The 404894-nt window shown below is 36.8% G+C and overlaps 178 protein-coding genes across 178 annotated transcripts; 91 read left to right on the top strand and 87 right to left on the bottom strand.

Moving 5' to 3' along the window:
• On the top strand, window positions 1-238 carry B0P05DRAFT_471900 (uncharacterized protein; the record flags this gene model as incomplete). The annotated part of the gene is made up of 1 exon (XM_051574647.1): window positions 1-238. A coding segment is annotated over one exon (238 nt), but the record flags the coding sequence as incomplete, so codon positions are not given.
• B0P05DRAFT_545637 (uncharacterized protein) lies at window positions 226-589 on the bottom strand. Its single transcript, XM_051578663.1, has 2 exons — window positions 563-589; window positions 226-518 (listed from the first exon to the last, which is right to left on the bottom strand). The coding sequence occupies exons 1-2, from the start codon at window positions 582-584 to the stop codon at window positions 256-258; spliced, it is 285 nt and encodes a 94-aa protein (XP_051434129.1). The 5' UTR covers window positions 585-589; the 3' UTR covers window positions 226-255.
• Window positions 590-2755, bottom strand: B0P05DRAFT_545634 (uncharacterized protein). Its single transcript, XM_051578662.1, has 3 exons — window positions 2343-2755; window positions 2170-2319; window positions 590-2122 (listed from the first exon to the last, which is right to left on the bottom strand). The coding sequence occupies exons 1-3, from the start codon at window positions 2693-2695 to the stop codon at window positions 760-762; spliced, it is 1866 nt and encodes a 621-aa protein (XP_051434128.1). The 5' UTR covers window positions 2696-2755; the 3' UTR covers window positions 590-759.
• Window positions 2756-2794: 39 nt separating this feature from the next.
• B0P05DRAFT_588034 (EPSP synthase-domain-containing protein) lies at window positions 2795-7717 on the bottom strand (the record flags this gene model as incomplete). The annotated part of the gene is made up of 3 exons (XM_051582632.1): window positions 2795-6906; window positions 6961-7063; window positions 7109-7717. 3 exons carry the CDS (start codon window positions 7715-7717, stop codon window positions 2795-2797), a joined length of 4824 nt encoding a protein of 1607 aa, XP_051434127.1.
• Window positions 7718-8170: 453 nt separating this feature from the next.
• B0P05DRAFT_545629 (uncharacterized protein) lies at window positions 8171-10123 on the top strand. The gene is made up of 9 exons (XM_051578661.1): window positions 8171-8496; window positions 8551-8587; window positions 8642-8764; window positions 8824-8961; window positions 9005-9121; window positions 9173-9373; window positions 9420-9482; window positions 9527-9988; window positions 10038-10123. Exons 1-9 carry the CDS (start codon window positions 8288-8290, stop codon window positions 10077-10079), a joined length of 1392 nt encoding a protein of 463 aa, XP_051434126.1. The 5' UTR covers window positions 8171-8287; the 3' UTR covers window positions 10080-10123.
• Window positions 10124-13892: 3769 nt separating this feature from the next.
• B0P05DRAFT_492773 (glyceraldehyde-3-phosphate dehydrogenase 2) lies at window positions 13893-15606 on the bottom strand. The gene is made up of 5 exons (XM_051575347.1): window positions 15486-15606; window positions 15166-15433; window positions 14480-15118; window positions 14049-14418; window positions 13893-13996 (listed from the first exon to the last, which is right to left on the bottom strand). The coding sequence occupies exons 1-4, from the start codon at window positions 15509-15511 to the stop codon at window positions 14335-14337; spliced, it is 1017 nt and encodes a 338-aa protein (XP_051434125.1). The 5' UTR covers window positions 15512-15606; the 3' UTR covers window positions 13893-13996; window positions 14049-14334.
• Window positions 15607-19488: 3882 nt separating this feature from the next.
• Window positions 19489-21667, top strand: B0P05DRAFT_572371 (uncharacterized protein; the record flags this gene model as incomplete). Its single annotated transcript, XM_051581434.1, has 5 exons — window positions 19489-19497; window positions 19580-20050; window positions 20107-20564; window positions 20631-21320; window positions 21436-21667. The coding sequence occupies 5 exons, from the start codon at window positions 19489-19491 to the stop codon at window positions 21665-21667; spliced, it is 1860 nt and encodes a 619-aa protein (XP_051434124.1).
• A 10458-nt stretch (window positions 21668-32125) lies between these two features.
• On the top strand, window positions 32126-32619 carry B0P05DRAFT_545586 (uncharacterized protein). The gene is made up of 2 exons (XM_051578660.1): window positions 32126-32261; window positions 32311-32619. Exons 1-2 carry the CDS (start codon window positions 32165-32167, stop codon window positions 32523-32525), a joined length of 312 nt encoding a protein of 103 aa, XP_051434123.1. The 5' UTR covers window positions 32126-32164; the 3' UTR covers window positions 32526-32619.
• A 49-nt stretch (window positions 32620-32668) lies between these two features.
• On the top strand, window positions 32669-33242 carry B0P05DRAFT_545585 (uncharacterized protein; the record flags this gene model as incomplete). Its single annotated transcript, XM_051578659.1, has 1 exon — window positions 32669-33242. The coding sequence occupies one exon, from the start codon at window positions 32669-32671 to the stop codon at window positions 32966-32968; it is 300 nt and encodes a 99-aa protein (XP_051434122.1). The 3' UTR covers window positions 32969-33242.
• B0P05DRAFT_545584 (uncharacterized protein) lies at window positions 33243-34346 on the bottom strand. The gene is made up of 4 exons (XM_051578658.1): window positions 34005-34346; window positions 33794-33945; window positions 33460-33739; window positions 33243-33407 (listed from the first exon to the last, which is right to left on the bottom strand). The coding sequence occupies exons 1-4, from the start codon at window positions 34244-34246 to the stop codon at window positions 33362-33364; spliced, it is 720 nt and encodes a 239-aa protein (XP_051434121.1). The 5' UTR covers window positions 34247-34346; the 3' UTR covers window positions 33243-33361.
• A 118-nt stretch (window positions 34347-34464) lies between these two features.
• B0P05DRAFT_136638 (uncharacterized protein) lies at window positions 34465-37074 on the bottom strand. The gene is made up of 11 exons (XM_051573045.1): window positions 36435-37074; window positions 36316-36340; window positions 36187-36266; window positions 36102-36121; window positions 36020-36035; window positions 35875-35957; window positions 35720-35819; window positions 35576-35649; window positions 35357-35524; window positions 35176-35303; window positions 34465-35122 (listed from the first exon to the last, which is right to left on the bottom strand). The coding sequence occupies exons 1-11, from the start codon at window positions 36680-36682 to the stop codon at window positions 34598-34600; spliced, it is 1467 nt and encodes a 488-aa protein (XP_051434120.1). The 5' UTR covers window positions 36683-37074; the 3' UTR covers window positions 34465-34597.
• Window positions 37075-37748: 674 nt separating this feature from the next.
• Window positions 37749-38162, bottom strand: B0P05DRAFT_443637 (uncharacterized protein; the record flags this gene model as incomplete). The annotated part of the gene is made up of 1 exon (XM_051573779.1): window positions 37749-38162. A coding segment is annotated over one exon (414 nt), but the record flags the coding sequence as incomplete, so codon positions are not given.
• A 36-nt stretch (window positions 38163-38198) lies between these two features.
• Window positions 38199-38393, bottom strand: B0P05DRAFT_471661 (uncharacterized protein; the record flags this gene model as incomplete). The annotated part of the gene is made up of 1 exon (XM_051574635.1): window positions 38199-38393. A coding segment is annotated over one exon (195 nt), but the record flags the coding sequence as incomplete, so codon positions are not given.
• A 404-nt stretch (window positions 38394-38797) lies between these two features.
• On the top strand, window positions 38798-39043 carry B0P05DRAFT_471695 (uncharacterized protein; the record flags this gene model as incomplete). Its single annotated transcript, XM_051574637.1, has 1 exon — window positions 38798-39043. A coding segment is annotated over one exon (246 nt), but the record flags the coding sequence as incomplete, so codon positions are not given.
• Window positions 39044-39650: 607 nt separating this feature from the next.
• B0P05DRAFT_597480 (diacylglycerol acyltransferase-domain-containing protein) lies at window positions 39651-41086 on the top strand (the record flags this gene model as incomplete). The annotated part of the gene is made up of 5 exons (XM_051583154.1): window positions 39651-39657; window positions 39711-40194; window positions 40250-40772; window positions 40829-40873; window positions 40917-41086. The coding sequence occupies exons 2-5, from the start codon at window positions 39796-39798 to the stop codon at window positions 41084-41086; spliced, it is 1137 nt and encodes a 378-aa protein (XP_051434116.1). The 5' UTR covers window positions 39651-39657; window positions 39711-39795.
• Window positions 41087-41153: 67 nt separating this feature from the next.
• Window positions 41154-44549, bottom strand: B0P05DRAFT_588020 (uncharacterized protein; the record flags this gene model as incomplete). The annotated part of the gene is made up of 9 exons (XM_051582631.1): window positions 41154-41425; window positions 41475-43421; window positions 43470-43478; window positions 43530-43628; window positions 43673-43732; window positions 43782-43868; window positions 43917-44027; window positions 44109-44204; window positions 44258-44549. 9 exons carry the CDS (start codon window positions 44547-44549, stop codon window positions 41154-41156), a joined length of 2973 nt encoding a protein of 990 aa, XP_051434115.1.
• Window positions 44550-45166: 617 nt separating this feature from the next.
• B0P05DRAFT_545569 (uncharacterized protein) lies at window positions 45167-46070 on the top strand. Its single transcript, XM_051578657.1, has one exon. The coding sequence runs from the start codon at window positions 45284-45286 to the stop codon at window positions 45974-45976; it is 693 nt and encodes a 230-aa protein (XP_051434114.1). The 5' UTR covers window positions 45167-45283; the 3' UTR covers window positions 45977-46070.
• Window positions 46071-46389: 319 nt separating this feature from the next.
• On the bottom strand, window positions 46390-47251 carry B0P05DRAFT_579810 (3-methyl-2-oxobutanoate hydroxymethyltransferase; the record flags this gene model as incomplete). Its single annotated transcript, XM_051581964.1, has 3 exons — window positions 46390-46749; window positions 46798-46941; window positions 46991-47251. 3 exons carry the CDS (start codon window positions 47249-47251, stop codon window positions 46390-46392), a joined length of 765 nt encoding a protein of 254 aa, XP_051434113.1.
• A 1009-nt stretch (window positions 47252-48260) lies between these two features.
• On the bottom strand, window positions 48261-49503 carry B0P05DRAFT_545564 (cytokine-induced anti-apoptosis inhibitor 1, Fe-S biogenesis-domain-containing protein). The gene is made up of 2 exons (XM_051578656.1): window positions 49252-49503; window positions 48261-49201 (listed from the first exon to the last, which is right to left on the bottom strand). The coding sequence occupies exons 1-2, from the start codon at window positions 49406-49408 to the stop codon at window positions 48372-48374; spliced, it is 987 nt and encodes a 328-aa protein (XP_051434112.1). The 5' UTR covers window positions 49409-49503; the 3' UTR covers window positions 48261-48371.
• A 1214-nt stretch (window positions 49504-50717) lies between these two features.
• On the top strand, window positions 50718-51175 carry B0P05DRAFT_471749 (uncharacterized protein; the record flags this gene model as incomplete). The annotated part of the gene is made up of 2 exons (XM_051574641.1): window positions 50718-50875; window positions 50920-51175. The coding sequence occupies 2 exons, from the start codon at window positions 50718-50720 to the stop codon at window positions 51173-51175; spliced, it is 414 nt and encodes a 137-aa protein (XP_051434111.1).
• A 1115-nt stretch (window positions 51176-52290) lies between these two features.
• B0P05DRAFT_545559 (uncharacterized protein) lies at window positions 52291-55917 on the top strand. Its single transcript, XM_051578655.1, has 8 exons — window positions 52291-52715; window positions 52768-52912; window positions 52957-53110; window positions 53179-53385; window positions 53434-54146; window positions 54195-55013; window positions 55079-55562; window positions 55614-55917. Exons 1-8 carry the CDS (start codon window positions 52482-52484, stop codon window positions 55741-55743), a joined length of 2886 nt encoding a protein of 961 aa, XP_051434110.1. The 5' UTR covers window positions 52291-52481; the 3' UTR covers window positions 55744-55917.
• A 601-nt stretch (window positions 55918-56518) lies between these two features.
• On the top strand, window positions 56519-58966 carry B0P05DRAFT_588014 (starch synthase catalytic domain-containing protein; the record flags this gene model as incomplete). Its single annotated transcript, XM_051582630.1, has 2 exons — window positions 56519-56843; window positions 56898-58966. The coding sequence occupies 2 exons, from the start codon at window positions 56519-56521 to the stop codon at window positions 58964-58966; spliced, it is 2394 nt and encodes a 797-aa protein (XP_051434109.1).
• Window positions 58967-59034: 68 nt separating this feature from the next.
• On the bottom strand, window positions 59035-61142 carry B0P05DRAFT_136305 (uncharacterized protein). The gene is made up of 3 exons (XM_051573044.1): window positions 59958-61142; window positions 59199-59904; window positions 59035-59149 (listed from the first exon to the last, which is right to left on the bottom strand). The coding sequence occupies exons 1-3, from the start codon at window positions 61086-61088 to the stop codon at window positions 59103-59105; spliced, it is 1884 nt and encodes a 627-aa protein (XP_051434108.1). The 5' UTR covers window positions 61089-61142; the 3' UTR covers window positions 59035-59102.
• Window positions 61143-61501: 359 nt separating this feature from the next.
• On the top strand, window positions 61502-63170 carry B0P05DRAFT_638229 (multicopper oxidase-domain-containing protein; the record flags this gene model as incomplete). Its single annotated transcript, XM_051583682.1, has 3 exons — window positions 61502-62223; window positions 62268-63002; window positions 63058-63170. The coding sequence occupies exons 1-3, from the start codon at window positions 61506-61508 to the stop codon at window positions 63168-63170; spliced, it is 1566 nt and encodes a 521-aa protein (XP_051434107.1). The 5' UTR covers window positions 61502-61505.
• Window positions 63171-63210: 40 nt separating this feature from the next.
• Window positions 63211-64799, bottom strand: B0P05DRAFT_545554 (uncharacterized protein). The gene is made up of 5 exons (XM_051578654.1): window positions 64200-64799; window positions 63964-64152; window positions 63864-63943; window positions 63702-63815; window positions 63211-63655 (listed from the first exon to the last, which is right to left on the bottom strand). The coding sequence occupies exons 1-5, from the start codon at window positions 64792-64794 to the stop codon at window positions 63365-63367; spliced, it is 1269 nt and encodes a 422-aa protein (XP_051434106.1). The 5' UTR covers window positions 64795-64799; the 3' UTR covers window positions 63211-63364.
• Window positions 64800-64957: 158 nt separating this feature from the next.
• B0P05DRAFT_545553 (uncharacterized protein) lies at window positions 64958-68777 on the bottom strand. The gene is made up of 3 exons (XM_051578653.1): window positions 67468-68777; window positions 65665-67415; window positions 64958-65611 (listed from the first exon to the last, which is right to left on the bottom strand). Exons 1-3 carry the CDS (start codon window positions 68747-68749, stop codon window positions 65192-65194), a joined length of 3453 nt encoding a protein of 1150 aa, XP_051434105.1. The 5' UTR covers window positions 68750-68777; the 3' UTR covers window positions 64958-65191.
• Window positions 68778-68824: 47 nt separating this feature from the next.
• B0P05DRAFT_136251 (uncharacterized protein) lies at window positions 68825-71006 on the bottom strand. The gene is made up of 4 exons (XM_051573043.1): window positions 70068-71006; window positions 69940-70015; window positions 69648-69899; window positions 68825-69569 (listed from the first exon to the last, which is right to left on the bottom strand). The coding sequence occupies exons 1-4, from the start codon at window positions 70973-70975 to the stop codon at window positions 68913-68915; spliced, it is 1893 nt and encodes a 630-aa protein (XP_051434104.1). The 5' UTR covers window positions 70976-71006; the 3' UTR covers window positions 68825-68912.
• Window positions 71007-71601: 595 nt separating this feature from the next.
• On the top strand, window positions 71602-73551 carry B0P05DRAFT_588008 (uncharacterized protein; the record flags this gene model as incomplete). The annotated part of the gene is made up of 7 exons (XM_051582629.1): window positions 71602-71674; window positions 71723-71949; window positions 72006-72240; window positions 72306-72414; window positions 72459-72757; window positions 72807-72848; window positions 72899-73551. 7 exons carry the CDS (start codon window positions 71602-71604, stop codon window positions 73549-73551), a joined length of 1638 nt encoding a protein of 545 aa, XP_051434103.1.
• A 49-nt stretch (window positions 73552-73600) lies between these two features.
• Window positions 73601-75441, bottom strand: B0P05DRAFT_579803 (general substrate transporter; the record flags this gene model as incomplete). The annotated part of the gene is made up of 4 exons (XM_051581963.1): window positions 73601-73651; window positions 73696-74943; window positions 75066-75184; window positions 75240-75441. The coding sequence occupies 4 exons, from the start codon at window positions 75439-75441 to the stop codon at window positions 73601-73603; spliced, it is 1620 nt and encodes a 539-aa protein (XP_051434102.1).
• Window positions 75442-76071: 630 nt separating this feature from the next.
• Window positions 76072-78271, bottom strand: B0P05DRAFT_471658 (glycoside hydrolase superfamily; the record flags this gene model as incomplete). The annotated part of the gene is made up of 2 exons (XM_051574634.1): window positions 76072-76755; window positions 76808-78271. The coding sequence occupies 2 exons, from the start codon at window positions 78269-78271 to the stop codon at window positions 76072-76074; spliced, it is 2148 nt and encodes a 715-aa protein (XP_051434101.1).
• Window positions 78272-81767: 3496 nt separating this feature from the next.
• Window positions 81768-83463, bottom strand: B0P05DRAFT_545533 (uncharacterized protein). The gene is made up of 7 exons (XM_051578652.1): window positions 83243-83463; window positions 83141-83198; window positions 82978-83091; window positions 82634-82929; window positions 82536-82588; window positions 82237-82493; window positions 81768-82191 (listed from the first exon to the last, which is right to left on the bottom strand). The coding sequence occupies exons 1-7, from the start codon at window positions 83410-83412 to the stop codon at window positions 81892-81894; spliced, it is 1248 nt and encodes a 415-aa protein (XP_051434100.1). The 5' UTR covers window positions 83413-83463; the 3' UTR covers window positions 81768-81891.
• Window positions 83464-83534: 71 nt separating this feature from the next.
• Window positions 83535-85610, bottom strand: B0P05DRAFT_545530 (natural resistance-associated macrophage protein-domain-containing protein). The gene is made up of 4 exons (XM_051578651.1): window positions 85502-85610; window positions 84871-85454; window positions 84303-84827; window positions 83535-84260 (listed from the first exon to the last, which is right to left on the bottom strand). Exons 1-4 carry the CDS (start codon window positions 85576-85578, stop codon window positions 83650-83652), a joined length of 1797 nt encoding a protein of 598 aa, XP_051434099.1. The 5' UTR covers window positions 85579-85610; the 3' UTR covers window positions 83535-83649.
• A 39-nt stretch (window positions 85611-85649) lies between these two features.
• B0P05DRAFT_545526 (uncharacterized protein) lies at window positions 85650-86242 on the bottom strand. The gene has a single exon (XM_051578650.1). It carries the CDS (start codon window positions 86015-86017, stop codon window positions 85841-85843), a length of 177 nt encoding a protein of 58 aa, XP_051434098.1. The 5' UTR covers window positions 86018-86242; the 3' UTR covers window positions 85650-85840.
• Window positions 86243-86317: 75 nt separating this feature from the next.
• On the top strand, window positions 86318-86982 carry B0P05DRAFT_545524 (Erg28 like protein-domain-containing protein). The gene is made up of 4 exons (XM_051578649.1): window positions 86318-86536; window positions 86583-86673; window positions 86714-86832; window positions 86906-86982. The coding sequence occupies exons 1-4, from the start codon at window positions 86371-86373 to the stop codon at window positions 86959-86961; spliced, it is 432 nt and encodes a 143-aa protein (XP_051434097.1). The 5' UTR covers window positions 86318-86370; the 3' UTR covers window positions 86962-86982.
• On the bottom strand, window positions 86974-88859 carry B0P05DRAFT_471845 (adaptin N terminal region-domain-containing protein; the record flags this gene model as incomplete). The annotated part of the gene is made up of 6 exons (XM_051574644.1): window positions 86974-87525; window positions 87584-87941; window positions 87984-88197; window positions 88244-88458; window positions 88501-88619; window positions 88662-88859. 6 exons carry the CDS (start codon window positions 88857-88859, stop codon window positions 86974-86976), a joined length of 1656 nt encoding a protein of 551 aa, XP_051434096.1.
• Window positions 88860-97609: 8750 nt separating this feature from the next.
• Window positions 97610-99210, top strand: B0P05DRAFT_492714 (uncharacterized protein). Its single transcript, XM_051575346.1, has 7 exons — window positions 97610-97814; window positions 97870-98075; window positions 98125-98145; window positions 98204-98290; window positions 98338-98688; window positions 98739-98859; window positions 98904-99210. The coding sequence occupies exons 1-7, from the start codon at window positions 97639-97641 to the stop codon at window positions 99121-99123; spliced, it is 1182 nt and encodes a 393-aa protein (XP_051434095.1). The 5' UTR covers window positions 97610-97638; the 3' UTR covers window positions 99124-99210.
• A 516-nt stretch (window positions 99211-99726) lies between these two features.
• B0P05DRAFT_471598 (uncharacterized protein) lies at window positions 99727-101371 on the top strand (the record flags this gene model as incomplete). The annotated part of the gene is made up of 6 exons (XM_051574628.1): window positions 99727-100098; window positions 100143-100298; window positions 100368-100514; window positions 100559-100714; window positions 100759-101003; window positions 101065-101371. 6 exons carry the CDS (start codon window positions 99727-99729, stop codon window positions 101369-101371), a joined length of 1383 nt encoding a protein of 460 aa, XP_051434094.1.
• A 41-nt stretch (window positions 101372-101412) lies between these two features.
• Window positions 101413-102851, bottom strand: B0P05DRAFT_545497 (cytochrome C1 family-domain-containing protein). Its single transcript, XM_051578648.1, has 7 exons — window positions 102660-102851; window positions 102576-102611; window positions 102340-102500; window positions 102107-102290; window positions 101939-102052; window positions 101532-101872; window positions 101413-101484 (listed from the first exon to the last, which is right to left on the bottom strand). The coding sequence occupies exons 1-7, from the start codon at window positions 102720-102722 to the stop codon at window positions 101472-101474; spliced, it is 912 nt and encodes a 303-aa protein (XP_051434093.1). The 5' UTR covers window positions 102723-102851; the 3' UTR covers window positions 101413-101471.
• Window positions 102733-103780, bottom strand: B0P05DRAFT_545493 (Der1-like family-domain-containing protein). The gene is made up of 2 exons (XM_051578647.1): window positions 103576-103780; window positions 102733-103517 (listed from the first exon to the last, which is right to left on the bottom strand). The coding sequence occupies exons 1-2, from the start codon at window positions 103750-103752 to the stop codon at window positions 102921-102923; spliced, it is 774 nt and encodes a 257-aa protein (XP_051434092.1). The 5' UTR covers window positions 103753-103780; the 3' UTR covers window positions 102733-102920.
• A 52-nt stretch (window positions 103781-103832) lies between these two features.
• On the top strand, window positions 103833-106765 carry B0P05DRAFT_616373 (kinesin motor domain-containing protein; the record flags this gene model as incomplete). Its single annotated transcript, XM_051583411.1, has 9 exons — window positions 103833-104062; window positions 104108-104206; window positions 104248-105162; window positions 105208-105427; window positions 105481-105776; window positions 105824-105892; window positions 105935-106030; window positions 106070-106264; window positions 106310-106765. The coding sequence occupies exons 1-9, from the start codon at window positions 103862-103864 to the stop codon at window positions 106763-106765; spliced, it is 2547 nt and encodes an 848-aa protein (XP_051434091.1). The 5' UTR covers window positions 103833-103861.
• Window positions 106766-107198: 433 nt separating this feature from the next.
• B0P05DRAFT_587998 (COG4 transport protein-domain-containing protein) lies at window positions 107199-109798 on the top strand (the record flags this gene model as incomplete). The annotated part of the gene is made up of 7 exons (XM_051582628.1): window positions 107199-107398; window positions 107446-107737; window positions 107786-108026; window positions 108082-108287; window positions 108332-109150; window positions 109195-109605; window positions 109652-109798. 7 exons carry the CDS (start codon window positions 107199-107201, stop codon window positions 109796-109798), a joined length of 2316 nt encoding a protein of 771 aa, XP_051434090.1.
• Window positions 109799-110120: 322 nt separating this feature from the next.
• Window positions 110121-111723, top strand: B0P05DRAFT_545475 (uncharacterized protein). Its single transcript, XM_051578646.1, has 5 exons — window positions 110121-110252; window positions 110303-110624; window positions 110675-110899; window positions 110943-111561; window positions 111617-111723. Exons 1-4 carry the CDS (start codon window positions 110206-110208, stop codon window positions 111510-111512), a joined length of 1164 nt encoding a protein of 387 aa, XP_051434089.1. The 5' UTR covers window positions 110121-110205; the 3' UTR covers window positions 111513-111561; window positions 111617-111723.
• A 1035-nt stretch (window positions 111724-112758) lies between these two features.
• On the top strand, window positions 112759-115963 carry B0P05DRAFT_545469 (uncharacterized protein). The gene is made up of 3 exons (XM_051578645.1): window positions 112759-113118; window positions 113164-115737; window positions 115785-115963. The coding sequence occupies exons 1-3, from the start codon at window positions 112998-113000 to the stop codon at window positions 115913-115915; spliced, it is 2826 nt and encodes a 941-aa protein (XP_051434088.1). The 5' UTR covers window positions 112759-112997; the 3' UTR covers window positions 115916-115963.
• A 22-nt stretch (window positions 115964-115985) lies between these two features.
• On the bottom strand, window positions 115986-117101 carry B0P05DRAFT_587995 (14-3-3 family protein epsilon; the record flags this gene model as incomplete). Its single annotated transcript, XM_051582627.1, has 7 exons — window positions 115986-116020; window positions 116062-116402; window positions 116455-116729; window positions 116773-116804; window positions 116921-116963; window positions 117018-117032; window positions 117093-117101. 7 exons carry the CDS (start codon window positions 117099-117101, stop codon window positions 115986-115988), a joined length of 750 nt encoding a protein of 249 aa, XP_051434087.1.
• On the bottom strand, window positions 117092-118975 carry B0P05DRAFT_545461 (uncharacterized protein). Its single transcript, XM_051578644.1, is given in 3 exon segments — window positions 117092-118179; window positions 118234-118920; window positions 118931-118975. 2 exon segments carry the CDS (start codon window positions 118872-118874, stop codon window positions 117204-117206), a joined length of 1617 nt encoding a protein of 538 aa, XP_051434086.1. The 5' UTR covers window positions 118875-118920; window positions 118931-118975; the 3' UTR covers window positions 117092-117203.
• A 1014-nt stretch (window positions 118976-119989) lies between these two features.
• B0P05DRAFT_135669 (Rho GTPase activation protein) lies at window positions 119990-121721 on the bottom strand. The gene is made up of 3 exons (XM_051573042.1): window positions 121445-121721; window positions 121293-121400; window positions 119990-121249 (listed from the first exon to the last, which is right to left on the bottom strand). The coding sequence occupies exons 1-3, from the start codon at window positions 121599-121601 to the stop codon at window positions 120135-120137; spliced, it is 1380 nt and encodes a 459-aa protein (XP_051434085.1). The 5' UTR covers window positions 121602-121721; the 3' UTR covers window positions 119990-120134.
• Window positions 121722-122081: 360 nt separating this feature from the next.
• Window positions 122082-123104, top strand: B0P05DRAFT_492686 (uncharacterized protein). Its single transcript, XM_051575345.1, has 5 exons — window positions 122082-122303; window positions 122356-122392; window positions 122456-122604; window positions 122649-122903; window positions 122952-123104. Exons 3-5 carry the CDS (start codon window positions 122486-122488, stop codon window positions 123019-123021), a joined length of 444 nt encoding a protein of 147 aa, XP_051434084.1. The 5' UTR covers window positions 122082-122303; window positions 122356-122392; window positions 122456-122485; the 3' UTR covers window positions 123022-123104.
• Window positions 123105-123144: 40 nt separating this feature from the next.
• Window positions 123145-124170, top strand: B0P05DRAFT_471856 (fatty acid elongase; the record flags this gene model as incomplete). Its single annotated transcript, XM_051574645.1, has 3 exons — window positions 123145-123298; window positions 123348-123659; window positions 123704-124170. 3 exons carry the CDS (start codon window positions 123145-123147, stop codon window positions 124168-124170), a joined length of 933 nt encoding a protein of 310 aa, XP_051434083.1.
• Window positions 124171-125590, bottom strand: B0P05DRAFT_471653 (uncharacterized protein; the record flags this gene model as incomplete). Its single annotated transcript, XM_051574633.1, has 2 exons — window positions 124171-124745; window positions 124789-125590. The coding sequence occupies 2 exons, from the start codon at window positions 125588-125590 to the stop codon at window positions 124171-124173; spliced, it is 1377 nt and encodes a 458-aa protein (XP_051434082.1).
• A 126-nt stretch (window positions 125591-125716) lies between these two features.
• Window positions 125717-126857, top strand: B0P05DRAFT_135493 (uncharacterized protein). Its single transcript, XM_051573041.1, has 2 exons — window positions 125717-126501; window positions 126562-126857. The coding sequence occupies exons 1-2, from the start codon at window positions 125843-125845 to the stop codon at window positions 126749-126751; spliced, it is 849 nt and encodes a 282-aa protein (XP_051434081.1). The 5' UTR covers window positions 125717-125842; the 3' UTR covers window positions 126752-126857.
• Window positions 126635-128565, bottom strand: B0P05DRAFT_545443 (uncharacterized protein). Its single transcript, XM_051578643.1, has 7 exons — window positions 128253-128565; window positions 128130-128198; window positions 127975-128082; window positions 127551-127920; window positions 127071-127504; window positions 126936-127024; window positions 126635-126889 (listed from the first exon to the last, which is right to left on the bottom strand). Exons 1-7 carry the CDS (start codon window positions 128511-128513, stop codon window positions 126784-126786), a joined length of 1437 nt encoding a protein of 478 aa, XP_051434080.1. The 5' UTR covers window positions 128514-128565; the 3' UTR covers window positions 126635-126783.
• A 932-nt stretch (window positions 128566-129497) lies between these two features.
• Window positions 129498-130527, top strand: B0P05DRAFT_545437 (cytosolic Fe-S cluster assembly factor CFD1). Its single transcript, XM_051578642.1, has 3 exons — window positions 129498-129785; window positions 129829-129938; window positions 129985-130527. Exons 1-3 carry the CDS (start codon window positions 129574-129576, stop codon window positions 130326-130328), a joined length of 666 nt encoding a protein of 221 aa, XP_051434079.1. The 5' UTR covers window positions 129498-129573; the 3' UTR covers window positions 130329-130527.
• On the bottom strand, window positions 130423-131830 carry B0P05DRAFT_135377 (uncharacterized protein). Its single transcript, XM_051573040.1, has 5 exons — window positions 131600-131830; window positions 131254-131559; window positions 131178-131203; window positions 131065-131125; window positions 130423-131020 (listed from the first exon to the last, which is right to left on the bottom strand). Exons 1-5 carry the CDS (start codon window positions 131766-131768, stop codon window positions 130518-130520), a joined length of 1065 nt encoding a protein of 354 aa, XP_051434078.1. The 5' UTR covers window positions 131769-131830; the 3' UTR covers window positions 130423-130517.
• B0P05DRAFT_135366 (uncharacterized protein) lies at window positions 131478-132328 on the bottom strand. Its single transcript, XM_051573039.1, has 4 exons — window positions 132259-132328; window positions 131955-132209; window positions 131600-131908; window positions 131478-131559 (listed from the first exon to the last, which is right to left on the bottom strand). The coding sequence occupies exons 1-3, from the start codon at window positions 132283-132285 to the stop codon at window positions 131804-131806; spliced, it is 387 nt and encodes a 128-aa protein (XP_051434077.1). The 5' UTR covers window positions 132286-132328; the 3' UTR covers window positions 131478-131559; window positions 131600-131803.
• Window positions 132329-132552: 224 nt separating this feature from the next.
• On the top strand, window positions 132553-133519 carry B0P05DRAFT_579783 (uncharacterized protein; the record flags this gene model as incomplete). Its single annotated transcript, XM_051581962.1, has 3 exons — window positions 132553-132941; window positions 132993-133284; window positions 133334-133519. 3 exons carry the CDS (start codon window positions 132553-132555, stop codon window positions 133517-133519), a joined length of 867 nt encoding a protein of 288 aa, XP_051434076.1.
• Window positions 133460-135170, bottom strand: B0P05DRAFT_135340 (S-adenosyl-L-methionine-dependent methyltransferase). Its single transcript, XM_051573038.1, has 3 exons — window positions 134524-135170; window positions 134385-134476; window positions 133460-134342 (listed from the first exon to the last, which is right to left on the bottom strand). Exons 1-3 carry the CDS (start codon window positions 134697-134699, stop codon window positions 133615-133617), a joined length of 996 nt encoding a protein of 331 aa, XP_051434075.1. The 5' UTR covers window positions 134700-135170; the 3' UTR covers window positions 133460-133614.
• Window positions 135171-136033: 863 nt separating this feature from the next.
• On the top strand, window positions 136034-138545 carry B0P05DRAFT_511670 (fungal-specific transcription factor domain-containing protein; the record flags this gene model as incomplete). Its single annotated transcript, XM_051575623.1, has 7 exons — window positions 136034-136150; window positions 136193-136427; window positions 136480-136651; window positions 136697-136867; window positions 136943-136972; window positions 137023-137154; window positions 137222-138545. Exons 1-7 carry the CDS (start codon window positions 136061-136063, stop codon window positions 138543-138545), a joined length of 2154 nt encoding a protein of 717 aa, XP_051434074.1. The 5' UTR covers window positions 136034-136060.
• B0P05DRAFT_545423 (uncharacterized protein) lies at window positions 138541-140193 on the bottom strand. Its single transcript, XM_051578641.1, has 5 exons — window positions 139697-140193; window positions 139508-139640; window positions 139313-139455; window positions 139139-139264; window positions 138541-139089 (listed from the first exon to the last, which is right to left on the bottom strand). The coding sequence occupies exons 1-5, from the start codon at window positions 140138-140140 to the stop codon at window positions 138565-138567; spliced, it is 1371 nt and encodes a 456-aa protein (XP_051434073.1). The 5' UTR covers window positions 140141-140193; the 3' UTR covers window positions 138541-138564.
• A 336-nt stretch (window positions 140194-140529) lies between these two features.
• Window positions 140530-140966, bottom strand: B0P05DRAFT_545418 (uncharacterized protein). Its single transcript, XM_051578640.1, has 3 exons — window positions 140933-140966; window positions 140770-140882; window positions 140530-140727 (listed from the first exon to the last, which is right to left on the bottom strand). The coding sequence occupies exons 1-3, from the start codon at window positions 140942-140944 to the stop codon at window positions 140616-140618; spliced, it is 237 nt and encodes a 78-aa protein (XP_051434072.1). The 5' UTR covers window positions 140945-140966; the 3' UTR covers window positions 140530-140615.
• Window positions 140967-141457: 491 nt separating this feature from the next.
• On the top strand, window positions 141458-141986 carry B0P05DRAFT_545415 (outer membrane protein TOM13-domain-containing protein). Its single transcript, XM_051578639.1, has one exon. It carries the CDS (start codon window positions 141558-141560, stop codon window positions 141867-141869), a length of 312 nt encoding a protein of 103 aa, XP_051434071.1. The 5' UTR covers window positions 141458-141557; the 3' UTR covers window positions 141870-141986.
• A 160-nt stretch (window positions 141987-142146) lies between these two features.
• Window positions 142147-144123, top strand: B0P05DRAFT_545414 (uncharacterized protein). The gene is made up of 5 exons (XM_051578638.1): window positions 142147-142212; window positions 142266-142376; window positions 142428-143720; window positions 143765-143868; window positions 143916-144123. The coding sequence occupies exons 1-5, from the start codon at window positions 142182-142184 to the stop codon at window positions 144045-144047; spliced, it is 1671 nt and encodes a 556-aa protein (XP_051434070.1). The 5' UTR covers window positions 142147-142181; the 3' UTR covers window positions 144048-144123.
• Window positions 144124-144156: 33 nt separating this feature from the next.
• Window positions 144157-146429, top strand: B0P05DRAFT_511661 (P-loop containing nucleoside triphosphate hydrolase protein). Its single transcript, XM_051575622.1, has 3 exons — window positions 144157-144256; window positions 144304-145728; window positions 145787-146429. Exons 1-3 carry the CDS (start codon window positions 144184-144186, stop codon window positions 146299-146301), a joined length of 2013 nt encoding a protein of 670 aa, XP_051434069.1. The 5' UTR covers window positions 144157-144183; the 3' UTR covers window positions 146302-146429.
• On the bottom strand, window positions 146055-148035 carry B0P05DRAFT_135105 (uncharacterized protein). The gene is made up of 6 exons (XM_051573037.1): window positions 147821-148035; window positions 147665-147776; window positions 147374-147614; window positions 147190-147330; window positions 146813-147142; window positions 146055-146764 (listed from the first exon to the last, which is right to left on the bottom strand). Exons 1-6 carry the CDS (start codon window positions 147991-147993, stop codon window positions 146337-146339), a joined length of 1425 nt encoding a protein of 474 aa, XP_051434068.1. The 5' UTR covers window positions 147994-148035; the 3' UTR covers window positions 146055-146336.
• A 432-nt stretch (window positions 148036-148467) lies between these two features.
• Window positions 148468-149498, bottom strand: B0P05DRAFT_511659 (MT-A70-domain-containing protein; the record flags this gene model as incomplete). Its single annotated transcript, XM_051575621.1, has 2 exons — window positions 149105-149498; window positions 148468-149063 (listed from the first exon to the last, which is right to left on the bottom strand). Exons 1-2 carry the CDS (start codon window positions 149391-149393, stop codon window positions 148468-148470), a joined length of 885 nt encoding a protein of 294 aa, XP_051434067.1. The 5' UTR covers window positions 149394-149498.
• Window positions 149499-149820: 322 nt separating this feature from the next.
• B0P05DRAFT_471859 (cyclin-domain-containing protein) lies at window positions 149821-150380 on the top strand (the record flags this gene model as incomplete). Its single annotated transcript, XM_051574646.1, has 2 exons — window positions 149821-150044; window positions 150092-150380. The coding sequence occupies 2 exons, from the start codon at window positions 149821-149823 to the stop codon at window positions 150378-150380; spliced, it is 513 nt and encodes a 170-aa protein (XP_051434066.1).
• Window positions 150381-156040: 5660 nt separating this feature from the next.
• On the bottom strand, window positions 156041-156851 carry B0P05DRAFT_545389 (uncharacterized protein). The gene is made up of 2 exons (XM_051578637.1): window positions 156795-156851; window positions 156041-156746 (listed from the first exon to the last, which is right to left on the bottom strand). Exon 2 carries the CDS (start codon window positions 156400-156402, stop codon window positions 156073-156075), a length of 330 nt encoding a protein of 109 aa, XP_051434064.1. The 5' UTR covers window positions 156403-156746; window positions 156795-156851; the 3' UTR covers window positions 156041-156072.
• B0P05DRAFT_471945 (uncharacterized protein) lies at window positions 156436-156621 on the bottom strand (the record flags this gene model as incomplete). The annotated part of the gene is made up of 1 exon (XM_051574648.1): window positions 156436-156621. A coding segment is annotated over one exon (186 nt), but the record flags the coding sequence as incomplete, so codon positions are not given.
• A 1691-nt stretch (window positions 156852-158542) lies between the features above and the next one.
• On the top strand, window positions 158543-160472 carry B0P05DRAFT_545384 (uncharacterized protein). The gene is made up of 6 exons (XM_051578636.1): window positions 158543-158634; window positions 158690-158871; window positions 158927-159273; window positions 159329-159688; window positions 159764-160050; window positions 160116-160472. Exons 1-6 carry the CDS (start codon window positions 158559-158561, stop codon window positions 160409-160411), a joined length of 1548 nt encoding a protein of 515 aa, XP_051434063.1. The 5' UTR covers window positions 158543-158558; the 3' UTR covers window positions 160412-160472.
• Window positions 160473-160630: 158 nt separating this feature from the next.
• On the bottom strand, window positions 160631-161017 carry B0P05DRAFT_545383 (uncharacterized protein). Its single transcript, XM_051578635.1, has one exon. It carries the CDS (start codon window positions 160893-160895, stop codon window positions 160734-160736), a length of 162 nt encoding a protein of 53 aa, XP_051434062.1. The 5' UTR covers window positions 160896-161017; the 3' UTR covers window positions 160631-160733.
• A 2871-nt stretch (window positions 161018-163888) lies between these two features.
• Window positions 163889-165989, bottom strand: B0P05DRAFT_572320 (uncharacterized protein; the record flags this gene model as incomplete). The annotated part of the gene is made up of 10 exons (XM_051581433.1): window positions 163889-164059; window positions 164124-164263; window positions 164324-164604; window positions 164670-164789; window positions 164883-164998; window positions 165055-165211; window positions 165274-165428; window positions 165488-165751; window positions 165814-165879; window positions 165963-165989. 10 exons carry the CDS (start codon window positions 165987-165989, stop codon window positions 163889-163891), a joined length of 1497 nt encoding a protein of 498 aa, XP_051434061.1.
• Window positions 165990-167669: 1680 nt separating this feature from the next.
• B0P05DRAFT_545369 (uncharacterized protein) lies at window positions 167670-168269 on the bottom strand. The gene has a single exon (XM_051578634.1). It carries the CDS (start codon window positions 168025-168027, stop codon window positions 167785-167787), a length of 243 nt encoding a protein of 80 aa, XP_051434060.1. The 5' UTR covers window positions 168028-168269; the 3' UTR covers window positions 167670-167784.
• A 1111-nt stretch (window positions 168270-169380) lies between these two features.
• B0P05DRAFT_471648 (uncharacterized protein) lies at window positions 169381-169764 on the bottom strand (the record flags this gene model as incomplete). Its single annotated transcript, XM_051574631.1, has 1 exon — window positions 169381-169764. A coding segment is annotated over one exon (384 nt), but the record flags the coding sequence as incomplete, so codon positions are not given.
• A 1540-nt stretch (window positions 169765-171304) lies between these two features.
• On the bottom strand, window positions 171305-173616 carry B0P05DRAFT_545367 (uncharacterized protein). Its single transcript, XM_051578633.1, has 5 exons — window positions 173085-173616; window positions 172757-173018; window positions 172220-172714; window positions 172036-172175; window positions 171305-171992 (listed from the first exon to the last, which is right to left on the bottom strand). The coding sequence occupies exons 1-5, from the start codon at window positions 173589-173591 to the stop codon at window positions 171732-171734; spliced, it is 1665 nt and encodes a 554-aa protein (XP_051434058.1). The 5' UTR covers window positions 173592-173616; the 3' UTR covers window positions 171305-171731.
• Window positions 173617-173641: 25 nt separating this feature from the next.
• Window positions 173642-175104, bottom strand: B0P05DRAFT_545361 (WD40-repeat-containing domain protein). The gene is made up of 5 exons (XM_051578632.1): window positions 175056-175104; window positions 174814-174998; window positions 174630-174766; window positions 174199-174589; window positions 173642-174148 (listed from the first exon to the last, which is right to left on the bottom strand). Exons 1-5 carry the CDS (start codon window positions 175093-175095, stop codon window positions 173678-173680), a joined length of 1224 nt encoding a protein of 407 aa, XP_051434057.1. The 5' UTR covers window positions 175096-175104; the 3' UTR covers window positions 173642-173677.
• A 1755-nt stretch (window positions 175105-176859) lies between these two features.
• Window positions 176860-177634, top strand: B0P05DRAFT_545354 (peptidyl-prolyl cis-trans isomerase NIMA-interacting 4-like protein). Its single transcript, XM_051578631.1, has 8 exons — window positions 176860-176931; window positions 176978-177036; window positions 177096-177123; window positions 177182-177272; window positions 177320-177373; window positions 177426-177478; window positions 177527-177562; window positions 177610-177634. The coding sequence occupies exons 2-8, from the start codon at window positions 177026-177028 to the stop codon at window positions 177622-177624; spliced, it is 288 nt and encodes a 95-aa protein (XP_051434056.1). The 5' UTR covers window positions 176860-176931; window positions 176978-177025; the 3' UTR covers window positions 177625-177634.
• A 112-nt stretch (window positions 177635-177746) lies between these two features.
• On the bottom strand, window positions 177747-178423 carry B0P05DRAFT_545349 (uncharacterized protein). The gene has a single exon (XM_051578630.1). It carries the CDS (start codon window positions 178380-178382, stop codon window positions 177924-177926), a length of 459 nt encoding a protein of 152 aa, XP_051434055.1. The 5' UTR covers window positions 178383-178423; the 3' UTR covers window positions 177747-177923.
• Window positions 178424-182217: 3794 nt separating this feature from the next.
• B0P05DRAFT_545346 (uncharacterized protein) lies at window positions 182218-183321 on the top strand. The gene is made up of 3 exons (XM_051578629.1): window positions 182218-182331; window positions 182387-182786; window positions 182836-183321. Exons 1-3 carry the CDS (start codon window positions 182324-182326, stop codon window positions 183235-183237), a joined length of 810 nt encoding a protein of 269 aa, XP_051434054.1. The 5' UTR covers window positions 182218-182323; the 3' UTR covers window positions 183238-183321.
• A 526-nt stretch (window positions 183322-183847) lies between these two features.
• On the top strand, window positions 183848-185016 carry B0P05DRAFT_471650 (rhomboid family-domain-containing protein; the record flags this gene model as incomplete). The annotated part of the gene is made up of 3 exons (XM_051574632.1): window positions 183848-184108; window positions 184149-184500; window positions 184607-185016. The coding sequence occupies 3 exons, from the start codon at window positions 183848-183850 to the stop codon at window positions 185014-185016; spliced, it is 1023 nt and encodes a 340-aa protein (XP_051434053.1).
• Window positions 185017-185037: 21 nt separating this feature from the next.
• Window positions 185038-185724, bottom strand: B0P05DRAFT_572313 (trimeric LpxA-like protein; the record flags this gene model as incomplete). Its single annotated transcript, XM_051581432.1, has 5 exons — window positions 185038-185127; window positions 185167-185410; window positions 185449-185548; window positions 185595-185671; window positions 185717-185724. The coding sequence occupies 5 exons, from the start codon at window positions 185722-185724 to the stop codon at window positions 185038-185040; spliced, it is 519 nt and encodes a 172-aa protein (XP_051434052.1).
• Window positions 185725-185780: 56 nt separating this feature from the next.
• B0P05DRAFT_545343 (uncharacterized protein) lies at window positions 185781-187386 on the top strand. Its single transcript, XM_051578628.1, has 3 exons — window positions 185781-186801; window positions 186849-186921; window positions 186986-187386. Exons 1-3 carry the CDS (start codon window positions 185858-185860, stop codon window positions 187190-187192), a joined length of 1224 nt encoding a protein of 407 aa, XP_051434051.1. The 5' UTR covers window positions 185781-185857; the 3' UTR covers window positions 187193-187386.
• A 366-nt stretch (window positions 187387-187752) lies between these two features.
• Window positions 187753-191222, top strand: B0P05DRAFT_511633 (exocyst complex component Sec10-like protein). The gene is made up of 14 exons (XM_051575620.1): window positions 187753-187846; window positions 187892-187970; window positions 188019-188188; window positions 188242-188454; window positions 188496-188654; window positions 188702-188829; window positions 188875-189049; window positions 189098-189418; window positions 189466-189770; window positions 189817-189894; window positions 189943-190054; window positions 190107-190432; window positions 190477-190539; window positions 190590-191222. The coding sequence occupies exons 1-14, from the start codon at window positions 187772-187774 to the stop codon at window positions 190984-190986; spliced, it is 2601 nt and encodes an 866-aa protein (XP_051434050.1). The 5' UTR covers window positions 187753-187771; the 3' UTR covers window positions 190987-191222.
• Window positions 191223-191504: 282 nt separating this feature from the next.
• B0P05DRAFT_572310 (10 TM acyl transferase domain found in Cas1p-domain-containing protein) lies at window positions 191505-194156 on the top strand (the record flags this gene model as incomplete). The annotated part of the gene is made up of 3 exons (XM_051581431.1): window positions 191505-191598; window positions 191649-192563; window positions 192631-194156. The coding sequence occupies 3 exons, from the start codon at window positions 191505-191507 to the stop codon at window positions 194154-194156; spliced, it is 2535 nt and encodes an 844-aa protein (XP_051434049.1).
• A 4302-nt stretch (window positions 194157-198458) lies between these two features.
• On the top strand, window positions 198459-199261 carry B0P05DRAFT_545333 (uncharacterized protein). Its single transcript, XM_051578627.1, has 2 exons — window positions 198459-198950; window positions 199003-199261. Exons 1-2 carry the CDS (start codon window positions 198551-198553, stop codon window positions 199101-199103), a joined length of 501 nt encoding a protein of 166 aa, XP_051434048.1. The 5' UTR covers window positions 198459-198550; the 3' UTR covers window positions 199104-199261.
• On the bottom strand, window positions 199194-200310 carry B0P05DRAFT_579768 (casein kinase II subunit alpha; the record flags this gene model as incomplete). Its single annotated transcript, XM_051581961.1, has 5 exons — window positions 199194-199404; window positions 199445-199593; window positions 199646-199810; window positions 199858-200052; window positions 200107-200310. 5 exons carry the CDS (start codon window positions 200308-200310, stop codon window positions 199194-199196), a joined length of 924 nt encoding a protein of 307 aa, XP_051434047.1.
• A 325-nt stretch (window positions 200311-200635) lies between these two features.
• B0P05DRAFT_579767 (P-loop containing nucleoside triphosphate hydrolase protein) lies at window positions 200636-201845 on the top strand (the record flags this gene model as incomplete). The annotated part of the gene is made up of 5 exons (XM_051581960.1): window positions 200636-200703; window positions 200755-200866; window positions 200918-201024; window positions 201082-201379; window positions 201423-201845. 5 exons carry the CDS (start codon window positions 200636-200638, stop codon window positions 201843-201845), a joined length of 1008 nt encoding a protein of 335 aa, XP_051434046.1.
• A 1-nt stretch (window position 201846) lies between these two features.
• B0P05DRAFT_545322 (armadillo-type protein) lies at window positions 201847-203303 on the bottom strand. The gene is made up of 3 exons (XM_051578626.1): window positions 203164-203303; window positions 203071-203107; window positions 201847-203013 (listed from the first exon to the last, which is right to left on the bottom strand). The coding sequence occupies exons 1-3, from the start codon at window positions 203236-203238 to the stop codon at window positions 201851-201853; spliced, it is 1275 nt and encodes a 424-aa protein (XP_051434045.1). The 5' UTR covers window positions 203239-203303; the 3' UTR covers window positions 201847-201850.
• Window positions 203304-203464: 161 nt separating this feature from the next.
• Window positions 203465-205184, top strand: B0P05DRAFT_579765 (uncharacterized protein; the record flags this gene model as incomplete). The annotated part of the gene is made up of 7 exons (XM_051581959.1): window positions 203465-203548; window positions 203593-203699; window positions 203842-203917; window positions 203958-204232; window positions 204276-204349; window positions 204520-204642; window positions 204679-205184. 7 exons carry the CDS (start codon window positions 203465-203467, stop codon window positions 205182-205184), a joined length of 1245 nt encoding a protein of 414 aa, XP_051434044.1.
• A 614-nt stretch (window positions 205185-205798) lies between these two features.
• B0P05DRAFT_444628 (FANCI solenoid 4-domain-containing protein) lies at window positions 205799-207621 on the top strand (the record flags this gene model as incomplete). The annotated part of the gene is made up of 5 exons (XM_051573786.1): window positions 205799-206062; window positions 206112-206408; window positions 206462-207209; window positions 207253-207431; window positions 207472-207621. Coding segments are annotated over 5 exons (1638 nt in total), but the record flags the coding sequence as incomplete, so codon positions are not given.
• A 406-nt stretch (window positions 207622-208027) lies between these two features.
• B0P05DRAFT_545305 (uncharacterized protein) lies at window positions 208028-208993 on the top strand. The gene is made up of 4 exons (XM_051578625.1): window positions 208028-208287; window positions 208334-208461; window positions 208502-208749; window positions 208799-208993. The coding sequence occupies exons 2-4, from the start codon at window positions 208396-208398 to the stop codon at window positions 208986-208988; spliced, it is 504 nt and encodes a 167-aa protein (XP_051434042.1). The 5' UTR covers window positions 208028-208287; window positions 208334-208395; the 3' UTR covers window positions 208989-208993.
• B0P05DRAFT_545303 (proteasome subunit beta type-7) lies at window positions 208994-210086 on the bottom strand. Its single transcript, XM_051578624.1, has 6 exons — window positions 210007-210086; window positions 209882-209963; window positions 209742-209836; window positions 209552-209695; window positions 209325-209499; window positions 208994-209266 (listed from the first exon to the last, which is right to left on the bottom strand). The coding sequence occupies exons 1-6, from the start codon at window positions 210060-210062 to the stop codon at window positions 209009-209011; spliced, it is 810 nt and encodes a 269-aa protein (XP_051434041.1). The 5' UTR covers window positions 210063-210086; the 3' UTR covers window positions 208994-209008.
• Window positions 210087-211755: 1669 nt separating this feature from the next.
• On the top strand, window positions 211756-213308 carry B0P05DRAFT_471666 (major facilitator superfamily domain-containing protein; the record flags this gene model as incomplete). Its single annotated transcript, XM_051574636.1, has 4 exons — window positions 211756-211897; window positions 211949-212223; window positions 212319-212739; window positions 212782-213308. The coding sequence occupies 4 exons, from the start codon at window positions 211756-211758 to the stop codon at window positions 213306-213308; spliced, it is 1365 nt and encodes a 454-aa protein (XP_051434040.1).
• A 2476-nt stretch (window positions 213309-215784) lies between these two features.
• Window positions 215785-219556, bottom strand: B0P05DRAFT_471719 (pyruvate carboxylase; the record flags this gene model as incomplete). Its single annotated transcript, XM_051574639.1, has 5 exons — window positions 215785-217571; window positions 217632-218942; window positions 219005-219248; window positions 219311-219409; window positions 219458-219556. The coding sequence occupies 5 exons, from the start codon at window positions 219554-219556 to the stop codon at window positions 215785-215787; spliced, it is 3540 nt and encodes a 1179-aa protein (XP_051434039.1).
• Window positions 219557-219986: 430 nt separating this feature from the next.
• B0P05DRAFT_545284 (uncharacterized protein) lies at window positions 219987-222499 on the bottom strand. The gene has a single exon (XM_051578623.1). The coding sequence runs from the start codon at window positions 222448-222450 to the stop codon at window positions 220063-220065; it is 2388 nt and encodes a 795-aa protein (XP_051434038.1). The 5' UTR covers window positions 222451-222499; the 3' UTR covers window positions 219987-220062.
• A 620-nt stretch (window positions 222500-223119) lies between these two features.
• Window positions 223120-224146, bottom strand: B0P05DRAFT_579760 (uncharacterized protein; the record flags this gene model as incomplete). The annotated part of the gene is made up of 4 exons (XM_051581958.1): window positions 223120-223437; window positions 223486-223630; window positions 223676-223926; window positions 223979-224146. 4 exons carry the CDS (start codon window positions 224144-224146, stop codon window positions 223120-223122), a joined length of 882 nt encoding a protein of 293 aa, XP_051434037.1.
• Window positions 224147-224438: 292 nt separating this feature from the next.
• Window positions 224439-225156, top strand: B0P05DRAFT_545277 (transcription initiation factor TFIID 23-30kDa subunit-domain-containing protein). The gene is made up of 4 exons (XM_051578622.1): window positions 224439-224695; window positions 224747-224811; window positions 224859-224970; window positions 225032-225156. The coding sequence occupies exons 1-4, from the start codon at window positions 224543-224545 to the stop codon at window positions 225119-225121; spliced, it is 420 nt and encodes a 139-aa protein (XP_051434036.1). The 5' UTR covers window positions 224439-224542; the 3' UTR covers window positions 225122-225156.
• Window positions 225157-225229: 73 nt separating this feature from the next.
• B0P05DRAFT_587942 (uncharacterized protein) lies at window positions 225230-226058 on the top strand (the record flags this gene model as incomplete). Its single annotated transcript, XM_051582626.1, has 2 exons — window positions 225230-225649; window positions 225696-226058. The coding sequence occupies 2 exons, from the start codon at window positions 225230-225232 to the stop codon at window positions 226056-226058; spliced, it is 783 nt and encodes a 260-aa protein (XP_051434035.1).
• A 93-nt stretch (window positions 226059-226151) lies between these two features.
• On the top strand, window positions 226152-228864 carry B0P05DRAFT_511589 (carbonic anhydrase; the record flags this gene model as incomplete). The annotated part of the gene is made up of 9 exons (XM_051575619.1): window positions 226152-226261; window positions 226306-226671; window positions 226720-226822; window positions 226866-227280; window positions 227778-227948; window positions 227998-228165; window positions 228213-228308; window positions 228361-228535; window positions 228592-228864. The coding sequence occupies 9 exons, from the start codon at window positions 226152-226154 to the stop codon at window positions 228665-228667; spliced, it is 1680 nt and encodes a 559-aa protein (XP_051434034.1). The 3' UTR covers window positions 228668-228864.
• Window positions 228865-231352: 2488 nt separating this feature from the next.
• B0P05DRAFT_545267 (uncharacterized protein) lies at window positions 231353-232843 on the top strand. The gene is made up of 6 exons (XM_051578621.1): window positions 231353-231472; window positions 231525-231623; window positions 231675-231723; window positions 231769-231814; window positions 231867-231979; window positions 232031-232843. The coding sequence occupies exons 2-6, from the start codon at window positions 231533-231535 to the stop codon at window positions 232554-232556; spliced, it is 825 nt and encodes a 274-aa protein (XP_051434033.1). The 5' UTR covers window positions 231353-231472; window positions 231525-231532; the 3' UTR covers window positions 232557-232843.
• Window positions 232844-232920: 77 nt separating this feature from the next.
• On the top strand, window positions 232921-234290 carry B0P05DRAFT_545265 (uncharacterized protein; the record flags this gene model as incomplete). Its single annotated transcript, XM_051578620.1, has 3 exons — window positions 232921-233317; window positions 233361-233483; window positions 233543-234290. Coding segments are annotated over exons 1-3 (824 nt in total), but the record flags the coding sequence as incomplete, so codon positions are not given.
• B0P05DRAFT_545256 (hsp90-like protein) lies at window positions 234234-235514 on the bottom strand. The gene is made up of 5 exons (XM_051578619.1): window positions 235433-235514; window positions 235370-235375; window positions 235124-235314; window positions 234994-235076; window positions 234234-234944 (listed from the first exon to the last, which is right to left on the bottom strand). Exons 1-5 carry the CDS (start codon window positions 235459-235461, stop codon window positions 234279-234281), a joined length of 975 nt encoding a protein of 324 aa, XP_051434031.1. The 5' UTR covers window positions 235462-235514; the 3' UTR covers window positions 234234-234278.
• Window positions 235515-236649: 1135 nt separating this feature from the next.
• B0P05DRAFT_545254 (pyridoxal phosphate-dependent transferase) lies at window positions 236650-238118 on the top strand. Its single transcript, XM_051578618.1, has 4 exons — window positions 236650-237330; window positions 237375-237492; window positions 237542-237684; window positions 237738-238118. Exons 1-4 carry the CDS (start codon window positions 236710-236712, stop codon window positions 238074-238076), a joined length of 1221 nt encoding a protein of 406 aa, XP_051434030.1. The 5' UTR covers window positions 236650-236709; the 3' UTR covers window positions 238077-238118.
• A 90-nt stretch (window positions 238119-238208) lies between these two features.
• On the top strand, window positions 238209-239467 carry B0P05DRAFT_545252 (uncharacterized protein). The gene is made up of 5 exons (XM_051578617.1): window positions 238209-238376; window positions 238425-238560; window positions 238612-238744; window positions 238794-239273; window positions 239325-239467. Exons 1-4 carry the CDS (start codon window positions 238231-238233, stop codon window positions 239006-239008), a joined length of 630 nt encoding a protein of 209 aa, XP_051434029.1. The 5' UTR covers window positions 238209-238230; the 3' UTR covers window positions 239009-239273; window positions 239325-239467.
• Window positions 239468-239504: 37 nt separating this feature from the next.
• On the top strand, window positions 239505-240883 carry B0P05DRAFT_511576 (uncharacterized protein). Its single transcript, XM_051575618.1, has 3 exons — window positions 239505-239832; window positions 239884-240438; window positions 240484-240883. Exons 1-3 carry the CDS (start codon window positions 239727-239729, stop codon window positions 240633-240635), a joined length of 813 nt encoding a protein of 270 aa, XP_051434028.1. The 5' UTR covers window positions 239505-239726; the 3' UTR covers window positions 240636-240883.
• Window positions 240884-241004: 121 nt separating this feature from the next.
• Window positions 241005-244795, top strand: B0P05DRAFT_579755 (P-loop containing nucleoside triphosphate hydrolase protein; the record flags this gene model as incomplete). Its single annotated transcript, XM_051581957.1, has 12 exons — window positions 241005-241100; window positions 241331-241342; window positions 241393-241476; window positions 241524-242092; window positions 242139-242734; window positions 242778-243428; window positions 243481-243577; window positions 243720-243854; window positions 243907-244011; window positions 244069-244162; window positions 244214-244480; window positions 244544-244795. The coding sequence occupies 12 exons, from the start codon at window positions 241005-241007 to the stop codon at window positions 244793-244795; spliced, it is 2958 nt and encodes a 985-aa protein (XP_051434027.1).
• A 96-nt stretch (window positions 244796-244891) lies between these two features.
• Window positions 244892-246662, top strand: B0P05DRAFT_545241 (uncharacterized protein). Its single transcript, XM_051578616.1, has 4 exons — window positions 244892-245167; window positions 245225-245383; window positions 245429-246513; window positions 246562-246662. Exons 1-4 carry the CDS (start codon window positions 245114-245116, stop codon window positions 246629-246631), a joined length of 1368 nt encoding a protein of 455 aa, XP_051434026.1. The 5' UTR covers window positions 244892-245113; the 3' UTR covers window positions 246632-246662.
• Window positions 246663-246703: 41 nt separating this feature from the next.
• Window positions 246704-247544, top strand: B0P05DRAFT_471696 (uncharacterized protein; the record flags this gene model as incomplete). The annotated part of the gene is made up of 2 exons (XM_051574638.1): window positions 246704-247108; window positions 247152-247544. 2 exons carry the CDS (start codon window positions 246704-246706, stop codon window positions 247542-247544), a joined length of 798 nt encoding a protein of 265 aa, XP_051434025.1.
• B0P05DRAFT_133841 (uncharacterized protein) lies at window positions 247334-249114 on the bottom strand. The gene is made up of 3 exons (XM_051573036.1): window positions 248750-249114; window positions 247748-248699; window positions 247334-247693 (listed from the first exon to the last, which is right to left on the bottom strand). The coding sequence occupies exons 1-3, from the start codon at window positions 249035-249037 to the stop codon at window positions 247536-247538; spliced, it is 1398 nt and encodes a 465-aa protein (XP_051434024.1). The 5' UTR covers window positions 249038-249114; the 3' UTR covers window positions 247334-247535.
• Window positions 249115-249535: 421 nt separating this feature from the next.
• On the top strand, window positions 249536-250879 carry B0P05DRAFT_545234 (uncharacterized protein). The gene is made up of 2 exons (XM_051578615.1): window positions 249536-249660; window positions 249706-250879. Exons 1-2 carry the CDS (start codon window positions 249540-249542, stop codon window positions 250554-250556), a joined length of 972 nt encoding a protein of 323 aa, XP_051434023.1. The 5' UTR covers window positions 249536-249539; the 3' UTR covers window positions 250557-250879.
• On the top strand, window positions 250867-252467 carry B0P05DRAFT_545233 (major facilitator superfamily domain-containing protein). The gene is made up of 5 exons (XM_051578614.1): window positions 250867-251003; window positions 251061-251556; window positions 251602-251672; window positions 251721-252109; window positions 252172-252467. The coding sequence occupies exons 1-5, from the start codon at window positions 250891-250893 to the stop codon at window positions 252429-252431; spliced, it is 1329 nt and encodes a 442-aa protein (XP_051434022.1). The 5' UTR covers window positions 250867-250890; the 3' UTR covers window positions 252432-252467.
• Window positions 252468-252984: 517 nt separating this feature from the next.
• Window positions 252985-254664, top strand: B0P05DRAFT_471620 (6-phosphofructo-2-kinase-domain-containing protein; the record flags this gene model as incomplete). Its single annotated transcript, XM_051574629.1, has 7 exons — window positions 252985-253071; window positions 253161-253366; window positions 253411-253489; window positions 253540-253795; window positions 253847-253920; window positions 253966-254259; window positions 254386-254664. The coding sequence occupies 7 exons, from the start codon at window positions 252985-252987 to the stop codon at window positions 254662-254664; spliced, it is 1275 nt and encodes a 424-aa protein (XP_051434021.1).
• A 200-nt stretch (window positions 254665-254864) lies between these two features.
• On the top strand, window positions 254865-256020 carry B0P05DRAFT_133526 (uncharacterized protein). Its single transcript, XM_051573034.1, has 3 exons — window positions 254865-255298; window positions 255344-255918; window positions 255965-256020. The coding sequence occupies exons 1-2, from the start codon at window positions 254929-254931 to the stop codon at window positions 255772-255774; spliced, it is 801 nt and encodes a 266-aa protein (XP_051434020.1). The 5' UTR covers window positions 254865-254928; the 3' UTR covers window positions 255775-255918; window positions 255965-256020.
• Window positions 256021-256228: 208 nt separating this feature from the next.
• Window positions 256229-256967, top strand: B0P05DRAFT_133657 (uncharacterized protein). Its single transcript, XM_051573035.1, has 4 exons — window positions 256229-256320; window positions 256374-256575; window positions 256619-256789; window positions 256855-256967. Exons 2-4 carry the CDS (start codon window positions 256376-256378, stop codon window positions 256871-256873), a joined length of 390 nt encoding a protein of 129 aa, XP_051434019.1. The 5' UTR covers window positions 256229-256320; window positions 256374-256375; the 3' UTR covers window positions 256874-256967.
• A 71-nt stretch (window positions 256968-257038) lies between these two features.
• On the bottom strand, window positions 257039-259762 carry B0P05DRAFT_545192 (glycoside hydrolase superfamily). Its single transcript, XM_051578613.1, has 10 exons — window positions 259149-259762; window positions 259045-259098; window positions 258739-258994; window positions 258565-258692; window positions 258507-258521; window positions 258255-258457; window positions 258117-258207; window positions 257852-258064; window positions 257563-257808; window positions 257039-257511 (listed from the first exon to the last, which is right to left on the bottom strand). Exons 1-10 carry the CDS (start codon window positions 259755-259757, stop codon window positions 257062-257064), a joined length of 2265 nt encoding a protein of 754 aa, XP_051434018.1. The 5' UTR covers window positions 259758-259762; the 3' UTR covers window positions 257039-257061.
• A 186-nt stretch (window positions 259763-259948) lies between these two features.
• On the top strand, window positions 259949-261339 carry B0P05DRAFT_545191 (uroporphyrinogen decarboxylase). Its single transcript, XM_051578612.1, has 4 exons — window positions 259949-260093; window positions 260146-260205; window positions 260249-260757; window positions 260808-261339. Exons 1-4 carry the CDS (start codon window positions 260027-260029, stop codon window positions 261273-261275), a joined length of 1104 nt encoding a protein of 367 aa, XP_051434017.1. The 5' UTR covers window positions 259949-260026; the 3' UTR covers window positions 261276-261339.
• A 74-nt stretch (window positions 261340-261413) lies between these two features.
• On the bottom strand, window positions 261414-263022 carry B0P05DRAFT_471772 (major facilitator superfamily domain-containing protein; the record flags this gene model as incomplete). The annotated part of the gene is made up of 4 exons (XM_051574643.1): window positions 261414-261937; window positions 261985-262477; window positions 262533-262813; window positions 262866-263022. The coding sequence occupies 4 exons, from the start codon at window positions 263020-263022 to the stop codon at window positions 261414-261416; spliced, it is 1455 nt and encodes a 484-aa protein (XP_051434016.1).
• Window positions 263023-265095: 2073 nt separating this feature from the next.
• Window positions 265096-266212, top strand: B0P05DRAFT_471628 (maintenance of mitochondrial structure and function-domain-containing protein; the record flags this gene model as incomplete). The annotated part of the gene is made up of 4 exons (XM_051574630.1): window positions 265096-265270; window positions 265320-265412; window positions 265472-265650; window positions 265697-266212. The coding sequence occupies 4 exons, from the start codon at window positions 265096-265098 to the stop codon at window positions 266210-266212; spliced, it is 963 nt and encodes a 320-aa protein (XP_051434015.1).
• An 839-nt stretch (window positions 266213-267051) lies between these two features.
• B0P05DRAFT_511548 (oxoglutarate dehydrogenase, E1 component) lies at window positions 267052-270386 on the top strand. The gene is made up of 3 exons (XM_051575617.1): window positions 267052-267753; window positions 267817-268052; window positions 268097-270386. The coding sequence occupies exons 1-3, from the start codon at window positions 267114-267116 to the stop codon at window positions 270311-270313; spliced, it is 3093 nt and encodes a 1030-aa protein (XP_051434014.1). The 5' UTR covers window positions 267052-267113; the 3' UTR covers window positions 270314-270386.
• A 216-nt stretch (window positions 270387-270602) lies between these two features.
• Window positions 270603-271388, top strand: B0P05DRAFT_545178 (uncharacterized protein). The gene is made up of 6 exons (XM_051578611.1): window positions 270603-270677; window positions 270743-270892; window positions 270934-271002; window positions 271047-271158; window positions 271202-271299; window positions 271346-271388. Exons 1-6 carry the CDS (start codon window positions 270675-270677, stop codon window positions 271379-271381), a joined length of 468 nt encoding a protein of 155 aa, XP_051434013.1. The 5' UTR covers window positions 270603-270674; the 3' UTR covers window positions 271382-271388.
• B0P05DRAFT_545169 (phosphoenolpyruvate carboxykinase [ATP]) lies at window positions 271389-273726 on the bottom strand. Its single transcript, XM_051578610.1, has 7 exons — window positions 273665-273726; window positions 273066-273598; window positions 272754-273021; window positions 272594-272703; window positions 272440-272548; window positions 272120-272386; window positions 271389-272075 (listed from the first exon to the last, which is right to left on the bottom strand). The coding sequence occupies exons 2-7, from the start codon at window positions 273363-273365 to the stop codon at window positions 271456-271458; spliced, it is 1674 nt and encodes a 557-aa protein (XP_051434012.1). The 5' UTR covers window positions 273366-273598; window positions 273665-273726; the 3' UTR covers window positions 271389-271455.
• On the bottom strand, window positions 273583-275583 carry B0P05DRAFT_545155 (uncharacterized protein). The gene is made up of 8 exons (XM_051578609.1): window positions 275408-275583; window positions 275201-275362; window positions 274875-275105; window positions 274682-274814; window positions 274418-274632; window positions 274162-274362; window positions 273841-274119; window positions 273583-273767 (listed from the first exon to the last, which is right to left on the bottom strand). The coding sequence occupies exons 1-8, from the start codon at window positions 275547-275549 to the stop codon at window positions 273730-273732; spliced, it is 1401 nt and encodes a 466-aa protein (XP_051434011.1). The 5' UTR covers window positions 275550-275583; the 3' UTR covers window positions 273583-273729.
• A 557-nt stretch (window positions 275584-276140) lies between these two features.
• B0P05DRAFT_545150 (Spo11/DNA topoisomerase VI subunit A) lies at window positions 276141-278145 on the bottom strand. Its single transcript, XM_051578608.1, has 11 exons — window positions 277752-278145; window positions 277569-277708; window positions 277397-277518; window positions 277296-277349; window positions 277120-277248; window positions 276994-277071; window positions 276873-276947; window positions 276678-276818; window positions 276561-276637; window positions 276340-276516; window positions 276141-276295 (listed from the first exon to the last, which is right to left on the bottom strand). Exons 1-11 carry the CDS (start codon window positions 278135-278137, stop codon window positions 276175-276177), a joined length of 1500 nt encoding a protein of 499 aa, XP_051434010.1. The 5' UTR covers window positions 278138-278145; the 3' UTR covers window positions 276141-276174.
• A 580-nt stretch (window positions 278146-278725) lies between these two features.
• Window positions 278726-280409, top strand: B0P05DRAFT_572275 (uncharacterized protein; the record flags this gene model as incomplete). The annotated part of the gene is made up of 3 exons (XM_051581430.1): window positions 278726-280008; window positions 280060-280309; window positions 280353-280409. The coding sequence occupies 3 exons, from the start codon at window positions 278726-278728 to the stop codon at window positions 280407-280409; spliced, it is 1590 nt and encodes a 529-aa protein (XP_051434009.1).
• On the bottom strand, window positions 280367-281893 carry B0P05DRAFT_604317 (WD40-repeat-containing domain protein). The gene is made up of 4 exons (XM_051583319.1): window positions 281654-281893; window positions 281471-281599; window positions 281259-281426; window positions 280367-281215 (listed from the first exon to the last, which is right to left on the bottom strand). The coding sequence occupies exons 1-4, from the start codon at window positions 281855-281857 to the stop codon at window positions 280415-280417; spliced, it is 1302 nt and encodes a 433-aa protein (XP_051434008.1). The 5' UTR covers window positions 281858-281893; the 3' UTR covers window positions 280367-280414.
• A 1268-nt stretch (window positions 281894-283161) lies between these two features.
• B0P05DRAFT_545139 (FYVE zinc finger-domain-containing protein) lies at window positions 283162-284895 on the top strand. The gene is made up of 3 exons (XM_051578607.1): window positions 283162-284293; window positions 284350-284540; window positions 284594-284895. Exons 1-3 carry the CDS (start codon window positions 283247-283249, stop codon window positions 284739-284741), a joined length of 1386 nt encoding a protein of 461 aa, XP_051434007.1. The 5' UTR covers window positions 283162-283246; the 3' UTR covers window positions 284742-284895.
• Window positions 284896-291597: 6702 nt separating this feature from the next.
• On the bottom strand, window positions 291598-291837 carry B0P05DRAFT_444389 (uncharacterized protein; the record flags this gene model as incomplete). Its single annotated transcript, XM_051573784.1, has 1 exon — window positions 291598-291837. A coding segment is annotated over one exon (240 nt), but the record flags the coding sequence as incomplete, so codon positions are not given.
• A 4996-nt stretch (window positions 291838-296833) lies between these two features.
• Window positions 296834-297971, bottom strand: B0P05DRAFT_587912 (uncharacterized protein; the record flags this gene model as incomplete). Its single annotated transcript, XM_051582625.1, has 5 exons — window positions 296834-296846; window positions 296895-297118; window positions 297167-297483; window positions 297531-297760; window positions 297808-297971. 5 exons carry the CDS (start codon window positions 297969-297971, stop codon window positions 296834-296836), a joined length of 948 nt encoding a protein of 315 aa, XP_051434005.1.
• Window positions 297972-299863: 1892 nt separating this feature from the next.
• Window positions 299864-301001, top strand: B0P05DRAFT_587910 (uncharacterized protein; the record flags this gene model as incomplete). Its single annotated transcript, XM_051582624.1, has 5 exons — window positions 299864-300027; window positions 300075-300304; window positions 300352-300668; window positions 300717-300940; window positions 300989-301001. The coding sequence occupies 5 exons, from the start codon at window positions 299864-299866 to the stop codon at window positions 300999-301001; spliced, it is 948 nt and encodes a 315-aa protein (XP_051434004.1).
• Window positions 301002-303077: 2076 nt separating this feature from the next.
• B0P05DRAFT_545109 (uncharacterized protein) lies at window positions 303078-304675 on the top strand. The gene is made up of 5 exons (XM_051578606.1): window positions 303078-303791; window positions 303837-303949; window positions 303994-304192; window positions 304238-304432; window positions 304500-304675. The coding sequence occupies exons 1-5, from the start codon at window positions 303347-303349 to the stop codon at window positions 304577-304579; spliced, it is 1032 nt and encodes a 343-aa protein (XP_051434003.1). The 5' UTR covers window positions 303078-303346; the 3' UTR covers window positions 304580-304675.
• Window positions 304676-304989: 314 nt separating this feature from the next.
• Window positions 304990-305388, bottom strand: B0P05DRAFT_545102 (uncharacterized protein). The gene is made up of 2 exons (XM_051578605.1): window positions 305295-305388; window positions 304990-305233 (listed from the first exon to the last, which is right to left on the bottom strand). The coding sequence occupies exons 1-2, from the start codon at window positions 305318-305320 to the stop codon at window positions 305047-305049; spliced, it is 213 nt and encodes a 70-aa protein (XP_051434002.1). The 5' UTR covers window positions 305321-305388; the 3' UTR covers window positions 304990-305046.
• Window positions 305352-305521, bottom strand: B0P05DRAFT_545099 (uncharacterized protein; the record flags this gene model as incomplete). The annotated part of the gene is made up of 1 exon (XM_051578604.1): window positions 305352-305521. A coding segment is annotated over one exon (170 nt), but the record flags the coding sequence as incomplete, so codon positions are not given.
• A 325-nt stretch (window positions 305522-305846) lies between these two features.
• B0P05DRAFT_545095 (uncharacterized protein) lies at window positions 305847-307916 on the bottom strand. The gene is made up of 2 exons (XM_051578603.1): window positions 307221-307916; window positions 305847-307158 (listed from the first exon to the last, which is right to left on the bottom strand). Exons 1-2 carry the CDS (start codon window positions 307555-307557, stop codon window positions 306323-306325), a joined length of 1173 nt encoding a protein of 390 aa, XP_051434000.1. The 5' UTR covers window positions 307558-307916; the 3' UTR covers window positions 305847-306322.
• A 127-nt stretch (window positions 307917-308043) lies between these two features.
• B0P05DRAFT_587907 (uncharacterized protein) lies at window positions 308044-308932 on the top strand (the record flags this gene model as incomplete). Its single annotated transcript, XM_051582623.1, has 5 exons — window positions 308044-308232; window positions 308280-308408; window positions 308454-308525; window positions 308571-308691; window positions 308742-308932. 5 exons carry the CDS (start codon window positions 308044-308046, stop codon window positions 308930-308932), a joined length of 702 nt encoding a protein of 233 aa, XP_051433999.1.
• A 21-nt stretch (window positions 308933-308953) lies between these two features.
• On the bottom strand, window positions 308954-309444 carry B0P05DRAFT_572267 (histone H2A.V; the record flags this gene model as incomplete). The annotated part of the gene is made up of 3 exons (XM_051581429.1): window positions 308954-309259; window positions 309306-309395; window positions 309442-309444. 3 exons carry the CDS (start codon window positions 309442-309444, stop codon window positions 308954-308956), a joined length of 399 nt encoding a protein of 132 aa, XP_051433998.1.
• Window positions 309445-309711: 267 nt separating this feature from the next.
• Window positions 309712-313703, bottom strand: B0P05DRAFT_579737 (armadillo-type protein; the record flags this gene model as incomplete). Its single annotated transcript, XM_051581956.1, has 12 exons — window positions 309712-309714; window positions 310065-310128; window positions 310407-310461; window positions 310670-310748; window positions 310796-311266; window positions 311315-311587; window positions 311634-312062; window positions 312116-312171; window positions 312264-312971; window positions 312996-313158; window positions 313221-313544; window positions 313605-313703. The coding sequence occupies 12 exons, from the start codon at window positions 313701-313703 to the stop codon at window positions 309712-309714; spliced, it is 2724 nt and encodes a 907-aa protein (XP_051433997.1).
• Window positions 313704-316201: 2498 nt separating this feature from the next.
• Window positions 316202-316393, bottom strand: B0P05DRAFT_441415 (uncharacterized protein; the record flags this gene model as incomplete). Its single annotated transcript, XM_051573757.1, has 1 exon — window positions 316202-316393. A coding segment is annotated over one exon (192 nt), but the record flags the coding sequence as incomplete, so codon positions are not given.
• Window positions 316394-317361: 968 nt separating this feature from the next.
• B0P05DRAFT_434088 (uncharacterized protein) lies at window positions 317362-317529 on the bottom strand (the record flags this gene model as incomplete). Its single annotated transcript, XM_051573697.1, has 1 exon — window positions 317362-317529. A coding segment is annotated over one exon (168 nt), but the record flags the coding sequence as incomplete, so codon positions are not given.
• A 105-nt stretch (window positions 317530-317634) lies between these two features.
• On the top strand, window positions 317635-318942 carry B0P05DRAFT_545067 (uncharacterized protein). The gene has a single exon (XM_051578602.1). The coding sequence runs from the start codon at window positions 317850-317852 to the stop codon at window positions 318900-318902; it is 1053 nt and encodes a 350-aa protein (XP_051433994.1). The 5' UTR covers window positions 317635-317849; the 3' UTR covers window positions 318903-318942.
• Window positions 318943-320035: 1093 nt separating this feature from the next.
• Window positions 320036-320203, top strand: B0P05DRAFT_442881 (uncharacterized protein; the record flags this gene model as incomplete). The annotated part of the gene is made up of 1 exon (XM_051573772.1): window positions 320036-320203. A coding segment is annotated over one exon (168 nt), but the record flags the coding sequence as incomplete, so codon positions are not given.
• A 968-nt stretch (window positions 320204-321171) lies between these two features.
• On the top strand, window positions 321172-321363 carry B0P05DRAFT_435436 (uncharacterized protein; the record flags this gene model as incomplete). Its single annotated transcript, XM_051573709.1, has 1 exon — window positions 321172-321363. A coding segment is annotated over one exon (192 nt), but the record flags the coding sequence as incomplete, so codon positions are not given.
• A 4283-nt stretch (window positions 321364-325646) lies between these two features.
• Window positions 325647-326917, top strand: B0P05DRAFT_545062 (ras family-domain-containing protein). Its single transcript, XM_051578601.1, has 7 exons — window positions 325647-325695; window positions 325794-325892; window positions 325946-326007; window positions 326075-326141; window positions 326188-326254; window positions 326301-326590; window positions 326660-326917. Exons 2-7 carry the CDS (start codon window positions 325866-325868, stop codon window positions 326744-326746), a joined length of 600 nt encoding a protein of 199 aa, XP_051433991.1. The 5' UTR covers window positions 325647-325695; window positions 325794-325865; the 3' UTR covers window positions 326747-326917.
• A 966-nt stretch (window positions 326918-327883) lies between these two features.
• On the top strand, window positions 327884-329983 carry B0P05DRAFT_132435 (uncharacterized protein). Its single transcript, XM_051573032.1, has 2 exons — window positions 327884-328511; window positions 328555-329983. Exons 1-2 carry the CDS (start codon window positions 327972-327974, stop codon window positions 329647-329649), a joined length of 1635 nt encoding a protein of 544 aa, XP_051433990.1. The 5' UTR covers window positions 327884-327971; the 3' UTR covers window positions 329650-329983.
• Window positions 329725-331917, bottom strand: B0P05DRAFT_545051 (acyl transferase/acyl hydrolase/lysophospholipase). Its single transcript, XM_051578600.1, has 12 exons — window positions 331896-331917; window positions 331681-331846; window positions 331440-331632; window positions 331105-331396; window positions 330997-331055; window positions 330910-330947; window positions 330778-330845; window positions 330515-330725; window positions 330154-330467; window positions 330060-330109; window positions 329901-329983; window positions 329725-329853 (listed from the first exon to the last, which is right to left on the bottom strand). The coding sequence occupies exons 2-12, from the start codon at window positions 331718-331720 to the stop codon at window positions 329756-329758; spliced, it is 1446 nt and encodes a 481-aa protein (XP_051433989.1). The 5' UTR covers window positions 331721-331846; window positions 331896-331917; the 3' UTR covers window positions 329725-329755.
• A 565-nt stretch (window positions 331918-332482) lies between these two features.
• B0P05DRAFT_545045 (uncharacterized protein) lies at window positions 332483-333050 on the top strand. Its single transcript, XM_051578599.1, has 2 exons — window positions 332483-332597; window positions 332639-333050. The coding sequence occupies exons 1-2, from the start codon at window positions 332576-332578 to the stop codon at window positions 333043-333045; spliced, it is 429 nt and encodes a 142-aa protein (XP_051433988.1). The 5' UTR covers window positions 332483-332575; the 3' UTR covers window positions 333046-333050.
• A 70-nt stretch (window positions 333051-333120) lies between these two features.
• Window positions 333121-334219, bottom strand: B0P05DRAFT_545042 (concanavalin A-like lectin/glucanase domain-containing protein). The gene is made up of 6 exons (XM_051578598.1): window positions 333962-334219; window positions 333735-333911; window positions 333561-333681; window positions 333403-333510; window positions 333273-333345; window positions 333121-333226 (listed from the first exon to the last, which is right to left on the bottom strand). The coding sequence occupies exons 1-6, from the start codon at window positions 334206-334208 to the stop codon at window positions 333146-333148; spliced, it is 807 nt and encodes a 268-aa protein (XP_051433987.1). The 5' UTR covers window positions 334209-334219; the 3' UTR covers window positions 333121-333145.
• Window positions 334220-335094: 875 nt separating this feature from the next.
• B0P05DRAFT_545039 (uncharacterized protein) lies at window positions 335095-336975 on the bottom strand (the record flags this gene model as incomplete). The annotated part of the gene is made up of 4 exons (XM_051578597.1): window positions 335095-336296; window positions 336344-336484; window positions 336534-336702; window positions 336745-336975. 4 exons carry the CDS (start codon window positions 336973-336975, stop codon window positions 335176-335178), a joined length of 1662 nt encoding a protein of 553 aa, XP_051433986.1. The 3' UTR covers window positions 335095-335175.
• A 574-nt stretch (window positions 336976-337549) lies between these two features.
• Window positions 337550-339020, bottom strand: B0P05DRAFT_545029 (phosphoesterase family-domain-containing protein). The gene is made up of 6 exons (XM_051578596.1): window positions 338864-339020; window positions 338462-338813; window positions 338355-338406; window positions 338272-338303; window positions 338118-338224; window positions 337550-338073 (listed from the first exon to the last, which is right to left on the bottom strand). The coding sequence occupies exons 1-6, from the start codon at window positions 338993-338995 to the stop codon at window positions 337762-337764; spliced, it is 987 nt and encodes a 328-aa protein (XP_051433985.1). The 5' UTR covers window positions 338996-339020; the 3' UTR covers window positions 337550-337761.
• Window positions 339021-339053: 33 nt separating this feature from the next.
• B0P05DRAFT_545021 (armadillo-type protein) lies at window positions 339054-342370 on the bottom strand. Its single transcript, XM_051578595.1, has 13 exons — window positions 342287-342370; window positions 342188-342244; window positions 342019-342143; window positions 341867-341967; window positions 341506-341818; window positions 341310-341459; window positions 341212-341265; window positions 340757-341158; window positions 340000-340710; window positions 339841-339944; window positions 339656-339795; window positions 339407-339612; window positions 339054-339351 (listed from the first exon to the last, which is right to left on the bottom strand). Exons 1-13 carry the CDS (start codon window positions 342324-342326, stop codon window positions 339220-339222), a joined length of 2535 nt encoding a protein of 844 aa, XP_051433984.1. The 5' UTR covers window positions 342327-342370; the 3' UTR covers window positions 339054-339219.
• A 465-nt stretch (window positions 342371-342835) lies between these two features.
• B0P05DRAFT_471947 (RTC4-like domain-containing protein) lies at window positions 342836-343367 on the top strand (the record flags this gene model as incomplete). Its single annotated transcript, XM_051574649.1, has 2 exons — window positions 342836-343078; window positions 343125-343367. Coding segments are annotated over 2 exons (486 nt in total), but the record flags the coding sequence as incomplete, so codon positions are not given.
• A 1-nt stretch (window position 343368) lies between these two features.
• Window positions 343369-345572, bottom strand: B0P05DRAFT_545015 (uncharacterized protein). The gene is made up of 10 exons (XM_051578594.1): window positions 345526-345572; window positions 345334-345478; window positions 345120-345284; window positions 344897-345074; window positions 344526-344850; window positions 344350-344458; window positions 344091-344305; window positions 343949-344046; window positions 343830-343904; window positions 343369-343784 (listed from the first exon to the last, which is right to left on the bottom strand). Exons 3-10 carry the CDS (start codon window positions 345148-345150, stop codon window positions 343400-343402), a joined length of 1416 nt encoding a protein of 471 aa, XP_051433981.1. The 5' UTR covers window positions 345151-345284; window positions 345334-345478; window positions 345526-345572; the 3' UTR covers window positions 343369-343399.
• Window positions 345161-345488, bottom strand: B0P05DRAFT_435692 (uncharacterized protein; the record flags this gene model as incomplete). The annotated part of the gene is made up of 2 exons (XM_051573711.1): window positions 345161-345284; window positions 345334-345488. Coding segments are annotated over 2 exons (279 nt in total), but the record flags the coding sequence as incomplete, so codon positions are not given.
• A 1741-nt stretch (window positions 345573-347313) lies between the features above and the next one.
• Window positions 347314-347881, bottom strand: B0P05DRAFT_572252 (uncharacterized protein; the record flags this gene model as incomplete). The annotated part of the gene is made up of 3 exons (XM_051581428.1): window positions 347314-347464; window positions 347530-347662; window positions 347719-347881. 3 exons carry the CDS (start codon window positions 347879-347881, stop codon window positions 347314-347316), a joined length of 447 nt encoding a protein of 148 aa, XP_051433980.1.
• Window positions 347882-350139: 2258 nt separating this feature from the next.
• Window positions 350140-351598, top strand: B0P05DRAFT_545003 (uncharacterized protein). The gene is made up of 3 exons (XM_051578593.1): window positions 350140-350337; window positions 350377-350838; window positions 350884-351598. The coding sequence occupies exons 1-3, from the start codon at window positions 350223-350225 to the stop codon at window positions 351531-351533; spliced, it is 1227 nt and encodes a 408-aa protein (XP_051433979.1). The 5' UTR covers window positions 350140-350222; the 3' UTR covers window positions 351534-351598.
• B0P05DRAFT_544999 (ribosomal protein L17) lies at window positions 351545-352295 on the bottom strand. The gene is made up of 2 exons (XM_051578592.1): window positions 351981-352295; window positions 351545-351927 (listed from the first exon to the last, which is right to left on the bottom strand). The coding sequence occupies exons 1-2, from the start codon at window positions 352254-352256 to the stop codon at window positions 351568-351570; spliced, it is 636 nt and encodes a 211-aa protein (XP_051433978.1). The 5' UTR covers window positions 352257-352295; the 3' UTR covers window positions 351545-351567.
• Window positions 352296-352592: 297 nt separating this feature from the next.
• Window positions 352593-353613, top strand: B0P05DRAFT_471735 (uncharacterized protein; the record flags this gene model as incomplete). Its single annotated transcript, XM_051574640.1, has 4 exons — window positions 352593-352649; window positions 352721-353011; window positions 353147-353301; window positions 353328-353613. The coding sequence occupies 4 exons, from the start codon at window positions 352593-352595 to the stop codon at window positions 353611-353613; spliced, it is 789 nt and encodes a 262-aa protein (XP_051433977.1).
• Window positions 353614-353701: 88 nt separating this feature from the next.
• B0P05DRAFT_544987 (uncharacterized protein) lies at window positions 353702-355017 on the top strand. The gene is made up of 8 exons (XM_051578591.1): window positions 353702-353780; window positions 353831-353902; window positions 353945-354111; window positions 354163-354361; window positions 354409-354417; window positions 354462-354612; window positions 354668-354767; window positions 354818-355017. The coding sequence occupies exons 1-8, from the start codon at window positions 353714-353716 to the stop codon at window positions 354926-354928; spliced, it is 876 nt and encodes a 291-aa protein (XP_051433976.1). The 5' UTR covers window positions 353702-353713; the 3' UTR covers window positions 354929-355017.
• Window positions 355018-355370: 353 nt separating this feature from the next.
• B0P05DRAFT_544986 (uncharacterized protein) lies at window positions 355371-357202 on the top strand (the record flags this gene model as incomplete). Its single annotated transcript, XM_051578590.1, has 1 exon — window positions 355371-357202. One exon carries the CDS (start codon window positions 355374-355376, stop codon window positions 357156-357158), a length of 1785 nt encoding a protein of 594 aa, XP_051433975.1. The 3' UTR covers window positions 357159-357202.
• Window positions 357203-357565: 363 nt separating this feature from the next.
• Window positions 357566-358574, top strand: B0P05DRAFT_638107 (uncharacterized protein; the record flags this gene model as incomplete). The annotated part of the gene is made up of 4 exons (XM_051583681.1): window positions 357566-357827; window positions 357881-358062; window positions 358113-358173; window positions 358360-358574. 4 exons carry the CDS (start codon window positions 357566-357568, stop codon window positions 358572-358574), a joined length of 720 nt encoding a protein of 239 aa, XP_051433974.1.
• On the bottom strand, window positions 358151-360087 carry B0P05DRAFT_544983 (major facilitator superfamily domain-containing protein). The gene is made up of 4 exons (XM_051578589.1): window positions 359830-360087; window positions 359630-359789; window positions 358874-359584; window positions 358151-358825 (listed from the first exon to the last, which is right to left on the bottom strand). The coding sequence occupies exons 1-4, from the start codon at window positions 360060-360062 to the stop codon at window positions 358571-358573; spliced, it is 1359 nt and encodes a 452-aa protein (XP_051433973.1). The 5' UTR covers window positions 360063-360087; the 3' UTR covers window positions 358151-358570.
• A 4-nt stretch (window positions 360088-360091) lies between these two features.
• B0P05DRAFT_544980 (60S ribosomal protein L34-B) lies at window positions 360092-360824 on the bottom strand. The gene is made up of 4 exons (XM_051578588.1): window positions 360802-360824; window positions 360574-360653; window positions 360447-360526; window positions 360092-360385 (listed from the first exon to the last, which is right to left on the bottom strand). The coding sequence occupies exons 2-4, from the start codon at window positions 360650-360652 to the stop codon at window positions 360215-360217; spliced, it is 330 nt and encodes a 109-aa protein (XP_051433972.1). The 5' UTR covers window position 360653; window positions 360802-360824; the 3' UTR covers window positions 360092-360214.
• Window positions 360825-362122: 1298 nt separating this feature from the next.
• On the top strand, window positions 362123-363539 carry B0P05DRAFT_544979 (uncharacterized protein). Its single transcript, XM_051578587.1, has 3 exons — window positions 362123-362184; window positions 362238-362366; window positions 362413-363539. The coding sequence occupies exons 1-3, from the start codon at window positions 362176-362178 to the stop codon at window positions 363460-363462; spliced, it is 1188 nt and encodes a 395-aa protein (XP_051433971.1). The 5' UTR covers window positions 362123-362175; the 3' UTR covers window positions 363463-363539.
• A 498-nt stretch (window positions 363540-364037) lies between these two features.
• B0P05DRAFT_544977 (P-loop containing nucleoside triphosphate hydrolase protein) lies at window positions 364038-366804 on the top strand. Its single transcript, XM_051578586.1, has one exon. The coding sequence runs from the start codon at window positions 364059-364061 to the stop codon at window positions 366726-366728; it is 2670 nt and encodes an 889-aa protein (XP_051433970.1). The 5' UTR covers window positions 364038-364058; the 3' UTR covers window positions 366729-366804.
• A 94-nt stretch (window positions 366805-366898) lies between these two features.
• Window positions 366899-369452, top strand: B0P05DRAFT_604304 (NMDA receptor-regulated protein 1-domain-containing protein; the record flags this gene model as incomplete). Its single annotated transcript, XM_051583318.1, has 8 exons — window positions 366899-367005; window positions 367055-367133; window positions 367188-367292; window positions 367348-367505; window positions 367566-367703; window positions 367750-368017; window positions 368066-368280; window positions 368385-369452. Exons 1-8 carry the CDS (start codon window positions 366946-366948, stop codon window positions 369450-369452), a joined length of 2091 nt encoding a protein of 696 aa, XP_051433969.1. The 5' UTR covers window positions 366899-366945.
• Window positions 369453-370194: 742 nt separating this feature from the next.
• B0P05DRAFT_511462 (uncharacterized protein) lies at window positions 370195-371091 on the top strand. The gene is made up of 3 exons (XM_051575616.1): window positions 370195-370573; window positions 370616-370743; window positions 370795-371091. The coding sequence occupies exons 1-3, from the start codon at window positions 370295-370297 to the stop codon at window positions 371033-371035; spliced, it is 648 nt and encodes a 215-aa protein (XP_051433968.1). The 5' UTR covers window positions 370195-370294; the 3' UTR covers window positions 371036-371091.
• Window positions 371092-371113: 22 nt separating this feature from the next.
• B0P05DRAFT_131580 (WD40-repeat-containing domain protein) lies at window positions 371114-373298 on the bottom strand. The gene is made up of 4 exons (XM_051573031.1): window positions 373233-373298; window positions 372509-373174; window positions 371674-372462; window positions 371114-371632 (listed from the first exon to the last, which is right to left on the bottom strand). Exons 2-4 carry the CDS (start codon window positions 372890-372892, stop codon window positions 371198-371200), a joined length of 1608 nt encoding a protein of 535 aa, XP_051433967.1. The 5' UTR covers window positions 372893-373174; window positions 373233-373298; the 3' UTR covers window positions 371114-371197.
• Window positions 373299-374826: 1528 nt separating this feature from the next.
• B0P05DRAFT_471769 (P-loop containing nucleoside triphosphate hydrolase protein) lies at window positions 374827-375884 on the top strand (the record flags this gene model as incomplete). The annotated part of the gene is made up of 4 exons (XM_051574642.1): window positions 374827-375216; window positions 375257-375338; window positions 375513-375601; window positions 375651-375884. 4 exons carry the CDS (start codon window positions 374827-374829, stop codon window positions 375882-375884), a joined length of 795 nt encoding a protein of 264 aa, XP_051433966.1.
• A 265-nt stretch (window positions 375885-376149) lies between these two features.
• B0P05DRAFT_131510 (uncharacterized protein) lies at window positions 376150-377320 on the bottom strand. Its single transcript, XM_051573030.1, has one exon. The coding sequence runs from the start codon at window positions 377232-377234 to the stop codon at window positions 376245-376247; it is 990 nt and encodes a 329-aa protein (XP_051433965.1). The 5' UTR covers window positions 377235-377320; the 3' UTR covers window positions 376150-376244.
• Window positions 377321-378506: 1186 nt separating this feature from the next.
• Window positions 378507-380859, top strand: B0P05DRAFT_572237 (uncharacterized protein; the record flags this gene model as incomplete). Its single annotated transcript, XM_051581427.1, has 2 exons — window positions 378507-379710; window positions 379760-380859. 2 exons carry the CDS (start codon window positions 378507-378509, stop codon window positions 380857-380859), a joined length of 2304 nt encoding a protein of 767 aa, XP_051433964.1.
• A 426-nt stretch (window positions 380860-381285) lies between these two features.
• On the top strand, window positions 381286-382923 carry B0P05DRAFT_131443 (choline transporter-like protein). The gene is made up of 5 exons (XM_051573029.1): window positions 381286-381580; window positions 381630-382111; window positions 382155-382519; window positions 382572-382596; window positions 382650-382923. Exons 1-5 carry the CDS (start codon window positions 381484-381486, stop codon window positions 382686-382688), a joined length of 1008 nt encoding a protein of 335 aa, XP_051433963.1. The 5' UTR covers window positions 381286-381483; the 3' UTR covers window positions 382689-382923.
• On the top strand, window positions 382741-383922 carry B0P05DRAFT_544963 (uncharacterized protein). The gene is made up of 5 exons (XM_051578585.1): window positions 382741-382972; window positions 383016-383158; window positions 383214-383314; window positions 383375-383558; window positions 383603-383922. Exons 1-5 carry the CDS (start codon window positions 382775-382777, stop codon window positions 383796-383798), a joined length of 822 nt encoding a protein of 273 aa, XP_051433962.1. The 5' UTR covers window positions 382741-382774; the 3' UTR covers window positions 383799-383922.
• On the bottom strand, window positions 383923-385369 carry B0P05DRAFT_544958 (STIP1 homology and U box-containing protein 1-like protein). The gene is made up of 12 exons (XM_051578584.1): window positions 385280-385369; window positions 385170-385231; window positions 385071-385127; window positions 384968-385031; window positions 384895-384911; window positions 384763-384802; window positions 384693-384713; window positions 384575-384651; window positions 384382-384531; window positions 384278-384334; window positions 383996-384230; window positions 383923-383951 (listed from the first exon to the last, which is right to left on the bottom strand). The coding sequence occupies exons 1-12, from the start codon at window positions 385314-385316 to the stop codon at window positions 383944-383946; spliced, it is 825 nt and encodes a 274-aa protein (XP_051433961.1). The 5' UTR covers window positions 385317-385369; the 3' UTR covers window positions 383923-383943.
• A 975-nt stretch (window positions 385370-386344) lies between these two features.
• B0P05DRAFT_492453 (uncharacterized protein) lies at window positions 386345-389115 on the top strand (the record flags this gene model as incomplete). Its single annotated transcript, XM_051575344.1, has 3 exons — window positions 386345-386761; window positions 386814-386909; window positions 386953-389115. Coding segments are annotated over 3 exons (2597 nt in total), but the record flags the coding sequence as incomplete, so codon positions are not given.
• On the bottom strand, window positions 389053-389659 carry B0P05DRAFT_131327 (50S ribosomal protein L19). Its single transcript, XM_051573028.1, has one exon. The coding sequence runs from the start codon at window positions 389476-389478 to the stop codon at window positions 389068-389070; it is 411 nt and encodes a 136-aa protein (XP_051433959.1). The 5' UTR covers window positions 389479-389659; the 3' UTR covers window positions 389053-389067.
• Window positions 389660-391270: 1611 nt separating this feature from the next.
• Window positions 391271-392506, bottom strand: B0P05DRAFT_638093 (MRG-domain-containing protein; the record flags this gene model as incomplete). The annotated part of the gene is made up of 6 exons (XM_051583680.1): window positions 391271-391452; window positions 391520-391771; window positions 391819-391985; window positions 392036-392234; window positions 392263-392360; window positions 392423-392506. 6 exons carry the CDS (start codon window positions 392504-392506, stop codon window positions 391389-391391), a joined length of 864 nt encoding a protein of 287 aa, XP_051433958.1. The 3' UTR covers window positions 391271-391388.
• A 36-nt stretch (window positions 392507-392542) lies between these two features.
• On the bottom strand, window positions 392543-398237 carry B0P05DRAFT_544945 (uncharacterized protein). Its single transcript, XM_051578583.1, has 6 exons — window positions 396810-398237; window positions 395733-396760; window positions 395220-395686; window positions 394963-395171; window positions 392693-394915; window positions 392543-392647 (listed from the first exon to the last, which is right to left on the bottom strand). The coding sequence occupies exons 1-5, from the start codon at window positions 398111-398113 to the stop codon at window positions 392989-392991; spliced, it is 4935 nt and encodes a 1644-aa protein (XP_051433957.1). The 5' UTR covers window positions 398114-398237; the 3' UTR covers window positions 392543-392647; window positions 392693-392988.
• A 515-nt stretch (window positions 398238-398752) lies between these two features.
• Window positions 398753-399279, top strand: B0P05DRAFT_544944 (uncharacterized protein; the record flags this gene model as incomplete). The annotated part of the gene is made up of 2 exons (XM_051578582.1): window positions 398753-398788; window positions 398829-399279. 2 exons carry the CDS (start codon window positions 398753-398755, stop codon window positions 399045-399047), a joined length of 255 nt encoding a protein of 84 aa, XP_051433956.1. The 3' UTR covers window positions 399048-399279.
• A 440-nt stretch (window positions 399280-399719) lies between these two features.
• B0P05DRAFT_544939 (sulfate transporter family-domain-containing protein) lies at window positions 399720-402119 on the bottom strand. The gene is made up of 2 exons (XM_051578581.1): window positions 401743-402119; window positions 399720-401695 (listed from the first exon to the last, which is right to left on the bottom strand). Exons 1-2 carry the CDS (start codon window positions 402012-402014, stop codon window positions 399781-399783), a joined length of 2187 nt encoding a protein of 728 aa, XP_051433955.1. The 5' UTR covers window positions 402015-402119; the 3' UTR covers window positions 399720-399780.
• A 224-nt stretch (window positions 402120-402343) lies between these two features.
• On the top strand, window positions 402344-403214 carry B0P05DRAFT_572229 (uncharacterized protein; the record flags this gene model as incomplete). The annotated part of the gene is made up of 2 exons (XM_051581426.1): window positions 402344-403161; window positions 403202-403214. 2 exons carry the CDS (start codon window positions 402344-402346, stop codon window positions 403212-403214), a joined length of 831 nt encoding a protein of 276 aa, XP_051433954.1.
• A 75-nt stretch (window positions 403215-403289) lies between these two features.
• Window positions 403290-404894, bottom strand: B0P05DRAFT_131137 (condensin complex subunit 2/barren). Its single transcript, XM_051573027.1, has 3 exons — window positions 403999-404894; window positions 403805-403949; window positions 403290-403757 (listed from the first exon to the last, which is right to left on the bottom strand). Exons 1-3 carry the CDS (start codon window positions 404776-404778, stop codon window positions 403309-403311), a joined length of 1374 nt encoding a protein of 457 aa, XP_051433953.1. The 5' UTR covers window positions 404779-404894; the 3' UTR covers window positions 403290-403308.

Genomic DNA, 404894 nt, shown 5'->3' with positions numbered 1-404894 from the left:
AGATTACCAATCCCGTAACTTGGAAATCCGTTGTGGTGTTAAGAAGATGTCTGACCGTGAAAAAAAGTATGTTCACTGTCTCAACTCTACTCTCTGTGCTACTGAAAGAGCTCTTTGTGGTATTTTGGAAAACTGGCAACGTGAAGATGGTTTGGAAATCCCTCCTCCTTTAGTCCCTTACATGGACGGCAAGACTTTTATTCCTTACACAAAACCCAGACCTGCTGCTAAGAAATAAACCACTTTTTATTATTATTATTCAGTACGATCCAATAACTGAGACAAGGTTTGATGAACTTTGGCTAAATCATCAGCTACTTGAGCTTGACCATCATGTTCATAAGGGTCATCGTTAGCATCGTTCTTGTTACGGTCATCAATGATGCCTTCCTTGTATTGAGCATCAATCTTTGAGAGTCTTTCTTGTAACCCTTGAATTTCTTCAGAAGAATATTTTTTCTTTTGAGTTAGACTTCTGCTTTCTTTCAAGATTTGTTGAAGTTCATTGTGAATTTGTTCTTTATAATATTAGCAAGAAAGTTGGTTTTTTATTCTTACTTACCGAGATCTTTTTGCATAGGCATGTTGAGTAATATAGAATGAAGAACACACGCTACCTTTACTGCTTTAAATAGTTTTTTGTTTTTTTCTGTTGAGAATATTCATGCTAATCATGAACCCTTGCTTTATTCGAAAATTCTGTCACACATGAAACAAACAGGCTTCTTCTTTTTATGCGCATAAATGTATTTATTTATCTCATGTTTCAATCTGCCTTTCAAGACGATCAAGGCGCTCACGCAATGTATTAAGCATATTGTGGTATTCTTGTGGGCCAATATCATTTTGAGACCGAACAATCGTGGGTGGCGTCTGCAGTTCTTCAGACAAGTCTGTATGATCTCGTCTTTTTTCGGAAAAGGCAACTAAATCCTCAGCAGCGGCACGCTCTTCTTTTGTAGCACTTGGCAGGGGTGAAGGCAAAGAATTGTGGGATGATTCTTGCTTTTGTTTTTTTGTGGGTCGATCAATAAGTCGTGACTCAAGTGCTTCTATACGATGCATAAGGCCATCCATCGTCTGTTCTACTTGAGACATCAATTCCCATTGTACTTCTTTGACTTGATTTCTAACCAGCCCTTCAATTGTAGTGGCTGATGCTTGTAATGTTTGCATAAGTGAGGATGAGCGTCTGATTTGGTCATCCAATGTGGTCTTTAATGTACGGGTTGTTTCAATTGTGTCAAACAAGTGTTCAAATGGCTGAAGATATTGCTGTCGTTGAAGGGCAGCAAATGAATTAGTGGTAGGTGTCTTGGGAGGTAAGGGCACACTGGCAGCATTAACAGCAAGCTGCTCGTTGGCTCTTTGCTTAGATGCAAGGCTATACGTGGTAGAAGTGGCAGTAGGTGGTGGGTGAGGTTTGGCATGGGGATGGTGAGAACCATACAGAGAAGGGGATGCAATGTATTGAAAGGATATGTTTTCACGACTTGTAGGATGAGCAGTATGAGGTTGTTGTTGTTGCTGCTGCTGTTGTTGTTGTTGTTGTTGTTGAGAGGGAACAATAGGTGGAATAGCAAACTCATGTCTTCGGGGTGATGCTTGATGATTAAAAGGAGCAGTACGAGCAATAGTAGCTGAAGCAGGTGCAATAGCATGTAAAGTAGATCCATTCAAGTGCCCATGATTTGTACTACTAGCTATCATTGGTAATAAGTATGACAAGATGATATATATATATTTTTTTTTGTTTTTACCATAATGGGATCTGTGTGGATGTTGATAAGGGTGATGTTGCTGTACTTGTTGCATTTGTTGTACTTGTTGATGCTGGTGTTGGTGCTGGTGTTTTTGTGTAGCAAAATTAGAATGAATAGGTGCAGATCGTACACCTGCCAATTGTTCATGATACGAAGGTGCAAAAATGGTCAAATTAAGTGAGTTTTTATGCTTAATAGATAGTCTTTTCTTATTTTGATCAACAGGCTCGTTTTTTTCTAAAGGTGAGTATGTATTCTGAGTCTTACGGAGCTGTTTTGATACAGGCCTTTTCTCTTCATTACTATTGCTGACAGTGACTCTCTGTCGTTTGATTGGTGGGCGTCCCAGATCCATCATACTACTCGCACATCAATATTCCTTTTAAAACTCTCATTGTGGTATTACCTCTGTCTTCGAAGTTCAGTGGAACTCAATAATACCTTGTCTAAAGCCATCGCATTTCTTGTCTCGGCCACAACTTGACTTATGGGTGGTGGCGAGGTTGGCTCTGTCTTGATCAACTTCTCTCCTTCTCTCTCGATAATACCCTCGAGGCTTTCAAGGGCAGTTGAACAGACTCCCATATATGTTCTTCCTTGGGAGCTCTTTTGAACTTGGGGAAAGTTTGAAGGATAGGATCAGCAAGGCCAATGTTGTAGTCATCAGGCTTAAGTTTACAAAGGTCGGCTAATAAAGGGCGGTTGTGTTGGTACGACAAGTCTTCTAATACTTTTGTGTTCAAGTAAGTGTCTTCATGATCTCGATAACAATTTTTCCAGCTTCCTTTTTCAAAGGAAATTGAAGGAAGGTCAAATAAAGGTTCAATATCTGATAGTCTATAGAATAAAGTATCTGTTTCTGGTAAACGAAACAAAATCAAAGGCTTATTATGATCAGAATATCTTCCCAGCAATTGACTAAGCACTTTCATTGTTAGACAACAAGAAGAAAGAAAAAAGATTAATTAAATTAATAAGTGAAAAAAAAGGGGGGAAAGAACAAATCAAAGCCCCCGCTGTCTTTTTATTATTTATAACTCGTATTTGATAAGTACTTGTTCTTCAATCTTATCCACAGGAGCACGCTTGCCTGTCCAAATCTCGAATTGAGCAATGCCCTGAGAGATCAAAACTTCAATACCTTCTACGCAAGACCATCCCTTACGTTCAGCTTGTAAAAGCAACTTGGTGCGACGAGGCTTATAGGCCATATCACAAATAATGCCCTTGATACCACCATAGATATGCTCAGGCAATTCAACACCAGAATCAGCAGGAACAGTGGAAATAATCACACTGGGCTCAATCTTGGATTCCAACGAATCAACCACTTCAATATCAATCACATTTTCAAAGGCCTTTTGAAGGTCGTGAGCTTTACCAATGGTTCTGTTCCATAAATAGATTTTCTTGATGCCAATCTTGTAGAGCGTGTACAAAGCTGCACGGGCAGTACCACCAGCACCAATAACGAGGCCTTGCTCGGGTGGGTTGCTGGGATCCAACATCAAAGACTGAATACGATGTTTCATACCCAAGTAATCTGTGTTCTCACCAATCAATTGGCGCTTCTTCTCACCATTGATCATGGTTTCACGAACAAAAATAGTGTTGACAGCACCAATGGTCTTTGCGTTCTCGGTCATTTCGTCAAGATACTTCATAATAGCCACCTTGTGAGGAATCGTGACAGAAGCACCGCCAAAGCTAGGATCCTTCAAAATAGCATCTTCAGCATACTCCACCATATGGCATTCTAAAAGACCATAGTTGTGAGGAAGACCCAGGATATTGAATCCAGTGTTATGAAGAGTAGGCGACATGGAGTGTTGAATGGGTGTACCAATCAACCAGAAAGATTGAGCAGGCAAAAGACCAACAAGGTGGCGAGCCTTGTTGATTTCAGCCAAAGAAAGTTGACCAGGAGCAGCCTTTTGAGGAAGAGCAGGATGAGTGATGGGCGTCAAGCATTCATTCATAACACGGGACAGTTGCCCAGCAGCACCCATATTGATGGCAATCAAATCCTTGCCACCCTTCTTGGTGTCACGGAACGTCTCTAATATCATGTTGTCTTGGAAGCTTTGAGCATTACCCACTAACTTGATGATATCACCGTACTTATCACCCAATTCGTACTTGACTTGAATTTCTTTACCGTCCCAAGGGGTGATGTTTTGAACATCGTGCCAGGAGGAAATAATAAGACTTTCACCCTTGTTGGCAACAAACTTTTCAATCGTAGCAGGAGACCAGCACATTTCAACATCGACATACTCACAACCCCAGCGTTGGCCCCAGCTAAGCAAATCAAACATGCCAGCTTCATCGTCATCAGGGAAAGCACCTGCTTGACCCTTTGATCTAACAGTAAAGATAACAGGAATAGAGACAGTACGACGTAAAAGAGCAAGTTGTTCTCCTACATATTCAACCCAAGTCATTTCTTCCTTGGATTCAGGCTTCTGCAACAAATCGACACGCAATTCAACTGCATCAGCACCTTCGCAAACTTCTTTCAAGCTGTCAAGTGTGGAACTAAGGTCCTTGGCAGTCAATGAGACAAAAGTAGTGGGTACACCAACACGACCAGGAGTGGTATCTACTTGGTTAGTGGCACGACCCGTGATAAAGTTAAGGAAACGCTTGAGATCCTTTTGGATGGCCAACCATTCAGTAGGAGCAACATAACCATCATCTACCAAGCTACGAGCATAGGCAACAAATTCATAATTACACACTTCCTTGTACCAAGAACGACGACGACGCCATACATTCATCATGTCTTCACCATACATAGGACGAGTCTTGTCACGGTTCAAGTAGCGCACAATTTGATCCAAATCGCGCACTAAATGCAAAACCTTACCACCCTTCTTGACATGCTCTTTCAAGACAGATCGAGATTCAGCAGTCTCAACGATACCACCACCACAAGAAATCACATAACCTTGACCGTACTTGGAGTCATTGGCTAACAGTTGCTTCAAGGCCTCAGTTTCCTTGATACGGAATTGCTCCCAGCCCCATGTATTGATGAAATCAAAAATAGTGCTCTTCAAGGTCTCTTCAAAATACTGATCCACATCGATGAACTTGAAGCCCAAGACTTCAGCAGCGTATTGTCCAAGTGTAGTTTTACCTGCGCCACGCATACCGACAATGACCATAGAAGTATCATCGTTCTTCTTCTTGGAGACCTTGATGTTGGTATGACCCAAACCCTTGCCTGCTTGAGCCAATCGCTTGCCTTGATCAACACCGTTCAAACGAACACCGAGTTTGTTTTCAAGGTCATCCCACCAAGTAGGCCAGGTCTTTTCAACACACTTCTTGTCAGTGATGATGGTGCCATGAGGAACAATGGTAGAAAAGACAGAGAAACTCATGGCGATACGGTGATCGTCATAAGTATGAACACCTTCTTTAGGAGCCTTCAAGTCCTTGATGGGTTTACCATGTATTTGAATACCGTCAGGTAACTCAGATGCTTGAACGCCAAACTTAGTAAGTTCGTGCACCATAGCAGCAATACGGTTGCATTCTTTGACACGTTGATTGGCAATACCATGAATGCGAGTGATGTTTTCGCCCTTGGGGTCAGCAGATGAAGTGACGGCAGCCAAGACGGTGGCAGTTAAAAAGGCGTCTGTCATGGTTTCCATATCAATTTCAGGAAGAGGGCGAAGTTGGCCAATAGGAGGACCAGTAACAGTAGTTGAGGTTTCGGTCTGAACAACAGTGCAGCCCATAGGACGAAGGACATTGATGGCAAAGGTAGCATCACCTTGAAGAGAGCTAGAACCAATACTGGTGACAGTGCAAGTAGTACCAGTGATAGCAGCAATAGCTAGAGGATAAGTAGCAGAACTAGCATCAGATTCAACAAGGTAATGTTCAGGGTTTTGGTAAGTGGATTGCTTGATTCTGTAGGTATTTTCGGGAAGACGTTCAACCACAGCACCAAAGGATTCCATCATGGCAATGGTCATGTCAATGTAAGGTTGAGAAATGACTTGACCACCAGTCAATGCAAGTTCGACAGGCTCAATAGCGTAAGGAGCACAGAGCAGAATGGAAGAGACATATTGTGAAGAAATAGAAGCAGCTAATTCAATGCGACCGCCCTTAAGGCCACCGTTGGGTGTAACAGCGATAGGTAAAAAGCCTTCCTTTTCCGTAGATTTGATGCTGGCGCCATTGGCCATCAAAGCGGTCAAGAGAGGGGCAATAGGTCTCTGTTTCATACGAGCATTACCAGTCAAGATAGCAGCAGGAGCCTTGGCACCTTCAGCAGTAGGAATCATGGTCAAGACAGTTGTTAAGAAACGAGAAGCTGTACCAGCATTGCCGACATAGAGTTCTTTGTCAGGAACAGAAAGTCTACCGCCACCACCGTGAACAACAAGAGTTTCGCCATTATCTTCCCATTCAAAATCAGCAGCATTAAGGCTCTTTAAAGCAGCCAACATGAACTGGGTGTCATCTGAGTGAAGCAAGTTCTTAACACGAACAGTACCTTTACCCAGTGCAGCGATAAGTAAAGCACGGTTAGAAATAGATTTGGAACCAGGTGTGGTCAAAGACACTTCCTTCTTGGGGCCTGTAGGTGATTCAGTGACTGGAAGTACAAGTTGTTCAGGAGACAACACTTTGTGAATATCGGCATCGGCAATAACAGAAGCGCGAGGCTCTAAGGTTTTGCCGATGGCTGAAAGCATAACAATACGCTTCTTGTCACCTTGGTTCTTTTTGTCTACCTTCATGATTTCCATAATATCATCAACATGGCAATGAAGGTTACCAATTCTGTCCTTGACCTTCTTTTCGTCTAAACTGATGGGTAATCCATAAGATGCAAAGCAGCGAGCCAAACGGCCAACTGCAACTTGATTGAGGTGACCCAAGTTACGAGCTAATTCAGCTTCTTTGATACAACCAATAGAAACACATTCACCGTGAAGCATCAAGGGAGACACAATGGCTTCAATACCGTGACCGATAGAATGACCAAAGTTCAAAAGGCCACGAAGACCGCCTTCTCTCTCATCGCTTGTGACAACGTAAGCCTTGAATCGAACAGAAGCCAAAACAACATCCATAAGCATAGACTGAGATTCAGTACGGGTCTCCAAAGTAGCACCTATAGGATATGTAAATTACTTCTTTCCAAGATCAATCACCATCCTATACAAACCTTGGTTAAGGACATTTGAGGCTTTACCCAAGACAGCATCACGAATGGCTTCAACGCCATTCTCGAGCTTATTGAAATCGTTTTCATCTGAGATGGCGGCAGTCTATATTATTGTTAAATTTTGTTGTAACACAGAATACGCATTTACCTTAATAAGTTCTGCCATACCATTCGAAAATTCACGTTCAGGCAAAGTACGCAAAAAGTTGATATCGATGAAAATACGCTTAGGTTGCCAGAAAGCACCGATCAAATTTTTACCGGCAGGTACATCAATAGCTGTTTTACCACCAATAGATGAATCAACCATAGCTAACAAAGTAGTAGGGATCTGAATAAAAGGCGCACCGCGCATAAAAGTGGCAGCAACAAAACCAATAAGATCGCCAATAACACCACCACCCATAGCCAAAAAGCAAGTATCTCTAGTGACGGCATTGGAGAGAAGCCAATCTTCAATATCAGCCTTTACTTTACGTGACTTGCTCATTTCTCCTGGAGGGAGAACGCGAGAGAAGAAGCGAGGTTCTTTTTCTCCTTTAGCAGTATAAATTTCTTGACTGACTGACTTGAGTGCATTCATATACTTGTCCAGATAAATGGGAGCCAAGTTAGTATCGGTTATAAGAACATAGTTAGAAGCGGGAATATTAGTCAAGACGTCGCGAGCAAGGTATTCAGTTAAATGAAAACCGACATGGATCGATTCTGATCCAAGGATAGAAACCTTGGCAACATCATTTTTTGATGAAGCCATTCTTGAAAAAAAAAAGCAAACAAAGAAGAAAAGTGTCAAAGAGGGGAGGGAGGGGGATAAATATGCTGATTATGAATTTGATGAATTTGCAAATATGACTCAGTGAAGGATTTCGAGTCACGGTTGGCCCAGGTTTCAATCCAATAAAAACTATTGAAAGAGACTATTGTTACACCCATAGCTTAAATAAAACCTGTCAACCAAGTATGCGATTTTTGTTAAATAAATTTAGTTGCATTTTGAAACATTTTAGTGAACATTTTGGATCTCTTTGCTGCACTAAGGAGTACAAAAGACAGGAGTCTATACTCATGGATCAAATTAGAAAAGATATACATTAATTGGTTCAATGCACTACGAATATAGTACTTGAGCCAAATCAATTCACTTGTAATATTTTCACCAGCCTATAAAATAGTCATGTTACGATTGTTCTTTTACCAAAAAAAAAAAAAAAAAAAAAAAGAAAAAAAAAAAAACACAGCATTTCTAAATTCGTGACGTTACTCACAATGTATAGCTGTTTATTTTTTTTCTTTTCCTCTCATTTCTTTTTCTTTTTAATACACGATGCAAAATCAACCTCAAATGTTTCAACAACATCCAGGGGTGATTCCTGCTGCTGGAGGCATTATGCCTCCACAAGGAATACCTCCACAGGGAATTCCTCCACAAGGGATACCACCACAGGGAATACCACCACAAGCTATGCCCTTAGCAGGTGGTTTACCTTATAGAAAAAGACCTAGTGAAGCAGACACTCTTTCAAAGCATATCAAGTAAATAAAGAGCAAACGTATTTGCTTCTTTTGCTTATTATTTGTTTTTGATAGGAAAAAGAGACCTACAGATAAAAATATGCCTTCTGCCGTATGTACTCAAACCTTGCACGCGTCTTCTTTTGCTAAATACGCGTTTGTATAGATTGAATCTTTTGTGCCAGAATCTAGGTTTTACTCTGAACTTGTTGATTTTGAAAAGAAGTTAGATACAACTATTATGAGAAAGAGATTAGATATTCAAGAAGCTTTAGGCAAGCCTATCAAGGTACAATATAATTTCTTATGTGTGTGTGTGTGTTTGTGTGTGTTTCTGATTATGTCTAGGTACGCCGTATACTTCGCCTCTTTGTTTCCAACACAACTTCCAGTAGCACATTCAACCTAGAAGATGAAAATGCATTTGATTTAAACAACGGCAACGTACCTTCTTGGACGTTGAAAATTGAAGGCCGTTTGTTGGATGTAAGTGCATTTAATCTTGTTCGCCATTAATGTGTTTCTTCAGCCTACTTCTCCTGAAAAAACCGATCAATCTGCACCCAAGTTGACCAGCTTCTTTCGCTCAGTTGTGATTGAACTAGAAAGAGATCTGAATATGTACCCCGAAGGCAACTTGATAGAAGTAATTCTAAAGATCACTTATTATCATGCGTATTAATTCATTTTTTTTCAGTGGCAAAAACAACCCAATGTACCTGAATTCGATGTTATACAAGTCAAAAGAAAAGGAGACATTGATGTTAAAGCCAATATTATGTTACATCTCGACCACAATCCACAAAAATTCAAATTGAGTCCTGCCTTGGCTGATTTACTAGATGTCAAGGTAGAAACAAAACCGCAAATTGTTATGGGCATTTGGAATTATTGTAAAGTAAGTAATGGACTACGCCTAGAATGCAATTTAAACAAAGTTGTAGTATCATAAGCTTCAGGATGTTGAAGACAAGAGACTCATTCGATGTGACAATCGCTTAGCTCAGGTAAACATGACAAACGCATGAACAATAGCTAATCAAAAATACAGATATTTGGATATCCTCAGCTTCACTTTTCACAACTTCCTGAATTAATCATACAACACTTAAGTCGACCTGATCCTATTGTTATTAACTATACCATCCGTGTTGATAAGCCATTCCATCAATCATCCAAAGCATACGATATCGAAGTAGAACTCGACAGCCCTGTCCGCCAAAAGATGATACATGTTGTTTCCTCGACACAGACACAAAAAGAAATTATGGCATTAGATGACAAGATTATTCAATGCGTTCAAAGTATCAACAACAGCAAGATTAAGCAAGACTTTTTAATGCAGTTTTCAAAAGAACCTGTTGAGTTTATTAACAAATGGATTGCAAGTCAGGCTAGAGATTTGGAAGTCATTTTAGGTGAAAGCAAGACTAATTTGGAAGAAATGAGACAGACTGAATTCTATAAGCAGCCTTGGATGAGAGAAGCTGTATTTCATTATTTAACAACAAAGGTAAACAAAAAAAAAGGGTATTTCAATTCGTTTTAAACATATCATCTAGACACAACAACGCATGCAAGAACTACTTGGTTTCACGCAATAAACAAAGTATACTATATGATAAACATTATATATATATATATATGCATTGAAAATAAGTACTTGTCCTTTATTATTCTTTGGGGTCATTTGTTTCTTCTGCTGCTGGCTAATATGGCGTGAGACACTTTAGACCGTTATAGCTTAACGCAACAGCAGTCTCAATCTTATGTATTACTTCAAGCATGACGCCTTTAAATTATAAAGCTTCTAAAGGGAGTGTCCCTTAAAGAAAATCTGAGTGTGAATTAGTATTCCCATTTCAAAAACTAAAATCAAAAAAATACTCGCAGTTCAAGTGATTATGGAAGATGTCCAACAGTGTTGGATTGAGGCCCGGAATAATTGTCAAAAAGGAGACTATGATTTAACACTGATGCTAGACCAGGAGAAAGCGTATGATCATGTGAATCTGAAGTATCTCAATCAAGTTTTGGTAAAATTTGGATTCCCAGAGTCCATAGTAAACACCATAGGCAACTTGCTTTCCGGTAATCAGATCAAAGTAAATGTCAATGGTTTCTTTACGCCATCATTTGTCAAGAAGCGTGGACTAAAGCAAGGCGACCCAATTTCCCCTGTTTTGTATAACCTTGCATTTGATCCTTTATTACGAGCTATTCTTCAAGACGAAGCGATTGAGGGGTATCAACTAAGAATACGCCCTGAGCTTCGAAATCAAATCACTGTTTGGCCAACCTCAATTGCTACCAAGATTTTGTGCTATACTGATGATGCAATGGTTTTTATACACGATCCTAATGACTTGACACGAGTGATGCAGCATATTGAGCACTATTGTAGAGCATCAAATGCGAAGATCAACTATTCAAAAGTTGAAGCAGTGTCTTTGTCCGGACGCAATTCCTCTTCCTTTTGGCGCCGTCATCTTCAACCGCTGCAAATTGAAAAACTATTTTCCACAGACGATCTACAGTCTGCAATATACTTTGGCTTTCCTCTCATTCAGTCAATTGCTCAACGACAGAATTTTTTCGAAGCTCTGTTTGTCAAGATTCAGTCTCATTTCCAGGTGCATTCGGGTAGATCGCTTTCGTGTGTAGGACGTGCCACCATCACCAACACATTGATCCTATCTAAATGCTGGTACTTATGTCGAGTCATTCCTTTCAGTACACAAGAGCTGTCTCGTATTAGATCATTGGCAAGTCAATTTTTGAATAGACAGATTGTCCCTCGAATAGCTTGGTTAACATTGGTACTTCCGAAATACAAGGGTGGATTGGGTATATTGGGCCCTCTGCTACAGAGAGACGCACTGTTTTTTCGCTGGACTTTTTCTTTGCTTTTGAATCACTCTTCAGCACATTGGCTGAAAATTATTCGGCATCATATGCATAATGTCCCAGGGGCCTCACATGTACAAGTTCCTTTGCTCTTCCCATCTACAAGAAAATTTATAAATCGATCCAATGGTGCCACTAACAAAGTCAGTACGATTCAACTGCTTTATGCGTCTATAGATAGACTTCCTAGAAACTTTGATACTATGGAGTTCAATCCAGCAGTTTATATGGTACTACCAATCTATGTGGTTATACATTATACGAATGCTCAACGACCTTTTTTGCCTCCTGCTATGCGTCAAATCCAAGTTAATGACCTCATGGTGTACGATCATTTTGCCAAGCTTATTCTTTGGAAGTTCCCTCAAAATATCCCCGAAGAGTTGCAACCAATTCAACAGAGGTTAGTTCGTGGTTTAGCAAGAAGGAGTATAGGTGTCGCTCCCTTTTTTCAACACCATTTAGCGATATCTTCTTCCTCCAATATCATCTCTTCAGACATACATGCAGGATTCAGCTTTGCCTCTTTTCTGAACTGCTTTGCTGTTTTATCTACCAAGAGCCCGAGCGATGGGATCAGCTCTAAGGTATATCGAATGACTTGCTTGGATTCTTATCCTGCCCCTTCCTCCCTGTCAGCCATTTCCTCTACTTTTTGGGACTCATTTTGGACATTGTCCCTTACCACCGTTGTGCGGAATGTGGTGTATAGATATATAAACTATAAGCTACCTACAACGATACGTATGAATCGTTTCTTGCCTGAACGATTTCCAACTCCTTTATGCCAAATTTGTGGTCTCTATTCTGAAAATGACAACCATATGCTCTTTTTATGTCCTCCAAAAACACATTTTTGGAAAGAGCTTATATTTGAATTTTTATGGCCAACCACTACTGTTGATGATATCATACAAGTAATCCGATATATGAACTTCCATTCTATTTGTTATACTCAGAATAGTGAGTTAGCTGCTCAAGAAATAGTATTCCAAGGCATGGGTCAAATTTGGAAAGCCCATTGGAATACTATCTTCAATGAAATTATGTTTAATCCAATTCTACTTCTTTCATCCACTTGTACTTCTCTCAATTCTCTGATTGACGAGAAACACTTGCACAAATGTTTATAATTAATTACTTTATGTATTCTCTCTTTATACCTCTTAAAATTGCGACCACCTCTTGACAGACTTTAGTCATAGTCTACGTGGAGCAAAAAATAAAAACCTTTAAAAAAAAATAAAGGAATCCAGAAATTCAAGAGAAATGATGGACTAAAAGCTATAAAAAAAAAGTGCCTTAACAAAGCTAATAAACGCAAATGAGACACATCAAATAATATAAAGAAAGTAGCATGTTGAATATCAAGATAGTGAGATATCTTTCAAAAACATATTTTCTGTTTTTGAGTTGTAGTGTACAGTTTTTATGCTACTTTAATGTTTTGAGGGTGTTTTATAGGCCTAGAGAAGCAATTCTTACTAAGGTATGTTAAATAAAAAATGTCTCTATCGATCACTAATCGGAAAATAGTGAAGACTTCTTCAGGGATCATAAGGGCAAAATGACGATTTTTGACTTTTTCAAAACTTGCTCTATTTTTGCATGAATATGTTCTTTTATGTGTGCTCAAACATAAGAAACTCAAAAAAAAAAAGGGAATTAGAAGGTAAAAATGATGGGTTACTTTGAAAAACACTCGCGTCTGCAGTGGGCTGCCAATACACTTTTGGTACTATTATGCATATCAATTTTATCCAAAGATGAGTTATAAAAAAAGTTAGTGTATAAACTAAGATGGTATAACAAGCTTGATGTTCGAAAAAGACATAGATTGAGGATCAAAAGCATGTCAGGTGTGTAATGTAGCAAATAGAATCAAAAGTTATATGAATATTGATGTTATGCTGACATGATGTGTTGAGTTATAGCTTATTGAAAGATAAAATCTTGTAGCAATATGTAAATATTGGAGTGGATGGAGTGTTCCCCTTGTCTATTAATAAGATGTAGCCTTCGAATAACTTTGTATTGCCTTATATTTATTTTGAGAAAACTCATATTGTTAGTGTTTATAGTTAGACTACTGATTGAGCATTATTGACTGTTTCCTTAGAAATGCCGTTTGACACTAACAGTACTTTATCATAAGGGTAAAAGGATTTTTTGTTTTGGCAGAGGAATGCTATCTGTCTCATTTCCCAAGACAAGCAGACCTTAATTGCTCCTGAAGACCGGAAGGATTACAAAAGCTTTTAAACGTTTTTCCAGATCAAAGACAAAGAACAGTATCACTTTCCTTTCTTGAATTGACTCTAGGATACCATGAGTTTATGTTACTTCAAAACAAATGAACACCGACGTGTTTCGTGTCAATGACTTTGAACTACGCGCCGATATTCACATGAAATATGAATTATGAGCACAAGTCGTGAGAATTTTAATATCCGGTTTTTTCCACTATTTTCTCTTTGTGTTGTCTCTTTGTAGAGTATAATCTTTTTATTATTCGAGAATAATAATATAGACACTTTTTTCTACGTAGAGAATAGAGTATCATACGTGTTAATGCAATTTCCTAAGATTGAGAAAAAGGAAGAAGGGAAAGACCGTAAGTTGCCTGATCAACATCTGAAAAAAAGTTATTAATAGCATGTGTACAGTTGAAAGCAAATTCTCGAAAATACACTTGGTCTATAAACAGTCTATCCGATTGGCTATCCCCGGTTTTGTTTTATGAGATTGTGTTGCATCTGGAGGTTTCACACATCAATGATGCATGTTCCTGAGTCTAATTACTTCAAACAGTGCATAGATGTCATACACGATTGCAGGATTTATTTTACAAAAGAAAGAGCCATTACATTTTGGAACGCCATAGCCCTGTTCTTTTTATACAATTTATTTTAGTATGATATAAGAAATTTATGTATCTAAATTGGAAGAAATTTACAAAGCGGCAGCATCAACCTTAGCAGCGTAAGCCAAGAGATCAATGACACGGTTGGAGTAACCGAATTCGTTATCGTACCACTAAAAGAAAAAAAAAGAATGTTAGTGATCCAAATGACATGTGAATGAGTATAATACTTACAGAAACCAACTTGACGAAGTTGGGGTTCAAGGCAATACCAGCCTTAGCATCGAAGATGGAACTGGCGGGGTGACCGACGAAATCAGTGGAGACAACTTCGTCTTCGGTGTATTCAAGAACACCCTTGAGAGCACCTTCAGAGGCTTCCTTGACAACACGCTTGATGTCATCGTAAGAGGCACCCTTTTCCAATCTGACAGTAAGGTCGACAACGGAAACATCGGGAGTGGGGACACGGAAGGCCATACCAGTGAGCTTACCGTTGAGTTCAGGAATAACCTTACCAACAGCCTTGGCAGCACCAGTGGAAGAGGGGATGATATTGGCACCAGCACCACGACCACCACGCCAGTCCTTGTTGGAGGGACCATCGACGGTCTTTTGGGTAGCAGTGGTAGCGTGAACAGTTGTCATCAAACCTTCAACGATACCAAAGTTGTCATTGATGACCTTGGCAAGGGGAGCCAAACAGTTAGTGGTACAAGAAGCGTTGGAGATAACCTTGAGGTCAGAAGTGTACTTTTCGAGGTTGACACCACAGACGAACATGGGGGCATCAGCAGAGGGAGCAGAGATGATGACCTTCTTGGCACCGCCAGTCAAGTGGCTAGAGGCAGCTTGGATGGTAGTGAAGACACCCTATAATGATATGAGCAATCAATTGATTGATGCACATTGGTACTTACAGTGCTTTCAACAACGTAGTTGGCTTCAACGGAACCCCAAGGGATTTGAGCGGGGTCTCTTTCAGAGAAGACAGAGATTTGCTTACCGTTGACAACAAGCTTACCATCCTTGGCTTCGACAGTACCTTGGAAACGACCGTGAACGGAATCGTACTTGAACATGTAGACCATGTATTCCAAGGGGATGAAGGGGTCGTTGATAGCAACAACTTGAACTTCAGGGTTAGAAAGAGAAGCACGGAGGACAATACGACCAATACGACCGAAACTACATGATAGAATGAGTAAAAAACGGTTACAATGGAAGGCAATGTACTTACCCGTTAATACCAACTTGAGTGACCATTTTTAAAATATGTGTATATGAGGAAAAGAAAAGAAAAGAAAAGAAACGCGTAAGTAAAAACTTTCGAGTCTTTTTATATATTTTTTAATCAAGATAAAATCAATAAACACTAATGCTCTTTAAAATAGCCACTCTGTGTTACTTTCCTGCTCAAATATTAGTTACACATTAATAAGCTATCAAGTACGTGAATGAAAATTTTTTGTGACTCAGATCTCTTTTGAGCGACTGAGAAACATCTTATTGGCAGTTATAATTCACTTTTTTAAATTTAAAACGTACCCTACCCCAACTCTTAGATGAATACATGCACATATGATTTAAGCTAATTCTAGTAGATAATGATACTTTATCGTGTAATCTGGAGAAAGCAATAAGCTTATCGGATATACGCGTGTACATTTCTGCTTTGCTTTAGACATCACACCTTTATTTCTCTGCGGTAGTTTGTGTAATGATTTTATCTTTGATAATCAAAGAATGGGACTTGAAAAAATTTTATCGATTAAATCATGGGAAAAGAGAAATGGTTCGCCCATTCAGAAAAGAATCGTTCGTTTTTTTTTTTTTTTTTTTTGAGAAACAGGTCGGTTTAAAGAGTCAAATAGATTCATTTTATATAAATCTTCTTTTTTATTGTTTATCAACTAGTGCTTTTCACGTATTTACAGATTTCAAGAAAGTTCTGAAAATATCAAATTTAGTTTTGATAGTCAGCGTGTTTCATTTTCTTGACTAAATAGATAGCACTTTCTGCCAACACGTCGTCTGTTCTCAGAGTATGGCTTTTGGTCTTTTGAGCAATGGAGTCGAAAAAATGAGAGTAGGAAGGCCGAACCACTCAAAGCTCTTTTTTTTTTCATTGAAAGCCATTATAACGGAAGGTTCCTGGATCGGCATACTATTTACTGCCATACAATAGACATTTATTACAGGCACAGTCAAACCTATAGAATTTGGCGTTTTCTCAAAAATAAATGGCGGAAAGACAATATTAGAAGCAAAATGACCAGTTTAAAGGCTAGAGCAATTGGTCGCTCCTATACATGTAACCTCGATAAAAACCGCTAACCTTGGCAGTAAAGAACAATTCCACAAAAGTTTAGAATGTATTCTTTTATGCTTATTGGACATTATTGATAGCATCATTAAATATTATTGAATCACATAAACATCTCTTTTTGTTACATATATACATGCATTACATAATATATTGTATACACTTCTATGGTTGGTGGCATGAATCCAATCATACACTAATATACTCATCACTAGAAGCGTTCTTGAAAGGCGATCACAAAAGAGAAAAACTGAAAAGAAATATATCCAATGCACACAGAAAAAGAACTGGAAGGAGAAGTATAGCTGACATCGCCAATGAAAAAGGAGAAAGAGAGACAACAGAAGAAGGCGGTAGGTAATTTAGTATATACGAGAAACTTGCAGCCATATAAAAGAAAAAATAATTAAAGTTGAATGTAAACAATATATTACTGTTTCATTGCTCAATTCATTCTGTTCAATAAGTGCTTGAACAGGCTGAGTGATGTGGAAATAAATCATTTGGCTACGTATTCTTTTTTTTATCTGAGGACTAGCTGAATTGACATTGAAACAAATAAAAAAAGGCTTAGTAACTGATTTGCTCGCCAAAGCAAAGATGACTTGTATGGAATAAAGAAAGGATCAATGAGTACACAAAAAATATCAGGTTTCTAATGCACCATTCCCTATCAAACATATTTGCAGAGTACCGAATAGAGAGGGGATGGTTCATAGAACTGTGGCTAGGAAGGGGCAGTCCTAAAAAATACAAAATGCATAAATGCATTAATGGCAAACATTCTGTCCACTGCAAAGAAAAGCATTTTGAGAATATAGCTGCTATTAGTTGTATAGTGTCTCCCTTCTTTTTATGTTGTTCTATAATGTTCTTTCTTAATACAAGTAAATCATTTATCTTTAGATATGCTTGATAAATGACTGGCTTTTTCATGTGATAAATAATAAAAAAACATGTTTATTGTGTGAAATGTAGTTTATTGATAAAACATCTTTTATAAATAAATAATTTTTCTTTTTGTTTTCCTTCATAGAATGACTAAAATCACTTTCTCTTCAAGAAATTGCAAATTCATACAAAAATGGTTGCTTTTGGAGTGGATGGAGTGTTCTCTAGTCACCCCTTCTCTACCGGGTACTCTGAGAACATGTCCGATAGATGGTGGTCCCTAAGGAAAAAAGGGTTGGTGCATAAGAAGCCTGAAAAAGATATACTTTATTTCAGTAAGTGACTACAGTTGTCTACTTTGCTCCCAAGATTAGCGGAAACAGCAAGGTCGAAAATCTTAATTTGGCCTAAATGGACAAGATAGGCCTCTGTATTGGTCATTTTTCTTACAGCCAAAAACTAATTAGTCATTTACCTCCCAACCTTGGCAGTATGGACCAATATTATTAGTACTTTATGAATAAGCCCATCTGTTCGGGCCAAGTTTTTTCGCCAACGTGACTATAAATGTATTATCGAATTCATCCGCCCACTCATTTGAAGCTACAGCATAACTGTTTGCTAGAATGTCAGTACCTATAATACTGTTTTTACACTTCAAATTCAGACGATGCTAGTTTTTTTCTGGACGAATCAAAATTAATTTCCAGATGCTCTTCTTGCCTATTTTGGACGAAATAAAAATGGAAATTAGACAGAAAAAGAATTAGCTTTTTGGATGAATGAGAGTTTACAATTAGACATTTAACTGTAAAGGGAAATCAATTGTTAGAGAAGCAATATCAAAATGACTGGTTATTGTGGTGTTTTGGGACTTTTTAAATAAAAAGATTGAATATAGAAATTATAAAAAAATAAAGAGACATGTAGAAAGTACTTTGAGACCGTTTATAAATGTTTATTAAGGTAAAAGTTCGAGAGAGATTTTTTATATTCTAGGTTTATATATGATTTGGATTATGTCCTTAGATGTAACCTGAGATAGGACTTGATGAGCTGAAGGTTATATTAGATGAGATAAGAGTATTGACTTTTTCAATAAAATATACTTTGCTAACCATCTTTACAGTTATTTATCATTCAAGATGAGATCTGTTTACTGGTTCCTGGATTATATGACTCTATTCCGTAGGAGTGTAAATGTTGATTCAGCTATATCATTGTTTAGAATGAACTCAGTTCTATTGCTATCAAACTATGACTAGCTGGCATAATAATAATAATATATGACAAATGTTCTTGTTATGAGAAAAGACTTATTTGTGATAGTATACTTTTTCTTATTTAAAGTTATTTATACCAGATCATCAACAATAGTTAGATTGACTTGTCTGTTATAATGTTTTTTTTAACGAGGTTCATCTTATTTAAAGAAAAATTAAGTTCTCCATCTGCTCCAACCCTTAGCAATAGGTCTGGCTCGTTTTTAAACGACAGAATACGGACAACAACTCTTGGTATGGGTAGGAGGGACTGATATAATGAGTTTCAAAAAATGCTGTCAATACCCGTGTCAATGATATGGGACAGTTTGGTTTTTATGAGCTTTCCTTTTTCTTTATTTTGATATATCAAACCTATCATGCATCGTGCAACTATATTCCTAAAAAAAAACAATCAGTTTATACAAATCGAATAGAAAAAAACGAATCTGAAGGTATACAAGTAGCTTTTCGTGCAGTAAAAGTCTAACTGACAATATCATTCGATTTAGATGCAACATGTTTGGACTGTGGTAAAAAAAGGCCACTGGTCAAAGAAATTCTACAAATGTCAATTATATACACAAGAAACTGGCCACGAAGGTATAATCATTAAGTGTTCAATTGATATGGCCATATTGGTCACTAAACCTATCTAATAGTTGATACCAGAAAGAGAAAGAGAAAGCAGCCCGAAATGCTGAAAAAATAAAAAGAGCAGCAAAACGTCAAAAGAATCAAGCTGAAGTTAATCCGGGGGTAATATGCAAGAAGTGTGAACTTTCTGGCCACTCTTCTGCACGTTCACCTCTCTGCTCATTTTACATTACGAGTAAGTCAAATACTATGCTTTAGAAACTTGGGTCAAATTACACTGTTTACGCTCGTAAATTACCTTTTCAAAATTGTGTCAAGGAAGAATATCAAAACATATTGAAGCAGAAAATAACCTCGTGTTGTAGCGCTGTAAGAGAGATAGTGTTTAGAGCCAAACTTTTTGTGAACTTGTATCTTTCGAAAACCCCAAGTGAATCCGTATCTGATGGTATTTTTCGGCAACAGTTTTGGTATCCTGTTCGTCAACTGGTGAACAATAGAGAACCTAAAAACACCAAGCTTCTGTCACAATTTTTTTTACAAGAATGGGATAACTTTAAAGCTGAAAATCCTAATGCCACTTTTAATGAATATTTGATTGGAGGAGCTAGCCAGTGCATCGCTGAGGCCTGCAAGGAGCTGGCAACCACCTACGAGAATGCAGTTGTAGAAAGACTTGAAAATATATTGAGAGGATTTTTGCAATATCAAATTCAAATTATGTTTGTTGTAAGAGCTAATAATCACATCCATTTACTCTAAATACTTAAATATTATGTATATAGTCCATGGCTCCGAAGGACGTCAATGATATTGTTATAAAATATGGATATCAGTATGTATGCCAAGGTGAAGCGGTGTGGCCTGAACAGAAATCACTTGAAGACCCTATGATCAAACGAAAAATTGATGAACTATGCCTGCCACTTAAAAGCAAACTCAATGCTAGAGTTAGTATAAAATCATTAGCTGATAACTCTGGCTTTTTTGTTCCTCCGTTGTTTCATATACTGGCTGTCTTTGAAAGGGAACATCAATCCCATAAAGCGTTTGACGTTAGAAGACTTCCTTTACCAAGGCTGTTCAATGTATTCCCTTCATCATCATGCCATTGGCGATCAGTGACAATTTCGGTCAATGCATTAGCAGCATTTCTTCCTGGTCAACCACTCCCCAGAGGGTATAATGATCAGCTGCATTTATTTTACAAGGTATTTGATTTTAAACCGCTTAGAACCAAATCGTAAGTACATGGTTGTAAAAAAAAATGATTTTATATAATAGTCATTTAAAATATGTTTATTATTAGGATTAAATCTTTATTACCCACTGGAACAAATAAGAGGCTCTTTGGTAACCTGATCAGATCAGACGGTTTTTCTGTTGGTTTTGTTTTTAACAAACGAACAATCACAGAAAAACGTTTAACCAAGCAAATCAATCAAGTTGATCTGATCCTGGATGGTTTTGAGCAGCATAAAGTTGGCAGCCACTATTTACCAATAGCCGTAGATCCAGGAAGAAAAAGGGTTTTCACTGTATTTGCTGGTTCAACTGGTAATATTAACAACTTCAGACAATGTTCCATCAAGGAATATTACCACTTGAAAGGCTCTACAAAACTCTCAGCAGAGCAAGAAAAGAAAAAGAAAGCATGCGGTATTAAGACGATTGAAACAAATATACCCACCAATAAGACTGCCAATGAATCACTGTATATGGAGTATGCCATTTATATGCTCGAAAACATTGGTCGTATTTTCAGCTTTTACAATCAAGAAACTGCAAAAGAAGCCTTTTTCTTATACCAGGGTCGTCAACGAGCACCGGAACGAATGGTGAAAATGTTGTTAGATGGTACCAAGAAATACAACAAGGAGTCAAGAGGAAACAAACGAAAAAGAACAAAAAACAAAGGGAAGTGGAAGAAGAAGGGGAATAAGTCCGGAAATAAGGATAAAGGAAAGAGAAAAATGGCACCGAAAACAACAGAAACAAGGTAAAAAGTTACTTGTGCATGGCTACGATAATTTTTATACTCATAAGTTTATGGTACTTGGAGAAAGCAATTTCTTTCAGTACAAACAGAAGGTACCACTGATAGTATTTGGTAGTGGCATGTTTGGGAAGGACCATGTGAAGATAAAAACGGTCCGGACTGGTGTCACTGGTATTCTATACAGAACGTTGAAAAGAAGAGAGAGGACTGGTGACTTACTCGTTGTGGACATTGATGAATATTTGACGTCCCAAATATGTTCCAAATGTGAAAGTAGGGCTTTGGGTGGTATTAGTGGTGCCCGCGGTAAAAGCGTTCTTGTTTGCAAGACGTGCAGAACATTATGACAGCGTGACATCAATGCTAGTTTGAATATGATAAACATTGCTAAGTCAATTTGGAAGGGTGAAGGCCGTCCAGAACGATTCAAGAGAAATTAAAAAGAAAAGAAGTAATCGCCGTAATGAACACGGTATTTCCTTCGGGAATTAAGATTGTTATAGGTAAAGTCATCTAACATACTATTGCACCTTCTCTAATAATTCTTCTCTTTCTGTTTAATTTCCATTTTTATTTCGTCCAAAATAGGTAAGAAGAGCATCTGGAAATTAATTTTGATTCGTCCAGAAAAAAACTAACATCGTCTGAATTCTAAGTATACAAGTATACTACCTAATAATGATTGTAAAACCAAATTTACAACCGCGGGATCATTGAATAACAGCTTACTCATTAATTCAGAACCAGATTTCCAGTTCCATGGTAAAGTAAATGAATTTATACCTTGAGAATAAAAAGTCAATTAATGATATATTCAGCGAAATGAGATTCATGCCTTCACCCGACATCCTTTTAGCTTTTTTTGGTTGTTTGAACAAAAAAGACTTCTAAAAGCGATTACGACCAAAGGGATATTTATAGACGTTTGTCGTTTAAAAAATAAAAAAGGACCATGTGCATATTAGAACTATGTTGGGATCATCGACATGTATTAAAACATCCTCCATCGGATCGTAAACTTTTGTCCCTCTTCCTAATGAAATATAACATAATGATGAATACTTTTTTTTTCTAAGAAGATGGATAGGAAAACATTTTTAATGAAGAAGAAAAACCAGTGTAGAAGATATGCGACAATTAGGCACAATCTTCCAGCCAATTTTAGTTAGCTAGTTCCGACCAAAGTGGATAAAAACAATTTAAACTCATGACATTTATTTTTGTCTTTCCACCATTTATTTTTGAGAAAACGCCAAATTCCGTAGATTTGACTGTACCAATGCAGGCATTGATAATCTTATAAAAGAGACTACAAAGGCTTCTTTATAGTAAAACTAAGTGTATAATATATCTATTTAATGAATGTCGTTTTCTTTGCAAAGCAATTAATAACGAAAGACCTATCTGTTGCTATAATTGAGATCAATAAGCAAGATACATTCGATAGATAAAAAAAGTGATTTTTAAAATACACATTGAAGTAAAAGAAGCGTTTCCCAAAGTTAATTATCGAAAATTGTTTTAGTTTTGTTAAGGAACCAAGGTAAGCAATAATCCAAAATGTAAGAGTACCAACAGCATTGTCGAGACAATATATAATAGAAGAATCTGTACGAAATATTTTATATCTCAAAGAAGAGCATGGTATACACAAAAACAAACTACGGATACAGCTTTGAGAGGTCCGTGCTTTTTAAATGAAACAACTAGCTTAGTTATTCTTATACCGGCGAAAAAAGGGGATAATCATGGTTAACTAGTTTGGCCTCGTTTACTTTCGTCGTTAATATTGATACAATTCGTATGACTGTAGTTTGTGTTTATACTACTTGATTACCAGAAACACTATTTCTATGCTTCAATGTATCTAAAGTCCCTCTGGTATTCAAATAAACAGAAAAATCTGCATAAGATGAATGAATCTACTCCTTAAATATAAGTGAAATACTATCTATCAGAAAGTAAGCAAACCTATATTTACATGCTGAAAAAGCCATCTGAAAAAACCCGATTTAGCTACTTCTTATATATTTTCTTCGTTTCAAGAGTGTGACGCAAAACAATGATTCTTGTACTAAAAAAATATAATGACTTTGTTTATGCAAACGAAACAAAAAGTAAAAATAAAGATAGGCACATGCACTTATGCTTAGATAACAATACAATAACAATTCCTTTTTCTATTGTTGCATCACTACTGTCTAAAAAGAATGCTTGATTGCGTCGTGTGTGTGTATATATATATATACTCAAAAATACCATTTTTTTCTTTATTAAGCTTTTCTTTTTTCCCTTCTTTCTTTTTCGTAGCTTATCTGTAACAAAGAAAAGCCAAAGAAGATGTGCTCTTCCGCAGTAACATCTCAACCTTTTGCTAATAAATCAAGCAATAGCAACAACACCAATTATTGCTTATTGCATAAAGTCTATTATTCTACTACCTGGTGTCCTTATTGTGGAAACAAACTTTGTAAGTTGATTTAAAGAGAAAACAGTATCTTAAATAGTCTTTATTTTTTCTTTTATAGAATGCACTATGGACCAATGTAAACTCTAGCTCATTCATGTATATCTTACAAATTGCGCACGACCGTTTATTTATTTATTTATTTATTTTAGCCTTAAAAAAAAGCATTCGATCAAGAAAAAAAAGTGGTAATAAATTTATTTTTTAAATCATTTGTCCTCTCTTTTTTTTCTCAATGCCCTATGACTTTTTATAATCGAATCTTCCGCGTAAAGCAATAGTCAAGCAGGATATCGTCAAAAGCTTATTAAGTCTACCTTCTTTACTAATATACCCTCTTATACATTTAGAAAAGCTTTGTGCATGTATGAATTACAAATACATGAACAATGTTGCCATGTCTTTTTAGAAATGCTCAAAAATTTATTGGCATGCATCTAAAACTCATATCTAAATATAGAAAATTGCAAAAAGCTATAAAGAGAACAGATCAGATATACACAGAGATAAACAGAATAATGGCTATTGCTCTTGTATGGTGCACTCTTCCTTTCTTTAATGTCTGTGTATCATCCAAACCAAAACAAATTGCTTTCTTAAAAGTAAAGAGTAAAAGAGCGATGCAAATTTCTTTAAATACTAAAAATATAAATAAAAAATAGGGTACAATGAACTTTAAATGTGTGTAATCAAGGCTATACAACCCTTTCTGAAACCTCTGATCCTTATTCGTAAATTAAAAGCTCAAAGCTTATGTAGTTTCTGAGCCATATGTATACCATACAATTTTTAATAAGGCTCTTATCTATAGTTTTCTTGAATTTATGCATTAAAGCATTATCATGCACATCCAGAATAGCTGTTGGAGCATCAGAAATTGAGCTTTTACTTATAATTAAAAGTTATAGCTATTTAGTTTTTGAGTCTATTTGTGTAAAAAATACAACAATTTTGCTGCTAAAATGTTGAGTAAATAGGCAAAAATGTTTCTGAGGTTTTCCACTCATATCTCATTGTTTTCATAGTACAATTAGCAAGCAAACACTTTGATCAAAAACTTTGTCTTTTTTTTTTTGCACATTTTGAATGTTTAAGCCTGACGATAGCTCTATTTTTTGTTCTGTAGCGTCTAAAAGAAAATTAAAAGTTGTCAATTTTTTTTGTTAGAGTGTTTTATTTATTGCTCCACATAGACGAATGTGAACCACTGTCAAGAGGTAGGCGCAAATTAAAATTTTATAATATGAATAAAATAAAGCAAAATAAAAGAATGTAGGAATAGAAGAGATTAAGTATGAGCTAGATGAGTTGAGTCATCTAGCTTCTTATCCGTTAGAGTCTTGAGTTTATGTGTTTCTCTGCTACTTGTAGCTGCAGATTAACACAAGTCTGTTGCAGTAATCTTTGGGGATCAAAGGGCACATTATCAAAGATAGATCTCCGGTGAGCCTTCCAAATTTCTGTTAATGCAGTAAACACCACATCTATTGCACTGCCATAATTATGTCATCGATAGTAAAAGTTGGCCACAGGAATTCAAAAATCAGTTCACGCCAAAAGAAAGCCTTGGGCGAACACATAAACAGTAAATGGTTAACATCTTCGGAATGGAGTGAACAGATCAAACATATCGAAGGTCGAAAGGTATCTGGAATAAAGCGATTTAGGCGGGTTCGGATGAGCAATTTATGTAAAATAAATTGATAAACCATATTTCTTGTTACAGAGAGCAACAACATGGCCCAGAATTCAGGCCAGAACTGTGAAGACCGGTTTTGCAAAATTGAAAGGACAGGTTGAAACTGATGGTAGCTTAAACAGTATGCCTTTGCCAACATGGACTTGATTGAATTGAAATTGTCAGGTAAATCAAGACAATTCACAAAAGACTGGAATGTAAGCATAGCAGTATATAGGGAAGTACCACATAAGTGCGATGGAACTTCTAAATGAGCAGCAAAGAAGGGAAATGGTTTCACATTATGCCTTTGAACAGTTTGGATTAATTTTTGTTGAGGGCCTCTCAGTTCTTCAAGAATATCAATTGCTGGTTTCCATTCAATGGCTTGTGTAGAAGGATTGAATGACATGAGACTACCAACAAGAAGATGACGACTAGCAATCGGGAGATATGAACGATTTGGGACAACTGAGTGCATGACAGCAATAAAAGGCGGGAGTAAGCAAGCCGCAGGATTCAGTTGCATCGTATTAAAATTACGAGGAATTCGATCCAAAGAAAAACAAAAGAGATGAATAGTGGATGTTCTTGTTTTAGGAGCAGAGGCAGACTTTTTGAATCTCTTAGTGTTTGGAAACAGCAAAGGAACCTGAATATGCGTCGCCCCAGTTGTATTCTGTAAGTGAATCTTCAAGAGCTTTCCCCACTGCACTTCAGTTGAATCTAGCAGTAGAGGCATTACCCATCGAAAATACAGCGCATTTATTTGTAAAAATAGATCTAGCACCCCTAGTTTACCAACGTCTTTTATCTGTGTACAAGTACTCCAAGCAATTTTCGGAAAAATATTTTTGTTCATGAAACGGCTTGCTAAGGGCTGGATACGAGAGAGCTCTGTCTTGGTAAAAGGAAACACACGAAGAAGGTACCAAAACTTGGAGAACATAAGGGTATTGATTACTATTGCTTGTCCCAATACCGATAGATTGCGTACAGAGTCCATGTTGAAGTGTTATTCTAGTTGGCCAGTAGATCAGCAAAAAAGGTGGCTCTTTGTTCTAGAGATTATAACAAAGGAAAGCCAAGGTACATTGTTAGTTGACTATTCTCAATTGCTGTTACTCGTTCAATTTGAAGCGGCAAAAGGTGTCTAGACCAAAATCAAAAGGAGTTTCTTCCTGATAGAGATACTGCTTCGACTTCGTTGTAATTGACTAACACATTAGAAGCCCGACAATAAGTCTTGATATGTTTTTGCACTCGAACCAAATCATCAGGATCATGAACAAACACTATAGTATCGTCTGCATAGCATAGTATCTTTGTCGACACCCTAGTTGGCCAAATGGACGTTGATGGAACAAAATTTGGAGCTAATTGCAACGTGTATCCTTTCATCAACACATCTTCAAGAACAGACCTTAGAAAGGAATCAAAAACCAGATTTTGCAATACTGTTAAGATAGGGTCGTCTTGCTTGAGCCCTCTTTTCTTGTGAATCATCCGATTGAAGTGTCTATTAACATTGATCTTGATTGAGTTTTTGGAGAGAAGATGGAAAATTGTTATTACTATATTTTTAGGGAATCCAAACTTCAAAAGTATGTGTTTTAGATAGTTTACATTGACTCTGTCATAGGCTTCTTCCTGATCCAACATCAATGCAAGATCATAGTTTCTTTGTTGTTCCTTTGGGCTTCCATCCATCGTTTCTGAGCGTCTTCCATAATTGTCTGAACAATCGTTCCATTTTCGGCAATAAACCTTCCATACACGAAGCCAAGCTGAAACTGATTGATCAATTGAGGAGCAACTTGCATTATTCTTCTGTTCAACAATCGAATGAATGTCTTGTAATCTGTATTGGGTAAAGTGATTGGACGATAGTTTTTCATTTCAGATAAATTTCCTTTCTTTGGAAGTAACACCATGATTGATTCATTCCAAGAAGGTGGAAAAATACCATTTAGTCCAGCGTTATAAATTTCAAAGATCAAAAGTTGCAATGCGGGACACTGCAGAATCAAACGAAGTATTTCGTATGGAAGGCCATTCCGTCTTGGACTACTCTGTTTCAGAATTCTCTTGGCTTCTTCTACAAGTTCCTCTACACTAATAGGCAAATTCATGATTCGGCGCTGATTATCATTCAAACACATTCTTTCAAGAATATAAGATAGCATTTTTGAGCTGCTCTATGATCACTGGCTTCAGAAGAGAAAGTTTCTGAGTAAAACTGATGAACAATTCTTTCTTTGCTCTCTTGATCACCCAATGCTTTCTGCCGTTCTCGTATTTTGATCGTTCTTTTCAAGTAACCTGACGACTTCTCACCCTTTTTTCTCCAGAACTTGCCTGCTCGTAACATATCGATCTCCGTGGCTTCTTCCTGTAGCGCTGCTATCTGTCTTTCGATGTCTGGTAGTCTCCATACTAAGATTTGGAGTTTCTTTTGCCTTCGAAGCATCGTATTTCGCTTACCGTTTAACCTTGATATCTGCTTTTTTCTCCAACTGGTTTCTTCCAGTTGATATGGTTTGACAAATTGCTTGACTCTGGTTTTCAATCAATCCCGATTATTTTGAGCATTGTAAGAAGTTTGTCTTTCTGCTAGTTGAGGGACGTCTTCTTCTAAAAATTGAGCGAACTTCCTGCGAAGTTCTTTCTTTTTAGCCAAATTAGGGTTTGCTTTCCACGCTCCTGGACCTTTGGTATATTCTGCCGCCATAAGAAAAGTAACAGTGAGCATGTTGTGATCGGTCCATGCTAGTGAAAGAAAGCCTTGTTCAATGCATTCTATAGCAGGTTTCAACCTATTGATACAAAAGATGTAGTCAATTGTCGATGAAATCCCACGACTCTGCCATGTACTTTGCTTCTGTCCTTCAAAACAATCATGATAACTAGAAGAGAATAAAGTTGTCCATTCTGCTGGAGGGCCCTTCACTCGTCCATCACTGTATCGATGTTCATATCTATAACTGAAGTCGCCTAATATCACTGTATTATAAAGATCACTTTCGAGATAAAGTTGAACGCTAGTTTTAGTCATGACTGACCGAAAAATTGTTCTTTGACTCTTATGCTTATTGAAGATGGTCTATAAATGTTGAGGATATTAATGAGTGGAAGGGGGCGAGAGGTGTCATTAGAATATTCCTCTGCTGTGTGTATTTTCGCTAAAATGTATCTATCTGAATCGTCTATCTGGACTGCATGGACGACATATTTTGGATTTAGTGAAATAATTCCACAATGTTTAGTCCAAAGACTAGATTTTGTTTGGAATTGCATATTAAGTTCTGAAATAATAGTATTGGTGTCAGCGCGAGTTTCTTGTAACGCTAAAATATCAATGTCTAAGGAACGAAGGTATCGGATGTATAGTTTCTGTTGTAAAGAAGTATTGGTTTTTCTGATGCTACGACAGTTGAGTGTCGCAACTTTGACTCTACGTGTGTTATTTTTCATAAGTTAAAGTAATAATGTAAAGAAAATTAATGCTGCTCCTCAGCATTAGGAGGTCCTGTCTGGACCTTCTGTACATTGAGTATTGGGCTGTTGTGAACACTCTTTTGAGTAGCGTATTTTGAAAGAGATATTTGGCCTTGACGAGCGCTGGTTACATCTTCATGATTGTCTTGTCTACTAATTTTCTTTGCTTGCAACATGTTGTCCTTATCATCGTAACTAGTCTTTGGTTGACTAGATGAAACTGGGTCGACTGGAACAGCTGTTTCTTCCTCAGTTGGGATTATCTCCACTTCGTTCATGTTGAAATCGTCTTTGTCATTTTGAGTACTTTCTTGGATCACATCCATGTCATTGTTGTCTTTCGGTTCCAATTGTTCTTTTGCCTTAGTAGCAGTCTGTTCTTCAGGAGTCTCCTTTGCCAGAACAGTTACAGGAGTCTTACGTTCCTTCTTTACGACTCTTTTCTTACTGGGAGCTACAATTGGATCAACAGCATTGTTACGAGGGCATCGACGCATCAAATGTTCTGTTTCATTGCAGTTATGACATTTGAAATATTTTTTATATTGCATGCAGTCTGCTCGACAGTGATACGATGCTTGACAAAGTCTGCAGAAATTTGGCATGTCGTCCCACTGTAAAAGTCCGTGTCTTACATCCCCATCATCATCTGTCCAAAGCATGATTCTAGAGAGTGGTTCAAATGTCTGAGTCTGGTCTTTATTTGAAGAAAGATTAAGAGTTGCGTATTCTTGGTCAGCGAAGCTACGACGGCTCTTATAGATATGAAGATCAAGAATTTGCCCATAGCGGGAGAACTGATTCTCCATATCTTCTTTTAGAAGTCGGAGAGGCATAATAAGGAGTCAATCCAATTTAAATTGTACAATGTGCGTATCAGCTGGGTAACTGGGAAAGCCTTTAATAAAGGTACCGTCAACCAAATACACTCCTTTATTCAAGATTGTTTGGCGATCCAAACTGTCTTTTCTCCAAACAGTTTCCATGAACGAACAGTTGGAATATTTGCAGATCTCAGATGCGCGACCACATTAATCTTCATAGCCACCGTTCCTGTTCATATTCTTGTTAAAGTCAAGAAGGACATCAAACAAGAGTTCTTCATCTTTGATATCCGTGATATCGATAAGAACACTGTCTTTTTCAATGCCTTTTATAAAAGGTTGAACCAAGTTAACAGGTGTTGGTTTAGTAGAGTCGGACAAGAATGACTCACTGATGGTAGATGAGTCTGTAAACGATACAGATGGAGTGAAGGCAGTTTGTCAAAAGGACAAGTTGGTACGTGTCTGACCTGACACTACTTTAGCTCAAGAAAGAGAAGTATTGTTATTATTGTTCTTCTTGCCTGAGCTAGAAGCTTTGGCCTGAAGGTTGCGATTTGGAGAATTAAGCCGAAGAGCCATGGAAAGTTGTCAAATTGATGATTTTCATGACTAGTACCCTTTGGTCGAAAGGCAAAAATGACCAAATTTTACAACTCGCTTTTTTTTTATCCAAGTTGAAAGATATTATGAGTGTTAGTAAACAAGGTTTATAGGTATTTAGAACACATATACGTATAAACTAGCTTTATGCCTTGTTCGAATGGTAACTAAAGTCTGTGTATTCGTCTATTCTTTTGATAAGTTCAATTTAATCATTGCTTAAATTAATGCTTTTAAAGTTAGACGAATGCATTTGAGAATTGAATTTCGCAATAAACCTACCGCAAGGTCTATTAGAAAGTTTCTGGAAAGCAAACAGTTAAAATAAGGTAGCTGGCGGTTAGCAGAAATATGCTGAATATATACATGTATGATAACCAAAAGTACGCTTAAAAGAAAAAGGAAAAGAAACCAGCAAACATCTTAATTTAGAAAGGACAAACAACAATGTTGCTCTTCATCATTGCGATCTTACTCTTAACGCAGTGTTAAAACTTTGGTAGCTAGCACCTAAAAAAGAAGTTTTTTTTACTTAAAAATCTTAAATCTACTGAATTTGCTTCTTTATAAGGTTTCTAATAGATGTGCATTGCACATTTCGGTCAAGCTAAAAAAAAAGGTGTGTAGATATAAATGCACGAACAATATGATATAACAAATAAGCTATAATATAGTATAGGCATGCGATAACCTCAATCGGCTGAGTAAAAGAAATGAATTTCATATGTCGTACATACTCATGTAAGTGCATGAAGATCAAAATTATGAGGTATCAACACATTTAAACTAAGCTCTATTTACAGACCCAGTTTTTTTAAATATCTTGAACATAATTGGCTTCAACAGTGATTTTCATACGCTAAAAGCAATTCCAGAGATAAGCAAGTCAGATCTACTCTTTTCAATTATATGAAAGACTGACTTACCTTGCCTGGTCGCTTTTATGTCTTTGTTCAATCAAACCAAAAGTAAACGTATAAAATTTAATTCTGCTAAACGGAACTTCCTTATTCTTAAAATGGCGTGCTGAGTGTACTAATTGAGTTTTGGTTTCTCAAAATTGTCCTCTTATGGCTATTTTAAATACTTTGAATGCTTTGTTCTTATTCAAAGCAAATAGCTTCCGACAAGCATCTCTTGATGTCTTCCTTTGGAAACAGAATCATAAAAATAGGCATTTCATGAACACAAATTATATTGCCAGGAATCATATTTGACGTTTACCCGATTCTAAATATAATGCTGATACAACGTACGATCGACAAGTCTCCAAGCGCAGTCGTTTGACCCAATCTCGATCAAAAACAAGTAAAAAAGTACTTGATTTGTTTTGATGAGTATTTTGAGATCATGTGCAGGTAGAATAGTTTAAATTCGGCAATATAAATTAATACAGCTGTTATTTTTGACATTTAATATTCTTTGATAGAACTAATTGATGCACCAAAGAAGAGTTCAATTATCTTGGCTACCCAAAAAAGGATTTATTTAATTACAGCGTTAGTACTACCCTCTTTTTGTTTAAAAAGACTTGGTCCATGTGGAAGACTTAATAGTTCAGGATAATATTTACAAATTAAGGAAATACATCTTGGCAAACATCAAAAATAATTTGAAATTGTGCCACATAAACAAGTACCTATTATAGACACATCGCATATAGTGATAAACAGTTCGCACATGGCATTCTAGAAGCGAAGGTCTTTTGAGTATAAAAACCAAAGGGTTTACAAGTCATTTTCTTTATCTAAACAATATTTCATTTATTATTAACATGAAGTCATTCATCGTTGCTTCCTCCGTCCTCTCATTATTATCTATCGCTTCCGCAATTGACCATTTCCCTCATCCTTGCCAACAAACTCATATTGGTAAGTAAACTGTTTGTATAAAACATCATTTTCTGATCCCTTAATTTAGTTGGTGCTAGCGAGACATGCGATAGTATCGCCTCAGATTATGGTACTACTGTAAGCCACATCGAGACTTGGAATGAAGAATTCAAAGATGGTTTCAGCTGTGACACTGTCAAGGCTGGTGAGACTATTTGTGTCAAGGTAAGAAGCGCCAAGCGCATAAAAGCAAGTTCAATTGATATTGATACAACAAAAATAGTATTCTACTTCTATTGTTAAGAGAGCTGCTGCTGTTAAGGCTTCCCATGCTGCCAAGCATGCTTCCAAGAAGGCTTCTCATGGTGCTAAGAAGGCTTCTCATGGTGCTAAGAAGGCTTCTCATGGTGCTAAGAAGGCTTCTCATGGTGCTAAGAAGGCTTCTCATGGTGCTAAGAAGGCTTCTCATGTCGCTAAGCATGCTTCCAAGAAGACTTCTCACGATGCTAAGGCTTCTCACGATGCTAAGACTTCTCATGATGCTAAGAAGGCTTCCCATGCTGCCAAGAAGGCTACAAAGGCAAAGAAAGTTCGCGGAAAGAAGCTCAAGCACACCAAGAAGGTTCACGCCAAGAAGCACACCGATAAAAAGCATGTTGAAAAGAAGACTCACAGCAAGAAGACCGGTGCTAAATAATGAATTTTCGTTTTATATTAGACGCTTGTTGTTATCTCAATGCAGCTAGTAGATTAAATAAAGTACAACAAGAAGTTTCCCTTAACAGCGTTGTTTTACTACTGCTTGTTCTTCCTTTGACGATGACATAGACTGACAATTAACATACCACTTTATATTTTTGGTACACAGTACAAAACTGTCTCAGTTGCTTTGTTCTAGATCGTTTTTATATGAAATTCTTATTCGTACACACATTGCTTGAATGTTTAGACATAATGCTTTTTAATATTATATCATTCAAACATTCACAATGTACAACCCCGCTTTTTTCAAAATGTATATGGCATGCAGATAATAGTTTAATATAAAAATGTAAAGAGGTGTATGTGTGTTTACGTGTGGATGTGCGTTCTGAGGAAAGGTTGATTTTTTTTTGTATTGTCAATATTTAATTTACAGTCTAAAGAGATCCAGTAACAGTCAAAATGTCATTGGCTTCAATAATGCTAATAGATATAAAGTTAATACATGGACATTATAAACACAAAAAATACATACTCAACTACGTTAAATTCAAGTGTACCATCTTCACCACCAATACTACTGCCAGTGGATTTATTGATCCATTCACCATATTGAGTTCTAGTTCTTTCTTCAGCTGCTGGTTCCGATTCTTGCTCAGTCTCGTCTTCTTGCTTCACTTCAGGCACTGTTTCTTCTTCATTGACTTTCCATTCGTAGACAGAAGAAGGTATGCGAGACTTTGGAATAGAAGCGTTGAAGGTGCCATAAATTAAAAGACCAATATGATCTTCTGATTGCAAGTTGATGCGTCCAACTATTACGAGAATTAGGCATTCTTTCTCTATCGCACTAGCAACTTCGTTCTTACCAAGTTTGGATCCTCTTTTAGGTTTCCAGACCAAGAATTTGGCTGTAATGAAAAAGTGAAAGAAAGGTGAGTCATAGAGGATTTTTCCTTTCTCTGTCACGAATTTCACGTCAGAATGTGCAAGAACAACGCCATCAACTTCAGGAAGGTATCTAATAATCAAAGTTAAATATATATATCTATATCCTTTCTTCTTCGAAATGCTATTTACTTCATCAAAAATGCATTCAGTTGTTCGTTGACGCCTTCCATAGTCTTTCCGGACCACATAGGGGCCAAGTGAAGATAGAGTTTGACTACAACTTCCGAGAAAGAGCTTGAAACAGTTGGTGTTGTTGCAATAGTAGTGACGGGAGAAGCAGGTGTGGTGATCTTTGTAGCAGACTTGTGCTTTTTTTTGCTACTCTTTTCTGAACTCTCTTTATGCTTGCGCTTCTTTTCCTCAATGGCCATGGTCTATGTATATGTTTTTTTTTTGTCTTGAAAAACAAGAGTTGTCCTCACTTTTTTTTTTTTGCTCAGAAAAGCAAGTCAATTCACGAACTTCCGTGACTTTTATTCACTAGTGGCTGAGATGTCAACATGTCGAAAGTTTTTCAATGCAAGCTTTCTTTATATAGAAAGAGCACAATCTTTAAATATTTCTCAATAAACAAGACATTAGAAAATGAGTTATGTTACTAGAAGAAGATGTTTATTATTGAAATGATAATAATAAAAGAAATTACTTTTACAACAATGAAGAGTATTCATAGGCTACTCCATTTAGAAAAATTAAAAAAGTTACAATAATCAAATATGCATTTACAAGAGCATCATGGCAGCACCCATGCTCAAGGCAAAGCCTGCAACAGAGACAGTCAAATCATCAGCACCACTGGTCTTTTGAGAAGAAGCTGCTTGAGAGGCAACGCTAGAGCTAGGGGAAGCACCTGTTGCGCTGCTAGAAGCAGAGGCACCAGTGCTGATAGGAACAGAAGTATCATTGTAAGCGCAAGAAGTGCCTGTACATAAGCATTGGCCGGCAATAGGATCCCACCAGATACTATCACAGTTGTTAGGAACAGGGTGACGGTACTTGGCATCTGTGCTTGCAACGGCAGTGTTAGGAGTGGGGTTGTCAACAGTAGGAACAGTAGAAGGACAGTTGAAACAAGTAGCCCAGTTGACGGTGTTGAAGTTACAAGAGTTCAAGAGACTACCAGAAACAACACCACTTGTGATGGTCACGTTTTCTAGACCGTTACAGATTTCTTTACCAGTGTTGGGAAGCTCACACTTCATGTAAGGTTGGTCAGCTAATTGACTAGCAGGAACAGGGTTTTGCATCTATCGTTTTGAATGCTTAGTCAAAGCGTTACTCATATGTTGATCAAATTTACCCATTGCAAGAGTTGTTCGTTAGTGACAAACCAAACATCAGGCTTGCTTTGAAGAGATTGAATAAAACTGATAACGGCGTCCTTTTGTGCAGTAGGATCAGCGAGAGAGGGGTACTTGGTCAAGTGGGCTAAGGAAGAAAAAAGGTTAAGATTAAAGCAATATATATAATAAAATACTTACTAGGATGAACGTAAATACCGAATGGAGCACGGTTACCATTGTAATGTCTATCAAAGTTGGTGTTAGACCAGGCAGTGACATCGGAAGGAGAACCAGCCAAGTAAACATCCATCAATTGTGCAACACCGGCATTATCGTTAACAGCGTACATAGGGATTTCCCAAACACCTATTCTTCATAAGTTTCTAATTTTACAAAAACGTATATTGTACTAATTACCAGGGAGCTTAAGGTCACTACCACAAACGTTATTCCAACAATCGTTGGCCAAACCATTATCAAGAGTATAAGGCCTATTTTTTTTTAAAAAAAAAATAGTAAATTAGTCATCAATCATAACAAAACAATCAGTTTGAACCATACCAGTAGCAATCATCAACAACACCAGTAGTTGAAGTATCATACAAGAAACCTTGCTTGGCAATTTCTCTCAAAGTATCTTGGGTGTAATTCACTGCAATCGCATAGAATAACAAATTAGTCAACTGCAATAGAATTGAGACGGTATATATACTTACAGAAGGGGGCTCTAAAACCCTTAATTTTACCGAGAGGAATACCAGCGTATTGGTTCAACATGGCTCTAGCAGCGGCAATTTCTCTATTATTTAAAGTTTGCAATCAGTAAATATGTTTCTTTTAAAAAAAATATACAACACTTACTGGGCAGATGGGGAACCTGATAAATAGCATCAAAGGAAAACAAATATAAGCATGCATACGATACATGAAGTATCTTACTTACCAACATGAGTAAAGGTGTGACTAGAATAAATAAACATATTAGTGTCACCATTGTTATTTTCTGCTTTGTCTGTACGACAACTTACTCAGCAACTTCATTTCCTTGTGCATACCACTGTTGGACCAAGGAAAAGTCGGTGTATTGCATCGAAACATACCAAGAACCCTAATAAACACGTTAGGCTGATGCTCTTCATTGAATAAAATGTAATTACTTTTGCAGTGCATCCATTGGGGTTTCTAATAAAAAAACAAGGGGAAAAAGGAGGTAAAATGCATTAGTACCAAAGAGACAACAGGCACAACGATTTAAGTTTTAAAGGCTATTACTTACTTGACATTCAACAAATCTTTAGCGGTAGCCAACAATTCGGGTTGGATTGAATCATCAAAAGTGATGGTAACGAATTGAGGCACATCCTTTGGAGAAAGCCCATTAGGGGGTGTCAAAGATGGGCAGAGACAACTGGGAAGTTTACAAGTGTTAGGGTCACAAGGAGCAGCAGTAGTGGCTGCTTGAGCCAATTGGTTTGAAACTGAAAGAACGGCTAAGGCAGCGGTAGTAATGCCAAAGAACTTCATTTTGAATGGGTGTGTATAAAGATAAAAAAAAAGAAAGAAATCCTTAAGAAAAATTCTTTTTTTAAACAGTTCAAGAAAAAGCAGGAGCTTTATTTTAAGTAGTACAAAATAAAGACGACAGCCATGGTTTCGAGAGAATTTGCCTCAATTTGGAAAAAATATTATTTTTAAATGAAGAAAACAAAACCAGGTTACAGCATGACCTATAAAAATGTAGACTACAAGAGGCTTTACAAAGAAAGAAAAGACACGAGGGAAGATACTTTTTTATTGTTTAACATCTTATATTGGAGTCCTATAATTCGTATGGATAGTTTGATTCCCTTGTTCTTTTGATTATTACATAGACGTGCCTGTAAGCATTATGTGTTGCAGGCTGCTCATATTTCCCCTCTGATAAAGGAAGTAGTTAATTATAGTTTGTTGCACGAAAAGAAAACGGCAAAATACAGTGTTGGAACTTTAAATCTGGACCTTTTAAAGAAATTTGTCAGACAATAGAAATATTATTTTCAGACCAACTGAATACTTTTTTCAGACCAAGTGAATATATTGTCTAAGACAGTAATAGGTTGTCGCCGTTTTTATTAGTTGATTTAATGATTTAAAAAAATCATTTCAAACCTCTCTCGTTGTTGAGACATCCATCCCAGTAAGATTCCGCGTGTCTGATCCAACCAACACAGTTATCAGTTGTTACTGTCAAACATGCCTCTGTTATACGAGGAGTTAATGTATCACCCGTATCCAAAGGGTGCCTTCTTATGTTGCTCTTAATTTTTGACCAGCATTCTTCTATCGGGTTAAGAAAAGGAGAATAAGGTGGTAGAAAAAGAGGCTTGTAACCACGCACGTTGATAGCCTCTACAACGAATTTAGAATGGTGAATGCGGCAGTTATCCATGACAATAAAATATCCTTTTCTGTCTAGCTTGTCCAGGATGTCCATAACAGATTCAAGAAACCTAACAATATGATAAGCGGTAGTTCCTTTTTTGATTTTTGGCTTAACCTCCTTTTGATTGTTTGGTTTTCTTTTCTTCCCCTTGTTCTGTTCCTTAGCGTGAAACTCTCTTTCAATGATTTTGGCATCAACTTTTTTAATTGGATCTACTTTAGAGAAATTAACTATACCAAAAGACGCAATACAACCAACAATACTGACGTTGAAACCTTTTTGTGTATGTATTTTGACGATGGCAGGCACTCCTTTTCTTGACCACACCCTGTTTCTCATCATTTGGGAATGAAACCCAGCCTCGTCAATAAAGACGAAGTTCTTTTGAAAGTCTACGCCTACACGCTTCCATTCGCTGACAATCTCATTTCGTAAATCGATAGTGTGGGGAGAATCTCTTTCACGTGTATATTTTGTGGCATTCTTCAATGACAGCCAACACTTCTCGGTTATGTGTTTGTGAAGGCCGCTTATAGAGATCTCCAGTATATCAAAGTTTTTGCAAAGCTCTTCTCGAGTAACCGCTAAAGTAGTCGTCGGCTTTTTGTCGAATAGGTCGATCAGAAACCTCGAATACTCATCAAAAAGCTTCTTAGGATGTGGTCCTCTCTTTTTCGAAAGACTAGCTGGTACAACTGTTGCTTTTGATTCGTTGTATTCCTTAACAAGCTCATAGGCAGAACTACGAGGAATACCGCATGCTTTTGCTGCTTTAGGTATCGATAAGCCCTCTTCTTGGATTAAGTCAATCATGATCATCTCCAGATTTTCATATTGAATCGCGATGTCCTCAAGTGTTTATTGGGGGTTATGTGCTAAAAAGAAAGCCAGCAGAGGAAGTTGAGACCAGTATAAACCGTTGTTCAATAATCAAATGTAAACATGTGTGCAAACCTCAAAAAGTAGCCGGGTAGGTACAACATTCTACAAATTATACCTATTCATTCATTTTTTTTATAGTTTTTGTCTAGTTCACTTTAAGAAACCAACAGAAGCTGCCGATTTCTTCAAAACATATTCATGTAGACGAAATTCGCTTTGCAGAGATTTACAAGGAATATTTATTAATGAAACTATTTACAATGGTGTCAAAGCTAAATACGTAAGTTTGAAGTTCATTGACCGAAGAGTCATTATTAACAAAAACTTTGTTATAGGATCTTTCCGCCACCCAGACAAGGCTGACACCACCAAACACTTGTTGCTGCTGCGCACCAACCACCACCACCACAAGTGACAGTGCTCCTGCTTCTACCACCATCACCACCATCACCAGCGATGATAAGAGAGGTGTTAAGAGAATCCTAGAACAATTAAAAGATAAAGTAGGGATTGAAAAGGCTGTCCTCGATTTAAAGTGTAAGAAAATCAAGTATCTGGAAGAATATTTGTCCCTTGAATAAACTATCATCTTTGTATTATTTGTACATAATAGCACCCTCTTTTTCTACTCAACAGTGATACAAAATTGTTCGCCAAGCGTTTTGTTAATCAGTTCAACATGTCTTTACCTTTGCTTATCACACCTTACCAAATCGCCCCGTCTGATTTCAAACTATGCTAGGGTTAATCAGATCCTGGTGCTCAATTTAAGAAAGGCTGCTTCTCTCGAACCTATTGTTACAGTCTTACTAGACCATTTGGGCTTTCCCGCTTCGCTGATTACTATTATTTTGCAGTGTTTGAACTTTAGATCTGGACCTTTTAAAGAAATTTGCTGGACTAAATAAAATAATATCTCTATTGTCCGGCAAATTTCTTCTTTACGTCCGAGAAATTTCTTTAAAAGGTCCAAATCTAAAGTTCAAACACTGTAGTCTGTCAAATAACACAGCTTATTCTTGAAGCTAGTAAGACAGTTGCCTATTTGTAGATAGTTATATTCCCTCAAAATGCTTCTCTTTATTATGATAAAAACAAGAAAAGTAGTCTCTCTTTGGTACTTATAAACAAATATTTATTGTCAGTTTCAAGTGTGAAGATTTTCCCTATTATAGGTGAAATAAGAGTAAACAATGTGAGTAAGCTTAAATATATTGTCATGTTTGATAATTATATAATACATCACAGTCACATAACCATTTGCGTTATAGACGAGGCGATAAATAATCATGAAAATGAGTAAATGTGTGTAACATATAGCATGTGAAAAGGTATGACAGAATGCTTTAAGAGCAAGTTTAATTTTTTTCTTTCTTTCTTTTCTTTACACACTATGAGTACTCAGGAGACAAAAGAAGCAGTATCAAAGAGCGAAAAGTCAGCATTAAAATCAGAAAAGCATCCAGTACGCTGGGCGCCTGTTCGAGGTATTCCTATCGAAAGAAGATTACAAATGCTGGCTGTTTGTACATGGATTAGTCTTGTGTTTATTTGCTTTTCTACTTTTATCATTATGTCGACATACACATTCTTATGGCCTATTGTCATTGCCTATGTTTCTTTTCTCTGGATAGATAAAGCACCCGAGTCTGGTGGTCGACGCTTCGACAATGCTCGAAAATGGATTATTTGGAAGTATTTTGCAAACTATTTTCCTATTAAACTGATCAAGGTAAGAACAGCGAAAAGTCATAAAATCAAGATGGTTGACGTCTATTTCTTGAAAGGAAGCAGATTTAGACCCTTCCAAGAATTATGTCATGGGCTACCATCCACATGGCATTATTTCTATGGGTGCATTCGCTAATTTTGCTACTGAAGCAACTGGGTTTTCAGCAACATTTCCGGGCATCAAGCCTTCTTTGCTCACATTGAATTCCAATTTCCGTATCCCATTTTATCGCGATCTCATCATGTCGCTAGGTATGGCTTCCGTCTCACGTCGTTCGTGTGAAAACATCTTAAAATCAGGTCCTGGTCGATCTATTGTGATTGTGGTTGGAGGTGCAGCAGAGTCTCTGAATGCTAGACCTGGTATTACAGATTTAGTATTGCGTAAACGACTAGGATTTATTCGTTTGGCTATCAAAAACCAAGCGCCCCTTGTGCCCGTATTTTCATTTGGTGAGAACGATCTTTATGATCAAGTGGATAATACAAAAGGAAGTAAGGTTTTCATGTTTCAGAAAAAGATGCAGTCGTTGCTTGGATTTACAATGCCTTTGTTTCATGCTCGAGGTATCTTTAACTGTAAGTAATTATGACTAGGTTGTAATATAAAGTATACTGAGGTAAATTTGTATTAGATGATGTTGGTATCATTCCTTTTAGACACCAAATTGCTACAGTTGGTAAGTTCGTTTGCATGAAAACCCCCAAACTAAATGCAAATAGTTGGCTGTCCTATACCCGTGCCTGCTTTAGAAGAAGGTCAAACAGAACCTACTCAAGAACAACTTTTGCAAGTCCAGAAATTATATATTGATGAGTTGCAATCCATTTATGATAAATACAAGGACGTTTATGCAAAGGATCGTAAGCAAGATCTTTGTATTACTGATTAAACAAGTTGATGTAAAAAATAACAATAAACTATATACTATTAAAAAGAAGTAAAAATAAAACAAGAAATTATCGCTTTTCCTTTACGACAAAAACAAGCCAAATAAATGCAAATGCAATTAATCCAGTGAACATGGAAGCCAAGCAAATGACATCGTTCCAGTAATGTTTTGCGTTAAAACCAAATGTCGATAAAATAGTTGCACCAGGTACATCGATGCTTAATCCAAAGCGTTCCTCGACAAGCTGTAAATAGAGCATTTCGTTCACTAATAATGCTTCCAAACCATAATTAAAGAATGAAAGATATTTGAGCCAAGAGAACCATGGAGGCATGCTATCTATTCATTGAGTTAGTTCTGGAGCTATCCAAAGCTAGATTGGACTTACCTTTGTTGAGCAATAAACCTGCAAAAAGCATAGAAAACAACATGACCAAGACACTCAACAGATTTGCCATTGACAGATTTTTGAAGACAACACCAATAGCTAAACAAAGAGCAGCAGCAGTCAAATTAAACAAGACCAAGACAAGCAAAAACTTGAAGAATTGAGGTACACCTTCGACCAGACCAACCATATAATAAGAAACCAAGCCCATCATCAATGGAGGTACAACACGTAATGGGATGATATCAAACAAAACTTTGGCAAAGAAATAAGTACCAGGTGAGTAATAACCATTAGCACGTTCACGAATGAAAAGAATACGTTCAGTTGAGAATACTTGCAAAGAAGTTAAACACATGAAACCAAGCAGAGCTTCAAAGAAGAAGAATAGACCCATCCTGTTCTGGAAACCTGCAATTGTGTTTGAAACTTGGTAGAATAATCCACCACAGATCAAGGCAAGTACAACGGCGATAGCATAATGGGCAAACATCAACATAGGGTTACGGTAAAGATTCTTGAATGTTCTTGATGATAAAATATGGAATTGAGTGAGCCAACTGGGTCGTTTGTGTGAAGTAATGATAGTTGTATCACCTGATTCAACTTCGTTACTACTGCTTGCACTGCTCTGATCCAATAAGAGTTGCTGAACTTCTTCACGTAACTCAGTGCCAACTGAACTTTGTTCGTATTGTTGAGTTAGTTTTCGCAAATGAGGTGTGAGCCCATCGGTGTTATTTTGTACTGCATCTTCCCCATCTTCTACAATAACATTTACTGCTTGAGAACTGATTTCATGGCCATCTTGTTTGATAGCGCCCATTGTTAAATCGATCAAATAATCCGCAATATTGAAACCAGATGGGCAGCTGTAGCCAATAGAACTAAAGTATCCTTGTGTATGGGCTTGAGATCCAGAGTAAATAGTGTGCCCCTTAGCCAACAAGACCAAATGATCAAATAATGTGACGATATTAGATCTTGGCTGATGAATAGTAAAGACAACTGTACGCTTGTAATTGCGTGCCAAAGTAACCAAGCATTCAATCACATTGTACGCATTGTACGCATCCAAACCACTTGTAGGTTCATCCAAGAATAAAATTGAGGGTGAGGTCACCAATTCACAAGCAATTGCAACTCTTCTGCGTTCACCGCCACTAATTGAGCGATCGTCTGCATGTCCAATCTTGCTGTCCTTTATGCTATCAATATTCAGCTCTTGCATGACTTCCATCACTCTAAATTTTTTTGCTTCATTACTCATGGATCGAGGTAAACGCAGTAAAGCAGAGTAAAGGATAGTTTCATAAACAGTCAATGTGGGAATCATAATGTCTTCCTGATCTACATAGCCAATAAGTGTAGCATAGGCATCACGAGCGATGGGACGACCATTCACATAAATCTGACCAGCAACCTGACCTGATTTTGTACGATTGGCAAGGATATCTAACAGTGTAGTCTTGCCTGCACCAGAAGGACCCATGATAGCCATGACTTGACCTGATTCTACTCTACCTGTGACATTCTCGAGAATGGGTTTTTTTGTTGTAGGTAGTGTATAGCCAATGTTGTGAAAAGTGAGATCGACAGGTGTATGTTCTGACATTAATTTTCCTGCTTCATCATCAGCCAATTGAATTTGAGTATGCTTGGTGGAGTCTCGAGCAAGATAGTTCACAATAGACGAAACTATGATCAAAAATACTGTAACGCCGCCTAACCCACTTCCAATCATCACCCAGTTGATAGGTCTTTCTCCACGTTCAAATCCTGGAACCATGGTGTAGTGAAGACATTCACCTGAATTACATGACAAGAAAATGGAGTCATCACCAAAGACTGCTGAAATTAAATCGTCCATGGCAGGTTCAGAAAATGCACAATCTTTGCCGTTACATTTGAAAGAAGCAGGGCCCTTGATTTCATCTTTGAGTAAATCTATAGCCAGTTCTGTTAGTTGTGCCTAAGAAATTACTTGTCGGGTACCTGTAAGATCTATATTGGACAAGTTAGAGATGGGATGATTTGTTAATTTTACACACTTACCAATGGATCCATCTTTTCCACACAGCATTTCATCAGGAATACAACGACAGTCAATTGTTTCGCAGCTGTATTTTGTTGTGTTTTTGTCATATTCGTGAGCTAAAACTCAGAATCAATAAAGCACTTTATAGACCTGAACTTACTTTGATCAAAAGCGCACTTGTCTAAATGACAATAAAACGACTCAATTTGATCCACCCAGACTAACAAAGAAAATAAGTCTATGAGACACTAATGCTGCACATTGCTTACATTGGAAGTCACAAGTAGCCTGATTCTTGTTACAAGAGAAAGTAACTTGGGGTATTTGATCCTTGAGTTGATCTAAAATCTTGCGATCTAAAAAAGAGTAAATATGTGTAGTTATCATTTAAATATACCACTTACTCGTAACATTACACATTTGGTGATTTTCATATACAGTAAGACCACCACGATAACAAGTACCATTAGTACCTGTGGGCACTAGGGAATCACACACAGAATCACTTGTACATACTACATACACATACAAGAGAAAAAAAAAAAAACGGATCAGCATATCAAAAAAAGATAAATTCTTTATTCCTTCCTACTTACCATTACAATTAATGCCTTCCCAACCATCAGGACAATCACAAGTTGTTCCGTTTTCTCTAGGATATCGGTTTCTTCCTTCATCTAAACCACCGCATACTGTGTTTCATGTGTCAACTATGGGCATCCTTACTAACTTCTCTCTCACTTACGAGGTTGTTTACAAGACTCTCCACCAAAACCAGGAGGACAGTTACACTTGCCATCGTATTCGGAACAATTAGCAAAGTGAAGGCACTCAAAACCAGGCAGCATACAGTTGAAACAAGGAGGACACTCGTCTTCCTTGGTTCCCTTTAAACGAAAAGGCGACACTAAGTCATAGTTGGGTGTTATGTCTATAAAGCCGATATCATTTTGCTGAGTAGCCTGCGCTTTATCTAAGCACAGTAAAGCCAAGAGACCAATAACAATGACCTCTGTCTTTTTGAACCAATTTTTCATAAAAAACAAGAAGAAAGTGAAAAAGGGAAAAAGAAAATAATTCACGGTAATTATATAAACTGCGTTACGGTTCACATGACGTTTATCGAAAGGGACGAATATTGTTTTAACTTACCGACTATCACGCATGCGTGAGAGAAAAAGCGAAACTACCAGTAGATGAAGCCATTTGCTGCATAATACTTCTGCTAGTGAATGCTTGTTCGAAAAAAACGTTGACCAGTTTATTTGCTTTGTCTTAAAATAAGAGGGTTACTCAAAACGTTTGACCGATAAACAATGCCATTTTTATCAGTGTACCGGAAATTACATTTTGCAGCATCTCGGGGGTTGATTACTTCTTACGCAGTTGTATGCACTTTTGCAGTTTACAACATTTATTCAAGTCCGTACATTCATGCTTTTCAAGCGTTGTTGCATGAATTATCATAATATTTTTTTTTTACATACTCTATGTATCTATAGCTCCAAAAAAGTATTCTGTGTTAATATAGGTAGTCTATTGGGAATTCAATAATTGACATTTCAATCAGTAGTTCATAAGCCATGGCTAACAACAAATGCATGTGATTTGATAAAGAGTAAGGGGGAAACAAAGCCCATCAAATAACTTGCTTTGACTTCCAAACAGGGATAGTTAAACTCTCGTGACGACTTTTGAATTTAAACAGGGTGCTAGAAATAAACTTTTTTTTTTTCAATTTAAACTTGCTTTTTTTTCTGCTTTGCTTATCATGTTTTCTCGTTCAACCTTATTGAAGCCTACTTGGAATCTTGTAAGAAACTATAGCTCTCTTGCACAAGCTATTCCTATCCGTGTAAGCAACCAACGTACAAGACAGCCTGTTGGTAATCGTCCTTTAAAGCCTGTTCAACCTTTAACTGGCTTGCAACCTCAACCACAACAGTCCCAAAAGCCCAATTTAGGAAGACCCAGAAGAGATGAAGAAATCACCTCACGTTTTATTACCTATGTTGACGAACAAGGTCAAGTCCACAGTCGTTGTCGGGTAATTGATATTTTATCCAATTGTGATCGATCTCGCTATTTTCTTGTTGAAGTCGACCCTACTGCCAAACCCAATCCAGTATGTCGTTTGCTTGATAAAAAAGTCATGTTTGAAAAAGAAAAGCAAAACAAAAAGAAGAAACAAACAGCACCTGAATCTGTTTTGAAAGAAATTGTGTTTGGATGGAACGTCAGTCCTCACGATATGGAGCACAAATTAAACAAGGCAGTTCAGTTTTTGGATAAAGGCAACAAAGTCAAGATAGAAATTGTCTACAAACGCGGACAAGTCCGAGTAGATAAAGAAGGGCAACAAAAAGTGATTCAAGCTGTTACTAGCATGATGGATGAATATAAATTGACAAAGAAGCCCGCTTTTGCTGGTCAAAATTGTGCAATGCAATTCGAAAGAAGATAAGACTTCTTGTTACCCTTCATTTACCCTTACATTTCTCTGTACATTTCCCCTCATATAATAAAAAAATCTCCTCATTCTTATTTTTTAACTCTAATCAAGACTTGCTTTTTATTATTGATTTTCAAAAAATAGGGATATATATATATTTCACATGGAGGCATGAGCTGTTCTACTGTTGTTATTATCTTCTTGATGATGAACGCCTGTTCTTTCTCTTTCTGAAGCAAAGAACTTTTCCAATTGAACAGAATCAATGGGATAAGTATTTTGTGGTGCAGGGAACTTTCTCGTCTTTACTTCTTCATGGTATTCTCTTAATGCTGTTGTAATGATTTGATTCAGGTTACAGTATTGCTTGGTGAATCTACAACATAAATTTAGTGAACACAATCCTTGAAACACATGATTAATACTCACTTTGGTACAAACTTGTCAAACAAACCAAGAGCATCGTTTTGAACCAAAACCTGTCCTGAGCAATCAACACCAGCACCAATGCCAATAGTAGGAATCTTCAACTGTTGTGTAATGTAGCCAGCAATTTCAGAAGGAATAGCCTCCAAGACAACACCAAAAGCACCAGCTTCTTGTACAGCAAAAGCATCCTCTAATAAAGCACTTGCCTGCTTTGCTGTCTTGCCCTGAACTCGAAAACCACCTAAAGCAGCTTGTCTTTGGGGCGTAAGGCCAATGTGTGCCAATACAGGAACACCCACTCGTGTAATTCTATGGATAGTCTCTGCCATTTCTACGCCGCCTTCTAATTTTACTGCCTAGATAAAGTTGAGTTTCTAACTCTATTGTTATTTGAATCCCCTTACATCGCAATTGCCTTCTTTGATAAACTTCAAGGACACTCTGACAGCATCATCGGGATTAACTTCATAGCTACCAAAAGGTAAATCTGCAACAAGAAAAGGCGCCTTTGCTCCTCTTGCAACTGCACGGCAATGGTGCAACATATCCTGTTAATCATTAGTTTTTTCATTTTTCACTTCTCTTTCTTATTCATACCTCGACGGTGAGTGGATTAGTAGAATCATATCCCAGGCTGACCATGGCTAAAGAATCACCCACTAAGCAGACATCAATACCAGATTGATCAACAACAAGGCCAGAAGGATAATCTTGAGCTGTCATCATAGAAATAGGTTCCTTTTTTCGATACATGCTTTGAATTGTTTTAATGGTCACTTTTGGTCTTCCTAAGTGGGGTAAAAGTAAGTTACACAGCAAGACAACAGCAAAAAAAAATCTCACTTTGAAAATTGGCATTTTCAACTGGCCTACTAGAATATTCTCTTTTTTGATTACTCATATTAAATAAACTCTTCTTGGCTGTTTGTTGATAAATCGTTGGTAAATGAGCTCTCATTCGGACCGATATCAGTGCTCTTACAAATGAAATGCGAGCAAGAGACATGTTTAAAAAGAAGAGAAAAAAGTTGAAAGAGGTGACCAATTGAGAGAAAAAAAGGAGTTGTCTATTTATTCATGACTAAAACGAAAAATTTTGCCTGGGAAGAAACTCCGGCCATATTCCAATAGAATTTCTTATTGTCGCCCCCAAAAAAAAATGTCTAGCTTTTTTAAGAAAAATCGTCCTACAATTTTTAATATCTGAACCTGAAGCCACTCGAACTATCATTAGAAGCACCCAAAACAACAAGAGAAAAACAAAAAAGACATTACCGAATTTTAGAGTGAATTTTAGACATAATTATAAATGCTGGAAGTGAGAGGCCTTTCAAGTTATTTTCTATTGATAATTGAGGTATAAGTACAGTTCCTCTAAAGCTTCATAAAACAATGGTAGACTTGCATTGAAACTGTAAGAGCTACGATTGAATGGCATACCTATACATTAATTATTATTCCCGGCATCAAAGACATAGAATATAAAGAGAAACTTCAATTGATCCAAGAAAGCAACAATAGTAATTGTAAATATACCAAAGGCCAGAGCAAGGACAATGACCATCTCGGGCATAAATATAGCAGTAAAGCTTCCACAAGTATTGCCTCAGCAGAAAAGGTAAGAACCAGCAACTAATGGGTCTTGCTGTATCTAAACTCCTTTACATATATCGTTTTATCTTGATACAATGATAGTCGTATCAAGAACATAACTCATTCTCAATCTATTTTATGTAAAATAGAATGAATGCTATAACAAGACATTGATATCGAACTCCTCTTTCATGCCCTTCTAGAGAGGTCAATGGTTGTTGAAATGTTTTCAAAGAACAACAACTAATTTACCCTCTAAAAGTCTTAAGTGCAATTTTTTTTTTTTTTTTTTGGTTTATTCTTTTAAAAAGTATATGATACAAATTGATTACAGGTAGGTGTATAATTAAAGAAATACAGAATGAAAATAAAGAAAGAAAGGTATTTAAAATTCAATGTCATCTTGAGCAAACATGCCACCTAAAGCAATCTTCTGACCTGCACTGAATGCGGGCATACCCAAATAAGGGCATGTGGAGCATCTAAAAGCATCACCCAAAGCGCAACTACCACAACCACCTGTCTTCTTTGGTGTAGGGTCAACTTCAATAACTTCATCTTGAATGTCATCCATCAAGTCCAATGATACAACATTGTTTTGTTCTGCCTGTTCTTCTTCTGCTCTTCCACAAGTACAGTTCTTACATGCCTTTCTTTTTCCATCAGTCAATTCACAATCATCCGGTCTAACCAAAGACTCCCTACTAGGCTTAACCATGTCGGCCTCATCTAATAAAGCATCCTCGTCTTCAAGATCGTCTGTGTTGGCAGCTGCCCAAACAGCCTTTTTGTTGTTGGCCTTCTTTTTGAAATTCAAGGTCATCTTTTGACCAACCTCATAAGCAGGCTTCTTGGCTTCAATATGAGCCACACCAAATTTACCTGATAAACGAGCAACACCTTGTTCAACCTTGGTTGTTCCCCATAAACGAAAGTAAGCAGCCAAGGTCTCGTCAGAAACGGGAGCAATATTGGTAACACGTACATCGACAAAACCAGCAAGTTTCAGCATACTTTCGAGGTCTTCTGATTTGCGGGTAATTGGACAAACAGTATTGGCTAGATCAACTAGCAAAACAACTTCTTCTAATATTAAACGACCACCAGCAGCTAAAGTAGACAAGTAACGGGAGAAAACACTAGGTGAATGAATAGAAACAGAAGGCGAAAATAAGTTTGAGTAAATAGTGTTATAGATTGATTTAGCCAAAGGAGCTACATTATATTTGAATCAATACATGCCGTTTGTATAACTTCTGATTTACCTTCAGATACTCTATCAAAGACTTCGAAAGCAGTTTGGCCAGAAGGACCAACTTGTTCTTGTGCAGAATTCTTAACTTGAACAAAAATATTCTGGTCAACGGTAGCAGGTGCTACAAACAATACATTATCTCCTTGAGTAAGCGAATCGAAAGACATTTTTTTTTAATGTAAGGTGAAGAGAAAAAAAGAGAGAAAAGAAAAAGAAACTAAAAGAAAAAAGGAATGAAGAATTTTTTATATTATTAATCGAGGGTTTGATAATAAAGAATGATAAAGGAATAATGTTGATTGGTCAATCTCATCTATCATAATTTGTTCTCCTTATTGATTGGTTTATATCTGTTCCGCAGCGTATCTTAAGAATGGTAGTCTTTTAAAGTAAGCAAATTGTATTGATGGTTATAGCAGGCAATTATTTTTCGACGTTAAGGGCAATTTCAGTTTCATGTTTTAAGAAAACTAACTACCGCAAATATCAGTTTGACTCGTCCTACAATGTCCATTTTGCTGTTTCCATATAATGCTCAGTTAATAACAACTTGAAGCATATCGAGATTATTTGTGTTAGCCTGTAAATTAAACTTATAGTTTCTTCTTATTTTATTCTGATATAAGCATGCTTTTTTAGAAGAAATCCCAAAGCTCTCATCCTTGAAAAAGGCAGAGGAAACGAGGTTACTAGGTTGTCCATGGTAATATCTTTATTTAGGCAATAATTTCAGGAACGAGCTTTTAAAAATTGGGTATAGTCTAGTCTCTTTCTTCTTTTTCAGATTAAATGGAAGGAAAAGCATAAGATAATAATTTGTAATGTAGTCTTATGCCTTACAGACTTCAAAAAAAAACATTAGTTATATTTCTCGTTTCATACCAGATTCCTTTCATCACTTTAAAACAGCAAAACTGCTTTATTATTTCTATATAATAAGTGCTCTAAATTATTTCGTTATTTGTTTTCATGTCTATTCAAAAGTTGTTTACGAACAATACGAGATCAAGAATTGCCAATGAAAAAATAAAAAATCAAGCGGTATCTCAAATAAGGATGTTGCATAAACTTTTCAGCATGCCTTCCTAATCTGGCTTATCATGACAATTTTCTTTAGACAAAGATAATGTCAATAGACACATCCAAATAAGATTTTCATACTTAGTTCTATTCTTGTAACAATTAGCTAAATGATACTATATATAACATTCTGAAGCAAATTACGATGTATGCGGTAAAGAACAATCCCGACAAAAACACTAATGTAATAGTAGTACAGCATAAAGAAGAAGACTTTTTATAAAGAGTATACTGTCAATATCTGAGTAGAAAATAAATAGAGACTGTATATACATTATTATAGATAAACAATCATCGTCACAAGGTCATCAGTATTTTCTATATAAAAAGCTGATTTAATTTTTTTCCACTCCTTTTCCATATTTTTTTTCTTTCTCGCTCTTTTTTTATCACACGATGTATGAAACAGAAGGTTCATCCGTAGCAAGCAGCTCCTATGCAGATCAAGATGAAATGGAGCACTTTATGAATCGATGCTCCATATGCTTTGATGCCCAGCTTGATTTTTGCTTGGAATACTGCAAAGATCAATACTGCTTGGAGTGCTTTCAAAAGTAAACCTTGCTGTAACAACTTTTGTTATTTATTTGATTTTTAGATACATAATAGAAGTCGTAAAATCATCATGGGGTTTGAGTGTGACTCCTATCAGGTGTCCTGTCTGTACAGAGTTGATACCAAAGCATGAATGGAGCCAATATGTACCTCGAAAGATCATTGAGATTTATGACAAATTCAACAAACCTTATCGTAGCTATACAAGAGCATGCCCTCACTGCGAAACAGATATGATTCCCTGTACTTATAACTGTAACAATAGCTCTTCATATCCCTTCAGGTCAATTAAACTATGACTGCTGCTTTGTTTGCTCATATGTTTGTATAGACTATTCTGTGACATTATGGAAGATATGCTTCATTCATGCTCAGATGGAGAGGTTCACAAAAACCATACTGAGCATATTGCTGTCAAAAGATGGATACCTATTTATAAGCGACAAGATTGGTCTGATTCAAATTTAACAACACTTTACAAGCGCATGATGAAAGATATCTTGACCTTTGAAAAGAACCATATCCTCAATAATCAACAATATAACTTTGCTTACAATATTTCACTTCAATTTACAAGTGTGTGCTCCAGACCTGAAGTATGGAAACAGATTCAGTTTGCTCATATTAGTTTTTTCCCTCAAATGAACTGGTCTGTGTTGTTAAAATAAGGTTGTCAAGATGAACGGTATGGCTGACTATTCTCTCTTATAGCCCTGAATGTAAATCCAATGTTTGTTTGCAATGCGGACACGATGCTCATGATAACCTTGTCTGTGAGGACAACATGAAAAAAATGCTTACAAACAAGTCATTGCCCAAAGACACAAGAGATGTTGTAAGCTGGAAGTTAAAGAATAGGTATGTCATGTATTATGACCAGTCGATTAATAGAATACACCTAGTCGACGATGCCCAAATTGTTCAATCATGATTAATCGCGACGAAGGTTGTAATAAGGTAGACTGTTCTTATTGTGGTTTCAGCTTTTGTTGGGCTTGTAGATCCTCTTGGGCAGAAGTAAGTGCGGAATTAAATTCGTTTCGCTTACAATTCATGTAAGGGATGTGGTTTTTATAGATGTCCCAATGTATCAGGTGAATTCGAGGTCAATAGCAATGCTACACACACGAATAATAATGTAACTGTAAATGAAGAAAAGGTAAAGTCAGTTTGATATATTCGAGAATTCACATGCGTTATAGACAGAAATCGGTGTGCCTAATATGAAGAGTATTCAAGCTAGACTTGTCAATTATCGCCCTACTCCAAGCAATAATGCTCCTGAGATGGATATTGATTAACTGCACAAAAGGAAAGAAAAACACAAAAATTATGCCCATTTGCTTCTTTTGAATAATAAATCAGCTTAAGAGATAGATTTTCCATTCTTATTAATTTAATACAAAGTCCGTATGTTTTCCCTCTTTCTCTCTTTTTCTAATCTCAAATAGATACAACTGACGATGGTTGCTGCTAAAGCGATTGCGATTGCAAAAGAGATAGACACTTCTCGGTGCAAAGGTAACTGGGAAGCTATTCCTGAGTTAGCTAGACGATACAGGAAGCATAACCCAAATGGCACTGGTAAATAAACTCGTCTAACGTATGTTACTGACACGAACAAAAGTACTCGAGCAAAGTATCTTAGCTGAAGCCAATTTAAACCAACTAGTACAAACACACCGAAAAGACTCGAGAAAAATATTTGCAAACGACTCGCCCAACTCTATTACCTTATCCACTCGAATTGATACTGGATTATTCAAGCCAGTTCAGCAGCAGTTGGCAGTAGCACTGGGAGATAAAGACTCTAGCTCAGAAACTCAGCAATTTAAACAAGTAACGTGTACGAAACTCGAGAAGGCTATCCATATTTATTTGAAATTATTAGATGACTCGAGTAATTCTCGCTCGCTCTTATTTTGAAAGTGGAGAATATCAAAAGACTTTTGATACAATTGAAGATGCTGATTATAGAGCATTGGAGACTCCAGGCTATAGCTTCGCATTGTACATACAAGCTCTTGCTATAAGAGGTAAGTTAGCAATCCTTCATCAAGATATTGATAGACTTCTGAAGCCATGTCCCTGGATTTAATGGAGAGAAAAGAAGAATCTTTAGAAGCCTATAATCAAGTAGCATCCTTAGTAAGCCAATGTGAAAATATAACGGATCGCAGTATCGTGGATTGGGCAGAAGAAAGTCTATATAGAGGAACTCTAGTTGCATTAAGGTAAAGAACGCGCTCTGTGTAACATGGCTGTACATCCTTTTTACTAATCCGATATATAACATATATAGTTATCAGTCAGAAGATGTACCAAAGACAATGGGACTTGTACGAGCATACCAAAAAGCAACCTCTTCTCAACCAGCTGCTTGGCGTGTCTATAAGCGATTGACCATCACAATTCACTCCTTGAACTACCTTTCTGAAAAATATCGTGCAGAACAGTATCGACCACCCATAGATTTTGCTCAGACTGAAGAAGGAAAACAAATCAATGAGTAGGTAAAAGTACTTAAATTCTTATGGGATCACTCATGTTTGCATAGAAAAGACTTTGATGATGCAAACAGAATGCACATTCATCAACTGTTCAGTATTGAAGTCATTCAGCTTCATACAGTCTATGAGAAGCTTGTTTATACTATAGTTCAATTTCCTCGCTCAGGAGAAAGCAGTTCACTTGTAGTTCGATTTGTGAATAAGTTAGCTGAAGATTTCGCCTTGGTAGGTGGTTCAGAAACAGAAAAGAGAGGCTATTTGGAAGCATTGAATCGTGCATCTCTCAAGACATTCAATTCTCCCTGCATAACAAGGCATCTGTTTCATGCTTTGATTTCATTGGGTGATTATGAAGAAGCAGAGCATGCTCTTCGTACCTATCTCTATTTAATTGGGCTAGAATCAAAGGCACTTTTAGAAGAAAGATCAAGTACAGCAGCATTAGCATCTGATTCATTTGGCTACAGTACACCTGTTCCAACGGCTAATCGAGAAGAAGAGTTCAAATTGGTTGAACATGCCCTAAAAGCAGATGGCCCTGAGAGAAGTAAGGAGGTGGAAACAGTAAAGGATCAAATATCAGTCATTGCTGCTGCTGTAAAAATGTATTGTCAAGAATTATCAAAAGGCGCAGAAGCAGTCTATGTGGCTGAACTAGCAGAGCTTGTTTATAAGCATGTATTTGATGATAGCCAGAAGATATTAGGAGCTCAGGTATATCGTATCTTGGGTATTGCCTTGGGATTTTTAGCAACTCAGAGTATGTAGTGTTCTGTCATTTCCAATCATTCTAATTGCTATTGTATAGCCTTTGATCAAGATAGTCGACCAAAATACCACAAGCGAGCCTTGAACGCACTTAAACAATCACTTGAACTAGACCCTCTCTGTTGGGAAACGTATTACCAGATTGCACTCCAGCTTGCAGAAATGCGCGATATCATTCAGGCTATACAAATGATTACGCAGTCTATTCAATACAATCCTCAGCATTTACCATCCTGGCATTTGCTTGCGTTATTGTGTACTTGTCCTATCAAAAACAGTCAAGCACAAGCACTCAAGACATGCGAAATGGGCCTTTTACAGGCTTCAGAACTACCTGAAGATGGCTGGGTAGACTATGGTGATGACATTGAGCAACAGATAAAGCTTCAAATGACACAAACTCTATTAATAGAACGTATTCATGGTGCAGAAGCTGCGTTGACATCTCAAGAGGGCTTATTTCAAACGTTTGGTAAGATTGTGGTACCGGAGCTCATTCCGGACTCCAGCAACATGCTCCATGAAGCCATCTCAAATGGAAACACACGCTATGGAATGGTGTTGTCTGGTTCGCTGGGTAATATGAGTGAGCAAGGGAGTGAGCAAAAGACGACACGTGGGCGCAGTGCCAGCAGTGCCAGTAGGACATCAACCATTATGACCAAAAATGGTCGTACGCGATCGGTCTCTTCATTCACTGGTCGAAAACTTCATTTGGCTGAACTGTTTAATGACAAGTCAGACGTCGGCAGTATTCGGTCAGTACCCATGCCGGGTATCAAACATACCAGCCGACTCAGCCTTTTGGATCCTAAAAACCTGATTCGTAAGCAAAAGAAAGACGAGGATCCATTGACTGGTTTGTATTCTCTTTCTCAATTATACAGGAAATCTTGGCTAAACTTATTTTTTGTTTCCAATTAGGTGATACACGCGGGACAATCACGAATAATGATTCTATAAGCTCTATTCATAGCATAACGCCTTCTGTCCTGAGCGCCAATACGTTGTTACAAAACACAACTACTCTGACTCGTCCTACTACCTGTGCAAGGCTACAACATCAACGCTCATGTCATTTGTTATGTGATTTATGGTTATTGTCAGCCGAAGCATTTCTCAAGACAGGCAAGATTGATGAGGCTTTAAAAGCAGTGTCAGAAGCTGAAAACGTCGACTGGACAACACATGCGGGTGTGTGGTGCTTGTTGGGACGCATTTATCTCGCACAAAATCAATCTGACAGAGCCACTAAGGCCTTTCAAAAAGGTTTGGTGACGAAGCCAAACGATGTCAATTGCCGCGTATGGCTAGCCAAGACCTTCATGGATCGAGGCGATATAGAGGTTGCCGAAGGCCTTCTAGAAGCTGTGACTAAAGAAAATGGCTGGAATTGTCCAGCTGCATGGTAAGATAAATATATGACAAAATATGGAATAATTTACTATTTTTAAAACAGGTTTTATCTTGGTGAGGTTTACAAAAACACAGACAGAGTTTACAAGGCAAAAGACTGCCTGTTTTATGCGCTTGAACTCGAGAGTACAACACCCATTCAACCTTTTGATATTTTGCCTAAATTTGTTTAAATGAAACCTTAGACATTAAATTATACGCGATTGTACATTTAGAATATTTGCACATGGAACTATTATAAATTTGGTTTTTTTTTTAATATTTTTGTACGACAGCCATATCGCACTAAAAAAACAAAAGTAAAAAAAAAGTCGATAATAAACAAAGATGTATCAAAAAAAGAAAGATGCTCTATAAGTTTATCAAACATGTTTTTTCTTCTTGTTTGTGCGCAGATCATTTACTAAAGTCCATAACCATGTGTACACTTAGAACTGAACAATTCTCATTCGGAGAGAGCCATAACAGTCTTCCTGACTTACTGGTAAATCTGTTATAGCTGGTTGTATGTTACAATAATTACGTTTTCCTTCTTGCAAACTGTTTATTAAAAAAAAGGACAGTATCATTTTAATCCTGTGTATTCAATCCAGTCACGATGGGATTTGTTGTTCTGTTACTTTGTCGTACTACTAAACAATTGTATATTGATAGTAACACCAAGACGCCATTGAGGCAATGTAATCATCTTGTAATCAACATTAATAGACTTTGAGTCACATAAGCGCAAATCTAATAACTTTTGGGATCATTTTTAAACTCCGTTTTAAGAGAAAATAAGGTGTTTGATTTTTATATCCCAAAAAGCAAATTGATGAGGATCGAGACACAGGTGAACGCAATATTCTAAAAGGCAATTAGGTATTCTTTTTCCCTCTTTCTCTTCTTTTTTCTTATATCTATTCTTTCTCTTTTCCTTTTTTCTTATTCATTCCTTTAAACATTGTCATGTCACCACAGATAGTTGTTTCTATAGATCAAGAAATCAATTCAACACACACTGCGATAGCAAACAGCAATCCAGATTCACCGAATTCGACAATATTCACATCAAAACCTTCGGCAGCTCGAAGAACAGGGTCTTTTATGGAACCTTTTCTTGCTTCTTCTTCTGTTCAGCAGCACACTCCAATCACTCTATTTAAACAAGACAAGAAATGGCGCTGGTGGAACTTTTTATCTATCTTTATTACACTGTTGATCATTGGAGAAATTGCTGTTCTCTCTACCAGTTACAATACATTAAACCAAGAATCTACTTCTATTCGATTTGGTAATATATTGAACAATTATTTTACTCGTACTTAAACTTTTCGTTCTCATTTAGTAAAAAGACAATACCCTTTCAAGACATACACACATTTAGATACAAGCATGTCAACTCAAATTGAAAAAGGTACTCGAGTATATCATGTTACAAAAGAATTCGGACCTGCTGCCATCTCAGAACTTGGTAAAACTGTCACAGCATTGGCAGCAGCTCAACAGGCTTCTAACCTTACCGAGGTCGCCATTGTCATGCCCTTTTATTCATTCATGAAAAGAACAGTTCGAGGTAGGGAAATTGATATGGTGATGGACATTCGTGGCAAAAAACCAGGTCAAATAATGACAGTTGAATTTCGAGTTTGGAAAACACTCTATGCTTTCAATCCGCCTGTGCAAGCACCAAGTGTCTATGAATGGAAAATGATCAACAATGTCAATACATCAGTACTTCTCACTCCTCAGCGTCCTCCAGCTCCCACAGATGCTGTTCCTGTTTATATGATCAGTCACGCCAACCGAAAGCCTTTTAATCAAGCTTTTGAGTGCCGCACGCCTAATGATATCAATGTAGAAAATGAGCTGCCTAATGAATGGAGAGACCAGTACTTTGCCAAGGCAGCTGCTGCATTTTTGGCTCATAAGGCCACTGCCTCTGATGAAGAGTCGATATTTGCTCCTATTCGTATTGTTCCGCGTGTTGATATTGTTCACATCCATGGTGCTTCTAATGCTTATGTGGCCAAATTATTGCAGGACAAGAAAGATGCTGATGATTTGGGCCCTCGTCCTCCTGCTATTGTTTACTCTGTTTACAATCATCAAGATGAGATCCAATACACCAACAGTTTTCGTAATGTCAGAAAGTTCTTGGACCATATAAACGATAGAGAGCAAGTTCGTAAATATGTTTATGGTGGCAAAATGTACATGTCAAAGCTTGCTATCGAACGTGCCGATGCTGTCACATTTACAAGTCGCTCTACAGCTGCAGACATTGTTGAAGGTCGTCATGATTTCCATATGAAAGAACTCGTTATGGACGACCTGTTGAAGAAAGTAGAAGGATCTCGTCTATATGGTATCAACAGTGCCGTTGACTATCACAACACTGAGCATCCCTTTATCACTGACAAGTTGATGTCTCGCAACATGGGCTTTCCTCAATATGGTCTTCAGATGATCAAAGATCAAGAACTCATTCACTCTACAAAGCCTTTGTATCCATTAGCGCTCCAAGTTCCTGATACACCCACTTATTGGACCCTTTCTGAAGACCCCAATGACTTCATTTTCATGTACAAAGACCGTGCTAAGCGTTATTTGATCAGACGTAGTCTTTTCACAGAAGAGGACTTGAAGCGTCCTGTTGTCTTATTTAGAAACCATTTGGAGAACAATACTGGTATTGAAGCAGTTGAAGAAGCAGCCAAATTTTTTGCCATCAACAACATGAGATTAGTCATTATGGGCAATAAGCACACCTATCCAATCGAAAGATTAGAAGAATTAGTTCAACTCTATCCTAACCATGTTTCACTTATTTATACACCTAAACAACAACGTCAATTAGGCATCTTTTGTCGAGCTGCTGCTGACTTTGTATTCTCTCCTAATCCTAATGACCACGAAGGATTGGACACAGCTGAAGGCATGGTGTTTGGTTCTGCTGTTATTACTGCTGGTGGTGGAAATCTCCGTGAGGCACTTATTGATCGTCCTTTGAATCAGGCGGGATCAAGAAGAGTCAGTATTGCGTTACTGGACCCTGAAGTTCTAACCGAAAAAGGCGCTGTAGTAACCAGTTACGAATATTATAACAGTTACAAATACACTCATCAAGACTTAGTCTCTCTACGATCTGCTATTCAAGATGCAGCCAAGGACTATGAAAAGTTCTACAAGAATAAGGCATACCATGAAGAATTCATTTTGAGAATGATTCGTAGTGCATTAAACCTCGGTTGGGATCGTGGCCATTTCAAAGGCCCTGTTCATGAATACAACCAAGTTTATGAATTGGCACTTGAAGACCGTCTCATCCCAGAAATGAGAAGACATGAAGTCGAACAAGAACATGAGCTTGTCTCTAGACTTCAAGACGAACCAACTTCCTTTGATTGGGAATAAATGTACATCCTATTTATTAATCTATACATACACATACATACACCTCTCCTTCCCCTTTTTCATTACTATTATTATTATTTGTATTATAAAAAAAAAGCGTTTTCTATTTCTTTTTTTTCTAAAGGGTATGATCATATTAATTACGATGTCGATTATTGTTGTAAAGACCACTCATCATCATATCTAATAAAAGAAAATGAATATTCATTTGACAACAATTAAAAGAACTTACCATAGTCTCTTGGTTCCATCATTAGGTTTGTCCAAGATGATTGTTGCTGTTGTTGTTGATGGTGATGATGGCTTAGTGCAATATGACTAGGGACAGAAATTGGTTTTCTAAGATCTGAGAAATTACTTGAAGAAGGATTGCCTACTATCCCATAACCATTCGTAAGTTGAATAGGTGTTATATTCTGATGCATTGGTTGTTGCTGTTGTTGATGCTGTTGTTGATGCTGTTGTTGATGTGGTTTATTCCCATTGCCTATTTGTACACCTAGATAACCTTGTAGTTCTTCATAACTAAGTTCTGGTTTAATATTCATAGTAGAATGTCTTGAGTGCTGAGAATGCGAATGGTCAGGTGAAGGTGTAGATGCTGGATAAGATGCTTTTTTAGACGTCCGAGAATTTTTCTCACTTTCATTTAAACTAGGTATACTTGATTTAATTTCCTTTAGGCCTTGTTTTTTTCTCCATTCATTGGTGCATCTTCTCAAGTTGTAGTCAATTGTCAAAAACCAGAATTTTTCAAAGAACTCAGCTGGCAGCTGCCAGTTACCAGCAACTCCGGGATCACCTCCATGAAATACTGAGCCACCCAATAAGCAACGGAAACAATCGTCTAAATCAAACTGATCTCGATATAAAATCATTCTGTCACGCATATGTGGGGTGGGGATTAAATCAATCCGGGGATCATGTGGGACTGCAAGCTAAAAATATATTGTTTAATTAATTTAAATAAAGAAAAAATTTTCCTAAGTACCTGTAACAATGTTGGTTGAATAGCAAAAGGTGCTGACTGCATACTCACACAGGCTGATTGGAGTCTCAGACGCAAGCGTAGCGCTTGAATAGCCGCTAAATTAGAGGCAACGGGTTCATTTAATGACATTGGTCGAGGCAAATTAGGCATGCTCATTGGTGATAATAATCCTGCTTTTTCTCGGTCTGAGGTTGACATTGGTGAGAGGGGTGGTATATTGCTGAAACTTTCATCTTGAGAACAAACACTGGGTGATTCATTCCTACTTGATGCAGAATGTTGGCTGGATTGGTGGTACCAGTTGTTGCTTGGAAGGTTATTGTAATGATTATTACTATTAGTTGAGGTAGCACTACCACGTTTCTCTTGTACAGGATGAACACCGTCTTGTGTAATAATTAACGAGCCTGAAGGCAGTGGTTGAGAAAAGAGTGGGTGTGAAAGATTTGGTGATCCTTGTGGAGACTGTTTTTGCTGAAAATCTGGGGTTTCATTTAATATTTTTGAAGAAACTTGCAGCTTTCCTTTGGCGTTCACGTTTAAATATGAAGAAATCGACTCGGGAATCGACTGTGCCAAGACAGATAATGTCTGCTCGTTTACATGTGGCCCATGTTGAGGTATCACTAAATTGTGCTGTAGACAAACCAACTGTAATGACAGCACAATACCCTTTAAATACCAATTTTCGGCCTTTAATATCTCATTTTCATTTGTCGTCTTTTCATTGTCTTGAAGTAGTTTGTCGCGTTGTTCTTTTATACCTTTAATGCTAGATTCGAGTTCTTTCATATGTTTTTCTTTACGTTCTCGAAAAGCTCTTTGTGCAGCTCTGTTTTGTGCTTTTCGTAAAGCAGGAGAGGCAGGATTTGGTTTTCTTCCTGGCTTTTTTCTAATTTTGATAGGAGGATCCAGTGTAGATTGTTGCTGATGCTGCTGCTGATGCTGCTGTTGTTGTTGTTGTTGTTGTTGTTGTTCTTGTTGTTGGAAGGTGTCGTTTGGTGAGTGGTAGTTTGACATATTGTTCCCGTCAAACGATATCACAGAAGACTGGTCGTAGCCACTTTCGTCCAAGTCGGACAAGTCCATAGCTTCTGAGTAAGAAGAAGTCCCAATGACATTTCCTGCCATATTATATGCAAACAAACAAATAAAGAAAATGAAAAAGAGAGGGGAAAAAAAAGAAAAAGAACTTTCTCAGGCTTTGTCTTGTTTCTTAAAGTTCCGATTTGTGCGGCAGAAGAATTTAGCCGTAGCTTGTTCAAGACAAGCGATTGACAACTAAAGCAATTTAACAAAAAACAAGCTCAGATGAAATTGGTTATAAAAATAGCTAGGAACATGTATAAATAGTGAGGCAAATGTATTATAAAGGCCATTTGTAACACTCTTTCTCTCTTTCTTATGCACTGCATAATTGTAATTCTAGCTTTATATAGTCTTTTGCTACATTTAAATTGTGTAAAAGCACGGCTTCAATTCTATGAATTTAATGTTACAAGCGTCAGATATAACCCCGATTGTTCAGATCATGATTCTTCTGTATTGATGATCAATGATCAACTTCCCGGTGAAGCTATACATCTTTATCAAGGTGATCGAGTCAAGATCTTGGTTCGCAATAACATTATTTCGCATTCGACAACACATCGAGGTGCTGGAATGGGTGTCACTGTTCATTTCCATGGTATTCGTCAAATCAATTCTGTTCAGGCGGATGGCGTTCCTTACTTGACCCAGCATATAATTCCTCCCGGTTGTTCTTTTCTATATGAATTTGATGTGCCTGATCAAGTAGGTACATTCTTCTATCATGCTCATGTTGGTATGCAAGAAATGAGTATCTTTGGTCCTATCATTATCTACAAGTCCAGAAGATCTGATCCCAGCAAGTACCGTATTCTCAAAGATGGTCCTTTTTCATATCATGGTGAGCACACAGTAATGCTGAGTGAATGGTGGCATGCAGATCGTGGTCAATCTGAGGCTTATTATCTAGGTTCTAATTTTACCGAAATAACTGAAGCCCATTCTATTTTGATAAATGGTCAAGGCATTTATGATCCAAATATAGACCTTGTTGCTGAATGCAAAGGATACACTATCTTGCCGGTAGAGCCAGGAAAAATCTATCGCTTTCGAGTTATAGGTGCTACTGTCTTTCGTACCTTGGGCTTTGGTATTGCTAACCATACAATGACAGTGATCGAAGTAGATGGTGATTATATAAAACCTTATGATGTAGACTATTTAGAAGTATCCCCTGGTCAACGATTCTCGGTTTTGGTCGATACAACTAGACCCCAAAAGACTATGGTATCAGTATCGTGCGTAGATGGGCTGTAGGAGTACCTTCCTCTACAAATGGGCATACTATCATGCGCTACCAAACAAACGCATCTTCTTTTGTCCCTTGGGAATATGATTTCTCAACAGGAAATAGTATTGGCACAAGAGCTTTATCTCCTGCTTTATATCAGCCTACATTTCCAGCAAACAACACAATTCATTGGTATTGGGACAAGCTTCATCCTTACTATGGTGTGGATCCTATCGTAAACTTAAAGCCCAACAGAACAATTATTTTACGAAGTTCAGAAAAAGAAACCAAAGGCAAAACAAGATGGTATATTAATGATGTTTCCTTTGTAGAAAGAGAAGATCAAGTTATTTTGCACGACATACTTAAAAAAACAAGACCTTTACCTGATATCAAGAACAGAGACCAAAATGGGTTTGATTTTCATTTAGGCACCTATCCATTAGAACATTTGGAAATTATAGACATCGTTGTACAAACAACCCATCCTGTCGACAAGCCATGTCGTAGTCATCCATGGCACACGCATGGTCACTCACATTGGGAAATTGCGCATGGTCAAGGTGAATATGTTGAAGAAAGAGATGGGCGCACTCGAAATATACGCTACCCAATTTTCAAGGACTTGACCCTGGTGTACCCTACAGCGGATGAAACCGAATATAGAACAAAAGATCAAAAAGTCATTGGCTGCGGCTGGAGTAAACTAAGAATCATTGCTGCAAGTATAAAACTTGTGATTTATTAAACTGACTAAAACCTAAATATAGAATAATCCAGGAATTTGGGCCATGCATTGCCATAATACGCCACACATGTATATGGGCATGATGTTGGCTTTAGAAGAGTCACCTCAATTGATTCAGTCTCGCATCAAGACTTTGACAGAATAACAAAAAAAAAAAAAAAAAAAAAAGCCTGATCAATTGATGAGGTTTATAGACATCGTATCTAACGGAATATGTTGCTATTTTCTTTTAAAAAATAAATAAATAATGAAGATTTTTTCCACTTAATTTAGATGCGTCAATGTTTGTGTATTGTTTGTATTTTCCAGTTTCATATTATTAAAAAAGCAAACAAATAGCTAAGACAAGTAAGATATAACAAAGGCTATGATAGCAAGACTAATACATCTATATGGGCTCACAAAAGGTGCTGAAGAAGAAACAACCTCGTCGTTGATTGCATTTCTTCCATGACCCAAACTGAACGTAGGAGGATTAGGATCCTTAAGTGTAGGATAGACCCATTGTTCTTCCCAATATGGCTGAGAATCGTCAATGCAATGATGAATAGGCAGGACGGTAAAGTGTTCTTGTATCTTGGGAAGCCATCTCTCAGACATACTAATAGTTGCATTACTGTTTTCATGTTGCTATCATAAATGTTAGCTTTTTTAATAAAATAAAGATTGTACATACCAAAGTAATATGTCCATGCTCTGTATCATTATTGCTAATACGCTTTTGGATCCAGTTTTCAAAATAGCTATCGATCTCTTCTGCTTTAAGATGACCTTTGCCTGGCTGAACATACTATTGAGTCATAGTTAGTAATCATAGACCATTATTTATGAATATTACCAGATTCCAATCAAATGAATCTTGATCCCAAAGAATAGTTCGCATACCCATTTGCCAAGCAATAGCTCTCACTCTATCATCTACATCACCATAGGGGCACGCCAACACTTGGGAGTAATACCGAGTACTTCTTTAATAGCCTTTTGTGTCCAATACAGTTGAGCGACTACTTCTTCACTTGTCAAGGTCGTCATTTGAGGGTGAGACCATGTGTGCAAACATATCGTATGGCCGTCATTCAGTGCTCTTTGCGCTGCATCAGGGAACTTGACTACATTTGATCCAACAACTATAAAGAACATGAATACAAGCTTAATCTACATAAATTCTACTTACAGAAAAGAGTTGCTTTTTGTCTTTTGTGCTCTATCAAATAATTATAAAATCGAGGCTGATCGTATTCTTTGTCTTTCTCGTTTACAGGCCACCAGTAAGTATATGGACCGTCATCATAATTTAAGCCCCAATGGCCCTTTTGAGGACACATGTATATATCTTCAGGAATATAGCTAACCTTTGGCTTTTTACAGTTTGAAGCAGACCACCAACAATCAGGATCCTTCTTAGCATCGTAAGTGGAGATATCAACAGCCCATTCTTTTATTTTACGAGGCTCACTAGCAGGAATCTTTGTGAAATCAAGTTGGTTGATCACTGCCTGAACCTCTGGGTGATCAACGGGTGGTTGTTTTAACAGGTCTGGATATGAACTCAAGTCAATGTTGAAGCGTTTTTTGGGCAAAGGGGCTGGAAAGACTTCTTCTTCTTTAGGATAGCCTCGGACTACATTCTTGGGTAATTCAATGTGAGAGAGCCAAGCAGGCGATGCTTGCACATAGTCTGCTGAATCAATTTTGTAAGGACTGTCAGTTGTTTCTGATTGTGCCTGAACGAGTAATATTGATAATAAAATCACAAATGGTTTTAACATAATCGCAAAGAAAGGATAAAAAAAAAGAAAGAGAATAGGTTCCTTGCTTTATATTCAAACGCATTGTAAAAAACAACATTTGTAAACAAACTATCTGTTTGTTTGTAGATTCAATAAGAAGATGTTTGGTCATATCAGAAATAATTTTCCTTGTTTCTTGTCACTCCAGGAGAGAGAAAAAAAATGTATTTTTTGTATGCATTTATTGTACAGTAGTAGTCAAGTTTTTCCTTCTTTTTTCTTCTTTTTTTTACAGAAAAAAGAAATTGTATATGTGAGAGAAAATAGTGTAAAATGAAATCTAAAGAAAAAAAAGAGTGGTAGTGGGGGATTATATATATGGGTGAGCGTGATTGTAATATGATAATATAAGCAAAATGGAATAAAATAAAGTGAATTAAGGCTTAATGCCCAAGTTCAACTTGATACCCATACTCATTAATTCAGTTGTAAGATATCTAAACACATAAGGAATAGCAATCAAATCGATACCCTTGGCTGTACCACAAGTCTTACACTCGTATGTACGACGATTACCCAAAGAAGAGACAATCTTTGTACAGATAGGTGATGCTAATGAACCACAGAGACGACAGACATAAGCTTGAGAGTAATCTGAACAATTCATCAAACGATCTTGAAGAAGATAACTTGTACCGTGAGCAAGCAATGAATCACGTTCCATTTCACCGAAACGAATACCACCATGTCTCTTACGACCCTTGACAGGTTGCATAGTAAGGTTATGCACAGGACCTGTTGTACGCACTTGGAACTTATCATTCACCATGTGTCTAAGACGTTGATAGTAAACAACCTAACAAACAAACGTCAGGCATACCGTAAACATATTGCTATCATTATACTTACACCAATGTAGATATCCATCTTCATTTCTTCACCAGTAATACCAGAATACATGGCTTCATTACCATGATAGTTATAACCTGCCTTTAATAGTTGTTCACCAAAGTAGTCAGCAGCAGTGTTTTGTTCATTGAATTTGAAGGGAGTACTGTCTTGAGCAATACCGTGAAGAGCACCTGCCTTACCAGCAATACTTTCAACAAACATACCAATAGTCATACGGGAAGGGAAAGCATGAGGGTTGATGATAACATCAGGTTGCATACCAGATTCTGTGAAAGGCATATCAATAGCAGGGTATTTTTGAGAACAGACACCCTTTTGACCGTGACGAGAACTGAACTTATCACCAATGACAGGAGAACGAGTGATACGAAGCTTGATATGAATCTTTTGAAGTTCACCATTACCTGAGTCATCACCCAAAATACGGACTTCATCAACATAGGCATCTTCAGGACCCTTGTATTTCTTGATAACGTTCTTGCCAGTAGATTCATCAATGTAAGAACAAAGAGGATCATCAGCAACAAGGTGTGCACCAATATGAGGAAGACCGTCATCACCAATCTTGCTACGGTATTTCTTACCCTTGACAGGGTCAAGGCCAAAGCGGTAAGTAATGGGTTCACCACGAGCACGGTATTCGTTAAGGTCAACAGTTTCAGACTTGTAGACAGTACCATAACCAAAACCACGGTCATGAGCAGACTTGTTCAAAATCATGGCGTCTTCCATATCATAACCAGTGTAAGAAATGACAGCAACAATGGCATTGTTACCTTGTGGCCAGCCATCCAAACCATAGTGGTTATAGAGTTGTGTTCTGACAACAGGTGTTTGACCGTTTTGAATACGGTACATCTTGTTATCTGTACGATGGTTGAAGACAGTAGAGGGAGTACCCATAGTTTGTTTACCCATTTGACATTGGTACATGTTACGAGGAGATTGGTTAAAGTCAGAGAAGGGAGTTTGGTTAGCAATGATACTGAGGATATTGGTGGGAGTGAATTCTTGATGAGTAGTAACACCAGGAACAACTTCGTCGTCCATACAGGCAATATCCATATAAACTTGTTCAAAAGTACCAATCATGTCTGTCTTGCCATTACCGAGGTATTTGACAGGACGCATCATACGAGCAGGGCTAGAGAACAAGTAAAGCCCAGGATATTCACCACCATAAGAGTTGGGGACATTGGCAATTTCCAGGTCTAAAGGAATACCCTTTTCACCATTGACTCTCCACACCTTTAAACTTTCAGCAGCCTTAGCAGCAGTGGCAGGAGTACACCAGCCAATGATCTTACCATCTAACATGACAACAACATCCCCAGGACGGTTGATAGTATGAAGGAAACTTTGAGAGATACCAAGAGCAGCCAATAAACGAGGAATAGTGGCTGTATCGAGAGGTTGATTGATCACTTTACATTTATGAGCCAAGTGGTTCAAAAGACCACATGGAGAACCATCAGGTGTATGCACAGGACAAAGGAAACCCCATGCTTCAGGAAGCAATTTACGAACAGAGGTTGTCTTTAATTCAGCAAAGAAAGCACCACGATGAATACAACGGAAGTGAGCCAAATAACGGAAAAAGTTAAGCTTTTCAGCAACAATAGTGAAACCAGAGAATTGTTGAAGATCCAAACCTGTCTTACTGACAAGATTACCAGTAGCCAAAAAATATGCCATTTTAACACCAATATCACTATTGACCTTACGGTAAGCATTCTGGAAATAAGTGTCTAAGAGGATAATGTGTATCAGATCAAAGCGTATGTGTATTTGCCAACTTACTATTGAAGAAATCAACGCGAGCAGGGTTCAATCGAACATCATTACGAATTTGCATTTTGATTCCAGTAAGCCAGTCATGAATCTTTTCCTTCATAATCATAGTGTAAAGATGACCACCCAAAAGAACTTCCTGATGTTGAGGAGCATCTGGGTTATCAGCACCACATTCACCAGAGACAAGTGAATAGAGTTTACGGATCATAAAGGCCAATAAATTGAATTTGTCACGGTTATCATCCATATGAACAAAGACAAGCTTCTTCAAAAGTTCTTGACCAATTTCCTTGTCTGTCAAATCATCATCAAGGCCCATAGTGACTCTGAATTTCTCACCAATATAACTCAAGCATTGATCGCGAGTGTAAAGGTTGTAAATCTTGAAGGATCTCAACAATAATTCAATACGGTCAGTCAAAAATGTGTTTTGACGATCACCTTGACAAAGAGCTTCAAAGATTTCCTTGTCAGAAGTGTCTACAAGGGCATTGAAGACCAACATAGCAGGCAAAAGATATTCTTGCTTACGCCAAGCAAAACGGAACATGACATTGCCGTCCTTTAAATAATGGATTGTGTTGGTCAAAGTAGTTTGATCACGACGAGCACAACGAATAGAACAACCAAAGGTAGTATATGTAGGACCACGGTTCTGGAAAGAGTTACGGATGATAGCAGTGACATGGTTACGACGAGGCACAATCAACAAACGAATCAACTTTTCAATACCGTTTACAACAAAGTAACCACCCATTTCTTCAGACTCTTCATGGTGAGCAATCAATTGTTTGGGATACATGCCAGCAAGGTTACAACGGTTAGATCGGACCATGATGGGGACAAGGCCGAGATCACGCATATCGCTTTGAATAGGACCATTGTTGACTCTCCAGCAAAGTTTACCTTGGAGTTTACCACGGTATGTAGTCAAGCGTTCACGACATTCAGAAGGGTAGATTCTACGCTTTAATGTGGTGGTGTCACGTTCACTGACCATAGGCTGTAATAATTTGACGTCTTCCAACCAATAAGTCAACTTGTTTCCGAGAGTGACGCCAGTGGGATCTAAGTTGATATCATTGTCTGCATTATCAAAAACAGAAAAGCTTCCAATGTCTTTGACAGCATAGTCTAATAAGCCAGGTTGACCTTCACTGCCAAACTCGGAAATACTGTTAAAGGCGTCGATATGAGGTGCTACAACTTCTTGTAAAGAAGGCGTTCCGAATTTCTCGTCCGAAGGATTACGGAACAAGTTTTCTCGTTCAACCGTATTAAACTTCATACTATGTGTAGGGTGGTTGAAAAGAAAGTGTATATCAACACAAAAAAAAATATTTCAATTCATAAAAAAAAAAAAGTGACTTTGTTTTTTATCGTCACAATACGGCAAGTTTTTGCTGTGTTATGCGGAATTTTAATTATAAAGATTTCAGAGATCGAAACAGCTATGGCTGTTGTTGTTGTTGTTGTTGTTGAAGTCTCTGCATCATCATAAAAACATTGTTATAGTTGTTGGGATCATCATTGACCATTGTTGTTGATTGTACAGGGTTAAACATGGTAGGATTCATTGTGTTATTGAGCATTAATGCATTAGGATTCATCATCATTGCATTAGGATTAATCATGCCATTTGCAGCCAAGAAATCATTTGGACTAATTTGCTGTTGTTGAGGCGGTGAAGTCATGCTGGGTGAGCCATCTATATTTTGTTGAATGGGACTAAAACCATTGTTCATTACAGCAGAAGAAGTAGCAGTTGAAGACATGGTACCAAGTCCCATGTTTGCCATTAACTGCTGTTGTCTCATTTGCTGTTGTTGTTGTTGCATCATGTTTTGTGCATGTTGTGCTTGTCTAAGCAATGCTTGCTGATCTATTATCATGTTTGGTGTTTTGTTACCAACAGTAGATGTGGGTGTAGTCGCAGTAGGACTACTCATATTGCTATTATTTCCATTGGTGGATTTGTTTGCATTATTCAAGAATTGTTGTTGTTGTTGTTGACGCATGGCTGCTGCTTGTTGGCGAAGTAGTTGCTGCTGTTGCAATTGTTGTTGCTGTTGCAATTGTTGTTGCTGCTGTTGTTGTTGTTGTTGTTGCTGCTGCTGCTGCTGCTGCTGCTGCTGCTGCTGTTGTTGTTGTTGTTGTTGTTGTTGTTGTTGTTGTTGTTGTTGTTGTTGTTGTTGTTGTTGTTGTTGGAATTGTGATGCAATACTGTTGCTTCTTTGATTTGGTGTAATGGGTGAATTGCTTTGCGAGACCTGTTGTAATGGTTGAGAAGTATTTAGGAAAGGTGAATCATTCTGTTTATCAGCCTGGGTATCAAATAGACCTTGAGCTATATTAAACAATTCGTGTATTTTTTTTCCAATATCTGACTTTGGTGGTGGTAAAGGAGAAAGATCTGGAGGAGAAGGTGCCTTATAGTCCTGTGTTTTGTCAATAGGGTCCCAGTGTATGTCACTTTACCTCTCCTGGTTTAACCATGGAAATATCAGCCATTGTTGCTAAATAAGTGAGATTGGATTGCAATTTGGCTTGGTATCTACACGTAAAGAATAAGCCACTGTTTGGGAGGACATGTAAAATATGCTTACAATGCTATATTTGGCTCTAAACTTGTCCCAAGACGTTGGTTTTCGATACATAAACGAATCAACTCGGTATTCAATGTTAAAATAGCCTCTACTCTCTTGGAGTTTATTTCGGTATCATTTGCAGCTATTGTGGGTGATTGTGGTGATTTGACTTCAGCAGACGCGACATTTGGTTCATTGGTGGTTATTGGTGACATTGATACACTGGTGGGTGTCTGCACTGACTGTTGTTGCGCTTGAGACTGCAAGTCTTGTTGTTGTTGTTGCTGTTGCTGTTGCTGCTGCTGTTGCTGCTGCTGTTGTTGATGTTGTTGTTGATGATGTTGATGTTGTTGTTGTTGTTGTTGTTGTTGTTGTTGTTGTTGTTTACGCAAGAGCTGTTGCTGTTGTAACATCATGAACTGTTGACGCTGTTGTTCATCCATTCTTTGCATGGCCATCTGTTGCTGTTGCTTATTAGCCCACTGTTGTTGCTGCATATTGTTAAATGGCAGCTGACCCATAATTTGTGGTTGCTGTTGAGGCGTGTTCATCATAGGACTCTGTCTCTGCTGTTGAGGACTTTGCATTCCAACTGATGTCATTGCTGGTGAACCAATCATCGAAGGACTAGTCGATGCATTAAACGCTTGTTGAGGCTGTTGTTGTCCATATAACTGCCTTTTTGCAATCATATTTGCCATAATAGCAGCGTTTGTTTGTGGATCAAATACACCTTGCTGTTGTTGTTGTTGTTGTTGTTGTTGTTGTTGTTGTTGTTGAGGACTTGGGATAGTACCGTCTAATTTTTGAGGTGTATAATTGCCCATAAATTCCTGTGGCAAATTGGCCATAAAGTTTTGCTGTTGTCCATATGTATTCTGAAGATAAGCATTGGTTGGGTTACCTTGGTTTATATAAGGATTCATGGAATATGCGTGTATCTGCTGTGCGTGTATGGAAAAGAAAAAGAAAAAATGCTTTTTTTTTTTTGACTTGCGTTGACCGAAATAGGTCCGGATCGGAGAGTTCGATAAGAGTCACTGGGGCTATGATTTCAGGTACCACTAAACAATGTTCTTTATTCTAGAAACTTGACCAAGCAGAAAGAAGGTTACTTTCACATTTGTTTAGATACACTGGCTTTATTGTTCTGTTGTCAAAGTAAAAATGGGCTAGATACTAGAGCAAACATAATTACTAGTATCATCCTAGATGCGGTATTTGATAAAATATTATATTTCACCAGAAGACAAAGAGTGGAGTGCAAAGAGTGCATGTCTTCAAACAATTAGATTCAAAAGACAAGTCACTGCCATTTTTCTTGAGTAACAGTCATGTAACAATAATATTTTTTCTTGCTATAAATAAACATGCATAAGCATTTACTTTTTCTTTTCATCTCTTTTCAGTAACCTATTCTTTTTCTTTTTTAACAGAAACCAAAGTATGTGCTACTTTATGAAAGATTCGATAATTAACTGAGATCAGGCAAAAAAGAAAGAAAAAGTCAACCAGCAACGATAAACTTTCCCCGCAAGTCTTTTTAGGATCAATGGCAGCAAAAAAAGAATTTAAGATACAATTAGAAGAGCAAAGAGTCTACTTTCCTAGCGATATTATAAAAGGTAGCATCGCAAAGTAGTGATATTTATTGATATCTTGTTATTGCGAAGGGCAAGTTATACTTGATCTGAAAAAACCAGTGGATGTCTTGCATATATCAGTCAATTTCCAAGGCATCATTGAAGGATGCGGAGACAAAAACACAATCATAAACGAGACAGAGCTCTTGGCCAAGCCAAAAGGAGACCAAAAATACACTACATTCACTACAGGACAATTACATGCCTTTAGTTTTCAATTTAGTGTGCCCAAACAACTGCCAAGCTCTTTTGATTGTGTAAGAAACCCCCCCCCTCCTACTATTGTAACATGCAGCTAATTTGTGTATCTCAGATCCCTAAAATAGCCAAAGTGAGCTATTTTTTAACAGCGAGCCACAAAAAGCCAAAGTTCAAGCTATCGCATTCACTGTCGACTATCATAGAAGATGTTCAAATTTTGGATAGGATTGACATTGCTTTGCCAGAATATGCTTTACCTATCAAGATGATGAATGATTTGGGGTTTGTAAATAGTAGCAAGTTAACAAATTGGAGCCTCTCGATTCTGAAATCTGCTTACAGTCCAGGTAAAGTATTCTTATTACCATTTTTTTTCTTTTTACTATATAAATTCATCCTCCACGTTTTATAGGCGACAAAATTAGAATAGAGTGCAATTTCAACAATTTCCCTTTGATGGATAAGCCCAAGGCTGTGCAATTATCTTTGATAAGACAAATCCACAAGACAAGTACAGCCAAGTAAGTCAATGCGCGAACAAAAACAATTTCCTTACCCCATATAGAATTGCTGACAGCAAAATACTTTCAACCAAGACCATCGATCTTAATATTGTTAGCGAATCAAGTATTTTGACACAACTAGTCAACCTAAAAATACCTCACAATACACCACCTAATGTCTTTCCCAACAATGGACGTATTTTGAGCATATCATACATGATTCAGGCAGAGCTGAATATGAAGAATGTCAAAACACCTATAGAACTAAAGCCTACTTATTCGCAAGAAATAGCAATTGTCGTAGGAACTATTGGAGGAGAGTCGACTATAGCTCCCAAAACCACTACACAGACATTTGAAAGTAAGTTCAAAAAGATAATTGAATTTTTTTCTTATTAATTACAAAACAGATTTCTCTCGAGTTTCATTACAAACAACATCGCCAAAAACAAGTAAGAAACAAGGTGTTCATTAATATCAAAACTTATTTTTTCTTTCTTAGGTTGTGAACCAGGTATAAAAGAAGAGTTCAATCAATCAGCAACGAGTTTGCCATCAACAAGGTTTAGTCCTATTTCTTCACCTGAGCTTAAGCCATTGGCAAGGCTGAGCGAGAACCAATTACTTAAATCACCACGATCCTATCTCTTGTCAAACAACTCTTCATTTTCCTCTTCAGCTTCAGCTTACACAACATCTTCAACACCAATCTCATTAGCTTCCTCTGCTTATCAACAAGCATTCGATGACTATATACCCGAAGCATTAACAAGAAAAGAATCACTGTCACCTACGGATCCTTTACCCTCTGTAAAAGAACAAAATGAGCTAATGGATAGCTATGTAGCTAAAAAACCAAGTCAAAAGAGACAATCCTCTTTACTCGTCTCTCTATCTGATCTTCCTCCTAAACTTCCGCCTAGGAAGAATATGGTGACGATTTTGTCTGTTCCCCATGAGATTGGTCCTGATGATATTATCACTCGAGAAACAACAGATGAAAAGTTAGAAGTATGCTCTTTGCCTAGTTTACTTCATAGAAACGACACCCTCTCTACGTCTTCCTCAGCCGGATTGATGGAGGACTTATTTCCAGATGGACGCACTTTAGTCAGTGATCCTTTACAAGTAACAAATACAATTATATTAAATTAAAGAGTAAGATAGTAAAACAAACAAGCAAACAAAAAATACACATTAAAATCTAAATTTTGAGGAAGTATTCATGGATCTCTTCTAGCGTCTTTCCAGATGTCTATAACAAACATGAGTACTTTACAGAACACAAGTATTACTTACCTCAGGCATTAATCGAATCAAGAAAGCCCATAACACAATAGATATACCAGCATAAAACCAAAAAGTGCCCGCTGTAGTCATAGCTTCAGTCATGGATAAGAAAGTAGTAGACACGATCAAATTACAGATCCAATTGACGGCAGTGGCAACACCATTGGCTTTACCACGTATAGACATAGGAAACATTTCTGATTGAGCTAACCAAGGGATATAGCCGAGACCAAGAGCATAGCTGGCAACATAAACGATCAAAAAGGTCAACAGAACACCAGTGATTGCTTTATCGCGAGGCTGAATAGGACATCCTGATGCTGTATTGAGAATGTCAGCGAGACTGTTACTCGTCTTGGCTATACATGTATCTTGAGAGATAGACCATCCACATCGGTCATCAAGGACACAGCGAGCACAGTTTGTAATGTATCCAGCGCATGTAGATTGCTGTGTCACAAATCCTTGCTGAGCAGCAAATGTAGCACCTAACGCGATCAGACCTGCAATCATGACAATCATGGTAAACAAGAGCATTTTTCTACGTCCTACTTTATCAATCACAGAGATAGCTACAGCAGTAAACACCATGTTTGTTCCAGCAACAATAATGGCCACACTTGTAGATCCTTCGTTGCTTCTAAACCCAGCCATTTGAAGAATAGTAGCTGCATAATACATGGCTGCATTAAAACCTGAGAGTTGTTGTGCGGCTTGCAAAATACAGGCAATAATCAAAGGCATAAAGTTGTCCCTGTGTACGAAATCACGAAATGAGCCAGAGCGACAGGTATGGATATCATTATCAATCATTTTTACTTCGCGTTCAATAAAGACATCAGTGACAGAATTACCATAGACTTTACGAATAGCACGCTTGGCTTCTTCCATTTTGCCAATAGCTACCAAGCGACGAGGAGATTCAGGCAAGAAAGGCATGATGATGAATTGAAAGAGAGCTGGAATACCAGCAATACCAAACATGTAACGCCAGCCATTAGGAACAGAAGCAAATGCAATGTTCATGACATAAGCAACAACTTGGCCAAATGTTAACACAAGTGTGTTTAAAGTGTTAAGTCGTCCTCTCATGTATTTAGGAGACAATTCACTAACATAGACAGGAACAATCATGGAAGCAATACCGACACCTAGACCAACAACAACTCTGCCAAACAAGAGCACACCATAATTGCGAGCCAAGGCAAGAATCAGTGCACCCGCAATAAAAATCAAGGAAGACGCAATAACAAGAATCTATGGAGAGTGTCAAAGCGGAATGAAAAATTTTAAATGTAACACAAACCTTCCGACCAAACCTATCCGTTAACTTTGAATAGACATTAGTGAACATGAATTTGCATCAAGACTAAACTTACAATACCAGAAAAGAAACCACCGAAAATAGCACCAAAAGTAGTACCACCAACGACAAGCTCTTTTTGCACACTGCTCATATTAAAATCTTGTTGAAGAAGCGTCAAAGCTCCCGAAATGACTAAATATAAAAGGAAAAAATTAAATAGCCATTGACAATACAAGAAACAGCTTACCACCGGTATCATAGCCAAACAAAAAACCACCAATACATACACAGACAACGAGCGTATATACAAAAGGAGAGGCCTTTCCTGTCATTTCGGAATCGTCGGAAACTTCCTCATGAGGTTCAAAGACTTCTTCATGAGGATCTAGGACCTTGTCATTGTCAGGTTTGTTTTTGGAGCCGATCTTTGCAATATTGTTCGAACTCATTCCTTCTCTAACAACGAATATAAGTTTAGCTTTTCCTTCAAGAAGATATAGTACCTAATGGTATAATTCTGCCCTTAGAAACGAAATTGGATTTCTATGACAATGAAAAGAAGAAAAGAAATCGGGTGAAGAAAAAAAAAGAAACTCTGGGATTTATTTGAAAAAAGTTTCGGCACTGTCTATGCGCCGTTTCAAGTCAGAAGAGAATTCTCATGAGCTGTCCTACCAAAATGCAATGTAATGTCCTTGAGAGAAAAAGTTTAAATCATCAGCAAGTTTTTTTTTTCTTGGAAACCGTAAATAGTTCCATGGCATAAAGTGTACAATTTTTAAACAAAACTAAATTCCAAAAAAAGAAGAAAAGAGGAACGGACGAACTTGTTTGAATAAAATCTTGATAAACATATGAATCTTGATCTGTTTCTACATAATACATACTGATCTAACGCTATCACATGATCAATGTTTATATCACGCATAAAGTCAATGCAGAATCTCGGTTCTCGTAAGACACTCTCACGATCTTGATGGCAAGAAGGAAAATTTAAACGGAACTAAAATTTATTCAAAGTTCTTGGTATGGTAGTACAACATAAATACAATAGATAATTTGGTTTATTCAAGTACATATTACAAAATGAAAGTAGCAGATTGGCGAATATCTCTACTTGAGGCACCAATATGAATAGTAAATTTACCAGAAGGTACAACCCATTTGGAAGAAACAATATCCCATATACTAAGTTCAGTCTTGGAGAGTTCAAATTTGACGGTTTCCTTCTTGCCCTTCTTCAAAAAGACTTTTTCAAAACCGCGAAGGAGCTTAGGAGGCTCACCAGCGCTTTGAGGAAAAGAAAGATAGGCTTGTACGACTTCAGAACCATCATATTTACCAGAGTTTTGAATAGAGACTGTTACTGTTACAGATGTGGAACCGGATGTCTTGACCTTCAACTTGCTATATTTAAAGGTGGTGAAAGAAAGACCATGACCGAATGGGAACAAAGGCTCAATATCTGACTGATCAAACCACTTGTATCCTAATAAAAGCTTTTCAGAATAACTGACATTGTAAGCAGGATCAGATTTGGCATTGTAGTCTGAGGCTTGTCTGGCGATAGTGTAGGGAAGACGAGCAGAGGGATTGACAGCACCAGTAATGATATCAGCAAGAGAGTTACCAGTTTCTTGACCAGGAAGACCAGGCCAGAGAATAGCCTTAATGTTTGAGTGGTTAGTCCATGGCAAGAGTGCAGGCCCTACAGAATGCACAATAACCACAGTGTTTTTGTTTGCATCAGCAACGGCCTTGATCTATACCATGATGTTAGCGATTGTTGCCTTAAAGAAAACCATGTATACATACCAAACTATCAGCTTCATTTCTCAAAGATAAATTGGCTCTATCATAAGACTCGGAAGCAAAAGTGTTTGCAAAGACAAAAGCGACATCGGCATCTTTCGCTGTCTCGGCTGCCTTATCGAGATCATAGTCATCTAAAGAAGAAGCAATCTTCACTTTCTTGCCAAAAGCTTCAGTAAGACCAGTGAGAGGATCCACAAGATAAGGGAAAGAAGAAGCGCCTGAACCTCCTCCTTGGGCAACAGTACCAACAGTGCATGTATCATTGCTACATGTACGAGAGCTATCGAGGTACACAGGATTAGGTGCTGCATCAGAGCCAATGATAGCAATCTTGCTGACTTTTTGAGGGTCAACAGGAAGAATACCCGAGTTTTTCAAAAGAACACTTGAGGCAGCACCCATAGAGCGAACCAGTTTTCTATGATTTGCCTGAACATTGACTTGTACACCAGTACCAATCGTTGTTTCTGGGAAGCCAGAGTCTTGACGCATTTTGTACCAAGCAGCAACGATTCGAGTTACCATATTAGACAGACGTTCTTTCTTCACCTTTTTGTCATGAACAGCATTTGTCAGATTCTTGCCAAAATAAGAAGCATTAGCCTTAAAATCAAAGCCAATAGTACCTGGCATGTCCATATCAAGACCATGATTAGCAGCATTAACAGTAGAATGTGTAGCGCCCCAATCTGACTGGACAAATCCCTTAAAGCCAAGCTCGCCTTTCAAAACTGTATTCAAGGTATGATCATCTTCACAGGCATGTGTACCATTAATGATATTGTAAGAGCACATGATAGAACCTACACCAGCTTCAACAGCACGAGCAAATGGCCAAAGATATACTTCGTGGAAAGATCTATCATCAATATCAGAAGAAGAAGTGGTTCTGTTCAACTCTTGATCATTGAGAATATAGTGTTTGGCAGTAGCAATAACACCTTCTTCTTGAATACCCTTGATAGTTTCAGCAGCAACAACACCACTCAAAAAAGGATCTTCACCACTTGCTTCCCATCCACGACCACCTTCGGGAGATCTCATCAGGTTCATAACTGGACCCAACTGAATGTGAGCACCTTTTCCTCGGAATTCTTGACCCATGTATCGACCACGTTCATAGATAGCATTCTTGTCAAAAGAAGCAGCAGCATTAATACCAGCAACTCCAGCAGTAATATTGTCAGCCAAACGAACACCCAAGGGACCATCTTGTAAGCATAGTGAAGGAAAATCAGGACTCTCGATCGCATATGTCTGACCAACACATAGCCCCTTACTCCATCCTTGACCAGTAGTAATTTTGACCATTTGCTCAACAGACATTTGATCCACGAGCTTTTCTGCCTTGGAATAAGCCTCTTTCCAACTTAATGGCGTAATTTTAGCATTTGCCAGAAGACTAAAAGAATCAAGTAGCAATAGGAACGGAATGACAGCCTTGGAGAGAGGAACAGATTTCATTTGAAAAATAATATTGTGTTGAAAAAAAAAAAAGGGTTTTAACTTGATCTTTTTATAGTGTTTGTAATAAACTGATCACTTAGAATCAAAGTTTTACTGAATAAACATGTATTCAAGTGAATTTACCATAGAAAAGTCTTTTTTTTTTCGCACAAGCTTACATCCGAGGGCTTTTCTACACTTCTCATGAGTATAAAGCCGATTAAAAGAATACAAGACACCTTTTTCCCGCCCTTTTCATCATCTGTCATGACATCTACAAACGAAAAGCAAAGATTGTGTGGGAAAGAGAAATAGAAAAATCCATCATTAACCGAGGAAAAAAGGCTGCTACTATAATGGCGGGATAAAGCCAATAATGGCTAAAAAGGGACGAGGATTCGCTTGAAGAAGAAAAAAAATGGGATTTTTGAGGCACAAATTAAAGTTTGATCTAGATCTGATTAAAGAAAAAATTCAGAATAATAAACAACTTAAAAAGAGATGGTGATATTTTTATAACTACACAACTAAAAATGAAACTCCCAGGTACGTTTACTGTATTTCTATCAAATACATTTGCAAGTAGACATCAACCCGACCTATTTCTTTGTGACACTGGTAAAAGCAACGTGACATGTGTCATAATAACAATTCCCCCATTAAATAATTAATTTTCTGTTATTCCGTCATTTTTTTTTCAGTGAATAGGAAGACTATTCCAAAAGAAGGTTCAATTCTCAAGCTTCTTTGATGAACCCATAGGTCTATCTAAAGAGCGAAATTACTGACTATATAAATTAATACAACTAGTAAATTCATCGTATTTAGGTTTTCCAATATATTTTAGAAAATAAAACGTATCTCGTGAAAATCACAATCTCTCTGTCTAGTTTTTTGATTGACTTTGCGTTATGAAAATTCAGTTGCACATAAAATAATACAGCCAGTTACAATAACATGGTAGCACATCTGGTAGAACAGATGATAATTTCTGGAAAAATGTTATTACTAATCATAGATATTACTTAAGTTCTCATAAACTAATTTGCTTCTTGACATGCATTTCTTTGGGAGAGCACTTAGTCTATGCTAATGTACACTCCAAAAAAATGGACATTTTTTGCGTACATGTATTGATTTCATCAAAACATGTAAAAAACATTGTTCCTTTCAAAATAGATGCACCTTCTCTAATGAAAAATGTGCACATGAATGTAATACAAAGCCCTTCTATACACGCATAAATGCTTAAAGTACCTACAAACCATGTTTACTAACTTACAAGGTACATTTGGAGTTGATTTGGGCCAAAAAAAGCGATTTGTAAAAAATGGCCAAAATGACCTTTAAACCAAAGGGTATTAGTCACGAAAAAAGCTCGTTGACAACTTCTGACCCTCTTTTGGACGTTACAGGACGAAAAACAAAGCTATTGATAGGGTCAAACACTCAAAATGTGCGCCAAATTCTCTAGTTTTTAGTGAATACGTTTGCTTGCCAGTTGTATTATAGAAATGGTACGATAAGAGTGAAAAACCTCAAAAACGTCTTTGCCTGTTTACTCAATATTTTAGCAATAAAAATGCTGTGTTTTTTATATCAGCAGACTCAGAAAGCAAATATCTACAGCTTTTGTCACTACACCAAAGCCAAATAACCGCATCTTTATGCAGTTTTCAGCAAAAGCCAGATTTTTATTGCGGCGGAAAGAATTCGAGTTGCCCTCCATTTTTCCATTTCAATCTTCGCAACATAGCCATTTGGTATATCTTTTGTCCATTTAGCCCATCTTTGCATTATAGGATGCATATATTTCTATTTTTCTATGTTTTCTAGCACTCAAACAATATAAGGCGTTTTAGCGAGATCAAATGCTAATACGCTTCATATGATATCTAGAGCGAAAATGCTCAAAACACAGCTTAAATGCACTATTCTTTGACGAACCATTGCTCGACAACCAGACTATCAAAACATCCCGTTTTTTCATTTAAAACATGTTCTTCCGAGTCTAGAAATTGGATGGTACCATTGGTTTATCTGTTATTTTTTGACCCATGGAGGATCACGAGGGCTCGTAAAGATGACAAAACAAAAAGTGCGATCCAGCCGATGTGAGATAAAACCACTTTCAGGTGCTTTTAGTGAAAAAAGAAATGAGTCTACTAAGACGAAAAAGGCGAGTCAATTTGAACATTGCCTTCAAATCCGTGACTATGATTGGTAGTATGACAATGTCTTATATATCTTTCCACTGAAACAATACTAGGTGGACCGTACCATCATCCTCATCCCAGGAAAGCATTCGCTGGAGAAGTTCAAAAGGAGGGTCATCGACCTAATGGGTCAAAGATTTAATGCTGCATAATCTTGTCCAGTAAAGCAATCTTGACTCTTATTAGTCCTAAGGTTTAGGACTTGACCAAAATCAGACAAGCAATCTTCCATTTTCTTCTGCAATAGTCGAAGAGGTTTTACAAGAAGTTTTTCCAGCTTAAGGCGCACAATATTTGCTTTGGTAGACAAGTTGGGAGAACCTACAACGAAAGTTCCATCCTCTAATATGATACTTTGTTCAAAATGGCCTCATACCCATATGTATGTTTTCTCCATATAGTTTCGATAAAAGAATGATCAAGGTATTTTCGAGTGGTAGGTACTCTACCGATGTATTCTTCAAGTTTATTGTTTTTATCAACATCCTTATTAAAAAATTGAAAAAGCATGTCAGAAATTCAAAATCTTTGATGTTACTGATATCCACGAGAACAAAACCTTTCTCAGTAGCTTTTAAGATTGTTTTCACTAAATCGATGGAAGTTGGAGTTGATTGTTAGGAGAGAGATGAAGGGTCTACATTTGAATCAACGCTAGTTGATTCAGGAGTAAAACCAATGATGACAGGTCGGAAGGAGTGATAAGTATATGCTTGTTCGAGTTTGGGTGATGTCTTCTTATTTTTGCTAGATGAAGAGACTGTGAAGGCATGTTTCTGTTTATTAAGGGGTAGAACCATAAAACATATCAATGAATGTTGCGCTAGACATTAACCGACCATTCTAAATATCAAAATAAACAAATTTCCACCCAAATTGTTTGAATATATTACTACATCAGTTTCAAAACAAAGAAGCTCTTTTAGAACAAAGATGTGTCATTTCTTTGAAAGATTAATGCGGATTTATAACAAGTCATATGGAAAGAATATTTCAACAATTAGAATAATAACAAGCAAGGACTTCAACAGACAGTTGAAAAGTTGGCTTTGCTTCTCTTTTTAAAAATCGTAAAGGCCGACGAAGATATCATAAGTGATACATACCATCATTTTTTCATTTTTTTTACAGTGGACAAACACGTTGACAGGAACAGAGCTCACTTTGAACGAGTTTTCATTTCTTCAAACCAACCTAAAAGCTGAATAATTCAAAAAATGTCATCAAAAGAATTCTTCATTCATCTCATATTGTCTATACATTGCCAAAGCGTATAAACTCATCAAGTCCCCTCCCCCTTCTGATAGTAATGATATAGATATTTTATATGTAATAAAAAAAAAAGATGAATAGTTTTTTTTCTTTTAACGCAATCAAGTTCTCTAAAGTTCTAGATACTTTTTTTTCTTTTCCTTTGCTTTTTTACCATGCACCCCATTCATCATCTGAATTGTTTGCATTTGACTTCTTCTTTGTTGAAGAATTAGCTCTTGCTCTAACAGAGCTAGTTATATTGGCTGCAGATCTGTTCTTTGCTGGTGGAGTGGAGGTGGTTACAGGTGAATGACGACCGCTCAAGTTATCGTCAGAAGACTGTAAGTTATGAATGGTGGAATTAAAGAAATCATCGTCGGGAATGTCGTTTGTATGAGACGAATTCATACCAGAATAGCGTAAAGAGTCATTTTGGTATGAACCACTTGCTTGATGATAATTGGATGACTATGAAAAGAATCAACATACGTATAGATATTGTGTTTTGGTTACCTTGGGTTGTGTAAACGAATTGACATAGCTGCTAACATTATCTCGTACTTGACCTCTAAAGTTGGGATCAGCCAATTGTTGTGCAGCAGGCTTCACATAATTATCGTTTGCATATTTTCCAAATTCTACTGCCGCTTTACCAACATAGGATAAAAGCGACCAACCCTTTTCAATAGCAACACGAGGATCATTAATAATTTCATGTATGTCCACAGAATTTCCTCCTCCATTTCTTCTAGCATCGTATTCACCTTGAACTAATTGAATGGTAAGCTAAGAACAACCTATGTTTCACTTACATTGAGGGTTACCAAAACCTGTAAATTTACCTCCTTGACTAGGTGGCAAATGTCTAATTATATTATTAAATCATGTTGTACATGCTATTTGAACTTACTCTGGCCTGCTTTCATTTGCATTTCCGAGTTGAGCAAAATATTGTTCATTGCGTGCTTTTTGGTTGTCATGGTTTAGGCTGTTGCTGCTGTTGTTGTTGCTGTTGTAAGAATCACTTCCAAATCCGCCAGACATGGAGATAGAAGAGTTGGAGCGTTGTGTGCTTGATAAGGTTGAGCCAAGGCGGTTTGGACTGTTTAATGACCTCGTCGTACCAACTTTAGAAGCTCCGGCGGAGGATTTGGATCTTACAGAGGGTGTAGGAGTCCAAGGACGACCTTCAGCATCTGCTGCCAACTAGAATTTTGTTTTAGAAGACTAACATGTAGTTACTTACATTCTTACCTTTTCACGATAAAGTTCAGCACAATGACTATGGTATTTGTCATTCATGGTCATATCAGGCGAATAATCAGGTTGAGATTCAAAAAAGGCTTTTGCTTTTTGATTACCACCCAGCTAAAGAAAGAGTATGAGAAGCTAAATATAGACCACCACCTTCTGTTACCTCCATCTTTTTTAATTGATCATCAAACCACTTATCCATCGTAATGGAACGAACAAAACTAACATTCTATCAACACAACTTGACTTTTTTCAAGGTCTTTACCTAATATGAACACCAAAAGAACGGTGGACACCTGAACAATCCAAACAAATGAAAATACCATAGGAAATACTTGCCCACTGAGGGTTAGGAGCCCCACAGTCAAAACAAAGCTTATTTTCACCTTGTCTTTGAATATCGTATAACTTTTTTTTATATTCTGCTGCTGACATTGAGATACAAAAAAAAAAGAGATAGAAAGAAAAAAAAAAGGAAAAAAAAAACGGGTGAAAAGCAACTAAAAAAAGAGAGCACACACTCTTAAACCAACAACTTTTTTACAACACAATTCATGGTTTAACTCCCGCTTATTTTTTTTTATGAGACGGAAAAAGGTACAACATGAATGTAAGGTTTTATGTATATGTGCACAATAAGGAGTGAAAGAAAAAGAGAGAGGGGGGGGGGTATTAGATCTGTAAAAATAATGATACAACAAGATAACTATTGAGACCAATCAGTAATAAAGAGATCAAAATAGCAATGATATTCGATATCCATCCATTAGGATAAGTCAGAGGCTCAGGCCAATGTCCAAGTATACCCAAAGGTTTTATAGTACTGGGCGGTGTGCTTGTGCCTTCTTGTTTGTCTTCTGTGGACAGTGTATTGTCTTGTCGAACGCAATAATTTTTAATAACACCCATATTGATTTTACTGAATTGAGGGAATCGAATCCAATCTGATTTGGAGTTGGAAAATCGCAAGCGAGCAAAAGTACGGTCGATAAAAGACATTTTACTTTGTTGAGTCATAGAGACAGGCTCAGGGTTCATGTCCTTGGCTTCAACTACCAGATCGAGTTTCATGGCTTTCTTTTTAGCAGTAAAATAGACAAGAGGAACAACAGCAAAAGGTAATTGAATACTAAGTGCTACTTGGCTTGCCACAAGCATGTTACTTAAACCTGAACGACCAGCAACACAAGCTGCTATCATGGCAGGAATGATAGCAATCAATCGTGTAACGATACGTCGTATCCAAGGTCTCGTCGTCATGCCTAAAAACCCGCTCATGATCACTATCACTATGTTAGAATCTACTACTGCAAAATAAATTTTACCTTGACCAGCTAGAGTAGCCGTCAATGTACTGGATTGGCCTGCACACAATAAAGCAAGCGCAAACACGATAGCAGCAGGGGGACCTAAATATTGCTTCAAAAGGGCATGTGCACTAAACAAATCTTCTACTTGTTGTTGTTGATTGTTAGGCCCATAATAAAAGTTAGCTGAAGCAACCACAAGAATAGCAGAATTAACGAAAAAGGCAAACGTGAGAGCAACAACCAGATCAATAAACCCATAATGCAAGTTACATTTCAAAGAACTATCAAGAAAGCTACGCATGGCCTCAAGGTTCAGACCGCCTGTGCGAGAAACACAAGATGAAGCAGAGTCCACAGCAACGATGGTATGCGATTTTTCGTTGTAGTCTTCTTGGACTGTTTCTTTGATGTCTGTACGAAATGGGTCAGTTTTGATAAGCCAATGGTCTCCTTGTTGGACAACGTGAGGCCTTGAAGACCGCCATTCACGACAACGTGCTTGAACAATAAAACTATGAAGATACAAGTTATGTGGCATGACTTGCAAGACACATTAGACCTTGTACAAACGATAAATGGTTACCTGTTGCACCAATGATGCCAATGGCAACATAAAGAATATCTGGATCAGTGAAGATTTCTTTGGTTGGCAAGTATCCCTTAAATACATCCACAGCAACAATATCAGAATAGGCTAGTTCGATAATGAAGCAAATACCAACAGCCGATACAAGCATCATAACAAACATTTCAAAGAACCGGATCATTTTAAGAGAAGCGGAGTCTGAGCTGGGAGAATCGGGATCATCGGCTTCCTCGTTATAAAACAAAAGAATGATAAATACGTCGACTGCTGTGATTGCAACGCCAGCTGGTAAAGGTAGTTGAGGAAACAATAAATTAAGGGCGATGGCAGAGCCAATGACTTCAGCAATATCAGTTGCAATAATAGCAATTTCTGCTAAAACATACAAAAAGAAATTGAGGTAACGATGGAAATATTTTCGTGATGCAGCTGCTAAATCAAGGCCAGCAATGGTACCAAGTCGGATAGTCAGATTTTGTAAAAAGACAGCAATGATATTGGAGATCAAAATAATAAAAAGTAACCGGTAACCAAAAGAAGACCCTCCTTCCATGTCTGTTGCCCAATTTCCTGGATCCAAGCTAAAATATAAATGAGTTAAAGTGCATTTATCGCTTTGATGCCTTACTAGCCAACAGCAATCATAAATCCTGGGCCAATGAATTTCCCTAGGGTTTTGAAATACTTTTTGACTTTTTGTATCATTCTTGATAATAGCCAAAAAAAAAAAAGGGAGGGAAGCTGAAAAGTATAAGAATAAAATAGAATGTCAAGATGCGCTTTTATAGTGAACAAAAGTCACATTCGCGGCTCCGAATCAACCTATTGATACAAACAAAAATAAAATAAAAAAAAAGAAAGCTTTCACTCACCCACTTACTTACTTTTCTTCTTTTAATTCATGAATAAGGAATTCTGTAGATACAGTATCTCAATTCATTATCCTATGGAAACGAGTTTGTTCATGCTAGAAAATTTTATTGGCAAAATTGCTAACTACGTTTGTCACACCTACACTTTGGAAAATTAAGCAGAGCACAAATAACATTTGCATTAGTTTACAAGAAGGAGCGGAGAATAGAAGGGAAACTAGCCAGTCTATGTGAGATAATGACACAAATACGAGAAAGTAGCTGAATGCCATTATCTTTTCAATTGCATGATTGTTTCAAATCATTACATTCATACACAATATGACCCACCAATACTAAGTTGTGATTAATGCCAAAGGCTGTACCACCAAGTACAGATTTCTTTCTATTTATATTATCTTAAAATGAACATCTCAACAAATTGCCGACAAAGAATTGAGTGAGTTCAAGTATCATCTTGGCTCTTGGATTAGGATACCTTCGTATGACAAAAAACTGGGCCAATTTTTATTTCGATTGGCTTAAGCATCTTGAATGGTCTCTTTAAATTAAATAGACTTTTTTGTGTAACTATTTACCTAAATTGACTCGAGAAAAAGTTCTTTATTGACGCTTTTGTTTCTCGATGGAATCTTTATATAGTCGTGTCACAGACGTGTTTTCTACTTTCCCCGAAGGTTATCTTCCCAAGTGGTTATTGTTCACCTCTGCTCTTGGTATCTTTAACTCTATTCAAAACTTTTGCACCAGTTCTTTAACTAAACGCGTCTATGCCAATAAACCTGAACAAGGTAAAGTAGGACTTGAGATGAGCTACTGTGTTCATCATCACTGTAGTGACTCCTCTCAGTGGTCGCTTGTTTGCCACCTGGACTTGGTCTGTTAGTATGATTCGTATTTATGCTGCTTTCCATCTTCAACATAAATTGTAAGTTAACCATATAAGAAAATGCTCACACATCATTCAGTATGTATGATCTTGGTATTTGGACCTATGTGATTGCCTTGACACATTTTGTTGGTGAATTGGTTGTTTTTGGTGGCTGTAAACTGAATGGTCCTTTCATGTCTCCCATGATTGTTGCTGGTAAGATATATATATATAGAGAGAGAGAGAGAGAGAGAGGAAATGATAACATATTAACATGACATACTATTAGTTTCCTCACTCATTTGGCTTACTCAAGTCAAGGACCAATACGTCAAATTTTATTAAGTAATAAACAAGCTACTGTAGTAGATCAGTAGAATAAGGGTTATTGGTCTGAATAGAAACAACACGGTTTGTACTGGTAGCTGCATTATAGCTCCAATCATTGAAAGGCGTAGACGCTAATTGTTGTTGCTGTTGCTGTTGCTGTTGTTCTTGTTGAATTAAAGAAACTGGGTTTGTTTCGACATAATTACTGGCTGCCTTGGGTGATTGTCTCAAGACAGCAGAGGGTAGTAAATGGCGAGGCTTGTATCGACTAATAAACGTAGTTGGACTCTTGTGATAGATAGAAGCAAGTGAACCAATATGAAGCAAGAGCTCATCCAGAAAATTAGGATCAAGATTATCACTTTCTGTTGTGATAGCAGGTTTATCAGAAAGTACAACAGCCTTAGCAGCAGTAGGATCTGTGGATAATAAACGCCAATAAATGTAGCCACGATCACGTAAATCAGGATTATCGACTTCTTCTGTAGCCCATTTTAATACTTTAGGCACAAGTTCTTGGCCTGCTGTTGGTCTCTGAACAAACAATTTGACGGTAGCAGTCAACAAGGCCAATTGAACCTATAGACAAACAAAAAAAGAAAATAAGCAATCTCTATCGTTTTATAGCTAAACTTACTTCATAAGGTTCTTCTAAAAATGTATACAAGAAATCGTCCAACAATTGGTCTGCATTTTCAATACGATCAGCATATTGACCAATGATCCAAATCATAGAAGCCTTTGCTTCTGGCTCATCCAAATCATCCAGGTTTTCACAGAGAGTGGCAATAATACTTTCATATTGATTAGGGTATTTTCTAAAGATGTCCCTAATGACAATAATGGCTTCTTGGACAACATAATTGACTTTGGTCTGAATCAATTCTAGTAAGGCAGAAATACATTTATCAGCAGCACTTTCAATCTTGACAGCCAATCGACCAATAGCTCGTACTGACTTGCGAACAAAATCAACATCCACTTCAGCAGCATACCTGTTAAAATGAGTCATGTAATTCACTAGACCTTGTTCTTACTCTTTCAATTCATTCAAGACAATATCCACATTTCTTTCATTAGCTAGTCTAAAGATGACCTCAAGTTTGCCTAGTTTGACACAGATGGGATCATCGTATTTACAGAAAAAGACCTTGATATCATTCTTGAGGATTTCAGGACGACGTTGTATAATCAATTGAATGTTACGTAAAGCAACATATTGTACTTCATAACCAGAAGCTAACAATGTCACTATTCATATATTATCAGTATATCAATATGTATGTATTTTTGTTACCTAAAGGAGGACCTAGCTTTCTACATAATTGACTGATTTCTTCTTCATTGCTCATATAATTCATCAAGTACATCATGACTTTGGTAGCAGTCAAGACAACAGCTGAATTAGCATGTTGAAGACGAGGAGAGATACGCTCAGCCAGCATCTCTGCATCGCCTGTCTCTTGAGGCACATAATACATTAATGCTTCTAAAATGTATGTCTGACCCCATCTATTTATATATAAGAAAATGGTTGCTGTCATTCCTACTTACTCTGAACATTCACCTAAAGCAGCTACAAGCTTACTAGCAATAGAATGATTCAGTCGTAATTGAATATGGTCTGATCTTTCGGATATCTCGGTCAATGCTGCTACTGCATTAGCAACCACCTAGAGGACTGTCAATGGCCATCTTATCACTGTGTCACTTACAGTAGGATTAGGGTCGGCTAATAAATCTCGCAACATATCTACAAAGTGTTCACTCTCCACAAGCACACGATCATACATATACAGTTTCGCAACACAAGTAGCAGCTGTCTTTCTCACATAAGGATCTCTGTCTCTTAAACTGTGTCGGAGTGGGTCTACTAATACATCTACAATCTTTTCTACTTGAATATAGCCCATGGTACGAATAGCTAATGCACGAATAAGAGGATTAGGATCCTCTACATCCTAAAGAATACTGAACATGATATCCATGACGATACAAACAACCTTACCTTGATAAACATAGAAATGGCCATGACAGCCATATCTGGTTTAGTACGTGCATAGTTGATAATATAGAGATAGACCATTTTCTTGATTTCTAGAACAGGTACTTGCATCACATTTAGAATATCAGGGAATAAAGGTGACATATCATTGCCCATTGTCATGTTGGCTACAATCTTTTTCATCACTGTCTTTTTACGCTGATGCTTTTGGTCGCGCTTTTCAGATGTGAGTTCAGCACGTAGTTCCTGAATTTTGCCTATTCATGTCTAAGTAATATATTTGCCTGGTATATTGTACCTCTTTGAAAATACTTTGCATCAGACATGGTGAATAAAGAGAAAGAAACAAAATGAAAGGGAAGCACAAGTAACTTATAAATTGGAATTACAAGGCATTTGATTGGCTAATTCATTATTACTTTACTGTATTTAAACTCGCATGGATCATGTCCTTATGGTAGTATTTGCTCTTTATTATTCAATTGAATGCCTTATCTCTATATTGTGGTGTATTCTTGACTTATGGTATAGAATAAGACAATAACTGCGAATGATCAACAATAGATATCACTAAAGAAGCATACCCATTGAGTCAACAAAGGCTTTTCTTCTCTATTCACGTTCAAATGAATGGGCTTAGTACTTATCCACGATAAACAGGACAAGGAAGAGATAAGATTGTCTTTTTCTCCATAAGACTATGCTTAAAAGAAACTGTATTTTATTCACATTGTAAATCACGCTTCAAACTCTTCGACATCTTTAAGGCTTATTTTAGTTTCTGGTTCAGAAGAGTTAGGGATGATTCTTTGAAGCTTGCAATTCTTGAGTGTTGTTTGTCATTAGAGTTCGAATGAATGTATCGGAAGCTTTAAAAATGTTAATAGAATACTTAGTTAAAGAGATGCTAAACTCTTGACTGATACACCGCTTCTAGTATAGAAGGCTGCTGTTCTCAAATTTGGTTCAGTATTGGAGTGACTGACGCTTGAGAAGAAAGCAGGAAGGGTTTCATGAAAGAGCAAATTGGCTATAGCAATGGCTAAAGCTAGATACCTTATCTTTTCCATTTATACTACGACCATGCTTGACTGAGGGACATTCAAGATTATAACAAACTAAAAGCACCTTTCATGTTTCTGTATTATGTTGTTCCTGTCTTTTGACCAATTGCTTAGGATGTTGAAGTTTCTGGAAACAGCAAACACAGGTCTAAGATGTAATGTTTTCATTGGTAATACAGACAGTTGTATAACGAACATGCATGTCTTGCTTTCAAGTACTACTATATCGCAAGTGTCCTTTGATTCTTGAGCCAATGCCTATACCCCTGATCACCAATCATCATTATCAACTGTTTAGAGGTGCTTTGATGTCCTGACTTTTTCTTGCCTTTTGGATCACTGTCGTCTTTTTCTGCCTTTGGATTTAATCATGCACACTCCTGTGAGCAAATACAATCCCTAGTCTTCTTTGTGCACATGTCTCTTCTCATACCCCATAGCCTTATTCTTGGATTGTCATACAGGCCTCTCAACATGTCCTTGCTTTCTTGTAAACATCAATATGTTTTCCAAATCTCACCTTCATTTTCGCATATTCATCTATCTATGTACTGTTCAACTTATTTTGAGCTTATCAATTTCTTCAAGTGTATGTAGGAGAAACAGCAAGCAGGTAAATAAACAGATGTAGATTCTTTATATATATCTATTGTTCTGAAATTGATTTCCTTATTTGGATTTTTATATTTCATTGTCCAAGAATTCAAAATCTTAGAAGACACAGTCGTTCCAACGCCAAAGGGCGGTTTTAATTTTCCAAAAGGCGGTTTTGATTTTCCCAGAAGGTGGTTTTTATTTTTTTTCAAGGGCGGTTTTCTTTCGAGTTTCGCAAGAAACTTCAACTTGCTGTTCGAATTCGTCTTCTATTTCTTCTTCGGGCTCTCTAATGAGACGTCGTTTAAAGGAAATGTTTTTAGTAGGCAAGGGTTGCATAATAAATACGTTTTTAGAGAAAAAGTAATTTTTGTTTTTGATGGTAAAACAAAAGTTAAACTGGAAAATTGCAGTATTATCAACTCGAGCTTACCATATTTGGAATTTTTTTGCACAAAATAGGGAGAACCGTGTGCATACTATGACTGCTTTTCAGTAATCCTGAACTTATAAAAAGGGATGATTTTCATTTTTTCCATTTTTTTCTTCTGTTTTTATCCTCTGGCCTACGGGTCTTCTGGCCTACGGGTCTTTTTTTTTGATAAATGTAAACATTTTGCTACCCTTACCATATAAAAAAAAAATTAAAATTGGCCAAAGCTTGAATCGTTAAAAACCAAACTCTATTTTAACCACTATTTTTTAAGGAATTAGTTGTCGGCGATGGTGTATGCTCAAAAAAAATGTACTTCGAGTTTTGTTGGGATGAGAAACCCCCCCCTCATTAATTCTTTTTCTTATTTTTAATTGTAATGAGATTTTTTAAAATAAAGAATAACCCAACTACTTGGTTTGTAAATAATTGATTTTTGCAGCAGTATTTGCGTCGACTCCAACAATTTCATAATAGAATATATACGCGAAACGCAAAATCAGTAGCGCTGTTGTAGAAATGTTTGTTTAAATAAAGGCTTGTGCAACAAAACCTTTTTCAAACAAAGTGTATTTCTCCTTCTCTTTTTCAATAAAGCTTCTAGATCTTGCTTATTCTTTAATTATGATCTTTTGTCCCTGATATAATGCTCTGAAGCGTGTCCGGAATGCTCAATTCAGTTTGGACTAACATCTTGAGCTGGGTAGCACTCGAAGCTCCTGGCGCAATGCGCCTTCTTTCACTACTTACATCTAGGATATACATTTTTAAGAAATACTTATGGGGCAGTTGACTGTCAAACAATCTGAGTCAACTCGATTTAGATTCGAATCATCAAACCCACCCACTCAATGAATAAACGGCCTGAAAGTGCATTACTTGTTTATGTAAAAGAGACGTCAGACAAATACATTCTTCAAGCGTAAAAAAGACAAGAATTCATACAGATCTTCTCCGTTTTCTTGAGCATACAGAAGTAGCATAAAATCTGCCTATACACACATAAATGCACTAAATACCTACAAACTATGTTTTCTAACATCCATGGTACATTTGGAATTGATTTCGACCAAAAAAACGACTTGTGGAAAATGGCCAAATATACCTTTTAACCAATTCTACCTCAAATACAAAGCTTTAAGATTGGAAATTATTCAAGGCCTATTACTCATGATCAGACACCATTTAATAGCAAGAAATAGCAAGAAATAGCAAGAAATAGCATGGATGAGTAGTATAGTAAAAAAAAAATTTGTATAAAAATTTGCATCTTAGATTTTTAAAATTAATTTGCTCCTTACCGTAATGGATTTATAGAAAACAGAAAAACCAAAAAAAAAAAAAAAAAAAAAAAAAAAAAAAAAAAAAAAAAAAAAAGTTAGTCTTTTGACCCTTTTTTTTGACAATATATGCAAAATTTATGCAAAATTTATTAATTTTTTTGACAACATTTTTAACAACATTTTTCTTTTTTTTTTAGTTCTTTTAAAATCAAAGACACTACAGCATAAGTGATGGAAGAGTTATGCATTCAGAAATGGAGAAAAATGCAACCGGTTACGCTGCAGTGAGAGTGTATCTCTTTTGCCTAAAAATGTTTGTTTTCTAGAAATGTTTTTCTGTTGGCACAAATAGCATAGTTGCACATTGGTTTTGATTTTTTCAAACTTATAATTAAAGTTTGTTAATTTATTGATATTATAGAAAAGGTCCTTTTGAGCACATGGTTCAATGTGGCCTTTGACTGCTCGAACTTGATCAATTCATAAGAATGACTATACCAAGCTAAAAATACCTTGAGAGAACAAGGGAAAAAAAGGGATAGAGAGGAGAGCGTCAATCTAATGGTATTTTTGGATGCTTGTTTGGAACCTGAGAAGAAATAGAAACATTTGCTTGGATGTTGGAAGGAGTAGATTATTTGTGATAGCATGTTACATAGAGATGATTTTGGATAAAAGCGAATACATAAATGCTCATGTGCTACTCCAATAAAGTACAGAGCGAGCAGTCTTGAGTGTTTTTATGAGGAAGCAATCTGCAAATCTCTGAAAGACAAAGAGCTTGGTCAAGGACACTTTTGCATTCTCTAAAGCCACCTTGAGCAGTGTTTAAGGACGATACTTTTACCTTGGAGAAGTTCTTTGATGCACGCTTTGAGCGTTTTTTCTTCTGGAACTAGTAGTCAGACTAGTTAGGTAGTAATTGACTGGATCAGTTAAGTTCCCTTTCTTACGAATTGGGACTACTTGTGCTACTCGTCAACAGTGAGGTGTGTATGGCCAACACCAATATAGATCAAAAATATGGAAAATCAGGAGATCACTAAAATCTGTGATATATATACAGAAACTAAAGCTAGAGCCATGAGGAAAAATCACGATAAGAGCCGTAGATGTCAGGAACTTCTCATGAATGTAATGGATCTACAAAAAAAAAAAAAAAAAAAAAAAAAAAAAAAGTATTCTAAAGTCTGCCAACATTTATGCCGACATGCAAGTATGCCATTTGTGTACTCAAAAAAATTTTTTTTGAAAAATAATAAAAACCACTATTGTAAATTAAATCAAGAGTGTTTTCTGCAATGACAAAAAATAAAAAAGAAGGAAATTTTCCAATTTTTCTGCTTAAAATTTTAAAAAAAGCTTCTTCTTCAATTTTTCTGTTCTAAAATAAAAAACGAATCTACCGGATGATAATCTTACTGTTTTAGTTTAAAGAAGAGATTACTGGTTGGTAGACTCGGTTTTTATTTCAAAACAGAGAAATCCAAAAACAAGCTTTTTTTTTTTAATTCAAGCGGAAGAACTAGAAATTCTCTACTTTTTATATTTTTTGTCATTGCAGAAAATATTCTTGATTTATTTTACAAGAATAGTTTTATTTAAAATGGCAGTTTTTATTATTTCTCAAAAAATATTTTTTGAGTACACAATTGGCATACTTGTAATTTCGGTATACCTGTTGATATTTTTATTATTTTTGAAAATGTTTTTTTTCTTTTTCTTTTTTTGTAAGCGTATCACACGGATCATGAAGGCCTGAGATCTACGAGTATTTTCATACTTTTTTTATTGCTCTAGCTACCTCTTTTGTAGAGTTATTGCAATCTTTGGGAAGAGGCTTTGAACACTAAAATTTATGCTTGGACCAGAAAAATAGAATAAGAAAGGTATGTCTCAGCATCTAAGCTTAATCAACCAACGGGCTACACTGCTCTCAAAGCTGTTAGTTCTTCCTTTTTCTATGAAATCGGGCTCGAGAGTCAACTACACCCTTCCCTTGAATAAATTTTAGCAAATTCTAGTCAAGCAAGTAGCAGTTAGAAACCTTATTTGGAAAGCAACTGTCAGCCATCTGTAACGTCTTCACCTCCCAAATGACAACACCAGTAATCTGAACTCTTTCTTAACTGCTTTTGATCATCAGTTTCTTGAACAAGTTCACTCTTACAGCAGAATGATTGCTACGACCATAGCAACCATAACAACCATAATAGCGGCCATAGCGATCATACACCACAGAGTAAGCAATTACATTTTTCTTCCGTCCCTTACGCTGTAGCGATAGATCTACAAAAGAGGTAGCTAGAGCAATAAAAAAAGTATGAAAATACTCGTAGATCTCAGGCCTTCATGATCCGTGTGATACGCTTACAAAAAAAGAAAAAGAAAAAAAACATTTTCAAAAATAATAAAAATATCAACAGGTATACCGAAATTACAAGTATGCCAATTGTGTACTCAAAAAATATTTTTTGAGAAATAATAAAAACTGCCATTTTAAATAAAACTATTCTTGTAAAATAAATCAAGAATATTTTCTGCAATGACAAAAAATATAAAAAGTAGAGAATTTCTAGTTCTTCCGCTTGAATTAAAAAAAAAAAGCTTGTTTTTGGATTTCTCTGTTTTGAAATAAAAACCGAGTCTACCAACCAGTAATCTCTTCTTTAAACTAAAACAGTAAGATTATCATCCGGTAGATTCGTTTTTTATTTTAGAACAGAAAAATTGAAGAAGAAGCTTTTTTTAAAATTTTAAGCAGAAAAATTGGAAAATTTCCTTCTTTTTTATTTTTTGTCATTGCAGAAAACACTCTTGATTTAATTTACAATAGTGGTTTTTATTATTTTTCAAAAAAAATTTTTTTGAGTACACAAATGGCATACTTGCATGTCGGCATAAATGTTGGCAGACTTTAGAATACTTTTTTTTTTTTTTTTTTTTTTTTTTTTTTTTGTAGATCCATTACATTCATGAGAAGTTCCTGACATCTACGGCTCTTATCGTGATTTTTCCTCATGGCTCTAGCTTTAGTTTCTGTATATATATCACAGATTTTAGTGATCTCCTGATTTTCCATATTTTTGATCTATATTGGTGTTGGCCATACACACCTCACTGTTGACGAGTAGCACAAGTAGTCCCAATTCGTAAGAAAGGGAACTTAACTGATCCAGTCAATTACTACCTAACTAGTCTGACTACTAGTTCCAGAAGAAAAAACGCTCAAAGCGTGCATCAAAGAACTTCTCCAAGGTAAAAGTATCGTCCTTAAACACTGCTCAAGGTGGCTTTAGAGAATGCAAAAGTGTCCTTGACCAAGCTCTTTGTCTTTCAGAGATTTGCAGATTGCTTCCTCATAAAAACACTCAAGACTGCTCGCTCTGTACTTTATTGGAGTAGCACATGAGCATTTATGTATTCGCTTTTATCCAAAATCATCTCTATGTAACATGCTATCACAAATAATCTACTCCTTCCAACATCCAAGCAAATGTTTCTATTTCTTCTCAGGTTCCAAACAAGCATCCAAAAATACCATTAGATTGACGCTCTCCTCTCTATCCCTTTTTTTCCCTTGTTCTCTCAAGGTATTTTTAGCTTGGTATAGTCATTCTTATGAATTGATCAAGTTCGAGCAGTCAAAGGCCACATTGAACCATGTGCTCAAAAGGACCTTTTCTATAATATCAATAAATTAACAAACTTTAATTATAAGTTTGAAAAAATCAAAACCAATGTGCAACTATGCTATTTGTGCCAACAGAAAAACATTTCTAGAAAACAAACATTTTTAGGCAAAAGAGATACACTCTCACTGCAGCGTAACCGGTTGCATTTTTCTCCATTTCTGAATGCATAACTCTTCCATCACTTATGCTGTAGTGTCTTTGATTTTAAAAGAACTAAAAAAAAAAGAAAAATGTTGTTAAAAATGTTGTCAAAAAAATTAATAAATTTTGCATAAATTTTGCATATATTGTCAAAAAAAAGGGTCAAAAGACTAACTTTTTTTTTTTTTTTTTTTTTTTTTTTTTTTTTTTTTTTTTTTGGTTTTTCTGTTTTCTATAAATCCATTACGGTAAGGAGCAAATTAATTTTAAAAATCTAAGATGCAAATTTTTATACAAATTTTTTTTTTACTATACTACTCATCCATGCTATTTCTTGCTATTTCTTGCTATTTCTTGCTATTAAATGGTGTCTGATCATGAGTAATAGGCCTTGAATAATTTCCAATCTTAAAGCTTTGTATTTGAGGTAGAATTGGTTAAAAGGTATATTTGGCCATTTTCCACAAGTCGTTTTTTTGGTCGAAATCAATTCCAAATGTACCATGGATGTTAGAAAACATAGTTTGTAGGTATTTAGTGCATTTATGTGTGTATAGGCAGATTTTATGCTACTTCTGTATGCTCAAGAAAACGGAGAAGATCTGTATGAATTCTTGTCTTTTTTACGCTTGAAGAATGTATTTGTCTGACGTCTCTTTTACATAAACAAGTAATGCACTTTCAGGCCGTTTATTCGAATAGAATACCTTATTAAAACACATCTAACACCACTAGATCAAAGAAAGAGGATATTTGCATATGAAAAGGGTCAAAGGGACGAAAATACATTTCATCTTTATGATATATACTATATGAAAGATGGCCTTTAGCATATGTATGAAATATGTTGTCCCGAACAAGTAGAATCTATGTACGTATTTTACACAAATCTTTGTGATAGGCGTGCTTGTCTGGTGAGCTCAAAGCCGTGTTTTCTCCTGTTCAACATAATACTTGAGCTTGATTGAAAACTTTCTTTTCCATTTTTTGATATTGTTATGTGTGAAATAAACTTCCAAAACTCTTCTAATGCAAAGTATTTCTGCAACAACCTTTCTTTTTGTAGTACGCTGAACTTTATTCTTCTGCCAAGAATCTCTTTCCGAACAATGATGATGACTTTCATGTGCTACAATCGAGATAGTTTCGGGCCGATCCTTGACCCAATAGCATTTCCTGCCGGGAAGATAGCAATGGATAGGAAAACAGAAAACATAAAAAGAATATATGTTCTGTAATCTAATAAAATGTATCGCAGTATGTGTCTTATTAGAGTAAGACATTAAAGACGTCATTTAAGCACCCTTGATAAGATACGTTCCACCGGTTAAACCATGGTCTCATTTTGTCCTGAAGTCAAAAAATATTCCTTGTCCGCAAACGATGATGATGATATCAAGAATATAAATGGCCACGCTCTTGCCTTTTGTTTCTCTCACCTTTTTTCCCTCTTTTTTTCTTTGTTTATTTCGTTGCGATGGCGAGGCTTACATGCTTATTTGTTTTGGCATTGGTGACTCTTACATCTGTCAATGCAGCTAAAAATGTGACTCGAATTGAAGACTGTCCAGCCTTGACACCTCGTAATGGACCAAGAGATGTGCACGACCTTCGTCCCGATGATATTAAGGTAGTAGGTGCATTAGGCGATAGGTAAAAAAAAAAACCTTGTATTGGCATATCAACTTATACTGACACACGAGTTTAGTATTACTGCTGGTTTTGGTATTATGGGTTATAACATCACTCTTCCTTCTCCAATTGCACTCTTGGATTCATTTACTGAATACCGTGGTCTTAGTTATAGTGGCGGTGGTCAAGAAGGTGCTTTTACAGTACCAAATTACATTAAGCATTATCAGCCATCCTTGACAGGTTACTCCAATGGCAATCATACCCTTCACAGCTGTAGTGGTAAGCCGTCTCTTTTTTTTCCCTACAATATCATTCTAACATTGTATAGCCAACAATTGTTCTGTTTCTTGTGAGTTGGGATGACAACATGCTAGAATGACATCAATATTCATTTTTTCCTTTTATAGACACGGCCCAAGATGACCAACTCAATGCTGCTTTAAGTGGTGCTATTGCAAAGAACTTGGACCGCCAATTAGACTATATGATTCAAGGTAAGTGATAAACACTTCTTACACACAGATGTATAACATGTCAATAGAAATGAAAGTCATTACAGAGTTGGATTTTGACAATGATTGGAAAATGATCAATATTCAAATTGGTAGTAATGATATGTGCAATTCGTGTGAACAAAACGAAGTAAATTATACTACGCCCGAGAGCTATGGCAACTATGTGAATGCTGCCATTGATAGAATTCAACAAAATATTCCCAAAGTATTGGTGAACTTGATTGGCACTTTTAATGTCTCTCAGATTTTTCCTTTAACAGCCAATCAGACGTATTGTTCACCTATGACCACGAATGTTAGAGTCAACTATAACTTAGGTGAATGTAATTGTGCTGGTGTCCCTGGAGGACTCGAGAAAATGGATCAACTTTCAGCAGGTAAAGAAAGAAGAAAAAAAAGAATATAGCTCTCTCACACGATATGGTAGATTATAATAAAAGACTCTACGATATTTACGAAAAGCATCAACAAAACAAGTCTGCTGATTTTGCTGTGGTCTATCAACAAGCCAACCTTAACATCACCAGTTTTCCTATTGATTTCTTTAGGCAAGTTTCCATTATTATAGTATTTTTTTCTCATTCTCTTGTAGTAATCTTGATTGTTTCCATCCAGGACTCAAAGGACACCGTTGGGTATCTAAAATAGTCTGGAATCAACTCTTTTCTAATCAAGCCATGAAACCCGAATCTTTAATTTCAATGAAAGTCAAACTATCTATTGTCCAATTGATTCAGATAGAATTGTTACAAATTAACTTTACTTTCGTGAATCAATCAATTCATGCGCAATGTACCTTCAAAGCCATGTGACGTAGCTTTCTAATAATAAAATTTCTTGGCTTTGAAATCGTTTTGATACTTGCTTTAATTGGAAGGCTACACACATGCGTGTAACCGTACCTATATCTATTTAAAACTAGATAAAAAAAATTGGCTTTCTATTTTTTTTTTTTTCTTTTCAACATGTCTTTCTTAGATGAAATTGCAACATCGCCTACTAAAATCCATTGGAACAATAAAAACGAAGTAGAGAATACTGCTATTCATACTGGAACACCAGCGGTGGCAGACAATAAACGTAAACATTTTAAAACTGATTCTAAAATGGCTCAAGAACCTTTAGATATATCACCACCAGTATCACCTGCTTCTTGTATTTTAGATGAAAAACGGTCTTTTACTACACCTTATCTCCCTACACCTATTGCTACACCCGAGTCACAACATCTCTGTCTTGTTCATGAAGATAAACTGGAACAGATTATCTTGAAACGACACTCTACTCTATCATCCCAACATACCATTGAAGAAACAGAACCAACACACACTGTCACATTGGGTCGACATCATACGACAGGCCATGCTCTCAAGACAGCAAGACAACGTATGGCTGATAAAGAGCGTTTGAGTCTGATGCGACGTTCAGAAGAATTCCAAAAAGAATTAACAGCACGCCAAAAGACATTTAAGCGACTTTCTCGTCTGATGGATACGGAAGACGATGATCGTGTCTTGATCGGAACCCGTATTTCCGAAGGGCATCAAAACTATGTACTCATGTATAACATGTTGACTGGTATTCGTATTGCAGTCAGTCGTGTGACAGCCAAGATGGATCGTCCCCTTACGGATGAAGATTATGTGGCTGCTCACAAATTGGCTTTTGATGTGATTGGTGATGAATTGACACCCGGTGCTAAATATGATTTCAAATTTAAAGATTATGCTCCTTGGGTATTTCGTAGCCTAAGAGAGAAGTTTGGCGTGGATCCAGCCGATTATTTGGTAAGACGCTTTGATGTATGTATCTATTCTTAACACACAAGTAGATTTCTTTGACAAGTAAATACATTTTGTCTGAATTAGGTTCACCTGGTAAAAGTGGCAGTTTCTTTTACTATTCAAAAGACTATCGTTTTATTATCAAAACAATTCATTACACAGAACATAAATTTATGAGAAGAATCCTTAAAGAATATCATCAGGTAAAAACAAATAAAGCAAAGCAAAGCAAAACAAAAAAAAAAAAAAAAAAACTGATGATTGTGAAATAGCATATCAGTGAGAATCCAAGTACACTTTTATGTCGCTATTATGGTCTACACCGTATTAAATTACCTCATGGACGTAAAATCCATTTTGTCGTCATGAGCAATGTTTTTCCTCCTAACAAGGATATTCACGAAACCTATGATTTAAAGGTAGAAGTCTCTCTTTAGATAAACATTCACTGACAAAACAACAGGGTTCTACTTTTGGTCGATTTTTACCAGAACAAGATATTCGCAAGAACCCATATGCAGTTATGAAAGATCAAAACTGGGTTAAACGAGAACGTAAACTCAAGTTAGGACCTCAAAAACGACGTATGTTTGTAGGACAGCTTGTGCGTGATGTGACTGTAAGTAGATATGTTGATTAGGCAGAATTTGACATGATTATTAGCTTTTAGCCCAACTGAATATCATGGACTATAGTTTACTGATTGGTGTCCATGATATGCTGCGCGGAAATAAAGACAATGTACGTGACACAACACTCCAGTCATTCCAACCCAATACAAGGTCTGTTCAAAGACGAATTACAATGATGAAAAAACGTACAAGTAAAGCACAGGTGGTGCGTGAAGCCATTGCAGAAGCCAATCCCAATAAACTGGACGTATCTAAATTACCACAAGATGCTCAAGAGTAAGCCTTATTATTATTATTGTTATTTTATTCACGTTGATATTGATACGTATTACTTTAGACGTCGTAACTGTGTATTTTATGCTGAAGAAGGTGGTCTTCAAGCAACAGACGAACTAGATCGTCCTTTACCTGTCCTTTATTCGCTTGGTATCATTGATATCTTGACACCTTATGATATCAAAAAGAAATCTGAACATGTTTATAAATCATTCACTCAAGACAAACATGCTATTTCTGCAGTTAAACCATCAGAATATGGTCAGCGATTCTTAGAATTCATGGCCAGTGCTGTATTAGAATACAATCAAGATATTCCTCATGAATATAAACTCAAAAGTAGAGTTAAACACTTCTTTAGACATTAAAACTATACCCCCACTCCCCCCCTTTTTTCAAATAAAATATATTTTTATATGTATATATATGTAGTTTTTTATTTTTATCTGATCTGTGAATGTGTATGACTTATTTAGGAGGGCTAAAAAGAAGAATGAGTGAAATGTTACTCTGTGTATAAAGACTTACTTGTAGACAATCTTTCTAGACTTGATAGGAGCCCACTTGAATCTCTTGAGGTAGATAGACAAGGCAGTCAAACCAACCAAGATGACAGTAGCCTTCATACCCATCTTCTTACGTTCATCATGTTCAGGCTCAGCAGACCAAGCAAGGAAGGTACAGACATCCTTAGCCATTTGAGAAGTAGTGGCAGGTGTACCATCTTCGTATTCAACAAGACCATCGTAAAGGACACGGGCCATGGCAATAGCACCACCAGGGAAGTAAGGGTTGTAGTTTAAGCCTTCACGGACTTCAACACCTCCTGGGGGGTCAACATAACCTGTCAAAAGAGCAAAGACATAGTCCTAATCCATCATCATCAGTTTTTCCGTCTCTCTCTCTCTCTCTTTTTTTTTTTCTCTTCAACTTACTTCACCACCGTGACGAGCCTTGGTGATCAAAGAGAGATCTGGGGGCAAAGCACCAGCATTACCAGCACGAGCAGCTTCTTCATTAGCATAGGGCTTGGGCATATAATCAGCAGGCTACATGTATCCATAAGTCTATTGCCCCTTGCATGTCTACACACACAATCTTACCTTGCCGGGTCTCATAAACATATCACCATTGTCATCGGGGCCATCTTGATATTCGAATTCTTCAGCCATTGCCTTGACTTCATCCTCACTATGAGAGACACCAATCAAGTTTCTCCAAGCAATACGGTCAAGTGAGTGACAAGCAGAACAGACTTCTCTGTAGACTTGGTAACCACGACGAATACTATGGAATAGGATAAGTCATCTTTGTTTGTGTTCATTAACATATTTACGAGGCATGATCAAAAGTATCGAGAGGACCACTGTGAGGCCAGGGGTAAGAAGGAGGGTGAAGACCTTCATCAGCCATGTTGGCAGACACATCAGCATACATGTAAGCAGCAGCAGTGGTACCAACAATAGCAGAAGTCACAAGGCCGAATTGCATAGGTTTCTGTTACAAATGAAGGTTAGATCGACAGGTTGCAAAAGTTGCCTTATTCTTTTTTTTTATATCAATGTTACGTACTTGACTGATGGTAGGCTTGGTAGAGGCGAATCGAGCCTATATCCCATGTAAGTTGAAAAATATATTTAGTGACAAGTGGCGTACCTGAGGTTGAGCAACTGAACGAACTGATCGCTTTGCTGCGTTGACGGCAATCCGAGAAAACATTGAATAAGAGAGTAGGGGGGTTTATTTCACAGCCAAAAGGGATTAGAAAAAAAAAAAGAGAGAAAAAAAATTGACCTGGTTGCTACCCCCTCTCCTTGTCTCCGCTCAACGTACCAAGCAAAAATAAGCAACAGAAAAAGGTGACGTAGCAAAAAAAAAGTCTGCTGAGTTTTATTTGGGTAGGATTTATGCAACTTTTTATGAATTCAACCGTCTTCCTGGTCCCCAACGATGACCACTCATAAATCCTGTTGTTTGGCCTCTTGATGCATCATTGCCACTGAATCCAGCACGAAAACCACCACTTCGAATACCTCGAGCTGATGGAAATAATCGTTTTAAAAAGTTGGGTGTTTGAAGATAACGTCTTCCTCCTTGGTTTGGATAGATGTGTGTCAAATAATGATAAACATGAGAAGATACAAGACCAGCAATAGATGCTCTAGGAAGGACACCACCTGACATTAAGAAATCAGAGGCAATCATAACCCAAGGAAGATACATAGCTTTGAATTGGACACCAAACATAAATGACACCATCTGTTCCTGATGATGTTGTGCCCAAAGATAGGCAACCGACAACAACAGACCATCACTCAGGACATAGATACCAAATATACTTGCTGCAGCCAGCTGCAATCCTGTAGTGAAGAGATGGAAGAACATGTAGTCGGCTGGCTGACCTGAAAAGACTTCATTCTCCAACTGTAATGAATTACGATACAAGAAATACGTATTGAAAGCAAAACCAATACTAAACTTGTTGAAAAAGAAACATGTCACTAGTCTCCATAGCTTTTTTTTTTTCAAGATAGCATCAGTGATGAATGTTGGGTTTCGTTAATAACTTTACCTGTAATTTGTGTTTGACATTAGGCCAGTACAAGATGAGAGTAGAAGGCTGAATCAGACCTAAACCAGAGATGGTGGTGGTGGCTATGGTGAGTGTAAACAGAGCCTTCGTAATAGGTGGGATAGAATTGTACCAGTCTACAATCTCATTACGTTGAGGTAATTGTTGTGGTGGCATCAATAGTGAAAGAAGAAATAAAAATAAATCAATCATCATGCGACACGCGCTTCTTTTTATATTGTGACTTTTGTTTTTCTTGTCCCTCTCTTTCTTCTTTGTTTCTTTCATGAACTCACAAGATATAAGGGGCACGCCTCATAGACAACAACGAAGATCAAGTACAACACCTCATCGTACACCCGCGTTTATTCATATTTCAAATCATTCCAGACCTCAATTCAAGCCTCCTAAAGCACTTGATTTTAGCTCGCTTACTCGACATGCAAGCAGCTTTATGACACACGATCCCGAGAAGGAACCCATCAAGGCAAGTAGACCTAACATCTCAATCTAAACTTATTCTACTGTATAGGCTTACTTGAGAATTCGCCCTCAATCAACACACTATGATACAAAATCACCTTATCTTGATATTGTGGATGATGTACAAGTGTCCATGACCCCACCTGAAGTAAGTACTTGTATCTTGCATCATCAACTCATTACGCATAGGATTCTAATGCATATCGCACAAGAAACAGATCGCCTGAGAAATACAAGTTTAGCAAGATCTTTACTGAATCTGTTTCTCAAGAACAATTTTTTAACAAGACAACACTTTCACTTATCCATGACGTTTTGCATGGTGAAAATGCATTGATCTTTGCTTATGGTGTCACTAATTCAGGCAAAACTTATTCAATTATGGGCACACCAGAACAGCCTGGACTCTTACCCCGTACTCTGGATGTGATATTCAACAGTATTGATCACTACAAGAGTGATGCTCAAGTCAAGCCTTGTATGCACAGTCTAGTTCAGACCTACACACATGCCTCAGAAGAGAACAGAGATATCCTTGCTCAGATACATTGGGAATCACCTACTCACCGAGACAATACCACACTTCAGATTGATACTCATTTTGAATATGGTATTTGGGTCTCATTTGCAGAGATTTATACAGAAAAAATGTATGACTTATTGGTCTCACCTGACCGATGGTCTAAGCGAAAACCTCTTTCTCTCAAATACGAGTACAGTAGTGGACACAAATATATCTCAGGACTGAAAGAAATCAAAGTCAAGACGATAGAAGAAGCATATGCTATTTTGTTGGAAGGACAAAAGAACAGAGCAGAATATGCGACCATGACAAACTATACTAGCAGTCGAAGCCATAGTATCTTTACTATTCGTATTGTCCGTGTGCCTATTGATGAACATAATTATGTGATTGAAGACCCCATGTATGCTACAGTCTCCAAGTTTTCAATTGTGGATTTGGCTGGATCAGAAAGATATCGAAACACGTTGAACTCAGGGCAGCGATTAAAAGAAGCAGGCAATATCAATAAATCCTTAATGGTGTTAGGTCAATGTATGGAAACATTGCGCCTAAATCAATTAAAAGCAGCCATTGGCAAGGTAAAGAACAAATAAGCATATGTGTACTCATTGTCTATGTATAAGAAAGGAGCCATGGTACCTTATCGACATAGTAAATTAACAGAGTTATTCAAGAGCTCGTTTGAAGGAGATGGAAAGGCAGTGATGATAGTCAATGTGAATCCATTTGATACTGGTTTTGATGAAAATAGTCACGTGATGAAGTTTGCTGCTGTTGCTAAAGATGTAGCCACATGGCGTCGTATTCATCCTAAATTGGAACTCAAAGATATTTCTGAATTTGGTATGTTTCTAGTACTATTATTTAAAGATAGACATGCTTACAGTGATTACTAGTCAACAAACGACTTCGTATTAATAGTCAAGAAAAAAAGATGTATACTGGTATAGACACCTTAGTCAACGAAGAAGAAGAAGGCACCTGTGTTGAAGAAGAAGAAGAGGAGGAAGAAGAAGAAGACCCGTTTGTTGATAACTTAATTTCCCAATTGGATGATTTGCGTAACAAATGGATTGAAGCAGAGACAAGATGTGCTACTATGGAATCAGAAATTAGACAACAAGTAGCCAAAGAAACAGAAGCTGAATTAAAGAAGATGGAGAACATTTATATGAATTCATTAAAGAGACAAGTGAGTAAGTTGTTCTTTAAGGTCTTAATGTGCTTATGGGTCTGTAGCATAATGTGAATGAAGAACAAATCAAAGAAAGATTAGCAGAAGGTGAAGTGGATCAAGAATTGATTCGAGTAAGTGAAATCCTCTGTTTGTTGTTTCTAATTCAAATATAGCTGCAAAACAATCAAAGTACACTATCATCAGAAATACAGAGACTGAGTACACATTTGAATGAACATGAAGCAACAAAGCATAGCTTATTAGAAAAGGTACACTCTGTAGTATGATCACGTCACTAACCATGTCAGATCAATGATTTAGAGAAAGAAAAGCAGAAACAGAATGAACATATCAAACAACTCCATAGTCACATCAAAGAGAAAGAGTCTACTATTCAAACATTACAAACAAGTGCAATGGAAGTTGATGCAGACACAAACAAGTTTGAAGCATTCCTTGACCTAAGAAAACGATTACGAAGAAGCATATTTAGAGGAGAAGAGGTAAGTTTGTTTCTTTATATTTATTTAGCTGACATGCAGATGTAGTATTCGCATGATGCAGACGTGATTCTATCTGAAGTAGAACAATTCAAAGGAGTCACATTTGAACTTGTCAAACAAACAAGCATGGGCAAACTCATGAAACTCATTACACAACGTACTTTCAAGACTGATCCTTATCATATCCATCAAAGATCAACAGAATTATTAAAGCACTATGCAAAACTGTCTATACCCGTCTTGGCTCCTACGCAGACTGGCAGAGGATCTATGGTTGTCTTGAGTGTCAATGCAGGCCGTGAAGAAGAATTGATCATGGAAATGCGTGGTGCTCTATCGACATTACAAGAAGAAAACACCAAATTAAAGCAGAAATTAAAATTAATGCAGGAAGGATTTAAGCGGTTAAAAGAGGCCATTGAACATCCCTCTGAGCCAAATATCGAATTGGATAGCTTTTCTCTTATGGATTCATCTTCTGATCATGTATTACTTGAATAAAGTTGTTATCAAAAACACTTGAGGAACGTAACACAGCAGAAAAGAGTACATATAAAATGATTTTTTTTTCTCTCTTTCTTTCTTTCTTTCTTTTTTTTTGATATGCTTTCTTTTTATATAAAACATGACTATACGCTGATACAAGATCAACCATGGACACAAGAAGAAAAGATAGCCACTTCAATTAACAAGCCTTCTTCTCTATATAGAAGAATCAGTTGGCACATTAAACAAAACATGTACGAAAAAAGGAACAGAAGAGAAAAAAGACCTCAAGATGGAAAGACAAATCCTATGGAATAAATCCTATAAACACAGATATTATTTGAATTTTGTAATACAATAAGCTTTTTTCCTGCACTCTATCAAAGCTGAGTAGTAAAAAATTTATATATGTATACCTTTTTCTTTTTCTTTTTCTTAACGACGCTATATGCCTTCAGTCGACGTGCAACAAGATAATACAGCTTTATTGTTATCCCGTAAATTTGAAAGTTTAACTGATATTGACGAGATCAGAGAGTGTCTTCGTCTGATAGATGAGGAAGAAACCCAAACTGACGCTAGCCTCGATACGATATTAGCACAAGAATACCAACTCGACGCGTCTCTCGAGAAATTCGCTGTGCTCAGGTACGAAACACAGCATGATTGGATGTTAAATCTCATGCTGTATTTAGGGAACAACTGGGTCAGTTAAAGACCAATGCATCTCATGTTGTTGATACAGTCAATAAAACTTCTCGACTTGCAGAAGTCATTAGCGATAAAGTACGCCAACTAGACCAAGAACAATCAAGAGCAAGACAAGCGATTCAATACGTGGAAGACGTTCAGGAACTCAAGTATTGTGTAGCCAATTTACAACAAGCTATCCAAAAAAGAGAATATGATGAAGCAGCTCGCTTGTTACAAAAGGCACATCAAATTGATCCTGCTATTCTAAATGGGTCACTAGCAGAATTCACAGTGGTAAGCAGAAACCTAGGATGGAAGACACATTGATTGAAATCTCTATAGCCTACATCAGAACATCCAGATCATCCAGCAAAGACATTAGCAGATGCAAAGGCCAATTTGTTTGATATTTTCTCAACTCGTTTTGATGATGCTGTAGTACAAAGGAATCAAGCAGATATCACTCGTTATTTCAAACTATTCCCCTTGATTGATTGCCAGACAGAAGGGCTGGATAAATACTCGAGATTTGTATGTAATATTATCAAGGCAAGATGTGCAGAGGAACTCAAGAGTGGCATAAGTAAAATGAGATACACTGCTATGAATTGCATGAAGATTGACCTATTTTCTTAAAGTTTCTGCACCCACTTATTTTGCTGATGCATTGACTCGGTTGTTTGAGAATATCGCAGTGATTATTGATCAACATCAACCATTAGTTGAACTACATTATGGTAAAGGTAAAATGCTTCGAGTCATTCAACGTCTTCAAGAAGAAAATGATACACAAAGTGTAGCAATCATTGATCGATTTCTTAAGGCTCGTAGAATAGAATCCAAGGTAAAACAAAATACACATATGCAACTATGGCTGACATACCTCAGCTTGTTGAAATCCAATGTCTCTTAATTGCCATGATGCGCACCACAGCGTCAAACCAACCCTCTTCTCAACTTGATACAGAAAGTACCAATCCTCTAATTGAACCTCGACAATTAGATGCAAACCTATACGAACTAAGTTTGTTGTGTCAAAGAAGTGTCTTGTTTAACAACTTCATGAATCAACGTGCAAGTGAAGAAATGGATGTGTTGGAATCAGATGAAAATGAAAAAGAAGTGATTATGCAAGGCAAAGATCATCGTTTTTATGGCGACAATGGACTTTTGTTATCTTCTGGACTTACAAAGCGTGTACGCGAATTGATGAATTCGTACCTAGTGATTGATGAATACCTTTTAAAGAAGAGTGTTGATAAGGCGATGAAATTAGATGAATATGATGCTTCTGCTTCACACACATCCACTTGCGTAGACGATGTGTTCTTTATTCTCAAGACAGTCGTGAAGCGAGCTATATCCACCTATGAGCCAGAAGTAGTAGCATCAACTGCAAGAACAGTAGTTAAAATACTAGAGATGAGCTATTTGAAGCCATTTCAACAAAAGATGTCAACTGTATTTACGTCATATGATGCTACAGGAAGAAATGCAGAGAAAGCCATTGAGATGGCCAAAGTGAATTACATGGTCGTTCTTAATAACTTGGATGTCAGTGCAGATTATACCCATCGCTTAGCTAAAGAAGTAGAACCAGACATTCAGAATGGAATATGGTTAGATGAAGAAAAGGATATACAGAAAGCATTGGCTTATATCAAAGACTTTGAAGGATTTGCTGACAAATTCAGTCAATTGTTGCAGGTATAGAGATAAGCATTTCAGTGACATATCTAAATCATGGATAGAATGGTATTGGGCAATTGATCACTCAAATATTGAAGCCTCGTATTCGTCCCTTGTTTCAAGAATCCTATCGAGAAGTGAAATATGTACTCGAAGAAGAAGAATACAACGAAGCAGATATTGAAGAGCAATTTTTGAAGCGATTTCGCCGAGGGTTTGAAAGCCTAGTATCCATCTATCGACGCACATTGACAGAACATAATTTCAATACCCTCATGGGACTTTTGGTTGATGCTATCACAGCACAATGGGAAAGAATCGTCTTTCAAACACGCTTTAATCAATATGGTGCACTTCGCTTTGATAAAGATCTTAGATCAGTTATTCTATACTTATCCACACTCACAGAATGGCTTTCTCGAGATCGGTTTACACGCTTAAATCAAATGTCAACTTTGTTAAATTTTGAAGAGGTAAATATATCGGAACACAACACCTTGAACTTATCTATTTTCTCAGCCTTCTGAAATTTATGATTATTGGGGAAGTAAATCAGGCCCAGTGAGTTGGCGTTTGACAGTGACAGAAGTGAAGAAAATTTTGGCTTTACGATTAGATTTTGACCCAGACGAAGTAGCCAACCTGCTGCCTAAAAACAATAATTAACCTTCCGCTTGCTTTTTTTTTCCCTCTCTCTATCCCTTTTTTTTTTTAATAAATGCCTATTGCAAGTTATACTGAAACTGTAAGATCTCTTTTTTAGATCTCGAGTTATTCAAACTTTATCATAGACTACACAAGTACTCTATGCAGTTCAGGAAGCCAACGGTCATATTGTTGAGCAAATACCGGCTAAACAGCTACTAGCCACACGGCCTTTACTTATTGAGATATACAAGTATAAAAATGATGTTACAACCGAGACACGTATCAAAACTAGAGTGACAAATGAGGAGCCCTTTCCTAAACGCATGCAAATGACGATTGTTGATTATTTTGAAGTGGATAATTGTAAGCTATTTTCTTTATGATTTAGTATAAATCCATATTTTTTTTTATTAGATGATGTTGGCATGCAATTCATTGAAAACACGTTTGGCACAGGTAGAAGACCACCATTGTAATGATGAAAGAGTTGTAAAATGACCATTGTCTAATGATACATGACAGTCCCTTATTGTTAGCCTTGATCAATTTTATTTTAAAGCCAAAATCTAGCTTTAAAAAAATAGAGCAACTTAGAAATCATTGGCGACATTGTAAAAGAGCGCATGCGATTCTCTTGGATGTCTTGACTCTATTTGGACCTGAAATTTATCATCCCTTATGGAACCAATTCAAGTACTTTGAACTTATTTCTACTAAAGCAGCACGCAGAGAAGAGGACGATGATTATGATCAATTAGACACTCAAGAATTAAAGAAATACCGTGACTTTTGGAATTTTGCAGACAGATTATTAAATCGTGAAGAGAAAGACCTTGATGCCAAGGTAATAGTGTGGATGGCTTTGTTGTTTTATTCACTCTTTTGAACATATAGTGTCGCCGATTAGTTTTGGATTTCTTTGTAAATGTGTTACAGACAGACCTTAAATTAAGGTTGGATAATGAACACAAAGTAGAAGAGTCCATCTTTGTAAAGACACTGGATAAAGATACCCTGTGTAGAGTCAGTAAATTCAACAAATACTTGTCTATTCTAATGAATAACTTCCCTAACCAAGATGAACATTTGTTTCATTTGACAGGTGATATTTTAAATATGGTAAGTAATAATGCATAACTATACACAAGTTAAAAGGTTATAGTTTATCACCATTGCTTGTTTTGATCGTATTGCTATATTTGAGGACCTAGTAACTCAAGTATATAGTGTATTTGCAGGCATGGATACGGCTGCTTGTCAACAATTCTTTCAACTCGTCAAATATCCATCCTTTATTATTGCACTTTGCGATAAAGCGTTGGCTGATGTTGATGTTTCCAAAGTCAAAAAAACACACAGACACTTTAGAAATACAAAGCATGTGCCTCTACATTTAGAGAAGCTGTTCTATTATGTGCTCAGGACACAGCCGCATGACAAGAAATCGTTAGAAAGTATATACCGCCATGTAGCGATTGTCAGTAAATACTGCATGTGTGTCTTTTCAACAGCTACCGTCAATCAAAAAAGGGACAGTGCGGAAACCAACACGGCCTTCCCCGAGAAGCAATTAGAGTTACTGGTTTCGCTTCAACATGAAGCTTTAGAAGGATGGGAAGTCATGATTGAGAACCTTGTAAATAATAAGCAGCTAGAGCAAAACTTGGATCTACTAGAGAACATCCGATGGTCTGTTAAGTTGACTGTTCTTAGTATGACTGAGTATTTTTAAAATAAAACAACGCTTTTCTAGACCTTGCGTTAATTATGCGGCCCGAGAGCCTAATTTGCTGTGTTTTTAGATATTTGAACAAGATAACGCATCATAAAATAATACCTCAATATTACGTATCTTTTTCACTATTTTATGTTTCATACAATCAAAAAGTTTCCTTGTTTATCTGATATGGTGAGACAGCCTTTTTTTTTTTTTTTTTTTTTTTTTTTTTTTTACTTTCTCTGGTACCTGCATTGTAAGTTGAGCCATTTGTACACAGGTACAACATTATACCGTTACCGATCGCTAAATATACTCCATTTTTCTTCGTCGTACATTGGCGCTGGTATTATAAACAAACTTCTCCCGGTTTTCCATGAATTCTCTGTGTATTTTGCTACTTTCAGCATATATGCGCACATGGAAAAGTAATTGAAACGCTTTGACGAGATAATCAACAATGCTGATAGAAATGATATCACGCCAAGTCAAAAAAAAATTAGGACTTTGTTGAAGCCAGCCATCTTAACCTATTAAACAGTTTTTGATTTATTTACAAAAGCCAAAAAAAAAAGAGAGGGAGAGGAAGGTCCTTTATAAAGAGGAGGCCCTAAAGCACTCAAATTAGAAATGCCTGTTATAATATAACTCGTAAAGCTTCTACAATAACTTTATGGTAGAACTTGTTCACTCCAATGTTTATTGCCTTTGTCTAAACCTATCAGTTTGGGAAGACAATCATCTTAGGCAGTTTTTGAAATGAGCTTATTTATCGTATATATTTATCCAGCTGGTCATATTTGCAGTAGTCAGTAATTGTTTATTACGAAAAGAAAATTGTGATCTATTTGTATCAAGAGTCATTATTGAAAATGTTGTCAACTGATCAAGCACTTTTAATAGACAACTTACTTCTTATTCTCTTGAAAGTTGCTGCTTTTTAGAGTTGGCATTGGCCAAATAAGAGAAATTCTTCATTAAGAATCTGAGGCTAATCGCTGTTTATTTAGCCGATTTCGAGTTTTCCTTGTCCAACTACTATTGTAAGCGCTATTTTTTACGTAAGACAGTTTTGATGACATTTAACACAACAGATTACATATGTATGATTAAATCGAACAACCACTGTGGAGTCATGACTACAGATACAGATAGATTCCACCCTCTTTTGTCGATTTTCTTACCAAAAAGTCCTATTCTAAAAAGAAAGGGCGTATTTGAGACAACACGAAATGCATGAATCTCATTTTTCGATGTGTATGTTCCAATAATTTCTGAAAAAGGTGTAGTAGCATTTAAAACCTTTTTCGAACTGTGTTTCAATTTTATCTCAAAGCGTGTGCCACCCACTTCCGAAAATGGTGTATGGCAAAGCACTAGACGGGAAAATAGATTATGAACAAGAATTGCTATATATATGTTATTTCCTCCCTTTTTTTTCTCTTCTTTCTCTTTTTTTCTTTCTTATTTTTAGACATTAAAGACTTGATACTCTGATATATGTTTGATGCACCCCCAAGCACACTTTACAATTCTTTGAATAATGTACTAGAGAATCCAAAAGAATATTTAGCTGATATTTGCTTTGCATTTCCTTCAAATGAAGTCTGGGCTCATAGAGGTAATCATACAGACTAGTACGATTGCAAGCTGACTTTTATGGTAGCCATTATCTTAGCCCGTGCACCAAAAGAATTCGTAGAGCGTTATTTACCTGAATTATACCAAGAACATGAATTACCATTAAAGTTGGATATTAGTCAAATTATTCGACAAGAATTATTTACCCCTTTACTTCGGTTTTGGTATACAGCATCGTATGTTCATCTCACTGTATCACCACAATCAAGTATTTCGGATCTATCCGTCATGACCCCAACAAATACATCACCTACTTTAGGTTTCCAAAAGGATAATGGGCCTACAACACCCCTCACATTCCCGCCCACTAGAAACCATATTCAACACGAATTAGAACAATTAGGCATCCAGTTAGGGACTGCAGTCTTACCACCCCACTGTGACAGTGTGCCCGATTTTGTACAGCTCGTCAGCGACTTGCGCCGTATGCGTGATGAAAAATTAGCAGTGGATGTGACTATCGACCTTATTTCTAGCAAGTCGAATGATGTCAATGATCAGATTCCTAGTCTCTTGTCTACTTCACCAGAAAATCATACACAGCAAGTGAATGTACCTGTTGCATCATTCAAGGCACATCGTTTTCTCTTGGCGGCACAATCACCTTATTTTTATGCTCTTTTCTGTGCACCGTTTCGGGAAGCATCGAGCGCCGTTGTGCATTTGACAGACGACTTGTTTAATGACGCCATTGTGGACCTTGTTCTCAATTTTTTCTACTTAGATAAGGTTGTAGTTACTCCTTTGGCACAGGACACCACCAAAACTTCATCGCACCTTCAACGTCGATTGCAGCATAACAAACATGCATTGCGCGTGATGCAGAAAGCATTTTATGCAGCCGATTACTTGGGTCACAGCGAGACTTTAGGACAGGCCATATTGCACGAAATGGAGCAGTTGTGTCATCACTTCAAATGTGTATGTGCTGAATGCGCAGTGTTGTTACCTTCTATGCTGGCCTGGTCTGATAAACATGTTGAAGTAGTGTCTAAATTAAGAAGAGCACTTATTTTACTTTACTGCGATCCTGTTCATTCGCTTTCTTCTATCTGGTCACAACGTCCTTTTGCGTTCTTGATTTCTTCCATAGTTCCTTCTACTTTTCATCTGGGCGAAGACACACTGGCTGCTGTCCTCAAGCAGGAACCCTTATTCCGTGCAAGACCTCCCAAGACACTTGTACATGAAATTGAAGAACGTACATTTTATAATGTCACAAAGCATAATGCTATTCATGTGCTCCATTCACTTCACTTATGTCTCTCTCAACTTCGTAGTGCAGATCCAAACCCCTCTTGGTCTCGCCCTACTCTTGACCTCGTCAATCCTATTTTGCGTTACACTGTCAGTATGATCTCTCAATTCTTTGATTTTTACTGCGTCGAATACCCTATTTTGTTATCCTGTGTCGACGGTATTGGAGCTGGCTTCTCTGTTGACTTTCTCGAATTTCTCTTGTTCAATGTGCTGACTGATGGTATTCAAGAGAACAATGCCGGTGTCATTTACCAAGGTATCTGGCGTGACTTGGTAGGTCGTCAAGAAGTTGTTCAAAATGTGGCGATCGATGATGTCCTCATTAAGGCAAGAATACGATGCGCTGCTTATATTTCAAAACATTGGACAAAGATGAAGGCCACAAGTGGTTTTCGTACATTGGACAAAGCCACCATGCGCCAATTAGCAGAAGATATCAATATCCCTTATCGCTCATTAACAAAGCCATTCGATACTGATTTCTCTAACATTTTCAGCTTTAAGCCTCGTAAATCTAAAAAACAACAACCTATGGACAAAAACGCTTCTTTGACAGCAGCCTATACTCGTCGATTGTCTTTAGGTAATTTGATTACTCGAGGTGATTCACATCCCTCAAGATCTCGCCCCAGAGCCTTGTCAACGGAGTCTGTGCTTGTCCCAACACGTCCTTATCCTTCTTCCGAAACAACAAGGACAAACAAGAACCAACCTTTGCTTAATCTGCTATCATACGAAACACAAGAAAGGTCTAGACGACTCGTGGAGGCTAACCATGAATCACCTATGCTTTCTTTATCAAGAAGCATATCAGTTGACAATAATCTTGGCCAACAAATGGAACAGCATCTTGCTTGTGCTTCTTTGTCTGAAGCAAAAAGACCTATGCTTCGTACAAGTTCTTCATTCACTTCATTAACAGACCAACTTTTACCAGTCGATACTGCCATGGACCCTCCTTTGCCTCAAAAGACAAAGACGGATACGCAGGAAACAAGACCTACACGTCTCAAGTTTGAATTGCCCGCTACCCCAGCAAGGTCAAAGTCGCCAAGCGCACCTCAACTCAATGTTCAATACAACACCACAACTTATTTATTACCTCAACCCGCAAATCGATATCAAAAGCAACGCAAAAACAACAAACTTCGTAAATCAAGATGGAGCATTGGCACAAATAGTGATGTGAGTGATGAAGAAGAACCGCCTATCATACCTATATTAGGTGATAAAGTCGAGTTGTTGCGCCGTCCTTTGCCCACGATGGGTACTATTCGTTATATTGGCCCTGTTCAGTTTGCTGAAGGTCAATATATTGGTGTTGAATTGGAAAGTCGATGTAAGTGAAAATGTAAAAGACAACAACATACTCATACACATATATAGTGGGTAAAAGTGATGGTTCTGTAGATGGTGTTCGTTATTTCCATACAGATCCTCAAAGAGCTCTTTTTGTCAAACCAGATGATTTTAAAATCATTCAATCCAATAACCATTATACTAATTATCAAAGATGAGCAATATCGTATTATACCTCAAATAAACACCCTCATTATATACAATTATTGACATTTTATTATAAATTGTTTATTCTTCATCAACAGGTGCTTTTCCTTCAGTATCTAATGAATATGTCAATACGCATTTTAAATGTGAATCCTACCTTCTTGAAGGTCTGAAGTCCATAGGGTCAAGTTATCTCTTAATAATTGCATGATAAGAGTGGAATCTTTGTAAGATTCCTCACTCAAAGTATCGAGTTCAGCAATAGCATCATCAAAAGCTTGCTTGGCCAATTCACAAGCATGCGTGGGATCATTAAGAATTTCGTAGTAAAAGACTGAGAAATTCAAGGCAAGACCCAAACGAATGGAATGTGTAGTGCTCAATTCAGCAGAAGCAATTTCAGTAGCTTGTTTATAGGCTTCATGTGCAGCATTAGCAGCCTCCTTTCTAGCTTCACCAGTAGCGTATTCAGCGATGTAACGATCATAATCGCCTTGCCTATAAAGTTGTTATAATTCCATTTTTCTCATGATCAGTACATATTGCTTACATCTTGTAGTAAAACACTTTGGCTTCGCCAGTTTCAGCAGCAGGGATCAAGTGTTCCTTCAAGAGTTTCAAGATATCATTGCAGACATCGTATAGTTCATTCTCAATCTTGCTACGATATTCCTTGATTTTGGCTACTTGTGCTTCATGACCCTTGCTTTCTTCCTTTTGCTCAATAGAAGAAACGATTCTCCAAGAGGCACGACGAGCACCAATCACGTTCTTGTAAGCAACTGACAAAAGATTACGTTCCTCTAATGATAAGGCAGCATTCAACTGAAAACAATTAGTACGCTTTTTTGCCTTTTATACTACTTACTTGAACAACTTCTTTCATAAACTTGACCATTTCTACATGTTTGAGATATTTTATATGAGAAATAAGGTTTTTTTTTTTCGGATGACTTCCCGAGTTTGTGTTCCCCCCTTCGCCCCCTTTCGCTTCCTCTCCTTTCAGATATACAAACCATCATAACGTTCTGCTTGTTCAGAGATTTTGGCCATATAGACCTAAATAAATAAAGATATTAGATATCATTTTTATAAAATCCAGCTTCCCATCACCTTGTCTTCGCGTTCCTATCAAACATACGCGTTTAGATTTCTCTTGTATTTACATTAGATATTGTTTCCACTTACATTAGCCATTTTTGAGTGAATAAAAAGTAAACAAAGAAAGAAAAAGAAAAAAAGAAAAAAAAAGAGGTGAAACTAAAATAACGGCTGTGTCGTCATTTTAATTGCATGATTTTATTCAGGTAAAACCTTTTCTGGGTTCATTAAACCCTTTGGATCTAAAGCGATTTTAATTGTTTTCATTAAATCAACTGTGTTTTCACCCAATTCTTGACTTAAAAACTGTTTTTTGCCTATACCAACGCCATGTTCACCAGTCACTGAGCCTTCCATACGGATAGCACGTTCAACCAAGTTCTTGTTTAACCGCTTTGCTTCTTGATATTCCTTATCGCTCTCTTTATCAAACAAGAGGAAGACATGGAAATTACCATCGCCTACATGTCCTACCATAGGACAGGGTAAAAAGGATTGGTCTGCTTCATGCTGTGTTTCTGCAATCAAGTCAGGCAAGCGAGACACAGGAACAACGACATCTGTTGTCCAAACAGAAGAGTTTGGTTTGAGTAGAGTAGAGGACCAGAGTGCAATCTTTCTTCCTTCCCAAAGCTCATTCTTTTCTTTTTCATCTTTGGCGTATCTAAACTGGCCACCTTGATGCTTTTTTGTAATCTCAGATACCAGTTTGACATCATGATCAACAGTGACTTGCGAAGCACCAGAAAATTTGAAGAAAAGAGTGGGTGCTGCTGCATGTCCCAAATCTGGATTAGCAAGATCAATAGCTTTCATCATGGTTGCGTCTAACAATTCAACGGCACCTATTTGGATACCTGCGCGTACTAGATCAGGCACAACCGCAGCTGCATCACGAATCGTGGGGAATTGGCAGACAGCCACTGTTTCAACTTGAGGCAAGACGGCTAATTTAAGCGTGATTTCGGTCACAACACCCAATGTACCTTCTGAGCCAATATAGAGTTTGGTCAAGTCATAGCCTGCTGCAGATTTACGAGGGCGCTGTCGTGTCTTTAGGATTTTGCCTTCTGGAGTAACCACTGTCAGATTGATCACCCATTCTCGCATAGTGCCGTATCTAACTGCTTGAGTTCCTGAACAGCTTGTACCAACCATACCACCTATGCATGCTCTATGGAGAAAACAATAAATAAGACATCTTTTTTTTTTTATAAAAGAGGCATACCCTGGTCCAGGATCCATTGGAAAAAAGAGACCTTCCTTCTTTAGAGACAAGTTCAAATCTTCCCATTGTATACCAGGTTGTACCACAATATCCATATCTTCTGGATGAAAAGCTACTACTTGATCCATATGCTCGGTGAATGAAATACAAATACCACCTTTGGGAGCAGAAAAATGGCCTTCAAGTGAGGTTCCTCCAGAAAATGGAATGATGGGTACATTATACTTATTGGCCACCTTGACTATTTGGGCTACTTGTTCTGTACTTTCAGGATAGACAACAATGTTGGGTGCTCCTTCATTATGATATGAATTGTTAGAATAACCGTGATTTTGAAGCACTTCTTCGTCTACAGTTACATGTTCAGGAGGCAAAACATTGCTAAGTTCCTTGAACACTTGTGCAATTGTATCATGAGTAGGGATTGGGGGAACAGGTACTTGAATATTTTGAGAAGTAGCTTGTTCAGCATAAATATTAGGATTGGCGGCTAGCCAGTATCCTGAAGTTCCTGCCACAAAAGCAGTAATGCCTAAGGCTGCATAATTATTTACTGCTCTTCTTGGACCCTGTTGAGTTTGATATAAACGCCTAGTATTTCTCTGAAAAGCGCGTGGTAAGACACGTCCTATTCTTTGCATTGTTTAACGTATCAAAAAAAAAAGAAGAGGGAAGAAGAGGGAAGAAGAGGGAAGAAAAAGAGGGAAGAAGACGGGTCTTTTAGGATGTTTTATATGTTTTGCCGTCTTGTCGGTAAAAGGTTTTTTAATCTAATTAGCATCGACGATCGCTTGGCATTGCAAAATGTGATGTGTGTAATGCTTGATTGCATATATAGTAAAATAGGAAAAAAGGCTTGTGTCCTCAACTTTTAAAATAAACGTCTATTTTTTTCTCTTTTATGCGAAATGGATTATAATCAGAAGTCAACTAGCTCTTGCGCATGAAAGGCATGCATTCTGTGTGAAGATCTATAAGCAATGTGAGCTGTTGAATCGTTCCAAAACCGAGACAGATGAAGTATCAAAATCTATGAACAGAAAGCAAAAAGAAATAGTATTAAAAGTCCAAAGCGAAATATTCAAAGCAACACCGAGTAAAGTTAACATGCTGAGTATTGAAGACGACTAGAATAATAGATGCATCGCTTGTCACAAGAGGAGTTGGTGTATTGTAAACATATATAGTCAATGCAAAGTGATATACTACACAACTGATTGGTATTTTAAGTATTGAAGGTTGCTCTAACTGTTTCAAAAATATAGATACAATACAAAAGACAAGTGTTGATCATGTAAACATGTTGTCTGCCGTTACACTTAGGATTCACTCTACTCCAACAATTGAAACATACTTTTTTTTTTTTATTAATTATTTTTAGCCACACAGTTGGTAAGGTTATTCAGATATTTTTTCAAATTTATCATTTGCAGATGGTGATGCTAGTTCTTTCTCTACATTCTTGAACGGTAGTCCTTTTCTAATTTTAAATCCTGATTTCACTGGATCTCTTTTATCGACTAATTGACGTGCAATCAGTGTTGGGTGAGAACAAACCGCATTTATTGTCAAAAAACAAGCTACTAGTGAATAGAAAACAAGTTTGTGCATTCTTTAGAATTGGAGAACAAGAGAAAGAAGATACAGAAAGCGAAAATACATTTTTATATGCAGAATAGAAAAAAGGGGCTACTGCTTTTACCCCTTATCTTTTATGCTATCTATCTACATTGTACTATATATTTTTATTAGACATACATACATACATACATACATAAAATGAACGGAAAAGGATGACTCTATACTTTTCTTAATCATGCATAATAATAGATCCATATACATAATATAACATGCATAAGCCCAAATGGTTTGTGGAAGGAATGAAGCATAGAATATAAGTCCTATCTAAGTGTGCTTGCTGAAAGTATTTTTCTTATGGTGTTTGACTTTTGAAAAAAAACCGACGTTTTTTTTGCTAGTGAATGATGAATGCCTTGATTGTTACTAATCAATGATGATCCATCATCATCAACTTCATCAATGTCTTCAAAATTGCTGGCATAATAATGTTGTTGTTGATTATAAGTAGAAGGTTGAGCAACAGGTATAAATGAAGAAGATTCGTCTTGATAAGAATGAATAGGATGGAATTGAGCCATGATAATATCACTTGGTAAAGGTACCATACTTCCATTTGTCGAGAAAGGAGAAGGCAAAGATCGATTGATGCCCTGATTCTGTTGGATGTTGTAATAGGTACGGTATTGCTTCCAAGTCAAGTCTTCTTGTTGATGTGCCATATTTTGATGATTTTCTATTGCTTGGTGCATTTGCTTGTCTAGAATATCAATCAAAGCCTCATGTTGTTCAATCATGATTTTCCAAATATTGGTCCAACTCTTGTTTCTCTTGATATGTTGTTCAATCAATGTAGGTTTTTGTTCTAATTGTAACGCCATAAGATCAAAGGGTAGTTGTACTTTTTTGTGTTTCTTTTTGCCCAATGTTTGAGTTGGAGTTGAGTGTGATTTCTTATTGGACGTTATACCTATTGCTGTCGAGGCAGAGGATGAAGCAGATGGAGTAATGGATCCTTTTCTGAGTGATTGTTCAAACCCAGTACAAACAGGTGCAAACACAGTAGCCAAAGCTTCAGGGCACATCATATTTGAATGAACCTGGTGTTGGACTTTAGCGGCCATGATCAAAATAGCATGTATCAACTGTCTGTTGTAAAATGGTAATTTGATAAGTATTGAAGATAACTGTTGAATACTTTCTCGAGTATCCTTCAAGTCAGCGTGCTGCAATTGTTCATGAAAAGCGTTTGGAATGACTGGTTCAGGTAATTCTCGTAAATACTTTTTTACCAAACTGGTCAGTGTATGAATATCAAATTCACTGGGATCAATTCGCTTTCTTTCATCAGGTGAACAAAGGTTGATCTTGTTTTCTAAAATCATGACTTCGGATGTAGCCCCTGATAAACGAAAGATGCCTTCTGTCTTGAGTCCTTCTGATTGTTAATCACCACCAATTAAACTGTGCTTTAGGCCTACCTCGTCGATTGATTTCCTTAAAGCACAAAGCAACTGGATCAGGTACTTTTAGGTTCCATAGATCAGACCCGTCTCTAGAGGCATCACATAGAGGCGCACCAAAAATGCCTTTGAATGATGAATTTCATTTTTTTCGTCAACGTTTAACTTACCTTGCTTCTTATGTATTTCATCATCTAAATGATACTGACTTGTTGATGTGCTCTTATTTTGTCTCGTAAATAAGAATGTGAATGGATTCTTGTTCTTTTTTTTTTGTGTCTGATGAATAGAAGCAGCAGACGAACTATTATGATATGCTTGATGCATTTTTTCTTTTTTCTTCAATCAATTTATTATGTTTATGTAATTTATATGGGAGGAGGAAGGGAGGGGCGAGAAAAAAAAAGATTTTCTTTTCCAACTTGACGTCAAGAAAAGAAAAAAAAAAGAAGTAAAAAGGAGTAAAGAAGTGCTTTTACACTATTAAGAAATTTGATTTTTTAATATAAAAGGAAAGTCATTGTTTTCATGACCTAAATAGGGTTTTGAGAAGAGGTTGTTTGAACGGCTGTTGTTGTTGTTGTTTACTCTTTTGTACATGAAAATGAGGTGCATGGTAGCACAGAGCAATAACATCTTTTCTATTTATAGTGGAGCCATACATAGAAGAACAGTTTTAGCAAGCAAATTGCATTGACAAATAATAATGAAACTAAAATACGGATTACAGCGTTTCAATTTCAGATTAGATTGAAGTTTAGCTTTTTGTAGAGGTTGATCTTTAGAAGATAATAAGACTATGATCATTTCCGGAATACAAAAACCAATGTTTAATACAGCGACAAATAACAAATGCAACCAATTTCTAGAATAAGCCTCGTCAGTTACTTTTTTTTTTTGCTGACATTTATTTTAATTTGTCCTTTGCTGCTTTCGTCTGTCTTCTTTCCTTGTTATTTGAAATTGTGTGATATAAAGACTATATTGGTTTGCCCCCTCAGTCTTAGGAGATGGGACATTTGACTCTATGTGAGTTATGCAAGTAGTATTTTTTTTCAACCCCTAAAATTTCGCCAATAAGCTTTTGATATGGAGAATATTCAATCAGAAAATTACAGGTAAATCATCCTGTGCAAGAATTTAAACTTCATTTCAATCTGAAATTGAAACACTTTAATTAGTTTTCTTCCTTCTCGTTTTCATTATTCAAGATGCAATATCGAAGCTTATTATTATTCTTGGCATTGTCCTTCTGTATTCTATTAGTAAATGCAATTGAATTTAAGAATCAAGACCATTCAAACTATGGTGATGACAAAGAAAACAAAGAGTAAGTCTATACCAAAATCAATAAGCCCTTATTCAACTTTTTAGACATATTCGTGAACATTTGAGAAAATTATCAGCTACTTCGGGAGAAGAACCTACTGACTTGAGCGATGATGACATGATCTACTACCTCTTCTTGATTCACGATCTCAATGGCGATGGATTCCTCGATGGACATGAGCTTAGAGCTGCTTTTACAGATTTTGGAGACGAGCATGAAGATGCTACAAAGTATTTGTCTTTGGAAGAAGTGACAGAAATGGTGGATCATGTTCTTGAAGAAGATGATTTGGATGGAGAGTAAGTGACACTAGATTGGAGAAATGCTAATATGATTGTGTCTTTTAGTGGACTTATCAGTTGGTCAGAATACCTTGAATCACAGAATTATCATCATGCTGAAGTTGTTTTGAAATAAACAAAAGATTGTCTTGGTCAATTATTCAGTGATCTTCTTACTGCTTATTTTGTACATGAATGACGATAGAATGGTTTCATACGCTTTTTTTTTTCTTTTTCTTTTTTTTTATTATTATTATCAATGACAAAGCTTACATTTGATTTTAAGCCAGAAACGCCTTTTGGGATATATCTCTATCCATATTTTGAGAGAATCTATACGCTTCTTACAGGCAAGAGAGCGAGTTCATTTCGCTTCTTTTCCAGTAAAACACCCTTGAATAGAGATAAAGAAGGTAAAAACGATAAAAAGAAATCAAACCATTGTATTGACCATTTATACAGTGATTATCACTTGTGTTGCTTATTGTATCATTATCTTTGGTGGTCAATGGATCATGAAGAACCGTCCAGCCTTCAGATTACAGAAACTATTTCAGATCCATAATGCATTGTTGACTGTTGTTTCCGGTGCATTGTTGGTATTGATTATCGAGCAGATATTTCCAAAGCTCTATCACCATGGATTTTTGTATGCTATCTGCTCTTCAAGCAATTGGACTCAACCGTTGGAGCTATTGTATTACTTGAATTATTTAGTCAAGTATTGGGAATTACTGGACACTGTCTTCCTGGTCTTGAAAAAGAAGAAATTAGGTAAAGTGGCGGTGCACTGTAGACTTGCTTAACAATATCTATAGAGTTCTTACATTATTATCATCATAGCCTCACGCTGGCATTATGCTATAGCCAATTGAAAGGCCAAACTACTGTCTCATGGGTTCCCATTACACTGAATCTGTTTGTCCATGTCTTGATGTATTATTACTACTTTCGTACTGCTGCTGGTGCCAGAATCTGGTGGAAAAAGTACTTGACAACACTTCAGATCACTCAATTCATTATTGATCTCTGCGTTGTTTATTTCTGTACCTATACGTACTTTAGTTATACATACTTGCCATGGTTTCCTGACTGGGGAAGTTGTCATGGTACTGAATCCTCTGCCTTGTTTGGTTGTGGACTTTTGTCGTCTTATTTACTCTTGTTCATCACTTTTTACCGTTCTACTTATAAGAACAAAAGAAGAGAAGTTGCTGACCCACAACAAACACCTACGCCTGTTGCTTCAACGAGTACAAGACAAAAGAAATCTAAAAAGCTTTAATTATAATAAACTTGTAAATACATTATACAACACTTGCGTTGTTGCGTCTAATGGACCAGGAATACAATATCTGAGACAGTCTTGTCCTCCTAGATGACCATCGGGTCTCAAGTTGATCATAGAAGCAAAATCAATATAGACACCACCAGCAGCTTCAACAACAGCTTTTGCAATCGCATTTCTTCGTTTCGTTTCACTCCAACCATAAGGCAATCGCTTCAATTCTTCGTCGGTCAATGGCTTAGAAAGAGGTTGTGTAGCATCATTGCAAAAGGGATGTCCAATAAAGGCAGATCTGTAAATCACAAGTGCATCAGGCGAAGTTTCTCGAATCACTTTCATCGTATGAATCAAACGTCGAGTAAACAATAGATCATCATCACCCAATACCGATGTGCGACTTAGAATAAGAATAGGGTATGAAGAGAGAATATTCGAAGTAACAAATGGCCATTCAATGACATTCGCTAAGGGGTGTCCTTGATCTCTGTTTTGGAATTTGCGTATGGTTGAAAGAATATCATTACGCACATAGCGAAGTCGTGTATCCTTGGGCGATTTACAGATAGTATGGTCTAATTCAAATGAGTTTCTCAGTTCATTATTTCTATAGCTTACCTTTGCAGTTTAGTTCACCAAAACAAACAGTAGGATCGTCACGAAAAGCATCCAATAGAACTTCATGGTATTGATAATGGACTAAGTCACCTACAAGTAGCATATTTCTCCCCTGTAGCACTCTACACCATTTTTTTGATTCAACTTTTAGGTTTAAAGGAGGACATGTGTCAGACTTGGTAGGTTGCCAACGGTACTTTACTGCTTCTCTAATCTCATCTGACGCATGCGTCTTATAGAATTGACGGTCGCATGTACTATAGATTGGATCTTGAATATGCTTTAATGCAAAGTGTTGTTTGCTATTGAGCTCAGATACACGAATCCATTGTCCATTGGTCCAACATGTTACATGGTCTCTAAATGCCTGTACATCTGCTGCTGTGCTAAGTTTGGATCCGCGAATGCCAATGTAATTCTCAGGAGGAAATCGTTTAAATGCCAATCGTTTTGCTGTTAAAACTGCCTTTTGCTCCATGATTTCTCTGTCTTTTAAAGAGAGGTGGATCGTAAGCAAGGTTGCGTTAGGTTTATATTGTGGGCGCGTATGTTCCTTTTGATACCATGGAAAGTCAAGATAAGTTTGATTGTCATCATGAAAATAGAGTATGTCTTGTTCTTTACGAAACGTCGTCTGCTTTGTTTTTTCTGTGATAGTATGTTCTAAACTAGATGGAGAGTGAAACAAGTGATATATGATTTTTGAAAAGTAGTAGAGTAGAAAAACAGCTATAAAGTAGAAGGCAAACCTTCGCCAGTTTTGACGCTTTCTTGTTTTATTTGTAGAAACAGGAAAATTCATATTTATAAAGAAAGGGACGCTTGAAGGGTTTCTGAGTCTGGAGTTTTAATTGTACAGGATTTTAGTCTAAAATTAGACACTGTTAAAAATTTTCTGGACGAATCAAAAAGCAAAAAAAAAACAGGGGAATCCTTAAAAAGGAAGTTGAATTACCTTGATTGTTTGGTGGCGAAAAAACGTGTATAGATCTCGAAAATATATATATATATATATATTTTTAAAAATTATTTTTTTTTCCTTTTTCTTTAGACTATGTTGGCTACTTCAGAACCAAACCAAGATCTTATTCGATTAAACAGCACTACTTCACCACTCTTTGGAAGCAACCATGTCAGTATTTTATCACAATTTACAAGTTGGGCAAGAATATGGATGGCCTCTGTTCATGTTGCAAATTCCGTCCCTCATAAAACAAAGGTGGAACCTTTTTGTTCAGACAAGGAACGAACAGAATCTCGATCACTCGAATGTATATCAGACGAGCAATTGGCTCACTTGTATCGTATTACATGTCATAAACTAACAAGACCACATAAACACATGGATCATGCAACAAAACTAAATAAATTGGGCGACATTATTGCAGTGCGAGCATTCTGGGATAACCTGGAACGTGCTGTTTATCAAGAAATAAGCGCAACAAGCAATTACGTCCCTCCTTCAAAAAGAATACCATTGCATCCAGATAAGCCTGGATCATTTTTCTTACCTAAGAGATCAAAGCGATACATTGTCAATCGAGTTCATAACAGCTTATTCCTACCGAAACGAAAATCATTTGAATCAACTACCATTGTCTATACACTCACAACAGAATCAAGAGTCCAGTTGTTGCCAGTCAAGTTCAATATACAGGAAGAAGATGCAGATGACAATGTGCCACTCGGAGCTTTACTTTTAGCTAAGCCCAAGTAAAGAATATTTATATACAGATACCATGTTATTTTTATATAAAAATAACAAACTCATAGACAAACAATAAAAAATAAACCGATCACCCTAAACTTTATGCAAGTTTATCTGACAACACAAGCATATTTCTGTTTAAAAATCCGGCCCGATAAGGAAACCACAAGCCTATACTTGTACCACATAAGGATGTGTTTATTATATATGATAGAAAAAAAAAGAGATGGGGAGAGAAATGAAGTATCTACATAATGACAAAATAAAGAAACGGGGAGGGGGGGTATTTAGTTGTGTGATCTCTCTATCGTCATGTCTGTAGCACCAGAATCTGTAAGTGCTCTAAAACAGCTGACAAGAAGAATAGTGCCAATCACATCAATGGAAGCAGTTCTATGGAATAAAATAAGTAAAAAAATAATTCCATACAGATACTTACAGATAAGGTATCACATAATTGTCTGGGTCATAACCTATTTTCCAAAAGAACAAGGTCATGTATTTGCCAATCTTCAGACAAATCCAAGTCTATTTTATGTTTAGTACCATCTATGTTGTCAATAATATAACTTACGCATATCATGGAAATCAAGAAATAAGAAAGAAAAAACCATACGTTGTATTGCAGCTGCCCTAGACCAAAAGCCCAAATGATGATCATAAAGACCACTTGAACAGGAATATTCATGGCCATTAAAGTAAGTTCAACAGCCTTGTAATTCTCTTTGGTTTCTGCATGTAAGCAAGTACTGATACGAGACGCATAAATTGAACCAAGATTACCAGCCAACCCAATCAATACAGGGGTCAACAAAGCCACACCTTTGTATTGTTCTACAAAGGCTTCTAGTAAGACACCAGCCAAACTAGAGATGACCATGGCCAGAATGATCGGAGTCCAACCAGAGAATAACAAGTCCTTGACATGTTTATTACGCCAGACGATAAACCCAAAACAAGGAATCATGGCCACCATGACCAAAAAGATAAGGGTACTCAAGATACTGTCTATCATCATGATAAATATATATAGTTATGGACATACTTTTCTTACCCATCTGAGGCTGAAGAATAACAGCACAAGTTGCTAATAAGACTAAGGTCACAATGTCGCCAGTAGAGGAAGCCATAGGACAGGCGATGTTATCAGGATCAATATCAAATCTTCTGCAGACAATAATTAAGGCACACATGAATACACCTAAAATACCAGCTGAGAATGAAGCAGAGACCATGGCACTTGCTGTCATGTACATCATCTCAAAATAGCTGGTGCTACTTCCGGGTTTTGTAATTAAACCTAGAGCAAAAGAAGAGGCACCAGCAATAGCACCTGCCACAAGCGATTGAACTTGTAATAAAGCCAGGTTGCCAACAATCAATGATCTTCGTGTTGGTCCATAATCTAATTCACCCAAGTTGGACTAAAATAATATTCAATGAGCATTCTGTGTATTTCATCAATCAAGCTACTTTACAGAAGTGGAAAATCTAGCTGCCAAATTCATTTCCAAATTACCCTTCAAGTTGAGTAGGATAGGTAATAGAATAAACAATTCAGTTGTCTTGAGAAATACATCCCAATGCTTTATAGAATAAGTCGTCTGCTTTTTATTCTTAAGTCTAGACTTACTTGAAATTCATCTAAAAGATCACCAGCAAGTACAAGGCCAATGACAGAAATAATAAGAGAAGGAAGTGCCTAACAAAAAAAAAAAAGTGTCAACATGAATACCAAATGAGACTTTTTCCTTACTTGAATAGCAAGTGTCTTTTCTTCTTCACGATGTTTCTGAGTTGTTTTATTTTCTTGGTTACTATCGTTTCCATCATAGACAATAAAATCTTCTTCAATACTATTATTTCCTTCTAATAAGGCCGTTCTCGACTCTTCTTTATATGTTCTTTGAAAAGGGTGATCATCTTGATGTTGATCGGGTGGTTCGTCATTATCTTCGTTTTGGTTTATTGAAAGTTCAATATAATCAGCTATATAATTTTCTTTGGTATTGTTCATAGGGGGGGGGGGATAAGATAAAGGTATAAAGAGAGAAAGAAGGAAAAAAAAATAGTGGTAATTAAAAAAAGTGTCGCCTACATATGTACGTTTATTTTAAGGTTCATTCTAGTTAGCAGCCCCATATAGATATACACTAAGTGGGCTGAGGCTTATGTTATTTGAGGCATTTATTATTTCAACATTTAGCGGTTTTAACTGTGATACCTTGTAAATTGAGTCAGGGAGAGAAACCAAGCAAGTCTTTATAAAAAAGGATAAAACGTGCAAACGATTTTCTCGGATATCAAATATAGTACAAAGCTTTAGCTACCAGAAAAAGGAAAATACCGGTCATTCAAAGATGTCTCTTTATTGTTGAATGCTTTTCTTCTTTTTCTTTTATTCTCCTTTAAATACTAGAAAAAAAAAGACTTATTTACTGCATTACAATAATGACCTTTTCGAGAGTGACAGTTGGAAGAAGCTCAGTCTGTAAACAAATTAGCAGTCCTATATAAATTTATTTCATACGAGACGCTTTGTGTCTGTCCCAATCAATCTCTTGGTATAAGCAAGGATGAGGTCAGATTGAAAACAGTATTGAATTGACCGCTAATGGACGATGCTTTAGCAGTGTTGGATACTTTGCGAGTACCAGAGTGATTACAAAAAAAAAGTTTACAGTATTGATTTACAAAGTCAGAGCAGTTTACACATTGTCAAAATGTATGTTCTTCTTGTGGTCGCATACATTACGTGCACTATAAGAAGCGTCCTTCATAGCAGTATTAGTGAACTAGCCATTAAATTCTGACTTGGAGTAGTTAAGAATGATTTTTTGAAGTTGAAATTTTTGAATACTGTTTGTCATTGGAAATTGAATATACAGACAAGAAGAGATAGGATGAAATATGAACAAACTTTTTTTTTTTGGGATTGCTAAAACAAGTTTAAAGCTATCCTTGACAGTTAAATGCGGTTATTCAAATTGCATTTAGCAATCGGTATTTCAACAAATCTAAGCAAGTCGATCTTGCCTTTTTTTTTCTTCTTCTTTCTTCCTATTAATAAGCAAACTATGTCTGAAATAAACCTCGCTGGTATCAAGAACATAGTACTCGTTCTTTCTGGTAAAGGTGGTGTAGGAAAGTCCTCTGTCACAACCCAACTTGCACTTGCTTTAGTTCACCAAGGCAAGAAAGTAGGTGTACTTGATATTGACCTTACTGGGCCCAGTATTCCTCGTATGTTGGGTTTGGACGGAAAACAAGTTCACCAGGCCTCTCAAGGGTAAGCTAATGTATATTTGAGTTGGTCATTTATGGTAGTGTAGTTGGGTTCCAGTGTATGCTGATGAAAATAAACAACTGTCATGTATGTCGATTGGATTCTTGCTTTCTAACAAAAATGATTCGGTTGTCTGGAGAGGGCCTAAGAAGAATGGTAACTAGTACTTCATGATAAATTATAACTAACTCATCGTCGGCAGCAATGATCAAGCAATTCTTGCAAGATGTGTATTGGGGAGAATTAGATTATCTATTGATCGATACACCACCTGGCACTTCTGATGAACATATTGGAATCGTTGAGTACCTTCGAGATTTCAATCCTGATGGTGCTGTGATTGTTACTACGCCACAAGGTGTGGCTATTGCTGATGTACGTAAAGAGCTCTCATTTTGTAAAAAAGTTAAGTTACCCATCTTGGGTGTTGTCGAGAATATGAGTGGATTCGTGTGTCCTCATTGTGCTGTAAGTGATAAGTTTACTATCAATAGCTTATGTTATTTATTAGGAATGCACAAATATCTTTTCTTCTGGTGGTGGTGAATCAATGGCAAAGGAATATGGAATTGATTTCTTTGGCAGAGTGCCTATTGATCCTGGTTTTACAAGCATGGTGGATGCAGAAGGAGAAGGATCCTATGTGAACATGTTTGAAAAATCAAACTTATTCCCTATATTTCAACAAATATGTCATAAAGTAGTAGAAAAAGTAGAGTCGAGTAAACATTAAAATTATTTATTTTGCATGATTTCAATTGAGTTTTTGGCTATGGCAAAATCATTCAAACCAGATATGGTAGCAGAAGATAATGGGATATCGTCATAGCTATCGTCCCTGTTTACAGCTCTCAGCACAGCTGGGCTTGTAGATATAGGCGATAGAACAAGCGTATCTTTTTGTACTGGTTTCAATGTCAATCGTGGGGGTTTATCCGACATGGACGATGAGATAATTTTGATTGAGTCCAATTTATAAATATTAGGAGGTTTCGATTCGACTCGTTCTAGGGAAGTGCGCGAGATGGCCGAGTAATTAGGTGGTGCACTTGCTTGAAGAGGAGGAGACTGGAAAGGAGTGTGATCATTCTTTTCGTTCATAGATTTGAAATCATCATCGTCATCATCGATTGGTTGTCTATCTTCATTTTTTGTTGTTCCTAGAAGGCCTGATTCTACTGAGTAATGAGGTGGTTCTTCCATGTGCTTTTTAGTGCCTTGAAAGGGCATCCAATTGACTGTTTGTGTGTTAGTATCTTGATTATACAGCTAATTATATTACCAAAGGGCTTGAGACCTTTTCCAAAATTGAGGAGACAGCGTATGGCCAAGTAGATAGATATCTATAAAAAAATAGTTTTAGTACTTAAAACATACTCTGCTCGTTATACTTGCACAAATACAAATCATGGAAGCAAAAACTAAAATAAGTAAGTAACTTTTTTTTGGGAGGATAGGCTTATTGTTTTACCATAAGAAATGCCTGCAAACCATTGATTTTCTGGAGAGTATCTTAACAGTTCAATGGAGCTATAGATATTCATGGCAAACAAGATAACTTGCGAGAACAAAAAGATAAACATCATCCCATGATTTTCTTTTGTAATCGCAATTCTGGCAAGTATCAATGATACAATCAACACGGGCACCATAATACAGCATAAAATTCGGTAATTGAAAGCACTTGTAACAATGGCAGTACAGATCATAATAAACACTTCAAAAAAAATATCGATTTTCAGCAAGAGTGCAAACCATTGAACTATATTGTACATGTCTATAAAATTCAGTATCTATCTAACTAAATCAAGACTTACTTTGCAGTTCAATACTACTTCCAATCTTTTTATAGACCTGCCAACCTATAATTTTTGAAGTCTTGTAAGCGGATAGGATAACAGGACCAAACAAGGCAAACATGACTACTGTCATTGCAATTTGTAAATGCATATTTTCTAGCTTCAATGAGTCGTAGCTGCTCAACATCCATTTTCGAGATTCAACCACTAGCTTTATAGTGTTTAATTTATTTCTTTTCCTTTATACCTTACCAGAAGGTTAAACAGGACAGAGAAAATTGAAAGCCAAGCAGAAGCCAGTATTGTTAAAGAATTCAAATGAACAATCTACATAAACAAGTTATTCTTTCCATTGAATCTGTGTTTCACTTACACCATCTGTTAAACACCAAATTCGCCAGACTTCAAATACAATAAACAGAATATTTTCATACACAATTTTATAACCTTTAGCAGTTAAATACACACTGAACTCATAATTATCATCTATGGCTTCTGCTTCTTGATTCTGATTGATTCTGTTGGTATTGGCCAGAGTCTTGATCAGAATTGATACGGTTAAAATAGTAGAGACAATCACTAATGCAAAATAAAATTGAATCCATCTTGATTTGGAGATTTGTTTAAACTACCGATGACATTAATTCACTTGGATTTAAACAAAATGACATTCTTACAAGTCGAGATAGATAGGAAAAGAACATGGAATGGTTATGTATAAAACAAAAAAAAAGAAGTAGAAACAAGAGATACAAAAAACGGGCTTTTTTCTTTTTTAATCCATAGATCTAGAATGTATCTCTTACACAGCCAACCAAGCCACTTTTGAATATTTTGAAATTGAAGCATTTTGTTCCCCCCCTTTTTTTTGTATTTTTAACAACATTTAGCGTATGACAGAATATAGAAAAAAGAAGACTACACCTTTAGAGATTCTAGAAACTAAGAAGCGTATTAATATATGTGCACCTATGGTGCGATACTCCAAACTTGCTTTCAGAGAACTTGTCAGAAAATACAACACGGACATTGTCTATACACCCATGATCTTGGCCGACGTATTTAAAAGTTCAGAATTTGCTCGCTCTTCTGACTTTACTACCAATGATCTCGATGATCCTGTTGTTGTTCAGTTTGCAGCAAATAATCCTGTGGATTTGGCTGATGCAGCAGAACTTGTATCTCCTTTTGCTGGTGGTATTGATATCAACTGCGGTTGTCCTCAGAAATGGGCCTATCAAGAAAAGATTGGTGCTTATTTGATGCAAGATCCAGAAAATGTCAGAGATATGATTCGAACAGTGAAAGGAAGAGTCAACATTCCTTGCAGTATTAAGATTCGAGTTCATGATGATCTACGGTAACTTTTACAAACAAACCCATATATTTTTCTTGACAAATGAATCTATAGAACAACCTATGAGTTTGTGAAAAGAGCTGAATCTGTAGGTGTTGATTTCTTGACTGTTCATGGTCGAACTCGACTTCAGAAATCAACAGAGCCTGTCAATTTCGAAGGTATCAAATTAGTCAAAGAATCTGTCAGTATGCCTGTGATGGCCAATGGTAGTATATTTTCGTTGAAAGATGCAGAGGAAATGTATGAAAAGACAGGTGTGGATGGTGTCATGTCAGCAAGAGGTTTGTTACAGAATCCTGCTTTATTTGCTGGTTATGAGACTACACCATGGGAATGCATAGAGGTAAAGATCATTTCTTGTTGATACATAGGCTCACATAGTTCTTTATTAGGATTATGTTCGTCTTGCATTAGGATATGGTACAAATTCTTTTATTTTCCACCATCATTTGATGTTTATGTTTGAAGATATTATGAGTAATGCTGAACGAAAGACATTCAATACACTTTCCAGTATACCAGCCATCCTGGATCACTTAGAGGAATACTGGGGCTTAGATGCAACCAAATTGACTTAAACTTTCTTTTATGTAATTAACCTTTTTGTACACACCTTTAATATATTGTCAAATACAGTCAGCCACACCACAGATTGTCAAATAAATACAAGTATCTACAGTTTCTTGAATTTGCCTTGTAACCAAACGCGATACATTTTTAGTTTACGTTGACGATTGACAATCAATCTACGATCTACAGCATTTTGCTCAATTGAAAACAGTGCCTTTCCTTCCTTGTCTTGTTGGAATAAACCAGCAATTTCTTCTGGAGTAAAGAAGTAGACTCGAGTACCATCACCACGAATATAGAAATTCTCTTTTAGTAAACGGTTCTTTTTAAACCGAAGTTGTGCTAAATCATAACGACCATAATCACGGAACAAGACGCGTCCTCCAGGCCTCAACATTTTATAGATATTCTTGATGGCTTGATTCCATTGTTCGGGTGCTAAAGCAGACAAGACAAAGATCAACACAATCATGTCGAGTGATTCAGGTTCAATCTGCTCAGGGATATTAGGACTGGTGAGATCCCACACAAAAGCACACGATCGTGAAGGATCATAGTCCTTGTTGCCTAATACTACATCCACAGCTGTCTTTGAGTAGTCTGCTGCATAGACAAATAGTTCAGGATTTTTGCTTGCTTCTAGTAAAGGATACATGGTATTTCCTGCACCACAGCCAATCTCAAATACACGCTTTTTGCCTGCACCTTCTTGACTTGTCTCAAACAGTTCAGGAAACTCAATCTTGAGCCAGTGACGATCCTTAAAGAATCGATTTTCATTCTTTTGATAAAACTTGTTCCAATATTCTGCAGGATCCGAATAGTATTGAGCTATTGCGTGTAAGTGGCACTATTTCACTGGCGACAATTTACCTTGCTCTTGTTCAGGTACAGGATGTTCAAGTTGAAGTGCTACTTTTTCCTTTGCAATCTCCTCTTGATCTGAATCCCAATCAACATGATCCCTAGTGCGATGGTCAATATACGATTTAAATAAAAATGTCTCTATTACCAAGCATTATGAGCAAAGACGTCGTTTTCATCAACTAGCAATCGAGAACCGAACTTGGATTCCTCCTGGCTTCCTTCTTCAAGAGCAGATGACGTTCTTTTTTTTCCTGCTTCTAGATTGTCTGACACCAATGTTGCTACAGGTGTTTCTTGTTCTTTGTCAGTATGTTCAGTCATGTATAAAGAAAACTATAGGAGGAAATGCATTTTGATTTTAAAAGGATAAAGGCAGTCCCTGTGGCTTTTGAGTTGAGATCAATGCTTCCTGCATCCCTTTAATAACAGTCAGTCTTTCAAGTCAAAGCAATAAGCAAAGATCAGGATCAAACCATGTAAACGCTGCTTTCACTTATCATCGAGAACAGAAGCAAATTGAAAATTAAAACACATCTCAAAAAAGATAAAAAGCTGTCCCAGATATACCAAATGATCGTCTTTGTTGAACTGTTGGAGAATTAGACTATAATGAAGCATTCTGGATTTTGATTTTGGCAGCTTGTTCTTTCAGGAAAAAAGGAGAAAAACCATCTCTTCAGTTTTTACAAGCAAACATGACCGATGGCTTCTAATACTTTGAATAGTCTTCAAATGCTACAGGCAAAATGATAAATCATATTTCGATATCTCTTTTTGCTGTCCTAATTTCTCTTATTTTTCTTGGAAAAAAGCGTCTTTTTCAATAATCAAAAAGAAAGGATATCTCTCTGTAAAAGATGTAACACAAAAGCCAAAGAAGGTCCATCATGCATAAAAGTGCTATTACACTGAAAGCCATTATCAATTTTTCTTCTCAATAGATTATTCACATACTATTCGATAACTATCTTGTTTAAAATTCACAAGGTCTTTCAGATACTTTTCTTAGACAAATGAAGGGTTTTCATGAGTAAAATACCCTTTGGTCAAACTTTACATGTCGCTTTTTTCGGTCCGAATCAACGCCAAATCCATCATGGATGTTAGTAAACATGGTTTATAGGTATTTAGAGCATTTATGCGTGTATAAACAGGCCTTGAAGCGCCTTCATTTGTCTAAGAAAATGATAAAGGTTTATATGGATTGCTGTCTTTTTCACGCTTGAAGCATGTATTTGCCCAGAGCTTCTATTTCATGAACAAAAATTTTACTTTTCAATGGCTTATTTAAATAATTATTAAATGTTCACTTTTGACTTTATGATGCATGTTTTATGAAAGAGAAGCTCTCAAAGTATGCATAAAGTGCGGTACAGGCTACAAATCACATTTATCTATTCATTTCCTTCTAGAACAAAAATGCTTTTAGAAGACAAGTCCTGATGCATGGTAACATTCATAACTATATTTGTCATCTGATAGGCACTGTTTTTGTTTCAGGTATCACGGGCTGTGTTCTTGATTTAAAAGGCAGCTCCTTGCTTGCGGAAGTACGGTTAAATCACCTAACCGAGAAATACGGAATGGTAGTGGCTTGAAGTTTGGCATTATCTTTTTTTTTTCTTTCTTTTTTCTTTCTTTCTTTCTTTCTTTCTCTCGGCCTGTTACCTCAACGCTATATCATGTATGATACAAGATATGATGAAAAACCAAACAAGAATAAAAAGCGAATGAGAGCGAGTCAAGCGTGTAATCACTGTCGAAAAAAGAAGGTATTTACATCAATTCATACAATCCATACTAATGAATGCAAGATCAAATGTGATGAAAGCAGACCTAAATGCACTCAGTGTCAAGAAGCCAGCATTGCTTGTGAATATACTGAGCCTAAAAAGAGAGGACCTCGTAAAGGATATGTTCAGTTGTTAGAAGAACGACTGGCTCAAATGGAACGTAAATTGATAGGGCCAGATAATGCTAATCAAGATACGACGTTATCTTCTACGCCCAATTCCAGTGGTTCACCCATTCGATTATACGAGAACAGAGGTAATTCAGCTCAAACAGGCACATATGTCTATTTGTATTCACTCTATATTAGATCATGCTTTAGATCTTCCACCTGTAGAAATAGTCAACCATCTTGTAGATTTATTCTTTCAATATATTAATTCTGTATTTCCATTTGTTCATCGTGTTATATTAAAAAAGTCAATACAAGACGGAACTATATCAAGGCCCTTGTTGTACAGTGTTCTGGCTATTGGTGCCAGGTAAACATTCGGATTTCATTGTGTAGCCATGCTTATGTTATGTAGATTTTCAAATGATCCTGCCATTAGGACAAATCCACCTTATTTAGCAGGAGAACGTTTTGCTGAGAAAGCACTATCCTTAGTAGATGCAGAAATGTTACAGCCCACATTAGCCAATATACAATTTTGGGGTATCATGTCATGCTTGGAATATGGGCGTGCTTCGGGTTCAAAGTAAGCAGAAAAAGAAAAAAAAAAATCCCGGGATTTCATTGACCCTTTTTTTTTTTTTTTTTTTTTTATAATTAGATCTTGGATTTATGGTGGATTAGCCATAAGGTAAATGATATTCACAATATACCTTCGCCCTTGAATTCACTTTGGTTTAGATTTTGTCAAGAATTAGAACTTCATAAAGAAGAGACAATAAGTATTCCAATACTCGATAAAGATGGATCTATCGACACAGTAGCTATGGCATTACGAAGAAGGATCTTTTGGAGTTGTTTGAGTCTTGACAAGTAAGTAAAACCAAAGAATGAACCCTTGACAAACACATATGATATACACACACATATATATATATAGGCTTGTTAGTGCGGGTACACATCGACCACAGTGCATAGAGCGATCTGATTGTGACGCGTTACCTGTGAGTATCAGTGATTGTATTGCCTTACGCGACCCCACTTATCACCAGAATGTCGAAGGAAAGTCTATTTCAGACGATTCACTCATGAATATTGCTCGATACTATATGCGAATCCTTGAAGCCTATGGTGAAGTCAATCGATTCATGAACCGGGCTAAATCCAATTCTGCTTCAATTGTATGGCCACCCATTGCTGAATTTAAAAACCTTGACATGCAATTGCGTACCTGGAAAGACAAGTTACCAGCGACATTTCAGTTCAACCAAGCCAACCTGGATCATCATCGTCACAATGCAAGTAGAAACTATCTGAATGTCTGGCTATCAGCGCATGCAGTATGGTGTTCAAGCATGATGGTGTTGCATCGTGGTAGTTTGGCATTCAGTGACATTAAGCCAGACAGTATTACAGAAGATGTGTATCGTCGTATTCAGAGTAGTATTGATACGTGTCGTATGAGTGTCGATGCAGCCATGGGTGTGTTTGATGCCATGAAAGAGTTGTGTGGTTACAACACAATACCTTATATGGGCTATTCTGCTTATGTTTTTGCTACTGTGCTGATGACATCTACCTTCTCAGGCACACCAGAATCATGCAAAAAGAGCAGTCGTGGTCTCAAGATTCTGTATGATTTGATTGACTGTATGCGACCCTATTGGCCTATGTGTGAAAGACTGGCGAATGCAACAAAAGAACTCTTAGTTGCCCATCAAAAACTGTATGATGCAGATATCAGTTCTTTACTTTATGGCAATCGAAATAGCACTTATCTCCCAAGAGCAACATCCATGGATGATTTACCTAGTACACATTCATCTCCAGTCAATATTCAAGCACCTTCTTTATCCATGTTATTGGGTGACACAACATCATTTCAGCCACACAACAGTACCCAAGACTATTACATGAACCCTACGCGTACAAACAACCAAGCACTTGTCGTGGACAACAGCCGAGTTGACACAACAGCAACTGGGCTCATTTCTAACTGGAATCGAGGCAGTGAAATTGATTTCAACAGCCTTGAGTTTTTGTATGATACTGGCTTATTTGGACAAGTCGTTTTTGATGTAAATAATACAAATCCCAATACCAATCTGATGGAAGGACCTTATCCACAACCTTTGCTCTCATCATCATCATCACCCACTAAATCATCTGAAAATACATCCCCTTTATTTAGAAACATCATGATGACTAGTCAACCACAACAAACATCCTCTTCTTATCATTCAACTAAAAATGTATGGCATTAAACTTATATATATATATATTTTATTCTGGCTTTGTACTAGAGGGTGGGTTTCGTTTAGCTAGCATGGATCTCAATCTTAAAGTAGAACCAGGTCCACGCTGTGGTTTTAACATGGATTTCTTTGAGTTATCAGGAGATGTAGGTGTGGTAGGGGTGGTTGGTTGACTGGGTGGTAAGGGGATATAAGTAGGTCTTGAGGAAGGCAGACCTGATGATGATGGTTTAGGAAGAGATGGGGTAACTATCGTTTCTCTGGTAGAATTAGGTGGAGTGGTTATCTTGTGTTCCTTTGCTTGGGTGATAGAAGTGGTACGGACACGTGGTAAGCCAACATTAGCCTTCACTTGAGTCAAGCGAGGTCCTGCTGATGGACGGTGAGGTTTCTTTACAGTGGTGGATGTCTTGACAGCAGAAAGAGTTGGAGATTCTACTGACATTCGTTTGATATCATGCGTATAACTCTGTTTGACAGAAGCAGAGGAAGAAGGTGTTAATGAAGTGTTTGGTTTACTATCAATCACAACACGCGAGGATGGAATAGGCAACTATCAAATGAATGAGTCCTGTATGTATATAGAATGAATAATGCTTTACATTCTTTGCTAACAAGACATCTTCACGGTCCAGTACGGTAATGATATCTTCACCTTGAATCAAGAGAGGTGTATTTCTAGTATAATTCAGCCAAAGGGCAACACCTTCACGAATCTTATCTCCAAGCTATATAGAAAGATGTGAGTCTACCCTTTGTTTCTATCGCTAACTTACTGTCTGAATCTCTTCCATATTGTTCTTTCTTCTAGCGCTTCGCATCAAAATGTTTCTTCTCTTCATATTGCTTTTGGCTGATAATGAAATGGTCTTTGCAATATCCAAATCCACATAGGCCTTTTGTAATACCTCGAAATCATCTAGAGATAAATATATATAAGCTATGGATCATAAGATATATATATATTTTACCTGTAGTGCCAATAGTAGCAAAGAATTTGCCAGAATCCATGCCTAAATCTCTTAATAAATCATTCAACTTTCTTAAAATATGTTTCGTATCAGGCTTGTATCTTATTCTTGTGTTTAATAGACGCGCATTGCTCTAATGAACAAGTTAGTTTTTTTTTTTTTTGGGATTATTCAATCAAATGCGTTTACAAGTCGTTTTGATTCAACACCTTCCATAGCACTGCCACTGTTTGTACTGGCAGTAGAAGGTCGGCGTAACAACGGTTGTTTGAGTTGTTGAGGATAAATACTTGCAGCTGACTTGATGGCTGAATCCAATGAAGCCTCTGCATGTATCAACAGACTTTCTTTGGCATTGTCTGTCGATAAACCGAATTCTCTCAACATGTGTTCGATCTGACTTGTGGTTGATTCAACATTGGTAATAGCTTGGTTTGTGAGTTCTAATTGTGCTAATAATTCATTCAGTTCAGCTGTTTTGAGTGTAAGGATAGACCGCAAGTTGATGACTGTTTGTGTGCCTTCATCCAGTTTAGCCAACAACATATGAACAGCATCTCCTCCTATAGAAGTTTCCGATCCTGTCTTAATGGCATTGTTTAGCTGTGATTGTTCATATGATAAGTTCATCATTGAAGAAGAAAAAAAGAGAAAAAAAAAAACTGCCCTTTATTTTGTATATATATATATATATATATATATATGTGCCGAGTAAGTTGCCTATCAAGTGTGATAATAAGCAGGTAAAGGTGATTGTAGATTTGAACATAACTGTGGATGTGGTTGCACTACAGGTTGATGGCATAACAAGAGTATCATTGGATGAGAAGATCGACGTCTTTCATCTATCAAACTATCTTTCTGCAAAGCCAACATATGATCTGGGCTGTCAAGCATAATAAAATGATGCTGTTGTTTGTTTCTTTTTCGATAGACCATGATAAAGAAGCAAAGACATCCAATAATGACTACCAAACAAATCAATGCTATTTCAAGTGCATTTAAACGAGACATAAAAGAAGAAGAAGAAGGAAGGGCTATTTATTCGTCTTTTAGGAGCAATAATGAATGATCTCCTTTTTCAATTTTCATAGGAGGAAGATGTTCATTAGAGATAAAGGCCAGCTGCATTGGCTGCAAAGATAGTACCCACTCCAAGCAAAACAGAAGCAACAACAGCTGTCTGGAGTTGCTGAACAATAGGTGTCTTATTGCCTTGACTAAGAGAATTGAGTACATCCTATTGTCAAGAGATAACTTACATGATAAAGGTACCAGCTGCAAACACACCTGTGGAAACAGTCAAAAGAGTGACAGCAGGATAAACAGAAGTAGGGATAAGAGCACCAATAGGAGTGCCAGCTGTCCAATCGTCCTGAGATTCTGGATCAACACATACGTCTAAATGTCAACATGATTACTTACAAGTGCAGTCATCTGTAAAAGAAAATAATATAAAGCACGCGTGAATGAAATCTGTGCTTGTTGCACCATTTGATTGGCACTTGAGAATCCACTTCAAGATCACGTGACTCAATGAAGAGGACAGCTGTCATGACATTAAAAAGCTGTATAAGGTGCATTCAACAGTGTCTCATGTATCTTGTGTATGTGTGTGTATCTTATGAATTTGTCTAAAATGAGGTGCCATATTTGCTCTAAACACAATGGAGAATAGGCTAATATACATATATATCGTGGATCTTCTAGAAATTACATCAGTAATATTTATATTAGCAGAGAATAGAAGGGAGATATAAATTAGTAATAGATATGAACCAGTCTATGTAAGATATCGACACAGATATGAAGAGGTAACTGAATGCCACTATTTTGTCAGTTGCATAATGGCTTCAAATCATTACATTCAACTAAAATAAACACCTCAACAAATCATTCACAAAGAACTGAATGCCTTTAAGTCTATTAAAGGGCTCTTGGGTTAGAGTACAACAAACTGGGTCAATTTTTATTTCGGGTATAAGCAAGCATAAAAAAGAAAGCGGTATTTTTAGAGATTTTTTTCTTTTTCATTTCTTTTTCTCTAACCATGTCAGACAATAATTCAACAACACTTGTTCGACGCGAACCTTGGTACCGTCACCCATTGCTTCTATGGGCACTCAAATCAACAGCCATTAACTTTGTCTTGCCTTTCTTTAATGGTGTCATGCTTGGTTTTGGTGAAATCTTGGCTAATGAACTGGTGTTTAAATATGGTTGGTTTGGTTATACTCGACCACAACTTGGTGTCTATGGTGGTATACCAGCTACCTGTACAAGTGAATACAAAAAGACGATAGAAGGAAGAATTAAACACGAACAAAAGGAACAACAAAAGGAACTCTTACTTGTCGATTAGAAGCATGGTAGATGAATAAAACTTGTATATACCTTTTATGGTTCATATGATTTATGCTTTACACTATTCCAGTGCGATAATGAGACACAATGAGTTGTATCTATCATGATAATGCATTACCTTTTTTTTTTTTTTTTTTTTTTTTTGTTTATATGGTTTAAGAGCAAAAGCCAGTCTTTGCTATGAGTTTGATTGGATCATTTAGTCCAATCAACTTCATTCTTTAGGCTTAGGTATGTGAACACCGCCAAATTTTTTTTTCTCTTTTTTTTTTTCCTTTTTTCTTTCAATAGATATTTGAATAAAAAGAAAATGTCTTATGGTTGGAATAGAGACTCAAATGGTGAACTACGAATGATATCTAGTGTATACTAACAATTTTTCTTAAACACGTAGTCCCCCCTCAACAATCAGCAGCAGATCTTGCTAATTCTTTCTTGAATTCAGTGGGTCAAGAACTTCAAAGTGGTGTGAGTGGTGAAGGTCATTATGGACATGAAGGACTAGGTAAATCAAAACATGACATATGTGCAACCAATTCACACACAGCCATGATAGTTCGATACAATGAGGATTTAGGTTACAATGAGGATTATCGTAGAAATGACAATAGCAGAGACAGACGCCATAGCCGAGATCGCTATCATGATAGGTCACGCGACAACAGACGTAGAAGATCAAGAGAAAGACGTGAGCGTTCACCTCGTCATCGTAGTAGTCGGGATGATCGAGACTATCGTCGACGCAGAAGAAGTCCAAGCCCTCGTCGTTCCAGCAGAAGACGCAGCCCCAGCTTACAACGTCGTCGTGATAATGAGAATGTGATTCCCTTGAGCAAGCGTGAAAGAAAACTTCATAACTGGGACATGGCACCTGCTGGTATGGAAGGCATGACTGCTGAACAAGTCAAATCCACAGGCTTGTTTCCTTTGCCTGGTCAAGTTGTAGGTACCCGCACACCTCAATCGTTCCAGCCTCCTCCTATCAATGGTAGTCATCCAACTACACTCTATCATCATCACGACAACGCCATGATGCACGATGGTTCACGCGTTCGTGTCACTCAAGGTGCTGCTGGCCCTGTTGCCTTGAATGCCACCTTGGCAAGACAGGCCAAACGTCTTTATGTAGGTCAAATTCCCTTTGATATTGATGAAAAGAGCATGGCAGACTTCTTTAATGAGACCATCGAACAACTCAAGTTGGCTGATACTACACCTGTGGTGGCTGTTCAGATCAACCATGACAAGAACTATGCCTTTGTTGAATTCCATACATCAGAACAAGCAACCTTAGCTATGGCTGTTGACGGTGTCATGTTCCAAGGACAACAACTCAAGATCCGTAGACCCAAAGACTACCAACCACCTGTTGAAGGTGTTGAATACACAGATTTACCCTCTCAAATGCCTGGTCTTGTGTCTACAAATGTACCTGATACACCCCACAAGATCTTTATTGGTGGTCTTCCTGTCTATCTAAATGATGACCAAGTGGTTGAATTGTTAAAGTCGTTTGGTGAATTACGTGCCTTTAACCTGGTCAAGGATCCACTGACAGGGGCCAATAAGGGCTTTGCTTTTTGTGAATATGCAGATCCTAGTGTGACAGATTTGGCTTGTCAAGGATTGAATAACATGGAATTAGGTGATCGTAAATTGATTGTTCAGCGTGCTAGTGTGGGTGCTAAGCATGGTACACTCCCTACTGAATATGCCACAGGTCAATTGCCCTTGACAGTGGCTGATTACTTGCCTATCTCAAGTGCTAAAGAAGAAGAAGCCACTCGTGTATTACAACTGATGAATATGGTCACTCCTGATGAACTAGAAGATGATGAAGAATACCAAGGTAAAACATAGTATCCTAGGCAAATACTCATGCTATGACTTTAGATATTTGGGAAGATATTGCTGAAGAGTGTGCCAAGTTTGGTAAGATCATAGATATGAAGATTCCAAGACCTAGTAAAGAAGGACCTGTTCCTGGATGTGGTTTGGTAATGTATAGCCTTAGGTTTGACCTATACTCACACACCAATCATAGATCTTTGTAAGATATGAAGAAAAAGAACAGACATTAGAAGCATTGCGCGAACTTGCTGGTCGTAAATTTGCTGATAGAACTGTGGTTGCTACTTTTATCGATGAAGAAAATTACTTGACTGATAATTTTTAAAATAAATCCCCTCTATGCTTAGCGAGAATTGGTGCAGTTTTAAAAAGACTGCTTTTAATCGTATTTTATAAGCGAGTCCTCCTTTTTTTTTTTTTTTTTTAACCCTTGTCCCGATCTTTTTTTTTTTTATTGACTCATGTTGCGCAAGATCTTGACACCTTCTGCTCTTAAGCTGACAAGAGCAAGTCAATTCACTACACTCCGTATTGGTAAGATCATAACTTATACATTGCATAAACTCACTCTATTGTCTTAGCCCGCCCTGTTAGTTTTCTTGCCAAGCAAGAGATTCGTCCTCGGATCTTGTCTGATCTCAAGATCCCTCTCTTTTTGAATACCCGGTCTTTAAGTACTCAACCTGCCCTTGAAGAAGAAGCAACCATTGAACCTGTTGAAGAAAAGAAACGATTTGATGCTATCGATGCTATTCATGCCAATACCCAAAAAGCACTTGCCAAGGTCTTTCAGTACCAAGAAATGTCTACTGTACAAGAAGCCGTACTTTCTCGCTTACCTGCACAACACGATATGTTTGTCAAGGCCAAGACAGGTACAGGCAAGACATTGGCTTTCTTGGCAGCGGCCCTGGAGACAGCCACGGCAGGTCAATCCACACAAGACATGAGACATTTTGAAGGGACTAGTATCATGGTCATCTCACCTACTCGAGAATTAGCCAACCAAATTGCTGAAGAAGCCACTAAACTCACCAGCTTCTATCCCTTCAAGGTCCATTGTCTTGTCGGGGGTGATTCCAAGCGTCGTCAAATCATGCAAATGGAGCGTCGTCGTTGTGATATTGTGGTTGCCACACCAGGCCGTTTGCAAGACATGTTGTCTTCTGTCCCTCGCTTCAAGAAAATGTGTGAACACTTAAAAGTGCTTGTGTTGGATGAAGCAGATCAATTGTTGGATATGGGATTCAAGGCTGAATTACAGCGTATTTTGAACCAAATCCCTCAACAGCGTCAAACCATGTTATTCTCGGCCACCATGTCAGATGAGATCCGTGATAACCTAGGCCAATTTGCTTTGTCTCCCAACTACGAATTGATTGATACTGTAGGTGAACATGATGTGAATACCAATCTCCATGTCAAACAATCCGCTGTGGTTGCTCCTTATCAAAACCAGTTTGCTGTCTTGCGTGACTGCCTTCAACACTATGCAGCAGCTCAAAAGGGTAAAGTGATTGTCTTCTTGCCTACCACCAAATCCACCATGGCTTATGCTCATATCTTTAAGCAACTGTTACCTCATCGTCAAATCTATGAAATTCACTCCAAAAAGGGTCAAGATCAACGATCTCGTATTGCCGATCGTTTCCGTAAGTCAAGAGACAGTAGCATCTTGTTTACTTCGGATGTCTCTGCCCGTGGTGTTGATTATCCTGGTGTCTCGCTTGTCCTTCAAGTAGGTATCCCTTCTTCTCGGGAGCAATACATTCATCGTCTTGGCCGTACGGGTCGCGCTGGTCGTGAAGGTGAAGGCATGATCTTACTGGCTCCTTTTGAAAAGACCTTTTTAGATAAAGAAGTACAAGATTTGCCTATTGAACGTATGGATCCTCCTCAAGTGACTGAAGAAGAAGCACATCAAGTCAACCAAGTGGCTTATGAAGCCATTCAATCCATGGATACAGATATGGTCAGAGAACTCTATACTGCTTATTTGGGTTATTGTAAGTTCATAGAAAACATCCAAAATATAGGGAGGTGTTGCTAATCACAACCGAATAGATTCAGGCCAAATGGCTACTTTGGGACAGCGTCGTACGATGGCATTGACAGAGGCCAGCAAGTTCCTTTCAGGTTTTGGTGTACAAGAAGCTCCTTACCTTAGTCCTAAATTCTTGACTCAATTGGGTTTAAATGAAAGCAACAACAACAAGAGTCGATATGGCAGTAGAAACAACAGTTTCCGTGATGCTGATCGTCGTCGCGATAGTTTTAGACCACGTGACGATGGCTTTAGAAGCAGAGACAATGGCTTTAGAAGCAGGGACAATGGTTTTAGAAACAAAAGCAGTGGCTTTAGAGACAGAGATGACAACGAATTCAGAAGCAGTGGCTTTAGAAGCAGAGATGACAATGAATTCAGAAGCAGTGGCTTTAGAAGCAGAGACGACAATGAATTCAAAAGCAGAGACAAATCTCGCAGTGATTTCAAGACTAGATTTAGAGATGATGATTTCAAGAGCAGAGATAGATTCAAGTCAAATTCTTCTGAATCTAGACGTTTCCGCCGTGATTAAACACAGGCTATGTAAATAATTTTATTCATAAAAATCTATCTTCTTTGTGATATTGGATATGAAGGGACAGGCATCATTCGCTGTTGTTGTTGTTGTTGTTGTTGTTGTTGTTGTTGTTGTTGTTGTTGAGGTGGTTTTTGTTGATAGAAATTCAATTGTTGTTGTTCTACCATGCTGACTACAGGGAAATTGCCTGTCATGTCTTTGGTTGGTAATGGTGCTATTTTAACAAGACGCCAATGATCTTTTGAATAAGTAGGTGTGATATTCGCATAAGGGGGTAATGTTTCTGCTTTCTCTGTTGTAGGGAATGAAAATATCTTGTGAGGTGGTAAAGTGCCTCTGTAGGCTGATTCAAACACAGGTAATCGAGTCATGGCTTCTTTTATCATGCTGGATTCACAAGTAGCATGAGGCGGTAAGGTAGATAGCATCTGCTGAATATTGGCTTCAAGTTGCTTGGCTAATGCACAGGTGAGTCACCCTAAACCAAACGTCTGTGTTCCCTTACCAATGTCTAATTCTTGTTCATTTGCTGTATCTGGATTCAGTCGTGTCTTTTGATAGTTCAATAAGGCTTCTAACAATTGACTGTTGTATTCTAATTCTTCATCAATGCTGTCTGGTTGTTTATCCATGGCTTCTTGAATCAATTGTATATCAAGACCTTCTTTAGCTAACCATGCCTCATTTGATTCTTCTGGATCTATATCCATTGTGTCTTGCTTTGATTCATGGTGAACAGATCGACCCATCCATGTATCTCGATAAGTCATTGTAGCATTATTCGAATCAGAAGCAGGTGCAAAACTAGAAAATGCACCAAAATCAAGCCATTGGACTATACAAACATGAATCAGAAGAGAACTAATGTATGTAGATGCTTACCTGGCAAACTGGGTTTGTTTTCATGCTTGAGGATCTTGGGATAGTACTGTGGGGGTGGTGCAACAACATCTTTGAGTGTTGGAATCTGTTCTTTTTCAGCAGGTTGAGCAGGATACACGACTACTTCTTGAATACCCTGTGCTATAAAGACATGAATACAATGCGTTATTTCTTGTTGCCTTACGATAGTGTTTGGATGTATCCTTTGTGATCATGTCTGTGAATGCATATCCATCAGCAGTAGGGCGAAATAACGAAACCAAGTCAAATAGATCGTGTGAGGATGTCAATGTTTCTTGATGACGAGATGCTTCCAGTATTAAACTACTCTCGAGTTCAGAAAATAGCTCTTTAAACGCGTCTAATTCATGGCGTGTTTGTCCAACCACACGTAAGACCAGCGAATAAAGTGTATTAATATCCGACTTGTTGAATTAGTGATTGTCTCTCTTTTTTTTTCTAAAGCATTAGTTACCTTGAAAGAAGCGAAATCTTTGTATTTGCCCTTGTAAGCGCGTTCAAGAATAGTTTCGATAAAACAAGATCCTGATTCGGATGAACTCCAAAGAAAATGATCTCGATCGAGTCTAGATTCAATTCAGTCATTTCATTATTCAAAAGTTATTTTTACCTGGTAGCATATTCTATCCATTGTACCATTGTTTTTTGTTTGCCTAAAAGGTGAGATCCATCTCGTTTCTTTCTCATCTGATAGGCTTTATGACGAGCTTCAACAGGTGTCTCTGAAGGCATGTCTTGATCCATTGATTTTCCTGAAGCTGAAGCAAAGCGTGTAGTAGGCATCGTTAGGGGAAAAAAAGGGGGGAGAGAAAAAAAAAAATAAAAAAATCACAATTTATCAACAGACCTTTTGTCACACTTATACTAGAGTTACGCGTAAACAAAAGACGTGTTTTCTCTCTCTCTTTTTCTTCTTTATTGTTCATATCATGTTTGATGTACATAATCAAAAAAGCTGGTCTTCAACAACATACCCTCAAGAAACAAACTTGATTGAGTTAGAAGAACCAACCACACAACCACCAGCACCATCGTCTGATCTGAATAATTGTAATGTCATCAACATCACATTGAATGACTTGACAGGCGGTGAAGGCTTTGGTTTTCAAGTACCTAAACCCAAATCATTGTTAGATGTGATTCACTACCTTGATAAGTGTAATGAAAAACACAATCAGCTTATGTCTCAAGTAGCAACAACACGTCTTCAATGTCAACATGTGATGTATTCCATGTAACTTTTCTTTATTCAATAAATCATAGCTCATTACCAATCGTAACCCAATAATCACGCAAATTGTTCTTTCTACCAAAAATTTCTAGATATTTGCCATTAGGTACTAATTCTTCAATCATCTCATAGAGTTCTTCAGGTTTTTGACTTTGACCTCGTCTTTCAGAAAAGATGACATCGGATCCGACAGAATGACGACAATTAGGTGTACCTTTGACACCCACAAGACAAGTTTCTTTAGCATGTTGAAGATAATAACCATGACCTTTGGCCATACGTCGGTTGACTGTCTGTTTCACCCAAGTGATATCATCTACATAAGCATATCCCCATCGTTCCATCAGTTCAAATGCTTTGGCATACTTGTTATTAATCACCCAGATAAACAAGAAGCCATTCGTGGAGAGTTTTGGTATAGGAATTTCTTCAATACAGATATCAGGTAATTGTTGATAAGCAATAGCCACACCACGCGTGGGTGCATGTGTAGCGAGTTGCCATGGGGGATCAGTTACGATCACATCGAACTGGACTTCTTTAGCCAGGGATTCCCAGTCATACGTCATGACATTGGCCTTGATGGGAATACACCATTCAGGTGCATCAAATTCTTCAATCACTAAAAACATGTGAATGCGCGTTTTGTTGAGTATGGATTACCTTCACCATCTTTTGTGTCTTTTTCTTGTTCTTGTTCTTTCTCACTTTCTGGTTTGTCTTCTTGTTCTTCTTGATCGTGATCCATAGCATCTTTTTGTCTTTCTTTCTCTTCCTTGTCTTTGGCTACTTGTTGTTCCAAGTTATGAATGGCCAGATCAATGGACTCGATCTGTTGTAAAAGATCAGTTTCCTTTTCAAGTAATGCTACCAAGACATCTTCTGACGCGTTATCCGTGTCAATGTCGTCTATTTCTGGCAAAGAAAGAGGCGTGGATTCTCTTGAAGACATGTACAAACCAAAAACAAAACAAATGGACGCGCATCGACGCGTTTCTTATTATTTTTTATTGTCAGCTCTTGTGTGACTTTTTTTAAATTAAAAAATGAAAGGATATCCTTCACGTTGACAGATCCAGAGGTAATAACAAAAAAAAAAAAAAAAAAAAACTTGATACCAAAAAAGGAAATTCACTACCTATTTCTTTGCAGATGATTCGAGTGTTGGATATCATCCAATCAACTGACTCTATTGACAGCACGAGCTAAAGAAGGATATGCGGTCTATTTAAATGGCTTCCTTTATTTTTTTTTTTTTTTTTAGTTCTTTACTCAGTATGAAACAAGACAATGAAGAGAAAAAGACATATTTTGAAATGAATATTGCTACTTATTCAACTTCAAATCTATTGCGTATTGTATCTGATTTGTTAGATTCAATGCTCTCTACCAATAACCAAATACCCAATACATGCATTACTTATTTTCATTCAAGAGCCATACCAAATATTACTGTTTATTCCTATCTTGTTCGTATACACAAATTTGCACCATTTACAAATGAAGCCCTGTTGTCTGTCTTGATCTATTTTGACCGTATTTCTAAACTAGATCAAGGATTCACTATTAATTCACTTAATATCCATCGATTGTTGATTACAAGGTATAAAACTATGTCATCCCTTTTTTGTATCTCATCCATATTGATAGTATCCTAGTGGCTTCTAAATTTACTTCAGATGTATTCTATGCCAATAGTCGATATGCTAAAGTGGGAGGTCTTTCTTTAGTTGAATTAAATCAACTTGAACTTGAATTCTTGTTCTTGATTGATTTTGAATTATATGTTGAACTACAAGACCTTCAAGCATATGCAAATCAACTCTTATCGCATGCCATCTCTATTTATTCATACAAAATCACTTTACCTCCTGTCAAGACGATAGAACCATTTCATCCTTATCGAAAAAAGCAAAAAATTAGACCTTGCATCTCCTAATTCTCATTATAAAATCCATTTGCATTTTTCTATAGAAAAGGGAGAAGTCCATTTGAATGTTTTTACTGTTTTCTTGTTGTAATAAACTACAACGGTATTTGTAGTTTTAGAAAGTTGCTTTGAGTTTTTCCCCCTTTTTTCTTCTTGGCAATATCTTTGAAGATTGTCAATTGTGAATATGCTTTCTGATCCAGTTACGTCATTCCGGAACATACATGGTTGAGGAACAAAAGGTATTTTTCATTGACAGTAACCGGTTTGTATGTCACATCTGTGATGATCAGATGGGTAGCAAACGAAAGACGATATTCAACAATGCGGGTAGGTGAAAAAGTGAGGATAAAGTCTTTATCATTTGTCACTTATAAGTGAAAAATCCTTCAAACTTCTTTTGCACTTTGCTTTTGTGGATTCCTAACTCAGCTCTTTGCAGTATTTGATTGATGTTTTGACTCTGTCTTCATTAGAGAGAATGGGGGTCAATTTCTCTGGCAGCCTCAGTGATCTGTCCAGTGCAAGAAGAGAGACCAGTAGTTAATTTTCTTGGGGAGGTAGTAAAGGGATCACTTTTCACTTTTTCTGCCTCTTCTCCTGAAAGACGAATACGTTGATAAGCTTCATGAGAATGAAAGCCTTCGCATTGAGCAACGCAAACGTTTTTTCTGATCAACATATCAAAGTAGATACTATGTCTAACTTAGACACCACATCGTTTATATTTCATTTGTGTTTTACAATGAATGCATTGTTGCTTTTGAATTCATTGCTTATTAATTTTAGGTCTGATTTCCTCTTCAAGAAACCGACACAAAGAATTACCACCTTAAACTACACCGAAGCAGTTTTTGCTTTGAAGAAGGCATTAACCATCTTTTTATTGCCTTTATCTAAGGCACGACCAGCATCAAGGTTAGAGAAACCATGCAAAGCTTCGTTTTCAGGTTCAACAGCAAAAGATTCTTCATGGTTTCCATCGGGAAATTGGTCCTTAAAGTAGTTTCTTTTGACGGAAACCGATTTGCGTAAACATTTTAAGGAGATAAATAGAAAGAAGATACAAAGTAATCAAATCATCCACCCTCATGATACTCTCTGAGTGGCTGCAGCTATTTTTTGAGTATGTATCGACATTCTTCTCTATCTTTTCTTAACTACAAGCTTCATCTCTTAATTTCAAGGAAAATATCATGTATAATTGATACTCGCTAATGAACTGGACTTGACCGAAAGGTAACAGACGCGTTTCATTAAGTGAGGGACTTGAAAGCTTAAACCTCGCTAGTCCAGCTCAACTGTTAGAGACTTGTGTACTATTCCTGCACTGACACGGTCTTCAGATTGTGGTGGTAGGCAGACTAAGGTCTATCTGCTGTTGCTCTCTTCTTAAGCTGTTTCTTCAGCTGATAATGCTGCCTATAATTTTATGTGTTTCTTCTTAGCTAGAGAACTATTTAGCTAACTTTTATTTGATAGGGATATATGACTAGTCCAGATGGAAGAACACAACAGGAAGATTAGACATTTAAGTTAACAAGAAAACAAAGAAGTGTATTCGCATTCTTTTTCTTCCAGAATCCATCAAAAAAGCGCAAGACCCCAGCGCCTAAGAATCAGACTTCTCAGGAAATGCCCCAACCTGCTTCTAAAGCGGATCAACTGGCCTCTTCAACCGAAGTACTAAAGTCCAAGTATGCTCCAAACGACAAACGTGCTTCTTTGACTAGGACCAAGAAAAATGTGAGACCAAACTCAATTAAAAAAGGAAATGATAGTAATGATGATATGTCTGAAGATGGCGAGAGTGACGAGGAAGGTTCAGACTATGTACCAAACGATGGTCATGATAGTGACAGTGATAGTGACAGTGACAGAGATGAATCTGAACAAGAAGAGAGCGTTTCAGCAATGGAGTTAGATGGAGTCAAGGGGGACGCCATGTTTGATTTAAATGGTTTATTACCTATGCAGGTGGATTGCAAACGGGCATTGGCTCAACAGATCCACCAAATACAATAAAGATCTACTGAAGAAATATTGAGCGAAGCCGATCAAAACACTTTAGCTGAAATCAATCAACAATTGCTCCATTTAGAAGAAAGTATACATTCGACGGGCCCCGTTGCAGGCCATCAATAAGTATATTTCACTATCTCATCATGACTAAAGAACTCCAATTACACTATGCGTCACTAAATGCAAACAGTTTAGTGAAAACAAATCAACCTAAAACACAAAAAGAATACATTCGATACTTAGGACTTTTAAAACTAGACATAATATGCTTTCAAGAAGCCCACGCGGATACACAATCCCGTATTGACACACTCGACATTCTCTTTCAACCAACACAATCCTTTTGGACCCAACATGTGAGAATCATCTGCTTCTCTTCAGATTTTACTATCTCTGTTGTAGATACCTCACACTCCTTTTCTTCAGATCGATTTCAACTCTATAAGGTGGAACACCCCCAACAATTCTATGCACCTTTCTATATTCTTGATTTGTACGCACCTGCGTCAAACAATTCCGAACGTCAATCCTTTTACTGTCAATTACACAATATGCTGAATGACTTCAGAAACATTATTTCCCTCAACCAATTGATCATCTCTGGAGATTTCAACTACTCTCATTTACGAATTGCTGATCTACCCTATGCTACCTATCCTCAATAGAGAGCTCGGCTAGAACAGTCCTTCACAAATGCTATGACTATTAATAATTTAGAGGACAATCCCACGTTTCAAAGACGATCCAGGGATAGTTTCTGTTTCTTTACCACTGACTATATTTCGTTGGCGAAGATATACGACAAGGACTGACAAACTCCAATAACTCATCATTACCGGCTTCATGGTCAGACCACTACATATTGCAAGTTGAGTTTGTCCTAGGTATGTCAAAATTTGGACCAGGTATATGGCGAGGAAATCTGACCTTTGCTACACACAAAAGGTTACGCAATTCCATAGAGAAGCGTATCCACAAGCTGGTAGCACAATGGACTGATGATAATACACCTCAAGAACGGTGGGAGCAGGTCAAACTGACAACTAGAAAAGTTGTTAAATCGTATGCAATCAATCATAACAACTGGAGAGAACAGACACTTCGGCGCTTAGAAAAGAAACGCAATCGTATTTTACGAACGAAGCCGCTTCCAGCACTCAAGCTACAACTTCTTCCTCCCCTAGACACTCAGATTCACAAGCTTCAACAAGAGATGGCTCAAATTGCTATCATCAAATCTGGCATCTGGTGGCAGGAAAATGGTGAGACAAACATTCCTTTTCTGAAGCAGATACATCAAAAACAAACGTTACAGCAGTATATGTCTGGATTCAGAGACCTCAATGGTCCCCATCCTGAGATACTAATTTCTGAAACGACAAACATGAAGCGCATTGTTCAAGGCTTTTACCAACGACTATACACGCCCGATACTCTCGCTCCTGAAGATATCAACAACTACTTAGGGCTAGTCAATTTCGAACGCAAACTTAACGAAGACGATACTGATCTCCTGCTTGAACCGATAACCATCAATATACTTCAGGAAATGTCTACACGCAGTCCAAAACAAAGTAACCCAGGTAGCGATGGCCTAGGTTATGCGTATATGCGCCTGCTTTTTGAACTTCCTATTTTGGAGCTGTTACTAGAACAACTGTACAACGATGCTCTTGTTCATGGTGTTGTTCCACCATCTTGGAAAGACATTCGAGTAAGACTGCTGCCAAAGAAGGGCGACCTCAACGATCTAAAGAACTGGAGACCTATCTCGCTAATCAACTGCGATGCAAAGATCTTTACAAGGCTATTGACCAAACGCTTCGGTCCAGTTATGCAAAAAATTATCAATCCTTATCAAACAGGATTTCTCAATGACAGATTTATTGGCGATAATGGAATGTTAGTGCATCTGATATTACAACAGGCAAGATACCAAAACCATCCTGGTATCGGCTTACTTCTTGATCAAGAGAAGGCGTATGATCGAGTTTATGCCGGATATCTGACTCAGGTGCTACGTGCTTTTGGCTTTCCCCTTTCACTGATTGATAGTATTAGTAGTCTATTCTTTGATAATTCAGTGTATATTAATATTAATGGATTCTTCACGGAACCAGTCAATCAGAAGCGAGGTCTACGTCAGGGTGATCCTCTTTCACCAATACTGTTCAATCTTGCTTTGGAGCCACTATTATTGTCTATTCTTCAAGATCCATTGTACCAAGGTTATTCTTCTTCGAACTCCTCAAGCAACCAACAGATCAAATGCCTAGCATATGCGGACGACATCTGTGTCTTTGTCCACGACCAAAATGACTTTGTACGCCTTCAGACTCATTTGAACAATTACGCCAAGATCTCTAATGCAATTTTCAATCAGCCCAAGACTGAAGCATTTTCATTGAGTGGTGATACTGTGTCTTCCTGGTCAACACTGTTAAGACAACACCGAATTGATACCTATTACTCCAAATCTTCACCAACTACCCTGAGATATTTAGGTTTCTACATGCCGTATACTAGTACACAAAGAAATTTTGTTCAGGATATGCTACTTGACAAAGTACAAACACTGATTTACGTTTTCTCACAACGACGCTTGTCTCTTTGAGGAGGTGCAATGATTGCAAACACTCTCATCCTGTCCCAACTATGGTTCTCTCTGCGGCTTTTCCACCCGACACAAGCATTTTTAGACCAAATACGGCGGTTGATATACAAGTTTGTCTGGCAAGAGAAATATCTCAAGGTATCTTTCGATCAATTATGTCTTCCCCGCCTATAGGGTGGCATTGGTCTTCTAAATCCTGCGCGCCAACATTTAGTACTCCAGATGAAATGGCTTTTTGCTCTTCTTGATCGAAACCAAGGTAATACGCTGCTGAAGAGTGCTTTAAGCCATCATCTACTGTTTATGTCTACCAGCTCCTCCTTTCCTACTCTGCCTTTTTTCCCCCGGTCTTGCGGAAACATGATATCTGCCATCAGTTCTCTATCATTCCTGTCATGTTTCAAACATTTGACCATTTTGGGATTGACTTTAACCTACAGCGAGTGCCTATCCAAACATTGCTGCATTCTCCTTTAATTAGGATGTTCTCTGACCTGTCCTCTGGCCATTGGCTCTATCGACATACAGAATTGCCTGCAATGATCTTCTTCAAGTTTGATGAAAACACGCACTGGCTACGTTTACAAGTACGCACAGAGTATTCCAAATTTCCCCTCTTATGCCGTTTGCTGTACAACGATATACTGATTCGGCTGTGATGTTTGGGTTGTGAATGAAGATATAATAGAAGATAGAAGGAAAACAAAGAAATACAGTGAGACTGTTCAGTACTTCTTTATTACAAAAATAAATTGATTGTTGTCTAAAATATATCTTTTCCAGGTTGTCTTTTATACTACCTGATTTATTGACTAATTGTGATTATTACTTAACACCTTGACAGTGTGTGCCTGGGAATTGATTATATAAATTCTCCTTTAATCCTCCTGGTTATCTAAAAGTTACCATTATGGTTTCCTTATTTGTAAATATCCATATTATCCCAGTTACCCTTATTTACTGTCATTATACAGTGCTTACTTTATATTTATAATGTATAGTGCTATAAGTGATTATTCATTTATATGATGAAAGATTATTTATTATATTTTGTATTGAAAGTGCTCAGATCACCACAACAGTGTCCAAAAAAATCCAGACTCTTTGAAGAACATCTCCTTCTGATTGGTCTGTTAATGGCAGATGTTTGTATTTGAATAGTTTTATATACTCTAGAAGAGTACTTCTGATCCATTCAGAAGCTGGACATTGCACTTCTTGAGTCAATTGGGCTTTCAGGGAAACAGCATCATTAACTTTCTGAAAAGATTCAATATATTTGTTGACATCATCAGGCAACTTGACAAGCTGTTTCATTTTATAGTTCTCAATTTCATCAATCTCTTCATCAGTCAAGCACTTTTTCCAATTGATATCGCTTGAATCCAATATCATCGAATGGACGGGACTAAAAATATTGTGCAGCGCTTACTGTTCATATAAACAGTTGAGAGCAAATTCTCTCATCTTCTCTTCTAACACAGTTCCAGTAGACAACTTCCACATCTTGCTCTTATCCAATTTATCAAACATCTGCTTTGTCATTTCTTTGTCTTCTTGAGACAGCTTTGATTGTTTGGATATGCAGCTTGAGAGGAAATCAGAACTGGTAGTTGTTACTTGGGGTCGTTCATTAACACCACTATCAGCGTTTCCGGGGACTTGTGGTGGATAGTGAACGTGATCAAGCCTTTTATCGTTTGTGATGATTTGACATTAAATAAGTCTTCAATTACATACTAAAATATATCATAATCAATTTACATCAGAAATAGACATAAACAAACCTCTTGTATTGAATAAGACAATATATCTTTCAATAGATCAAGACATATAGTCAAAAAGAAGAACAATAAAATTGTATAAAACAGTCTCAAAGTATCTACCTTTGTCTCTACATTATCTTATCATATAACTCTCTATTATCAAAACATCACATCGTTAATTCCCAATTAGGTCTAGTTTTGCCCTAAGAAAAGAAAATGAATGCTTTGGAAACTTTTCACTGAAAGCAAACTTACGTGTTTAATATTTAAACCATTTAATACTTTTGATATTCTGCTACACCATGCTGTCTTATATACCAAGAGTGAAGTTGTGTTGTCGTAAGATTCTACAAGGCAGCTTTTTAATTGTTCACGTATTTTAGTTATGTTGACAGACATTCCAGTAGAGGCTAACGTGTGAATTGCAGCTTTGATGTCTATTTTAAGTTTTAGCAAGAGTGTCATATCCAACTATATCAATTAACCCTTACTCTTTTCTTTTTCATGCCAAAACGCGTCGTTTAGTGAGGACATTATTTTGGTTGGCACGACAAAAAGCACCATAACTTTTTAAAAAAAAATTGGGCACTACTTTTTCAAACCCAGTTAGGCCCTTTTGTTGTACAGTTAGCGCAACACTAAAGGGCAGTTTTTTAAATAAAAAGGCGGTTTTTAAAATTCTCAATAGGCGGTCTTTGTTTTTCCAAAGGGCAGTAGCCGCCCTTTGAGAAAATTGTAATCGCTTTCTCAAAGGGCGGTCTCTTCGATCCTCAGTAGATATTTTTTACAGTTGTTTGTGACATTTTATTAGATAGGATTGCCTTTTAAGCAATCTTCAAATATGTTTACCGAATGTTGTACAAATGCTCGAAGATGTTCTGGAGGAACATTATTGCAAGCCTCAATTATTCTTGTTGCCATTCAATTTTTTGGAGTATTATATAATGATGAATATTGTTTTTATTTTTTTAAAAAAAAGAAAAGAAATAGCAGTGCCTACCAATAAAAGGTATACAAATATCACAAAACAAAAAACTAATTTTATCGCCATTAATATTACAAATATATAGTCAAACTCATCAACTAATATTGATTACAAAACAAATCAAAAACAAATTTCTAAACATAAATCAATTTTGCAATAAGTATACTCCACATTGTGGTATGAAGATAACACACCTCTCTTAGCTTCAAAACAATAAAGTTTCTACTGACGAAAGTAACCACGTGAAGGTGGAGGTGATTCTACTTCCAAAAAATAGTCAAAACATTGTGATTACGCTACGATTCAAGAAGGAGTGCCGCCTGGGCGTTTTACGCGATTAACAATGAAATGACAAGAAGTCAAAACATTGTGATTACGCTACGACTCAAGAAGGACTGCCGCCTGGGCGTTTTACGCGATTAACAATGAAATGACAAGTTAAAACATTGTGATTACGCTACGATTCAAGAAGGAGTGCCGCCTGGGCGTTTTACGCGATTAACAATGAAATGACAAGTTAAAACATTGTGATTACGCTACGACTCAAGAAGGAGTGCCGCCTGGGCGTTTTACGCGATTAACAATGAAATGACAAGTTAAAACATTGTGATTACGCTACGATTCAAGAAGGACTGCCGCCTGGGCGTTTTACGCGATTAACAATGAATTAACAATGAAAAAAATAAAAAAATAAAAACACTGAAAAGGATTAAAAACTTTTTCAGTGACGTGGCTTGTGACTTGTTGCTAAAGTTCGCTTTTTAAATTTGTTAAGAAATCAAATAAAAACCTTTTGCATAATGGCAACTCCACTAGCAACAGGCGCGACTGAAACTTCTAATGAAAGTGAATTTGCCAAAGAATGGTACACAAAAAGTACGTATTTACTCTCATAAATAAATATAGATGCAGTTCTTAATTGTGTAAGTAGAGATTGAAAATGCTATTCTTTTTCTGGGAGGGGCAGGAATGTCTCTTACAATCAACGCGATTTCAAATCAATTGACAGAGGATATCGTAGAAAGCTATAACGGAAGAATGTCCTTGTTTACGTATAAGAGTAATTGGTGTGCTCATATCAGTCGTGTTCTCAAGTCAATGAATATCAAATATGTATGATTGGTGATTATAGTATTTTGTATACAAATTTACTGACACTTCTTTTCAGAACAACAGCCGCCCAAACTGGGAAAAGATTGCATTTCTCATTCATGATAAACGATTGGGGATCGTTCCTCCACCTATTGACCCAAGCATGAATTTTTATAATCGTATTAGCGAAACTCAGCATACACCATCAGTTACAAAAGAATACGCTGATTCGTTCACAGAAACTACCAGTACAACCAGTACAACCAATACCAGCAAAAAGCAAATAAAGCTGTCTGAAATTGATAAAACTAAAATCAAACAAATGTTTGAGGACTTGGAGTTAGATAAATGCTGGAGATTATCTTCAGGAACTATAGTGGAAGAGAGGATGAAGGAGTTTGCAGTTGGATGCAACTACGAACAGTAAGGATCCTTAAAGTTCACTGAAGTCAATGAGGTGATATTAACTTTGTATTAGTCCCGTACATTCTTTAGTTTTAGATACAAGCGAGAAAATATGGAAGAAGTACTTTACAGAAGAAGAGCTTTTTGAAATAAAAAGCTACGGTAATAAGCAGTTTCGCGATTTACCTGTGCCATTACAAACATACCTAGATTCACTCAAAGAATCAAACGATGCTGCCTCCTTAAAAAAGAAGTTGGACGAAGAACAAACATGCCCTGCCCGTGAGTGGGTAAGAAATACCCTTCTGGATTATTTCACGCTATTCAAATGGGGTTATTTACCTCTTACCGATCAGCTAAAAGGGGACATGATGAGACGTGTATGGAGGTTTATCGATACGGTTTTTGATGATTCCAAGATCACGTGTAGAGGGTGGGTACAGGATGTGCTTCTAGCCTAATTTTATTTATGATTATATACTTATTTTTTTTCTTTTGCATAATTAAGAGCTGAAAAATCAAGCAGATCATCATCAGCTGGTATAAATACGAATAGAACCTTGGCCGACATTGAAAGGATGGAACGAAAATCAATGGGTAGAAAACTGGATTTAATTTTTTATCGGCAACTTTTAGAATACGGATGTTGTGAATGTGGTAGAAGAGAGGATCAAACAAAAGAGCTCCTTGATGGTTCTAAAATGGCAAAAGTGTTAAAAGATATGATTTATTCATTATATCAGAAATCTCCTGATTCCCTGCGTGAATTAACCCTTGTTGGCTTTTTACTTTTTGGTAAGTAAAATCATCGACATACTTTACGCTTTTTGTTGCTAATATTTTTTATCTTGTACTTATAGAGACAAAGTTTACAATCGTATTATGTGACTCACCTGCCGGTTATGTCTGTCGTATTAACCATAAAAGAACTCTTGATTTACCAGAAGAAGCAGATGATATTTGTAATGCATTGTTGCCAATATTAACAGCTGTTTACAAGTCCAGAGTAATGATGGAGGACACCAACAAGCTCGTCAAACAAAAGCCAGTGGATATCGACGTTGATCCTGATCAGTGCAAGACAATTCTTCCTAGTTTTACTAGTGAAGGATGTAAGAGAAAAAGAAAAAGAAGTAGTGATTCTACTGAAGAATAACTTGGTCACCATGAACAAACATTTACTCGTTTATATCTAACTCTCCGTCCCTCCCTCCATATTCATACCCCCTTTTTTTTTTTTAAAGAAAAACTATATTCCTTAACAATATTCATCATTATATATAAAGAAAAAGTTATCACTCACGTACACACATTAGGCCAGAAAATTGTGCCATCAATAAAATTTCATTGTGCTAATCTGAAAGTAAATTAGTGTGCCATACTGAATTTTATTTGTGTGCCAAAACTAAAAAGAAAAGTTCCTTGCCGATTGAATTGAGAAAGAGTGTATTACGTGGCTGTAAGAGTCCCATAAATAATTACCCCTTTAGGCGGAATTTTTTTTTCAAAGGGCGGTATATTCTTTTCTTTACTTTTGTTAAATGAGTACATACTTTTTTTATGAAGATGACCAGGGAAACATTTGTGATGAAAATGGGCGCGATGCAATGGAATGCGAAGAAGAGATCAGCCCCTTCCATTTAAAAACATTTCGTCTTTGACTTTACTGCGAGAAGCATCCAACCAAATTTGCAAACCGCATAGCGTGGGTTGAGAAGTGGAGCGAAACAGATATGGATTGGACCAGCGCGCTCACTTTTTTTCGTCCCTCACTCGATCACTGACTCAACTGGCGGATATTCATGCCTCACGCAATCTTTCTGTTGTTGGTAGAGCTACAGTTGCCAGTTCGCTTTTATTGTCTAAATGCTGGTATATTTTGCGGGTAATCCCTACCACTCAAGTAATCCTTAATACCATTCGAACTGTCATTACTTCTTTTGTCAACCGGCAAATCTTTCCTCGCATTAGTTGGCAAACGATGACTGCACCAAAGTGGCATGGTGGCCTTGGCATTCTTGACTTGTTTTCTCAGCAGAAATCACTGTATTACCATTGGCTTCATCCTTTTTTGTGTCCTCAAGCTGAACGTTCTCTGATACAAGACTTTCTAGCAGCACATACCCGTGCTTTGCTTCAGACTGAACATCTGCTCTTGGGTCTGCTCTTTCCTCGTTCTCGCCCAGGCCAACTCAGGCAATTGGCAAGTAACACTGTCACAATGTGCTGCCAGACAATGGATGCTATTCCTAGGAAACAATACTCATACATGCCAAACCCTATCGAATGCTTTCTACTGCCATTACGCTCAATTGTTTTGCCATCTGACACCTTTGATTTGCCTCTCAAGCTACGCACAGTAGCAGTTTCCTATCTATATGAGTACCATCCACAGGGTCACTATTTGGCACCAATACCAGTTTCTTCCTTTCCCCTGGATATCCATCGTAGTGTCAGAAAATATATTCAAGCAGTGAATCAAAATCATTGTCAACTGGAGCCATTCTTTGGTCAATGCCTTGTTCGTACTTCATTAGACTTATACAATCCTGTGCATACTCCTGCAATCCAGCGGTCTCTTGGTTTCTTTTCTTTTGTGCGTATGTTGAAACTGCCTTTTGACAATGAAAATTTCATTGCCCTCAAAAATGGTGGCTATACTTTCCGTAAGGTCATCACACAAGCTGCCTTGTCTGATATCATTGCCCGGCAAGAAGTTTCTTCTGCTGCTTGGAAGTACTTTTGGTGTATACCTATCACAACATTGCAGAGAAATGTGATGTATCGATTTCTGACTCGCAAAATTCCCACTCGCTTATTTCTATCCAAGATTTTTCCTGCTCGCTTCCCTACTGCTGCCTGCATTTTGTGTGGTGATCAGGAGACTGTGTACCATTTCTTCTTTCGCTGCCCCCAAAAATTTCCGTTCTGGAATGCCTTGATCAGGGAATTTCTATGGCCAGGCACCTCTCTGGATCTAGTCTCTGATGCACTTGCATCTTTCAATTTTTCTCGGATTCGGTCTCAAACCAACTGTCCTCTTTCAGTAGCCATGGTAACCTTGATCGGTCTCTCTGAAATCTGGAAGGCCCATTGGACCCATACCATGCAGAACCAACCATTCCATTATCTCTCTGTTCTCCATAGCACTCGCTATCAAATTATGCGTATAGCTGCTGAAAATGACCTTTCATCTTGAGAGGTCTTTTCTCGCAGTAGCTGCCCTTTTTTTTCTTGATTTCTTTGTTTTTTGAAATTGTAGTACCCTTTTTGTTTCTTTTAATCCTCTTATAATAAATAATTGTCGAGCACCTCTTTTAGTGGGTCCCTCTCGAGACCACTAATACGTGCGGCAAATAAAATCATTAAAAAAAAAAAAAACCAACCGATCTTAAAGGGGAGTTCAATGCATTACAAATCATCCACCAGATGCCAATTCTGAAAGCAAGGAAACATGATGTCTTCGACTAGCAATGGCACAGTTTTTTTTAATTGGAAGCGATGATAAGGAAGGCTTCCTGGCCAAAACGCAAAATTACGCAGCTAAAATTAAATACGATGTATAAAAGGAAACCACGCTGATTCCTGAGAAAACACTACATTCAGTAACAGGATCGATAATTTTAGAGATAAACACGAAAATAAGGAGTCAGTAAATGGCCCAACTTTATTCTATATACTGGAAAAGACAGTTACAAGGTCAATTTGTCTCAACGTCCTTTACAATTATAACAATGACACACTCAAGCTTCAAGCGTGCCTTAGGAGCAAGACCACGACACCTACTGAGCTCTTCATCGAGGAGTTATTCAACTCCGGTCAATACATCATTCATGCACTTTCGAATCACCTGAATCATTTAAAAAAAGTACTTCCCTGATTACAAGCCCGAGTACGAATATCGCTTTGGGATGTACTATGTACTTGGACTTGCATTTTATCGAGATCACAGAAGGGAAGCAAGTTATATATTCGAATTAAATAATTGCGACAAGTTTAAGGTCAACCTCGAGATGCAGATCTTGTTAAACGAACTCGTAACCATCTTTATAAAAGTGTCAATGATCCATGGCCCCCATTCTGGCGTTTTAATAATAAAGAGTATTGATATATGAGTTTTTTCACAAATTATGTCACGATCGCATGTTATAACTATGAGATGAAGCCAAGTACGTTTTGAAAGTGCTTGAAAAATTATACCACCCACGAGGTATCAGTAAATTTTACGCTTGTTCCTCGAGCTACATCCATCTTTATGCAGATAAAAGTAAGCACCAAGCGTTCTGACACTTTCATGTGCTGTTATTGTTTGAGCTTCATACTTTGTTTCTCACTCACTTAATGCAGGAAAATATCGATCTGATCCCTATTGTGAACATCAGAAAGAAAGGTAATTTGATCGTACTTCAGTATTGAAGAGAGGGAATGTCTCTTATGGTAAAGTTCATCTCGATTCAAGAGCAAGCGCTGTATATTATAAATGAGTTGTTCTCAATGTGTAATCTAATAAAAGATATGTTCTTCTACACTATCTCGGAATAAACTTGAAATAATTGCACTCTTTCAAAATTTGATGCTGACGAACGTCTTTTTATTTAATTTCTATCATTTACTGGCAATTTTACAACAAGGCTTACTCTTGATATCGGTGGGTAGTGGTGGGCCGTTTCGGGGTAAAAAAGGTATGTGGAGAGGGGCTTCTGCTGGTAGTAGGGGTGATGTTAAAGTGGTCATCGTGGAACCGTTGACGACGATCTTTTGCTGCTTTGACTTTGATCTTCATGGCTAGACCAACGTAGTATGCCTAAAAGTAATGAAAAAATTAACGTTGCAGTTATGGCCACATAGGGAAGCCTTATCTACTTTACCTTAAACTTCATCAGCGATTCGATTGATTGTGTAAAATCTTCAAATTCACACATGTCTGATGGAACAAATACTCCAGATTCCTCTTTGACGACTACCACATCGCCTAACTTCTTCATAATATACACATAGCCTACTAGTCCTAAAGAGAAAGGGAATTGTTGTTAGAACAGTTAAAAAGCGCTAAATTGTATAATTGTACCCTTCCAATCTATTCCTAAAATCGTAGTGCTGTCATCATTCAGGCAGCTTCTCAAATTGTGAAGAATCGAGCTGTTGACACGCAAATTCTTTACATATTGTTTCAAAACAACAGGTTTTGACGCCGTCATTGACTTCCACTCCGCAGAGCACAGAACAATACCGTTATATACTAGCATCATATCTAACTTGCGGCCGCGTATATTGTCTTGTTTTTTTGCTGCAAAATAACGTTCATTGATGCCTCTTGCTTTCTTCGACGCATCGCATCCCTTCTCTCCTCTGCGTTTCATAAATTAAAATTGTTACTATTGTAAATGTAAAGAGAGACCTACTAATAAACTTACATGACGAGCTTTATGCCTGTATCTCGAAATATAATGTTCAAGATGTGGTAGGTTGGGATAAAGCATTGCAATTCTGAAGATGTTTTGTCGAGTTTTTGTAACTCATCAATGTGCAGTAATCTAGATGATCAAAGTTATTATAATCCTTTGTACAGGATGTTCGTTTCATTTTAACCCCTCCAGACACTGCAGTGGTAAAAATGAATCACTTACAAATAATCGTATATTTCAGTCACTTTTTTAAGTTCCTCGTCATTTTTTGACCATGCTTCCAACGTTATTTGCTTTACGAAAATCACAAGATCTTTGTGGCTTGAATCTTTCGCTTTCTAAAGGATGAATAGCGTTAATAAAGTTAAACAGGACATGGTGTAAAAAAACTAACTTCGATAAACTTCTTGATGAAATCTGATACAGTGGAAGGCATTTCGTACGGAGGAAGATTCATTTGTTCGTCAAAACTGCTGAGCAGTTCTTCTCCGATTTCACTTAATACAGGATTTCTCTTATTAATTGTATCAAGAATTCTTGACATAGTTAACCTAAACAAATAGTTAAAGTTCAATTACACTCTTATGATTGATCCCATTATTCGCGTACGTACTTCAAGTATTGAGAGTCGTCTTTGCCAAGTTTTTTTTCGTGACGCCATTTGTCTAAAAGTGACAAAGTGAACCTGTCCATCACGGAGCAGACACCAGTCTCACCAAGCAATGAGCTTGCAGCTACTTGTGAAGATCCAACGTTCCTTTTTTGTGCCTAAATAAATTATGAGCATTAGTGAGTTTTTTTTTGTAAAACGAGTTTTGAATACCAACCAAACAACTGTAGTATCTGTACACAGATTTCATGAAGCTGTTGTTCTGTTGGACATGCATCAATCTGTTGATGCTGGCGATGCTGGAACCGTCGCTCTCATAGACTTTGTCAGGATCACTGATGTTTATTATATCTTCAAGGTCGTTGTCTTCAACTTCTTCAGAGTCGTTATCATCGATGGTACGCTCATCGTCGCTGTCTTCAACATCTTCCGAGCTATTGACACTGGTGGTACACTCAACGATGCTGTCTTCTTCATATAGCTATAGAATATCATTTTTCAACAAAAAAAAAAGAAAAACAAAAGCTTTAATATGAGAGTTACCTTTGAAACAGGCATTTCAGCGGCTACTCTGTCTTTTTCATCTGTTACAACCTCTTCTTCCGTTTGCTATGGCGATTTAATTAGATCAGGATGAAAAATATTTTGTTCAGTAGTGGTTCAGCCGGAGAGCTGTATTATCAGAAACTTACTATTTTGGCCTTTTTTCTTCTGTGCATCTCTACTGATGGTTCTCTTGAGGACGTTGCTAGAGGTGTTTCTAAAGGGCGTTGTTAACACACTTGCTTATTCTATATATATATATTTCTAATTACCTTGACTACCAATACTTATTTGACCAGCCGCATAGATATTTTGGCTATAATTTCGTTTGAAAATAGTAAATTGGGTTGATCGCGTCCCTCAACTTCTAGTTCGGCCAGCAACTTCTTTGCCATTTGAGCCTTGAACTGTATAGTTGTTTTCTTTATTATTTTCCGTAAGTCCAATTTTAACGCGTTAATGGCGTCACTGGGGTCATATCTGGAGGTGTAGTCATTTATAGCATCTTCAACGTGCCAGTTTTTAACTTCTGTCTTTTGTAAATACATTCTACTAAGGTTTGGAGATGAGCTGTGGAATATTATTTTGATTCGCCTTTAATGGAGATTAAATGATGACGAAAACAAAAGACGCTGCACGATGTAATCTTGCCGACATATTATTTATTCTCTTTTCAAAACGAAAACACACTATATAGAACTATAAATGGGAGCGTATTGCTTACAAGAAGGCAAAATGACTTTGCTTTGCCCTCTACTGCGAAGATTCGAAACTCTAGTTGAATCTGACAGCACTCTGGGGACGCTTTTGTATGTTTTTGGATGGCCAGCCCTTTGAGGCATGCTTGGCTTATAACTGAACATGACAGCTCTTTGGGGACATTCATCTACTTGAAAGTGGACAGCCCTTTGTGGCAGATTCAGCTTTGTTGGTTTTGATTCTTTTTGCGGTATCTGGTAAAGTGAATCATTTTGTCTTTTTAAAGAAAGATAATACAATTGTACAACTCTACTTGTCTCGATCAGTCACAGCTTTTCAGTTTATTCTAGATGCCGTCAAAATGGTTCTTCTATACACGCATTCAAGTTACTTTCTTCTCCAAAAAGTGTGTCCAGTGCCCAATCTGATTCCCAAAGGAGCAGCCGTACTAATCAACCATTCATCAACATGATTTTAAGTGTTGAAGTGAAAGACATCAGAGTTGGATATTCCTGGTCCGATGACTGATAAACACCTCGAACTTCCTGTGCAATGGCTGGACCTTTTTTTTTCCCTCGTTCAAATGTTTACCAACTGTAATATGTACAAATAAACGGGCAAAAGAGATAAAAGTTTTATCACTGCATTCAAGGTTCTTATTTGTACTAAGTGTTAATCTGATGATTGATCTATGAGAAGTGGCGGCTACATTGAACTGGTACACTATATTGAAAAATGAGCACCTGTCAAATAGACGCGCTCTGAATAATGTTTTAATGATGGTCACACATATTTACAGAGTGGGGCTTGTTGATAGGTAAATAATAGGGAGCTATATAGTATATAAGGATTTTTAAATGGAGTATTGCAGCTACGTGTAGCATAAATTAATCGCAAGAACGTTGTGTAGGAGAATTCGCACCTGTTTGACAATTTTTTAAAAGATTGCAGCTTTATTGTAAGAAAAGTATTTCATTATATACATACTTCCAGTAACAGTACCATATGTAATATTGGGCTATGGCAATAACGATAAAGAAAGGGCGGTTTAGATTTGATTATTTTTCAAAAGGAGAGACAAGGGATTACATAAATTTGCCAGATCGTATATTTCTTGGGGCAGCAACATACACCAAAACGGTTTATTGATTCTGTGGAACGATTGCATAGAGTATCGGTTACACCGATTTCATAAAGAAAAGAGACTCTGGGTAGCCTTTTGCATAAAACTTAGAACCATAATTTTTCTGCTGGGAAATTGGAGTGTAGAAATCAGTGACCTGGTGGTATGGATGGGAAGAGTCTTTGAAAAGGAAATTGAAGCAGGATTGGAATGGGGCAGCTGATTGGATCTATTGAAAAACGGAACTGGTCGAAAGTTTGATAGCAGGCAGTGATGATCGAGGTCGGGTGAATGAGGTCATAGGTGCGCTTGTGTGGGATGAAAAACGAAATCTCTGAGGCAGAGGAGAAGGAGTGATAAGTGACAGATGATAGCATAGTACCAATTGTCATTTAATCATCGCATGCAGTTTTCTCCTGTATTGACGTATGATTTACTATCCACATATACCCTCAAATACAACAGGAGGTCCCGCAAAGTTGGAAAGAACAAAGTTTCCAAAGATTTGATCGTTATCGATCGCTTGTAAGAGAGATCATATAACTGGGCTAACGGTTGTTGAGGCAAGAAAAAAAAGTCGCGGCGTAAGTTGCAAGTGTGATGATGTGAGGTCTGATGCAAAAATGAAATTCCCAATAGTTCGGCGGAAGAACAACCAAAAATCTTTGAAAAAATAGTATGTAGGGGAGAGGGCTGAAAAACAGTGTGTATGTTGGACGGTGACAGAGTCAACAAATAGTGCTGTAATGGGGTGATTTTTGCAAACGGTAGCTGAGGCACTGCAAAGTTGAAATTCACAAGAGATGGAGTCAGACGCTCGAAGAAAATAGGTCATCAAAGGACTTAAAAGTGACTTCCGCTGGGAAAAGAAAAGACCAGTGATAGGTTGGATAGGTGGGTTTACGTAGAAAGTACTCAAGTGTGATTTTGAGGATCGGCAAGGATGAGAGAAGTCTTCCATTAAAGTAAGTTAATTTGATGACTAAGATCCAGAAGACCAAGACCGCCATGTTTGTTGGGGACAATGAGAGTTTAATGCGAGAATCTAGCCAATTTTTGAGCAAATGAGTGGCCACATTTTTTGGTAATAAGACAAGACAGGTCGCAGGAAATTGCGCTCATTGGAATGCATCATCAAAGATGCGGACAGTAATTTGAGGGACTTAGTGTTTATATAAATTAAGTCTAGTTTTGTAGTTAAATAAATGGACCAACATTATTATTTCCAGTAGTTATAGGGTCTTACCAATTACTCGTTGGTCCTAGGCTCAATGTATAAAGTAAAATATGGAGAAAAGAGGAAGAAGTGAAAATAGGTGCGAGGTACGAGTGGTTGTTGTGTAAATTGGGTTGATATTTTTAGATAACATAGCGATGCTACTTTTTAATGTTAATTTGTCTTCCCCAAAACATACACCCACCACAAATCAAACACTACGATGGTTGGATCTTCTAAATGAAGACACATTTACTCTTCTTTTAAGCAGTCGGCCGGCTTTATCTTGTAACTGGCAGGTTCCATTAGTAAAAAATGCTACCACTGTGAACAATGCTGGTTTGTAGTTGCTGTCTAATTTAGAAAACTTATTGTGTCTAACGCGAATTACGGTCGTTCCAAGGGGAAAATGTTTTTTTCTTACAATATTCTTGAGGGGGGTACTCCGGGTTCATCTCATTGTAATCTTTAATCTGTACATTACGGTCATTTATTGGACTTAATCGTTCGAAACCTAACGCTCTTCCCATTAACTGCAGCGGGTCTTGATTGGAAGAAGGGGGCAATGTTCCGAAAAGGTACTCATACGATGATACCTTAATCTTCCTCTTTTGACAGGACCTTCGATCATTCGGTCGATGAACTCCTCTCTCATGTGGTCGTCGTAGTTTCTGTATGTACTATTAACTGGTGCCTTCGCTAATTTGACCTTATTGTCAGGTCCTTCTTCCATTTCGGTATACTTGATGTCTTCTGGTTTAGCAGCCAGATAGGCAGCTTGTTGGCTCGTTATTGTGGTGAGAATTATGCTTGGATCAATGATATCTGTCAATATACCCTCCATGGGGTCTACAACTTTCTCTCCATTCTCGTTGAAGACATTCTCTAACCCATCTTCATAATAGAAAGTGTTTTTTACTCATTCTGTTTAATGTATAATATAAATGAGGTAATGCTTTTTTTTTTTCAAAGAAGAAAGAGGAATTATACTAACTGTCAAAAGCAAGAATATCTTAACTATACAAAAGTAAACAAAAAAATTTCTCGATTAACCCAAAATGCAATTTCTAAATGTGCCAATATTTACCAGCCTTATTGTAATAGTTTATTCAAGTTCAGGTCAGATCGTTTGTTATTGGCTTTGACAACTTCCTCTAAAGACATTTCTCTTAATTGTTCCTGATCTAACAAATCAATCTGCGGTCAAGAAGCTAATCCCAAAACAATATTTTGACCGAGAAGAAAAAGTATAAATACCTCGACATTTTAGAGCAATTGAAAAAGATCAGATTTCTTTTGGGGAAATAAAAGCCTATACAAGTTCTAACGGACTTTCTCTGTGTTCTTACCTTTTCTCTTATTTTATATCTATTCTCTCTTTATTTCACAACAGCAATCATTAGATTTGGTGGTGGAATAATAGCAAAATCCTCAAAGGTCGCTAAAGAGGACGCTGCTGCATGCTTCCTTGATTCTCCTGGAAATCGTCTCTTTTTTCCAAAAGCCTTTCTCTCTTGAGTCTACTTTTGACAACAGACCAAAACTGCTCTATTGAGTTGAGCTCAGGAGAGTATGGGAGGAGGTATATACAACCATAGCCATGACTTGTGATATCACGTTCGATATCTTTTGAAGTATGGATTGGAGCATTATCCATAACAATGTAATGTCTTTGAAACTCCTCATGGTTATCCAAGACGTGCAAGGTATTTTTGACGAAGTTGATATAATGACCGGTTACTGTACCACCGACACCGTTAACAGCCAAGTCATTGCTGCTTAGTCTTCTCTTCTTAGATGGTATCGTGGGTTGAAGCAGTTGAATATTTACAACCCCAAACGGTGAAATTGCACCTAAAATCGTTGTGGTTCTTGCTCTAGGATATCTGATGGATTCTCCTGGTCCTTTTTAACCCAGTTGTAAGCCGTACGTCTATTGACTTCCCTCCCCTCCCCCCTAGCTGCTTTGCTGCTTGCCCTAGAGTCATGGCTTTCTCGTGAACTAAGAAAGATGGTTGTTCACCATGTTTCCGGTATGAACGAACTTTATTTTCATCCTTTTTACAGGGCTTCTCATGTAGGTTTCGTTTTTCATTGTGAGGTTTTCTTTTTTTTTTCAGAGGGTTTACAATCCAAATGTTCATCATAATTGGTGATATAATCGATGGGATATGCTTCAGTATCAATATCCATCTCAAAATGCTCATTTCCACTTTTATCTACAACTTCACCTTTCTGATTTAGGTAGATAAAATGTACGGTCATTTTCTCTTTAAATGTATACAAGTCAATCAAAAGTGAGAAAAGAGTGTGCCATTTGATTTAAGCATATGTGAAAACAAAATTCAGCGGCTGTGAAAGCTAAAAATGACTCTGTTAATTTTGTTACATTTATGCTTAAAAGATAATGTGTAACCATACATAAAGTGATACTACTTTTTTTCTTTTTTTTTTTTCTTTTTCTCTTTATATTGTAATGCTATTTGATCAAATTAAACATCTTTTTAAAAAGAAAGCATCTTCACCACCACCACCTTCATCGCCACCACCACCACCATCTCAACCAGAAACTATCCCTGAACCAACTACGTCATCTGTTCCAGCTGAACCCATTTTACCCAGAGTAGAATTTGAACAATCAAAAAGTTTGTTAAAGTTGGATTTCTTTAACAATGAAGACTATCACCAAATAGCTTCTTTTCCTCAATTTGACCATTTATTATTACCCCAAACACCACCTACACCCATACCAGAACACCGTAAACAGTCACTGAATAGAAAATTAACAAGGACATTAAAGCATCGTATGTCTATGGTTCGACCAGAAAAGACAATCAAAAGAGCTATTTCAACACCCAATCTTTATCATGTACAAGAAAATTAAATATCATCTTCAATAAATGCAATACCATCTTCATCAAAGGCCATGTCCAACAAGTGTCCATTTGCATCTTTCCTGACTTGAGCACTAAATGAGAAATCATAAACATCAAAGGGGAAATCATGGTCAATCTGAGTTTCAAGTCGAATGTAACGATAACCTGTATCTGTCACTATCCATTTACATTCAAGTAGTTGTGTCAATCCATCTTCTGAGTCGATTGTTTGGCATAGAATAGAAGGTGCAGGATACAAGGACATCTAGAGACCATATAAGCAACATCACTATGGTATTATATTTTACCCAAAGTAAGCCATCATACGATATTTGGATAGTCATCGTAGTTCTGTATTTATAAGGTGCATTCATCAAAAATCGATAGTGAAGGGGTGTGCGCATAGGCATCAATAAATCAAGCCCAATATAATCACCTGCTTGAATATCTTTTTGATGGGCTAAGTTGTCTGTTATTATTATTCTCACTTACTTGAGCTTGATTTCCATGAAGTGGCTTCATTCTGATCCACCGCATACATGTAATGCAATGTTGTGTTGCTTATATAATCATCATGGACTTCTTTAGACAGTTGAACATCCATAACAGATGGATCATAATGAAATAATTCAATATTAGGCAAGATGGGCTTATTCGTCAAGAATAGACAGCGATCATTAATACAAGAAGCCCTTGCATTTCTTTCAAATTTGCTAGTAAGATAAGGCTGTAATGGCACAATGCCTTCTTCTAGCTGATGATAGAGTGAATTCAATCCAAGGTTCAAATGGTCTATTTCTTGTTGACTGAGTTGCTTTGTAGCATAGCCATTGTTGCCTTCAAGTTGGTAAGGTAATTGGTTCATATACATCATGAAATACATGTCCGCAAAGGCTTCTTGAGGATGGCTCAAGAACCTTGTCACCATGGCTTTAGCAACAAATGTGCCTGATGCTATATCGACAAAGCAAGTATGCAATTTGACATCTAATTATCATCAGTCCAACATTTGCCTTATGGATCTCTTACTTGTGTTTGAGAAGCAATAACGCCATTGTGTGTCAAGAAAAGAAGCATAGTCGCTGGATTGAGTATGGATCAAATGAGGAGAACGTAAGAAATTAGCATATAGACTTCTGAGCTGTGATGTCTTTTTAGGCACATCTTGGAAATAACAGTAAGGTGTCTTTGCCATATGACATGCTTGATATCTTGCTGCTGACCCTAATGGCTTAGGTGCATTGATGATATGCCATTGGTTGAGTGTACATCCTTGAATACCATGCAACATCTAACATGACATGAGTCCCTTTTATATATATACATATATATATGTTGTTGAATAAACACTATTTACATCAAATGTCAATGGATGTTCTGCATCGTCATTCCAGAGAGTAACAGTAGCAAACATGTCATATTCACATAATTGCTCTAGAATCACTCTCTTTTGATCCAATTCATGTTGTTGAACCAACACAATGGCTGTTGTCTGTAATCGACCTTCATCAGGATACACTTTATCAAGCAAATCGACTTGATCCAATGTATCGCTCGCATAGTGTTCTAATTGCCAATCTTGATATTTCTTGCCACTAAAGAATCCAACATGGAGTAGCAACACCATACAACCACCTACACACAATAGACCCACCACAGCTATTTCTAACCAACCCACTTTATGGGCTATTCTTCTTTTCCATAAAGACAAATACCGACGTAGTTTACTTTCTTGCCATAGTCGTTGAACATAGGGTGGTATACGATGTTGAAAAGGATCTGAACTGATATTGATATGAATACCTCGTAATGAATGAGGTTGATGACGAGATGACAATCCAAATGACTTGTCAAGCGAACGCATGTAAGTAATAAACAAAGAAAAAAAAGAAAAAAAGAGGAGTAAGTTTAAAAGTCAGGATTTTTTTTTTTAATTTTATTTACAATGAGTTAAGTATGCTTTCGTTTACGGTCTTGAACAAGTGCCATCGCATCCCACATGGCATCTTCTTCTTCCTCTTCCTCTTCTTGTTCTGTCTTGATTTTGGGTACAGGATATTCAAAGGACGTATCTACCAGGACACATGTCAATCGTTGTTTAAGGTAGGCTTTATCGACCAAGTGACGATAGACAGTAGATGTTTCATGAACACGCAGGAAACGATCCAGACTTGTACTGACAACCACAGGTGCACCTTGAGGTGAAGACACATACACAATATCTGTAGCTGCACCTGAAAATCCTTTGAATTGAGCTGCTCTTTTGCCTGTTTGAATATGAAGCATGCCTACAGTACTCATCGTGTCTGAGAACAAGACATGATCATCATCAGGACCCATGGATAGCACCTTGAGAGGATGCTTACCAACCTCAACAGAAAGAATAGGACGACGTGCTTTTTTGGTATCATACACACGGAACTAAAAGTATATCAGTCAATATATGTCTATAGCCTCTAGAATCTATATACCTGGTGATAATGTGTGACAAGGGCTACTTGTGTACCTTCCTTGTTCACAAACTGAAGATCATGAATCCAGACAGGTTGTTGAAGATCTAAAAAGTCATTCTTGACATTCTTGGCTTGAAATACACGTCCAACACTTTTGTCTGATTTCTTTTTATGGGTGGATGTGTTTTGATGTGTCTCTTGAACTTCTTGTTGATTGAGTATGAGATTCAAGTCGTAAATGCATAAATCATGGTCTTTGCCACCGATGGCGAATAAATGAGAATGGGTAGGATGAGGACGCATAATCTCAAGTTGTGATCCAAGTTGAATAAGGGTTTCTGTCTCGGTTTTATCAGCATCTAAAGGTGTATATGAAAAGTCGCCTGTGGAAGTACATGCACAGAGATGACTAGTGATGGTCAGTCATGATCAACACATCCATCACTTACTTGTTGTGAACATAAAGGCCGACAAAGTAGCCTTGCTTTTCGTCTGTGCCTACATGTTTGTTTCTAAATTCTTTCAAGATTGCACCTGATTCAGGCGACATGAATTGAATCACGCCATTCTTACGTCCAACAAGCAACTAAAAAGCAATCAATAAATGAAAAAAAAAAGTCATGGACCACGTACCACTTTTTCATCTTGCCATTGAGCCCAAGCAAGCTTTTGAATAGCTTGTGCTTTATCGACTTTACCAAAGATGCCTGTCAATGGTTGAAGTGTATCTTTCTTTTTGTCTTTTTCGTCATCGTCGTTGTTGTTTTGTTTTGCTCGTTTTTGAGGCTTTTCTTCTATTTTAGGAGGAAACGAGATCCCTAGAGATGGTCAGTACAACCTTTTCTTTCTTTTTTTGTTGTACATGGATATGTTACATTTGATTAAACCGCTTTCGTCGCCTGTAAAGTATTTCATGTCTATAAAAGAACAAGAAAAAAAAAATGTTCTGGAGTGAATTATTGCATTTGTCTCTCGAGAAAGAAAAAAAGTCACGTCATGCAGTTGTCGCGCCACTGCATAATGTCCATCATGGGTGATGCGATAGTTGCTCTTTTTGACTTTAGAACTACCAAGTATCATAGTATGTCCTGCTCGTCTATTTTTTGAGCATCGAATGGTATAAGTATGAGTGATTGTCTACTAGTCAATATATACCAAAATGGGTCTCTTTTCTATCACACACAGTGTACAATCAATATTAAATGCATATTTGAGGGCAATGCTCAAATCAAGTCGCTTTTTCTGTCTTAGTAAACTCGGTTTCTTTTTATTGAAAGTATCTAGATGGCATGTAAAATGTACTATCTATGGGCTTTTAAAAGCATATTATGTTATTTAGAGTGCCAAAGAACATAAAGAAATAAAAATCTAAATGTGGGAGCAAATGAATATAAGGCAGAGTGCGGAGATTGAGAATGGAAGGCAACTCCAGTTCTTCTTGCCGCAACAAAAATGGAGCTTTTGCGGAGAACAGCATAAAGACGCCGTTATTCGGCTCTGGTGTAATGATAAAAGTTGTAGGTCTCTACTAAAATATCGAGTAAATATGCAAAAAAAAAAAAAAAAAAAAAAAAAAAAAAAAAGTTCAAGAGGTTTTTTTTTGCTCCTACCATACCATTTTCATAGTACAAGTGTTAAGCAAACATACTCAGCAAAAACTAGAGGCTCTGGCGCACATTTTGAGTATTTAAGCTTGTTAATAGCTCCATTTTTGTTTTGTGGCATCAAAAAGAAGATCAAGCGTTGTCAAATGAAGGGTTTTCATGAATAAAATACCCTTTGGTCGAATAGTCATTTTGGTCAAACTTTACATGTCGCTTTTTTCGGTCCGAATCAACGCCAAAACCATCATGGATGTTAGTAAACATGGTTTATAGGTATTTAGAGCATTTATGCGTGTATAAACAGGCCTTGAAGCGCCTTCATTTGTCTAAGAAAATGATAAAGGTTTATATGGATTGCTGTCTTTTTCACGCTTGAAGCATGTATTTGCCCGGTGTCTCTGTTACTATCCAACTGCTTATTCAAACAAATTTCTTACTAAAAAGACACTTGATCTACCTAAATCAAAAGGACGTTTGCGTATGAAAAATGTCATTTTTATAGTCTTATGGAATTAATGACAGATTATCTTGTGCCAAAAAAAAAAACAACAACAACGTACATTTATACATCTAATTCAGGACATTTGTTCTTATGGCTACTTGTCTTTTGAACTACCTCTTTGTTGTGGCATCTTTGCTTTGACTAAAATGCCGATATATATATATATATATATTATCTGGTTTTAGTCTTTCTTCTTCTTTTTCTTTCTGTCAACTTTATCGTACTGTGATTGCAAGTATTAGTAAAGTGAGATGGGAGGGCTATGAACAAGACATAGAGCTTAAAACATCCAGGTTTTTTTCTTTTTTTCTTTTTTTTTTTTTTTTTTGTCAACGTATCGTTTTAGCATGCTTTAATGCCAATGGTGACTTGATTGTCAATGAAAGCAAAAGATGTATCACTCCAGGTATGTACGCCTAAAGGAGTATCAAGAAGCTGTAAATCATTCAAGATTGATGTCAAATTCTAAGATGTCTTATAAAAACAATAACTCATGGCCTGTTAAAAAAAAATCATTTCAAGATACGACAATCATTTTAGGCTTAGCGATATTTTATTTTTAATCTTCTCTCTCTTTTTTTTTTTTTCAATTCAACAGTATGGCAAAGGGAAAACAGTCGGGCGGAAATAACAAGGGAAAAGCAGGTGAGTCTATAGGAATAACCATACAAGTTTGATTAATCTATCCAAGATGCCAAGAAGGATAAAAAAGAAGAAGGTGGTAAATTAAAACCTGCTAATGCTGTCAAGGTAAAAAGAGTCTTTTTTTTTCTTCAAATACGCGTTATGTATATATATCATTTGTTTAGGTTAGACATATTTTGTGTGAAAAGCATAGTAAAGTAAGCCATTCTCTTCATGATTGTGTATACCCATTTTCTTTTTTATAATTAAGATTATGGAAGCTTTAGCTAAAATCACTGAAGAAAATATGCGATTTGACAAGGTAGCTGAATTGTATAGTGAAGACAAAGCTAAAGCAGGAGGTAAGTATATGATCTATGGTTACATCAATTATTCATTATGCGAATAGGTTCATTGGGTTGGATGAATCGAGGTAGTATGGTGGGTGCATTTCAAGATGCAGGTATAAATCATTGAGACAAACAATTAAGTAAATGATATTGAAATGCGTATAGCTTTTGCTTTACAACCAAGTACTTGTGATAAACCAGTTTTGACTAACCCTCCCGTAAGCAAACGAGCATGTAACATACGCAGTTACTTATCGTGATACTAGGTCAAGACTCAATTTGGTTATCATCTTATTATGGTGGTAATGTTAACACATCAGAAACAAAGTGTGTTGATACGGTTGAATAGGAAGAGCGCAAGTAGAAATAATAGTAATAATAATAATAATAATAATAAAAAAAAAAAATTTTTTTCTGCAACACAGAAAATACCGAATTTCCAGAAAACGTGCTTCGGTTAATAGCGAAAATGATATTGTTTTTTTTTGGTTTTGTTTTTTTTGGTTTTATTACTACTACTATTATTATGATGATGAGGTTTATGTACAGGGGAAAAAGAAAAGAGAAAATGTATGTATAGGCATAAAAATAAAATAAAATAAAAAAAGGGGGGAACGTATCATAGTTTACATGTATGCTAAATATCTAAATATATAATCTGACTTAAAATAACCAATCATAAACTTTTCTAAATGATTTCGATAACTTCTTGTGCTTGATGGTAGTGACAAGTACATCGTCTTCCTTTTTATGATGACGAAACTTTTCTTTGATGAAGGATTCGGACAATTGAAGCTTTTCTTTCAGGCGGAGAGACGAGTTGCGTCGTACCTTTTTCTGACCAGATTGAATGAGGTCATCTTCAGCTAATTCCATTTCGAGTTGGGAATCATCCCAACGCTTCACTTTAGGTGTAGTAGGAACAGAAGGTAATGGTTCAGAGAATCGTTTTAAATTGGGTTCTTGTTGTATCTTTGTTATTAATTTAAGTGAACTTGAATGCTTTAAATTGGTATTGTGAAAGTATTGTGAATACTCTGATGATGAAGTGCGTGGTGAGCTTGTGTCATTGCTTGAAATAGAAGAAGAAAGCGATGGCATAGATCGATGATGGCAATTCATGTTATATAAAAAAAAAAGAAGAAGAAAAAAAGAAAAAAAAAAGTTGTTGTTGTTGGCTCGTTCTCGGTCTGTTGAATTATTTATATTTCTATTTTATACTCAGAAAAAGGAAATATCTCCACGTGTGTGTTCAAAATAATCCCCCTTTTTTTTTTTCTTTGCTATGAAATAAAATAAAAAAACGTTTTTTTAATTGTCCTACATCTATAAACATTTGATCTGGTTGTATTTAGTGAAACAACAAATACATTGTATGTGCTTAAACTCAGTTCATTTATTATCTTCATTGTTTATGGTTGTAGACCACACGAAAATCAAAATGATTAGTATCACCAGTTGTGTCTTTTTTTGGCAACTCAACAGTCGCAAACAATTATTTGTACTAAAAGAAAAAAATATATATATATACAGATTCGAGACTCTCTATTGATTTCTTCAATTGACAAATGATTAAGATGTCATCATTTTACTTTTTTTTTTTCTCTTCTGTCCTACTTGGCTTGACCTAAAGTAGAAATTTGATGGTGGCAACTAAAGGACTTACATCATGCTACAATACTTCAGGGTAAATAAAGTTTATGAGTGATGTAGTCTTACTTTATTTTATTTTTATTGTAAAGAAGTTGTATGGTCTTCAAGAGCACATTGACCATCTACTTCCCGAATATTTGGATTGTAACAAAAATTCAGCCTGAGCTCAGCCCAAGTTAATTTCATCATCAAGAAAAATGGAGATTTAAATTAGAGATGGATTTTATAGTATAGCGTATGATTATGACATCGATCTATATAAAATAAGCCTATATGAATAACCGAAAAAACAACCTTTTATTATTATTGTTATTATTGTTATTATTATTATTATCGTCATGACCCAATAAAATAAATTAATTTCAGGGGTAAGTTGAATGAACAAGTTCAGTTTCTTTAGTTCTGCATAATTACGCATTGTTCAAGAGACTTCAACGCGGTATTTAAATGATGAATAAAACAAGTTAAATTAGGTACGGGGAAAGTCATTCGACCTATTCAATATGTAATGCCAAGTGAAAAAAAAAAAAAAAATTGTGCGCTTGAGTTTAAAGTCTTTTTCATATTCAGCATCATTTTCAGAAAATAGAATATTATTGTTAAGATTGTCTACATCATTCCTTTAAGGCACACACCTTACTCGCTCTCAGACTCAAATAGTAACACAGACACTATTATGTCAACAAGCACATACCATTAGTTGTTTTTAATGTTTGCTTATCTGATCAAATAAGTCAAGACATGCACTCAGATTCACTGATTATATTTTGAAATTGCTATTGAATAGTAAGACTATGCTATATAAAGAGTATGATGATTTTTTACGGAATCACTTCCGAAACATATTGTTTTAAAACAACGCATACTCTCTCTCTCTCTCTCTCTCTTTTTTTTTACAGTGAAATAAGAAGTCTACCATAAAGATACCAGTATGTTTAGTCTAGCACTTTATATCAAAGACATAATTGGAAGAAATATGATGTAGGCAAAGTTCTTTATTATCATTGCCATAGTTCAAATAAATCATGCCATTCGTTGATATGGAATTTTAAAGTGAAGCAAAAGCGCTACTTGGCTTGAATCAGACAATGGACAAGTTTCTGAATTGACTTTTAAGAAAATATGGTCAGATCAAAAAGCACTTTTCATTGCCTAAATCGAGTTGCATCATAACTAAAAAGCCTAAAAAAATAATTCGGGGCAAAAAAATAAAAGACTTTCAAATTTAATGATAATGTGACGACAAAATAATCATTTGAATATGCAGTTTTTTTGGGGAAAAAAAGAAAGAAAGACAACGACTCGACAATCAAGCAAAGCGGGTCTTTTTCTTTGTTCGCACCAGTTCATATGACTAAAAAGAAGTATACAAGGTTTATTCAACACCTTCAGTCCAATCCTAATCTCGATATAACAACTAAATTGACGGGTATAAAAAAGCAGCTGATATAGGCTAGAATAATACTACAAGCTATACTTTCTTGATCTGGCCTATCTTGTACTGCATTAAATTCTAACTCAATAGTTTTGGTACAATCACTCGACATGAATCACTTTATTCTCTTTCATCCAGTGTTTGTTTGAGAGAGAATACATCAATGAGATCTTTAACGATCGATGGAGGTAACAATCGATTTATATTACAAGACGTTTGTTTCTTTCCCCGGCCTGAAAACGTCAGCAAGTTGTGAATTTAGTTACAGCGAAAAAACTGGTGGCATTTGCCTATAAAAGGCATTCAAGAACAAATCAGGAAAACACTATGAATTTCATTCAAGAAATCAAGATTCAGCAAGAACAAACTTCTAATCTATCCAATTAGGTTTTATTCTAACTTCTTCTGGCTGCATAATAAGAAATTGAGTCAATGGAGCCAAATGTCACAGATGAATAAGCAAAAAGTGCCTTGATAAACTCGAATTTTTTTTTAAAAAAAAGTTTTATTCGTTTATACTTACGCTTAAGATACATGTTGGTTTAAGGAAAGACTTTAGTTTCTTTTTTTTTTTTCTCACCATATACTTTTTCAAAAGCGTCCTGAAATCTTTTTTAATAAAATCAAAATTAAATTTTTCACAAGATTGGAATTGTGCAAAAAGCATCAATTGTATACATTTGACAGTTCATAATTCTTGAACATATTTTCGCTTTGAAAAAAAAAAAAAGAAGGTCGTCATTGCAATTAAAAGAGAAAAAGTTGAGAACATCTTTATATAAGTTTATAAAAGACAGAAAAAGCAGAGAAAAGAATGAAAGAGCGGCCACTGACATTTGTTGCATTTCTGTCTATAAAGAAAGGTAACACTTTGTGATCTGTTTCTCTTTTGATTCTTATCAAAGCAAAATTCATATTCAATACGTTGAAGTTTATGCTCGAACATGGAAACTTTATCTATAATTGTCCTAGAGAGCGGATCTACACTCTACTCCTTTGAATCTCTTGTCATATATTATCGTAATCCGCACTTTCATGTAACGTTGTACACTGAAAAAAGCATTTGAAAAAGACAAATCTACACACTTGTCGCCTAAGACTCGACAACATTTCTGTAGTTTAGAGCTCTCGGACATAGTTTGATACGTAGACTAGACTTTATTAATTTGATATATTTTTATTGCTTGTCAAAAGCTTCTTTTAATATTAGTTTTTCAGTTTTTGTTAAAGAAAAACGAAGTTAGTCTGTTAAAGTGTGTTTGGAGTTACTTGAAAAGTAAAAAAATGACAATAGTTGATCATTTCCGAAGCCATACATACCAGGCCTGTATTGCTGTCAAAGTTCAAAAAATAAGAAACTTGCAATTTGATATAAAATCGTTCTTTATTATGTTACATTGCATAATCTATTATTATTGTATAAACAGAAATGGCTAGACAAAAGGTAGCTGAGCTTCTAAAGATCTATTTATGAGCTTCCTTTTTCTTTTTTCTTTTTTTTTTTTCTTTATGTTTTCGTTCATAATGAAGACAAAAAAAAAGGTACCAAAAACTGCTGCTCCTTTTATGAAGATTCAACTTGTTACAGAAAAAGAAAGAAATTGAATTTTTTATTAGTTGGAAATGTTCTCATTTCTAGGGTCTAGTTAAATTAAGTGGTGCTACATGTAACCATCATTGGTGAACTTAGGGGTCCAAGCAGTAAAATGTTACACTGCGCAAAGAAGAGAGAACAACTGGTGTATTTTGGATGTATTCACGAGAAGATATAAAAAAAAGTTCTGATTTTGTTCATAAAAGCTTCTCTTTCTCCTCCTTCTTCTTTTTCAACCAAACAATACATTTTGTTATTTGAATTTAAGCGCCAAATAGGCGTCAGACGATATATACCTTATTACCAGATGAATATAACCACAATAGAAGCATTATACCTGACTATTATCGGTGTAGAAGCTTTAATTACACTGCTCATTGCATGGAAAACTTTTTGTCAACCAAAAAAAGTGAGATACGTCTTACTGTCATTTTGTGTCCTTACTCTTCCTTCATGCGTTGTGAATGCAATGACAAAAATGGGAAGAATGCCACTTCATTGGAATTCATTTTGTTATTTACTGTCAACGATGATAATGCTTGCTATACACTTTTGGCTTAATTTAGATGTTGGCAAGCACTTGCGTCCCCAAGGAATTCAATGGACAAACCCTTATATTATTATAGCCCTGATTTCTCTTTGTGGTTCCTTGGGCTGTCTTATTGCTCAAATAGTCATTCTGTTGATCAGACATGCTGATTTTCCTTTTCGTCCTCTGTTTATTACGGGTGTATGCGTGGCCATTGCCTGTGATAGTGGCATATATATCTATTCGTTTTCTACACTTATTCAGTTCAGAAGTCAAAGACGACACAAAGGACAGTCAAGAACAACTTCTTTAGGTGTAAGTCATATCAACCTTCTTATGTTGTTACTTATCATGTAATCTATAGGTCTGGTTTTTGGTGATCCAGATGATTTGGTATGGATTATTTGGCGCACTTTATATTTGGTTCTTTTGCCAAGACTGGTACTTGTTTGATGTACATCTTGTTTTTGATTACCTGATGCGATTTATTCTATGCCTCATGTTTACTTGGCCACCACCCAATTGTGCTATTGAATTCATGGCAGAGCGACTCTTCTCAAGCTTATCACACGAAAGCAGTAATGGAAAAGACAACACTATCAAGATATCGACTTTCTCGAAAAGTAAAAGCAACACAATACCTTTTGGATATCGACAACAGAAAGATACTATTGAGAAATATCATGGCAACAATGAAGACATTGAAGAGTGTCGTCCTGACATTTTCTTTTCAAGTGATGTTGCTATTATACCAAACAAATCTTAAAGCCATATTGTATTTAAAGTCAGTCGTTGATTCCAAGCCCAATGTATAAAAATAAAAACTATATAAACCTGTTACTATTCCTTTCTTTCTCGTATTTTATCACCTTTACCAAATGAGCGATACTAACAAAGACCATAACCCTTTTCGTGAACAACAAGAGACCCAAGTTCCTGAATCTCCTCATGTTAACTTCTCGACCAGATCGCCTTCGATCTTGCCTACACCTGTCTATCATGATGATAGTTCTTCTCTCATTTCTTCTCCTGTCTTGCCCTCCCCTTCTGTAGCTAATAATAAACCCTCCCCACTTAACCAACAAATCAATCAAAAAGAAGAAGAAGAAGAGCAAAATCATGACGAGATTAAATTGGATGAAAAGAAAATTAATGAGACATATGGTCCTACTTTTCAAGAAGATGAACATCAATACAATGCTTCAGCCGCGCCAGTGACAAGTGCATTACTTACAAGTGGCTTTGTACCACCAACATCACCACCACCACAACAACAACAACCATTTTCAACAGACCAAGACTATCACAATGAAAAAATTGTCACAGCCTCATCCGTACCACCACCACCTATTGGACAAAGCCGGGCTGGTACTTTTATGAACCGACTCAAAGGATACCAACACCCAAATGATATTGAAGGAGGAAATACCCCACCTTTTCAACGGTTTGAAGAAGCACCCCGTAGAAGCTTGCTCTATAGACAATTGTTTGGTGGTTCACGATTTGCTTCATTTACATATTTAACTGCCATTGCCATGATTGCTACTTTTGTTTATGAACTTATCAGAAACACTCAATTGACAGGCAGTGCCATCCAGACATCTCCCTTTAACCCTATGGTGGGTCCCAATTACATGGTAAGTGATGACTGATTATTTGATTTACTTATCATTATAGGCCTTGGTCAATATGGGAAGTAAATTTGATCCTTGCATGCGATCTATCCCATCTTACTCTGCTTCTACTTCAATTAGCAATTGTTATGCTAGTACAGAATCTACATGCACCATTGAAGAGTTGTGCGGCTTTGGTGGCTTCCAAGGTGGTACACCAAACCAAAGTTTTCGCTTCTTTACCAGTATCTTTCTTCATGCGGGTATTGTTCACATCTTGATGAATTTGATTACACACTTTTCGCTTGGTAGTGATATTGAACGTATCTTGGGCAGTATTCGTTATGCCATCTTGTATCTTGGCTCTGGTGTTTTTGGCTTTGTTCTTAGTGCATTACTGGCTGGTCCTACTGTGTGTAAGTTTTTTTTTTTTTTTTTTTTTTTTTTTTTTTTTTTTTTTTTTTTTTTTTTTTTTTTTTTTTAGAGCCTTAGCATGATGTATACTAAAGATTCTATAAATAGCTTCAATGGGCTGTTCAGGCGCACTTTTTGGTATTGTTGGATTTACTGTAGTCGATTTACTTTTCCGTTGGAGAGAAACAAAGCGACCTGGGCGTGAATTAGCCCAATTACTGTTTGTGGTCGTGGTCTCTTTGGTCTTGGGTTTACTTCCAGGCCTTGATAATTTTGCACACATTGGTGGGCTCGTGATGGGCTTATTGCTTGGGACTTTGCTTTCTTCTATTCGGTCTACTGCTTCTGCTCGTGCAAAGATGATAACATGGATCTGTAAAGTGATCTCACTCGTCCTTATTGTTGTCTTGTTTATTGTTGTCTTGCAAGCATTTTATCAAGCCAGTGACTTATCTGCTGTATGCCCTGGTTGTAAATACCTTTCTTGTTTACCTGTCAATGGCTGGTGTGATGTATAAATAATATATAGTTTATTCAATTTAGGATGCTTCTAACTTTTTCAAATGATTGTATTTTGGCAAGACTTCACGAAGATAGTCTAGATGCCGGGTATGCAGTGTAGCTTGTGTCTAATAGAGATGAGTTGGCGTTATTCAAGATCAACTTACAGGTAAAGGTTCACTTTGAGTTCTTCTTTTGGATTCAAGTCCATAAATCACAGTGAGATCAGGAATGGTTTCGTTGCTTTCTGTGGCACAGGCAGCACCAATCACACAGTAATTTCCAATGGCTGTACTGCCTAGAATACGTGCTCTTGCTTCTACCACATTGTTGTTGCCGATGCGTGTTCCTTCTACATGACATCCAACCTCAAACTCATTATCATCGCCAATCACAAGTGGAGTTGAGTTTCTAAGCAAAGTCAGATCGCGTTTAAGAATAGAACATACTTGTTAAAGATGACCACATTCTCTTCAATAATGTTGTTTTTGCCTATATAGATAGGTCCACTCTCGGCAATAATGCGACATTGAGGGTGTAATACAGTGCCTTATGTTTTACATCAATATCAAGTGCGTCATGGTCTTTATTGTACCTGAGCCTATTGAAATCTCGCCTTTAAGTTCTGTTTCTTGACATACAATTGACTTGGGACCTGCTGTAATACGATTTCTGTTGTCTTCTTTAGTTCATGATCAGTTGATGCTTTTTCTATACCTAGACATAATACTGTAAGCAAAAAAAAAAAAAAAAAAAAAAAAGAGAGAAAGAGAAAAGAGGAATAAGACGGACTCTGGATTCTATTGGAACTCAATACGCAGCTATACAGTTTTTTTTTTAGAGTCTGTTTCTTTTATCATGGTTATGATTAGACTCCTTTCCAAGAATTCACCAAGTATACGTACAGCTTATAGTACGATCTATACACGACATGTACACATTTCAAAATCAATTGCTTTCCCTCGTCAATTAAATGCTACAGCACAGGTACCAAAGACACCACTACCCGTTTCTTCACAATGGCCAGCTCAACATGGATTCCCTCATGTACGATATATGGGTCCTGTCTTGTATGGCATTACACTCTGTGCAGGTACTTTTATGGTAGCAGGCACTGTATTTGACCGTAATCAACAAACATTATGGGATCGTATCCGAGCTCATTCTCGACAATGGTCCCTTTTTGGAATAAGCGATGAGTCATTACTGACAGAATTATGGAAAGAAAAAAGGGACATGATAATCGAAAGACGACGTGCAATACTAGAGAATCTTGCTCGACGCTTAGACAATATGCACTTACCTACAGACATCAAACGTGCTTTATGGATGGTGGGCGAGAAACTGACATCCATGTCTGAAGCTGAAAAAACCCTGGCAGGACTGATTGCGATCAATACAGTCGTGTTTGGTCTTTGGAAAGTACCTCGCTTGACTTCTTTGATGAGTCAATGGTTTTTGCATCTGCCAGGCAGCAAAAAGAACATCACTTTGTTGACCAGCTGTTTCTCTCACCAAGAGTTTTTCCATTTTACATTGAACATGGTGGGTTTATGGTCTTTTGGTAAGGTGGTGCATGATGCTCTTGGTAGAGAACAGTTTATTGCTATGTATTTGGGTGCTGGTGTAGGTGCCAATGTGATCAGTCATGTGTGTAGTCTGGCATTAAGACGTTCAAGACCATTGCTGCCTAGTCTAGGTGCTAGCGGTGCTATTTATTCACTTGTAGCTGCTACAGCCATTATGTATCCCAATTCAAGTATTAGTTTGATCTTTTTGCCCATGATTCCCATTCAATTAGGGTAAGCCTATATCTAATTGTAGGCAGTTCTCATTATTTTTAACCTAGATTTGCACTTCCTGCTTTAATGGCCTTTGATGCAGCTGGTATTCTGTTTAAATGGAGAATGTTTGATCATTTTGTAAGCCCATCACTATTATTATTATTATTATTATTATTACTATGCAACTCATTCTTTCTATAAGGCACACTTGGCTGGTGCTAGTCTAGGTATTGGTTACTTGACTTATGGTGAGCAATATATTTGGACGCCTCTTATTCGAAAAATACACGAATCTCGATCCAGAAGAGAAGGTAATGGTAGTGGAAGAAATAATGGTACTTTTATGTGGACAGAAGCAAGACAACCCGAGCAGCGTAATACATGGTCTGGTTGGTTTAATAAATCATAAATTTTCATTTTAATTACAACATCAAAAAAAAATATCGATTGCATTTTAGTACCGGTGCTCCCTAAACCCTACAAAAAGAAGTAGGTTGAGAGCCACAGTGTGGATAGCAAACGCGGTTTTGTCTTTGGTGGTAGTGTTGTGTAACATGCAATTAGGCCGACAGAGTCAGTTCCGCACACATCCACAAGCTTAAGAACCCCAGTAAGGAATCTGTCATTGGTCACGGTGTATTCTGAGTTATGAGAGACATATAATAATTCTCCAAATTGTGGTCATTAAAAAAACCTTTTTCAATCTATATGTACCTTTTGATTTTACAAGTATTATCATATTAATAAACAACCGTATAGTCAACATAAAATACTTATACAAGTTGATCCGGATTTTTTCTGAAAGCAAATATCAGTCATTAACAAAAGAGGAAATATGATTGCCCTGAAGAAACATTGCTTATGAGAACAAACAAGTTGAAATATTATCAAATAAATGTCTCAAGGCAGTGTTACCTTCATAATTGACACGCCGCTATAAATTTGAATTTGGCTTCTTGCTTTAACCTTCTTTTTCTTGACTCCATACATGATGTCTTCTAATAACCCCTTTTATGAGCTTGCTCCAGAAATAAAGGGTCTATTAACCATAGAAACGTTTAGAGTGAGTTTGCAGTAGCCCAAGATTAGGCATCTCAACTTAATATAGGAAAATGTCTCTACAACAGACTTTATTGAAAGGATTTCGGCCAGTGTCCTTGATCAGATGAAAGATGTCAACGGAAACTGTAATATAATCACTTTCAATGATGACCCTTTACTAAGGTTTATTGTAGCTGTTGCTTTAGACCCAAAACCATTTATTCGGACATTTGAAAGTGTCTTGGAAGAACTTCAACAGTTAAAGACACGTGTTCAAGAACAGTGCAGTGAACTTGAGAACAGTACTCAAGCAGCAGAACTAGAATACAAAAGAAATATTACTGATCTCCATGGAGCATTTGAAGTAAGCATAAGGCCATTATTCGGACAGGGAGGAATTAATTAAACTTATTGCAGGATGTTTATCGTTCTTATGATAGTTTAGAAAGTAGGATAGGTGATGTTGGTAAAACTGCTATTCGTATTGGTGAGCAACTAGAGACGATTGATAAAGAAAGATCAAAGGCATCTGAAAGTCGAGACGTGATTGAGTATTTTATGGAATTTCAAGAGGGAAATACTGAAAGATTGGATACATTGCGTCAAGGAGGTGAAGAAGGTCAATTAAAGGTAAACAACATAATGTCCGACAGTGATTGATGTCTATTTAGGCTGCTATTGTTGGAAGAAGATTGAATGCTGTAGCTAAAGAAGTAGACAATGATAAAGAAGCAAGAATTGCTATTGAAAAGTTTTGTGAAAGTTTTGAAAAAGAAATTTTAGAAGATTTTGACAAGGCTTATGAGGAAGGAGATCCTCGTAGTATGGCAGTAAGTCAATGTATTCCAAACAAAAATCACTTATACATTCAGAAAAGCATTGTGCCAAAGTCTTGTTTGAATTCAATGGTGGTGCCTCTTGTGTTCAAACTTATGTAAATCAACATGAATTCTTTATGTCAAGCATAAGAATTGAAGAAATGGATCAAGTTAGAGATTCTGAAGAGTAAGTGATTGAACAACACATTTGTGTATAGACTAATAAGACTAGCCATGCTGACTTGTCAAATCCTAATATCCCACCTCCTGAGGTAGACACAAGTCTTGTTAAACTATATGATGATATTCGCATTACTGTACGCCGAGAAGCTGGTATTATTTCGAGTGTATTTCCTCAACCAGCGACTGTCATGCAAGTCTTGCTTCAAAGAATCTTTGCTCAATCGGTATAATGTCTACACATATACAATTTTGGCTCATTCATTTCTTTATAGATTCAAGATCATATCGAACTCTTGTTGTCCAAATCAAAAAAATACTCTCCTTTAGCTTATCTACGTACACTTTCTTCTACTCATGCTGAAACGAAGCGTTTGATTGAGAATCTCAAGTTCTATTGTGATAAGGAAGTTTCCCTGAAAGATGCAGCAGACGTCAATGGCCTTGTTACTTCTACTTCTCCCGATGAAACTTTAGATAGATGCATGGATGATTTGTTTGTTCCTTATACTGAAGGAGATCGTTATTTAAAGAAGGAGACTGAATCCTTAAACGAGTTGTTTGGAAAGATCGTAGCTGAATTCCTTAGTGCCATGGTAAGCCCTTGAATCATGACTCTACCAATAATAACTGTTGTTTGTAGCAACGACGCAAAATGACTTCCACACGCAACCAGTCTGTATTGGCTCGTACATTAAATCAGATATCTTCTTCTACATCCACTGGTATTTTGTCACCTTCTGTATCAACACAAGCTATTAGCGACATGAATAACCCGGTATCATCCCCAAACCCGTTTGAGAAGACGACTCGTGAGGAAGCTTCAAATATAGTAACAGTGGATGATAGCGGCTTTACTCTTTTGTCTAAAGACGCCATCATGCGTATTTTAAATATTCATGCTGAAGCCGTTATTCGGTGTGTGGAACTACAAGATGTTCAAGACTTGTAAGTCAACTAATGATACAATGAGCATTATACTCAACCTGCGCAGAGTGACATCAATCAAACAGATCTACAACGTACTTGTGGATTTTATTGGCCAAAAATACCTTGATATTGCTATTGATGAGTAAGTGAAAAAAAAAGGGGGATAGAATGGGCCTAACAAGATAATAAGGATTCTAGACGACCTCAATAATCAAAAGGAACCCGAATTAACTTGTTTCCATGTGATCAAATCCTCCGCTGATATTATTCGCTTAATGCAGAAACACTTTGAATCAGCTATGGTAATTTATTTACTGAAAAAAGCAACATGTCAAGAGAATAATCTTTTATTAGTTACCACTTGTGGCAAGTGCCCCATCCACACACCGGGATGTTCTGAGTATCAAAAATACATTCATGGCTACACTAGAGCGAAAAATCAATATTGTACTTCAAAAGAGTGTCGAGGGCATCACTTATTGGCTAAGTGAGCTATTAAGCCATCAAAAAAAGAATGATTTCAGACCCAAGGATGAAGAAGGGGCCATGATGAGCATGGGCACATCACCCTGTATGCAATCTATTGATTTCATCACCCGCGTCTACAGATCTGCTGCTGATTCACTTCAGGGAAAGAATTTTGAAGCATTCCTTCGACGTGTAGGCAATGCATTTCATTCGTAAGTACTTTGACATGATAAGGTTCTTGACTGATATCATATAGTATGTTATTGGAACATTTCAAACGATTTTATGTCACACCAACTGGAGGCTTATTAGTTACAAAGTAGTCTTATTGAAGGATAATATAAAAGTGAACTCACATAAATGTATTAGGGATATAGCTAAATATCAAGAAGTGATTCGTATGTTCAAGATACCTGCCCTTGATGAACGTTTTGAAATGCTTCGACAACTTGGCAATATTTTTGTAGTAAAGCCAGAAATTCTAAAGTCTATTCTCTCAGAAGGTTATTTAGCACGACTTGATCCTTCTGTGTTGTACCCGTACCTGGAAAAAAGAATTGATTTCAAGACTGCTAAACTGGATCAAGTGCTGGGAATTAGTGTGGACACTGAAGAAGCACAACAGAGTAACACAGCCAAGTCAAGTGGTGGTAAGGCAATGACTCAAAGAAGATCACTGTTTGTCAACGACAATGAAGTCCTCAAAGACATCATGAAGAATTATACTCATAACCGTGATTTTTTGGCAGCTTTTAACTTGTCTTGAAAACTAGTTTTAGTTTCGGAGTCAGGTTTTAAAGAGGGAGTGATTTAATGATGTAATCTAATACAAAGCTTATATATTTTACCACTAAAGGAAAGCATGTGTTTCTCGTATCAATGTTTTTATAATACCTTGTGTCACTGTCTATCCATAAAATGGGCATTTACATTTCACCATTTGGTTTTGTTTAAATGGAGAGAGAGAGAGAGAGAGAGAGAGAGAGAGAGAGAGAGAGAGAGAAGGGTCAGTTAATTTATGCACGTATTTTTATTTAAAATAAAAACGAAAGTTAGACTTGATTAAAATCATCAAAGTTTGTTCGTATATAAAATACAAGGTATGACAAAAAAAAAGAAAAAAAAAGAGATCGACGGGACTAATTAAATTACCGGTTGACTTCTTAGACATAACAGGTAAAGTACGAAACAAAAAGTGATCTTCTAAGTTTTCCATGTTGCTTATTTTAAAAGTTCATAGAAGTTTTTCTTTTTCGTTCTTTTTTATTATTATTGTTTTCTATAATGACTATACAGAACAAATTTGTTATTGTACCAAGACTCTTGTTTGCTTTAGGACTGGTTGTCTTTTGTTTATCAACCACAAGATATATTACCGGTAAAGAGAACAGGTTAAATGTGACATTATGTAATAACTTTGCTACCTAGAGCCTCAAGACAATACTCGATGTCATAGCATGCTAAATAAAGGCAAATGGCTAACAGAAGAATACAAGCAATGGCAACCTGCTGGCTGTATGTCAAAGACCTATAGAAAGAAAGACATTGGAAGTTGCTTGGGTAGTTCTCGCATCATTTATATTGGTGATTCTATTATGAGAGAACAATACTATGCTATGACACAATTTCTAAGACCTGGAAGACCTTCTGAAGATGCTATTCATGCAGATCAGAAAGTGTATTATAAAACCTACAACATCACAATCGAAATGTGGTGGGATCCTTACCTGAATACTTCTAAAACAATAGACTTATTAGAAGCAAAAAGACCTAAAGGTCAAGAACCACCTAGTATACTTATTATTGGTTCTGGCATATGGTACATGAGAAAACTTGGTCATGACTATCTTACTGGTTGGAAGCAAGCGGTGGATAGAGTGTTTGATGGTGCACTTCATCATCACATTGCTGATCGAGTGATGCTATCGCCAGTAGAAATAGTTGAATACGACCTCATGACCCCAGAACGCAAAGCAACACTTACGTTTGACAAGATAAACATTATGAACAACTACCTTAAAGAACGCAAAGCTGCCTTTGGTCAATCTGTCACACCCCTTGTCGTACCATTTGTTTGGAACGAGATTGTAATGTCCTCCAAGAATCAAACAGCTGATGGCCTTCATTTTAAAGAGCCTGTTACTCAAGCTGAAGCACAATTGGTGTTAAATTATCGCTGCAATGATTTCATTTCTGACAAAAAAAATAGCCATTATCCAACAGACACGACTTGTTGCTACTCCTATCCTAGACCAACATGGTACCAAAGCACAATCTTCTGTTTCTTTTTGATTTTCATACCTCTTTGTACTTTTCTTGCTTGTTCATCATCATCATTATTTGGTAATTTGTTTTTTAATGTTACAAGTCTCTTGAGAATAACTCAGGTACTAAACTTTATTGACAATAGGATTCTCATTAGCCTGGTTAAATTGCATCTCCATAGACCATTCTGAAATCTTGAGTGCTTTCTTTGTCTTTGGCTTGGCTGTTACTTACATGTACCTTGGAGATCGAACACAGTTGTTTGGCAAAATCTTTAAGCAATTTGATATAGCTACATTCAGTGTTCTCATGGCTACAATGGCTACTCTTGGCTTGGTTACACTAAAAACTCAAACTGAAGGCGATGCTGGTTTCCTGAATCGAAATCAAACAGAAGAATGGAAGGGTTGGATGCAACTCGTTATCCTTATTTACCATTTTACTGGTGCGTCTCATATAGCAGGCATTTACAACCCTGTGCGTGTACTGGTAGCAGCCTATTTGTTCCAAACTGGTTATGGTCACTTTTATTTTTTCTATACGAAAAAGGACTTTAGTATCGGTCGTATATTGAATGTGATGGTTCGCTTAAACTTACTGAGTTGTGTTTTGGCTTATCTGATGAAGACTGATTATCTGTTTTACTACTTTTCACCATTGGTCAGTTTTTGGTTTGGTGTTATCTGGCTCACGATGCGAATTATGTCAGCATATAATCACAAGACTTGGTTTATTTTGTCAAAGATAGTTTTCATGTCTCTATTGACAGCCTTTATTATTCACTACCCTGGTGTTCTAGAAGCTGTGTTTCAGGGACTAGAATGGCTCTTCAAGATCCAATGGAATGTGACTGAATGGCGTTTCAGACTCTCACTCGATTGCTGGATTGTTTATGTCGGAATGCTTGTCGCTTTTTCTACCATTCAACTTTTAGAACACGACCTACATGCCCGTATCTGGTCTAGATGTAAGATGGGTGCGCTTGTGGCTTCTTTCCTTGGTTTGTTTGGATTCTTTTGGTTCGAATTGCTTCAGTCCAAAATCACTTACACAACATACCACCCCTATATCTCTTGGATTCCTATTGTTTCATTCATTGTCCTTCGTAACTTTACTCGGTCGATGAGAAACACGCATTCTCGCTTCTTTGCGTTCATTGGCAACATCTCGCTTGAGACATTTATTGGCCAGTTCCACATGTGGCTCGCAGCCGATACACGGGGACTTTTAGTGGTGTTGCCTCAAGCAAGCTGGGTTACCAAGTCAAGTATGGGCTGGTGGCTGAATTTAGTAGTGTCTAGTCTTGTCTTCTTCTTTGTTTGTTATTATTTAAGTCAAGCTACTGGTGCCATTACACAATGGATTTGCTCTGGTGCACAAACCAAAACTACTAAAATGACTACTACTGTAGACGCTGTTCCTCTCTTACCCACTGTTCAAGAAGAACATGGTTCAATAAGCTCATCTTCTTCAAGCCATCATAGTTTTATAGAAAGACATGATGCACCTAACAAGTTTGAAGAAGATGGACGTATAAGTGAAGATTCTATTCTTGAATTGGTTGAAGAAACTTTAGATCAAACATGGTACAAAACCTTGTATCAGAACTATTGGATCAAATCATTCTTTTTCTTGGTTACACTAGGTATTGTTAATCGATTTTGTTCTTGAGTATACCCTTTTTTGTTTAATAAATTTGTTTATATATATCGTTATAAGTACAAGACAATAAGGCGGGTGTATATCATAAGATGGACTTGAGTGCGAGAAAGGTGTAAAAGAAAAAAACAAGCCTAACACGACTACAAATTCTGTAACATTACTGAAACAGAAAGACTCCGTAAGCAGTGTATGTTTTCTTTCATTCACTTTACGAAATGGCCTACAGGATGATGGCAGAGATTATTGTCGTTGTACGAAATAGATTGGGCCATTTGGGGGGGGGCATATAACACTTTAGAGATTCATCATACTACAGTAATTTAACCAGACTACTGCATTATGGTTTAGTGTAAATCTAGAGCGATAGAACGATGGGCACGTATCCAATTCCCTGATGATATAGCTTATGTTCATAAGCAACGAGCATGTGTTCTTTTCTCTTTGACGCTTTTCTCCTTGTTGATACGATTCTTGGCAATAGTGCTTTATGACATACAACATTAGCGTGTATCCATATGGATTCTATATGATAACCAAGCCTCCCATTTGTAGCATGGGAAGTTTTGATGGAAAAAAGTAAAAAGAATCCGCAGTACACAACCACTTTTCATGAACACAGCTTTTCAATAGAATGCAAGTTCATGTTTGGTTTCTGTTGAAAGGAATGAACAGAACACTACTCCTTTCAAGCGGCTCGTATCCTCATTTTACTCCGTTCAATCGTCTTGCTCTACATATAGTCTTGTCTGTAACATTTAGTTCTAGTCGCCTTATTCAAATGTTTTCGTAGTTGACTATTCCCTACAAAGAAATAATAATTGGCTCTTGCACAACAACCGCAGTTGTAAACAATCTCGTCGGACGAAAATATACATATCGAATAATACCATTAATGGCGACAAAACCAAAATGAAGAAGAAAGTACTAAAGTTCCCTTTTAAACACATGATACTCTTCTATACCCTAATTCTACTTGTGTTTCTTTGATGGGCTGTAGCACTTGATGGCTGTTATTTCATAGACAGTGTAATTTATTTCGAGGCACTTTGGTTGTGTAACAATAGCAAAACATACTTTAACTTCTAACAAAAATAATTTCTTTATGTTTCTATAGCCATTGTTTTCTACTATCCTTATCAAGACAGCCTTGGATGCATAGTAAATAAACAAAAAGACTTATTGTGCTAATCTTACGATTTCAATCGAGAAACAAACTATCAAAAATGATGTAGCTCAGACCATTCTAAACTAAATAAGAACTGTAGCACAAAGGCCCATATCACAGGAACAAAAAAAGACATTGTTGTGTAAATGCAATGGACATGAGCTTATATTTCAATCTGTTTCTCTCATTCTGTGTTTTGAAAAAAAGAGAAATACACTGAATCAACAAACACTTTAATGTGTATCATTCATAAGCATAGTCTAGTCCGTTATGAATTCAATGATATAAACATAAGCAAAGAAGAAGAAGAAAAAAAAACAATGTCTGCGGTCATTTTACATCATACAAAACTTTAATAAAGTTCAGCCCACTCTAACAAAACAACACAAACAATCCTTTATACTCAGTGCGTTATAATTACGATGCCCTTCTGAATAATAGCACAGACCATTTGATCTAAACAAATCTTTATGTAAAAGGGGGATAGTTACTGTTTCTTATTTATTTACCATTCTTTCTCATTACGCCGCTTTTATAAACAAATCGAGATTCATAAAATAATTTTGCTTTTATACCTTTTTTGTATCTGTCCCGTTTGTTTATAAAGAAGATTTATGAAGTGTTGTTTAGTTGACATTAAACAATAATGTGGTTGTTGCGTGTTTGTTTATACTGATTTATATGATGAGATGATTAAATCATTTATTCTAAGGAAAAAAGCCTTTCATTCAATACTGTTCAAATGTCAAGTTAATGACATGTGATATAAGGAAAAAATCAATGTAACAAAAGCATAACGAAGACTTGGTAAGAAAATACAATTCAAATCGTACCCGTAAAAAGGACTGCACTCCATTTGTTTCATGTTAAAAGTTTTTTTTTTTTTTTTTTTTGTTCAAAAAGTCTAAGAATTAAATAGTCATCCGAATTTTTTTTTTTGGTTATAAAAGGGCCTAATTTTGCCTTCACTTTCCTTTTTTTTTTTTTTTATTTGTTTCGTTCATATTTACTTTTGTTTTCTATATTAAAAACCAAACGAACCAATGTCTCAATATATTAAACCATTAAACTTACAAGGAGGTCAATGGTAAGTCTCTAGTCTCATCATTTGCTTGTGTCTAACATCCTGCCAAAGTACTTGGTGCGGAAAATACGGCCATAAACGTGGTACCTGTCCTTTGCTGAAATGAAGTGGATGCAATTCATCTTTCCCTCTTCAAAATAATTTCATTATACCAAGCAATCTATGTAAATACATTATCTCAGAAAAAAATTATGACTATTATATTGTTGAAAACACACATTTATACATCCATATACACATTTACACACATGTCAATCATTTATATATCATAAAACGCACTTTCTAAAAAAAAAATTAATTATATAAAATAAAAGCATTTCTACTTATTCGTTGTCAACTTTCTCTCTTTTTCTGTATAACAATAAGGCCTATTCTCACAAACTTCTTTTTTCCCTGTTTGAAAAAGAATTTCGAAATAAACAGATTTCCATCGAGAAGCCTGTTTACTATGGCGTTTTTCAATTAAAGTCTCGGAAATCGGAATGCCAGATAATAAATCAAAGTTTGAAAGATGTTGAGCGCATTGTAGTACAATCTTTTGTTTTTATTTGTAGAAGCACATAAACAAAATTGGGCTACTTTTTGTCTTCTTTTTATACATATACATACAATGAATTCCATGTCAAGAAGTACATATAGAATAGAATGCTATTCTTTCACATTTATCATTTATTTATGTGTTTCTCTTGTTGAAAAAGCAATACATATTCAGTAACCAAATAAAGTCCGCCGTACTTTTGTCATGTAGAACGTAATACAGTGTTTGGAAACAATCTCTTCTGCCACTCAACAAAGCGTTTTTTAGAGCTTTAAATAAACTCTGGAGTTCGGTCCCCCATACACTAATAATAATAATAATAATAATAATAGAATCAGCATCTAGATGAAGTGTACTACAACTAGAGTAAGAATTGGTGACAAAGTGAATAGAGTGAACATGAGAGGCTTACTTGTCGTCATTCAGGAAGTTTAGCAACTGAGAAAAAAAAGGAAGATCTTGTTTGGCTTAAAGACGATTTTCATAATAAAAAATAGCCAATGAGAGCAATTCAATGACTCCCGAGTATACTAAATAATGTACGCAGTAACACATTAACCAAGAATCATTCGACTTAATAACACTTGTTCATCTCGGCTCTTTTTTATGGTCACTTTCTCTCTACTCCCCCCCCCCCTCTGTCTTTCTTTATGCTTCTAAAAAATTCTATGACCCATTGATCGCCAAAAAACACATATACATAAATTCATTTGTAATAAGTCATTCGTCTTCTCTGTCATTAAAAACAAAATGCATCTTTTCTTTACAACACTTTTCTTCATTGCAAAAGAGTAAGTCATGATATGCTTCCTCTTTTGTATTTCATGAGAATCAAACAAGATAGATATGACAAAGGTATTCATTGACAACTAAGTATATATACTGCATGAATGTATAGTAAGGGAAATGTTGGGTTCGTCCAACAAGAAAATGACTGTGGCACACAACAATCCAGAAAAGGGCTTAAAAATTGATGTTCTACTAAACTTCAAAATCATTTTTTAAAGTTTGTTTTAGCCTTTTTTTTTGTTTTTGTTTTTTGCGTATTTGTTTATATCTGAAGAGGTCTGGACCAATAAGAGATGTTTTTTTTCTTGACAAAGAAGAGGAGAAAAGACATCATTATTGTCAATGTTTAAACCCCCTTTTGTTCTTCTTTGATTGTTTTGAAACTTTGCCAATGATTTCGTTTTTCATATAAGAAAAGGGGGGTAGCTGTTTTTTAAACTACGACAAAATGATCTTGATACTTTGAACACGGACCATCTTTTATTCTCATTTTGATCGGCTTATTAAAAAAAAAAAGAATAGAGAAAGGATAGATAAAGCAGATCTTTAAGGAGTTTATTTCATAATAGAAAATAGGAGCATATAATATCAAGGGATAGCACATGACTTATTCATCTATAAGAACTCCTAAAGAAACTATTTTATATAACTCGGATATTCACCCTTATTTCTGAGTGACACACGCATTTTACACATTAAATACGCGTGAATATCTTTTCTTCCTCCCCCTTTTTTTTTTTTTTTCTTGAGTGAGTTATCATATAAAGCGTTCTTTTTTTTTCTGTTATTGTTATTATTCTGCTTTTCTTTCTCTTTGTTTATGTATAATGTCATCTGGCAATGATCAAGAACATTTAATGTTTAATCATAGTATGCTTCGTTGGTCATCTCAACAGTCTACAATGGAATATCCTAATAATCCATCTATGGAAATAACACCAGCAACTATTGTACCTTCTTCTTCTCATAACCGAAATACAAGTACTATGACCCCTTTACCAGCTATTAATACGACAAACCCAGCCATGGCTCCTCCTCCACCTGTATTGGATCCTACAAAACAATATCATCCTGAATGGGGAGTGATTAAAGAACAAGACTTTCATCCATTGACCTTGAAACATCAACGTGATCTAGAGAATCTCTATAGTGCTGGTTCTGCTATTACTGACTTTTACTTTTGGCAAGCTAATTTAGGAGGCTATTGTATGGCAGATATGGCTCAAGGTAAGATACATAGATAGATTATAGGGTTAATGTAACATCTCTTCTTTTATAGGCATTGTTGTATCTTCTGAAGGTGCTTTTGTACTTGAAAGAAAAATAGTAGAAGGTGCACCTCATCCTGGTCGCAGAAAAAAAAAACGCGGATTGGGATAAAATCCACAACAACAAAAGCAAGAAGAAATTATTAAGCCAATTTTTTTATTTTTATTTTTATTATTATTTTTATTTATTTATTGTTGTTGCTCACGAATGGGAGCTATAGGAATCAGTAACAGAACAAAATAAATATGTGTGCTTCAGTTTACCGAAATAAGGGTGGTTCATGGCTTCTTGTGCAGTGGGTCTATCTTGATGGTCATATTGCAACAAGTTGTCTAATAAATCAAAGAGTTCTTCTGACATATATTTTTCATTTTCGGATGTCACAAATTTAGTCCAAGGCTTTACGGGGTATCTAATACACATGAATAACTTGGAGAAAACAAACTACTTACTTTCCCATCACTTTCTGAATATGAGGATGCAATTTTAAGTCATATTTTGTCAAATATTCATGTAGCTTGTCAGTACCAAGAACCTTGGCAATCTTGACTAATTGGTCATAGTTGTCTGAACCACTAAAAAAGGGTTCTCTACGGAATACCTATGACAGTTCTTTGTTATCTTATGGATCCATTGATATCTATACACTTTACCATGCCTGCAAGCATACAGCCAAAACTCCATAAATCCAAACTATAATCATAATAATGAAAATCAACCAATAATTCAGGTCCTTTGAAACAACGAGAAGCAACCCTGACATTGTATTTCTCCCCAGGATGATAAAAGTCTGCCAAACCCCAATCAATAAGACGAATCTAGAAAGACATCAATTCATATGGACTGTGTATATGCTTTCACTTACTTGTCTCTTTGTATGATCAATCATCACATTATGAGGCTTAACATCACGATGCATAATACCCATAGAATGACAGTAATCAAGAGCCTTCAATAATTCATACATGTAATAGCGAATATCTAAATCAGTAAAGCGAGGATAAAGCACTCTAAAATCAATATTGTCAATGCTCTCAAAGATCAAACAGGGCACTCTAGACTAAACATGTTTAAGTTTCTCTCCCCCTTTCTTGATTCTACAACAATCACTTACCTCAGGGTCTCGAACCACATCCAATAAACCCACAATGTTAGGGCCTCCTGTCAAGTTTTGCAAAATCTTGATTTCTCTCTTGATCTTCTTCTTTTTGACAGGTTTCAATACCTTGATAACACACTTTTGCTTATTCAAAGCATTCACACCAGCAAATACTTCAGAGTACTTGCCTCTGCCAATCTTTTTACAGATTTCATACATGTCTTGTGATCTATTCGTCATCAGATGCGTATTTCTTATACCAGATGCTTACCCCAAGTGACTTGAAGTGCTTCATAGTCATAGTATTCTTTGGGTTTGTTTGTGTTTGCATAAGGATATGTCTTTGCAATACTGTCAGACATATCAACAAGTGAAAAGAGAGAGAGAGAAAAAAAATGGGGGAAGGGGAAGAGAAAAAGGAATTTTTTTTCGAATGACTTTCTTTTTAAAGATCATGACCAATCAATGGAAGTTGAAAAGCAGTCCAATCATTATCCATAGTAAAACGCGAAAACGCGTCTTTTTTTTTTCTCAAATCAATACGATGACTTCTATGGATATCGATAAACAACCTACTTCATCCACTACATCCGATGACTTTGTGATGCCTTGGTAAGAAACATACAAAAAAAAAAAAAGTATCTTGCTCTAATGGGTCATCAGGGTTGAAAAATACAGACCTCTTAAACTCAAGGATATTGTAGGTAATGAAGATGCTGTCTCTCGTTTGGAGACTATCGCCAGAGACGGTAATCTTCCCAACATTATCTTGACTGTAAGCAGATAAAAACAGACAAAAGAGATATCGTACTCATTTGATGAACAGGGCTTACCTGGTATTGGTAAGACCACCAGTATCTTATGCTTAGCCCATGATTTATTGGGTCCTTCTTATAAAGATGCAGTTCTTGAATTGAATGCATCTGATGATAGGTAATATACATACAAACACACACATACATAGACGGTGGCTTACATGTTACTCTATAGAGGTATCGATGTCGTGAGAAGTAGGATCAAAGCATTTGCACAAAAGAAAGTGACTTTACCACCTGGTAGACACAAAATTATCATTCTGGATGAAGCAGACAGCATGACAGGTGGTGCTCAACAAGCATTGCGTAGAACCATGGAAATCTATTCAAACACAACGCGTTTTGCTTTGGCTTGTAACCAGTCAAACAAGATTATTGAACCTATTCAGTCTCGATGTGCTGTATTACGTTATAACCGATTGACAGATCAACAGATCTTGCAGCGATTATTAGAGATTTGTGAAATGGAAAAGGTAATGCGATTGCTGTAATAACGTGATGTTGATCTTGTGTTAGGTAGACTATACAGATGAAGGCTTAGAAGCTTTGATCTTTACAGCTGATGGCGATATGCGTCAAGCTGTGAATAATTTACAGTCTACACACTATGGTTTTAAACACGTCAATGCTGATAATGTCTTCAAGATTTGTGATCAACCTCATCCTGTTATCATTCAACATGTCCTCAAATGTTGTTCTGAAGGCAATGTTGATGAAGCTGTCACTTGTCTTGAACAACTGTATGATGCAGGCTATTCTGCACTAGACATCATTACTACCATTTTTCGTGTAACAAGAAACTATATTGACATCAGTGAACAACTTAGACTAGACTATCTCAAGGAAATTGGCTTTACACACATGCGTATTTTGGATGGACATCAAAGTATAATTCAATTATCAGGCATGATTGCCAAACTCTGTAGCATTAAAGCATAACTTGTTTATTCTTCATCACTGCTATCTTCATTTTCTCTTAACCAAGTAACAAAGGGTTCCATTTGCTTCAAAAAGAGTGTTTTACCTTGAGCAAGATGAGCCTTGTCATTCCAGTAAAGAATAGCATTGTCGGACAAGACATCGTTCTTGTAAAGCGTCTGAATCAAACGACGAAAGTATTTGGTCAACTTGACATCTTCATAACAAGTAGATTGAACCTTTTGTAAAAGGACAATTTCAGTTTTGGGAGAACTACAGAAGGCTTCCAACACTTTGGACCATTGAGTGATGGAACGCAATACTTGAGACTCAATTTGGTCAGCACGGGTATTGAGTAAATCAACTGTGCTCATCAAAGACTGCCAAATGATGGCTACTACATCAGCTTCTGTTAAACCAGCATCCTTGATACTGCTCTTAATCAGACTCAATACTTCAGCATCCGTAGCATCTTCATCTTGCATCTTTTCAGACAATTCGTTCAAAAGAAAACCCTTGATGGAGTTCTTTTTGTTTCTACGGTAATAGTCAACCAATTCCTTCATGTCCTCAGCTTCAAAGTGACGCACCAAACAGTCTTCATCACGCTTGTTGGGAGGGAAGAATTCGATCAGGCGGGAATTCAAACCTTCGGCAGTCAAGGCACGACCCAACTGTTCAATACTTTGTTCATCCAACACGGTACGGAACACAGTCGTCGTGAAGTTCAAGGCATGACCGTCCTTGACTAAATAGTCTTGCAACAACACCTTGAGCACAGAAGAAGGCACAAGTTGACTGCAGATAAGGAGACCTGTGGCCTTGGCCAATTTCGAGTTTTCTTCTGCTTGCCATTTGTTGATAAACTGCAAAATGTTTTGCAAGGTTTCACCAAAAATTCTTTGCAAATACTTGTAACGACGAATCAATTTGTTAAAGACGTCAACGTATTTCTTAATCACGGCGGCATCATCTTCTGCTGCAAAAATGCAGAAAGGGCTTCGTTCAGCATCATCGTCAATAATTCCTCCAGGTTCTAAAATACCACCCGTAATCAAAACTTCAAAAAGAGAGTCACCGTATTTACGATAGTCAAGTGTGTTTCCGAGAGTATCTAGTTTGGCAGAGACAGCTTCAAAATCACCTTCTTTGATCGTCTTAAAATGGACAAGTAATTGATCTCTAAAAACTAAATATATCTCATTTTAGTCTCCATCTATAAATAAAACTCCTCCTTAGGACTTACTCTCAGGCTCGTGCTTAGCGTTTGCTTTTTGAACACCCTATATAAACATACAGTCTAAGTTTCTATAATTGATTTTATCGTTATATACTTTACTTTTCTTTGTTTAATTTTTACACCATGCAAGACGGGTTTAGAATTAGTAGAAGCCTGGGATTGGGTAGAATTCATGTATATGCTAGAGACAATCTTTTCTTTTTTCTGTACGTTTTTTTTTTGTTGCGTTCGAGTGAGCAAGAAAAAGAAGAGAGCGAGCGAAAATATTTTTTTTCGACCTTTTTAAGTTTTACATGCACCAATGAAAACGTAACCTTCGTTCATCAGCAATTACAGTCACAAACCATTTTTAAAAGACGCGTTCTTGATACGCGCGCAGTTGCCTTTTTCATTCAAAAAGATGGATATCGAGATTTTTAAGCTTAGTAAACAAGCGGATAAAAAGCGTCTTGTTGAATATTTGGATCAACAATCAAAAGAAGAAGTAATACTATTTTTTGGTTTCCAAGTAAATTAAACTCTTTATAGTTTACTCAACTTGTTTGTCATAAATTGAATGATTATCATGCAAGCAATGATGTGGATACCTTATTACTTTTAAGGGCTTTGATTCAAGGTATTCAGAATAGAAACAAGTGTATTTAATCATAAGCAAGGTTCTCCCATAGACGGAGGTCAGAGTTGTATTCAACGTCGATCCATGTTACTTCAATGCATAATTGAATGGTATGTCTTTCTTTTGTGATACCTTCTTAAGGATAACCCTATTTTGTTTAGGTTAAGTGATGAAGAGAGAGAATCGCCCGAGAAATCAAAACAAGCTTCTCTAGTTGTCAATCTCATCTTACCAGAAGTAAGAATAACGATTTGTTAACCCGCTTACTTATGAATAGATCGAGAGTCTGCCTACATGGATCCTTCGTGATGCAGCAAGAACAATAACGCATGCAATTCAACAAAAGAAAGTTCAATTGCGTCTGTTGGACATATTTGTCAAGATATGGAACATATTAGCTGCAGCAGAAAAAGTGATTGAATTAAGTGATCTGTTTGACAGGTTATTAGAAGCAGAATGGCATGATTATTTAGTGGTTGGCATGGCTTCTGCATTGAATGATATGGAGTTATCCAACCCTCAATTAGAAGCCGTCTTGAGATACATGATCAAGTAAGTAGCATTGTACTATGTCTTGTTGCTAATAGAAGGTTAGAAAATTGCCTCAAATTGAAGTAGAAGAAGTGCCTCCTTTTATTTATCAATTGCTACTTATTTCTCGAAAAGTAAGTCAACACAATTGGGCTTTTCCCACTCATAGACATGTAGGGCTATAAACGTCTGATTTTAACGGGCATTTTGGACTTCTTTAATACACATCAAACAAGGTAATAGGGTGACCCTATGCTTTTCCTCTTACCCTCCTTCTTTTTTTTTCTTTGTTTTTTATGTTAGTCAAGTTGAAAGTACAGTCATGTTGCATTTATCATTTGCACTTAAACAAGACCAAGACTTGGGTAATGAACTAATTAAACTCATCAAGACAAACAAGTCAAGCCAATTTGAAGTGTTCAACATGGCTTGTTTATTCACTGCTGCTAGAATCCATCGACTTCAAGACCCTATTTTTGATTTATTCAAGACCAACATCATGTCTGTCTATAAAGACAGTGAGAAACTCGAACGGTGTTATTGGATCTCTGACTATTCTTCTTTAGAAGCAGACAGGTTTGGTCAAGTGTTGTTAGAAGTGACTGAGAGGTCAGCCGTCTCGGGTTGGGACCAAGTCATTCAAAGCTTAACACAACTGTCTTTGATCTTGGTTGATACAGCCACCAGTATCGGTAGTTTCTTTCAGACCAACACGATCAAGACAAGAAGCCAGACAAAAGAGCACACTTCGATGGAGAAAGTAGCTCATTTGGGTACATTAATCTTGTTGCGTTTGTTTAAATATCATGGCGTGGTCCAAAGTGAGATACTAGAGCAAATCACTTCACGTATTGTGTCAAGATCGTCCAGTACGTTACACTTTTTAGACTTACTGGCCTCTATTATTCGAGACTATCCTGATACTGTTGAACGATACTTGACGAACGTAAGTGCTCCTTTGTTTAACTTGTAGACTTATCTTGTTCTAGATCAAAGACACACTTGACTTTCTTTCTTATTTACCTCTATCCACAGCAGAACGATTGTTGCATGCAATTCAACCTATTTCAAAAACAAATGAGCACTTTAGAGATGGTTTGATTCTTGTGCTCAGAAAGAGTCTGTTTGCAAAGTAAGTGAACAAACAGACATCATGGCACTCATGGCTGAATAGAGACTTGGATGGTCGAGCCATGGCTGTACGAGGCTTTTTGAATATTTTAGATCAACAATTGACCGAATCAGGCGAATCGTCAGTAGCACAAGGGGTCGCATTTGAAGTACTTGGTAAATAGTGTGTTTGTTTGTCTGATTATTCTTCAGCTGACATGATTCAACAGGCCTTTTGAGAAGATGTTTTAGTCAGCAATATGAAATCAGACTATGTGCCTATCATGGTCTAGGTTCTTTAAGCCAACAACACCCTACATGTGCAGGCGACATCTTTGACTTATTCTATACGCAGGTAAAAAGTGTGCTTGATAAACCTCTATTGACATGACCTAGTTTATGAGGACGTATGAAAAAGACACAAGCATCATCAACCCTATCAAACTCGATGTCTGTGTAGAAAATGCAAATAATGGAGGTTATCCCAAGATGGTGGAGCCTATTCATTTATTACTGGCTAATTTGATCAAAGCATTACGCGTGGCATCCACACAAGATACCACCTCTGTCACAGCGGAGACCATGGATCGATTTAGAGATGTTATGCTATCTTTTGTAGATCGTCTTTCCAATGCTAAACTAGAAGACTTTGAGTTGGACAAGACAGTCAGTTTTGATATGGCAACACATCTAGGACGAAGAAATAATCTATATGCTCATCTTGTACTGGGTGTTTATGAGGTAACAAAGATACCTCTTTTATATATATATACATATACTTAGACGATAGATTTGTATTGAATATGTCTTTATGACACACGGTATGACAGCTCAGTCCACAGAGACACTCTTGAGCTTATTCAAGAAACGAAAATTACTTTTCAATGTCTTGAAAGACAGTTCTACCAACGAGAAAGGCAAAAAGAATACGCAGCTTGTGATTTCTTCCTGTGTCAGTCTTGAATTTACATCCAAACTATTTCAGGCTGTATTTACACAAGACAAGACAGACGTAGTTCGTGATTTACGCTCTGATATTGACTTTGCTCATTTTATTATCACAAGTACATTTGACAGCCTGAAATTCGTAAGTTGCCATTGGATTCGACTCCCCCCTTTTTTTTTCTAAATAGTTTATAGGCTATAGATGATGTCTATTGTCATCAAGACGACAAACACTTTGAGAACAGCATTATGACTTGTCAAACGTATCTGTCTATCTTGATCCATGAAGACTCGGACAGTACATTTGCCAATCAACAGGCTACAAAAAAGACACCTTCTGTCTTAAGTTCAATTGCTATTGCTCTTCGTGGTACGCTGGATATGGTCAGTCATGTCTGGCCTGAACGATTTATTGAATTCCTCAGACGTATCTTGAACAACCATACTCAGACTACTACAAGTACCAACAAAGTGATACTTCAACTGATTATGCAACTAAAAGACATTGTGCTCAAGTATCTATCGGGTCGTACGCCTATTTATAGAGAAGCATCGCATGTCATGCACGTATGCTCATTCTTGTGCAACAAGTTTGAGAAAAAAGACACTGATTTCTCGGTTCAATCTCGAGTGGTAGTGAACTGGTTGAGTGAATTAGCCAAAGAAAGACCACTTGAAGACACAGGACTGACAAAGGATATCATTGGCTTGTTGATCCAGTTATGTGCTAATATGGGTGAATTTGATACTATCTTGAGCCTGTCTGAAGATGTCCATCTCTTTACAGGTGATTTAGAAGTACATCATACTGACGATGATCAGCCATTAAAGTATAGTATCATTAACACCAAGACATTTGCTGTGATTACATCAAGACTGTTTGAGTTTCTAGATGCGTCTTTTGATGATTTGACATGGTGTATTGGTCGCTTAAAGATATGTGGTAAGTGTTTGCACCATACAACTCCATTTCATTCGTTTATTAGCTTCTGAAGATGATCAAGAAGTCTCTCATCAATTCGAAACAGAAGTCTGTAAACGACTTGTGCTGTTGATCTTTATTACGAGTGAATTAGTCAAGTCTGTGCTTACAGATATCCATGCTGAAAGCCTGTTCAAGACATTAGCAAAGACCTACAAGACACTACATACACTTGTGAAATATGTAAGTACTCTTGTTTATGTCCAAACTGACATCTACCTAGAAAATCCAATTCCCTCAAGACATATCGAGTCAATTTATTCAAGTGATCAGTAAGTCAGGTACTGAAATCACAGACAAGATGTACAAGTTCTTGACTGTCTATGGTCAATCTCAACATCATGACACTGGAAATCAAACCAAAAAGAACAAGGGCAAACAAAAACAAGTGAACTTAAAGCAGAAAGCCAAGATTCAGCGCGAAACAAAGATGATACCCAACTTGATCTTTGCTGTAGAGCAATTTGAACGCCATCTTATTCAATTAAGTCGAAAATCAAAAGTGGATTTTATGCAGTACATGAAGCGTAGTACTTCTCGTGACTTCAAGATCCAAGTAGATCGCATGCAAGCAGATGAAGACTCAGACGAAGAAGAAGAAAAAGGCCAAGAAGAAGAGGAAGAAGAAGAGAATCTAAAAAGAACAGCTAGTTCTTATGAAGATGAAGAACAAAGCCATGCTGGTGAATCATCATCCAAGCGAACAAGAATTTATTAGATGAATAAAAATGTCTCTTTTGATTGGACAAGCGAAAAGGCTTTTTTTTTGTTTTTTTTTTTTTTTTTTTGTTTCTAATAATGACAGATCAACTTGACGATGATGGTTTTGTCAAAGTAGAACGCTTTAAGTATAAACCAGTCGTCAATAAGAAGAGCAAGAGAAAGAATAAATACACCTTTAAGGATTCAGATGACTGGACAATTGATGATTTGACTGCTACCTTAAAGCAACGCAAGTAAGGTCAATCAATACTAAATCATGGCTTACCATTTTATAGAGAGGCCTTGATCACAAGTCGTTTCTATAAAGACCTGTCTGGTAAACTATACCTTCTGCTTGTTTTGCTTATATTAATTCTGTACAGTGATATTTGAAAACCATCTTTTGACCGAGTTTCATGATATTGTTTGTTATGGCATAGGGTCAATGCAGAAATCAAAAAATGCTCAATACCAATTTGAATTAGCAATGATATTAAGAGACTTGTTAAAGGTAGATTCGAGTGCAATTGACTCATACTAAAACGTATTAGATCCCTGGCAAAATGTACATCTTTGATCCTGTCATGACAACATTAGATAAAGAATTGTGTGCACTACACAATATAGACATTATTCAAGAGAATGAAGATGGCAAACGAACTGTGACTAAGCCAACCTTGTTTTATATGCCTCATTGTGGACGAGGTCTTTATAGTAACACACTCAGTGCAAACTGGAATAAACAACAACTAGCCCATGTCACAATCATTGGAAATCGATTTGACATGTATGTCGGAAGGTAACAATAGACGATATCTCTAAACTGGTATTCATTCTTTTTACTATAGTCAATTAGAAAGAGACCTTGTTAAAGAATGTCCCTACCTTATTCCTGCTGTAGAAGTGTTGAATGTTGTTTCATTTCCTAAAGAATTTGACAACAATCAAATCTTCAATGACCTCTCTATCCAAACATTTCCTCAAGACAAATTAGATAAAGTAGAGGACACGTTTTGGTCTAATGTACCTACAAACTAGAAAATAAACCTTTTATTACTTTACAATGACATATCCATGGAATCACCCTCAGTAACAGTGACAAGTTTTTCAATAGAAGATTTAAGAATAGCAGTAGTACCTCTTGGGAAACGATAGCTTTGTTCTTTAATACCACGTTCATTAGGTCGAGCATGGTTACGAAGGTATTGAGTATCATCCTTTGTAATGACACAGACATCCACATTGGAACCAGAACCCAAATCATTAAAAATACCTGCTTCAATAGCTTCTTGAACAAGATCGATGGCTTCTTCACGCTAATAAAAAAAAAATATCCTGTCAGCTCTATTGTAATCCTTGTGTATCATAACTTACGTTCATGTTGGGCTTCCATTTACTTTCGAATATGCTCATGGCTGCTAATGAACCTGAACCCATAGTAACATAAGGTAATTTGTCAGTACTACCATGAGGATAGACTGTATATAATTGGGGTCCAGTAGCATCAAATCCACCCAAAACAAGAGCAGCACCAACATGACCTTGATATCTAAATAACAAGATGAGCCTCTATTTTTCATAATGTACTGTTATTTGCTTACTTGTAAAGCATTTGCTTCAATAATGTCATGGCTGTAACAACTCGAGGCTTTCTTCCAGTAGACAAACTATGTAACTCGATCTGGGAACTAATGAGGTTGGTGGTGAATTCAGTATCAGCAGCAGTACCTGCACCACAACAGTAACTAAAACATGTATAAGTACAACATGACTGACGGTAGATTAGCTTACATGTTGGGAGCAATGTAGTGAATCTTTTCACAATTCTTGTCTGCTACAATAGGACCTTCAGTAGCTCTAGTATCAGCACCTAAGCAGATACCATCCTACAACATGCATTAGTATAACAAAACAAATGGACAATCACTTACTTTATAGATAAGACCAACAATAGTAGTACCAGTACTAGTGGCCTTGGGAGGTTTAGCACCCTTTGATTCAAGTGCCTTATTTCTATCAAGTGTTACTAAACAATATCTATTTGCTTGCACTGTACCTAGCATAGTTGTCAAAGTTGAAACCACCTTTTTCAAAAGCTGTCTTGCTAGTCATGTTGTTTATGTTAATTATATGTATATAAAAAAAAAGAAAGATTATATACGGTTGACGCGTAATGTACTTTATATGGTCACATTTAAACCCAGCAGTTGTAGCTTTAAAAGTGTTTAAATTTTAGCAGCTCCTAACAAAGCATCTAGCTATGAAGTAGAGCATGTTGACTTTTACTATGTAAACATAGAACGAAGGCTAAAAGTAGATATGATAGATTCATTTGTGATTGTTCAGAAGGAAAACAAGCAATACGTTAAAATTGATAGGTTTATTTTTGATGCAAAGAATTGTGAAATTATTATCATGATTTCCCTTTTCTTTGAGTTTCTAGATTTAGAGTATATTGTTCATACATAAACCATTGTTGAACAGAACATGTTCCTGTATATTATAAAAAAAACACAGGTGCTGTTGCTTGGAATCAGTATTTGAACCGTCATTTTGATGAAATTCATCAAGAATTCCAAACACCAGCACGAACAGGCACACCTACCGAATTTCTCTTTACTTCCATCCTAATACAAACCAGAACTGAATTTGATATCACTAAAAAGAAAGAAACTTAAAAAGAAATTTCACAACCTGTTAATACGCTCAAAGACCAACGATACAACAGTTCAAGAGTGCTGAACTTAGATTTCATCTGTACATTCGGCGTCAAATGCTGAACATACCTAAAAAGGACCAAGGAACAGAACAGAAGCAAAATAATGTCAACATGAAGGATAATGGCATTATTCTCGAGATAGAGCATTTTTATTTATTTATAAAGTTTCTGTCATAATTCTTTATTTGCTCCCTCTACAGCAAGTCTATCTGCTTTTTCGTTACCTGGCACACCTCGATGTCCAGGCACATAAGTCAATTTGACTTCTCCTTTTCTTGATTTGATAAGTTTAAGGATACGTTCAAACAAATCACGATTCTGTACTTCCTTGCCATTGGCTGTCTTCCATCCCTTTTCAATCCATGCCTTGGACCATGTAGTGACTGCATTAATCACATACTGTGAATCTGTCATGATTTCTAATGTATCCGTTCCATCTTGGCTGGACTCAAGTGCATGGATCACAGCACTTGCTTCAGCACGCTGATTTGTCTGCCTTGATCCTGGTAGTCTTACACTAGCATTTCGAGGGTCATTATCACCCCAATAGACACCATAACCAGCACGGGCATGTCCTTTGCCATTATTGGATGAAGCACCATCCGTATAGACCACAGAGATACGCGTACCCACTAAATCAATCTTCTTTCTTGGTTCTGCATCAAAATTATCGTCAAACTCACGGCCTCTTTTCTGACTTACAATCAACCCTTGGTGCCTTACGTTGTTGTTAACAAATAATTTCGTCACGCCTGGTTTTGGTTTAGGTGGTTCTAGTTTGTTGTTGTTGATCTGTAAAAAGGCTTTGGCTTCTTCTTCTGTAGAGAACTTTTTAAAGATCGAACCTTTGAATCCTTTCACTTGAGCTTGACACTCATTCCATGTCTCATAAATGCCTGGTTGCTTGCCACGGCTCACAGCATAATATGTTCTGGAACTCATAAAGCGTACAGTGGTTGATATGAATTGAGCGAACTTAGAAATTGTTGCGGTGGTGAAGAAAATGACATTATTATTATTTATTTATTTTTAGATATCGCTTAAAAGTGTATTTTTTCTTATTTAGTTCCTTTTTTTTTTCTTCATATGACAAAAGCATTACTATCATTAAAACCACCTGTGGATTCTGATCCTCGGTTATTGAGCAATAAAACAAAAGCTGTGATTATTTTCTGTTTAGGGTTATGTGCAAGCACACCTGGTTTTGCAAGCACAATTTATTTCCCTGGTATGAAATAAAATGACAAGAAGTTGATAGACTAATTCTAGTTATCGACAGGTATACCTTATATTACAGCTGATTTAAATGCACCCTCAATTGCTACTACATTAACAGCTGCTCTCTATGCTTTATTTATGGGTATTGCACCTATCTTTTGGGCTTCTTTATCTGATTTTTATCTTGTGAGACGCATTCTTATTTTACTGTCAATCTTGATTTTTGGTGCGGCCTCGCTTGGTTCGGCTTTTATAAATAATATATGGGGTCTTGTCGTACTTCGGTGCATTCAAGCAGTAGGTGCTTCTTGTGGGCAATCTGTTGGAGGAGGTAATGTGTTACACAAAAACCAGATATTGACACAAGCTATATAGGCACCATTGCTGTAAGTAAATGAGACGCATAGCATAATATTTGACTTTATTGATAGGATATTTATCCTGTTGAGCAACGAGGAGCAGCTTTTGGCAAGTTCTATTTTGGCGTGTTTATTGGCCCATTATTGGGTCCCATTATTGGTGGTTTCTTAATCATCAGCGACCTTACATGGCGAGCTACTTTTTGGTTTTGCTTTGCTTTAGCTGTCATGATTTTCTTGATTTTATTCTTTCTTCTACCAGAGACATATCGTGATGATGATCAATTTGATTTGAATTTGTCTCTTGCAAATGCCAAGCTTGCACCTATCAAACGTCGTATTAATCCCATTGGTCCTTTCCTTTTACTTCGACATCCGTTTATTTTCTTGTCTTCGTTTGTTTCTGCTATTGCTTTTGGTTGCATGTTTGCTGTAGAAACCATTATTCCTGATTTGTACGAACAGCACTATGGATTTAATTCATGGAAAACAGGTAAAAAGCACTCTGATTGAACATTGTCTTAACATGTTTTAGGCCTAAGTTACCTTGGTGCTGGTGTAGGTAATCTTTTGGGTTCTATCTTGGGCGGCATGTTATCCGATCGACTCTTATTAAGATCACGTCGTCTTCGTGGGGGTGCTTCTGTTGTAGAAGACCGTTTGACAGCTAATTTATGGCCTGCTTGTTTTATTGTTATTCCCTTTGGTCTATTGTTGTTTGGCTGGACCATTGAAAAGGGAATGAGTTTTTGGGCACCTATTGTTGGGTTCGGTATCCAGACATTTGGCATGAACCAGATCATGACAGCCACCTCCGCTTATATTGTGGATGCTATGCCTGGTAATGGTGCATCTGCTTCTGCAGCCACCAATTGTTTTCGTATGGTAGTTGCGTGTATCTTGACCATTGTTGCAAATCCTATGGTCAATACCTTAGGGCCAGGATGGACTTGTGTCTTGTTGACAGGATTGACCTATGTGTCTTGTGTTTGTCTCGTGATTCTTAAATTCAAGGGTGCAGCCATGCGAGAACAAAGTGGTTATGGTGACCAGAAACAATGAATGGAATACTACATTTTGTCTAATAGTTTCTTGAATGTCTATCACTTTTGTCTTTTTTTTTTTTTTTTTTTTTTTTTTTTGTATTGGATGAAAGTTTTATTTTAAAAAAAATCATCGTATTAATAGAAACTAGTGTATGTGAAGCAAAGTGAATAGCTATATAAAATACCTTTAAAACAATGCTTTTGTGGAAGTATTAAGTACGATAACATGAGTCTTATATAATCCCAATAAAATAGCCGTCATCCGGGCTACCCCTCAATATGTCCTAAAAAGGATATGTTAGGTTTTTCGTTCGTTGCTCCTTAGAGTCAGTACTCTTTATATCTTGTCTTGTTCAATGCTACAGATGGCAATGACAATACCACAAGTAAAAGACACCATTTCAAAATGTGTTTAATTACTTGGCACTTCACACAATTATTGACATCTAAGAGATACAACCTTCCACAAGAGATTATGGCAAAATCCGGAGCACCACCAAGAGTGACCAGACGAACGTACTAAAAAGTTCTTTAGACGAAAGAAAGGTGATTGATGGGACATCGCAAGGGTATCATAAGGCAAAATGGACCAGAAATTATTTTCATGTTTTAACGATTCAAACATGTTTCTTGAGAGTTATCAATGTCAAAAAATATATTTTAAGGGTTGATACTAGCTTAATTCGTTCAAAAATGAACATAAATGGCTGTTTTTACTAGTGAAATAGGGTCTTTCTGATTGTTGTCGTCCTTTTTTTGGACTTATTTGACGAGTAGTTGATATGATTTGTTTTAGAACTTGCTATCATACTTTCCTAATCCTAAGTCGACTCATTTATAATCGATTGGACTTGCTTTTAGAAACTATGGTATGTCATTATAAGCTATGATACGTAACAGCCACCTCTTGTCTCTATTTTGCTATGTTTTTTTTAAAGGAATTGACTGGCAGATGACTATTTGATAATACTGAACAAGCCTTGAGTGGCTCCTAACCCTAAAACTTTGCGTTTGAGGCTGATGTGTCCCGATCTTGAGCAAACTATAGCTCAAAGTATAATAGTATGTGGAATTTGCAGTCTGTCTCATGCTCTAACTGTTTGTTTTTTGTCTTTATTCATTGAAGTACCTTTTTTTTTATTATATAGAAGTTAGAGAAGCAAAGTATGATGAAGAATTATTTATCTGAAACGTCTTTTTGTTAAACAAGACTATTTTAGAATGCACAGAGAAAGCATCGCTAGTATCAAGCCTTGATTAGACAGCAAGTTAATAAAATTGTTTAGACATTGTGTTCAGTATTCAGTTTATCTTGTACAAATCACTAACTTGCTCATATTTTATCCTGGCAAAGGAAAGACGCAAAATTTCTTACAAATTAACCGAACGAATCTCATTTTGGATATCATCTTATTCTATTGTATGCTGTATTCCTCGTCTCTCTATACTCTAATAGTCGTAAAGTAACATGAGCTGCAATTCTTAAATCACAGAGTTTTGATCTAGATTTGCTGAGGATAAGCTCTTTTACTCAGAATAAAAGATATACCCATCTGTCACTGGGTTTCTTTACGATCGTTCCAATAGAATTACCCGGTCTATCAGGCATTGATACAAGATCAATCTTGATAAGTCACTGTATTTGTTTAGGTTTATCTGAACAAGTCATTGTATTATCTCGTGTAACAAATCGTACAGAATTACTGAATAGCTTTATTGCGACTTCATCTGACTGATTTAAAGTTCTAATCATGAAGTGATCACAAACACAAACAAATATAGGGTCATTTCATCATATCAGTTAATCTCTCAAGTTGTTTGTGCAATATAACACCCCGCCTTAAATTTTGGAAAGTTCTGCATGCTACAAATCCGTGTAACAAATTGGGATCCTGGATAGCATGTGTAACTTGTCTTCTTTGTAGCACAAGAAGAAAATTTATTCATTCTTATCAGTTAGTATGTTGAATAGAGAGGAATCAATGCGTATAGGCGACATGGCGTATTAATTTTTTTTAATCAGAATAAAAACAACTAAATGTAGAGCTGAGATATTATTTTAATCAGGTACCGAACTATCAAGTAAAACTAAGTGTATGTTTCGCTTTTATTGGTACACTGAAGATAGTTGCTTATGCTACAATTAAAGGGATCATTGAATCGCCTAAACGTTTTTTCACTTTGGGGGGGGGGGGGAGAGAGAAAAAAGGATAAATTGAAGATAAGATAATCCTCTCTCTATTTTTGCCCACATTTTACGTTGTTTTCTCCGCAAAGATTTACCTGTCTTCCCAAATCTCTGACCAATCACAAAACAAGTGTAACCTCGATAAGACGATAGCAAGGTACACACTCCAAAAGGAAATGATGGTTAAGAAAGAGTAAAAATACATGAATTTATTGTAAAAAAAAACAAAGAAATAATAAAAGAGAGGTTTGATATAAGAGACATATATATATAAGGAGTATTATAACAAAAGAAAAGACAATGTTTAAGCATCATCCTTCACAACTTTAGCAACTAAATCACCAGAGTTCAAAGAGTCACCTTCTTGAATAGCAACTCTCTCGACCTTACCAGCTACTGGAGAGGTAACGACGGTTTCCATCTTCATGGCAGACAAAACAGCAACTGGGTCACCGGCCTTGACATGAGATCCTTCCTTAGCACGAATTTCAACAACAACACCAGACATGGGAGCAGCAATGTCTCCAGGATTGGCCAAGTTGGCTCTTTCACGGGTAACAATCTCAACAGCAGAGTTGCGGTCAACAATACCAACAACACGAGCTTCACCATTCAATTCAAAGTAGACATCACGCTTACCGTTGTTGTTGAGAGGACCAACAGCCAACAACTTGATGATCAAAGTCTTACCTTCCTCAATTTCAACATGGAATTCTTCATTGATTTCAGGCTTAGCCAAGAAGTAGCGAGTAGGCAAGACAGAAAGATCACCATATTGGTTGACCATGTCACGGAAGTCAGCAAAGACCTTGGGGTAAAGAGCGGCAGAAATAACATCGTAATCACGGATGGTAGAGCCATACTTTTCAATCAATTCTTGCTTTAACTTGGCCATGTCAAGAGGAGGAAGAGAGGCACCTGGACGGCTGTCGAGACGAGGCAAATCACGAATGATATGAGAACGCAAAGGTTCAGGGAAGCCACCGTGAGGTTGACCAAGGTAACCTTGGAAGAATTCAACAACAGAAGTAGGGAAAGATAAAGTAGCAGCACGTTCTAAAACATCTTTACCAGTCAAGTTGTTTGAGACCATGAATTGAGCAAGATCACCAACAACCTTTGAAGAAGGAGTGACCTTGACAAGATCACCACAGAGGGCATTAGCTTCCGCATAAGCTTTCTTGATAGCATTCCATTGAGTACCCAAACCAAGTTGTTGAGCTTGGAACATCAAGTTGGTGTATTGACCACCAGGCATTTCATGATCGTAGACACCAGAGTCAGCAGAACGAACATTAGCTTCAAAGCAGGAGTACAAGAGACGAGCTTGTTCCCAGTATGAGTTGATGGCATGAACATCAGCCATGCGAATACCAGTACCGAGGTCAGTTTGTTCAAAGCCGGCAACGATAGCACCCATAGCAGGTTGAGAAGTAGTACCAGACATGGCATCAATAGCAACATCAACAATATCGGCACCAGCAGCAGCAGCAGCCATCATGGAAGCAACACCAGTACCAGCAGTATCGTGAGTGTGAACATGAATAGGAAGGTCAGGGAATTTGGCACGAATGGTAGAAACAAGAAGCTTGGCAGCTTCAGGCTTCAACAAACCAGCCATATCCTTAATACCTAAAATGTGAATACCTTCCTTCACCAATTCATCAGTCAACTTGATATAGTATTCCAAGTCATATTTTTTGCGGTTAGGGTTAGAAACATCGCCGGTGTAACAGATGGTAGCTTCAATAACACCACCAGCCTTCTTGACGGCATCAATACCGAGTTTCATGTTTTCAACGTAGTTGAGAGAGTCGAAAATACGGAAGACATCCATACCACACTTGACAGCCTTGTCACAGAATTCATAGACGACATTATCAGGGTAAGAAGTGTAACCTACAGCATTGGCACCACGAAGAAGCATTTGGAAGGGAATGTTAGGAACAGCCTTTCTAAGAGCAGCAAGACGGTCCCAAGGATCTTCATGAAGGAAACGCATAGCGACATCGAAAGTGGCGCCACCCCAACATTCAAGAGAGAAGGCGTTGGCAAGAGCATGGGAAGTAGCGGGTGCAATACGAAGAAGATCTAATAAAGAATTGTTTAAAAAAATGGCCCCATTAAATTTTGATTTTTTTTTTTACTTACCAACGGTTCTAACACGAGTGGCCAACAAACTTTGGTGAGCATCTCTCCAAGTAGTATCAGTAATCAAGACACCAGGGTAAGCACGAACAGCCTTGGCAAATGCTTCAGGACCTTGTTCAACGATGATCTTACGCCAACCTTCAGTAGGAGGAGCAGAGACATCAATATCCTTGTTACTACCGCTTTCACGTAACACAGGAACCTCAATTTCGCTCTTGAAAGATGGGTCACCCACTTGACCCTTAATTTGTGAACCATTGACGACAACATCACCCAAGTAACCCAACATACGTTGAGCACGGTTTTGGAATTGAACGAGACGGAAGAGATCAGGAGTATCATCGATGAATGTAGTCCAACAGTTGCCATTAATGAAAGTATCGCAAGTCAAGAGACGTTGTAAGAAAGGAATGTTGGTCTTGACACCACGAATTCTGAATTCAACAAGGGCACGAACGATCTTACGACGAGCAACTTCGTAAGTAGAGCCAGAACAACTGACCTTGACCAAGAGTGAGTCATAGTGAGGTGTGATAATAGCACCGGCATAACCTGCACCACCATCCAAACGGACACCATTACCACCAGAAGAACGGTAAACTTCAATTTTACCGGTATCAGGTTGGAAGTTTAACTCGGGATCTTCAGTAGTAACACGACATTGAATAGCAAAACCACGTTGACGAATACGTTGTTGAGTCAAACCAAGTTGAGGTAAGAGAGCACCAGCAGCAATTTGAATTTGAGCTGCAACGATATCGATACCAGTAATTTCTTCTGTAATAGTGTGTTCGACTTGGATACGAGGGTTGATTTCAATAAAGTAGTGGCGGTTTTGGTTATCAACCAAGAATTCAGCAGTACCAGCGTTCTTATACTTGACAGACTTGGCAATCTTGACAGCATCGTTCAAGATAGCTTCACGGACCTTGTTGTCCAAGTTCTTTGCAGGAGCGATTTCGACGACCTTTTGGTGACGACGTTGAACTGAACAATCACGTTCAAACAAGTGAACAACATTACCAGCACGATCAGCAAGCAATTGAACTTCGATGTGTCTGGGCTTGTCAAGGAAACGTTCAATGAAGACAGTACCATCACCAAAAGCAGCAAGAGCTTCAGATTTAGCACGGCTGAAGGCATCTTCGAGTGAGGCTTCATCACGGACAACACGCATACCACGACCACCACCACCCATGGCAGCCTTGATGATGATAGGGAATCCATGTTCTTGAATAAAAGCCTTAGCTTCACTGAACTCGCTAACAGGTCCAGGAGTACCAGGTACAACAGGAACATTACAGTTGATGGCTATTTTTTTTATAGGTGATACAAGAAATCAGTCTAAACCCGAGTAAAAAAAAATAACTTACCAATGGTTCTGGCTTTTGTCTTATCACCCAAGCTTTCAATGACCTCAGGAGAAGGACCAATGAAAGTAATACCAGCAGCTTCAACCTTACGAGCAAATTCAGCATTTTCAGACAAGAAACCGTAACCAGGGTGAATCATGGAGACACCGCGTTCTTTAGCAATACGAACAACTTCATCTTGAGCCAAATAGGCACCAACGGGAGAATATTGACCAACCTTACCAAGTTGGTATGATTCATCAGCCTATAAGAGATAAGATAATATTAGTCGCTCAGCCTGAAACAAAATCCAGAATTGAAACGAACCTTATAACGATGCATAGATAATCTGTCTTCATGAGAAAAAATGGCGACAGTCTTCATGGAAAGTTCATGGGCTGTACGGAAAACACGAAGGGCAATTTCCTAATGCCAAAAATTAAACATTGACACACCCATATGCATATAACTTACACCACGATTGGCAACCAACAATTTACGAAGGTTACCCATCACCTCACTATTTCTACGAATAGTTTCTACAGAGTGTTCACGAGCAGGCGGAGTAGGCATAATGAGTTGTGAGAATTAATAGAAAAAAAAAGAAGGAAAAAAGAATAAAAAAAACCAAAAGAATACGTATTAAATACTCGTATATCAATTCATAAAATGTCATCGATAATGATTTCTTTCTCAGTCAGTCTCTATTCGATCGCTCTTTGTAAACCACGGTAGACTTTCTCCAATAAATTTTCTCAGGATATTCTCCGGCGCAAATATAAACTTGAATATTCATGCTGATTTCATGTGCCATCATATGTATTATTTAAACAAAGACGTGTTGTGTTATACAAGCCATTCTTACTTGGATATTTGGAATATTAGCTTTACCTTTGAATCAATCCATACATAAAAATACTGTGCATATTGTTTAAGAGTTTCAAAAAAAATGGCGTCTTGAGAAAATTCAGTTTACCATTCATGTCCCCCCATTTTATAAAGCTTATCTTTTCGGTCTTTTATTTCAATAACTTAAACAAATATCCATCAAAATATATTTCTTTATTTAATTTTATGGCTTATCCAATCAAGTTCATGTGTTCAAGCAAAAAGATCTCTAGATCTTGCCAGCCACCACCGACACGAATCAATACTTTGTTTCTTCCACTATTTTCATAAGTCATCAATTTACAAGTATAAATCTTTTTACCACCTCCCAGCGATGGCGTTAATTCATTACCAAAATAATACCTTCCATCTCCACCACCTTGCTTCTTGGAGCATTGGATTGGTATTGGACTTCGATTAACTATCATGGCAACTTCTTTATCCAAAGGGTCTTTGGGGTCAGGTTTATAATATTTAGAATTGCTTTTAGTAGTGGTGGTGGTGGCAGAAGTAAAGGGAGATTGTGATCGATTTAATTTGGGAGAGGTAAGGTTTGTAATACGCGCCATAGATGATCTGGGTCTGCTGCTGTCTAACTTTAGGTTCTTGTTTGTATTAGGTGTCTTGGGTCTTGGAATCATGGAAGGTGTTCCACTACGGCGTATACTTGGTGTAACCGATCTTGTTCCTAAATGCTGGTTTGGTTGATTTGCTGATAAACTACTCTTGGATCTGATAGTTGGCCTTCTAAAGTCCTTTGTCGATATCATATCGTCGTCCTCTTCTTCTTCAACAATGTCTGGTGACCTATTGTGAAGACGGATCATGGTGGGTGTAGCCACTTGTGTTGTCTGTGTTGTTCTGCTACTAGAGGGGCTAATCGAACTAGGTCGAAGCCCACTACTGATAGGACTAAAACTATCCCGAGTATAGAAAGAAGGACTGGCTGTTCTCCTGCCTCCATTGTTGGGTGAAGCAGAGCCACCATTCATAGAGCGCCAAAGATGATGATCACCCGGTGTTGTCCTACGGCTCTTTTCTTCAATAAACAAAGAAGGCGATGGACTATGGTTATTGAACTTGGTGTTGTATGGGCTTCTTGATCTGACAAAATCCATACTATTTGTCTCGTCCATATGACTGCTTAAGGAAGGAGATGACGATTTGTTGTGAATAAAACGAGCAGTCGTGGGTGTTGAACTTGGCGGAAGCAAATCTTTCCAGTTACTGATGCTACCGGCAGTACTGTCACTACGGTCACTAAGACGAGACCAACAACCAGCATTTGATGTGTTATCTGACATGGTCGATTCAACCACGACTATATCAGGCAAATCTCGTTTGCGCAAATGATCCATTGTTGCCTTGAGATTGTCCCATCTTGCTAGCATGGCCTCATGACGTTGTAACGTTGCAACATTTCGGGACACGCGTGCAGCAATTCCGTTCCCAAGCATCATTAGCATTTTTGCAATGGAAGGTGTGTAATACTTGTATTTAGCCTCAAAATTCTTTTCGACAGATCGAAGCTTAGTTTTCAGATCAACCATGCCAGGTGTTGTATTTGATGAAGAGTTGATTGTGTTTGTAGTAGAGGAGGAGGAGTTTGAGGTAGTGGAAGAAGAACTAGTAATGAGATAATTGACGCCATGTTCCTTTATCTGTTGTATTGTTGAATAGCATTGAGCTACTGTTTTATCAAGTCCATTCATCATTTCGTCTACTTGATCAGCGACTTGCTTAAAGACGACAAGCCAACGATCCTCTTTGAGTTCCATTTTAAGTTCATCGATTTCTACGCGGAGACACTCCCAGCGCTCTTGTACGAGCAAATGTTTACGTGTCAAAAGACCTGTGTTATCTTGAGGTGGATTCGGAGACGTCATACGCGTATAGACCTTTTCAACGCTTGTGAACAAAGGACCTACTCGGTTATCGATTTCGAGTAAAATACTATCTTCCTTCTTTGATTGTTCTTCTACTGCCGTATTTGCCTCTGGAGGTGGCGTTGCAGGGCTAATTGTAACAGCAGCAATATGCCTCTTTTCTTGAAACTGAAAAATCATGATTGACAAGTCATCAATCTGTAACAAAATATTCTCCATCAAAGTTCTCAGATGAAACTTCTCGTTGGATTCCTCAATCAAGTTCTTTACAAAAGAAATAAAGTGTTGTAGACCAGACCATTCTGACTGTATTTTAGTCCATTTTAACTTGGTTTGATAGTTACTATTGAGTTCGTCTTGTTCATCTACAAATTCCGCCAAAAGTTGTATCAGGGGCTGTACTTTATTGCAAGAAAGTTCGAGGGGTTCCACCGTATAGAGTTCCACTATAGTGTCGCCTCGCTTTACATTTTGTTCGATTGTAAAAGCAATCATGTGAGCAGTTTCTAGCCATAGTGTGATACGCTGGGTAATCGTATCAAACTCGCTTAAGAGCTCCTCAGGCTTCAAAGAAGCTTGTTTCGATATCAGTTCATTAAGTTCTTTGTCTGGTATCTGTACTTTGTAGAGTGGATCAAAGAAGCCTTCTTCTAACGTTGTTTGGACTGAAGGCGATGGTTCTGCTGTTATCATATTGTTTTTTCTTTTTCTTTTTCTTTTTCTTTCTTTTTTTTTTTTTTTTACTAATGAAGGGTCTAGAGATTGAACCAGATTCAATACCTCTCTAATAAACAAAGTAAACTTACCTTTTTAAGAGCGTAATAAGAAAGAGAAAGGCAAAAACGGTAAAGGAAAGGGTATAGAACTACAAGTTAAAGTTGCTTTCTTTTTATATATATAGGTGTGTGTGCTTTGAGTGTCCTGGCTATTTACTAAAGGGTATAAAGTAGTTTTCTCTAATGATTCGAATAATTTAGACAAAGACAAGTCTGTGTTTTATATAGAAAATGACATGCAATATTGTTTAAAAAAAGAGAAAAAAGGGAGAAAGAAAGAGAAAAAAAAAACTCGTTTGTATCAAACACATTTGAGCTGGGATATAATATTTATATCACTTTTGTCCACGCAGCACGTCTTTCTTTAATTTTCGAGTACCATATTTGGTATTACCATAGCAACCAGGTACCAGGTACAGTTGCTATGGAAGTCTTTTAAGGTGTTTAAAATGTGTAAGAGAGAGAGAGAGAGAGAGAGAGAGAGAGAAATATTTTCTTCATCTCCTTTTCCCCTCAGTTTGATACTACATGTGTCCGCGTGACTAGATGCATATACGTAAATTTTTGCATAAAAACCATATTTATTCTAAACGTAAAGCTTGATTAATTCATCAGAAACGCCTGAAGGAGTCAAGACACCTAAATCGGTCAGTAGCAACGTAATATATTGAGGAGGTGTATAATCAACAGAGGGATTTGATAATGCTAATTCATCTACTGTCTCTGCATCATTGACTGCACTAAATGACTTTCTTCTGGAAGTAAATGTAACTATTTCTGGTGTTTCTGAAGGAATATCGTATTGGTTTAGAGGATAGACACGAACAAATTTGTAACTTTCGGCAACTGCATAAACTGGTTTGCTAAGAGCATTAGCAACAAGTGCAATTTGAAATGTACCAATCTAGCCAGATCCATTAATCTACTACTATCTCACGTTTAATTCAATTACCTTGTTGACAATACCACCATTTTCAACGACACCTTCTGCACCAACAAATACCATATCTACCTTGTCCATAATATATCCCACCGCTGAATCCAACACAGCTCTACAAGGAATACCGTTCTTTCTCAAAGCTGAAACTGCTTGAATGCTAACATCAAAGTCAGTTTTAATACCACTCCATTTATTTACTTACCCATCACTGTTAGGTCTACCTTCAGTAACATAGACCTTAAATCGCTTGTTTTGAACATTGGCAGCATAAGACAAGACACTCATAATGACACGAGAATAACCTTGTACCAAAACAACTGCATTGTCATGAACAAATTGAGCACCAATTTCTGCTGCTTTGTCACGGGCAGAAGAAGCCTTATCTAAAATCAAGGAAGCTCTGGATAATAAGTTGCCTTTGAAGTCTTCAAAACTTCCTGCTTCTTCTGAGAGCTAATACGTATATGATTTAACTTTCCATGCAAGATAGTTTATTTTTACTTACCGAAAATTCATGTGAGTTTCTTGTAACAAAACGCATAAACAAATCAACACCGGCAAGGACAGCAATAGCAGCTTTGTGTTGATTCTTATTGTTGCTTGAAGAGATAATTTGGGGTTCTTGACGAATATCTTGTGCAGCTTTTTCAAGTGTTTGCATAAATTCAGACATAGTGGGGGCTTATAAAAAGTACTTAGAATGTTGTCTATGCTTGTTTATTCGTTACCTGTACTGTGCTGAACAAACTCTGTCAAAGCTTTAAAGACAGCAACAGGTGTGGATAGTTCCTAGAAATAAAATTGGCGTTATATTAATTGCACACGCATCAGACTCAGCAACTCACTGTATCGTTCAAGAAAGCTTGATATGATGATACAACATCATAAGTGGAGTTTGTGGACATTGCGAGAAGAGAATATGCGTTTCATATAGCTGTAAATTTTTTCGTTTTTTAAAATAGGGCTCTCTCAAACAAAGTCACAGACAACTTACTTTACGCGGAATATCAATCCATGGCTGCTTGAATCATAAACGTTTCTTTCTCTTTTATACAAAAAACTCTTTTTTATGAACCCTGCCAACGTAGATCCAGACACGTCTTTACAGATTATGCCACATGAACCAATGGTAGAACATGTAAACCAATCAGATAAAGCGACTGTAGATAAAGAACGTGAAATGGCCGAGCTTCTGATAACAATGGACAATTATACTTCTATTGTATTGTATAAATGGCAAGAAGCTATTGTGTATTGACTTTGATTATGATAGATACCCGACAATGTCATTGAATACTATCTAAATCGAACAGGGTTTGAATGTGACGACGCGAGAATGTAAATTGACATGATTCGTTATTATTCAGTAATTCATCTTTATGTAGAAAAAAGCTATTTGCTATGGCAGCACAAAAATTCGTAGCTGACATTGCGACAGACGCATTTCAGTTTAACAAAGTGAAACAATCGGGATCTCGTAATACAAGTAAATCTAAGGTAATTGCATATATCATCAAGCAAAAGACTTACTCTTTTTTTTTAAAAAAAAAAAAAAAAGGACAAAAAGACTGTCTTGAGTATGGAGGATTTGTCTTCTGCATTAGCTGAACATGGTGTAGATGCTAAAAAGCCTGAATATTACCATTAATACGTCATATGCGTTTCACCTTGGTTTTTTTTTTTTTTTGCTAAAATAAAAATAAGATCGACAGGTCTTTTCTCTTCTTTTTTTTCTTTTATTGTTTTAAACAACATCATGCAAGTAGCGACAAATTACGCTAAAAAGAAAGTACTCGGACAAGCAGCAAATAGGATCCACAGCAACAAGCCTTCATTTGAAACAGATCCTGAAGTCTTGGCTGCTGCTCAAGATATTGCTTCAAAAAAGAAGCAACATTGGTATAGCAAAAAAGTAGTTGCTACTCCTGACTTGATTTTGAATGAACGAGACAGAAAACTGCTATACAAAGTCAAAAACCGTGCCTGGTATCTCGATAAAGGAGTTCATTGTTGCTGCTTTAATGTTGGTTTAGATGGCCTTGTAGGCTTGATTCCCGGTATTGGTGACTTCATTGGTGTTTATTTCTCACTTCAGTTAATTAGAACAGCGTGTAAAGCTGATCTACCAAAGTGGTTGATTGGGAAAATGATGGCAAACGTCATGCTTGATTTTATGGTAAACTACAGACAAAACTTTTGATGATATTTATCAGATTTTATAGGTTGGTTTAACGCCTATTGCTGGTGATATTTTGGACATTTTATTTAAATGTAACTGGAGAAATGCAATGCTTTTTGAGGAATACTTGATTACGAGACGAATGGACGAAATACGAGTTGAAAAAGGACTTGATGTTACACTAAACGATGATCACTCAGTTACGCTTGAAGGTGAAGGGCCTTCTTCGACTGGTAACACCAGCCATCCGGCACCGCCTAAAAGCAGTAAACTAGCACTACATCATCATGACAATACCATATCTCCTATACATCATGACGAGCCAGGCCATGATACATTGAATACAAATGCTAATACAGAACCAGACAAGAAAAAGAACAAATATGGTACCTTTTTCAAGTGGTGAAGCAAGTAACTGATAAGCCACATTCTTTGGTATACTCTCTTTATGCATTGAGTCAGTAATAATAGCAAATAAAAAAAAAGATACCTTTTTTACATGACAAACCCACCTAAGCCTATTGTATTCAAAGACCATATATTTGACTTTGCTTTTCACCCACAAGGTAGTTTGGTTGCTGTTGGTCTAATCAATGGCCAAGTTCAATGGTAATAAAGAAAAAACACACGCATGACGCCTAATCGTCAGACAGTTATAATTACTCTACTGAATCACCTAACAACTTGGCCTGGTCAACACAAATATCAAAAAAGTCGTGTCGAGGAGTAGACTTTACTTCAGACGGTGCCCATATCATGTCTATCTCAAGAGACAAGTCACTACAAGCCTTAGACGTTGCTACAGGAAGGTTACTGTACAAGATACCAAAAGCACATAAACATGCTATCAATAAACTATGTAAACTAGACACACATTTGACAGCAACAGGAGATGATGATGGTATTGTCAAGATATGGGATATGAGAACATGTAAAATAACCCAAGAATACAAGGTGCATAATGATTATGTGGCAGATATGAACTATAACCAATCGAAATCCTCACTACTTGTTGCAGGGTAATTGTATATACGTATATAGCATGGCTAAACAATTTTGACATCTAGGGGAGATGGTTTACTCTCAATACATGACATAAGGAAGCCTACAAGTAAAATAGCACTGTCGCTTGAATTGGATGATGAATTATTATCCATAGCTGTTTTAGAGGTAAACCCTTCCAAAGTCTATTTAGTTATTTATATATGATTAGAATAGTAGCAAAGTGATAGCAGGATCTCAAAGTGGAGCCCTTTATACTTGGGAATGGAATCAATGGGATACATCAAGGAAATGGCTCGGTCATCCCAACTCAATTGACTCAATATGTAAATTAGATGAACAAACTATCTGTACGGGTGGCAGTGATGGCTTGTTGAGAATGGTTACTGTACAACCATATAAATTTGAAGGTGTCTTGGGCGATCATGGCGAAGACTTCCCTATAGAATGTATTAAAATGGACAACCATCAACGCTATTTAGCTAGTTGTGGGCATGATTTGCATTTAAGATTTTGGGATGTTCAGTTCTTATTTGATGATGATGATGAACAAGGAATAGACACTTCTCATAAGCGGAAACCGGACCAGAAAGATGAAGGGGCGCCAACACGATCAAAGAGAACGCGTGGGGACTTTTTCGAGAATATGTAGATTAAACGTGCAATTTTTAAAAGACCCTTTTTTATCATTAAAGCAGTGGCTCAACATTTAAACGTGATAGAATAAACAGAGTTTCAGGAACAGATTCCTGTTTCAATACGCGGCTGTTTGTATACGCGTGAGACTAATGTGATATTGTTTTGAAAGAGTTACACGACTGATAATGACGTCCCTTATTCTATTAAATGACCATGAGAAAAAAAGAACTCCGGTAACCTACAACTATTTGTGTGAATCTCCCCCCAAAAAAAAAAAAGATTTATAAACGATAGTCAGACTGGTTTCATTTCTTTCTTTCTTTCTCTATCCTGTTTAACATGTCTACTCAACAAAAGAAAGAAACCCTTGAATTCACTGAAGGTAAGTTTATTTCAATTCTTTTTTTGTTGTTGTTATTTTCTTATTGCTGTCAAATTCTGACGCACTGATAATTTAATTAAATTTAATAATTAAATTATTTAGTCTTTGACAAGCACGCTTCCTCTGCTTTGGTCAACAAGTTTGACCCTAATGATGTCAACTTGGACGGTATCTTAGAAATCAACCGTAAGTGGGCTGAGGCTGTTCGTGAACAAGACCCCAATTTCTTTAGCAACATTGCCAACAAGCAAACCCCCAAGATTTTGTGGATCGGTAAGTGAAGGTAAAAATGAAATCGCCCGAGACATTAATGTAGAATAAGGTTGTTCTGATTCTCGAGTCCCTGCTAACATTGTGCTTCAATTAAACCCTGGTGAAGTCTTTGTTCACAGAAATATCGCCAATGTCGTTAACCACGCTGACCTCAACTGTCTTTCCGTGTTACAGTACGCTGTCGAAGTACTCAAGGTTGAACACATTATTGTTTGTGGTACAGTACAGTCATTCTAAATACATCAGGAACTAAAAGGAAAATAGGTCACTATAACTGTGGTGGTGTAGGTGCTGCTCATGGTCATCAACAATTCGGTCTTATTGATAACTGGCTTAGAAACATCAAGGATGTTTATAGATGTAAGTACAATGATCTAAAATATATGCATGATCTAATCATTGTCATGTGTAGTACATCAAAGTGAACTTGAAGCTATTAAGGATGACAACTTGCGTCTCCGTAGATTGATCGAATTGAACGTCATCAACTCTGCAGAAAACGTCTGTCACTCTACTATTGTTCAAAATGCTTGGCAAAAGGGTCAAAAGTTGACTGTCCATGCTTGGGCATACGACATTGAAGATGGGTAAGTTACACATTAGATTTTATCAAGAAAAAAATTACTCATCTGTATCGTTTTAGTGTGGCCAAGAAGTTGGAGTGGGCTGCTAGCGATGCTCATAAGCTTCAATCTATTTATCATACTCAACAAAACTAAAAGTCAACACATCCCTCAATTGTTTATACCAAAGCTGTTCTTTTTTTTTTCTCTGATAAAATGAAAAACCCCAACTTTTTTTTTATCATTTTTAAACTGAGATTTGATAGATAACGTGGAGTTCAGATAAAGCACATAGCGAATCAAATGTATACATCAGGGGAAATGGGTTGGGGTGGGGAAAGTTGTGTCCAATGAATTTTTTTTTTACTTGATTTAACTACGCCCTTTGAATATGTCGTATTGTTTGTTGGACAAGTCCAAAAGTCTTTGTTCTCTAAATACAAAAAGAAAAATTACTTATTCTTAATATAGAAGAGAATATTTGATCTGTAACTATAGATAAAGACAAAGAAAAATAAGAGGGGCTATGTAGAACTTGTTTTTCTTTTTCTTGCTTAAATAAGGGTCTATGTAGCCTTGTTGAAACTTTGGCAGCATTCAGGCCAGCAGTAAATATTGCAAAAAAAAAAGGGAGATTTTCTGTATAACAATTTTGAATTTTTTCATTTAGGGAGAACAAAGTTCCCTATTGATCAAGTAAAGTTTGTTCTTGGAATTGTTGATTGCTGATAGGTCCAGTTATTGGGTCTTAGACTTGTAATGTCAACTATGACCGTCTCTACTGGGACAAACAATGTCACATGAAACCATATTCCTGAATAAACTTGATTATTCTTAGAATATTGTATAATCATCAGGCATTTTCCATATTACGAAGAATGAGATACTGAACAGAATAATACTTGTTCAACTAGACAAAAACAACATTATCTTAATTAAAATACGATTACACAAGTATTTGTATTGGCTCTTTTTTATAGACAACCAGAAATATGTGAGATATGATCGCACTGAGAACTTGGATATGACTTTGCGATTGCATCTCGAATAGGACTGAGTTGTCTTTAAAAGCAAAATAATATTCTTGGACAAGATCATAATCATGACTATATAGTAAGACTCGAATTTCAATAAGAAGAAAGAAAAAGAACCATTTTTGGTTTTAGTTTGGTTGCGACCTGAAGGCTTTTGTTTTTCTCACAAAAAAAATTAAGAAACATAAAGTTCTATACGCTTCTAATCCCTTTGAACGCACTGACCCTCTTTTTAATTTTATTTTAAAATTTTGGGTAAACATACTACTTGTTCTGGTTTAGTTAATCCTCCTAATGATATCAACAACACGAATGTTTTCTTCGCAATCATTCTCTCTCATTTATTCCATCGCTTACAGTCATCGCGGAATAAGGAATGAAAAATAAGCTATATCGTGTTACATGCTCTCTAAATCCGCGTTGTATTTTTATACGTGTATATTTAAACTTTATTTTTAAGTAATGTCCCAACATCATATTTGAAGCTGAGATTGCTCGAAAATAGTATTTAGAAGCATATTAATCGTGTCATTTTTATTCGTTTATTACCTTATTTGGCCATGCAAATGTAGAATCAATTTGACAGCAAAGAAAGTATTAGGAGTACAATCGTGTGTTCGTTGTTGTCATATAAAAGGAAAAGAAAAAGAAGGCTTTTCTACTCTGTATATAATCTAATAACTGCTTCTCCTGATTGCCATACGATTGTTTTTTTTTATAACGCGATGATCAGTCGCTTCTGCCCACATGTCTTCGATTTTTATGGGCACACAAGGAACCGAAGTATGTTTACATACTCCTTTATTGAGTTATTATTCACTGTAATCGACTGTTTGTGCGCGATTGCATAGAACTAATTTTGTTAATTACGATCAAAAAAAGAAAGACGGGTCCTTGCCGAAATCTTTTTTTTTTCGTAAAATAGCAATAACACCACAAGGACTTCTTAAGAAAACTCATAATTTCTCATATTAATATGTTGATCTCATAAATTTATAAAACTCATCAAGGGGATAAATAGTTCAAAGATTCTTCAAAACGAAAAAGGGGATTCATTTGAATGAAAAATCATCGATCTTTTCTTATCAAGGCTTCTTAAGATCATGGCGACTATAAAGCACATGAAATAGGAGGACTTGTTATAAAAACAAAGTGGAATTGAGGGGAGTTGGAATAATATTTAATTGAAAGACGGCCCCACATGAATCTCACTTGCTCCTCCTTGTGATATATAAGCTCAAGATTAAACTCCTCTGATTTATTTTCGTTTTTTTCTGTCAGATGGACCAAAAAGGACAATACATGTGGTTTATAACATGTATAAACAGTAATATACGAACATATTATATGCTGACCTCGACACCGACTATTACTATTGTTAGCTTGCCAACGTTCGAAAATGTTAGTACCAAATTTGGATGTTAGTTTGAGACTCATCCAAGGAACTACCAAGATAGGAAGTTAAGAAACCATACTTAGCCAAGCCTTACGTAACATTGTTTCATATCTGGCTTCCAAACTTTGGTTGACTAGAACTTGCTGGATCAGCTTAAAGCGATCTCTATACTGTCTTGACCAGAAAAGGAAAACAGGAAAGCATCTTTTGTTCACCCTTTGGACTCCTTGAAAAAAAGTGTCAAACAGCCCCATTTTCTCCTATGATATTGTAAACATGTCTGTATCAGAAATACAAAACTGTATCAACGATCGTAAAATTCTAATAAAAAAAAATATTAGAAAAAAAAATAGAGACAATAGTATAAATATAAGCTCCGGATGTCCATTTTTTTCTTTCTTTCTTTCTTTTTTTTTTTTTTATCTTTCCTGTCTTTAGCATTTGAAAACTCTCTTTTACTTTACTTTCTTTACTCTTTTTTTTTCTTCTCAATTCACATTTGTTACAGTTTTTCATTTCTCATCTAAATAGGTATGACCGAGTAACAATATTTGAGCAACTCAAACTAAAACTTTAAATATAGAACATATCATGGACATTCTTGAGCTAATTCATATTGAAACACAGCAGAATCAAACCAAACCACATAAATGCACAATGTCCAATTGCTCAAAAGCATTCGGTAGGTGAAGCAGTGGCTTGTATTGTCTGAGATATTTATTTCTTTTTATAGGACGTCGCTCTGATCTTGCCAGACATCTTCGTATTCATACCAATGAAAGGTAAAAAAGAACAAAATTAAATATATATATCTAACATGAAATTAGACCTTATGTTTGTCAAGAAAATAATTGTGGAAAAAGCTTCATTCAGGTATATATTTATTTTTCTGTATTTAGATATGATCATTAACAAAAATACGTAGCGTTCTGCACTTAAGGTTCATATGAGAACTCACTCTGGTGAACGACCCCATGTATGCGAATTTGAAAACTGCAACAAGAATTTTAGCGACAGCTCTTCGTTAGCACGACATAGGTAATATTCATGCATATCTAGATAAGAAATACTGAACCTGCATAATTCTAGACGTATTCATACAGGCAAAAGACCCTACAAATGTCGTCATGAGGGATGCAACAAGAGTTTTGCTCGAAAGACCATTCTGACAACTCATCAAAAAACTGCACATAGCTCAACCACTAAGCGTACTATGCTTCAATGGAGACCTCTTAATGAAATTCCAGAATTAATGAAGCAACAGAAAAAACAGCAGCAACAACAACAAAGTCATATTAACACATCACTTCATTTTACATCTTCCATGCCTTCTTCACCTATACCCTCAGCCAGTTCTCATTCACCATTGATTACTGATCGAAAACCATCCATTACAACAGACGAAGACGATGCCTCTTCTTCATTTACATATTCATCATCTGTTGCTTCTCAATCACCCCCTATCGAACAGGAAGAAATTTCTGGAAGCTACTTTTACTATCAACATGATCCACAGCACCATCAAGCAAATACATTACCTCGCTTTTATAATATGGAATACACACTAAAGAGCATGCCACAGCCACAGTTGCCTTCGTTTTATTATTCAATCTAAAATTCCCTTTTCTAATAATGCGTTGATAACTACACTCGTTTTAAACTAACTCAATTTCTTTATCTTATGCCTCACTGAACATCCCCCACCCTCTCTTTTTTTTTAAATCTTTTATGCACTATTCTTATGAAATTTGATACTATGGTGAAGCAGATCTCCCCTATACATTTACATATGTATTCAAAAAGCATATTTTGGTTAATGTTTGAAAATAGAAGTATCTTTTTTTTTTGTATATAGCACAATTATAAAAATAAACAAGATCATAATCATTTGACATAACTTAACACCATGATTATCCCTTTTCAAATTCCTTTCATTCTCTCAAAATCGAGTCTCATTATTTTCTGCCAGCACAGGTAGAGGAAGCCCATCGTTTGTATAGTTATTTGAGGAGAGAAACCAATCTATCCTAAAAGGCTTTTTTTCTCTTTGCTCCTTTTTTTTTGTTTACTTTGTCCTTTTTTTGTGTTCTCTATTGTTTATAGTGGCCTCCTTTCTGTTAGACAAACCCGGATACAAATACAGTTTTGGTATGTGCCTTTTTCTTCTCTTCTTTCATTCTTTTGTTTCCTAAATGACTCTATCATCATCTTTTTCTTTCGATGACTTGATTAGTGCACTTAATGAAAAAAACATGAAAAATAAGAATCATTACAAAAATGTTGTTCTTTTATCACAGCGTATTCAGCTTCAAATTGAGCTCATAAAAACCTATCGTCGCTACTCGCATCGTTCTAGGCGCCTCAATAAAATTGCAAGTAAGCACGCATAATTATATCATATATTATACTTATGATCTAGTTGATCATCAACATACAAAAGATCCACAAGAAGAAATCTTGTCGCCTACTGAAACATTTATAAGTTATTATGATGATCGAAATCAGCATGACACTAAAGAAGTCTTTTATTATTGTCAAGAAGGTAAAGAAAACAATAAAATCCAAAAAGCTTGAGTTTTATTTACAAGCGATTGTAAGCAGAATTATTAATAGATGATTATAGTCGACGCTCTTCAGATGCCACTGCAGTTGAAGAAATCATAGACAAGAGTCTTCCAGAACGACGATCGCAACTATATGCTTTCAAGCATTATGATTCAGCTGTAGAAATCGCACCACCAAAGACACAGACTTGTGCTACTCCTAATAAATCCAAGTTGCCAACTTCCATCTCCTATCAGCAGACAATAAGCAATTACTTGAAGCCTTTACCGGAGCCAAGGACATTTTGTTTATCCAGTATCAAGCACGTTAAAAAAAAGTACCTTGGTATTCGAGGATTCTTTACTCGATCGTATCATTTGGACAATATTGTAGTGTCTAAAACGTTAGTATCACCTCATTTGTACGCCTCTAGAGATAAACTGACTGGTGAGAAAAGAGCAGTATTGAAATTGATTGTGACCTATAAATACGAGAATGATAATGCACAGATCAACAAAAACGAGTTTTTTATTGCAGTTCCAACAACAGACATCTTGAATCAACTATATTATGACAGCCAACAACCATTGCTATTACCGACAAAAGCAGATGATGAAAAAATCAAAATGGCTTTATCTCAATGGATTCAACTTCAACCTCATTTACCTCCGTTCAAACATGCCAAGCAAATATTCCGGGAAGGATTTAAGGTGTATGTGGTAGTGGATCTTTTACAGATATTGATGGCCGCATAAATAATAATAATAATAATAACAATAAAAATCTAATTTATTTAAAAGTTAACACCATAACCAAATGAAGCATTGATAGCTCTCCAGTAATAACCATTCCAATTTGTTTGAGTCAAGTCTTCTTCGCCAACAGGAACACCTGTTTGAGTAATTTTAAGTGTGACGGAATCAGTACCTTCAACAAACTCAAGAATGACCTTGGAGAAATGTCCAGCAGGCCAAGAACGTAAGCGCCATGTCTGCACAATCTTCTTGTCAGGAATCAACTCCTGAATTTCACCAGTGACATTACCATTGAAGAACTCGAATTTAGATCCAACTTGTTTCTCCAATTTAACATGACCACGGGTCCAAATTTGAGCGCGTTGTGCGTCTGTCAAAGTCTCATAAAGCTCATGTGCAGATGTTTGAAATTCCTTGGTATCATTCAAGGTAGTTGTGTTGATCTTCTTGGGTGTGGCGGTAGGAGCAGGAGCTGAGGTGCTGGTAGCAGTAGTGGAAGCGCTAGTGGGTTTGTTGTGCGCAAGTCTAGGAGGTGTAGCAGTACCCATCTTTTCGGATTCAATGTAAACATCATCACAATTTTCCTTGATCATAGTGGCTGAGAAGGATTCAAACTTCTTGATCAACAAAGGGGTCAAGCCTTTGCGGATGACTTCCTTGATGGCTTGTTTGGCATTATTATCATCATCAATTGAGATTTCAAACTGCATTGCTGATTTAACACACTTGTTGTACTTACGCATTAATACTTACCACATAATCATCTGAATCGGTATCATGAGCAATTTCGGGGATATTAATAGAGCCAGAAACGTCAGTGCCATCAGCAAGGGAACCTTGATATGAGCTTTAGAGACTGCACATGACGCTTTCTCTTACATACCTTCCCAGTTAAGCTTCAAGGTAACGTCGTAAATGGTAATGATCTTTCCTTTTCTTTGGTTCAAATCAACATCACCAGAAAAATCAACTACTTTAGTTATAGAAGCTTTGTGACCATTTTTCTCGGCTTCAAGACCAACAAGCTGTTCAGAGAACCAATTCTGAGCCCACTTGAAGCAATTCTTGTTGACCCTATTATGAAATTGTTACTATTATAATGAAAGTTTATGATCATTGAGATAATTACCAGTGCCTAAAATAGATTAGTAAAATAAAAAAAAAGAATGTTCAAGAGACAATTATCTCTTACCAGTTGTTAACGTTCTTCCAGTTAGACATTTTGTAGAGAAATAAAGATAAAGAAAAGAAAAAAAGGATAACGCGACATGGTAGAATTTCATGGAAAAAAAGTGGGTGACTTTGACAAATATTGATCGTCATTTCAAAAGTTTTAATCCCAGTCGAAACAACTAGAAGATTCATTTTGGGCACGGATTCTTGTATGGTATTGCCTTTCCTGTTTATTATTATGCGCTATTTATCAAAAATATACAGAAAACAGATCGGCAGTAATGATCAGCTTGAGAAAACACATTGATTTATGGGTAATCTCATTAAAATAATTAAGATAAGACTTGCATTGACGCTATCGAAGACTTTAGAAAAATGCTTGTATCATCTCTCGGTATGTTACCTTTAGAAATGGCAAAAATAGATTCGCAAAAGCTCTATATAGTTTTTTTTTTTTTTTTTTTTTTTTTTTTTTTTTTGTGATAAGGAAAAGACTCCTGCTTGTTGTTGTGATCAAGCCCGTTCTTGATTTTCTTGAATCCTTAAATTGAAATTTTATTTGGATAGACAAGTTTATGTATCAAGTCTTCATGCTTTATTGTCATTGTTATAATACTTTAGCTATGTCTCACATCGCGAATGAGTTTATGCATGTCACAAGCACTAACCAATGTTAAAGAAGTCAAATTCACTGATACATTGCTGTGTTGTAGTAAGATCTCAGGATGTACAATTTATTTGAATTTCTACAAGTAAAAAACTAACGACAGACAATTCCCAGAGTACAAGATAAATGTGATACGATCCATCTCTAAGATTGGTTGATATCACTTATTAAGATAACCTTATGCTTCTAAAGAATTTTATTCTTTTTTCTTCTTGCGTCTTGTATTGCTTTCTTGTACATTTGGTTTAAAGAGAAAGATTGCACAACACTTTAATATGAAAGGCAAAAAAAAAAGGGGGATCAGTCAGAACTATACTGTCGTTATAAGCACTAAAAACTTGAGATAATCTAGTAAAACTTTAATCTTTTTTATCAGATTTAATCTAAAATGCATATTTGTTATTGTTATGACTTGCCACTGATTTTTCTGCTGCATCTCAATAACATATACATATGAAAATTGAAGTGAACTGGTCTCATATTATGTGTATCATCCAAATACACATACATAAAAGGGTATAATTGTTTAGGCTGATTGTTGTCAACCACCGGATCTTAAAAAATTCTGAGTTCTTACAAACAGTTTTACCCCAACCTTCCCTTTTCCACCCCTTTCTTTTTTTCTCTCTATGACAACACTTGACGCACAACTAGAGGCCACTTTACAAAAAAGACGCCAAATATCCAAAATACGTCGTCTTGTTGTGAATTCAAAAGATGCCATCGATTTTTCTTCCAATGATTTCTTGGGCCTTGCTCAAAACACCACTATGCGTCAATCGTATCTCAACGAACTCAATAGTCTACCTACTATTTTAGGATCCACAGGATCACGTCTATTAGACGGTAACTCGGGTTATTGCGAAGCACTTGAGAAGCGAATTGCTGCTTTCCACAAGAGTGAGTGCGCCTTGATATTCAATTCTGGGTTTGATGCCAACGTGGGATTATTTAGCACTGTACCTCAGCATGGAGATATCATTCTATACGACGAATTGATTCATGCTAGTGTTCATGAAGGGATGCGTATGTCGCGTGCAGCCAAAAAGATCCCTTTTATGCACTCCAATGTGCATGATTTAGATCGTATTCTCAAGTCAGTAATTCACCATTATCCTGACAAGAACATATTTGTTGCTCTAGAAAGTGTGTATTCAATGGATGGAGACATTGCTCCTCTTAAAGAGTTCGTGGCATTGCTTCGAAGATATTGGCCTAACAAGGAAAATGGCTATATCATTATTGATGAGGTAAGCAGGTCTTGTCAATATGTTTATTTAGTCATTTGGAATAGGCCCATAGTACTGGTGTATACGGTGATAGCGGAAGGGGTGTTGTTTCTCAATTGGGTCTAGAAGATGAAATTTTCGCACGTCTTCATACTTTTGGAAAAGCTTTGGCTAGTAATGGAGGCAAGTTTATTCTGTCAATGATGTTCTGAGACTAATATTTCGTAAATAGCTGCTGTACTTGGATCTCAAACGCTTCGACAATATCTGATCAACTATGCTCGTCCCCTTATCTATTCTACATTTATGTCTCATAGCTCTTTAGCATCAATTAAATGCGCATATGATATGCTTGAAAGTGGTCTAACAATACCCGTATGTATGTATACATGAGTCAGAAGAGGAAAAAGTTCATTTCTGTCTGTTAGATCCAAAATCATGTCCACAAAATTACGCAAAGGTTTAGAAGCACTATCCAATTGCCTTTAGGAAACCTATTGCCATCTTCAAGCCCTATTCAAGGAGTCGTTTTAAAAGGAAATGAGCCTGTAAGAGCATTAGCTAGTTTCTTGAATGGAAAAGGATTCATCGTGAAGCCTATCTGCTCTCCTACTGTGCCAAAGGGGCAAGAAAGAGTACGCATCTGTCTCCATGGACACAACACAATAGATCAAGTAGATTCTTTAGTCAAGCAAATCCATCTCTTTTTTGAAAAAGACTCCACCTTAGAACCAACAAATGCTAATAGCGAAGTAGCTAAGCTTTAATCGTATTATGTATTCATATTTTATGTAACAATAGTGTATCACAAAATAAAATAACTAGTTTATGCACTTCTTTTTCACCAGTCCAAAAACGTCACAAGTTGTTCTCTTTTTTTCGCCCTTTTTTTTTTTCTTTTTTTTTTTTTGTGTTTAGATAATGACAGCACATATCATTGGGACAATACAACGGCAGTTGAGCACTTTATTTGAAGAATTTAAGAGAACACAAGATACCTGGGAAGAACTCAATTCACACGCTTTCCCGCTAGCAAGTTCCCTGACGAATTCAGTTATTCTGTCAAAGTAAACACATATGCATATGTAAGGACGCTTATTCTGACCCTATAAAAGATATGTAGATGAGCCACAGTATTGGCACCCACTCTTATCACTCGAATTCCCTGATATTATCCAGAAATATGATGCAAAAATGCAACGAATCATTGAACAACAGCACACAAAACTTGATGATCTTGTCGAAAAAATGGTATATCGACGATAAGATTTATTATATTCTCATACAACTCTCCTTGTATAGGCTAAGCAGCAAAACAAAATGAAGCAATATAGAAAAGAGCTGAATGCTATCTGTGAACGTGCCGAGAATATCAATGGACAAGCATTTGTCAAGCATCAAGCTATCTTTCAGACATGTTCGCTGGATTTCTTTGGTAATAAACAATCAAGTAGGAGTCTGAACAGTACTAATAAGTATATTAGCGAGTCGAATGGAGAAAATAATAGATATGTATAGCAGAGAACTGCTTACAAAAAGATCATTGCTTGACAAGAGTGAAAAGGGCTTTAAAAACATTTTATCTCGAGAAGAGGGCGTCGTTTTATTATCCATTTGGATCAATCAACCCAGTATAGTTAAATCCTTTTTACAAGAATGGCAAGATATTTGTGCAACTGAGATGAATCTGATGCTTTGATGGGTAAACGAGATAAGAAACTTTATGGATTACATGTATATAACTATCCCTCTTCTCTTTTCCCCAACTTTGATTTTACTTACTTGTCTATATATTTCTTCTTTTTTTTGCTTTTTTTCTCGGAAAGAAAAAAAGTGTAACCCAAAGAAAAAAGTCCAATTAAACTTAAATCCTTGCATCAGGAGGGTTACTCAAAATTTATAAAAGGATTCCGCCTTATTCTACTGGGCTAGTATGGCTTTATTTTTTTTTACTTCATAATAAGGTAATCTTGTTATATGGAATAAAAATAAATATAATGCAAGAATAAATATAGTGTAAACAGCCATGTTGAAACCAAAAATAGGAGTACAACAAGTTTATCTAAACAACAAGGATTTTATTTTGTACAACCAGAGTAATTAAATTCGGTTTACTGTGTAGAATAGTAAAAATAAACATATAAAAAGATAAACTGGCCTGTTTTGTTTTATTCTTATACTCTTTTTCCTTTTTTCTACCAAGAAACAGCAACCTCTTACTTGAGCAAATTCTAGTTGGTCAATCACTCTTTCAATACCAACTAATTTCTTTGCACTCTCTACTTTCCTTTACAACTAGCAAACACACAAACTTTTCTTTACTTTCCTTAACCTCTTTGCCCTCATCTCCTTTTCTTTCCCTCTCTCTGTAACACCTCTTTTTTTCACAACCTAATAATAATACTAATATCAACAAAATGAACTCTATTGAAAGCGAATTTGGTTTTGATGAATACATCATGCCCACCACTTACTCTACCATGACCAAGATGGAACCTTTTGATGCTCAACTCTATCCTTCAGGTAAACTCGTATATATATTTGTGATTTTTTTTTACTAACTATACATATTAGCCTTTGGTTACTACGACAACAATGGATTTGACATGAACCAACCTATCATGATGACAGGTGGTTACGACATGTACACTCAATCCTCTACTACCTCTAGTCCTCCTACTGTTGTTGCTAATACTCCTATTCAAGGCTCTTCTAGCCCCGAATCCATGTCTTCTCGTCTCTCGCCTGCTACTGTCAGTACACCTTTGTTGTCACCCCATCACCATACAACCATCACTGAAAAGATTGCCAACGTCAATAAGTTGCCTGAATCCTTCTTGCCCGAGTTTCATCAGTATTCTAAAGAAACTTATGAAAATGGTACTTCCAACAACAAGAAGCGTAGACGTACACACAGTGGTCACAAGAAGATGGATGATGATAATAAGACAAGCAGTTCTTCTGATGAAGATATTGATAGTGTTTCTGCTCAAGAAGTACGCAGACAAATTCATATTCAATCTGAACAAAAGCGTCGTGCTCAGATTAAAGATGGATTCGAAGAATTGCGCCAACACTTGCCTGGTTGTGTCAACAAGAAAATGAGTAAAGCCGCCTTATTACATCGCAGTAAGTTTTTTATTTATATATGCAAATGTTTTTAATACTTTTTAGCTGTTCAACATTTGCAACATTTGAAGAGAAATCAAGCTTCTTTGTTGACTGAATTAGAACGTATGATGAATGAAAATGAACAATTGAGAAAATTTCAAGAATCTGTGCTTCAAAAGCAAGCTCTTGAAAGAATGTATCAGATGGGCATGTAAACTGTGCCATATTTTTTATTTATTTATTTTCTCTTTATGTATTTTTTTCTAAGGCTTTTTCTTTTCTTTGTGTATTTCTTTTTTGATACCTTTTTCTCTTTCTTTTTTTTTTCAACTCTGCAAGATTCTACTAGATTCCCTTTATCATTTTGTTTTGTCCCACTACTATTATTATTAAGTTAATTATGACACTCCACAAAAAAAATTCTTATTTATGCTTTTTTTAATAAAAAGACCCATTCATAATACATCTTTTCCGTGTGAAAAATAGCTATTTGTATTATTTTCAATGACTAACGCATTTCATTTGAACGACCGAAAGAGTTTAAATACGTCTCTTCTATCTTTTTTCTCCTTTACCTGTATATTATGCCTAAACCACTTATTGTACAATATACACCTATTCGTTCTTGTCTAGTCAACTTACCTAACAAGTGGGTAAATGCTTTATTGGACCAAAAAAAAGTAATAAAATACACACATAAAGAAAAGAAAAAAAACTTATGCATACTATCTAGGTACCTCAAAACGTTATTCTAGAGATCTCGTCTGGAGATAACAAAAAAGTCTATTGCGGCTGGTCAGGAGAAGCCTCTAAGCCACTTCAACCCAACTCTGTATTTATTCACGGTGCCAATGGCAAACTTGACGTGTTGGAGCTCGATCCACAGCTCGGAACAGCACTTGGTTTGCAGGAAGGACAAAAGGTAACGTGGAGCAAGAGAAGAAACGAGTGTGTTGATGTATTGGCTGTTAGGTCCAAGTAGAATTTTGTAGAAATGTACCTGAATGTACAACAGTCCATGTTGAACCATTGACAGAAGATGATTGGGAAATTTTAGTAAGTCATAGAAAGAAAAACTGCAAGATTCCTAAGCCAAAAAATAGGAATTACATGCAGGTTATGTTGAAGAAAACTTGTTGAGTCAGTTGCGTGTTGTTTATACCCATCAAACTATATGTGTTTGGATTCATGGCAAGACATTAGTTCGTTTAGCAGTAGCTAGTATTGAACCTAAACAAGATTATGTCAAATTAACCAATCAATCTGAAGTCATTGTTGCTCCCAAAGTACGCAAATCAAATCAGTCTGTGGAAGAAGTATCTGAATTAAATAATCAAGCAATCATTCAAAAAACACAACCTTCTGTTCGTTTACGTGCGTGTTCGGTACAGCTGGAAATGGACAGTTTGTCAGTTCATGTACATCCAGATAGTATCGAATCACTTTTGAACTCTAATGGTGATATGCCTTCTGTTATTCGTTTAACAAAATTATTACCTGGGTTTAGTAAAAGTAATAAGGAGGAGCAACAAGAATCGGACAATGATCAGTATAGTCCTGTCAAGGCAGTATTTGCTCGTATTTATGTCTCTCTCTCTGTTCCATTAAATCATGTGGTTATTGGATCTATACTGAAATCTACATTGGAAATTAAGGATTTTGATATTGTCAAGTAAGTTGCAGCAAGCTTACGAAAAAAGACTAACAAAAAAAACCAGAGTTGCCACAACAACGATTAAAAAGAGTCCCCTTGGTTCCTTGGTCTTGAAGCGATGTGTGAATAACAGTAATAACAACAATACGATCAAGTTAGGTCTAGATAATACACAAACACAACAAAAGCTCAACTTTGAAGCATCTGTAACGAAATCAATACAGACATGGTTATCTCAGTTTACTCAAGATGTTGTACTAAGTCAAGGACTCTTGATTGATTTGGAAGTAGACAATAAAAAAGAACAATTTGTCACTCAACTGGATGCTAAAAAGGGCTTTTTCGGTTCAAATACAGCATCTGGAGAGATAGAATACACAACACTTGTTCCTCAACAATCAGTCTCAATTGGATTTGGCGAACAAGTACAAAAGCAGCCTACGAAACAAAATCAATCAAAGCCTGTGATTGCCTTGGGTGGTGTGGATACTATGTTGAGAAAAATGGAACAGTATGCATTAGCCAATCTTTCCAAAAGAGATCTTAAGTATAGCTTAAGCGTGCCTGGTTCAGGGGGTGTTCTTGTTACTGGTGCACATGGATCTGGTAAAACAAGTGTTGTTAAGCACATTCTTAACTTTTGTCATAATTACCATATCTGTAAGTCCATTTTGCTTGATTTTGTCGACTGACACTTGTTTAGATACTATTGAAATCAATTGCTCCGAGATTGCGGATGAACGTATTCCAGTCTTTAAAGAGATGCTCCAGAAATGGTTTGATGAGGCTGCTTGGCATGGTCCTTCTGTCATTTTTTTTGATGATCTGGACCGTCTTGTGCCTGCTGAAGTAGAACATGCTGATTCTACCCGTAGTCGTCATTTAGCAGAGTTGTTTGTGCAAACAGCACGTATTGCTTGCCAAAGACATTCCATCATGCTCATTGCTACCAGTCAACAACAACAGTCTATCCATCCTGCTTTAATTACGCATCATATCTTTAGTGAACTGAAGCATTTGCAACCACCCAATCGAGATGAACGTAAACAAATCATACAAACTATCATGTCCCATGGTCCTAGTGTATTGAGCAGCAGTTTGCCTTCGATTGATTTAGTCATGGTTGCTTCTGAGACGGAAGGATTTCTTGCTACTGATCTCAAGGCATTAATTGAACGTACTGTACATGAAGGAGCCATTCGAAGTATCAAAGATAACAATCGAGAAGAAACAGAGAAAAAAGAACTCAAGTTGATACAAGCTGATTTCACACAAGCAAGAGAAGGATTTGTGCCTTCTTCTTTAAGAGGTGTCAAACTTCAGAGCTCTGGTGTCAATTGGTCTGATATTGGAGGTAATTCTCTTTCTTAAAATACAAGTCTTTTTTTTCTAACATCTATGCCTAGGTCTAAATGAAACAAGAAAAGCATTATTGGAAACACTGGAATGGCCTACAAAATACGCTGCCGTATTTGCTCAATGTCCGCTTCGATTAAGATCCGGGTATGAAAAAAAAGAAGCCTATGAATTTAAAACCAAACTCACCATGTCCTTTTTCTAGTTTGTTATTATATGGTTATCCAGGATGTGGTAAAACCTTATTAGCTTCTGCTGTGGCGAAAGAATGTGGACTTAATTTTATCAGTGTCAAGGGTCCAGAGATTCTAAACAAATATATTGGTGCGAGTGAAAAGTCTGTGCGTGATTTATTTGAGAGAGCACAAGCTGCTAAGCCTTGTGTATTATTTTTTGACGAATTTGATTCGATTGCGCCTCGCAGGTAAGAAAGAAAAAAAGACGATACATCTCGCTTCATATTAAGCTTCTATTAGAGGCCATGATAGTACAGGTGTAACTGACCGTGTGGTCAATCAAATGTTGACTCAAATGGATGGTGCTGAAGGTTTAAATGGTGTTTATGTTTTAGCTGCTACAAGGTAATATTTTGTACTATGCGAGATATGCAGTATATTGAATCTCCTCTATTTGTTAAGTCGCCCAGATCTAATTGATCCTGCCTTACTCCGACCAGGACGTTTGGATAAAGCATTATTATGTGGTATGCCTAGCTTCGAAGAAAGATTAGAGGTGAGCAATTGGGAACACACACATTTGTTGGATGCTCATGCAGAATGATAGATTCTGGAAGCATTGTCTTCAAAAATGCAATTGGCTCCTGATGTAGATCTGAAAATCTATGCTGAAAAGACACAAGGATTTTCCGGTGCGGATTTACAAGGTTTTCTTTACAATGCGCATTTAGAAGCTATTCATGGGACCATTGATATTGAGTCATTTAAAGAAGCACAAGACGTCAAATCAAAAGTAACCGAAAAAAGCGATTTTGTCATGAATGCACGTCAAGCACCTCTTACTTTAGCAGAAAAGGGACAAATATCTCAAAGGGTAAATTAGAAAATGAAATTAATTCAATTTTAATTGAAAATATGTGTGTGTGTGTATTTATAGTTGGCAATGATCAAAAACAGAAAGTCAAGTCAAACCAAAGTTATAACCGAAACAGTGACAAATCAACCTCAAGAAGCTGTGATCACTACAAGTTACCTCGAGAAATCTTTCAAGTCTACTCGTCCTTCTATTACAGCCGAGGAAGCCTATCGATTGGGTTTAATTTATAACGAGTTCGTTACTGGTAGAACTGGTGAATTACCATCTGGTGAAGGGGCAAAAGGAATAGGAAAGCGCTCAACCTTGGGATAATAAAAATAGATTTATTCTCTCCGATTTAAATTTTTATATAGATTTTATCCTTTTTTTTTATTTCTCTCTCCCTCCTTTTCTCTCTTCTTTTCTCCTCCCTCTTTTTTTCTTCTTTCTTTCTATTTCTCTCTCTTTGTGTATCAAATTTTGGGTGGTATTTAAATAGCACCTATTTTTAATTAGAAATTGTAAGCACCCTTTTTTTTTTATATATAATTATTTTTAACAAGAAAAATTTTTTATAAAAAGATTACACAAGATTCTTTTTTTACCATCGTTACTATAGAAATTTAGACTTCTTTTTCAACTTTATATACTATGGGTCGCAAAAAGATCAAGATTCAACCCATTAAGGACGATCGTAATAGACAGGTAAAAACAAAAAGACGAAAAAAAGTGTGCCTATTTTATTGACCTTCAAGAGAATAGGTCACTTTCTTAAAAAGAAAACACGGTCTTATGAAGAAGGCATACGAGTTGAGTGTCTTGTGTGATTGTGAAATAGCCTTGATCATATTTAACAACAGTGGGAAACTTGTTCAATATGCAAGTACAGACATTGATAAAATACTGATGAAATATACAGAGGTAAGATGATGTCAAGTTATATCAGTACTAAAAATTGTACTTTAGTATAATGAACCTCATGAAAGTAAATCAAACCAAGATTTTATCAACTCAAATGATCAAGAGGATTCAATAAAAGACGAAGATGAGGATCATGCCGAAGAAGAACCACAAGCAAATGAGATGAAAAAAAACAATGCCATGGCTACCATGGTAACTGTACCAACACAAGCTACAAATTATAAGCCCGGCAACGCGCCTCCAAGTCATTTGCCACATCCTCCTACTATCCCGCCACAAATGTACTATTCACAACAACCGCAACAACACCATGGTCATCACCCACAACAGCCACCACAACCACAAATGCGCTATAATAGTAATCATATGCAACAGGGTTATGATATGTATGGTATTCAACCACAACCACCACAACCACCAATGTATATGCTTGGTAATAGTATACCATCTCATCCTCAACCTTATCCTATCTTACCTGCTCAGACGCAACCACAACAAACACAACAGCCTTATTATCCTCAAGCGTATTCTGTATCTCCTCAACCTTCTGCTCAGCATAGTAGACAGCCTTCATTCCAATATAGTTCTATAAGTAATGTCTCATCACCCAATCCAAGTAGTAATAATGGCCCTGCCAGTCCTGCTATGTCAACCCATAGTAATATAAGCACAGGTAAAAAACCACCCAAGTTACGTGTACAAATACCAGACACGGGTGATAAGACACCGCCTGCCGCCAATGATACAACAAAGCATCAACATCATGTCTCTGTTTCTTCTATTGCTTCGGAAAAGGAAGAAAATAAAGAACAACAGCCCAAGACAACATTACCTCCTCCTCCTCCTCCTCCTCCTCAATCACAACAACCAATCACGAGTAATGCATATTACAATAGGCCAGGATTATCTGAACCAGGACCACCTTCAGCACTCCCTTCACAATTTGCACAAAACTTGCCTTCACCCTCTACATTTTATCCTGAATTTTATCAACAGAATGAATTGCCTAGCCCATTAAATTTCAATTCAACGCCTGTTGCAGCAAATAATAATGGAAACAGTAATGCATTCCCTTGGCCGCCTGGCGGTCAAAGGGATTATAGACCTTCTCCTTTAAAGCCTGAATTACTGTAGGTTATACCTTACTCAATGCATTGCTCATATTTCTTTTCTATTAGGGATAATAAACGCGGATTTGAAGAGAATAACGATACTGAAAGAACCAATCTAAAGAAACCAAAATCATGAAAATTTTTTTAAAAAATTACATAAAAATTATCTTTTTTCTTCTTTTTTCATTTTATTTATTTATTCCTTTATATGTTTCTATCCAGACCTTTTACTGCTCGTCATTTTTATTCTACTATTGCTTGTCAATTAAAAAAAAAGCCTTTAAACAGTCAACCTATTGGCTATTTAACATTGCCTGGTTTAGTTAAATACGAAACTGCTTTAAAATTACAGTCTTATTTAGTAGCAAGACGTCATCAGATAACACAAGGACAGTTAGTGACAAACCAACCAGCTGATATCATTTGCTTCCTGGAACACCCACCCACTTTCACTGCAGGCAGACGTATTCGAGGAAAGACAGAAATGGATGAAGAAGAGCGTCTTAGAAGCTTAGGTGCTGATTATTTCGAGACAATGCGTGGAGGACAAATTACATTTCATGGCCCAGGACAATTGATTGCTTATCCTATTCTTGATATCCGAGATTACCAGGTAAGCAGCGATGACATTGAATAATATAACTCATGGTTGTTAGCTTAATGTGAGATGTTATGTATCTCGATTAGAAAAGACAATCATTGAATGCTGCGCAAAATACAACATCAAGACAAACACAACAGAGAATACAGGTGTTTGGGTAGGCGAAGATCATAAAATAGCTGCCTTGGGTGTTCATTTGCAACGTTATGTGAGTAGCCATGGACTAGCACTCAACTGTAATGTGGATCTTGATTGGTTTAAACAAATTGTACCTTGCGGGTTAGTAGAAAAAGATGTAACATCTCTTTCAAAAGAACTTGGCAAGAACATTACATCTCAAGATGTGATTCCCAACTTGGTTTCAAGTTTTCAAGATTTATTTTCCAAAGAACTTATCTCTGTTGACAAAAGCATATTATCAAAAGAACTCATAAACGAATTATACTAATTCTGTTAAAAAGTGGTCTAGTTTGTCTTGATCCCAGTTGATATCCCAATCTTGTGGTTGTGGTTGATGTGGGGATGATTGTTGTTGTTGATTTGTTGATGGAAATAAGATGGCATTACCATCGAGTATTGTATCAAAGTCAAATAAATCTACTTTTTTGTTTAGAGAGGTTAAATATACAAGTATAAACATTGGCTGCTTACCATTAAAGTCATTTGTGTCCATAGTTGGTTGCAGTGGCTGGTAATTATAGTCTTGAGGAGAATCAGAAGGTGTCAGTTTATTCTGTTGTGTATCCACAGGATGAACGACAGGTGAAAAAGACATTTTGACTGGTACAGCAGGTGAATGAATAGACATATCTGCGATGCCTTGAATAGCAGGTGAGGCATTTGTACTCAATTCATCAGAGGGCCTCTTTGACCATAAAGAATGGTTCCTGTGCAACTGATCTCTTGCTTCCTTCAATCGATCTAACAAAACGGCTTTTTTGCCTGTGCTTGAGAGGCCACGTTCTTTTAGCATTTCTTTCAATTCAGCTACTGTAACATCTTCAAAATTTAATTGAAGCAACTGTTCGTCCAATTTCCTTTGTGTCTCTACTGGATCTATATCCATTGGCTTAGTAACCTGTGGCTTTTTAGGTACTCGTTCGATAGCAATGGGACGTGCATCTACTTTGGCTGCTTTTTGAGTATGTTGAATAGGTGTAGGATCAGTGACTTGAATCTGTGTAAATATGAGTGGCGTAGGTCCTTTGTTTGTATTGACATGTTTGTTGGTTGCATGGAATGCAGGCGGTAAAGAAGAAGATCGTCTTCTTTTTTGGTGCTGCCTAAGTTGCTTTCCTAAAATAGTGTTATACGATGTACGATGCAATTCAGGAAAGAATGTAGTTGTCATGGATTCTGGTGGTGTTGGTGATTTCTTGGGAGAGACTGGCTTTTCGATAGGCTTCTTCATGGGTTGGTTTGGCGCTAAAGGACCATGGTGACTTAGGGGCGGTGATATCATATGTTCATCATTGTTCGTCGAAGAACATGTCGATAAAGAAGGTGATTGAGATGGCAAAGTCAATTTGTTTGGGCCATTCGTTTGAGGACTATGGTTTTTATCGTTGTTATTGTTATTTGTGTTGCTAGGGAATTCAAGTGTCTATATAAAAAAAATTAGTTTATTTAGTACTACTTGAATATTCTACTTACCGCTGAAGAACCCACTTTAGATGGTACGTGTTCTTCTTCATGAATCGTATTGTCTGCATTACCAAAAATAAATTTGTTTGAATTTAAATAGAGTGGATTGATAGGTAAATCCACAGAGGAACTTCTTCTGCGTTGAAATGGAGGTGGGTTTTGATAAGAAGGTGGTATCTTTTGCTGGTCAAATCCCATGGGTATAAAAGTAGAGGCAGACTGGTTTTCATTCCAGTCAATGTTACTAAAGAAAGGTGGATAGTCCATAATTCTCCAATATTCTGTTGTGTCTTCCATTATTTTATATGTTATAAAAAGAAAAGAAGAAAAAATAGCATCACAGGTGGGAAGTTTTTTCTTTTTCTCTCTTGTTTAGAGCGGAGTACTAGAGCGGAATAAAAGAATTGCATGGTTGTTTATACGAATTTGCATTTTTTCCAAGCCAATTGGATTTATCTTATTGAACGAAAAAAAAAATATAGTCTCTACTTCTTTTTGGGTATGCTTTACGGCTATCTTTTGCTTCACTTTAGAATAAAGTAAAATTTAGGCTCAATTGACCTTTAAAAAAATACAACATCGTTTTCACCTGAAATTGAAAATACTAGTACTTGAAGAGTAACACGAGATCAAAGGAGAAAAGTTTGATTTGTTAAATGCACAATATAAGCGGCACTCCTTGAAGCATGTAGGCGCTTCTTTCCTCCATAGGAAATCAACTATCCTCCGTGCATGACAACAGTTCTTAAAAGAAAACTCTTCCCTTTTTCTCATGTTTCTTTTGTTTTTTTGTTGAATCATGACTGAATCCAATTTAGACGCACCCAATTATCCTTATCGATTCTGTAAAGATTTTTCTACTTCTTTCAAAAGATGGTTCTTTAAGGGTCAAAGAGCTGAACTTAAAGGACTTGAATTAGGTAAACTAGTCTATAGTTTGGGGTTTATTGTTCATATTTCATTAGAGCACGTTTTAAATGGTGTAACCAAGCAGCCAATTTCTCTTTATGATTTCCGGCTTTATCTTCAAAACAAAGAACATACAGCTGAGAACCTTGAATTCCATTACTGGTATCAAGATTACAAGCGTAGATTTGAAGCATTGCCTGACATCAAAAAAGCAAAATCACCTCCTCCAGAAGAGCCTTTCAGGCCTGATTTTGACAAGGAACCAAACTCATCTGACAGAAAAGACTATCAACCCTTTCGAACTGAAATTGATGCCACTCTTAAGACTTTTTTTCATAAAGGAGATTCTCTCAAGGAACTCTTTTTGGACCCCTCTGTCTTGAGCTATACACTTTGCGCTGCTGCTAAGACAACACATCCTGATGTATTTGAACCTGCTTATCATCAAACATACAAGTTTATGAGAGAGACTAGCTTCAAGAATTTTATTCATGTTGGTGTCCAGAATGTACGCTATGGATTTGTAGTTGCTGAACTCACGATGGGTTGCCTCAACCTGTCCCTTTTACCCATGGTCTTGTTTAACACATTTGCTATGCATATGTCTCGTTGGACACGTCTGTTTGTGTTTGCTCTAATATTTACTTTCGTTTCCATGATCCTCTGTGGACGCACTGGCTTTTGTTTGGTTCGATGTCTATTCAAAAGGAGACAAGTGCCTGATTTTATTTGCGCACAGTATTTTGCAAGCAGTAAGAACGATAACAAACGAGCCAGTCGGTGGTTTAAGGGACGAGTGGAAGCATCCGATGATCTAGAAAGCAATAGTAAAGAAGAGAAAAGGGATTTGACTCCTATTTTAGATCAACAAGTTGTCAAATACGGAAGGGTGAGGACTAATCATTAACTATAAACGTTACTCATGTCACTGAATAGCAAATGCTTGTTCATATCGTCGTCTTTAGCCTGTTTTTGGCTACTGTCATTACTGCTATTGCTGTTGCTTTGACAACTGAAAATGATCCTATGCCTATGCCACAAAAGACAAGTGCTCATAGTAATCAACACTAAACTCTCTTTTCTATTGTTCCTTTTCTCCTTAATTATTCTCTATTACTAAAAAGAAGATGTAAAATCAAGATATCTTTCGCATGATGCTTACCTAAAAAGACTTTCCTGACTTTCAAATTACTTCATAAAAAAAAAAGCAGATGTGCCCTTTTTTTATTATTTTCTTTAGCATGCCAACCAACTCTGGTGAACGTAACCCCCTTCTTAGACCACGCCAAAAGAATCACTGGCGATGGCTTGTTCTTTTAGCTTTCTCGTTTTTTTCATTTTCGAGTGCCTTAATGTTTGTAAAAATCCCTTTTATTTTTCTTATTGCATTTTATGCTGACTATATCAATAGGTGGATCACATTTGCACCATGTGTCTATATATTTGCTGAATATTATTTTAAAAGTACAAGCACTGGTATCAACGCTATCAACTCTTTATCGTCCGTGTATATGCTTGTCTATCCTTTTGCGATCCAGTTTACCTTTAAATACTTTGAAGATCGTGCTATGGGATCACCTGGCAACGGTCTTCGACGTGGTATTCTTATTGGTGCTGTATTGAATGTGATAGGGAGTGCTGTTCGTTGGTTAGGTGCTGTTCCTTCCGTCTATGGATTTTGTGTGCTATTTCTAGGTCAAACAATGGCTGCTATCGCTCAAGTATTTATGCTAGCCATTCCACCCCAATTGGCAGTCGCATGGTTTCCTAAAAATGAAATTAATTTAGCTACTTCGATCGCTGTCTCTGCTAACAATCTAGGTGTTGCAGCAGGATGTGCCTTAACTCCCTTGATGGTAAAACAGGCTACACAAAAAAAGGACGTGCCTACCTTGTTGTTTTTTCAGGTAAAGATGATTGACTCCTTTTGATTTTCAATTCATCAAGCCTAGTTTATGATGTGTCTTATTGTCCTTGGGTTCATTCAATATGCTTTTCAAAGATCACCACCCTATTGGCGAAGGTAAAAAATAAAGTAAAGCCAAGGAGATACTAAAGGAAAAAATAATAGCATGATCAAAGAAGTTAGTTCAGTTGATCAACAGTCATTACGCTTAGGGAAAGAAAAGCGATTTATTTATATGTTAATTGCTTATAGTATTATTATGGGTGCTCAATGTGCAGTCATCACTTTACTTGCCCAGATATTAATACCACCATTCAAATCAAACATGAATGAAAACTCTGTTGGCTTACTAGGTGCTTTTATGCTGTTTGTCGGTGTTCCTGCAAGCATTTTGGGTGGTTATTATCTTGATAGAACGTCTCAATATAGCAAAGTATGTACCTTATTGTCAGCTGTTACAGCTATAAGCACTTTGGGACTCTATATCTCATGTGAGATTCGATATGTGACAGGCGTCATTTTGTCTTGTCTTTGTTTTGGTGTAGCGTCTTATGGTAAAAAAAAAAAAAAAAAAAAAAAAGATATTTTGCTCAACATGGGCTAATATTCTCTATAGCCATTTCACCAGCTTTTTTCCAGTTTGCGAGTGAACTATTTTATCCAGTGAATGAAATTATCCCTACTGGATACCTGTTTACTGTAGGCAACATGGGTGGTGTATTTCTGGTTGCTGTCATGGGCTGGAGCGAGAATCTAGATATCGAATTTCCAATGCGATTACCCATGCTTTGCTTAACATTGGCTATGTTTGTGAGTGTATATTTTATGTCACAAGTTAAAGGTGTCTTAAAGCGAAGTGAGGCACTGGCTCTCTAATGTAAATAAATACGGGTTTTTTTTGATCTGATAAAACATGTCCTTGACATTTCGGGGGAAAGGAGAAGGATTAGAGTGACACAATGCTTTCTGAATACATATTTTGCAATTTCTTTCCATGCTTTCTCTTTTTTTTTTCCTTTTTTTTCTTGTTTATTCGTATGCAGTCTGACTATAAGAAAAGAAATAAAACGCTTCCTGTTCTCAAGACTGACAAAGACTTGGAAGCAGAAGGACTAGCTCGGTTGTCTATTGATCTTCCTTCTTTTCAAGTAACAGATGAGCCCGAAAGCGCTCTTACTTTATCACCCACGAATTCATTAACAACGAACCATGGTGATAACAAGACACACAACAAAACACCTTTGACAAGATCTAAGCTTATGGAAAGTGGCTTATTAGCAAATAGACATAGTATTGGTTTTGATGTACCTGGTGCTGTTCATACCATTATTACGCCTCGTAAAGTATCTTGTTGCATAAATAAAGATGTGTCTGACTTTATATAGGACTTCGAACTGAGCGACAGATTGATAGTAAACTGGTGGTAATTATGGGTAAAGTACTTTGGGGGTTAATATATGGTTCAATTCATATTATAATTTTAGTTGGATTGCCAGCAAGAGGTAAAAGTTACATTGTCAAGAAATTGAGAAGATATCTGAATTGGCTTCAATACGAGACAAAAGTAAGCAGTGATGATTTATAGGTGTATCATAACATTTGAAGGTATTTAATGTAGGCAATTTGCGTCGTGTCAATGAGAATTCTCAGCAACATGATCAATCGGCCAGTTTCTTTGACCCAGACAATAAAGATGGAAGCAAAATACGTGATGAGCTGGCAACAATGGTATTAGACCAGCTTGTTGATTGGCTTAGATCAGGTGGACGTGTTGCTATTCATGACGCAACAAACTCGACCATTCAAAGAAGGTAAGGGATAAAGTCAAGAATTCTGAAAAAGTAAATATGTATAGAAAACTATTGATTGAACGTTTACAAAATGAACCTGAATTCAAAGTACTGATTTTAGAATCTGTCTGCACAGATAAAAAAGTAAGCCATATAAATGTATATATTTATCTGCAGTATTATTTACGATATAGGTACTTGAACGTAATTTCAGACTCAAACTATCTGGTCCTGATTACAAGGACAAAGATCCGGCTATTGCCTTATCTGATTTCAGGCACCGTGTAGCCAATTATGAAAAGGCCTATGAGCCTGTTGGAGACTGGGAAGAAGACAATGATATTCAATACTGTAAATTAGTGAATGTAGGCAAAAAGATCATTGCTCACAATATCTCGGGATACCTATCTGGTCAATGTATTTTCTATCTGATGAATTTCAACTTGGCAGGTTTGTTTGTTGATACTTTCCTATCTTAGAAAAAAACTAACTCTTGAAGAGAGCGTCAAATTTTTGTCACACGTCATGGTGAAAGTGAAGATAATCTAACAGGTCGTATTGGTGGAGATGCTCAGGTAAGAGGGCACATTACAGCGTATTGTTGTACTTATACATTGTAGCTGTCAGAAAAGGGAAAGAAGTTCTCAAAAGCTCTGGCTAAATTTGTTAAAGAAAGACGTGTTGCTTTTGCTTTGGATTTAGCAAGAAGAAAGATTCAAGAAGAACAAGAATCAAAAAACCCTACTAAGGATTCGGACGATGAGAGTGAAGAATCAACAACAGAAGAAGAAGAGTATAAAGTGAGAGAAAGAGCAAGAGCAATTAACGATTCTCAGTTTACCATTTGGACAAGTATGTTGAAAAGGTCCATGGAAACTGCAGCCTATTTTGATCCAGATGAATATGATATCAAGGTAAGACTTTTTTTAGGAGTTCTATCATGTCAACTTATTCCATGTTAGCATATTCGATTCTTAAACGAAATCAACTCGGGTGTAAGTAAATAAAGATAGACGATGTGTTTATTTACCTTGTAATAGAGTAGAGAGGGAATGACTTATGAAGAAATCAAATCACAATATCCTACTGAATTTCAAGCACGTCAAGATAACAAGCTTTATTATCGTTATCCTGGTATGGGGGGAGAATCTTATATTGATGTTATTCATCGACTTCAGTCTATGATTATTGAGCTGGAACGCATGAACCAGTCGTGTTTGATTGTAACACATAGAGTGGTCTTGCGTATCTTGCTGGGTTATTTACTTGAATGGTCTCAGACACAAATGCCACATATGCTAGTACCCATTCACACGTAAGTTAAATATACCATTCTCTATCTCTTAACTTTGTTTTTTAGTGTTTATGAAGTAAGACCAAAGCCTTATGGTGTTGAGTTGACAAGTTGGTGTTATGATGAAGCATCAGATAGCTTTAAAGAATTAAAGGGAGAATAAACTGATCAAGTAACACAATGCGAGAACAATGGCTTGTGACTATGTGTTGAATAAGAGTTTGAGTTTTTTCCTTTTTCCTTTTTCCTTTTTCCTCTTTTTTCTTTTCTTTCTTCTTTCTACCTACCTATGACTGACCAGCCACCTCAACGTACTCGTCTATCCAAGTCTAAGGCAACTGCCTCTACAACAGCTATTCAGGCACTAGAGATAACTACGTCAGCTGTTGGAAGTTCTGATATTGATCATTCTCCCATTGTAACAACACCCATAATACCAGCAATAGAAGAAGAAGAAAATGATATACAAAGAAAACAGTCTCATCGTCATCACCACCACCATATCCGCTCACCCGCGTTTGAGGCTCACTCCAACTTGACTTCTCCGCTTCCCTCCCCACAAATTATAGATGGTACTATTTCTGGTGAACTTGTCTTACCTCCCCCTGCTTTAAAAGTACCTTCAGAAGCCATTGTAGCCCTTCAAGATGCAACAAGTGGTAAGTCAAAAAAAGAAGAAAAAAAGCGTATTGACTATAGATTAGTCCAAAGCAAAAAATTTAGTAAGAAAGGATCACCACTGTTTGAATCCTCTTTTTTTTCAGCAGCACTCTTGATCCAATGGTCTAATTTGATGGGACCCAAAGTAGAAAAGGTATGGTCTGTTGAACCAGTAGAAGAAAAACTTCAGATGATGATTGGAAGACAAGTGTTGAATGGAGAAATGGGCCGTACTCTCAAAGGTGTAGAACCCAAATGGATCGTGTTGCATCGCCAGGCTATTATCTGTACAGCCTTCTTATTTCATGATCCGACACTCGAGTCTTTATGTGCCTTTGTTTTTGTTGTGCCTGTACGTTATTTGCGAAACTTCTCTCAATACTTTAATGTGTTGTGTGGGCGCATCCCTGCTCAGCTTGTTGAACCATTACTCAAGTTACGCAAGGTCTTTAAACGTCATTCCATCGTAAGATGAGATACTGTACTTATCGAGATACCTAATCTTATCTTATAGACTTGGGATACCGCATTAAATTATTTTACTGTAGAAAAACTAGCGCCTTTTGTAAAGTCAGTAATGGATTTAGAATCTGTATCATTGCCTTTAGATTGTGTCAAGGTAAGATGACTTCTATAGGAGAACAGCATCGTTTATATGTTGATAGACGAGCCATACTATCTTGAGTGACGAGTCGAGACAAATGTTGGATTCTCCATTTATTGCCAAGTTTGTAAAATACATAAAGTTTGAGATGATTGTGCAACCCATATTTATATATTTTGTATAGAGTCATTACATCTCATTTACAGACCTCCGGATCTACACTTTTAGTGGGTAATGCTTTGACAAGCATGAATATGGCAAGTTCAGTTGTTGTTAATGGCTATCCACTAATGTTCATGGTAGGTCATCAACACATTAGCGTTGTTCTTGTCAGTCAAAGAAAGGAGCAGATCAAGCCATGCAAGAAAGCATCATCATTATATGCCCGACTTGTATCTCCAAGGACTTTTAATACAAGTATGTACAAGATGGATCTATGTAATACTAATGATCCAATAAGGATGTAGAAGAGATGGAAACAAGGATAGAGCTGGCTGTATTGGACTCTATTGAACCCACAACATTTGTAGACATGACACGCTTGATTGTTAGAAAAACACCTCTTTATAAACAATATCAGCAACTCAAGTTACAGTACCATGCCTTTTCATCAAAACTTGAAGAAAACCTTGTTCCTTTTACAAGCGAAAAAAGTCATTTGAACGATTGGAGGTAAACTCAAGATATATATTTTTGTATCGCTCATGTTTTACAGTAAACGCACAAGCGTGTTTGAAAAGACAGATTGTATAGCACCCATGGTTCAAACATTGATAGATGAAATGCGTCGAATACCAGTCAGAATGAGAGAGTCTTATATAAGGCAATGGAAGCGATGTCTAGTTAAACGGGCTCTTGCTATGATCAAGTTTGTAGAAGATGAAACGTAAGTTGTTTGTACATATCATGCATGCCTATTTAACATTCTACAGCACTGTCATTATTATTCAGCCATCTGATAATGATTTAGTAACAAGGTTAATGAATGCCTTAGCTCTGTACAACATGTCTGATTTTACTATCGTTTTAACTCAAGCAGAAAAGCTTAAACCGGGTATGGTTGATTTTATTGCCACTTTTTCAAAAAGACTATAAAAGAAAAGTTTAGATACCCTTTTTTTCTTTCTTTATTCATACCCTCTCTTCAAATAAATATGTTTAATTCAAAATAAATGATGATGAATGCTTTATGTCTCTACTACTAGCACCAATGTGTGCAATGAACTCTCCTTTAGGTACTACCCAAGCATGAGCATCTAAGTCGTAATAACTTAATTCGGTTCTTTGGAGCATAAACTTGACTGTTTGTTCAGATTTTTTTGATATGAATACTTTTTCAAAACCACGAAGAAGTTGAGGTGGTTCATTAGCAACCTTGGGATAAGAGAGATAAAGTTGAGAGACTTCTGCACCGTCAAATCCTCCTACATTTTTGACGGTGACACTGATAGCTACAGTTGGATCGTTTGAATCACCTTGTACATCCACTGCCATATTTTCATATTCAAATTTGGTGTAAGAGAGACCATGACCAAATTCAAAGAGTGGATCTTTTTTCTTTTGATCAAACCAGCGATAGCCAATATAAAGGCCTTCTTTGTAAGAAAACTATAGAGAACAAGAGATCAATAGATCAATTTTTTTTTTCACTATACTTACATTCATTTCATTTGAAATTTCAGCAGGATAGTCTTTGATGTCCTTTGCAATTGTATATGGAAGACGCCCCGACGGATTTACATCACCAAACAAAACATCTGCTAATGAATTGCCAGACTCTTGACCAGGAAGGCCGGGCCATACCAGTGCTTTGATATTGGGATGGTCAATCCATGGCATATGAACTGGACCTACAGAGTGAATTACAACAATTGTGTTCTTGTTTACATCTGCGACAGCTTTAATCTAGATAAAATGAGACCTCTTTTCCTTTTTTTTACATTCTTACCAAATCATCGCCTGCGTTCCAAAGATTCAAATGGAATCGATCACCTTTATGACCTTCTACAGTAATAAACTCTTCTCCAGAATTAGCGGAGACAAACACAATAGCAATATCAGCCTCGGAAGCTATTTGTGAAGCTGTCGTAATGTCTTTATCATTTAAATGTTCTTTGATGATCATCTTGTTTCCGGCTCTCTGTTTAATACCATCTGCAGGCTATAGGGAAAGAAAAAACATGAACAATAAGGCTTAAACCCTATGATCTTACCGTCACCAAATAAGGAAAGTTAGCTGTGCCAGATCCCCAGCCTTGGGCTAATGACCCATCATTACATCCATGATCTTCACAATTCAACTTTCTACATAAAAATTCAATAAAAGAAAAGAGTATGAACCAAGCAACTACCTTAGACTAGGACCTGCATCTGAACCAATGATGGCTAGTTTTCGTGTACTTGTTGTGCTTAAAGGCAGGATATTTTCTTGATTTTTTAGCAAGACAGTAGACATAGCACCCATTTCTCGGATTAATACTTTGTGGTCTTCTTGGACATCAATATGCTTTCCTTTTTCAGGTCTAAAGCTATCAAAGTTTGTTTCGGGAAAGTTCTGTATATTTGCAAGTATTAATAACAGCCACATCTGTATTCTGAATTACCTGATCTTGTCCTAGCTAATAACAGGTCAATATAATAATCGTGAAAAAAAATATTTACCTTGTACCAAGAAGCGACTATTCTCATTGCCATATCGGTCACTCTATCTTCACTCACTTTTCCATTCTTTACAGCTCTTGTCAAATTAGCACCGAAATATGAATCTCCCGAATGGAAGGTAATGTCGCCTAGTCAAGTAGTTGGAACAATAAATGCAATAGAGAAAAATTTTACCTGGCATGGTCATATCTAATCCATGATTAGCACTATCTTCGGTAGAATGAGTAGCAGACCAATCGCTTTGGATGAATCCTTTGAATCCTAGTTGTTTTTTTAAGAGATTGTTCAGTACATGTTCATTTTCACAAGCATAGACACCGTTGATTTTGTTGTAAGCGCACATGACAGAGGCTACGCCCGCTTCTACAGATCTTGCAAATGGCCACAAATACACTTCTTGAATTGTTCTTTCATCAATATCAACCGAATGCTTTTTAGAAAAAATAAGTAAAGGGAAGACATGTACATCATCTTGTTTACCACTAGACGATTTGTTTCCTGTTCATTTCCTATCAAGTGCTTTGCTACTGCCATCTAGACTGGAATTAGTTGCTTTTGAACATGCAAACATCTTTTTTACTTACCACACCTTGGCTTTGGATGCCTTGAATAGTTTCTGATGCAGCTACACCAACTAAGAAAGGATCTTCTCCAAAGGCTTCCCAATTACGACCACCAGCCGGTGCTCTCAACATATTCATTGAAGGCCCCAATTGAGCATGAATACCTTTAGCTCGGAATTCCTTTGCCATATATTCACCTCGTTTTCGAATGGCTTCACGATCAAAGGAAGCAGCTGCATTAATACCAGATACACCAGAGCTAACACCATCAGTGAATCGAATACCCAAAGGTGAATCTTGTAAACATAGTTCGGGGAAATCGGGACCTGTGGTTCTTCCTGTATTACCTACGCATGGTCCACTTTCCCATCCGATACCAGTAGTAATATTGACTTTTTGTTCTAATGTCATGGCTTGGACCATTATTTTTGCCTTTTCGTACGCTTCGTCCCAGCTTAAGACATGAAAGGATGCTTGGAAATCAGCAGTATTAGCAGCCATAGATACCTTGGACTCTTGTATGAGCTCATGTGTATATGAAAAATCATTGTCCCAATAGTTTATTGGATTCGCAAGACCTGCTTGTAAGAAATAGACCAGAAGAACAGAGGCTGTCAAAATTGATTTCATTTTCGAATTAAAGAAAGAGAGAAGGAAATTGCGTGGACATATAGTTTTTAATTTGATCAATCAACTTTTAGTTTGTTTATTTAATAAGACCAGATCGTGCAATTATGAGATTGACAAGCAAACAAAGTTTTGTACTAACTCGGGATTACTTTAGCCATAAGGAAGAACTTCCTTTTTTTTCAGCGCTGAATATTTGATTGGCTGAGAGGAGCGAAAGGAAAGGAAAGGGTATTACCATTTTTTTCTCTTTTCTTTTCTCAACTCGACATATGTCTACTTACAAGGCTGAAAACTTCCCCACACTTCAAAACGACCTTATTCTTCGCGTTTCTCGAGGTAGAGTATTATTGATCACTAACGTGTCATAACCTCCTTTTTATGTATATAGGCGAGAAGGTTGAGCGCGCTCCTGTCTGGATCATGAGACAAGCTGGTCGTTACTTACCTGGTAAGTCACTTTTGTCATAAAGAAAACAGTCTGACTTGTGTAGAATTTCATGAAATAAGAAAGGAACATAGCTTTTTCGAAGTCTGTCGTACTCCAGAACTTGCTTGTGAACTAACCCTTCAACCTATTCGTCGTTATGGCAGTCTCCTCGATGCCTCCATCATTTTCTCTGATATTCTAGTGATTCCTCAAGCTATGGGTCTTGAAGTATTAATGGTTGCCGGCAAGGGACCTGTATTCACTGCTCCTCTTGAAACGCCCGAGGATTTCTCTCGTTTGACTGAGAACGTTGATGTAGACAAAGAATTGGGGTATGTTTACCAAGCCATCACATTGACACGTCATAAGCTCGAAGGTCGTGTGCCCTTGTTTGGTTTCGTTGGTGCTCCATGGACTTTGATGGCTTATATGATTGAAGGCGGTGGAAGCAAAACATTGGCCAAGGCAAAGAGTTGGTTATGGAAGTATCCTAAAGAATCCCATGCTTTATTACAGCGCATTACAGACATTGCCATTGAATTCTTGGTTGGTCAAGTAAGAGCTGGTGCTCAGGTAAGATTCAGGAGGGAAATGATTTGAATATGATGCTAACCTATATTTAGATGCTCCAAGTATTTGAGTCTTGGGGAGGTGAACTTTCTCCTTATGATTTTAAAGAATATTCTCTTCCTTATATTCGACAAATCTCAACCAAGGTCAAAGAACGTTTGGCTAAAGAAGGATTAGATGCTGTGCCCATGACAGTCTTTGCTAAAGGTTCTTGGTACGCTCTTTCTGATCTATCTGAATCTAATTATGAGGTTGTCTCTCTCGACTGGACAATTGATCCTGCTTATGCTCGTCAAATGACAAGCGATAAAGTTGCTCTTCAAGGCAACATGGATCCCACTGCTTTGTATGGTGGTTTTGATGCTATTCGTGAAATTGCTACACGTATGATTCATGCATTTGGTAAGGATTCTAAGCATATTGTCAACTTGGGTCATGGTATTTTACCCACCGTTGATCCTGAAGCCTTGAAGGTCTATTTGGAAACTGTTCAACAAGTTTCTGCTGAAATTAGAAAATAATTTTGTAAACTATAGAGTTTCTTGTATTATAGCATTTTGAAAAGAAAAGAAAAATAAAAAGTGTAATAAAATCTAAGACTATGCCATCAATGCAGTAATATATATATGTGTATGTATGTATGTAAATACAAATTATAATTAACGTTTATCGCCATAACCACTGTAGGTTCGCATAGCAGGACCTTTCAGTTTGAGAATAACTAGACAAATGCAAGACACATAAGTCAATCCTGCCAAAAAGACACATGTCCATCCAGCACCAATAGCAGCGACTAAGGGGTTTGCCACAAGAGTTAGAATACAGGCAAGCACCATACGTACAAGATTAGCAGCAGCTGTAGCAGACGCACCATTACCAGGCATAGCATCTACAATATAAGCAGAAGTAGAAGTCATAATCTGATTCATGCCAAAATTCTGGATACCGAACCCAATAATAGGTGCCCAAAAACTCATTCCCTTTTCAATGGTCCAACCAAACAACAGTAGACCAAAGGGAATAACAATAAAACAAGCAGGCCATAAATTAGCTGTCAAACGGTCTTCTACAACAGAAGCACCCCCACGAAGACGACGTGATCTTAATAAGAGTCGATCTGATAGCATGCTACAAACAAAAGCACCACACATGTTCCCGACACCAGCGCCGAGATAACTTAGGCCTATCAAGGTGTCAATATTCCTCTGTTAAATCATGTATTTACTCTACCTGTTTGCCATGAATTGAATCCATATTTGGTCTCATACAAGTCAGGAATGATTGTTTCAACAGCAAACATGCTACCGAAAGCAACAGCTGAAACGAACGAAGCTAAAAAGACAAAAGGATGACGAAGCAAAAGAAAAGGAGCGATGGGATTAATGCGCTTGTTGATGGCTGACTTCATCACTGTATCGTTTTCAGCATTTTTTTCTGGTGCCACTGGATCTAATGTTTCACTACTAGCAGATGATGTGTTGTCATTATCCATAGGGAGTTCCAAGTCATACTTTTCATTGTTGCGATATGTCTCTGGATAAAACAAAAAGATGACAGCAAGATTGAAAAGAGCAAAAGCAAAACAAAACCAAAAAGTAGCTCGCCATGTAAGGTCGCTCATGATCAAGAAACCACCAATGATGGGGCCCAATAATGGGCCAATAAATACACCAAAAAAGTATTTTCCAAAAGCAGCACCTCTTTGTTCAATAGGATAGATATCCTGCAAAATAAAATAGAGTTAATTGATATTCTTCTTAGATAAAAGGAATACTCACTGCAACAACACCTGCACCAACAGATTGGCCACAAGAAGCGCCTACAGATTGTAAACATCGAAGTACAACAAGACCCCAAATGTTATTCATAAAAGCAGAACCAATAGAGGCAGCAGCAAAGATTATCATGGAGCACATGAATAAAAAGCGACGAATTTGATAGAAATCAGATAAGGCCGCCCAAAATACAGGTGCAATACCCATAAACAAAACAAACAGTGCAGCTGTTAATGTAGTTGCCATTGAAGGTGCATGTAGATCAGCAGTAATATCTGGTAAGCCTATTTATTTGTACGCATAAGTATGATGTTGTGTTTGATTCTACACAAGTACCTGGAAAATAGATTGTACTAGAGAAGCCTGGTGTACTAGCACATAAAGCTAAGCATACCAGAACAAACCCTTTGGCTTTATTGCTTAGAAGTCGAGGATCTGATTCAACTGGTGGCTTAATCAACAGTCTTGACTTTAAAATAGTCTTCCAATTCATTATGATGCAACAAGAAAGCAGAAACAAAGCAGATCAGACGCTTTTATATATTCAAATTAGATTTCTATAGCCGATTTCTCCGCGCTCTCTTCACCGAGTATAGCGCGCCCTTTCAACAAACTTATCAGATTCTTCTCTTCATATAAAATTCTTGAAATGTTATTGATGAACATGTAAGACTTTGCTTTTCTTGATTAAAAATGAAGTCTACAGGCTAAACTCTATTTCATAACTCGAGTTTGCAAACCATTCATCATGATGACTTGTTCCGTAAAACAGCTTCCAATAAAGTTGCTGCGAATTGCCGATCCGGATAAATAGCGGACAAAATCAATGCAAGTATCATGTTGATTGCTTATTGGTGATACGAGTTATAAAATAGCGAGCGCAATCAGAGGTTGTTCTTAGGCAATCAAAATACTATTTAGAGGAACTTCAATTAATACGGCAACGTAAGTAGACAGTATGCTATTATTTGCTGATGCATTCCATCAGCTGTGACACTATAAGCAATTTTATAGAACAAAAAATAAATAACGAATTAGCCATATATCGATTGAAGGATCAGAGACTAAACACATGCCAAGTGCAAGAAAGTCACTTAAAGTTTCTCAACTAATACAGCAGCTGCATATCCTACACACCATTTGTAATCTCAATGGTCTAGAAACACAGTGATTTAACTAGAGTTGAAACAAGATATAGCGTTTCTCATGAGGTATACGTATAATGAATTAATACTTTTCGGCTGTCAAGTGTCCTTAACTTTATTAAATCATACAAAAAAAGAAACCTTGTAACTGTTGAAATAGAAGCAGCTTCTCTATCAGAGAAGTATGCAATCCTTTTGATGCATCATTTTAACTAACAGCAGGATAGAAAACATCAAAAGAACCGATGCATACATGAGATTGTATAGTTATACAGTACGAGCATAAACTCTGTTTATACACACAGAGATGTTCGAAATACCCACAGATTATGTTTACTAACATATAAGGTACATTTGGAGTTGATTTAGACAAAAAAAAAACGATTTTTAAAAATCGGCCAAAACGACCATTCGACCAAAGGTTATTAGTCATGAAAAAAGCTTGTTTAACAACTTCTGATCTTCTTTTGGACGCTATAAGACGAAAAATGGAGCTATCGACAAGCTTGAATACTCAAAATGTGCGCCAGAGGCTCTGGTCTTTTTTCAATGCGTTTGCTTAACAGCTATACTATGAAAATGATATGGTAAGAGCAAAAAACCTCTCAAATATTTCTGCCTATTTGTTCAATATTTTAGCAGCAACATAGTTATGTTCCCTATATTAGCAGACTCAGAACGCAAAAATCTACAACTTTTGTCACTACACTGAAGCCCAATAACCGCATCTTAAAATTAAAAGCCCAATTTTTGTTGATATACGCCAAGTTCCTTGACGTAGATGAAGGGTTATTTATTAAGCAACAGAAAGCTGAAAAGTACTTAAATAATTATAGATTCAAGCAGAGAAGCCTCATCTCAACTTTTTTTGGGGAAATGAAATAGGTTAACACAAATGAGAAAAGGCTGGAAGAACAAGGGACATTTTCTATATTTTGAATGCAAAAACCGGTGTTCAGTGGGGTGATGGAAAATCCAAAAAAGGCAATCGGGAGAGTGACATATAATTTTCCATATTGCATCGGCATACTTTCATGCAAAATTCAAATTAAATCAAAGACGCTCTCAGTCAAAGAGCTAAGACTCTCCTTGCAATTCACCGATTTTTATTCTAATATATGTCAATAAATTATGTTTGTTGCTTTTTTTGATACTTAGATGTTCTTTCTCGACTGTGTCTATCACAAGTTTAGTAGCTTTATACTTGTCATAAGCTTTCTCTTTCTGTATTTTTCTTTCAATTTGGTTTCTACTCCTTGAGTAGTCAACGACTGCAGCATGATATGAATTGCATCACGTGATCCTGAAAGGATGAATGATGTCACAAACAAAGAGTCGGATTGAATGACCGACGAACGCGTAATAAGTGCCTTTCCTTCTCCCTCTGTTCTTCTTCAATACACATAACATACATATACAGGATGCCTGCCACCACCACAGTTCAACCTTCAGTTACAGCACACGTTCATCCCCTTGTGTTGCTTTCAGCCACTGATCACTATAATCGTGTTGCCAAAGATACCAAGAAGCGTGTCATTGGTGTCTTGCTTGGTCAAAACAAGGGAAAAGTTGTGAATGTTTCCAACAGTTTTGCTGGTAAATATCAATAGATAATGACGTGATGATCTTACATGGTCTTGTATAGTTCCCTTTGAAGAAGATGAAAAAGATCCTTCTGTTTGGTTCTTGGATCATAACTATGTTGAAGCCATGAATGACATGTTTAAAAAAGTAAATGGTAAGCTACACAAACCATGTTATGCTTATTGTAGCATCTCTAATACTCTGTGTCTATAGCAAAGGAAAAGTTGATTGGTTGGTATCATAGCGGACCCAAGCTTCGTTCTTCTGATTTAGAAATCAATGAGCTTTTTAAGAGATATACACCTAACCCTGTGCTTGTTATTATTGATGTCAAGCCTAATGATGCTGAAATTCCTACTGATGCTTATTTTGCTATTGAAGAAATTAAGGATGTATGTATAGATCTACAAAAGATAATCATATTAACCTATCAAACAGGACGGTACATCTACAACAAAGACATTCATGCATGTTCCTTCAGAAATTGTTGCAGAAGAAGCTGAAGAAATCGGTGTAGAGCACTTATTGAGAGACATTAAGGACAATGCAGTTGGTACTCTATCTACTCGTATTAATTCTCAATTGGGTTCTTTGGGTGGATTACAAGGTAGATTAGAGGAAATTCGTGATTATTTACAGAAGGTCGTGAGTGGCAAATTACCTGTCAACCATCAAATTATCTATAACTTGCAAGATATTTTCAATTTGTTGCCTAATCTCGAGAATCAAGATATGGTCAACTCATTTAGCACAAAGACAAACGACCAACTCTTACTGATTTACTTGTCCAGTATGATTCGTGCTGTTATTGCTCTTCATAATCTAATCGACAACAAGATTGATAACCTTAAGAGTGAAAATGCTTTGGAGTCAGCAGAAGAAGCAAAAGAGACAAAAGAAGATGCTGAAGTTAAGGAAGCCACTGAAAAGACAGATGATATGCAAATTGAATAAACAAAGTTATTGTCATCGGATGTTGAACTATTCAAGATCCTTTTTACCAACGAGATTTCAAAACTGAATTGGTTTAAATTGAGGAATACTGAATTGCTTCTAATAAGCAATCAAAACTGATGTTGCATTGCTGGTAATGAATGTTGTTTGGTTTTGAATTGCTAGGATAAAGTCATTAACAAGCTGATTATGCGAATAAGAGGCAAGTAAATGACTATAAACTATCACTTGTAATCTATCTTACTGTAGGAAAATATTACACTTTTATGAAATTCATGCAATATGAAATTTCTATCATTTCATGATTTTTTTAATCTCCTTTCCTACGGTGGCTAATTTATTTTATTTGTTGCGACCGGAAGAACACGTTAAAAACCGGGAGATACCCGTATATAAACGAAAAAATAAACTTTCAGCCGCTCATTTTCGTATACCGACTTTTATTACCAGGACAGTATAGAACATTTCATGGAGTTTGTCTTGACAGAACTGCTGATCATAGAGCCAGAATACACAAGAATATGAATTATAATATGCCTATTTATCGGTTCATTTCGTTCCACAGTGGACAATGTTTCAGCCAATAAATAAACGCTCTTTTCTTTCATTTCAAAATCTGTCTAAAGTTCAATTGCTTTGCAAAAGTATTGCTCTTCATCATGTAGTCCTTTATAAACTATATATCTAGACATTGAAAGGTAGTATTTGATCCTACTTTTTCTAATGTTAAAAGGGCAACAACGACAAAAAAGAATGACGTAGAGGCAGCAAGTGACTTAAGCCACGTCACAAAAATCTTTCTGTGCGCCCATATAAATTCCAAAAAGCACATTATTTACCCCACATCAAAACATACAACACCCCCTTTCATTTTTTTTCTTCTTTTTATAGAGAGAAAAAAATGTATCGTTTATCAGCACTCAGCAGAGTGTCTCGTACACTTAAGCCCTCAGTTCAGGCTATTCCTCAAGCTACCCGTCAATCTATTTATCGCTCCTCTTCAGTTGCACCTTTTCATACTACCCGAACACGGCTCGCTGCACCCGAGACTAACGATGGCTTCTTACATGGCAGTTCAGCCAATTACATTGAAGAAATGTACGAAGCTTGGTTAAAAGATCCTTCCTCTGTTCACTTGTCTTGGCAAGTCTACTTCAAGAACATGGCTAATGGTGTTTCTCCCGGTCAAGCTTATACTCCTCCTCCTACTCTTGTTCCCTCGGCCAGTGCCCGTTTGCCTGTCTTGCCCGGCGAAAGTGGTGCTTCTGGTTCTGATGTGATTGACCATATGAAGATCCAACTTTTGACCAGAGCTTACCAAGTCCGTGGTCATCACATTGCTAACTTGGATCCTCTCGGTATTCAACACGCTGACCTTAACTCTTCTACTCCTCCTGAATTGGAATACTCTTACTATGGTTTCAAGGATAGCGATCTCGATAGACAATTCACTATTGGTCCCGGTATTTTACCTGCCTTCACCAAGTCTGGCGCCACTCTCACTCTTCGTGAAATTATTGCTCATTTGAAGAAGATTTACTGTAAGTAATTTGTGAGTGTGAGAGTGTGAGAGGGAAAGCCTTATTTACTTTTTCTTTTCATAGGTGGTTCCATTGGTGTTGAATATATTCATATCCCTGATCGTGCTCAATGTGATTGGATTCGTGAACGTATCGAAACTCCTCAGCCTTTCAAGTACACTGCTGATGAAAAGCGTGTCATTTTTGACCGTTTGACTTGGTCTGACAGTTTCGAACGTTTTGTTGCTTCCAAGTACCCCTCTGAAAAGCGTTTTGGTCTTGAAGGTGGTGAAACCTTGATCCCTGGTATGAAGGCTATGGTAAGTAGATCAAAAGCCAAGGCATACATCTAACTTAGCTATAGATTGATCGTTCTGTTGATCTTGGTGTTGAATCCATTGTGATTGGTATGCCTCACCGTGGTCGTCTTAACGTCCTCTCCAACGTTGTTCGTAAGCCCAATGAATCCATTTTCTGTGAATTTAGTGGTGCTCTTGAACCCTCTGAAGAAGGTTCTGGTGATGTCAAGTACCATCTTGGTATGAACTATGTTCGTCCTACTCCCTCTGGTAAGCGCGTCCACCTTTCCTTGGTCGCCAATCCCTCTCACTTGGAAGCCGTTGATCCTGTTGTTCTCGGTAAGACTCGCGCTCTTCAATTCTACGGTAAGGATGCAAAGGGTGACAAGTCTATGGCTGTCTTAATTCACGGTGATGCTGCCTTTGCTGGTCAAGGTGTTGTCTATGAAACTATGGGTTTCCATGATCTTCCTTCTTACTCTACTGGTGGTACCATTCATGTTGTTGTGAACAACCAAATTGGTTTCACTACGGATCCCCGTTATGGTCGTTCCACTCCTTACTGTACTGATATTGCCAAGTCTATCAATGCTCCCATCTTCCATGTCAATGGTGATGATGCTGAAGCTGTTACCTATGTCATGCAATTGGCTGCTGACTGGCGTCAAACCTTCCACAAGGATGTTGTGATTGATTTAGTCTGTTACCGTAAGCACGGTCACAACGAAACCGATCAACCCATGTTCACTCAACCTCGCATGTACGAAGCCATTGCCAAGCAAAAGCCTGTTGCTCAAAAGTACGAAGCTCAATTGAAGGAAGAAGGTTCCTTGACTGATGCTGAAATCAAGGAAAACAAGAAGCGTGTCTGGGATGTTCTTGAAGAAAGCTACTCTCGTAGCAAGGATTACAAGCCTACTTCTACTGAATGGCAATCCAGTTCATGGCCTGGTTTCAAGTCTCCCAAGGAATTGGCTGAAGAAAATTTGCCTCACTACCCTACAGGTATCAGCCAAGAAACCATCCAAACTGTTGCTAATGCTTTGACTGTACTTCCTCACAACTTCAACATTCACCGTAACTTGAAGCGTATCCTTCAAAACCGTGAAAAGTCTTTGAAGTCTGGTAAGGACATTGATTGGTCTACTGCTGAAGCTTTGGCTTGGGGTTCCCTGCTTACTGAAGGCAAGCATGTCCGTATCTCTGGTCAAGACGTTGAACGTGGTACTTTCTCTCAACGTCACGCTGTTCTCCATGACCAAAAGGATGGTTCCAAGCACACTCTCTTGAACCACATTAGCCCTGAACAAGGTGTTCTTTCCATCTCTAACTCTTCTTTGTCTGAATATGGTGTCCTTGGTTTTGAATTAGGTTACTCTCTTGTAAACCCTGACTCCCTTGTTGTCTGGGAAGCTCAATTCGGTGATTTTGCCAACACTGCTCAAGTGATTGTCGATCAATTCTTGGCCTCTGGTGAACAAAAGTGGCTCCAACGTAGTGGTTTAGTGATGTCTCTTCCTCACGGTTATGATGGTCAAGGTCCTGAACACTCTTCTGCCAGAATTGAACGTTACCTCCAAATGTGTGATGACTACCCTTACACTTATCCTTCTGCTGAAAAGTTGTCTAGACAACACCAAGACTGTAACATGCAAGTTGTATATGCCTCTACTCCTTCTCAGTACTTCCATGTCTTGCGTCGTCAAATCTGCCGTCAATTCCGTAAGCCTTTGATCATGCCCTTCTCTAAGTCATTGCTCCGTCACCCTCTTGTCAAGTCTGATGTGAGCGAATTGATTGGTGATACTCACTTCCAACTTTACTTGCCTGAAGAACACCCTGAACACCTTGTTGCTCCTGAAAAGATCAAGAAGCACATCTTGTGTAGTGGTCAAGTTTACTACAACCTTCTCAAGGCCCGTGACCAAAACAAGATTGACGATGTTGCTATCTCTCGTATTGAACAATTGAACCCCTTCCCTTACCAACAAGTCAAGGAACACGCTGACAAGTACCCCAATGCTGAAATTGTCTGGTGTCAAGAAGAACCTTTGAACATGGGTGCATGGCAACACGTTCAACCTCGTATTGCTACCTCTTTGTCTCAAACTGAACACCATGCTGGTAAGGCTCCTCGTTATGCTGGTCGTGCTCCTTCTGCTTCTGTTGCTACTGGTAACAAGAAGAAGCATTTCCAAGAAGAATATGGTCTTTTGGCTAATGCTTTGACCGGTGAATCTCGTCAACCTAAGGAAGTTACCTCTGGTACTCCCATCTGGTAAAAAAAAAAATCTTTTTTTTCTCCTTATTTTTCTATCTTTTATTTAATTAAAATGAAACTGAATTCATGCATCATTTTAAAAAGGCGATGAAGAGAGAGAGAGAGAGAGAGAGAGAAAAGGGGGGGGGGAGTGTCGTACCAAATCAGAAAATCATGTCGTGTTTATTTTAAGATCATGTTATCAGATGTGTAAGGGAAACAATAATATGTGTTACTTTTTATCTAAATTCTTTGATTTCTTTTAAATAACATGATTTTGTTTGTTAAAATAATGTGACGCATAAGAGGTTTTTTTTTAAGTTGTGTTTTCAACTAGATTCTTTCTCCACTCTCTTTCTCTTATTTACCTTTCTATATATATCATGGCAAGTGTGGAGAGAAAAAAAAAGAAGAGAGACTATGAATGAATTTATATTTATTTATTCTATAGACTGGATCAACACTTACTGATGCTGAAATCAATCACTTGCAAGCCAAGTTTGATTCCCTTACAAAAGGAAATGGCATGACTGCAGAAACATTAAAACAAATCTATAAAATGGCCAAGATTGATGTTACTGATGCTGAAATCAATGCTCAGGTAGAGACAGAAAAGATATCATGTTCCTAAGCGTGTTCTAGATTGCTGCTGCTGATGCAAAAGGAAATGGAAAGATCGATTTTGAAGACTTTTTGGCTGTAATGACCAAGGTAACACCTCCTGCTTTTACGTAGGGTTCTCATTATTCTACTAGCAACACGAAACAAATGCTGAGGAAGGCGTTCTTAAGGTGTTTGAAATGATAGATTCTGATGGTGATGGTCAAATCAATGGTGATGATTTAAAACGTGCTGTGGCTATGTTTGGTAAGTTTTTATTTGTTTTATCGTAACACTTATTTTTTCTTAGGTAATTCTGTTACAGATGCTGATGTCGAGGAAATGATGGCCTCAGCCGATGTTGATGGTGATGGTCTGATTAATTATGAAGAATTCTTAAAGATCATGGTAAGCTAGTTTTATTTCATTGTTCGTTGTTAACTTGTCTCTGCAGACACCTTCCAAGGTGAATGGACAAAGTTTGTTTTAAATTGTTCCCTTATTTTTATTATTATTATTTTTTTTCAAAGAAAATAAATATATTTGATATTTACCCGCGCTAAATTAAAGATGAGGACCAGCATTACAAGTCTCAGGACTGGCTTCATCTTGGAAAGTCTTGAAGTTCTTGATAAACATCTCAGCAACATGATGGAGCGATGTATCAAATTCTCCAGAAGGACCTTGCCAAGCCTTTCTTGGATGAAGAAGTTCGTCAGGAACACCATTCACAGCAGTAGGGATAGCCAAATCAAAGATCTCATAAGTCTCATATTGAGCATTAGCCAATTTGCCACTATGGATAGCATCCAAAATAGCACGGGTGTACTTAAGAGGGCAACGTTTACCACCATTCTTAGCTGAATTAGAGATCCAACCTGTATTAATCAACCATGCATCCGCTGCATGCTGACTCATCTTTTGAGCTAACATGGTAGCATACTTTTGAGGATGCAAGACGAGGAAAGGAGCACCAAAGCAAGCACTAAATGTAGGTGTGGGTTCAACAATACCATCTTCAGTACCGGCGACCTTGGTTGTATAACCTGAAATAAAGTGATACATCACTTGACTAGGTGTAAGTTTGGAAACAGGTGGAATGACACCAAAAGCATCGCATGTTAACAAGATAATATTCTTGGGATGGCCACCCATACAGGGAATTTTAGCATTAGGAATATAATCTAGCAAGGAGATTAATACGCTGTCAAATAGAGAATAACCTTACCAATCGGATAAGCACAACGAGTATTTTCAGTCAAGAAGTCGTCTGCATAATCAACCTCACGCGTATCTTCATTCAATACGACATTTTCAAGCACAGAACCAAATCGAATAGCATTATAGATCTCAGGTTCTTTTTCAGCACTCAAGTCAATACATTTGGCATAACATCCACCTTCAATGTTAAAAATGCCTGTATCACTCCAACAGTGTTCATCGTCGCCGATTAAACTACGGTTTGGATCTGCACTCAAAGTGGTTTTACCAGTGCCTAAAAATAAAGTTAGTTTCTCACGCCACTTATACAGCTGCATAACAATAAACCTGATAAACCGAAAAATAAAGAAACATCCCCATCAGGCCCTTCATTAGCAGAAGAATGAAGCGAGAGAACACCAGCCTTGGGCATCAAATAATGCATGACAGTAAAGACCTATCATAAAACGTAAGATGGTATTCAAAACAAAGCATGACTTACGCCTTTCTTCATTTCACCTGCATATTCTGAACCAAGGATTACCATTTCATGACGCTTAAAGTTGACTGAGATAGAAGTGGTTGAAGTCATACCAGTAGTATAACGATTAGCTAGAAGTTCAAGTTAGTATGTACAAACAAAAAAAAATTGTTTGACGTACCAGGAAATTCACCAGCATTAAAGATAGTGAAATCAGGCGTACCAAAGTCTTCAAGTTCTTGTTCTGTAGGTCTGATCAACATGTTACGCATAAAGAGAATATGATAAGCTCTAGAGGCAATCACTCTGATCTTCTTGCGATACTTGGGATCCCAACCAGCAAAACCGTCAAACACATACAGACGAGGATGTGTATTCAAGTAATCAATAGCCCGTTCACGATTGATGAGGAAGACGCGCTCACTCATTTTCGTATTCACAGGACCCCACTATACAACATATTAAAGACAGATCATAGATGAGTGCAACATACCCAAATGTCTTGACCTGTTTGATCTTCTTCTACAATTCGCTTATCATTTGGACTTCTGCCTGTCTTTTTACCAGAGTAGGAACAAAGAGCACCAGTGGAAGAAATGACAGTACCCAATTCGTGTGTCAATGCTTCTTCATAAAGTACAGCAACAGAAGGATTGTGTTTGATAGTGACCTTGTCATAATCAATACCAGCCATAGTATGTAAATCTTCTTCTACTTTTGTATGAACACCTGGAGAACCAGGTCTTGAAGAGCCAGGTCTACCAGGTGAAGCAGGACGATGACCAGTAGTCATTTTAGAAAAAAGGGAGGGTGTGTGAGAGAGAGAAAGATAAATACAGGTGAGAAATAGTCGACTCTTTTTATATACAGGCTTGCACGTGATGTTGTTTAGAGAGAATAATTACTACTAGTCTCTCTCTATATGTTTAAATGAAAAAACAAACTTTGGATAAACAAATAAAGAAGATTTAGGCTGCATAATAGACAAACAAATGGATGAAATTATAAAATGCAAAAAAAGAAAAGGTATTTTTTTTATATATAAAAAATTAAATAAATTTCATAATATTCATATAGAAAGTAATCCTAAAGTGCATACATATGTATATGTGTTTATAGGGTGTATATATAAATTAAATAACAAGAAAAACAGTAATTTACCATGGATGTCTGTTGTTATCAGCAGCCGAAGAGGCTATCAAAATGAGTAAGTATTTTTTTTTTTTTTTTTTTTTTTTTTTTTTTTGTATTTTATAAATCAAACTTACTGTCATTTTGTGCATTGTATTCAGCATCATTTGTGCTTCTGAAAGATTGCATAGAAGACATAATACTGAGACCTTTTCCAGGCGACATGTAAGGGTGATGGCGGGGACTTGTCATCTTGGGAGGTGTTGACATAACAAGACTTTGTCTTTTTTCATTATTACTGGGTTCAAACTCTCCACTTTGGCGCGAAGGAGATACATGAAACGCAGAAGATTTACCTGCTTCTGAAGATGTAGGCGAAGAAAGTGTTGCTGTTCCTGGTAATAGAGTCTTGGTGTCTATTGCTGATCAATACAAAAACTATGGGATACAATACTTACTAAACAAATGAGTATCGTTTGTTTCTTTTTCAAGTAACTCTTCAGAGAAATAGATACGTGATTTCTGATCTGTATAATTAGAAGAATGTCCATAGCCAACTAGGCCTCCCTTATGATTGTAATCCACTTGAGAAGGTAACAGAAACATGTCTTCATTATTATGGTTTAACAATGAATTTTGAAAACCTGCATTACGATAGTCTAAAATAGGGGTAGTTAAAGAAGAACAAAAAAAAAGGAGGAACAAGAAACTTACTTGATTGTTGTTGAGAACAGGGATTCTCATTCAAATGAGTGCTATGACGATCCCAACTATTTCCAAAAGATGATCGATAACTACTGATTCTGTTTGTGGGGTTATGGAGTGTTGTTGAATAAAGAAATACTCCAGGATCATCTACAAACAAGGGATACAAAACTTCTTGAATTTTGTATTGTGCAGCCAATAATTTTGCTCTGGCAAATGTGATCCTGTGGAATCATGGTTAGAGAGAGTAACGATGGAGGTATTTTTAGTTACCAAACGCCTTTTAAATGCATTGCTCCAACTTTGACTACCACACGACCTTTTTCGTTTTTTAGAATTCCATCACGCTTACCACGAGACATGCCTGCTACGTTCAGTAACTTGGTGCCATTGATCATGTCATTATCTGCATAAAGAATATATATATATATATAAATAACAAATTTTTTTTCTTAATGTTCATTACCCTGACGCCTTGCTACACAAATACCATTGGCATCTACTTGGTAGCAAATAGTGCCTTCATCTTCCCATAACGTCGTAGTTAATTTGGGTCTTGCAACAAGGTTATGGCGAGGTTGAGGTACACTAGCAGAGTTCGTGTTATACAAATAACTGTTATTATTGCTGCTATTATTGCTGTTATTCGAAGAAGCATGATGATAGTTATTGTTGCTATTACTATTGTAATTATAGACTATATTGTTCTTAATAAAGTGCTTTTATGCAACATGTTTATTTACCTGCAGTAAAAAGGTTAGAATGAAAATTTTATACTCTTGGCTTACGTACCTGAATTTGTAGCGGGGGCTGTATTCAAAGATGATGGAGGAGTACTCTCTTGAGGATGATTATGATTCCAACTAGTACTATGATTGATTTCTTGCCAGTTACTTGCATTTGCTATAGACGCATGATACACACTACCGTCCAAGCTTGCTCGATGCTGACTTTCTATTGTTTTGCTTGTTTAACAAATAGATAATAAATAAATCTTACTGTTATGTTCATTCGAAGTAGCAGAGGAAGGTGAAGCCAATGTGTGATAGAGAGATGGCATTGACGCAGGTCTTCCAAGTGAATGCGCATTGGCACTTCCGCGTGGCGTATTATCGTAACTATAATGATGATGAGAATACATTTTCCTAAGACGATAAAGAAGAGTAATGTGCTGTAAAGAAAGAAAGAAAGAAAGAGTAATAAAAAAAAAAGCTTAAAAAAAGGAGGAGTTTTTTTTTATTTTCAGTTTCATTTTTTTAATACGCCGTCTATAAGGAGACAAAAGGGATTGTAATGTCATGATGTCCTAGGAGAAGGAAGGAGTTTTTTTTTTGGCTTGGTTAAGACAACAGAATAGGTGCATTTAGCATGCATGATCATGTATAAAAAGTATTATAAATATGGCAGCTAATGATCTTGGAAAGAAAGAAGAAGGAGATGTTGACAGAATTGTACGTATCCGCTGTATATTAAATAAAGGACAAGAGAAAGACAGAGAGTGAGAGTGAATCTCCTTTGTAGTCAAAGAGATAATTCAATTACGATTTGATCTATATTCTTGATCAAAATGGTAGTACAAAATGCATAGTGAATCTAAAGATGGAAACTCATGTAACAAGCATTTTTCAGAATGGCATCTTGCACGCATGATACACACATCTTTCTCTTAAAGACGTCCGGGCAATCAATCCTCTTTTCCCTTTTATGGTTTTAAAGCAACACTTTTTGTTTGTTTCAGGTTAATTATTGTTCTATAGTATGTTTCATTATGACAAGTATTTGCTGAGCTTTTTAGTTAAATAGTTACTCAGACCATATGGGCCTATAGCATTCAGCGCCTGAAGTTCACACTTGTGATCTGACTCGAGTAGCTTATAGATTTCATGGCTATAGAATGGTTAAATAGATAATTGCAGATAGACTATACTTGCATGTATTCTCGATGTCCTTGAGAGGTTAACTGAATATCCACTGTGTCTCTCCAGCCTCGTTCAACTAACTGACTTTCACCGGGTGTTTCATCTAAGCTACAAGTGCGAACCATGGCAGTACATTTCAATCTGTCTCTATCTGTCATAGGAATCCAACTTTCAGTAGGAATATGAAAACTTGAGAGAATATCAGTATCTGAATTGGTGGATATATCACCTACTCTTCTCTATCTTGACACCTTAGTCCAATCAATTCAAGATTGTTTACTGCTAAATTCAAGACATCAAATGCCATAGCCTAAAAAGACATGAGGATAAACACATATGCGTCAACTTACTCTTGCGCCCCATTTATAAGTAGCATAAATATCAAGACCATGTGGATCATTGTCCATAAGAGCCAGGATAGGTTTAGTACTAAAGTGTGTAGAAAAGTACTTTACAAGCTGTCTAGTTGATAAATCAGGATATCCTTTTCCCTAAATTGACAAATACAGTAAGTGTAACTGTATTTATATGTATTTATAGATTACAGTCACTAGAATACAGTCTTGCTGCAGTTGTAAAGAACGGCAGAATCCAATCGAGACCAAGTATCGGAATGTAGCCTATATATATATAATGAGACACTATTTACCCGTATAATAGGCTTACTTCTTTTTCTATTATAATCATGCATTTGGCCTTGGATTGAATTTCTGCTACTTGGCTGATAGGCGGAATCAATGTACCCTAAAACAAAGCCAGTTTATTACTTCATGCTATGGTATTCAAATTTACTTGTTCATCAGAGAATCTCGAGAAAGAGTTGGTATCTTCTTGAGAAGAAAATGACATACAATCAAGCGCTTTGCCATTCTTTAATATGATTTTGACTGGACCAAAGATAAGTCCTTTTGAGGCCGCAGTCTACATGTCTCATCAGAAACAATTTGGCATAGTTCAGTGTAACGTACCACATTAAGAGAAGATCTTGGAACATTGTAATGGCATGAAATGTCATCTACAATCTAAACAAAAAGTATTAATGATGGCATGGATTTGCTTTATCACCTACAATATCTACCACAGCTTGTTTTCCAAACAACACCACATCTCTGTAAAAGATATCTCTTTTAGTCACTGTAATCTTGTATGAAATAGCTTCATAGATCATTTGAAGAACACTGATATAGCGAGCTAGATTATTGCATAAATATATAGATAGTGTAGACAAAAAAAAAAGATACCTAATGCTTTTGCACAATTGCCGCTGTTTAAAGACAATATTCTTTTCCTGTCTTCTTCTGGACTATCTTCCTCTCCTTCTTCTCCTTCTTCTTCATTACCATAGGTTTGTGAGCTTAATCTGTTAAATGACTTTCTCCTTCTATATAATCCATGAGCTCAATGGCTTGTTAGCACATACATACTTTTGTTGTGGCTGACTCGCACTCAACCTTCTACTCTGAAGCGGCAGATGAATCAGCTGTCCTACCATGATTGAATGGATCATTTGCATAATAGTCTCTTCTATCTCTGACATCAGTTTCTCGCGAGACTTTTCTACAGTTCCCGTTTGTTGCTGAGATGCTAAAGAAGAGTCTGAATGTGTCGCATTAGCAGAAAGAAGAGGACGATTGCCATTGCTCTGTAAGTTCTGGCTTGTGTCTGGTAGTAATACAAGATGATCCAAGATGTCTGGTACTTTATAAGATTGACATATTTCATCCAACAATGAGGAAGAAGGGCAAGAAGATGGCAATGTAGAATCAAAGAAGCTTCTTTCATCCTCTTCATCATTTAGTGTATTGGACATGATAGAGAAATGAAAAGAAAAGAGTTAAACTATTCCTTTGTCACACAGGCATTTTATTTGATAGGGCCAAAAAAATAAGAGAAAAGTCTTTTTTTTTTCTCTTTACTTTTATTATCAACATGTTATCTGAAAGACATTTACGTCGTTTGGCTGAAAGAAGAAAGCCTGGCACGTAAGATGATTGAATGACATACGCGGTTATGTGCTTCTTTAATGATATTGACTTTATTATTCTAGTACTTTTGATGTCAATTCTGTTCGTCCTTTTAAGCCTATTATAAGAAGTATTGATACTATTTGAAAACTAAAGCACTCATCAATAAACATAGGCACATTGGCACAAGAGATCAACGATACACAGCCTTCAGAATCTTCGCAGTCCAGTCCAGCTCATTCGGTTCATGAAAAAAGCGCAACAGATCAACAAAGAGCATCGTATATAGCAGAGGAAAGCTGGCTTCCAAGACTGCGTCAGACAAGAACAGGAACAAGTTTTTATCTGAACACAATATTGCCCCATTTACTCCCCATCCTGTCTCGCGTTCTTCTCGTGAAAGCTCGCCTGCCAGATCCAATGGAAAAGCAACGATGGAAGACGATCAACCTCAAAAGCTACCTAGAAAACGGCCTTTTGAAGACGACGAAGTATCTCTTTCTAATGCGAGGCGACGCTCTGGATCTGTTATAAGCTATGCTTCTGATGTAAACCCCATTCAGTCACCTCGTATTAGCCGTGTAGGAACACCAAAGTCAGATATCTTGCGTCTTAGATCTCCCTCTATAGCAAGATCCATTGAAGGCTTGAGATCGCCACGTCGAGCAGCTTCTTTACCAATAACTATTGCATCGCGCTCACCACCTTCAATAAGCAGATCAGAAGGTGCAAGGTCCCCACATGGATCACCCATTGCACCTAGACCAGAAGGCGTTGAATCACCTCACACATCACCTTCTGTAACTAGATCAGAAGGCGCAGAATCTCTGTACAAATCTCCCTCTGTACCCAGATCAGAAGGCATAAGGTCTCGGCATGAATCGCCTTTTGTCGCTAGGCCAGAAGGCACAGGATCCCCCCACAAACCACCTTCTGTAACCAGATCAGAAGGCACAGGATCTCCGCACAAATCTCCCTCTGTAAGCAGACCAGCAAGTGCTACCTTTCATAGATCACCATCCACAGTCATATCAGAAGGCGCAAGGTCCCGACATGAATCACCCTCTGTAACCAAACTAGGAGATATTGAATCACCCCATAAATCACCCTCTGGAACCATGCTAGAAAGTGCTGAATCACCTCACAAATCACTTTCTACAGTCTTGCGGGAAGACATCGAGTCACCTCCGAAACCACCCTCTGTAACCAGATCAGCAGGTACAAGTTCCCCCCACAAACCACCTTCTGTAACTAGACCAGCAAGTGTTGCTTCTCATAGATCTCCTATAGCAAGTCCAGCTGTGGGTAAAGACCTTGACAAGACTCATTCAAGAGCATCTTCTCAATCTTCTTCCAAATCAGTCTATGGATCTCCTTCTGTCAATAAACAACCATCTGTTGAGAAAACTGGCTCTCATGAAAAAGAAATGACTGTAGAAAATAGACAAGAACCAGAACAGATGCAGGTAGACGATTCCTTCTTTTTTGAGGATGATGGTGACTATGGTGGTGATGGTGATGGTGATGTTGATATGGATATACAAGATGTTGAAGAAGAAATATCATTGGAACAAACAGCTGAATTCTTAGAGCATGTTGAAGACATCAAAAAAAGAACACAGAAATCCCAAGTACCTATCAATCGAAGAGTAAAACTGTCAATTTTACATATTCAAGGCTTAAAAAGTGTTGCCCAAGAAATATTGGAGCCATTACGGTAAGAAGAAGAGAAATTAAAAGCCCCCCAGAGACTCATAAGAGATGATAGTGAAGATGTATTGGATCCATTTTCAAGAAGTCTTATTGCTGATTTCTACAATACTTTTAAAGATGAACTTGCTAAACACCAAAAACAATACAGCAAATACGAACATGTTGCTATACCTCATAACCGTGCTAAATCCATCTACAATGCACTCGAAAAGAAAATAATTGAACTTCAAAGGAAAGAAAGAGTCTTGCAAACAGAAATAGAGACTATTCAAGAACAATTAAAAAGAACAAAAAACAACACAAATGTAAGTAATAACCAACATGATTATATGCTTATTCTTTTATTAGAAAATAATAGAATACTATGATCTTTTCAATGAAATCAAACAACTATCCAAGCAATAATCTGCCTACATATAATAAATAGCATTGTTTTTCTTACACTCGAAGGGCTTGAATAGTTTTACCAAATCCAATACCAATCCATTCTGGTGCTGATTTACTCCAAGTGATAGAATTAACTTCTGCATCAGCAACATAAGCCAAAAGAGGATCTTGCACGGATCGAGGGGCTGGTGACTGTATCTCTGTTGTGTATTCTGTTGGTAATAAGCTCGGTTATCATTACTTGCTTGATTGATATTCCATACAAGCACCTGAGAGTCATCACCACCAGTAGCAATTTGGCCTGATTCAGTAGGAGACCAGCCAAGACAATTGATACTGCCACTATGGCTTTTAGATAGTTCAGCAACAGGAGCACTTGGATAGCGAATATCGAGAATTTCAACAACAGAAGAGTCCATATGAAATGTAGCCAACAAATTCGAGTTCATTCGACTGAATTGAAGTCGCAATAAAGGTACAGTGCCTGTATTGTTGTTTTTGTTGTTGTTATTAACACTATTGCTACGATGGTGACTGGGTGTAGGCTGAGCCTCGTATAATATAGTCGAGTGTTCCAATGAACGTAAATCAAACAGTCGTACAGAGCCATCAGCACCTACACTAGCAAATGTGTCTGCAGAGCCATGCATAAACGCCACGTCATAAACATCGCTGTCATGCGCAATCAACTGTGTTTTTGCTTGGTTTGTTTCGACGTTCCAGACTGTACAAGTTGTGTCAATACTGGAGGTAACAACAAGTGATGGATCTGTCTCATTCCAATCAAAGGATGTTAGAGGTGCACAAAAGTCTGATTGTTTCATCTAAACTGTGTGAGTTGTCTATAGACGATAGCTACATACTTACATTGACTAATTCTGCCTTTTTCACAAGCTGCTGCATACTTTTGCCAGCATTATTTCTGCTTGAGCTATTGATATTGTTACTCTGTCCATATCTTGGATCATCTACTAATTCCCAAATTCTTAAAATGTCACCAGTGGTAGCCAAAAGATCACTACTTCTTGAATCATTCTAAGCACAAGGTTAAGATCAGATTGAACTATATTCATACCTACCTTGCGAGGCTCCCATAACACTTTCGTAATTGGATAATAAGAATCAGCTTCTGCTACAGGTGTAAAATCATTTCTTTGGTCTATAGGCAAATTCGTATCTAACAAATCTGTGCGCGAAATGATTTGAAGCTATTTTTTTTGTAAAGAATTAGGAATAAGAGTTGAAAAAGAGTTCATTTTTACCTTATTGTTGTTGTCTTCAATAAAGCTACCAATAGCCAGTCGAAAGCTTTTTTGTTCAATAGGTGTCTTACACCAGTCCAAGGCGTAAGTTTGCCAAGGTGCGTCGTATTGGTATATTTCTTTAGATGGAGGCTGGACAAGGTCTTGTCGAGCTGACTGCTGATAGGGGTAAGAAGAATAGTGCGTATTTCTTGACGTGTCCATAGTGTTATTATAGTCAAGAAAGGGAGAGGAACAAAAAGAAAGGAAAAAAAAATAGAGCTATTCTCATTATGCGGAGTTGTTTTGGGGCCTTTGTGTACGTTTTGACCAATAACAAATGTCTTTAAATGCACCGTAGGTTTGTCCCTTATAAGAAATACATAGACCCAAATTTGGATTTACATGTATTTCCCTGTAATTTCGATTTTCCATTTGCTAGACAATTCTATGTGAGATGTATTATCAGAATGAATCAATATCAAACCTTTGTCCTGATTGTTGTCAATTGATACATAAATAGCTTTTATTTAAAAGTGAAAACTGGGGTAAATAGATCTTTTCTTTTCCATACTTGTCACCGCAGTCAAAGCTTGTTCTAAATTCAGGCAGATGCTTTCCTTTGGGGGGAATCTATGCAGTCAATCTGTTTGGATTTTTATGACGCATTTGCTGAAAACATTTTCTATAACAAAAAAACGCCTTGCGCAATTGTTATTACACTTTACCCTTGTATGTGATATAAAGAAACCAACTACTGTAAATCGCAAGCCATGGCATTATATTCTACATAAACCTTGTTTTCATTTGACGTGAATAAAACTAGTTTGATAGCACAAGTGTTAGCCCCAAAGAAACAGGCTAAATTATAAAGTTTGTAAATAACGTCAGTTTACAAAATGAAATAATGACAAAATGATACAAAATAGATCGTCTTCCTCTATTGTCTTCTCGATAAATGAGTGTCAACATTTACCATTTTATGATTATTTGGACTGAATTACAATAGATCTGCGGACCGAATATCTTTGAGTTTCATGGAAGAAAAGAAAGGTTATACAAACGTCTGAATTTGTTCAAGTTGGTCTCTTTTTCAATGAAAGTGATGAAGCTCCTTTTTGTTTCATCTCCTTACTAAATGACTTTTTTTCGTCATGCACCCAAGTTTTCAATTATTTCACAAACTATGAAGCATTCAAGGGATTCTAACATGTCTGTTGATCTCTATGCGGAGAGAAAGGCTTATAATTTAATTAAACTTTGCCGGTCTGTTTAGATAGCCGAAAGAACTGTGCTCTGTGCTACTGTACACGAAAGTAGCACAAATATTCCTTGATGTTTCTTCATAATTCATTACTTTACATAAAATAGGAAACAATCAATAATAAAGAATACAGAAAAGAAATAAGGAGGCGCAGACACCTGGAAAAGAGGAGAGGACAATTATTTATTTCATGTAGGTTAACAAACTTGATTAAATATACAAACATTTATATATATATCTCGAAACACTTTTCTTGCCCCTTATTAAAACACATGATATCATAACCGTCTCAAAGTATATAAAGGCAAGGCCAACAAAGCTTATTTCTTTCACTTTCTCTTTTTTTCTTTATGACTGAATTCGCTATTCGACCTTCTCATTTACTCATGACTTCGCCTAATTCAAGCATGGTCACTTTCAACAATACACCCATGTTCAATCGTAGACCCTCCATACGAAGAGGTACTATTTCTAGTATCTCAAAAGATGTCAGAGTCAATGACTTTGTACAGATCATTAAGCAACAAAAGGCTTTGCAGCAAAAAGAACGAATTGAAACAGAGACGAATTCATTGAAAAGAAGACATAGCATGGTCAACATCAATCAACAGCTCAAGCCAACCAATCCTAAAAAGACTTTACCTTCCCGTCAACGCACAATGTCCATTGGCAATCTAAGATCATCAACAGAAGAAAACAAACAGGCTATGGCGGCTGCGGCTAAACTCCGATTGGATGAAAAGGCAAAGGGCAAATTGAATCAGCAAAAGCAAGATGAAATTATGAATCACTTAAGAAAGTGTGCTGCTTGCCGAGTGCAGCCCAAACAAGAGCAAGAGCAAATCACTTCTTCAGCATCCTCAGTAACAACAACACTTTCAGATGATATTCTTCCTTCCAAACATACTTCCTCTTCTTCTGTATTGACAACAAAAGAAATCATCATTCAAGACTTGAATTCAAGCATGACAAGCTATGCAAACCAAATACAAAATCTCTCGAGTAACTTGTTGTCTTCTGCATCTTCTGCGTATTCTTATGCATCTTCCACATCTTCATTAGAACACAAAGATGTCAACAGAAAACGCTCTTCCTCTATCCGTAGTAACAAGATTCAAGAATGTAAAGCCTTGATCGTACAGCAGCAAGAACTCTTAAACAAGCTTGAGGCTTTGTGCCTGGAACCTAAAGAAAAGACCTTCTCAGAACAGCAAGAAAACTCCATGGACAAGCCAAAAGATACATTTGTTTCAAGCGTATTTAAGTCACTAGCAACTCCTAAACCAACAACAACACAAATTGTCATCAAGCAAACACCTGACAAGAACGAACTCAACACGGTTTTCTCAGTTCAAGGCGTTTGTACTACAACTGAAGCATTATTAATACCCAAAAGAGTAAGTTTATATCAATGGCGTTTTTGTGAGACAACAAACTTAATTCTTTGTTATAGGTTTTAAGCCATGACAACAAGGGCATTCATCAACATAGATACTCTCTTGATTTGACATATACGGACCGTAAAGAAAAATTTGTTCTTAAGCCTTCAGATCAATGGCAAGAAGATAGCCAAGTACAAGCATGTCAACATGACGGTTGCAAGAATACGTTTGGTTTCTTTCAACGTAAACACCACTGCAGAAGGTAAAGAAACAAATAAGAGTTGACTTGGGCGTGTACTCATTTTTTTTGTTTAGCTGCGGCCATATCTATTGTAGCACACATAGTGGTAATCGATTACCATTATTCACACCTACTCGTCCTGCCGATAAACCTACTTTTTCCCGTGTGTGTGATCATTGCTTCTATGGATTAGCTGGTGATTCTCTTGCACCTTATTCTTAACTTGATTATGCCTACATGTACATAGCAGATCCTTGGGATAATCTCTCTACATATCTCATTCATTCATTTTTACATACCCTCCTAAAAATAACCAAAATATGTCATTTTAAAAAAGTATTTGTATTAATAAATTTTCATTTTTTCATTATTATAATGCAAGGGGGAAAAGGGAAATAACCTTTTTGTACATTAGAGCTTTCCCTCCAAAATGCTTCACTTTGTTTGTATGCAACATGTACATATATATGTATACTGAAATCCTTGAATTAGTGTATCACTTTATACAAATAATGTGAATAGAAGGTTCTTTTGTTACGTAGAGTATGACTAACCAAACTATTGGTTTGATACAATTCAGGAGACACATACAATACTATGATTAGTGATACACTGTCAGATAATTGAATAATTAATTAGGTTTGAAACGCTCATGATTAGTTCTCTGTATAGTTCAAAATGACAGAATGGGGCTGAAGATCTAAATAATTCACTGCGGCTTCAACCCAGTACAAACTAGCAATATGCTTATGGTTAGAAAATAGTTTTTTACCAAACAAGTTTTACAAGGCACAAAGATATGTACTAGCAAAGGAACTACTTTTTGTTCTGAAAAAAGCCACTTTGTATCGTATGAATTCAATATAAACAAATCGCTCTGATCGGATTTCAAGGTTTGACGTCTTCCGTTACCTATCTCTATACTGAAATTGAGCATTTAATCACTTATTAAAACATGAAACAAAGATTATATCATGAACTATAATTATCACAGTTTCTTTTTTCAGTTCAAAAAGTCAAGTAATACTTCTTTAAACTCTTTTGATTTCATAAGCCCATAAAAGACTATTTGAATTAAGCAAATTTAGTTTTCATCTTTCTTTTAGACTAAAAAGTATACTTTCATATGTTTCTTTGCAAACAAAAGGCTTTCTGGATGGTGGAAGTTGCGTATATGCCTACTTTGCGGAGTTTAACCGTACCTGACTCATTTTGCACGAAGCATGGAAATCAAAACAAATAAACGTCACCGTGTTATCGAAAGCTCGGAGAGCTCATTAGCAACATGTCTGTCATGAAAAGGAGAAAGAGGGCCTTCTTCTCTTTTCTCATCGAATTTCTTGATATATTTCTGCTTTCAGTGCATGAAAATAAGTTTGATTTCATGTAATTTAGCCTCTATTTTATCCTTGCTTCTCTGCCCTATCCTATTTATGTGCAACAAACAAATATCAAAATCACGCCATGACCAAGCTCGTAGATCTTGACAAGGCACGTCTAATTAATTTTAAAAACTTGTTTCCCTTATCGCATAACTTGAGCTTTCTGAAACTGCTCATATTAAATTTACAGCACCCATATATATGTATTAGTAAAATTGCTCTCATAGTTTGGAAGCTGTCAATATATAAGAAGAGTTTTACACCTTTACAAAAATAAAAGAAAAAAAAGAATATCTTCAGGAATTCAAGGATATTCTCAGAACTGTTGTCTTTATGCTGTCAGGGGCTATTTTTTTCCTCAAAGAAAAAAAGAAAGAAAGAAAGAAAGATAGAACACGTACAGTGTATGGCATCTCTAACTTTTGTTTAATAGAGATTGTTGTTCTATGTCAAACTCACTGAATACAATATCCTAAAAGACCTTGGCGTCGCTTTCTTTTTTTACTGACTAAATCAAATTTGACTCTTCAAAGACATCTATGAACAATGAATATCATCATTCTTTATCTAGAAATAGAGATTTTCTGGCAATCGAACTAAATGCGATCAACAGAATCTGATTACAAGCCCCAGGCACAAAATGTGCACTTGATTTATCGGGTGATCTCCTCTAGTTTTTTTTTCTTGGTTCTAAATTAATTGAAGTCTGGCAAAAGAAATAAAAAAGGGCTCGGTATTTTGATCGATCTTACTTTTATGATAGACAATATGTTTTTTTTTTTCAACGTAATGTCCCTTTAAATTGGATCTTGCTGATATTTGGTTCGTGTGTCCTACATTAAAGAAAATATGAACCGAACTTTATCGCTCGATAAATCGCTCCATCTATAAGAAGACTCCGTAAAAAGTAAGTGCACAGCTCTTTGAGTTACAACTGAACACAAAGTTGCTTGCCGAAAATCGATAATTATCAATTTGAATGGGTTTTTATTCTTCCTTATGACTGTACACCCAAAAGAGTTGATCTCATTTTTAAAGACACACATATTTGCTTGAATTGAGGAGCAAATTATTATAAATTAAAGAGACATTGAAATGGTCTAGATTATAAAATAGCTCTGAACTTTGTAAAAGCATGGATGGAAGCGTGACAAATATTTGTCTAATATATAAACACTTGAACATGACGTTCTTCCTTGATGGTTTTTTTTCCTCTTTTCTTTCTTGCTGTTTGTGTTATTTCAAAAGTGTTGACGAGATTTTGCAGTAATGTCTAAATAAGAGAAGCTTTTTTTTATCGTTTTTGTCTAAAAAGGAAATTATTCTTTATGCTTCTTATGACTTACCGTGTTTGCCAAACATATTTCTTTCACATATTTTTTGCGTATGCGTGGTGAAAATCCTTAATCATATTTCAAAAAATGGTTGGATATCTTTTAATGCTTTTTGAAATCAAACAAGAATTGTAGGCTTTCTATACTTCAACAAGTTCCCCGAAACATAATAGATTAGCACTGTAAACCGCGTAGAATAAAGGCTTAGTTTGTTTACTTGACAAAAAAAGAGAAAAGACTAATATTTGATATAGTCACTATTTGCTTCAATCACAGCTTAGTATTGTTTGGTCATATTGTCGATTAAGCGTATAGTGGTATGAATGTGATGGGAAGATAGTGTAACGCAAAGAAAAAAAAACAAACGAACCTACTTCTTGATGATTATCTTCTTCGTTGTTTCTCAGAACAAGAGTTGATTAAACTTAAGCTTTGATGAATGATTTCTCGCAACCATATCAGTAGCATTACGCCTATTGATGCAGATACATATTTGTTTATTACCTCTTTCGATTCTCTTTTCACAAAACACATCTTGTTGTCGAACTACCAAGACCAGCATAATAAGTATACTTCCCTAAAATTATACCTATAGGTTTGATTGCTCAATCTACTACAGTTGTTTCTATTTAAACTCAATCACTACGTAACAGAGCTGATACCACTGAGATTTCAACATTCAAGTTCTTTTACTCTTTTTCCCACTGATCTGATGAGCAAAGGACAAAAAAGACAAAAGATCGTCGCGAGTGATGCCCAATGGTGTATAAATAACAAGGACAGCCTCACATGCAAGACATTTGCTGAGCATCATAAACTATTAGACAAATAGTATACCATAGATCACTACCAGAGCATCATTTCTTGTTATCTATCGCAATATAAAATCAATTCAATGGAAAATCTCAACAATTGGAAACGGACAAGTGATCTTACGCTACATTAGTTGGAAAGGAAACAGCTTAGAGCCCGGTTAGACACACAAGGTTCTTGCCCAGATTGCGCAGAAGATGTACTAAAGGAACAAACAGCAAACTCGACAACCAAATTTCAGTTAAAACTCTGCCCCATGCAATTAATGCACAGTTTTTACCCTAGGTAGTATAGAATTCACGCCTTCTTTTTTTTTTAAAGATTTTTATTATTGCTCCGCGTAAAGTTACCCTAATGGCACTCAAGAGGCGGGCGCAATTCATACTGAATTATATTATACAATTATGCTGAAAGCAAACTAAGCAGAATAAAATAAAAGATATGCCACTGTTATTAATGGAAAAAAATACGAGAAGAATTACAGTCTTGTGTGTACTTGCTTTTCATCTGCAAGCAGTTGTAGAGCAGTACGTGTTTGTTGTAGAGTGGAGTAGGCATCAAAAGTTACGTTGTCCATGACAAATCTCCAGTGTGCTTTCCAAACTTGTGATACTGCTGTAATGATAATGTCAACAACGGTTAAATTTTTTTTGCGAGTAATCTATTCTAGTGAAGTTTAGTGTAACCAGTGCTTGAATAACATCTTCGACAGTGGTCGTAGGCCAAAGAAATTCGAAGATGAGATTGTTCCAAAAAAACCTCTTTGGTAGGCAATAGAACAGGAGGTGTTGTTCACTTTCCAGATGAATTGAGCAAATGGTACAAAGAGGTGAGGGGAACTTCTCAGGAAGTATATAGTGAAGAAGTTGTCTTGTGGGTAGTTTGGAAACCAGGAATCGGTATATCATATTACGAGCAATTGGCAGCAGAGACCAGCTCCAGAAATCAGTCCAAAAGTTACTAGAGATAGCTCGTAGGCGCTCTGGAGCAGATGTAGCACTCTGGCAAGTTAACCGAAACTCCTTTGTCGATACCCGGGTGATTGATCCAGTCAGGGTCACAAATTGGAAAGAGTTGACAAACGGAACAAAAGATAAAGGTGGTGAGGACGGTAAAGTAGGCAATACCTCTATAGTAGGAGGTTGGCAGTGTTTGGCAAAGAAAGGAAAGAATTGGTACTTGTTACTTTCTAGCCCTCGGGTGATCTGAAAGTAGAATTTTTGAAGCTCTTGCGGAATATGATCCGGATGCTTCCAATGGATTAGCTTAAGATCGTGGTTGAAAAGCATAAATGCTTGAACTGGGATAAATTGAATCCTTTTCGGCAATGACGGAAGTCGTGGTCTTAAAGATTGTAAGACGACCTTCATCGGCAAACTAAGACATGCTTGGTGAGCTAGTGTCATCTGGTCAAAATCTCGAGGCAAGCGATCTATTGAGGCATAAAATAGATCAATTGTTGAAATACGTTTACCGCACCCAAAGTGAGAGGTTCTATTGTGTCTAGCCAAAGGAAAGAGCAAAGGAATAGCTACCTCATAATGTCCGGAGATATTTTGGATGTGTCTTGTGAGTATATGATACCAGTGTGCGTTGATAGAGCGATTCAACAGAGGAAAGACCCAGCGACTATAAAGAGCGTCTCTTTGCAATAACGGATCAAGGACCCCTACACCACCATCTTCTTTCGGTAGAGTCCAAGTTGGCCAAGCAATTTTCGGAAAGATTTTGGAGTTTAGGAACTGCTGTGCTAAAGACCGGATTCGAGAAATCTCAGTCTTCGTAAACGGCGTTACCCGAAGAAGATACCAACATTTGGATAATACTAAGGTGCTAACTACCGTGGCCCGGCCTAGTACTGACAAGGAACGGACAGAATGTATCAAGCAGGCAGATTTCATCTTTGCCAAAAAGGTTTCAAAATAATTTTGTCTTTGTGCAACTGACTGAATTAATGGAAAACCTAAGTACACAATAGGTTGTGCATCCATGGAAGACTGAATGCGCTGTATCTGTAGTGGTAGAAGATACCTATGCCAAAATAGCCAGGGGTTTGTACCAGATAAAGATAGAGCTTTAATCTTGTTAAAGTTGATTTTTGCATCTGATGCGCTACAATACGTTGATATATGTCTTTGCAGTATTGCAAGATCATTCGGATCATGTATAAATACTAAAGCATCATCTGCGTAGCAAAGAATTTTAGTTTCTATAGGAGCAGAGGAGGAAGAGTCAGGCCTTGGTGTTTGTTGTCGAAACTGATATCCTTTGAACCCCCCCCCCCACCCATCTTGTATAATCGAGCGTAGAAATAGATCAAATGTCAAGTTATATAAAACTGGTGATAGTGGATCGCCTTGTTTTAATCCTTTTCATTTCTTGATTTCTTTGATAAAGAACCCATTAACATTGATTTTGATCTTGTTTTTTTGAGAGCAATTTGTGTATTGTATCGGCAATCACTTCCGGGAACCCGTAGCCTATCAGCACTCTTTTAAAATATATGAGGTGTACCCGATCGTATGTTTTCTCTTGATCAAGTAAAAGCGCTAAATCATGGTCACTACTTCTGCCCTTAGTCGTATCTTGCTGTACTCTGGCTTGTGCGTCTTCCATAATGGTTTGGACTATCAATCCATTTTCTGCGATAAATCGCCCTGGTATGAAACCCAATTGAAATTGAGTAATCAATTGTGGAGCAATCATCATTATACGGCGGTTTAGTATCCTTGTAAAGATTTTATAGTCCGTGTTAGCCAGTGTGATTGGTCTATAGTTCTTCATGTCGGATAGGTTGCCTTTCTTAGGTAGTAATACCATCAATGATTCATTCCATGACATTGGAAGACTACCAGCTAAACTATCATTATATACATCTGTAATCAATGTGTGAATACTAGGATGTTTCATGATAAGATTCAAAGTTTCATATGGAAGACCATCGGTGCCAGGGCTACTTTGTCTTGGAGTTCGCTTGGACTCTTCAAATATTTCATTCATAGAAATACTCAGCATCATGGTGTCTCTTTGACTATCATTCAATTTCACATTGTCAGGAATTTTAGCAATCAATCTGTTCATAGCATGGTAATTGGGAGGGTCCGGAGTATATAAGTTAGAGTAGAATTGTTGTACTATTTTCTCTTTAGCCTCTTGATCTCCACAAAGTTCACCACTGACAGGATCTCGTAGATCGCCTACTGATTTTTGATGTGTTCGTACTTTGATCAACCTGTTTAGAAAGCCTGGAGACTTCTCGCCTTTTTCTCGCCAACGCTTTCCCGCTCTCAGAGCGTCTATTTCAGCAGCTTCCTCTTGCAAAGCTCCCAATTGTTTCTCTACTATGGGTAGTGTCCAATCCACTATACCACGATGTTTCTGATGCCGAAGGATTTTGTTACGTCTACGTTGTAACCGTTTAATCTGTTTTTTTCTCCAAGTGACTGTCTCCAATTGAAATGATTTGGTAAATAGTTTGACTTCAGCTTTAATCCAGTCCCAATTTCTCTGAGCAGTGTAATGTTTTCTCTGATTCTGGAGTTGCAGAACTAGCGTATCCAAGAAAGCAGCTAATTGTTGCCTAAACTCTTTCTTTTTCGCTAAGTTTGGATTTGCCTTCCATGCACCTGGGCCTCTAGTGCTTTCTTTGTTCAAGTTAAAGTTAACAACTAGCAGAGAATGATTTGTCCAAGAACGAGAAACAAACGTCTGTTCAACGCTCTCTATATTCGTCTGCAATCTATTACAGTAATATACGTAATCAATGATAGAAGACGCATTTGAACCTTGCCATGTTATCTGTTTATCATTGCAAAAGCACTTATAAAACGAAGTTTGCAGCAAATCTATCCATTCTGCCGGTGGACCATAGGCAGATCCTTCACGCCTTCCAATTTTATCTAAAGGCATGATGATGTGGAAGGCAGTTGCTCTTGGCCTTTACCTACAATTACTCTTCGAGCACTGGACGTGGTGGAGGAAGACGATAGTTTTGCTTTCTCAAATGTAGCCGAATTACTTCAAACATTTCAAAACAAAGCAGCGGCATTGCCAAGAGCAAACTTACTCCAAATTGAAACATCTATTCACGAAACCGTCGCTTTATCGCACATCTTTTATTACACCCTAGCCAACACGGTGAACAAATTATCAACATTTTCTTCAGGAGAGCATTATATGACATCCATCAAAGCTTTGCACAAGAATACATGTGCAAAAATATTAATATTACGAAAGGAATTTGCGAAGCCTATTATTTTAGTTTTGAGGTTTGAATTATAAAAGAAATATTAAAACGACACTAACAATTGCTGTTAACCCCTTGTCAAAAACACATTTGTGATGGTATCGCCAGAGTGCATTTAACCCATTTCCTAAAACCTCTAAGGTTCTTAGTGCCAGGAGTTTGTTGCCTTCATCTGCCAGCGAACTAAAGGGCAACCAACATAGTACTGAATGATCTATACATAGCATAGCTTCTTCAATTTTACGAGATTCAGTGTCCTCTATGGTATACGGCTGTAGCTTACTCTTCGTTGAGTGTAATGGATTCATTAAAAAAAACATCAACTCCAGAATATTCAGGATTTTAAAATGTCGCTAACAGGTATGCCGACATGGCAAGTATGCCATTTGCGTACTCAAAAAAAATTTTTTGAAAAATAATAAAAACTAGCACTTAAAATAAAACCACTATTGTAAAATAAATCAAAAATATTTCTTGTAATGACAAAAAAAAAAGTAAATTTTTCAATTTTTTTGCTTAAAATTTTAAAAAAACTTGTTTTCCAATCTTTTTGTTTTAAATTAAAAATCGAGTCTACCAGCCTGCAATTTCTTCCCCAAACTAAAACACTGAAATTACTATCCGGTAGACTCGATTTTTAATTTAAAACAAAAAGATTGGAAAACAAGTTTTTTTAAAATTTTAAGCAAAAAAATTGAAAAATTTACTTTTTTTTTTGTCATTACAAGAAATATTTTTGATTTATTTTACAATAGTGGTTTTATTTTAAGTGCTAGTTTTTATTATTTTTCAAAAAATTTTTTTGAGTACGCAAATGGCATACTTGCCATGTCGGCATACCTGTTAATATTTTTATTATTTTTGAAAATGTTTCTTGTGCAAGTCTTTCTATGATTTTTTCCATCGCTTCAGCTACCTTTTTTTGTAAAGTTATCACTACAGCGTAAGCTGTAGAAAAAAAATCCATTGAATGCAGAAAACTTCCATCAAAAATGAAAGATTTCTTCCACTGATGGAAGAAATATGCAATCGATAAACTCCCAAAAACTCTTTCAGAGACTTTTAGACATAACAGTCTATGCTTCGCAAAAAGCAATTCATATGCACAATATGAAGTTGTAACCTTCCAAAAAAAAAAAAAAAAAAAAAACCTTTAACTCGCCCACCTCGTCAATTTGATCTGGAATATAGTTCCGCCTTTCAAAAGGTTGTTGAAGAAAACAACAGAACCGGATGCTCAAACACCGTAAAAACTATAGCAACAACACTGAAAAGCTCGTGCCAAATCGATGTTTCAAATCAATTTCTCTTAGAGACCTTTATACCTTGAATATGAAAGATAACAGGAAAAACATCAACCATGATTCTCCTGCAAATGAAAGCTGTCGTTACGTTTACGTTAATCAACGCCTTCAAAATTTTAATGGTAGTTGCCAATCCATACAGCTTGAAGTATCCCTTGTTAAATCATATTGCCATCTTGATTATCATACAGCTAAGACTTGGGTTCCAGTTGATACCTTTTTCAATGAAGGTGGGAGAAAGCCAACGATGGTCATGTTTGCTAGCTCTGTTGTATTTAAAAAGAACAAAAGGTGTAATACAGCAATGATTGATGATATCGTGGCTATATGGTCAGTAAAAGGAAATAAGAATTTGAATGCCGATTACCATGGTAACTTCACAGCAGAGGAGTTTGAGTAATTATTTGAAAACTTTTGCCAGTCTCTGATAACTTATGGAAGCTGTATCATGCATATGGATGATGCATCTTACCGCAAGCACCGAACCAATCCTATGTCAACTGCGGCAGACAAAAAGGAAGCAGTAAAACAATGGTCAGCTTGTAAAAGGTATTTGGAAGAGGAAGCGAGTGCCTTCCAAAAAATGAAAAAGCAGGCACTTTTAGAAAAAGTCAAAAACTCTAACGTCTCGCCTGTCTACGCTTGCTATTATATTACCGGAAAATGCAACCACAAGCTATCAATTACAATGCCTTATTATTGTGAGCTATAATCAATTGAAAAGGCTTGGTCAATGGTAAAAAATCCAATAGCTTTTTATCCAGACCTAAATGAGACAGCTGTAAAGTTAAAGAAAAAACTTAAGACTGGGCTTAGAAGAATTTTGAAGAAAGTCTCCTTTCAATCTAAAAAGCCTGCATTGACAAGTTGAAGGAATACTGTGAAGAATTTTTAGACGCAATGCGTGGTTAAAGAACCTAAAGAAGAGGATGAAGACGTTCAAAAAGCTTCCTGAGTTTGAATTTTTAATAAATCCATCGTATTTTCTGAAAACTCTCTTCTGTCATTTCTTATGCCAAACTCATTCAATTGCAATACGAAACAATCCACTCCCTCCCCTCAAAACACCCTAGATTGAGTTTGTCCATTCCTCTGCTATCTTGACTAATTTACTTGATTTTTCTGTCCACTCCACAATTTTAAGATTCATGAGAAAACGTTCAATTGAGATTTCGTTTCTAATCTATATTGTAGATTTCAGTAATGATTTTTTTGTTTTTTCTTGAGCATTGGCACAAAAATAGGTTTCGGTTTAGTTTTAAGGATAGGAGCGTTGTCTTCAGCTGTGGCAAATGAAGTACGTCAAAAATAGAGTGTAAGAATATGTTCGTGTCGCAAGAGCTGTAGCGAGTGAAGAAAATGAAAGTGAAAAGGCTTGCATAAACAGCCTAAATCAGTTTATATTGAAGATGAAGGTAAGAATCGATCAGTTAGTCAAGTACACTAACATCTTTATATTGTCTAGAAGTGCTTGAGCGAGACTTTGGAGACAATGAAACTTTTCTAAGATAAATGTTAGGCCAAAAAGCTAGAAGCTGAAAGTGATAACTACAGCCATGGTGTGTATCTTTCGGACGTCATCTGCCCTAGAATCTTCAAGATTTTCTTCGGAAAGCATTCAAAAGGGTTTTCCCAGAATGTAACATTATCACCAGATAATGAATGATTGTTTCTCCTCCTCCTCCCTTTTTTTCCTTTTATTAAATATGTTTTATACAACAAGCAGAGATTTCTTTTAAGAAAAAAAAACGAATAAAGATGCTCATTTGCAGTAAACTAGTACAAGTATGTGTATTGAAGGGCCAAAATACAAAAGCGCTTAAGGTTGCTGTTTTTTGAAACAAGTCCCATTTTATTCAAAGTTTTCTAAATGCCATGATAAAGGAAAAGATAGTAAAAGGGATTAAGAAGAGGAAGGGAATATACGGAGGATTACAAGTGAATATCTTTTCATTGGTTAGGAAAGGAGCGACCAGAAAAAAAAACGTATTACAGGAATGAGCTGACAGATGCAACAGAGAAGTTGAAGGATGTTGGATGGAATTGATTGAGTGAGAAAGGTTGAGGCAAGTGGATAAGGCAAGGTACACTTTATTGGTAGTAAAAATAAAATATTAAATGAGCAAGCACAGCATGAAATACATAGACAATATTTATATTAGGCTATAAGAAAGAACAAATAATAGAAGGGAGACAAATTAGTAACAGATATTTATCAGCATATAATTGATCGACAATATGATCGACCAATACTAAGCTGCGATTTTTTCCTACAATGCTATCTCATATTTTAAACTTCAGGTATATTGGTTCTAGTATACGGATTTTATTTGCCCTCGTCCTATACTCATTTACCCCACATTTGCATTATAGCATGTGTATATTTCTATTTTACTGTGCTTTTTGGAACTCAAAACAACACAAAGTGCTTTAGAGAGATCCATTGTTGGTAAGTTCTATATGAAATATGGAGTAAAAACACTCAAAATACAGCTTGAACATGACAGTATTTGACACTACATTACTCGACAACTAAATCGTTAAAGAGGCAGACTTTTTATTTAAGCCATGTTCTTTTGACCCCAGCAATTGAATGGTACCGTTGATTTGGCACTTGTGTGAAATTCATTTTTTGGCTCATGAAAGGTTCACGAGAGGTTCGTGAAGTTGGTAAAAAGTCCATCGAAAGATATATGGAGAAGTGATTTTTTATCTGACTCACCATAAAGTTGCTTGCTGTGCATCGAATAGCACCAAGAAAGCTAAGTTTATGTCTAAATTGGTAGATCAAGCTGTCTAGATTCACCCATTGGTTTTTTTTTTTTTTTTTTTTTTTTTTTACGAAAATAATGAGTAGACCAAGGCAAATGCAAACGAAATAAAGTGAAGGATTTTTGATAAATAACAAAAAGACCAATGAAAAAATGTTTGGATAGACAACGAACAAGTTTAAAATCTAAATCTCTGTTTACGAATATTTTAATGGGCAAAGTGGAAACGCATAAAGGAAGAGAGAAAGAAAAAGGAATCTCAAAACATAAAAAAAAATAGTTAGGTCCTCAATGGATACAATCATCAAAAAGAGAGTGTTAGTTAAAGAAAAAATGGATTTATAAGAAAAGATAGCCTTTATGAGGTGTATATACAATGACAAAAGCTAATATGCCTTTTTAGCTGGTCTAGACTAAACTGCATTACTCATTCCTTGCATAATTATATTATTTTCAAAAGAACATTAATCATCAGAGCTAGAGACTATTTTTGAATTGAGGCTTTTATTGTGAAAGGTACTTTACATTTTGATAAGAAGTCTTCCGGTGGTCTTTCCGCTCAAGATATCATAAAGAGCTTGAGGAGCCTCTTCTAAGGAATAAGTCTTGTAGATACTCATTTCATATTTGTGGACTGTTTCAAGAAGGCGTTTAATTAAAGCCTTGGTTAGCTCCTTATCATCAAAATAATTCCAAAGCGAATCTGTATGCAATCGAAGTGATCTAGCAAAAAGATCATGGAAGCTAACCTACATATAAAAAATCAATAAAAATGGCTTTTTATCCAAGATACTTACAGGCTTAGGCAACGTATCGGCCATACCAAAGGCAATCAAATGACCAAGGGGACGAGTGGCCTTAAGACCCGTTTCAAAAGTGGAGCCACCTACACTATCATAGAAAGCATCAACACCTCGACCTTGAGTAATCTCCATGATTCTTTCTAAAATGTCTTCATCCTTGTATTGAATTACATGTTTGGCACCCAATGCTTTTATGTACTCAGCCTTTTCAGGAGTAGAGACAGATCCTATAGCAATACCGCCATTTTGGTTGATCATTTGGATCAATAAAGAGCCTACGCCGCCAGCAGCAGCAGTAACAAACACATAGTCTATAGCATGGTGTTTAATAACAACACAGGACACGATCTCTCCTTACCTCCTTTCTTGATGTGATATGATTGTTCAGTTAGAGCAAGTGCTGTAACATGTGCTATACCAAACTTAATGACATCTTCATAAGAGACATCATCAGGGATTTTAACAACACTGGCGCTGGATGCATCAAGCACACAGTATTCAGCATGAGATTTACCCTCAGCTTGGTAAATACGATCACCAATCTTATAGTAAGTGACGCCCTGACCAACCTCAATCACTTCACCAACACTTTGTTGTTGTTAGTTATCTTTTCAGAGATATGGCATACAAATTACCTTTCAAAACCAATTGTGTCTGTAGTGGGCTTTTTTAATTCAAAAGAATCAGCATAATTAATAGCACTGTAGTGGTTCTTGATGACAATCGTATTTTCAGTAGCAACAGGACGAGCAAGTTCTTTGATAGCAAATTTGCTGTCTTCAACAACAACAGTTTTCATTGTAGTATTTAGGGGAGCCATTTCGAATGGGTGGATTGATGCTTTCAAATCCATATCCTTTATATATACATGTCATATATGCCGGATAGTATTTTTCCGTAATTGCCTATCTTGGTTGATTGCGTAGGCCTATACAACTTTTCTCAAAATTTAAGTTGTCGCACTTTTTTGGAAAAAGATGACGCATCTCCGAGAAAAAAAAAAGTCGCATTTTTCAGGGAAAAGATATCGCATTTTTCAGGGAAAAGATATCGCATTTTTCAGGGAAAAGATATCGCATTTTTCAGGGAAAAGATGTTGCGTAAATTTTAGCGCTTTTTTTCTCGAAGTACATTTATAATGAGCTACTCGTTTTATTTTGAGGATGGACGAGGAAATATCATGGATGAAAATGGAAATGGCCCAATGGATATCACTGGGAATGAAGATCCGTACAAGTTAGGGAAACTTGCATCCTATAGCGCTTATATGGAGACTAGAGAGAAAGTGATGATGGAAGTTGATCAAAATATAACCTCTTTGGAACACAAAGCTACCAAAAATAAAAAAAAAAAAAAACTGACTCCAAAGAGAATAAAAATAACATCATCAAGAACAAACGAGTCAGTAATGAAGTTAAGGCACATGCCGTTCACTTGGTTGATATACACCTAAAGAACAGCACTAGAGCAGTCGCTCTAGACTTGGGCTTAGAACCGAGAAGTTTACAACGGTGGTATAGTACCTGGAAGAAAGACCCAGACTCTTTGTTCAAAACTATTGGTCAACCAAGAATTATTGAAGCAGAAGGTGAATTAGCAGGAGCAACGAAGAACGCTGTTACAGAGTTTTATTACAAACAGCCAACCGCCACAGCTGATCAGCTACTTGATCGATTGACTAGTACTTTTGAGGGTCTATCGCTTTTGAAGTGTATATTGTATCGTTATTTGAATGATCTTTGGATTTTAAGTTTGAAGAAAGTGCAAATGAAGTCTTTAGAGCGAAACACTCCAGAGAGGATTCAGGCGAGAAAGAAATGGGTGGAGGAGATGATTACATGAACAACTACGTCTTCATTGATGAGGCAGGATTTAATGCAAATCTGAGAAGAACTCAGGGATGGGCTCCTAAGGGAGAGCCAGCTATTGTTAAGGTACTTACGGCAAGAGCAAACTCGATCTCAATCTTGGGTGCTATATCAAGTAAAGGCTTGATTAAGGTTTGTTTGAGAAAACCTATTCCCCTCCGAAAAAAACAAAAGCTAGCAGGAGGGGCTGAAGCACAAACAAAAGACACCATAATTAACCATTACCTGAGATTTATTGATGATATTCTCGAGGAGATGGATAAATATCCTGAAATGAAGGGCCACTACTTGTTGATGGACAATGCTCCCGTCCACACATCCAAGTTGATTAGAGCTGCTATCGAGTCTCGTGGGTATAAATGTATCTATTTACCATCCTACTCTCCTGAGCTCAATCCAATCAAATAATTTTGGGTAGTTGTCAAGAGTAGTGTTAAAAGGGAGTTTATTCTCAAGAAGGATACACTTCCTGCTAAGATTAATGAAGCTTGCAACAGTGTATTACCATCATCTTTTGAAGGCTTCACTCGTTATTCCATGAGACGTTTTGATGACTGTTTGAATCACCTTCCTATTTAATAAAGATGCGATGCGATATCTTTTCCCTGAAAAATGCGACTTTTTTTTTTCTCGGAGATGCGTCATCTTTTTCCAAAAAAGTGCGACAACTTAAATTTTGAGAAAAGTTGTATAGGCCTACGCAATCAACCAAGATAGGCAATTACGGAAAAATACTATCCGGCATATATGACATGTATATATAAAGGATATGGATTTGAAAGCATCAATCCACCCATTCGAAATGGCTCCCCTAAATACTACAATGAAAACTGTTGTTGTTGAAGACAGCAAATTTGCTATCAAAGAACTTGCTCGTCCTGTTGCTACTGAAAATACGATTGTCATCAAGAACCACTACAGTGCTATTAATTATGCTGATTCTTTTGAATTAAAAAAGCCCACTACAGACACAATTGGTTTTGAAAGGTAATTTGTATGCCATATCTCTGAAAAGATAACTAACAACAACAAAGTGTTGGTGAAGTGATTGAGGTTGGTCAGGGCGTCACTTACTATAAGATTGGTGATCGTATTTACCAAGCTGAGGGTAAATCTCATGCTGAATACTGTGTGCTTGATGCATCCAGCGCCAGTGTTGTTAAAATCCCTGATGATGTCTCTTATGAAGATGTCATTAAGTTTGGTATAGCACATGTTACAGCACTTGCTCTAACTGAACAATCATATCACATCAAGAAAGGAGGTAAGGAGAGATCGTGTCCTGTGTTGTTATTAAACACCATGCTATAGACTATGTGTTTGTTACTGCTGCTGCTGGCGGCGTAGGCTCTTTATTGATCCAAATGATCAACCAAAATGGCGGTATTGCTATAGGATCTGTCTCTACTCCTGAAAAGGCTGAGTACATAAAAGCATTGGGTGCCAAACATGTAATTCAATACAAGGATGAAGACATTTTAGAAAGAATCATGGAGATTACTCAAGGTCGAGGTGTTGATGCTTTCTATGATAGTGTAGGTGGCTCCACTTTTGAAACGGGTCTTAAGGCCACTCGTCCCCTTGGTCATTTGATTGCCTTTGGTATGGCCGATACGTTGCCTAAGCCTGTAAGTATCTTGGATAAAAAGCCATTTTTATTGATTTTTTATATGTAGGTTAGCTTCCATGATCTTTTTGCTAGATCACTTCGATTGCATACAGATTCGCTTTGGAATTATTTTGATGATAAGGAGCTAACCAAGGCTTTAATTAAACGCCTTCTTGAAACAGTCCACAAATATGAAATGAGTATCTACAAGACTTATTCCTTAGAAGAGGCTCCTCAAGCTCTTTATGATATCTTGAGCGGAAAGACCACCGGAAGACTTCTTATCAAAATGTAAAGTACCTTTCACAATAAAAGCCTCAATTCAAAAATAGTCTCTAGCTCTGATGATTAATGTTCTTTTGAAAATAATATAATTATGCAAGGAATGAGTAATGCAGTTTAGTCTAGACCAGCTAAAAAGGCATATTAGCTTTTGTCATTGTATATACACCTCATAAAGGCTATCTTTTCTTATAAATCCATTTTTTCTTTAACTAACACTCTCTTTTTGATGATTGTATCCATTGAGGACCTAACTATTTTTTTTTTATGTTTTGAGATTCCTTTTTCTTTCTCTCTTCCTTTATGCGTTTCCACTTTGCCCATTAAAATATTCGTAAACAGAGATTTAGATTTTAAACTTGTTCGTTGTCTATCCAAACATTTTTTCATTGGTCTTTTTGTTATTTATCAAAAATCCTTCACTTTATTTCGTTTGCATTTGCCTTGGTCTACTCATTATTTTCGTAAAAAAAAAAAAAAAAAAAAAAAAAAAACCAATGGGTGAATCTAGACAGCTTGATCTACCAATTTAGACATAAACTTAGCTTTCTTGGTGCTATTCGATGCACAGCAAGCAACTTTATGGTGAGTCAGATAAAAAATCACTTCTCCATATATCTTTCGATGGACTTTTTACCAACTTCACGAACCTCTCGTGAACCTTTCATGAGCCAAAAAATGAATTTCACACAAGTGCCAAATCAACGGTACCATTCAATTGCTGGGGTCAAAAGAACATGGCTTAAATAAAAAGTCTGCCTCTTTAACGATTTAGTTGTCGAGTAATGTAGTGTCAAATACTGTCATGTTCAAGCTGTATTTTGAGTGTTTTTACTCCATATTTCATATAGAACTTACCAACAATGGATCTCTCTAAAGCACTTTGTGTTGTTTTGAGTTCCAAAAAGCACAGTAAAATAGAAATATACACATGCTATAATGCAAATGTGGGGTAAATGAGTATAGGACGAGGGCAAATAAAATCCGTATACTAGAACCAATATACCTGAAGTTTAAAATATGAGATAGCATTGTAGGAAAAAATCGCAGCTTAGTATTGGTCGATCATATTGTCGATCAATTATATGCTGATAAATATCTGTTACTAATTTGTCTCCCTTCTATTATTTGTTCTTTCTTATAGCCTAATATAAATATTGTCTATGTATTTCATGCTGTGCTTGCTCATTTAATATTTTATTTTTACTACCAATAAAGTGTACCTTGCCTTATCCACTTGCCTCAACCTTTCTCACTCAATCAATTCCATCCAACATCCTTCAACTTCTCTGTTGCATCTGTCAGCTCATTCCTGTAATACGTTTTTTTTTCTGGTCGCTCCTTTCCTAACCAATGAAAAGATATTCACTTGTAATCCTCCGTATATTCCCTTCCTCTTCTTAATCCCTTTTACTATCTTTTCCTTTATCATGGCATTTAGAAAACTTTGAATAAAATGGGACTTGTTTCAAAAAACAGCAACCTTAAGCGCTTTTGTATTTTGGCCCTTCAATACACATACTTGTACTAGTTTACTGCAAATGAGCATCTTTATTCGTTTTTTTTTCTTAAAAGAAATCTCTGCTTGTTGTATAAAACATATTTAATAAAAGGAAAAAAAGGGAGGAGGAGGAGAAACAATCATTCATTATCTGGTGATAATGTTACATTCTGGGAAAACCCTTTTGAATGCTTTCCGAAGAAAATCTTGAAGATTCTAGGGCAGATGACGTCCGAAAGATACACACCATGGCTGTAGTTATCACTTTCAGCTTCTAGCTTTTTGGCCTAACATTTATCTTAGAAAAGTTTCATTGTCTCCAAAGTCTCGCTCAAGCACTTCTAGACAATATAAAGATGTTAGTGTACTTGACTAACTGATCGATTCTTACCTTCATCTTCAATATAAACTGATTTAGGCTGTTTATGCAAGCCTTTTCACTTTCATTTTCTTCACTCGCTACAGCTCTTGCGACACGAACATATTCTTACACTCTATTTTTGACGTACTTCATTTGCCACAGATGCGTCATCTCTTTCCAAAAAAGTGCGACAACTTAAGTTTTGAATGTGCGACATCATTTTAAGAAAAGGTGTATGTATTCGTGTGATGATATAGACTGGCGCGCAACAACGGTACGAATATCAATTTGCAATTCAAACTCAAGACGCGTGTTATTATTAATTCATCCCCTTATTTTTTTTTTGACGAAGCTATAAGATCATAGCCATTTAGAGAAGACGCTTTGACTTTGTTACTATTCCATACAGTGTCTCGAACAACCATAGGCTGAGTACGAATCGTCGTGACTATCTCAGTTGAGCAACAAGCAAGACCCAAAAGGTTCAACGAGGGCGGAAAACAAGTTTTTATTTTTTTCTTTTTCCTTCTTTATTGTTACGCAAACAAAGACTATGTTTAATAACAAGGCTAGCATAGAGAACCTTACAGCAGAAGTATTGATTCATATCACTCGTTATTTGCCTCTCGAGACTATTTTACAATTTTCTTTGACTTGCAAAACATTTAGTCACCTTATAAAGGACGAATTGGTGTTTCGACAACTCGCAGAACGCGACTTTTCCGTGTCTGATAAAACAACTGAACAGAGCTGGTTAAACTACTATAAAGAATTGAAGCAGAAGCCAATCATGAAGAGAGAACTAAAATTAGAACACGTAACAACCATCAATGCAACAACAACAAAAGAAGGTGCTTGTCCTCACTTGGAGCCATTTTCTGAGCCTGTTTGTGATATAAAGCGTATTATTTATAAAGGCGAACATATTGATACATGCGACATTTGTCATTCTCAGCCTGCTCAATATTTGAATATGTATATTGATAATCATAACGGAGGTAAGTTGAACAGGATATTGAGTTAGCGCTTATTTTTGCCATTAGCATGTCTTGCTTGTCTAAAACAAACAGTGGTGGATGAAAACCATTACCCTATCCAATTAAAATTAGAAACCGGTCATTTGTATTGCTTTCAATGTCCAGAACATCCTCGCAAGGTAATCCATCTTAGTGGCTGTTTGTTTTCTTAACTGTTATTTAGCTCACTCAAGAAAGGGATGGTGATCATATCAGTCAGTATTTGGATGCCATTCATTCAGAAGAAGCCTATAGGGATTTAGACAAAAGACGTAAAATCGAACAAAACCTCTATATCCAAGAATTAAGAAGAGAAGACATGTCATTGAAGCATTATTTGGTAGAGAAGCAATGGGGTAGAACATGGATGCTGTTTAGAACACGTAAGAAAATCTCATAAAGAGAGAGGGTTGTTGATATAAAATTAGGTGAAGGATCTCCCTTACCAGCTCGCATCACGAATAATAAATTAGCACGTACAAATGGTACACTGGATCCCAACATTCGATTACCTATGGATAAATACCGCCCATCTCCTGAAACACACGGTGATATTGTAAGTGAGAAACTTTGGCGTTATTTGGAGAAAGCATATGGTGTTCAAGGCAGAGCATACAGTGAAGGTATGTATAAATAAATATATATATATATATATATATATATTGTGTTTGCTTATCATGTCTGATATAGACGATATTGTTGCACCTGAATATGCTCGATTAAGGGTGTATGTAGACGATTATAAAAAGAGTATTCATCTTTACCCATAAGAGAAATAAAACACTATTTTTATTATTCACAGAGAAATATAGTCTACAGTATTTCTACTTGGAATTCAGACAATGTTAGTTTTTTTCTGGACGAATCAAAATTAATTTCCAGATGCTCTTCTTACCTATTTTGGACGAAATAAAAATGGAAATTAAACAGAAAGAGAAGAATTATTAGAGAAGGTACAATAGTATGCTAGATGATTTTACCTATAACAATCTTAATTCCCAAAAGAAGTACCGTGTTCATTACGGCGATTATTGTCTTTCTTTTTAGTTTCTCTTGAATCGTTCTGGACGGCCTTCACCCTTCCAAATTGACTTAGCAATGTTCATCATATTCAAACTAGCGTTGATGTCACGCTGCCATAATGTTCTGCATGTCTTGCAAACGAGAACACTATTACCGCGGGCACCACTAATACCACCCAAAGTCCTACTTTCATATTTGGAACATATTTAGGACGTCAAATATTCATCAATGTCCACAACGAGTAAGTCATCAGTCCTCTCTCTCTTCTTTTCAACGTTCTGTATAGAAGACCAGTGACACCAGTCCGGATCGTTTTCATCTTCACATGGTTCTTCCCAAACATGCCACTACCAGATACTATCAGTGGTACCTTCTGTTTGTACTGAAAGAAATTGCTTTCTCTAAGTACCATAAACTTATGAGTATAAAAATTATCGTAGCCATGCACAAGTAACTTTTTACCTTGTTTCTGTTGTTTTCGGTGCCATTTTTCTCTTTCCTTTATCCTTATTTCCGGACTTATTCCCCTTCTTCTTCCGCTTCCCTTTGTTTTTTGTTCTTTTTCGTTTGTTTCCTCTTGACTCCTTGTTGTATTTCTTGGTACCATCTAACAACATTTTCACCATTCGTTCCGGTGCTCGTTGACGACCCTGGTATAACAAAAAGGTTTCTTTTGCAGTTTCTTGATTATGAACCTCGTTAAAAAAACATTATAACAGACAAATCAATCTAACTGTGATGATCTGGTATAAATGACTTTAAATAAAAAAAAGTATATTATCACAAATAAGTCTTTTCTCATAACAAGAACATTTGTCATATATTATTATTATTATTATTATGCTAGCTAGTCATAGTTTGATAGCAATAAAACTGAGTTCATTCTAAACAATGATATAGCTGAATCAACATTTACACTCCTACGGAATAGAGTCATATAATCCAGAAACCAGTGAACAGATCTCATCTTGAATGATAAATAACTGTGAAGATGGTTCGCAAAGTATATTTTATTGAGAAAGCCAATACTCTTGTTCCATCTAATATAACCTTCAGCTCATCAAGTCCTATCTCAGGTTACATCTAAGGACATAATCCAAATCACATATAAACCTAGAATATAAAAAATCTCTCTCGAACTTTTACCTTTATAAACATTTATAAACGGTCTCAAAGTACTTTCTACACGTCTCTTTATTTTTTTATAATTTCTATATTCAATTTTTTTATTTAGAAAGTCCCAAAACACCACAATAACCAGTCATTTTGATATTGCTTCTCTAACAATTGATTTCCCTTTACAGTTAAATGTCTAATTGTAAACTCTCATTCATCCAAAAAGCTAATTCTTTTTCTGTCTAATTTCCATTTTTATTTCGTCCAAAATAGGCAAGAAGAGCATCTGGAAATTAATTTTGATTCGTCCAGAAAAAAACTAGCATCGTCTGAATTTGAAGTGTAAAAAGTCTATTAGGCTCAAAAAATAAAAATTACAAATCATACAATTTTGGATCCCAACAGCCTTTTTTTAAACCAGTTTGTCTTACAACAGCAATTGTATCTACACCATGTTCAAATCGAATGACAACCATAAATTCAGTTTGTGCACGTTGATGAAAAGAGTTGTTAGAATGAACAATAGAAAGTACTTTGCGTGCAAAATAAGCGCGTTGAATCGCGTCTTGAACAGGTAATTGAGGATGTTCCAAGCACCGAATCATTAAATGTTGAGGTAAAGCAGCATAGGCGCGAGCCAAATCCATCAATCCGCGCATAGGAGGAGTGCGTGAAGGCATATATCCACAAGCATTGACTTGTCCAATCACCACATTGCCACTTACTTTGACAGATGTTGAAAATGCTTCAAGTTGAGTAGAGAGTCCCTTGACCATGAAGGAAACCACATCTTCTTCCAACAATTCAACCCAACGACGAGGCTCTTCTTCTTCCATGGGTTGATAGGGCTCCATGGCTTCAATATAAGTCATGGCTACCTTGGGATGCGTTAAATTTTGATTCAATGCAACAAGCAAGGCATCCAATAAGCGATCTAGGCCTAATTCTTCAGAAGCCTCCAATAGTTCAATAGCAATCTGAGGCTTTTCAGTAGCATAAAACATGATTTCTTGAGGAGACATGGGACGAGCCAAATGGTTAATCATCACTTGGAATGTCTCGGGAAGTACGTACAGATCCAGTTCCATGGTGTTGGATTGTTCTTCCATGATACGCTGATGGAGTACAGGTGATCGAGAGAGAATAGAGGTATGTAACTGATACTGCTTTTGCAGAGTGGGTACATAGACTGTGATGTCTGAATAATAGCCTAATATGAAAAACAAAGGGATTAGGATACAACTTTTTTTTTGTTAGTGTAGAACAACTTGCCTTGTTGCATAAATGCCATCGTAGGGTGATAGTTAGTTGCTACATAATCCATATATTGCCCGTTCGTTTGATCAGCTGGGTAGATTGCTTGAGGAGGAGGAGGAGGTGGGTGGGGCATAGGTGGAGGATGAAAAAAGTTGGGAGGTTGGTGAGGAGGATGGTGAGGAGGATGGTGAGGAGGCATAAGATGGTTGATCATTGGAACAGGCATGGGTATAGGCAACTGTTGTTGATGCTGCAAGGGAGGTGGAGGTGGAGGCGTGTATTCGTTTCCATTGATAAAGTTGGCTTGTTTATAGTGTTCGTTATTGTAGTTGATTGGTAAGACTTGAACCATTGTATAAAGTGTGTCAATATGTTACAACGAGTCGTTTACTAAATCTCAAGATTAGATAAGAGAATACGCGTAATCACTTACAGAACACACTCTGTCTTGTTATGATTGTGGACGTAGATTCCTTTCTTTATATATAAGATGGTATTAAAAAAAGAAAAAAAGAAAGAAAAAGAAAAAGTTCACTTGTATTTAAACAAAGAGTTTGTGACTTGCAGACGAATGGTAAGGAGTTTTTTTTGTTATGAAGAGTAAATGTATACGTAATTAAAGCAGATATATATATATATGTGTATATGTCTTTATTCAGTTAGTATGTCTTGTATTTAATAGTATACATATTAGAAGGACATAACATTAAAAAGAGAGAAAGAGAGAAAGAGAGAAAGAGAGAAAGAGAGAGAGAGAAAGAGAGAGAGAGAGGGACTGCTCATTACTTTAAATAGAAAAACAAAAAAATACATCTCTCTCTCTCTCTTTTTCTTCCTCATGTCAACAAAAAAAGAATCAAGACCTTATATTCGAAATGAACTATTAACAGAACTGTTTGGTTCTAAACCTGAACATGTACTGCATGATATGTATGAATTATCAAATGCCTTGTCTTATAAAGTAATAGAGGGTATCGCAGACAGACTTATATCTATATGCCCTGAAAAAAGAAGAGAAATAGAACTCGTAAGGATTCAATTGACGCGTACGATGGAATCTGATTCAATACATAGGCATTAGAGAAATATGAAATTGATATTGAAAAGAAGTTGGATGGTGCATTCAATATATTACAACAGTATAGTTCTCAAGTTGTCTGGAAGATTTCTCCTCAGTTAGATATTCAGCTTGAACATTATAAAGTAAGTTCATACGCTATGTACATGCTTATCAAGACAGAGACGTAGGATGTAGCCATGGATACAGATGCAGACAAGATAGACGATGAATTGACAAGACTAAGAAATGCAGTCATTCAAGTAAGCTTTCATGAGTGTGCTTTAGACAACTTACATATAAAATAGCAAAAGAAATTACATGCCATATTACAGTATAAACATCATACATTACAACAAGACAACCAAGAATTAGACAACTATTTACTAGCACTTTACTTTTTAACCGAGATACCCAAGCAAGAAAATGGTAAGCTATGTTATACTTAACCCAGAGGAATGAACACTTTTTTTTTCTAGTATCAAATTCTACAAAAGACTTTCAGTTTATTAAAGATGAATTGGATTCCATTGTTCCAGATATAGCAACACTTATACAAGCACTTAATAAGGAAAAAGCCATGGGCAACACAAGTCATTTATCAGAGATGGAACAAACAGAGCGAATGCGTGCTAAAATCGACGCCTTATTAAAACGAGGAGATAAATAATAAAGGAAATTTTTATATGACTTAGATCTTTTTGCCTGTCTTTGTATTGCCAATAAGTGATTTGTGGATGTGAGGAAGGACACCACCACCTGCAATAGTAGCCTTAATGAGAGCATCGAGCTCTTCATCACCTCGGATAGCCAACTGCAAATGTCTGGGAGTAATACGCTTCACTTTAAGATCCTTTGTAGCATTACCAGCCAATTCGAGTACTTCAGCTGTAAGGTATTCGAGAATAGCAGCTGTGTAGACGGCAGCTTTGGCACCGACGCGTGTGTTGCTTTGTCCTTTTGATTTTAAATAACGGTGAATACGACCTACAGGAAACTATACGCGCATTAGTATCACCTCTGTTGTTTTTATTCCTACGTACTTGAAGACCAGATCGAGCAGACTGAGATAAAGCAGGAACTTTTTCTTTGCGATCTTGCTTGTTGATGTTATTGTCAGATGTGCTGTCAGCCTAGATGAGCATAAGTCTATGTGTTTATAAACAAGAAATAGTTTACCATTATATAGATAAGTATGTATTAACAACAAGAGTTCTTCTAACAAAATATAAAAAAGAAGAAAAAAAATCAAGAAAGAGAGGGAGAAAGAGAAAAAAAACAACTGTCGTAGTTTATATTCGGAGTTTAGACCAAAAGTCAAAAATGTTTGACGATTTCCTCATACTACAATGCAAAAAAAAAAAAAAAAAAAAAAAAAAAAAAAAAATGGATACCACGAATAATGGCTTATCATAGTAATGTCATACTTGAATTAAACTCTTATTTCGACTACTTAAAAATCCTTAAACCATAAAAATCAATAACAATGCTATAAAATATGTTGTATTGGTTTCTTGTCAAACTATATTGATAAACAGCTGTATCCTAAGAGAGCAATTCATTACCAAGCTGATTTCAAAAAAGCCCTTCTCAGTGGCTTAGTTTTCAACCAATCATGTCTCAGCCTAAAAATTTTGTAGACTGAAAAAAAGTATTGCGCGCACGTCGATGGACAAATTCCTCCTCTTTCGTATCCATAACTTGTAACGTATCATGCTTTATATCTCAACAAGTGGCTCATATGTGTATAGGTAAAGATGGCTCCTACTGTCAAGTCCAAGAAGAACGCTGAATCCATCAACTCTCGTCTTCAACTCGTCACCAAGTCCGGCAAGTACACTCTTGGTTACAAGACCACCTTGAAGACTATCCGTCAAGGTAAGGCCAAGTTGGTCATTATTGCTGGTAACTGCCCTCCTCTTCGCAAGTCTGAAATCGAATACTATGCCATGTTGTCCAAGACTGGTGTTCACCACTACAACGGTAACAACATTGACCTTGGTACTGCCTGTGGTAAGCTCTTCCGTACCAGTGTTCTCTCCATCACTGATGCTGGTGACTCTGACATCTTGACTGCCCAATAAATGCATCAATAAAATGGGAAAGCTTCATTGTGAGCAAAATGTTGATCTCTATAAAGAAACTTCTTTCTTTTTCGTATCCAATGCAAAGACAATGCATTGTTGTTATAAAGCAAAACTGTTTTTTTATTATTATTTAAGAGTTAGGAAGAAACATTGTATGTACACATTAGAATTAGATGGCAAGTGATTGAGAAATAGTTGATTGTGCTTCTACACTTAACTGAGAAAACGTCTTTTCCCATATATCTTTGTTACGAAACATGTGCAAGATCTATAGACAAAGCCATGAGTATTTCTTTCTCTATATATCTGTCTTGACAAACTTACATCACACAGATCTTTTTTCAGGGCAGTAGAAGGCGTTTGTAAGGTGGATATGGCCACAAGTAACAAGTACAACTCCTAAAGTAAATGTTAATATAGGGATACAAAAAAAAACTGATATGTACATCGTGTGCGTCCTGCGCATTGAGTCTTATCATGGCACACAGACCTCGAAACGCTGAATCTTTTTCGTCGCCATCTCGGACCGACAATGACTTTTCTAGCCAAGGTTTGACAAACAACCTTAAACAGCTCGCAACATAGTGAGGAGAAGCAAGTCCTAACCTACCAAGAGCCACCATGGCATTTTCGTGGTTCGAAGCAGGTGCTTGTGGGCGAGTCAAAAATGGCACAAACACTTGCACCAGACCAGGGATATAAGGTTCAGCGTCTTGTCCCCAGCGCATGGCAATAGTGCCCAATGCCCATAGTGCATTGTTATAGACAGAGACAGACATGGTACAGTCTCTATAATGAAGGACATGAATCAATTCAAGTACGAGTTCATGAAGGAATGGTACAAGTGAATCAAAACTGGCATTTGCAATGTCACCTATCAGAGCAAATGTGGAACGAAGTACTTCTGATACAGGATCCTACATAGACACAGTCAATATAATAACAAAAAAAAAGGATATGCTCACATGAATACATTTCTTTAAAAGAACAAGCAAAGGAGGATTTGTTTGCGCAATGAGCGGTTCTATTTTAGGACCTAGGCCTTGTACGACACCAGACAGAAGATCAAGAGCAGCAATAAGGAAATCAACATTAGGTGGTATGATTTGATCTGGATATTTATCTGCAAGCATTTGTTCTTGTAGCGTAGATGAGATAAGCTTTACACATCTGGATAATACAGGATCAACATATTGTATGAAACCAGGTCCCAATGCAGCTGTGATATTCGAAAGACACTAAAAAAAGAGAGTTATTCTGAGTGATACAAGAAAAAAAAAATACCTGTAGTAATGGGAATAAGTCTGCATCTTTATCAGACAATTCATTCCATTTCTTGATCAATGGAGGCATCAAAAGGTAAATAAACTGAGGTTGGTTAAGATGAGAACCGACAGCACTTGCAAGTGTAGCGAGAGCATCATAAAGAATCAATAGATTCTTGCGTCGATAGAGATCAAATGCATTGTTAATATGTGTGAGAATGGGCTGAATGTAAGGCACAAGGCGAAATGAAGCACTTTCTCCAAGGATGATAAAAGCAGTACAAGCTGATTCTTGTACTCGCTTGTTTGTGTCCAGTAATCTAAAAAGTAATGCAGAAAGCACAGGTTCAAAAAAACTTTTGCGGCCTTGCTCATTTGAGTCGTATTGTTCAACCAGCCAATGAGAGAAGCGACTGATGGCCCAGCATGAGATGGAACGAACCAGTGGCTATATAAAGAATAAGTGAAAAAAAAAAGGGAATGACAAGTCCTGTTACAAACCTTGTTGTCTTTGATGGAATGTAACAAATATGGTACCAGCTTATGTAAATGTTGACCTAGTACATGTATACCCCCTATGTTTCTATTTGATGAATAAAACGAAATGTTCAAAAAAAGAGAGATTTTATATCAATTTGGCTTAACTTACCTTCTGCAATTGCCCCTAGTGCTAGAATACCACTCTCTCGTATAAGCCAATCTTCGTTCACAAGTATATGATTTAAATGTGTCAAGACGACATGCGTCATGGCATCTTCATAAGCAACTGATAGCACATCTAATGCTGCGGCACTGCATTTACGAAGCGAGTCTTCTGAATAGAAATCATCATCATCAAAATCATCATCATCATCATTATCTTGAAAAGCTTCACTTTGGTCGTCCTTTGGATCGTCTGTATCAGAATCTTCTTCTTCCAAGTCACTCAAATCATCCCGAATAGGAGTTGTATTTGTGTGCTTATGATATGGATGATTGTTCATTTGATATTGAGTAAAACAATCATTGCTAATGGTGTCTTCAATGTCTAATAAATCCAAGTCTGAATAGACCATTAATTTAAGCAATTTTTCAACGACAAGAGGCAAATGCTTCATTAGTTCTTGTTTATAACACTCATTTTGAGCGTATTGTATCCAAAAATCACAAGCGCACAATGCTACGTTTGTATCCGAGTCAGATAAGGCAGAGATCATATGCTGGATAGTCGAATCAAGGTAAGGTTTAATCTTTTCAGGAAAAGCTTCTAATATAAGCGTCAAAATGCGTCCAAACTCATGTCTCACACAAGGATTTTCATCTGATGCACGCTGATAAAGTGCTGCTAAAATAGAATCCAATTGTTGAACAAACGAGACTGGTCCAAGTAATACAAACTGACTTGTAGCATTGATTGCTTGCACACGCAGATGGGGGTTGGGGTTTGAGTAAAATTGTACAAATTTAGGAATAAGACAACTTAATGGACGAGCCCCATGCGTCATCTCCTGGTCGAGTTCAGGCGCTGCATCTTCACAAATCATGGCTAATGTATCAAAAGAAGTCTACAAGTAAGTTGGCACGGTGCTGACTCTTTTAGCGTGTGTATAGCTAGTTGCATATTTACCTGCACAACCAGGGGGTTTCGATTATCCAGTTTTTCGATCAAGTAAAAGATGATTTCTGACCAATTATGTACTTGTCCTCTTCGAATGATGGTTGCTATAATACCAGAGACTGCTTTGTGTATGTCTGGTTCAGGTTTGTCTAAGGCGTCAATACAACATTGTTTGATATATTCAAGAACAGAAAGGGGTATAGAGTTGAAATTATTTTTCATGTTGTTTTTAAGTTGTAGTCCAGCAAGTTTACGAATGTTGGCGTCTTTCGTGGTCATTTTTGTCAAGATATGAATCAAGTAAGCATTATAATCTGGATATGTATCGAATAACTGTAATCGCTATAAAGATATAAGTATGTCTTTTTTTTTTATTTGCATTTTCTCTTTTACTTGATTCACTAATGCTTGTTCTCGACTGTTAGGGTCAGCAGCTTCAGTCAACAAGAACAAAAGTTCTCTTAAGCCTTGCTGTTGTGGTTGCCATGACATCTTACAAAAGAAATACAAAAAAAAAAAAAAAATAAAGAAAGAAACAGAGAAGAAGAAAAAAGAACTCTTATATACATAGTTATTCAATGCGGAGTGTAAAGTGAGTGGTATGGAAGCATTGATACAGTGCTACGAACAGTGATCAAATAAGGAGTCCTATCTCTCTCTTTTTTTTTGCAGAAGAAAATTCTAAAAGGGGTGCGTTTGTATCATCGGTTTGTCTTTCGGATTGGAAAAAAGAGTTGTACTAGTTCTTTAACAGGTAATTGACTACATTTAATCGAAGTATGACTTTCACGATGTTGCTGAATTTAAACCTATATATACAAGTAAGTTTTATTAGTTCTCATCATATGATGTGTATGTGTTTGGCAAACACGGTAAGTCATAAGAAGCATAAAGAATAATTTCCTTTTTAGACAAAAACGATAAAAAAAAAGCTTCTCTTATTTAGACATTACTGCAAAATCTCGTCAACACTTTTGAAATAACACAAACAGCAAGAAAGAAAAGAGGAAAAAAAACCATCAAGGAAGAACGTCATGTTCAAGTGTTTATATATTAGACAAATATTTGTCACGCTTCCATCCATGCTTTTACAAAGTTCAGAGCTATTTTATAATCTAGACCATTTCAATGTCTCTTTAATTTATAATAATTTGCTCCTCAATTCAAGCAAATATGTGTGTCTTTAAAAATGAGATCAACTCTTTTGGGTGTACAGTCATAAGGAAGAATAAAAACCCATTCAAATTGATAATTATCGATTTTCGGCAAGCAACTTTGTGTTCAGTTGTAACTCAAAGAGCTGTGCACTTACTTTTTACGGAGTCTTCTTATAGATGGAGCGATTTATCGAGCGATAAAGTTCGGTTCATATTTTCTTTAATGTAGGACACACGAACCAAATATCAGCAAGATCCAATTTAAAGGGACATTACGTTGAAAAAAAAAACATATTGTCTATCATAAAAGTAAGATCGATCAAAATATCGAGCCCTTTTTTATTTCTTTTGCCAGACTTCAATTAATTTAGAACCAAGAAAAAAAAAACTAGAGGAGATCACCCGATAAATCAAGTGCACATTTTGTGCCTGGGGCTTGTAATCAGATTCTGTTGATCGCATTTAGTTCGATTGCCAGAAAATCTCTATTTCTAGATAAAGAATGATGATATTCATTGTTCATAGATGTCTTTGAAGAGTCAAATTTGATTTAGTCAGTAAAAAAAGAAAGCGACGCCAAGGTCTTTTAGGATATTGTATTCAGTGAGTTTGACATAGAACAACAACCTCTATTAAACAAAAGTTAGAGATGCCATACACTGTACGTGTTCTATCTTTCTTTCTTTTTTTCTTTCTTTCTTTGAGGAAAAAAATAGCCCCTGACAGCATAAAGACAACAGTTCTGAGAATATCCTTGAATTCCTGAAGATATTCTTTTTTTTCTTTTATTTTTGTAAAGGTGTAAAACTCTTCTTATATATTGACAGCTTCCAAACTATGAGAGCAATTTTACTAATACATATATATGGGTGCTGTAAATTTAATATGAGCAGTTTCAGAAAACTCAAGTTATGCGATAAGGGAAACAAGTTTTTAAAATTAATTAGACGTGCCTTGTCAAGATCTACGAGCTTGGCCATGGCGTGATTTTGATATTTGTTTGTTGCACATAAATAGGATAGGGCAGAGAAGCAAGGATAAAATAGAGGCTAAATTACATGAAATCAAACTTATTTTCATGCACTGAAAGCAGAAATATATCAAGAAACTCGATGAGAAAAGAGAAGAAGGCCCTCTTTCTCCTTTTCATGACAGACATGTTGCTAATGAGCTCTCCGAGCTTTCGATAACACAGTGACGTTTATTTGTTTTGATTTCCATGCTTCGTGCAAAATGAGTCAGGTAAGGCTAAATTCGACAAGATTGGTGTCATATCTATACACTTGATTACCTAATTCATATAAATAGTTAGTATATTCCATTACGATCCAACGGGATTAAAAAAGAAGACCATCGAAGATCCATTATGGGTCAAAAAATGAATTTTACCCAACAACCAAGTCAATGGTACCCCTGAATTATTGAATTTGAAAGAACATGTTTTAAACAAAAAAAAACGGGCTGTTTTGATAGTTTGGTTGTCGAGTAATTTCGCATCAAAAAATGGTGCATTTAAGTTGTGTTTTAAGCATTTTTGCTCTGGGTGTCATACAAAAATTGTTGGTAATGAATTTCTCTGAAAAAATCTTGCGCTATTTGGAATGCCAAAGAACATAAAGAAATAGAAATATTTTATACAGCGCCGCCAACGCCAATTGACGGATTTTTTAAATAAAGGGCGGTTTTATAAAAATCAATGGGCGGGTATTGAAATTCCAAATGACGGAATTGAAAAATCTCAAAGGGCGGTTTTTAGGTTTCCAAAAGACGGATCTTGATTTTTCAATAGACGGAAATTATTCATTCCAATTGACTTATTAAAAGCCTTTTTATTCAAAGAGGTTCACTATGTAAGCATTTTTGAAAGTTATTAACAGAATGATGCACTGTATTTTTAAGAACAATTGGCTCAATGTATCCACATGACTCAACTATTCTTGATTTCAAGTCCTCAGTGTCGTTAAACTGAGTACGCTGAACCTTTCCCTTTAACACAGACCAGAAATCTTCAATAGGGTTGAGCTCTGGAGAATATGGGGGGGGGAGGAGGAGGAGGTATATACACCGGTAGCCCCTACTAATGATCATCTTCTCAATCTCAGCAGAAGTGTGAATAGGCGCATTATCCATGATAATGTAATAGCCTTTCATGGCAGGAAATTTGTCCATTTCAAGCATGGTCTTATAAATAAAACGCATATAATGGCCCGTTACAGTTTCCTTGGACATCTTCTTGGTCCCCTCTTTCTTTCTTTTTCTAGCGCCATCAACTTTAACTCTCTGGGAGCTATTGGGACCCTAACCTCCAAGTTTACAACACCTGAAGCTGATACTGCACCTAGTATGGTATGCGAAATTGCCCTTGTTGTTGGCGTTACTACTACTGCTGGAGTACCTTTGGCGGAGCATGCAGTAGGACCCCGCATATTTATATTGAACCCTGCTTCATCGACAAACACACAATTTGCGAGGTAATCCATATCAATCTGGATCCATTTCTCAACCCATAAACGTCGTTCTTCAATGCGTCCTGGGATATTTCTTCCCTCCGGATGACGAGTTACGCGCTTTACAGTCAAATTGCATTCATTAAGAATGAAAGATCCAATTGAAGACTTTTTAAGGTTGAAGCCTTCAAAAGCTTTAGTTAAATTTTCGACGGCGTCTTCTTTCTTTGCCTGAGGGTGTTCGTCGAAGAAGTTGATCAAATGATATTTGTGCTCAGCTTGTAGTTGCGAAGGCTTCCTGTTAAATTTGTTGGTTTCCTTCTCATATATATCCCAGTCAGGATCCTCTCTTAATCTTTTGGCCTATTTTTGAGCTGTGCGTTCAACGATTCGAGCATGCCTTCCTGCTGCTGCGGCACTCATGAGTTTCAATCGAAGACAATAAAGAAACAAACTCTTCTGGTCGTTGGAATAAATATTGTACTTCGAGCTAGGTTCCTTCTTTATACACTTCTCAACTTCTTCCATCACTGTATCGAGTCGAGGCTCGGCAGGGTCGAGATTTAACATTACTCGCGTCCTCTGGTACTGAGTTAAGGTCATGAGTGTTTCAATGTTAAAAGGATCGCCTTCCTCTTCCCAGTCCATTGTTTCAGCTCCGTTTTCATCTAAAATCTCGCCTTGGCCATCTTCGTAAAACATCTTGAAGCTCATTTTGTATGTAAAAGAAAAACGTCGATTGGAAAGAGCAATTTCCGTCTTTATTTAAAAAATCCGTCAATTGGCATTGGCGACGCTGTAAATGTAATAACGTTATGTCACTTGATCTGGTATCAGGTCAACGTTGGAATTTGATTGGTTAAATTAAGCAAAAAGCAAGGATTGATACCTGGTAACGTGTGTTTTTCACTTCATCTGGTATCAAGATATCTGGAATTTGATTGGCTAAATTAAGCAAAAAGCAAGGATTGATACCTGGTAACGTGTGTTTTTCACTTCATCTGGTATCAAGATATTTGGAACTAAAGTACAAAATGACGGACCTCCCCAGAGAACTTCTATCTTTAAAACTGCCACATAAATTACGACCAGGCACAGACTTGATGTCGAAACAAATTTTATTGAATCCCACTGTGATTGACATTGTCGTCGAGACAACATTTGGATCTGAAGGAAAATGCAACTATTCACCTTGGCCGACAGAATGGCCAGATCGTACCATTTCGGACATTTTGTATCTACCCATCTCTCAACAAAACGATAGGTTTCCCCCTATTTTAGTGGGAATTCAGCATATAGTTGACAACGATTTCATTTTGAGACTCATGTCTTATGCCATATCTCTCTATCGCCAATACAATAAAATACCGATTGTGTTAACATTTGTTATCTCTTCGATGAAATATGAAGTCTCAAAGAAAACGGTACAAAACAAAGACCACCCTTTTCTTCGTCAATACTCTTGCCAACCTTGGGCCAAGATGTGTTACTTTGTGACCAGCAGCTCGATAGAAACGAGCTTGACATCACCCCTTTCTCCTTTTGTTGCTTTGTCAACATTTTTTATCAATCAACACCCTTCACTTTTAGTGAACCCTTTCCGCGATGATCCTACTATTCAATTATTGTATTCAATTGCTGCACGGGTGTTCCAAGAACAAATGGATGAAAGTACAAAGCCCACAGAAGATTTGTTGCTGGTGTGTGAAAATACGGAAAATGTTTTAACGAAGGCAATATCAGCATTATCAGAAGAAGTTCCAGATGTTGAAAAATGCAAGAAAATTTTAGACGATGGTAAACTACTTCCTGCTGCTTTAAAAAGAAAATATGAGTCCATCTCATTAGAAGCTCCCAATACCAACACCAATGCCAGCACCAGCAGCAGCACCAACGCCGATACCAACACCAGTACCATTAGCAACTGGGATTATTTAGAGCACTACCTTTCCGAGCTAAATAATAATACACCCATTTCATGGAAGCGTGTGTATGAGGATGGTCGGGAGCTTGGTTTTTTTAAAAACTATACCAAATGGACTACAATGAAGTCTAGCTATTATAGATGGAAAAAAAATAAAAATTGAGGCTATTTGTGCTTTATATCGAACATATAAAAGAAAGAAAGACCATTGATAACAAAAACTAACTGCTTCATTAATTAATAAAAAAAATAGCGAGCGTTAATGGAGTATTTTGTTAAAACCACTACTCTCAATCTTCACTTGAATCATTGACAAACGCTTGGAAAGGATAGTTTGCCGTACAAATAAATCCTCATCACACAGGCTTTGTTCTTGGTCGGTTTCTTGGTGAAAATGGTTTGGTTTTTTCAATGATTTAAGACCAAGCGCGAGCGCACAGTATTGATGGTCAGCCTAGAAATTCTCTGGGACCAGGAAACAGCGTATGTTTTCAGATAGAATTGTATTGCTTCAATTTGCTTTGAACAAATCTCTTTATCGATACATCTGCCCCAATAAGTTTCAGCGTGTTGAACCTACCTCTTACGATTTTCGCGGGTAATTGTAGTGGCAGTCTACGTAATGCGTAGAGGAAGAATATCTGCTTTATCGGAAGGATTTCGACGTTTGTGTTGCTTAGTTTTGGGTCAACGCTCTTCAATTGAATTTAGAAATGAATAATATGGAGCCATAAATAGAGGCTCATATGCGTGTTTTTCTGTAGCAACAAGTACAGCCGCAGAGTGATGCATTCTACAACGATCTAAAATAGTAAATGTATAAATAGTTGCATTTTCCTTCAGATCCAAATGTTGTCTCGACGACAATGTCAATCACAGTGGGATTCAATAAAATTTGTTTCGACATCAAGTCTGTGCCTGGTCGTAATTTATGTGGCAGTTTTAAAGATAGAAGTTCTCTGGGGAGGTCCGTCATTTTGTACTTTAGTTCCAAATATCTTGATACCAGATGAAGTGAAAAACACACGTTACCAGGTATCAATCCTTGCTTTTTGCTTAATTTAGCCAATCAAATTCCAGATATCTTGATACCAGATGAAGTGAAAAACACACGTTACCAGGTATCAATCCTTGCTTTTTGCTTAATTTAACCAATCAAATTCCAACGTTGACCTGATACCAGATCAAGTGACATAACGTTATTACATTTACAGCGTCGCCAATGCCAATTGACGGATTTTTTAAATAAAGACGGAAATTGCTCTTTCCAATCGACGTTTTTCTTTTACATACAAAATGAGCTTCAAGATGTTTTACGAAGATGGCCAAGGCGAGATTTTAGATGAAAACGGAGCTGAAACAATGGACTGGGAAGAGGAAGGCGATCCTTTTAACATTGAAACACTCATGACCTTAACTCAGTACCAGAGGACGCGAGTAATGTTAAATCTCGACCCTGCCGAGCCTCGACTCGATACAGTGATGGAAGAAGTTGAGAAGTGTATAAAGAAGGAACCTAGCTCGAAGTACAATATTTATTCCAACGACCAGAAGAGTTTGTTTCTTTATTGTCTTCGATTGAAACTCATGAGTGCCGCAGCAGCAGGAAGGCATGCTCGAATCGTTGAACGCACAGCTCAAAAATAGGCCAAAAGATTAAGAGAGGATCCTGACTGGGATATATATGAGAAGGAAACCAACAAATTTAACAGGAAGCCTTCGCAACTACAAGCTGAGCACAAATATCATTTGATCAACTTCTTCGACGAACACCCTCAGGCAAAGAAAGAAGACGCCGTCGAAAATTTAACTAAAGCTTTTGAAGGCTTCAACCTTAAAAAGTCTTCAATTGGATCTTTCATTCTTAATGAATGCAATTTGACTGTAAAGCGCGTAACTCGTCATCCGGAGGGAAGAAATATCCCAGGACGCATTGAAGAACGACGTTTATGGGTTGAGAAATGGATCCAGATTGATATGGATTACCTCGCAAATTGTGTGTTTGTCGATGAAGCAGGGTTCAATATAAATATGCGGGGTCCTACTGCATGCTCCGCCAAAGGTACTCCAGCAGTAGTAGTAACGCCAACAACAAGGGCAATTTCGCATACCATACTAGGTGCAGTATCAGCTTCAGGTGTTGTAAACTTGGAGGTTAGGGTCCCAATAGCTCCCAGAGAGTTAAAGTTGATGGCGCTAGAAAAAGAAAGAAAGAGGGGACCAAGAAGATGTCCAAGGAAACTGTAACGGGCCATTATATGCGTTTTATTTATAAGACCATGCTTGAAATGGACAAATTTCCTGCCATGAAAGGCTATTACATTATCATGGATAATGCGCCTATTCACACTTCTGCTGAGATTGAGAAGATGATCATTAGTAGGGGCTACCGGTGTATATACCTCCTCCTCCTCCCCCCCCCATATTCTCCAGAGCTCAACCCTATTGAAGATTTCTGGTCTGTGTTAAAGGGAAAGGTTCAGCGTACTCAGTTTAACGACACTGAGGACTTGAAATCAAGAATAGTTGAGTCATGTGGATACATTGAGCCAATTGTTCTTAAAAATACAGTGCAACATTCTGTTAATAACTTTCAAAAATGCTTACATAGTGAACCTCTTTGAATAAAAAGGCTTTTAATAAGTCTATGACTCAAAGTTTCGTCAACTACAATTAGACTGACCATACCTTGCTTTCCATTAACTATCAATTGGTACACACTTTAGCTGGACGTGGCCCTTGGAAAGGTAAACCTAACCTTGTCCAACCATCCACATAAAAAAACGGTTTGACAGCGCACATTCAACAATAAATGGAAAGTAACAACCTTTTAGATCCTGATTGCCCTTCAGTACAATTTCTCTGGAATGATTGAAAGAACAAGTAAAAATTTTTACTCGATCCTTCCAAATCGAGCGTAACAACTGGAGATCTAAGACACTCAAGAAGCTTCAATCCAAACGCAACAAAATTTTACGAGATCACAAAAACACATCCATTTTATTATTTCTTTTGCCAAAGGCCGAAAAAATGATTACTATTTTGCAGGATGAATCCGCCGAAATAGAACATCTCAAAGCAGGCAAATTTTGGCGAGAAAAAGGTGAACGATCTCCTGGTCTTCTCAAAAAACTAGCTTAAGATAGATCAATTCAGCGGACAATACCGAAGCTCCTTGATCCCAACTCTAGACGCTTGGTTACTTCCACTGAAGGAAAAACAAAGGTAATGGTTTCCTTTTACAAGAAGCTCTATCGACCTGATAAGATCCAATCTTCTGATGTCCATACGCTCCTACAGCATGCCAACAGCCAATGGTTTATCAAAGAGCAAGCATCTACCCTTGAAAGTCCTATCACTTGGCTGGAGATATCGAGAGCAAGTCGTCGCTCACCTCGTCGGAGTAGTCCTGGTAGCGATGGCTTGCCATACGACATTGTAGGTATCTTAATTCATATTCCTTGTTTAAGGCAAATGGTTCTACAAATATACAATGATGCTCTGGCTCATTTGTTATTCCCTGCTTCATGACTGCTATCACTTACGACCCTTTTGCCCAAGAAAGGTGATTTAACGCGGGCAGGTAACTATCGTCCTATCCAGTTGGTGAATACAGATAACAAGGTCTTCACTCGGATAATCAACCACAGGATTATGACAGTAGCTGCTACACTTATCAACAGACATCAGCTAGCCTTTATGCCTGGTAGATATATTGCTGAACATGGCTTGCTCACCCAAATGATCATGGAAAATGCAGCAACAAACTACCGCCGACCAGACAAGGATCTTGGCATCCTACTAGACCAAGAAAAGGCCTATGATTGTGTTAGCCCTGACTATTTCAAGCAAGTATTGTTATACTTTGGCCTTCCAAAGACCCTTGCTACCAGCATTACTACCTTGATCAGGAATAACTTCATTTGTATTAACATCGATGGTTGGCTCTCTAAGCAGTTGGTTCCAAAGCGCCGAGGCCTCAAACAAAGTGACCCACTCTCCTGTATTTTATACAATTTTGCCTTAGAGACACTTCTCCAATCGATATTGGATGACACTCAATTTTCTGGCTATCGCTTTAAGCATAATGATTTTAGTCAAGCTATCACCTTACCTGCTATCAAATTGCTTAGTTATGCTGATGACACTCTAGTTTTTTTTCATAACATCCGTGACCTTCGCAGAATGCAGTTTCACTTGCAAGCCTACAGTAAAGCATCCAATGCTAAGATTAACTATCATAAAGTGCGAGTAATCTCTCTCTCTGGTCACGATTTAGATGACAAATGGCTGACTACTCTACAAGCCATTGACATTCCCAAGATATGGTGCCGTACAGATGCTGAATCCATTATCTATTTAGGTTTTCCCCTTATCCAATCCTTGGACCAGCGCGCTCACTTTTTTTCGTCCCTCACTCGATCACTGACTCAACTGGCGGATATTCACGCCTCACGCAATCTTTCTGTTGTTGGTAGAGCTACAGTTACCAGTTCACTTTTATTGTCTAAATGCTGGCATATTTTGCGAGTAATCCCTACCACTCAAGCAATCCTTAATACCATTCGAACTGTCACTACTTCTTTTATCAACCGGCAAATCTTTCCTCGCATTAGTTGGCAAACGATGACTGCACCAAAGTGGCATGGTGGCCTTGGCATTCTTGACTTGTTTTCTCAGCAGAAATTACTATATTACCATTGGCTTCATTCTTTTTTGTGTCTTCAAGCTGAGCGCTCTCTGGCAAAAGTCTTTCTAGCAGCACATACTCGTACTTTGCTCCAGACTGAACATCTACTATTGGGTCTGCTCTTTCCTCGTTCGCGGCCAGGCCATTTAAAGCAGTTGGCCAGTAACACTATCACCATGTGCTTCCAGACAATTGATGCTGTTCCCATGAAACAGTATACATACATGCCAAATCCTATCGAGTGTCTTTTACTGCCCTTACGCTCCATTGTTCTGCCACCCAACACTTTTGACTTGCCTCTCAAGTTACGTACAGTAGCAGTTTCATATCTGTATGAGTACCATCCACAGAGTCACCAATACCGGTTTCTTCTTTTCCCTTGGATATTCGGCGTAGTGTTAGAAAATACTTTCGCAACAACTGCTCTTTTTTTTTTCTTGATTTCTTTATACTTTTGAAATTGTAGTACCCTTTTCGCTTCTTTTAACCCTCTTATAATAAATAATTGTCGAGCACCTCTTTTAGTGGGTCCCTCTCAAGACCACTAATATGTGCGGCAAATAAAATCATTAAAAAAAAATGAAGCTTTTGCTGAGAATTGTATGAAGATGCGTTCCGAGTCTGCTGATATAAAGAATACAACAGCTTTGCTGCTAAGATATTGAGCAAATAGACAAAAATGTTTATAAGGCTTTTCGTTCATATCTCATTATTTCTATAGTACAATTAGCAATCAAACGCATTGATAAAAAAAACTAGAGCGTCTGGCACATATTTTGAGTACTTAATCTTGTCGAGAGCTCCATTTTTCGTCTTGTAGTGTTAAAAAAAAAGATCAAGTGTTGTCAAATGAAGGATTTTTATGAATAGTGTCCTTTGCTCGAAAGGGATATTTTGGTCGAATTTCACAAGTCGCTTTTTTGATCCAAATCAACTCCAAAAGTACCATAGATGTTAGTAAACATTTTTCGAAGGTATCCAAAATATTGACACGTGTATAAGTATCATTTATAATCTATTTCTATCCATATGTTTTGTAAGAGAGGTACATCCATTTCAAGACGTACAATGTCATTTGCATGACTCTGTGAAATTGGTGACCTTTTGTGGCTGAAGGAATTCAATTCATCATATAGAAAGTTTGTGAGACTTTTACATTCTCAAAACCATCGGAAACAAGCTGAGCGCTTAGATCAGAAGCAGTCAAAGAACTAGCTTAATCCGAATATTACTATTGAATGCATTCCTGACGATTTTACATATCTTGGTAGATACTAATGGTAGGCTCGGCGTGTTTCAAGAGACATACGTGCTTGCAAGATGTTTGGTTCCATTGAAATCAGCACAAGAACAGTCTGTCATGACATTATTCTCTACGGTACTCTTGTATTTTACCTCTTCTGTGGTGAAGGAGGCAACACTGTAACATCCTGGTTCTTCCAATTTCACCATTAATGCCAAGATATTATTGTTAATGGCTTCAGCATCCATTTCTCTTCTTCTTCTTTCTTCAGGGCCCATTCTGCCCACATTCAAGAGCAACCTTGAAATGGTTTGTTGGTAGTCCTTTTGGATATAATCTCTGATTAGAAACTCTGACATCTCTCTTTTTGTAGCAATCCCCAAATCTATTATCAATCAACGATTTGGTGCTTTTTGACAGAGAAAGATGTTGGAAATCTTCAAGCTGACCAATTGCAAAATTATGCTGCTTTAAGAGCTGAAAATCGACAGTTTTCGGACTATCTTTCAAGCAAACTACCTTTTTTTTTTTTTTTTTTTTTTTTTTTGCAAGTCTCTAATCTGGCCATTAACACTGTCTTCCACAGTGTCAGCTCTTACTTTCTTTTCTCCAGATCTATAGCAGACATAGTCCTTTGTCCTTCTTGGTAACATGTCTCTTGTAAATTCATTTGACACCAAAAACTGCTTCAGAGTTTTCGATCTCTTCCTTGTAGTTCTTGATGGCATGAGTTACAGTGGTTGTAGGATTTTTAATAATAATACTGTTGGACATTTTTTTGCTTTCTTTGAAATTAAATGTTTATTTTAAGTTTTGACAAACGCACTTTTGTTGACTATTTTAGAAACTCACTAAATAAAAGTCACAAATTTGGTCGACGTTACTTAAAATGGACATGCATTAAAAAAGTTAACGTCATCCTATTTTTATGGGGCAAAATAAGTGGGCATTTAATTGTTTATTGACCCTTTTTTCTTTTTCTTAAAAACTATGTCCAATTACAGCTACAATTATATCATAAAGGTTTCTTTTTTTTTTCTTATTTCTATCTCATACAGACAAAGAATATGGAACACTCAACACTAACAGTCTTTTTTTTTCTCTCCCTTTTTTTTTTCTAGTATATCATTATTGGTGATACTGGTATTGAAAGAAGAAAGAAAAAAAAACAATAGAATATACTAACTAGATAAATGATGTATTCTATAGGTGTTGGCAAGGTAAGCTTCATGTTCATTTTTTGAATAATAACTCATTATAATCTGTATGCTAGTCTTGTATCTTGCTTCAATTTACCGACAAGAGATTTATGCCAGCTCATGATTTGACGATTGGGTAAATATTATCCGTAGAACTCAAACGAAAAAGGAGTTTAACTTATCTTTATTATTATTATTATTAGTGTTGGATTTGGTACACGTTTTATTACAGTCAACGATCAACAAATAAAATTACAAATCTGGGATACAGTAAGTCAAATGAAAGAGAAAGGCAGAAAAGTCTCATATTGCCCAGGCTGGACAAGAATCATTCAGATCGATTACAAGAAGCTATTATCGAGGTGCAGCTGGTGCTCTGTTGGGTAAATCTAAAGTTATTGATAGAATGAGCTTATAACACGTGTTTAGTTTATGATATCACAAGAAGAGAGACGTTTGAACATTTGCCTGTCTGGTTAGAAGATGTGCGCCAACATGCTAACCCAAACACAGTCATTATGTTGATTGGAAACAAATGTGATTTGGAAAAGAATCGACAAGTCTCTAGAGAAGAGGCTGAGAAGTTTGCTCAAGAGAACGATTTGTTCTTTTTGGAAACATCTGCAAAATCTTCGGAAAACGTTGAAGAAGCATTTGCAAAGACAGCAGAAGCTATTCAAAAGAAGATTCAAAATGGTACCATTGACATGAACAGTGAAGTAAGTTGATAGAATAAGAAAAAAAAAAAATGACATGCTTATTTTTTTTTTTTTTTTTTTTTGGTTTAGACAAATGGCGTCAAATTAGCTCCTCCTCAGGGTGGATCTTCTTTACCTTCTGCAAATTCTTCCTCAAGCAGTGGTGGCTGCTGCTGAATACCCTCTCATTTTTTTCTTTCTTTTATTTCTTACACTTAATACAATAATGATACAATATTCTCTCTCTCTCTAAATCCTTGATGTGTAACATGGTCTCTTTTAGGTTTTGTTTTGTTACACAGTCCAAAACAAAACAATAAATAAATGAAAAAGAGGTTGCATGAAATATTGTACGCTGAATGTTTACGTTTATGTTCTAGGCTTCATATATGCTCTATGATGCAATCAGATAAAGATGAAAGGAGATAAAGGTTTCATTATTTCGAATCTTTTCTAATCTTGTAAGAGAATGATGTATAGGAAATACAATATTTATGTTGTTAGGGCAATGCACATAGATCAAGAATTACACTTCATTTTCTTTGTTATTGACTTGATTCATTGACACTGAATACACTAGAGAAATAGATAAGCTTGTCATTAGTTCTTTGACATGTCTGATCTGAAATAAACAATAGATTGTATTTTATAGAGTAAGCTATCTCTTGAAACAGTACCCTTTTCATGCTATGATATACAACTTCAAAAGTTGAATTGACAATCAAATAATAATAGTAATAGTAATAGTAATGATAATGAAATAACACATTATTTCTTTCTTTCTTTAAACTTAGCTTGTATCATAAAAGAAATATACTTGCAAGGTATAATTCAAATCAAAGTAAGGTTCCTGAGTAAAATGAATATGATCATGAAACAAAAAAAAAAAAAAAAAAAAAAAAAAAGAGACAACTTTGTCCATTTCTCATTGGTCAAAATCATGTATGGTATCGAATCTTATATGCATACATAGTATTATTTTACATCTCTCATACAAAGAACACATTATACACGGTACAACTGTTGCTTATTCAATCTTGAAGGAAGATTATGACCTCCTTCAACCAAAACACTCTCGTCTTGGCACTATTCAAAAGGAGAGAGATGCTGTCCGTGACTGCTTATTTGGTTTTTTTTCACTGCCGTTCAAGAGGTTCACTTTTTTCCTTGTCTTTCCAAGAAGGTCAAGAGGCAACAGTTTTAACTTGTTTAATATTGCGCAGTAAAGCAAGCGTATTCTGAAGCACGCTTAGACTCTCTTATTTAGATACAAAAGTAAATACTTGGAGGCAAAACAAAAAAGGACTAGAGTTTTTTTTTTCTTGTCTTTTATACACATATATCCTATTTCTCCCTTTCTCTTTCTCTCTCTTTTTTCTTTATTACGCCAATCTAGAGTACAATGAACCAACAAGAGCAACCTGTGTTAAAAGAAGAAAAGAAAAACACCGAGTCGGTCAAGGAAGATCCGGAAGAGAAACAAGTAGTCCCAGTGACTACTGCTACTCCTATGGATATCGACCCCACGACAACGACTACAGCGCCTTCTCAAACAAACGGCAACACCGCAGTCACTTCAAGTCCTCCTGTTATGACAACCACGGCACCTGTGATCACCCACACGCCTTCTGCTGTGACTGAACAGCCAACAACCACACAAGAATTGGATGCGATTAACCAGCTTCAATTGGCACACGCTGCTGCTGCCCTTAGTGGTACTAACAATTTCCCTTTTCTGGCCAATTTTGAGAATACGATTGGTGTCATGACTTCAACAGATACAACCAGTGGTGCAAACACAAATACGCTTCATGCTCTTAGTCCAAGTACTCAGTCTTCATCACAACAAACACAACAATCATCACGACAAAGACAGGCTCAACAAACGGATCTAAGTCAATTACCTACCGAACTTTTGAAACGTGAGCTTATGAATCAAAAGGTAAGACATTGCAAAAAGATTGGATAATTAACTACTTGTATAGGTTCGTGCTGATAACAGAGAACGCAAAAAGCGTTGGAGACAGCAAAATGAAGAAAGAAGTAAGTATCATGGGAAAACGAATGTCCTTCTCCTAACTGCTTCTTGTACAGACAAAGACAACGATCTCCGTTGTCGAGTTAACAAGCGAGCCCATAAATTATTTGGTAAAGAAGATAGTGAACATAAGAAGAAGTGGATTGAAGAAGAGTTCTTGAAACGTCAACAAAAACGAAAGGAGAAAGAACGCAGAAGAGGATTGGTTGATGACAGTTTAGGTGGTCATGCTGAAGGAACACTCAATAACAATAGTGGACTAGATCTTGCTGCACTTGCGCAACACTTGGCACCCCAACAACACCTTCCAAGCATTACAGATGCTAATTATTTGACTTTGTTATGCAATAACCTCGGCATTCCTGCTGCTGCTCGTAATCTTCTCGGTAATATGGCTAGTGGTCAAGCAGATCAGCCACAGGATGCACAAGCACAGCAACCAGAGCAACATCAACAACAACATCAACAACAACATCAACAACAACAGCAACAACAACAGCAACAACAGCAACAACAACAACAACAACAACAAGAGTCTGAAGGCAACACGAACCAACCCTCTACCACGACAATGCCAACAGAAAGCACATCGGAACAAGACATGGGGAAAGACGAAAATAAAGACGCTAGAGCTTCTCTACAGCCTTTCCCCTTTCAGTTGCTTGAGATTTTACAACATTTGCACCAATACCAACCTCAAAATGGATCAGAACAAGGTGAATCATCTGCAAACAATGATTTCCAATTAGCTCAAGCATTTAACCATGGTTTGGGAGCCATTGGTGATCGACCTGAAGAAAAGTTGGCAGCATTGTTGGCTACAACGATTCAACAAGCAGCCACAGTTGCAGCTGCTTCTCAAGTAAAAGAAGAAGGAGGTCATGAATTATCAGACGATAAAGACGCTAATTCTACAACAACTGCAAATGCGACAACAGAGAATACCAACAATACGACACAAGATGGAACAAACAATAATGCCGAATTTCCAATGGACGCTGTGTTAACGCTTATGCAATTAAATGCTGGCTGGAGACAATAGCTTAAAAAAATACTTTTTTATGTACACCTTCCCCCCCCCCCTTTTTTTTTGAAAAAAAAAATATATATGTATAGTTGACCCTATTTGCTTAAACTTTATTTAGAGATTAATGCATTGATCTAGCTCTCTTTTTGTTTTCAATATAGCGACTTCGAACAACAACAGGCTCTCTTTCTACATTCATTGCTTTCAATCTCAAGACAGCTAAACAAAAAGAATAAGTGTACTCTTTTTATCTCATCTTGTCTTACCTCTGTCTAAAGCTAATTCAATCATACATCTTGTTCTGATAAAAGCTATCAATGGCCAAACTGATCTTTCACCATGTAAAATCCTAAAAAAAAAAAAAAAAAAAAAAAAAAAAAAAAAAAAAAATTGATCAATGTAAGTTCAATTGCATCGTCCTTTACCAATATGCCAAAGATTGATGTGATGGATTTGAAAACAAAATATTGAAATCCTATACGAGTTAGACAGTGTACTGTATAGACTAAAATAATTTACATATAAAGCAAGTTCAGGCACAATATTAACATTACCCGACATTTTCTCTTCAATTACACCACGGAAAGTATGAGGCAAAAAATGAAGTTGATCTAACTGATAAAGACGATGTTTGAATTCAGAGGCAATGATAAATGCGAATTTGTGAAGCAATGTTTCATGTTGAAGGTTTTGTGCTTTGGATATAAACGGAATAGCATACAGACTTGCCTGAGAAACAATAAAGTGATTTACATTAAACAGTTCGGAGAGACGATTAAGAGGCTCTTCAGTTTCAGAAGAGGATTTTTCTGACCAATGATTCCATTTGACAGCTGTAGAGAATGAATAACAATATCGTACGATATAATTTATGTCTTACCAGAAGAACTCCATTTGACAATGTTGCCATTTTTATCCTTGGCCATTAAATCACAACTACCAAACAGACCAACAGAGGCAGTGGAGCAACAAGCAGCACTCCAGATGAGGACATTGGGAGCAGTCAAATAATTAAGAATCTGAGGGACTTCTTGAGTACGACTTGATGAAACACTAATGTTCAAGACTCGTTTTGATCGGGCATAAGCTTCCTGTCATATGCTTGATAAGTAAACAAGACTGAGAAGAATATGTCGTACTTGCCTCGAAGGTTAAATCTCCTACATTTTCACGCACACATTCTTGTAACACTTTCATATCCATCAAGTAACCTAATTATGCAAAATATGAAACAAAAAGTCAGCTTATTTTAGATTTATAGTCTCGATCACTTACCGTACTTCATAAATCGAGTAATACGTCTCTTGAAATGACTATAAATAAACTATAAGCAAATGTAAACATCGCACGAAAAAGGCGTACCCAGTCTTTCCCTTTTTAGAAAAAGCGGTAAGGTTGATACCTTCAGGCTGTAGAATATGCTAATTTAAGATTAGATAAAGAACAATAAAAAAAAGGGGAGGGGCTTACAGGTAATTCTTCATCTGTGTGGATACAAATCAAAGCAGCAATCATAGCACCAATGGCTGTACCACTAATGATTCGAGGCAAGAGCCCTTGTTCATTCAATGCTTTCACTACACCAATATGGTAAAGAGCAAGTGCAGTACTACCTTGGAGTACTAATGCAGAACATCCAAAACTTTGACGAGCATCACTAAAAAACTTGATCTTAGCTTGTGAATCAAAGTCAGGGGTAGACTCAATATGTTCGATTTGAGCAACCACTTCTTCCATATAGTCTTGAATTAATTTTTTTGTTCTATAGTAGAGTCAATAGGGCAATTATTTGGTTTAGTTTATACCCCAAATATGAATGAGAAAATAGCTTTCGGTCACAAATACCCCCAAAGTTTCTTAGTAGGCCACTTCTTAACAAATAAGCCATGCTGTCCACATCATTCGCTTCCCGGGCTTTCTTCAAATGATATAGTCTAGAAGCTATCAACTTGTTGTCGTACACTCTTGATTCAGGTTTTTGAACCCATGCATCATTTTCTAGATAGACATGTTATCATTGAATATAGACTCATTTGCTTAGCTTACTCAAGTATCTATTATAATGATTGTAAGCATTGATACACATATATGTGTTTGCTTACTTGTCCAAGTCTCTTGCTCTATCTTGCCATTCTTCAAAGGTCTCTGCATTTCTTAAGCGATATAAAAGTCTATTTTCAGGTTTACTATCTTTGTACTCATTCCATTTATTCTTTGAAAAATACGCGTTACTATTTCTACGTCTTTCTTTCTTTTCTTACCATCCATGGTTGAACAAAATATTGATAAAAAGTGAGTGATGATATATACACACAGTAAATAAACGGAGCAATAATATATTTCACTGGGTCTTTTATAGACTTTGCGATCAGTTCCTTAAGGTTGTTCATCTTGGAGAAAAGAAAAAAAAAGAGAAGAAAGAGAGTTGATTATCACATGTGAAAATCTGCATAGTGTTTTTGGCCTGACTTTTAAAACGTTTACCTCCTTTTCCCCTCTCTTTTTTCTTTTTGACGAGTATATCTTGCCCTTTTGATAAAGAGCTGTTCTCATTTCAACAAAAGACATTCTAGTTTTTGATACTCCTATTTGTTTCCTTCATTTGTAAATCATGCGCATGTTTATTCAAACGATGATAGTAACTTGAGCTTATTCTCAATCTTTTAACCGAGCTGCAATATGAGGTCAGTAATCAAACCGTTACATGTTTGAGTACTACCTACATACATGTCAATTTCCTTTTGCAGCAACCACTCATAAACATACTAGGGTCCTTACGAGTCAACCTTCTTTATATTAAATTTCGTGCGTAAAGATACATTCGTGTAACTAAAGCCGATGTTAAACCAAACCTTGTTTTGATTCCCATTGTCAATATCATATAAAACTTCCTCTTTTTCTTTTTCTTTTTCTTCTTTTTCTTTTACTTTACTACAACAACATGTCTCAATGCTTTGTGTTAGGTAGGTTCATGATGAAAGTAGATGTCCTGACAAAGCTATAGTAGGTGGCAATGACAGGAAAATACTATTGGAAAACACAACACACCCTTGCCCACGTTGCAAGCGTGATGGCACAGTTCAACTCACCCGGTTTGAAAACGAATTGATCTTATTCAACAAGCATTTTGACTTACCAAATCATATGCAAGTACGCTATGCTTGTCGAGTCTGTCACTGGAAGAACGAAAACTTACCAGACGATGACCCATTTTTCCAATGCATACCTAAAGACAGCGACTTGTGTCCATCAAAACACCAAGATGAATATACTTCAGATATATTCTTCTCTGATCTTTGTAAAGTAAATACAAGCTCAACTTACCAACTCACAAAAAGCATGTCTACGTTGTCTTTATGGAAACAAAAGGCATCATCACTCTGTAAAAAAGACTCTTTTGCTACTTCATAACAGCAGTTTTTTTTTTTTTTTTTTTTGTATATATTATTAATTCTCTTGCATAAAATACAAAACATATTTCCGTCTCTCTCTCTCTCTCTCTTTCTTTTTATTAGAGAATTTGATTATAGTTAGGATTGCATTCGATTGTAACAGATTTTACAGTGGCAGAGATAGAGCGAGCCGAATCCCACTATTTATAAAAGTCAGAAAAGTGTCTAGAATATACAATGGCTTACATCGATAGGCCCTCTTGCCCATTGCGCTGTACCAGCAGGATTACTAGCATCCCAAATACCAAACTTAACAGCACTAATTATGGAAAGCTCAATAAAAAAAAAGGGGGGGTAAAGCATAGGGTATACATACGAAGGATAAACAGGGAATTCACATTCGCCTCCACTTTGACAACTGTACTGGTTTGTAGAACTACGGATCAAGGTTCCATCAATATAGAATTGGATCTTTTGAGGAGACCTGAGAAACATTTAGACATCGAATGACCCTTGAAATAAAATGCTATTTACCATTCAATTGTATACGAGTGAAATGCACTAGAAGCATCTCCAATCGTGGTGCTTTGACTATTTGCGTTATAGATAGGAACAGGACCATAGAAAAAGTTACTTTGAATGTTGTCTGTACCACCTAATCCACATAGTGAATACAAACAGGGGGCTTTTTTTTTTCGCAACACCTACCACCCAACATTTCGAAATCAATCTCATCTCCTCCTGTAGGCGCCATTAAGATGGCTGCAGTAACAGCACCTGGTGTACCAGCAGTTTTCAATTCAAAAGTAACTTTACCATAATGTATTAAATACTCAGATACAAAGGTAGGAGAGGTGTTCGACACATAGTTGTTGTAGGGAAGATCTATCATACACAGTGTCAAAAATTATGTATGACCCTGATCGTGTACTTACTGCCACTCTTCACATCCACTTTTCTCACCACACCATCAGGTTTTGAGAGACTCATGACCAGGCCTTCATTTGTGATCTTCCAGCCAGCCGATGACCCTGTTTCTTCATGCCAGTTATCACCAAGCCCTTCCGTAAAATCCGTATGCATGTTTTTGCATGCATTTTTTCCAGAGCCAGGTGCTGCTAAAACAGTGCTACCAAGAAAGGCAGCAAAGACAAAGAATAAAGCTTTTGAAAGTACAAACATGGTTAAAAGATAATAGAAAACCAATGAACCAATGTTCTTTTTATACCTAAATTTTGACAATGGATACATTTTTTCGCATGTCAATGAAATGTAATCTGAGCATCAATCTCCATGAATATTAAAAATAGAAGCAGTAAATGTTTCAAAAAGTACGTTTTCTTTTGACATGATTGGCTTTATACATAAAGAAAAAAGAGGGGAGAAGCATATCGACCAACATACCCCCGCATAATGAGAAAATAATGAATATACTTCTACACTACATTTTAACAAAGAAAAACAATTGCTTTATGACTAAAAGTTCTAGATTACTAATTTCTATATCATCAATTCTTATTTACAACAATTTGTATTCTTTTTATTGTAGCCAAAACGAAAGTCATATATGCTTTCTAAAAATATAACTGCATGTGAAGAAAATGTTGAATGGTCCAAGTTTTGCATTGAAGTCTTTCTCTCACACAATTACAAAATCCGAAGGAAGACGCTCAGATCACTTCTAAAGAGGCACGCACCATCTTTGGAAACCAATGACACAGACATTCTTTGAACTGCCGCTCATTGTCTTTGACCAATGAATAGACTTTGACGATCAAGAAAACTTATCACATCATTTTGAGCTGGGGAACTAGTTTTATAAAAATGATTTGAAGAGTCACGATATGATTGGATTTAGAAAAGTAAGGAGATATTTCAAGATAGTAGAAGTTATCCTCTTAGCAAGGCATCATCAGTATCAAGATTAGAATGCCTCTGTAAACACATATTCTAGAAAAGAAAAGAAAAAAAAAAATTACACTAGAGTTTTAGTCTCTCATCTCAAGCTTCATTTATGTTTGTGACAATATCTCTTTGAACCTGCTTGTTTTCATAAAAAGCTTTTTTGGTCATAATGTATTTCGTTGCGCAAAGTCATTTCAGTTATATATATATATTATTTGATCTATTCATTTAAATATGGTATCAATTATTGTGTCTTGAGCTTAATTTGAGAAGGTTTGAGATAGCTCACTATTCTAAAGGAGACAAAGACAACCACATAGAGAACAGTGCCAACCAATGCAATAAAGGCACCATAAAGGTCCAAGTTGTGAGCCTTGATATAGGACATGCGACGATCAGCACTTATACGGTGTTCTAAAATACCATTGTTGTGCGTATAGGCCACTTCTTCTACTGCATCAGCACCACGAATCACGCTGTTCTTGGAACGAGTCTGAACTAATGCTTTACCACGCTCTAAAGCAGACTTGATTTTGCCATCCTTGTCTTCCATAAGACGCTTCACCAAACCAATAGCTTGTTCCATGGTGAAGTCATGCTTAAAGATACCACCGTAGTTGGACTGTTCAATAATAAGAGCATTAACAGGCTGGTCACCAAAGAAAGGGAACATCATCATGCGCTTGCCTGCATACAAGGACTCATACCAAGAGCCAAGACCACCATGAGACACAAACAAGGCAGTTGAAGGATGTAACAAGACGGCAGTTTGAGGTGCCCAAGAGACAAAGCGTGCATGAGGGTTTGTGTGGTTGATCATTGCTTGTGTATGGTAAACAGTGCCAGAAGATGTAGTGATTGTATCAGGAAGATTGCCAGCAGCGTTTACGGTAGCCCAAAGAAAACTATCAAGAATATCGCGTTCAATACATTCGAGCAAAGTGGTCATGATCAACTTGATATCGGCTTCACTAGGCGTAGCTGTTTGGCCAAATGCAACATAGGCAACGCGTTTGTGAGTACTGAGGAATTGTTCAAGAGGCTCGTTTAATGGAGCATATTGCTTTGGAATGATGGGACCCACAAGCTCAACAAGAGGACCCATAGGTCGGGCGGGACTAAAACCATGGATATTGTTAACCAACTTTAATGCGTTTTGCCATTTCGTGCTAGGATCTTGTATCTTGGCATCGATACCAATTGACTTCTTACGCTCATTGAGTTGCTTAAAAAAGGGCATCAATTTTCGTATCATTTTTATGGGCTTGATAAACTTGTTTTCAAATCTAGAGACGAAACTTTGAAATTCAGATGTGGGCGTAGTCAGTGTAACAATGTTGTTATTGATATAGGGAGCAGCTGAATCTATAATATGGTTCATAAGACACGATACGGATCAATGGTTTGCTTACCTTTAGTGATTTCCATGGCTGAAGTAACAATGTAAGGAATATTCAAGGAAGTAGCAGCTTCCACACAGGCTTCGGCAAAGTGATCACATAAAGCCAGGTCGATATTGTTTGCAATAAAATAATCTCTTGTGAACTCATAATCTATACTGTATGTTAGTGTCTCGCTTTACATAAATAAAATAATGATTACCTCTTTCAAAGTGTTTATGGATAAAACCAAAAGCCATCGTCATGAAATCAACTGTATCTATGTCTCTCAAAAACTCACTAGTGATCTCTTCTGGAGTATAATCAACAGGAGGACCTATAGAGACTGTCTTGACATGCTTGTAGGGCTTACCAAACTTGACATCTTTATCCTATATATGAATCAATAAAAAAAGATTGACAAGTTATCTTACATTAGTCAAGTAGGTGACATTGTGACCTCTTTTGCCTAATTCATCACTGATGCTTAAGACCCAAGTATAATGGGATGAGCCACCAATAGCAGAAAAGAAGGCAATGTTCTTGAACCCAAAGTCGTTGTAATACGTTGGTTCCAGTTCCAAAGCGGAACCTTGAGCATGGACGGAGGAGACCATCATTGCCGCTGCTAGGGAAAGGGTCGATTTGGTTTTGTTAAATTTCATGATGATGAATGAAAAAAAAGAGAGAGAATAGAAAATTTTGGCTTTTAAATAGGGTTGTTTAAAAAATTGTGCCTGCTACACAAGATCAAACATACAGAATCTACAAATTTGCGCAGCATATTCTTCATAACCACACACACACACATATATATATATATATATATAACTGTCATTCTTTTATTTTTACTCTTTCATATGGTCTTGAATTTGTTTCTTGAATGTGTTCCTTGAACAAGACTCACTCCTGTTGTATTTTTTTTTAAATCAATTAAACAGGAAAAGATCGGACCGGTGCTTTATTTTTTCCGCGTCTGTATTTAATTTGACTCAATTACAGCCTCATATTAAGTGTAAGGTATACGATTGGCCGGGCATATCTAAGTTGAAACCTGCGCGTAATAACACTAATGCAATCATGCGTTATCGCATGTAAACAAGGTTGAATTATAAACACACAAACACACAAAAAAAAAGTTGAGCGGTATTGAGTTATCTAATTTATAAGCTGCACAAAGCAAAACTTTTCTATTGCTCTTTTTGGATATCGATTCGGGGCACCTTTTTTCCTTTTGATGGAGTGTTGACAATCTTGTCCTACCTTTATTACTTAAAATATTACAAAGATAGGCTCGCTTTATCGGATAAAAAGCTGCCGTGAAACAACCAATACGTTTGATAAGCCTTAGCATATTGCAAAATACCATTTGTCTTATGTCTTTCAACAAAATCAATTACATTTACAACTCGTTAATAATTATAGATACATTTTATTTAAATAGGACATCATTAAGAAGTATGAGTTTGGTTATAAGACTTTCCAGTAAGCAAACCAGTAATCGTGTTGTTGCTCCAAGGAATTTCATTTTCAGGGACCTTAATGTTGGTATAATGTAATTTTTTAGCAGCAAAAGCAAACACATTAGACATGGTCTTGTTGGTATCTTGACGACCCAAGTTTCCAAGATCCCAGTTGCGTTCAACCGTGTTCAAGGTAGAATAATGAGAGTAAAAAGTAGAATCCGTAGTACCCTTCAACTTGTGAGGGATTTTACCTAAAAGAAGAGACCAGACTTTGTTTCTTTGAGGGTAAGAAGCATTCTAGAACAAAGTTAATGATCAACAGACATTGTTTAATGGCTTGCCTCGTCAAAAGTAATCAAGACCAATGTCTTTTTTAATAATTTCTTGTTGCTCAAAGTAGACTTGGCGAAACTTTCAAGCCATTGACCAGCATAAGAAGCATTTGTATCTATATCAAGCATGATTATTGATGTACATCATAACAAATAGGTTTACCATGAGCATCATTCAACATGTTGGGTGTATAACTAATACAGCCTATCAGTATTCAAAGGTAAATTCTATTCCTCTTTACTTACAACATCCAATTGGGAAGCGTATTGGATTCAATGTCCTTCAAGAGTTCATCAGCTATAGATCAATGGTGAGTCTCTTTTTTTTTTTTTTTTTTTTTTGAATACATTACCACCAACTACATTAGCAGCACGGGTCTTGTTCAACCCAACAGAGTCAAAGATGATGGCAGGGTTGTGCTTACGAACATAATTACCTGCCTTGAAACCAGTGAATCCAACAGCAGGAATATCTTCTTGATAGACCTTCCAGGTCAAATCCTTAGCTTCGAGCAAGTCAAAGATAGAACTGACATTGGCGGGAATATTGTACAAGTCATCATTTGTGATACCAAAGTTATCACCACCAGCAGCAGCCACATAGTTGGGTTCAGAAGGATGTGTGATGGCATTGAAGTTGTCCAAAAGGATACCTTGCTTATGAAGGTTGGCAAATCCAGGCACTTTTGCAACGACATCAAAGTCCTAAAAAGAAACGGATTAATGCCACATAGCTTAATAAACAGGAGACTTACTTGGTTTTCAAACCAGATTTGAAGGATATGATCAAAGGCTCTACCTTTGGTTCTTGAGTGAGTTGATTTGGCATTGACCATGCCAGCAGCAGCCATAAGGGTAACAAGAGAAGCAAGAGTGATGCGAACCATATTACTGGAATAAGAGAAAGTGAATATTAATGATAATAATGATAATAATGATGATTACAAGCTTGTATTTATATATGCTATGAACAAATGTCAATGGGTAGAGTAGTACAACTATTTTATGCCATAGAACTCCTTTATCCCAGAAACGTGCGTTGTTTGTAATACACACTCTGATTAATTCACTAAATACAGAAAAATAAGCTTAAAATGGGCATGTTGTTTATTTATACAATAGCATCCAATTCTTGCTTAAATGCCTTGACTTGCTCAAACACTTGGTTAATACGAGGATCCAAGTCAGAAGTAAATACAAGTGTTTCTAATGTAGTCATGAATGAACTACATTCTCGATAGTGCTATATCACAATCCAGTTAGTCGTGCGTAAATGATTGGCTGCGATTCAATCTTACCACACGTAGCATCTCTTTAAACCAACCATAGATCCACTTAAATGTCCAACTATCTGATGTGTTTGACTTGCAAAGATCTTGTAATACATGCGTGAATTTCTGATAGACAACCATAAAGACTTCTTTTTGCTCTCTTGTGACTGTGGCAAGTGAATTCTCAACAAGACGTAAGGAGTCCATCTCTTGTTGTTCCTCTGCTTCCAACACTACAGCAGCGTTAGTCTTGTGATTCCATCTCAATCTACTTACTCTCGTTTCTCTCTTGTCCTGCTCTCTTGAGTTTATTGGCATCATGAAGGGACTGGAAATTATCGAGTTTAGCCTTCACTTGTACCACACGGGAATTGACTTTACTCAGTGTGTTCTTCAAGATCTCCCAGACATAAGCTCTAAATAAAGGCATAAACAAACATCTTTGTACGATCCATGCTTACCTTCCAGCAGATTCTAATTGGTCTGGCTCAAATGCCCATGTGATGACAGAGATAGGATCAATGACACGATAGTTCAATAACTTGTCTAAAAGAATACCCGAGAACTACACCATTGTCAATGAGAGATCTACTCTTTTATATATATATAGTAAATCTTACCTGCGTATTGTTCTTCCAAAAAGAAGCCACAATTTGCACTGTATGAAGACGTGCTTCAGGTGTACCATTCACTAGTCTCAAGACATCCAAGTATCGTTCAACCACATTCAACACATGAGAAAAACTCTTGGACCCAACCAACAATAAACACTGAATAAACATATGTCGCATTTGCTGTTGAGATTCATCCTGCCATTCTTCTCGATAGCCATCAAGAATCACACGTACTTCATCAGCTGTCTTTTTCGTACGCAAACACTCAATTAAGTGTTTGGCTTTATCATGCAATGGATCATTCACGTCTTTAAAGGCAAAGTTAGGTGCAGGTGCAGCAGCAGGAATCAATGCATGAAAGGGTGCTGGCAAGGCTGACTTGATACGTTCATAATAACTAAGACGGATCACTTTCTCAAGGGTCTCACGTACAAAGCAGACTTGAGGATGGTTAGGGTCCAGTGTAAGTACATTGGACCATGCTTCCCAGTCCCATTGGAAACCAAAGTTACTTAGGTGATGAGAGAACCAGTTCCAGAGACGGGCAATGCATTCAACATCAACATGTTCAAGCTTGGTAAATAATGTCTTAAGACCGCGACCCAGAGCCATAGGGAAAGTAGTGCTCTCTGCACGACAGAGTTCAATGATCACACAAGAATAGAACACTTGGCGGGCAGGGGAAGAAGGTAAACGAAGCATATGGGAAAATACAGCCTATGTGGCCAATTGAATGTTTGTTGTTGTCTGCTTAAGGGCTTACCTCAACCAAGAAATCAGAGAGACTCCAGGACTGATTTTCTCCTTTGTCTTCTTCCATAGGTTCAGGCTTAACAGAGTCTGATGGTGCAGACCTGAATAGTCTAGGATTGAAACTGGCTGCAATACCCAGTAAATAACGGGCACAGTCTTTACGGTTGACTTCAAACAATTGTAATGTGTCTGAGACAGCTTCTTGCAAGATAAAATATTCTGGCTTGCTTATATCAGGCAATGCATAACGAGATAGTGCTTCAGAGTCCAAGACAAAGCGATAATGAGGTACAGGAGCAATATAACTGATACCATCATGATGATTAGGCACGATAAATCGAGGTAAATCATGTTGAAGTGCTGAAGCAAATTCCTTGTCAAACCAACGATAAGGCTGAGGAATTAAAGGAGTCTATTGCATATAAAGATATATCTATGTGTAATTCAAACATGGCAATGGCTTACCTTCCAATTATCTTTTTTGCACTTGTTTACCATCTCCCAAAGGTGTTGTAGTGTCTATCACTCTCATCAGTAATCAAATATGACTAATAAACACCTACATTTGTTTCATAAGTATGTATAGAGGCATTCTCTTCATGCTTTAATAGATCAAGTGAAGCCACAGTGCCTCTACGTTGCATATAATCTTCAATCTTCTTCAAAATATGTTCAAGTTCAGTTGGACAACGATTGTTTAATTCTGTACCACACTAGATAATAAAGTGAGTAAGCTATCATTATATCCTGTCGCATTACCCAAAACAAGGCCATCGATACAATATAGACAAAGCAATCCAAGCGTTGGCGTAATTGGTTAGGTTGATCTAGAGGAGCCAAGACATCATTGACTAGACCACAGTAGGTGGTAGGTAAAATCACATTTGAGTTGACTAATTCACCATAAAATCTCAACAATTGCTTTAGTTTAAACCAATTGGAGTCAGTAATGGCTTCTTCTAATGTCTTGTTGAATTCAGTCATCAATTTGGCAACAATGTCATGACTAGAGACATTTAAGAGACCAATCAATGTACCATACACAGGCGCTTTTGCTGGTAATTCAGTAATACTATCCATGAAGGTCAATACATGATGTTTATCCAGTCGAATCATTTACCATGCTGTTAATGTATCTTGTACTGTAGTAGGATATTTGTGATAATCATTGTCCAGAATGTTCTTCATCTTAGTCAAATTGACTTGGAGATCATGTGTAAACTAAATAGACATGTGTGAGATCATCAAAAAACGCGTTCTAATCAAACTTACCTTGTCACCAATCTTGATAATCAAACCCTTTAAACGCACTTCAATATCTTCAAGATCGTCTTCTTTGTTTTCCTGAGGAGGAGGAGGGCGATCATAAGGACGACGTTGATAACCTCTTCTGTTGTCTATGAAAACATGAGTCAACACAATCGCATTGGCTTTTTGTTACCTCGATAACGATTGGGTCCACCACCATTATTACCACCTCTATAACGATGACCGCCACCTAATGTTGTTTGTAAACTAGTTTCTTATTCAATAAACATACCTTCTTGACGAGGTCGATATCCTCTGTTGTCGTAACTCATAGTTAAAGAAAAGAAAAGAAAAAAAAAATAAACGCGTTAAAAACGTCACGAGCATTTAAAGCACTGGCTTTGAAACATCCTTTTTCTTTCCTTTGAATGATTGGCGACAAACGATCAGCATCACATCAAGAAGATACTGTCAAGATAAAGAGACTAAAGAAACTCGTCTTGCCTAGTCGAAAGAAATCTATTACGCTTAATACTACTTTACTTGAAAAAATACCTGATTTACCTAAAACAGACAATTGTAAGCTTTTTACATCTGTTCCTTACAACTCAACCCTATCCATATAGCCTATGAATGTCCTTTGTGCCTTGGGGTCATCCATGCTCCTTTCCCTCCCAAGATAAAGCGTTTGATCAAAAAGATCAAACAGAACCAACAACAATATTTTGAAGAAAAGCAACAAGAGCATCAAGCCCAAGCAGCAGAATGTCGAGCCAAACAGCTACCTGAACCTCCCTTTTTCTATGAACCAGCTGATATTTCACTGAACGATAAAAAGTTCTTTTGTAGAACACACAAGATCGAATTGATCTTTAAGCCCATGGCAAAAGAGAGGGGTTATCCAGGATCCATTGATTTTGATCAACTCAAGGAACGCCTTGTACTCTTTAAGCATGATTTAGAATCTATTATTGATAGGCAAACACCGAGCTCATTTTTAGAACTAGCTCAAAACGAATTCAAGAACAAAGGCATACAAGCAAGAAATGCGATTGAAGTGATGAAGCGATTTGAACAAACACTGGTATGTAACTTTTTTGTCTTTTTTAGTTTTATTTATATAAGATAAGCCTGGTTATTATGGACATAAAGGAAGCAATGCGATGATGGACACATTGAGTGATTTGTTCTTAAAGACAGGCTATTTAGATGACAAGAAAAGTGAGCCTCTTAAGCCGATTGAATTTGTTCAACAAGTATTGGTGCCTGAATGTGGTATTCGTTTGATTCAACAAGACTTACGCGTCTCATTTGAAGAGGCCAAAAAGGTTATGCGAGAAAGTGAAGAGTATGGTAGCACAGTTTATAGCTAATAAAAAAAAAAAAAAAAGAAAAAAATATGTGTCTACATCATACAGCATTTCTTGTCTGCTTTTTCTGCTGCTTTTTTCAATCGAATATGGTTTTGTTTAGGTGGTGAATTGTTTCCTTTGAGTTGTGGTTGTGATATAAGGTTATTCAAGACATCTTCTTTTAATGCCTTTGCGTTGTCTTTAAGGGACCGTGTTAAATGCTTGGGTATCTCTTTCTCTTCTACAGTTGCCAGAATGTCATCTAGTCTTGACTGTTGAAAATAGACCAGCATATATGCATTTGTGAATCGTTTTAATGTATGTACACTTGTATAAGGCATCTTTTCATCGTTTTGACTTGTAGAATTATCACCATAGTTATCTTCAAACACTTCTCTTTGCGTCACAGGAGTAACACGATCATCATCAAAACGAAACCTATAACAGAGTTTAGTTATATGATTTCTATAATACATACTTTACCATTTGCCATCTTTTTCTGGTTTTAATAAAGCAAAATAATGTCCATTATCAATATCACCACTATGAACAAGTACACTATGGGATCCTAAGTTACTTTGTCTATCTATAACAAAACTTACCCATGTAGAATGTAGTTATGTTCAGCTGGATTTGTACTTGGTATAGAACAGAATTCATTCAGATTGATTTGATCTGGAAAGATATGATAATCATTAATCTAATAGAATAAATAAATAAAATACTAGGCAGACATGTACTTACTTTGACCATGGTATCCCTTTGCATATCATATTCAAATCGTTTGAGTTGAAGGTGAAGTACAGGAGGGAAGCTTTCAAATGAGACACCTTTACAAGCATCTTGTAGACCATGTCCTTCTGCCATATATTTATTCTCTCCATCTAGTATTTCAGGGTCCACATAGCGTTTAAATGAGTCATGTAAGCTATCACATCCCTTGACATTCAGTTGGATATCTACATGTTTGTCATTCAACAGGACAAAGACTTTATTTCCTTACCGTAAAAATCTTCAACTCGAGATGATTCATAGTCTACATGAAGACACTTGATATAACTCTTCATTTTACCCATAAAAATATCAGTTACTGCACCTTCGACTAATGTTCCCTATACATACGATTAAATGAATGCAAAAAAAAAAAAAAAAAAAAAAAAAAAAAAAGACGGGTTTTACCTTCATTTTTAATTCGAGATTATCTTGCAGTACACGACTGAATTCTTGAACATCATGTTGCATAAAAGCATCAGCTGAATCCCATCCAAATGACTTGGTTAATTCTGTTGTGCCTACAGATTCATCTGAGAATTGGAGATTATAAAAGCATCGTTGAAGGGCTAATGCGACACTGTTGGTAGGGTCTTCTTTTTCAGTTGGTATACGATACACAGCTTTTCGAAACACATTGGTGAAATACAGAGATTGGATCAGTGAATTCATATAGCATGTAGCACCTTGATTTCGAATACCTACATATCCTGTCTCTTTACGAGAATCATAACTAACATCCAAAATGTCATTAGATTTGTCTGTGTAGTTTGTATTACTTTATCAAGTTATGCCATAAAACACCCGTTTCGTCCTTGACAATACGTAAAAAGATGGATATTGTTGTCTTATGCAGTTCATTCACATAAGGATCTTTTCCGCCTACTAGAGTCTTGATATCATGAAAACGAGTAAATCCCCAATCTATTTCTTCTCCACAAAATCGATGATGTGCATCTAATAACAAAGTCATTAACTATTGTCTTTCTCCTTTTGGTCAACATACGGTTGGTAAAAAAGTGTTTAGGATCATCAGGATTAGATATAATCACTGCGAATTCACCACAAACAGACCATTCTTTTTTTTCTTTATTATCCATCACGACTTCTAGATAGATGGAGACTTGGTCATGCTGACTATTGCCCTTGGGAAATAACAAGACACGCCTATAACAGTGAGTAGTTAGAACTTGTATTTTGTTTGTTATCCATGTACCATTGAAGTCCAGCTGCTTCAAATATAGGACCATGAGCACGATGGTCGAGTGATGTCCAGTCATCAATCTGCCAATGATGCACTTGGAAATCAACTTGTTCGAGTTCTTTATGAACAGGTAAAATGAGTGGTAACACTTTTTCGTCTATTGTATAATACTAAGTATACATCTATAGTAAGTGTACTGCTTACGTTCGTATATACTGAATTCGCTTTTTATGGGTGTATCCGAATTTTTCATTAAAGAAAGAAAAGAAAAGAAATTGATGACGTTCAGAATATATTTTTTTTTTTTTTGGGTTGCATATGGATACCGAAAAAAAAAAAAAAAAAGATTTCGGTATTTCAATTAGAGCGTATGTAGAGGAGCCCTTGGATCATTTTAAGGAATTCTCCCTGGCTTAGAATAGAAAAGTACATGTCAATCATGAATAGAATGGAAACTTTAAACTAAGATTTTAGCAGTCAGTCTTCAAGCATTTTTTGTTCAGGATTCTCGGATCATTAAAGCTACTTTGAATTAAGAGGCACAAGTCAGGACTAGTATGACAGTATCAAAGATGTTGATAGCATGGTTATAAAGCAGGTTTATTGGGCTTAAGTCAGAAATGTCGATAGCCAATAGATGACTAAACCTTTCAATTGCTCTCTTGTTCATGATCATTTTGACAAAACTCTTTCTTTTAGCATCATCTTGCTATCAATGGATTACACAATAGCAAAAAGAATTGGCTTTATATTATTAGTGTACACCTAAAAGCGACAATAGCACCTTACAGTTCAGCTAGAAGATTGTCTTAATCTTAGCAAGTCTAAAGTTACTCAAAAAACTACATTTTAAAGAAGCTTTCCTTTTTTTGGATGCACTGACCATGTAGACATCGCAATGATTGTACTAATAAGCATGAGAGTAAAACAGTGTAGTCTATTCATAAAGGCTATTCTAGTATAAAGAAATAATTTTTAACAGGGTCATTCTTGATTTAAACCTATTCAAAGACACACATTATTGTATATCAATCCTTTGTTCCACAAAGCTTGAAAGTGGTGAAAGGACATCTTAAGAACACTAAATTAACCTGTGATATGAATAGACTGGTTTTTATACCTTAAACTGACCCTATAGGGGTAATAGAAGAATGTCATTACCAAAAAGAGTATTACTGCATCGAATATTATTATTATTTTACAAATGACACATTCATACAGGTTTATGACAGTTGTATTCAACACCACACAAAGTTCTGGTCTGTAAGGGTTTAAACAAAACCGAGTCTTTTTCAACTGACACTATGGTTTGGTCATTGAATTCTCATGGATTTAAAAAGTATTCTCGGCTCAAAAATGGAGTCAAGAATCATCTGTGGATCCAGATAGTTTTATTTTCTTTTATTTTATTTTTCTAGTTGATGAAACAGTATCTTCATCTATACACTTAATTTGATATGCTTTTTCTCCTTTTTTTTTGTTCTTTTTCTCTATGTTTTTATTTCTCCATGGTTGCGCTAGGTTCGACAGGGTAGCAGCTGTAATGATTAGTTTTAGTGTTGAAATTGAGAGCTATTCCATGATGTCGACAATATTCGATACCAAAAAATATATATATATATATATATATTTGTTATGCCTGGTTATCAGACAGAATTTGTCAAAAAGTGTTTTGATCATTACTATATCTTAGCTCATCTTATTATCTGCATATGGAGATCATGCTGTAGGTAGAAATATGCCCTTACTAGATAATATTCGATCAATGAAGAGGCCGTTTAGGCTGAAGAAGTTAATAGCCAAAATAGCATTGTCTCAATAAAAAAAAAAAAAATTGATTGCTTTCTTTGTGTCTACACAATCTAGCCTTGAACTCTCTTTTATCACATGCTAATTTGATGGTTACATTGTATTTTGTGCAGCAAATAGAAAAGGCATACCATAATGATGAGTTGAGACATAATAAAAATACAAGAAGAAAAACATTTAAAATCACTTCTGCTTCTTGCTGACAGAGACAGCAGAAGGATACTCATATGAGGGCCTCAACCATTCAACAGGAACAACCTGAAGACTTAAAGGGCCAGAAAATGTCTTGTGTATATGAACACTGATTTTTTCCTTGCATGCCCATGATGATGCTCTACAAGAAAGGGTTAATTAGATGTCCAAAGTATAAGACTTGTATATCAACTTACTCTTAATTACCCTAGGCTACTCACGATGCCGGGGAGATAGGCAAGGTCACGAAGGCGTCGAGCACCATGAAAGTATGACATCTGAATAAAATCATACTTCACGTTGCTTTTGATTTGCATTTTGTAGGTGGACATCATGGTACCTGTATTTTGCATATACAAAGTTGGTTGATTGTGAAAAATACTTGATGTGTTATACCATCATCAACTAGGCCACAAACAACAGGAGAAGGGACACCGTTCAGCACCAAGCGATTGATCATCAGCTTCATCAAATTGGCCACCTTGGCTACATCATCAACCATTTGAGAAGACTTTACTCCTAGCTTCTTTACTTTCACCAAAAACAAGTCAAACTTCATATGGCCATAAACTGCTTTCAGGTCGTAAGTCTAGCCAAGAACAATCTATAGGCGATGATCTTTTGTCTGATATCGCCTTTGTAGGGACTAACAATTCAGAACTGCTTGACACGCGTTTAAAGAACTCTTTTGAGCTAAAAGTAAAACATGTTATGTCCACTTCTATAACTTTATATAAAGAAGCATTATTTACCTGTAGTGCTGCATGAATGCATTGCTGCCAAAGAAGTGTTCATACAATGGCAGCAAAGTTGAGTCTATGTAAAATTGCTTTATCAAGCAGCTTATGTTCTTGATCTTCTGAAAAAAAGCAGCAAAGAGGTCCAAAAACAATTTTCTTTCTTTACTCTTCTTTTTCTTCTCAGCTTGCACTCTTCTTTCTAAAAGAAGAAGGCCAATATCCTCTTCCGTAATGGCCTTCTGTTACAATAAGAAACAAACAAAGGAAAGTTAGACACCAAGGTTAATAACAGTTTCATTAAACTAAACACTTACTTCAACCAAAACATAGCATAAGGTGGCTACTTGCGCACCGCAGCTTTTGTAGCCATGGAAAATGCCAAGTTGATTCCTAATAGCTGGAAGCTTGTGGATCAAGTCAAGCCCATTGATTGCCTGGCTTTTTTTGATAGCCTCTGCCCTTTTCCTTGAAGACCAGCTTCAATGGCTTTGTTTCGATAATCTATTGTTTTGTCAAAGTAGTTCTCTTCAACAGCCTTCCACTAAGGACCTAAAGAATTAAGGAATGAGTCAACACAACCTTTTTCCTGCACGCATTTTACTAAATTTGCATCTATGCCCTTTTACTATTGTCTCAGGGAAATGTTCCTTCCACTCCAATGCTCATTCTAAAACGAGACAAGTTTTGCGTAAATGCATTGGTTTCGAAAGAGCTGTAATTATAAACATTTTGTAAGAATTTTTTTTTTATTTTATCAATTGATCACATCTGAAACAACAAACCGGTTTTTGATTGTTTATCACACAAAAGAACCAATAATTTATCAAATGCATGTGAATAAAAAGAAGTCTATACCTTTGACATAATCAGTAATCACTGTACCTTGGTTGTTTTAGTGCACAAAGAACAGTGAAATACTCTTTATGTTTTTTTTTAAAGTGTGGATCAAGGTATTTTGATTCTCTTTCTTGTATTTAAAAGAAAATGGAATTGTACATATGGAAAAGATCAATTTATCAGCATAAAAACATCAAAGGCGAGTTAACAGCCCGCCACTGGCACTGGCTCAAAACCTTCAAAGCGCAGGTCCAGAACTTTTTTTTTTTTTTTTTTTTTTTTGCGTTCCCAGTTTGCTTTTTCATTTTTCCTAACAGTTAGAGACATTTGTCATCATAATACCCAAAGAACTTATAAAGACCCGAGGCTTCTTTCTCTTCTTAGTGCTTTAAGATCTATGATCCATAAATCCCTTCAGATCCTTTGATCATTTCTTTATTCAGCTATGTTTTTATTTCACGCACGGAAAAAAATAAATTCGGCATGCAAAATATCAGGTTGTGAGGGGAGAAATCAGACAAAAAAAAAAAATCCCGATTTTTCCCAACCCCATATATCTGAATTGATAGGCTCAACTTTAATATGAAAATGATTTTCAAATTGAAAACGTGTCAACATGTTTGCACGGGCTTTTTTATAAGAATGACGGGAAAAAAGAGTGAATTTTTTTTTATTATGATTATAATGCAATAGAAAGTAGTCTAGATATATATGTAATTTGTATAATACAATGAATTGAGAGTTTAACAAAGAAAGTCTATGTTTGTATGTGTGTGTGTGTGTGTTTTTACTTGGACTTGGTGAAGTAAACAACATCATTCTTGCATTCTTGTGCATAAATGTAGACAGCACCAGCAGCAGCAACAGAGTAAGCAACCTTCTTGATGGCAGCAGAGCGAGCAATACGAGAGATCATATGGAGAGATAGAGAGAAGATAGAATAAAGTCAAATAGACATCAAATGGTCCTTTTTATATACCATACAGAAAAAATTTTTTTTTTTTGTCTCGGTGTGATTCTAAAAACAGTAGCCTGACTCACTATCAAATTTAGTAATCTCCCCGGATCTACTCTTTTTTTTTTTTTTTTTATTTTTGGGCTGCGTATTTATTTATAAGCTACTTTAGGATTCAAATAACTTATGCCCCTTTGTTTTATCCAAGAATAGCTTACATATAAATAAACACACACACATATACAAAAGGAAAAAAAATTTCTCTTTTTTTTTTTTTTTTTCTTCTTTCTTCTTTCCTTTTATCTGAATAAATCTCCACTTTCAATAGCCATTCATATATTGATTGAACTCCGTTCTATTGTATTACCATGATGCTCTTCCAAAGAAATACAGATTCTGGATCGATACGCAACTTTTATGTAAGCACAGGCTCAAGTGGTCAAGAGAAACCAGTTGCTTATGGACCAGGATCAATTATCAACGGTAATAGGCTACTTGTCTTCATCATCTAAAACAATATAGGTTCACTCATGATTACGTTGGATAAGCCTTTACCTGCGTATAACATACGTGTTATATTCAAATGTGAGGAATTAGATAGTTCAAAAAAGGAAAATACGACTATTTTTGCTGTGGATAGTGTTATTTGGGGCCATGCTAGAAAGGATTCTAAAATGTGCCAATTAGAATCACAAGAATTGGCAAGTGGTAGTCATATGTATTTGTTTGCTATTCGTCTGCCACAAGTGAATTATCCACCTTCCATGCATGTCTCTCATTTTGGTCATCGTATCAATTATACGCTACAAGGCGTGATTGAGTTGGTTTCTGAAGGACCTCATTATACATCCACCTTGCCAATCATTTACTTGCCTTTGGTCACTACTTCAGTCACTCACGTATCAAGAAAGACACAAGTCTATCAAAAGAATCAAGACAGGATTGAAATAACAGCAGAATTAATCAAACCTGCTTATTGCCCAGGTAAATGAAAGATGCTCCTCTAGGCATGCCTAACATGAGACATAGGCGATCTTTGTACTCTTAAAATGATGACCAAGAACAAGTCTGATATCAAAATCACTCAGGTTCAGATACAGTTCAATGCGATTGCAACCACACTTGCACCCACGAGTGCAGTGGAATACATCCATAAACAACAAACACTGCTTACAGAAACCTTTTATGTTTCGATTGCTAAACACACCACTGACCATCAAGATGTCTTCCAGTTCATTATTCCTTCTCATCTAGTCCCTACCTTTACAAACAAAATGGGCAGGTATATCGACATTGCTTATGAAGTTGTATTGATTGTCCCATTGAATCCAACTTCAACTGGCTTATTTGGTACTCAATCCATCACAAACACAATTTCATTGCCTATGATTATTGCTACTGTCCCACCCGCTTATCCAATTGACATTCAAGTGCATGAACCACTTCAAGAAGAACTGCCTTTCTTTATTCCCAACATTGAATCCCCCATGCCTAGTCCAGTGACTTATCCAGCAGACCGTGCTTATTCTGTATCTCCCTCTAACTCTTTTCAAATGATGTTCAATGACGATGATGATGTGATGATTGATGATGATTTCGCTCTTAGTAGTCATATTTCAGATGCTTCAGGTCATTTGCTTGTGCCTGATTCAACAAGGCGTAAATCTTCTTCTTCATGATATACATATATATATATATATATATTTCTTTTATTTATAAATCAGCCATTTTCTTTTCAATAGCATGATCAATGTCTTGTATCGAGTTTGAAAATTGAACCTTCTTTAAGTTACGAACAAGTGTCTTTGGTAAACCAAGGGCTTCTGCCTTGTTTGTGTCTTCCAAAATATCTTTGACAGATACTTTTTCTGTTGAAACAAATTTACGAGCCAATGTACTGGTGACCATCTCTCTTTTGGTGTCTGTGGGGCCATCAATGTATTCAATCACAGCCATAGGTGCATTATCACCATAACGCTTGCCGATTCTTTGAATACGAGTATAGCCACCTTGTCTGCTCTCAAATCGTGCTGCAAGTTCATCAAATAATCTAGGCACTGTTGTATCACGACTCTAGTAGGATAGGATCAGTACTTGTACAAAAAAAAAAAAGACAGATGATTTACATTAAGGTAAGCAAGGGCTTGTTTCTTGGCTTCAATGTCGCCTCGTTTGCCAAGGGTGACCATAGCATCAGCAATAGGTTGAATAGTCTTTGCTTTTGCAACTGTTGTTTCTATTCTGCCATGTTCAATAAGTGAAGAAACAAGGTTTCTGAGAAGTGCGTTTCTATGTGCAGAAGAACGATTCAAACGACGCAAGTGCTTTCCGTGATGCATGTTTGAAAAAGAGCAAAATTTTATACACTCTGTTGACCCTGGGTGATAATGACAAGCAGACATTCAAATCCCGTTGTGACTTGATTCTTAGAAGCAAAAAAAAAAAAAAAAAGGCCAATATCATTTTTTTTCTTTTTTTCTCTTAGGATGCTTTTAAAACCCTTCTCGCGTGCTAGTAGTAGTGTACTTCTTAGACGTAACGACACATAGATAGATAGATAAGAGCTAATATATCTTGATGCTATAGCCACCTTGACTCGTTCTTTTGTCAACACTAGCTTTCAAGAGAAAGATGTCCGACATCAAGGCGACCATTATTGCCAAATACCTGAGCGTGGCCTGATTGAATTAGAAGGACCCGATACAGCTAAATTCTTACAGGGCTTGATAACGAACCATATGCCCAAGATTTCTCCCGGAGGAGATGGATTTTACACTGCCTTTTTGACACCTCCTGTAAGTGAGGAAGAGGGGAAAATGCATGATGATGTTCATGCTTATACTTTCTTTTCTTTAAAAAAAAATAGGGTCGTATGCTCTATGACACATTTATCTATCCAGTCAATAGTGGTGTCAATTTCCCTCATCCTAAATTCATGATTGACTGTCCAGCCAGTAATACATCCACCTTCATGCGTCATTTAAAGCGATATATTCTACGTTCCAAAGTCAAAGCGAGAGATTGTTCAGAAGAATACCAACTATGGCATGTATGGGGCCATCATGAAACACTCGATCCTGCTCTTGTAAAGAAAGAAAGACGACTTTCAGACATTGGCTGTACTGACCCTCGTATGTCTGGGTTTGGATACCGTGCTGTCCTGAAGAAAGAACAGGCTATTGAACACATCTTGCCGACCTCAGGTCACTTTGAACCCTTGGATGCTTCAGAATACACAATTCGTCGTATATTGCATGGTATTCCTGAAGGTGTGGATGATCTATGGCCTGAGATTTCCTTGCCTCTTGAATCCAATCTTGATTATATGAATGGTGTTGATTTTCGCAAGGGATGTTATGTAGGCCAAGAATTGACGATTCGTACTTATCATACAGGTGTTGTTCGTAAGCGTATTGTGCCTGTTCAAATCTATTCTAAAGATGAACCGTAAGTGATTGAGTATCTGTGATAAGACTAAAGATGTTCAGTGCTCCCTCTGTTCAGTCTGTGGATCGTCATCAAACATTCCCCAGTGGTCTTGTGCCTCAGACAGATATCAAGTTAGTGGAGGGAGCAAGTAAGCGTGGTGTAGGTAAAATGTGTTCTGGTATACATAACATTGGTTTAGCACTCATGCGATTAGAGCATGTTAAACGTTGTGCTGAAGGTGAACCAGTAGCATTTACTGTACCTGGAAATGAGTCTATACGCATTCGACCTTTTCTGCCTGATTGGTGGGAAGAACAGCATGGTGAATGATGTGACTGTGCTATTCAACTGTAATGTGTGTGTATATTTTTTTTTCTTCTTCTTTTCTTTCTCTTTTGATAAAAACAAATAAATAACTAAAAAAAAAAACATGAAGTCTATTCATACAATGGCAAAACAATTTGATAATTTAGTCTATCTTGATGATTATATTGATAGTAAGAAACAAAATGTATTTATGAAACGCGGTATTTACTTTTTGATATAGCCATTGAAGCAGTGCCACTTGATTTACAAAGGAATTTCACATTGATGAGAGAACTAGACGGTTATGCTCAAGGTAGAATTGGACTGGACAATATAACAGTGACTGATTAAATAGAATTGATGACGACAGTATCTAAAGATGCTATTGAATTAATCGACCACATAAAAGATATGGACCCTAATGTACGTCTTGATAAGCTAAAGAACCTCACGACTATTCTTTCAGAAACATTGAAACGAGGAGAAGAAAAAGTAGCCTTGGCTAAATCAACTTTTGATGCAGTAAGTAGCAGAAAACAGAGAGGGGGGGTAAATGGACTCATCATGCCTTAGGTAGACCGTCACTGTAATCGATTGGATGCAGACTTGGTTAAATTTGAAGAAGATCAAACAGTAGGAGACAGTAGAATCACAACATTGCCAGGACTACAACCTTCAGCACGTAGCTTAAAAGAAGGTGTCGATGTAAGAGACAGAGCAACAAAACGCTTATTAGACAGAGAAAGAAAAGAACTGAAAGGAGAAAAGAAGAGTAAGTCTTGTTATATGGGGTTCATATGGATGTTAACCTTGTTTTAGTTGTTAAAAGTATTCTATTGTTTCATTGACATTGTATTGATTGTGTTTATTAGAGAGAAAGACAGTCAAAGAAACTAATGGTGGTGGTACCCCTCCTCCTTTGGCTCGTTCACAAACATTGGATAAAGCTAGATCATCAAAACATATGGACAAAGAAAAGACAAGACAGACGTATAACAAGAATGGCAATGGAAAACCTAAAGCGTATATATGTCTGTCTATTTATTCTGTTTCTCATCCCTTTCTTTTTCATATCTAGTGTTGTTCCTGCTGATTTGCCAATTGATCCAAATGAACCTCTTTATTGCTATTGTCAGCAAGTATCTTATGGAGAAATGGTGGCTTGTGATAATGCAGATGTATGTATATTGCTATTCATCACCTATATCTATCTAACTGTAACATACAGTGTGAAATTGAATGGTTCCATTTAGCTTGTGTTGATCTCAAGACAGTGCCAAAGGGTAAATGGTACTGCAGTAGTTGTCTTTTGAAAATGAAAGGAAGACAAAGAAAGTAGAGCATATTCTTTTATGATAATGTACATAGTCTTTTGTATATATACACTGACCCGAAATAAAAATTGACCCAGTTTGTTGTACTCTAACCCAAGAGCCCTTTAATAGACTTAAAGGCATTCAGTTCTTTGTGAATGATTTGTTGAGGTGTTTATTTTAGTTGAATGTAATGATTTGAAGCCATTATGCAACTGACAAAATAGTGGCATTCAGTTACCTCTTCATATCTGTGTCAATATCTTACATAGACTGGTTCATATCTATTACTAATTTATATCTCCCTTCTATTCTCTGCTAATATAAATATTGCTGATGTAATTTCTAGAATTTCAAATGCGTTAGTTACACCACAATGCTAATGATAGGCCTATGATGTGCCTGAACATGGTATAGTCATGATTGGTTGACTTTCAAGACGCGATTTTTTTTTTAATCTTTCTTTCAGTTATGAGTACGTGGAGTAGCTTGCCTTCAGAACTTCTTCTCCATATCTTTAGACAGTTAGATGGACGCGACGCACTGCGGTGCCAACTTGTCTGTCGAGAATGGTCCAATATGGCACAACAAGCTGCTTATGCCTCTGTTCGTATCTCAAAAACACATCGATTACATAAATTTGTCCGTACATTATCCACTGCTCCTTCTCTTCCAGGCAACTATGTCAAGACGCTCACAATAAACCATGTTGATTTTAATGACAGTGAAGACATTGAATCAGAAACAGACTCAGATACAGATTCAGATATCGATTTTAGTATCAACAATGAAAAGAGAGAAGACTTAGAAGATATGTTTTATACACTGGCACAATACACACCATGGCTTGAAAACTTACAGTCTAACCATACTACTCGCTTGTTTTGGCTGTTGGTGATGCAGTTACGCTATGAGCAACACTGGACACATGTAACACAACTACCCAAACCCTCCAACACCGATGATACTCAGCATTACCGTGGTGCTGTCTTGGCCTTGCGTGATACGATCAAAGATGTCACACTTTTAGATGCATCTGCCTGGGGCTCAAAAAAGCAAGACAAGAAGCAACACAACCTGTTTATCAAGGCACTGGCTGAATTCAAGCAATTAAAGACATTGAGATTCGAGTTGGACATGAATTGTTCTCTTGTCAAACTCAATAATATCATTGATGCCTTTTCAACCATGGAATATCTCTTGATTGAATCCAAAGAAAACTTCACCTCCAAGGCAGTAGAATTCATCAGCACGAATACAACATTACGTAGGATTGATTTGAAAGGATACATGATTGCACCCGAGTTCCTTGTGTATCTTGTCACCAAATTCTCTGATCTAAAGCAACTGGAGATAAAGGCAGATAAATGCAGTTTTCATGATAATTTGTCGACTAAAGATAGACAAGAACTGGCTCAGTTTCTTTTAAGCCTGGATCAATGTGAAGTTAGGAATATGGAATGTAACGATATGCATCATTTTATACGTACCTTAAAAGATGAACATCGATATGGAAGTTTGACAGTGACTGTGCATCTCAAGAAAGCTGAAGAAGATCAAGTGAATTATCTTTCAACACTGATAAAATACAATAGAAAGGCACCCTTCCATTCACAGGTTCGCCTGACAGTGTATAATGACATGCTGTCTGGTCCTTTATCAACCATCCTCTCAGATTACGGTGAAACGATAGATGAGCTTCAGATTAAGGGTGTTGTTTGCTTTAGTAGCGACAATACCGATAGAAACCCGAAACTTGATCTACAAGAGGTGCTCACGGCATGCATCAAACTCGAACGACTTGAACTCTCGGACCTTTACTTTACTGATCTTCATCTGATGCAGACAAGCCCTATCCAGTCCCTTTCACTCAGTAGCTGTACATTTAGACCTACTGTCTTTCAAGATATCTCCAAGTGTCTTCCTCAACTCAGTGCGTTACAGATTGTTTATTCCAATATACTTGATATAGATGGAAAGAACATGACAAAAAATATGTCTCATGTTTACTTTGATATGCCTCATACAGCCTTTGAAAGCTTTTCATTTGTCATGAGTGGCGATACCAATCCTTCGCTTTTCAAAGTGACTCAAGAGACAGGCGTCATGTATTACAAGTGTCGTGAATATAACATGGCAGATGCAACATCAGAGCAATATTATCAAGCCCATCAACATCACCTTCGTACATTTCATTTGCAGTGCAAAAGTGCCAAGCATGTCTATATAGTCAGAGCTTGTTCTACTCTTTATTGATCATAATAAACCTTTTTTTTTCTTCTTCTTCTTCGTGTTTTCTACACAAAAAGAATTTAACGGATACAAGCATAAACTGACAACAGACACTGGTTTTGAATATAAATGAGCAGTCTATGAGCCTTTCCCTATACACTTGCAACCAAGAATCATTGATTGCTTTGAAGAGAATATTCGCAAGTTGAAGTAGGTTGTGATGTGATAGGTCTCTAATCTTTCCTTTCAGACCATGTTGGTATACAATTCATAGAAAGTGCACTTGGAGAGAACAAAAAACCATCATAACAAGTTTTTTTAAAAAAAAAAGCGGGAGAGGAGATGATGTTAATGAATAGATTAGTCGTTTGTTATTGCTCCTTGTTAATTTTATCACAAAATCAAAAGGTAGAATAGATTCAAAACAAGACATGGTCAAACAATGGTTATTGTGCAAAAAAGCACACACTCTTTTGGTTGATGTCTTGACTTTATCTGGATCCCATACGTTTGATCCCTTGTGGAATCAATTCAGACACTTTGAATTGATAGAAACAAGAAGAGCTACTAAAGCATGTCAAGACGATGACTATGATTTATTGAATACAGGTGAACTGACAACATTTTGTGACTTTTGGAACTTTGTAGAGAGATTATTGAAGGATGCGTCAAAGGGTTTGGATGCTCACGTAAGTTTTTTCTTATTGGAAATAATTTGCCGTATTCATGCTTGATTTGTGTTATAGATTTCTTTGTCAAACTGCTACAGGCTGACTTGAAATCAAGATTGGATAATAAAGAACAAGTGCAAGCATCTATCTTTGTAAAGATATTAAACAGCAGAAGCAAGCATTTCAACAAATACTTGGATACGTTTCCAGACCAAGATATTCATTTGACTGGTCTTGTAAGCGATCTCTTGAACATGGCAAGTTATACAGTCACACGATACTCTCACTCATGACATGTTATGTTTAGCTGATCATGGTTTCTTATTTTGATTATGTTGGCACTGTTGATCATCTTACTACTCAGATGCGTAGCTTTATTCAAGCTATGAAACACTTTTAGGATTCATTAAATACCCTTCTTTTGTGGTTCTACTTTGTGATCTAGCTTTAGCAAATGCAGATACGTCTCAAGCTAACAAAGCACACAAGCGTCTGAACAAGAGAGTTTCCCCCCAAAAAAATAACTGGTTATGTCTTGAAAACCCTTCCTCGAGACAAGAAATCCATCGACGCTATCTATCGCCATATACTGATGGTCAGCAAATACTGTATGTCTGTCTCTTCCATCACTGCTTTCTCTCAACAAGAGTTGGTTGTGTTATATGAAGCCCTGGATGAATTCAAGACAAAGATGTACCAGCTCACAGACAACAAAGGCGTAGACAAAATCAGTTGGTCTATTCAATTAACCATGCTTCATTTCTCTTAATGTATCTTTTGTTCTATAGGATGTGTATAATAAAGACTCGTTTTGTAAATTGCTAGCAGCAAGACACCAAGTGCCACTAGGTTACAGCAGATAGCTACATAGAATGTACTTTGGTAGCAAACAACACCATGGCATACATGATCATGTTGCTTTTCTGCTTCTGTTCCATAAAGCACACCAAACAAGACATTGAACAATTGACTTCCAAAAGCAGGAGCATATAAAAGTAAACCCCAATTACGTGCAAAGACCTAGCATAGAATAGTGTCAGTACATGACTGCAGATCGTTCGCTTTTACTTTTGTTCCAAATTCTGTTGTCACAGCAGGTGCTACACCAAAAAGAATACCATAGGACATGGAAATAATGACAGTGCATGGCTTCAGTTCTTCCAAAGAGATAGTCTCATGGGAAACAAGAAACATTAATGCAAGCAATAAAGTAACAATAGCATACACAAACACCCATACACGATGAACACCGTACTTGTTCTTGAGTAAGTCACTTAATGCACCAAAAATAACACGGGAACCACAATTGCCTAGACTAAACAGAGTGATATGTAGGTTTCTGTCATGTTGATCTGATTCACTTGAGATAGCATGCAATATCTGGCCAATGTTGGCAAGATAGACATAGCCTATGCCAATCACAATAAAAAGGGCACAAAAGATACCACCTCCAATAGGATGTTTGAGTAAGTCAGTGCCTGAGAGTGTAGTCTCTGATTTAATCGTGTCTTCTTGATCCACACGGTCAGGAAGAATGGGCTCATAAGCAGGCACAATAGGACCTAAAAAGAAAGAACCCAACAAGATACCTGTAGCCATACAGATCGAGAGAAACATAAGGAAATGATAGGTACTGTCATTGGAATAAGGCGCGTTGACACTGAATACATTGGGTCCAAATAAAAGATCATTGATTTGTGAAAACACAACACCGCATATACCTACAGAAGCGGTTGTTAAACCCATACTGAGTCCCCGACGCTCTTTAAAGTTATGAGACTATAAAAGTGTGTGAATGGCTATATAGAAATAAAATGTATGTACCTGAGAATCTAAAGCACATAAAAAGGCTGCAGCACCTCCTAATCCAGTAAATATCAAATAGACTGTACAGAGTATAAAATGACTAGGAAGTCGGCCAGCATATGTCTGAGCCACTAAAAAGGGCCCAAGAAATACAAGTACAGCCGAGATACGCAATGTTCTGATCATTAATATCATGGTTGATTGTTATTCACATTTACTTTGTAATTCCAAGGCTTTCAAGCATCCAGGCACACAATGGACCTGAAAAAGAAACACCGATAAAGCATGATGTACTCACAATACTGTTCTCGACAGGAGTCCATTCAAATCGATCATTTAATGAACTTCCAAATGTGGGGTATATATACTGTGGACCTGATACATTGGCTACAATAAGTGCAGATAGAAAAGCCAAAGCCAAAGTAAGTTTGGAAGGCTTTAATACCATCATAAAAAAGGAAAAAATAAAAAAAAAAAAAAGAGGAAATAAATGACTCCCTCTCACTAATTAAAGTCATTGCTTTAATGTCAGCCATCTCCCCCTTTTTTTTTAAAAAAAAAATAGAAACTGTCGCTTTAATACATTAAAAAAACACACTATAATTATTTTTGAGCCTTGAGGACCTTCTTGACGATCTTTTGTTCTTCAATCAAGAAAGCACGAACGATACGGTTTCTGACACAGTGGGCACAACGAGAACCACCGTAGGCACGGCTAACGTGCTTGTTGGTCTTGGAAACAGTGGCGAATTCACGGGCACGAAGAGCCTTGATCTAATCACAATCATTAATATGTGTTTTTGTCGACATTCTATATATATATATATATACATACACCAGCGAGAGTTTCACCACAGTCACCACAACGAGGAGCCTTGACAGGCTTCTTTTCGTATTGGTAGACAAGGTTACCACCTAATGATGGTCAGCACATGATGTCTATTTATTCAATCTATCTTTACCGGGAGTCTTTACGGCTCTGACACGGTTAGAACGAGTGTTGTAAGACAAACGACGACGATAAGTGAGTCTCTGAGCCATTCTGTTGTTGAATTGTCAATGGTGTATATAAATAAAATAAAATAAAATGAAATTCGTTAGCATCCAAATCCATCCATCTTATCCATCCATCTCATCCATCCATTATGCTACATGAAACAGAAAAAAAAAGCATAAAACAATGCATTTACCTAGTATAGTGACAACGTTCGATTAAGAAGGGGGAGAGTGAACTGCTTCTTTATTCATACGTTTTATGTCACTTGGGATTCAGACAGTGTAAAAATTAAAAGTCAGACGATATTCAGTTTGGACAGCTTTGAATGTGTTAAAATTTTGGCAATCCTAACCACAATACAAAGCACCTAGCTATGACACAGAACATTTTGACATAAAGTGTACAAAGCGTAGGACTCTGCGATGTGAATTCACGAATGAGGCTACAAGTAATTGTGATGTGTTCATCTGCATTGATCAAAACAAAAGGAAATTGAACGATATGTCAACTTTCATTTATTTTCGATGGGAGCAATGATAGAGCAAGAGCACTGAAAGTATACAGGCCTATTGATTGCCTCATTGCAGATCTATTGACTAAAGTGATCGTTATGGCTTTCCTTTTTCTTTGTGTTTTTAGGTGTAGTTTCTAATGAGAACTACTCTTATGACTTATTGAATCGTGATGTCCTCACGGTCCATCTTGGTAGATGAGCTCTCATCAGCTAGAAGAGACTCATGGACTGGATTGTAATAAATAAAATCCATAATTTAAAAAACTGATTTAGATAAAGATGCTTATTTAGTCTGAAAAAAGTATTCAGGTGGTCTGAAATAATATTTCTATTGTCTAAATCAAAGTGCTTAAATTGTCCAAAAATTATTTTATTTAGTCAGGTATTGAAAAGCTGTGCTCCAACAAGAGTGGAAGACACCTGAGAAGGAGTATGAAGCACCCTTGGCCGGAAGCATGTCAAGCTATGATTAAAGCAAAAGGCGGCCACACCAAATATCAGCCCTTTCTCTTTTTTTAAAAATAATCTTAGCTTTTATTCCACAGGATTCATAGTGCTAATCTATTATGCTTTGAGAGCTTATTCAAGAATAGAAAGCACGCAAGTTTTTTTGGTTTAGAAATTATTCAACATTACTAAACATCTCTAAGTGTAGCTGTATAAGCTGAAAGAAGTCAACATAACTGATCTTTGCTAGCAAAAATTAACCAGTCAAATATTCTTTAAAACAGTCAGGAGCTACTTTAGGAAATCAAGCTTGTCATGCTTATTCAAATGATCATCAATTTGTTAGTTCACCTAATTATTTAATAGAGTATAAAGTCTATAGGGGGCTGATAATCAAAAATGGAAAACCGTACGCCCCTAGCATTACCCCAAAGTTGCTTATTTCTTATAATTGAAATACTTGATCTCAATTAGACTCGTCCAGAAATAAATTTAATTGGTCTACAAAAAAAATGCAAAAAAATATCTCAAAATTTACGTAGTTTGTTTTTGGCATAAAATCACTTCCTTTTTTCCACTCTTTCTTTTCTCTTTTCGTTACATATCATGGCCTCAGTAAGTTTATATATAGGAAGACATACATATTGATACCATTTCTTCTACTGTAGTTTTTCTTCGAAGACTATCATTTTCCTAGTGAGCTCTATAGTCGAGAAACTGGTGATTTTACAACACCTGTTCGAACTTTACTTGATTTTGCTCCTCATATCCTACAAGAACTACCCAAGAAAGAGAAAGTAAGTGCTTTTTATGTATCTCAAAGTGACTTATTGTTTTATGCAGGAACAAAAGCCAATCAATTCACCTTCAGAAGATTCCTGGACAAAGAATACAACACCAACAAGTTATCTTGGATCACTTCTCACATCAGAAAGAGCGCATGCTATCGCGGAATTTGTGATACGATGTGGAAACGAATATTTCAAAACAACAGAAGACAAAAGGCGTCAAGAACAAGAGTTTAAAGAGTTTGAGACACGATATAAGGAACAAAGACAAAAAAAGAGAGGTTGGTTTAATACTTTTAGTTCAACATCAGACAGTGAAGAAGAAACACTAGAGCAACAACTGAAGGAAAAAGAGGAAAAAGAGAAACAGGAAGCTAAGAGGAAAAAAGAAAAAGAAGATCTAAAGGCTCTAGCACCTCATACGTCAACAAGTACAATGGCTAAATCAGCAGTAGCAGCAAGTGTGTTGTCCTTATCACTTTACTCTACCTATCAGGCCAGTGTTAAATTCAGTGAAGTCTCTTTTCATAACCAACTTGAAATTTTGATCACACAAGTTCAGTCCATACTTCAGAGTACTCAAGTATGGATTGAAGAGCATGACAAATTAGGCGACGGAGTACCTAATCAGATTCGATCGGATGTCATACAACTGAAGCAGATCGTTGATTACCTGGTAAGATTAGATCCTCGCTCAAATAAAAAGATAGAAGCAGCCGGATGGAGTTTCGGTGCTTTGGGTGGATTATCAGCTTTGGGTGGTCTTGCATTAGGCAGTGCCACTGTGGCTACAGGTGGTGCTGCTCTTGCATTAGGCGGTGTTGTCGTGATGATCTCTTCAAAAGCTCAAGGCAAAAGTCAGCTTGGTGCAAGACTTTTGTTAGAAAACCAAGTCCGTGAAAGAGTATCTAGTTGCCAAAAAGCAAAAGAAGAACGTACACAACTTATTGAGCAAGGCTTCACAAATCAGATAAAAAAGGAAAAGACAAATTCTATTGAGCCTGAAAAAGAAAAGCCAAGCAAACAGAAACCTGCAGTAACAAATCAAGAGCCATTGCATAAAGCCATACCTCTATCAAAAAAAAAGGTTGTTGTACCAAATTAGTTGCACAAACATGACATCAATATTAAATAAAGTTACTCTGATGATATGCTAATACCCTTCTTCAAACTATCTTGAAGCACTTTTCTACTATTCTGCAGATACAAATATTGTTTATGCAAAAAGCCATTGATGTCCAGTATGAATTGAGTTTATTTCTCAAAAAAAAAAAAAAGAATGCAAGTCCATGACTGCAACTTGGTATTAAAAAGCATGATGTTTCTCTTTATTCTTAAAGAATTTTCTCTTAAAAAGAGAATAACGGATGATTTTTGACAGTTTTTATGTATTACATTATTGTCTTGATTAAATAGTGAAATGACATAGCAGTAGCTGCATAGAGAAGAAATTATAAATCCTTCTCAAAATAGCCCAAATGGCTCTTGTACATGTCATTTTTTGAGCCTAGTTGTCCATCACTTTTTGTCGAATTGTCACGAATGAACTCCGTTAATCTGGATCTTTCTCGAATAATAGAGCAAGTTCAGGATCACCTGAGTTTTAATCATCGTCTTCCGAAAAGTAAACATATAAAAAGCCTTGCATTTATTTTCTCTTTTCTTTTCTATTTCATATATCGAAATATAACATAAACAATTATGAGTGGAATGAATTTTACAGATAAAGTTGAAAAGGCTTTAGCCAAAGCTCAAGCCTTAGCTCGCGACTTCGGAAACTCTCAGATTATGCCCGCACATATCGCCTGTGCTTTATTGGACGAAACTGAAGAGACACCATTATTCAAGTCGATTATTGAAAAAGCTGGTGCTGATCCCGGTTTAGTTGAAAGAGAATATAAGCGTATACTTGCCAAGTTGCCTTCCCAAGACCCTGCTCCTGTGGAAGTCTCTATTGGTCCACAAACCGCAAAGTTGTTACGTTCTGCTGAAAAACACATGAAAGATCAAAAGGACTCATTTATCTCAGTCGACCATATCATCCTTGCATTTTCTGAAGACGATGCTATGTTCAAGCCCCTAAAAGACGCAGGTATCACGAAAAAGTCTCTTCAATCAGCTATTGCCCAAATTCGTGGTAATCGTCGTGTCGATTCTAAGAACGCTGAAGAAGTTTATGAAGCTCTTTCAAAATACGCTATTGATCTTACACAGATGGCTCAAGCTGGTAAATTAGATCCTGTGATTGGCCGTGATGATGAAATTCGTCGTGTTATCCGTGTATTAGCTAGACGTACAAAGAATAACCCTGTCTTGGTGGGTGAACCTGGTGTTGGTAAGACTGCAATTGCTGAAGGTTTAGCTCGCCGTATTGTGGAGAGAGATGTTCCTCAATCTCTACAATGTAAGCTCTTCTCTTTGGATATGGGTGCTCTTATTGCTGGCGCCAAATACCGTGGTGAATTTGAAGAACGTTTGAAGGCTGTTCTCAAGGAAGTCAAGGACTCTAAAGAAGGTGTTATCTTATTTATTGATGAAATCCACACTGTATTGGGTGCAGGTAAGGCGGAAGGTTCTATGGATGCTGCCAACTTGCTGAAACCCATGTTGGCCCGTGGTGAATTACGTTGTATTGGTGCTACCACTATCACTGAATACCGTGAAATTGAAAAAGATCCTGCCTTTGAGCGTCGTTTCCAAAAGGTGGATGTTGGCGAACCTTCTGTGCCTGCTACTATCTCTATTCTTCGTGGCCTCAAGGAACGTTATGAAAACTATCATGGTGTCAAGATTACGGATGCTGCTTTAGTCCATGCTGCCCAACTTTCAGATCGTTATATCACTACCCGTTTCTTACCTGATAAGGCCATCGATTTAATTGATGAAGCTGCTGCAAATACTCGTGTCCAACTGGATTCCAAGCCTGAAGAAATCGATGTTCTTGAGCGTAAGCGATTCCAACTTGAAATTGAAGCCAAGGCTTTGGAAAAAGAAAAGAACAACAAGGATTCTAAGGAGCGTCTACAAGCTGTCACTGAAGAAATTGCTCGTCTTGACGAAGAACTGAAGCCTTTGAAACTCAAGTATGAAATGACAAAGGGTCGCCTTGATCAAATCCGTGATTTGAAGCAAAAATTAGATGATCTCAGATCAAAGGCTACTGAAGCTAAGAACCGCAAGGATATTGACACTGCTGCGGATATCGAATTCTATGCTATTCCTGATGTTGAACAACGCATTGCAGAACAACAAGCCCAATATCAACGCAAGATGAGTGAAGCTGCTGCTAATGAAAACCCTGACAACACTATCTTGTCTGAAGTGGTTCGTCCTGAGCAAATCATGGAGGTTGTTTCTCGTTGGACTGGTATTCCTGTCCAAAGCTTAGCCAAGACTGAACGTGAAAAGCTCTTGTCAATGGAAATTGAAATTGCCAAGAAGGTGGTTGGTCAAGACACTGCAATTAAGGCTATTTCCAACGCTATTCGTATCTCCAAGGCTGGTCTTCAAGATCCCAATAAACCTTTGGCTTCCTTTATGTTTCTGGGTCCTACTGGTGTTGGTAAGACTTTGCTCTGCAAGACATTGGCTGAATTCTTATTTGATGATGCCCGTAACATGATTCGTATTGATATGAGTGAATTGATGGAACAACACAGTGTTGCTAAGTTGATTGGTGCTCCTCCTGGCTATGTTGGACATGAAGAAGGTGGTCTCTTTGAACAAGTCCGTCGTAAGCCTTACTCAGTGGTCTTGCTTGATGAACTTGAAAAGGCCCACAAGGACGTCGCTAATGTTCTCTTGCAAGTACTTGATGAAGGCTTTATTCATGATTCCAAGGGTCGTAAGATTGACTTCCGTAACTCTATCATTGTCATGACTTCTAACTTGGGTTCTGGTCTCTTAATTGATGAACATGTTGGCGACACTATTGTCTTGAAGGAGAAGATTTTGGAAATTGTTCGTCAACACTTTAGTCCCGAATTTACAAACAGAATTGATGAATTGGTCATCTTTAACCGTCTTACACAAAACAACATTGTTGGTATTGTCGATGTCCGTCTTCAAGAAATTCAAGAACGTATGAATGATCGTCGTATTACTCTGCAAGTCTCTGAACCCGCTAAGCATTGGCTCGGTACTCATGGCTATGAACCTATCTTTGGTGCTCGTCCATTGAATCGTCTCATTCAACAACGTATCTTGAATCCTTTGGCCAAGTTAATTCTTGATGGTGGTATTCGTAATGGTGAAGTTGCCCAAGTAGATATCAATAGTGAAGGTGAAGTTGATATCCTTCGTAACCATGAAAGCGAAGCTGGCTATATTGAAGAACCAATGGACGAAGATAATGAACTTGATATGGACTAAGTCTCTTTTTTTTCTTGTAATATATATTTATCATTGTATCATTGTAAATAAAATTACATACTTTATTCTTTTTAAACAACTTGCTCTTTCAAAACGATGTTACTTCTTTGAATTGAAACACAGATGGTTTGACTTGCAAAAAAAAACAATTTCCTCCACTTTCCACACTATTTTTCCTTTTCTCTTTTTTTTTCTTCTTTGTTTATAACTAAAGACTATGGCTGCAGGTAAAAGAGAACTTCCTCCCAAAGAGGCGGCTGTATTCAGAAACCTTTTGGTAAAGTTATAAACTTATACGCGTTTGTTTTTCTCTAACTAGTCTATAGAAAAACTATGAGCTTCGTCAATACAAAAAAGGTTTAAAGTTGGCAGAAGGTATTCTCAAAAGTTGTCCTGACCACGGTGGTAAGCGTACACTTCAACAAAGCGCTATTTTTTTTTATTAAAGTATTCGAACAGAAACCTTGGCTATGAAGGGTTTATTTTTGAACAACCTCGAAAAGAAAGAAGAGGGTTATGAATATGTCAAAAAGGGTCTTTTAAAAGACTTGACTTCTCATATTTGTAAGTTGAAATTAGTAAACAAAAGTTTTTTTTTCTTGCTTAACTCTCTTGCTAGGTTGGCACGTCTATGGTCTTTTGTACCGTGCTGATAAAAACTATGAAGAAGCAGCCAAGTGTTACGCAAATGCTCTCAAGTTCAATAAGAACGACATCAATATACTTCGTGACTATGCTGTACTTCAAACTCAAATGCGTCATTACAACCCTCTTGTTGTAAGCACAAATGGAAAACGATAAACAAGCTGGATTAACAAATTCTCGGTTGATACATAGGAAACACGTACTAAACTCTTAGAAGCCAGACCTCAGAACCCGCCCTTATGGCTTGGTTTAGCTATTGCTTATCAACTTGTGAATGAACCCTTGAAGGGTGTCAAGGTTTTGAAGACACAAGCTGAATCTAATGTTCAAGTATGTATTATATTAAGGTTCAAGAAGTGGCTTATTTTGTTTGTAGGCTGCTGCTACTGATTTTGAACGATCAGAATTACACATGTATGAAAATATGCTTTTGGAAGAAGCTGGGGACTATCAACAAGCATTGGATCACCTTATTGAGATTGAGTCTCAAGTGACTGACAAGAGAGCCTGGAAAGAAAAGAATGCTTTGTATTTGAGCAAATTGGATAGAAAGGAAGAAGCAGAGAAAGCCTATAGAGAATTGATTAGTCAAAACCCCAACAATGTCGATTACATTAATCAAGTTTTGGCTCTCAAGGATAAAGGTAAAAATGAAGCATATGTGGATGTGCATTTACTTAGACAATCTATAGCTGAGATTAATCAAACTCTTTCTGATTTTTTCGCCCAATATCCTCGCTCAAAGACTATTGAACAACTTATCCTTCAATATGCTGAAGGTGAATCATTCAAGGTCAAGGTTGAAGCTTCTCTTCAAAATGGATTAAGAAAGGGCATCCCTTCTTTATTTACTTCCATGAAGAGATACTATGCTGATTCCGAAAAGAAGCGTGTCATTGAAGAACTCGTCAATGGTTATTATATTTCTTTGGAAAAGAACGGTACTTTCAATGGAGAAGGCAGTAAAGAACCCCTACTGCCTTGTTATGGACATTATACTATCTTGCAAAGCAATATGATTTCTACAAACAAAATGATAAGGCTCTTGAATTAATCAACAAGGCTATTACCCATACTCCTACTGTAGTAGAACTTTACATGACAAAGGGAAGAATTTTGAAGCATGCAGGCAAGATTGAAGAAGCCTCTCAAGTCATGAATGAAGCTCGTGAAATTGATCTTCAGGATCGTTTCATTAATTCTAAATGTGCCAAGTATATGATGCGTGCTGGTAAGATTGAAGAAGCTGAACGTATCTTGACTTTGTTTACCCGTAAGGATATCGAAGCTCTTCAAGACTTAACTGATATGCAATGCCAATGGTTTATGATTGAAGAAGGCAATGCTTATCTTCAAAAGAAGGAATACGGCAAGGCTTTAAAACGTTTCCATGCCCTTGAAAAGTTCTATGCTGATTACTTTGACGATCAATTCGATTTCCATAGCTACTGTCTTCGCAAATTGACTTTGCGTGCTTATGTTGAAGCTTTGCGTTGGGAAGATAAACTCAAGGCCCATCCATTCTATCTTAAGGCTGCTAAAGGTGCTATTCAGGCCTACATGGCTATTGCTGACAAGCCCAAGGAAGGCGACGAATTTGATGAAACCAATATGACTGAAGCTGAAAAGAAGAAGGCTAGAAACAAGGCTCGCAAGGCTGCCTTGAAGGCTCAACAAGACCAAGAAGCCAAGAAGGCTACTCAAGTCAAGGAAGAAGTCACAAAGCAAAAGAACGATAAGAAGCCTGTTGACACTGATCCTGAAGGCGAAAGTTATCTCAAGACTCAAACTCCTTTAGATGATGCTCTTCGATTCTTGAAGCCCTTGGAACTTTTGGCTCCTAACAACGCTGAGCTTCATCATCTTGGTTTTGGTATTTATATGCGTCAACAAAAATACTTATTGGCTGCCAAGTCACTTAACAAGGTTGCTAAAGCTGACAAAGATTATCCTTCTTTGAAGACCAACTTGGATAAATTGGATGCCGCCATCAGCACCAAAACAGATTTAGACCCTAGAGTTAAGCAAGTGATTGATCTTCAGCTTGCTGAAGTCAAGATGCTTCTTACTAAAGTTTAAAATGATATATAATAAAACACAATAGAAGAATATCACCTACATCATGCCCTATATGAAAATTGATTCTCATGACTGCGTTTAGTGAGAAGTTGAATGTAGTTTGTTAGCAATACAAAATTTAAGAATGTCGGGGAAGAGTGGTCTATCACTTGGTGTAGCTGAGAAATTGTACATTGATGACGTTTTTATAGAAAGTATGGTAAGGCTATAAAAATAGGAGATTTGTTGCTTTTCCTTTCCCCCCAAGAACTATTGTCTAGGCCTATTTTGTTCTGCTGTCTATTAAGACTGAAATAAGTTCTTTTCCTTCTGGAAATACTGCCGGGTAGAGAAAGAGAAAGAAAAAAAAAAGAACATATTGCTTACTCAAGCATGAGCAGTACAAACGCGGGAGATAGGCAAGCTACGCAGTTCTTTCAAGTAGTCTGGTTTTGGGATGCCGTACCTGAGAAAAGGCATTTTACCATTTAAAAAAATGTCTTTGTTTTTGAGAATAATGTACTTGATCGATCCATTCGTATGTGGTACGTTAAATGTCATTGTTATTTGTGACTTGTGCTACTGATTATGATGCCCGGCTCAAATAACTGTTAATTTACAAAAAGATCGTCGCCTATTTTTGGTATCTGTAAAACCATACGTTATGTTTCAATTTAATTGTGCTGAGTGACAAGCACAAATGCGTGTGGCCCTTAATTCTGGTCCCTCTTTCAGATTGACTGACCGAAATTGACGTTTTGATCTAAATTCTTGCCCCGTCCAACACTCTATTTTTAATATAAATACAACAAAGTTTGTATTATTTTCTCTCTCTCTCTTTCTTTCTTTCTTTTTTTTCTATCATGGATATCTGTCTTTTACTCAACACAACACCTTCTAAAGAAAAAGAAAGACCTTTTGCATGTCATTGGAACAACGAATGTACAAAAAGTTTTACGAGAAAATCAGATCTTGTACGCCATAAACGAATTCATACAGGTGAAAGGCCATATCACTGTCAATGGAGTAATTGTAATAAACAGTTTATTCAACGATCAGCATTGACGGTTCATCTCAGGACTCATACAGGCGAAAGACCTCATGTCTGTGAGTTCTCAGATTGTCAAAAATCATTTAGTGATGTAAGTAATATGTTAAATTACAGGGTTCGCTTATCATATCAGTCATCTTCATTAGCCCGGCATCGCAGAACACATTCAGGAAAAAGACCTTACAATTGCGAGAAATGTAATAAGCGCTTTACACGAAATGCAACACTTAAAAGACATCAAGAGCAAATACATGATACACAGTAAGTATTTTTTTTTATTTCCATTGGACTTCTTTATCTGATGATCCTTAGAACAGTTACACAACAGCCATTCCATTGTCATTCTTTAGATCCCGAGGAAGACTTGCAGCACGTGAAACAACCTAGCCAATATCCATTAACACCACCTCAGGAATCCGCTTTCCTGTCTAAGAAAGCCATGAGGGACGAGTACTTTCGCTCCTTTTGCTATAAGCAAAATAATTCTTTATCACTAATGTACTTGCCATCTTTTCAAAATCAAGAATATCAATTCCATAACCTTTATGCATAAAGACGCTTATTAGAGAATCACTCTCACTGTACATATATATATATATAAAAAAGCGCATTATACATACAAACATAGAGAATAAAAAAATAGAAAAAAAAAGTCTTTATTTTCATAGGTGTATGTGGTATTTTTTTTTAAAAAGAGAAATGTATGTATGTATAATTAACGAAGGGCTGTATTGCTTCTTTTGACTAATTCCTTCTTTTCAGTTGAACGACGAGAATCTGAACCAAGGCGAGCTTTTCCATCAGCCTCAAAGATTCTCCAGAACTTGAGGTTTTCATCGGCAGCAGCAGTAGCTAATACTTGGCCATCAGGACTCAAAGCAGAATGTAGAATACGTGAATCATGAGCAGGGATATCAATAATCTTCTTAAGACTAGTATAACTCCAGACTGTAATTTGATTATGGGGTAAACCATGTGTAGAAACAATTTCTTTGTAATGCTGAGACCAGTGAAGTGAAGTAACTTGAGATCCAGGTGAAAGTGATTTAAGACAAGAGCCACTTGTTGTATCCCAAAAATGAATCTTTTTATCATCACGACCACCACCTGTGGCAAGCATATTGTGTGTCCAAGGGCACCAAGCAAGAGCCTAAGTTGATTAGTCAGAATAAAGATTTGATGCGTACTTACTTTGACAGCCCCTAAATGCTTTCTTCTTGTATGTTTAGGAGTACTGGTTCGAGCATCCCAAATGTTGACAGCATTATCGTTACCACCACTAGCCAAGAGTTGACCATCCCAACGCCATTTGAGGCCACAGACTTCGTCTTCGTGGTTCAAAAGTTTACGCACAACATGCGATTTGATACGTACATCGTGGTTGAAGATACTGCCATCACCAGCACCAGAAGAAACCATGTGTTTGTCCCAAGCAACAACACCAATTCTTCCTTTTTGGCCACGCATGGAACGTAATTTGGTATTGGCTTGTACATCCCAGATTTGAGTATCACCCGTAGTTGTGCCTACACAGAGATAAGAACCATCTCCTGACCAAGAAACAGACGCGACTGTGTCTTCATCATTGTAGTTGAGTGCTTGAATAGTACCGTTGTTTGCATTCCAAAGATAAACGGCTTTATCAAGGGCAACAGCAACTACGTTGGTCTTGGACCAGTCAAGTACATTGAGATAGTAATCATCAGCGATGTAAGGTGCATCCAAAATCTTTTCAGGTGTAAGTAGAATGTGTCGCTTCACATGATTGGCAGTGTGTGTGCTCAACACATCTTTGGGTGCATTTTTTGTCATGTTGTTCTTTGGAATTGGAGCAGGAGGCGTATAGCTCAAGATACGTTTTGTGGTATCAATACCAACAGCTTTGGCTATTTGCTCAGACAAAGAATCTGACTCATTGTTATGGTTGATGTTGAATTGAGCAGAAGCCATATCAGCAATGATAGGTGTACAACGATCATACTATAAATGATTAAAAATATAAATCATAACGAATAAAAAGACTTACATGCTTATTGTTACACGTCTTTTTGTTGGGAGGTAAAGAAGTCGTAAGCCATTTCTCGTTTACTGTATCAAGGTGAGAAGTAGCAGAATGAGAGCGTTTAAAAGGTGGAGGGGTTGCAACAGAAGAAGACTTATCAGACGCTGAATAGAGCACAGGGTGAGTACTGGTTGTGGGAAGTGGTGCGGTAGTCTTCTTTTTGCTATAATAAAAGTCATAAAACGTCTTTTGTTTCGTGGGCGCTTTTTCTTTGTTCTCAGAGGGTTGAATATTATCGTCTGTAGAAGACAAGGGCGTTCTGGATGGAGACAGGTACTTTCGAATAGGAGAAGAGGACCGACTCTTTGCAGAGCGTTCTCTGTTAGACTCTAAATCAGTGGAAGACATGACAACCAGACACAGTTGATTCCAAGGTAGAGTCTAAAAAGAAAAAAGTGAAAAGAAAGAGAGAAAAGTATCTGTATCACGTCTATAATGCGTACACACACACACACGACCAAAGAAGAAAGAAAAAATTGTTCGTGTAGCGTGACTGTAAAAAAAATTGCGCTTATTTCACCTAAAGATAGGAGCTCAGATTTGTACTTGTTCTTCGCATTTATGCTTCTATTAAGACTATTGAGTTCACTATGTCTGTTTCTGAATACAAGAGCTATGTTAAGCGTGAGCCTGAAGTTTATGATGTTAAATGAGTCTACAAAAATAAAAACAATTTCATTGAACGCACCTATTTTCGGCAAGTGATCATATCTACATAATCAAAACACAAAACACCCTTCTACGCTGTACATTAGCTACGTACACATACGATAACAACGTACGTTTCGGAGTGAATAGCAATTTAAAGCTTTTGTCTAATGAAGAGTACGACTTTACTATGCCAACTCTAGGCCAGCTACATATCGAGATTTTTTACATTGATTCAGGTACTATCATACAAAGTAAACGCATTCTGTTTGCCTTGTCGCATATAATCGCAAACAATGGTACTTTTGTTCGCTTGATGGACTTTGGTCTATCATACTATGATCTAGTTGAAATTTATGAAATATTCTTGTTAATTATAAGATTCGAATGCAGAGGACTTGAGTTGGCTTTTGGTATGAAAATTGATAGACACATTATGCTCGTTTTTTTTTCGAAAAACGTATAATCAATTTTGTATCCCAAAAGCATAAAGAAACTCATTGCAAAAGACTCACAGAAACATAGCTTTTTTCTGTATCCTAGCACTGGAATAGAGATGCGAATTCTGCTGCCAATAGCAAAAGCATGCCCATAAATTATATATAATCAGGATTTGATCTTTGTTTGAGGCCAGCTGTATTTAATGGAGGTCAGCAAGGCCAAGGATTGTACAAAAGGTCTATCAAGCAAGTCTTTTAGGTTATATACTATTTTAAGGATTAGTGGTCACAATATCAAATTTTCTATAGGTAGAGTTCGAAAAGGGATTACAAAATTGGTCAAGACGCGACTTGTTTATCTTCTTATATGGAACGTTGGCAAGATCAAGTAGTGTCTCAAGTAGGTGGTTGTAGTGAGCTTGTACACCACATTATACAGAGAATAAGTGCTGCAACCCTTTCGTCTCGATCCAAGGGCATACTGTTGTATGGAAAACCAGGCACAGGCAAAACCGCTTTAGCTATGGCTGTTGCAAGTAAAGTTGAATATGTTTAGATTACCTTGAGAGCTAATATTTGAAAAAGAATTCTCCAACTTACCATACTATGTACTAAATACTCCTGATATATTTCAGACAGGTACTACGCATATATGCATATACGTCTTTCTAAACTGTCCTATATAGAGGAAGGAGTGAGTGAAACAAAACTATTTGCTTTTTTTGAACAAGCTAAACGATGCAATGCTTTGTCTATCTTGATATTGGATGAGATTGATATGATTGCTGGCAAATGGACATCAAAAAGGAGTGCATTAGATATGCGTATTTCTTCTCTATTGATGTCTTTAATCGACAAGTCAGACAATGTGTTTTTAATTGGGCTGACAAATCGAATTCATGCTATTGAACCTGCTTTCTTGAGATCAGGTCGTCTTGATGATTTACAAGAAATAGTGATCAAATATCCTGAGCAAAGACAACAAATATTAGAGATTATTACAAAAGGCAAGTGAGCATATCCTATCGACATATTGACAGTTGTGTAGATTTGCCTTTTAAATCAACTCAAGAACGTACTCAAATACTACTGGAAATGTCCCAAAAGACGCATGGATTTGTCCCTTCAGACTTACAAAGTCTATCATCACAAGCTACACTTTTACTTATCAAACAGCAATCATCACATGTCACAATGGATCATTTTCATTATGCTCTCTCTATTGTTAAGCCTTCTAATCTGAATGAATTTGCATCTCGAGTACCTGATGTTTCATTTAAAGATATTTTCGGTATTGATGATATTATTCAAGAAATCAAAACGTCTGTTATACAACCCTTTCAGCAACCTCATAAATATCTTGAATTAGGTATTTCTCCTCCCAAGGGCATTCTGATACATGGTCCCACAGGTGTTGGTAAAACAATGCTCTGTTCTGCTCTGGCATCAGAAGCAGGTGTCAACTTCATGCTAGTTGAGAGTTCACAAATCAGATCTAAAATTGTTGGGGAGTCTGAAAAAGGCATTGCTAAACTATTTGCTCAAGCAAGATCCAATGCACCTTGTATTTTGTTTATTGATCAGGTAAATCTTACTAAAAAAAAACCTTGTCTAATAGTATCAGATTGATATGCTGTTACCGAAAAGAGGAACAAGCCAGTCTTCGGAAAATACAAGTGATCGTATTGTTACGGGCTTCTTAACTGGTAAATTACTCTTTATTTTTTTTTGTTTATCTTGACTAATATGGGATAAATAGAAATGGATGGTTTATTAACAAAGAGTAGAAAAGGGGCTGCTCATATTGGTTTATTAGTCGTTGCTGGTAAATGAAAAGTCAAAAAAAAAAGAAGACTCGCTTAATACTAACTTGCATTTAGCTACAAATCGTATAGATGCTATTGATCCTGCAGTACTAAGACCAGGCCGTTTTGATGAACATATTTATATCCCTTTACCAGATGAAAATGTAAGATTCAAAGAATGTACAGGCTTGTCTTATTTATTATTATTTTTAGCAACGATATGCTACTATTCAAGGCATCAGTGCCAAAATGCCTATAGACATTGATCATCATCAACGAACTGAACTCGTTCAAAAGACAGCAAATTGGTCTGGTAAGGTTATAAGTAGCTATTTATCTACTCACATATTGTCAGGAGCTCAACTAAATAATCTTTTTCGGGAAGCAGCGATGGCAAGTCTTCGCGAAAGTGTAAATAATACGAAGGTAAATTATCATTTAGTTTGACAAAAAGAAACTAATGTTTATTCAAACTAGATTGAATATTCACATATTTTATCGTCATTGTAAAAAATAAAAGAAAAGTTTAGATAGTATAAGAACAAGCTCGATTAGGACTTTGCATCTAAGAATATCCCTTTGAGTTTTCATCGCGATCAAATATTTTATGGGGATTTGAATAGCTTTGAGAGTGTAAAAGCGACACACTAAATATCGCCTTACTGTAAAAGAAAACTGTCAATTAATGCAACTATACACTAAAGTATTTGATGACAAAGAAAAGGTCCAAACACAAGAACATATTCTTTTTTTTTTTATTTTCACGCGTATCTTTCAAAGATGCTAGGTTGGTATGGAACGGGTATTTTAAACAAAAAATAGCAATTTTCTCAGGTGCAAATGCGACATATATGCAAGAGAAATGTGCAATGTGTACAATATAAAGTTAGTATGATAAGTTAACAGGCGTATGAGAAGGTGGAGGAGGTGGATTACAACGGAATTGACTGTACCAGACAGGTGCTGACGTTGAACAATTTGAGTTGCGATGATTTTTTTTATATAAGATGGTTTCAAAAACTTCCAGAGTTTTGTGTACCATGAACGAGTTCTTCTTGAGCTATCAACAACATGGTCTTTTGGAACCGTGTCACTACTGGCCTTAAAGAGCAGGTTTTGTTTCAATTTTGATGTCAATTTATTACTGATTCTGTGCTTTTCTTGTGGCACCATACATTCGTCGCGTAACGTTGAAGGTGATGATGGTGTAACGCTATCTGCTCTGCGTTTATAACTCGAAATGTCATCATAGCATTTCTGAAGCATGTTGATATCTTTTGATTGGCTTTGATTTGAGTGATAGGTACTAGAAATACTCGGAAGTGTCTGACGATAACCCATGGTTTGAAATGAGATACTGACAAAGGAAGAGGACGCTTCCGAACATCTTCCTGGATAATCGTGCTCGGCAGTAGGTAGGAACCGAGAATCGTTATGATAGGGAAAGGGCAATAGACGAGGTGACTCAATGACTTCATCTTGAATGCGTTGGCGCACTTTTCTTCGAGCTGATGTTGACGTATTGGACTCTGTGAATACTGCACTATTTGCAGCGAGCTCATTGCAATACCGAGCAAGCGGTGTATGAGTTGAATCGATCGTTAAAATTTTAGAGAGATTTTCAGCAGTAAGTGGCGCTGCTTTTTTGTACAAGCTATTGTTGTTGTGCTTATGTCCTAGCTTTTGATGAGAGGAATAAGAGCAACAAGATGTCTCTGCTGTAGAAGGTGTATACACCGTAGCATTGAAGTGGTCTTCAGACTGTAACTTGCTATGAAAGGATCCGACTTTTTGCATAGAGAATCAAAATAAATAGAATAAAAAATAAAAGTTGCTTGGATCTCTTTCTGTTAGAGTATTTATAATAAATCTCTTCAATTAGGTAACTAACATACGAATGTACGACGATCTATAGTCGTGTAGCGGGGCCTGTGTGTTAAAAAAAAAGGGGACCAGCCTATCAACGTGTTTTGTACCACAGTTGTCTTGTTATTGTTACGCGTGTCACTCCAAGTTTCTTGAAATACATCTTGATAGCCATCATAAATAAATTCACATGTTGCACTACCGTTTCAACCGAGTATCCTCCGAGAATGCGCTTTTTTTCTTCTTTCAAGTAGATATTTCAAGGCAACTGAGCGTCTAAAACCAGACAAGCTAGTAAAGCAGCAGAAAGAAAATAATGCGAATCAATATACTCTATAAAAGAAAAAAAAAAGAGCAAGCCGTTGCAGAAGACAGTGTAACCGAGCGCTTATCTGTTTCCAGATGAGAATATCTTTTTTTTATTTTCGTTTTATGGTGGCCTAAGCACAATTCATTAGAAGTTATTTAAAGTTTTATTATAGCTTATTTTTTATTGTTCCCCAACAAGACCAGAAAAGTCAAATCCGATGTCGATTTGAATTCAGGTACAAACGAGTTGAAACATGGCGTTGATTATAGCTGAGAATCTAGATTGCCGCTTTTACTGAGTTTGGATTAAACCTAATTCAATAGGCAAACTTAATCAGTAACTTACCTTATTGTTTAAACTTTCAAAAAGCCATACTCTGGATTGATCACCAGATCACACCGGATTTGTCAATTCATTGGATGATGGGTGCATTCATGTTGCTTTGATACAATTCTGAGAACAAGACATCTCCATCTTATCTCACTCGTCAATGAACGATCTTTACTAGTAAGTCAATCATTGGATATTTAGATCCTCTAAAAGTAAAGTCGGTGAAATATTTAAGCGTGGAGATTTTTTTCAGGTCGTTCTGGAAACCTCTCCCCGCCTTTTTGCCGTCATAGCGATTTGAAAGATGCTGAAGTATGTCATGTGACACATGCTTGTGAACTCAATGTTGATAGTAAAAAAAAAAAAAAGAATCAATATTTGTTTTGCATTAAAGCGTCAAAACGAATGCCTTTCAACCTCATTATTGGTATGAGCTATAAAAATTATAAACTATATATTTTACTGGAGTCAGTGTTACGACAAAGCGCAATTTTAATTAATCTAATATCATTTTCTTTTTTTTCTTTTTCCTTTTTTTTTCTTTCTTTTTAGAAAGATTACAAATGTCAGATGGAAAGAAAAAACCACGAAAAATAAGCTGTTTGCCCTGCAGAGCAAAGAAAGCAAGATGCGATGCACTTTTGCCTCACTGCAATCGATGTATTCGTAATTCTCGAGAAAATCAATGTATTTACCCAAAGCCAAGAACTTTTGGTCGTCCGCCAAAGAATGCTGTGTTCCATAAAAATCAAGACTTGGTCATTAGTTCAATACCACCTACCAAGAAGCAAGAAAAAGAAGCGGAGAAGATTCAATGCAGAGAATTCGTCTTTGAACAGCTACAATCAGAACCTTCTCGCAAAGCAAACCAAGTTCAGCGTTGCATCAAGTACAATAATCAAATACTAGACATTGAACGCATTTTCTCCTTGTATATCGCCAGAGCTTCTTTCCTAAGGCAAAAGTTGGGCAACTTCAAATTGAATCCTCGCTCAAAACTAAAAACACTTCAGCAACATTTTACTTGGCTTACGGGCACCATGGTTAATATCGCGATACGAAGAGCTTGTCAATTAGTTGAGCTTGAAAGTTTCGTAGACCCTGAAATTACGATCACCGCATTTCTAAGAAGAGAAGAGAAATCGACCTTCTTTTTCAATTCCTCTTATGACGACATAAGTTCACCATTGAACTCAATTCCAACGGATCAAGCCATTCAACTCATCGATCAATTTTTCGAGCTTCACCCGTATCGAGTCATTTTAAACAAGACAAAGCTATTGCACGACTATTGGAATGATTCAATTGAACCTTTGCTGCTATGCGTTGTTTATGGTGTAGCCATTTATACATGTCAACAAACAACAAAAGGTGATACCTTTAAATTATGGGAAGCACAACGCAATCCATTTTTGAATTATGCCTATGTCTTAATTGAAAAATTTTTTATTCAGAGAGACAAGTCAGGATTAACAGCCCCTTCGCCTTCTTCGCTAGGGAACTACCAAGCCTGTGTTATCTTGGGCATTTTTGAAGCTCTTTTTGGTCTTTCAAAGCACGGTATGACAATTGTCTCGCTTTCTTATATGATGGCTTCCGATTTGGGCATTTTTAGTCATTCTGGTTATAGTGATCACGTCTTGGATGGTGATGGTGTTCACCGTAACGGTCAGACAAAGATACATTATATGGATTCTGTAGATAAAGAGCAGCTTATAAATACCTACTGGGCTGCATTAAGGGCCACTGCGTATGGCTGTGTTGAGTGTAAGTAAAACAACGACTCACACATACTTACTCTTGTTTTACGTTCTAGTGGGTCTCTATTTACGAGAGTCTTTATTATTTCATGGACAGCCATTTCCGCCTGCAAATGCCAGCACGTCTACCTCTTATCAGTTCGATTTAGCAAATAACAACCATTCACTGTCGACAGCATACCTCATAGAATCATTCCATACAGAAATGGTAGTAGCTTATTTTAGCTCTAAATTGTTTTCTTGCTTGCCCAAGGTAGAATACAACCTTTTTGGATGTAAAGTGGAAGTCGAAAAACCATTGGATGTATCACAACAAGATCATCAACTACTTTTGCAACTACTCAAAGCATCATCATCTCATACTTATACTTCAGAGACTGAATGCAAGATAAAACTTGTTCTCAAAAATTTCTCAGACTTTATAGAAAGAGAACGACATCAATGGTCATTGCAGCAATTATTCACCATAGAATCAACTTATTATTTATATTCCATTCATTTTAGCTTTCTAAGACCATCTTATAATGTTGTGCCTATTCGTAATCAAGAATTTATACCTGAGCTGGATCTCAAAGATAAAAAAATAGCATCCCGTATTGCGAATCTGCTGCCAACAACACTTCTGTTGACCACTTTGCTAAAGACATTTCTAGAGCAAAATGAAGACAGGGTCATCCATGATCCTAAAAAAGAACCACAAGACAGTCACCCAGAGGCTATTGCTTCTCTTTTGCTACCTTATGGACTCATGTCGATGACTTTAGAGACTATTGTTCAACTTACTATTTTTCATTATAAGCTCGGTATAAGCTCAATGGATCAAATCAAGTCTGCTTATGCTATTGTAAGACACCGGTTGTTTTGGATGTCTCAACAACAGGCTACAACCAAGCTGATTTACCGAAAACTGCAGAATTTTTTTCGACTGTATCAAGTCCCGATCAATTATCACGAAAGAGCTACAGATGACACGCAAAATGCATCATCTATTATCACTCCTGTCCCACCTTCTTTTGTAAGCATAAATCCAACTTTTTATGAAGAGAATCAGGACTTCAATGCATTCATTGAGCCATCTAGTTATCTGATAAACAATGAATATTTTACACAAGGTTTTGATACTTTGTTTCAAGATGTATTTGATGGATTGTATTAAATTCGGTTTCCAAAAACGACTAAAAGTGGCTAGGTTTTTATGAAAATAAAAAGCCATCTCTTTTTCATTTTTCTTCTTCTTTTTCTTTTCCTTGCTCGTTTAGAATGGGATCCTATGCACAATACCCTCCTCCCTCTCAACAGTATACCTCTCAACCACCTCAATATTACCCACCACCACCCACTCAATACAATCAAAATCCAAATTATGCAGAAATAGGTCAACATCCTATCAACGCAAACGATAAAATGCAACCTAGTAGTGGATACAATGATATTTGGGCAGCTGTTCTTTGGCTATGTAACATGGCAGCTTTCATTGCATTATCAGTCATTGGCCTTCGTAGCTTCTCTCAGAACAAAGGGTCTTTTGGTGGAACAACACCAAACACAGGGCAAGGCACCACTTTTGATACAGACACTGTCAAGGTGTTTGGGTTCTCTGTAATTGTGGGCTTTGGCTTCAGTTTTCTTTATTTGATTGTGGCTAATTTGTAAGTAGATATTGGGTATAGGATAATAGGCTAAACTCATTGGGATACACAGAATTCCAGGCCCATTGATTGTGATTACATTTGTTGCAAGTATTCTTGTTTACATCGGTGTGACAATATATTACTTTTACATGCATTACTACTCTGCCGCCATTATTTTCTTAGTCTTTACTGTGCTTTATTTGGTTTGCTATTGGTCATGGAGAGATCGAATTCCTTTTGCAACAGGTAACAAAAAAAAAGGGGGAGAATAAAGTCAACTCATCATTTTATATAGTCATGTTACGATCTGTTGTAAGTATTACACGAAGATATTGGAGCACCATAGTTACAGGCATCATTTCACTTGTTGTCCAAACACTTTACTCGGTTTGGTTCATGATCACAACGGTGGGGGTCTATCAAGTCTACTACAATGCAAGTGGAAGCAATGCCAAACTGAATGCAGCCATGGTGTTTTTAGTCTTTTCATTTTACTGGACTACACAAGTGATATCATACGTCACTCATGTTACACTAGCTGGTGTTTTTGCCACAGTCTATTTCTTGAACAACCAAGTTGCCCATCCCATTTGGGGTAGTACGAAACGAGCTTTGACAACAAGCTTTGGTTCGATTTGCTTTGGCGCACTTTTGGTAGCTATTATCAATTTCCTACGATACCTTGTGCAGATGGCTAGTTCAGAAACAGATAACCCCTTTTTTGCTTTCTTCTTGTGTATTGTCCAATGCCTTATGGCTTGTGTTGAATCATTCTTTGTAAGTTTACCATATCTTCTATGCCAACTCATGACATCTTTAGGAATGGTTTAATCAATATGCTTTTAGTGGTGTAGCTATTTATGGTAAAGCGTTTGTTCCTTCTGCAAAACGTACTTGGACTTTGATTAAAGATCGAGGTGTGGAAGCATTGATCAATGATAACTTGATTGGTAATGTTTTGGTGATGGGAGCTTTGCTAGTTGGTATTCTATCATCGCTATTGGGCTATCTATACTTGCTGATTGCTCAACCTGCATACAATTCAACTGGCAATATGACACCCATTGTCATGCTTATTTGCTTCATCATGGGTATGTCCATGTTCTCTACTATTTCTACAGTTATTTCAAGTGGTGTTGTTACGACTTTTGTCTGCTTGGCAGAAGATCCTGAAGCGTTAAGAAGGTAAAATTGTATGTAATCAATCACTTGTACTCATTGATTTGTTTCTTTGTAGAACAAATCCTGAGTTATTTGAAGCAGTAAGTTGATTTATTTATTTTGAAAAAAAACGGGTATTTATTCTATCATTCAGATCCGTCAAACATGGCCTCAAGTAGTACAAGGCATCTAATAGCTGCGCGCGCATTTTTTTTTTTATGTAATAAATAACCTTTTCTTTTTTATCTTTTTTCTTGTATTCTCTTTCTTTTATTTATCATGTGTGGTCGTTTTTGCTGTTCACTTGAGCCTAATACCATTCGTATGAGGCTACAAGAAGAAAAAGTACTTGAACAATCAGACATCGAATGGGTCAACGAAGAAAAGTATCATACCAGCTATAACTTTTGTCCATGGCAATTTGTACCCGCCTTATTTGAACATGGACAAAAGCATACCAAATTGATTCAGTCTATGGTAAAACTTGATTCCCAATAACTTTCTTTTCTAACGAAACCAGCAATGGGGCTTTATTGCTTCCTGGATAAAAAATGCAAGTTATCAAAGACCTATCAATGCACGCTCAGAAACCTTAATTGAGAATCAACATGGTCTTTTTCAGAAATCCAAGAATGCATTTCGGTGTGTGATTGCTGCTGAAGGGTAGGTTGTTGATAAATTAGAATGATAGATCAAATGAATTGATTCTTTTATGCAGATTCTATGAATGGAATAAGAAAAAACAACCTTTTTATATCAAGCGAAAGGACGGCCAACTCATGCTTTTTGCAGGATTATATGCCACTTCAAATGTAGATGGTAATGTTCAACTGATGTTTGTGCATTCTTCTTTTTCTTTTTTTACTTACTTTGGTCTAGGAAAAGTTTTGACAACTTGCGCCATCGTTACTACGGAAACAAACAATCAAGCGTTTCAAAAGATACACAATCGAATTCCTGTTATTTTAGAACCGCAAGATGTCAATACTTGGATTGATAAAACAAAATCATTTACAGATAAAACAAGTGCTTTATTGAGGCCATTTGAAGGCGAATTAGACATGCAAGTAACATGAAAGATGAAAAGTAGTACTAACTCTGTAATAGTTATCAAGTGTCTACTGATGTCAATTCTACTAAAGTAGACTCATCTACGCTTATTCTACCTTTAGATCAAAAAAAGAGTTCAATATCTCGCTTCCTTCAACCTTCAACAACGCATGATGAATCGAAAAAGTCAACCCCAGATATTGACAAGGTAAAATACAGCCATACAATTGTATTATCTTACCGTCTATTCTAGCCCATATTCAACGAAAGAAAAAGAAGATCCAGTGGGGACAATAGTCAAAACCAGCCAAAATCAGCCAAAATCACAAACTTTTTTACCAAAAAATCATCATCTTAATCTTACATAATAAAAAACATCAGCAAACATTGTACATTTATTAATAATCTATATAAAAGTTATTCATAGACCATGATCAACGTCTTGGTTACCTGCAGCCCATCCATTATCTTTCAAAAAGTCTTCAATTGCTTCTCGAAGTGATAGATTGGGTATAAGCTGTTGCTCAGTACATGGTTTTCTTGAGATGGGATCAAAATTGCCGTTTCTGTGAAAGTGGTCTATTAAAGATTGACGTTCATAGGTAATACCGTCTGGTGTGAATACAGGATCATGCATGATATTGAATGAAATCTTGTCCAAGTAAGCCTCAGGAATTTCTCTTCTCTATACATAGTCATCAGTATATGTACATCAATCATCTATCTCTTTACCGAGGAATTCTCTTTTGATTGGACAAAGACTGTTTCTACTTTGGACAAACGCTCATCCTATATATGCAAAGTAGGTCAAATCATCAAACATGTTTGTTTCTTACAATATGATAATGAATGGTATCAACAGCCTCTTGATCTTCTTTGTCCGCAGCTGCTAATTGCTCTGCTCTTTCCTTCTCTATCAATCCTTTTACATAGCGTAATAATTCAGACTCCTTTTCGAGTCGAATAGCTTCATCATCCTCCCATTTCTATGTATAAAATCAGAAATTGAATACAGGTTAAATGACCTACTCTTTTTCTGGCTACAAGCAATGCCTGGAGAATATCATTGACAAATTTGACCTTTTGTACAATAGCCAATTCATAACCTACATCAAATAAGATAAAGATATACAAATTATTGAGATACCTTTTTTCAATTTATTCAATGCTGATAGTGATCGAGTTAGAAAAATAAGAGAAATAAAGTTGATTCTTACCTTCATTGTGCTGCTTTTTCTCGGTCAAAGCTTGTCCAATCTATTCGACAATTAAACTTGTGGCCATAGATTTACTCTTTTTTTTTTTTTTTTTTTTTTTTTTTTTTTTTTTTTTTTTTTTTTTTTTTTTACCAAATAATAGGCCTTCACTAGAATATCATAAACAATGCCATGAATATGTACACTTTTTTTCCTTTTGTCTTACCCATTGAAGCATCAATTTCAATAGCCTTTCGACAGTCAGAAATGACTTGATCATAATTTTCCAACTAATTCATCATTAGATATTTTTTTAACCATTCTCTTACCTTGGAATAACATAAGGCACGGTTTGTATAATACACGCAGACAGTGGAATCCTTTATCTAAATACTTGTTAACAAGCTCTTTGTATTGCTATCGTTTACAATAGCCGAAGTGTATTCTTTTATAGCTTCTTCAAAACGTCTCTCCGAGAAAAGTTTATTGCCTTTTAAAAAGAGGGGTTATTTGGTCTGAAAGTTTTTGATGTGTTTACCATTAGCCTTATGCTGTTCTGCTTCTGCTTTTGACATGTCGAGATTACTAATAAAGAAAGAAATAGAAAAAAGCGTTGGCTTTGAAATCCAGTTTTTTTTTTTTAAGAAAAAGGTCAACTCATTTCTACTATGTATGCAGAAAGAAACTGAAGTCTCTTATGATTATCTATGGATATTTCTATTCTAAGAGTATCCTGACAAAACTAAAATCTATTGACTATGTTGAACTTTGGTTCATATGAAATGCAAACGCGTAGCATAATAAGCCCTTTATCATTGCATAAAATTGCTTTCATCAAACATGTCTTTTCTCTCGAGAGCTTCAGGCGTTTTATCACTACATTTTCGCTGAAATGTAAGCAGTGAGTGAATTTTGAGTTTAGTAGTCAATTTAAGCTGTGCAAACGCCTGATTTTTTTTCCTCTTTTTTTTATTTTATTTCTTGCGCTGAAATTTCCAGTGTCTTATTCGGCGTTTTGTGGTCGACTACTAGGCTAAATGTAGGGAGTATTAATCTAAGCAGTAGACCCTCTGTTCTAGCCAAGTGTGCAAGCATGATTGCTTGATCTTTTACTTGGCCTAGCATATGTTCCTGGAAATCTTCCCTATTGTCTATGCATATAGTACAAGCTATCTTTTACACTATATTTCTCCTTCCATTCGCGTCTATCCATGTACATCAGTTCCCTCTTTTCAGTCTATTCGGCTGAATATGCCTGTTGGGGGCCACTATTTGGTTGCACGTACCTTTTAATTCTCTCATTTTTATTATTATTTATGTACGCGTTATACGCGTTGGAGCTACGCAATTCTCTAGAATTATTTATAAACAAAGAAAATGAAATTGCCGCCTTATTGTTCTAAACTCTCGACCTAACTGCTTTAGACTCTTGATAAATCACTACTATAACTTCTCTTTATCATGTACACTTCTTTTGAGAAAAAAATGTTTTGTTGAATGATACTTTTTTTTTTTTTTGCATAAAATGGAGTTTTAAAATAAAACAAAAGTTATGACGCGCCGAGAATCCCACGCATTAAAGCGTCTCTTTTTTTTCTTTATAATATGGATTCTTCTTCAAGAATAGAAGAGACAACGCCTTTATTATCTCGGGCAACTGGTCAAAGAACCTCGAGATATAAAAAGAATTCACCTAAACTTATCTATGGTTATGTACTTGGTGTCTTGTTTGCCTTTATGGCCTTGATTTATTTCATTCGCAGTACTTTGCCTACACCTCTTTCTGACGTTGAAGCACGCGAAAAGAACGGGTTTGCCGGTATTCATTGCTATAACGAATACTTGTCACATTTCAATGCACCCCATTCTGCCAACCAAAGAGAAAATGGCTATCTCAAAGATTGGATTGTTAAATTAGCACATGAATTCAAAGCAGAAGCAAACAATAATGGTATTGAGATGGATATCATTGATCAAGATCCAACTGATATTGTTACTAAGCGAAATAAATTCAGCGCAGGCAAGTAAAGAAACAGAGGAAGCAAATCCAATGACTAATTCCAAATACTTAGATGAATACTGGCTAGTAGAATCACGCAACGTCATGATTCGACTCGTAGGACAATCAAATAACAAAAACGAATCTTTTCTTGTCAATGCTCATTACGGTAAGGGAGAGCTTGTAAGTACTTTTGGTCTAATAGTAAGTAGATAGTGTATCTACAAGTCATGGTGTAACTGATAATGGTATGGGCACGGCAGTTGCTCTTGAATTGCTCCGTTACTTTGTACAACATCCTCCCAAAAACACAGTGATTTTCCTTTTTAATAACTTTGAAGAAGGCGGTTTGATTGGTGCTGATGCGTTTGTACTTCATCCTTGGTTCTCTACGATCAAGTTGTTTGTCAATTTGGAGGGCACAGGTGCTGGTGGTCGAGCTATTTTGCTTCGTAGTAATATTTTGTCTGCTGTTCAAGGGCTGGCCTCTTCAAATGCTGGCTATTTACATGCTTCTCCTTTGGGTAAAGATTTACTCGATGCTAAATTGCTCAAGAGTGATACAGACTACACTGTGTTTTCTAAATATGGTGTTCCTGGTCTTGATATTTCATTTTATTATCCTCGATCCCATTATCACACACAAAGAGATGATTTGGCACATACAACTCCCCAGTCTTTGCAACATATGGGACAAATGGCTTTAGGATCTGTACTTAGTATTGATCAAAGCGAGAGCATCATACAAAAAGCAGGTAAACCTGAGCCTATCATTTACTACGATATTCTGGGCCGTGTTATGCTTGTCTATAGCTTTTTCACCTGTCAATTGCTAAATGTACTGTCACTTGTGCTTATTCCTTTGGGACTTTTCACTTGGTTTTGGTTCTCTACTAACAATGGAGGTCATGTAGACGCCAAAAGAGTGGCATTAAAACATAATCTTTGGCTTATTGGACAAGGTCTCCTTTCTACTCTCGTTGCTCTTGTCTCTATGGTTGTGTTTGTTGCTTTCTTTTCTTGGATCTTAATGTTGATCAACCCCTCTGCTACTTATGGATCTACTTATTTTGTCACTGTTTATTTATTTGCCGTTTCTTTCTTGGGCCTTGTCTTGTCTCAGTGGATCTTGACCAAACATTCATTCATGTTGGAAGAGAGTTTGAATACGACACAAGTTGGATTCTATGGATTGACGACGTTTTGGTGGTTGTTGCTTTTAGCAGCAACCATATTGGCTACTCAAAAGATGGCAACTACTTATTTTGCCATTTACTTCTTTATCAGTAGTTCTTTGGCTACTGTATTACTCACAGGCACTATGCCTTCCAAAACAGAAGAGGACAGTGATGTGGCTATCAATGGCAGTCGTTATTGGTCTTTGGCTTTCTTGATCCAAGTCTTGTTGCCAGGCACATTGTTGACTGAATTCTTATTTTTGGTGATTGATTCAATGCGTCATACAAGTGCCGATGGCACTCCTGAATGGGCTATTTATGGTCTATTGGCTACTCCAATTGTGTTGATTGTCCTTCATTTATTGCCTTGGGCTCAAGCTGCTGGTGAATTACGCACAACCACTTTCTGTGCTTCCATTGTGTTTGTAGTCATCATGATGGTTTGCTTTATCGCTAGTCCCTTTAATGATGACAGCTCACCTAATCGTATTGTCTTTAACCAAGAATACAATGCTTCTGAAGCTCTCTCTACTGTTACTTTAATTACTGGCTCGACTTTTGGTGTACTTGAGAAGATACTCAAGAAAGTATTACCCTCTTCTGAATATGACACGGTTCATTGCGAACCCTATTTGACATACCAGACCCGTTGTAGTTACCAGACATTATTGACACCTGTCTATGCTCGACATCCTAGCAAGGAAATCAAGATTTCTTATTTGCCTTCTGCATGTCATGAAGGTATCTGTAAACTCAATATTACTACGCAAGTTCAGAATAGCTTGTTGTGTCAACTCGAGTTTACTAACCCCAATATCCGTGATTTACATGCTTGGTTAAACGGTCATTATGTAGAGCCCAAAGGAGACAACAGTATCCATGCATTGACTGTTTACTCAAAAGAACAAGCAAGCACAGTTGTTTGGGATATTTCATATAATGCAGATCAAGATGATGTAGGAAAGGCTATATTCAGCTGCATTTATGATGAATGGACAGAAGGAGAACTACCTGCTTTTACAACACTCAGAGATAACATGCCTCATGATGCCTTATTGACCATCAAAGGAGGCGTTGGACTAGCCAAAGTACACTATACTCCTGCTGTTTCTTTATAGTAATACTATTTTTTTTTATTCTATGTCACATTTATTTCTTTGCCTTGTCTAATTGTTCTTGCTTCCATAATGCTTGCAAAGGTTGGAAAGCCTTGCCAGGTTGATCTCTTAAATAAAACAATTTAGCTCTTCTAAACTTGATTTCGTTGGGCTTTTGCATCACTTTGATACTCTTTAATAATGGTGAATAGAGCGAGTATCTTTGTTCAACACCAACACGCATCACAATGTTACGAAGTGTAAAGTTAGTATCGATACCCTTGCGACGAATAGCGATACAGACACCCATAAAAGTAGAAGAAGTGGTCTCGTTGGGTCCGTTCAAGGTTTCGACAAGAACAATAGATCCTGGCTTTACACCTTGAGGGTTTTTGCGAGAAAACAATTCAGTACGGCCATCGATGTTGGCTTTTTCGATCTGTTGTTGTGTGATTCTTTCCATGACATTGACCTTGGGCGTTTTTGTAGTTGTAGCATAAGTACCTAGAAATATATATACATATATCAGTCAAACTTATGGGAGAGTACAGCATACATTGAGAGACAACAGAAGGCATGGTGCTCTTCTTTGTGAATCTGGAAGCAATAGTCTTGAGAGTGTTCATATTGCTGTATAAAATGTCAAAAGAAAAAAAAAAGCCCCCTACCTGAGCTTTTTTGTCTTTTTTTTCGGAGGTTGAAAAAGCTTGAAATCTTGGTTTCCCTGCAATCACAGGCACTGGATTGAAAGCAAATCAAAGTCAAAAGAAAAAAAAAGCTTATATCGTTTTCAACTAATAGCAATAATCAGAAACTACGTTTTCTGCAGTTTCTTTTTTATGGCAAAGTATATCAATCGCTTTCTCTCTTAGCCCATTGTGGTTGTATGAAACAAGCTTGAAAATACATCAATTTAAGCTCACAACTGCTTCAAAAAATGCTTCAGGTTCACTTTTTCAAACATCTTAAATACATGCAACAGTTTATCCATGCAAAAAATAACTTTTTTTTTTGGAATGACCAAAAAATTGGTCAAAGCCCTTATGATACCCTGTCAAATTTTTTATTTTTCACAAAATCACGATTTGTGAACGATAGATATCTTTAGTACGAAATGTTTGTCTAGTGCCATAAAATACACTGAAAGCCTTATCATTGCAAAAGTACTATAAGAATAATGCGCTGTGATGAGAAAACTTAAAATACGTTTTCTGATCATTGCTCAATATCCTGATAGTGAGTATGTGATTTTTTTTTACTGCATTCAATTTGCCTTCTCAAGACCTGCAACCTTCGTCAACGAAACATCCTGATACTTCCGCATCTTGCTGTACTTTTATTCCATTGTTTACTTTTTTTGCATATTTTTTAAAGAATGGTTACAATTTTCAATCCCTGCCAGAAATGTTTACATTGTCACCTATATTAGACTATAAGAAAGAGCAGAGAATAGAAGGGTAACAGAAATGATCAGTCTATGTAGAATGCCTACACGGATACGAGGAGGTAGTTGAATACCTCCCCTAGATTTTGGGATCAATACCTCTCGGTTGGGCTTTACCGTAGATGGATTGCATTTGTGTAGAAATAGAACAGAATAGAATTAGGGATCAAAATATATCTATTGCTTTTAATAAATGTTACTACCACTACTACTATCGCTATTTTTGCACTCGCTTTTAGTACAATAGGTTATATTGAAATAGATGGGTAGAAGGTGGTCAGAATGTTTACAGGTACTTGTGTGTACACTTTATCAAGCTTGAACAGGGCCTTCTTTATTTACGGTCAAAAGTATAAATATATCATAGCTAGTCTTCATAAGCAAACGTCTAAAACAATATCTTGATAAGAAGCATATAAAAAAAACGCATTACCTTGATACTACTATGTCATATTCGCTTTATCTCATCTTGTATAAACTAGTAAATAACGATAATTAAAGCTCTAAAGATAAATTTGCATAATACCTTACCAATCATTTCTTATCCGCATAGCATGTCAAACGTTTGATGCCAAACCAGTGGCACAACAAGGTATCAACCCAAACATTATAAAAGGCAGAGCAAGAAGCAAAGGACAAAGAATCAAAAGGGCTATATGTAAGAGTTAGTAAGTGGTACAATAGAAAGTATATATCTACCATTTATTCTAAGCCAAGTAGTATTCCTTTGGGGCCATATAATATATTAAGAGTCAAAGTACTACAAGTAACAATGTAAATGTCATAATTGGAAAAAAGTGAAAGAAAACACAAAAAAAAAAAGCTTTTATTCTTGGTATTCAACAGTTACTACATAAGCGCTTCAATGTTTGATTCGTATCAAAAGAAAAAAAGAATGTTTAATTAGTCTAGAAAAGTACAAAATTATCTTAATCTGAAGTCAAAGTACTGTAGTCGTTTGAGAAATAATCTTTTTCATGATTTTGAATAAATCTAAAAAAAAAAAAAAAAAAAAAAAAAAAATCGTAATGAGCAACCCTGTTTGGATGTTGATACAAACCTCAGTAAATCTTCAAAACGCTCTTTCAATTCAGCCATTGTGTCGGTATCAATGTTTGCTTCACTAATCAAGCTAGGAATTTCAACAAACAAACGAAGCAAATGTTCCGCGCCATAGACACTGCTTGGTTCTTTTTCCCTGCATACTTCTTCATGTTGCTTGCGTTCTGATCGATACAATAAAGAAGTGACTAATGTCTTATTAAAGTATAATTGAGCGCCTTTAATAAACTCTTCTAATGCTTCGTCTTTGCTAATTGAAATAATTCAGTATAAATAGAAATACAACAGAAAACTTACATCATGCATTGTTCTTTGAAATCCTGAAGGATCTTGTCTACTACAATTTCTCGTGGAATAACCAGAATCTGTCTATTTTTCGTTATGTTTTCCCAATCATCCACTAATAATCCCTTTAATGCATCTGGTATGGTCAATTTGAATTCGGGTCGCTTGCAGTCTTCATCCTAGTGTATAAACGATAAGCATAAAATTGGTCTTTTTGCAGTTCACTCACAAGCTTTGCTTTATCTATACTTGAGTCACGGTGTCTTTTTCGACTTCTTGATTCAGATGCGTTTTCGGGTGTTGCACTGGCACCAACAGAAGCACGGGATGATTTTCTCTTCAAATTGGACTCTTTAAGCTGCTTTTGTTTCTGCAAATTGGCGTCTGTATATTTAAGTACTCTGTCTTCTGTGACCCATTCATCCCACCTAAAAATGAATTAAATTAAAGAAAGACCAAGTCGATACTTGCGTTTGTTTCCAACCCTTATAATGAACAAAATATTGGTTTCCTTCTTGCTCATCCTGATCTTCTTTCTTTTCTCGTTTCAAGATCTATATACGACTTATTCAGGCTATTTTCTAGTTTTTTTTTTTGGTTTATGTTGATAAGATACCTTGGCTTCATAGATAAAAGGACCGTGATAACAAAGAACACGCTCGTCTTTATCAAAATTGAATTTATTTTCGTTTTTTGCCATTAAAAAGAAAGAGGTAAAATCAATAGAATTTTGTTCCTTTATTGATACGCATGCTAGTCACGAATAGAAAATGGCATGATGATGATCGTCACAAGCGAGAAAACGTAAATAAGGCTGCAGAAGGTATGAAGGATAGTCTCACTAATGTATTGAAGTCAATGTTTGATCAAAGCTTACCATACCTACTTCATTTGATTGTCAATGTTAATTTACCTTGATTGAAATTTAAATACAGGTTTATTTATAGGAGCACTATGCAAAAGAACGCTTTGAGGAGTGCTTTAGGCAGTCGATGGTATCACTTTTTTTTTTAGTATCATCTTTTTCTGATTTTGAACCAGGTTGAAGAAGTGTATCTTCTTCATCAGAATATAGTAAAATAGGTGATGGAAGAAAGCTTTGCATTTATATCAGAAAAACAATAGAGAGATGAAATTGACTATTTAAATACTATTTTAAAAGCCAGGGCTACATACAGATGATCATAAGCATAAGCTTCTTCTACCATCTGGATCTTCCTCATAGTTCTTTTTGTCTTCTTTCAGCTGTACATAAATCACACCTGATTTTTTGATAGATTCTTGATAATCGCCATGCTGTGTCATATCCACAGAAAGAGGCCAATATCGGTCTCCATTCACTTGAATTGATTTTATCAACTTGTAATCAGGGACAACTGTAGGCGCCTCCAGCCTTACTTTATGTGCTACTTTTTGAGCTAAAGGTATGGTATCATCTTCATATATTTCTAAACGCATAGGTACGCGACAAGGCTTTTTGGTTGCTACATCAATAGGCATCAACCATCGAGAATCAACAGCTAATACCCATAAATGACGAAATGCTTGTGAATGGTATCGATTGTCTTCAGTAGACAGAGGATAAAATGGATAGAAGGCGCACAACAATCCTGCAATGGCTTCATTTGTCGTTGTGAGCGTATAGCCCCCAAGTCCAATGAAGAGCATACCCATGGACATGGAGATAGCCATATGATTGCCATAAGTGGTATCGTTATTGACGCGATGATAAAGATCTTCAAGTCTTCTCAAGAGTTCTAGTCTGCCTGTACCAGCCATCACCATAGCTGCTGCAGTACAGAGCACATCCACACAAGCACTAACAATACCCTTTGTGATCCGCTGTTGGAATGTAGCAGCTGGACTATGAAGTAATCTTGTAAATCTGTCTAATTGGTCCAATAGACAAGCAAACGCCTGTTCGTTTTTTGAACCTGCAAAGCGTAGACCCATACAAAGACAAGCACCGCAAACAATATTATATTCAGCTTGCTTCATGACTTCTCTTTCATCATCAATCTCATTCATGGCCTGTGCTTCTGCGTTGATAAAAGAAGGTGTTTGACCATGAATCCATTCATGTGTAGGCTGAATTGTGCTCCACATGATTAGGTTTCGAGCAATGATACGAAGCATTAAAAAGTCTGGACGGACGTAGTTCAAAAGAGGTCGAGTCGCTGGTATTTCAATCAATCTTGCTACATCACTGGCTTCTGTTCTCAAATACATGAGTCCTAAAGCAATAGTAGCACCAGGCGATGTGATGTCCAGATTGATTCGTTTTTCAGGACCTTCTTTTCCTAGCATTAAAGCGCATAGTTTTTTACACAAGTCAGGATCGATGGCTTTTAAGTCTTGCTTGCCTTTGCCCAACGTAATGAAGCCTAAAGAAAACCCAGCAGCAAGCGCACATGTCTGATAATCTGCTTCTAATAGAGAAAGATCATGAGTGACATATCTACCGATTTCTTGCAGCATGACGGTGGCCATCTTTTTATCGCAGGAGTTCATATGAAGTAGACCTAAACCCAATAAGCTACTCGCTAGAATCAGATTCGATTGATTGAATGGTGCCACATCACGCTCAAGTAAGGCAGGGATATAAGCGGATAATAGCTTGGTTACTTTCTTGTCTTCTGTGCCTCGATAAGCAGCAGCGATACCCATGATAAACCCCACAGAGACTAAACTACAGCTTTGTCGTATGATATGATACCAGTATTCCAGAGTCAGTCGTTTAAGGATACCATTGAGTCCCATAGCGAGCAACATACCTCCATGCTGAGGTTCAAGTTCGCCTGGATGACAAAAAGAAATCCAGGAATCATTGACATAATTATTAGGCGAAATCCGTAAACCAGCTGCCACACCGTTGTGAAATTGAGGCCAATGTAAAAACTCCTTGTTCCATAAACTTTCGTCCAGGTTTACAGTCGTACGTAAAGGTAGAAGTTTTGCGGCCATTTTGATAGGTTCCAAGGGCAATGTTTTAGTAAGGTCTGGCATATGTGTTGCATAGGCATAAATGGCTCTTCCAGTAGCTAATGAAAGTGTTCTTTGTACGAGCAAAATCACTTGTGATTGATATTCTGCATCCAGATCATCATCACTATCATCTTGCTTAAGTATCATTTAAGAAGACACATACACACATACCTGAGGTTTGTCAAGTGTTGAGGTGCAACATGTTCAGGAATACGGCTTGCATCTAACATGGTTCGAACTTTTTCAATAATACCTCCAAACCCAAACCTAAGACGCTCTGTTTCCATATTCAAGACATCGGATTCATAAATACATTTCTGCGTAGGTAGCTCAAGGACCTCTTTTATCAAACTATCCATACTGACTGGACCATCTGAAGTCTTTAGGCGAATAAGTAACATGTCATCATCTATACATGCTTTACTTACCTCTGATAATGGAAGCTTAAATATTTCTGTGTTGGGATCGCAAACTGTCACGACCATTTGAAGTTGTTTAAAGATGTCGTTTCTTCCTATCACATTATAAGTTTCCTTGCTCCAGTTCAAAGGAGGTTTGTTTTTCAAGTTATCTAATGCTTCTAGAATAGGAGCAGCAATTGTCTTAGTTAATGTCTCGATATGCATACGTGTAACTTGAGAAGCATGAAGTCGTTCCATAAAAAGACTGCTGTCGCCTGTGCTATAGTAAATAGCATGATAAAGAGACCACAGATCTTGAACTGTCTTGGCATAGGTATTTCTACAATGCGTTAGTGTAGGCACAAGTGTATCCACACCAAAGAAACTAAGCAAAGCTGGAATAGCGCCTAATCCAGTAGCCATTTGTTGTAAACATACTTCAATATTAGGAGGATCAATCAAGACTTCTTGCATTTCATTATCAACAAGGGATACTACACATTTATGAAAATCGCTGTAGCACTCAATGAACATACTTACAGTTTCTAGTGAATTCAGGTACAATGCCTTGACTGTGGTAATAATAAATCCAGTCTTGGTTTCTTAAAATGACAGAGAGTTGCATTAAAAGATAGCCGAGTCTTTTGGCATGCATTTCCATTGTATTTTTGATACGATAGTCTTCATAGACGACGTGCAAATTCTTCATGATGCTCGTAACATCAACTGTGCCAATGATCTCTTCATTGTTGTAAAGAGCAAACACTTGGTCAGTCCATGATAATGGAATCCCTTGCACATAATCCATGTCTAGAAGAAAACCATAGTTGTGAACATGATTGGGTATACCAAGACCAAGCTCATGCGTCATATAGGCTGTATTTGAAGCTCTGATTTGCCGTAACTGGATATCTTTATCTGACATGTTGTTGTAATGGTTGTTGACAGAATAATACAATTTCCTGTTTGCCTTTAAAGGTAAAAAAGACAATAGGGAAACTACAAAGGCTTCCCACTCACTTGGGCGTGTAGCGACATTCGATCTTGTATTTAGATAGCGTAGCTTGATAAAGCGATACCACAGTTTGGTATAAAAGACTGTATTAGCACAGTCGATAGCGACTAAACAATCACGTACAAGCGATGTCTGTGGTTGAAAATTGATTTGATAGCGGTCAATAGTACCATCACTGAATTCAACGTTAAACCGATTGTGTACGCTCTCTGTTAATTCTGAAATAGATATGTCTTGCTTGGTATGAATATGGAGTGGTATAAGTGGTATACGGGTATCAACAAACAATTGAGGCTTTCCATCTGTATCCAAGAAAACCAAGTCTTTATGACTGTCTCGAGTGGCATTGACGGCAATCACTGATTTAGCCACCGCCTTGAATTCGACAATATCGCCATCCAGTTGCGCTGCCTTCTCAAGGTTCACTAACTGCAGACTACCTGTAGTTTTGTTAAAGATGCAAATCAACTCATGTCCACTTAAATTGTGTACAAAAAATGCTGTAGAGCTAATGTTTTCCATCACATATTTCATTGGTTTGTTCTTGAAACGCCTATTTAAGACAAGAATGAGTCAAGTCTATGTTATACAAGTACGGCTACTTTAATCGTTTCTCTTCGCTCCATAATTTGGTCAATGATAATTCGCTTGGATCCAGCATAGTATCGTAAACTTCTTTTTCAATATCGTTCAAATACAATGTCTCTTCATTCACTGAGCCTTCATGAAACTGTGCCTTTGTGTCTGAAAACGTCCTTTTTCTTTTTCTGTTGAGTGCCAGCCATTCTTCTTTTGATTTGGCTTTACGTGCTGCAGCAAGTGCCTGTTTTAAAGCAGAACTAGTCTTTTGTTTACGCCTTTCATATGTCCAGATATAATGCTTTTGATTCTGAAGATTAAGTGTGACAATGACCGGTAGACGCTTTTTATCAGACAGCTGAGTAGAAGCATAAATCAAGCGATGTAGCTCCAAAGATGTATCCGATGCTGATGATGTATTTAACCGTCTTACTTTGACAGGACAAGGTTCTGATAAAGGATGAGTGATTGAAGCAAAAAATGATGAAATATCCCAACTAGTGGTTGTAGTGGTTGTGGCTGCAGTGACTGAATCTAGGCTAGACATGCGAGTGACTGATTTACTTCTTGAACGTTTGCTAGTGTCATGCTTTCGGCTGATTAATAAACCAAGGTCTAAGGGAACTACATTCTCAATTTCAAATGGGATACTTATTGTATAATTGAGTCCATCTTCGCAATGAATGCGTATACGATCCATGAACACAATGCATAATGCTTGTTGTTGTTGTTGTGATTGAAAGCCAATCGTTTCAGGTATTTTGATTGACTTTTTGTCATCACTCTCGGTCAAGAGCTTATTGTAATCCATCAAGACTTGTGGTCCTCGTTTATTCCAATAGTCTTTGACAAGATGCATGTCACCTCCTAGATCGTTCAGATCAACATCGACTGCTTGTCTCTTTGTTGGATCAGCGTTGTGAGACTCTAAGGGAAACCAGGCAAACAGTACTTTTTGGATTCTTTGGTCTTCTTCACTATAGTCAAATGTCTTGAGGACTCGTCCTCCCCGACTCCAGACAACAACTGTAGCATCTTTGATGAATATTTCTTGATCGAGTTCTAATGACCAGTTGTCTATTTCGCCTTGCTGTTGGTCTTTAGTGCAGTTCAGGTTGTCGCCAATATTGATAGTAGGGGACTCAGATACACTGAATAGTTGACTGACGGTAGATGTAGTTGGATCGTTTTCTTTTGTGGAAAAACTATCGAGATCGATTGTTGAAAAGTCAAATGCTGCATTCGAACTTTTGTCTTGTCCCAAGTGGGTTAGTTTGGTAAGGAATGCTTCGCCTGTTGGATGGTATTTAGCTATCTTTGTTAGCATAAGTTTGATTATCAAAACAAGAGAAAGGAGAAGATATGCAGTAAAATCACAGTATTCATTGTTGTCTTCATATTTGGAAAAGTTTGTGTCGCGACATCAAATAGCGCGTTATAAAAAAAAAATGCATCAAAGGTGTTAGGGCTACTAAGTTTGTATTATCTATTCAAATACAAGGCTTTTGATAGAGTTACAGAGTTCTTAAGAGAAAGGCAAATTGAGACTATGACACTTTCTTTTCGAATTATGGAGTCCTTTCGTTTGATGTACAAGTCTTGGATTACAAGACAAGAAATACAAAACTGGCTGATTTATCAGATTGGACTATGTTATATTGAAACTTTTCTTCGTGCTCATCTCTAAGGATCTTATTCTCAAACAACTATAAAATGACGCTTTCTTCTGTATATAATCCTTATTCAGAATATAAACACTTGCTGCAAAAGCCCGTATCGACAAAGCATGCATAGTCGAATTTCCATTTTGTCAGATCTCATTGTATAAAGAACAACAGGTGAACTCTATGCAAAAGATCATCAGGAGTATTTTTTCTGTAGTGAAATTGAAAAACTGCTTTATACCATGAGCCAAAGACTCATGATTGACATAGTCCTGGCTTCTAAATATATATATGGACAATAGATGAGAGGAAGCATCTCAAAAAATGATGCGTCACTCGTCTGAATCTAAAAATTGTAATATGCGCATAAAATAGAAGGGGGTATACACGCCTCTTGTTTTTTCCTTTTTTTTTTCTAAGTTTGTTTGCTCTGGTGTTTTGGTGTGCTTCTTTCTAAGTACTATCTACAACGGTGTTTCTGGTGTTGCTCTTGGTGTTCTTGTTGTTGTAGCTAGTTCTCATACCCTTGGGTATCTATTCATCCTCTTTTTGTTTTTATTATCCTTTTCTGGCGCTTCGACTGGCCTCGCCCAGTAAGTGTTTAAGAACTTGTTTCTCCTATTCCCTAGATAAGTAAGACTTGATGAGTTCCATATTGCCTTGATGTGGTGGTCCCTGTTACCAAGAGCTTGCTTTACCATTTCATACGGCCGGGTTCCTTAGGGTACCAGGGCTCTATTAATAACAGTTTTTTTGGTGTTCTCAACTTGTTGTATCATCAAAGACACTTACATACGTTGGTTTTAAATCAACAGTGTTTGTGTATCGCGATGAGAAGCAAAGAGTGCACTTTTTTTCTTTTCTTTTTTTTTTTTTTTTTTTTTTTTTTTTTAAATAAAGTCTATATATAAAACAAAAAAAAAGCTTACAGTACAACATATCTACCATACATTCTAAACTGTTTTCTCTTTTTGCTTTCAATACTTAATATCTTTTTAACATGAGACTATATTTAGTCCAGTGGTTGACTACTTTAAAACTCCATTTTCATGCAAGAAAAGCGCCATTTTTCACGTGAAGTTTGTGATGTTCATCCTTTTTTCTCTCATTCTTTTCTTTTCTGCCTATAAATCACCATGGTCTTACATTATATTCTGGTCTTTTTGGCTTTACTCAAGATCATTGTCACATTCATAAAATCCAAAAGACAAGCCAAATGAATAAGACAATAAAAGCAACACTCCCCCCCCTTTCCTTTTTTTTTTTTTTGTTCTGGTAAAATGTAGGATGATATTAATGAGAAATAAACAATATAATACAACTATTAAGACTAAGGATGGGTGACTTGTTCACGATAAGCAAGGCTTCTTGTAGCTGCCCTGACAGCTTCATCTGCACTCCAGTGAAAGAATGGATATTTATCTCGAGGCAAAGGAATCGAACGTACAGTTTTGACGCTTTCTGTATCTTCTTTTGTTTCTTTCTTTGTTTCTATCACTTCTTCAATGGTTTCATGATGACTACTTGATTGTACAGGACCGTCTTTAGAGGTAGGCACCACAGGCAACACTTCTTGTTGATGCTGATGTTCAGGCTGATCTCCAAACCCAGCTACAATCAAAGAACGACGAATGGCAGGATGAGAAATATTCGAGAAATGAAACTCGACATGATGACCCGCATATCGATTCAATGCGTTTTGAGCATCCACAATGGCCTGAAGACCACTGGAATCCAATCGATTGACAGAGCCAAAATCAAGGATGAGCGCATGCAGGTGAGGTAGACTGGCACGTTGGGCTTCTTTGGTAGGGTTGGCATCATCGTTCCAGGCACGGTCTCCCTTGGATACATAGGTGGCTTGACGACGTGTGTGTTCTTTACAATAGGCAATGATACGGTCTGCGATATACCCCGAATTAGGATACGTAAAGGATTCGTCCACACGACACATGAGAATACCCGCAGGTAAATCCTCAACGAGTTTACCGAGAGAAGGATGGTTTTGAGGGACATAGAGGTAACTCTGTTCAAGTGTGGTAGATGCGTTCTTTTGGTTAAGAGGAATACGGCCTAGACTCCAGAAGCGAGGACGAGCAATACGGAACAAGAGAATCACAATAGAGAGGCAGAGAGAGACATAGATACCGTACTCTACCGTGGTAAAGAAAGTGATGATCACAGCAGACACAAACACAAATAACTCCCAAAGAGAAATTTTGGCAAGACGTTTAAGATACTTAGGACCACTGACAAGGTCAGAAACAGCATGAATCACAACAGCAGCTAATGTGGCATCAGGAATATAGTAGAAAGCAGGCGTAAGTGCATAGAGAGCCAAGATCACAACAAGAGCAGAGAAAATACCAGCAATAGGTGTCTTGACGCCTGAACGTGCTTTGATGGCTGTACGAGAAAATGAACCTGTAGAAGGATAAGCACCAAAGAAAGCAGCCCAAATGTTGGTGAAGCCAATGGCGATAATTTCTTGGTCTGGATTGATAGAGTAATCATTGATACGACCAAAGGATTTAGCGATAGCGACATGTTCAAGAATCAAAATGATCACACCAGAAGGCAAAGAACTGGCTACAGAAGAAATCAAGTCTGTGTCCACATGAGGTACAGCCATAGCAGTAAACCCAGCAGGAACAGTCTTTAAGATACTGATAGGACTTGTTGATTTACCAATATTGATCAAGAAAGCAATCAAGGTACCAAAGATGACAGCAACACCATTACGCATGATACTCAAAAAGAAAAATAAATTAGCATGCTTAGGGTATCGTTGACTCAAGTATTGACAACCATAACGTACACCATAAAGCCAAACAAGTCCACTGAGACCAAAAGCAACGTCCAATTTTGTATTGGGCAGATTCTTGAAGAAATTACCAAAGATCAGATAAGTAGAGTCTTGTGTATTGATACCCTTGATACCAAACAATTTGGGCCATTGACCAATGGTGATCGTGATAGCTGAGCCTGTCATAAAACCAGCAATGGCAGGACCAGGAATAAAATCAACCAAGATACCTAGGCGAACAACACCAATAAACATAGCGATGGCACCCGTCAAGAGAGACATGACAACAGCAATTTGTGGGCCTGTGATGTCTGGGTTTTCAGCGGTAATTCTGGTGATTGTTTGACCTACAAGCAAAGACATGACAGCAGTAGGACCAATACTGATATCTTTGGAAGTAGCAAACAGACAATAGACGCAAAGGCCTACAAAGGCAGTACTACAATTGGTTAAGACATTGTATATTGAAAGGGAATGGTTACTTACTATAGACCATATTGAGCAGGCAGTTGCGCAATTTTAGCGTAGCCCATACTCTGAGGTACTACCACAACACCCACAGTGACACCAGCAATCAGATCACGGACAAGCCATTGAAGATTATAGCGATGGATCCAGGTGGCAATAGGAAACAGACTGACAATATAGTCTGTGATATAATGCGGTAATTCATGAATAAATTCCTGTGTTTGTTGTTTATATGACACTTCTTCATAATCAACAATGATATCGCTTGGATGCTTATTGTCGTACTTCATTGAATGAAATTAAAAAGGGACGAATGCTAACCTTGTGTTATTTATATACAGTTGTCATTAGTGTGACATTTATTGCGCCATCGACTAGAACGATTACATCTTTTTATGCTCAATAACGAATTCAAACAGAAGCTGCCTATTGGTCCATCAACACTATAGGCATACATTGTCAACATATTCACTTGAAATGACCATTATTTCAAGGCAATTTACTATTTCTAGAAGTGCCCGTACCTGTTTTCGATTGGTAATAATTCAGTTTCCGAACACGAATTGTTCACACAGGCTGAAACTTTGATTTCTTCTCCCTACCCTTGCATACTCTCAAAATGGATTTAAATAACACTTCTTCACTTGACCCTCTTCTTGACTGGATATTACAAGATAACCAGGCTATCACACCTATTCAGTTGCCAACAAATGAAAATAGCTCAACAGAAGCATCTTCCTCGACCATTACTAAAACTCGAAAAAGCTCTCCTTCTGAAGAAGATGATGAAGAAGAAGAACTAACAGATGCTCAATTGAAGTTACTACCTTCAAAAGAAAGAAGAGCTTTACGCAACAAGATATCAGCCAGGAAGTTCAGAAATAGACGTAAAGAATATCTGAATACTTTGGAAACTCGGTTAGAAAATTGTCAAACAGAAAATGCTCGTCTTCAGATTGAAGTCAAATGGATGCATGATATGATGGACAAACTACAGTCAGAAAATGATCGACTTCGAGTTGAACTTGCACTCTGTAAAAGTGGTATTCAAACCAATCCTAGTCAACAACCCCGTACGATTCATACAGACTGGGATTACTTATGTCCACCTCCACCTTCAAATGATGTGTATTTATCGCATGCCACTGTACCTGTTTGGAATTTGCCTGATATTCTTTCAACTGAAAAGACAACACATTTGATGCAGACATATCCCTTACTAGCTCCTACACTCATGTCTATTGTATTGCAACATACCATGTCCATGACAACAGATGAATTACTGGCGCATGCCAAATTAGCACCTTATACTTCACTCAGTCTACCTTCCAAATATCCTTCTACACTCACCAAATCCATTGATTTCACTGAATCACTCAAGCAAAACTATATGCCACAACCAAAGAGATCGATGTGTCCTTTAAATTGGCTAAAAAAGTATTTCTGTCGATTTCTTGTGTTTTATGTATGTGTAAAGTACCCTTTATTAGATCGTCATGTTCGAACCTATCTACCTGTGTGCGACAGATTTCGAATCAGACAATAAATTGCAACAATTGCGTCATTGAGTTATGAGAAAGAGGATTAATTTTGAATGATTGTGACTTCATTTAAGATGGATTCATTATTCATCCAAGCTTGTTCACCTAATACAAAGTCATCATCATCATCATCATTATGGATTGGTCCTTGAATAGACAGATCTTTTTCATTTGCTAAATGCAATAAACAGATAAAGCAGAAAGGTACTGAAATATCACGCATTGTTTTTGGGGGATACATCTTTTTGAGGTGATGGACAATATCAGTGAATTTCTGTTCTCCTGATACTTTCTCTTGTTCTTGAGTCAATACTTTCCATAGATTGTCTTTCAGTTTCTTGACATCTACTCGCTTGGCTGTTCTGGCATAATTCACATAGAGCGGTCTTGTCTTTTTCAGTGTATGATTTGTGATTAATTCATCACCGTATAATTCAGACATTTCAGGGTCATTTTCATCATTATCATGATAAAATGAAGCATCATCATATTCTATCTATACTTAGCATACATCTATAGGTATCAAAAAATAGACTTACTTGTGTCTAACTGAGTATCATCAATAGGCATATCAAAATCATCATTTGTATAGTCTGGTTCATCCATAAAGTCTTGTGTTTGATCTGCCCAAAAGTCAATATCTGTATTCTCTTGTTCAATGAGTTTCTTATGTTTTGTCTTTTTCTATAGCACAGTCAGCAAACAAACAAACAAAAAAAAAAAAGTGACTTACAAAATAGAGAGCAGGTTTTAAAGCGTACTGTAGTAACAGTTTAGATGAGAAATTGATATCATCTGGTAAGGAATGACCTGTCATTTTTGCTGTAATCTCTTTACTCATAGTAGGTCTTTTAGTGTAGTGTTCAAATATTTGATCATCAGGTCCTTCTTCTTCAACTTCATCAAATGCAAGTCTGAATTGATCGGCTCTTGTCTTTTTCTTTTGTGCTGGTTTATCATTGTTCTCTACCGGTTTTGTTCTCTTGATGGGCTTCTTTAGCTTCCAATGTCCTAATCCTGCCCAGTTTTTACTGAATGTTGAGTCAAAATAATCAAACATTTCATTATTGCCATTGCTGATAAATGCAGACAAAAAGTCATCTTCATGAGGTTTAGATTCTTTTGTGAAATCTAATTCTGGCTCTGTTTTTGGGAATTGTGTATTTTCATCTTCAAAGGGATCCATATCATCTACACCATAGTCAAAATCATCAAATTGGAAATTATCTTCTTGTGGTATATCATCCATTGGGAGTACTTCTTCGTCTTCTTCATCTAAATCCAAGTCAGGAATAGAATTATCCGTTTCAGAGAAGAAATCATAGTCCTTTAAGAAGGGAACAATATGAAAATCAGACAATGCTTCCATCTTGGGTAATTTTGCTTTTAATCTAAATATTTCTACTCGAGGTTCTTCTTGTTTATCGACTTGTTTATCTATTTCCATTGGATCATCCTTTTCTTCTTCTTCTTCTTTTTGCTCACTATGCTCTTCCTTTTCTTGTTCATTCATAGTATTCGTTTCTTTATGTGGTTGATGTTCAATGTGATCAATAGTTGTATGTTCATCTTCTAATTCTTCTAATTCACAATCAACAGTAGCATCTGAAGCATCAAAGATGATCTTGC

Source organism: Gilbertella persicaria, assembly GCF_025201335.1.
Source record: "Gilbertella persicaria strain CBS 190.32 chromosome Unknown B0P05scaffold_24, whole genome shotgun sequence".
In the NCBI taxonomy this organism is placed as follows: domain Eukaryota; kingdom Fungi; phylum Mucoromycota; class Mucoromycetes; order Mucorales; family Choanephoraceae; genus Gilbertella; species Gilbertella persicaria.
The sequence above is the reverse complement of the archived record's forward strand: the minus strand, read 5'-3'. Positions and strand labels throughout refer to the sequence as shown.

What these genes read in the sequence shown, in the direction of transcription:
- B0P05DRAFT_545637 (XM_051578663.1), bottom strand. Translation starts at nt 584, where the DNA reads ATGCCTATGCAAAAAGATCTCG. An exon ending in GCCTATGCAAAAAGATCTCG is followed by an intron (nt 519 to 562) that starts GTAAGTAAGAAT and finishes AATATTATAAAG; the next exon opens with AACAAATTCACAATGAACTT.
- B0P05DRAFT_545634 (XM_051578662.1), bottom strand. Translation starts at nt 2,695, where the DNA reads ATGAAAGTGCTTAGTCAATTGCTGGGAAGATATTCTGATCATAATAAG. An exon ending in ACTGAACTTCGAAGACAGAG is followed by an intron (nt 2,123 to 2,169) that starts GTAATACCACAA and finishes ATGTGCGAGTAG; the next exon opens with TATGATGGATCTGGGACGCC.
- B0P05DRAFT_545629 (XM_051578661.1), top strand. Translation starts at nt 8,288, where the DNA reads ATGCAAAATCAACCTCAAATGTTTCAACAACATCCAGGGGTGATTCCT. An exon ending in ATAAAAATATGCCTTCTGCC is followed by an intron (nt 8,588 to 8,641) that starts GTATGTACTCAA and finishes GCGTTTGTATAG; the next exon opens with ATTGAATCTTTTGTGCCAGA. An exon ending in CCGAAGGCAACTTGATAGAA is followed by an intron (nt 9,122 to 9,172) that starts GTAATTCTAAAG and finishes ATTTTTTTTCAG; the next exon opens with TGGCAAAAACAACCCAATGT.
- B0P05DRAFT_492773 (XM_051575347.1), bottom strand. Translation starts at nt 15,511, where the DNA reads ATGGTCACTCAAGTTGGTATTAACGG. An exon ending in ACTCAAGTTGGTATTAACGG is followed by an intron (nt 15,434 to 15,485) that starts GTAAGTACATTG and finishes TCTATCATGTAG; the next exon opens with TTTCGGTCGTATTGGTCGTA. An exon ending in ACTTCGTCAAGTTGGTTTCT is followed by an intron (nt 14,419 to 14,479) that starts GTAAGTATTATA and finishes TTTTTCTTTTAG; the next exon opens with TGGTACGATAACGAATTCGG.
- B0P05DRAFT_545586 (XM_051578660.1), top strand. Translation starts at nt 32,165, where the DNA reads ATGAAGTCATTCATCGTTGCTTCCTCCGTCCTCTCATTATTATCTATC. An exon ending in TTGCCAACAAACTCATATTG is followed by an intron (nt 32,262 to 32,310) that starts GTAAGTAAACTG and finishes CCCTTAATTTAG; the next exon opens with TTGGTGCTAGCGAGACATGC.
- B0P05DRAFT_545584 (XM_051578658.1), bottom strand. Translation starts at nt 34,246, where the DNA reads ATGGCCATTGAGGAAAAGAAGCGCAAGCATAAAGAGAGTTCAGAAAAG. An exon ending in CTGAATGCATTTTTGATGAA is followed by an intron (nt 33,946 to 34,004) that starts GTAAATAGCATT and finishes TTTGATTATTAG; the next exon opens with ATACCTTCCTGAAGTTGATG. An exon ending in TAAAAGAGGATCCAAACTTG is followed by an intron (nt 33,740 to 33,793) that starts GTAAGAACGAAG and finishes TTCTCGTAATAG; the next exon opens with TTGGACGCATCAACTTGCAA.
- B0P05DRAFT_136638 (XM_051573045.1), bottom strand. Translation starts at nt 36,682, where the DNA reads ATGAAGTTCTTTGGCATTACTACCGCTGCCTTAGCCGTTCTTTCAGTT. An exon ending in GGGTTTTAGAGCCCCCTTCT is followed by an intron (nt 35,820 to 35,874) that starts GTAAGTATATAT and finishes TGTTATTCTATG; the next exon opens with CGATTGCAGTGAATTACACC. An exon ending in TAGTGACCTTAAGCTCCCTG is followed by an intron (nt 35,525 to 35,575) that starts GTAATTAGTACA and finishes TATGAAGAATAG; the next exon opens with GTGTTTGGGAAATCCCTATG.
- B0P05DRAFT_545569 (XM_051578657.1), top strand. Translation starts at nt 45,284, where the DNA reads ATGTTTTCTCGTTCAACCTTATTGAAGCCTACTTGGAATCTTGTAAGA.
- B0P05DRAFT_545564 (XM_051578656.1), bottom strand. Translation starts at nt 49,408, where the DNA reads ATGTCTTTCGATTCGCTTACTCAAGGAGATAATGTATTGTTTGTAGCA. An exon ending in CTTTGATAGAGTATCTGAAG is followed by an intron (nt 49,202 to 49,251) that starts GTAAATCAGAAG and finishes AATATAATGTAG; the next exon opens with CTCCTTTGGCTAAATCAATC.
- B0P05DRAFT_545559 (XM_051578655.1), top strand. Translation starts at nt 52,482, where the DNA reads ATGTTACTGACACGAACAAAAGTACTCGAGCAAAGTATCTTAGCTGAA. An exon ending in ACAAGCTCTTGCTATAAGAG is followed by an intron (nt 52,913 to 52,956) that starts GTAAGTTAGCAA and finishes AGACTTCTGAAG; the next exon opens with CCATGTCCCTGGATTTAATG. An exon ending in TGGAATTGTCCAGCTGCATG is followed by an intron (nt 55,563 to 55,613) that starts GTAAGATAAATA and finishes TTTTTAAAACAG; the next exon opens with GTTTTATCTTGGTGAGGTTT.
- B0P05DRAFT_136305 (XM_051573044.1), bottom strand. Translation starts at nt 61,088, where the DNA reads ATGGCAGGAAATGTCATTGGGACTTCTTCTTACTCAGAAGCTATGGAC. An exon ending in TTCAACCAACATTGTTACAG is followed by an intron (nt 59,905 to 59,957) that starts GTACTTAGGAAA and finishes ATATATTTTTAG; the next exon opens with CTTGCAGTCCCACATGATCC. An exon ending in GATGGAACCAAGAGACTATG is followed by an intron (nt 59,150 to 59,198) that starts GTAAGTTCTTTT and finishes TTCTTTTATTAG; the next exon opens with ATATGATGATGAGTGGTCTT.
- B0P05DRAFT_545554 (XM_051578654.1), bottom strand. Translation starts at nt 64,794, where the DNA reads ATGTTAAAACCATTTGTGATTTTATTATCAATATTACTCGTTCAGGCA. An exon ending in ACAAAAAGCAACTCTTTTCT is followed by an intron (nt 64,153 to 64,199) that starts GTAAGTAGAATT and finishes TGTTCTTTATAG; the next exon opens with TTGTTGGATCAAATGTAGTC. An exon ending in AGCATGGACATATTACTTTG is followed by an intron (nt 63,656 to 63,701) that starts GTATGTACAATC and finishes CATTTATGATAG; the next exon opens with CAACATGAAAACAGTAATGC.
- B0P05DRAFT_545553 (XM_051578653.1), bottom strand. Translation starts at nt 68,749, where the DNA reads ATGAAGTTTAATACGGTTGAACGAGAAAACTTGTTCCGTAATCCTTCG. An exon ending in TCGCGTTGATTTCTTCAATA is followed by an intron (nt 67,416 to 67,467) that starts GTAAGTTGGCAA and finishes TTATCCTCTTAG; the next exon opens with ACACTTATTTCCAGAATGCT. An exon ending in AGATGGATATCTACATTGGT is followed by an intron (nt 65,612 to 65,664) that starts GTAAGTATAATG and finishes TTTGTTTGTTAG; the next exon opens with GTTGTTTACTATCAACGTCT.
- B0P05DRAFT_136251 (XM_051573043.1), bottom strand. Translation starts at nt 70,975, where the DNA reads ATGAATCCTTATATAAACCAAGGTAACCCAACCAATGCTTATCTTCAG. An exon ending in TTAGAGCCAAATATAGCATT is followed by an intron (nt 70,016 to 70,067) that starts GTAAGCATATTT and finishes CTTTACGTGTAG; the next exon opens with ATACCAAGCCAAATTGCAAT. An exon ending in AACAACAACAACAACAACAA is followed by an intron (nt 69,570 to 69,647) that starts CAACAACAACAA and finishes CAGCAGCAGCAG; the next exon opens with CAACAACAACAACAACAACA.
- B0P05DRAFT_545533 (XM_051578652.1), bottom strand. Translation starts at nt 83,412, where the DNA reads ATGTCAGCAGCAGAATATAAAAAAAAGTTATACGATATTCAAAGACAA. An exon ending in ATCAATTAAAAAAGATGGAG is followed by an intron (nt 83,092 to 83,140) that starts GTAACAGAAGGT and finishes CTCTTTCTTTAG; the next exon opens with CTGGGTGGTAATCAAAAAGC. An exon ending in AGGTTTTGGTAACCCTCAAT is followed by an intron (nt 82,494 to 82,535) that starts GTAAGTGAAACA and finishes CCATTCAATTAG; the next exon opens with TTCAAGGTGAATACGATGCT.
- B0P05DRAFT_545530 (XM_051578651.1), bottom strand. Translation starts at nt 85,578, where the DNA reads ATGATACAAAAAGTCAAAAAGTATTTCAAAACCCTAGGGAAATTCATT. An exon ending in TTTATGATTGCTGTTGGCTA is followed by an intron (nt 85,455 to 85,501) that starts GTAAGGCATCAA and finishes TTTATATTTTAG; the next exon opens with CTTGGATCCAGGAAATTGGG. An exon ending in GGCTACTCTAGCTGGTCAAG is followed by an intron (nt 84,261 to 84,302) that starts GTAAAATTTATT and finishes ACATAGTGATAG; the next exon opens with TGATCATGAGCGGGTTTTTA.
- B0P05DRAFT_545526 (XM_051578650.1), bottom strand. Translation starts at nt 86,017, where the DNA reads ATGGCATTCAGCTACTTTCTCGTATTTGTGTCATTATCTCACATAGAC.
- B0P05DRAFT_545524 (XM_051578649.1), top strand. Translation starts at nt 86,371, where the DNA reads ATGGAATCTTTATATAGTCGTGTCACAGACGTGTTTTCTACTTTCCCC. An exon ending in TGCCAATAAACCTGAACAAG is followed by an intron (nt 86,537 to 86,582) that starts GTAAAGTAGGAC and finishes TCATCACTGTAG; the next exon opens with TGACTCCTCTCAGTGGTCGC. An exon ending in TTCCATCTTCAACATAAATT is followed by an intron (nt 86,674 to 86,713) that starts GTAAGTTAACCA and finishes CACATCATTCAG; the next exon opens with TATGTATGATCTTGGTATTT.
- B0P05DRAFT_492714 (XM_051575346.1), top strand. Translation starts at nt 97,639, where the DNA reads ATGGCGAGGCTTACATGCTTATTTGTTTTGGCATTGGTGACTCTTACA. An exon ending in CAACAATTGTTCTGTTTCTT is followed by an intron (nt 98,146 to 98,203) that starts GTGAGTTGGGAT and finishes TTCCTTTTATAG; the next exon opens with ACACGGCCCAAGATGACCAA. An exon ending in TTTCCTATTGATTTCTTTAG is followed by an intron (nt 98,860 to 98,903) that starts GCAAGTTTCCAT and finishes ATTCTCTTGTAG; the next exon opens with TAATCTTGATTGTTTCCATC.
- B0P05DRAFT_545497 (XM_051578648.1), bottom strand. Translation starts at nt 102,722, where the DNA reads ATGTTTTCTCGGATTGCCGTCAACGCAGCAAAGCGATCAGTTCGTTCA. An exon ending in GTTCAGTTGCTCAACCTCAG is followed by an intron (nt 102,612 to 102,659) that starts GTACGCCACTTG and finishes CATGGGATATAG; the next exon opens with GCTCGATTCGCCTCTACCAA. An exon ending in AGGCTCGTCACGGTGGTGAA is followed by an intron (nt 101,873 to 101,938) that starts GTAAGTTGAAGA and finishes ATGATGGATTAG; the next exon opens with GACTATGTCTTTGCTCTTTT.
- B0P05DRAFT_545493 (XM_051578647.1), bottom strand. Translation starts at nt 103,752, where the DNA reads ATGCCACCACAACAATTACCTCAACGTAATGAGATTGTAGACTGGTAC. An exon ending in ATGTCAAACACAAATTACAG is followed by an intron (nt 103,518 to 103,575) that starts GTAAAGTTATTA and finishes AAAAAAAAAAAG; the next exon opens with CTATGGAGACTAGTGACATG.
- B0P05DRAFT_545475 (XM_051578646.1), top strand. Translation starts at nt 110,206, where the DNA reads ATGCAATTCATTGAAAACACGTTTGGCACAGGTAGAAGACCACCATT. An exon ending in AGAAAGACCTTGATGCCAAG is followed by an intron (nt 110,625 to 110,674) that starts GTAATAGTGTGG and finishes TTGAACATATAG; the next exon opens with TGTCGCCGATTAGTTTTGGA. An exon ending in CAGGTGATATTTTAAATATG is followed by an intron (nt 110,900 to 110,942) that starts GTAAGTAATAAT and finishes AAAAGGTTATAG; the next exon opens with TTTATCACCATTGCTTGTTT.
- B0P05DRAFT_545469 (XM_051578645.1), top strand. Translation starts at nt 112,998, where the DNA reads ATGTTTGATGCACCCCCAAGCACACTTTACAATTCTTTGAATAATGTA. An exon ending in TGAAGTCTGGGCTCATAGAG is followed by an intron (nt 113,119 to 113,163) that starts GTAATCATACAG and finishes CTTTTATGGTAG; the next exon opens with CCATTATCTTAGCCCGTGCA. An exon ending in TGTTGAATTGGAAAGTCGAT is followed by an intron (nt 115,738 to 115,784) that starts GTAAGTGAAAAT and finishes ACACATATATAG; the next exon opens with TGGGTAAAAGTGATGGTTCT.
- B0P05DRAFT_545461 (XM_051578644.1), bottom strand. Translation starts at nt 118,874, where the DNA reads ATGCAAAGAATAGGACGTGTCTTACCACGCGCTTTTCAGAGAAATACT. An exon ending in CCAATGGATCCTGGACCAGG is followed by an intron (nt 118,180 to 118,233) that starts GTATGCCTCTTT and finishes TTTTCTCCATAG; the next exon opens with AGCATGCATAGGTGGTATGG.
- B0P05DRAFT_135669 (XM_051573042.1), bottom strand. Translation starts at nt 121,601, where the DNA reads ATGCATCAAGCATATCATAATAGTTCGTCTGCTGCTTCTATTCATCAG. An exon ending in TGAAATACATAAGAAGCAAG is followed by an intron (nt 121,401 to 121,444) that starts GTAAGTTAAACG and finishes CATCATTCAAAG; the next exon opens with GCATTTTTGGTGCGCCTCTA. An exon ending in TAAGGAAATCAATCGACGAG is followed by an intron (nt 121,250 to 121,292) that starts GTAGGCCTAAAG and finishes ATTAACAATCAG; the next exon opens with AAGGACTCAAGACAGAAGGC.
- B0P05DRAFT_492686 (XM_051575345.1), top strand. Translation starts at nt 122,486, where the DNA reads ATGCAATATCGAAGCTTATTATTATTCTTGGCATTGTCCTTCTGTATT. An exon ending in GATGACAAAGAAAACAAAGA is followed by an intron (nt 122,605 to 122,648) that starts GTAAGTCTATAC and finishes TCAACTTTTTAG; the next exon opens with ACATATTCGTGAACATTTGA. An exon ending in GAAGATGATTTGGATGGAGA is followed by an intron (nt 122,904 to 122,951) that starts GTAAGTGACACT and finishes TGTGTCTTTTAG; the next exon opens with TGGACTTATCAGTTGGTCAG.
- B0P05DRAFT_135493 (XM_051573041.1), top strand. Translation starts at nt 125,843, where the DNA reads ATGTTGGCTACTTCAGAACCAAACCAAGATCTTATTCGATTAAACAGC. An exon ending in TTACTTTTAGCTAAGCCCAA is followed by an intron (nt 126,502 to 126,561) that starts GTAAAGAATATT and finishes ACAAACTCATAG; the next exon opens with ACAAACAATAAAAAATAAAC.
- B0P05DRAFT_545443 (XM_051578643.1), bottom strand. Translation starts at nt 128,513, where the DNA reads ATGAACAATACCAAAGAAAATTATATAGCTGATTATATTGAACTTTCA. An exon ending in AAAAGACACTTGCTATTCAA is followed by an intron (nt 128,199 to 128,252) that starts GTAAGGAAAAAG and finishes TTTTTTTGTTAG; the next exon opens with GCACTTCCTTCTCTTATTAT. An exon ending in AATTATGTGATACCTTATCT is followed by an intron (nt 126,890 to 126,935) that starts GTAAGTATCTGT and finishes TTTATTCCATAG; the next exon opens with AACTGCTTCCATTGATGTGA.
- B0P05DRAFT_545437 (XM_051578642.1), top strand. Translation starts at nt 129,574, where the DNA reads ATGTCTGAAATAAACCTCGCTGGTATCAAGAACATAGTACTCGTTCTT. An exon ending in GTTCACCAGGCCTCTCAAGG is followed by an intron (nt 129,786 to 129,828) that starts GTAAGCTAATGT and finishes ATGGTAGTGTAG; the next exon opens with TTGGGTTCCAGTGTATGCTG. An exon ending in GAGAGGGCCTAAGAAGAATG is followed by an intron (nt 129,939 to 129,984) that starts GTAACTAGTACT and finishes CATCGTCGGCAG; the next exon opens with CAATGATCAAGCAATTCTTG.
- B0P05DRAFT_135377 (XM_051573040.1), bottom strand. Translation starts at nt 131,768, where the DNA reads ATGTTGAGCAGCTACGACTCATTGAAGCTAGAAAATATGCATTTACAA. An exon ending in AAGTAGTATTGAACTGCAAA is followed by an intron (nt 131,560 to 131,599) that starts GTAAGTCTTGAT and finishes TGAATTTTATAG; the next exon opens with ACATGTACAATATAGTTCAA. An exon ending in AAAAGGTCTCAAGCCCTTTG is followed by an intron (nt 131,021 to 131,064) that starts GTAATATAATTA and finishes ACACACAAACAG; the next exon opens with TCAATTGGATGCCCTTTCAA.
- B0P05DRAFT_135366 (XM_051573039.1), bottom strand. Translation starts at nt 132,285, where the DNA reads ATGTTCTTTTCCTATCTATCTCGACTT. An exon ending in TTTCCTATCTATCTCGACTT is followed by an intron (nt 132,210 to 132,258) that starts GTAAGAATGTCA and finishes TGTCATCGGTAG; the next exon opens with TTTAAACAAATCTCCAAATC. An exon ending in TTTGGTGTTTAACAGATGGT is followed by an intron (nt 131,909 to 131,954) that starts GTAAGTGAAACA and finishes TTGTTTATGTAG; the next exon opens with ATTGTTCATTTGAATTCTTT.
- B0P05DRAFT_135340 (XM_051573038.1), bottom strand. Translation starts at nt 134,699, where the DNA reads ATGACTGAACATACTGACAAAGAACAAGAAACACCTGTAGCAACATTG. An exon ending in GTCTTTGCTCATAATGCTTG is followed by an intron (nt 134,477 to 134,523) that starts GTAATAGAGACA and finishes CCATCGCACTAG; the next exon opens with GGATCATGTTGATTGGGATT. An exon ending in TGTACCTGAACAAGAGCAAG is followed by an intron (nt 134,343 to 134,384) that starts GTAAATTGTCGC and finishes TACACGCAATAG; the next exon opens with CTCAATACTATTCGGATCCT.
- B0P05DRAFT_545423 (XM_051578641.1), bottom strand. Translation starts at nt 140,140, where the DNA reads ATGATGAACTTATCATATGAACAATCACAGCTAAACAATGCCATTAAG. An exon ending in TGCTACTATTGGCACTACAG is followed by an intron (nt 139,456 to 139,507) that starts GTAAAATATATA and finishes ATTTATCTCTAG; the next exon opens with ATGATTTCGAGGTATTACAA. An exon ending in ATATGGAAGAGATTCAGACA is followed by an intron (nt 139,265 to 139,312) that starts GTAAGTTAGCGA and finishes CTTTCTATATAG; the next exon opens with CTTGGAGATAAGATTCGTGA.
- B0P05DRAFT_545418 (XM_051578640.1), bottom strand. An exon ending in GCAGCTGGTACCTTTATCAT is followed by an intron (nt 140,728 to 140,769) that starts GTAAGTTATCTC and finishes CAATTCTCTTAG; the next exon opens with TCAAGGCAATAAGACACCTA.
- B0P05DRAFT_545415 (XM_051578639.1), top strand. Translation starts at nt 141,558, where the DNA reads ATGTCAGACAATAATTCAACAACACTTGTTCGACGCGAACCTTGGTAC.
- B0P05DRAFT_545414 (XM_051578638.1), top strand. Translation starts at nt 142,182, where the DNA reads ATGTCTTATGGTTGGAATAGAGACTCAAATG. An exon ending in TTATGGACATGAAGGACTAG is followed by an intron (nt 142,377 to 142,427) that starts GTAAATCAAAAC and finishes CAGCCATGATAG; the next exon opens with TTCGATACAATGAGGATTTA. An exon ending in AGATGATGAAGAATACCAAG is followed by an intron (nt 143,721 to 143,764) that starts GTAAAACATAGT and finishes CTATGACTTTAG; the next exon opens with ATATTTGGGAAGATATTGCT.
- B0P05DRAFT_511661 (XM_051575622.1), top strand. Translation starts at nt 144,184, where the DNA reads ATGTTGCGCAAGATCTTGACACCTTCTGCTCTTAAGCTGACAAGAGCA. An exon ending in ATTCACTACACTCCGTATTG is followed by an intron (nt 144,257 to 144,303) that starts GTAAGATCATAA and finishes CTATTGTCTTAG; the next exon opens with CCCGCCCTGTTAGTTTTCTT. An exon ending in TACTGCTTATTTGGGTTATT is followed by an intron (nt 145,729 to 145,786) that starts GTAAGTTCATAG and finishes ACAACCGAATAG; the next exon opens with ATTCAGGCCAAATGGCTACT.
- B0P05DRAFT_135105 (XM_051573037.1), bottom strand. Translation starts at nt 147,993, where the DNA reads ATGCCTACTACACGCTTTGCTTCAGCTTCAGGAAAATCAATGGATCAA. An exon ending in TGGATAGAATATGCTACCAG is followed by an intron (nt 147,777 to 147,820) that starts GTAAAAATAACT and finishes AATTGAATCTAG; the next exon opens with ACTCGATCGAGATCATTTTC. An exon ending in TGAACAAGAATTAGACATTG is followed by an intron (nt 146,765 to 146,812) that starts GTAAGGGAACAC and finishes CCTGTGCATTAG; the next exon opens with CCAAGCAACTTGAAGCCAAT.
- B0P05DRAFT_545389 (XM_051578637.1), bottom strand. Translation starts at nt 156,402, where the DNA reads ATGATATTGGATTCAAGCGATATCAATTGGAAAAAGTGCTTGACTGAT.
- B0P05DRAFT_545384 (XM_051578636.1), top strand. Translation starts at nt 158,559, where the DNA reads ATGGCAACTCCACTAGCAACAGGCGCGACTGAAACTTCTAATGAAAGT. An exon ending in GTTGGATGCAACTACGAACA is followed by an intron (nt 159,274 to 159,328) that starts GTAAGGATCCTT and finishes ACTTTGTATTAG; the next exon opens with TCCCGTACATTCTTTAGTTT. An exon ending in TCCAAGATCACGTGTAGAGG is followed by an intron (nt 159,689 to 159,763) that starts GTGGGTACAGGA and finishes TGCATAATTAAG; the next exon opens with AGCTGAAAAATCAAGCAGAT.
- B0P05DRAFT_545383 (XM_051578635.1), bottom strand. Translation starts at nt 160,895, where the DNA reads ATGGAAGGGGCTGATCTCTTCTTCGCATTCCATTGCATCGCGCCCATT.
- B0P05DRAFT_545369 (XM_051578634.1), bottom strand. Translation starts at nt 168,027, where the DNA reads ATGACAATTGGTACTATGCTATCATCTGTCACTTATCACTCCTTCTCC.
- B0P05DRAFT_545367 (XM_051578633.1), bottom strand. Translation starts at nt 173,591, where the DNA reads ATGCGTTCGCTTGACAAGTCATTTGGATTGTCATCTCGTCATCAACCT. An exon ending in AACATCCATTGACATTTGAT is followed by an intron (nt 173,019 to 173,084) that starts GTAAATAGTGTT and finishes ATGTCATGTTAG; the next exon opens with ATGTTGCATGGTATTCAAGG. An exon ending in TTCATGGAAATCAAGCTCAA is followed by an intron (nt 172,176 to 172,219) that starts GTAAGTGAGAAT and finishes CCCATCAAAAAG; the next exon opens with ATATTCAAGCAGGTGATTAT.
- B0P05DRAFT_545361 (XM_051578632.1), bottom strand. Translation starts at nt 175,095, where the DNA reads ATGAAATACTTTACAGGCGACGAAAGCGGTTTAATCAAAT. An exon ending in GGCCTTTATGTTCACAACAA is followed by an intron (nt 174,590 to 174,629) that starts GTAAGTGATGGA and finishes GACCATCACTAG; the next exon opens with TCATCTCTGTGCATGTACTT. An exon ending in TTGTCACACATTATCACCAG is followed by an intron (nt 174,149 to 174,198) that starts GTATATAGATTC and finishes ATATACTTTTAG; the next exon opens with TTCCGTGTGTATGATACCAA.
- B0P05DRAFT_545354 (XM_051578631.1), top strand. An exon ending in TATTTTGTGTGAAAAGCATA is followed by an intron (nt 177,124 to 177,181) that starts GTAAAGTAAGCC and finishes TTTATAATTAAG; the next exon opens with ATTATGGAAGCTTTAGCTAA. An exon ending in AGACAAAGCTAAAGCAGGAG is followed by an intron (nt 177,273 to 177,319) that starts GTAAGTATATGA and finishes TTATGCGAATAG; the next exon opens with GTTCATTGGGTTGGATGAAT.
- B0P05DRAFT_545349 (XM_051578630.1), bottom strand. Translation starts at nt 178,382, where the DNA reads ATGAATTGCCATCATCGATCTATGCCATCGCTTTCTTCTTCTATTTCA.
- B0P05DRAFT_545346 (XM_051578629.1), top strand. An exon ending in CAAGAACAACTTCTTTAGGT is followed by an intron (nt 182,787 to 182,835) that starts GTAAGTCATATC and finishes TGTAATCTATAG; the next exon opens with GTCTGGTTTTTGGTGATCCA.
- B0P05DRAFT_545343 (XM_051578628.1), top strand. Translation starts at nt 185,858, where the DNA reads ATGGTTATGATTAGACTCCTTTCCAAGAATTCACCAAGTATACGTACA. An exon ending in ATGATTCCCATTCAATTAGG is followed by an intron (nt 186,802 to 186,848) that starts GTAAGCCTATAT and finishes TTTTTAACCTAG; the next exon opens with ATTTGCACTTCCTGCTTTAA. An exon ending in GGAGAATGTTTGATCATTTT is followed by an intron (nt 186,922 to 186,985) that starts GTAAGCCCATCA and finishes TCTTTCTATAAG; the next exon opens with GCACACTTGGCTGGTGCTAG.
- B0P05DRAFT_511633 (XM_051575620.1), top strand. Translation starts at nt 187,772, where the DNA reads ATGATGTCTTCTAATAACCCCTTTTATGAGCTTGCTCCAGAAATAAAG. An exon ending in AACACTTTGAATCAGCTATG is followed by an intron (nt 190,055 to 190,106) that starts GTAATTTATTTA and finishes ATCTTTTATTAG; the next exon opens with TTACCACTTGTGGCAAGTGC. An exon ending in GGAGGCTTATTAGTTACAAA is followed by an intron (nt 190,540 to 190,589) that starts GTAGTCTTATTG and finishes TAAATGTATTAG; the next exon opens with GGATATAGCTAAATATCAAG.
- B0P05DRAFT_545333 (XM_051578627.1), top strand. Translation starts at nt 198,551, where the DNA reads ATGTCATCTGGCAATGATCAAGAACATTTAATGTTTAATCATAGTATG. An exon ending in TATGGCAGATATGGCTCAAG is followed by an intron (nt 198,951 to 199,002) that starts GTAAGATACATA and finishes CTTCTTTTATAG; the next exon opens with GCATTGTTGTATCTTCTGAA.
- B0P05DRAFT_545322 (XM_051578626.1), bottom strand. Translation starts at nt 203,238, where the DNA reads ATGAATTCTACCCAATCCCAGGCTTCTACTAATTCTAAACCCGTCTTG. An exon ending in TAAAAATTAAACAAAGAAAA is followed by an intron (nt 203,108 to 203,163) that starts GTAAAGTATATA and finishes ATGTTTATATAG; the next exon opens with GGTGTTCAAAAAGCAAACGC. An exon ending in CGCTAAGCACGAGCCTGAGA is followed by an intron (nt 203,014 to 203,070) that starts GTAAGTCCTAAG and finishes AGATATATTTAG; the next exon opens with TTTTTAGAGATCAATTACTT.
- B0P05DRAFT_545305 (XM_051578625.1), top strand. Translation starts at nt 208,396, where the DNA reads ATGCAGAAATCAAAAAATGCTCAATACCAATTTGAATTAGCAATGATA. An exon ending in TATTAAGAGACTTGTTAAAG is followed by an intron (nt 208,462 to 208,501) that starts GTAGATTCGAGT and finishes AAAACGTATTAG; the next exon opens with ATCCCTGGCAAAATGTACAT. An exon ending in TTTGACATGTATGTCGGAAG is followed by an intron (nt 208,750 to 208,798) that starts GTAACAATAGAC and finishes TTTTTACTATAG; the next exon opens with TCAATTAGAAAGAGACCTTG.
- B0P05DRAFT_545303 (XM_051578624.1), bottom strand. Translation starts at nt 210,062, where the DNA reads ATGACTAGCAAGACAGCTTTTGAAAAAGGTGGTTTCAACTTTGACAAC. An exon ending in AACTTTGACAACTATGCTAG is followed by an intron (nt 209,964 to 210,006) that starts GTACAGTGCAAG and finishes AACACTTGATAG; the next exon opens with AAATAAGGCACTTGAATCAA. An exon ending in CACTACATTGCTCCCAACAT is followed by an intron (nt 209,696 to 209,741) that starts GTAAGCTAATCT and finishes TACATGTTTTAG; the next exon opens with TTACTGTTGTGGTGCAGGTA.
- B0P05DRAFT_545284 (XM_051578623.1), bottom strand. Translation starts at nt 222,450, where the DNA reads ATGATAACAGCAGAACCATCGCCTTCAGTCCAAACAACGTTAGAAGAA.
- B0P05DRAFT_545277 (XM_051578622.1), top strand. Translation starts at nt 224,543, where the DNA reads ATGAACCCTGCCAACGTAGATCCAGACACGTCTTTACAGATTATGCCA. An exon ending in TGGACAATTATACTTCTATT is followed by an intron (nt 224,696 to 224,746) that starts GTATTGTATAAA and finishes TGATTATGATAG; the next exon opens with ATACCCGACAATGTCATTGA. An exon ending in GTAATACAAGTAAATCTAAG is followed by an intron (nt 224,971 to 225,031) that starts GTAATTGCATAT and finishes AAAAAAAAAAAG; the next exon opens with GACAAAAAGACTGTCTTGAG.
- B0P05DRAFT_545267 (XM_051578621.1), top strand. Translation starts at nt 231,533, where the DNA reads ATGGACATTCTTGAGCTAATTCATATTGAAACACAGCAGAATCAAACC. An exon ending in CGTATTCATACCAATGAAAG is followed by an intron (nt 231,724 to 231,768) that starts GTAAAAAAGAAC and finishes ACATGAAATTAG; the next exon opens with ACCTTATGTTTGTCAAGAAA. An exon ending in TCTTCGTTAGCACGACATAG is followed by an intron (nt 231,980 to 232,030) that starts GTAATATTCATG and finishes GCATAATTCTAG; the next exon opens with ACGTATTCATACAGGCAAAA.
- B0P05DRAFT_545256 (XM_051578619.1), bottom strand. Translation starts at nt 235,461, where the DNA reads ATGTCTAACTGGAAGAACGTTAACAACTG. An exon ending in CTTGAAGCTTAACTGGGAAG is followed by an intron (nt 235,077 to 235,123) that starts GTATGTAAGAGA and finishes GCTCATATCAAG; the next exon opens with GTTCCCTTGCTGATGGCACT. An exon ending in CCGATTCAGATGATTATGTG is followed by an intron (nt 234,945 to 234,993) that starts GTAAGTATTAAT and finishes TCAGCAATGCAG; the next exon opens with TTTGAAATCTCAATTGATGA.
- B0P05DRAFT_545254 (XM_051578618.1), top strand. Translation starts at nt 236,710, where the DNA reads ATGACAACACTTGACGCACAACTAGAGGCCACTTTACAAAAAAGACGC. An exon ending in GCTATATCATTATTGATGAG is followed by an intron (nt 237,331 to 237,374) that starts GTAAGCAGGTCT and finishes CATTTGGAATAG; the next exon opens with GCCCATAGTACTGGTGTATA. An exon ending in AAAGTGGTCTAACAATACCC is followed by an intron (nt 237,685 to 237,737) that starts GTATGTATGTAT and finishes TCTGTCTGTTAG; the next exon opens with ATCCAAAATCATGTCCACAA.
- B0P05DRAFT_545252 (XM_051578617.1), top strand. Translation starts at nt 238,231, where the DNA reads ATGACAGCACATATCATTGGGACAATACAACGGCAGTTGAGCACTTTA. An exon ending in ATGATCTTGTCGAAAAAATG is followed by an intron (nt 238,561 to 238,611) that starts GTATATCGACGA and finishes CTCCTTGTATAG; the next exon opens with GCTAAGCAGCAAAACAAAAT. An exon ending in ATGTTCGCTGGATTTCTTTG is followed by an intron (nt 238,745 to 238,793) that starts GTAATAAACAAT and finishes TAAGTATATTAG; the next exon opens with CGAGTCGAATGGAGAAAATA.
- B0P05DRAFT_511576 (XM_051575618.1), top strand. Translation starts at nt 239,727, where the DNA reads ATGAACTCTATTGAAAGCGAATTTGGTTTTGATGAATACATCATGCCC. An exon ending in TGCTCAACTCTATCCTTCAG is followed by an intron (nt 239,833 to 239,883) that starts GTAAACTCGTAT and finishes TATACATATTAG; the next exon opens with CCTTTGGTTACTACGACAAC. An exon ending in AGCCGCCTTATTACATCGCA is followed by an intron (nt 240,439 to 240,483) that starts GTAAGTTTTTTA and finishes AATACTTTTTAG; the next exon opens with CTGTTCAACATTTGCAACAT.
- B0P05DRAFT_545241 (XM_051578616.1), top strand. Translation starts at nt 245,114, where the DNA reads ATGGGTCGCAAAAAGATCAAGATTCAACCCATTAAGGACGATCGTAAT. An exon ending in AGGACGATCGTAATAGACAG is followed by an intron (nt 245,168 to 245,224) that starts GTAAAAACAAAA and finishes TCAAGAGAATAG; the next exon opens with GTCACTTTCTTAAAAAGAAA. An exon ending in TACTGATGAAATATACAGAG is followed by an intron (nt 245,384 to 245,428) that starts GTAAGATGATGT and finishes ATTGTACTTTAG; the next exon opens with TATAATGAACCTCATGAAAG.
- B0P05DRAFT_133841 (XM_051573036.1), bottom strand. Translation starts at nt 249,037, where the DNA reads ATGGAAGACACAACAGAATATTGGAGAATTATGGACTATCCACCTTTC. An exon ending in CTAAAGTGGGTTCTTCAGCG is followed by an intron (nt 248,700 to 248,749) that starts GTAAGTAGAATA and finishes TTTTTTATATAG; the next exon opens with ACACTTGAATTCCCTAGCAA. An exon ending in GGACACAAATGACTTTAATG is followed by an intron (nt 247,694 to 247,747) that starts GTAAGCAGCCAA and finishes ACAAAAAAGTAG; the next exon opens with ATTTATTTGACTTTGATACA.
- B0P05DRAFT_545234 (XM_051578615.1), top strand. Translation starts at nt 249,540, where the DNA reads ATGACTGAATCCAATTTAGACGCACCCAATTATCCTTATCGATTCTGT. An exon ending in ACTTAAAGGACTTGAATTAG is followed by an intron (nt 249,661 to 249,705) that starts GTAAACTAGTCT and finishes ATATTTCATTAG; the next exon opens with AGCACGTTTTAAATGGTGTA.
- B0P05DRAFT_545233 (XM_051578614.1), top strand. Translation starts at nt 250,891, where the DNA reads ATGCCAACCAACTCTGGTGAACGTAACCCCCTTCTTAGACCACGCCAA. An exon ending in CTACCTTGTTGTTTTTTCAG is followed by an intron (nt 251,557 to 251,601) that starts GTAAAGATGATT and finishes CATCAAGCCTAG; the next exon opens with TTTATGATGTGTCTTATTGT. An exon ending in TCACCACCCTATTGGCGAAG is followed by an intron (nt 251,673 to 251,720) that starts GTAAAAAATAAA and finishes AAAAAATAATAG; the next exon opens with CATGATCAAAGAAGTTAGTT.
- B0P05DRAFT_133526 (XM_051573034.1), top strand. Translation starts at nt 254,929, where the DNA reads ATGACTGACCAGCCACCTCAACGTACTCGTCTATCCAAGTCTAAGGCA. An exon ending in CCTTCAAGATGCAACAAGTG is followed by an intron (nt 255,299 to 255,343) that starts GTAAGTCAAAAA and finishes ACTATAGATTAG; the next exon opens with TCCAAAGCAAAAAATTTAGT.
- B0P05DRAFT_133657 (XM_051573035.1), top strand. Translation starts at nt 256,376, where the DNA reads ATGGAAACAAGGATAGAGCTGGCTGTATTGGACTCTATTGAACCCACA. An exon ending in AGTCATTTGAACGATTGGAG is followed by an intron (nt 256,576 to 256,618) that starts GTAAACTCAAGA and finishes CATGTTTTACAG; the next exon opens with TAAACGCACAAGCGTGTTTG.
- B0P05DRAFT_545192 (XM_051578613.1), bottom strand. Translation starts at nt 259,757, where the DNA reads ATGAAATCAATTTTGACAGCCTCTGTTCTTCTGGTCTATTTCTTACAA. An exon ending in GCATCCAAAGCCAAGGTGTG is followed by an intron (nt 259,099 to 259,148) that starts GTAAGTAAAAAA and finishes ATTCCAGTCTAG; the next exon opens with ATGGCAGTAGCAAAGCACTT. An exon ending in ACTTTCCTTATTTGGTGACG is followed by an intron (nt 258,065 to 258,116) that starts GTAAGATCATAG and finishes CTTTCCCTATAG; the next exon opens with CCTGCAGATGGTATTAAACA.
- B0P05DRAFT_545191 (XM_051578612.1), top strand. Translation starts at nt 260,027, where the DNA reads ATGTCTACTTACAAGGCTGAAAACTTCCCCACACTTCAAAACGACCTT. An exon ending in TATTCTTCGCGTTTCTCGAG is followed by an intron (nt 260,094 to 260,145) that starts GTAGAGTATTAT and finishes TTATGTATATAG; the next exon opens with GCGAGAAGGTTGAGCGCGCT. An exon ending in AAGTAAGAGCTGGTGCTCAG is followed by an intron (nt 260,758 to 260,807) that starts GTAAGATTCAGG and finishes ACCTATATTTAG; the next exon opens with ATGCTCCAAGTATTTGAGTC.
- B0P05DRAFT_511548 (XM_051575617.1), top strand. Translation starts at nt 267,114, where the DNA reads ATGTATCGTTTATCAGCACTCAGCAGAGTGTCTCGTACACTTAAGCCC. An exon ending in TCATTTGAAGAAGATTTACT is followed by an intron (nt 267,754 to 267,816) that starts GTAAGTAATTTG and finishes TTCTTTTCATAG; the next exon opens with GTGGTTCCATTGGTGTTGAA. An exon ending in TCCCTGGTATGAAGGCTATG is followed by an intron (nt 268,053 to 268,096) that starts GTAAGTAGATCA and finishes ACTTAGCTATAG; the next exon opens with ATTGATCGTTCTGTTGATCT.
- B0P05DRAFT_545178 (XM_051578611.1), top strand. An exon ending in ATGCTGAAATCAATGCTCAG is followed by an intron (nt 270,893 to 270,933) that starts GTAGAGACAGAA and finishes AGCGTGTTCTAG; the next exon opens with ATTGCTGCTGCTGATGCAAA. An exon ending in ACGTGCTGTGGCTATGTTTG is followed by an intron (nt 271,159 to 271,201) that starts GTAAGTTTTTAT and finishes ATTTTTTCTTAG; the next exon opens with GTAATTCTGTTACAGATGCT.
- B0P05DRAFT_545169 (XM_051578610.1), bottom strand. Translation starts at nt 273,365, where the DNA reads ATGACTACTGGTCATCGTCCTGCTTCACCTGGTAGACCTGGCTCTTCA. An exon ending in AAACAGGTCAAGACATTTGG is followed by an intron (nt 273,022 to 273,065) that starts GTATGTTGCACT and finishes TATGTTGTATAG; the next exon opens with TGGGGTCCTGTGAATACGAA. An exon ending in TCGTTGTGCTTATCCGATTG is followed by an intron (nt 272,076 to 272,119) that starts GTAAGGTTATTC and finishes TCTCCTTGCTAG; the next exon opens with ATTATATTCCTAATGCTAAA.
- B0P05DRAFT_545155 (XM_051578609.1), bottom strand. Translation starts at nt 275,549, where the DNA reads ATGTATTCTCATCATCATTATAGTTACGATAATACGCCACGCGGAAGT. An exon ending in TACTTCGAATGAACATAACA is followed by an intron (nt 275,363 to 275,407) that starts GTAAGATTTATT and finishes GCAAAACAATAG; the next exon opens with AAAGTCAGCATCGAGCAAGC. An exon ending in TTGTGTAGCAAGGCGTCAGG is followed by an intron (nt 274,815 to 274,874) that starts GTAATGAACATT and finishes TTCTTTATGCAG; the next exon opens with ATAATGACATGATCAATGGC.
- B0P05DRAFT_545150 (XM_051578608.1), bottom strand. Translation starts at nt 278,137, where the DNA reads ATGTCCAATACACTAAATGATGAAGAGGATGAAAGAAGCTTCTTTGAT. An exon ending in AACAAGCTGTGGTAGATATT is followed by an intron (nt 277,350 to 277,396) that starts GTAGGTGATAAA and finishes CTTTTTGTTTAG; the next exon opens with ATTGTAGATGACATTTCATG. An exon ending in CTTATAAATGGGGCGCAAGA is followed by an intron (nt 276,638 to 276,677) that starts GTAAGTTGACGC and finishes ATGTCTTTTTAG; the next exon opens with GCTATGGCATTTGATGTCTT.
- B0P05DRAFT_604317 (XM_051583319.1), bottom strand. Translation starts at nt 281,857, where the DNA reads ATGGACACGTCAAGAAATACGCACTATTCTTCTTACCCCTATCAGCAG. An exon ending in TTGAAGACAACAACAATAAG is followed by an intron (nt 281,600 to 281,653) that starts GTAAAAATGAAC and finishes CAAAAAAAATAG; the next exon opens with CTTCAAATCATTTCGCGCAC. An exon ending in TGTTATGGGAGCCTCGCAAG is followed by an intron (nt 281,427 to 281,470) that starts GTAGGTATGAAT and finishes CCTTGTGCTTAG; the next exon opens with AATGATTCAAGAAGTAGTGA.
- B0P05DRAFT_545139 (XM_051578607.1), top strand. Translation starts at nt 283,247, where the DNA reads ATGACTGAATTCGCTATTCGACCTTCTCATTTACTCATGACTTCGCCT. An exon ending in CATTATTAATACCCAAAAGA is followed by an intron (nt 284,294 to 284,349) that starts GTAAGTTTATAT and finishes TCTTTGTTATAG; the next exon opens with GTTTTAAGCCATGACAACAA. An exon ending in CGTAAACACCACTGCAGAAG is followed by an intron (nt 284,541 to 284,593) that starts GTAAAGAAACAA and finishes TTTTTTGTTTAG; the next exon opens with CTGCGGCCATATCTATTGTA.
- B0P05DRAFT_545109 (XM_051578606.1), top strand. Translation starts at nt 303,347, where the DNA reads ATGTTTAATAACAAGGCTAGCATAGAGAACCTTACAGCAGAAGTATTG. An exon ending in ATGGATGCTGTTTAGAACAC is followed by an intron (nt 304,193 to 304,237) that starts GTAAGAAAATCT and finishes ATATAAAATTAG; the next exon opens with GTGAAGGATCTCCCTTACCA. An exon ending in AGGCAGAGCATACAGTGAAG is followed by an intron (nt 304,433 to 304,499) that starts GTATGTATAAAT and finishes TGTCTGATATAG; the next exon opens with ACGATATTGTTGCACCTGAA.
- B0P05DRAFT_545102 (XM_051578605.1), bottom strand. Translation starts at nt 305,320, where the DNA reads ATGGCACCGAAAACAACAGAAACAAG. An exon ending in CCGAAAACAACAGAAACAAG is followed by an intron (nt 305,234 to 305,294) that starts GTAAAAAGTTAC and finishes TATGGTACTTAG; the next exon opens with AGAAAGCAATTTCTTTCAGT.
- B0P05DRAFT_545095 (XM_051578603.1), bottom strand. Translation starts at nt 307,557, where the DNA reads ATGGTTCAAGTCTTACCAATCAACTACAATAACGAACACTATAAACAA. An exon ending in GATGGCATTTATGCAACAAG is followed by an intron (nt 307,159 to 307,220) that starts GCAAGTTGTTCT and finishes TTTTCATATTAG; the next exon opens with GCTATTATTCAGACATCACA.
- B0P05DRAFT_545067 (XM_051578602.1), top strand. Translation starts at nt 317,850, where the DNA reads ATGACGGACCTCCCCAGAGAACTTCTATCTTTAAAACTGCCACATAAA.
- B0P05DRAFT_545062 (XM_051578601.1), top strand. Translation starts at nt 325,866, where the DNA reads ATGATGTATTCTATAGGTGTTGGCAAG. An exon ending in GCTCATGATTTGACGATTGG is followed by an intron (nt 326,008 to 326,074) that starts GTAAATATTATC and finishes TATTATTATTAG; the next exon opens with TGTTGGATTTGGTACACGTT. An exon ending in CCATTGACATGAACAGTGAA is followed by an intron (nt 326,591 to 326,659) that starts GTAAGTTGATAG and finishes TTTTTGGTTTAG; the next exon opens with ACAAATGGCGTCAAATTAGC.
- B0P05DRAFT_132435 (XM_051573032.1), top strand. Translation starts at nt 327,972, where the DNA reads ATGAACCAACAAGAGCAACCTGTGTTAAAAGAAGAAAAGAAAAACACC. An exon ending in GTGAGCTTATGAATCAAAAG is followed by an intron (nt 328,512 to 328,554) that starts GTAAGACATTGC and finishes CTACTTGTATAG; the next exon opens with GTTCGTGCTGATAACAGAGA.
- B0P05DRAFT_545051 (XM_051578600.1), bottom strand. Translation starts at nt 331,720, where the DNA reads ATGTGTATCAATGCTTACAATCATTATAATAGATACTTGA. An exon ending in TCTAAAAAGGGAAAGACTGG is followed by an intron (nt 330,948 to 330,996) that starts GTACGCCTTTTT and finishes GTTTATTTATAG; the next exon opens with TCATTTCAAGAGACGTATTA. An exon ending in TAGGAGATTTAACCTTCGAG is followed by an intron (nt 330,726 to 330,777) that starts GCAAGTACGACA and finishes AGCATATGACAG; the next exon opens with GAAGCTTATGCCCGATCAAA.
- B0P05DRAFT_545045 (XM_051578599.1), top strand. Translation starts at nt 332,576, where the DNA reads ATGTCTCAATGCTTTGTGTTAG. An exon ending in GTCTCAATGCTTTGTGTTAG is followed by an intron (nt 332,598 to 332,638) that starts GTAGGTTCATGA and finishes ACAAAGCTATAG; the next exon opens with TAGGTGGCAATGACAGGAAA.
- B0P05DRAFT_545042 (XM_051578598.1), bottom strand. Translation starts at nt 334,208, where the DNA reads ATGTTTGTACTTTCAAAAGCTTTATTCTTTGTCTTTGCTGCCTTTCTT. An exon ending in TGATTTCGAAATGTTGGGTG is followed by an intron (nt 333,682 to 333,734) that starts GTAGGTGTTGCG and finishes TATGTGGATTAG; the next exon opens with GTGGTACAGACAACATTCAA. An exon ending in CACTCGTATACAATTGAATG is followed by an intron (nt 333,511 to 333,560) that starts GTAAATAGCATT and finishes AATGTTTCTCAG; the next exon opens with GTCTCCTCAAAAGATCCAAT.
- B0P05DRAFT_545029 (XM_051578596.1), bottom strand. Translation starts at nt 338,995, where the DNA reads ATGGTTCGCATCACTCTTGCTTCTCTTGTTACCCTTATGGCTGCTGCT. An exon ending in AAATCTGGTTTGAAAACCAA is followed by an intron (nt 338,814 to 338,863) that starts GTAAGTCTCCTG and finishes GTTTCTTTTTAG; the next exon opens with GACTTTGATGTCGTTGCAAA. An exon ending in CATGTTGAATGATGCTCATG is followed by an intron (nt 338,225 to 338,271) that starts GTAAACCTATTT and finishes TGCTTGATATAG; the next exon opens with ATACAAATGCTTCTTATGCT.
- B0P05DRAFT_545021 (XM_051578595.1), bottom strand. Translation starts at nt 342,326, where the DNA reads ATGAGTTACGACAACAGAGGATATCGACCTCGTCAAGAAG. An exon ending in TTATCAAGATTGGTGACAAG is followed by an intron (nt 341,968 to 342,018) that starts GTAAGTTTGATT and finishes ATGTCTATTTAG; the next exon opens with TTTACACATGATCTCCAAGT. An exon ending in AGGACAAGAGAGAAACGAGA is followed by an intron (nt 339,613 to 339,655) that starts GTAAGTAGATTG and finishes ACGCTGCTGTAG; the next exon opens with TGTTGGAAGCAGAGGAACAA.
- B0P05DRAFT_545015 (XM_051578594.1), bottom strand. Translation starts at nt 345,150, where the DNA reads ATGATCCTAAACACTTTTTTACCAACCGTAT. An exon ending in ATCTCGAATTAAAAATGAAG is followed by an intron (nt 344,459 to 344,525) that starts GTAAAACCCGTC and finishes TCGTATGTATAG; the next exon opens with GGAACATTAGTCGAAGGTGC. An exon ending in AAAGGGATACCATGGTCAAA is followed by an intron (nt 344,047 to 344,090) that starts GTAAGTACATGT and finishes TTATTCTATTAG; the next exon opens with ATTAATGATTATCATATCTT.
- B0P05DRAFT_545003 (XM_051578593.1), top strand. Translation starts at nt 350,223, where the DNA reads ATGATGCTCTTCCAAAGAAATACAGATTCTGGATCGATACGCAACTTT. An exon ending in ACCAGGATCAATTATCAACG is followed by an intron (nt 350,338 to 350,376) that starts GTAATAGGCTAC and finishes AAAACAATATAG; the next exon opens with GTTCACTCATGATTACGTTG. An exon ending in CAAACCTGCTTATTGCCCAG is followed by an intron (nt 350,839 to 350,883) that starts GTAAATGAAAGA and finishes CATGAGACATAG; the next exon opens with GCGATCTTTGTACTCTTAAA.
- B0P05DRAFT_544999 (XM_051578592.1), bottom strand. Translation starts at nt 352,256, where the DNA reads ATGTCTGCTTGTCATTATCACCCAGGGTCAACAGAGTGTATAAAATTT. An exon ending in AAGCCCTTGCTTACCTTAAT is followed by an intron (nt 351,928 to 351,980) that starts GTAAATCATCTG and finishes CTATCCTACTAG; the next exon opens with AGTCGTGATACAACAGTGCC.
- B0P05DRAFT_544987 (XM_051578591.1), top strand. Translation starts at nt 353,714, where the DNA reads ATGAAGTCTATTCATACAATGGCAAAACAATTTGATAATTTAGTCTAT. An exon ending in TCTTGATGATTATATTGATA is followed by an intron (nt 353,781 to 353,830) that starts GTAAGAAACAAA and finishes TTTTTGATATAG; the next exon opens with CCATTGAAGCAGTGCCACTT. An exon ending in TGGCTTGTGATAATGCAGAT is followed by an intron (nt 354,768 to 354,817) that starts GTATGTATATTG and finishes TGTAACATACAG; the next exon opens with TGTGAAATTGAATGGTTCCA.
- B0P05DRAFT_544983 (XM_051578589.1), bottom strand. Translation starts at nt 360,062, where the DNA reads ATGATGGTATTAAAGCCTTCCAAACTTACTTTGGCTTTGGCTTTTCTA. An exon ending in GAAAGCCTTGGAATTACAAA is followed by an intron (nt 359,790 to 359,829) that starts GTAAATGTGAAT and finishes ATTAATGATCAG; the next exon opens with AACATTGCGTATCTCGGCTG. An exon ending in CAACAGAATTTGGAACAAAA is followed by an intron (nt 358,826 to 358,873) that starts GTAAAAGCGAAC and finishes ATTCTATGCTAG; the next exon opens with GTCTTTGCACGTAATTGGGG.
- B0P05DRAFT_544980 (XM_051578588.1), bottom strand. Translation starts at nt 360,652, where the DNA reads ATGGCTCAGAGACTCACTTATCGTCGTCGTTTGTCTTACAACACTCGT. An exon ending in CAGAGCCGTAAAGACTCCCG is followed by an intron (nt 360,527 to 360,573) that starts GTAAAGATAGAT and finishes GACCATCATTAG; the next exon opens with GTGGTAACCTTGTCTACCAA. An exon ending in GTGGTGAAACTCTCGCTGGT is followed by an intron (nt 360,386 to 360,446) that starts GTATGTATATAT and finishes GATTGTGATTAG; the next exon opens with ATCAAGGCTCTTCGTGCCCG.
- B0P05DRAFT_544979 (XM_051578587.1), top strand. An exon ending in AACTACCCAAGAAAGAGAAA is followed by an intron (nt 362,367 to 362,412) that starts GTAAGTGCTTTT and finishes TGTTTTATGCAG; the next exon opens with GAACAAAAGCCAATCAATTC.
- B0P05DRAFT_544977 (XM_051578586.1), top strand. Translation starts at nt 364,059, where the DNA reads ATGAGTGGAATGAATTTTACAGATAAAGTTGAAAAGGCTTTAGCCAAA.
- B0P05DRAFT_511462 (XM_051575616.1), top strand. Translation starts at nt 370,295, where the DNA reads ATGGATATCTGTCTTTTACTCAACACAACACCTTCTAAAGAAAAAGAA. An exon ending in GTCAAAAATCATTTAGTGAT is followed by an intron (nt 370,574 to 370,615) that starts GTAAGTAATATG and finishes TTATCATATCAG; the next exon opens with TCATCTTCATTAGCCCGGCA. An exon ending in GAGCAAATACATGATACACA is followed by an intron (nt 370,744 to 370,794) that starts GTAAGTATTTTT and finishes GATGATCCTTAG; the next exon opens with AACAGTTACACAACAGCCAT.
- B0P05DRAFT_131580 (XM_051573031.1), bottom strand. Translation starts at nt 372,892, where the DNA reads ATGTCTTCCACTGATTTAGAGTCTAACAGAGAACGCTCTGCAAAGAGT. An exon ending in AGACGTGTAACAATAAGCAT is followed by an intron (nt 372,463 to 372,508) that starts GTAAGTCTTTTT and finishes AATCATTTATAG; the next exon opens with TATGATCGTTGTACACCTAT. An exon ending in AGCATTTAGGGGCTGTCAAA is followed by an intron (nt 371,633 to 371,673) that starts GTAAGTACGCAT and finishes TAATCAACTTAG; the next exon opens with GCTCTTGCTTGGTGCCCTTG.
- B0P05DRAFT_131510 (XM_051573030.1), bottom strand. Translation starts at nt 377,234, where the DNA reads ATGCAAAAAGTCGGATCCTTTCATAGCAAGTTACAGTCTGAAGACCAC.
- B0P05DRAFT_131443 (XM_051573029.1), top strand. Translation starts at nt 381,484, where the DNA reads ATGCATTACTACTCTGCCGCCATTATTTTCTTAGTCTTTACTGTGCTT. An exon ending in TCGAATTCCTTTTGCAACAG is followed by an intron (nt 381,581 to 381,629) that starts GTAACAAAAAAA and finishes CATTTTATATAG; the next exon opens with TCATGTTACGATCTGTTGTA. An exon ending in CTTGTGTTGAATCATTCTTT is followed by an intron (nt 382,112 to 382,154) that starts GTAAGTTTACCA and finishes TGACATCTTTAG; the next exon opens with GAATGGTTTAATCAATATGC.
- B0P05DRAFT_544963 (XM_051578585.1), top strand. Translation starts at nt 382,775, where the DNA reads ATGTGTGGTCGTTTTTGCTGTTCACTTGAGCCTAATACCATTCGTATG. An exon ending in TGTGTGATTGCTGCTGAAGG is followed by an intron (nt 383,159 to 383,213) that starts GTAGGTTGTTGA and finishes TCTTTTATGCAG; the next exon opens with ATTCTATGAATGGAATAAGA. An exon ending in TTTGAAGGCGAATTAGACAT is followed by an intron (nt 383,559 to 383,602) that starts GCAAGTAACATG and finishes ACTCTGTAATAG; the next exon opens with TTATCAAGTGTCTACTGATG.
- B0P05DRAFT_544958 (XM_051578584.1), bottom strand. Translation starts at nt 385,316, where the DNA reads ATGTCAAAAGCAGAAGCAGAACAGCATAAGGCTAATG. An exon ending in AAGAATACACTTCGGCTATT is followed by an intron (nt 385,128 to 385,169) that starts GTAAACGATAGC and finishes ACAAGTATTTAG; the next exon opens with ATAAAGGATTCCACTGTCTG. An exon ending in GAAAAAGCAGCACAATGAAG is followed by an intron (nt 384,714 to 384,762) that starts GTAAGAATCAAC and finishes GATCACTATCAG; the next exon opens with CATTGAATAAATTGAAAAAA.
- B0P05DRAFT_131327 (XM_051573028.1), bottom strand. Translation starts at nt 389,478, where the DNA reads ATGGAAAGAATCACACAACAACAGATCGAAAAAGCCAACATCGATGGC.
- B0P05DRAFT_544945 (XM_051578583.1), bottom strand. Translation starts at nt 398,113, where the DNA reads ATGCTAACAAAGATAGCTAAATACCATCCAACAGGCGAAGCATTCCTT. An exon ending in AGCGAAGAGAAACGATTAAA is followed by an intron (nt 396,761 to 396,809) that starts GTAGCCGTACTT and finishes TGTCTTAAATAG; the next exon opens with GCGTTTCAAGAACAAACCAA. An exon ending in CAACACTTGACAAACCTCAG is followed by an intron (nt 394,916 to 394,962) that starts GTATGTGTGTAT and finishes GCAAGATGATAG; the next exon opens with TGATGATGATCTGGATGCAG.
- B0P05DRAFT_544939 (XM_051578581.1), bottom strand. Translation starts at nt 402,014, where the DNA reads ATGAAGTACGACAATAAGCATCCAAGCGATATCATTGTTGATTATGAA. An exon ending in CCTGCTCAATATGGTCTATA is followed by an intron (nt 401,696 to 401,742) that starts GTAAGTAACCAT and finishes AACCAATTGTAG; the next exon opens with TACTGCCTTTGTAGGCCTTT.
- B0P05DRAFT_131137 (XM_051573027.1), bottom strand. Translation starts at nt 404,778, where the DNA reads ATGAATGAACAAGAAAAGGAAGAGCATAGTGAGCAAAAAGAAGAAGAA. An exon ending in TAAAACCTGCTCTCTATTTT is followed by an intron (nt 403,950 to 403,998) that starts GTAAGTCACTTT and finishes ACTGTGCTATAG; the next exon opens with AAAAAGACAAAACATAAGAA. An exon ending in TGATACTCAGTTAGACACAA is followed by an intron (nt 403,758 to 403,804) that starts GTAAGTCTATTT and finishes AAGTATAGATAG; the next exon opens with AATATGATGATGCTTCATTT.